At 50.1% G+C, this 507,500-nt stretch overlaps 3 protein-coding genes across 5 annotated transcripts in view; 1 reads left to right on the forward strand and 2 right to left on the reverse strand.

Moving 5' to 3' along the window:
• LOC139234800 (tetraspanin-15) overlaps nt 1-103,018 on the reverse strand; it is a 319,258-nt gene extending 216,240 nt beyond the window's left edge. Inside the window, exons 1-2 of the mRNA XM_070865490.1 lie at nt 102,755-103,018; nt 39,316-39,501 (exon numbers count right to left, since the gene is read on the reverse strand). Of these exons, the coding sequence (XP_070721591.1) occupies nt 39,316-39,501; nt 102,755-102,847 (279 nt within the window). The 5' untranslated portion in view covers nt 102,848-103,018. The remainder of the gene's footprint in view (nt 1-39,315; nt 39,502-102,754) is intronic.
• Nucleotides 103,019-188,880: 85,862 nt separating this feature from the next.
• On the forward strand, nt 188,881-432,016 carry LOC139234801 (substance-P receptor-like). The gene is made up of 5 exons (XM_070865491.1): nt 188,881-189,272; nt 390,711-390,911; nt 415,240-415,390; nt 428,989-429,185; nt 430,971-432,016. Exons 1-5 carry the CDS (start codon nt 188,881-188,883, stop codon nt 431,263-431,265), a joined length of 1,236 nt encoding a protein of 411 aa, XP_070721592.1. The 3' UTR covers nt 431,266-432,016.
• A 49,097-nt stretch (nt 432,017-481,113) lies between these two features.
• On the reverse strand, nt 481,114-504,269 carry LOC139234802 (sialic acid-binding Ig-like lectin 13). Of its 3 annotated transcripts, XM_070865492.1 has the most exons (9): nt 504,091-504,269; nt 502,873-502,932; nt 500,213-500,569; nt 497,681-497,968; nt 493,854-494,111; nt 492,422-492,721; nt 489,968-490,088; nt 487,899-488,031; nt 481,712-481,913 (listed from the first exon to the last, which is right to left on the reverse strand). In XM_070865492.1, exons 2-9 carry the CDS (start codon nt 502,916-502,918, stop codon nt 481,797-481,799), a joined length of 1,620 nt encoding a protein of 539 aa, XP_070721593.1. In that variant the 5' UTR covers nt 502,919-502,932; nt 504,091-504,269; the 3' UTR covers nt 481,712-481,796. The 3 variants fall into 3 exon arrangements, with proteins under 3 accessions (XP_070721594.1, XP_070721593.1, XP_070721595.1); XM_070865493.1 differs by lacking the exon at nt 487,899-488,031 and having other exon boundaries at nt 481,114-481,913; XM_070865494.1 differs by lacking the exon at nt 500,213-500,569.
• Nucleotides 504,270-507,500: the final 3,231 nt, after the last annotated feature.

The following is a 507,500-nucleotide window of genomic DNA, read 5'->3' on the forward strand; positions in this document are numbered from 1 at the left end:
GTTTTGCTGTCAGCGTGCTGGTGATCTGATTTGTTCCTACAGTCGAACAGGTGCACATGACAGACCAAATGACAAATTCGGTGCCAGAAAATGTTCAATTCAGATCCTACATAATAGAAATGCAAACTAAGTAATAATTAAGTGTCTTTGTTCCTTCAACTGCAAAGCATCTGGTGGAAAATTAGCTTCACGTCACATAGCCGCTGTCGACAACATAAGAAAATATGTTACATAAAAGATGAGAATCGGTTACTTGAAAAGAAAGTTGCTCCAGCGCACACTCTCAGCGGGAGAAAGATTCAACATTCAGGAAAGTTTTCACTCCAGCCCCAGAGTATCTGCGGGCAGAAGTTGTAAGCTCTGCCTCGGACGACGAGTCTCCGCAGACACGAGCAGGGCTCAGAGCCAGGCCAGTCCTGACTCCAAGCCCCACTCTCCGGCCCCAATCTCCCCAGCCCTGCCAGGGCGGGCCCGCTGTCACGATGGCCGTGATTGACAGCGGGGGGCGATCCCGCTCTGAACACGGCTTCGTGTCAGTTTCTGATCAGGCACATCAGCGTGCGGATCACAGACCCTCCACCACGCGGCGGGACACGTAATTAACATAATTAAAAGGTACGGAAATGATGTTGAGGCTTAAAAGCTTTTGCCGGGTTTGCCGCCCCTCGGAGAACACGCCAGGTCAGTGTGTCGGGTTCTCAATGACTCTCCGTGATAAAAGCTACCATTTCACAGCTGTTCACTTTCCAATGTCAGAAGCTGAAGCCTTCAGGATTTGGAAGAGATTTCTAAGCTGTATGCAGTTTGGAAGTGTTTGCAGCGAACTCTCTATTCACTGTCACCTCCTTGGAGCAACCTCTCTCACCATTGACAGATCGCTTCTGTCCTCTCAAACCTCACCTGCCATCTATTCCAGCAGCATCGGTGTCCTTCAAAAATATCTCTCCTTGGTTCTCAGAATCCCACCACAATCAGCCCCAACACCAACATCACCAGACACACCAGCATCACCAACAACACCAACCTTCTCCGCAATCACCTGATGCTGCACAATACACGGGGCATCAGCACCCGACCACGTTGCCGCCCGGGAGGCCAGGGATGGCCTCACCATGGTCACGTTTACTTCACCACGCTGTACACCCTGGCAGCCACATGATGCACCAGGTTGGCACCTCCTCACACCAGCTCCATAAAGCATCCCTGCAATGCCTAACCCATTCCTTTCACACTCATCACCATTGTGAAGGGTACCGTTATGTCTCACCATTCACTACGACTCACTAAACCACTTCCAAAGGTGTCCTATACATTAACATTGGCTAAAGGACCCAAGTGCCTACCCTTGTGTGTTGTTAGTTGGTAATATTGGACACGGATGAGGGTGAGTGTGAGGGGTGACTAATGAAATGGGGAACGGATAATGGAGTTAGAGAGGGATGGGTGGAGGTGCAAGGTGAGTTGGTGTGAGTAAGGATGTTCAGGGGTAGAGTAGGGAAGCAGAATGATGGGGATGTGATGCGTTGCACAGCAGGATGAGGTTAAGTGTGACATTGTAGTAACGTTTCGTGATTCACTGAGATCATTGAAAGGTTTGCACCACTGCAGCCTGGTCCTCCTGACCACATCCATGCTTGTGCCCTCCGGTACAATGTGCAACCAAGCTGCATTGGTCTCCTGGGGAGGGGAAGAGGACCTCCCTGCCTGCTGTGCCTCCCTCCATAAGTATCAGGAGGGAGTGATGGGAGAGGCTGGGTGCAGCCGTGTCCCTCTGTGCTGATTGTCCATGTTTTCAGCAACTCGGTGCTGTAGAACACTGACAGCACAACTGTCAAAAGCAATGTGTGCATGGTCCCTTTATGGAAACCGGCTGCTGACACGTCATCAAGTGTTGTCATCAGCCGGCTTCCTCTTAATTGGCTGGAAAGTCTGCAGGATGGGCTTAACAAGCCCCATCGTCGGAAGATTCAGAACAGAGAATGGGCGCGAGTCGGGAGCAGGCTTAGCAGACGCCACCAATCCTGGCCATATCGATCCCGCACGTGCGGCGAAATCATGGTCTCTGTGCCAGTGGTGGTTTACCACTATAACGGTCATTCATTTGCTGTGTCTGGGAGCTTGCTATACGCAAATTGGCTACAAGACAACAGTGCATACCCATCAAAAATAAAGTGCTTGAGGCATTGTGAGGACTATGGAGCACTACTTAAATAAAATTGCTTTCCCAGCATACTATCCAGTTGCACGTGTTTGTGACTGAGGAGAAAGCAGGGTCTTTATCTCCCATGCTCTGTATCCAGCCAAGTGCCAGGCAGCCAACCTGTCCTCAAGGATGTGGGCATCGCTGGCAAGGCCACATTTATTGCCCATCCCTAACTGCCCTGAGGAAATGGTGCTGGACCTTCTCCTTGAAGTCCTCCTGCTGACGGTGATCCACAAATAACGTTAGATAAGGAATTCCCAGATGTTGGCCCAGCCACTGATTAAACTGGTTTCCGCAAAGTGTACCAAAAGAACAGACATTTGCATTTATATAGCGCCTTTAACACAGTGAAGTCTCAAAAGGCTTCACAAGAGCGTTATCAGACAAAAATTGACACCGAACCACACAAGGTGATATTAAGACTGCTGGCCGAAAGCTTGGTTAGAGAGGTAGGTTTCAAGAAGTGTCTTAAGGGAGGAGGGAGAGGCGGAGAGGCTACGGAGGACATTTCAAAGCTGAGGGCCAAGGCCGCTGAAGGCACGGCCGCCAATGGTGGAGCGATTAAAATCAGGGATGTGCAATAGGCCAGAATTGGAGGAGCGCAGAGATCTAAGAGAGTTGCAGGGCTGGAGGAGATTACAGAGATAGGGAGGGATGTGGCCATGGAGGGATTTGAACTCAAGAATGAGATTTTTAACTTTGAGGTGTTAAGTGGATCAGGAGCCAATGAAGGTCAGCGGGCAGGGGTGATGGGTGAGCGGGACTTGGTGCGAGTTAGGACATGGGCAGCAAAGCTTTGGATGAGCTCAAGTTCATGGAGGGTGGAAGATGGGAGGCCAGCCAGGAGTGCGTTGGAATAGTCCAGTCTAGAGGTAACAAAGGCATGGATGAGGGTTTCAGCAGTGGATGAGCTGTGGCAAGGGTGGAGACGGGCGATGTTACGGAGGTGGAAATAGGCAGTATTGGTGATGGAAACAATACAGGGTTGGAAGCTCGACTCAGGGTCAGCTAGGACATTGAGGTTACGAACCGTCTGGTTCAGGGTCAGGCAGTGGCCGGGGAGAGGGATGGAATCAGTGGTGAGGTCTTGGTGTGTCTCTCAGTTCTGTTCCCCTTTGAAGGAAGCCTTTACCTGCGGCCTTGGCAACCAAGAATGATTGGAAACTCGCAATCTCACACTCCACTCGAGAGTATGACTGAGGTCCAATCCATTGCCCCTCCCCAACATGGTGCCCAATGCTGGTGCTAATATAACTCGCACAAAAACAGCAGCAGTCTCTTCATGTTGCATAAATTGCAGCTAGGTATTGTGAATGTTTTAGGGGGCAGGTGTGGGGGGGAGGAGATGGGGGTTAGACCTCGGCTGTGCCTCATGCCCCGGAACAGGCTGCTCTGAAAATGAATGAAGCCTGAACTGCCACGTTCCCCTGGGTTTTGCTGAGGATACACAGCCGGTATTTACAGAAGCAGAATTGTATTGTAAATATTTCATCACTGCCTCGTCTAATTGGGAGCGAGATTTTGAACACGCAAAACAGCGTCCTCCTCAGAGAACATTGTTGCGCTACATGAGCAATCAGTCCGAAAACAAGGGGTCAAGGGAACCGGGAGCAGCTTACTGCTCAGTCCCACAACAGACCTCAAATAAACATTTAAAAGGCACCACACCTTTACTGCTAATTCCTGCACTACCTAACACTGAAAATGTTACTCAAATATTTATTTCTTACCCCTTCAGGCCAGAAACTTCCCACTGCTTGGGCTGGTTCCAGTATCCAACAGCATTTACAGCAAGCATGTTGTTAAACTCCTGCTCAGAGGTGAGCGGGCCTGCCCTTCGTACCGAACAATGATGTGCAGAAATCTCTTCAGAGGCTGCAACTCACTGGGGTAGATCTAGGGGGAGCAATTGGGTGCATTTACGTCTCCTGTTACAGGACGCAAATGGCTTTATAACCGAGCGCCTGGCAGCGCTAACAACCGCCGCTAAATTTGCCGGGAGTTTAGCGGCGGCGTTGCGCCCCGATCTCCCGCGCACAGAGAGCATGACATCATCGCCGTGCACAGCGCCCCCTTAGTGCCCCGGCCCCTAAATTGGGTTTTGGCCCCTGAAGCTGCGCCGGGTGAAGTCAGTGATACCGGGCGGCCGTTTGCCTTCTCACTCCGACGGGGTCGGCGCCGCGATCGCTCAGCCCAGCGTTCTCGCTTGAGTGGCGGGCTGCTCGTGCATCACCCCCACCCCCCGAGGGGCCAGGTAGGTGACTCCTTCCTATGCAGAGTCAGCAGCATGGGCCCTTCCCTTTAATTGGGGGGGAGAGACCTTCAGACACAGCAGCACCACGCGGCCCAGTGAGTAGCGTTGCTGAGGTGCGCGCCCCGTAACCGCCCCAGGCAGGAAGTAGAGCGCTTCCTTCCGAGGGCGGTTGGCCAAATTTATCGTGAGGGGCAAGACTTCTGTGCCTGGTGCAAAGTCTCGCGCCTCCCGAGTGTTACCGGCCCCGAGCACCCGATACCCAATTTCTTGGCCCTAGAGTTTGTGCAAGTGTGTAAAAGGGCCGATAGCGAGTTGGCAGCCCATTGAGTTCAATGGAAATGACAATAGGGAGAGACGTAAACTGGACTACTGACTCGCTGTCGCCCGTTTCACACCATCACACAAAGTCCACATACGCCCGTCCGTCTCAGCTCATTGCTGGATTCCAGAGCCACTTCCAGCGGAGCCTTTCGGTCGCAGGAGAGCAGCACTCAGACATTCGAGGCCTCCGTGCATCGTCCTCCGCGGTTTATACGGTGAAGTGTCGGCACTTTGCTTTGAAAGGCCCACAGGCAGACTGGTTCCTTCCAATCTTACTGTTGAGTCACAGGTAGAATGGACCTCGCAATTCACAGAGAACCATTACTGTGTCTGAGCTCTAATGGCATTTACAAAAAAAATTAAAGAGGACTTTAAATGAAAAACATGAGGGTGGGAGAGGGTCAGCTGAGGGGAAATGTAGAAATCTAAACAGGAAGATCAATGAAATAGAGCAATGTAGCGATTTGGGTAAAAATAAGCTGAGTGTGACAGGAGGGAACAAAGAGTTTAATGTTAATAGTGCAGCCGAGAATAAGGCCAAAGTAGGAAATAATGGTAAAACATTAAATTAAAGGCTCTTTATCGGAATGCATTCGTAGATGAACTCGTGGCACAAATAGAGATAAATGGGTTTGATCTAATAGCCATTAGAGAGACAAGGTTACAAGGTGACCAAGGTTGGAAACTAAATGTTCCAGGGTACTTGATGTTTCGAAAAGACAGGCAGAGCGGAAAAGGAGGGGTCGCCCTGATAATAACGGATGGCATAAGGACAGCAGAGAGAAAGGATCTTGGCTGGGAAGATCAGGATGTAGAATTAGTGTGGGTGGAGATAAAGAATAACAAGGGGCAGAAAACACTGATGGAAGTTGTATATAGCCCCCTAACAGTAGCTATACCATTGGACAGAATATTAATAAAGATATAGTAGGAGTTTGTAACAAAGGTAATGCAATAATCGTGGGGGACTTTAATCTTCATACAGACTGGACAAATCAAATTGGCAAAGGTAGTCTGGAGGACGAGTTCAGGGAATGCATTCGGGACAGTTTCCTCGGACAATACATCATGGAACCAATCGGGGAACAGGCTATTGTAGATTTTGTTTGGTGTAATGAGACAGGGTTAATTAGTAATCCCATAGTAAGGGGTCCCCTGGGGCAGAGTGATCATAATATGATAGAATTTCACATTACATTTGAGAGTGACTTGCTTAAGTACGAAACTAGAGTCTTCAACTTAAATAAAGCCGATTACATAGGTATGAAGAGTGAGTTGGCTGAGGTAAATTGGAAAATAGATTAAAAGGTATGGCAGTAGATAAACCGTGGCTAGCATTTAAAAAAATATTTCATAATTCTCAACAAAAATACATTCCATTGAGATACAAAAACTCCACGGGAAAATGATCCATGCGTGGCTAATTAAAGAAGTTACGGATAGCATTAGATTGAAAGAAGCTTATAATGTTGCTAAGGATAGTAACTAGACTGAGGATTAGGAGAGTTTCAGAAACCAGCAAAGGATGGCCAAAAAATTGTTAAAAAGGGAAAAAATATACTGAGAGAAAACGAGCAAGAAATATGCAGATTGTCAGAGCTTCTACAAGTATGTAAAAGGGAACAGAGTAGCAAAAGTAAACGTTGGTCCCTTAGAGGCTGAGACAGGAGAAATTATTACGGGGAATAAGGAAATGGCAGAAACGTTAAACAAATATTTTGTACAAGTTTTCACAGTAGAAAACGCAAAAAGCAAACCTAAAATGGTGGGGAACCAAGGGTCTAATGAGGGTGAGGAACTTAATGTAATTAATATCAGTAGAGAAAAAGTACTGGAGAAACTAATGGGACTAAAAGCCAACAAATCTTCTGGACCTGACAGCCTACATCCTAGGGTTCGAAAAGAGGTGGCTGGATTGGTTCTGATCTTCCAAAATTCCCTCGATTCTCGAATGGTCCCAGCAGATATGATGGTAGCAAATGTAACACCACTATTGAAGAAAGGAAAGAGAAAGAGCAGGGAACTATAGGTTAGTAGCCTAACATCAATCAATGGGAAAATACTGGAATCCATTAAGAAAGTGGTATCAGGGCACTTAGAAAATCATAACATGATAATGCAGAGGCAACATGGTTTTATGAAAGGGAAGTCATGTTTGACAAATTTATTGTGAGTTTTTTGAGAATGTAATTAGTGTGGTAGATAAACTGGATATAGTATATTTTGATTTCCAAAGGGCATTCAATAAGGTTCCACATAAAATGTGATTAGACAAGGGCCCATGGGATTTGAGGCAATGTATTATCATGGAGTGAGGATTGGTTAACAGACAGAAAACAGAGAGTAGGGATAAACGGGTCTTTTTCAGGTTGTAACTAGTGGGGTGCCACAAGGATCAATGCTGGGGCCTCAGCTATTTACAATCTATATTTAAATTGGGAGTTGGCGAGAGGTGGGAGCAGCGTCGGAGCGGCCTATAAAGGCCCAGCGGGAGCTCGAGAGTCAGCGGCAGTTGGCGAGAGGCGGGAGCAGTGTCGGAGCGGCCTATAAAGGCGTGATTTATGCAGCTACAGCGGGAGAGAAATCAAAATAGAAGTAGAAAGGAATCAAAAGGTGACGTCACAGCCAATGGGGTAAGTGATTGGCTGGTGATTGGTGAGTAGCTTTTCTTTTTGTTTTTTATATCAGTAAGTGAACTGTAACATTGTTATTACCAATTTAAGGGTATCTAAGGGTTAAGGCATGGCAGGAGAGATCGGTCACGTGATATGCTCCCCCTGTGCCATGTGGGAACTCAGGGACACTTCCGGTGGACTACGTGTGTGAGAAGTGTGTCCGCCTCGAGCTCCTGACGGTCCGTGTTACGGAATTGGAGCTGAGGGTGGATTCACTCTGGAGCATCCACGATGCTGAGAATGACGTGAGTATCACGTGTAGTGAGTTGGTCTTACCGCAGGAGAAGGGTCCACAGCCAGATAGGGAATGGAAGACCAGCAGGAAGAGCAGTGCAAGGAAGGTAGTGCAGGGGTCCCTTGTGGTCATCCCCCTGCAAAACAGATACACCGTTTTGAGTACTGTTGGGGGGGATGACTCATCAGGGGAGGGCAGGAGCAGCCAAGTTCATGGCACCGTGGCTGGCTCTGCTGCACAGGAGGGCAAGAAAAAGAGTGGGAGCGCGATAGTGATAGGGGATTCAATGGTGAGGGGAATAGATAGGCGTTTCTGCAGCCGCAACCGAGACTCCAGGATGGTATGTTGCCTCCCTGGTGCAAGGGTCAAGGATGTCTCGGAGCGGGTGCAGGACATTCTGAAATGGGAGGGAGAACAGCCAGTTGTCGTGGTGCACATTGGTACCAATGACATAGGTAAAAAAAGGAATGAGGTCCTACGAAACGAATTTAAGGAGCTAGGAGCTAAATTAAAAAGTAGGACCTCAAAAGTAGTAATCTCGGGATTGCTACCAGTGCCACGTGCTAGTCAGAGTAGGAATCGCAGGATAGCGTAGATGAATATGTGGCTGGAGCAGTGGTGCAGCAGGGAGGGATTCAAATTACTGGGGCATTGGAACCGGTTCTGGGGGAGGTGGGACCAGTACAAACCGGATGGTCTGCACCTGGGCAGGACCGGAACCAATGTCCTAGGGGGAGTGTTTGCTAGTGCTGTTGGGGAGGAGTTAAACTAATATGGCAGGGGGATGGGAACCAATGCAGGGAGACAGAGGGAGACAAAAGGGAGGCAGAGGCAGGAGACGGAGGGGAGATGGGGGGGGGGGGTGGGGGGCGGAGAGGCCCGGGGCGGGGAACAGGAAGGGCCACTGTGCGGCAGAATTCTAAAAGGACAAAGGGTGTTAAAAAAACAAGCCTGAAGGCTTTGTGTCTTAATGCAAGGAGTATCCGCAATAAGGTGGATGAATTAACTGTGCAAATAGATGTTAACAAATATGATGTGATTGGGATTACGGAGACATGGCTCCAGGATGATCAGGGCTGGGAACTCAACATCCAGGTGTATTCAACATTCAGGAAGGATAGAATAAAAGGAAAAGGAGGTGGGGTAGCATTGCTGGTTAAAGAGGAGATTAATGCAATAGTTAGGAAAGACATTAGCTTGGATGATGTGGAATCTATATGGGTAGAGCTGCAGAACACCAAAGGGCAAAAAACGTTGCTGGGAGTTGTGCACAGACCTCCAAACAGTAGTAGTGATGTTGGGGAGGGCATCAAACAGGAAATTAGGGGTGCATGCAATAAAGGTGCAGCAGTTATAATGGGTGACTTTAATATGCACATAGATTGGACTAGCCAAACTGGAAACAATACGGTGGAGGAGGATTTCCTGGAGTGCATAAGGGATGGTTTTCTAGACCAATATGTCGAGGAACCAACTAGGGGGGAGGCCATCTTAGACTGGTGTTGTGTAATGAGAGAGGACTAATTAGCAATCTCATTGGGCGAGGCCCCTTGGGAAAGAGTGACCATAATATGGTGGAATTCTGCATTAGGATGGAGAATGATACAGTTAATTCAGAGACCATGGTCCAGAACTTAAAGAAGGGTAACTTTGAAGGTATGAGGCGTGAATTGGCTAGGATAGATTGGCGAATGATACTTAAGGGGTTGACTGTGGATGGACAATGGCAGACATTTAGAGACCGCATGGATGAATGACAACAATTGTACATTCCTGTCTGGCGTAAAAATAAAAAAGGGAAGGTGGCTCAACCGTGGCTATCTAGGGAAATCAGGGATAGTATTAAAGCCAAGGAAGTGGCATACAAATTGGCCAGAAATAGCAGCGAACCCGGGGACTGGGAGAAATTTAGAACTCAGCAGAGGAGGACAAAGGGCTTGATTAGGGCAGGGAAAATGGAGTACGAGAAGAAGCTTGCAAAAGTTTCTATAGGTATGTAAAGAGAAAAAGGTTAGTAAAGACAAACGTAGATCCCCTGCAGTCAGAATCAGGGGAAGTCATAACGGGGAACAAAGAAATGGCAGACCAATTGAACAAGTACTTTGGTTCAGTATTCACTAAAGAGGACACAAACAACCTTCCGGATATAAAAGGGGTCAGAGGGTCTAGTAGGGAGGAGGAACTGAGGGAAATCTTTATTAGTCGGGAAATTGTGTTGGGGAAATTGATGGGATTGAAGGCCGATAAAGCCCCAGGGCCTGATGTCTGCATCCCAGAGTACTTAAGGAGGTGGCCTTGGAAATAGCGGATGCATTGACAGTCATTTTCCAACATTCCATTGACTCTGGATCAGTTCCTATGAAGTGGAGGGTAGCCAATGTAACCCCACTTTTTAAAAAAGGAAGGAGAGAGAAAACAGGGAATTATAGACCGGTCAGCCTGACCTCAGTAGTGGGTAAAATGATGGAATCAATTATTAAGGATGTCATAGCAGCGCATTTGGAAAATGGTGACATGATAGGTCCAATTCAGCATGGATTTGTGAAGGGGAAATCATGTTTGACACATCTTCTGGAATTTTTTGAGGATGTTTCCAGTAAAGTGGACAAAGGAGAACCAGTTGATGTGGTATATTTGGACTTTCAGAAGGCTTTCGACAAGGTCCCACACAAGAGATTAATGTGCAAAGTTAAAGCACATGGGATTGGGGGTAGTGTGCTGACATGGATTGAGAACTGGTTGTCAGACAGGAAGCAAAGAGTAGGAGTAAATGAGTACTTTTCAGAATGGCAGGCAGTGACTAGTGGGGTGCCGCAAGGTTCTGTGCTGGGGCCCCAGCTGTTTACATTGTACATTAATGATTTAGACAAGGGGATTAAATGTAGTATCTCCAAATTTGCGGATGACACTAAGTTGGGTGGCAGTGTGAGCTGCGAGGAGGATGCTATGAGGCTGCAGAGTGACTTGGATAGGTTAGGTGAGTGGGCAAATGCATGGCAGATGAAGTATAATGTGGATAAATGTGAGGTTATCCACTTTGGTGGTAAAAACAGAGAGACAGACTATTATCTGAATGGTGACAGATTAGGAAAAGGGAAGGTGCAACGAGAACTGGGTGTCATGGTACATCAGTCATTGAAGGTTGGCATGCAGGTACAGCAGGCGGTTAAGAAAGCAAATGGCATGTTGGCCTTCATAGCGAGGGGATTTGAGTACAGGGGCAGGGAGGTGTTGCTACAGTTGTACAGGGCCTTGGTGAGGCCACACCTGGAGTATTGTGTACAATTTTGGTCTCCTAACTTGAGGAAGGACATTCTTACTAGTGAGGGAGTGCAGCGAAGATTCACCAGACTGATTCCCGGGATGGTGGGACTGACCTATCAAGAAAGACTGGATCAACTGGGCTTGTATTCACTGGAGTTCAGAAGAATGAGAGGGGACCTCATAGAAATGTTTAAAATCCTGACGGGTTTAGACAGGTTAGATGCAGGAAGAATGTTCCCAATGTTGGGGAAGTCCAGAACCAGGGGTCACAGTCTAAGGATAAGGGGTAAGCCATTTAGGACCGAGATGAGGAGAGACTTCTTCACCCAGAGAGTGGTGAACCTGTGGAATTCTCTGCCACAGAAAGTGGTTGGGGCCAGTTCACTAAATATATTCAAAAGGGAGTTAGATGAAGTCCTTACTACTCGGGGGATCAAGGGGTATGGCGAAAAAGCAGGAAGGGGGTACTGAAGTTTCATGTTCAGCCATGAACTCATTGAATGGCGGTGCAGGCTAGAAGGGCTGAATGGCCTACTCCTGCACCTATTTTCTATGTTTCTATGTTTCTATATCAATGATCTAGATGAAGGTCGAGTGTAATGTATCCAAGTTTGCTGACGATACAAAGCTGGCTGGGACAGTAAGCTGCGAGGAGAACACAAAGCGTCTGCAAAGGGATATAGATAGACTGAGTGAGTGGGCAGTGAGGTGGCAGATGGGGTATCATGTGGGGAAATGTGAGGTTATTCACTTTCATAGGAAGAATAGAAAAACAGAATATTTTTTAAATGGTGCAAAACTTTTAAACATTAGTGTTCAGAGAGATTTGGGAGTCCTTGTACATGAAACACAGAAACACAGGTACAGCAAGCAATAACGAAGGAATACTAGATTAAATCCTGAGATGAGAGGGCTCTCTTCTGATGAGAGATTGTGTAGAATGGGCCGATACTCTCTGGAGTTTAGAAGAATGCGAGGTGATCTCATTGAAACATACAAGATTCTGAAAGGAGATTGACAAGGTAGATGCAGGGAGGATGTTTCCCCGGGCTGGGAAGTCTAGAACTAGGGGGCACAGTCTCAGGATAAGGGGTCAGCCATTTAGGACTGAGATGAGGAGGAATTTCTTCACTCAGAGGGTGGTGAATCTTTGGAATTCTCTGCCCCAGAAGCCTGTGGAGGCTCAGTCTCAAAGCTGAAATAGATATGGGGATCGGGCGGGAAAGTGGAGTTGAGGTCGATGATCAGCCGTGATCGTATTGAATGGCGGAGCAGGCTCGAGGGGCCGAATGGCCGACTCTTGCTCCTCTATCTTTTGTTCTTATGTTTTTAATGGAATGTTACCCTTTATCTCATGGGGGGCTGGAATGCAAAGGATGGAAGTTATACTTCAGTTGTAGAAAGCTCTGGTTACATAGAATTACAGAATCTGGCTGTGCTGGTGTTTATATTCCACACAAACCTTACTTCATTGCACTATCATTCTATTCCTTTCTCCCTCATTCTAGCTTCCACTTAACTGCATCTGTGCTACTCGTCTCAACCACTCCATGTAGCAGAGAGTTCCACATTCTCACCACTCCCTGGGTAAAGAAGTTTCTCCTGAATTCCTTACTGGATTTATTAGTGATTGGACTTCCCCACAAGTGGAAACATCTTCTCTACACCTACACTATCGAACCCATCAGCATTTTAAAGACCTGCCTTTTCTTTTCTAGAGTTAAGAGCCCTGATGCCCTCCCCCAATTCCCCATTTGTAACAAAATAGATGAGTTGACAGCACAAATAGAGACAAATGGGTTTGATCTGATGGCCATTACAGAGACGTGGTTGCAAGGTGACCAGGACTGGGAATTAAATATTCAGGGGTATTTTACAATCCGGAAGGACAGACAGAAAGGAAAAGAAGGTGGGGTAGCTCTATTGATAAAGGATGGAATCACTGCAATAGTGAGAAACGATATTGGCTCAAATGATCGGGATGTTGAAACAGTTTGGGTGGAGATTAAGGAACAATAAGGGGAAAAAGTCACTGGTAGGTGAGTCTATAGGCCCCCTAAAAGTAGCAACTCTGTTGTTCGGAGTATAAACCAGGAAATAGTGGGGGCTTGTAAAAAGGGAACAGCAATAATCACGGGTGATTTTAACCTCCAAATTGATTGGACAAATCAAATTGGTCAGGGGAGCCTTGAGGAAGAGTTCATAGAGTGCATAAGGGACAGGTTCCTTGAGCAGTAAGTAACGGAATCAACAGGGAGCAGGCTATCTTAGATCTGGTCCTGTGTAATGAGACAGGATTAATAAACAATCTCCTAGTAAAGGATCCCCTTGGTGTGAGTGATCATAGCATGGTTGAATTTCAAATTCAGATGGAGGGTGAGAAAATTGGATCTCTAACCAGAGTACTAAACTTAAATAAAGGAGACTATGAAGGTATGAGGGCAGAGTTGGCTAAAGTGGACTGGGAAAATAGATTAAAGTGTAGGACAGTTGATGAACAGTGGTGTACGTTTAAGGAGATATTTCACAACTCTCAAGAAAAATATATTCCTGTGAGGAGGAAAGGGTGTAAGAGAAAAGATAGCCATCCGTGGCTAACTAAAGAAATAAGGGATGGTATCCAATTAAAAACAAGGGCATACAAAGTGGCCAAAACTAGTGGAGGACACAAGACTGGAAAGTTTTTAAACGCCAGCAAAGAACGACTAAAAAATGATTAAGAAAGGGAAAATAGACTATGAAAGTAAACTAGCATAAAATATAAAAACAGTTAGCAAGAGTTTCTATAGGTATATAGAAAGGAAAAGAGTGGCTAAAGTAAATGTTGGTCTCTTAGAGGACGAGACCGGGGAACTAGTAATGGGGAACATGGAGATGGCAGAAACTCTGAACAAATATTTTGTATCAGTCTTTACGGTAGAGGACACGAACAATATTCCGACAGTGGATAGTCAAGGGGCTATAGCGGGGAGCAACTTAACACAATCATAATCACTAAGGAGGTGGTACTCAGTAAGATAATGGGACTAAAGGCAGATAAATCCCCTGGACCTGATGGCTTACATCCTGGGATCTTAAGAGAAGTAGCGACAGGGATTGTGAATGCATTGGTTGTAATTTACCAACATTTCCTGGATTCTGGGGAGGTCCCAGCAGATTGGAAAACCGCAAATGTAACACCCCTATTTAAAAAAGGAGGCAGACAAAAGGCAGGAAACTATAGACCAGTCAGCCTAACATCTGTGGCTGGGAAAATGTTGGAGTCCATTATTAAAGAAGCAGTAGCAGGACACTTGGAAAAGCAAAATTCGGTTAGGCAGAGTCAGCATGGATTTATGAAGGGGAAGTCATGTTTGACAAATTTGCTGGAATTCTTTGAAGATGTAATGAACAGAGTGGATAAAGAGGAACCAGTCAATGTGGTGTATTTGGACTTCCAGAAGGCATTTGACAAGCTGCCACATAAAAGATTACTGTACAAGATAAAAGTTCACGGTGTTGGGGGTAATATATTATCATGGATAGAGGATTAGCTAACGAACAGAAAACAGAGAGTCGGGATAAATGGGTCATTCTCTGGTTGGCAGTCAGTAACTAGTGGGGTGCCGCAGGGATCAGTGCTGGGACCCCAACTATTTACAATCTATATTAACGACTTGAAAGAAAGGACTGAGTGTAACATAATTAAGTTTGCTGACGATACAAAGATGGAAGGAAAAGCAATGTGTGAGGAGAACACAAAAAATCTGCAAAAGGATATAGACAGGCTAAGTGAGTGGGCAAAAATTTGGCAGATGGAGTATAATGTTAGAAAGTGTGAGGTCATGCACTTTGGCAGAAAAAAATCAAAGAGCAAGTTATTAGTTAAACGGAGAAAGATTACAAAGTGCCGCAGTACAGCGGGACCTGGGGGTCCTGGTGCATGAAACACAAAAGGTTAGTATGCAGGTACAGCAAGTGATCAGGAAGGCCAATGGATTCTTGGCCTTTATTGCAAAGGGGATGGAGTATAAAAGCAGGGAAGTCTTGTGACAGTTATACAGGGTATTGGTGAGGCCACACCTGGAATACTGCGTGCAGTTTTGGTTTCCATATTTACGAAAGGATATACTTGCTTTGGAGGCAGTTCAGAGAAGGTTCACTCGGTTGATTCCGGGGATGAGGGGTTTGACTTATGACGAAAGGTTGAGTAGGTTGGGCCTCTACTCATTGGAATTCAGAAGAATGAGAGGTGATCTTATCGAAACGTATAAGATTATGAGGGGGCTTGACAAGATGGATGCAGAGAGGATGTTTCCACTGATAGGGGAGACTAGAACTAGGGGGCATAATCTTAGAATAAGGGGCCGCCCATTTAAAACAGAGATGAGGAGGAATTTCTTCTCTTAGAGGGTTGTAAATCTGTGGAATTCACTGTCTCAGAGAGCTGTGGAAGCCGGGACATTGAATAAATTTAAGACAGAAATAGACAGTTTCTTAACCGATAAGGGGATAGGGAGAGTGGGCAGGGAAGTGGAGCTTAGTCCATGATTGGATCAGCCATGATCTTATTAAGTGGCGGAGCAGGCTCGAGGGGCCGAATGGCCGACTCCTGCTCCTATTTCTTATGTTCTTGTTCCCCATTTACTGGTGCCCTTCCCCAATTCAAGGTACAGCACAGAAGCATTTGGCCCATCGTGCCCGTGCTAGATCTTTAGTAGAGCTATCCAACTAGTCCCACCCCCTGCTATTTCCCCACAGCCCTGTAAATGTCTTCCCTTCAAGTATTTATCTAATTCCCTTTAGAAAGTTACTATTGAATCTGCTTCCATCGCCCTTTCAGGCAGCGAGTTCCAGCCCGACAACCCTCCAAGGTCTCTGCGCTCCTCCAATTCTGGCCTCTTGTCCATCTCTGAGTTTCATCGCTCCACCATTGGTCAACCATGGCTTCAGCTGGCTGGCCCTAAGCTCTGGAACTCCCTCCCTAAGCCTCTCCACTTCTCTTCCTCTCCCTCCTCCTTTAAGACGCTCCTTACAGCCTCCCTCTTTGACCAAGCTTTAGGTCACCTGCCCTAATACCTCCTTAAGTTGCTTGCTGTCAAATTCTGTTTGATGACGCTGCTGTGAAGGGCCTTGGGCCATTTCACCACGTCAGAGGCGCTATATAAATAACGTTCTTGTTGTCTGCTAACTTACCCGAATTCCCAATCGGATGAGGACTAGAATGTGGGCGGAGCAGGGAACGGGATCACAGCTGGGACATCTTTTGTGGCTGTGTTTGCCAACTGACTTATCAGGGCAGCTGAGATGGTCCCCTTTTTGGGTCCAGCAATATATCAGAGCCGGCTGGCTTGTCCTGGCCCAATCACACATCGCTGCTCAAATCAACTGCATCCGGCACAGATATAAACATTCAGTGAAAAAAGCTTAGGTACCTATTTTTTCTGATAACTTGGCATCCTGTTTATTTAGTACATCATTCACTGCACTAAAAACAGCCTGTGTCAGGGACCGATATAAATTTCTCAAAACGACTTTCCCCATTTTGTAAAGCAGCAGCTGTATAAATTTAAATAAAAGCCCAAGGGATTAGTCACTACAAAAAAACACTTCACAGATCATTCTCCTGTAGACAGTAGAATGTGATTTAAGGTAACTGGCTCACATCCCTGATCTCTCCCCTGAGTCAGCAACTGAGTTCCTTCGATAGCTCAGCAAGTTTCTCCAGAATTAGCTGACCCAGGATAATGCCTGGTCTGGCTGCACCCACCCAGATGGAGACATTACAGTTAGGCTTGCTACCCCCGGGGTAGGGAATAGGGAGTGGGGGATTTGAATCGCTGCCTCACTACCCCTGACGGTAGTGCTTGCTTGAACATCCAGGGAGGGCAGGGTCGTGTCAGCAGTGAGGTCTTCCGTGGCTGAATATCCAGCTTTAGATTAGTGAGCGAGCCAATATCTAGGCCGACACTCCAGTGAAGTACTGAGGGAGCGCTGCACTGTCGGAGGTGCTGTCTTTTGGGTAGACGTTAAACCGAGGCCCCGTCTGCTCTCTCAGGTGGATGTAAACGATCCCACGGCACTATTTTGAAGAAGAGCAGGGGAGTTATCCCCGGTGTCCTAGGGCCAATATTTATCCCTCAATCAACATAACAAAAACAGATTATCTGGTCATTATCACATTGCTGTTTGTGGGAGCTTGCTGTGCGTAAGTTGACTGCCGCGTTTCCCACATTACAACAGTGACTACACTCCAAAAGTACTTCATTGGCTGTAAAGCGTTTTGAGATGTTCGGTGGTCGTGAAAGGCGCTATATAAATGCAAGTCTTTCTTTCCCCATTAATATCTGATTTCAATCTGGTAGTCACCCACAACAAGCAAACTGTCACAATGACTTCAACACTTGTGTTTAATATTATCTTCTGAAAATAAACAACCAGCTTAGAGTGTATTTGCTTTGCCACAGAAGTGCTTAAGTAAACATGCTGCTCCAATAACAAACTCTCAATTGTCAGCCACTTTGATGCTTAGAACAGCTCAATCACCAGAACACTCACTTTGCTGCAAAACACTGAGACAGGCAGGGGCTTGGGCTGGAGCAGGGTAAGGAACTTGGGCTGGGGGGGGGTGGTAAGGGACTTGGGCTGGGGGGGGCGGGGGGATAAGGAACTTGGGCTGGGGGGGTAAAGAACTTGGGCTGGGGGGGGTAAGGAACTTAGGCTGGGCGGGGGGGGGGGGGGGGCGCGGGGAGTTCTATCCTGTCTGGGGTCTGAGGTTAAAATGGCTCGAATTACACTTTGCAAAGTCACTCAGAATTTGGGCTGGCCGGTTCCAATTACACCTCCACAGAAACTTCTGGGTGTGGCTTATCCTCCAAGGGTACCAATCAGCAATCAGGTCATGTGATCATGGAGAGCCTATCAGAGCATTTATCGAGTGAAAATTGCTACGTCCTTATGAAAAGTGGAGAGGGATAAACACCGTTGTAAGCTGTGTAAAAGGCAGCGCAGGTTTGGGGTTCCTGCATGCACAGTGCAGCGCGATGATCTGTCAAGGTTTGCATTGACCGATTCACCGGACCGAAAGTAAAATCACTTTCGCTGGCTCAGAGTTGGTCTATTTGCCCAACTCCTGCCCAGCAAATGTCTACGAAATCCTTACGCCTGGTAAAGGCAGGTTACTATAAATGTTAAATTACAAATTAAATAATAAAAAATCATCCACAAATATTTAAAAATAGTTTATGTAAATTTTGACCTGGATTAAAATATTTTAAAATTATTTTTCAAAACATTTTAACTTTTATTGTAAATGTTTCATTAAAGTGACACTTAATTAAATGTGAAAATGGGAACATTTATTTTTATTAGAATTGTGTACATTCCTTAATTATTTTGGGATTCTATTGCTTGTCATTGGGGGATTCAGCAATGGAATCCTCCTTTCTGATAGGAGGACCTGGCCCACATGATCCGAGGGATGCTTCCGAACCACCAGCGTCCCTGGGATCAGTGGGCCTTTACGCAGGCGTGCGCCTGCAGGCCGGAGATCCGGCGTCTCCGAAGCCCGAGAGCCAAGAGGTAGATTTGTATTTTTTTTCAGGTTGAAGGCATTCTCCGGAGGTACATCTCCGACCATATACTCCAGCCCATTCATCTGGGATAAAGTTAATCGGTATTTGGAAAAGTATGGGCTAACAAATGAAAGTTAGCACGGATTTGTTAAAGGCAAATTGTGTTTGACGAACTTGATCGTGTTCTTTGATGAAGTAACGGAGAGGGTTGATGAGGGCAGTGCGGTTGATGTGTATATAGGGCCGGATTTTCGCCAGGTTTGCGGCCGGGTTATCACCGTGATTTGACCCACCGCAGCGAAAACCCGGCCGCAAAGCCTGGGCGGGATCCTCGGGGACCTGTTTGCGGCGGCGATGGGATGTACCGCCGGGGAGAGGTGCAACGACGTGTAACGATGCGGATTGCATTTGCGTCGGACTTTCGTCTCTCTCCCGACCCGTACTCCGCGCCCAGAATAGCGACAGGGTCAAACCTGTCGGTGCAGCCTGCCGCAGCGGTAAGTTCGAAAACCTGCAAAAAAGGTAAGTTAAAGTTTTGATTTTTTAATTATTTTCAGCGATTCGATAGATAATGGTCTTGTAAATGTTTCTGGAATTTTTTTGGAAGGTTTTTTGGTTTTGTTTTCCCCTTCCAAGGCCCATCTCACAGCGCTCCCGGCCCCGGACTAAAGTTGCCGAAACTCGTGTTTTGCAAATGCTTGTGCAACACCTCACTTATCGCTGGGTCCCTGGCGTAGATGTAAAGGCCAAAGGTTCGGGCTAAAAACGGTCGCGCAGTGTAAACGGTAAGTTTCATATATCGCCGAAAAACCCCGAGAGCCGAATATCTGGTCCTATATAGACTTTCAAAAGGCGTTTGATAAAGTACCACATAATAGATTTGTTTGCAAAAAGAAAGCCCACTGAATTAAAGGGACAGTGGTTGCATGGATACGAAATTGGCTAAGAGATAGAAAGCGCGTAGTAGTGGTGAACAATTGTTTGTCAGACTGGATGGAAGCACGCAGTGGTCTTCCCCAGGGGTTGCTATTAGGATCTCTGCTCTTTCTGATAAAGGGCAACATTTCAAAGCTTGTCGATGACACAAAACTAAGAAATGTTTGTCGGGGGGGTCCCAAATGATCAAATGTTAACTTGGAGTTACTGAGGTGATGACGGCTGTCACATGCTAAGCATGGCGAGGCAACAAAAGGGCTTCGAGACCTGGACCACCTCACGGCACAGAAACAGACATTTAAAAAAATAACTAAAACTCCCCATGGGCTGGATGGGCCCTAACTTCTCAGCTGCCCTTTAAATGTTGTAGCTTTCTCTCGAGTTTATTGCAATCCATTTGCTCCATGACAGAATGCCGACTGTTAGATTGAAACTCTGCTTGTTTTGTCAGAATCAAGATAGCCTCGCATTGCTTAGTGCGAAAGGAGGAACAGATCGTGCATTTATATAGCACCCTTCACAACTCCACAACAGCCAATGAAGTCCCGTGAAGAGCAGTCACTGTTGTAAAGTCGGAAACGGAGTCGCCAATGTGCGCACAGCAAGCTCCCACAAACATCAATGTGATAATGACCAGAGAGTCTACTTTTGTTGTATAGTGATGCTCAGGACATCAGGAAAATGATCTTCGAAATTGCATCCACCCGAGAAAGCAGACGGGCAGGCTGACTTCAATGGAAATAATCATCGGGCGAGGTGTAAAACAGGCTGCCAGCCCACGAGCACCTGTTTTACACTATCGCACAAATGGGTCTGGAGTTGAATCCCAGTCTCAGGCCAGAATTCAGTCCACCATCACCTCTTCTGTTAGTATCTCTCCGGACATGGAGCAATTTGTGTCTCAGATACGGAGCCTCTCGATCATAGAATTAGAGAACAGAATCAAGAACAGTACATCACAGGAGGAGGCCGTTTGGCCCGTCGAGCCCGTGCCGGCTCTCTGCAGGAGCACCTCAGCCAGTCTCCCTCCCCCGCCCGTTCCCCAGAGCCCTGCAATCTTTTCCCTTCAGATACTTATCCAATTCCCTTTAGAAAGCTAAAATTGAGTCTGCCTCCACCACCCTCTCAGGCAGCGCATTCCAGATCCTAACCACTCGCTACATAAAATGTTTTTTCTTACGTCGCCTTTGGTTCTTCTGCCAATCGCCTGGAATCTGTGTCCTCTGGTTCCCGACCCTTCCACCAATGGGAACAGTTTCTCTCTATCGACTCTGTCCAGACCCCTCATGATTTTGAACACCTCGATCAAATCTCCTCTCAATCTTCTCTGCTCCAAGGAGAACAGCCCCGGACACAATACTCCAGTTGAGGCTGAGCCAGTGTTTAGTCAGTCCCCCTCAGGGCCAGGAACATCAGGGATTTCTAACTGCGGTGTAAAATCTCCCACCAAAAGAGATTGAGTTGTGCCTGTTTATCCGGAGAACAGCTGAGTAGTCAGATGTTCGGGTTTACCGCCTCCGTAAAGTTAAAGTTAATCAAACTTATCACAAAAAGTTAGGAAAATCACATTAAGTAGCACATGAAGATAACAACTTGATGTTGTGCCCAAAGGCATTGGATAAGATGCTCATAGTAAACAGGAACACGTAACATTCAGAAGCATTTCAATTCCTCATAAATTCATATCAAGCCACACAATGGAACCTGCCAATTAATGCTACACAATAAGTGACAGTTGGACTAAATATCCCATTTATTTCCATGGCAACCACTATAATTGAAATTATTTTACCCATGATCACAAAGGTTGTGCTAATGCAGTAGTTTTAGCTCAAATTTGTTCCCTTTACTTTGCCTGAATATCTTGTTACTGAATGACCCTAACTCTGCCGTTGCTATGGGTCCACCACTTAATGACAATTGTCACACAGGATCTGGTACTGAATTGCCGGAAGTCTAAGTGCTCGTGTTTCTTCTTGCCCCGTTTGCAGCACACAAAGTTCGCCGCAAGTTGGCGGAAAGTGCCGGCGATGTCTCCGAGATGCTGCTGAACTTCCCGCACAGCGGACAAAGCAAAGCCTTCCCCAAGTGCGGAGTTGTCTATTGACACCTTCTTTTTTTAATCGTTCACAGGATGTGGGCATCGCGGCAAGGGGCTAATTGCCCCTTGAGAAGGTGGTGGTGAGAACAGAAGAATTAGGGGCAGGAGTGGGCCCTGTGGCCCCTCAATAATATCATGGCTGATCTTCAACCTCAACACCCATCGGCCCTTTCCCCTTAATTCCTCTGGAGCCCAAAACTCTATCGATCTCAGCCTTGAATATATTCAGAGACTGAGCCCCACAGCCCACTGGGGCAGAGAATTCCAAAGATTCACCACCCTCCGAGTGAAGAAATTCCTCCTCATCTCAGTCTTAAATGACTGACCCCTTATTCTGAGACTGTGCCCCCTGGTTCTAGACTCCCCAGCCCGGGGGAAACATCCTCCCTGCATCTACCCTGTCAATCTCCCTCAGAATCTTATATGTTTCAATAAGATCACCTCTCATTCTTCTAAACTCCAGAGAGTATAGGCCCATTCTACTCAATCTCTCCTCATAGGACAACCCTCTGATCCCGAGATCGTGGCACGCCTCTACGATAAGGAAACTAAACCTGTGCACAGTACTCCAGGTGTGATCTCACCAAAGCCCTGTACAATTGTAGTAAGACTTCCTTACTCTTGTACTCCAACCCCCTGCAATAAGGGCCAACATACCATTTCCCTTCCTAATTGCTTTCTGTACCTGCCTGCTAACTCTCTGTGGGTGCGAAATTGCCCCTTTTATAGCCCCGCGAGCACCTCAGGGGGGGCAAGGCAGTTTTCGTCTGGGGGAGGGGGTGCTACCGTCTCCCGAGAAATTGCCCGGGAGTTTACCACAGCAGCGCCACTCCCCGCAGATAGCGACCCGGCCCATCGCACAACAGGCAGTGGTGTCGTCATCACCGGGAATTGCTCCGCAGGTCGAGAATCTTGGGGCGGTGCTTAAAGGGGAGTGCGCCAGCACCTCGGGCCCTTATCTGATGTTGATTGGCGACTCTTGGCTCAGCACCAGCCTGGTCCCGGCCACCATCGAGCTACCCGGCACTCTGGTCTTTGGGTGCCGGGCTACGGACCCCGGTCGCACACTGCCCCGGTGGCCCAGTGGAGTGCGCAGCGGACGTCCCCTTTAAGCAAAGGGGCGGGGCGCTGACGCATGTCCGCGTGGCGCTGCTTTCCTCGCCGTAGTAGCGCCCATTTATTGCCCCCAACCGAAGTGGAGCGCAGGGGGATTGCGCTCCGCTTCCTTTCAGGGGCCGTAAGGGCAATTCCCCGTCGGGGCGAGACTTCCGCACCGGGCGCTAACTGTCCCAGCCCAAGATGGTTACCGCCCCTAATCATGGTGCAGGCCAATTTCACCCCTGTGCTTCATGCACAAGGGCACCCAAATCTCTCTGAACTCCAACATTTAATTGTTTCTCACAATTTATAAAATTATTCTGTTTTTCTATTCTTCCGACCAAAGTGAATAACCTCACATTTCCCCAAATTATACCCCATCTGCCCCCTTACTGCCCACTCACTTAACCTGCCTATATCCCTTTGCAGGCTCATTGCTTCCTCAACACAGCTTACTTTTCCACCTAGCGTTGTATCATTAGCAAACCTGATTACATTGCACTCGGTTCCTTCATCTAGGTCATTAATACAGATTGTAAATACCTGAGGTCCCAGCACCGATCCCTGCAACACCTCACTAATTGCATAGATTGTAAATAGCTGAGGCCCCAGCACTGATCCCTGCAGCACCTCACTAATTGCACAGATTGTAAATAGCTGAGGCCCCAGCACTGATCCCTGCAACACCTCATTAATTACAGCCTGCCAACTGAAAAGAACGTGTTTATTCCTACTTTGTATTCTCTGACTGTAACCAATCCTTTATCCATGTTAATATCATACCCCCAGCCCCATGAGCCCTTATCTTGCTGAACAACCTTTTATGTGGCACCTTTTAGAAATCCAAATATACTACATCCACACTGGTTCCCATTTATCTACTCTGTTAGTTACATCCTCAAAAAACTCAAATAAATTTGTTGAACATGAATTAATTTTTCATAAAACCATGTTGACTCTGCCTAATCATATTATGATTTTCTAAGTATCCTGTTAGCACTTCCATTATAAGAATCGCTGCAGTCCGTGTGGTGAAGGTGCTCCCACAGTGCTGTTGGGGAGGGAGTTCCAGGATTGTGACCCAGCGATGATGAAGGAACGGTGATATATCTCCAGGTTAGGACGGTGTGGGACGTGGAGGTTATCGTGCTCCCATGGGCCTGTTGGGACGGTGTGGGACGTGGAGGTTATCGTGCTCCCACGGGCCTGGTGGGATGGTGTGGGACGTGGAGGTTATCGTGCTCCCATGGGCCTGTTGGGACGGTGTGGGACGTGGAGGTTATCATGCTCCCATGGATCTGCTGCCCTTACCCTTCTAGGCCAACATCCCCAGCTCAGACCAATGTCCCCAGCATCGAAGCACTGACCACACTCGATCAGCTCCGCTGGACGGGCCACATTGTCCACATACCTTACACGAGACTCCCAAAGCAAGCACCCTACTCGGAGCTCCGACATGGCAAGCGAGTCCCAGGTGGGCAGAGAAAACGTTTCACGGACACCCTCAAAGCCTCCTTGAAAAGTGCAAAACCCCCACCGATACCTGGGACCGGCCCAAGACCATTCAAAGTGGAGGAGAAGCATCAGGGAAAGGCGCCGAACACCTCGAGTCTCTTCACCGGGAGCACGCGGAGGCCAAGCGCAAACAGCGGAAGGAGCGCCTGACAACCCAAGCCCCCCACCCACCTGTCCCTGCAACCACTGTCTGCCCCACCTGTGACAGAGACGGTAGGTCCCTCATTGGTCTCATCAGTCACCTGAGAACTCATTTTTAGTGTGGAAGCAAGTCATCCTCGACTCCGAGGGGCTGCCTAAGAAGAAGAGATGGTAGAGGCTGTGGATTTAGGAGGGGCTGTCGAAGAAGCCTTGCGTCACAGAATCATAGAATGGTTACAGCACGGAGGAAGGCCATTCGGCCCCTCGAGTCCGTGCCGACTATGGGGAAAGGGCAGGGGAGTGGGACGAGAGACTAGCAATCATTAGTCCACTCCCCCGCACTTTCCCCGCAGCCCTGCAAATTCTTTTCCTTCAAGAACTTATCCAACTCCCTTTTGAAAGCCACAATTGAGTCTGCCTCCACCACCCTCTCAGGCTGTGCATTCCAGATCCTAACCAATCGCTGCGTAAAAACTTTTTTCCTCATGTTGCCTTTGGTTGAGCAGTGGTGCAGCAGGGAGGGATTCAAATTCCTGGGGCATTGGAACCGGTTCTGGGGGAGGTGGGACCAGTACAAACTGGACGGTCTGCACCTGGGCAGGACCGGAACCAATGTCCAAGGGGGAGTGTTTGCTAGTGCTGTTGGGGAGGAGTTAAACTAATATGGCAGGGGGATGGGAACCAATGCAGGGAGACAGAAGGAAACAAAATGGAGACAGAAGCAAAAGACAGAAAGGAGAAGGGCAGAGAAACCCAAGGCAAAAAACAAAAAGGGCTACTGTACAGCAAAATTCTAAAGGGTCAAAGTGTAATAAAAAGGCAAGCCTGAAAGCTCGGTGCCTCAATGCGAGGAGCATTCAGAACCCAGGAGAGGGCTCTGAGCTAGTTAAAGTGGGTGAGAGCTCAGATGAACAGGACCCCAAGAAAGAATGCAAAAGGCAGGAGGCAACAGAGCAGAGTAGCACTGGGGTAAGTGTAAACCACAAGGTGATAGGAAGGGACAATATGTATGAATATAAAGGGGCTGCAGGAGGGGTCAAAACTAAAAATCATGGTTTAAAAACTAGTATTAAAACACTCTACCTAAACGCACGCAACATTCGAAATAAAGTAAATGAATTGACGGCACAAATCATTACAAATGGGTATGATTTGGTGGCCATTACAGAAACGTGGTTGCAGGGTGGCCAAGACTGGGAATTAAACATACAGGGGTATCTGACAATTCGGAAGGATAGACAAGAAGGGAAAGGAGGTGGAGTAGCTCTTTTAATAAAGGATGATATCAAGGCAGTTGTGAGAGATGATATTGGCTCCAATGAACAAAATCTGGAATCATTGTGGGTGGAGATTAGACATAGTAATCTCCACATAGACAAAGACAAAGAAAAAGTCACTGGTGGGCATAGTTTATAGGCCCCCAAATAATAACTTCATGGTGGGGTGGACAATAATCAAGGGAATAATATAGGCATGTGAAAAAGGAACGACAGTAATCATGGGGGATTTTAACCTACATATCGATTGGTCAAATCAAATCGCATGGGGTAGCCTGGAGGAGGAATTCATAGAATGCATATGGGATTGTTTCTTAGAACAGTATGTTACAAAACCTACAAGGGAGCAAGCCATCTTAGATCTGGTCCTGTGTAATGAGACAGGAATAATAAACGATCTCCTAGTAAAAGATCCTCTCGGAATGAGTGATCACAGTATGATTGAATGTGTAATACAGATTGAGGGTGAGGAAGTAGTGTCTCAAACGAGCGTACTATGCTTAAACAAAGGGAACTACAGTGGGATGAGGGCAGAGTTGGCTAAAGTAGACTGGGAACACAGACGAAACGTTGGCACAATTGAGGAACAGTGGAGGACTTTTAAGGAGCTCTTTCATAGTGCTCAACAAAAATATATTCCAGTGAAAAAGAAGGGCGGTAAGAGAAGGGATAACCAGCCGTGGATAACCAAGGAAATACAGGAGAGTATTAAATTAAAAACCAATGCAAGGTTAGTGGGAAACTAGAAGATTGGTAAAATTTTAAACGACAGCAAAGAATGACTAAAAAAGCAATAAAGAAAGGAAAGATAGATTATGAAAGTAAACTTGCGCAAAACATGAAAACAGATAGTAAAAGATTTTACCGATATATAAAACGGAAGAGAGTGACTAAAGTAAATGTGGGTTCCTTAGAAGATGAGAAGGGGGATTTAATAATGGGAAATGTGGAAATGGCTGAGACATTAAACAATTATTTTGCTTCGGTCTTCACAGTGGAAGACACAAAAACTATGCCAAAAATTGCTGGTCACGGGAACGTGGGAAGGGAGGATCTTGAGACAATCACGATCACTAGAGGGATAGTGCTGGACAGGCTAATGGGACTCAAGGTAGACAAGTCCCCTGGTCCTGATGAAATGCATCCCAGGATATTAAAAGAGATGGCGGAAGTTATAACAGATGCATTCGTTATAATCTACCAAAATTCTCTGGACTCTGGGGAGGTACCAGCGGATTGGAAAGCAGCTAATGTAACGCCTCTGTTTAAAAAAGGGGGCAGACAAAAGGCAGGTAACTATAGGCCGGTTAGTTTAACATCTGTAGTGGGGAAAATCATTAAGGAAGAAATAGCGGGACATCTGGATAGGAATAGTCCAATCAAGCAGACGCAACATGGATTCATGAAGGGGAAATCATGTTTAACTAATTTACTGGAATTGTTTGAGGATATAATGAGCATGGTGGATAGAGGTGTACCGATGGATGTGGTGTATTTAGATTTCCAAAAGGCATTCGATAAGGTGCCACACAAAAGGTTACTGCAGAAGATAAAGGTACGCGGAGTCAGCGGAAATGTATTAGCATGGATCGAGAATTGGCTGGCTAACAGAAAGCAGAGAGTTGGGATAAATGGGTCCTTTTCGGGTTGGAAATCGGTGGTTAGTGGTGTGCCACAGGGATCGGTGCTGGGACCACAACCGTTTACAATATACATAGTTGACCTGGAAGAGGGGACAGAGTGTAGTGTAACAAAATTTGCAGATGACACAAAGATTAATGGGAAAGCGGGTTGTGTAGAGGACACAGAGAGGCTGCAAAGGGATTTAGATAGGTTAAGCGAATGAGCTAAGGTTTGGCAGATGGAATACAATGTCGGAAAATGTGAGGTCATCCACCTTGGAAAAAAAAAACAGTAAAAGGGAATATTATTTGAATGGGGAGAAATTACAACATGTTGCGGTGCAGAGGGACCTGGGGGTCCTTGTGCATGAAACTCTTTTAGATCCTTGTGCATGAATCCCAAAAAGTTAGTTTGCAGGTGCAGCAGGTAATCAGGAAGGCGAATGGAATGTTGGCCTTCATTGCGAGAGGGATGGAGTACAAAAGCTGGGAGGTCCTGCTGCAAAAGTACAGGGTATTGGTGAGGCCGCACTTGGAGTACTGCGTGCAGTTTTGGTCACCTTACTTAAGGAAGGATATACTAGCCTTGGAGGGGGTACAGAGACGATTCACTAGGCTGATTCTGGAGATGAGGGGGTTACCTTATGATGATAGATTGAGTAGACTGGGTCTTTACTCGTTGGAGTTCAGAAGGATGAGGGGTGATCTTATAGAAACATTTAAAATAATGAAAGGGATAGACAAGATAGAGACAGAGAGGTTGTTTCCAATAGTCGGGGAGACTAGAACTAGGGGGCACAGCCTCAAAATATGGGAGAGCCAATTTAAAACCGAGCCGAGAAGGAATTTCTTCTCCCAGAGGGTTGTAAATCTGTGGAATTCTCTACCCAAGGAAGCAGTTGAGGCTAGCTCATTGAATGTATTCAAGTCACAGATAGATAGATTTTTAACCAATAAGGGAATTAAGGGTTACGGGGAACGGGCGGGTAAGTGGAGCTGAGTCCACGGCCAGATCAGCCATGATCTTGTTGAATGGCGGAGCAGGCTCGAGGGGCTAGATAGCCTATTCCTGTTCCTAATTCTTATGTTCTTATGTTCTTCTGTCAATCGCCTTAAATCTGTGTCCTCTGGTTCCCGACCCTTCCACCAATGGGAACAGTTTCTCTCGATCTACTCTGTCCAGACTCCTCATGGTTTTGAACACCTCCATCAAATCTCCTCTCAACCTTCTCTGCTCCAAGGAGAACAACCCCAGCTTCTCCAGTCTATCCCCGTCACTGAAGTCCCTCATCCCTGGAACCATTCTCGTAAATCTTATCTGCTCCCTCTCTAAGGCCTTCACATCCTCCCTAAAGTGTGGTGCCCAGAATTGGACACAATGCTCCAGTTGGGCCCGAACCAGTGTTTTATAAAGGTTCATCATAACTCCCTTGCATTTGTACGATATATCTCTATTTATGAAGCCCAGGATACTATAAGCCTTTTTAACCGTTTTCTCAAGCTGCCCAAACCTTCAATGATCTGTGCACACATACCCCCAGGTCTCTCTGTTCATGCACCCCTTTAGCATTGTACCCTTTAGTTTCTATGTTCTCTCCTCATTCTTTCCACCAAAATATATCATTTCACAATTTTCTCCATTAATGGAGGTGGTAATGGAGCTTATAGAGAGGGGAACAATTCGTCCCCTCCGTTTCCTGTCGCTGAGCCAGTTCCGTCCCATGCTGACGCTGTCCCTCTCATTCCATGGGCTTCACCTTTGCTGCAAGCCGATTATGTGACACTTTGTCAAACACCTTTTGGAAATCCATGTGCACCACGTTAACTGCACTGCCCTCATCAACCCTCTCTGTTACCTCATCAAAAAACCCGATCAAGTTGGTTAAACACGATTTGTCTTTAACAAATCCGTGCTGGCTTTCTTTAACTAATCCAACTTGTCCAAGTGACCATTAGTTTTGTCCCTGAATACAGTTTCTAAAAGCTTTCCCACTCCCGAGGTCAGCCCATGAGGGGCGATGAATGAAAGACTTATGGCAGGATCCCTAGGGGCCTAAATTACCCCCCTCTGAGAGGCGGTACTGGAGCGGAGAGGCCTCAGGAACCGGGGTCGACTCTTCCTATGTTACCCCCGGGCCGGGAGCGTCAGTAACTGGTTTCCGCGCTGCTCCGTGTTGCTGACTGTTGGGCCCGCGGTGACCCCACACCTACCGGCGGCGACCCCCCACTGACCGGTGACCCCCCACCGACTGATGACCTCACACCTACCGGCGGCGACCCCCCACTGACCGGTGACCCCCCCACCGACTGATGACCCCCCACCGACCGGTGGCGACCCCCCACTGACCGGTGACCCCCCACCGACTGATGACCTCACACCTACCGGCGGCGACCCCCCACTGACCGGTGACCCCCCCACCGACTGATGACCCCCCACCTACCGGTGGCGACCCCCCACTGACCAGTGACCCCCCACCGACTGATGACCCCCCACCGACCGGCTGCGACCCCCACCGACCGGTGACCCCGCACCGACTGATGACCTCACACCTACCGGCGGCGACCCCCCACTGACCGGTGACCCCCCCACCGACTGATGACCCCCCACCGACCGGCTGCGACCCCCACCGACCGGTGACCCCGCACCGACCGGTGACCCCGCACCGACCGGCTGCGACCCTGCACCGACCGGTGACCCCGCACCGACCGGTGACCCCGCACTGACCGGCTGCGACCCTGTGTGGGAAATTGCCCCGCAGGAATGGAGCAGCTGACGGTCGGTGCCCCGACAGCTTTCCCCCGCGGGGAGCTGTGTGAGCCTGGGCAGCACGTCCGTGCTCGATGGAGAGGGCGCACTGCCGCAGTCACCATTTTCTGTTACTTGTCAGGTTTAACTGAAGGGGAGGGGCGTTGTGATGCAAACGGGGCGGTAAATCACCAAAGATATCGGTGAGTGAGCCCCATGTCGGTCGGGGGAGGGGGGAAATTTCAGCCCCCTTGTATCCTAAAAGCACAATAGCACTTCTCTAAATAAATTGGACACTCCATCGTGGTTAATGTCAATCCCAGAATGGACATTTCCAATAGGACGGTGAGAAAGACTTGCATTTCTATAGCGCCTTTCACAACCTATGGTTGTCCCAAAGCACCTCACAGCCAATGAAGTTCTTTTGGAGTGTAGTCACTGTTGTAATGTGGGAAAAGCGGCAGCCAATGTACGCACAGCAAGCTCCCACAAACAGCAATGTGATACTGACCAGATCATCTTTTTTTAGTGAAGTTGGCTGAGAGAAAAATATTGGCCAGGACACCGGGGAGAACTCCCCTGCTCTTCTGTGGATTAGTGCCATGGGATCTTTTACTTATTCGCAGGTGAGTCTTGGGAGAGGTGGATGAAGAACATTAAACCTGAGTGGTTGCTGTGCAACAATCCCTTTCACTTTGGAGTGATGTGACAGGGCTTCAACAACAGTGAAGTGTTCCATTTATTACTTGAGAGGCCACTGGAACAAGTGAGGAAGGAGAAAATGTGATTCAATCTGTGTACAAGAGAACAGTTAACACTTGTGCTGACAGTTCCTGTCAGTGGCCTTGTGGACTGTGCTCCCTCATTGCCATTTGTTCTTATCGAGGCACACAAGGACACTCAACTTCGACAGTTTAACATTCTCTCCCTTGTTTTCAAATCCCTCCTTGACTGTGCCCGCCCTCACCCCCGACCCCATCTCTGTAATCTCCTCCAACCCTCCAACATCTCTGTAATCTCCTCCGACCCCATCTCTGTAATCTCCTCCAACCCTCCAACATCTCTGTAATCTCCTCCGACCCCATCTCTGTAATCTCCTCCAACCCTCCAACATCTCTGTAATCTCCTCCGACCCCATCTCTGTAATCTCCTCCGACCCTCCAACATCTGTGCCCTCCTCCAATTCTGCCCTCTTGAACATCCCTGATTATAATCGCCCCACCATCGGTGGCCTTGCCTTCAGTTGCCTGGGTCCAAGCTCTGGAACTCCCTCCCTAAACCTCTCCGCCTCTCCCTCCTGTAAGATGCTACCTCCGTGACCACCTCTCCGAATATCGCTTTCTGTGGCTTGGTGTCAAATTTTATTTGATAACTCCTGGGTAGTTGGCGTGAGGCGGGAGCAGTGTCGGAGCGGCCTATAAAAGGCCCAGCGGGTGTTCCACAGGCAGCGGCAATTGTCGAGAGGTGGGAGCAGTGTCGGAGCGGCCTATAAAAGGCCCAGCGGGTGTTCCACAGGCAGCGGCAGTTGGCGAGAGGCGGGAGCAGTGTCGGAGCGGCCTATAAAAGGCCCAGCGGGTGTTCCACAGGCAGCGGCAGTCAGCGAGAGGTGGGAGCAGTGTCGGAGCGGCCTATAAAAGGCGTACCGGTGCAGCTACAGCGGGAGAGAAGGCAAAAAAGAAGTAGAAAGGAATGAAAAGGTGACGTTACAGCCAAGGGGGTAAGTGATTGGCTGGTGATTGGTGAGTAGCTTTTCTTTTTCTTTTTTATATCAGTAAGTGAACTGTAACATTGTTGTGCCAATTTAATTGTATCTAAGGGTTAAGGCATGGCAGGAGAGCTCGGTCACATGTTATGCTCCTCCTGTACCATGTGGGAACTCAGGGACACTTCCGGTGTCCCTGATGACTACGTGTGCGGGAAGTGTATCCGCCTCCAGCTCCTGACGGACCGCGTTGCGGAATTGGAGCTGAGGGTGGATTCACTCTGGAGCATCCACGATGCTGAGAATGACGTGAGTATCACGTGTAGTGAGTTGGTCTTACCGCAGGAGAAGGGTCCACAGCCAGATAGGGAATGGAAGACCAGCAGGAAGAGTAGTGCAAGGAAGGTAGTGCAGGGGTCCCCTGTGGTCATCCCCCTGCAAAACAGATACACTGCTTTGAGTACTGTTGGGCGGATGACTCATCAGGAGAGGGCAGCAGCAGCCAAGTTCATGGCACCGTGGCTGGCTCTGTTGCACAGGAGGGCAGGAAAAAGAGTGGGAGCGCGATAGTGATAGGGGATTCAATCATAAGGGGAATAGATAGGCGTTTCTGCGGCCGCAACCGAGACTCCAGGATGGTATGTTGCCTCCCTGGTGCAAGGGTCAAGGATGTCTCGGAGCAGGTGCAGGACATTCTGAAAAGGGAGGGTGAACAGCCAGTTGTCGTGGTGCACATTGGTACCAACGACCTAGGTAAAAAAAGGGATGAGGTACTACGAGACGAATTTAACGAGCTGGGAGCTAAATTAAAAAGTAGGACCTCAAAAGTAGTAATCTCGGGATTGCTACCAGTGCCACGTGCTAGTTAGAGTAGGAATCGCAGGATAGCGCAGATGAATACGTGGCTGGAGCAGTGGTGCAGCAGGGAGGGATTCAAATTCCTTGGGCATTGGAACCGGTTCTGGGGGAGGTGGGACCAGTACAAACCGGACGGTCTACACCTGGGCAGGACCGGAACCAATGTCCTTGGGGGAGTGTTTGCTAGTGCTGTTGGGGAGGAGTTAAACTAATATGGCAGGGGGATGGGAACCAATGCAGGGAGACAGAGGGAAACAAAAAGGAGACAAAAACAAAAGACAGAAAGGAGATGAGTAAAAGTGGAGGGCAGAGAAACCCAAGGCAAGAAACAAAAAGGGCCACTAAATATAAAGGGGCTGCAGGAGGGGTCAAAACTAAAAATCATGGTCTAAAAACTAGGATGAAAACACTCTACCTAAATGCACGCAGCATTCGAAATAAAGTAAATGAGTTGACGGCACAAATCATTACAAATGGGTATAATTTGGTGGCCATTACAGAAACATGGTTGCAGGGTGGCCAAGACTGGGAATTAAACATACAGGGGTATCTGACGATTCAGAAAGATAGACAAGAAGGGAAAGGAGGTGGGGTAGCTCTGTTAATAAAGGATGATATCAGGGCAGTTGTGAGAGACGATATTGGCTCTAATGAACAAAATGTTGAATCATTGTGGGTGGAGATTAGAGATAGTAAGGGGAAAAAGTCACTGGTGGGCGTAGTTTATAGGCCCCCAAATAATAAATTCACGGTGGGGCGGGCAATAATCAAGGGAATAATGGAGACATGTGAAAAAGGAACAGCAGTAATCATGGGGCATTTTAACCGACATATCGATTGGTCAAATCAAATCGCACGGGTAGCCTGGAGGAGGAATTCATAGAATGCATACGGGATTGTTTCTTAGAACAGTATGTAACAGAACCTACAAGGGAGCAAGCTATCTTAGATCTGGTCCTGTGTAATGAGACAGGAAAAATAAACAATCTACTAGTAAAAGATCCTCTTGGAATGAGTGATCACAGTATGGTTGAATTTGTAATACAGATTGAGGGTGAGGAAGTTGTGTCAGAAACGAGCGTACCATGCTTAAACAAAGGGGACTACAGTGGGATGAGGGCAGAGTTGGCTAAAGTAGACTGGAAACAAAGACTAAACGGTGGCACAATTGAGGAACAGTGGAGGACTTTTAAGGAGCTCTTTCATAGTGCGCAACAAAATTATATTCCAGTGAAAAAGAAGGGCGGTAAGAGAAGGGATAACCAGCCGTGGATAACCAAAGAAATAAAGGAGAGTATCAAATCAAAGACCAATGCGTATAAGGTGGCCAAGATTAGTGGGAAACTAGAGGATTGGGAAAATTTTAAGCAACAGCAAAGAATGACTAAAAAAGCAATAAAAAAAGGGAAGATAGATTGCAAAGGTAAACTTGCGCAAAACATAAAAACAGATAGTAAAAGCTTTTACACATATATAAAACGGAAAAGAGTGACTAAAGTAAATGTTGGTCCCTTAGAAGATGAGAAGGGGGATTTAATAATGGGAAATGTGGAAATGGCTGAGACCTGAAACAATTATTTTGCTTCGGTCTTCACAGTGGAAGACACAAAAACCATGCCAAAAATTGCAGGCCACAGGAATGTGGGAAGGGAGGACCTTGAGACAATCATTATCACAAGGGGGGTAGTGCTGGACAGGCTAATGGGACTCAAGGTAGACAAGTCCCCTGGTCCTGATGAAATGCATCCCAGGGTATTAAAAGAGATGGCGGAAGTTATAGCAGATGCATTCGTTATAATCTACCAAAATTCTCTGGACTCTGGGGAGGTACCAGCGGATTGGAAAGCAGCTAATGTAACGCCTCTGTTTAAAAAACGGGGCAGACAAAAGGCAGGTAACTATAGGCCGGTTAGTTTAACATCTGTAGTGGGGAAAATGCTTGAAGCTATCATTAAGGAAGAAATAGCGGGACATCTAGATAGGAATAGTGCAATCAAGCAGACGCAGCATGGATTCATGAAGGGGAAATCATGTTTAACGAATTTACTGGAATTGTTTGAGGATATAACGAGCATGGTGGATAGAGGTGTACCGATGGATGTGGTGTATTTAGATTTCCAAAAGGCATTCGATAAGGTGCCACACAAAAGGTTACTGCAGAAGATAGAGGTACGCGGCGTCAGAGGAAATTAGCATGGATCGAGAATTGGCTGGCGAACAGAAAGCAGAGAGTCGGGATAAATGGGTCCTTTTCGGGTTGGAAATCGGTGGTTAGTGGTGTGCCACAGGGATCGGTGCTGGGACCACAACTGTTTACAATATACATAGATGACCTGGAAGAGAGGACAGAGTGTAGTGCAACAAAATTTGCAGATGACACTAAGATTAGTGGGAAAGCGGGTTGTGTACAGGACTCCGAGAGGCTGCAAGGAGATTTGGATAGGTTAAGCAAATGGGCTAAGGTTTGGCAGATGGAATACAATGTCGGAAAGTGTGAGGTCATCCACCTTGGGAAAAAAAAACAGTAAAAGGGAATATTATTTGAATGGGGAAAAATTACAACATGCTGAGATGCAGAGGGACCTGGGGGTCCTTGTACATGAAACTCTTTTGTTGAGTTTATCTGTGAAAACATAAAACATTAAACGGTGCCACCCGACCTGGGTGACACTCCAGACATTTACAAGGCCCATTTTTTTTTTTTTTCCCCCTTTTTTGTGTTTTTTTTTGTTTTTTCTTTTTTTTTTTTTGTTTTTTTTTGGGCACTAAAATCACAATTTTTCCCCAGTGCCCCCTATAAAAGGGAAGGGGACACTAAAAGCACCGGCAATTAAAACAAATTAACTTTAAAACGTAAAATCAAATTAAAATTTGGTTGCCGGGCGTGATGATGCACTCCAGTCCCTCCGGTGCCCACCTCTCGCGGAAGGCCGCGAGCGTACCGGTGGACACCGCGTGCTCCATCTCCAAGGACACCCTGGACCGGATGTAAGAGCGGAAGAGAGGCAGGCAGTCAGGTTGAACGACCCCCTCGACCGCCCGCTGCCTGGACCGGCTGATGGCACCCTTGGCCGTGCCCAGGAGCAGTCCTACGAGGAGGCCTTCGGACCTACCCGCTCCCCTCCGCACAGGGTGCCCAAAGATCAGGAGAGTGGGACTGAAGTGCAGCCAGAATTTCAGGAGCAGCCCCTTCAAATAATGGAACTCCTTGTACATGAATCCCAAAAAGTTAGTTTGCAGGTGCAGCAGGTAATCAGGAAGGCGAATGGAATGTTGGCCTTCATTGCGAGAGGGATGGAGTACAGAAGCAGGGAGGTCCTGCTGCAACTGTATAGGGTATTGGTGAGGCCGCACCTGGAGTACTGCGTGAATGTTTTGGTCACCTTACTTAAGGAAGGATATACTAGCTTTGGAAGGGGTACAGAGACGATTCACTAGGCTGATTCCGGAAATGAGGGGGTTACCTTATGATGATAGATTGAGTAGACTGGGTCTTTACTCGTTGGAGTTCAGAAGGATGAGGGGTGATCTTATAGAAACATTCAAAATCATGAAAGGGATAGACAAGATAGAGACAGAGAGGTTGTTTCCACTGGTCGGGGAGACTAGAACTAGGGGGCACAGCCTCAAAATACGGAGGAGCCAATTTAAAACCGAGTTGAGAAGGAATTTCTTCTCCCAGAGGGTTGTGTATCTGTGGAATTCTCTGCCCAAGGAAGCAGTTGAGGCTAGCTCATTGAATGTATTCAAGTCACGGATAGATAGATTTTTAACCAATAAGGGAATTAAGGGTTATGGGGAGCGGGCGGGTAAGTGGAGCCGAGTCCACGGCCAGATCAGCCATGATCTTATTGAATGGAGGAGCAGGCTCGAGGGGCTAGATGGCCTACTCCTGTTCCTAATTCTTATGTTCTTATGTTCTTATGAAGTACCTTCGCATGTTTTACTACCTTAACAGCGTTATATAAATACCAGTTATTGTTGCTTGTTGTTGGAGAGAAGGTGACGACATTTTAACACTCGAGCGGCAGTGTTGGGAAAGGTTACCTGCGTTGCTCGTTTCTATTACTTAGCAAATCTCACCGACTCCTTTCAATCTATTTGGATTTACAGGAGTTAGGTTTTCCCTATGCCTCAGTCGGTGGAGGAAGTGCATAGCTGAGCAATATAGAAAGCAGAGTGTCCCGGTGTGATTCACCATCTGTGTTGCGTTAGTTGGTGTTCGCCAGGTTGGCAGTACGGGCAGTATGTGGTCTCAGAGCCCCTGAGCTAAATCAGGCAGGGTTCCTCCCCCTCATTGTTATCCTCTGTTGTTCCTAGAGCATCGAACTCATATATCTGACAAAAGCTTCCTTTTGTTTTCTTATCCTACGCTGTATGCCCTGAATTATAACATCCAGGGGGCTCTAGATGTCAGAGTCCCACCCTTTGTCTTTGTGGGAACATACTTGCTCTGAACCCTCTGGATCTCCTCCTTGAATGCCTCCCACTGCTCTGACACTGATTTACCATCAAGCAGCTGTTTCCAGTCCACTTTGGCTAAATCCCATCTCAGCTCAGTAAAATTAGCCTTTCCACAATGGAGAATTTTGACACCTGGTCTATCTTTGTTCTTTTCCATAACTACCCTAAATCTAACTGAATTATGATCACTAGCACCAAAATGCTCTCCCACTGATACCCCTTCCACCTGCCCAGCTTCAATCCCTAAAAGTAAGTCCAGAACCGCCCCCTCCCTTGTTGGGCTTGTTACATACTGACTATAAAATGCATTTAAAGAATTCAGCACCTTTCCGCTCACACTAATTCCATCCCAGTTAATATTCAGGTAGTTGAAAGCCCCTACTATTACTGCCCTATTGATTTTGTACTTCTCAGAAATATGCCTAATTACTTGCTCTTCTATCGCCCTCTGACTGGGGGTTTATAGTACACTCCCAGCAATATGATTTGATTTTGTGATCCTTCTAACATATCATCCCTCCTCACAGCTGTAATTGTTTCTTTAACCAATATTGCAACCCCCACTGCCTTACTTTTACCCCCCTCTCTATCTCGTCTGAAAGTCCTGTAACCAGAAATACTGAGCTGCCAATTCCTGCCTCTCTTTAAGCCACATTTCAGTAATAGCGATTCCGCGGGTCGCTCTGTGCCTTCAGCTTTTCTGCCTTATTCATCTGCCGAGCACCTGTGATCTCGACTCCCCTCCCAGAACGGGAAGAGGGAAAATTTGAAGGAAGAGCAAAAGGGTTCGGAGGTATTATGGGATACATAGATAGGGTAGGCTGTAGTAAGGACTGGTCACACTCAATGCATAGTCCATCACTGATAGGTGCATCAACTCTTGCGTAAAACCTTGAATAATTAGGATGGTTCAATGCAGTAAAAAATAATTAAATACGGAATGGCATAAAATTGTATCACCTGTGTCTGAAAGGTTTTTAATACTCAAAAGCCTACAGGGTCTGCACCTGCACTTATTTAAATAAACCGAACAGTGCCTCTACCATTCACCCGATCTCTTCAAACACCCTCAAGGGCACTGACGCTGGTCTGCTGCCAAGCTGTAACTGGAAGTAAAGAGCTATCAGCTGTGTATTGCTGACACGCTATTGTGGCCTGTGAAGGGCACAGTGGATGTGGGATGTGAGCCATGTTCCATTCCCCTCGAGTACAATGGTAAGACAAGGGTTATAATAAACCTTGGCAGACTCAGACACTGAGTGCATAAACAAACATGTAAACAAGCCCGTCAAGCACAGGATAGGCCGAGATACAGAAATAAAAACTACAAGTGCGTGCTACTCAAACAGCAAACAGCAAACGTTCTTAGAGAGCGAGCAATATGCCAACGTGATTTGACGAGCTGCTGGAGATTAAAATAGGGTCAGGCAATATCACAGGGTCTGATGCTACATCACCGCTGAGGCCTTCCTAGCCCCCCTCCCAATAACTGACTCCCCTCCCAATCCCTGCCCCTTTCCCTCCCAATCCCTGCCCCTCCCAATCCTTGCCCCTCTCCCTCCCAATCACTGCCCCTCCCCAATCCCTGCCCCTCCCCCAACCCCTGCCCCTCCCCCTCCCAATCCCTGCCCCTCCCAATCCCTGCCCCTCTCCCTCCCAATCACTGTCCCTCCCCAATCCCTGCCCCTCCCCCAATCCCTGCCCCTGCCCCTCCCAATCCCTGCCCCTCCTCCTCGCAATAACTGACTCCCCTCCTAATCCCTGCCCCTCTCCCTCCCAATCCCTACCCCTGCCCCTCCCAATCCCTGCCCCTCCTCCTCGCAATAACTGACTCCCCTCCTAATCCCTGCCCCTCTCCCTCCCAATCCCTACCCCTGCCCCTCCCAATCCCTGCCCCTCCCAATCCCTGCCCCTCCTCCTCGCAATAACTGACTCCCCTCCTAATCCCTGCCCCTCTCCCTCCCAATCCCTGCCCCTCCCCCTCCCAATCCCTGCCCCTCCCAATCCCTGCCCCTCCCCCTCCCCCTCCCCCTCCTAATCCATTCCCCATCCCCTCCCAATCACTGCCCCCCTCCCAATCCTTGCCCCTCCCCCTCCAAATCCCTGCCCCTCCCTCTCCCAATCCCTGCCCCTCCCTCTCCCAATCCCTGCCCCATCCCCTCCCAATCCCTGCCCCTCCCCCTCCCTGCCCCTCCCAATCCCTGCCCCTCCCAATCCTAATCCGTTCCCCATCCCCTCCCAATCACTGCACCCCCCCCCTCCCAATCCCTGCCCCCCCTCCCAATCCCTGCCCCTCCCCCTCCCCCTCCCCCTCCCAATCACGCCCTTAGTTTTAGAATAAGGAGCTCACCACTTTAAGCAGCAGCCGGTTGTCTCGGAGAGCACCGACCATGCCGACGAAGGAGACGAGGAAGATGCTCACCCCTAGCAGTATCAGCAGGATAGCGGGGGCGAGGAAGAACCCGCCCATTGTCTTATTCTGTTGCCTCTCCACTTCTGCGTAAATGCCGACACACAAGACCAGTAGTCCCAGCAGCTGCAAAAACATAAAAACTATTACAATCACGGCAACATAATAACCCGGAAAGAATTAAGAATAATTCAAACATTGCTCGTGGGAAGATTTTGCCCGCAGACAAAAATGAATGCCGGAGGTGTTGCCCTTGAAAATGAACGTTGGGGATGGAGTATTGCATTGTGGCAGACCCTAGTCTTGAACAACTGGATCCTGGCTACAGGAAAATATATCACCAGCTGCTGAAATTACAAGTGAAAGTCTCCAGTCTTCAGAAAGACTTGCATTTATAAAGTGCCGGATGTCTCAAAACTTTACAGCCAATGAAATACTTTTGGAGTGTAGTCACTGTTGTAATGTAGGAAATGCAGCAGCCAATTTGTGCACAGCAAGCTCCCACAAACAGCAATGTGATAATGCTCCAGATAATCTGTTTTTGTTACGTTGATTGAGGGATAATTATTGGCCCCAGGACACCGGGGATAACTCCCCTGCTCTTCCTCGAAATCATGCCATGGGATCTTTTACATCCACCTGAGAGAGCAGACGGGGCCTGGGTTTAATGTCTCATTTTAAAGACGGCCCCTCCGACAGTGCGGCACTCCCTCAGCACTGCACTGGAGTGTCAGCCTAGATTTATGTGCTCAAGTCCCACTCACAACTTTCTGACTCAGAGGGGAGAGTGCTGCCCACTGAGCCACGGCTAGCACAGGGTCATAAACACCTCACTACCACCAGTGTTCGTCGATCCTGGCAACACTAGCACCATTTAATTCTCAGTGTAACTCACCCAGAGTGTGCAACAAGAGGAAAAGCAAGAAACTCTACTCTGGCCCTCATTATAATATATGTAAATGAGCTCCGAGGACTTAGCGGGTCAGAAGACCCCCGGCAATTCAGAGGTAACAATATTTCGCCAGAAAACCTCTTCTGCCCTTTAGTTGAAAGATTGGCTACTTGTCCCGATTATACACGGAGAGAAATTCGCATCATTTGCGCCTCACGTTAGCGCCCCCAAACGATTTCTCACCCGGAGCGCGGGACCGCTCCTGACTCCTGTGAAATCGCGCAGGAGTTAGCGGAGGCGTAAACCATTAGCGCCCCGTTCCTGCCCGTGGTGCCCCGAGCTGCTGCACAGTGACCCAGTTTTGCCCCGAGGCGGAGCCTCTGTAGCGCCCCCGTGAGGCCGCTGTGGGCAATGTCCGTGCAGGTGGCACAGACCCCGCGAATTCCACAAGGCATGGCCGCGGGGAAATCAGGGCGGGCCCACCATCCCGACAGCGGGGAGGTGAGTAATGGGCTCCTGAGGTAAGGGCGATGGTTTGTCTTTTAATTTATTTTGCGATTTGTGTTGTGGTGGTGTGGGCCAGATTTTGGGAGCGCTCCCGGCCTGGCTCTTTAGCTCGGGAGTTTCCCATCCTAACGCCCCGAGAAAGGGGTACAACGCCTCCTTAGCGCCTGTGACGGGGAAACTGAGCTAACGTTTCAGGTCGACGACCCTTCGTCAAAACTAGAAAAAGTTAGAGATGTAACAGTTTTTAAGCAAGGACAGCAGGGCAGGTGTGTGATGGGGTGGGGAACAGGAGAGATTAAATGACCAAAGGGCTGAAGGTGTGGGACAAAAGGAGATGGGACAAGTAAAGGAAGAAAAGATGGGTCCAGAGGAGGTATAACTGGTTAGCGCAGAACAATAGAGGGGAAGGGAAGCACGGAAAATCTGGCCAAGGGAGAAGGTTCCTGTTGCCCGGGAATGCTTAAATACTATTACATCTCAAATATCTTCCACTTCCGATGGGTCATCGGCCTGAAATACTAACTCTGTTTCACTCTCCGCAGACGGTGCCCAGCCCTGGGTCTTTTTATCCGTTTTGCAGTATTTTGTTTTTCTTTTCATACTCCACATGAGCTGGGAGTCCTTGAGCAACTGGAAAGTGAAATAACCTTCTCCAGGACTACACAAATAATTATAAAGGAAATGAATAACATTCTTTTGATTCTCATCCATTCAATACAAGGGAATGGTTAATGAATCACAATTCCAAGGCCGCACGGAGGGGTTTACAACTGAACACCGTGATCGGCTCTGCCTCGAGTGATTGTCACAAACAATTTTCTTTTAGCAGATAAACCATCTCAAAAAAAGTAAGTAGTCCACAAGATAATTGTGCCAATAATCAGTATCATCTGTGAATCACAAGTCGCAGGCCATAACATAAGATCATCAGAATTAGGAGCAGGAGTCGGCCATTTGGCCCCTCTTGCCTGCTCCGCCATTCAATGAGATCATGGCTGACCTTCAACCTCAACTCCACTTTCCCGCCCGATCCCCATATCCCTCGATTCCCCTACAGGCCAAAAATCTATCGATCTCAGCCTTGATACTCAATGACTGAGCCTCCCAGCCCTCTGGATAGAGAATTCCAAAGATTCACAACTCTCTGAGTAAAGAGATTCACTCTGCATCTCTGTCTTAAATGGCCGACCCCTTATCATAAGAACATAAGAACATAAGAACTAGGAACAGGAGTAGGCCATCTAGCCCCTCGAGCCTGCTCCGCAATTCAACAAGATCATGGCTGATCTGGCTGTGGACTCAGCTCCAATTACCAGCCTTCTCCCCATAACCCTTAATTCCCTTATTGGTTAAAAATCTATCTCTGTGATTTGAATACATTCAATGAGCTAGCCTCAACTGCTTCCTTGGGCAGAGAATTCCACAGATTCACAACTCTCTGGGAGAAGAAATTCCTTCTCAACTTGGTTTTAAATTGGCTCCCCTGTATTTTAAGGCTGTGCCCCCTAGTTCTAGTCTCTCCGACCAGTGGAAACAACCTCTCTGCCTCTATCTTGTCTATCCCTTTCATTATTTTAAGTGTTTCTATAAGATCACCCCTCATCCTTCTGAACTCCAACGAGTAAAGACCCAGTCTACTCAATCTATCATCATAAGGTAACCCCCTCATCTCCGGAATCAACCTAGTGAATCGTCTCTGTACCCCCTCCAAAGCTAGTATATCCCTCCTTAAGTAAGGTGACCAAAACTGCACGCAGTACTCCAGGTGCGGCCTCACCAATACCCTGTACAGTTGCAGCAGTGACCCCTGGTTCTAGACTCCCCAGCCCGGGGGAAACACTCTCCCAGCATCTACCCTGTCAATCCCCCCCAATCTTATATGTTTCAATGAGATCACCTCTCATAATCTCGAGAGAATATCGGCCCAATCTACTCAATCTCTCCTCACAGGACAACACTCTCATCCAAGGGACCAAGCTAGTGAACCTTCACTGCACCCCCTCTAAGCCATGTATGTCCTTTCTCAGGTAAGGAGACCAAGACTGTGCGCAGTGCTCCAGGTTTGGGCTCCCCAGAGCCCTGTACAATTGCAGTAAGACTCTTACATTTCCACCCCTTACATTAAAGGCCAATATGCCATTTGGTACCGGCATGTTAACTTTTTGTGTTTTCTGGACAAGGACTCCGAAATCTTTCTGAATATCACATTTAATAGTTTCTCAGCATTTATAAAAACATAGAGTTACAGAAGGTGCAGCACAGAAACAGGTCAGTTGGTCCAACATGTCCGTGCCGGGGTTTACGATCTACACGATCCTCCTCCCACTCTCCTTTATCTCACCCTATCGGCAAATCCTTCTATTCCTTTCTCCCTCGTTTGCTTATCAAGCTTCCCCTTAAATGCATCGATACGATCCGCCTCAATCACCCTTTGTGATAGCAAGCTCCACATTCACACCGCTCTCTAGGTAAACAAGTTTCTCAATTCCCCCTTGGATTTATTAGTGACCATCTTCTATTTTTGGTCTCCACCACAAGTGGAAAAACTTTCTCTACGTCTACCCAATCGAACCCCTTCATTATTTTCACACTTCTTTACCCAGAGAATGCTTAGAAAGTGGAACTTGCTTTCTCGCTTCTAGAGAAAAGAGCCCCGGCTTGTTCAGACTTTCCTGAGCATTATAACCTCTCAGTTCTGGTAGGATTCTTGACATTTTTTAGCCTTCTCCAGTGCCTCTATACCCTTTTTCTGATATTTATAATGTTTTAGAACAGTCGTGTTGTCCAAATACGTTGAGGTTCTGCTGGTGAGAGAGACAAACCAGGCAATTATAGACCAGTTTGCCCAACTTCTGGTGCTGGGAAATGGCTGGAGTCTAGAATAAGGATAAGGAAGATTGAACACCTCGAACATTTTCAGTTGATCAGAGAGAGCCAGCATGGACTTGCAGAAAGGCCGGTCATGCCTGACAAACCTGATTGAATGTTCTGAAGAGGTGACTAAAATAATGAACAGGGGCATGTCAATGGATGTTATTTATATGGACTTCCAGAAGGTATTTGAGAAAGTCCCACACAAGAGGCTGTTAACTAAGGTAGAAGCCCTCGGAACTGAGGGCAAATTATTGAGCTGGTTCGTATTATTGAGCTGGTCGAGTACCTGCCCGTTATCCCTACTGCCTGTCCCCTGGGGACTTGGCAGGGTGTGCCTAGTGGTGCCACGCAGGGATCTGTGTTGGGGCCTCAACTATTCATAGTATTTATTAACGACTTAGATGATGGCATAGAAAGTCATATATTCAAATTTACCGATGACACAAAGCGAGGCAGCATTGCAGGCAGTGTAGTTGGAAGCATAAAATACAAAGTCATATTGACAGATTAATTGAATAAGCAAAACTGTGGCGAATGGATCAATGTAGGCAAATATGGGCTCATCTACTTTAGAGCTAGAAAGGATAGAACAAGGCAGTTTCTAAATGGCGAAAGGCTACAAACTGTGAAGGCTTGGGGTTTCAGATACATCGATCATTAAAACAATATTGTGGCATGGCACAGCACACCTCCCCTTTAACTTCCGCCTCGCGAGCGGAGTGCGGCCCGGGTCGCAACCCGCGAGGCCAGCGCTGACATCGCCCGCGGCAACCTCACGCGACACTGCCCAATTTACGCCACGGGACAGAAAGGGGTCGCCGTGCATGCCGATGATGTCATCGCCGGAGGCGCGCGGGCTGGGGGCGCGGTGCTACTGGAATCACGCCTCCGCTAATTCCCATGTAGTTCTGTGGATGCCGGTAGTGACCCCACCACTTCGCCCCCTCGCCCCTGGGTGCAAATATTTTAGCACCAGATAGCACCCCCCACAAGCGTTAACGGGAGGCGTACAACACAAGAATTACACCGCATAGTCTAAACATTCGAGCCAGATCGATCAGGGGTGAAATTAGGAAACACTTCTACACACTGAGGGCTCAATTTTCCCCAGTTATTTGCGCCATTTGTTTGGAGCAGGCCACTTTTTTTGGACTAAATTACAAATCCCCAGTTTCCCCAATCACTTTGCACCGGCGTAATTCAGTTAAGTTTTTTTTAGCTACTTTTTTTTTCAGCCAAAGGGAGCGTAACCTGCCACCCGCGCCGATTCTGACCATTTAGGCAAGTTTGGCCAGCTGAGAGTTACTCCAGTTCTGGTTAGGCCGGCGTGTGTGGCCTCTGCAGAAAAACCTTCCCACGAGTTAAAGAATCGGCGCAGGTAAGGGAATGGGCCCAGGTAAGGGAATGGGCCCGGGTAAGGGAATCGGCCCGGGTAAGGGAATCGGCCCGGGTAAGGGAATCGGCCCGGGTAAGGGAATCGGCCCGGGTAAGGGAATCGGCCCGGGTAAGGGAATCGGCCCGGGTAAGGGAATCGGCCCGGGTAAGGGAATCGGCTCGGGTAAGGGAATCGGCCCGGGTAAGGGAATCGGACCGGGTAAGGGAATCGGCCCGGGTAAGGGAATCGGCCCGGGTAAGGGAATCGGCCCGGGTAAGGGAATCGGCCCGGGTAAGGGAATCGGACCGGGTAAGGGAATCGGCCCGGGTAAGTGCAGCAGATGTCCGGACAGCAGCAGCAGGAAAGGTAAGAGAGAGGGGGAGAGGTGGGCGGGGGGGGGGGTGGGGGGGTAGGGGGTGGGGGGGTAAGAGGGGGTGGGGGAAGCCTTTCGGGTGTAGTTAGGTGCGGGGACAGGGAGGTAAGAGGCTATTCGGCCAAGGCCAGGTGCGGGGGAGCAGACCGGCTACAGCAAGGGGCTCTGGGCGGGCTAGCCAAACAGACCGGCAAGCCGGGGCAGGGGAGCAGAACCGCCTTTAATAATCGGAGGTAAGTTGCTGCAATATATTTAATGTGTTTAAGTTGATGCAATGTGTTTTAATGTGTTGGGAGCTGGCTGTATGTTTCACTTTGCAGCCTCAGCTCGCATTGTGTCCCTGGTCACCGAGGCAACCCGATCTTTTTGGCGCAGATCAAGGTTCCACCCCCAGAACTAAAGGACAGGTTAGGCCGTGCCAAAATGAAGAAATCCAACAGGGGAACTTAGAATATTTTTTTTGCCATACTTGGGGCCCAAAAAAAACGGGCGTAACTCTTCAAATTCGCCAAAAGAAAGCTTTGTGAAAAATTGAGCCTAAAACGTGGTAGAGATTTGGATCTCTCCTCTGCAAACGGTGATTGATGTTTGATCAATAATTTTAAATTGGAGGTTGATAGCGTTCTGTTAACTAAAGGTATTAAGGGATATGGGGCCAAGGCGAGTATATAGAGTTAGGTTGCAAATCAAATATGGCCTTATTGAATAGTGGAGCAGGCTCGAGGGGTTGAATGGCCTCCTCCTATTCCTACGTAACAGGTTCGAGGGGCTGAATGGCCCCTCCTGTTCCTATGTACCAGGATCGAGGAGTTGAATGGCCTCCTCCTGTTCCTATGTTAGCTAGAATGACAAGCCATGCAACCTTCTTGATACCATCTACAAGATGCACTGCAGCAACTCACCGAGGCTTCTTCAGCAGCACCTCCCAAACCCGTGACCTCTACCACCTAGAAGGACAAGGACAGCAGGCGCATGGGAACACCACCACCTCCACGTTCCCCTCCAAATCACACACCATCCTGACTTGGAAATATATCGGCCGTTCCTTCATCATCGCTGGGTCAAAATCTGGAACTCCCTCCCTAACAGCACTGTGGGAGCACCTTCACCACACGGACTGCAGCGGTTCAAGAAGGCGGCTCACCACCACCTTCTCAAGGGGCAATTAGAGATGGGCAATAAATGCCGGCCTTGGCAGCGACGCCCACATCCCAGGAATGAATAAATCTGATTCTATATCTAACCGAGCTCCACACAGTTCAGATCACAGGATTGTACTTGTGACTCAACTCTGCAAACATTAGCATTTATTGGAACTCCTGATGAAAAGGACGATGCACTGATGCAGAATATGGCGACTCCATCACACCGCGACACCAGGAACTGGGCACAAAGTTCACGCAGGCAAATGACGCATGACTTGTTCTGGATTTGCAAACACGACTGTGGCACTCTGAACCGAACGCACCTGGTGAGAGCCGACAGGATCATGGGGAACGCTGGGTTTACACCCCGCCCAATATTACTGCCCACTGACTGCAATGGAGAATGAAATCGGTCGCAGTGTACGACCAACGTCAATCCCGATCCCATCAGTTTCCTGACTGGCAGGTTAGGTTACAATTAGTCCCCAATCTGGAGGTGTCTGAAGGGAAGCCTGGGAGGGAATGTGTGAAGGTAACTGGCCCTGGAACGCTGGTTTTATAGCACCAATGGCCCGGGCTTGGTCACAGTCTCAGATGCCCTCTAGGCAAATCCCCTGGGAGGACAGACACACCAATGACAGTGTTCTCGCTCAGGCCAACATCCCCAGCATCGAAGCACTGACCACACTCGCCCAGCTGCGCTGGGCGGGCCACATCGTCTGCTTGCCCAACACAAGACTCCCAAAGCAAGTGCTCTACTCGGAACTCCCACACGGCAAGCGAGCCCCAGGTGGGCAGAATAAACGTTTCAAGGACACCCTCAAAGTGCAACATCCCCACCGACACCTGGGAGTCCCTGGCCAAAGACCGCCCGAAGTGGAGGAAGAGCATCTGGGAGGGCGCTGAGCACCTCGAGTCTCGTCGCCGAGAGCATGCAGAAACCAAGCGCAGGCAGCGGAAGGAGCGTGCGGCAAACCAGTCCCACCCTCCCCTTCCCTCAACCACTGTCTGTCCCACCTGTGACAGAGACTGTAATTCCCATATTGGACTGTTCAGTCACCTGAGAACTCAATTTTAGAGTGGAAGCAAGTCTTCCTCGACTCTGAGGGACTGTCTATGATGATGATGAGGCCTGAAAGGATGCGTGGTGCTGATCGAGCCGAAGGTGAAAATAGAAAAGCATTTATTTTGCGGAGGATTTCCTGTGAAATCTCTGACATGAAGTGACCTAGTTCCTCCCTGCACTATCTCCAGGCAGCTTAAATGTTCACCATTACAAAACAACTCTTGAAAACTCTTCATTCTGCACAAACTGTCCGAGCCCATGCATCACTTTCCCTAACGAGGGCTATTAGTGTTATTTTTGGCTTCACATCCTTTTTGTTCAGATTTTGCCCGACATCCATCATGCTCATTAACAGGCATTTGTGTGCATGGGAAGAAAAAAACGGGCCTGATTATTTCTGAAATCCTCTCTAAGCTTCCAACTCTCAAAGCTAAGGCATAAAAGCAGCAGTTCAGGGGAAATCAAACCCAACAAGCATCAATCGACAGAGAGGCTTATCTGTGCAAGACTCATTTGCACTGCTTCAAGCTGAGTAATTGAGAATCCACAGTGAGGCCCCTCTCCATCTCGCTCTATCTGTCCACAATTATTCTCATGGCATTCTCCATTAAAATTGTGTTTTTCTCATTTTCGTCCCATCTGCTCAAGGTGCGGAGCCTTGTTTGGTTACTGGTTACATAGAACGTAAGAAATAGGAGCAGGAGTTTGGCCCTTCGAGTCTGGTCCACCATTCAACAAGATCATCCCTGATCTCTTACCTCAACTCTACTTTCCCCATATCCCTTAATTCCCCAAAATTTATCGACCTCTGTCTTGAATATACTCAACTACTGAGCATCCGCTGCTCTCTGGGGCAGAGAATTCCAAAGAGTCACCACCCTCTGAGTGAAGAAATTTCTCATCTCAGTCCTAAATGGCCGACCCCTTATCCTGAGACTGTGACCCCTGGTTCTAGACTCCCCAGCCCGGGGGAAACATCCTCCCTGCAACGACCCTGTCAAACCCTGTAAGAAATGTAGGTCCCGGCAGTCCCAATGTCTCTTCCTGTCTGAATTTCGATGGCGAGAGATTTTTCTTCAAACATGGGATCCATTGTGAGCAAGCTGGAGCTGAGCCTCACACTACATCCACTGTCCAGGAGCGATCTTTGGAAGGGTCAAGAACAGGAAGGCTGACTGTCGTTTGCCCTTCCCAGAGGCACAGAATTAATCGAATGATACAGCACAGGAGGCCTTCAGCCCATTGTGCCTGTGCCAGCTCTTTGGTGGAGCGATCCAACTCGTCCTACTCCCTACTCTTTCCCCACAGCCTACAAATGTTTCTCCGTCGCGTATTTATCCAATTCCCTTTTGAAAGTTACTATTGAATCTGTTTCTGCCACACTTTCAGATCACAACTCTATGCGTAAAAAATGTTTCCTCATGTGGTCTCTGGTTATTTGCAAATCACCTCAAATCTGTGTTGTCTGGTTACTGACCCTTCAGCCACAGTTTCTCCTTAGTTACTCTATTAAAACCCCTCATGATTTTGAACACCTCAATTAAATCTCCTCTCAACCTCCTCTGCTCCAAGGAGAACAACCCCAGCTTCTCCAGTCTATCCACGTAACTGAAGTCCCTCATCCCTGGAACCATTCTATTAAATCTCTTCTGCTCCCTCTCTAAGGCCTTGATGTCCTTATTAAAGTGTGGTGCCCAGAATTTAACACAAGACTCCAGCTGAGACCTAACTAGTGTTTTGAATAACTTACTTATTTATGTACAGTATGCTTTTATTAATAACGCCCAGGATCCCATATTAAATTTAACAGCCTCATCAACTAGACCTGCCACCTGCGACAAGTTGTGCACATACACCTCAAGTCTCTGTTCCTGCACCCCCTTTAAAATTGTATCAATATTGCCTTTCCTCATTCTTCCGACCAAAATACATCACTTCACACGTTTCTGTGTTGAATTTCATCTGCCATGTGTCTGCGTATTCCACCAGCCTGTCTATATCCTCTTGACGTCTATAACTATCTTCCTCACTGTTTGCTACACTTCTGAAAATTTCAAAATTTTGCCCTGTATCCCTCAAGTCCAAGTCATTGATGTTAAATGTGTCTTCTCATTTCACCAGTCTGTCTATGTCCTCCGGAGGTGGATTGCTATCCTCCTCGTTGTTTACGATGTGGTTCTGCCCTGGCTCTGATCCACTATCTCAGTATGGGCCTGCAATCCAATCAGTGATGCTGCGTATGGGTTACTGCCCCATCAGATGGTGCCTTGACCCACTGAGGTCACTGGGGGAGATGGGACGACGGTGCTTCAAAATTGTTTTCAAGTTCGGAGGCTTATTCTGCATTGAGCAGCAATGATCAAAATACATCAGGCAAGTGAGTTCGAGGCCCAATAATGTCACAGTAAAGACAGCAGGTGGAAATCTCCTCGGACACGTTCCCGCTCGGAACTGGAATTTCTCGGAAAGTCTGGAGGAAACCCCACTGTAGCAGTGTGGTAGCCTTGGGCTGAAATCACAATCAACAGGTGAAAAGAGAATATCGAAACAAACCAGGCCGGGAATGAGACAGAATGACCCTCAAAACCTGTCCAAATATCACCAGGCCGGCAGTGTATCCCAGGCAGATTCGCCTGGGTCAGACAGGAATGCAACGCTGACCCAGGGGACAATCTCCAGGGACCCTCAAACTAGACAGAGCACCGCAGCACACTCGACACTGGGGAGACCAAACGCAGGCTGGGTGACCGCCATGCGGAACACCTCCGTTCGGTCCGTAAGCGTGACCCCGAGCTTCCGGTCACCTGTCACTTTAACTTTCCACTCCACTCCCACTCTGACCCCTCCGTCCTCGGCCTCCTACACTGTTCTAGCAAAGCTCAACGTCAGCTCGAGAACAGCACCTCGAGATCATCTCTCGTTTAGGTTATTTACAGCCTTCCAGACTCAACATCGAGTTCATCAATTTCAGACCAGAACCCACTCTGGCCCTATTTTTTCACGTAGCAGCTGCTGATTCTGCCATTCTCATTGACACCCTATCTAGACGCATCTTTTGTTTCTCTCCTTGTTCCATTACCATCTCCTTTTGCCTTGCACCATCATACCGTTTATCATTTCATCTCTCCTGCCTTCCACCCTGTCACAGACCTTCCCTTCTGTTCTTTCCTCCCCTCCCCCCTTTCCCTGCCCCTACACGGGAGTCGAGAGAGGCAGCGGCCTATAAAAGGCTCAGCAGTCCGGGGAGCGTCGAGAGATGCGGGAGTCGAGAGAGGCAGCGGCCTATAAAAGGCTCAGCAGTCCGGGGAGAGTCGAGAGAGGCGGGAGTCGAGAGAGGCAGCGGCCTATAAAAGGCTCAGCAGTCCGGGGAGCGTCGAGAGAGGCGGGAGTCGAGAGAGGCAGCGGCCTATAAAAGGCTCACCAGTCCGGGGAGCGTCGAGAGAGGCGGGAGTCGAGAGAGGCGTGACTTGTGCAGCTCCAGCTGAGAGAAGTCAAAAAAGAAGTAGAAAGAAATCAAAAGGTGACGTCACAGCCAACGTGGTAAGTGATTGGCTGCTGATTGGTGAGTAGTTTTTCTTTTTCTTTATTAGTCAGTAACTTTTAACATTGTTGTCGGCAATTTAAGTGTATCTAAGGGTTAAGTCATGGCAGGACAGCTCGGTCACGTGATATGCTCCTCCTGTACCATGTGGGAACACGGGGACAACACCAGTGTCCCTGACGACTACATGTGCGGGAAGTGTGTCCACCTCCGGCTACTGACGGTCTGCGTTGCGGAGTTGGAGCTGAAGGTGGATTCACTCTGGAGCATCCACGATGCTGAGAATGACGTGAGTATCACGTGTAGCGAGTTGGTCTTACCGCAGGAGAAGGGTCCACAGCCAGCGAGGGAATGGAAGACCAGCAGGAAGAGTAGTGCAAGGAAGGTAGTGCAGGGGTCCCCTGTGGTCATCCCACTGCAAAACAGATACACTGCTTTGGGTACTGTTGGGGGGGATGACTCATCAGGAGCGGGCAGCAGCAGCCAAGTTCATGGTACCGTGGCTGGCTCTGTTGCACAGGAGGGCAGGAAAAAGAGTGGGCGAGCGATAGTGATAGGGGATTCAATTGTAAGGGGAATAGATAGGCGTTTCTGCGGCCGCAACCGAGACTCCAAGATGGTATGTTGCCTCCCTGGTGCAAGGGTCAAGGATGTCTCGGAGCGGGTGCAGGACATTCTAAAAAGGGAGGGAGAACAGCCAGTTGTCGTGGTGCACGTTGGTACCAATGACATAGGTAAAAAAAGGGATGAGTTCCTACGAAATGAATTTAAGGAGCTAGGAGCTAAATTAAAAAGTAGGACCTCAAAAGTAGTAATCTCGGGATTGCTACCAGTGCCACGTGCTAGTCAGAGTAGGAATCGCAGGATAGCTCAGATGAATACGTGGCTTGAGCAATGGTGCAGCAGGGAGGGATTCAAATTCCTGGGGCATTGGAACCGGTTCTGGGGGAGGTGGGACCAGTACAATCCGGACGGTCTGCACCTGGGCAGAATCGGAACCAATGTCCTCGGGGGAGTGTTTGCTAGTGCTGTTGGGGAGGAGTTAAACTAATATGGCAGGGGGATGGGAACCAATGCAGGGAGATAGAGGGAAACAAAAAGGAGGCAAAAACAAAAGACAGAAAGGAGATGAGGAAAAGTGGAGGGCAGAGAAACCCAAGGCAAAGAACAAAAAGGGCCATTGTACAGCAAAATTCTAAAAGGACAGAGGGTGTTAAAAAAACAAGCCTAAAGGCTTTGTGTCTTAATGCAAGGAGTATCCGCAATAAGGTGGATGAATTAACTGTGCAAATAGATGTTAACAAATATGATGTGATTGGGATTACGGAGACGTGGCTCCAGGATGATCAGGGCTGGGAACTGAACATCCAGGGGTATTCAACATTCAGGAAGGATAGAATAAAAGGAAAAGGAGGTGGGGTAGCATTGCTGGTTAAGGAGGAGATTAAGGCAATAGCTAGGAAGGACATTAGCTTGGATGATGTGGAATCTATATGGGTAGAGCTGCAGAACACCAAAGGGCAAAAAACGTTAGTGGGAGTTGTGTACAGACCTCCAAACAGTAGTAGTGATGTTGGGGAGGGCATCAAACAGGAAATTAGGGGTGCGTGCAATAAAGGTGCAGCAGTTATAATGGGTGACTTTAATATGCACATAGATTGGGCTAACCAAACTGGAAGCAATACGGTGGAGGAGGATTTTCTGGAGTGCATAAGGGATGGTTTTTTAGACCAATATGTCGAGGAACCAACTAGGGGGGAGGCCATCTTAGACTGGGTGTTATGTAATGAGAGTGGATTAATTAGCAATCTCGTTGTGCGAGGCCCCTTGGGGAAGAGTGACCATAATATGGTAGAATTCTGCATTGGGATGGAGAATGAAACAGTTAATTCAGAGACCATGGTCCAGAACTTAAAGAAGGCTAACTTTGAAGGTATGAGGCGTGAATTGGCTGGGATGGATTGGCGAATGATACTTAAGGGGTTGACTGTGGATGGGCAATGGCAGACATTTAGAGACCGCATGGATGAACTACAACAATTGTACATTCCTGTCTGGCATAAAAATAAAAAAGGGAAGGTGGCTCAACCGTGGCTATCAAGGGAAATCAGGGATAGTATTAAAGCCAAGGAAGTGGCATACAAATTGGCCAGAAATAGCAGCGAACCTGGGGACTGGGAGAAATTTAGAACTCAGCAGAGGAGGACAAAGGGTTTGATTAGGGCAGGGAAAATGGAGTATGAGAAGAAGCTTGCAAGGAACATTAAGACGGATTGCAAAAGTTTCTATAGATATGTAAAGAGAAAAAGGTTAGTAAAGACAAACGTAGGTCCTCTGCAGTCAGAATCAGGGGAAGTCATAACGGGGAACAAAGAAATGGCGGACCAATTGAACAAGTACTTTGGTTCGGTATTCACGAAGGAGGACACGAACAACCTTCCGGTTATAAAAGGGGTCGGGGGGTCTAGTAAGGAGGAGGAACTGAGGGAAATCCTTATTAGCCGGGAAATTGTGTTGGGGAAATTGATGGGATTGAAGGCCGATAAATCCCCAGGGCCTGATGGACTGCATCCCAGAGTACTTAAGGAGGTGGCCTTGGAAATAGTGGATGCGTTGACAGTCATTTTCCAACATTCCATTGACTCTGGATCAGTTCCTATGGAGTGGAGGGTAGCCAATGTAACCCCACTTTTTAAAAAAGGAGGGAGAGAGAAAACAGGGAATTATAGACCGGTCAGCCTGACATCGGTAGTGGGTAAAATGATGGAATCAATTATTAAGGATGGCATAGCAGTGCATTTGGAAAGAGGTGACATGATAGGTCCAAGTCAGCATGGATTTGTGAAAGGGAAATCATGCTTGACAAATCTTCTGGAATTTTTTGAGGATGTTTCCAGTAGAGTGGATAAGGGAGAACCAGTTGATGTGGTATATTTGGACTTTCAGAAGGCGTTCGACAAGGTCCCACACAAGAGATTGATGTGCAAAGTTAGAGCACATGGGATTGGGGGTAGCGTACTGACATGGATTGAGAACTGGTTGTCAGACAGGAAACAAAGAGTAGGAGTAAATGGGTACTTTTCAGAATGGCAGGCAGTGACTAGTGGGGTACCGCAAGGTTCTGTGCTGGGGCCCCAGCTGTTTACACTGTACATTAATGATTTAGATGAGGGGATTAAATGTAGTATCTCCAAATTTGCGGATGACACTAAGTTGGGTGGCAGTGTGAGCTGCGAGGAGGATGCTGTGAGGCTGCAGAGCGACTTGGATAGGTTAGGTGAGTGGGCAAATGCATGGCAGATGAAGTATAATGTGGATAAATGTGAGGTTATCCACTTTGGTGGTAAAAACAGAGAGACAGACTATTATCTGAATGGTGACAGATTAGGAAAAGGGGAGGTGCAAAGAGACCTGGGATTTGAGTACAGGGGCAGGGAGGTGTTGCTACAGTTGTACAGGGCATTGGTGAGGCCACACCTGGAGTATTGTGTACAGTTTTGGTCTCCTAACCTGAGGAAGGACATTCTTGCTATTGAGGGAGTGCAGCGAAGGTTCACCAGACTGATTCCCGGGATGGCGGGACTGACCTATCAAGAAAGACTGGATCAACTGGGCTTGTATTCACTGGAGTTCAGAAGAATGAGAGGGGACCTCATAGAAACATTTAAAATTCTGACGGGGTTAGACAGGTTAGATGCAGGAAGAATGTTCCCAATGTTGGGGAAGTCCAGAACCAGAGGTCACAGTCTAAGGATAAGGGGTAAGCCATTTAGGACCGAGATGCGGAGGAACTTCTTCACCCAGAGAGTGGTGAACCTGTGGAATTCTCTACCACAGAAAGTTGTTGAGGCCAATTCACTAAATATATTCAAAAAGGAGTTAGATGAGGTCCTTACTACTAGGGGGATCAAGGGGTATGGCGAAAAAGCAGGAATGGGGTACTGAAGTTGAATGTTCAGCCATGAACTCATTGAATGGCGGTGCAGGCTAGAAGGGCCGAATGGCCTACTCCTGCACCTATTTTCTATGTTTCTATGTTTACACTGGCTTAAAAACCGTAACATTGCAAACTTTTCCAGTTCTGACAAAGAGAGTCATCGACCCGAAACATTAACTCTGTTTCTCTCATCACACATGCTGCCTGACCTGCTGAGTATTGTCAGCATTTTCTGCTTTTTATATAGACAGAGTCCCAAATCGTTTCATTCTGGGCAAATCTCCACTAATCCAAGCGCCACACTATGAGCCATCAGTGGACAACTGTACAGGGTATTGGTGAGGTGACACCTGGAGTACTGCGTACAGTTTTGGTCTCCGTATTTAAGGAAGGATATACTTACATTGGAGGCTGTTCAGAGAAGGTTTACTAGGTTGATTCCAGAGATGAAGGGGTTGTCTTATGAGGATAGATTGAGTAGAAACATAGAAACATAGAAAATAGGTGCAGGAGTAGGCCATTCGGCCCTTCTAGCCTGCACCGCCATTCAATGAGTTTATGGCTGAACATGCAAATTCAGTACCCGCTTACTGCTTTCTCGCCATACCCCTTGATCCCCCTAGTAGTAAGGACTTCATCTAACTCCCTTTTGAATATATTTAGTGAATTGGCCTCAACTACTTTCTGTGGTAGAGAATTCCACAGGTTCACCACTCTCTGGGTGAAGAAGTTTCTCCTCATCTCCGTCCTAAATGGCTTACCCCTTATCCTTAGACTGTGACCCCTGGTTCTGGACTTCCCCAACATTGGGAACATTCTTCCTGCATCCAACCTGTCTAAACCCGTCAGAATTTTAAACGTTTCGATGAGGTTCCCTCTCATTCTTCTGAACTCCAGTGAATGCAAGCCCAGTTGATCCAGTCTTTCTTGATAGGTCAGTCCCACCATCCCGGGAATCAGTCTGGTGAACCTTCGTTGCACTCCCTCAATAGCAAGAATGTCCTTCCTCAAGTTAGGAGACCAAAACTGTACACAATATTCCAGGTGTGGCCTCACCAAGGCCCTGTACAACTGTAGCAACACCTCCCTGCCCCTGTACTCAAATCCCCTCGCTATGAAGGCCAACATGCCATTTGCTTTCTTAACCGCCTGCTGTACCTGCATGCCTACCTTCAATGACTGATGTATCATGACACCCAGGTCTCGTTGCACCTCCCCTTTTCCTAATCTGTCACCATTCAAATAAATAGTCTGTCTCTCTGTTTTTACCACCAAAGTGGATAACCTCACATTTATCCACATTATACTTCCTCTGCCATGCATTTGCCCACTCACCTAACCTATCCAAGTCACTCTGCAGCCTCATAGCATCCTCCTCACAGCTCACACTGCCACCCAACTTAGTGTCATCCGCAAATTTGGAGATACTACATTTAATCCCCTAATCTAAATCATTAATGTGCAATGTAAACAGCTGGGGCTCCAGCACAGAACCTTGCGGTACCCCACTAGCCACTGCCTGCCATTCTGAAAAGTACCCATTTACTCCTACTCTTTGCTTCCTGTCTGACAACCAGTTCTCAATCCACATCAGCACACTACCCCCAATCCCGTGTGCTTTAACTTTGCACATTAATCTCTTGTAGGTTGGACCTCTACATATTGGAGTTCAGAAGAATGAGAAGTGATCTTATTGAAACAGATAAGAAAATGAGGGAGCTCGACAAGGTGGATGCAGAGAGGATATTTCCACTCATAGGAGAAACAAAAACTAGGGGACATAGTTTCAGAATAAGGGGCCGCCCATTTAAAACTGAGATGAGGAGGAATTTCTTCTCTAAGAGGGTCGTGAATCTGTGGAATTCTCTGCCCCAGAGAGCTGTGGAGGCTGGGTCATTGAATATATTTAAGGTGGAGATAGACAGATTTTCAAGCAATAAAGAAGAGTTATGGGGAGCAGGCGGGGAAGTGGAGCTGAGTCCATGATCAGATCAGACATGATATTTTTGAATGGCGGAGCAGGCTTGATGGGCCAAATGGCCTACTCCTGCTCCTATTTCTTACGTTCTTATGAGCCAGGAATCCAAAGAGCAATGCCTTGTGTCTTTCAGCTTATGGTCAACACTGCAGAGAGATGCCCAGTCACTTTGTGCAGCAAATCATGTTCAGAGATTGAAGGGTGTGTGACGGAGTTCAGATTATGGAACTAGCTTGATTGAATGCAAGAAGAAGGGACCGAGTGTAACGTAGCCAAGTTTGCTGACGATACAAAGATGGGAGGAAAAGCAATGCGTGAGGACACAAAAAATCTGCAAAAGGACATAGACAGGCTAAGTGAGTGGCCAAAAATTTGGCAGATGGAATATAATGTTGGAAAGTGTGAGGTCATGCACTTTGGCAGAAAAAAAATCAAAGAGCAAGTTATTATTTAAATGGATAAAAATTGCAAAGTGCCGCAGTACAGCGGGACCTGGGGGTACTTGTGAATGAAATACAAAAGGATAGTATGCAGGTACAGCAAGTGATCAGGAAGGCCAATGGTATCTTGGCCTTTATTGCAAAGGGGATGGAGTATAAAAGCAGGGAAGTCTTGCTACAGTTATACAGGGTATTGGTGAGGCCACACCTGGAATTCTGCGTGCAGCTTTGGTTTCCATATTTACGAAAGGATATACTTGCTTTGGAGGCAGTTCAGAGAAGGTTCACTAGGTTGATTCCGGGGATGAGGGAGTTGACTTATGAGGAAAGGTTGAGTAAGTTGGGCTTCTACTCATTGGAATTCAGAAGAATGAGAGGTGATGTTATCGAAACGTATAAGATTATGAGGTGGCTTGACAGGATGGATGCAGAGAGGATGTTTCCACTCTGATCACTAGAACTAGAGGGCACGATCTTAGAATAAGGGTCCGCCCATTTAAAACCTAGATGAGGAGAAATTTCTTCTCCCAGACGGTTGTAAATCTGTGGAACTCACTGCCTCAGAGAGCTGTAGATGCTGGGATATTGAATTAGTTTAAAACAGAAATGCACAGTTTCTTAACCGTTAAGGGAATAAGGGGTTATGGGGAGTGGACAGGGAAGTAGAGCTGAGTCCATGATCAGATGAGTCCATGATCAGATCAGCTATGATCTCATTGAATGGATGAGCAGGCTCGAGGGGCCGAATGGCAGACTCCTGCTCCTATTTCTTATGTTGTTATGTAATAAACCAGTGAGTATGCTCACAGGTTTGTAGAGCTGTTGCATTGTGAGTGGCTTAGCCAGCCACGTGATGTTCACAAGCTTCAATAAAACCCCAACATAGAAACATAGAAACATAGAAAATAGGTGCAGGAGCAGGCCATTCAGCCCTTCTAGCCTGCACCGCCATTCAATGAGTTCATGGCTGAACATGAAACTTCAGTACCCCCTTCCTGCTTTCTCGCCATAACCCTTGATCCCCCAAGTAGTAAGGACTTCATCTAACTCCCTTTTGAATATATTTAGTGAATTGGCCTCAACTACTTTCTGTGGTAGAGAATTCCACAGGTTCACCACTCTCTGGGTGAAGAAGTTTCTCCTCATTTCGGTCCTAAATGGCTTACCCCTTATCCTCAGACTGTGACCCCTGGTTCTGGACTTCCCCAACATTGGGAACATTCTTCCTGCATCTAACCTGTCTAAACCCGTCAGAATTTTAAACGTTTCAATGAGGTCCCCTCTCATTCTTCTGAACTCCAGTGAATACAAGCCCAGTTGATCCAGTCTTTCTTGATAGGTCAGTCCCGCCATCCCGGGAATCAGTCTGGTGAATCTTCGCTGCACTCCCTCAATAGCAAGAATGTCCTTCCTCAAGTTAGGAGACCAAAACTGTACACAATATTCCAGGTGTGGCCTCACCAAGGCCCTGTACAACTGTAGCAACACCTCCCTGCCCCTGTATTCAAATCCCCTCGCTATGAAGGCCAACATTCCATTTGCTTTCTTAACCGCCTGCTGTACCTGCATGCTAACCTTCAATGACTGATGTACCATGACACCCAGGTCTCGTTGCACCTTCCCTTTTCCTAATCTGTCACCATTCAGATAATAGTCTGTCTCTCTGTTTTTACCACCAAAGTGGATAACCTCACATTTATCCACATTATACTTCATCTGCCATGCATTTGCCCACTCACCTAACCTATCCAAGTCACTCTGCAGCCTAATAGCATCCTCCTCGCAGCTCACACTGCCACCCAACTTAGTGTCATCCGCAAATTTGGAGATACTGCATTTAATCCCCTCGTCTAAATCATTAATGTACAATATAAACAGCTGGGGCCCCAGCACAGAACCTTGCGGCACCCCACTAGTCACTGCCTGCCATTCTGAAAAGTACCCGTTTACTCCTACTCTTTGCTTCCTGTCTGACAACCAGTTCTCAATCCACGTCAGCACACTACCCCCAATCCCATGTGCTTTAACTTTGCACATTAATCTCTTGTGTGGGACCTTGTCGAAAGCCTTCTGAAAGTCCAAATATACCACATCAACTGGTTTCCTTTGTCCACTTTACTGGAAACATCCTCAAAAAATTCCAGAAGATTTGTCAAGCATGATTTCCCCTTCACAAATCCATGCTGACTTGAACCTATCATGTCACCATTTTCCAGACGCACTGCTATGACATCCTTAATAATTGATTCCATCATTTTACCCACTACTGAGGTCAGGCTGACCGGTCTATAATTCCCTGTTTTCTCTCTCCCTTCTTTTTTAAAAAGTGGGGTTACATTGGCAACCCTCCACTCCATAGGAACTGATCCAGAGTCAATGGAATGTTGGAAAATGACTGTCAATGCATCCGCTATTTCCAAGGCCAGCTCCTTAAGTACTCTGGGATGCAGTCCATCAGGCCCTGGGGATTTATCGGCCTTCAATTCCATCAATTTCCCCAACACAATTTCCCGACTAATAAAGATTTCCCTCAGTTCCCCCTCCTTACTAGACCCTCTGACCCCTTTTATATCCGGAAGGTTGTTTATATCCTCCTTAGTGAATACCGAACCAAAGTACTTGTTCAATTGGTCTGCCATTTCTTTGTTCCCCGTTATGACTGCCCATGATTCTGACTGCAGGGGACCTACGTTTGTCTTTACTAACCTTTTTCTCTTTACATACTTATAGAAACTTTTGCAATCCGCCTTAATGTTCCCTGCAAGCTTCTTCTCGTACTCCATTTTCCCTGCCCTAATCAAACCCTTTGTCCTCCTCTGCTGAGTTCTAAATTTCTCCTAGTCCCCAGGTTCGCTGCTATTTCTGGCCAATTTGTATGCCACTTCCTTGGCTTTAATACTATCCCTGATTTCCCTAGATAGCCACGGTTGAGCCACCTTCCCTTTTTTATTTTTACGCCAGACAGGAATGTACAATTGTTGTAATTCATCCATGCGGTCTCTAAATGTCTGCCATTGCCCATCCACAGTCAACCCAGTTGGGTTTGGGGGATCCACGATGGGGCAGGTGGTTGTGAGCCCAGTGGATTAACTGGTAATGTGTAGTGTGATTGTTAAACCTTTGTTAATAAACCAACTAGTTCTTAATAGCAATGTGTTGCTATGAATTCTTAAGCAAAGAACCCATGAAGCAAATACATTCGAATAACGTTTTTCAGTCCCACGTATTCCCATATTTTCTACCAATAACTACAGTCTAACACAGGAACAGGAGTCGGCCATTCGGCCCCTCGAGCCTGCTCCGCCATTCAATGAGATCATGGCTGATCTTCGACATATACCCGCATTTGGCCCTCATCCCTTAATATCTTTGGTTAACAAAAAGCTCTCAATCTCCAATTTAAAATGAACAATTGATCTAGTATTACTTATCATTTGTGGAAGAGAGTTCCAAACTTACCACCCTTTGTGTTTGATAATTTCACTCCTGAAAGGTCGGGCTCTAATGTTTAGACTCTGTCTCCTCGTCCTAGAATCCCCAACCAGTGGAAATATCTACCTACCCTTTCTGTTCCCCTTACAAAGAAAACACCACGATAGTTACAATTTATATTCTACTTATTCTTTGTACCTTTTTGAAGCGGTATTGGTATTTAAGAAGTTAACAGACATAATCACACAGCAAAGCATCGATCTGGCATTTCTAATCAGTAGAATAGCCCTGCTGCCACGAGTTTTACTTTATTAATGTATTAACCAATTATAGGAAAAAGACTCACATTGAGCTAAAGTACTTTAACGTTGTCTTAACTCTGCTTCTTCTGAGATGCTGTAAGTTCATCACCTCCCCACCATCATTACCAGTGACAGCCTTCACCCGAGTACTAGACAGCTCAAAATGCTTCTTGCAACACAACCCATATTTATAACACACTGCTGGTGTTACTTTACAGTCTCGAGTAGGCCACAAATGAGGATTTTCACACCATTGGTAACCCAAGTGGGCCACTGATGCATTAAATACTGATTGGGAAATCCAGGCAACATAGTCTGAAATGTCCACACCGAACCAATAAGGTCTTCTGCCGTCATAGTGACAAAACTGAATAGTGTGCTTCCCCTATACAACAACTAGCATTTCTATAGCACCCTGAACATAGTAAAATAGCCTATGGCACTTCACAGGAGTGTTATCAGAGAGAATAACGACCTGACACCCAAGGAGACATTCAGACAGATGACCAAAAGCTTGGTGCAAGAGCTAGGTTTTAAGGAATCGTCTTAAAGGAAGAGAGAGGTGGTAAGGTGGATAGGTTTTGGGAGGGAATTCCAGAGCATAGGGACTAGGCAGCAGGAGGCATGGCCACCCATGATGGGATGAAGGAAGTCTGGGATGCACAAAAGGCCAGAATTGGAGGAACGCAGAGATCTCGGGGGTTGCAGGACCAGAGGAGGTGACAGACATAGGGAGGGGCGAGGCCATGGAGGGATTTGAACACAAAGATGAGAATTTTAAATTTGAAGCTTCTTCCCCTGGAATGTTTCCTGTATCTTTGGTGCTAGAACCCTCGACTTTTAATTGGTTTGCGAGGAAAGGCCTTGGGCAGGAGTGATTCTCACCTGCGCCTTCGATCTCCCGTTTGGAGCAGACAGTTTCTAAGTTTTTGAAAAGCAATCCTTTTCATGTCTCAGATCACAGAGTATAAACCCAGTGCGGTGTGCATTGACAGCAGTTCAACCTCTTCCCTTCTTTGTTAGAAATAATTAGAGTGAACAGATTGCTGTGGGAAATACAATTTCAACTTCATTGCTCCTTCACAGTGCTAACTAGATGTGTTTATTCATTTGATTGTTTCCCAATATCCGTTTCCCCTGGAGGAGTGTTGCCCTTGTCTCTGCTCGGTGTCTCGCTTCAAAACAGATTTTTTTTCCCGTGAAAAATCCATTATTTCTGTACTCCCGCTGGGAGCATTATTTTTAACTGAGGACGCAAAGCATATTTGGAATTCAGCACATGGATCTCCCTTTTCTCTCACCAATCTGTGGTCGGGCACGACTTCTCTCAGCTTTCCTCCCCTTACTGGAGGCTTCTTTTTGAAAAAAAAAAAATTCTTTTTGCATCTAAAATATTTTGGCCGAGAAGTACGTCTCGGGCGGGAGGCACACAACGGGCAGTATCAGATCAGCCGCCCTTTACACGTTGACTGCACTGGAACGGAACCTAAAGCGCTGTGTGTAACGGGCCAACGATTCGATCCCGCCCGAGACCAATTTCTCGACCATTGTTTTGTCCCCAGTGCTCTCCCCCTCGCACCCACCCCTTGGGAAACCTACCACTGACGGAGAAGACTTGAGAAGAAGGGTTACTTCTCGTGTCAGCTGTAGCTCAGTGGCTCGCATGCTCGAGGTGGGAGGGGCTAGGAGTGAGCAGGTACTGCTGATTACTTCAGGAGTCGGAGTCAGTTTGTAAAAAGTGGGTGGTGGAGTTTTTTTTTTCAAATCTTAGGGCTTTTTTGGCCCATAAATATCAGCCAATGGCTGCAGAGTGTCAGGCCCCTCAGAGAACAAGGCTCCCAGGATGAATTTAATCAGGGGAGAAAATATTTCTTTCTTTCTCTGATTTCAGTTTGTTGAACTGAGCTGTACCGGTTTACATCAGAAAATCCAAGGCCATGTGGCAAATCAAGCCTCACTCTCTCCAACGCCAATAAATGATAAACTCTGATCCACAGATCGATGAAGGCACTAAGTCCCTTTTCAAACCAGCCCTGGAAAATAATTCAGACAACTACTCATAGAATCACAGAACAGTTACAGCACAGAGCCATTCGGCCCGTCAAGCCCATGCCGGCTCTCTGCAGGAGCACCTCAGCCAGTCCCACTCCCCCGCCCTTTCCCCATTCCTGCACATTTTGTTCCTTCAGGAACTTATCCAACTCCCTTTAGAAAGCCATGATTGAGTCTGCCTCCACCACTTTCTCAGGCCGTGCATTCCAGATCCTAACCGCTCTCTGCGTAAACAAGTTTTTTTCTTATGTCGGCTTGGGTTCTTTTGCCAAAATAAATAAATAAATGGCCAACATTGACAGCACCATGCTCAACAACATTTGTTGGGGATGCGCTTACCTTGGTAGACGGGTCTGAACTCGTTCCCCAAACAAGTCCAGTGTTATGCACTGATTGTCCAGAATACTGCACACAAGCTTTCCCATCAATTGAAAGAGAGGTTCAAGGCCACGGGAGCTAATGCTGTGTCTTTCCAGTAGCTCTCAGACTGCTGTCCGTCTGCAACTGCTTCAACAGGATCAGGGATCAGAGGACTAGCAGGGGTCAGGGATCAGAGGTCTAGCAGGGATCAGAGGGCTAGCAGGGATCAGGGATCAGAGGTCTAGCAGGGATTAGAGGTCTAGCAGGGATCAGAGGACTAGCAGGGGTCAGGGATCAGAGGTCTAGCAGGGATCAGGGATCAGAGGGCTAGCAGGGGTCAGGGATCAGAGGTCTAGCAGGGATCAGAGGGCTAGCAGGGATCAGGGATCAGAGGTCTAGCAGGGGTCAGGGATCAGAGGTCTATCAGGGATCAGAGGGTTTAACAGGGATCAGGGATCAGAGAGTTTAACAGGGATCAGGGATCAGAGGGCTAGCAGGGGTCAGGGATCAGAGGGCTAGCAGGGATCAGGGATCAGAGGTCTATCAGGGATCAGAGGGCTAGCAGGGGTCAGGGATCAGAGGTCTATCAGGGATCAGGGATCAGAGGGTTTAACAGGGATCAGGGATCAGAGAGTTTAACAGGGATCAGGGATCAGAGGGCTAGCAGGGGTCAGGGATCAGAGGGCTAGCAGGGATCAGGGATCAGAGGTCTATCAGGGATCAGAGGGCTAGCAGGGGTCAGGGATCAGAGGTCTATCAGGGATCAGAGAGTTTAACAGGGATCAGGGATCAGAGGTCTAGCAGGGGTCAGGGATCAGAGGTCTATCAGGGATCAGAGGGCTAGCAGGGGTCAGGGATCAGAGGTCTATCAGGGATCAGAGAGTTTAACAGGGATCAGGGATCAGAGGACTAACTGAAAAGACTTTTGTCTGAAAGCAACAAAAGATTTGCGTGATTGGGTTGGAATTGTATCCTTGCGAGCTGGTGTCACGTACAGCAACCACTAACAGAACAAATAACCTGATACATAGCTCCATAATTCACCGGAGAATCACAGCAGAATTGTTGCTCTGCTGCCAAGCACTCTGCACCAATCAACACCATTTTATATTTGACTTAAGAATATGTCCTGAAGGATCTTCCATAAGAACATCAGAAATAGGAGCAGGAGTCGGCCATTTGGCCCCTCGAGCCTGCTCCGCCATTCAATAAAATCATGGCAGATCTGATCATGGACTCAGCTCCACTTCCCTGCCCACTCCCCATAACCCTTTACTCCCTTATCGCTCAAAAATCTGTCTATCTCCACCTTAAATATATTCAATAACCAGAACTGCATGCAGTACTCCAGGTGCGGCCTCACCAATACCCTGTACAGTTGTAGCAGGACTTCTCTGCTTTTATACTCGATCCCCCTTGCAATAAAGGCCAACATTCCATTTGCCTTCCTGATCACTTGCTGTACCTGCATACTAACTTTTTGTATTTCATGCACAAGGACCTCCAAGTCCCTCTGTACTGTAGCACTTTGTAATTCTTCTCCATTTAAATTATAATTAGTTTTTCTATTATTTCTGCCAAAGTGGATAACCTCACATTTCTCCACATTATACTCATCTCCTTCAAACTTGAGTCCTTTGTGAAATAGACAGCGATGTGCACATCGTCCCTTTACCTCCAGATCGAGGTTTCAATGCAGATCCAAACCAACACCTCACTTTAACGACTCATCCGAAAGCAGCACCTCCGACAGTGCGGCACCTCCGACAGTGCGGCGAACCCTCAGGGGTAGAAATTGGTTACGGCTGTTTTTGAAGCGGTCTCACCGCCTGAGTGCTAATTTTACCGCCGGATGTTAGGTGCAGCCTCAAACCGCCAAATTCAGTTTTTACGCCCAAAGGAAAGCAGCGCTAAAAAGTGCCGTTGCAAACTCACCCTCGGGCGCCAACTTCCCGACAGGAGGCTGCCGGCATGCGAGCTGGATAAACGGAGAAAAAAACACGAAAACTTCCCCACTGGTACAATAAATAAAGAGAAACACTACCTTGCTCTCTGGGTGATTCTGCCCAGGATCCCCAATGTTACAACTGCTTTTCTCAGGCTGTACGGATGACTGCCTGTTAGGTCACCGTAGTATCAAATATTGCCGGAGTGGCCCCAAGGGGGCGCACGTGCTCGTTACCACGTGGGTGGCCTTAGAGTGCACAACTTCACCCCTTGGTACCTCCATCACTGACCAACTCAATTTACAAGGCGGCGTGGACACTGCTCACTGCCGATTGGTAGGCCTTTGCTGCCTGTTTGCCGCCCCATCGCCAGCGGTAATGGACAACATTATCAAGGGAATTTCAGCCTCTCAGCACTGCACTGGTCTCTGGAGTGGAAATTGAACCCATGACCTTCTGACTCAGAGGCAAGAGCTCTACCCATTGAGCCACAGCTGAGAACTGGATTATAAAGCTCTCATTCCTGGTATTATTTTAGTGATATTCACCAATGCCTTTCCCTGGCTCTAATATCCTTACGACAACTGCTGAGTGTAAGGAGATGAATTTCAGGCTATCTTGGTCCAGGTGAGTGTGGGGCATATTTAACAAAAAGCAACTGGTCGAAAATCTGGCCATATTACTGAGATAGAGATTGTAGGTGATCCCACTGGGAGTGCCACAGGTTGGATTGAAGGTTCAATCTTGGTAACAATTCAATGGCAACTTCTACTCCCAGTCTAATGCGTGCTGTGCCTAACCTGGCTACCGACATGAAGGGAAAAAGGGAAAGTATATTCCAACTCTGGCACATCCTAACTTCAACACAACTGGCACGTCAAAGGAACACCCCAAGTCGTATCAGTTTAACTGTGATTGTACAGAGAACATTAAATGTTATCACCAACAATGCTTGTGATAAACTCCATTTGCTGTGCAAGATATTGGTATTTGTTAAAAAAAATTGGGGGGGAAATTGACATCGGAGGTTTCCTTCGGACGAACACCACTGACCCAAAATTTCTTAACGGAAATACCTGGTGGTCCCGGAGGAAGGTAGGATTACGGTTGGAGGCCTCCATTCGCTGCACAGTGTATGGGAACATGTCCTTCAGGAGCGTATCCGTATCCTGGGATCATGTGGGCCTCGACTACCAATGGACATCCAGTATTCTCATTGATAATAACGGGAACTCCGTTTGTTCGAGCTCCCATTACTATCAATGAGAATACCCCCCAAAAACACAACACAATAAATAAAAAACACCTCACATATTTAAAATTAATTGAAATTAAATGTTTTCGAAAAAAAAATTTTTTTTAATTTGTTTTAATCGTGTTTTAATAGGCTTACCTTAATGGACAGGGTTTGTCATATTAAAATGAGTGATTAAATTTAATGTTTCTATGTTGTAAAACTCTTACGCTGGTGAAGGTAAGCTATGTGCCTGCTGTTACCAGGTGCAAGAGTTTGAAGGACATTTGCTGGGCAGAAGTTGGGTAAACCACCTGATCTCTCCTGCGTGGATGTCCTTCCTGATTGGAAAAGCCCGTACTTGGCGCAAGTGCATCGCGCAGCGAGAACCAGCATTTGCGCAGCTTCCTCGGGCGCGTGTGCACATCGTATGTACCATATCACCCGGAGAGGCCGCAAGTTTCGGCCCATTGTCTTCATCAAATTGAGAAGCGAATCTTGAGACTGTGTTAGTTGCAAATCAAAGGTTCAGTAACAAAGCCTCCCTGCCCCCGACCTCCCGACAGCCACCAAGTGTCAGTACGTGCTGAGATTCTATCTGTCCCCGGTGTTGCGAAGGATGGGTCTGGCCAGGCTGCCGTGGAACGCTACATCCAGTTGGACCATGCCTCAGCACCTGTCCTTCGTGGAAAAGTTTTTCAAGAAAAACACTTTTGAACACAAGGACATAAAGCAGTGGTCAGCACGCAAGGTCCTGGACGCCCTATGGAAGGAGATGATGGATCCTGTCGGACGGTTCCCCGAGCAGACTGTCGAAATCGTTTGGCAGAATGTTTCATCGCCCGAGCTTTCACACAAGCACCAAGATGTAGCTTGGTTGGCGGTGAGGAGGGCCCTACCCGTCAGATCCGTCAAGCACAGCCGCCGAGTTGGCTGTGGTGTGGACACGACTGTCATCCATCTACTTTGGGACTGCCCCTTTGCAAGGCAGGTCTGGAAGGAGATACAGTGGTTGCAGTCGAGTTTCATCCCAAGCAGCTCCGTAACACAGGACCCTGTACTCTGCGGACTGTTCCCAGGGACACACATCGAGACAGACATCATCTGCTGCTGGAGGGCCATTAACTCGGTGAAAGACGCACTTTGGTCTTCCCGAAACTTTAGGTCTTCCAGAGCAAGGAGATGTCCACGGCCGAGTGTTGCAGACTGGCGCAATCCAAGGTCCAGGGGTACGTGCTGAGGGACACACTAAAGGTTGGTGCAGTCGCCACAAAGGCACGATGGGGAAGGCCCACAGTTTATGGAATCAGACCCCCCCCTCGGGCTGTACTTGTTAATCTGATTGTATACATAGAGCACCATGTACTGAAACACACCTGTGTTGTGCCATGTCTAATGAAAGTCTCTGCACTGTTTAGTAACTTGTAAAGAAATGTAAATGTATCCCCATCCGGTCTGTGAACTGCTTTCATCCGCACAGTGCTACATGTAACATGACTCGTGATCGCTATTGAAATGCATCCTGGAATCTAATGTAAACCTGTTCTTATCCGCTCTATGTAATACCCCCATTTGCATGGTACTACATGTAACGTGATTTACGGATTGTACTAAACTGTACCTTGAAATGAAATGCACGATAGTGCATTGTATGGGACTGCTATCAGCATCCAAACCAATTGTATGGAATTGCTGACCGTAAGGTACTGAACTATTTCCCAATGTATTATGAAAATTTTATTTAAAAAAGCTCAGAGGCAAGCCTCCCAGCCCCCGACCTCCCAACAGCCACCATAGCTCAGAGGCCTCTGTTATTTCACGAGCACAAGATAATCCCAGACAAGGAAGGCTGTTTGGACCATCTTGATTCTCCAATCCAGAAGCATCTAATATCCTCGAATAGTGCCTGCTGGTTGTTTCTGGAGGGGTGCAGCACACATTCACCAGAATTATACTCGGCTAAAAGGGTTACATTATAACAAAAGAACATAAGAAATAGGAGCAGGAGTAGGCCATGCAGCCCCTCGAGCCTGCTCCGCCATTTAATACGGTCATGGCTGATCCAATCATGGACTCAGGTCCACTTCCCCGCCCGCTCCCCATAACCCTTTATTCCCTTATCGGTTAAGAAACTGTCTATTTCTGTCTTAAATTTATTCAATGTCCCAGCTTCCACAGCTCACTGAGGCAGCAAATTCCACAGATTTACAACCCTCTGAGAGACGAAATTTCTCCTCATCTCAGTTTTAAATGGGCGGCCCCTTATTCTAAGATTATGCCCTCTAGGTCTAGTCTCTCCCATCAGTGGAAACATCCTCTCTGCATCCACCTTGTCAAGCCCCCTCATAATCTTATACGTTTTGATAAAATCACCTCTCATTCTTCTGAATTCCAATGAGTAGAGGCCCAACCTACTCAACCTTTCCTCATAAGTCAACCCCCTCATCTCCGGAATCAACCGAGTGAACCTTCTCTGAACTGCCTCCAAAGTAAGTATATCCTTTCGTAAATATGGAAAACAAAACTGCTCGCAGTATTCTAGGTGTGGCCTCACCAATACCCTGTATAACTGTAGCAAGACTTCCCTGCTTTTATACTCCATTCCCTTTGCAATAAAGGCCAAGATACCATTGGTTTCCTGATCATTTGCTGTACCTGCATACTATCCTTTTGTGTTTCATGCACAAGTACCCCCAGGTCCCGCTGTACTGCGGCACTTTGCAATCTTTCTCCATTTAAATAATAACTTGCTCTTTGATTTTTTTCTGCCAAAGTTCATGACTTCACACTTTCCAACATTATACTCCATCTGCCAAATTTTTGCCCACTCACTTAGCCTGTCTATGTCCTTTTGCAGATTTTTTGTGTCCTCCTCACACATTGCTTTTCCTCCTATTTTTGTATCGTCAGCAAACTTGGCTACGTTACACTCAGTCCCTTCTTCCAAGGCGTTAATATAGATTGTAAATAGTTGGGGTACCAGCACTGATCCCTGCACCTCACTTGTTACTGGTTGCCAACCAGAGAATGAACCATTTTTCCCGACTTTCTGTTCTCTGTTAGTTAGCCAATCCTCTATCCATGCTAATATATTACCCCCAACCCCATGAAATTTTATCTTGTGCAGTAACCTTTTATGTGGCGCCTTGTCAAATGCCTTCTGGAAATCCAAATACACCACATCCACTGGTTCCCCTTTATCCACCCTGTTCGTTACATCCTCAAAGAATTCCAGAAAATTTGTCAAACATGACTTCCCCTTCATAAATCCATACTGACTCTGCCTGACCGAAGTTTGCTTTTCCAAATGTCCTGCTACTGCTTCTTTAATAATGGACTCCAACATTTTCCCAACCACAGATGTTAGGCCAACAGGTCTATAGTTTCCTGCTTTTTGTCTGCCTCCTTTTTTAAATAGATGGGACCAGGTTGCACAGATTAAGCTTGTATTACCTTGAGTATAAAAGATTAAGGGGTGATCTTATCTTCGGTTTATATTGCATTGAGTATAGACGATTAAACGGTGATCTTTTTAAGGTGTTTAAGATGATTAAACGATTTGATAGGGTAGATAGAGAAAAACAATTTCATCTGATGAGAGTCCAGAACAAGAGGGCATAACCTTGAAATTAGAGCTAGGTCATGCGGGGGTGATGTCAGGAAGCACAAAGGATATCTGGAATTCTCGCCCTCAAAAAGATGTTGAGGCTGGGGGCCAAGTGAAAATTTCAAAACTGAGGTGATAGATTCTTGTTCGACAAGGGTATTAGTGTTATGGAACCAAGGCAGGTAGCAAAAGTTCTGGCTCAGATCAGCCACGATCTAATTGAATGGCGGAGCAGGCTCGAGGGGCTGAATGGCCTCCTCCTGTCCCTGTGTTGTTAAATGATTGCAGCTCAGAGGCTATGTTACTCAAGGAGTGAAATTGGTATCGCCCCATTTGGGGCATTAAATTTTAAAAGTTTGAAAAATTAGCACCAGGCGCTAAACTTTTCAAACTTTTAAAAAATTCGGAGTTTGCGCTCCAAGAAGGAAGTGGAGAGCTCAATCAGACACTCCACGTCCTTCCTGGAGCATGATGGGCAGCAGGCGGGGCAATGAGCTCAGTGCTGTACACTGGGAGTGCAGCACTGCCACTTTAAAAGACTCCTCCCTCCCTTAAAGGGAAAGGCCATTGCAGCCAGCTCTGCAAAGGAAAACAAAATTACCCTCTCCCCGACGGCAGCCGCAATCCTGCCCGATCAGCCCGGCACCCAAGCAGAGTAAGAACAGGAATACAGCCCGAGGGGGTGAAATTGGGTTCCTTTGCGCCTCCTGATCGGGCCGATCGATCGCGGGCTGGAATCAGGGAAAAAAAGCTGCAAGAGAGAAGGTAAGTTTTCCCTCGGCCACCTTGCTTTTCAGCATCGCCCCCGAAGCGCCCGGCCGCCCGGCTGTCGGTGTTGTTGCCCGGCGATGCTGCAATGGGTGGAAGGCGAGTTTGGGTCCGGGGCAATGTGCAACGATGACCATCAGGATCTCCGAGCGCTGCCGCAAAATGCCCACAGAAAGCCTCACCACCTTTAACATGTACTTGGATGTGCAATTGAAGTGCTGTAGCCTACAGGGTGACAGACCAAGAGCTGGAAAGTGGGATTAGGCTGGATAGCTCTTGGTCGGCCGGCGCGGACACGATGGGCCGAAATGGCCTCCTTCTGTGCTGTAAATTTCTACGATTCTATGATTCTGATCTGGCGGGAGCTGCTGATCTCGCCGTGCCCGGTCGGAAAGCCATGTGCGACCCTCTATCATCCCCAGGGGCACTAACGTTAGGCAGAAAGGAACCCAATTTCACCCCCTCAGACTCTATTCCTGTTCTGACCCTGGTCTCGTGACCCAGGCTCCAAACAGACAAGCATCGAAATGGTCAACAGTTCCTGTAGGAGGTGTGTTCAAAGCTTTGAAGTAACCAATGCCCCTCCCCCCAACCTGTAATGTATGCTCACAGGTTTGTAGAGCTGTTGTCCCGTGCAATAAGTTTTAAAGTCGGTTCACGGGCTCCCAGGCTGCCTGTAATTTCTGCGGTCTGGAGGAATCCGTGTTCCATGTTTTTATGGAATGTGTGAGGTTGCAGCCCCTCTTCCAATATTTGAAGGGGCTGCTCCTCAAATTCTGGCTGCACTTCAGTCCCACACTCCTGATCTTTGGGCACCCTGTGCGAAGGGGAGCGGGCAGGTTGGAAGGCCTCCTGGTAGGACTGCTCCTGGGCCTGGCCAAGGGTGCCATCAGCCGGTCCAGGCAGCGGGCGGTCGAGGGGGTCGTTCAGCCCGACTGCCTTCCTCTCTTCCGCGGTTACATCCGAGCCAGAGTATCCCTGGAGATGGAGCACGCAGTGTCCACCTGTACGCTCGCGGCCTTCCGCGAGAGGTGGGCGCCAGAGGGACTGGAGTGCATCATCACTCCCGGCAACCAAATTTTAATTTGATCCTTAATGTTTAAAGTTTAATTTGTCTATGTTTGTCGGTTTTAGTGCCCCCCCCCTCCACACCTTTTAGCCAGGGGGCACTTGTATAATTTATGTTTTTGGTGCCCTCAAAAAAAAACAAGGGGGCACTTGAAAAGCTTTAGTCAGGGGGCACTTGTTTAATGTTCACAACTAAAATAGTTGTAGAGCTGTTGCATCGTGAGTGGCTTAGCCAGTCACGTGATGTTCACAAGACTCAATAAAACCCCAGCCAGTTGGGTTTGGGTGATCCACGATGGGGCAGGTGGTTGTGAGCCTGGTGGATGAACTGGTAATGTGTCGTGTGATTGTTAAACCTTTGTTAATAAACCAACTAGTTCTTAATAGCAATGTGTTGCTGTGAATTCTTAAGCAAAGAACCCATGAAGCATATACATTACCCCGCCCACCACAAACAACAGCTACCGAACGATTAGCATCAGTTCGGGGTTACGGGAAGTTCAGTCCTGTGCTCACTACTGTAATAACAAAAAATGACGAATACTGTAATCTCACACTCGGCATTTGGTTCAATTAATAAATCAGCAGAAATTGCACAGAACCATTAGAAGGTTCTCGCTGAGGCTGCAGAGAGGTTGCAATTAACTTAAAAACATCCTTCAAAGGCTTTCTTCGATTTTTTTTTATAGATAGCAAAGGCCACCCAAGTCACTAAAAGCACAGTTTCAGTTAAAGGAATTTAGATACGAAAATATCCGACTTTATAATGAGCAGAATTTCAGAGAAATTCAAGCCAGCCTGGTGAGGCAGGCCACGGGGTGATTGTAGGTCCGTCACCCCTTCAGAGGATGATGTCTGTTGCAGTTGTAGGAAAGAAAGATCACAAACGCTGGTACCCGCAACAGAAACTGAAAATGCTGGATGTTACCGGGGATGAGGGATTTAATTATGAGGAGAGGTTGGAAAAGTTAGGACTGTTCTCCCTGGAACAGAGAAGGTTCAGAGGTGACCCAATCGAGGTTTTCAGGATGATGAGGGGGTTTTGACAGAGTAGATCGAGATAAACTATTCCCTCTGGCGAGTGGGTCAGTAACCAGAGGTCGGAGATTCACAATCAATGGCAAACCATCGAGCGGGGAGGGAGGAGAAATCTTTTCACTCAGAGCATTGTGGGGATCTGGAACGTTCCACCTGAAAATGTGGTGGGAGCTGAGTCCATAAATAACTCTGAAAGGGAGTTGGACAGGTGCTGGAGGATGAGGAACTGAGGGTTATGGACAGAATGCGGGGGGTGGGACGGGGCACGACTGGACTGTCAAAGAGCCAGCGCAGGCCGGATGGGCCGAACGGCCTCCTTCCATGCTGTACGTTTCCATGATTCTAAGTGCACAGCAAGACTGGAGGCAACCATAAAGATTTACCTTCAGATACAAACCCTTCTAATTACCTGATTCCTTCATCAGAAATATTGAGACACAGATTGGGGATATGGTTTGAATTTATTTGAGTACAGGTGGGGGTGGGGAGAGCAGACTAACACGAGACTGGTTCTTTCTCCTGGGAGAAGCAGTCGAAGTTTGGGGTGAAGCCATTTGTGAAACAAAGAAAAGGAGTTGCCTTTGTATAGCCCCTTAGGGCATCCCAAAGTTTTTCGTAGCTCCATTGGGGGAGAAATTCAGGAGCGCTAACTTTAAAAAGTTGAAAAAATTATCGCCAGGCGCTAATGATCCTCAGCTTTCTGTAAATTCAGTGTCACTGCTCCAGGAAGGAAAGGCAGCGCTAAATCAAACACTCCACTTCCCTCCTGGAGCGTGGCAGGACGTGAGCGGGATGGGAGTGGTGCAGCATTGCACAATGCCCCGAGCAGCACTGCCGCGACCCGAGACTCCAACCCTCCCTGAAAGGGAAGGGCCTTCGCTGGAGGCTCTGCTCTGGGCCCAGTGAGCTGGTCCCCAATGGCAGCCGCGATCCAGCCCCATCAGCCCCCACGCACGCAGCAGAGCGCCGGGCACTATCCCCATATCCCTTGATTACCTTAATATCCAAAAATCTAGCGATCTTAAATATACGACTGAGCCTCCACAGCCCTCTGGGGCAGAGAATTCCAAAGATTCACCACCCTCTGAGTGAAGAAATTTCTCCTCATCTCAGTCCTAAATATCCGACCACTTATCCTGAGACTGTGACCCCTGGTTCTAGACTCCCCAGCCCGGGGAAACATCCTCCCTGCATCTACCCTGTCAAGCCTGGTAAAAATTGTATATGTTTCAATGCAATCACCTCTCATTCTTCTAAATTCCAGGGAACATAGACCGAGTCTGCTTAATCTCTTCTCGTAGGACAATCCCCCCATCCCAGGAATCAGTCTGGTGAACTTTATTGCACTCCCTCTAAGGCAAGAAAGACTTGCATTTAATAGCACCTTTCACAACCACCGGGCATCCCTAAGAACTTTACAGCCAATGAATTACTTCTTGAAGGGTAGTCACTGTTGTAATGTAGGAAATGTAGCAGCCAATTTAGGCACAGCAAGCTCTCATACACAGCAATGTGATAATGACCAGATATTTATTTTTGTTGAGGGATAAATATTGGCCAAGACATCAGGGATAACTCCTCTTCGAAATAGTACCATGGGATCTTTTACATCCACCTGAGAGAGCAGACAGGGCCTCGGTTTAACGTCTCATTCGAAAGATGGCACCTCTGACAGTGCAGCACTCCCCCAGCACTGCACTGGAGTGTCAGCCTGGATTTATGTGCTCAGGTTCCTGGAGTGAGACTTGAACCCACAACCTCCTGACTCAGAGGCAAGGGTGCTGCCCGCTGAGCCACAGCTGACTCTACCTTCGTTAAGTAAGGAGACCAAAACTGTACACAGTAGTCTGGAAACAAAGCAATAATCAGTGCTTAAACGCTGCATATTTACAAGGTGCCTTAATCACCTCTTTACAAGTGGTCTTGGCAGTGAAACGTGATCTTTGATTTTTGTTTCTGACTATTTTTGTTGAGATGTAAACAAGGAATGCTGGTGGGATCACCACATGACCTGCCTGGGAGGAGTTACTCTAGGCCTGCCCTGTGGCTGCATGCGTCAGCCTGGGCCTCGCAGAGCTGAAGATAGTTGATGGGGAAGATGATGAATAATAGAGCAATACTTTTGGATATAGTAAGGCAGAAACACAAGAGGGCACAGGGTCAGGGGTGCCCAGGACCAGTTTTAGGATAGACACCAGGACGTATATCTTTTCTCAGAGGGCGATAACAGGGTAGATGCAGAGAGGCTGTTTCCCCTCGTGGGGGAATCTAGAACTAGGGGGCATATTTCCAGAATAAGGGGCCGCCCATTTGGAACTGAGATGAGGAGGAATGTCTTCTCTCAGAGGGTTGTAAATCTGTGGAATTCTCTGCCCCAGAGAGCTGTGGAGGCTGGGTCATTGAATATATTTAAGGTGGAGATAGACAGATTATTGAGCGATAAGGGAGTCAAGGGTTATGGGGAGCGGGCAGGGAAGTGGAGCAGAGACTGTGATCAGATCAGCCATGATCTTATTGAATGGCGGAGCAGGCTCGAGGGGCCGAATGGCCGACTCCTGCTCCTATTTCTTATGTTCTTATGTTGACAGCTGGACTGATTTGCCAGGTTGGGTTGTTGGGGTCAGGACATTGGAACTCATTTAAGAGACAGACAAATGTTGTCATTGGAGAATGGGGATTTGGAATTACGTCGGATATACGACATAGAAACAGGCCACTCGGTCCAACCAGTTTATGCTCCACTCGAGCCTTCTCCCGTCTTTCCTCATCTAAACCTATCAGCATAACCCTCTATTCCCTTCTCCCCCATATGTTTGTCCAGCCTCCCCTTAAATAGATCGATACTATTCGTTTCAACCTCTCCCTGTGGCAGCGAGTTCCACATTCTCATCACTCTCTGGGTAAAGAAGTTTCTCCTGAATTCCCCATTGGATTTCTTGGTGACTGGTTGGTATTCTGGAGGGATCGGATCATCGGGCTGAGAGGCCACTTATCCCAGACACAGAAATTACAAGATGGAAATGGGCCATTCAGCCCATCCAGTCCGTGTTGGTGTTTATCCGCCACACGAGCAGCATCCTGATCCCATAACCCTTCACCCACCTTCCTTTTATCATCTATCGAACTAAGTAAATGTTGACACGGTCTCTGCTTCAATCACAAGTACATTCCACAGCCCGACAAGCCTCTGTGTAAAATAAACGTTCTCCTGCTCTCCGTCTTTGAAACAGGGATTACTCCTGATTAATTGTCCAATGTGTCCAGGAGAGTGCCATGACAACGGAACCCCGCTTCTCACCCAGCGTGTGGACCGGCCTGTCCTGTTATCCTGTGCTCGGTTAAATCCTTTCCATTCTTACGTCTGGGGTCTCAAAGTCTGAGGTTTGACAAACCAGCACCAAATAGATGTCCAAATCCCACTGTGGGATGAAATGCAGGAAAGGACTTTTTTTCCCACTCTAGGAACTTGAGCACATGAATCTAGGCTGACACTCCAGTGCAGTGCTGAGGGAGTGCCGCATTATCGGAGGGGCCGTCTTTCGGATGAGGCATTAAACCGAGGCCCTGTGTGCTCTCTCAGGTGGATGTAAAAGATCCCATGGCACTATTTTGAAGAAGAGCAGAGGAGTTATCCCCGGTGTCCTGGGGCCAATATTTAACCCCCATTTTTAACATAACAAAAAAACTGATTATCTGGTCATTATCACATTGCTGTGTGTGGGAGCTTGCTGTGCGCAAATTGGCTGCTGCGTTTCCCACAAGTACGTCTTGTGGGAAACTCCAAAAGTACGTCTGCAAAGCGCTTTAGGACGCCATGAAAGGCGCTATATAAATGTAAATGTTTCTTTCTTCTTTTTGATGTATCAGATCCACATCAAAGTAGCTGTGAGCGAGAACACAAATACTCAGCTAAAAAAAACCATAGGATTATCAGGAGAGAACCAAAGAGAAAACATAGACAAAATACTTTCACGCAAAGTGTTATTAGAACATGCACTGAGTGCACCAAGTTGTACACACAAGCAGCAATGAGATAAGGGAGCCAATAATCTGTTTAGTATGGCACTGATTGTTGGGCAGGACACCAGGGGAATTCGCCTGCAATTCTTCCATCAGTGCCACAGGATCATTTTTGTCAATCTTACAGGGCAGACGGGGCCTCAGTTTAACGTCCCATCTACAAAATCGGCACCTCAGACAGTGCGGCGCTCCCTCAGTACCTGCACTGGAGTGCCGGCTGAGATTATGTGCTCAAGTCTCCGGAGTGGGACTTGAGCCCTTGAAATGCAGGAAACAGCATTCTTTTGATATATCAGGACCACACCAAAGTCGCTGTGAACTAGGACGGAAGCATTCGGCTAAAAGTCAACCCCAAATCTGAAGAGCTAACTTATACAGCATTCACACACAGCACGTCCATTAAACTACAATGACGCAATAACCTTTTTTAATCAAATGGATTATCTCTGAAAAATCTCCGTTCTAGTACAGAAATTAAGAAGTGCACAGCAGGAAGCATTCTTATGGGACGGGAGTTTCATTAATCTAGGTCCCCGGGATCTGGAGCGTAGCAGCCAGAGATATTTATGCAATAAAGGAGAAATCGCAGAGGTAATGGAGAAGTCTCTCTTTAATTTACTGACTGACAGAATCAAGTCCGCAAGGTCCCACAGCTGCAGTTTTTCTTTGTTATAATATAACAATATCACCATGCCCTCACCCCTTCTTCATACAGCTCTGGCAATAACAAGGCACTCATTCATTCACACAGATAACAAGCCTTCTTGCATCAGCAAGCACTGTGAAAAACCACACTTTATTTAAACCTCATTCGTTTTCCTGAAGCAGATGGGAGTTAATCCTCTTCCCTCCCACAGCGCCTCTCGTTCGAAAAAGCCAATTTTTGTTTCCAGCAGTTGGCTTGGCACTATTGAACCCACGCCACCCGATTCAACTGCCATGCCCTGTGCCAGTCCATCATATCGACCAGTAAAGGAAAGTCCGTGTAACATATGCACCTGTGAGTATGCTCACAGGTTTGTAGAGCTGTTGAGTTGGGATGGCTTAGCCAGTCACGTGATGTTCACAAGACTCAATAAAACCCCAGTCAGTTGGGTCTTGGTCATTCACGATGAGGTATAGAAACATAGAAACATAGAAAATAGGTGCAGGAGTAGGCCATTCGGCCCTTCTAGCCTGCACCGCCATTCAATGAGTTCATGGCTGAACATGAAACTTCAGTACCCCATTCCTGCTTTCTCGCCATACCCCTTGATCCCCCTAGTAGTAAGGACTACATCTAACTCCTTTTTTAATATATTTAGTGAATTGGCCTCAACAACTCTCTGCGGCAGGAAATTCCACAGGTTCACCACTCTCTGGGTGAAGAAGTTTCTCCTCATCTCGGTCATAAATGGCTTACCCCTTATCCTTAGACTGTGACCCCTGGTTCTGGACTTCCTCAACATTGGGAACATTCTTCCTGCATCTACCCTGTCTAAACCCGTCAGAATTTTAAACGTTTCTATGAGATCCCCTCATTCTTCGGAATTCCAATGAATACAAGCCGAGTTGATCCAATCTTTCTTGATATGTCAGTCCCGCCATCCCAGGAATCAGTCTGGTGAACCTTCGCTGCACTCCCTCAATAGTAAGAATGTCCTTCCTCAAGTTAGGAGACCAAAACTGTACACAATACTCCAGGTGTGGCCTCACCAAGGCCCTGTACAATTGTAGTAATACCTCCCTGCCCCTGTACTCAAATCCCCTCGTTATGAAGGCCAACATGCCATTTGCTTTCTTAACCGCCTGCTGTACCTGCATGCCAACCTTCAATGACTGATGTACCATGACACCCAGGTCTCGTTGCACCTCCTCTTTTCCTAATCTGTCACCATTCAGATAATAGTCTGTCTCTCTGTTTTTACCACCAAAGTGGATAACCTCACATTTATCCACATTATACTTCATCTGCCAACTATGATCCTTAATAATTGATTCCATCATTTTGCCCACTACCGATGCCAGGCTGACCGATCTATAATTCCCTGTTTTCTCTCTCCCTCCTTTTTTAAAAAGTGGGGTTACATTGGCTGCCCTCCACTCCATAGGAACTGATCCAGAGTCTATGGAATGTTGGAAAATGACTGTCAATGCATCCGCTATTTCCAAGGCCATCTCCTTAAGTATGCAGTTGTGAGCCTAGTGGATGAACTGGTAACGTCTGGTGTGATTGTTAAACCTTTGTTAATAAACCCACTAGTTATTAATAGCAATGTGTTAAGCAAATTCTTAAGCAAAGAACCCATGAAGCAAATACATTGCAGTCAGAGCTGAGGAAAGACTAGTGAGTGTATCGTTGTTGGTCCCCGCAATCCAGTAACCCTCCCACTGGGTATTTAATTCCTCCAATGTTTTTGCTTCTGTTGTTTTGCTTCGCCGATTATTATTCCAAATATCTACATTTCACTTTTCAATTATTTCCCATCCTCTGCTTTGACTTTCTTGATGCACAATCTGCTGCCATTGCTGATTCATAAATCCCTTGTTTTCAACTGCATTTGTTTTATCAAATGGAAATAAGGTACTGTTTGTAAAATGTAACTGCATACCGTTAATTTAGATAGCAGAACATTCGGCACATCACTGGTGGATGTAGATTGCAATATCAACATTTGAGAACATGAGACAATCCCTCGAATTCCTGCAATCTCAGTGTCAGCTTATACTGAGTGACTGTGCCAGGTTACAACTGTACAACTGTTGGTGATTCCACACTGGAGTACTGCGTACAGTTTTGCTCACCTTATTTAGGGAAGGATATACTTGCATTGGAGGCAGTTCAGAGAAGGTTCACGAGGTTGATTCCAGAGATGAAGGGGTTGTCTTATGAGGAAAGATTGAGCAGGTTGGGCCTATACTCATTGGAGTTTTGAAGAATGAGAGGTGATCTTATTGAAACTTATAAGATTCTGAGGGGGCTTGACAGGGTAGATGCAGAGAGGATGTTTCCCCTCGTGGAGGAATCTAGAACTAGGGGGCATAATCTCATCATAAGGGGTCGCCCATTTAAAACAAAGAAGAGGAGGAATTTCTTCTCGGAGAGGGTCGTGAATCTTTGGCATTCTCTGCCCCAGAGAGCTGTGGAGGCTGGGTCATTGAATATATTTAAGGTGGAGATAGACAGATTTTTGAATGATAAGGGAATATAGGGTTATGGGGAGCGGGCAGGGAAGTGGAGCTGAGTCCATGATCAGATCAGCCATGATCGTATTGAATGGTGGAGCAGGCTCGAGGGACCGAATGGCCGACTCCTGCTCCTATTTCTTATGTTATTTTGTTATACTGAGTGATAGTGCCACCTATACTGAGATCTAGATTCATAGAATTATAGAATACTTATAACACAGCAGGCCACTCGGCCCGTCGAGCCCATGCTGACTCTCTGCAAGAGCACATCAGCCAGTCCCACCCCCCCACACTTTTCCCACAGCGTGGTGATTTTTTTCCCTTCAGGTACTTATCCAACTCCTGTTTGAAAGCCACGATTGCGACTGCCTCCAGCACCCTTTCAGGCCATGCATTCCAGATCCTAACCACTCATTGCGCAAGAACGTTTTCCCTCATGTCGCCTTTCGTTCTTCTGCCGATTACCTTAAATCTGTGTCCTCTGGTTCTCCACCCTTCCAGCAATGGGAACAGTTTCTCTCTACCACTCTGTCATGACCTCTCTACGACCTGATGCCGTAATCCAGGGAAAGAATGAATCTGCGTTTCTATAGTAACCTTCATGCCCTGAGGATGTTTCCAATGCACTTCACAACCAATCAGGTACTTTTGCAGTGCAGTCAATGTTGCAATGTAGGAAACGGGGCACAGCAAGCTCCCACAAACAGCAATGAGCTCAATGGCCAGATCGTCTGGTTTTGGCATTGGTTGAGGGATAAACCAAAGGACAGAAATCCCACGTCTTGTTCTTTACACCAGCACTTTGCATCATTTTACAGATAAATGCTCAGTTAGATTTTAACCTGAATTAATCACCTATGTCTTCATAATAACCACAGTCCAATATGTGTAACGTATAACAATATAGGTGCGTGTATTTCCCATGTCACACTGAATTCCAAGCAAGTTATTTCTCAAAATTAAATGCCATACAACTGATTGGCTCATATTTAAATTTAAGGCACCAAAAGGTGACAACTGCAAATTTACAGGTAAAGTTAATTTATAATCAAACAAAAAAAATGTGGGCGTCGCTGGCAAGGCCGGCATTTATTGCCCATCCCTAATTGCCCCTTGAGAAGGTGGTGGTGAGCCACCTTCTTGACCACTGTTCTTTGAAGGTTTGGTATAACTGACTGGCTCGCTAGGCCAGAGGGCAGTTAAGACTAAACTACAGAACCAGTGGGAAGCTGTTGAACAGTCGCCGTCTCCAGGCCAGGTCCAAAACCACCCCAACCTCTGTCGTCAAGTTTCAGTACGCAGACAACGCCTGCGTCTGAACACATTCAGAGGCTGAACTCCAGGACATAGTCGACATATTTAGAAACGTATGGGCTCAAGTTTCGGCTTGGGTTGTTCCTATTTTTTTGGAGCAACTAGTTTAGAATGGAGCATCTTAGAAATTACAATTCTCAGCATTTAGTTTGCTCCAGTTCTAGTGAGTTAGAATAGTTTCATTTTAGAACAGTTTTATTTTTTCAAAAGGGGGCGTGTCCAGCCACTTACACCTGCTTTGCAAGTTTAGGCAGCGAAAACTTACTCCAAATTAACAGAATGGAGTAAGCGTAGATTTTTGTACGCTCAGAAAAACCTTGCCTACACTTAAAAATCAGGCGTAGGGATAGAGAGATGGGGGCGGGGGGAAGGGGGGTTTACAAACATTAAACACTTCACTTTTACAAATAAAGAGCCATCATCAATAATAAATGATAAATAAATCAATAAAACAACCAATAAATCAATCACTATAATGTTTTGAAAATGATTACACCATCCCATACCATAACTATTTTTTGACGTAGTAAATTTGCTAATTAACTGTTGACATGCCTAATCACAACTGGCTATCTCAGCCAGTTCCTCCGAACGTATATCTTGGATTAAAGCTTACTGCTTCATGCATTGCTAAATCAGACGTGCTTCAGAACTGCCCCTCCTTTACCATATTGATTGCTTTTACAGAATCCTAGGTAAACTAACACAAATCTACACGTAACAGGTAGGTGGAGATAAAAGCTGCATAAAGTACTTTAAAACATCCAGTAACACAGGATCTTTACACCCTCGTGATTTTTGTGTAATTTATCAAATTATTTGAAGCTGTCTGCACAACAATACATGTTTAGCTTTGTCATTGTAAACCCCCAAATGGCTGAGCCACTGTGAGAAAGCTCATTGTAATTGCTTCCCTGGGGTGGGGGAGAACAGACACATGGTGAGGAACAAACCCGTCCCTTTTTAAATAATCTCCACCCCAGAAACCCAGCTTTTCCCCATACCCTTCAATCATTTTCTCTCCAGAAACTTACCTTAAAATCATTTATTCCAGACTTTATTTGGCCAGGGCTAGGGACGGCATGCTTCGGGCCCCTCCCACACAGCCTGCACAGATTTGGGCTGCGTGGAATTACTGCACATGCGCGCACACTCTAGTGCGCATGTGCAGAGGTCCCAGCACTGTTTTCAGCGCCAGGTCCTGGCTCCACCCCTCGCCCCTTGTGCTGCGCTATGGCGAGTGCCTTCATCGTTCCAGCTGTGGGGAGAATAGCAAGGTAACTTTTAGGCGTGGTTTTTGTTCTAAAAAGTCGGTGCAGCTCACAGAGGTGCGCCGTTCCAAGCGTGGGGGCAAACTTGGGCCCATAGAAATATAGAAAATAGGTGCAGGAGTAGGCCATTTGGCCCTTCGAGCCTGCACCACCATTCAATATGATCATGGCTGATCATTCACTTCAGTACCCCATTCCTGCTTTCTCTCCATACCCCTTGATCACTTTAGCCGTAAGGGCCACATCTAACTCCCTTTTGAATATATCTAATGAACTGGCATCAACAACTTTCTGTAGTAGAGAATTCCACAGGTTCACAATTCTCTGAGTGAAGAAGTTTCTCCTCATCTCGGTCCTAAATGGCTTACCTCTTATCCTTAGACTGTGAGCCCTGGTTCTGAACAACCCCAACATCGGGAACATTCTTCCTGCATCTAACCTGTCCAATCCCGTCAGAATTTTATATGTTTCTATGAGATCCCCTCTCATTCTTCTAAACTCCAGTGAATACAGGCCCAGTCGATCCAGTCTTTCTTCATATGTCTGTCCTGCCATCCCAAGAATTAGTCGGGTGAACCTTCGCTGCACTCCTCCAATAGCAAGAACGACCTTCCTCAGATAGGGAGACCAAAACTGTACACAATATTCAAGGTGTGGCCTCACCAAGGCCCTGTACAACTGCATAAGACCTCCCTGCTCCTATACTCAAATAATCTCGCTATGAAAGCCAACATGCCATTTGCCTTCTTCACCGCCTGCTGTACCTGCATGCCAACTTTCAATGAGTGATGTACCATGACACCCAGGTCTCGTTGCACCTCCCCTTTTCCTAATCTGTCACCATTCAGGTAATATTCTGCCTTCCTGTTTTTGCCACCAAAGTGGATAACCTCATATTTATCTACATTATATTGCATCTGCCATGCATTTGCCCACTCACCTAACCTATCCAAGTCACCCTGCAGCCTCTTAGCATCCTCTTCACAGCTCACACTGCCACCCAGCTTAGTGTCATCTGCAAACTTGGAGATATTACATTCAATTCCTTTGTCTAAATCATTAATGTATATTGTAAATAGCTGGGGTCCCAGCACTGAACCTTGTGGTACCCCACTAGTCACTGCCTGCCATTCTGAAAAGGACCCGTTTATTCCTACTCTTTGCTTACTGAGATGTATGAAAGCATGGGCCTTACACTAATCATCCGTAAGACAAAGGTCCTCCAGCAGCCTGTCCTCGCCGCACAGCACTGCCCCCCAGTCATCAAGATCCACGGCACAGCACTCGACAACGTGGACCATTTCCCATACCTTGGGAGCCTTTTAGCAACAAGAGCAGACATTGATGAGGAAATTCAACACCGCCTCCAGTGCATCAGCGCAACCTTTGGCCACCTGAGGAAAAGAGTGTTCGAAGACCAGGCCCTCAAAACTGTCACCAAGCTCATGGTCTACAGGGTTGTAGTAATACCCGCCCTCCTGTATGGCTCAGAGACATGGACCATGTACAGTAGACATCTCAAGTCGCTGGAGAAATACCACCAACGGATGCCTCCGCAAGATCCTACAAATCCCCTGGGAGGACAGACGCATCAACATCAGTGTCCTCATGCAGGCTAACATCCCCAGCATTGAAGCACTGACCACACTTGACCAGCTCCGTTGGGCAGGGCCACATTCTCCGCATGTCAGACATAAGACTCCCAAAGCAAGCGCTCTACTCGGAACTCCTTCACGGCAAACGAGCCAAAGGTGGGCAGAGGAAACGTTAGAGGGACACCCTCAAACCCTCCCTGATAAAGTGCGGTATCCCCACTGATACCTGGGAGTCCCTGGCCAAAGACCGCCCTAAGTGGTGGAAGAGCATCCGGGAGGGCGCTGAGAGCCTCGAGTCTCGTCGCCGAGAGCATACAGAAACCAAGCGCAGGCAGCGGAATCTCAACATTGTTGCATTTCCCTGAACAGCGCCACCTGATGTCACTAAACAGCCACAGCACAGAGGAAGCATATTTGCAGGAAGGGAAAACCTTGCTTCATATAAATAGAAAGACATGCATTTATATAGCGCCTTTCACAACCTCAGGATGTCCGAAAGCACTTTACAGCCAATGAAGTACTTTTTGGAGTGTAGTCACTGTTGTAATGTGGGAAACGCGGCAGCCAATCTGCGCACAGCAAGCTCCCACAAACAGCAATGTGATAATGACCAGATAATGTGTTTTAGAGATGTTGGTTCAGAGTTAAATATTGCCCGGGACTCTGGGATAACTCCCTTGCTCTTCTTCGAATAGTGCCATGGGATCTTTTACGACCACAGCAGAAAGCGCCTCGATTTTTATGACCGAAATACGGCACCTCTGACAGTGCTGCACTGCCTAAATATTGACTCACTCTCCAACCGAATGATGGGTGGAGCCTAGATTTTGTGCTGGAGTCTCCGGAGAGGGCTTGAACACACAACCCTCAGAGGTGAGAGTGCTCTCACTGAGGCACGGCTGACACTTTGACACCTGACATTTGCATTTATAGTTCATTTCCTCACTGACACAGCTCATATATTGTACGTGACTTTAAGAGTTAGTACGACCGGGCAGAAGTTGAATACTGTGGGATCAGCAAGCAGCTACAAGAGTGAAGACTCACCATTTTTAGTACAGAGATCCCCAAGCCCATCCTGTAATTGTCTGCCCCGATTCCCTCACAAGGTCCCCCGAGATTTCTAACTGGAGCAGCTTCCCCTGCAGGAGCACGGCAGTGAGTCAGCAGCAGGAGTTTCTGGTTTGACTAATTGCTGGCCCAGAATAGAGGTAGCTTTACTCTGCATTTTATCTGCATTATACCCAACCTTTTCTTTTATTCATTCACGGGATGTGGGCGTCGCTGCCAAGGCCGGCATTTATTGCCCATCCCTAATTACCCTTGAGAAGGTGGTGGTGAGCCGCCTTCTTGAACCACTGCAGTCCGTGTGGTGAAGGTGCTCCCACAGTGCTGTTAGGGAGGGAGTTCCAGGATTGTGACCCAGCGACGATGAAGGAACAGCCGATATATTTCCAAGTCAGGATAGTGTGTGACTGGGAGGGGAACGTGGAGGTGGTGGTGTTCCCATGCGCCTGCTGCCCTTGTCCTTCTAGGTGGTAGAGGTCGCGGGTTTGGGAGGTGCTGCCGAAGAAGCCTTGGCGAGTTGTAGATGGTGCACACTGCAGACACGGTGCGCCGGTGGTGGAGGGAGTGAATATTTAAAGTGGTGGATGTTGTAATGTATACAGCTGTGACTATGCTCATAGATTGGTGGAGCTGTTGAGTTGTGAGTGGCTAAGCCAGTCATGTGATGTTTACAAGACTCAATAAAACCCCAGCCAGTTGGGTTCGGGGGATCCACGATGGGGCAGGTGGTCGTGAGCCTGGTGGATGAACTGGTAATGTGTAGTGTGATTGTTAAACCTTTGTTAATAAACCAACTAGTTCTTAATAGCAATGTGTTGTTATGAATTCTTAAGCAAAGAACCCTTGGAGCAAATACATTACAGGGGGTGGCAGTGCACACAGTGCAGTCATCAGCGAACATCCCCACTTCTGACCTTGTGATGGAGGGACGCTCATTGGTGAAGCAGCTGAAGATAGTTGGACCTGTTCCTTGATAACACTAAACTATCTACACAGAGATCTCTCATCTTAGTGAGCGGAATAAATTGCCAATAGATAAATCTCCTTAAAATGAATTGGCCACTGCAGCTTATAAGTGAGAGCGTGTCAGAGTATGCCCATTTGGCAGAAAGTCTTTGCCTTTGAAAACGAACTGACCTTATTGAGCGTGAATTTGTAATTTCACTGTTCTTGCTTTGAAAATGGAACAGGTTCCCGAGACTTTTCAGCGATGCTCACCCTCAAAACCATATTCAGGAGATGGTCTGAGAGAAATGCTCACAGTCGTCAGCTGTACCTGAAGGCAAGGGGGGGAAATGGACAGAGAGACAGAGAGACAGAGAGACAGAGAGAGACAGAGAGAGAAGTAACCTGCAGCAATATGGCACAGGGCACGTGTTTGATTTTCTGATCATAAAATTTGAACAGTGCTCTGCAAAAATATAATTCCGTGTTGTCATTTCGATGTCGGCAGCACTCTCGCCTCTGGGTCAGAAGGTTGTGGGTTCAAGTCCCACTCCAGGGACTTGAGCACAAAAATCTAGGCTGACCCTCCAGTGCAGTGCTGAGGGAGCGCTGCACTGTTGGAGGTGCCGTTTTTGGGATGAGATGTTAAACCAAGGGCCCCTCTGCTCTTTCAGGTGGACGTAAAAGATCTTCTATTTCAAAGAAGAGCAGGGGAGTTATCCCCGGTGTCCTGGGGCCAATATTTATCCCTCAATCAACATCACAATAAACAGATGATCTGGTCATTATCACATTGCTGTTTGTGGGAGCTTGCTGTGCGCAAATTGGCTGCCGCGTTTCCCACATCACAACAGTGACTACACTCCAAAAAGTAAGTAATTGGCTGTGTAGTGCTTTGGGGCATCCGATAGTCATGAAAGGCGCTATATAAATGCAAGTCTTTTTTTTCTTTCTAAATGTGAATACAACCTTTCCAGGGGCATCTCAGGCAAGGCAGCAGTGAGGCCTTGACAATCGATTCTAGTGTCCTTGGGGTGTGTAGGAATACCTTTTACTTTTCCACCTATTGATCAGCAATGCAGGCAGGCATTAGATGGGTTTGCGCTCAATCTCCCGATTACTCACTCTGTCGACACTCACTTACCTGAGCTTACTCTGCAGAATGGGCACTTCAGCACGGTACCAGTTACTGGTTGCATTGATTGAGAAGCTTTGACACATCCTGTCAAAGGCTTTCTTTTTATAAGCGCTTCCCAGCCAATGAAGTACTTTTGGAGTGCAGTCACTGTTGTAATGTGGGAAACGCGGCAACCAATTTGTGCACAGCAAGCTCCCACAAACAGCAATGTGATAATGAGCAGATAGTCTGTTTCTGTTATGTTGATTGAGGGATAAATATTGGCCCCAGGACACTGGGGATAACTCCCCTGCTCTTCTTAGGAGATAAACTCCCCCACCCATTAGCAATTCGGAGTCAATGCTGAGTCTGTGAATCTGCATTTGGTGATTGGGGTGAGTTGGAGCATTTACTCTGAATATTCTCCGCAAAGCTTCACCTTCTGCCTCACTTCAGTTTTACGAGACATGTAATAAAGCGCAGGTGCAAACCAAAGAAAGGAATAAAAAGCTTTTGTAAAGTATTGGTTTTAGTAGCCGCCATGACGAAGGCAGGCTGTGGCCTGGTACAGCCAAGCAGCCGGGCCCACTTTGAACTCGGGGCTGGGAGACCTGACAGCTCCATGGAACTAGACTCCACTACATCACCACTCCAGGAAACCGGGGAGCCGATGGCAAACTGGACGCCACGTCCAGACTCCTGATGGATGCGGTAAAAGATGCCAAGCTGTGCGACGTCCTCAGCAACCCTGCAGACGGAGCACCGCGCAGATACACCTGGTCGAGACCAGACGGGTCCGTCCGTTCCAGAGTAGACTTCCTCTTTGTGTCCCACATGCTCAAGGTCAGATCCACCGACGTCACGCCGGTGTTCTTCTCTGACCACTGCCTCCTACTGGCCGACTGTCGCTCACAGGAAAACCAGAAAGTTGGCAGAGGGATATGGAAGCTGAACGTGAAACTGTTGACTCCGGAAAACATGGAGGAACTCAAGAGGGATTACAAAGATTGGAGAACCGTAAAACCCCTCTGTGATTCCTCGATGCACTGGTGGGAAACAATCAAGACAAACATCAAGAGGTTCTTCATCCTCAAAGGTGTTCAGGAGGCAAGAGGGAGACAGAGGGAATTGTCCCAACTCCAGAAGAGCATGCAAAACCTGCTCCTGTTGCAGTCGCGGAGGAACTCGAAGAGGTGAAGGGCCAACAAGCCTCGCTCTTTGCCGCAGAGTCCTCCAAAATCATTTTCCGCTCCAGAGTCCGCTCCGTCGAGCAGGATGAGACGTGTTCGCGTTTCTTCTTCCAAAAGGTACATAGGGGGAGCTCTGTGATCACCAGCCTAAAGGAAGAAGACGGTTCTGTGACATCTTCGCAGCCTGACATGCTGAGGATCAGCAAATCCTTCTATGCCGGGCTGTACGACGTCAAGCCCACAGACCGCGCGGCCTCCCAGTCTTTCCTGTCGTCTATTTCGGAGGTCTTAGACGACAGCAAGCGGGAGAGTCTGGACCACCCGCTAACTCTGGACGAGCTGACAAAGGCCGTCCGGTCCTTCGAGACGAATAAAACTCCCGGAAGCGACGGCTTACCGGTCGAGTTGTATTCGGCTCTGTGGGACTGGATGGGCCCAGACCTGCTGGAAGTGTACGGGGGTATGCTTCTGGCCGGCAGCATGTCAGAATCGATGAGGAAAGGCATCATCACCCTCATCTACAAGCAGAAGAGGGATAGGGAGGAAGTCAAAAACTGGCGGCCCATTTCGCTGCTCAATGTGGACTACAAGATCCTGTCAAAGGTCATCGCAAACAGGGTCAAGTCTGCTCTTGAGCTGGTGATTCACCCGGACCAGACCTGCGCTGTCCCCGGCAGGAAGATCTCTGATAGCCTGGTGCTACTCAGAGATACGATCGCCTACGTGCGGGACAGGAGGGTGGACACCTGCTTAATCAGCTTAGACCAGGAGAAAGCCTTTGACAGGATATCACACACGTACCTGATGGACGTGCTCTCCAAAATGGGGTTTGGGGAGGGTATCCGCAATTGGGTCAAACTGCTCTACACAGACATCTGTAGCACAGTTCTAATCAACGGGTGGAAAACTCAAAGCTTTCCAATCAGATCTGGAGTCAGGCAAGGTTGTCCTCTCTCGTCTGTCTTGTTTGTGTGTTGTATCGAGCCCTTTGCCGAGTCCATCAAGAAGGATGCGGGCATTAGAGGGGTGACGATCCCAGGCAGCGGAGGCGCTCAGGTCAAGACTTCCCTGTACATGGACGACGTCGCCATCTTTTGCTCGGATCCGCAGTTGGTCTGCACCCAGATTGCTCACAATCTGCGACCAGTTTGAACTGGCCTCGGGAGCGAAGGTCAATCGCAGCAAGAGCGAGGCCATGTTCTTTGGCAACTGGGCTGACCGATCCTTTATTCCCTTCACAGCCAGGTTACCTGAAGGTGTTGGGAATATGGTTCGGAGCGGACGGGGCGTGCGCCAAAAACTGCCAAAGTGAAGCAAAAACTGGGATGGTGGAAGCTGTGCTCCCTCTCCATGGCAGGAAAGAACCTGGTCATCAGGAGTGAGGTGCTCTCGGGGTTGTTGTACGTGGCACAGGTCTGGCCCATCTCTCGCTCCTGTGCCGCGGCAATCACCCGGACTGTCTTCCACTTTGTCTGGAGGTCCAAAATGGACCGTGTCCGCAGAGACACGATGTACAAATCTCTGGACAGTGGAGGAAAGGATGTTCCGAACGTGGCCCTCATCCTGATGGCCACCAGTACGCAAACACCAAGTGTCACTACATGCTGAGGTTCTACCTGTCCCCGGTGTTGTGAAGGATGGGTCTGGCCACGCTGCCGCGAAACGGCCCCACCAGTTGGACCATGCCTGTCCACCTGTCCTTCGTGGAAAAGTTTTTCACAAAAAAACCCCTTTGACCATAAAGCCATAAAACAGTGGTCAGCACGTAAGGTCCTGGACGCCCTATGAAAGGAGAGGGTGGACCCTGTCGGGTGGTTCTCCGAGCAGACTGTTGAACTCGTTTGGCAGAACGTCTCATCGCCAGAGCTTTCACACAAGCACCAAGACGTAGCTCGGTTGGCGGTGAGGAGAGCCCTACCCGTTAGAGCGTTCATGCACAGTCGGCGTCTCAGCAGCACGGCACGGTGCCCCCGAGTCGGCTGCGGGGCGGATGAGACAGTCACCCATTTCCTCAAGATTGCCCCTTTGCAAGGCAGGTCTGGAAAGAGATGCAGTGGTTGCTGTCGAGGTTCATCCCGAGCAGCTCCGTAACACAGGACTCTGCTCTACGGGCTGTTCCCAGGGACACATACCGAGACAGACATTACCTGCTGCTGGAGGGCCATCAACTCGGTCAAAGACGCACTTTGGTCTTGCCGAAACTTGCTGGTCTTCCAGAGCAAGGAGATGTCCACGTCTGCGTGTTGCAGACTGGCGCAATCCAAGATCCAGGAGTACGTGCTGAGGGACACACTTAAAATTGGTGCAGCCGTCGCAAAGGCACGGTGGGGAAGGGCCACAGTTTAAAGCCCTTCCGTCACGGTAAACCCGGGGGCAGGAATCAGTACAAAACCCCCCTCGGGATGTACTTGTAAACTTTCTGTATACATAGAGCACCGTGATCTGAAAACACCTATGGAGTGCCATGTATAATGCAAGTTCTGTTGCTTAATGTATGTTGGAAAGAAATGTAACTGTACCCTCACCCATTCCGTGTACCGTGTGGTGACACATGTAATGTAACTTGATGAACGTACCACAATGTATCCTGGATTGCATGAATCCTACCTTGAAATGTAAATTAAAGAAATGTATTGAACGGAACTGCGGTCAGCATCCAAATGTAATGTATGGAATTGTTGACCACACCCAAATGTACTGAACTGCTTTCGAATGTATTGTGCAAATTTTTATATGAATAAAGTATATTTTGAAATTAAAAAAAAACTCCAGGGAACCGGAGCTGTTACTACAATGAGATAATTGTAGACTTGGACAGCAGCTTCACAACACATGAAAAATGGTTGTTCAATCATTGGATCTCCAGCGGCCACAAGCTTTATACCAGTGAGCGCTGTCAAAGGAAGACGATTTGACTGGCTGTCATTCACAGCGACCCTTCATGTTAAAGGAACAGAAAATGCTGGAAACAGTCAGTACCTGTGGAGAGAGAGAGAGAGAGAGAGTGAACGTTTCTGGTCAGGGCCTGAAACCTTAACTCTGTCTCTCCCTCCACAGTTGCTGCCAGGCCCACTGAGTGATTCTAGCATTTTCTGTTTCTATCTCAGATTTCCAGCATCCGCAGTATTTTGCTTTTGTCCTTCATGTAAAAGCCCGTTTCTAATCACCCCGGGCTCAGGGGTCTTCTGACTGGGTTATGATCTACCTGCAGCATGAGACTTGGCACACAGCAGCCGTCCTACTTCGATGGAGAGGATGAAGTACCAGGCAGCACTCTGCCACAGCAAGCGCTTTGTTTTACTTTATACTGGAGAATTAAATTGTGCTGATTCTGTCAGCTGCTCAGAGGCTGAAACCACAGGAACAGGAGCAGCCTTTCTGCTCTGTTTATCAAACATTGCATTGTACAGTGCAATATATCACTCTCTCTCACACACACTCACTCACACACACACACACACACACTCACACACACACACTCACACTCACTCTCACACACACACTCACTCTCACACACACACTCACTCTCACACACACACTCACTCGCTCTCACACACTCACTCGCTCTCACACACACACTCACTCGCTCTCACGCACACACACACTCTCACACACACATATACACACTAACAAACTCTCACACATGAACACATACACACTTACACTCTCACATACACAATCATACAAACTCACAGATAAACACACTCACATACACACATTCAGACATTCAGACTCACAAACACTCATGATCATAGGCAGTCCCTCGAATCGAGGATGACTTGCTTCCACGTCAAAAAGTTCACAGGTGTTTCGATGAAGGACCTAATATTCCAGATCCCGAACTACATCCTGAAGGGTGGAAGATGCCTGTGTGTGGATTTTTTTAACATGGGGTGACCGTTGCACACCAGCCACCACACGGGCTTGACAGAGCTAGGTCTTGGTCAGTGGCAAGGGTTGACCAAGACGACTGGAGACCTGCTCTGCTGCACGGACCTAGTGTGCCCACATATCGCAGTGTGGGCTGGTCCGTGCTGCCCCTGGGCCCTCGCCTCTCCTGGGCCCTGATAACATCCCTCTACAGTCTCTCGCCGCTCCTTCACCCCAACCTCGCCGCTCCTGCTGTATCTGCCCACGCTCCAATCACCGACCTGGGTTACGGTGACGTCCCTCTTCACTGCCGTTGCTCTCCTGTTCCAGCTCGTGCTGCTCCCTGGAGTGGTACACTGCCACACTGCTCCTTCCACTCTCCGGCCTGCTCCCATGGTGCTCTCAGGCCGGGGCCGCTCAGACAATATAGGATCCAGGTAGCTCTGGGTTGTAGACCAAGACTGAGGAGTAAGACAGCTATAAAGTGGAAACTGCTGTTGGGGGCTGTATATCGGGGACACATAAAATGATGTGTACCTTTGTTGAGTGTATAGGTTCATATCAAGAGGTCTGTAACCATTTTTTGGTAGAAAAGTACTGCTAGCTATTGGCTTTGCTTTTATCCTTGCCTTTTCGGCTTTCCCTGGAAGGTTTTTACTACTTCCCGAAGATATCTGTAAGCCTGTTGTGCATTGGTCTCTGATTCAAAGTGAGAAACCAGTCAGGCCAAATCAAAACTGCTGCAGTGTAATTCTACGAGAAGTACCAGAGTCGACACCCATTGAGGAGATAGAAGCACTCTTCAAAGGAGAAAACATTTCACACACTAGCTCTCACACACACATATACACACACACACATATACACACACAAACACACACACACACATACACACACACACACACACACACACAGACACACATACATGCACACAGATATACACATACACATACACATATATACACTCAACACACACACACACATATATATACACACACACAAATATATATACACACACATACACACACAGACACACATACATGCACACAGATATACACATACACATACACATATATACACTCAACACACACACACACATATATACACACACAACACATACACAAACACACACACATATATATACACACACACACACACACACACACACACACATATATACACACACAACACACACACACACACACAAATACACACACACAAATACACACACAAACACATAAGCGCACCCGTGCACGCACACGCACACGCACACTTACAGAAGCACACATGTATGCAGTTAGGGTCACATTAATCCTCTGTTTCTGTTAGCACAACCTCTGCAAGACATTTGGAAAATCAATTAAAAAGCCAACAAGAGCAGGGAATCACAGACATCCATCATGCCAGCTCCCTCCTGGCGTAAACAGCGCCCTGAGGTCTGTTCCACCCAAGTGGTTCCGACTAATGGTTGTCTGAGTGATTGACACTTAGGTAGATAAAGTGGTTAAGATGGCAAAGGGGAATGCTTGCCTTTATTAGCCGAGGCATGGAATACAAGAGCAGGGAGGTTATGCTTGAACTGTATAAAACAGTAGTTAGGCCACAGCTAGAGTATTGCATGCAGTTCTGGTCACCGCATTACAGGAAGGATGTGATTGCACGAGAGAGGGCGCAGAGGAGAATTATGAGGATGTTGTCAGGGCTGGAGAATTTTAGCTATGAGAAAATATTGGATAGGTTAGGGTTGTTATCTTTGAACAGAGGAGGCTGAGGGGAGACCTTATTGAGGTGTATAAAATTATGAGGGGCCTGGAATGAGTGGTTAGGAAGGACCTATTTCCCTTAGCAGAGGGGTCAACGACCAAGGGACATAGATTTCAAGTAATTGGTAGAAGGTTTAGAGGGGATTTAAGGGGAAATGTCTTCACCCAGAGGGTGGTAGGGGTCTGGAACTCACGGCCTGAAAGGGTGGTAGAGGCAGAAACCCTCACCACATTTAAAAAGTACTTGGATGTGCACTTGAAGTGCCGTAACCTACAGGGCTACGGACCGAGAGCTAGAAAGTGGGATTAGGCTGGATAGCTCTTGGTCGGCCAGCGCGGACACGATGGGCCGAATGGCCTCCTTCCGTGCTGTAAATTTCTATGATTCTATGACACAGCTTCAGGGTAAGACTCTCAGTGGCTTGATCCTGGTTTGATATACTGATCTCCAACCAGCGAGCAATGGTGAGGGAATAATTGGATTTCAATTTATGACATCATTTAGGCCGACTTTCTGCATCCTCGCTGGAGTTCTGCATGGTTTACACAGGGAACAATTCTGGAGAGCCTGTTCTCAGGAGGTTAATGTGTTCAGGGGCAGACTGCTAGCTATGGCTCAGTGGGCAGCACTCTCATCTTGGAGTCAGAAAGTCATCGGTTCAAGTCCCACTCCCGAGACTTGAACGCAAAATATCTGCCGACACTTTGGTGCCGTACTGAGAGAGTGCCACACATCAGAGGTGCTGACCTTTGGCTGAAATATCATCGAACCATAGAATGATACAGCACTGAAGGAGGCCATCCGGCCCATCGTGCCCATGCTGGCTCTTTGGTCGAGCTATTCAAATAATCCCACTCCTCTACTCATTCCCCACAGCCCTGTACTTATCTAATTCCCTTTCGAATGTAACTATTGCATCTGCTTCCACCGTCGTTTCAGGCAGTGCGTTCCTGATTGTAGGAACTCCCTGCGTAAAAAAATGTTTCCTCATGTCCCCTCTGGTTCGTTTGCCAATCACCTTAAATCCGTGTCCTCTGATTACCGACCCTCCTACCATGGAAACAGGCTCTCCTTATTTACTCCGTTAAAACCGTTCATGATTTCTAACACCTCTCTCAAATCTCCTCTGAACCTTCACTGCTCTAAGGAGAACAACCTCAGACTCTCCATGTAACTGAAGTCTTTCATTCCTGGAACCATTCTGGTCAACCCTGTCCAGGGCCTCGACATCCTGCCTTCAGTGCGGTGCCCAGAATTGGACAAAATCCTCCAGCTGAGGCCGAGCCTAGTGTTTTTAAAGGTTTAGCATAACTTCCTTCTGTGCTCCATTCCTCTATTAATAATCTCAAGGATCCCATTTGCTTTTATTCTTTTTTATACTTTCTCAACTTGCCCTGCCACCTTCAAAGATTTTTGCACATACACGCCAGGTCTCTCTGTTCCTGCACCCTCTTTAATTGTACCATTTAGTTCATATTGTCCCTCCTCATTCTTCCTATTAACGTATCACTTCACATTTTTCTGTATTAAGAACATAAGAAATAGGAGCAGGAGTCGGCCATTCGGCCCCTCGAGCCTGCTCCGCCATTCAATATATCACGACTGATCTGATCTTGGCCTCAACTCCACTTCCCTGCCCGCTCCCCATAAATCTTGACTCCCTTATCGTTTAAAAATCTGTCTAGCTCCATCCTAAATATATTCAATGACCCAGCCTCCACAGCTCTCTGGGGCAGAGAATTCCACAGATTCACGACCCTCAGAGAAGAAATTCCTCCTCATCTCAGTTTTAAATTGGCGGCCCATTATTCTGAAACTATGGCCCCTAGTTCTAGATTCCCCCACGAGGGGAAACATCCTCTCTGCATCCATCTTGTCGAGCCCCCTCAGAATCTTATATGTTTCAATAAGATCACCTCTCATTCTTCTAAACTCCAATGAGTATAGGCCCAACCTGCTCAACCTTTCTTCATAAGTCAACCTCTTCATCTCAGGAATCAACCTTCTCTGAACTGCCTCCAATGCAAATACATTCCTCCTTAAATAAGGAGACCAAAACTGTACTCAGTACTCCAGGTGTGGCCTCACCAATACCCTGTACAGTTGTAGCAGGACTTCTCTGCTTTTATACTCTATCCCCCTTGCATTAAAGGCCAGCATTCCATTTGCATTCCTGCTCACTTGCTGTACCTGCATACTAAAGTTTTGTGTTTCATGTACAAGGACCCCCAGGTCCCTCTATACCTCAGCATTTTGTAATCGCTCCCCATTTAAATAATAACTTGCTTCTTTATTTTTCCTACCAAAGTGGAAATTTCATCTGCCACGTGTCTGCCTATTTCACCATCCATGGCCTCCGTGCTCTTCACTTACTACATTTACGAGTCTTGTGTCGTCTGCAAATCTCTGAAATGATGTCCTGTGTACCCAAGTATAGAGGTATTTTCCCAAGGCGAGGGATTCCACAGCACTGGATAGGGGTGCCCCTTTATCTGTGAGAATCCCTGCCTTTTCCGGGGAGGCACTCTGCTCCTTAACAGCCTCAGTGGAATCTATGCGAGAATTCATTTTACTTGGTTTATACAGGGATAAATGGTCAGTTCTCAGTCCAGGTCCTTCTGCAGTGTTGAATTTGCTGCTGGCCTCAGTACCATACGGGTGACTTTCAGCTCCCAGCCAGTCACACAGACAGAGCTACAGTGTGGGAGCACTCTCTGCCACTCCCACTCCAATCAGAGATGGACCATTCAGCGGGGCAGTCAGGACACACTTCTTCATACAGAGGGCGGTCGAAATCTCCAATCATTTTAAATTGGAGATCGATAGATTTTTGCTGGTCAAGGGTATTAAGGGATATGGAGCCATGTATAAAAGAATTTCCCCAACGACGTAAATGGAGTTCGGCTACAGACCCGCCATGGTCTCATTGTATGGCGGGATAGGCTCGAGGGACTCAATGGCCTACTCTTGTGCCCCTTGACAATTCAATCCCTTGCTGGCAGCATCCGAAGAGTCATGAGGCGTTCGTTAACCCCACAGGGGGAGTCTTTGGGCGGTCGACCAGTTTATTTTTGACGGTGAAGCCGACTCCATGAAGGCGGTGTTCTTCCTCTGGTTTCCCTTTCCAGAAAAAGGTGTAACCTCCACCTTGTTCCTTGAGCTGGCCTTCTCCTGCCCGCTGGGTCTTGCTTAGGGCGGCGATGTCAATTCAAAACGTCTAAGTTCCCGGGCAAATATGGCGGTGCGGCGTTCCGGCCTGTCGCTGTTGGCTTGTGTTTGTCCCTCTGGCGGAACAGGGTGTTGGTGATGAGGAGTTCATGTTCTAGACATTTTGTCAGGAGTAGGGGACCGATGGAGTTGGATTTCCCTACCCCCTCTCTGCCAATCATGCCTCCCCAGAGGGCTGTGTCTTTGCCGACCCTGGCATTAAAGTCACGGAGGAGGATCAATTTGTCGCCCGTGGGGACGGGGGACAGGATGTCTCGAGGTTGTCATAAAAACCCTCTTTAGCCTCATCCGTTGCATCGAGTGTTGGGACGTACGCACTGATGATGGCATGGATCAGAGGCATGGACGATGTACAGAAGACACCTCAAGTCGCTGGAGATATATCACCAACGATGTCTCCGCAAGATCCTGCAAATCCCCTGGGAAGACAGGCGCATCAACATCAGTGTCCTCGCCCAGGCTAACAATCCCCAGCATTGAACCACTGACCACATTTGATCAGCTCTGCTGGGCAGGCCACATCGTTCACATGCTAGACACGAGACTCCCAAAGCAAGCACTCTATGTGGAGCTCCTTCACGGCAAATAAGCCAAAGGTGGGCAGCGGAAACGTTACTAGGACACTCTCAAAGCCTCCCTGGTAAAGTGCGACATCACCACTGACACCTGGGAGACCCTGGCCGAAGACCGCCCCAGGTGGAGAAAGTGCATCCGGGAGGACGTTGAGCTCTTCGAATTTCAACGCCGTGAGCGTGAAGAGGTCAGGCGCATGCAGCGGAAGGAGCGCGCGGCAAACCAGTCTCACCCACCCCCCCCGCCTTCCCTCGACGAATGTCTGTCCAACCTGTGACAGGGTCTGTGGCTCTGGTATTGGACTGTTCAGCCACCTAAGGACTCACTTTAGGAGTGGAAGCAAGTCTTCCTCAATTCTAAGAGACTGCCTATGAGTGAGTGAATGAGGCAGCATCCATTTTAATAATATGCATCTTTACATCCCAGGTTAATTTAAAGTGTCCCTTCCCATCTTGTGGTTCAGTGTAAAAATAAAGTGTCACCAGCATGAGATCTCCACTTGCCTGGATGGTGCAGCCCCAACAACACTCAGGACGCTCGACACCATCCAGGACAAAGCAGCCGCTTGATCGGCTCCCCATCCACCACCTTCAACATTCACTCCCTCCACCACCGGCGCACCGTGCAGTGTGCACCATCCACAAGATGCACTGCAGCAACTCGCCAAGGCTTCTTCGGCAGCACCTCCCAAACCCACGCCCTCTATCATCTAGAAGGACAAGGGCAGCAGGCGCATGGGAACACCACCACCTTCACGTTCCCCTCCCAGTCACACACCGTCCTGACTTGGAAATATATCTGCCGTTCCTTCATCGTCGCTGGGTCACAATCCTGGAACTCCCTCCCTAACAGCACTGTGGGAGCACCTTCACCACACGGACTGCAGCGGTTCAAGAAGATGGCTCACCATCACCTTCTCAACGCTACACATATCAGGAAAGGATGAACAGGCTGGGTCTTTTTTCTCTTGAACCATCTTGAGGGGTGACCTAATAGAGGTCTTTAAAATGATGAAAGGTTTTGATCGAGTGGATAGAGAGAGAATGTTTCCACTTGTGGGGAAGAGCATAACTAGAGGCCATCAATATAAGATAGTCACCCAGAAATCCAATAGTGAATTCAGAAGAAACTTCTTTACCCAGAGAGCGGTGAGAATGTGGAACTCGCTGCCACAGGGAGGGGTTGAGGTGAATAGTATCGATACATTTAAGGGGAGGCTGAACAAACATATGGGGGAGAAGGGAATAGAGGGTTATGCTGATAGATTTAGATGAGGAAAGACGGGAGGAGGCTGGAGTGGAGCATAAACGCCGGCATGGACTGGTTGGGCCGAATGGCTGTTTCTGGGCCGTATATCCTTGTAGTCCTGTGTAATTAGTGATGAGCAATAAATGCCGGCCATGCCTGCAACACCCACATCCCAGGAAGGAATAAACAAAATGATTGAGTAACAGTCCGAAGCATCCCCACTGAAATAAACTTGTCTACACTTCCTTAAGCCCATAATCCTGAGTTCCTGTGGCCCCAATTTTCTGGGAAGATGGGAGTAGCATTGATTGGAAAGTAGTTCATGGATCCATTCACAAGTCCCATGCCTTTCAGGTGATTTAAAAAAAAATTCATGCAAGGAATGATGAAATATTGGGGCTGAGATTGTAAGGCGAAACGCACTTTACACCAGGCCCGATTTTCTCCATATTTCACCTCCACTGACATCTTTGATTCGGCTTTGATCTTCCTCCTGGGCTCCCGCTTGGATACTGCGGCAGGGCTCCCTCGGAGAATCGGGAACGTTGGCTGGTTAGGGGCACTTCGCCATTCAGTCTCACTCCTTTGGGATGAAATTGTTTGATTTAATAAAGGTTTTTAAAATTCTGACGGGTTCTGATCGAGTGAATAGGGAAAGAGCAATTCCTCTGGCGGGGGAGTCAGTGAGAACAAATGTCGAGTGGGTGAGGGTAATTTGTACACAGTGGATTGTTGGAGTGTGGAATGGTTTGCCATGGGGCATGGTTGAGGTACAACGTGGATTAACAGTTGAAGCAGAGGCAAACTCTGGGCGCGAGGGAGAAAGCAGGGCAGTGGGATTCAATCTGGCTTGTTGTAGCAAGGACCGACAAGTAGACCGAACGGCCTTCTTTGATTCTAAGGACACGTCTCAAGTTTAAAAATAAAACAAATTCCATTTAAATGAACGGTTTTGTAATTTGGTTGCTCAAAAAATACAGGAATAGTAAAAAATTATGGAGGAGTGAGCGGTGTCTGGAATTAGACACGGTGACTCGTCCAGAGACACTGGTCAGATTGGATGAGTGGAATGGTTTTCTCTGCACTGGAACATTTTATGCCACTTTCTTTAAATGATCAGCCTGTAATTTGCGAGAGGGAAGAGCGTACACGTGCAAGATCTGGGTTTTCACCTTGATCCCCGGGAAAATCGCATTCCCAGGCGGAGGCTTGGGCTATTCTCCCAACTTCAGCCCAGCGAATGTCCGTAAAATGCCTGTTAAACAAGTGTATGACCTGCTTTTAGCAGCGTAAAAGTTTTAAAAAAACATTAAAATTAATGTTTTCAATCATTTACACATTAAAACACTGTGCAATAAGGTAAGTGTATTTTTAAACTTGTTAAAACATTTACATTTATTTTTCAAAAAATTAAATTTTTGTTTTAAATATTAAATTAAATGGCATTTTCAGCAATGTTTGCATATCCACTGAGCTACTGTTCCTGGAGCTAAAGTACACAAAACCACACTCAGAACAAACTACATCGAGATGTGACAGGTATTCTCATTCATTTTTCTTAAAAAGATGCAAGAAAAACCTGACCTTTAAGAGCTCAAATTACGTCTGCAGACAAAAATAAATCCCACTGAGAACGCACGGAGACTTCCCCTTTAATGGGGAATTGAACAAAGGACCAAATCCAACTGGAGGAGCAAAAGTCAGGATTAAAAATAACAACGTTCCCCCTCTCCAAAACTTGTGGATTGAAATCGAAAGGTCTGGCTCCTTGCTATCCAGAGCCAGCCCACCCAATGCACCATCACGTGACCCAAACACCTTGAGAGCCACCATTCTGTGCATTGCCGACTTTCTGACTCACTCAGTGCGGAGTGTCACTCTCTGACTCACTCAGTGCGGAGTGTCACTCTCTGACTCACTCAGTGCGGAGTGTCACTCACTGATTCACTCAGTGCGGAGTGTCACTCTCTGACTCACTCAGTGCGGAGTGTCACTCTCTGACTCACTCAGTGCGGAGTGTCACTCTCTGACTCACTCACTCAGTGCGGACTCTCACTCTCTGACTCACTCAGTGCGGAGTGTCACTCTCTGATTCACTCACTCAGTGCGGAGTGTCACTCTCTGATTCACTCACTCAGTGCGGAGTGTCACTCTCTGATTCACTCACTCAGTGCGGACTCTCACTCTCTGACTCACTCAGCGCGGAGTGTCCCTCTCTGACTCACTCAGTGCGGATTGTCACTCTCTAATTCACTCAGTGCGGAGTGTCACTCTCTGATTCACTCACTCAGTGCGGAGTGTCACTCTCTGACTCACTCACTCAGTGCGGAGTGTCACTCTCTGACTCACTCAGTGCGGCCTGTCACTCTCTGACTCACTCAGCGCGGAGTGTCCCTCTCTGACTCACTCAGTGCGGAGTGTCACTCTCTGACTCACTCACTCAGTGCGGAGTGTCACTCTCTGATTCACTCACTCAGTGCGGAGTGTCACTCTCTGATTCACTCACTCAGTGAGGAGTGTCACTCTCTGACTCACTCAGTGCGGCCTGTCACTCTCTGACTCACTCAGCGCGGAGTGTCACTCTCTGACTCACTCAGCGCGGAGTGTCCCTCTCTGACTCACTCAGTGCGGAGTGTCACTCTCTGACTCACTCACTCAGTGCGGAGTGTCACTCTCTGATTCACTCACTCAGTGAGGAGTGTCACTCTCTGACTCACTCAGTGCGGCCTGTCACTCTCTGACTCACTCAGCGCGGAGTGTCACTCTCTGACTCACTCAGCGCGGAGTGTCACTCTCTGACTCACTCAGTGCGGAGTGTCACTCTCTGATTCACTCACTCAGTGCGGACTCTCTCTCTGACTCACTCAGTGCGGAGTGTCACTCTCTGATTCACTCACTCAGTGCGGAGTGTCACTCTCTGACTCACTCAGTGCGGAGTGTCACTCTCTGATTCACTCACTCAGTGCGGAGTGTCACTCTCTGATTCACTTACAGTGCGGAGTGTCGCTCTCTGATTCACTCACTCAGTGCGGACTCTCACTCTCTGACTCACTCAGTGCGGACTGTCACTTACCCAGAAGAGTGTGGCGAACACCGCCAGCGTAAGCTTGAGCACCAAGTATCCGGGATCGGCGCCCGTGCGGCGCAGCAGGTCGCGTCCGCCCATCCAGCCGGGATTGCTGTGTGCCTTGCCCGCGGTCCCGATCTCCCAAAGACAGACAGAGCTGCAGCTTCCGCCTGGAAAGCGAAAACGAAAGCCACCGGGTGCCGGCGGCAGTGTTTGCAGAGCGAGGTGTGACTGTGCTCAGTCTCTGGCTCTTTGTGTTGGAGGTGTGGTCCTAGCTCCCAACCTTGGCTTGGGCTTCCTTCAGTCAGTGCACTCTGACCTGTGCCTCCAACTGCCTCTCAAATAGGGAAGGACTGCATTTCTGTAGCGCCTTTCACAAGTTCAGGACTTCCCAAAGTGCTTTCAGTCAATGGGGCACCTGAACTATTCCCATCTCGACAACTATTCCCGCCCTTCATCCCATTCCCTCCCCAATCTTTTTGGATTGCAGTCACTGTTGTAATGTGGGAAACGCGGCAGCTAATTTGCGCACAGCAAGCTCCCACACACAGCAATGTGATTGTTGTGTCTGTAATACTCTATGAATGGCTCCATGCGGTCTAGTATCGTACTTGAGCTGTTGTGACATTAGTCCCATTTATCGTAACACCAGAGTGAGACACAAGCCTTTTAGACTGGGCCCTGCACACCTATACAGGTGACCCTTAGGTCTCCCACCGCAGTGCCCTCTGGTGTCACACCTATGTGACTATACAGTTAGTATACATGGTCTACTTACATGACATCACTTCCCCCAAGTCTTTAATGCAAATTGACTGGTACATTAACGGTGACCTGGGCTTTGCTCTTCCTGGTTGACCATTGGAGGGTCTAGCTTGGGTGGGTTGGTAGAGAGATTTGTTGCCAGTGGAGGTCCCCCTGGTTTCTGGTTGTGAGTCCATGACTACTCCATTCTCCCCCCCACACACAGAGATCATGCTAATGGCCCGTTACACGCAAGTTGCATTCAAGTTCATCACATGGGTTTTACATTTACATCTTGGTACATTTGTTGGGCGAATTACAGTTGTGTTTCTTTTTGTGTGGTACATTTACATGATCAGTACAGGTATATCAGTACAGGTACATAAGGACTGTCTAGTTCCAGCACGGCCGGATGAGATCCGGGTCGTCTGGTGGTGGAGCAGCGCCCCATGCTGGTGGGTCTGTGGGCGAGGTGAGCTCATTTTGCTCGAGTTGCTGGAGCTCAGAGCTCTTGCCGTTACTCCTAGTGTCGGGCAGGCCCAAAGACAGCTGATGTGTCTGACCTCCCTGTCCTTTTTGTTTACACAGTGTCGCTGCTGCTCCCTGGGAAGCGGTCTGAGCGAGTGAGCGTTTCATCTAAGCGACAGTGGGGCTGCCTTGTCTTGTCTAACAGTTCGCAGGGGACTGCTGACTCGCTTTTCTTGAGGGCACCGTTGTGAGCACTCTCTAGTTTGGGATCCTGGCTGGTCCAGGTCCCGTTCGGAGGAGCCATTGCGTGTGACCCTTCGCTCTTGGGCATTGCCGTGGTGGTGAGTGGGTCTGTGGGCTGCGCCTTTTCCACCCGGGTGATGGGCGATGGTAGCCGACTGCGAGCATAGGCACAGTTTACAGTTTCTGGCCCGTGGCGGTTCATGCCATCAGGTGCCTGCAATGTTAAACCGATCTGAGGAAGGGTATCGCTACAGGTGTCTCTGCTCTCCGGGGATCGTTTACTCTGCGGCTTCTCTACTTCTGTCAACTGTGGGAACACTTCATGATACACCGTTCTGGTCCCGGGGACACAGGATACAGCATTGGGTAGCCCGCTGGACCTGTATACGACCGTTAGGTGTTCGCCCGCTACATTGGCTGATTGCAATTTGCACCCGACATCGCTCAGCAACATTTTGCTCGGTACAGCTGGACTTTTACATTGGTTACCAATTTCAAGCAGTTCATTCAAAAATGGCGGGAAGCCACACAGCCTCAAAATGTGTTTAAATATGACTATCAGCTGTGCTAAACAGGTGCCGACTGCACTTAATGACAAGGAGTCAGCCACAGAGTACATGAAAGAAAGAATATTTATATAGCGCCTTTCACAACCACCAGACGTCTCAAAGCACTTTACAGCCAATGAAGTACTTTTGGTGTGTAGTCACTGTTGTAATGTGGGAAACGTGGCAGCCAACTTGCGCACAGCAAGCTCCCACAGTCAGCAATGTGATAATGACCAGATAATCTGTTTTAGTGATGTTGATTGAGGGATAAATATTGGCCAGGACACCGGGGATAACTCCCCTGCTCTTCTTCGAAATAGTGCCATGGGATCTTTTACGTCAACTTAAGAGGGCATTCGGAGCCTCGGTTTAACGTCTCATCCAAAAGACAACATTTCAAACAATGCAGCACTCCCCTAGCAGTGTCAATGTCAGCCCCACTTTATGTGCGAGGGTTTCTGGAGCGAGACTTGAACCCACGACCTTCTGACTCTGCGGCGAGTGTGCTGCCCACTGAGCCACAGCTGACACAGCACTCCTGAGATGACAGGACACTGATAATTACGTGGGAAATGATCACGCTGCAGCAACCCCTGTGTTCTCATGTGACCAGACTCCATTTCCTGTGTGACTCAGAGCTCAGCGGTAAGTGCCTTGGTGGAGTAAGCCCGTGTGTCCTTGGCTATTGAGTGAAAATCATGGATTTAATTCTCCCACCAAATGTTAATCTGGTGTTTAAAGATTTCCTCGTAGAAATGGTCTTACATTTATATAGCAGTTTATCACATCCTCAGGACAACCCAAAGTGCTTCACAGCCAATGAATTGCTTTCCATGTTGAGCCTATAGTCACTGGAGTTTAGAAGAATGAGAGGTGATCTTACCGAAACGTATAAGATTCTGAGGGGGCTTGACAGGGTAGATGCAGAGAGGATGTTTCCCCTCGTGGGGGAATCTAGAACTAGGGGGCATAGTCTCAGAATAAGGGGTCACCCATTTAAAACGGAGATGAGGAGGAATTTCTTCTCTCAAAGGGTGGTGAATCTTTGGAATTCTCTGCCCCAGAGAGCTGTGGAGGCTGGGTCATTGAATATATTCAAGGTGGAGATAGACAGATTCTTGAACGATAAGGGAGTCAAAGGTTATGGGGAGCGGGCAGGGAAGTGGAGCTGAGTCCATGATCAGATCAGCCACGATCTTATTAAATGGCGGAACAGGCTCGAGGGGCCGAATGGCCTACTCCTCCTATTTCTTATGTTCCTATGTGCTGTCGTTATGACTTGGATGGCCAATTTGCACAGTGCCAGATCCCAGAATTGCAATGTGATAAATAACCAGTTAATCTAGACTGGCATCTCGGATGCTCAACTGATTGGGCGATGGTCGGGAACAGGCCCTGGTGCACATGGCTCGCGTGGGTATGTTCAGGAGATCAACATGATGGCTTTGCATAAACCACTAAATGGTTATCAATTCTTACAGTGCTTTAAGGGGGAATTTTATATCTCATCCCCATTGACTATTTGATCTCCTTTGCTGAGCAGCAATGACAAGTATCTCCTCATTCTCAGATGGGCTTAATTCAATGATCAGATGTGAAAGTAGAGCATCCCATGTAACCCTAGCAATTCCCAGGAGAATGAGGAGGTCCATCCACAAGGAACATCACTGACAACTAGCATTGGCGTCCTCTGGTGGCTGCTATTGGTAACTGCTGGCACAGAGCTGGTTCAACAGCCGGCGGTTCAGTCTGTGATACAAACAGAAAATTATGACATGTCGATTATCATCTAAAAGAGGAAGTTAGGTGTACGCTTTTCTGGAACTTTTAGCAACTTCCCCTCAAGGGTCAAAACTGATACATTCTTTACTGGACCTCAAAACTGTAAATCCCCTTTCCCTTCCTCCTATAATCCAGAGACTTTGGAAACCCAAGCAAGGCTTCATCTAATCCCCAGGTCCTGGCCTACCTTGTCCTCTCTATTCCTGGCTCAGCCTGAGCAATGTCCTGAATTATGGGCCTTGACCATTTCTACAAAAATAGGTAAAGCGGAGCGACTTAAAAGGTTGGCAGTCCCCAAGGTGGTAAAGTCTCCCGGATGGCTGAGATGCATCCTCGGTTCCTGAGGGATGTACGGGTTGGAATTGTGGATAATCTTCCAGTCCTCCTTCGATATGGGGGCAGTGCCAGAGGACTGCAGGATTGCAGGATTGCAAATGTTACACTCCTGTTTAAAAAAGTAAATGCAACAACTACAGGGCAGTCAGTCTAACGTCGGTGATGGGGGGAACTTTTACAGACAATAATCGCAACAAAATTAATTGGCATTTGGAAAAGTATGGGCTAACAATGAAAGTCAGCATGGATTTGTTAAAGGCAAATCATGTTTGACTAACTTGATCGTGTTCTGTGATGAAGTAACGGAGAGGGTTGATGAGGGCAGTGTGGTGGATGTTGTGTGTATGAACAATCAAAATGCTTTTGACAAAGTGTCACATAATAGACTTGTTAGCTAAATTAAAGCCCATGGGATTAAAGGGCCAGTGGCAGAGTGGATATGAAATTGGTGAAAGGACAGAAAGCAGAGAGTAGGGGTGAATGTTTTTTTTTCAGACTAGGGGTGTAGTATACTGCGGTGTTCCCCAGGGGTCGATATTAGGACCATGCTCTTTTTGTTATATATATTAATGATTGGATTGGGTATCCAGGGTACAATTTCAATATTTGCAGATGACCCGAAACTCGGAAATGTAGTAAACAATAAATAGGTGAGTAACAGACGTCAGAAGGACAGGGACAGACTGGTGAAATAGGCAGGCACGGGGCAGATGCAATTTAACGCAAGTGTGAAGTGATACATTGTGGTACAAGAATGAGGCGGTGTGAACTAAATGGTACAATTTAAAGTGTGTGCAGGAACAGAGAGACCGGGAGCGTATGTACATAAATCTTTGAAGGTGGCAGAACAAGTTGAGAAGGCTGTAAAAAAAGCATTTGGGATCCTTGGCTTTATTAATGGAGGAATTGAGTGAAAAAGCAAATCTATGCTAAACCTTTATAAAACACTGGTTAGGCCCCAGCTGGAGTATTATATCCAATTCTGGGAATCAGATTTTAGGAAGGATGTGAAGAGCTCAGAGAGGGAGCAGAAAGGATTTACGAGAATGGTTCCAGAGATGAGGGACTTCAGTGATGGGGATAGACTGGAGAAGCTGGGGTTGTTCTCCTTGGAGCAGAGAAGGTAGAGAGGAGATTTGATCGAGGTGTTCAAAATCATGAGGGGTCTGGACAGAGTAGATCCAGAGAGACTGTTCCCATTGGTGGAAGGGTCGTGAACCAGAGGACACGGATTGTTTTACACCGTGAGTTGTGATCTCGAATGCTCTGACTCAAAGGGTGGTGGAAGCAGATTCGATAGTAACACACAAAAGAGATTTGGATAAGTACTTGAAGGGGGATAAATTACAGGGCTATGGGGAAAAAGTATTGAGTGGATTACTGGATAGCTCTACCATCGAGCCAGCACAGGCCTCCTTGTGTATTGTATCATTTTACAATATATCGCTGCTCCTTCACTGGGTCACAATTCCTGGAACTCCCTCCCTAACAGCACTGTGGGAGCACCTTCACCACACGGACTGCAGCGGTTTAAGGCGGCTCACCACCACCAACTTCTTGAGGGAAACTAGCGATTGGCAATAAATGCCGGCCTTGCCAGCGATGCCCATTCAAAAAAATCTCGAGTTCAAGTAATCTCAGTTGAGTCAAATTCCCATTATGGAAGTACTGTTCGTACTCTGTAGCCACCTCACTCTTTTCCTAGTTCAGTCTGTGGTCTGTCCCCTTCTTGAACTAATAACTCCCAGGTGAATCTCCACTGCAACTTCCCCATTGTTATTGTCTCCTTCCTCTAAAAACAGTACCCAATACTCCAAACTGTAGACCAGCTAAACTCCTCTACAAGTCCGACACTACCTCCCTGCTCCTCTGTTCCTGGCCCCTCAATATAAAACAAGGATTAGATGATGCCAAGTTGGGTTTCATAAGTCTCTGGATTATTGGAGGCAGGGAGGCAGAAGGGAGTAAGGGGATTTACAGTTTTGAGGTCCAGAAAAGATTGGATCACTTTTCAGCCTTGAGGGGAACTTGAGGATTCGAGCAAATCATTGACTTAGCTTTCTCTTTCAGATGCTGATTCACACGTTATGTTTTACAGACTGAACCGTCGGCTGTTGAACCAGCTCTGTACCAGCAGTTACCAACAGCAGCCACCAGAGGACGCCAATGCTAGTTGTCAGTGATGTTCCTTGTGGGTGGACCTCCTCCTTCTCCTGGCCAGGTGAAGTCCATGCGTTGTGAAGGCCCCTGTGCAAAGGCTGGGTTTACGGCCCTACCTTGTACTAGACAATGACACCAAATACAACGACTTCACCTGGGGTCAGACTCACACGCAATCGATCGTGAAAAGGTGATTGCAACGAATAACAGAAAAATAGTTGACAAAATGACCAGGGACCAATGATTACCATTGCGTCAGTGTCCTTTCACCGATCTGCTCGTGCCCCTGTACACCCTCCCACACCCTCCTTAAACCCCTGTACACCCTCCCACACCCTCCTTAAACCCCTGTACACCCTCCCACACCCTCCTTAAACCCCTGTACACCCTCCCACACCCTCCATTAACCCCTGTACACCCTCCCACACCCTCCATAAACCCCTGTACACCCTCCCACACCCTCCATAAACCCCTGTACACCCTCCCACACCCTCCATAAACCCCTGTACACCCTCCCACACCCTCCATAAACCCCTGTACACCCGCCTACACCCTCCTTAAACCCCTGTACACCCTCCCACACCCTCCTTAAACCCCAAGAAACCATCCACACCCTCCCTAGACCTCATACATCCTCCCACACTCTCCCTGGACCATGTATACTCTCCCACACCCTCTGTGATGTTCATTTGAATTAATGTGACCAGGAATCTTCCACTTTGATATATATCTGATAATTGAATTAGGTCCAGCTGAACAAGTCTTGAGTGAGGAGACCCTTGTCTCTCATTGATTCTCAGCAAATGATCACGACCCTATTGCGAATGACCCTGTAATCCCCGAGTCCCGTGAGGGGACTGTCTGGGATAACCGTGCTATGCCAGATCCGGAAATGGAGAATGTTTCTAACTCTGGTGCTCCCTTAAGATGTTCCTTAAAAGCTGCCTCTCTGACCAAGCTACGAGTGTTATGGGAAAAGCTGGCAGATGTTTTCCTTACCCACAACTGACCTTGTCCCACTGCCCCACCCATCGTGGTTTTCAGTACAGTCGCTCCTCTGTGTTTGAGTCAGTTTGTGGTTCTAAAAACACGAGGATAGAAATTTGGGCAAGCCCATTTGGGCACATGGGGGGACGAAGGGAGCAATCCCTGTGTCTAAATGGTGAGGCCCGATATTGGGCCTCGTTTCAATGGAGCAAGTGAGCGGCTTGGATCCTCCGTCACTGAGGGTCACCTGTTGCTGCATGCCCCAGGAAAGCGAGGAAGGGGGCCATTGGGCCCTGTGTCCGAGGGAGGGGTAATCGGTGGCCAGGAGCTGTGGCAGGGGTGGGGGGGTAATTGGGCTGAGGAAACTGGGGGTAATCGGTAGCCAGGGAGGGGGGGCACCATGAATGGCTGAGGTGGTGGGTGACTGAGCCTCGGGCGGGAGGGGAGAGCGGGGGGTTTGATCAGTAGCCGGGGTGTAAGGGGCGATCGGTGGATGGGGGGAGGGGTAATCGGTGGCCGGGGCTGTGGCGGGGGAGGTGGATGGGTGATTGGGCCTTGGGTTGGGGGGGAGGGGGGGGGAAGAGAGCAACCTGTGGGGGGCGGGGCCATTGGGCCTCGGATGGGGGGGTAATTGGTGACCTGGGGGGGGTGGGGCGGGCCATTGGGCCTCGGGTGGGGGGGTAATTGGTGACCTGGGGGGGTGGGGCGGGCCATTGTGCCTCGGGTGGACTGGGGTGGGGAGGGGAGCGCGATGGCTGGGGGATGGACAATTTGTGACCAATATGGCATGTGACGCAGTGCTTACCTGCCGTACCTGGGGGTTAATCAGCCTGTTAGCAGCCGACACACGTACTCTGTCTGGCTGGAGTTATAGGCCACGGTTTATATTGAGCCTTGAAATCAGGAGAACAGGGCAACAGGCAGTGAGAAAATTAACAGCCTCAGCTTCCTGCAACGTTCAGTGAAGGACGCGCTCAGCAGATGTGGTAGCCCATCCTAACATACACATAGACCCCTGTGCGGATCCCTGGCACAATGCCCCTCTGTGGGACACCAGCTGCAGTAATACAAGACTGAGCGGGGAGCCAGCTACCAATTGTCAGTTAAATCCATATGGCCTTCACAGCCAAAGCTCTTGCTAAAGGAATCCCAGAGCAGACAAAATATCTCTCGGTGATGACAGACAATGGGCTGCTCTCCGAATCCTACTGTTCAGAATTGTCACTTGGTGCTGTAAATCTGACAGCGAGCATCGGTGGAACTATTCCTGGATGCTGCCATCATGGGCTAAATGGACAACTTGAGGCACTCGGTGCCTGCGCTTAACCCTGGCACCATCAGCTCAACTCTCGAGTGACAGCAAGGGGAGACATCACCTGCTTCGGGTTTAACTGTAGGTTTCTGATCTGCTTTCCGATTCGTTGGCCTCCTTTCACGTGGAACTTTGTCAAAGGCCCGTTAGAAAGTGCAAACAAGCTACATTATATGGACCCCGATTATCCACTTTGTAATGTCCTGACAGTAATCAAAGTAGTTTGTCCACCTAGGTTATCCCATTCTCCATCCACACTAAATCCACATTTAAGCTGTTACAACACAGGTATTCCCAAATCTTCAACTCTGACTGATGTAAGATTATAAGGTCTGCCGTTACCTGGACCAGATTTGGCTTCTGTTTATATAATACAAGCAACCTTCCAATGCTGTGGAACCTCTCCAGTAAAGAAAGACTTGCATTTATATAGCGCCTTTCATGACCACCGGACGTCTCAAAGCGCCTTGCAGCCAATGAAGTACTTTTGGAGTGTAGTCGCTGTTGTAATGTGGGAAACGCAGCAGACAATTTGCGCACAGCAAGCTCCCACACACAGCAATGTGATAATGACCTGATAATCTGTTTTTGTTATGTTAATTGAGGGATAAATATTGGCCAGGACCCCAGGGATAACTCCCCTGCTCTTCTTCGAAATAGTGCCATGGGATCTTATACGTCCACCTGAGATAATAAACAGGGCCTCGGTTTAACATCTCATCCTGAACAAATATATTCTCTCAACGTACAGGAAATAACTTCCAACTGCAACCTAAAGGTTTGTGTGGGTTCGCCATTACCTCTGTCTTTTTACTCAATGCCCCATTTATAAAACCTAGGATCCAACCTGTATTTTTTTTTAAACAGTTATCAATAACAGTAACTGATGAATCTTCCATTACTACAACAATTGTATTTATATAGCGTCTTTGACATAGTTAAACATACCTAGGTGTTTCAAAGTAGCTTTATCAGACAAAAATTTACACTGTGCCAACGAGGAGATATTAGGACAAGCGACAAAAAGCTAAGTAGGTTTTAAGGATGTTCTTGAGGGAGGAGAGAGAGGTGGAGAGGTTTAGGGAGTGAATTGCAGAGCTTGGGGCCCAGGCAGCTGACTGCACGGCCAACAATATTAGGGTGCACAAGGTGCAGAGTTGGAGCAGCACAGAGTTCACAGAGGGTTTTCGGGCTGGAGGAGGTTACGGAGATAGGGGGAGGAAAGGCCATGGAGCGATTTGAACGAGGAGATAAGAATTTTTAAAGCGAGGTGTTGGTGGACTAGAAGCCAATGTAGGTCAGCGAGCTCAGGGTGATGGCCGACTTGGTGCGGGCTAGGATACGGGAAGCAGAGGTTCAGATGAGCTCAAGTTTATGGAGCACCGAGTTAACAGCCCAGCTAGGAGAGCATTGCAATTGTCATGTCCGGCGGTGGCAAAGGCCCGGATGAAGGTTTCAGCAGTGGATGAGCTGAGGCAAGGGTGGAGATGGCTGATGTGACCGAGGTCAAAGTAAACAATGAGATGGAGAGGGTATGGGGTCAGAAGCTTATCTCAGGACTGAATGGAATCAACCCAGAGTGACCCTTCACTCCACCAATTACACCATTTCATTGATTCTGGGTTTTCACTTCCATTCTGGGAGTGTTGTTCACTCTTTGTGTGATATCAGTCTTAACCTTTTCCTTTACTAGTTTGAACCTGTGCCTACTCTTAGTCTAATATAATGTTTTACTTGTACCTTATCACATCCCTCACTATCGCATACACCTCGATATCAGCTCTCGGCCCTCTCCTGGCTCAGCTGATTTCTCTGAGCATTCCTCATACACTCGGGCTCAGGCCGATGAGTCTCTCCAGTGCTGGCTGGAGGCTCTCCATTGTTTCCTGCTGACCAGAGTGGACACGGTCCCCGTGGCCCAGTGTGACCAAAGCACTCAGAAGGGGGAACCCTTGGCTGACTGACGCCTTCCCTGTCCCGAGGAGGGGGTGGCACTGGGACGTGTTGTAGCCGACCATTACTGCCCCAAGTGAGACGAGTTATCTCAGCACAGTCCAAGGATTGAACCAGGGCCTTGTTGGCTCTGTGTACTACACCGGGTGGTACACTCACCCACTGAGCAGCACTGTGTACTATACCGGGTGCTACACTCACCCACTGAGCAGCTCTGTGTACACCGGGTGCTACACTCACCCACTGAGCAGCTCTGTGTACACCGGGCGCTACATTCACCCACTGAGCAGCTCTGTGTACACCGGGTGGTACATTCACCCACTGAGCAGCTCTGTGTACACCGGGTGCTACACTCACCCACTGAGCAGCTCTGTGTACACCGGGTGGTACATTCACCCACTGAGCAGCTCTGTGTACACCGGGTGGTACATTCACCCACTGAGCAGCTCTGTGTACACCGGGCGCTACACTCACCCACTGAGCAACTCTGTGTACACCGGGTGGTACATTCACCCACTGAGCAGCTCTGTGTACACCGGGTGCTACACTCACCCACTGAGCAGCTCTGTGTACACCGGGTGCTACACTCACCCACTGAGCAGCTCTGTGTACACCGGGTGGTACATTCACCCACTGAGCAGCTCTGTGTACACCGGGTGCTACACTCACCCACTGAGCAGCTCTGTGTACACCGGGTGGTACATTCACCCACTGAGCAGCTCTGTGTACACCGGGTGCTACACTCACCCACTGAGCAGCTCTGTGTACACTGGGTGCAACACTCACCCACTGAGCAGCCCTGTGTACACCGGGTGCTACACTCACCCACTGAGCAGCTCTGTGTACACCGGGTGCTACACTCACCCACTGAGCAGCTCTGTGTACACCGGGTGCTACACTCACCCACTGAGCAGCTCTGTGTACACCGGGTGGTACATTCACCCACTGAGCAGCTCTGTGTACACCGGGTGCTACACTCACCCACTGAGCAGCTCTGTGTACACAGGGTGCTACACTCACCCACTGAGCAGCTCTGTGTACACCGGGTGGTACACTCACCCACTGGGCCAATTCTATACCACTTTCCCCTTAACTCCTGAAACAGTACTGGAGCCTGCTGAACAGTTGCAGTGCTTTTGAAGAGAGAGGGATAATTTCGTAGAATCATAGAATAGTACGGCATAGAAAGAGGCCATTCGGCCCATCGAGTCCGCACTGGCTCTTTTGAAGAGCAATCCCGTTAGGCCCACTCCCCCCGCTCTTTCCCCATATCCATGAAATCTTTTCTCCTTCAAGTATTTATCCAATTCCCTTGTGTAGGCTGCTATTGAATCTGTCTCCCCACCCGCTCAGGCCGTGCATTCCAGATCCTAACCACTCGCTGCGTAAAAAAGTTTCCCCTCTGGGTCTTTTGCCAATCACCTTAAATCTGAGCCCTCTGGTTACTGACCCTTCCGCCAATGGGAACAGTTTCTGCTTATTTACTCTGTCTAGACCTGTCAGGATTTTAAACATCTCTGTCAAATCTCCTCTTAACCTTCACTGCTCTGAGGAGAACAAATCCAGTTTGGTTGAACGGCAGGCGTTCCGTGTCTCCTCTCCGAAATGAGATGTTGCCAAGCTTCTCTCAACCTTTTGCAAATCCTTCCCAACAAACACTTTAAAATTAATCCTGGGGGTTTAGAATGAATTACTCCCATTTGTGTTAAACAGAGTGTATTATATAAATAGCTCAGTAACAGAAAATAAATGACTATTATCGTTGGCCTGTTACTCCTGATGATGTACAACAGCGTGTCGATTGATTATTATAATCCCACATCTCAGTCCAAGTAGCGTCACTGCTTCTGGTCGATTCTGTGTCCCTGCTGCTGGTTCCTCATTCACAGCATACACATAATCGGCCTTCGCCATCAATCTGCCGAGCTGAGCTCCACAGACAACACGCTCACAGTCCCAGAAGCTGGAAGCTGGGGCCACAGAGTCATCCCAACCCAGCAAGACATCTCCCTGCAGTCCTTGCCTCGCACAATCCCTGCCACTGCATCTTCCTGTTCGCACGCCTCTCTCGTTCATACTCCAGCCCAGTGATGGGATTCCCACTCCACATCCTGCTCGCCAAACTGGCCCCAATGGACTGGGTTTGACCTCCTGATAGGGTCGGAGAGGAATTTTGTAGAGTATTTTTTCCCTGCCCTCTAATTCTGCCCTCCTGAGCATCCCTGATTATAATCGCTCCACCATCGGTGGCCGTGCCTTCAGCTGCCTGGGACCCAGGCTCTGGAACTCCCTCCCTAAACCTCTCCGCCTCTCTCCTCATTACAACTTACCTCCTTGACCAAACTTTTGCTACCTGCCCTAATTTCTCCTCATGTAGCTCGGTGTCAATGTTTTTGTCTGATAATGCTGCTGTGAAGCACCTTGGGACGTTTCACTACGTTAGAGGCGCTATATAAATATATGTTGTTGTTGTTGCTGTCCCTAGACTTTTTGTCTCTCCCGGAAGGTTACAGGCTCTGGGGGGGTGGTTGGGGGGGGGGGGTGCGTGAGGATGGGGTGCGGGGGAGGGGGTTGTGGGGGTGCGGGGGAGGATGCGGGGGAGGGGGCTGCGGGGGAGATTGAGGGGGGAAGGGGGTGTGGGAGAGGGGGCTGCGGGGAGGTGGGGGTGGGGGTGGGTGGGTGTTGAGAGGGGGGAAGGGGTGAGGGGGGATTGGGGAGAGAGTCGGTGCAGGGGAGGGGGTGAGGGGGGTTGGGAGAGGAGGGGTGTTGGGGAGGGAGTGTGCGGGGGAGGGGTGAGGGGCGGTTGTGGGGGAGAGGGGTGCGGGGGGTTGCAGGGGGAGGGGGGAGGGGGTGTATTGGGGGGCTTGCGGGGGGAGGGATGGGTGGGTTGGGGGAGGGGGGGTGTTGGGGGAGGGAGTGTGCGGGAGGAGGGGTGAGGGGGTGTGTTGGTGGAGGGGGGTGTGGGGGTGTGTTGAGGGGGGGGAGGGAGGAGGGGGTGTGTTGGTGGAGGGGGGTTGCGGGGGGAGGGGTGGGGGGGTGTGGGGGGGTGTTGAGGGGGGAGGGAGGAGGGTGTGTGTTGGGGGAGGGGGTTTGCTGGGGGAGGGGTGGTGGGGTTTGGGGAGGGGGTGTGTTGGGGATGGGAGTGTGCGGGGGGAGGGGTGTGTTGGGGTAGGGAGTGTGCGGGGGGAGGGTTGAGGGGGTGTGGGGAGAGGGTGTGTTGGGGGGGGTTGTGCGGGGGGAGGGGGGATTGGGGGGGGGGGGTATGTCTAACCCTGTGAGGGAGGAGTCATGCACAAACTGGTCTTCACCAGGACATCATTTTCTGATATTGATCTGAGCCAAATGGGATGAGAGTCCTCAGGCACTGCTTGCCCGAAGGACTAGAGCAGGGCGCGCGGTGAATCAAGGGCCACAGTGTCTCACTGAAGCGGTGGGATTGTTTGTGCTCGATAGTGCGAGAGTTGTGAACTACTTGTGCGCCAATGATCATTTCACCCAGGTAAGATTTCCCAAAACACCTTCCCGCAGCCTGCACCTGCTGTGTTCTCAAGGTCAGCTCGCAGTGTAACGTCAGGAGGTGTTGGCGATATTATCTGTGATAATGAGATGTGTGATCCTGTGAGCAGAACTCAATGCTATTGATCCACATCACTGCCCATCCACACATTTGCAAAATAGCATCCTGCTGATTGGAAGGGAGCTCAACATCTTCCCATGTGCACTGTGGGCTGTCACTGGAGCTCCATTGCCCTTGCACACCCCACTCTCGGTGATTCCGAGCCACGCTCATTGACTTCATTTCAGGCAACTTTGACTGCTGCCGCTTCCGGGTTTAAGGTACAGGCACCTGAGAGAGGTCGGACACAGTGGCTTCCTGCCACTGGATAGTACTCACTACCTCTTTCACCCACGGGTGCTGCGGACTGGCCCATGAAGACACTGGCACCGTGTACCCGAGAGCTCAGTCCACAAGTGACTGTGAAACTCAGCCGGTCATTGGACAGTAGGAGGGGCCCAAATCCAATAGGGGTTGCTGGACAGTTAAACACTGAAGCGGCAGCACTGCCTCTCCTGGTTCAGGGGACGGTGGGAGTGGGGGGGGGGGGAGGGGGCACAGTGTGGGGGGGGGAGGGGGCACAGTGTGGGGGGGGGGAGGGGGCACAGTGTGAGTGGGGGGGAGGGGGCACAGTGTGAGTGGGGGGGAGGGGGCACAGTGTGAGTGGGGGGGAGGGGGCACAGTGTGAGTGGGGGGGAGGGGGCACAGTGTGAGTGGGGGGAGAGGGGCACAGTGTGAGTGGGGGGAGGGGGGCACAGTGTGAGTGGGGGGGAGGGAGCACAGTGTGAGTGGGGGGGAGGGGGCACAGTGTGAGTGGGGGGGAGGGGGCACAGTGTGAGTGGGGGGAGAGGGGGCACAGTGTGAGTGGGGGGGGAGGGGGCACAGTGTGAGTGGGGGGGAGGGGGCACAGTGTGAGTGGGGGGGAGGGGGCACAGTGTGAGTGGGGGGAGAGGGGGCACAGTGTGAGTGGGGGGGAGGGGGCACAGTGTGAGTGGGGGGAGAGGGGGCACAGTATGGGGGGGGAGGGTGCACAGTGTGGGGGGGAGGGGGCACAGGTGCCTATTAGGTACACTCTGTTGGGTGAAAGTATGATGCAAGGTTTCTCGACATACTGAGGGACTCTGTGCTTGTTGGCTGTGTGTTTGCGACCACAGTTGGACACCAGACTGTGCTGGGTATCAGTCAGACACAAGCTGGGCCCAATCGCAAAGGGGGTTGTATCATGGGTTGCTACGGCCAATAATGTCCTGAAACCATCCCAAAGTGCCCCTGAAAGTGGTTGGATTAAAAGACCCTCCAATATCCTCCCCTTCTGCCTCCGCCCTTGTCTTTGAGTGCGTCTGACCCTCCTCCTTTCTTTCAGCACCTCCCCAGGGAGGCAATTGAATGCACAATAAAACAAGGCACGGGGCGGCGAGGACAACAAGCAGAGACAGTTGTGCGACTGGAGGCAAAACGGCGGAAATTGCTTTTTGCAGAGGGTGATCCTGTTTTGCCTGCAATTCCAATTCCGTTTAATAAGATAACGCTTCTATTTGGAGATGTAACGTTCTGCGATGTATTTTTCTCACTGTGCTGCCGAGAGCACAAACCATCACCAATTTAATGCAAAGCATTTCATCCAGCGGCTTATTGTCTAATCATTTTCAATATAATGTTTGCAATACCTTCCCACAATTTCCCCCATTTCTCGGCATTCTCTTTCAATCTATTGTTTGTAGATATTAAAGAAAGACTTGGATTTATATAGCACCTTTCACCTTCACCGGACATTTCAAAGCACTTTACAGCAAATGGAGTACCTTTTAGAGTGTAGTCACTGTTGTGAAATGCAGCAGAAAATTTATGCACAGCAAGCTCCCACCAACAGCAATATGATAATCACCAGATAAACTGTTTGTTAGGTTGATTGAGGGCTAAATATTGGCCTATGACACCAGGGTTAACTCCCATGTTCTTTGAAATAGTGCCATGGGATCTTTTACATTCACCAGAGAGAGCAGACGGGGCCTCGGTTTAACGGCTCATCCAAAAGACGACACCTCCGACAGTGCAGCGCCCCCTCAGCCCTGCACTGGGAGTGTCAGCCTGGATTTTTGTGCTTAAGTTCCTTCAGTGGGATTGGAACCCACAACCTGCTGACTCCAAGGCAAGAGCACTACCCACTGGGCCGCAACTGACACACATTAAGGCCGTGGGGGAGAGGGGGTTCATTCAAAGTTTAAAAAAAAATGACTCCTTGCCATGGAACGGGAGCCCTGTCATCGCTCATGACAGTGAGTCTCAGCACACTATTTGACTGTGGGTGCCATCAGAGCAAAGCCCAATTCATGCAAAGGGTTGCCAGACAGTGATCAGTAGGAAGCCTGCAGCCTTGCCTGCTTCCTGTCCCTGCAGTACTGTCAGCTGTGGCTCAGTGGGAAGCACTCCTGCCTCGGAATCAGACAGATCGTGGGTTCAAGTCCCACTCCAAAAACTTCAACAGATAATTCGAGGCCGACACTCCCAGTGCAGGGCTAAGGGAGCGCTGCACTGTCGGAGGTGCTGTCTTTTGGATGAGATGTTAAACCGAGGCTCCGTCTGCTCTCTCAGGTGGATGTAAAAGATCCCATGGCACTATTTCGAAGAAGAGCAGGGGAGTTATCCCCGGTGTCCTGGGGCCAATATTTATCCCTCAATCAACATAACAAAAACAGATTATCTGGTCATTATCACATTCTGTGTGTGGGAGCTTGCTGTGCGCAAATTGGCTGCCACGTTTCCCACATTACAACAGTGACTATACTCCAGAAGTACTTCATTGGCTGTAAAGCGCTTTTGGAGAGATCTGGTGGTTGTGAAAGGCGCTATATAAATGCAAGTCTTTCTTTCTAAAACTAATATTAGTGTCCTTACTCCTTACTAGTACCCTGGCGTAGGTTATGTGATATTTTCTACTTGCTTTCTATTCTTTGAGCCTCCTGCCTCGCTCCCCCGATCACTCATCCATCCCGTGGTCGAAAGTGAAGGTGGGTAACTGGACCAAGTCTCCACTGCCACATTACCTGATCAGGACAGGCTGGGGCTGACTCACGTTGTGAAGTCCCCAGTGTAAGAGCTCTCCACCACGATCACACTGTACCTTGGCACTCTTGTATCGTGCTACTCTGACGTGGCTCAGTGGGTAGCACCCTCAACTCGGTCAGAAAGTTGTGGGTTCAAGTCCTGCTCCAGAGACTTGAGCATATAAATCCAGGCTGACACTCCTGGTGCAGTGCTGGGGGAGTGCTGCACTGTCGGAGCTGCCATCTTTCAGGTGTGACATTGAAACTGAGTCTGTCCTTGCAGGTGAATGTAATAAATCTCAGGCACTATTTTGAAGAAGAGCGGGGGAGTTCTCCCCAGTGTCCTGGCCAATATTGATCCCTCAATCAACATCACTAAAACACATTATCTGGTCATTATCACAATGCTGTTTGTGGGAGCTTGCTGTGCGCAAATTGTCTGCCGCATTTCGCACATTACAACAGTTAAATACTTCATTGGCTGTAAAGTGCTTTGGGACATCTGAGGTCGTGAAAGGCGCTATATAAATGCAAGTCTTTCATTCTTTCTTTTTCACCAATGTAAATGTGCATCATCAGAAATGTACTGGTCTTTAAGCTACACAGGAAATTCACTGGTGGGAGTAAACATCAGTGTAAGTTCTAATCTTCACATTCCTAGTTGTCCTGAGGCTACCCATGCCCTTGGTTGACAATCATAAACAATTTGTTTTGGCCCTGAGGTGGTCATATTGGGCAATGCACCCCACGCACTCCCCCCAAACCCCCCACCCATCCCCATTATTTTTAGCAAAACCCCAGTCAGAATCTTGGAGCAGAGCGTGTAGGTAACCTCTTAACATGTGCTCCTTGATCAAACGTACTCAAGTGTCTGCAGAGCTGGTCGAGTGTGGTCAGTGCTTCGATGCTGGGGATGTTGGCCTGGTCGAGAACACTGTCGTTGGTGCGTCTGTCCTCCCAGGGGATTTGCAGGATCTTACGGAGACATCGTTGGTGGCATTTCTCCAGCGACTTGAGGTGTCCACTGTATATGGTCCACGTCTCTGAACCATACAGGAGGGCGGGTATTACTGCAGCCCTGTAGACCATGAGCTTGGTGGTAGATTTGAGGGCCTGATCCTTGAAGACTCTTTTTCTCAAACAACCGAAGGCTGCGCTGGCGCATTGGAGGCAGCGTTGGACCGTGTCAACGATGTTTGTCCTTGTAGGCTCCTGAGGTATGGAAGCCTAGCACCAGTAACATAACCACTACACTGACATACCCAGATCTAGAGAGAGAAAGGAGTGAAGATGTACTTGAGAAGGCAAAGTGGTCTGTTCCCAAAAATTCTTGTGTGGATCATGATTCATGGAGGATTTGAATTTCTAGAAATGAAGCAAGATTGAAAATGAAAATACTGGGAGTAAGGAAAATGAAAGCATTGATTTTCTGCCTATAACTTCATGGTCTGCAGAAGGCACAGGGGATTCTGACCAAATTGTGTCTGGAGCTAGCGCTCTGAATTCCTAGTCCGGTAACTTACCAACGACACTACCGTACCTCTGCAATAAAGCTGCAATGTTAACAATGCGAGTGTCAGCCTGCAGAGCCGAGGCCTGGCCACATTGTGCGATGAGTGCAACGGTGTTTCTGGCTAAGATTTTACTGTTGTCCCTTCATTAGAATGTCACTTTCCGAGGAGATGATGTATGTGCAAGAACACAAAGCAAAGGGCGACAGAGCACTTTATGACTGCGTGTCGCCCATAATCAATTCAGCTGGATTGGTGATCTCATTACTTCAAATAACAACCAATTTGTCTCATTAGCTTGATTGAGTTCCATCTCATTCAGTAGGAATGGTTTTAGCTTCTTCTGCAGTCCTGAATATCCATGCACCTCCGCTAATCTTTAATGCTCCTAACATTAATTCCTGGGTTACAGCTGCACTTTTCACACTGACAATTGCCGGAAGTTCCATTCTTCATGTGCGAGACTTGCCACTGAGTGTTGGCAAGCCATTGAACTGTGGGTGTTATCACAGCCGAGCGTAACTGTGTCCTCCCGTCATTCACAAGCAGACGATTTGACAGAGTGGTCACTGTATACCAATAAGGAGCAGGTATCTTAGGCTAATTTGGACTCTGGCTATCACATCCCAAAGTGCTTTACAGCCAATGAAGTACTTTTGGAGTGTAGTCACTGTTGTAATGTGGGAAACACAACAGTCAATTTGCGCACAGCAAGCTCCCACACACAGCAATGTGATAATGACCTGATAATCTGTTTTTGTTATGTTGATTGAGGGATAAATATTGGCCCCAGGACACCGGGGATAACTCCCCTGCTGATCTTCAAAAAAGTGCCCTGGGATCTTTTATGTCCGCCTGAGAGAGCAGACGGGGCCTCGGCTTAACCTCTCATCTGAAAGCTGGCACCTCCGACTCCCTGGAGTGGGACTTGAACCTAACACCTTCTGACTCAGAGGCGAGAGTGCTGCCCACTGAGCCACAGGTGACACTGCAATGTGTGAGTGAGACGAATGTAGAGCTGTATCAGTTGCCAATGGGCACAAATGCTCTGCACTTAAACCATCCCAATATAGCCGTAACTTGGCTCGAGTTGATTTACTCCTCCCTCGGTTCTTCCTTTTGTTTTGGATTAACCGCTGCTATTTGCAAGGTGCGCTGGAGTGTGCAGCTCCCGCTCAGCTCAAGGAGGGCACTTCGCATACTGCGTCTCTGCTGTGTGCCAGCTGCCCATCAGCTACCACTATCAGTATAGCCCCACCAGCATTGGGTGCCTGCAACACTTCACCATCAGCGCCAACAGCACTAACTCGCTCTCCCGTGATGTGTATACCTGTACTGTGGGCTGCCTCATACGAACGCACAAAAATGACGGGCAGGGAAAGAACAGCTGTTCCATCAAGCCTGCCCCATGTTCATGATGCCCAGAGAACCATGACCAAACAACAACAAAGTGCATTTATATAGCGCCTTTAACAAAGTGACAAGTCCTAAGGCCTTTCACAGGATCGCAGTCAGACAGAATTTGACACCGAAGCATTGGGTTGTTCTTGCTCTGAGAAGAGGGCAGTTGGTACATTATGAATAGATGCAGGAAATGCTCACTTTCATATAATCATAAAACAGTTCGGCCCATCGAGGCTGCACCGGCTCAAAAAGCGATCCAGTTAGTCCCACTCCCCCCGCTCTTTCCCCATATTCCTGCAATCTTTCTTCCTTCAAGTATTTATCTACTTCTCTTTTGAAGGCTACAATTGACTCTGGATTCACCACCCGATCAGGCAGCGCTTCCCAAATCCCAACCACTCGCTGCGTAAACAAGTCTTCCCTCATGTTGCCTTTGGTTCTTTTGCCAATCACCTTAAATCTGTGCCCTTTGGTTATCGACCCTTCCACCAATGGGAACAGTTTCTCTTTATTTACTGTATCTAAACCGTTAATGATTTTGACCACCTCTATTAAATCTCCACTTCACCTTCTCTGCTCCAAGGAGAACAATTGCAGCTTCTCCAGTCAATCCGTATAACTGTAATCCCGGAAACCATTCCAGTAAATCTCTTCTGTACCCTCTCCAAAGACGTCACGTCCTTCCTAAAGTGAGGTGCCCAGAATTGGACGCAATTCTCCAGCTGGGGCCGAACCCGTGTTTTATACAGGTTCAGCATAACTTCCTGGCTTTGAAACTCTATTTATAAAGCCCAAGATTTCATATCCTTTATTAACTGCTTTGATCACCTGGCCTACCACCTTCAAAGATTTGTGCGCAAATACCCCAGGTCTCTCTCTTCTTGCACCCCCGTTAAAATGGTACCATTTAGCTTATATTATATCTCCTCATTCTTCCTACTAAAATGTTTCACCTCACACTTGGCTGCGTTGACTTTTATCTGCCATGTGTCCGCCTATTCCACCAGTCTATCTCTGTCCTCTTGAAGTCTCTTACTATCTTCTTCACTATTTACTACACTTCCAAGTTCCGTGTCATCATCAGCTTTCAACATTGTGCCCCCAAGTCCAAATCATGAAGGTATATCAAAAACAGCACGTTCCTCATACTGAACCATGGGGAACGCTACTGTAAACTTCCCTCCTGTTGGAAAAACAGCCACTCACCACAACTCTCTGTTTTCTATCCCTTAGCTAACTTTGTATCCATGCTGCTACTGCCTGTTTTATCCCGCAGGCTTCAGTTTTGCTAATGAGCCAGATATGTGGTACTTTATCTAACGCCTTTTTGAAAGTCCATATACACAATACCAACGGCACTACCCTCATATGTTATTTCATCAAAAAACTCAACCAAGCTAGTCAAACACGATTTGCCATTAACAAACCCATACTGGCTCTCCTTCATTAGTCTGTGTTGGTCCGAGTGGCTGTTATTTTTCTCCCAGATTATTGTTTACAAAAGTTTCCCCATCACGGTCATTAAACTGAGCGGCCTGTAGTTGTCGGGCTTATTCCTCTCCGCTTTATTGATCAAGGGTGTAACATTTGCAATCCTGCACTCCTCCGGCACCACCCCCACATCTAAGGAGGCTTGGAAGATTGTGGCCAGAGCCACTGCAATTTCAACCCTTACTTCCCTCAACAACCGAGGATGCATTCCATCTGGACCGGGCGACTTTTCTACTTTACGTACTGCGAACCTTTCTAGTACCTCCTCTTTATCTATTGTTATCTCATCCAGTATCCTGGCAACCTCCTTGTTTACTGTAGTTTTGGCAAAATCCTCTTCCTTGGTAAACACAGACGCAAATTACTCATTTATTACCTCAGCCATGCCTTCTGCCTCCACCAATGGATTTCCATTTTGGTCCTAATCGGCACACCGCTCCTCCAACAACCCTTTACTGTTAATATACCAATAGAAGACCTTTGGATTCCCTTTTATGTTAGCCGACAATCTATTCTCGTATTGTCTCTTTTCCCCTTTTCCCTTTTCACTTCTGCTTTGTACTTTCTATATTCAGCCTGATTCTCCCGTATTATCGAGCTGACATCTGTCATACATCCCCTTTATCTGCTTCATCCGACTCGCTAACTTCTTTGTCATCCAGGGACCTCATACATTGGTTACCCTCCCTTTGCCCCGTGTGGGAATGCACCCAGGCTGTACCCGAGCCATGTCCACCTTAGAGGCCACCCATTATTCGATTACATTTCCGCCTGCCCGTCTTTGACTGCAATTTACCCAGACCAGATACTTCCTCAATTCGCTGCAATTAGCCTTCCTCCCATTAAGTATTAGAATTTAAGAACGTAAGAAATAGGAGCAGGAGTCGGCCACTTGGCCTCTCAATAAGATCATGAGAGATTGGAAATTTGCAGATTTTGCGATCGGGATTTTGGTCTATTTCACCATTTTCGGCGAAAACCTGGTCGGTGGGAAATTCGGAGACGTTTTGTGGCAGCGCTTTTCAAATACTGCTGGAGCCTGTGCAAGGCTCGAAATATCGCTTGTGCCCAAAATTTGGCTCGGAGCCCACCCGTATTTAGGACGAAAAAGACCGCCAAGGAAAAGGCTGCGTTGCCGCCCTTGGAGCATCGGTAAGTAAGAAGATCTGCAAAAAAGTTAAGTTAAAGTTTTTAGTTTTTAATTCTTTTGCAGCGATTCGCTAGATAAGTGTCTTGTGAATGTTTTGTGAATTTTTTTTTTCTTTTTTCCGATTTATTTTCAGGTGTTTTTCCGCCCTCCCTAGGGCCAACTTGCAGCGATTTCGGCCTCGGATTAAAGTTGCTGACATTCGGGGTTTGTGCCTCGAATCCTCGTGCATCGCCGATTTTTGCCGCTGCGCAAATGAAACCTTAAATTTACGGCCTCAAAGCGATAGTGTTGCGATAACGATAATTTTGGTGAAAAAATATAATTATCGGTGAGAGCCGAATTTCTAGGCCAAGGACTGCCTTTTGTTTGGGTTTGCTAACGCATTCTTATATTTAGGTCTTACATTGCTCCTTCTCTCTGCCCATCATGCCTCTCCGTAGCTCAACCGAAGTAAAGCTGTGAATCCTATTTAATGAAATCTGTTGATAAGTAGCACTCGGCCTGTCAGAATGCAAGACAGCGATGAAATTTACTTAAAATCTTTCCAAATTGGTTCCATTCTGATGCAGCCAAGCACTTGCCGATTGTCAATCAATAATAAGCTGCCGAGACTTCAACTCTAACAAGCACACTGACGGAATAAGGCATGTGACCGTCGGAAAAAACCACTAAGGATTTCCATTACGTTTTCTTGATTTCTTTACATTTATTAAACCTTTAATGACTGCCTTTTGCGGCCAAACATCATCATCATCATCATAGGCAGTCCCTCGAAATCGAGGAAGACTTGCTTCCACTCTAAAAGTGAGTTCTCAGCTGACTGAACAGTCCAATACGGAATTACAGTCTCTGTCACAGGTGGGACAGACAGTGGTCGAAGGAAAGGGTGGGTGGGACTGGTTTGCCGCACGCTCCTTCCGCTGCCTGTGCTTGATTTCTGCATGCTCTCGGCGACGAGACTCGAGGTGCTCAGTGCCCTCCCGGATGCTCTTCCTCCACTTAGGGCAGTCTTTGGCCAGGGACTCCCAGGTCTCGGTGGGAATGTTGCACTTTATCAGGGAGGCTTTGAGGGTGTCCTTGAAATGTTTCCCCTGCCCACCTGGGGTTCACTTGCCACGTAGGAGTTCCAAGTAGAGCATTTGCTTGGGAGTCGTGTCGGGCATGTGAACAGTGTGGCCCGCCCAATGGAGCTGGTTGAGTGTGGTCAGTGCTTCAATGCTGGGGATGTTGGCCTGATCGAGAACACTGACGTTGGTGCGTCTGTCCTCTCAGGGGATTTGCAGGATCTTGCGGAGGCAGCGCTGGTGGTACTTCTCCAGCAATTTGAGCTGTCTACTATATATGGGCCACGTCTCTGAGCCATACAGGAGGGCGGGTATCACTACAGCCCTGTAGACCATAAGCTTGGTGCCAGATTTTAGGGCCTGATCTTCGAACACTCTCTTCGTCAGGCGCACTGGAGGCGGTGTTGAACCTTGTCGTCGATGTCTTCCCTTGCTGATAACAGGCTCCTGAGGTATGGAAAGTGGTCCACGTTGTCCAGGGCCGCGCCGTGGATCTTGATGACTGGGGGGCAGTGCTGTGTGGTGGGGTCAGGTTGACGGAGGATCTTTGTCTTATGGATGTTTAGTGTCAGGCTCATGCTTTCGTACACCTTGGTGAGGATCACAACAGCTCTACACTGGGAGACTGGCAATTCAGACAGCGTCTGTTTTTAAAATTTTGTATAAACAATAGCCAGTTATTGCATTTAGTCCAGCGATTGAACAATGGCGGGGGACACTGGTCAATTGCTCACATATTTTATTTCTCCTAGGCACCCAGCCAGGATCAATGGAGCAAACTCCCTTCTCTGCCAACAGGGGTATGGTGGCTTGCAATAGGAGGTCACAGGCTGTGCTACCACCTCTGGAATTCCAATTCCACCCAGGCAGTTTCATTGATTAACTCTTCTCTCACTTAAATGGTCAACAATAAACGGATTCATGGTCATGATACCAGGGTAAAAGGGTTAACTTATGAGAACAGGTTGCTAAACTCGGTTTGTAGTCCCATGAGTATAGAATTATAGCAGGTGATCTGATTAAGGTGTTTACGATGATTAAAGTAGCTGATAGAGAGAAACATAAGAATATAAGAATTAGGAGCAGGAGTCGGCTATTCGGCCCCTCGAGCCTGCTCTGCCACTCAATGAGATCACAGCTGATCTTCGACCTCAACTCTACTTCCCCGCCCACTCCCCATATCCCATTGACTCCCTTAATATCCAAAAATCTATCGATCTCTGCCATGAATATACTCAACGACTGAGCATCCACAGGCCTCTGGGGCAGAGAATTCCAAAGATTCACCACCCTCCGAGTGAGGAAAGAGAGACTATTTCTTCTGGTGGGGAGTCCAGAACAAAGGGTATAGCCTTAAAATTAGCGCCAGGCCGTTCAGGGGTGATGGAAATCGGGAACTCTCTCCCCTGAAGATGTTGAGGCTGGGGGTCAATTGAAAATTTCAAATTTGAGATTGCTAGATTGTTGTTAGTCTTGGGTATTAAGGGTTATGGAAGGAAGGCGGGTAAATGGAGTCAAGATACCCATCAGCCATGATCTTATTGAATGGCGCAGCACGCTCGTGTGGCTGAATGGCCCATTCCTGCTCCTATGCTTTCTCCTCGTCACATCAATTACTTGGGGAATTATAATTAATTTCATGTTAAGATCAGGTGTGGGAAGGAAAAAATATTCTGAGCCCCGGTTTTGAAACATCCTCATAATTAGCAAAAGAAATCAACGTGCTAAGGAATGAAGCTGGTATGATGAGGAGAAGACTCTTTATCGAACTGACTAAAGCAAAGAGAAGGAGGGGTTTATAGGCACCCTTCAACCTTTGACTGACCCACCAGAATCTTTTTCTTCATTCATTCCTGGGATGTGTGCATCGCTGGCAAGGCCGGCATTTATTGCCCGTCCCTAATTGCCCTGGAGATGGTGATGGTGAGCCACCTTCGTGATCCATTGCAGTCCGTGTGGTGTTCGTTGTAGTGGTTTGTTACATCTGAATGTCTCGCTGGGCCATTTCAGAGGGCCGTTAAGAGTCAACCACATTGCTGGAGTCACATGTCGGCCAGACCGGGAAAGGGTGGCAGATTTCCTTCCCTAAAGGGACATTCGTGAACCCGATGGGTTTTTACAACAATCCGGTAGTTACTGTTGCGAGCTTTTTAATCCAGATTTATTTAATTAAATTCCCCAGCTGCCATGGTGGGATTTGAGCTCACACTCACCAGATCACTAGTCCAGGATTACTAGTCCTGCAATATGACCACTATGCTACCGCACCCATATCTGCTGCATACACTGCACTTCAGGGCCAGTGTTCCAGTAATATTGAGGAACCCACTGCAGGCACCAGCACTATCAGAATACTAATTCACCTTAATCTCCAACACAGTGGGGCTGGTTCCTGTTGAAAGAATAATCTCTGTGAGCGACAATTTTTTTAATTAACTGAAATTAAACATTTACCTCCATATCAATTCAGATTTACAAGGCAATGTAGGAACAAATGTTTGACAAAAATATGCTTCAGGAAATATCACTGCGACGGGAACATTCTGCCTATAACCATAAATCTCACTGTCAATCTATAATAATAGTCAGTTTTTGTCTATCCTGGGGTGGGGGCGGGGCCAGGGGCTGGGAGCACATGGTCTGGACTGAGACACAGTTGCACCAACCAATTGGCGATCAGGGTCCTCTTGGCCTCGCAACCAATCAGGGCGGGGAACGATGGCGCGAATTTTAAAAGTTTGATTGACCCTGGGTCTGCTCCAATGAGGAGGCGGCAGTGGATACGGCGGGGCCAATGGGCACGGGGGTCGGGGTCGAGAGAAACACGTGTTGGGAATGGCGGCTGAGAGAGGGAAAGAGAAAGGGGGAGAGGGGGAGAGAGGGAGGGTGGGGGGGAGAGGGTGGGAGAGTGGGGAAGGGAGAGGGTGGGAGAGGGAGTGAGGGAGAGAGTGGAAAGGGAAGGTGCGAGGAACAGGGAGGGAGGGTGGAAGGGAGGGGTGAGGAAGGGGATAGAGGGAGGGAGTTAGAGAGAGGGAGGGAGAGAGAGGGATGGAGAGAATGAAGGAGGACATCAGCGTTGATTCTATAGTCGAAGGAGATGATAACAGTCTAAACAATTACTGTTGCAATAAAGATACTAATTTGATCGCAAATGTTTTGCGTGTCTCTGCTAGCTGTACATAATCGTTACAATATCATGGTCTGCTTATATTTCCATCTTGATTTGATTAGGCTGAGTCTGCTGACACCATTGTGGTGCAAATAATGAAAAAGCTTATTATCGCCACCAGGATGTGGGAGGGCAATACACACCCAGCACATTGTCTGGAATGTGCAATTTGATCCAGTCATTGTCATGTGGGCGACAGATTTCGGACGATGCACAGCGCTAACCATCCCGACTTCAGAGAACGCTTGGCGCTGAGACTAACAAATTCAGAGAATACTCAGTGCCAACATGCTCTGGGATTCGGGCAATGGACATTGTTAACACTAGTTTGGACAATGCACAGCGATCATATTCCCCCAATTTAGAGATGGCACAGCGCTAAAACTCCCATAAGAACATAAGAAATAGGAGCAGGAGTCGGCCATTTGGCCCCTCGAGCCTGCTCCGCCATTCAATAAGATCATGGCTGATCTGATCATGGACTCAGCTCCACTTCCCTGCCCGCTCCCCATGACCCTTTACTCCCTTATCGCTCAAAAATCTGTCTATCTCCGCCTTAAATATATTCAATGACCCAGCCACCATAGCTCTCTGGGGCAGAGAATTCCACAGATTTACAACCCTCTGAGAGAAGAAATTCCTCCTCATCTCTGTTTTAAATGGGCGGCCCCTTATTCTGAGACTACGCCCCCTTGTTTTAATTTCCCCTACAAGTGGAAACATCGTCTCTGTATCCACCTTATCGAGCCCCCTCATTATCTTATATGTTTCGATAAGATCACCTCTCATTCTTCTGAACTCCAATGAGTAGAGGCCCAATCTACTCAACCTTTCCTCATAAGTCAATCCCCTCATCTCTGAGATCAACCTAGTACTAGTCAGAGTAAGAATCGCAGGATAGCTCAGATGAATACGTGGCTTGAGGAGTGGTGCACAAGGGACGGATTCAAATTCCTGGGACATTGGAACCGGTTCTGGGGGAGGTGGGACCAGTACAAACTGGATGGTCTGCACCTGGGCAGGACCAAAACCAATGTCCTAGAGGAAGTGTTTGCTAGTGCTGTTGGGGAGGAGTTAAACTAATATGGCAGGGGGATGGGAACCTATAAAGGGAGACAGAGGGAAGTAGAATGGGGGCAGAAGCAAAAGATAGAAAGAAGAAAAGTAAAAGTGGAGGGCAGGGAAACCTAAAGCAAAAAGCAAAAAGGGCCACATTATACCAAAATTCTAAAAGGGCAAAGTGTGTTAGAAAGACAAGCCTGAAGGCTCTGTGTCTCAATGCGAGGAGTATTTGAAATAAGGTGGACAAATTAACTGCGCAGATAGCAGTTAACAGGTATGATGTAATTGGCATCATGGAGACATGGCTCCAGAGTGACCAAGGCTGAGAACTCAACATCCAGGGGTAGTCAACATTTAGGAAGGATAGACAGAAAGGAAAAGGAGGTGGGGTGGAATTGCTGGTTAAAAGGGAAATTAATGCAATAGTAAGAAAAGACATTAGCTTGGGTGATGTGGAATCTGTATGGATGGAGCTATGGAATACCAAGGGGCAGAAAATGCTAGTGGGAGTTGTGTACAGACCACCAAACAGTAGTAGTAAGGTTGGGGACAGCATCAAACAAGAAATTAGGGATGCATGCAATAAAGGTACAGCAGTTATCATGGGTGACTTTAATCTATATATTGATTGGGCTAACCAAACTGGTAGCAATGCGGTGGAGGAGGATTTCCTGGAGTGTATTAGGGGTGGTTTTCGAGACCAATATGTCGAGGAACCAACCAGGGAGCTGGCCATCCTAGACTGGGTGATGTGTAATGAGAAAGGACTAATTAGCAATCTTGTTGTGCGAGGCCCCTTGGGGAAGAGTGACCATAACATGATAGAATTCTTTATTAAGGTGGAGAGTGACACAGTTAAATCAGAAACTAGGGTCCTGAACTTAAGGAAAGATAACTTCGATGGTTTGAGGCGTGAATTGGCTAGAATAGACTGGCAAATGATACTTAAAGGGTTGCTGGTGGATAGGCAATGGCAAACATTTAAAGATCAAATGGATGAACTTCAGCAATTGGACATCCCTGTCCGGAGTAAAAATAAAACGGGGAAGGTGGCTCAACCGTGGCTAACAAGGGAAATTAAGGATAGTGTTAAATCCAAGGAAGAGGCATATAAATTGGCCAGAAAAAGCAACAAACCTGAGGACTGGGAGAAATTTAGAATTCAACAGAAGAGGACAAAGGGTTTAATTAAGAGGGGGAAAATAGAATACCAGAAGAAGCTTGCTGCGAACATAAAAACTGACTGCAAAAGCTTCTATAGATAGGTGAAGAGAAAAAGATTAGTGAAGACAAACATAGGTTCCTTGCAGTTGGATTCAGGTGAATTTATAATGTGGAACAAAGAAATGGCAGACCAATTGAACAAATACTTTGGTTCTGTCTTCATGAAGGAAGACACAAATAACCTTCTGGAAGTTCTAGGGGACCGGTGTCTAGAGAGAAGGAGGAACTGAAGGATATCCTTATTAGGTGGGAAATTGTGTTTGGGAAATTGATGGGATTGAAGGCCGATAAATCCCTGGGGCCTGATAGTCTGCATCCCAGAGTACTTAAGGAAGTTGCCCTAGAAATAATGGATGCATTGGTGATCATTTTCCAACAGTCTATCGACTCTGGATCAGTTCCTATGGACTGGAGGGTAGCTAATGTAACATCACTTTTTAAAAAGGGAGGGAGAGAGAAAGTGGATAATTATAGACCGGTTAGCCTGACATCAGTGGTGGGGAAAATGTTGGAATCAATTATTAAGGATGAAATAGCAGCGCATTTGGAAAGCAGTGACAGGATTGGACCAAGTCAGCATGGATTTATGAAGGAGAAATCATGCTTGACAAATCTTCTGGAATTTTTTGAGGATGTAACTAGTAGAGTGGACAAGGGAGAACCAGTGGATGTGGTGTATTTGGACTTTCAAAAGGCTTTTGACAAGGTCCCACACAAGAGATTGGTTTGCAAAATCAAAGCACATGGTATTGGGGGTAATATACTGACGTGGATAGAGAACTGGTTGGCAGACAGGAAGCAGAGAGTCGGGATAAACTGGTCCTTTTCAGAATGGCAGGCAGTGACTAGTGGAGTGCCGCAGGGCTCAGTGCTGAGACCCCAGCTCTTTACAATATAGATTAATGATTTGGATGAAGGAATTGAGTGTAATATCTCCAAGTTTGCAGATGACACTAAACTAGGTGGCGGTGTGAGCTGTGAGGGGGATGCTAAGAGGCTGCAGGTTGACTTGGACAGGTTAGGTGAGTGGGCAAATGCATGGCAGATGCAGTATAATGTGGATAAATGTGAGGTTATCCACTTTGGGGGCAAAAACGGGAAGACAGAATATTATCTGAATGGCGGCAGATTAGGAAAAGGGGAAGTGCAATGAGACCTGGGGGCCATGGTTCATTAGTCATTGAAGGTTAGCATACAGGTACAGCAGGCGGTGAAGAAGGCAAATGGTATGTTGGCCTTCATAGCTAGGGGATTTGAGTATAGGAGCAGGGAGGTCTTACTGCAGTTGTACAGGGCCTTGGTGAGGCCTCACCTGGAATATTGTGTTCAGTTTTGGTCTCCTAATCTGAGGAAGGACGTTCTTGCTATTGAAGGAGTGCAGCGAAGGTTAACCAGACTGATTCCCGGCAGGACTGACATATGAGGAGAGACTGGATCAACTGGGCCTTTATACATCGGAGTTTAGAAGGATGAGAGGGGATCTCATAGAAACATATAAGATTCTGATGGGACGTGACAGGTTAGATGCGGGTAAAATGTTCCCGATGTTGGGGAAGTCCAGAACCACGGGACACAGTCTTAGGATAAGGGATAGGCATTTCGGACTGAGATGAGGAGAAACTTCTTCACTCAGTGGGTTGTTAACCTGTGGAATTCCCTGCCGCAGAGAGTGGTTGATGCCAGTTCATTGGATATATTCAAGAGGGAGTTAGATATGGCCCTTGCGGCTAAGGGGATCAAGGAGTATGGAGAGACAGCAGGAAAGGGGTACTGAGGGAATGATCAGCCATGATCTTATTGAATGGTGGTGCAGGCTCGAAGGGCCGAATGGCCTACTCCTGCACCTATTTTCTATGTTTCTATGTTTCTAAGAACCTTCTCTGAACAGCCTCCAATTCAAGTGTATCATTCCTTAAATACAGAGACCAAAACTGTACGCAGTACTCTAGGTGTGGCCTCACCAATACCCTGTACATTTGTAGCAGGACTTCTCTGCTTTCATACTCTATCCCCCTTGCAATAAAGGCCGACATTCCATTAGCCTTCCTGATTACTTGCTGTACCTGCATACTAACTTTTTATGTTTCATGAACAAGGACCCCCAGGTCCCTCTGTATTGCAGCACTTTGCAATTTTTCTCTATTTAAATTATAATTTGCTTTACTATTTTCTTGCCAAAGTGGATAACCTCACATTTTACCACGTTGTACTCATCTGCCAAATTTTTGCCCACTCACTTAGACTGTCTATGTCCCTTTGCAGATTTTGTGTGTCCTCCTCACAATTTGCTTTTCCACCTATCTTTGTGTCATCAGCAAACTTAGCTACGTTATACTCGGGCTCTTCATCCAAATCATTGATATAGATTGTAAATAGTTGAGGCCCCAGCACTGATCCCTGCAGCACCCCACTAGTTATTGTTTGCCAACTGGAAAATGATCCATTTATCCCAATTCTCTGTTTTCTGTTCATTAGCCAATCCTCTATCCATTCTAATATATTACCCCCAACCCTGTGGACTGTTATATTGTGCAGTAATCTTTTATGTGGCACCCTATCGAATGTCATCTGGAAATCTAAATACACCACACCCACTGGTTCCCCCTTATCTACCCTGCTCATACATCCTCAAAGAACTCCAGCAAATTTGTCAAGTATGATTTTCTTTTAATAAAACTATGCTGACTCTGCTTGATTGAATTATGCTTTTCCAAATGTCCTGCTACTGCTTCCTTAATAATGGACTCCAACATTTTCCCAATGACAGATGTTAAGCTAACTGGTCTATAGTTTCCTGCTTTCTGTCTACCTCCTTTTTTTAAATAGGGACGTTACATTTGCGGTTTTCCAATCCACTGGGACCTCCCCAGAATCCAGGGAATTTTGGTAGATTATAACCAATGCATTCACTATCTCTGCAGCCACTTCTCTTAAGACCCTAGGATGCAAGCCATCAGGGGACTTGTCCACCTTTAGTCCCATTATTTTACCGAGTACTACTTCATTAGTGATAGTGATTGTATTAAGTTCCTCCCTCCCTGTAGCCCCTTGATTATCTCCTATTGGGATGTTTTTAGTGTTTTCTACTATGAAGACCAAGACAAAATATTTGTTCAAAGTCTCTGCCATTTCCCTGTACACCATTATTAATTACCCAGTCTCACCCTCCATGGGACCAACATTTACTTTAGTCACTCTTTTCCTTTTTATGCCTGTAGAAACTCTTACTATCTGTTTTTACATTTCGTGCTAGTTTGCTTTCATAATCTATCTTCCCGCTCTTTACTACTTTTTTTAAGTCATTCTTTGCTAGCTTTTAAAAGTTTCCCAATCCTCTGGCCTCCCACTAGTCTTGGCCACTTTTTATGCCGGAGTTGAGAGAATTAGAGAATCCCGGAGATGAGGGGATTGAGCAGGTTGGGCCTATAATCATTGGAGTTCAGAAGAATGGGAGGTGATCTTATCGAAACGTATAAGATAATGAGGGGACTCGACAAGGTGGATGCAGAGAGGATGTTTCCACTCATAGGGGAAACTAAAACTAGGGGACATAATCTGAGAATAAGGGGCCACCCATTTAAAATGGAGATGAGGAGGAATTTCTTCTCTCAGAGGGTTGAAAATTTGTGGAATTCTCTGCCCCAGAGAGCTGTGGAGGCTGGGTCATTGAATATATTTAAGACAGAGATAGACAGATTTTTGAGCAATAAGGGAATAAAGGGTTATGGGGAGCGGGCAGGGATGGAGCGGAGGCAAAGATCAGATCAGCCATTAGAACATTAGAAATAGGAACAGGAGTAGGCCATATGGCCCCTCGAGCCTGATCCGCCATTCAATACGATCATGGCTGATCTGAACATGGACTCAGCTCCACTTCCCTGCCTGCTCCCCATAACCCCTTATCGTTTAAGAAACTGTCTATTTCTGTCTTAAATTTATTCAATGTCCCAGCTGCCACAGCTCTCTGAGGCAGCGAATTCCACAGATTTACAACCCTCTGAAAGAAGAAATTTCTCCTCATCTCTGTTTTAAATGGGTGGCCCCTTATTCTAAGATTATGCCCTCTAGTTCTAGTCGCTCCCATCAGTTGAAACATCCTCTCTGCATCCACCTTGTCAAGCCCCCTCATAATCTTATACGTTTCGATAACATCACCTCTCATTCTTCTGAACTCCAATGAGTAGAGACCCAAGCTACTCAACCTTTCCTCATAAGTCAACCCCCTCATCCCCGGAATCAACCGAGTGAACCTTCTCTGAACTGCCTCCAAAGCAAGTATATCCTTTCGTAAATATGGAAACCAAAACTGCATGCAGTATTCCAGGTGTGGCCTCACCAGTACCTTATGTAGCTGTAGTAAGACTTCCCTGCTTTTATACTCCATCCCCTTTGCAATATAGGTCAAGATTCCATTGGCCTTCCTGATCACTTGCTACACCTGCGTACTCTCCTTTTGTGTTTCATGCACAAGTTCCCCCAGGTCCCGCTGTACTGCGGCACTTTGCAATCTTTCTCCATTTAAATAATAACTTGCTCTTTGATTTTTTTCTGCCAAAGTGCATGACAACACAGTTTCCAATATTATACTCCACCTGCCAAATTTTTGCCCACTCACTTAGCCTGTCTATGTCCTTTTACAGATTTTTTGTGTCTTCCTCGCACATCAGCCATGATCTGGCTCGAGGGGCCGAATGGCCTACTCCTGCTCCTATTTCTTATGTTCTTATGTGCAGCGCTAACACTCCCGAGTTTAGAATCCGCACAGCACAATAATACTGGGTTCAGAGAATGCGCAGTGCTAAATACGCCTGATGGTGCTTCATTCATAATTAAATCGCAATTTTTCTTGAATTAGCCACACGTTCTAATCTCATCCCTCCCAGGATGGTTTGGAGAGAGGTTCTGGATGAGCAAGGTCTGGATGGACCAGGTGGATTTCTCTTCCCACCCTCCTGCCATATGTTATTTTGCTCAGGTCAGTGGCTGCTAATAGTGGGATACACACTGGGAGAATAATGGGCGACATTACATGTCTCATCTGAAGATTCTCTCAACAGTTGTGTTAACCCTGCTTATTTAAAACAATTCTTCTGAAATAACAGTACAGAGCAATTGTAGGTGAACACATTGCTGTGGTGTAAGAACATAGGAACAAGAGGAGGCCTTTCAGCCCTTGAGCCTGCGCCACCATTCAATTCGATTATGGCTGATCTATACCTCAGTTCCATTCACACAATGTTGCCCCACATCCCTCACCCAGCAAAAATCCTAACTCAGTATTAAAATCTCCAATTCAGCCAGTCTTTGGTCAGTGGTACTGCATTTATTTTACAATCACCTACAGAAAACATGGGTCTGCAGAAATTATACGATACAGTAGGAAATGAAAAGTTAAAATGCTGGCAATATGCGGCAGATTAATATGATTTTTTCAGTGGTGTACATCAGATCAAAAAAAGCAGAGTTTGGAATAAGTGCCAGACACACAACACTTTTAGAACGTGTTCCTGCAAAGTGGCAACACAGTCCATTAGTCCCTTTAACAAGAAAAAGCTCATGAATAAAATTGCAAGAACACACGATTTTGAGACGTTTGTTTTGGAGATTACAACCCCGTCATGGCAACTTCAATTTAGCAAAAGAACCAGGCGAATGAGGACTTTTGTTTTACGCAGTGATCGGGAACGCACTGCCTGAAAGGGTGGTGGAAGCAGATTCAATAATAACTTTCAATGGGGAATTGGATAAACACTTGAAAGGGAAAGCTTTGCAGGGCCATGGGGAAAGAACGAGGGCAAGGGACTAATTGGATAGCTTTTTCAAAAAGCCAGCACAGTCACGATAGGCCGAATGGCCTCCTTCTGTACTGTATGACTCTGTGATTCTATGATCGTCGGGTCTTAAACTACAGAGAAAAATAAGCAGGCTCCTGCTTTAAGTTAACCCAAGAAATTCTGTCCCCATCATCTATCCACAGGGAGTGAGAGGTGAGCCGGAAAAATCTGAGGAACATTGTTGTTGTGTATGCATGCCGGTTTACTGTGTGATGTCTGTAACACTGTTATGCAACACTGAATGTATCCTTACACGGTACACATCTTACCTGTACACCAGAGGGGGCTGCTGCTGGAGACCCAACCACACTGCAGGTAACCCAGTATAAAAAGGAACTCACAGCTTGTTGTCCTCACTCAGGAGCTGCAAATAAAGGACTACAGGTCCACACAGTTTAAGTATCATACCCTGCCTCATGGAGTCATTACTAAAGGTGCCTACATACACCACAACTGGCGACAAGGATGGGATACGAGGTCATCAACCACAAGCTCAGCATGTCGAATCGCTGCATCTTTCAGCAATTTACTGATGGGAAAGATTGGGACGCTTTTGTAGAAAGATTGGAACATTCAAGGAGACTGGCTGCACCATGCGACTTTGGCGACCACCTAAATGAAGCAATAAGAGACTCTAAATCGACGAGAGCAGTGCACCGCATTGATACTTCTAAGGGCAGAACTGCTGCCCCGAGTCCCGCAACCCTGAGTCCGCCACATGGGGCAAACCGGATGGCCACGTGCTGGCGCTGTGGAGGAAACCACAGGGCCCACCAGTGCCGCTACAAAGACTATGCATGCAAAGAGAAAAGGCACCGTCAAAAAAAGCTTTACTCACCGCGTCTCTGATGAGTTGGCTGATCACCGGGGCTCCGACACAGAGGAAGGTGAAGTTGCTCAACCCCTGGAAGAAGAGTATGGAACTCATACCTGCTCCACCGAAAGTTCTCCGTGGGCGATGAAAGTAGACATCGACGGGGTCCCAGTTTCTATGGAGAGCGACACAGGGGCGAGCCAGTCTGTGATGAGCCAAGCGACCTTTGAAGAATTTAGATGAATTCCGCCAATCGACCTCGAACATGGATCCATCGCTGCATCCAGAGGTTCCACTGTCCAGCTCGGCGGTGTGGCGACGACTCCATAGCACCACGGCGAAATCTCCAGGACCGAGGATCCAAACTCCACTTTCTGGGCCGAGGCAGGACTCCAAGAGGTGAACATCGACGAAAGAAATGGATTCCCAACATCCAGGACCGAACCTGTGGAAGAAAAGACCACCACAGCCTACCTGCAGCAGGGCCAGAAAATGGCTGCAGCACCAGAAGCAACAGAACCTAAAATCAAAATGGCCACGGCCATATCACGAGAAGCATTGGAGGAACATCACGTGACACCGAGCGGCCAATCGGATGTGAAGGCTGCCTTAAAGGAGACCGGTAACCAAAAAAAATTTAAAGGGGAAGTTTCAACTATTTGAGTACATAGACTTTAAAGCTAAAGATTCAATTAAAGGGTGCAAGTATGAAAATGGATGCAATGTAACCATGAATTGTGATGCTGGTTTAACTAATGTAACTAATGAGATGAATGCAGCTGTCAGTAAGGTTAAGAACAAGTTTATTATGCTTAACAATAATGAAAAATGTGATGCCCCTTGCAGGACACACACACAGGCAGTGGGAGCACACCCACTACAGGGACAGTGGTCAATGGGCAGCCCAGCCACCACCAATGGCAACCTGCACCAGACCAGTCATACAGCCCCTGGCCACCATGGCCAACACCAGGAGTATGAGGCCAATGCCCTCCAACTTCCCTGGCAAACCCTGGGATGACCTGACCTCATCCCAATTGGTGGACAAGGAGCCCACCCAGTCCTGTGGCCCTGCCCACAACTACCCACATCACAGTGTATATGCACCACCCACTGCTGCCGTGGCTACCCTCCCCGAGGGATCCCACAACAGTGACACCCACATGGTCTGTGTGTGAGGGAGGGGAAATGTACGAGGCCAGCCTTAAGCTCAGGGGTCACACCTGGCACCAACACAACTCTCACCACAACCTCCCATAGCCCACCACTGATCACCTCCCCTGGGCAGGACAATAAGGATATGAAAAATGCTCAGTGGGGAGTGTTGTTGTGTATGTATGCCTGTTTACTGTGTGATGTCTGTAACATTGTTATGCAACACTGAATGTACCCTTACATTGTACACACCTTACCTGTACACCAGAAGATGCTGCTGCTGGAGACCGAGGGGTTGCCTGCACATGGCAGGTAACCCAGTATAAAAAGGAATTCACAGCTTTTTGTCCTCACTCAGGAGCTGCAAATAAAGGACTACAGGTCTACACAGTTTAAGTATCATACCCTGCCTCGTGGAGTCATTACTAAAGGTGCCTACATACACCACAGTTGTCATGGTCGTCAGGTAATTTCTCTTTCTCACCACCAGGGAGCGCCACAGGAGACAGAGAGGAAAAGGCATTTCAAAACAAGAGACCGAAAGGCCGCTGTAATGTCCCTTTAATGCTGTTAAATAATGTTATTAATGTTGTCACACTGCCGTGCAGTTGAGCAATGCATTTAAATTATTCGCAGGCTCATACCTTCAAACTCCCTTTGAAAGAGTTCTTGGAACATCTGGAATGAGAAGCAATGGTGGCTGGTGTTTCTTCACTCAGAGGGTGGTGAATCTTTGGAATTCTCTGCCCCAGAGGGCTGTGGAGGCTCAATATATTCAAGGCTGAGATCGATAGATTTTTGGACTCTAGGGGAATCAAGGGATATGGAGATCGGGCGAGAAAGTGGACTTGAGGTCGAAGATCAGCCATGATCTTATTGAATGGCTGAGCAGGCTCGAGGGGCCGAATGGCCGACTCCTGCTCCTAATTCTTCTATTCTTATGTGTTAGTCTATTTGACTTTCGATAGTTTCAGGAGCTCAGATTAAATAGCAGTTGATCAATTTGCAGGTGCAGCCTGCGGGCATTCTCACTCCTCGACTCTCGCTCCTTCACAACAAAAATCAGATTATCATTTCCTGAAGAGTCTGCTTTTCATGATACTGAGCAACCAGCGTCAAGGAAGCTGCAGAGTGAGCTGACCTCAGCCAGAACCCAAGGCACTATCTGGAAGCAGAGCAGGAGAGCTTTCCCCCCAGTGTTCTGGCCTTTATTGATGCCGTAACTGGCATCAGTAGAGCAGATTATCTGGTCATTATCACATTGCTGCTTGTGGGAGCTTGCTGTGCGCAAATTTATGGCCACGTTTGCTACATTACAGCAGTCAGTGACGGCGCCTCAAAAGTATGTCATTGGCTGTAAAGCACTTTGGGACATCCTCAGGTGGTGAAAGACACTGTCGAGACGCAAGTTGTTTATTTTACGAAACTATCCATAGCTGGTTACTGAACTATGAACCTCACCCAAACAGATCACGAACGTGGATAGTGGTTAAAGGGAGAAAGCCTCACAGTGGTGCAGTGTGAGAAGCTGCTTGAATGGATCTTCGCTCGTTCTCTGACCAGCACATTCTGCGCCTGACCCGGAAGCAATGTTTCCCCCGAAGGTGCGCGGCCGGTAATCGCGAAGGTCCTGCGCAGCCTGCTCACCAGCTGCCACACTGAATACGTGCATGCGCAGAGAATTAGCGGGACAACGTGGTAAAAGGGACAGGCCGCACAGAACAAAGCGCAGCTTCCAGGGAACATCACCCAGGAGCACTCGACAATCACACCTCTGTTGTATAGAATCATAGAATAGGACCCCAGTGAGCTGTGCAGGCTGGGTCATTGAATATATTTAAGGTGGAGACAGATTTTTGAATGATAAGCGAGTGAAGGGTTATGGGGAGTGGGCGGAGAAGTGGAGTTGAGTCCATGATCAGATCAGCCATGATCTTATTGAATGGCGGAACAGGCTCGAGGGGCCAAATGGCCGACTCCTGCTCCTATTTTTGATGTTCTTATGTAATAGTACAGCACAGAGGGAGGCCATTCGGCCCATCGAGTCTACGCAGGCTCCTTCGAAGAGCAATCCCGTCAGTCCCACTCCCCCGCTCCCTCCCCATATCCCGGCAACTTTTTCTCTTCCAGTATTTATCCAATTCCTTTTTGAAGGGTCCTATTGCCTCTGTATCTACCATCCTCTCAGGCAATATATTCCAAGTCCTAACCACTCATTATATTTTTCCTCATGTCGTCTCTGGTTCTTTTGCCAATCATCTTAAATCCGTGCCCCCTGGTTATCGACCCTTCCGGCTTTGGAAACAATTTCTCGTTATTTACTCAATCTAAATACAACAGAAGAGTATTGCTATCCCCAGCACAGATATCCAACACCTCGATGAGCACAAATCACTCAGACATGCAGTCAGTAATGGTGTAACCCCTGTCGCAAGTCCAATGTGAAAATTAGGACAGAGCACTGAAATAATAACATATCGATTACATACAGCTTTAAACATTCTTGTCCCGAATCCTTGTTTATTATTGAAATCATATTTAATCGTCTTAACACCTCTCTGAGATCATTTTTTAAACCAAGCTGAGATGGACCAATCATTTCACAACCTCAATGTGTCAATCAAATCCTAATTCTCAGGAACGCTCTGTGCAGAGGGAAGTAGATCCCTGCTCCAGTGCTCCCGAATCACAGGCAAAGATTTACCCTGCATGCAATGTGCAGCAAAATCATGTTATTTATCAGCATGTTCATGAGTTTACATTGCACTTGTGCAGAGGGAATCATCCCTGTGGCATTATACTAACATTATACTAGCTGTTTACATTGTACATTAATGATTTAGACGAGGGGATTAAATGTAGTATCTCCAAATTTGCGGATGACACTAAGTTGGGTGGCAGTGTGAGCTGCGAGGAGGATGCTATGAGGCTGCAGAGTGACTTGGATAGGTTAGGTGAGTGGGTAAATGCATGGCAGATGAAGTATAATGTGGATAAATGTGAGGTTATCCACTTTGGTGGTAAAAACAGAGAGACAGACTATTATCTGAATGGTGACAGATTAGGAAAAGGGGAGGTGCAACGAGACCTGGGTGTCATGGTACATCAGTAATTGAAGGTTGGCATGCAGGTACAGCAGGCGGTTAAGAAAGCAAATAGCATGTTGGCCTTCATAGTGAGGGGATTTGAGTACAGGGGCAGGGAAGTGTTACTACAGTTGTACAGGGCCTTGGTGAGGCCACACCTGGAGTATTGTGTACAGTTTTGGTCTCCTAACTTGAGGAAGGACATTCTTGCTATTGAGGGAGTGCAGTGAAGGTTCACCAGACTGATTCCCGGGATGGTGGGACTGACATATCAAGAAAGACTGGATCAACTGGGCTTGTATTCACTGGAGTTCAGAAGAATGAGAGGGGATCTCATAGAAACATTTAAAATTCTGACGGGTTTAGACAGGTTAGATGCAGGAAGAATGTTCCCAATGTTGGGGAAGTCCAGAACCAGGGGTCACAGTCTAAGGATAAGGAGTAAGCCATTTAGGACCGAGATGAGGAGAAACTTCTTCACCCAGAGAGTGGTGGACCTGTGGAATTCTCTACCACAGAAAGTTGTTGAGGCCAATTCACTAAATATATTCAAAAAGGAGTTAGATGTAGTCCTTACTACTCGGGGGATCAAGGGGTATGGCGAGAAAGCAGGAATGGGGTACTGAAGTTGCATGTTCAGTCATGAACTCATTGAAGGGCCGAATGGCCTACTCCTACACCTATTTTCTAAGTTTCTATGTTTCTAAGCATTATACTGTGGCATTACACTAACATTGGGTACAATAGCAGAGTGGTTGTGTTACTGGACCAGTAAGCCAGTGGCCTGGACTAATAATCTCGAGACGTGAGTTCAAATTCCGCCATGGCATGTGGGGAATTTCAATTCAGTTGATTAAATAAATCTGGAATTAAAAAGCTAATGTGAGCAATGGTGACCATGGGCCCAAATTTGGCCAGGAGTTGCTCCGTTTTTTTTGGAGCAACTTTATTTTTTTTGGAGTATCTTAAAAATCGCCATTCTGCACATTTAATTTGCGGCAATGTAAGTGAGTTAGTTAGGTTTTTTTTTAGTTTTGTTTTTTTTTCAAAAGCCACCTACGCCCGTTTTGGCCATTTAAGCCACTTTGCACAGCTAATAGTTGCTCCAAACTAACTTGTGGCCGCATAGAAAACCCTTGTGGAGAGTTAAGAAATCAGCGCAGGTAAGTTCATTTAAAGCACCAAGCAGTAAACAAAGCACAAAAAGTAATAAGCAATTAATTAACAAATAAAAAATAGAAGGAACCCTGCACCTAAAGCACCAAGACCAAAGTAATAAGCAATTGATCAATCAATAACAAATAAAAAATAGAATTCCTACCTTTATGTGCAGGCCGCCGATGTGGGAGCCCATTCGGCCAGGGATAGTAGCGGTGGGCTTCAGGCCTTCCCATATACATGTCCATGTCCAGACAGCAAGAGCCAGCAAGCCGTCAGCCAATTCTAAACCTGTTCTCAACACTAATGCCCACGCAATTAGCAATTCCAGATGTGGATGATTTTCCTTCTACTAGCTCAAGGTACCCGTTCCAAGTGATGTCCTAGCCTGCTCAGCAGAGACTCAAAATTGAATCTGGAACCTTTAGTCTGTATATCAAAGTGTAACTTTACAGTAAATTTATAATCAATGATCCAAAGCTCAGGCCCACTATCTGACTCTAGCTATAGGGTTAAGTTCAGTCTAATCTGGTACATGGAGCACCACGTGGAACAGGGAAGCAAACAAGCAGATGACGCAGCCTGCACAGCACGCTCGGGTCGCTGACGAGGAAACCCATTGGGCCAGGGCTAGGGGCGGTGCACCGGGCCCCTCCCACACAGCCTGCAGAGCACCCTCTGGCTGCCGATGCAGGAGCCCACTGGGCCAGGGCTAGGGGCGGTGCACCGGGCCCCTTCCACACAGCCTGCAGAGTACACACAGAGAGTCTGGGGGCGAGGAGCTGCTGCACATGCGCGCACACTCTAGCGCGCATGTGCCGAGGTCCCGGCACTGTTTTCAGCGCCGGGACCTGGCTCCGCCCTCAATCCACTGGGCCACGCTGCGCCACCATCGAGGAGAGGCTGGGGAGCGGCCAAACTCGGCCTGAAGATTTTTGGTGCCCTTGGAGTTCTATAAAAGCGGCACAGCTCTGGGGAGTGCGCCAGAAATCTGTACTGGCCAAATCGGGTTGTTGTAAAAACCCATCTGGTTCACTAATGTCCTTTAGGGAAGGAAATCTGCCGCCCTTACCCGGTCTGGCCAACATGTGACTCCAGACCCACAGCACTGTGGTGACTCTTAACGGCCCTCTGAACAGGCCCAGCGAGACACTCCAGTGTATTCAGGAAGGCGTCTCACCACCTTCTCGAGGGCGATTAAGGACGGGCATTAATGCCAGCCAAGGCAGCAACGTCCACATCCCGTGAATGAATAATAAAACAGCATAGAATGAGATTCAGCTAGGAGCTCCGTGATTATATGGCTGAGTTCCCATCACCTTGCTGCATTTACCCACTTCATCCCATCAAGAAAGCGATCTATTTTATCAATGGGATGAGGTTCTCTTTGACCAAGACAGTTGACGAGGGTATTCCCATCCCATACCTGTGCAACAGGAAATGCCAGGCAACAAGTTAAGTCAAACAGACCGATGTTCCTGTCACATTACACCGCACAGGGTTTATAAAATGCTCAGCGTGAACAAGTTTAGAAAAGGCACAGCGTAAATATACTAATGATGTTTCACTCACAATAAAATTGCAATGTTTCTTGAATTAGCCATAGTTTTTTTCCACTTCTCCCAGAATGGTTTGGAGATGGGCCTTGAATGAGCAAGGTTACAACATGTCTGCATGGGCTGGGCTCGTGGATCAGATTCATTTCTCTCCCCCTCCCCGCCCTCCTCCGTATATTATTTTGGTCGGATCAGCTCTGCACGTTCCCTGAACTTGGGTGTGTTTCCTCTCTGTCGCCTGTGATGCTCCCTGGTAGTGAGAGGGAGGAATGAACTGCTGACCATGATGAAGTTCCTGAGATTTTCCCAAATTCTCTCATTCCCTGTGGATAGATACATGTTGGGGATGAAATTTTCCATTTAACCTAAAACAGGAGCGTGCCGATTTTTCTCCGTAGTTTAAGACCCTATGATCTTGGAATCATAGAGTGATAGGCCACAGAAGGAGGGAGGCCCTTCAGCCCATTGTGCTGTTCCGGCTCTTTGAAAAAACTATCCAAACCTTTTGAAAGTTATTATTGAATCTGCTCCTACCTTACTTTCAGGCCGTGCATTCCAGATTGTAATAGAGCTCCCCCTAGTGGACTACTGATACACCTAGTGGGCCACTGTGGTACTGCAACTACTGATGTAAATAATAAAGGATCATGTGGCAAAGTCACATGATAACAGTTTCTCTGTAAGAGCCATCTTGCATAGTGTATTTCTTAGTGATGTCGTAAGAATCTATCACACAAATCACATCATACTTTCCATTACGGAGCTGTTTACCTCACCATTTTACAGCCTTTCTACATTATCTTGCTATTGACAAGCGATTAAACATGGTAGCTGCCTGTTTAGTAATAGCAGCCAGCATTTCTCCTCTGGTGTCCTGCGTGTTATCCTCCCTGCGTGTTATTCTGCCCAGTTGTAGCAATGGGTTATCCTATCTATGTACGCCGGCTCCAATAGAGGGTCTCCGATAGACTAGCGGATCAATCTTGTCTTTTCAGATGCTGGCTGGCCTGCTCTGAACTGTACAGATTTTCTGTCTTTATTTCAGATGTCAAGTGTTTTAATCTGTAACTATCTCAGTGCTTGTTAAACCAACCTCCCCCACAACTTAAATTCCAATTACACTGTAATATTAGCTCATATACTGCACCTTGATCTATTCCAGCTGGTAGTGTGTCAGTGGCTCACAACAAACTGAAGCAGGACTTGTTTAGTTCCCTAATGGCTGTACTACCAGGCTATTAAATATGACTTTCAATCAATGCTTGCAGTGAGCAATCTCACTGCGGTACATAGCCCATACAACTTGCCGCTAGATATTGATTATTAAATGGCAATCTTATAACTTTCATTTTAAAGTAGATTTTGCTCTGCAGATACATCCCGTTTATTATTGCTACCTGGGGAAGGTTGCCCAGGTACACTCGACTACTCGCAACTTTTCTTTAAATTACAGCCCTCTTGAAATGGATGCTGGTCTTTTAAGACGTCCTGTAGTTTTTAAACTCAGCATTCACAGTCAGACTGAAGTCTGATGAAGGGTTCTGATTGCTGACCCAACCTGCCACCATGTAAATGATTGAAACCCGACAAACAGGCTTTCCATTTGTTGTGTATGGAGAAAGAGTCAGACTGAACATTGTGAGCTCAAAGTAAAGTGTGACCTTAGTCTTTTATTGCAGGTCTCCAGAGTGCCTCTCCAACCTGTGAGGCCTCCTTAAATACCTGTGCTCCCAAGGGATTCTGGGATTCCTTGGGACGCCAGGGGATGAGCCCTCTGGTGGCTGTACAGAGTAAATACAAGTCCACATATATAACAACACTCCCCTCCAAAGTCAATAGTGTGAGTCGATCTGGGCCCTTCTTGCCCTGGTTGATCGTCTTGGTGCGTAAGCTGGTGTTGTTGAATCATTTGTTGGACCCTCGCTGGGCTGCTGTGCAGCTGGCCTTGCTGAGCTGCCTGGTGTGTTGGGCCCTGCAGGGCTGCTGTGGATGATGGGTTCTGCTTCATGGTCAACCATGGTACTGGTTGCCACTGGTGTGTATGTTGGGGGATCAAAAATGGTAAGGTCCAAGGTGGGTTGCTCAGTATAGTCCGTGAATCTGAGTTTGATTTGGTCCAAGTGTTTCCGGTGAATGAGTCCATTTGAAGGTTTGACACAAAGCACCCTGCTCCCCTCTTTGGCCACGACAGTGCCGGGAAGCCACTTGGGACCTTGTCCATAATTTAATACAAATACAGAATCATTGATTTCAATCTTGTATGACACATTTGCGCTATCATGGTATGCACTTTGTTGAAGCCGCCTGCTCTCTACCTGTTCATGTAGATCGGGTGAACTAACGAGAGCCTTGTCTTAAGTGCTCTTTTCATGAGTAGTTCAGCAGGTGGGATCCCAGTGAGTGAATGGGTCTCGTGCGGTAGATCAGCCGGACTCGGGATAGGTGAGTCTGCAATGAGCCTTCCGCTACCCTCTTCAAGCCTTGCTTGATGGTTTACACTGCTCTCTCTGCCTGACCATTGGACGCTGGTTTAAACGGGGCAGATGTGACATGTTTGATCCCATTACGGGTCATGCATTCTTTGAACTCAGCATTGGTAAAACATGGCCCGTTGTCGCTCACCAAGACATCGGGTAAGCCGTGAGTGGCAAACATGGCCCGCAGGCTTTCAGTAGTGGCAGCGGACGTGCTAGCCAACATTATATCACATTCAATCCACTTGGAGTACGCGTCTACAACCATAAGGAACATTTTACCCAAGAACGGGCCTGCATAGTCGACGTGTACCCTTGACCACGTTTTGGAGGGCCAAGACCATAAACTTAGCGCCTCCCTGGGTACATTGCTTAACTGCGAGCATGTATTACATCTGTGAACGCAGGACTCTAAGTCCACATCAATACCGGGCCACCACACGTGGGATCTGGCTATCGCTTTCATCATTATGATACCTGGGTGGGTACTGTGGAGGTCATTGATGAAGATGTCTCTGCCCTTCTTGGGGACCACTACTCGATTTCCCCACAAAAGGCAGTCTGCCTGTATAGACATTTCATCTTTGCGCCGCTGGAACGGCTTTATCTCTTCCTGCATTTCCACTGGGACACTGGACCAGCTCCCATGAAGCACACAGCTTTTGACTAGAGATAATAAGGGGTCCTGGCTTGTCCAGGTTTTGATCTGCCAGGCAGTGACGGGTGATTGCTCACTCTCAAATGCTTCCATAACTATGGCTAGATCTGTGGGCTGCGCCATTTCCACCCCCGTGGTGGGCAATGGCAGCCTACTGAGAGCATTGACGCAGTTTTCTGTGCCTGGCCTGTGGCGGATTGCATACTTGTATGCGGACAACGTGAGCGCCCATCTCTGGATGCGGGCCGATACGTTGGTATTTATCCCTTTACTCTTGGAAACAGGGATATCAGTGGCTTATGGTCAGTTTCCAATTCAAATTTTAGCCCAAACAGGTATTGATGCATTTTCTTTACCCCATAGACATAGAAATATAGAAACATAGAAAATAGGTGCAGGAGTAGGCCATTCGGCCCTTTGGGCCTGCACCGCCATTCAATGAGTTCATGGCTGAACCTGCAACTTCTGTACCCCATTCCTGCTTTCTCGCCATACCCCTTGATCCCCCTAGTAGTAAGGACTACATCTAACTCCTTTTTGAATATATTTAGTGAATTAGCCTCACAACTTTCTGTGGTAGAGAATTCCACAGGTTCACCACTCTCTGGGTGAAGAAGTTTCTCCTCATCTCGGTCCTAAATGGCTTACCCCTTATCCTTAGACTGTGACCCCTGGTTCTGGACTTCCCCAACATTGGGAACATTCTTCCTGCATCTAATCTGTCTAAACCCGTCAGAATTTTAAACGTTTCTATGAGATCCCCTCTCATTCTTCTGAACTCCAGTGAATACAAACCCAGTTGATCCAGTCTTTCTTGATATGTTAGTCTCGCTATCCCAGGAATCAATCTGGTGAACCTTCGCTGCACTCCCTCAATAGCAAGAATGTCCTTCCTCAAGTTAGGAGACCAAAACTGTACACAACATTCCAGGTGTGGCCTCACCAAGGCCCTGTACAACTGTAGTAACACCTCCCTGCCCCTGTACTCAAATCCCCTCGTTATGAAGGCCAACATGCCATTTGCTTTCTTAACCGCCTGCTGTACCTGCATGCCAACCTTCAATGACTGATGTACCATGACACCCAGGTCTCGTTGCACCTCCCCTTTTCCTAATCTGTCACCATTCAGATAATAGTCTGTCTCTCTGTTTTTACCACCAAAGTGGATAACCTCACATTTATCCACATTATACTTCATCTGCCATGCATTTGCCCACTCACCTAACCTATCCAAGTCACTCTGCAGCCTCATAGCATCCTCCTCGCAGCTCACACTGCCACCCAACTTAGTGTCATCCGCAAATTTGGAGATACTACATTTAATCCCCTCATCTAAATCATTAATGTACAATGTAAACAGCTGGGGCCCCAGCACAGAACCTTGCGGTACCCCACTAGTCACTGCCTGCCATTCTGAAAAGTACCCATTTACTCCTACTCTTTGCTTCCTGTCTGACAATCAGTTCTCAATCCACATCAGCACACTACCCCCAATCCCATGTGCTTTAACTTTGCACATTAATCTCTTGTGTGGGACCTTGGCGAAAGCCTTCTGAAAGTCCAAATACACCACATCCACTGGTTCTTCCTTGTCCACTCTACTGGAAACATCCTCAAAAAATTCCAGAAGATTTGTCAAGCATGATTTCCCTTTCACAAATCCATGCTGACTTGGACCGATCATGTCACCTCTTTCCAAATGCGCTGCTGTGACATCCTTAATAATTTATTCCATCATTTTACCCACTACTGATGTCAGGCACACGCTAACACTTCTTTTTCAATCATGCTGTAGGCTCTCTCAGCCTTATACAGACTCCTGGATGCATAAGCAACCGGTTGCAGTTTCCCGAAATCATTGGCTTGTTGCAATACACACCCGTCGCCATATGACGACTCATCACATGCTGGTACCAAACGCTTACAAGCAATTTGTTTGAGCATAACAATTTTCTCGCTTTTACAAAGACATTTTCTTGGCTTTTGCCCCAAACCCATTCACCCCTTTTTCGTAGTAAGACATGCAGTGGTTCTAACAGTGTGCTGAGACCCGGTAAGAAGTTACCAAAGTAGTTCAAGCATCCCACTGCAGCTCCGTCACGTTCTGTGGCCTCGATGCTTGCTCGATTGCCTCCATCTTCGCGTTGGTGGGCCTGATGCCGTCCGTCGCAATCCTCCTTCCCAAGAACTCCACTTCAGGCGCCAGGAAAGCGCACTTCGAGCGTTTTAACCTGAGCCCCACACGGTTGAGTCGACTAAGAACCTCTTCCAGGTTCTGCAGGTGCTCGACTGTGTTCCGACCTGTGACCAAGATGTCGTCCTGGAAGACCACGGTGTGCGGGACCGACTTCAGTAAACTTTCTATGTTTCTCTGGAATATCGGCACCACTGATTGGATTCCAAACAGGCATCTGTTGTAAACAAAAAGACCTTTGTGCGTGTTGATGCAGGTGAGGGCCTTCGATGATTCCTCCAGCTCCTGCGCCATGTAGGCTTAAGTCAGATCCAGCTTCGTGAATGTCTTTCCTGCCGCCAGCATTGCAAAGAGGTCGTCGGACTTTGGTAGTAGGTATTGGTCCTGCAGGAAGAAATGATTGATAGTTACTTTGTAATCGCCACAGATTCTGATGGTGCCGTCTCCATTGAGGACTGGGACAATAGGACTGGCCCACTCGCTGAACTCGATCAGTGAAATGATGCCCTCTCTTTGCAGCCGGTCTAGCTCGATCTCTACCCTTTCTCTCATCATGTACGACACTGCTCTCGCCTTGTGATGGATGGGTTGTGCCCCTGGAATTAGGTGGATTTGCACTTTTGCTCCTTGGAATTTCCCGATGCTTGGTTCGAGCAGCGAAGGAAATTTGTTTGAGACCTGGGCACACGAAGTGTCATCAGCGGGTGATAGCGCTTGGACATCGTCCCAGTTCCAGCGTATCTTTCCCAGCCAGCTCCTGCCGAGCAGCGTGGGACCATCGCCCGGTACCACACAGAGTGGTAGCTTGTGCACCGCTCCATCATAGGAGACCTTTACGGTAGTACTGCCGATTATAGGAATCAGTTCTTTAGTGTAAGTTCTTAGTCTTGTGCGAACTGAAGTTAAGATTGGCCTTGAGGCCTTGTTGCAGCATAATCTTTCGAAAGTCTTTTTGCCTATGATGGACTGGCTCGCGCCCGTGTCCAGCTCCAATGACACCGGGAGTTCATTTAGTTCAACATTCAGCATTATCGGGGGACAATTCGTGGTGAATGTGTGCACCCCATGTATCTCTGCCTCCTCGATCTGAGGCTCTGGTTCGTCGTGATCCTCTGTGGATCTGTCCTCCTCTGCAACATGATGGTTTAACAGGCTTTGCAGCTCGCCTGCACACTCGTTGGAGGTGTCCCAGTGTTCCACAGCCCTTGCAAACGTACTCTTTGTATTGGCATGAATGGGAGCGATGATCACCTCCGCAGCGCCAACAAGGTGTTAATGGTATTGCATTCAGCACCCTTAATGGTGGACTCTGAGTCATCTGCAGATGTGAGCTGCAGGTATGTGTGACCTTCCCTGTACATTACGATTCAAAAACAACATCACTTTGTTCACAGTACTTATAGCAGCACTTGTGTGCTGAGAGATTTGTTTAGTATTGTCACTGGTGGCAATGAACGCCTGGGCTATCGCTATGGTCTTACTCAAGGTTGGGGTATCTACAGTCAAAAGTTTGCGAAGTATGGTTTCATGGCCAATGCCAAGTACGAAAAAGTCTCTCAGCATGTGCTCCAAATGTCCTTCAAATTCACAATGTCCTGCAAGGCGTCTTAGCTCGGCGACATAACTCGCCATTTCCTGGCCTTCAGACCTTTTGTAGGTGTAGAACTGGTACCTCGCCATCAGAACGATTTCCTTCGGGTTCAAATGCTCTCGCATCAGTGTGCACAAATCGTCGTATGATTTCTCTGTGGGTTTCGCTGGAGTGAGCAGATTCTTCTTGAGGCCATATGTTGGTGCCCCACAGACGGTGAGGAGGATCGCCCTTCGTTTGGCAGCGCTCTCTTCCCCATCTAGCTCGTTGGCCACAAAGTATTGGTTGAGTCGCTCCACAAAAGTTTCCCAATCATCTCCCTCCGAAAATTTTTCCAGGATGCCCACTGTTCTTTGCGTCTTTGGGTTCGCTATCTGTATCTTGTCACCAGTTGTTGTGTATGGAGAAAGAGTGAGACTGAACACTGTGAGCTCAAAGTAAAGTGTGACCGTAGTCTTTTATTGCAGGTCTCCAGAGTGCCTCTCCAACCTGTGAAGCCTCCTTAAATACCTGTGCTCCCAAGGGATTATGGGATCCCTTGGGACTCCAGGGGATGAGCCCTCTGGTGGTTGTACAGAGTAAATACAAGTCCACATATATAATACCATTGTCCTCTCCTCATTATGTCTGTCGCTCAGGCTGTTGATTTGAGCTCAGTAAGAGTCATGCAGCACAGGACGACCATTCAGCCCATCATGCCCATGCTGGTGCCAGCTCATCGACTGGAACCACCGGCTGTATTCGCTGACCTCTGATGGTCAGATCTTGTTGTAATCTCCGTCTCACGAACCACTTGTCGTAAAGTCTTCCACATTTCAATCACGCTCTGTGTGAAAACACATTTCTAACTTCTCTCTTCATCCTTCTCATGACAAGCCAGACTCCTCGTTACCAGTAGAAACAGTCTTTCGCTATCTACATTGTCAAAACCTTTCCTTTATATTGTAATCCTCTAATAGATCCTCTTGTCCTGCTACATTCCAGTCAAAAAGCCCCAATCTGGTGTCTCTCCAGTGACTCTTAGAATCAAAGGGGCAGGGGTCATGCCTTGGTCACAAAGGGTCAGGGGTCATGCTTTGGTCACAAAGGGTCAGGGGCTATGCTTTGGTCACAAAGGGGCAGGGGTCATGCCTTGGTCACAAAGGGTCAGGGGTCATGTCTTGGTCACAAAGGGTCAGGGGTCATGCCTTGGTCACAAAGGGTCAGGGGTCATGCTTTGGTCACAAAAGTTGATTCAGGCACAAATTGAACCCAAAATTGCTCCCTTTGCAAAGTTTTTTTTCCACCCCAGGTTTCTACTCAAACTCATTTGCATATTGTCGAGCACAAAATCTGCTATGAACCAACGCAAAAGGGGTTTTAAAAAGTCATTTTTTTAACAAGAATCTTGCTCTAAAAAAAATTATCTGATATACTTAAGATTGGTAACTAGGTGCAGTTTGATTAATGCAGCTGAAACTGGGTTTATCGCAAAAAATAAGTATTTTTATCATCATCACAGGCAGTCCCTCGAAATCGAGGAAGACTTGCTTCCGCTCTCGAAGTGAGTTCTCAGGTGGCTGAACAGTCCAATACAGGAATTACAGTCTCTGTCACAGGTGGGACAGACAGTGGTTGAGGGAAGTGGAGGGTGGGACTGATTTGCCGCATGTTCCTTCCGCTGCCTGCGCTTGATTTCTGCATGTTCTTGGCGACGAGACTCGAGGTGCTCAGCGCCCTCCCGGATGCACTTCCTCCACTTAGGGCAGTCTTTGGCCAGGGACTCCCAGGTGTCGGTGGGGATGTTGCATTTTATCAAGGAGGCTTTGAGGGTGTCCTTGTAACGTTTCCCTTGCCCACCTCGCTTGCCGTGTAGGAGTTCCGAGTAAAGCGCTTGCTTTGGGAGTCTCGTGTCGGGGGCATGCGGACAATGTGGCCCGCCCAGCGTCGAGTGTGGTCAGTGCTCCGATGCTGGGGATGTCAATGTTCTCAAAGGATTTTTAATCCCAGTTTCAATCCACCACCTGTGAGTAAATGACTGAAAATGACTTTTAAAAAATATAAAAAACTACTTTCCAATTATACTGGGAAACAATCGTCAGTTCCTGACTAAATTAAAAAAAAAAATTACATTCAGAACTGTAATGTATGTACCTGTGAGGATGCACACAGGTTTGTAGAGCTGTTGAGTGGGAGTGGCTTAGCCAGTCACATGATGTTCACAAAACTCAATAAAACCCCAGCCAGTTGGGTTCGGGGGATCCACGATGAGGTATGCAGTTGTGAGCCTGGTGGATGAACCGGTAATGTGTCGTGTGATTGTTAAACCTTTGCTAATAAACCAACTAGTTCTTAATAGCAATGTGTTGCTATGAATTCTTAAGCAAAGAACCCATGGAGCAAATACATTACAAGAACCGTTTACAATGTACCTAATAGTGCCCTGGCGGGTAAAAGATCCAGCTTCATTAGTGGAGCCTCCTCGAAGCCCGCAAACGAGCGCAATTAGCAGAAACTGCCAATGGCGTTTAATTCACACCGGGGGAGCGGGGGGGGGGGCAGTTTTGTGGGCAGAGCCAGCTTTTAGCACCTTGTTTTTAATACTAGCGCAAAGGTTCGCAGAAACCTAAACGTAGTTCGCGCTTAAAATACCGCAATCTTTTCTGGCAGCTGTGCCGATTTAATGGGGAAATTGCACCGATAAAACCAATGCAGACAAGCAGGAACTCCAGGTTACAGGATCTTACAGTGCAGAAGGAGGCCATTCAGCCCATGTTCCTCTGCTGGCTATATGAAAGAGCAGTCCGACTTAGTCTCACACCCCAGCTTTCTCCTTATAACCCTGCAAATCCATCCTCTTCAAGTACACATCCAATTGCCTTTTAAAAGTTCCTCTGGAATCTGATTCCACCACCCTATCAGGTAGCCCATCGCAGATCTTCACAAAAATGTGAATAAAATGCCTCCTCACTTTCCCTCCAGTTCTTTTGCCGATTATATTAAATCTATGACCTCCGATTACCGACCCACTTGCCAGTGGAAATACTTTCTCCCTGCTTGCTCGATCGAAACCCATCATCATTTTGAATACCTCTATTAGGTTTCCCCTCAACCTTCTCTGCTGTAAGGAGAACAATCCCAGCTTCTCCAATAACTGAAGACTCAAATCCCTGGTGTAATATCTCCAAGTTTGCAGATGACACTATGCTGGGTGGCGGTGTGAGCTGTGAGGGGGACGCTAAGAGGCTGCAGGGTGACTTGGACAGGTTAGGTGAGTGGGCAAATGCATGGCAGATGCAGTATAATGTGGATAAATGTGAGGTTATCCATTTTGGGGGTAAAAACGCGAAGACAGAATATTATCTGAATGGCGGCAGATTAGGAAAAGGGGAGGTGCAATGAGACCTGGGTGGCAAATGGCATGTTGGCCTTCATAGTTAGGGGATTTGAGTATAGGAGCAGGGAGGTCTTACTGCAGTTATACAGGGTCTTGGTGAGGCCTCATCTGGAATATTGTGTTCAGTTTTGGTCTCCTAATCTGAGGAAGGACGTTCTTGCTATTGAGGGAGTGCAGCGAAGGTTCACCAAACTGATTCCTGGGATGGCTGGATTGACATATGAGGAGAGACTGGAATAACTGGGCCTTTATTCATTGGAGTTTAGAAGGATGAGAGGGGATCTCATGGAAACGTATAAGATTCTGACGGGACTGGACAGGTTAGATGCGGGAAGAATGTTCCCGATGTTGGGGAATCCAGAACCAGGGGACATAGCCTTAGGATAAGGGGTAAGCCATTTAGGACTGAAATGAGGAGAAACTTCTTCACTCAGAGATTTGTTAACCTGTGGAATTCCCTGCCGCAGAGAGATGTTGATGCCAGTTCATTGGATATATTCAAGAGGGAGTTAGAGAGAAAGCAGGAAAGGGGTACTGAGGAAATGATCAGCCATGATCTTATTGAATGGCGGCGCAGGCTCGAAGGGCCGAATGGTCTACTCCTGCGCTTATTTTTCTATGTTTCTATGTTTCTATATTTCTATCATGAGAATATAAGAACACAAGAATTAGGAGCAGGAGTAAGCCCTATGGCCCCTCGAGCCTGCTCCGCCATTCAATAAGATCATGGCTGATCATCGACCTCAACTCCACTTTCCCGCCCGATCTTCATATGCCTTGATACCCCCCAGACCCCAAAAATCTATCTCTCTTAGCCTTGAATATACTCTGCCTTGAATAGACTGAGCCTCCACAGCCCTCTGGGGCAGAGAATTACAAGATTCACAACCCTCCGAGTGAAGAAATTCCTCCTCATCTCTGTCTTAAATGGCTGACCCCTTATCCTGAGGCTATGCCCCCTGGTTCTAGACTCTCCAGCCAGGGGAAACATCCTCTCAGCATTTACCCTGTTAATCCCCTTCAGAATCTTGTATGTTTCAATGAGATCACCTCTCATTCTTCTAAACTCCAGAGAGTATCGGTGCATTCTACACAATCTCTCATCATAAGCCAGCCCTCTCATCCCAGGAATTAATCTAGTAAACCTCCGTTGTACTGCCTCCAGGGCAAGTATATCATCCTGGTAAATGTCCTCCATATCTTCTCAGCACCTGAGATCCCTCCCAAAGTGCGGTACCCAGAAGTGTACACAATTCTCTATCTGAGGCCTAACCATTGATCTGTAAATGCCTCTATTTACAAAGCCAAGTATCCCATACGCTTTCTTAACCAACTTAGCCTGCCACCTTCAAAGATTTGTGAATACGCACACTGAGGTCTCTCCGTACTTGCAACCCTCTCACAATAGTACCACTTAGATTATACCGCCTCTCCATGTTGTTTCTTCCAAAGCACATCACTTCACGCTTATCCACATTAAATTTCTATGTAAGAGCATAAGGTATAGGTTATAGGGTATGTTATAGGTATAGATGTGGGGTATAGGGTATGCAGTATAGGGTATGGGGTAGCGGTATGGAGTATAGGGTTTGGGGTATGGGGTATAGGGTAAAAGTATGGGGTACAGTGTATAAGGTATGGGGTATAGGTATGGAGTATAGGGTATAGGGTATAGGTATGGGATATAGAATATGGGGTATAGGGTATAGGTATGGAGTATAGGATATGGGGTATAGGGTATAGGTATGGGATATGGGGTTTAGGGTATAGGGCCTAGGGTATAGGTATGGGGTTTTGGATAATAGGGTATGTGCAATGGGCAGATGGAATGGGGAAAGATTTTGATGACGTATGCCTGCATTTTGAGTCTGGCTAAAGAGAGTGTGCATCAACCAGAGGTCCAACATCACCCGATTCTGGGTCTGATGCCACATTAATTCCCCAGTATGATTGGACCGTGAGTTAACCACATCTTACTATTGTTGCATCTTATTGAAGCAATTGCTCTATGACTTGTCAGAAGCCACTAAGGTATGTTTCTAAAGCTGTCTGTACCCCATTTGTACAGGAATGCAAGTTCCACCATTAACTGAGAAACATGGCTCCTCATTGATTCACCTCAGCTCCTCAGCCCCCTCCTCGTTATTAGTTGCAAAAGCTCCTTCGCTGGGGCTGACTGGCCTCTCAGTATTTGCAATGTGCGATTCTAGGCCTGTCAACAGCTCTGAAAATGGATGCGTCCTCAGGGTCTCAAAACCCGGACATGGTTGCAAAAGAGTGAATTGCTGGTTCTGAATTTGGTCCAAATTGGGTTGGATGGCCATCTCTAATGGCTGATTCACGGCTCCTTGTTGCATTTGGCAGCTTCCAAGCCCACTCTGCCAGATGGATGTGTTGGAGATAGCTGTCAAGCAATGCTAGCTGACAGTGGGGTGATGGGATATGGTGTTGCTCCAGTGATCTCCCAGTCTAGATCAGCAAAGATACCAAAAGAACAATTACAGCAATCAATGTCGATCAAATAGTGTACAACAGAGCCAGACCTGAGGTCAGTAGTGGGAAACATTGGGAACCAAAGCCCCCTTTTCCTCCCAAGCATGTTACAGTTTCCTTATGTCCCACGTGGCGGATGGGAAAATTGGGCAATGGATTCAAGCCCACAGCACAAGCCAGCCCTCGTGATCATTTTTATAACACAGCACTAATTATTATGGAATAGCAGTCTCACTCAGAAATCCTTGTGGGATGGCTGATGTGGAAAATATAAATGGCCCACAAGTGCAGGAGGACTTTTCTGAGGTGAGGGAGCTTTATCCCTTACTCGTGTTACGCCTGGTGCTGGTCTGACGGGTGTAAACATTGGGGCAACATTCCAGTTCTTCACGAATGACATGCATTCAATAAACTGGGAATCTGGATTGAAGACACTTGTATAAAAGGCCAGCTGTACAGTATTGTGGAGGGGAGCAATTCAGCCAGCCGGTTTACTCTGCATTATTGAGTTGATCCCCGCTGGGGGCTTTGCTAGAGTTAGAATATGGTTTCCAAAGGATTGCATACCACTCCAGGGACTTGAGCACAAGAAGATCCAGGCTGACACTCCAGTGCAGTGCTGAGGGAGTGCTGCACTGTCGGAGGTGCCGTCTTTCGGATGAGGCGTTAAACCGAGGTCCCGTCTGCTCTCTCAGATGGATGTAAAAGATCCCATGGCACTATTTTGAAGAAGAGCAGGGGAGTTATCCCCGGTGTCCTGGGGCCAATATTTATCCCTCAATCAACATAACAAAAACAGATTATCGGTCATTATCACATTGCTGTGTGTGGGAGCTTGCTGTGCGCAAATTGGCTGCTGTGTTTCCCACATTACAACAGTGACTACACTCCAAAAATACTTCATTGGCTGTAAAGCACATTGAGACTTCCGGTGGTCATGAAAGGCACTATATAAATCCAAGTCTTTCTTTCTTCTTTCTACAAGAAATCAACCTGCATCACCTTCCTGTGCCGCAACCCAGAAGACCATCCCATCAACTGCTAATGAGGCGCCATCCAATAATGTCACACTGGCAGTCGTAACTTTAGAATTCGCTTGAAAGAGTGAGGGGGTGGGGGTGCGTTGAGGGTTAAACATGCCTTACGTCCGATTCACAGCTGAGATTTATCAGTGATGTGACCAACCTGTATGTGAGCAGCAAGTAGCTCATTGTAATATCGATGTAAACCTAGCTCCAACAGCACCTTCGCTGAAGCACTCTGATGCACTGTGTTTGCAGCTTTCTCCCTCATGTACAACAGCACACCTCTCACACTCACACTCTGTACTCAATCTGTTTTTAAATTTGTTCCTGGGATGTGGGCGTCGCTGCCAAGGTCGGCATTTATTGCCCATCCCTAATTGCCCCTTGAGATGGTGGTGGTGAGCCGCCTTCTTGAACCGCTGCAGTCCGTGTGGTGAAGGTGCTCCCACAGTGCTGTTAGGGAGGGAGTTCCAGGATTTTGACCCAGCATTCTTTGATCATGCATTCTAAAACTTCCTGGCCTGGAGTTTCCTCTGTGTGTGCAACCTGGAAGTTAGATCCTAAAATCCCCCCTTCCTGGCACTGTCAAATTGCTCGTTTCCTGCGAGTCTCACTACGGTGCTCCCGAATGTGAAATGGGCGTAACTAAGTGCAAGCAAGCTGAGTTCAAGGCAAGCACTGACCTCACACCATAAATTCCTCTTTTATTAAAGTTTAAACTCATTTAACCATCATCCATACACCTCAGGAACATAATAGAGTACTTGCAATCGGAGAACCTTTTCAATTCTTAATGTGATTTATACTTATGCCTAAAAAGTGGATTAAAAGAAACAGAAAATGCAGTGTGGATCCCAGTGAGGATAAATTTATTTCAAAAACCTAAATAAATGGCATAAATCAGCAGAAGAATGGCTGTCTTCTGCTGCTCCTGAAACCTGCTGGTAATTAGAGGAGAACCTCTGAGCGATTGTTGGAAACTCATGTATGAGGCTCTGTAACTTGGGATGGGGCCAGTGTTATGAGCGGGAATGCATTCATGGCGGCAGGATCGATAGGTAGCTGTAAAAGACACAGGAGACTTGGGGGTATTGCGCTTGTGCACGTAACTCACTTACGTCCGAAGTCCGCCATCTTTTAACTCGCGTTACGCGTGACCCTGCACTGAAATACAGAGGAACCTCAAGGCCCATCTGCACATGGTAAACGGCAAAAATAGCAGGTTTAGGACTCTCTTGTTATTCCATCTTTGGGATGAGACATTAAACCGAGGACCCGTCTGCTCTCTCAGGTGGATGTCAAAGATCCCGTGGCACTATTTCGAAGAAGAGCAGGGGAGTTATCCCCGGTGTCCTGGGGCCAATATTTATCCCTCAATCAACATAACAAAACCAGATTATCTGGTCATTATCACATTGCTGTGTGTGGGAGCTTGCTGTGCGCAAATTGGCTGCCGCGTTTCCCACATTACAACAGTGACTACACTCCAAAAGTACTTCATTGGCTGTTATGCGCTTTGAGATGTCCGGTGGTCGTGAAAGGCGCCATATAAATGTAAATCATTTTTTTCTTTCTTTCAGGAATGAAGGCCTTTCAAGCAAAGCTGAATTAGAAATCACAAACAGAGATTTTGAGGCTGTTGGCTTGGAATAAAATTTCCCGGCCGTTAGCCAATCTTTCAATCGACTGAAACAGTGTCAGGAACTATGCACTTTATAAAGCTATAATTGAACACACGAATCTCCAGCACTTTCTTGTGTTTTATATTCCTTCAGGGACTTTTGAGAAATCTATTATTTGCTAAATTGCAAGCTGGCTACCAATTCATCAACCTAGCAGGACAACAGGCTTTCTTTCACTGAAGTGACAACACCCTCCCCTCCCTCCCTTATCCCCCTGTTGAGAGCAGAACAAATAAATCTCTCCATCCTCTCCCGGAATTTTACAACACGTGGCTTTGCAAGAATTTATTTTCTCATGAACAGAAGATCAAGCATCCACCCATTCACTGCATGCGTTCCATCGAGGAGCACAGATTGTGGCTTCTCCTCACTCCCAGGGGAATTTGTTACATTCTGAGCCAGCATTTCAGCAATCAACAAACTTCAGAATATTATAAGTCCCAGCAAATGTTGCAAGCTTGGGGTCCAACTGAGCTTTTGCTTCAACCTGTTGTAATGTGTGCTCCGGTGAGGGTGCTCACAGGTTTGTGGAGCTGTTGCATTGGGAGTGGCTGAGCCAGTCACGTGATGTTCACAAGACTCAATAAAACCCCAGCCAGTTGGGTTCAGGGGCTAGACGATGAGGCAGGTGGTTGTGAGAAGGAAGAGAAGAGTGAAAGAAAGAAAGAAAGAAAGACAGACTTGCATTTATATAGCGCCTTTTATGACTACCAGACGTTTCAAAGCGCTTTACAGCCAATGAAGTACTTTTGGAGTGTAGTCACTGTTGTAATGTGGGAAACGCAGCAGCCAATTTGCGCACAGCAAGCTCCCACAAACAACAATGTGATAATGACCAGATAATCAGTTTTAGTGATGTTGATTGAGGGATAAATATTGACCAGGACACCGGGGTTAACTCCCCTGCTCTTCTTTGAAATAGTGCCCTGGGATTGTTTACGTCCACTTGTGGGAGCAGACGGGGCCTCGGTTTAACGCCTCACCCAAAAGACAGACTGGTAATGTGTCGTGTGATTGTTAAACCTTTGCTAATAAACCAACTAGTTTTTAATAGCAATATGTTGCTCTGAATTATTAAGTAAAGAACCCATGAAGCGAATACATTACACCTATAGTATCAGACATACCCAGTAATATGTTAATGAAGGTTTGAAAACAGCTGCTTTTTTATGGGGGGTGGGTCCATTAGAGACTTAGGTTAAGGTGAAGTTCCTTAGTCCCATCTGATTTTATCTTTTCTGAATGGCAATTGTATTGTGTACCCACTACAGAATCCAGCTAATTCTACAGGTGCATTCATACTCCATGGGTTTAGTGCGAGTGCAAAGGCAAACGGCTTTACACCATTGCTGAACTTGGAGGTTGAATCAAGGTCAAGGTCTGAACTGATTGGAAGCAGAGTGAGACTCCATCCTCCAGGGAGTTTCCATTTTCTATGTTTTGAACTTAATTTGCCATCATTCACAAGTTCTGCTGGGAACAAGAAGCCCATCTCAACCTGCCGTAGGGATTGACGTCAGTCTCAAGGATCATTGCTGGGGTCTCAGCTATTTGCAATCTATTTTAACCATGGTCAGTGCAGCCTTTGGCCACCTGAGGAAAAGAGTGTTCGATGACCAGGCCCTCAAATCTACCACCAAGCTCATGGTCTACAGGGCTGTAGTAATACCCGCCCTCCTGTATGGCTCAGAGGCATGGACGATGTACAGAAGACACCTCAAGTCATTGGAGATATATCACCAACGATGTCTCCGCAAGATCCTGCAAATCCCCTGGGAGGACAGACGCACCAACATCAGTGTCCTCGTCCAGGCTAACATCCCCAGCATTGAACCACTGACCACACTCGATCAGCTCTGCTGGGCAGGCCACATAGTTCGCATGCCAGACACGAGACTCCCAAAACAAGTGCTCTATGCGGAACTCCTTCATGGTAAATGAGCCAAAGGTGGGCAGCGGAAACATTACAAGAACACCCACAAAGCCTCCCTGATAAAGTGCGACACCTGGGAGTCCCTGGCCAAAAACTGCCCTAAGTGGAGGAAGTACATCCGGGAGGGCGCTGAGCACCTCGAGACTCAAAGCCAAGAGCGTGAAGAGGTCAAGCGCAGGCAGCGGAAGCAGCGTGCGGAAAACCAATCCCAACCACCCCTTCCCTCAACGACTGTCTGTCCCACCTGTGACACAGTCTGTGACTCTCGTATTGGACTGTTCAGCCACCAAAGAACTCACTTCAGGAGTGGAAGCAAGTCTTCCTTGATTCCGAGGGACTGCCTATGATGATAATTATGATGATGATATTAATGACCTAGATGAAAGGACCACGTTTTCTGATGATACAAAGCTAGGTGGGACAGTAAGCTGTGAGGAGAAGACTCTGCAAAGGGATATAGATAGACTAAGTGAGTAGGCAATAAAGTGGCAGATGCAGTATAATGTGGGGAAATGTGAGGTTATTCACTTTGGTAGGAAGAATAGAAAAATAGAATATTTTTTAAATGGTGAGAAACCTTAAAACATTGGTGTTCAGAGAGGTTTGGGAGTCCTCGTAAATGAAACGTAGAAACACAGGTACAGCAAGCAATAAGGCAGGCACATGGCATGTTGGCCTTTATTGCGAGGGGGGTTGGAGTATAAGAGTGAGGACGTCTTGCTACAATTGTACAGGGCCCTGGTGAGACCACACCTGGAGTACTGTGCACAGTTTGGGTCTCCTTATCGAAGGAAGGATATATTTGCCTTGGAGGCGGTGCAACAAAGGTTCAGTAGACTGATCCCTGGGATGAGAGGGCTGTCTTACAATGAGAGATTGTGTAGATTGGGCCTGTGCTCTCTGGAGCTTAGAAGAATAAGAGGTGATCTCATTGAAACATACAAGTTTCTGAGGGGGATTGACAGGGTAGATGCAGGGAGGATGTTTCCCCCAGGCTGGGGAGTCGAGAACCAGGGGTCACAGTCTCAGGATAAGGGGTCGGCCATTTAGGACTGAGATGAGAAGAAATTTCTTCACTCAGAGGGTGGTGAATCTTTGGAATTCTCTGTCCCAGAGGGCTGTGGAGGCTCAGTCTTTGAGTATATTCAAGGCTGAGATCAATAGATTGTTGGACCCTAAGGGAATCAATGGATGTGGGGATCGGGCTGGGAAGTGGAGTTGAGGCCAAAGATTAGCCATGATTAACCAGTTTGTGTTGGTCTTTATCCTCCACATGAGCAGTAATGCTTCTACAAGAGAAACATTGATATATGAAGAACAGAACTGTAAGCGTGGATAACCAAGGAAATAAAGGAGAGTATCAAATTAAAAACCAATACGTATAAGGTGGCCAAGGTTAGTGGGAAACGAGAAGATTGGGAAAATTTTAAACGACAGCAAAGAATGACTAAGAAAGCAATAAAGAAGGGGAAGATAGATTACGAATGTAAACTTGCGCAAAACATAAAAACAGATAGTAAAAGCTTTTACCGATAAATAAAACGGAAAAGAATGACTAAAGTATATGTTGGTCCCTTAGAAGATGAGAAAGGGGATTTAATAATGGGAAATGTGGAAATAGCTGAGACCTTAAACAATTATTTTGCTTCGGTCTACACAGTGGAAGACACAAAAACCATGCCAAAAATTGCTGGTCACGGGAATGTGGGAAGGGAGGACCTTGAGACAATCACTATCACTAGGGCGGTAGTGCTGGACAGGCTAATGGGATGCAAGGAAGACAAGTCCCCTGGTCCTGATGAAATGCATCCCAGGGTATTAAAAGAGATGGCAGAAGTTATAGCAGAAGCATTCGTTATAATCTACCAAAATTCTCTGGACTCTGGGGAGGTACCAGCGGATTGGAAAGCAGCTAATGTAACGCCTCTGTTTAAAAAAGGGGGCAGACAAAAGGCAGATAACTATAGGCCGGTTAGTTTAACATCTGTAGTGGGGAAAATGCTTGAAGCTATCATTAAGGAAGAAATAGCAGGGCATCTAGATAGGAATAGTGCAATCAAGCAGACGCAACATGGATTCATGAAAGGGAAGTCATGTTTAACTAATTTACTGGAATTCTTTGAGGATATAATGAGCATGGTGGATAGAGGTGTACCGATGGATATGGTGTATTTCGATTTCCAAAAGGCATTCGATAAGGTGCCACACAAAAGGTTACTGCAGAAGATAAAGGTACGCGGCGTCAGAGGAAATGTATTAGCATGGATAGAGAATTGGCTGGCTAACAGAAAGCAGAGAGTCGGGATAAATGGGTCCTTTTCGGGTTGGAAATCGGTGGTTAGTGCCACAGGGATCGGTGCTGGGACCACAACTGTTTACAATATACATAGATGACCTGGAAGAGGGGACAGAGTGTAGTGTAACAAAATTTGCAGATGACACAAAGATTACTGGGAAAGCAGGTTGTGTGGAGGACACAGAGAGGCTGCAAAGAGATTTAGATAGGTTAAGCGAATGGACTAAGGTTTGGCAGATGGAATACAATGTCGGAAAATATGAGGTCATCCACCTTGGGAAAAAAAACAGTAAAAGGGAATATTATTTGAATGGGGAGAAATTACAACATGCTGCAGTGCAGAGGGACCTGGGGGTCCTTGTGCATGAATTCCAAAAAGTTAGTTTGCAGGTGCAGCAGGTAATCAGGAAGACGAATGGAATGTTGTCCTTCATTGCGAGAGGGATGGAGTACAAAAGCAGGGAGGTCCTTCTGCAACTGTATAAGGTATTGGTGAGGCGGCACCTGGAGTACTGCATGTAGTTTTGGTCACCTTACTTAAGGAAGGATATACTCGCTTTGGAAGGGGTACAGAGACGATTCACTAGGCTGATTCCGGAGATGAGGAGGTTACCTTATGATGATAGATTGAGTAGACTGGGTCTTTACTCGTTGGAGTTCAGAAGGATGAGGGGTGATCTTATAGAAACATTTAAAATAATGAAGGGGATAGACAGGATAGAGGCAGAGAGGTTGTTTCTACTGGTCGGGGAGACTAGAACTAGGGGGCACAGTCTCAAAATACAGGGAAGCCAATTTAAAACCGAGTTGAGAAGGAATTTCTTCTCCCAGAAGGTTGTGAATCTGTGGAATTCTCTGCCCAAGGAAGCAGTTGAGGCTAGCTCATTGAATATATTCAAATCACAGATTGATAGATTTTTAACCAATAAGGGAATTAAGGGTTACGGGGAGTGGGCGGGTAAGTGGAGCTGAGTCCACGGCCAGATCAGCCATGATCTTGTTGGGTGGCGGAGCAGGCTCGAGGGGCTAGATGGTCTACTCCTGTTCCTAATTCTTATGTCCTTATGTTCTTATGTTCTTATTAATGTTGGGGAAGTCCAGAATCAGAGGTCACAGTCTAGGGATGAGGGGTGGGCCATTTGGGACCGAGATGAGGGGGGACTTCTTCACCCAGAGAGTGGTGAGCCTGTGGAGTTCTCTGCCACGGAGGGTTGTTGAGGCCAGTTCACTCGGTGTATTCAAGAAGGAGTTAGATGTAGTCCTTACTACTAGGGGGATCAAGGGGTATGGCGAGAAAGCAGGAATGGGGTACTGAAGTTGCATGTTCAGCCATGAACTCATTGAATGGCAGTGCAGGCTCGAAGGGCCGAATGGCCTACTCCTGCACTTATTTTCTATGTTTCTATGTTTCTAAGCGTAGAATGGAACCTTACTGATAGTGGTATCCAGTGTACACGAACGAACATTTGTTCAACGTAAGCCTCCAACGTGAGACTGGGTGCAGAGTGTCACCTCACAGGGAGAGCACCTCAAACGGAGCTAACTTCAGAAGGTGCTTTAGGCAAGTGAAATAGGAGGCGAGCATGAGGGGGGTTAGGAAGGAAGATGGGGCTTGAGGAAGTCTTTCAAGGTGAGGGGAGAAATAACGAGGTGGAGGGGTTTAGAGAAGGGTAATGGAGGCACAGAATTTAGGACATTCAAAATGCTGCTGCTGCAGGAGATTTGGGGCTCGAGAGTGATGCGTTTCGTTGGGCCAAATGTCCTTTTCACATCCTTTGTATTTTCTTGTTCTTGTATATTAATTTTTTCTGGATGGAGAATTGTCATCTGTGTTCTTGCTGAATAAGGGGCCGCCCATTTAAAATGGAGATGAGGAGGAATTTCTTCTCTCAGAGGGTCGTGAATCTTTAGAATTCTCTGCCCCAGGGAGCTGTGGAGGCTGGACCATTGAATATATTTAAGGTGGAGATAGACAGATTTTTGAACGATAAGGGGTCAAGGGTTGTGGGGAGCGGGCAGGGAAGTGGAGCTGAGGCCAAGATCAGATCAGCCGTGATCTTATTGAATGGCGGAGCAGGCTCGAGGGGCCGAATGGCCGACTCCTGCTCCTATTTCTTATGTTTCTTATGATCTACAGGACGCTACCAACTACCATCAGCTAAAGCACCTCCCGACACTGTCATCTAATTGTAATACGGGAGCATTCTCTCTGAGAATGTTTGCCCCTTATGATTTAAAGCGTCCCAATTAATCTTGTTTCTATTTCTTTTACAAGGTGGCTGGTTATCGGAGTCAGGTTGAACTCTCTGCAGTCTAGCTTGTCCAAGTATAAAGTTCAAGTCAGTAGTAGTGCATGTGAATACAGACACCTGGCAGCGGGAAATGTAACTCATCTCTCAGAGATTATTCGCAAACTAGGTCTTGATGTTGGATATTAAGGATGATTTGCTCTGACAGATTGCTTCTGCTTTGGATGAAACATTCTTACATGTGGTCTCATTAAATCAAGGTGCCGCCCCCACCTTTAACTGGTGCAGGGTCCCGTTGCAAATTCTTTCACCTCTCTCTGCCAACACATGTTCAACAGCTGTGCTTGGCTAATAGAACCCCGGAGTCCTGAAAGTCACTGCCATTAAATCTTAATTGCCTGAATCAAATAAATAAGCTGCCCAGTTACCTTGTGGATGCAAATGGACATCAACCAGTAGCTGTGTTATTCTGATTTGCTTTCACCGCCCAACAGCACAACTTGAGAAATAAAAAAATAATAATTAAAACGCAGCTCCAAGAGAAATTTTGAGACATAACTGCAAGCAAAGATTGGGGGCTGTGTTGATGGCAGTACCCTGCATACACTGACTAACATTCGTTCAACATAAGCCTGTACAGTGACACTGGGCACTGAGTGCTATCTCACAGTCTTCTTCTTCTTCTGTCATATGGTTATAGCAAAGCAAATCAAACATCAATATCTAGGTCGGATATCCAGGCCAAAGCTCCCGGTGTAACAGCGTGGATATCCCGCAGGCTGCCTGTGAATTCCCTCTGAGGGCAGTGCTCGATGATGTGCTCCAGGGTCTGATTAGGAGCTCCACAGTCACATGATTGGGAGGCTTTAATCTTCCACCAATGGAGAAGGTGCAGCATCGACCGTGACCGGTTCTGAGGCGGTCGATGGTTGTCTACTGTTTGCGACGAAGGTTTGATCCTTCAGGTTGTACTGTGGACTCCTCGATAACGAATCCATTCCGTATGTTGCAGTCCTTCCAAACATTTCGTCGTCGGTCATCGAGGCTGAGGGGAGATCGCTGAAGGGCTTCAGCGACGGTCCAGAATGGCCCCTGGATCTGAGACGGGTCGATGGCAGGTTGTTCCAGTCGGCCTGGATCGGCCTGTCTGCTGGTGTAGTGTTGTATTCTCTGGAGACGGCATATTCACGGCGTAGGTGTGGGGGTGCGATGTTTCCCAGCACGGGCAGCCACGGTGTTGGTGTCAATAAAAGCGTCCCGCTGATAACTCTCACAGTAGGATTCAGCTGGGCATCAATGGATCTCACCGTGAGAGCTCAGCGCCACAACACAGGATCTCGTTTGAAGAAACAAACAGACTTTTACATTTTAACAATATTTCTTGACTAAGTTGTTGCACAACAACAACTTATATTGATATAGTGCCTTTAATGTAATAAAATGACCAAGGAAGGCACTTTCCACAGGAGCGTTATCATCCCTTTTTGGCGTGGAAGCAAGTCATCCTTGTTGATGATCAAACAAAATTTAACACCGAGCTAAAATAAGGAGATATTAGGGCAGACGGCCAGAAGCTTCTTTATTCCAGATTTTTTAATTAACTGAATTATAAATTCCCAGCTGACATGAGTACTTAAGGAGGTGGCCTTGGAAATAGTGGATGCATTGACAGTCATTTTCCAACATTCCATTGACTCTGGATCAGTTCCTATGGAGTGGAGGGTAGCCAATGTAACCCCACTTTTTAAAAAAGGAGGGAGAGAGAAAACAGGGAATTACAGACCGGTCAGCCTGACATCGGTAGTGGGTAAAATGATGGAATCAATTATTAAGGATGTCATAGCAGTGCATTTGGAAAGAGGTAATATGATAGGTCCAAGTCAGCATGGATTTGTGAAAGGGAAATCATGCTTGACAAATCTTCTGGAATTTTTTGAGGATGTTTCCAGTAGAGTGGACAAGGGAGAACCAGTTGATGTGGTATATTTGGACTTTCAGAAGGCTTTCGACAAGGTCCCACACAAGAGATTAATGTGCAAAGTTAAAGCACATGGGATTGGGGGTAGTGTGCTGACATGGATTGAGAACTGGTTGTCCGACAGGAAGCAAAGAGTAGGAGTAAATGGGGACTTTTCAGAATGGCAGGCAGTGACTAGTGGGATACCGCAAGGTTCTGTGCTGGGGCCCCAGCTGTTTACACTGTACATTAATGATTTAGACGAGGGGATTAAATGTAGTATCTCCAAATTTGCGGATGACACTAAGTTGGGTGGCAGTGTGAACTGCAAGGAGGATTCTATGAGGCTGCAGAGTGACTTGGATAGGTTAGGTGAGTGGGCAAATGCATGGCAGATGAAGTATAATGTGGATAAATGTGAGGTTATCCACTTTGGTGGTAAAAACAGAGAGACAGACTATTATCTGAATGGTGACAGATTAGGAAAAGGGGAGGTGCAAAGAGACCTGGGTGTCATGGTACATCAGTCATTGAAGGTTGGCATGCAGGTACAGCAGGCGGTTAAGAAAGCAAATGGCATGTTGGCCTTCATAGCGAGGGGATTTGAGTACAAGGGCAGGGAGGTATTGCTACAATTGTACAGGGCCTTGGTGAGGCCACACCTGGAGTATTGTGTACAGTTTTTGTCTCCTAACCTGAGGAAGGACATTCTTGCTATTGAGGGAGTGCAGCGAAGGTTCACCAGACTGATTCCCGGGATGGCGGGACTGACCTATCAAGAAAGACTGGATCAACTGGGCTTGTATTCACTGGAGTTCAGAAGAATGAGAGGGGACCTCATAGAAACGTTTAAAATTCTGACGGGGTTAGACAGGTTAGATGCAGGAAGAATGTTCCCAATGTTGGGGAAGTCCAGAACCAGGGGACACAGTCTAAGGATAAGGGGGAAGCCATTTAGGACCAAGATGAGAAGGAATTTCTTCACCCAGAGAGTGGTGAACCTGTGGAATTCTCTACCACAGAAAGTTGTTGAGGCCAATTCACTAAATATATTCAAAAAGGAGTTAGATGAAGTCCTTACTACTAGGGGAATCAAGGGGTATGGTGAGAAAGCAGGAATGGGGTACTGAAGTTGCATGTTCAGCCATGAACTCATTGAATGGCGGTGCAGGCTAGAAGGGCCGAATGGCCTACTCCTGCACCTATTTTCTATGTTTCTATGTTTCTATGATGGGATTGAATTCATGTCTCATCCATCATTTTCCAAGGTCTTTGGATTACTAGTCCAGTAACAGAACTATCATAACCACACCCAACTGTAAATAGACATGGCAGCTTTAAAGGGACTCACACCAGCATTTTTATACGCTAGTGTTCCTCGTTATATAAAATAACATTGTCTCTGGTGTATCTTGCAAATTTCCCTGGTCTCCTTCAGAGCATTAAAATGCAATCTTAGTGCTGATTAAACCATTACATTTTATTAAAAAAAGGAAGAATTTTGCAGGGGAAGAACTCCTTATTTTCTCATTGCTCTGATTATGTCTCATCCCAAGAACAAGTAAAGACAAAAGGTGGCTGGAGGCAGGCCTGTGCCCGTGACTACTGGCGAGGAGCCCCTCAGGAGATTGCACGGACCCTCCAACTGTCCCGCTAGCAGCGGGAGGTGCCTGGCCTTGGCTTGGTCCAGGGGCGTGCCTGAGATCGAGAACATAGGGGGAGAAATTTGACTGCTTAACGCCTCCTGTTAGCGCCTGGTGAGGGCACTATCTGGGCACTAAGGGGTTAGCAACTGAGTGGCGAATTCAGCGATGCCGGTTTAGCGCTGGCACTGACTCTTATCGCCTAGGCCTCGAGCGCCTCGCAGATCGTGACGTCATAACGTGTGCAGCCCCCCCGTTACCGCCCCGGATGTGAAATTGCCTCCCGCCCCCTGCTGGATCGCCGGGCATTAACAACGGCAGGAAGAGAAGGCGTTGTCACCTCGGCTGGCCGCTTGGGGCGAGCGCTAATTGAAGGGAATGGTTTTCAGGTAGGCCAAACTTTATCATTTGCACCAGCCTGGTGCCTGCTGAAAGTTTTTGTTGCTCCATTGCTGCGCATTGTCCGAGCCCCCCCGCTCTCTGAGAGTGTTTGGGGCTGTAATGGCAATCACGCAGATCACCTGGCAACGCAGAGCTACCGACAGGTAGGTTGTGCAGCATCATTGGCCCTTCCCTTTAAGCGAGAGAGCAGCCTCTGATGCCGGCAGCAATGTGCTCCACATTGTCCAGCGTCTGCCGCTGCTGCCCCGCTCTCGGACTTTAGCGCCCGAAGAGAAGTGGTTAGTGCTTGATTTAGCGCTGCGCTTCCCTCTCGGAGCGCTAAAGCTGGATTTCCCGACAGAGGAGAGTCATTAGCACCTGGTGCGACCGTTTCCAGTTTTCAAAGGATAGCGGGGCGCTATGCAATTTCTAGCCCGTGGAGTTCAGGAGCTGCTATAAGTTTGAGAATGTGGCCTCACCAATAGAGCCCGACGCTGGGACTGCACGGATACTAACAGACATCTTCCTGAAGCTGAAAGCTGCTGAAACAGCCCAGGGCTCCCACATACTGATGGGCTCGGAGCCAGACTAAATATTAAAAATAAATGGAGAATTATACAGAAAGACGCATAAGCCATGATAAATTAATCATGCAATTTTTGTAACTGCTCAATTTTTAAAGTAAACGATGCCTAGATTCCTATTAATCACATAAACTCTGAAAGACAATTTAATTATTGAAGCAGGAAAAGGCCAGGGCTTGTTCCGAATCAGACTAAATCGAAATAGACCATCCTGCAAAGAGATTGCCATCCCACAGGTATCCCCGGTGTCCTGGGGCCAATATTTATCCCTCAAGCAACATCACTAAAGAAACAGATGCTCTGGTCATTTCTCCATTGCGGTTTGTGGGAGCTTGCTGTGTGCAAGTTGGCTGCTGTGTTTCCTACATTACAAGAGTGACTGCACTTGAAATAAACATCATTGTTTGTTAAGGGCTTTGGGCATCCCGAGGTGGTGACCTTAGATCAGGGTTGCCAACTCTGGTTGCATGTATTCCTGCAGGTTTTGCCCCATGACCTCCCATCCCCAACGATCGTGCCCAAACAGCCTTTCTTCCCCATTTCCAATATTTCAATAAATAATAAATGAAAGTGCTCAAAGAAAATGAAAAAAAAAGAATCAAACAATTGTTTTTCATGTCCCTGTGATGTTTCTCTTGGGTTTCTTGCAGCAGTGTCGAGAGGGTTAATCTTCAATTCCTGGAGACTCCAGGCCAATCCTGGAGGGTTGGCAACCCTGATTATAAATGCAAGCCTACATAAAACTGCAAGTCTGTATACTAGAGTTTTGCTCTGTAATGTATGCCCCTGTGAGGATGCTCACAGGTTTGTAGAGCTGTCGAGTTGGGAGAGGCTTAGCCAGTCACGTGATGTTCACAAGACTCAATAAAACCCCAGCCATTTGGGTTCGGGGGATCCACGATGGGGCAGGTTGTTGTGAGCCTGGTGGATGAACTGGTAATGTGTAGTGTGATTGTTAAACCTTTGTTAATAAACCAATTAGTTATTAATAGCAATGTGTTGCTGTGAATTCTTAAGCAAAGAACCCTTGGAACAGATCCATTTCACTAGGTGTGACTCCAGGAGAGTTTTCCCCTGATCTCCATTGACTTCAGTTTTACTTCGTCTCTTTCTTGCCACGTTCGAGTCTAATGTTGCCTTGATGTCAAGGGTGGCCACTCGCACCTCACCGCTGGAATTCAGCTCTTTTGCCAATGTTTCACACATGTCCGTAATGAGGGCTGGACCTGCTCTGAGTAACCCAAACTGAGCAGGATATAGGTAACTAAGTGTCGCTTGATAGAACTGTTGACGACCCCTTCCACCACTTTTCTGATGATTGAGAATAGACCGATGGGGTGGTATTTGGCTAAGTTGGATTAACATGTTTGTTGGCAGGACATACCTGTACAATTTTCCACATTGTCGGGTGGATGTTTTGACAAGGTCACACAGGAGACTACTACAAAAGTTTTTTTTAAAACATGGAAATCTAAGATTGAACATAAGATTGAATAAGAAATTGGATAAAATATCATCGTCATAGGCAATACCTCAGAATCGAGAAAGACTTGCTTCCACTCTAAACATGAGTCCTTAGGTGACTGTACAGTCCAATATGAGAAGCACAGTCTCTGTCACAGGTGGGACAGATAGTCATTGAGGAAAGGGTGGGTGGGGAGTCTGGTTTGCCGCATGCTCTTTCCGCTGCCTGCGCTTGATTTCTGCATGCTCTCGAATACGAGACTCGAAGTGCTCAGTGCCCTCCCGGATGCTCTTCCTCCACTTAGGGCGGACTGGTCTTTGGCCAGGGTCTCCAAGGTATCAGTGGGGGTGTCGCACTTTATCAGGGAGCCTTTGAGGGTGTCCTTGTAACGTTTCTGCTGCCCACCTTTGACTCGTTTGCCGTGAAGGAGTTCCGAGTAGAGCGCTTGCTTTGGGAGTCACATGTCTGGGACATGCGGACTATGTGGCCTGCCCAACGGAGCTGATCAAATGTGGTCAGTGCTTCGATGCTGGGGTTGTTGGCCTGGACGAGGACACTAACGATGGTGTGACATCGTTGGTGGTATTTCTCCAGCGACTTGAGGTGTCTACTGTACATGATCCATGTTTCTGAGCCATAAGGAGGGCGGGTATTACTACAACCCTGTAGACCATGAGCTTGGTGGTGGATTTGAGGGCCTGGTCTTCGAACACTCTTTTCCTCAGTCGACTGAAGGCTGCACTGGCGCACTGGAGGCGGTGTTCGATCTCGTCATCAATGCCTGCTCTTGTTGATAGGAGGCTTCCAAGATAAGGAAATGGTCCATGTTGTCCAGGGCCGCGCCGTGGATCTTGATGACTGGGGGGGCAGTGCTGTTCGGCGAGGACAAGCTGGTGGAGGATCTTTGCCTCACTGATGTTTAGTGTAAGGCCCATGCTTTCGTACGTCTCAGTAAATATGTCGACTATGTCCTGGAGTTCAGCCTCTGTATGTACACAGACGCAGGTGTCGTCCGCGTACTGTAGCTCGATGACAGAGGTTGGGGTGGTCTTGGTCTTGGACAGGAACTTAGATGCTTTAATATCGACAGCGCTGCCCTAAGCGAGACCCGGGGGGCAGGGGAAGGCCAGCTCAAGGAACAAGGTGGAGGTTACACCTTCTTGTGGAAAGGGAAACCAGAGGAAGAACGCCATCTTCATGGAGTCGGCTTCACCATCAAAAACGAGCTGGTCGGCCGCCTCAAAGACTCCCCCTGCGGGGTTAACAAGCGCCTCATGACTCTTCGATTCACCCTTTCCCGGAACCAATGCGCCACAGTCATCAGTGCGTAAAAAATATCGGAAATGCTGATAATCAATGTAGGGTCAGAGTGGTGGGTGGAGGAGGTGGTGAGTAGATTCACACTTTGATGAGAGCAAATAATTTCCCCCTCTCTAATAAAAGATATTAAAAATATTGAATCTTGACATTCCATCATGCTGTGCCCCTTTATCATTGGCTGATGCTCGGTTGAGACTACTTCTACTTTCTCTGTGCAATATTCCAACAGTGTAGAGAAATGCGGCACTTCCTGTTTATGCTAATGAACAATAAAACATAAATTAAAATTTACATTATGTTTTTGTATGTTATTTAACACGAGACAAGTACTGACTTGCAAATGCCTTGCAAACTATCAGACATTTCTGTCTCTTTTTCTGCCTCTTCTTAGTCCCATTCTTTTTCTGATTCAATTTTAAGCCCTGTATCTTTGGGCTGGATTTCCGGCTTTTTTGTGCTTCTGTTTGCACCACGGCGGGGCGGTAAATGCTGTTTTTAGGTGTAATGCCGGGTGTCCAGTATTTACCGCCCGATAGGTATATTCGTCTACTGGTTAGTGCTGCCACAAAAACTTCCCGCCCCGCCATCAATTTTTAGTGTGATGATGACGTCAATCATCGTGCAACACAGCGGTAGCGCCCCGGATGGAACTTCTGGCCCTAACGCCTCATTTAATGCCCGCCTCTGGAAACGCTTGAAAAAACCGGGAGTTCCCAGGGTGAGCAGGCAGTATTGGAGGCGTATTTAAACGGAGGCTGGAGAATCAGACGTGGCAGTTGTCATTGACTGTTGTGGATGCACACAGCACACTGCGTGAGGCTCCAAATTGCAAATGACACTTTTATGTGCCATTAAAATTTCCTTATAAGGTCAGTGAGAGATTTGAATGGGGGTATTACTAGTTCGCCAGTGTATCATGCTGGTTGCTATTGGCAGGTGGCATCAAGCTGGAAGAACGCTTCGCCGCCATGTCAGGCCACAGACTAGAAGAGGTCACAGACATCTAGGGAGGAGGACTTACCCCCCACATGTTTACAGGACCATCGTTCATACCTCCAGCTCTCTGAGGCGCAGTGCGTTAGAAGGCTGTGCTTCCAAAAAGAAGAGCTGACAGAGATATGCCAGCTCCTACAGGCAGATCTACAGCCTACCAGTGCCAACAGGACTGCGCTGCCCCTTGAGGTGAAGGTGACTGTGGCACTGGCCTTCTATACCTCCAGCTCCTTCCAGGCAGCAGCAGGGGAAATATCTCGACACGCTGCACATTGCTGCATTTGCCAGGTTGCAGGGCTCTGTACGCCCACAGAGTGGACTTCATAAAGTTCCCATTGAGCAGGGACAGCCAGAATGAGAGGGCTTTAGGGTTTGGAAGAATTGCAGACTTTCCAAAGTTTCAAGGAGCCAGTGACTGCACATACGTCGCATTGTGAGCACCATTACACAACGCAGAGATATTGGGAAACCAGAGTGGATACCACTCCCTAAACGTCCAGCTGATGTGCGACCACATGCAGCGCATCCTCACAGTGAATGCCCGCTATCCAGGGAGCGCATATGAAGCTTTCATCTTGTGTGAGAGCAGTGTCTCATGAATGTTTGAGCGACAAAGGCAAGGGCATGGCTAGCTGATCGGGGACAAAGGTTACAGCCTAGCCACATGGCTCATGACCGTCTCCTCTGCAACCCCACCACAGAAGCTGAGCAGTGCTCCAATGACAGCCATGCAGGCACCCGCAACATCATCGAACAAATAATGAGGTGTTCGAGCTGCGCTTCCGATATCTGGACCGCTCTGGAGGCAGCCTTCAATACTCCCCATAACAGATCTCTGAATTCATTGTGGTGTGCTGTATGCTACACAACTTGGCCATCATGAGGGGCCAGGCATTGCCAGTGGGGATTGCAAGCCCACCTCAGGAGGAGAAGGATGAGGAACTGACTGCAGAGCCACTATATCCACGGGGGAGGCAGTGGGAGATGTGGCCACAGCAAGAGCCGCTTGTCGCCAGCTCATAGTTGATCGGTTTGCTTGAATAGGGAAGGAGGGAATTCACTAAAACTCGTGACTCTGCCACCATAAAGGCTCTTCTATATGGAATTCTGGAATGAGACACACAACACCAATGGCAAAGGTCAAAGAAACATTTTTACAAAAATGAATAAGAAACAATGTCTCCCCAACAGCCCCAAATGGTACAATGATCAAACAAAACCAAATTAACAATAAACTGCGTTCTGCAAAAGAAGTAAATTATTAAGAGACAACTATTTACACGTCTACTCACTGTACAGCTGTGCATCAACACAAGCTTGTGCCACCCCTTAATAGCTCTTTGACAGACATTTACCCCCCACTTCCCTTCATCCGACTCCCCCTCCCTCTCCACCCATGGCTACTGCTCCTCCTCAGTGAGGCCTCAGTGCCTACAGCAAGGCTGCTAGAGGGCTGCTGTGTTGCGGGGGCCAGACAATGCAGACGGCCTATGAGGACGCCCAGGACCAGCTCTTGGTTTGGAAGGCCCAGCTGTGTACTGCTGTGCCTCATCATTGGCGGAAGCAGTCACTGGTGGCTGGGGTAGATGTATGGTGCATGGTTGGTGAGTCAGTGATGGGAGCTGGAATTCAGTCATTCTGAGAAAGGACGGCACCTTCCATTTCCTGGGTGCCACTGACTATCCGACATGACTCGGCCTCAACATCCAGTGCACGATGTGTCTTCGCAACCTGCTGGTCAGCTTCAGCACCGTCCCTTCCCCATTGCACAGTGGGGGATGCAGAGAGGATGGCAGAAGTCATCGAGCATATCACATCGCCAAGCTGCAACGTGCTTGTGCCTATGATGCCCTTGAGGCTGCGACGTGATCAAGGCCACACTCTGGAACATCACTGTCGCTGCTGGAGGCCACCTGCCTTTGTGTGTGGGCAAGGACAGCCTCGCTGGAGTCCTGAGCTACACCGACAATGCATGATGCTGCCTCTACAACAGTCGCAGTGAGCTTGTCAATGCTCTCTGGGATCCATCCCAGTGCATCCATAAACTGATGGTACATTCCTGTGGTTTCCCTGGACATTTCCACCAAGTCCAGTTCCATGTGTGCCTGTCACTGAGCAGACCGACTTTACCGATTCACCCTCCGGAGAGCTGGCCTGCGAGATTTCCCTCATCTGAGTTGTCTCAGCAGCTTTGTCATCACCGCCATGACCAGAGGGTGGTGGGGGTCTGGAACTCATTGCTCGAAAGGGTGGTAGAGTTAGAAACCCTCACCACATTTCAAATATACTTGGATGTGCACTTAAAGTGTCGTAACCTACAGGGCTATGAACCCAGAGCTGGAAAGTGGGATTAGGCTGGGTAGCTCTTGGTCGGCTGGAGCAGACACGATGGGCCAAAATGGCCTCCTTCCGTGCTATAAATTTCTGTGATTCTATCTTAAATTTTTGGTAAATCTTGCAGTCGAGGATACAAACTATTTTCAGGCAGTATCTTTACCACCTCGCCGTGATTAATGCCACAAAATCACCAAAACACAAAATCCAGCTCAATGTATTTATATTTCTTGTTCGTATCCTGTTGCACTCTAACTTTTTTCTCTCTGTATTTCTGCTTTTCTGATGACCTTTCTCTTCCTCTCCCTCTACCTATTACTGGTTGACCCTCCCTAATCCAGCTCCCTCTGGACCTGGCCTGTGTCGAATAAGGGATTTTGCCGGATGAGGGGAGGTCAGCAGCCCGAGGTCGGGGGGATGGTGGGAGGTGGGGGGTGGGGGGGTAGGGGGGGAGTGTGAGGAGGTTGGCGCCCCGGGCAGGTCTGAAGTGTCGGCGGGCCCTTGGCGGGCCGGGTGCCGGCGCGGCCCCAAAGTCAGGGTGGAGGTCGGCCGCCGGAATCTTGCCGGACGAGGGGTGGTGCCGAATAAGGGAGTCCCAGAATTTATTAGTACACCTAATATCCCAATATGTTGTCGAGAGACTTGGTAAGTTAAATGGACTTAAGAACAACATGTCACCTGGGTCCAGTGACATATATTCTAGTGGTCTGAAGAAGATGAGGGAGGAGATTTGCATAGCACTGGCTATTGTCAAGAAGGGATTGTTACACACTATGCAAGGCTCGAAGTAAGCAAGCACAGTAGCTATATTTAACAGATTGACCCAGGAAACCGAATGCCCATTAAACCATTGCCTCTAACTGGTTAAACAATGGAAATATTCCAATCGGTAATCTGGAGAAGAATCTATGTAGCAGTGTCAAAAAAATGTGCCAACGTGGATTTAGAAAGGGAAGGTCTTGCCTGACAAATCTCCTTGATATCTTTGAGGGCATCATAGAGAAAGTAGGCAGTCGAACTCCCTGTGACACAGTTAGTCTGGACATTCAGAGAGCCCTTGATAAAATTCCACATGAAAGACTTCTAAATAATCTAAAAGCTACAGGATAAAATATAAGGCTGGATAAGAGAACTGCTTAAAGAATAGGACATAGAAGGGGTAATTTAAACTCTGGGTGATGGTGCAAAATGGTGATATTGAATTAACCACCCTTAATACACCACGCTTGATTTTCATTAACATTGAACTGAATGGAGATGAAAACTGGGCGAGCAAGCTTAAAGCTATCAAGGAAGATTGAACAGGCTGGGGCTCTGTTCTCTAGAAGACTGAAGGGTGACCTGATAGAGGTCTTTAAGATTATGAAAGGATTTAATAGGGTAGACATAGAGAAGATGTTTCCACTTGTGGGGGAGTCCAGAATTAAGGGTTATAAATATAAGATATTTGCTTCATGGGTTCATGCCTAAGAATTCACAGCAACAAGTTGTTATTAAGAACTAGTTGGTTTATTAGTAAAAATTTAACAATCACACGATACATTACCAGTTCATCCACCTGGCTCACAACTGCATACCTCATCGTGGATCCCTTGAACCTAACTGGCTGGGGTTTTATTGAATCTTGTGAACAGCACGTGACTGGCTAAGCCACTCACAATGCAATAGCTCTACAAACCTGTAAGCACACTTAAACATGCATACATTGCTACGAATAAATCCAAAAGGGAAATCAGGAGAAACGTCTTTACCCAAAGCATGGTTAGAATGTGGCACTTGCTACCACAAGGAGTAGTTCAGGCAGATAGCATAGCTGCATTTAAGGGGATATTAGGTAAACATATGTGGGAGGAACGAGTAGAAGAATATGTTGATGGGATTAAATAAAGATTGTAGGTGAAAGAGAGAACAATGTAAAATGGGCAGCATGTGAGGAGATATGTGAGTCTGTTGCGTCAAATGGCCTGTTTCTGTACATACCATGTAAAGAGATGTTGAGACTTGCTGGGGTTAGAACTTGGATCTCGATTGTTTTTAATCCACATTAATAGCCTGGATTTCAAAATCAAGTTTAAGCTTGCCAAACATGCTGACTACAAACTATGAGCAGAGCGGCTGAGCGAGAGGGCACACATCAACATTTGCAGAAGCATTTAGATACATTATGCAAACAGACCGACAATTGGCAAATTGAATTTTACACCAATAATTATAAAGCATTGCATCTTCATTTACACCTTATACATGCAATGAATGGAACTGAATTGTCAGAGGCAAACATTTTCTGGTGCGGCACACCAATTCTAAAACAGCGAATGCAATGCAGGAATGCAAAGCAACAGCAGAGAAAAAGGAAAGGATTTTCCTTCAAAATCAGAGGGAATAGTAAGGGGGAAATGAAGGGAAATCAGGTGGGAATGTCCACTGCCAGATCCTCATCCCTGCCAGCACCACTGGGAATGTTCCTCGTCCCCCCAGCAGGAATATCAGCTGCCCAAAGCTCGCCCAATCTGCCACATTTAAAGCCCAGAATGGGTGGATGGGGGAGCTGTGAAGCCGATAAATTGCCCTTCCTATCGCTTCATGTGCCACCAAACCCAGGAGCCACTGGTAAAGGGGTACCACATGTTGGGGTACTGGTATTACAGGGGTACGGTAGCACAGTGGTTTTGGCACTGGACGAGTAATCCCGAGGCCTGGACTAATGATCCAGAGTCGTGAGTTCAAATCCCACCACGGCAGCTGGGGAATTTAAATTCAGTTAATTAAATAAATACGGAATAAAAAGCTAGTATCAGTAATGGTGACCATGAAACTACCGGATTGTTGGAAAAACCCATCTGGTTCACTGATGTCCTTAAGGGAGAGAAATCTGCTGCCCTTACCCGGTCTGGCCCATATGTGACTCCAGACCCACAGCAATGTGGTTGACTCTTAAATGGCCACTTAGTGTATGACAAAGTGGGAGTAAACACGATCGCAGCAGTTCAAGGAGACAGTTCACCACCATCTTCTCATGGGCAATAATCACTGGCCTTGCCAGCAATGTCCACATCTGAGGAATGGATAAATAAACAATTACAGCTCTTGGTAAGGGAGGTTCTGGAATTCTTCAATGTTCAGCTTGCTCAATACCTTACGACAAACCGACAAGCACTGGAGACAAAAGTGAAAAAGCTGAGCCCATGTTTAAAGCGGCTGAGCTGTGAGGTGAGAGACTCTCAAACACATTGGTCTAGAAAGGGCGGAGAACCCCATCAAAGTAGATTACATATTGAAATACGATAAATAAGTTACATATAGAATATTACTTCCCCAGGAAAAGGGCAAGGAGGGGGAATTCCTGAAATGTGTACAGGCAAACTTTCTGATCAGTGTGTTTCCAGCCCAATGAGAAAGGGAGCTGTGATTGATCTATTCTGGGGAACGATGTGGGGTAAGTGGAGCATGTTTCAATGGGGGTGCATTTGGGAAACAGTGATCACAATATCATTGAAAGAAAGAAAGACTTGCATTTATATAGTGCCTTTCACAACCACAAGATTTCTCAAAGCACTTTACAATGAAGTCTTTTTGGTGTGTAGTCGCTGTTGTAATGTGGGAAAAGTGGCAGCCAATTTGCGCACAGCAAGCTCCTACACAAAGCAATGTGATAATAACCAGATAATCTGTTTTTGTTATGTTGATTGAGGCATAAATATTGGCCAGGACACCGGAGTTAACTCCCCTGCTCTTTGAAATAGTGCCATGGGATCTTTTACGTCCACCTGAGAGAGCAGACGGGGCCTTGGTTTAACGTCTCATCTGAAAGACAGCATCTCCGACAGTGCAGCACTCCCTCAACACTGCACTGGAATGTCAGCCTAGATTTATGTGTTCAAGTCCCTGGAGTTTAGGCTCGGAGCAGTTATGGAGAAGGACAAGGAACAATCAAAGATGAAGATATTGGAAGAGGGCTAATTTCACGGAGATGAACAGGGATCTGGGCCAATGGAAACGTCATTTATCAGGTAAAAGAGTAAATGAGAAATGGAAGGCCTTCAAGGAGGAGATAATTCAGGTACAAACTAGACACATTCCTATGAGTGGGAAAAGAAAAGTACCCAATATTAGAGCTTTCTGGATGACTGAGGAAATTGGGACTGAAATGAAAAAGAAAAAAGAGGCTTATGATAAATTTTAGGATCATAATGCAATAATCAAGCAGAATGCAGAAAGTGCAGAGGAGAACTGAAAAAGGAATAAGAGAGGCAAAGAGAGTGTACGAGAAAATATAAGTGGGAATATTAAAGTATTTTATAAAGATATAAGAGTTAAAGGATAGTCAGAGAGAGGATGAGGCCAATTAGAGACCAAAAAGAAAATCTTCTTGTAGAGGCGGAGGGCATGGCTGAGGTAGTTAATGAGTACTTTGCATCTGTCCTCACTAAGGAAGAGGATTCTGCTAATGTCACAGGAAAGGAGAAAGGGTAAATAAATTGGATAGGATTGAAGTAGATAAAAAAAGGAGGTAATTAAATGGATGGAAGCACTCAATGCAGAAAGGTCACCCTTTCCAGGTGGGATGCATCCTAACTTCTAGAGGAAAGGTGGAAATAACAAGCATTGCCACAATCTTCCAATCCTCCGTGGATAGAGGGGAGGTGCCAGAGGACAGGTGCATTGCAAACGTTACACCCTGTCCAAAAGGGGGAGCGGGATAAATAGGCCAGTCAAACTAACGTTGGTGGTGGGTAAACGTCTAGAGACCATAAAGCAGGACAAAATTAATTGTCACTTGGAAGAAGCTGGGCTAATAAGTGGCAGCCAACATGGATTTATTAAAGGGAAATCATGTCTGACAAACTTGATTGAGTTCTACAGTGAAGTAATGGAGAGGGTTGATAAAGGTAATGCATTTGATGTGCATATGGACTTTCAGAAGACATTTGATATAGTGCCACACAATAGACTTGTTAGCAAAATACAAGCATTAAAGGAGCAGTGGCAGTGAGGATACAAAATGGGCTAAGAGACAGAAAGCAGTGGTGAACAGTTGTTATCAGACTGGAGTGAAATATGACATGGTGTCCCTAGGGGTTGTCATTAGCACCACAGCTCTATTTGAGCTATATCAATGACCTGGACGTGGTTATAGGGAGCAAGATTTCATGGTGGTTACAATTTGGTGCTCTCACCACCATGGCCCAGGATCGTTTCCCGGTCAGGGAATTCATTTTATGTGTCAGCTGTGGCTCAGTGGATAGCACACTCATCTCTGAGTCAGAAGGTTGTGGGTTCAAATCCCACTCCAGGGATGCGAGCACAGAAATCTAGACTGACACTCCAGTGCAGTGCTGAGGGAGTGCTGCGCTGTTGGAGGTGCCATTGTTCAGTTGAGACATTAAACCGAGGCCCCGTCTACCCTCTCAGGTGAACGTAAAAGATCCCAGGGCACTATTTCAAAGAAGAGCAGGGGAGTTATCCCCGGTGTCCTGGTCAATATTTATCCCTCAATACACATAACAAAAACAGATTATCTGCTCATTATCACATTGCTGTTTGTGGGAGCTTGCTGTGCATAAATTGGCTGCCGTGTTTCCTACATTACAACAGTGACTACACTCCAAAAGTACTTCATTGGCTGCAAAGCGCTTTGAGACGTCCGATGGTCATGAAAGGCGCTATATAAATGCAAGTCTTTCTTTCTATGACACAAATCTTGTAAATATAGCAAGCAGTGAAGAGCGAGTAGTGGACTTCAGGACAACATAGACAGACTGGTGAAATGGGCAGAAACATGGCAGATCCAGTTTAATGCAGATAAGTGTGAAGTGATACATTTTGGCTGGAAAAATGAGGAACATAAGAACATAAGAAATAGGAGCAGGAGTAAGCCATTTGGCCCCTCGAGCCTGCTCCGCCATTTAATACGATCATGGCTGATCCGATCATGGACTCAGCTCCACTTCCCTGCCCGCTCCCCATAACCCCTTATCCCCTTATCATTTAAGAAACTGTCTATCTCTGTTTTAAATTTATTCAATGTCCCAGCTTCCACAGCTCTCTGAGGCAATGAATTCCAGAGATTTACAACCCTAAGAGAGAAGAAATTCCTCCTCATCTCAGTTTTAAATGGGCGGCCCCTTATTCTAAGATAATGCCCTCGAGTTCTAGTCTCCCCCATCAGTGGAAACATCCTCTCTGCATCCACCTTGTCAAGCCCCCTCATAATCTTATACGTTTTGATAAAATCACCTCTCATTCTTCTGAATTCCAATGAGTAGAGGCCCAACCTACACAACCTTTCCTCATAAATCAACCCCCTCATCTCCGGAATCAACCTAGTGAACCTTCTCGGAACTGCCTCAAAAGCAAGTATATCCTTTCGTAAATATGGAAACCAAAGCTGCACGCAGAATTCCAGGTGTGGCCTCACCAATACCCTGTATAACTGTAGCAAGACTTCCCTGCTTTTATACTCCATCCCCTTTGCAATAAAGGCCAAGATACCATTGGCCTTCCTGATCACTTGCTGTACCTGCATACTATTCTTATGTGTTTCATGCACAAGTACCCTGAGGTCCCGGCTTACTGCAGCACTTTGCAATCTTTCTCCATTTAAATAATAACTTGCTCTTTGATTTTTTTCTGCCAAAGTGCATGACCTCACACTTTCCAACATTATACACTACCTGCCAAATTATTGCCCATTCACTTAACCTGTCTATGTCCTTTTGCAGATTTTTGTGTCCTCCTCACACATTCATTTTCCTCCCACCTTTGTATCAACAGTAAACTTGGCTATGTTACACTCAGTCCCTTCTTCCAAGTCATTAATATAGATTGTAAATATTTGGGTTCCCAGCACTGATCCCTGCAGCACCCCACTAGTTACTGATTGCCAACCAGAGAATGAACCATTTATCCCGACTCTCTGTTCTCTGTTAGTTAGCCAATCCTCTATCCATGCTAATATATTACCCCCAACCCCATGAACTTTTATCTTGTGCAATGACCTTTTATGTGGCACCTTGACAAATGCCTTCTGGAAGTCCAAATACACCACATCCACTGGTTCCCCTTTATCCACCCTGTTCTTTACATCCTCAAAGAACTCCAGCAAATTTGACAAACATGACTTCCCCTTCATAAATTCAGTTTCTTCCTATCTACTCTATCAAAACCCTTTATAATTTTAAACAGCTCCATTAAATCTTCCCTTAACTTTCCCTGCTCTAAGGAGAAAACCCCAGGAAAGGCAATGTAAATTAAATGGTACAATTTTAAAAGGGTTACAGGAACAGACAGGCTGGGGAGTTTACAGAAAAAACTCTTTGAAGATGGCAGGATAAGTAGATAAGGCCGTTAGAAATCCGTACAGATTCTGGGCTTTTTAAATAGAAACATAGAAACATAGAAAATAGGTACAGGAGTAGGTCATTCAGCCCTTCAAGCCTGCACCACCATTCAATAAGATCATGGCTGATCATTCAACCTCAGTACCCCTTTCCTGCTTTCTCTCCATATCCCTTGATCCCTTTGGCCGTAAGGGTCATATCTAACTCCCTCTTGAATATATCCAACGAACTGGCCTCAAAAACTTTCTGCGGTAGAGAATTCCACAGGTTAACCACTCTCTGAGTGAAGACGTTTCTCCTCATCTCGGTCCTAAATGGCTTACCCCTTATTCTTAGACTGTGACTCCTGGTTCTGGAACTCCCCAGCAATGGGAACATTCTTCCTGCATCTAACCTGTCCTGTCCTGTCAGAATTTTATACGTTTCTATGAGATCCCCTCCCATTCTTCTAAATTCCAGTGAATATAAGCCTAGTTGATCCAGTCTCTCCTCATATGTCAGTCCTGCCATCCTGGGAATCAGTCTGGTGAACCTTCGCTGCACTCCCTCAATAGCAAGAATGTCCTTCCTCAGATTAGGAGACCAAAACTGAACACAATATTCCAGGTGAGGCCTCACCAAGGCCCTGTACAACTGCAGTAAGATCTCCCTGCTCCTATACTCAAACCCTCCAGCTATGAAGGCCAACATGCCATTTGCCTTCTTCACTGCCTGCTGTACCTGCATGCCAACTTTCAATGACTGATGTACCATGACACCCAGGTCTTGTTGCACCTCCCCTTTTCCTAATCTGTCACCATTCAGATAATATTCTGCCTTCCTGTTTTGCCACCAAAGTGGATAACCTCATATTTATCCACTTTAAACTACATCTGCCATGCATTTGCCCACTCACCTAACCTGTCCAAGTCACCCTGCAGCCTCTTAGCATCCACCTCACAGCTCACACTTGCACCCAGCTTAGTGTCATCTGCAAACTTGGAGATATTACATTCAATTCCTTCATCTAAATCATTAATGTATATTGTAAATAGCTGGCGTCCCAGCACAGAGCCCTGCGGCACCCCACTAGTCACTGCCTGCCATTCTGAAAGGGACCCTCTCTCTGCTTCCTGTCTGTCCTCATATCCCGACTCTCTGCTTCCTGTCTGCCAACCAGTTCTCTATCGACGTCAGTACATTACCCCCAATACCATGTGCTTTAATTTTGCACATCAATCTCTTGTGTGGGACCTTGTCAAAAGCCTTTTGAAAGTCCAAATACACCACATCCACTGGTTCTCCCTTGTCCACTATACTAGTTACATCCTCAAAAAATTCTAGAAGATTTGTCAAGCATGATTTCCCTAAAAGGCATAGAGCGTGAAAGCAAGGACGGACGTTATGCTAAACCAATATAAATCACGGTTAGTCCTCAGCTCGAGTATTGTGTCCAATTCTGGGCACCGGGCTTTAGGAAGAATGCCACAGCCTTGGAGAGGGTACAGCCGAGATTTACCAGAATGATGGACTGTGTGAGGGATTGCAGTTATGTGGATAGACTGGAGAAGCTGGGTTTTTCTTCTTAGAGCAGGCAAGGTTAAGAGAAGATTTAATTGAGCTGTTTAAAATTATAAGGGGCTTTGATAGAGCAGATAGGAAGTAACTGTTTGTACTGCCAGCGGATCGGTAACCAGAGGACACAGATACGATTGGCAAAAGAACCGGGGAGGAAATTAAGACACATTTTTTACCCGGTGAGTTGTGATGTGGAACGCACTGCCCGAATGGGCGGTGGGAGTGGATTCCGCAGTAAATTTCCAAAGGGAATTGGATAGTTACTTGAATATGAAAAATGTGCAGGGTTGCGGGGAAAGGGCAGGGGCTGGGATTAAATGGATAGGTCTTGCACAATGGGCCGAATGGCCTCCTGTGCTGTATGATTCTAAAGTAGGGTCAGAGAGCATACATTTAGATTGGTGAAGTGTACATTTAAAACAGATATTGGGGAGAACTTCTTCACTGCGAGTGATAAAGGTATGCAACAGTCTGCGATAAACCCCCAACACATTTACAGAGTGTTGTGACAGTGCTGCGGCAGTCTGCACAGGGCAAGATCGCCACTGAGTGAAGGCAGGGAGAAGTTGGGAGAGTTGGAAGGACATGCAATGCCCGAGACTGGGGAAAGCAGAAACCATCAAAGGGAAAGTGCATACATCTTTGCGGGAAATCTTTTTTTTAAAAAGGGATCGGAGGGAAGGAGCCGGCGACCGATCTTTCAGAGATTACTATGCTGTAAAATTCTACAATTTTAAATTAAATTGGAAGAATTTGAGTGTGAAACAGCAGTTTACGAAATGAAATAGTTCATCCTTAACTTTGTATGCAAAATAACGTGAATGCACTTTAAAAAAACAATAGCTGTTTAATCATTCACAATCTAAATTCTAATTTCTCTGTCTGGTTCTCATTCACACACACACAGGGTTTCAGTCCCAGAATCAGCCCACGGGCGGTATCATTCCTGAGCATTTGGAGACAAGGGCGGAGGGGATACACAGAGCGAATGCTCCGCCAAAGCGGAGACTGGCCAGCAAGGGACACGCCGGCCAGGCACAGTGCACAGCCTGGGTTGGAATAAAGCTTCCAGCAACCGCTGGAACTTGCGGCATTTAAGGTAGCAATTTGCAAACTGCTGAACAAGGTTCAACTGAGCACTTTTAAAATAAAAGTAAATGATTGATGTCAAAGGCGGGGTGCACTTCCTGCGATGCACTTTAAACGCAGTCACTTGTTGTCTCAGCATAAATTATGCATCAAATACGCAAGATGCACTTTAATGAATTGGCAGGGCTTTAAAACGGGCTGAATAAGGCGGTGTTTTTTTAGACACTTATTCTGGAATGAAATCCCTTCCCAGGTTATTGCTAGCAAGGGTGATTTAGGCAGCGGGCACTTGTGGAGATGTACAGACAGGAGGTGGGCTCCACGTGTCTCTTCTGCCCACCCCGCAGTACTGACGTCTCCTCTACAAAAAAAACATATTGCTTTTAAATAACCCAGCCTCCTCCCCATTTGCTACAGTCTCTGTCAGGCTGCGGTAAGCGACACGTGTTTGCTGGAACACTCACTCACTCACAACATAGCAGCGAGTCAGAGCTGTACAAAGTTTCATTTGGAAGCCTTGCTAGCGACTAATGCCTGAGATCTTCAGCCCCTGAGCAATATATATTTAGCATTCTCTTTCTCGCCCTCTAATCCTGTGCTTCTGGAAGTTGCAAGGTCTTATGACGAGCGATTGGGGACAGATACCCGGGAGAGCAAGGGCAGAGGTCCATCTCCAACGCTGCCACCATGGACCTGAGCCTCTTCAATGTGTCTCTGAATGATTCGGGTCTGGGGAACAGCACAGGGGAGCTGGACACCAAGTTCCTGCAGCCCAAGTGGCAGATCGCCCTGTGGGCGCTCGCCTACTCCAGTATCGTGGCGGTGGCCGTGTGCGGGAACCTGGTGGTTATGTGGATTATCCTGGCCCACAAGCGGATGCGCACGGTCACCAACTACTTCTTGGTCAACCTGGCCTTCGCAGAGGTCTCCATGGCCGCCTTCAACACGGTCATCAACTTCGTCTACGGTATCCACAACGAGTGGTACTTCGGGCCCGGCTACTGCCGCTTCCACAACTTCTTCCCCATCACTGCCATGTTTGCCAGCATCTACTCAATGACTGCCATCGCCCTGGACAGGTGAGGCCCTCACATCTACCGCCGACCCCACACCCCACACCACTCCTACATATGTCCAGCGTTCATTTGCGTATTTACAATCATCTCTCTCTCTCTCTCTATCTTTCTGTATCTTTCTGTCTCTCTCTCTCTCTCTCTCTGTATCTCTCTCTCGCTCTCTGTCTGTCTCTCTCTCTCTCTGTCCCTCTCTCTCTCTCTTTGCCTGTTTCTTTCCCTGCTTCTCTCCATCATTTTCTTTCTCTCGATCTCTCTTTGCCTCTGTCTCTTTGCTTCTCTCTCTCTCACTGTCTCTCCCTTTCTATGTCTCTCTGCCTCTCTCTCTCTCTGTGTCTCTGTCTCTTTCTGCTTCTCTCTCCCATTGTCTCTCTCGGTCTCTCTCTGTGTGTCTGTCTCTCTCTCGTTGCCTGTCTCTCTGTTTCTCTCCCTCATTCTCTCTCTCCCTGCTCCGCTCTCCCATTGTCTCTCTCGGTCTCTGTGTGTCTGTCTCTCTCTCTCTCTGCCATTATTTATGTGTCTCTCTCACCGTCTCTCTCTCTGTGTCTCTCTGTTTTTGTGTCTCTGTCTCTCTATGTCCATATCTCTCTCCCCCTCTCGCTCTCTATATATACACATAGAAAGGTCATTTAAACTCCCCGCACAATCTCTGTGCTAAAGTCCCAGGATCCAGTTTCCGAGTCATTTCACGGAGCTGGGGTGGTACACTACGAGAACCTTACACTTCTCCGCTGCAAATAGGCAGTGTGAAGTCCGACAGCTTCTCCTACATCAGACACTGTGTATCGCAGCACCCCAGGAAGGACGAGGCGTGGGTTTATCCCGCTCCAGTGTCGCCTTCCTCATGGTACTGAGCGTGAGGATGGTTTGCCCCCTCGGTCAGAGTTTCCAGGAACGCTCAGTGTGACTGAGCTGGCCTCTGCATTGGACAGTGCACGGCTTCCTGCAACATGCAATCTGCCCCAATATTTCAAATGTAACCTTACAGGTGCAAAGTTGCTCGACCTGACCATTCACGTATTACTGTGTGCAGACACATACACATTATACACACACAAACTAATCAGCAAGTTTGTCAAATGTATTGGTGCCGATAATTGAATACAGCAGAAAATGCGCGGTCTGATTGATGGGCAATCTAGTTCAGATCTTTCAACAGATCAGCCACCTGTGAGTGTAAATCACTCTCTGCGATTTTAGAAGGAGACAATTTAACGCTTTGTGAGAAATTTGTGGATCTGCTTTGTAAAAACAAATAACAGACGTCTTTATTATTCGTTTAAAATCCATATAACACAGGCAGAGGAAGCTCATATGAACGCTTACATTGAAAGTAACCCTGTGGTGATTCCCAGGACCATTCCTGATAAAGAAAGGTTAATCTTACCGTGTGTTTTCGGCCCTTGTGCTGACTGGGAGGGTGGGGGCACACTCCCTGAAAACAACATTGTACCAATAAATCCCACTCCTTTGGCGGTACAAGGGAGTTATAGCATCATGTTATGTCAGGAGATGACAGACAGCAATCGGTCCCAATAACAGGCAGGCGAGATGTTCCTGAGAACATTATGTGCAGGTTTTTTTGTGTGTGTTCTTAACGAGACTTTCTCTCTGAGATAATCCACTGGCTGATTTGCCCTCCAAGCCTTTGGGGCTTGGGTCAGCTTCTCCCAAAGAACTGCTTCCAAGCTAATACTTAATTGTGTGTAGAATCCATCCCATTGAATTCTTTACTCGTTCATTTCATTCCTCATTGAAGTTTGACGAGAAACCTCTGGGCGGCAGTAGATTGTGACAGTGACTTGTAGCATTGAGGCGGCACACGGTGGTTTAGGAGTCTGTCCTTGGAGAACATGTCCACAGATCCCTGAAGGTAGCAGGCCAGGTAGATAAGGTGGTTACAAAGGCATATGGGATAGTTGCCTTTATTAGCCGAAGCATAGAATACAAGAGCAGGGCGGTTATGCTTGAACTGTATAAAACACTAGTCATGACACAGCTGGAGTACTGCGTGCAGTTCTGGTCACCACATCACAGGAAAGATGTGATTACACCAGAGAGGGTACACCAGAAAGGAGATTTATGAAGAGGTGGCCTGGACTGGAGAATTTTAGCTATGAGGAAAGATTGGATAGGCTGGGTTTGTTTTCTTTGGAACAGAGGAGACTGAGGGCAGACCTAACTGAGGTGCATAAAATTATGAGGGGCCTGGATAGAATGGATAGGACGGACCTATTTCCCTTAGCAGAGGGGTCAATAACCAGGGGGCAGAGATTTAAAGTATTTGGTAGGAGGTTTAGAGGGAATTTGAGCAGAATTTTTTTCACCCAGAAGGCGGTGGGGGTCTGGAACTCACTGCCTGAAAGGGTGGTGGAGGCAGAAACCCTTACCACATTTAAAAAGTACTTGGATGTGCACTTGAAGTGCCGTAACCTACAAGAGCTGTACAGTGGGATTCGGTTGGATAGGTTTGTCGGCAGGCTGGCAGACACGATGGGCCGAATGGCTTCAATCTGTCTTGTAAATTTCTATGAATTCCTCAAGTCGTTTTGTGTTAGCGGGGTTGGGGGAATTTCACATGTTTACAGTTTCCAGCAAGATTGTAAAAGCATTGGGGATAATTGAGGAGGGAGATGATTGGAGGAAGTCTGTCTGCCTTTGACCAATGTCACAGAGCGAGCAGAGCAAGTCCTGGGACCCTGGTGATGTACATTCCCAATCTCACTTGCTGCAACACATCGATGTCTTTATTTATCAAAAGATTCAAAGTGCTCTAAAATGGGCATTGCAGAGGTTGAAGCTGATGTCGAGCAGGCAATCACAGCAGCTGAGACTGAACTTGGACAATAGAAGGCCTTTAAACGGGACAGTCATTAAATGGGACAATCATTTTAGCAAGGTCTGTAAAATGATGTGAAGAAAGATGAGTTTCCTGAAAATTCTTTTGTGTTGTTCTCTCTGTCTGTGCATCATCATTGTGAAGCATTCCCTCTTTAAAGACTGTGATTGTCCTTGGAATTGCCATGTAAGGCTGATCCTCAGTTCAATCAGTGAAAATACAGTCATTAACCGGGCGGTCTGCAAAGACCTGCTCATTACCGCTGAGCAATGTGTCTCCAGCTCCCACACACTGTCAAACTCAATAATACTGCCCGGCCCCTTCCCCACCTCCCCCCACAATATCAACACTCACTCTTCAATCAAAACCATACTTTGCAAAATCGTCGAGGAATAAAAATGCAATTCAGAAATCTTATCCACACAAAGCGAAAGAGACAATGATATATCGGCTTATTTCTCCAACGTAAGCCAGGAGAGGATACATTTAAATTAATTGAAAGTAAATTTAAAATTGATAGACGGTTCTTTGCTCAAGAGGGTATTTATTTATATAAATGCAAGTTCCAGCCAGTACTGTTTGCCGGGAGTGTATCTGGGATAATCGCAGACCGCCTTGATTGTCTAATCTGCATTCCTACCTTTAACTCTAAAGACGGATAAATGTTTGGAATAATAGAAACATAGACATAGAAACATAGAAAATAGGTGCAGGAGTAGGCCATTCGGCCCTTCTAGCCTGCACCGCCATTCAATGAGTTCATGGCTGAACATGCAACTTCAGTACCCCATTCCTGCTTTCTCGCCATACCCCTTGATCCCCCTAGTAGTAAGGACTTCATCTAACTCCTTTTTGAATATATTTAGTGAATTAGCCTCAACAACTTTCTATGGTAGAGAATTCCACAGGTTCACCACTCTCTGGGTGAAGAAGTTTCTCCTCATCTCGGTCCTAAATGGCTTACCCCTTATCCTTAGACTGTGACCCCTGGTTCTGGACTTCCCCAACATTGGGAACATTCTTCCTGCATCTAACCTGTCTAACCCCATCAGAATTTTAAACGTTTCTATGAGGTCCCCTCTCATTCTTCTGCACTCCAGTGAATACAAGCCCAGTTGATCCAGTCTTTCTTGATATGTCAGTCCCGCCATCCCGGGAATCAGTCTGGTGAACCTTCGCTGCACTCCCTCAATAGCAAGAATGTCCTTCCTCAAGTTAGGAGACCAAAACTGTACACAATACTCCAGGTGTGGCCTCACCAAGGCCCTGTACAACTGTAGCAACCCCCCCCCTCTCCCTTATTCTACCAAAGGCAGAATTTTTGTGGGATTTGCAAAATGCAGACGCTTGCACACTCTGCCTGAGCATTTCCAGATATTTCAATGTGATAAATAAATGCAGGTATTATTGTTATTAGGAGTTAAAGTACCAGAGGCATGGACTTCAATGGCCCAATGGCCCTTTCTTGTGGTTAACTGTTCTTATGTCCCATTGGATAGTGAAACTCCTATAACTTCAACAACAATATTGCATCTTTAACTAGTGAAACACCCCAAGGTGCTTCAAAGCATCACAATCAGACAAAAAATGGACTCCAAGCTAAAGAGATATTGTGACGGGTGACTAGCTGCTTGGTCAAAGAGATAAGTTTTAAAGAGAGTTGGAGAAGCAGAAAGGTTTAGGGAGGGAATTCCAGAGCTTAGGACCTAGAAGGCCTACGAGGAGAGATTGAGTAGGATGGGCCGATACATTTTGGAGTTGAGAAGAATGGGAGGTGATCTCATTGAAACATATAAAATTCTGAGGGGGATTGACAGGGTCGATGCTGAGAGGCTGTTTCCCCCAGGCTGGAGAGTCTAGAACCAGGGGGCATTGTCTTACGATAAGGGCTTGGCCGTTTAACATTGAGATACCGAGAAATGTCTTCACTCAGAGGGTGGTGAATCTTTGGAATTCTCTGCTCCAGAGGGCTGTGGAAGCTCAGTCTTTGAGTATATTCAAGGCTGAGATCGATGGATTTTTGTACTCTAGGAGAATCAAGAGATATGTGGATAGTGCAGGAAAGTGGAGTTGATGTCGAAGATCAGCCATGATCTTATTGAATGGTAGAGCAGGCTCGAAGGGCCATAGAGTCTACTGCTGCTTCTATTTTTTATGTTCTTATGAACCAATGTTGGTCAGCGAGCATAGGGGTGATAGGTGAAGAGGACTTGGTGCGGGTTAGGATATGAACAGCAGAGTTTTGGAGGAGCTCAAGTTTATTGAGGGTGGAAGATGCAAAATAGATTCAAATAATAAAATCCTATTCAATTGGCTGGAACAGCCCTAAGCACAGAAGCACAGTGCAGCAATGACTCATAGGTCGCAGCAACCAATCATTGGACAAATCCATGAGCTGAGAGATACCGTTGTTTTGGAAACCTACATTTCATTTGTGAGATCGTTTAGATTTACAGGGCTAATATTTCTCAGAATAGTCACTCTGTTGCTTACAAGTATAAAAAAAACAAGTCACAATAATGCTCGGGGAGTGAAAGCCTGGACTCTGATGGTTGGGTGGTTTTGTTGGTAATTCACTTCTTTGTGGATTTCACTTCACAAGTTGACCACAATGCCACAATACACCGGAGTGCCAACATGCGTTGCCAGCAGGGGGCAAGATGCCCGTGATTCCCCGTGTGTTGAGTGGCCGACAGTAGTCGTGCCGACATGGTGCCATGCTCAGATTATGTATGGGAGACAGATTCTGAGTTACTTTGGTCAGGTCCTCATGGTCAGTAGTAGAGTGTGATTGGTGGAGAACAAAATGTGGTCATCCACTCGTCTCTCTCAGCAGCTGGGAATGGTGTGTGGTGCCGGCTCACCGAAAGAGGGAAGAGTCAAATCAAAGAATACAAATGGGTTGAAATTTTGTGCATACATTTAAAAAGTAATAATTTTACACTTGAGGTACGGGATGTCAGCTCTGGGGAACAGAACATTCATCACCCAGTGTCAGTATTAAGTACTTCCAGATCGGTCTTGGCAAGGCAGATGTGGAGTAAGCCACACTTGGGTCACGTTGTAACTTTCCATTGGGCAATCACAGAATTGTAAGTTACTTTAGCCGTACAGTTGTGTTTCATTTTTTGTTTTATTTATTCATTCATGCGAAGTGGGCATCGCTGGCAAGGCCAGCATTTATTGCCCATCCCTAATTGCCCCTTGAGAAAGTGGTGGTGAGCCACCTTCTTGAACCGCTGCAGTCCGTGTGGTGAAGGTGCTCCCACAGTGCATGCTTTGTTGTAGTGGTTTGGTACAACTGAGTGTCTCGCTGGGCCATTTCAGAGGGCAGTTAAGAGTCAACTGCGTTGCTGTAGTTCTGGAGTCACAAAAAGGCCAGACCGGGTAAGGGCGGCAGATTTCCTTCCCTATAGGACATTAGTGAACCAGATGGGTTTTCCCGACAACTGCACATGTTCTGCCAGCTCCACTGTTTGCCTCTCCTACTATCTTTATTTCTACATATTGCTTGTGCATGTGCCCTCTTCGTAAGTGTTCCATTAGCTGTGGTAGTAACTCTGTTGACTGAAGTGCCGAGCTAATTGGGGAGCTGATTATGACTCAGCAAGTCAACTATCTGTCGATGCAATGAGTGCAGGTGTAAGTGCATCCATGTTCAGAGAGCCCTGTGCTGAAGTCAATGGGGCTCGTAGCTTTCTGCGGCATGGTGAACCAGAACTGCTCTTGAGATCGGTGTCGTCCAGCTGGCCTTGTGCTTCACGATGCAAACCATTGCTACAGGCTGTCACCGCGTGGTCTCTTTGTGCACAGAGCCATAGGTCAAAGCGAGGTCGCAGAGTCCTTCTGTGATGGTTGCCTGTAAGCATTATCCAAGTGAGCTGCCGGATTTTACGCCCTAAAGTATCAGTAGCAGCAGTGTGAGCAGTCTGGAGATGTGCTCCTACAGCAACAAGAACAACTTACATTTATATAGCACCTTTAATGTGGTAACACATCCCAAGGCGCTTCCCAGGAGCGTTATTAAACAACATTTGACACTGAGCCACATGATGAAATATGACAGCAGATGACCAAAAGCTGGGTTAGAGGTAGATTTTAAGGAGCATCTTAAAGGATGAGAGAAAAGGGGAGAGGTTTAGGTAGGGAATTTTGGAGTTTAGGGTCTAGGCAGCTGATGGCACAGCCACCAATAGTGGAGCGATTGGAATTGGGGATGCGCATGAGGCCAGCAGTAGAGGAGTGCAGAGATCGCGGAGGGTTGTAGGGATGGAGGAGGTTACAGAGGTAGGGAGGGGCAAGGCACCACCTGCTTTGTCTATTGGTGGCCTAACTGTGGTGCCCGGTTCAGTTGCCACTGGTGTTGTTCCTTGGTCGGCATCAGATGCAGTATGGACATCCAGGCATTTATTCTTGGCACTGGTTTGGTTGTGGAGCCAAGTGCCTGCTCAATGTTTAACAGCCTCAGTTAGTCCCACTAACAAAGGGCTCCTCACTGCTGCCAGGAGCCACTGCTAGACCTTCAGCACCAGTAACCAATGCTTCACCCTGTGCTGCCTCATTGCCAGCATCAAATAATGGACACAAGGTGCCTGTACCTGGGCTGTAACTTGATGCAAGTGTGGGTGATGACTTGGTGCCGCAGAGAATGCAGCTACGCCCTGAACACCACTGAATTCTCCACACTCTGTGACTAGCTGAGATCCGATTAGTACTGACATTAATTAGTACATCTTCACATTTATACTGTTTTCATCGCATTAAGCTATGAAGCACTGGTGTATGCATGGATAGACTAGTGCATAAAAATAATGCAATCATAGAATATATAATTATAGTACAAATCAGGTGGTCCATAAACCCTCTAAGCCCAATGCCCACAATCTACATAGCCTATGTCCCCCTGAGGAAAAGAGTGTTTGAAGACCAGGCCCTCAAAACTGTCACCAAGCTCATGGTCTACAGGACTGTAGTGATACCCGCCCTCCTGTATGGCTCAGAGACATGGACCATGTACAGTAGACACCTCAAGTCGCTGGAGAAATAATACCAACAATGTCTCCACAAGACCCTAAAATTCCCCTGGGAGGACAGATGCACCAACGTTAGCATCCTCAACCAGGCCAACATCCCCAGCATTGAAGCACTGACCACACTCGACCAGCTCCGTTGGGCGGGCCACATTGTTCGCATGCCCGACACGAGACTCCCAAAGCAAGCGCTCGACTCGGAACTCCTTCACGGCAAACGAGGCAAAGGTGGGCAGAGGAAACGTTACAGGGACACCCTCAAAGCCTTCCTGATAAAATGCAACATCCCCACCGACACCTGGGAGTCGCTGGCCAAAGACTGCCCTAAGTGGAGGAAGAACATCCGGGAGGGCACTGAGCACCTCGAGTTGCATCACCGAGAGCATGCAGAAACCAAGCGCAGGCAGCGGAAGGAGCGTGTGGCAAATCAGTCCCACCCACCCCTTCCCTCAACCACTGTCTGTCCCACCTGTGACAGCCACTGTGGTTCTCATATTGGACTGTTCAGTTACCTAAGAATTCATATTAAGAGTGGAAGCAAGTCTTCCTCGATTCAGAGGGACTGCCTATGATGATGATTCAGTGCAGCATGCTTTCTGCAGCAACACATCATTTCCTCTTTGTTGACACCTTGTTCCCTGTAATCTGTCATTAAATATAAAGGCAGTGTGAATTCAGGCAGGATGAGGGGAGCCGTATCTGTTCCGTTCCAGCTCCTTATTCTCCCGAGCATGTAAAATGTAATTTGTAGCTAAAACCTTGCTACTTCTACCCGAATGTTTCTGTGTGTGAGCTGTGTTTTCCAACACAACTCGCAACGCTGAAATTCTCCCCCATGCATGTCCTTCATATCCACATCTCATTCCTTTGTCTGTAAGAGGATTGTTTTTTTTTACTTATTGACATCTTTAACAACTTGTACTTAAATATATCTCCGTGTTAAAAAAGGATGAACCCCTTGCCTTAATTTGATGCCCATCCAAGTCACAATACCTGTCCAGCCAGTGGTGGCCCTTGAATTCAACAGGTATGTGACATCCTATCGTGGTCCTTGCGTCCAGTGCGACTCTGTGGGAAACCATTCTCTCTCCTTCCCCGTCCTCATTTCCAACCACAAAAGGTCATGTTTTTTCAAATATGCTCTCAATCATGATCTGTGCAACAAATCTTCCTAAATGTTTTGTCGTGCCATTTGTGAAACATCTTGTGCACAGTTAGATAGCAGAGATATTCCTTACTTACTCTGACTAAAGGACAATTGGAAAGTCAAGAGGCATGAAAGGAGCATTTGTGCAGGTAGAAACATAGAAACATAGAAAATAGGTGCAGGAGCAGGCCATTCGGCCCTTCGAGCCTGCACCACCATTCAATATGATCATGGCTGATCATGCAACTTCAATATCCCATTCCTGCTTTCTCTCCATACCCTTTGATCCCTTTAGCTGTAAGGGCCACATCTAACTCCCTCTTGAATATATCCAACGAACTGGCCTCAACAACTTTCTGTGGTAGAGAATTCCACAGGTTCACAATTCTCTGAGTGAAGAAGCTTCTCCTCATCTCGGTCCTAAATAGCTTACCCCTTATCCTTAGACTGTGACCCCTGGTTCTGGACTTCCCCAACATCGGGAACATTCTTCCTGCATCTAACCTGTCCAATCCCATCAGGATTTTATATGTTTCTGTGAGATCCCCTCTCATTCTTCTAAATTCCAGTGAATATAAGCCTAGTCGATCCAGTCTTTCTTCATATATCAGTCCTGCCATCCCGGGAATCAGTCTGGTGAACCTTCGCTGCACTCCCTCAATAACAAGAATGTTCTTCCTCAGATTAGGAGACCGAAACTGTACACAATATTCAAGGTGTGGCCTCACCAAGGCCCTGTACAACTGCAGTAAGACCTCCCTGCTTCTATACTCAAATCCTCTCACTATGAAGGCCAACATGCCATTTGCCTTCTTCACCGCTTGCATACCTGCATGCCAACTTTCAATGACTGATGTACCATGACACCCAGGTCTCGTTGCACCTCCCCTTTTCCTAATCTGTCACCATTCAGATAATATTCTGCCTTCCTGTTTTTGCCACCAAAGTGGATAACTTCACATTTATCTACATTATACTGCATCTGCCATGCATTTGCCCACTCATCTAACCTGTCCAAGTCACCCTGCAGCTTCTTAGCATCCTCCTCACAGCTCACACTGCCACCCAGCTTAGTGTCATCTGCAAACTTGGAGATATTATACTCAATTCCTTCGTCTAAATCATTAATGTATAATGTAATTAGCTGGGGTCTCAGCACTGAACCTTGCCGTACCCCACTAGTCACTGCCTGCCATTCTGAAAAGGACCCGTTTATCCGGACTCTCTGCTTCCTGTCGCCAACCAATTCTCTATCCACGCCAGTACATTACCCCCAATTCCATGTACTTTAATTTTGCACACTGATCTCTTGTGTCGGACCTTGTCAAAAGCCTTTTGAAAGTCCAAATACACCACGTCCACTGGTTCTCCCTTGTCCACTCTACTCGTTACATCCTCAAAAAATTCCAGAAGATTTGTCAAGCATGATTTCCCTTTCATAAATCCATGCTGACTTGGACCGATCCTGTCACTGCTTTCCAATTGCGCTGCTATTTCATCCTTAATAATTGATTCCAACATTTTCCCCATTACTGATGTCAGGCTAACCGGTCTATAATTCCCTGTTTTCTCTCTCCCTCCTTTTTTAAAAAGTGGGGTTACATTGGCTACCCTCCAGTCCATAGGAACTGATCCAGAGTCGATAGACTGTTGGAAAATGACCACCAATGCATCCACTATTTCTAGGGCAACTTCCTTAAGTACTCTGGGATGCAGCCTATCAGGCCCTGGGGATTTATCGGCCTTCAATCCCATCAATTTCCCTGTGTAGGGAATACTGTGACTGGCTAGTTCTGGGTTGACTAAGAAATGTGCATTGTAAATCTTAGCTGCTGCAGAGCTGCCATCGCCACATCTCTCTGAAAACAGGGCAATGAAAGCTTTATTCCCTTCGCAACTGGAAAGGAGCAGGTAGACTGTGAATTCAGGAGCAAGATTTGGTTACAAAAGCAAAATTTGCAGAGGCTGGAATCTGAAATAAAAGGAGACATTTCTGGAAATACTCGGTTGGTCAGGCAGCATCTGTGGAGAGAGAAACCGAGTTAACGTTTCAGGTCGATGACCCTTCGTCAGAACATTGGTCTGAGACGTGAACTCTGTTTCTCTCGCCATAGATGCTGCCTGACCTGCTGAGTATTCTGTTTTTATGGAGATTTAGTTACTTGTGATCAGACATGACCATAATAGGACTGGCGAAACAAAATGTTTGGCCTAACTAAATGTTCGTGCCCTTATAAGGTGAGAAGGAGGTTGTGAAGGTATACTTGGATAAGAACTGGAATGCTGAGTGATGACTTTGATGAAATGAGTCCAAAATGAGTTTTTGTGTCATAGCTCATTCAGCAATAGAAACAACCCTGACAGGAAACACTCAACAAGAGGTAAACTATGCACAGACATGATCAGATTTGTCAAGCACACTCCTATCTTGAAGTGAATCTGACAGTGTTTTACACTTGGTATGTCAGACGTTTAAATTAGGTTTGCAATTTCTGTCTCCCTCGGGAATCCTGCATAATTAGACATGGTCTCGATGACTAAAGTTCAGATAAAGGGAAAGAAAGAATTACATTTATATAGCACCTTTCATGACCTCAGGATGTCCCAAAGCACTTTACAGACACAGAATTACTTTTTAAGGATAATCACTGTTGAAATGTAGCAAACGCTGCAAGTTATTTGTGCACAGCAGCATCCCACAAAAGGCAATGGAATAATGAGCAGATAAGCTGTTTTTAGGTCTTGGATAAATATTGGCCAGGACACTGGGGAGAACTCTCACGCTCTTCTTTGAATAGCACCATGGGATCTTTTCTATCCACCTGAGAAGGCAGACAGGGCCTCGGTTTGACGTCACATCCAAAAGATGGCACCTCTGACAGTGCAGCACACCCTAGCACTGCACTGGAGTGTCAGCCTGGATTTTGGGCTCAAGCCTCTGGAGTGGGATTTGAACCCACAACCTTTTGACTCAGAGGCAAGAGTGCTATCCACTGAGCCCCAGCTGACTAATGTTTTGGAAGCTGGTTTTGTCCAACCTTTGTTTGCCTCTACTGCCCGCTTCTGATCAGTCCTGGGATCAACTGGATCCAATTCAGGAGTGTTTGGCAACACTGATCATGGACTCGCTCAAATATCTGTCCATCTCCGCTTTAAATATATTCAATGACCCAGCTTCCACAGCTCTCCAGGGCAGAGAATTCCATAGGTTTACAACCCTCCGAGAGAAGAAATTTCTTCTCATCTCCATTTAAAATGGGCGACCCCTTATTCTAAGACTATGTCCCCTAGTTTTAGTTTCCCCTATGAGTGGAAATATCCTCTCTGCATCCAACTTGTCGAGCCCCCTCATGATCTTATATGTTTCGATAAGATCACCTCTTATTATTCTGAACTCCAATGTGTATAGGCCAAAACTACTCAACCTATCGTCATAAGTGAACTCCCTCATCTCCGGAATCAACCTCGTGAACCTTCTCTGAACAGCCTCCAATGCAAGTATATCCTTCCTTAACATTGTGGGCCTCCCCTGAGAATACCACCGCAGGTCGGGGCTATAAATAGAGCTAGCACGCCGGGCCCTGGAACATTGGGGGCGAAGGTGTGGCGAATGAAGGTACGGGGCCCAGAAGAGGCGAGGGCCCAGGGGCAGCACGGGCCCAGCCCACACTGCGATATGTGCGCACTAGGTCCGTGCAGCAGAGCAGGTCTCAGTCATCCTGGGTAACCCTTGCCACTGGACCAAGACCTCACTCTGTCAAGCCCGTGTGGTGGCTGGTGTGCAACGGTCACCCCACGTAAAAAAAATCCACGCACATGCATCTTCCACCCCCTCAATTGGAGTTCAGGACTGGAACATCAGGTCCTTCATTGAAACATTAGTGAACTCTCGTGGAAGCAAGTCATCCTCGTTCGAGAGGACGCCTATGATGATGATGATGATTGATTTAGATGTAGCCAATTGAATTGCTACTTGCTTTAGGAGCAACATTTTTTTTACGGATTAAAGCTAAAAAAATCCTATGCCCAACAGTTGTATATAATGAAATGTTCACTTCTTGTACATGTCATGTAGCTCTTTGACTCTGTGTGAAGCTGTTTAAGCAGCATCAACGCTGCAAGCTGTATGTATGCCTACAGCTCTGTATCGATTGTAGCTTGCTGTGCTTTGCTTTCAAGCAGAATGAAAGACAATTAAGAAACCTAAGGACAGTTAGAAATTAGAAAAGGCCATTTGGCCTTGGAACTCCCCCATCTCGTACTTCAATTCTCTCAACCGATCATCTATGTACATATTGATTGGCCCGCATGTCTTTTGTCCCTTCTATCTTCCCAAAGGTTCATTTCAAAAGATTTATAACACTCTGAGCCAAAAGTTCTTCCTAATATATCTATTGCACATGCATTATGTTACCTGAGTACCATAGGAACATAGGAACAGAAGTGGGCCATTCAGCCCCTTGAGCCTGCTCTGCCATGCAACTAGATCATGGCCGATCGGTACCTCAACCCCATCTAGCTGCTGCGACGACCCAACTCTCATTTTAAGATTGTGTCCCTCATTGTTGTTTGCCCCATCAGAGGAAATAGATTCTTTGGGCTGGATTTTCAGGCTTCTGCCACCCCTGTTGGTGCCCCGGAGCGGCGGTAATGGCGGTAGGGAGGGTCTCCGGGCAGCCAGCCAGGAAACCAGTTGCCGGTTTTGTGGTGACGCAGAGCAGCACTGCCCGGGAGCATCGAGCCGGCGTGCAACACTGGCGGTTTCGACTGCGCGATGAGGTTTGTTGTGCGCTGACCCTATAGTGGCCCAAAGCACGCCGCGGTGGGACCAAACGGTTAGAGCTGTCCCGGCGCCGGTGACTGAAGGAATTGGTGAATGAGGCAAGTTTGGTTGTGTTTAGTTTTATTTTTGCAATGTCGCTTATTGTGAGGGATTTAAGGTATTGGGAATGTTTATTGTGCCCCGAGAGAGGCGACCCCTCCCTTAGTGTCCCGCCCCACACTCAGGCCCCGCCCACACCCACAGCCCCATTCCCACTCAGGCCCCGCCCCACACTCACACACTCAGGCCCCGCCCACACCCACAGCCCCATTCCACACTCAGGCCCCGCCCCACACTCAGGCCCTGCCTCACACAGGCCCCGCCCCATACTCAGGCCCTGCCCCACACTCGGGGCCCCGCCCCACACTCATGCCCTGCCCCACACCCACGGCCCCGCCCCACACTTGGGGCTCCGTCCCACACTCAGGGCTCAGCGGATGAATTTTGCCGACTGAGGCGCCAACTGTTTCCGGGCACAAACTTTACCGCCCCGCCGCCATTACCGCCTCACCACCGCCATTACCGCCCGCCGCCGCTATTACCGCCCGCCGCCATTACCGCCTCACCGCCGCCATTACCGCCCGCCACCATTACCGCCCGCCGCCATTACCGCCCGCCACCATTACCGCCCGCCGCCATTACCGCCTCACCGCCGCCATTACCGCCCACCGCCATTACCGCCCGCTGCCATTACCGCCTCACCGCCGCCATTATCGCCCACCGCCATTACCGCACCGAAATGAGCAGAACCAAAAAACCAGCCCCAAATATCTACCCCAACAAATCTTTTTAACATTTTAAACACCTCAATTATATCATCCCTTAATCGTCTACACTCAAGGGAATAAAAGCCAAGTTCATGCAACCTGTCCTTATCATTCAACTCTGAGCCTCGGTATCATATTGGTGAATCGGTACTGCAACCCCTCCAAGGCCACAACAACAACAACAACTTGAACGCCTTTAACGTAGTACAACATTCCAAGGCGCATCACAGGAGCGTTATCAAACAAAATTTGACACCGAGCCATATAAGGAGATATTAGGGCAGAGATGTGGGTTTTAAGGAGCGTCTTAAAGCAGGAAAGAGAGGCGGAGAGGTTTAGGGAGGGAATTCCAGAGCTTGGGGCCCAAACAGCTGAAGGCATGGCCACCAATGGTTGAGCGATTAATATCGGGGATGCTCAATAGGCCCAAATTGACAGAGTGCAGAGATCTCGGGGGATGTGGGGCTGGAGGTGATTACAGAGATAGGGAGGGGCGAGGTCATGGAGAGATTTGAAAACAAGGATGAGAATTTTAAAATCGGCGAGCTGCTTAACTGGGAGTCAAAGTAAGTCAGATTCACGGGCAAAGGTGCTGCCCAAGATACGGACATGAAGGGCCCATGTTCAACCCCCCCACCCCCCGCCTGCTCTGTGTGGAGTTTGCTGATCTTAGCTCGGGCACCAGCTGAGATACTGTGATTGATTCATTGCCCCTGGCCTAGGGCAGTAGCTGAGATACTTTGATTGATTCATTGCCCCTTGGCTAGGGTTAAGGAAACATCACGTGCTGAAAAAGGTGCATGTATGGGCACAAGGTGACAGGGTGTTAATATGGCCTTTCGTCACGCTGGCTGGGTTCACACGAAGGTTGGCCACTTCAGAGAGATGAATGCTGCTGTCCCTTCACTGGAGGAAGGAAGGAAATTGATTGATTAAAAAAACACAATTAGATAACTATGAATAAATACAACTTGTTTCAACCTTGCTTTGAGTACCGATCAAATAAATTGCGATTACTGAGTAATTGTATTCTGCATGTGTCGACGAGCTGTCTGAAACACTGGGGTCTAGGCTGTGGAGAGGATCAGCATTGCTCGTTAAAAAGCATGATAAATACTGCAACACTTGATAATCACATCACACTCATTGCAAGACAATTTTGTACCGGAGTCGATTTGCATGCAAATATATCCAGAAGTGCAGGTTCAAGGCAGATGATCAAGACTCATTAATAAATGTCAGCAGAATAAAGTCACTTAGTGATTAATTCAATCTTTGCTTGTCAAGAAAACCACAGGGTTTAATCGGAGATGGTGATGGATTAAAAGGCATGGGGTGCAAGCTTGCCCTTAAGGAGGTTCTGTGAGGTCTATATTCCATTCGGGAACTGCTCAGTGTGTGTAGCACAGGTAACTTTTGCAGTGACATTCCATCCTCTCCAGCTCCTTCCACCCATTGTCATGTCTGGTGCAATGTATTTGATTCACGGGTTTGTTGTTTAAGAATTCATAGCAACACATTGCTTTTAAGAACTAGTTGGTTTATTAACAAAGGTTTAACAATCACACTACACATTACCAGTTCATCCACCAGGCTCACAACCACCTGCCCCATTGTGGATCCCCCGAACCTAACTGGCTGGGGTTTTATTGAGTCTTGTGAACATCACGTGACTGGCTAAGCTACTCCCAACTCAACAGCTCTACAACTATTTTAGATAGAGCTTCAAGTGCCCCCTTTTAGTTAGTGCACCAGAACCCACAAATTTCCAAATCAGCTGGGAACCTTGCCAAATCAAATTAAAATTTGGTTGACGGGGGTGATGATGCACTCTAGTCCCTCTGGCGCCCACCTCTCGTGGAAGGCCGCGAGCGTACCGGTGGACACCGCGTGCTCCATCTCCAGGGACACCCTGGCCCGGATGCACGCATGGAAGAGAGGCAGGCAGTCAGGCTGAACGACCCCCTCGACCGCCCGCTGCCTGGACCGGCTGATGGCCCCCTTGGCTGTGCCCAGGAGCAGTCCTATGAGGAGGCTCTCGGACCTACCCGCTCCCCTCCGCACTGGGTGCCCAAAGATCAGGAGTGTGGGACTGAAGTGCAACCAGAATTTGAGGGGTAGCCCCTTCAAATATTGGAATTGGGGCTGCAATCTCGCACACTGAACATACACGTGGAACACGGACTCCTCCAGACCACAGAAAATTCAGGCGCCAGAAGCTCCACAAACCTGTGAGCATATTCACAGGTGCATACATTCCAGCTGTGGAACTGTAGACAGGAATCCCCTTTCAAGCACTGTGTGACATGGACTGTTTAAGCTCTAGTGTGCAGTGGCACTGAACTTCCTGACCCACCCCCTTTAAGAGCTGAACAAAAAGCACCTCTCGTTGCCTGCTACGTGACATAATGAAGGTCACCAGTACATTTGTATCAGTGCTGTGATTGGCACCCCAGTGTTCGAAAGCCCCGCAGCACTCAATCAGGCACTGTTTGTAGAATGTAAATACCTTTCTCACCACATCTGCCTCAGGATTCTGCAGTTGAAGGAACCTTCTGATTTAGTACTCGTTATTGGTGCAGCTTTTAAAATTGTGCATTTTGAAACAATGCTAAAGATTTTATTTACAGATTAGCGAATAAGACCCAGTTATCAACCGACGGGCGTGGCAAGAGTAGAGTCCATGATAGCCACACCAATCATCCCCGTGCTTAACTTGCCTCCCACCACTGGAGCCTATGGCATGTAACCTGCCCTGACTCAGATCCCTCTCCTCCACTGGCTCAGCACCTGCAGGCACTGCAAGGGAAGATCCCGCCAGGATTCCCACTCCTGATCATTACCTCACAAGTTGGCACCGCACTTTAGGAATGATCTATTGTCTTTGGAGGAGTTGCAAGTACAGATTCAGCACACTGGGCTAAAGGGATCAGGTCATATAGACTAGGCTGTATTCCCTGGAAAATAGAAGATTGATGGGTGATCTAATTGAGGTGATTAAAATGATTCAATAGGGTAGGTACAGAGAAACTATTTTCTCCGGTGGGGGAATCAAGAATGAGGAGATGTCATTTTAAAATTGGAGCTGGGCAGTTTAGGAGGGAAATCCGAAAGTACTTTTTCACTGAAAGTGCAGCAGAAATTTGGAACTCTGTACTCCCAAAGGCTGTGGATGATACGTGTCAATTAGAGTTTTCAAGACGGTGCTCCTAGATTTTGTTATGCAAGGCTATGAAGGGCTGTGGAGGAAATGTGTACAATTGGAGCAGAGGTCCAGCTCAGCCATGATCTAACTGAGTGGTGGAACAGGTTGGCGAGGCTGAATGGCCTCCTCCTGTTCCAAATGTGAGCCGTGCTAGAAAATGTGGAGGAATCACCATGAGGTAAGGAGAGCATCGGGTGTCGGAGATGATAATCCTCATGGTGGAATAGCCAGCCAACGACCTCTGCCTGGCCTCATGCAGGAGGTAAGAAAGGTTTGCAAGGCACACAGTAGAAAGAGAGAAGTGCTCAGATTCGGCAGATGGTCTCGGAATATTCAAATAGTTAGGGCCTGAATTTGATGGACTCGCCGCCCTCTGCTGCCGACATTCCTCCTCGGGCTCCGCCCACTGCCACTTTGGATTTGGGCGGGAGCGGGCGGGAGGGGAGAGCTGCTGGGAACCGCCCGCTGACCGAGTGGCACAACTGAGCTCCCACCCGCCGCGATGCCAGATGGGTGTGGGCGGGAGTCGGCGGGAGTCGGCGGGAGTCGGCGGGAGTCGGCGGGAGTCGAGAGTCGGCGGGAGTTGGCGGGAGTCGGCGAGAGTCGAGAGTCGGTGGGAGTCGGCGGGAGTCGGCGGGAGTCGGCGGGAGTCGGCGGGAGTCGAGAGTCGGTGGGAGTCGAGAGTCGGCGGGAGTCGGGGGAAGTCGGCGAGAGTCGAGAGTCGGTGGGAGTCGAGAGTCGGCGGGAGTCGGTGGGAGTCGGGGGAAGTCGGCGGGAGTCGAGAGTCGGCGGGAGTCGAGAGTCGGCGGGAGTCGAGAGTCGGCGGGAGTCGGTGGGAGTCGGCGGGAGTCGAGAGTCGGTGGGAGTCGGCGGGAGTCGGGGGGAGTCGGCGGGAGTCGGCGAGAGTCGGCGGGAGTCGGCGAGAGTCGGCGAGAGTCGGCGAGAGTCGGCGGAAGTCGGTGGGAGTCGGCGGGAGTCGGGGGGAGTCGAGAGTCGGTGGGAGTCGGCGGGAGTCGGCGGGAGTCGGAGGGAGTCGGTGGGAGTCGGGGGGAGTCGGCGAGAGTCGGCGAGAGTCGGCGAGAGTCGGCGGGAGTCGGCGAGAGTCGGCGGAAGTCGGTGGGAGTCGGCGGGAGTCGGGGGGAGTCGAGAGTCGGTGGGAGTCGGTGGGAGTCGGCGGGAGTCGGGGGGAGTCGGTGGGAGTCGGGGGGAGTCGGCGAGAGTCGGCGGGAGTCGGGGGAAGTCGGCGGGAGTCGGCGGGAGTCGGCGGGAGTCGAGAGTCGGTGGGAGTCGGCGGGAGTCGGCGAGAGTCGGCGGGAGTCGGCGGGAGTCGGCGGGAGTCGGCGGGAGTCGAGAGTCGGTGGGAGTCGGCGGGAGTCGGCGGGAGTCGAGAGTCGGTGGGAGTCGGCGGGAGTCGGCGGGAGTCGAGAGTCGGTGGGAGTCGGCGGGAGTCGGCGGGAGTCGAGAGTCGGTGGGAGTCGGCGGGAGTCGGCGGGAGTCGAGAGTCGGCGGGAGTCGGCGAGAGTCGGCGAGAGTCGGGGGAAGTCGGCGGGAGTCGGCGGGAGTCGGCGGGAGTCGAGAGTCGGTGGGAGTCGGGGGGAGTCGGCGAGAGTCGGCGGGAGTCGGCGGGAGTCGGCGGGAGTCGAGAGTCGGTGGGAGTCGGCGGGAGTCGGCGGGAGTCGAGAGTCGGCGGGAGTCGGCGAGAGTCGGCGAGAGTCGGGGGAAGTCGGCGGGAGTCGGCGGGAGTCGGCGGGAGTCGAGAGTCGGTGGGAGTCGGGGGGAGTCGGCGAGAGTCGGCGGGAGTCGGCGGGAGTCGGCGGGAGTCGAGAGTCGGTGGGAGTCGGCGGGAGTCGGCGGGAGTCGAGAGTCGGCGGGAGTCGGCGAGAGTCGGCGAGAGTCGGGGGAAGTCGGCGGGAGTCGGCGGGAGTCGGCGGGAGTCGAGAGTCGGTGGGAGTCGGGGGGAGTCGGCGAGAGTCGGCGGGAGTCGGCGGGAGTCGGCGGGAGTCGAGAGTCGGTGGGAGTCGGCGGGAGTCGGCGGGAGTCGAGAGTCGGCGGGAGTCGGCGAGAGTCGGCGAGAGTCGGGGGAAGTCGGCGGGAGTCGGCGGGAGTCGGCGGGAGTCGAGAGTCGGTGGGAGTCGGGGGGAGTCGGCGAGAGTCGGCGGGAGTCGGCGGGAGTCGGCGGGAGTCGAGAGTCGGTGGGAGTCGGCGGGAGTCGGCGGGAGTCGAGAGTCGGCGGGAGTCGGCGAGAGTCGGCGAGAGTCGGGGGAAGTCGGCGGGAGTCGGCGGGAGTCGGCGGGAGTCGGCGGGAGTCGGCGAGAGTCGGCGAGAGTCGGGGGAAGTCGGCGGGAGTCGGCGGGAGTCGGCGGGAGTCGGCGGGAGTCGGCGAGAGTCGGCGAGAGTCGGGGGAAGTCGGCGGGAGTCGGCGGGAGTCGGCGGGAGTCGGCGGGAGTCGGCGAGAGTCGGCGGGAGTCGGCGGGAGTCGAGAGTCGGCGGGAGTCGGCGAGAGTCGGGGGAAGTCGGCGGGAGTCGGCGGGAGTCGGGGGGAGTCGGCGAGAGTCGGCGGGAGTCGGGGGGAGTCGGTGGGAGTCGGCGGGAGTCGGCGAGAGTCGGCGAGAGTCGGCGAGAGTCGGGGGAAGTCGGCGGGAGTCGGCGGGAGTCGGCGGGAGTCGAGAGTCGGCGGGAGTCGGCGGGAGTCGGCGGGAGTCGGGGGAAGTCGGCGGGAGTCGGCGGGAGTCGGCGGGAGTCGAGAGTCGGCGGGAGTCGGCGGGAGTCGGCGGGAGTCGGGGGAAGTCGGCGGGAGTCGAGAGTCGGCGGGAGTCGGTGGGAGTCGGGGGAAGTCGGGGGGAGTCGAGAGTCGGCGGGAGTCGGCGGGAGTCGGCGGGAGTCGGCGGGAGTCGGCGGGAGTCGGCGAGAGTCGGGGGGAGTCGGGGGGAGTCGGGGGGAGTCGGCGAGAGTCGGCGGGAGTCGGCGGGAGTCGGCGAGAGTCGGCGGGAGTCGGGGGGAGTCGGGGGGAGTCGGTGGGAGTCGGGGGGAGTCGAGAGTCGGCGGGAGTCGGGGGGAGTCGGCGGGAGTCGGGGGGAGTCGAGAGTCGGCGGGAGTCGGTGGGAGTCGGGGGGAGTCGGCGGGAGTCGGCGGGAGTCGGCGGGAGTCGGCGGGAGTCGGTGGGAGTCGGCGGGAGTCGGCGGGAGTCGGGGGGAGTCGGCGGGAGTCGAGAGTCGGGGGGAGTCGGGGGGAGTCGGTGGGAGTCGGGGGGAGTCGGGGGGAGTCGGCGGGAGTCGGTGGGAGTCGGCGGGAGTCGGCGGGAGTTGGCGGGAGTCGGCGGGAGTTGGTGCCAGAACGGGGAAGGACCGCTGTGAGGAGGCTGGTCTGGCTGGTGATGGTGAGTATGAAGATCCTGAAAAAAAAGGTTGGTAAATATTTTATAATGTTTTTCTTCACAGGGACTTCCCTGGATGGCGCTCCCTGAAGGTCTTCCGATGGATTTTAAAACAATATTTTTCCTCTGCAGTCGCCGACCCTCCGTGGGCCCGACTCCATCTTCGGCGGCACTTGGGCGGCAAGTCCATCAAATTCAGGCCCTAACTAGATTGCCACCGAGATTGGGAGCTCCCGCCGGCTGCCGCCCAGATTGGCGGGGTAAGTCCCTCATTTGCTGCCCGCCGACCCTCGAGGGACCGCGGCGATGAAAACCCCGCCCAAAGTACCGTCCGGTACCTCGGCGGCCATCGGCGGCACTTTGGCACTCGGGCGGCCGGGGCCCAGCACCAAATCTGGGCCCTTAATGTGTGGCTTACCTGGTGTTCAGTATTCACCACATCAAATTGTCACACTCCATCCAGTTGGTTGGGGTGTTTTTAGAATGATTCCACCAGCGGTCCCAATGCACTGTCACCCTGCGGAACGAGGAACAGCCTGTGGGCGGACTGTGTGTAGGAGGGTATCTGTGAGGCTCGTCACAGGTAGCAATGAACGATGAGGAACCTGGTGTTGGGGGCCTATGCAGATGTTTGCATCACTCTACCCTTGTCACACCCGCACTTGACGACAGTGGGGAGAGTGCATTTCATGTGATATTGACACAGTTTGCTGCATTGAGTCTCGGCTCTGATGGTACGAACTGCTTACGTAGATGGGCAGCCTTTGGGTGGCATTGCACTGATGCTCTTTGTCCATTTGTCTGCTCACAACATTCTGGTGAGTTGATTCAATAAAAATTATAAACTGACCTCACTTTCCCCCCAATACTGACCCCACTTTCCCCGATATTCACCCCACTTTCCCCCCAATACTGACCCCACTTTCCCCGATACTGACCCCTCTTTCCCCAATACTGACCCCACTTTCCCCGATACTGACCCCACTTTCCCCGATACTGACCCCACTTTCTGCCCAATACTGACCCCACTTTCCCCGATACTGACCCCACTATCCCCGATACTGACCCCACTTTCCCCGATACTGACCCCACTTTCTCCCCAATACTGACCCCACTTTCCCCCCAATACTGACCCCACTATCCCCGATACTGACCCCACTTTCCCCAATACTGACCCCACTTCCCCCCAATAATGACCCCACTTTCCCTCAGATACTGACCGCATTTCCCCAATACTGACCCCACTTCCCCCCAATACTGACCCCACTTTCCCTCAGATACTGACCCCACTTTCCCCGATACTGACCCCACTTACCAGCTGATACTGACCCCACTTTCACCGATACTGACCCCACTTTCCCCTGATACTGACCCCACCTTCCCCCGATACTGACCTCACTTTCCCCCAATACTGACCCTACTTTCCTCATGATACTGACCCTACTTTTCCCGATACTGACCCCACTTTCGCTGGCACTGACCGCACTTTCCCCCCGATACTGACCCCAATTTCCCCAATACTGATCCCAATTTCCCCAATACTGATCCCAATTTTCCCGATACTGACCCTACTTTCCCGATACTGACCCCACTTTCTCCAATACTGACCCCACTTTCCCTCAATATTGACCCCACCTTCCCCGATACTGACCCCACTTCCCCCGAGACTGACCCCACTTTCCCCCGATATTGACCCCACTTTCCCCCAATACTGACCCGACTTTCCCTGATACTGACCCCAATTTCCCCGATACTGACCGCACTTTCCCCCGATATTGACCCCACTTTCCCCCAAGACTGAACCCACTTTCTCCGATACTGACCCCATTTTCCCCGATACTGACCCCACTTTCTCCAATACTGACCCCACTTTCCCCCAATATTGACCCCACTTTCCCCCGATACTGAACCCACTTTCCCCCGATACTGACCCATCTTTCCCTGATACGGACCCCACTTTCCCCAATACTGACCCCACTTTCCCCAATACTGACCCCACTTTCCCTGATACTGACCCCACTTTCCCCCCAATACTGACCCCACTTTCCCCCAAATACTGATCCCACTTTCCCGCCGATACTGACCCCACTTTCACCCCGATACTGACCCCACTTTCCTTCGATATTCTCCCACTTTCCCTGATACTGACCCCACCTTCCCCTATACTGACCCCACTTTCCCTGATACTGACCCCAATATCCCCGATACTGACCCACTTTCCCCAAAATACTGACCTCACTTTCCCCAATACTGACCCCACTTTGCCCCTGATACTGACCCCACTTTCCTCGATACTGACCCCACTTTCCCGGCAATACTGAACCCACTTTCCCCGATACTGACCTCACTTTCCCCTGATACTGACCCCACTTTCCCTGATACTGACCCCACTTTTATTCCAATACTGACCCCACTTTCCCCCGATACTGACCCCACTTTCCCCCGATACTGACCGCACTTTCCCCGATACTGACCCCACTTACCACCTGATACTGACCCCACTTTCCCCGATACTGACCCCGCTTTCCCCCTGATACTGACCCCACTTTCCCCGATACTGACCACACTTTCCCTGATACTGACAACAATTTCCCCGATACTGACCCCACTTTCCCCCTGATTCTGATGCCAATTTCCCCGATACTGACCCCACTTTCCCCCAATACTGACCCCACTTTCCTCCTGATACTGACCACACATTCCCCTGATATAGACCCCACTTTGACCCCGATGCTGACCCCACTTTCTCCAATACTGACCCTACTTTCCCCGACACTGACACCACTTTTCCCCCGATGCTGACCCCAATTTCCCCAGATACTGCCCTGACTTTCCTCCAATACTGACCCCACTTTCCCCCTGATGCTGACCCCACTTTCTCCAATACTGAACCCACTTTCCCCGATACTGACCCCACTTTCCCCCCAATACTGACCCCAATTTCCCCCCGATACTGACCCCAATTTGCCCCCGATACCGACCTCACTTTCCCCGATACTGACCGCACTTTCCCCCGATATTGACCCCACTTTCCCCCAAGACTGAACCCACTTTCTCCGATACTGTCCCCATTTTCCCCAATACTGACCCCACTTTCTCCAATACTGACCCCACTTTTCCCCAATATTGACCCCACTTTCCCCCGATACTGAACCCACTTTCCCCCGATACTGACCCATCTTTCCCTGATACAGACCCCACTTTCCCCAATACTGACCCCACTTTCCCCAATACTGACCCCACTTTCCCTGATACTGACCCCACTTTCCCTCCGATACTGACCCCACTTTCCCCCAAATACTGATCCCACTTTCCCGCCGATACTGATCCCACTTTCCCTGATACTGACCCCACCTTCCCCGATACTGACCCCACTTTCCCTGATACTGACCCCAATATCCCTGATACTGACCCACTTTCACAACGATACTGACCTCAATTTCCCCGATACTGACTCCACTTTCCCCCCGATACTGGCCCCACTTTCACCCCGATACTGAACCCACTTTCCACCCGATACTGACCCCACATTCCCCCTGATACTGACCCCACTTTCCCAATACTGAACCCACTTGCCCCCGATAATAACCCCACTTTCCCCATGATTCTGACCACACGTTCCACCCGCTCCTGACCCCACTTTCCCCGATACTGACCCCACTTTCCTTCGATATTCTCCCACTTTCCCTGATACTGACCCCACCTTCCCCTATACTGACCCCACTTTCCCTGATACTGACCCCAATATCCCCGATACTGACCCACTTTCCCCAAAATACTGACCTCACTTTCCCCAATACTGACCCCACTTTGCCCCTGATACTGACCCCACTTTCCTCGATACTGACCCCACTTTCCCGGCAATACTGAACCCACTTTCCCCGATACTGACCTCACTTTCCCCTGATACTGACCCCACTTTCCCTGATACTGACCCCACTTTTATTCCAATACTGACCCCACTTTCCCCCGATACTGACCACACTTTCCCCCGATACTGACCGCACTTTCCCCGATACTGACCCCACTTACCACCTGATACTGACCCCACTTTCCCCGATACTGACCCCACTTTCCCCCTGATACTGACCCCACTTTCCCCGATACTGACCACACTTTCCCTGATACTGACAACAATTTCCCCGATACTGACCCCACTTTCCCCCTGATTCTGATGCCAATTTCCCCGATACTGACCCCACTTTCCCCCAATACTGACCCCACTTTCCTCCTGATACTGACCACACATTCCCCTGATATAGACCCCACTTTGACCCCGATGCTGACCCCACTTTCTCCAATACTGACCCTACTTTCCCCGACACTGACACCACTTTTCCCCCGATGCTGACCCCAATTTCCCCAGATACTGCCCTGACTTTCCTCCAATACTGACCCCACTTTCCCCCTGATGCTGACCCCACTTTCTCCAATACTGAACCCACTTTCCCCGATACTGACCCCACTTTCCCCCCAATACTGACCCCAATTTCCCCCCGATACTGACCCCAATTTGCCCCCGATACCGACCTCACTTTCCCCGATACTGACCGCACTTTCCCCCGATATTGACCCCACTTTCCCCCAAGACTGAACCCACTTTCTCCGATACTGTCCCCATTTTCCCCAATACTGACCCCACTTTCTCCAATACTGACCCCACTTTTCCCCAATATTGACCCCACTTTCCCCCGATACTGAACCCACTTTCCCCCGATACTGACCCATCTTTCCCTGATACAGACCCCACTTTCCCCAATACTGACCCCACTTTCCCCAATACTGACCCCACTTTCCCTGATACTGACCCCACTTTCCCTCCGATACTGACCCCACTTTCCCCCAAATACTGATCCCACTTTCCCGCCGATACTGATCCCACTTTCCCTGATACTGACCCCACCTTCCCCGATACTGACCCCACTTTCCCTGATACTGACCCCAATATCCCTGATACTGACCCACTTTCACAACGATACTGACCTCAATTTCCCCGATACTGACTCCACTTTCCCCCCGATACTGGCCCCACTTTCACCCCGATACTGAACCCACTTTCCACCCGATACTGACCCCACATTCCCCCTGATACTGACCCCACTTTCCCAATACTGAACCCACTTGCCCCCGATAATAACCCCACTTTCCCCATGATTCTGACCACACGTTCCACCCGCTCCTGACCCCACTTTCCCCGATACTGACCCCACGTTCCCCGATTCTGACCCCTCTTTCCACCCGATACTGACCCCACTTTCCCCGATCCTGACCCAACTTTCCCCTGATACTGACCCCACTTTCCACCAATACCGACCCCACTTTCCTCCTGATACTGACCCCAATTTCCCCGATACTGACCCCACTTTCCGCCGATACTGAGCCCAAGTTCCCCGATATTGACCACACTTTCCCCCGATACTGACCCCACTTTCCGCCGATACTGAGCCCAAGTTCCCCGATATTGAACACACTTTCCCCCGATACTGACCCCACTTTCCACCCGATACTGACCCCACTTTTCCCGATAGTGACCCCACTTTTCCCGATACTGTTCCCACTTTCCCCTGATACTGACCCCACTTTCCCCCTGATGCTGACCCCACTTTTCCCCGATACTGACCACACCTTCCCCGATACTGACCCCACTTTCCCAGATACTGACCCCACGTTCCCCTGATATTGACCTCACTTTCCCCTGAAACAGACCCCACTTTCCCCCGATACTGACCCCACTTTCCCCCAATACTAACCCCACTTTCCTCGATACTGACTCCACTTTCCCTGATACTGACCCCACTTTCCCTGATACTGACCCCACTTTCCCTGATACTGACCCGACTTTTCCCTACACTGACCCCAATTTGCCTGATACTGAACCCACATTCCCCTGATACTAACCCCACACTCTCCTGATATTGACCCCACTTTCCCTGATACTGATCCCACTTTCCCCCCAATACTGACCCCACTTTCCCCCGATACTGTCCCCACTTACCCCGATACTGAACCCACATTCCCCGATACTGAACCCACGTCCCCCGATACTAACCCCACTTTCACAATACTGACCCCACATTCCCCTGATACTGACCCCACATTCTCCTGATATTGACCCCACGTTCCCCGATACTGATCCCACTTTCCCCCCAATACTGACCCCACTTTCCCCCTGATACTGACCCCACTTTTCCCCTGATACTGATCACACTTTCCCAATACTGACCCCACTTTCCCCCGATAATGACACAAATTTCCCTCTGATACTGATCCCAATTCCCCCCGATACTGACCCCACTTTCCCCGATACTGACCCCACTTTCCCCCGATAATGACCCTACTTTCCTCCTGATACTGACCCCACTTTCCCCGATACTGACCCCACATTCCCCCGATAATGACCCCACTTACCCCCTGATACTGATCCCAATTTCCCCCCGATACTGACCCCAGTTTCCGCGATACTGACCCCACGTTCCCCGATACTGACCCCACTTTCCCCGATACTGAACCCACGTCCCCCGATACTGACCCCACTTTCACAATACTGACCTCACTTTCCCCCGATACAGTCCCCACTTTCCCCAATACCGAACCCACATTCCTCCCGATACTGACCCCACTTTCCTCCCGAGACTGACCCCACTTTCCCCCGATACTGACCCCACTTTCCCCCCCGATTCTGACCCAACTATCCCCGATACTGACCCCACTATCCCCGATACTGACCCCACTATCCCCGATACTGACCCCACTTTCCCCCCGATTCTGAACAACTATCCCCTATACTGACCCCACTATCCCCGATACTGACCCCACTATCCCCGATACTGACCCCACTTTCCCACGATACTGACCCCACTTTCCCCCGATACTGACCCCACTTTCCCCGATACCGACCCCACTTTCCCCCCGATACTGACCTCACTTTTCCCCGATTCTGACCCCACTATCCCCAATACTGACCCCACTATCCCCGATATTTACCCCAATATCCCCGATACTACCCCACTTTCCCTGATACTGACCCCACTTTCGTTCCAATACTGACCCCAATTTCCCCCGATACTGACCAAAACTTTCCCCCTGAAACTGACCCCACTTTCCCAGATACTGACCCCACTTTCCCCCGATACTGACCAAAACTTTCCCCCTGATACTGACCCCACTTTCCCCGATACTGACCCCACTTGCCCCGATACTGACCCCACTTGCCCCGATACTGACCCCACTTTCCCCCCGATACTGACCCTACTGTCCGCGATACTGACCCCACTTGCCCCGATACTGACCACACTTTCCCCCCGATATTGACACCAATTCCCACAATACTGACCCCACTTTCCCACCGATACTGACCCCACTTTCCCCCTGATACTGACCCCACTTTCCCCGACATTGACCGTACTTTTCCCGATACTGACCCCACTTTCCCCCGATACTGACCCCACTTTCCCCAAAACTGGCCCCACTTTCCCCCAGATACTGACCCCACTTTCCCCGATACTGACCCCACTTTCCCCGATACAGACCCCACTTTCTGCCGATACTGACCCCACTTTCCCCGATACTGACCCCACTTTCCCCCGATAATGACCCTACTTTCCTCCTGATACTGACCCCACTTTCCACGATACTGACCCCACATTCCCCCGATAATGACCCCACTTACCCCCTGATACTGATCCCAATTTCCCCCCGATACTGACCCCAGTTTCCGCGATACTGACCTCACTTTTCCCCGATTCTGACCCCACTATCCCCAATACTGACCCCACTATCCCCGATATTTACCCCAATATCCCCGATACTACCCCACTTTCCCTGATACTGACCCCACTTTCGTTCCAATACTGACCCCAATTTCCCCCGATACTGACCAAAACTTTCCCCCTGAAACTGACCCCACTTTCCCCGATACTGACCCCACTTTCCCTGATACTGACCCCACTTTCGTTCCAATACTGACCCCACTTTCCCCCGATACTGACCAAAACATTCCCCCTGATACTGACCCCACTTTCCCCGATACTGACCCCACTTGCCCCGATACTGACCCCACTTGCCCCGATACTGACCCCACTTTCCCCCCGATACTGACCCTACTGTCCCCGATACTGATCCCACTTTCCCCCCCAATACTGACCCCACTTTCCCCCTGATACTGACCCCACTTTTCCCCTGATACTGATCCCACTTTCCCAATACTGACCCCACTTTCCCCCGATAATGACACAAATTTCCCCCTGATACTGATCCCAATTCCCCCCGATACTGACCCCACTTTCCCCGATACTGACCCCACTTTCCCCCGATAATGACCCTACTTTCCTCCTGATACTGACCCCACTTTCCCCGATACTGACCCCACATTCCCCCGATAATGACCCCACTTACCCCCTGATACTGATCCCAATTTCCCCCCGATACTGACCCCAGTTTCCGCGATACTGACCCCACGTTCCCCGATACTGACCCCACTTTCCACGATACTGAACCCACGTTCCCCGATACTGACCCCACTTTCACAATACTGACCTCACTTTCCCCCGATACTGTCCCCACTTTCCCCGATACCGAACCCACATTCCTCCCGATACTGACCCCACTTTCCTCCCGAGACTGACCCCACTTTCCCCCGATACTGACCCCACTTTCCCCCCCGATTCTGACCCAACTATCCCCGATACTGACCCCACTATCCCCGATACTGACCCCAATATCCCCGATACTACCCCACTTTCCCTGAGACTGACCCCACTTTCGTTCCAAGACTGACCCCAATTTCCCCCGATACTGACCAAAACTTTCCCCCTGAAACTGACCCCACTTTCCCCGATACTGACCCCACTTTCCCTGATACTGACCCCACTTTCGTTCCAATACTGACCCCACTTTCCCCCGATACTGACCAAAACTTTCCCCCTGATACTGACCCCACTTTCCCCGATACTGACCCCACTTGCCCCGATACTGACCCCACTTGCCCCGATACTGACCCCACTTTCCTCCCGATACTGACCCTACTGTCCGCGATACTGACCCCACTTGCCCCGATACTGACCACACTTTCCCCCCGATATTGACACCACTTCCCCCAATACTGACCCCACTTTCCCACCGATACTGACCCCACTTTCCCCAAAACTGGCCCCACTTTCCCCCAGATACTGACCCCACTTTCCCCGATACTGACCCCACTTTCCCACGATACTGACCCCACTTTCCCCCCGATTCTGACCCAACTATCCCCGATACTGACCCCACTATCCTCGATACTGACCCCACTATCCCCGATACTGACCCCACTTTCCCACGATACAGACCCCACTTTCCCCCGATACTGACCCCACTTTCCCCGATACCGACCCCACTTTCCACCGATTCTGACCCCACTATCCCCGATACTGACCCCACTATCCCCGATATTTACACCAATATCCCCGATACTGACCCCACTTTCCCTGATACTGACCCCACTTTCGTTCCAATACTGACCCCACTCTCCCCCGATACTGACCAAAACTTTCCCCCTGATACTGACCCCACTTTCCCTGATACTGACCCCACTTGCCCCGATCCTGACCCCACTTTCCCCCGATACTGACCATACTGTCCGCGATACTGACCCCACTTGCCCCGATACTGACCACACTTTCCCCCCGATATTGACCACACTTCCCCCAATACTGACCCCACTTTCCCACCGATACTGACCCCACTTTCCCCCTGATACTGACCCCACTTTCCCCAACATTGACCCTACTTTTCCCGATACTGACCCCACTATCTCCGATACTGACCCCACTATCCCCGATACTGACCCCACTTTCCAATGATACTGACCCCACTTTCCCCCCGATTCTGACCCCACTATCCCCGATACTGACCCCACTATCCCCGATACTGACCCCACTTTCCCACGATACTGACCCCACTTTCCCCCGATACTGACCCCACTTTCCCCGATACCGACCCCACTTTCCCCCTGATACTGACCTCACCTTCCCCCGATTCTGACCCCACTATCCCCGATACTGACCCCACTATCCCCGATATTTACCCCAATATCCCCGATACTGACCCCACTTTCCCTGATACTGACCCCACTTTCGTGCTAATAATGACCCCACTTTCCCCCGATACTGACCAAAACTTTCCCCCTGATACTAACCCCACTTTCCCCGATACTGACCCCACTTGCCCCGATACTGACCCCACTTGCCCCGATACTGACCCCACTTTTCCCCCGATACTGACCCTACTGTCCGCGATACTGACCCCACTTGCCCCGATACTGACACACTTTCACCCCGATATTGACCCCACTTCCCCCAATACTGACCCCGCTTTCCCACCGATACTGACCCCACTTTCCCCCTGATACTGACCCCACTTTCCCCGACATTGACCGTACTTTTCCCGATACTGACCCCACTTTCCCCCGATACTGACCCCACTTTCCCCAAAACTGGCCCCACTTTCCCCCAGATACTGACCCCACTTTCCCCGATACTGACCCCACTTTCCCCGATACAGACCCCACTTTCTGCCGATACTGACCCCACTTTCCCCGATACTGACCCCACTTTCCCCCGATAATGACCCTACTTTCCTCCTGATACTGACCCCACTTTCCACGATACTGACCCCACATTCCCCCGATAATGACCCCACTTACCCCCTGATACTGATCCCAATTTCCCCCCGATACTGACCCCAGTTTCCGCGATACTGACCTCACTTTTCCCCGATTCTGACCCCACTATCCCCAATACTGACCCCACTATCCCCGATATTTACCCCAATATCCCCGATACTACCCCACTTTCCCTGATACTGACCCCACTTTCGTTCCAATACTGACCCCAATTTCCCCCGATACTGACCAAAACTTTCCCCCTGAAACTGACCCCACTTTCCCCGATACTGACCCCACTTTCCCTGATACTGACCCCACTTTCGTTCCAATACTGACCCCACTTTCCCCCGATACTGACCAAAACATTCCCCCTGATACTGACCCCACTTTCCCCGATACTGACCCCACTTGCCCCGATACTGACCCCACTTGCCCCGATACTGACCCCACTTTCCCCCCGATACTGACCCTACTGTCCCCGATACTGATCCCACTTTCCCCCCCAATACTGACCCCACTTTCCCCCTGATACTGACCCCACTTTTCCCCTGATACTGATCCCACTTTCCCAATACTGACCCCACTTTCCCCCGATAATGACACAAATTTCCCCCTGATACTGATCCCAATTCCCCCCGATACTGACCCCACTTTCCCCGATACTGACCCCACTTTCCCCCGATAATGACCCTACTTTCCTCCTGATACTGACCCCACTTTCCCCGATACTGACCCCACATTCCCCCGATAATGACCCCACTTACCCCCTGATACTGATCCCAATTTCCCCCCGATACTGACCCCAGTTTCCGCGATACTGACCCCACGTTCCCCGATACTGACCCCACTTTCCACGATACTGAACCCACGTTCCCCGATACTGACCCCACTTTCACAATACTGACCTCACTTTCCCCCGATACTGTCCCCACTTTCCCCGATACCGAACCCACATTCCTCCCGATACTGACCCCACTTTCCTCCCGAGACTGACCCCACTTTCCCCCGATACTGACCCTACTTTCCCCCCCGATTCTGACCCAACTATCCCCGATACTGACCCCACTATCCCCGATACTGACCCCAATATCCCCGATACTACCCCACTTTCCCTGAGACTGACCCCACTTTCGTTCCAAGACTGACCCCAATTTCCCCCGATACTGACCAAAACTTTCCCCCTGAAACTGACCCCACTTTCCCCGATACTGACCCCACTTTCCCTGATACTGACCCCACTTTCGTTCCAATACTGACCCCACTTTCCCCCGATACTGACCAAAACTTTCCCCCTGATACTGACCCCACTTTCCCCGATACTGACCCCACTTGCCCCGATACTGACCCCACTTGCCCCGATACTGACCCCACTTTCCTCCCGATACTGACCCTACTGTCCGCGATACTGACCCCACTTGCCCCGATACTGACCACACTTTCCCCCCGATATTGACACCACTTCCCCCAATACTGACCCCACTTTCCCACCGATACTGACCCCACTTTCCCCAAAACTGGCCCCACTTTCCCCCAGATACTGACCCCACTTTCCCCGATACTGACCCCACTTTCCCACGATACTGACCCCACTTTCCCCCCGATTCTGACCCAACTATCCCCGATACTGACCCCACTATCCTCGATACTGACCCCACTATCCCCGATACTGACCCCACTTTCCCACGATACAGACCCCACTTTCCCCCGATACTGACCCCACTTTCCCCGATACCGACCCCACTTTCCCCTGATTCTGACCCCACTATCCCCGATACTGACCCCACTATCCCCGATATTTACACCAATATCCCCGATACTGACCCCACTTTCCCTGATACTGACCCCACTTTCGTTCCAATACTGACCCCACTCTCCCCCGATACTGACCAAAACTTTCCCCCTGATACTGACCCCACTTTCCCTGATACTGACCCCACTTGCCCCGATCCTGACCCCACTTTCCCCCGATACTGACCATACTGTCCGCGATACTGACCCCACTTGCCCCGATACTGACCACACTTTCCCCCCGATATTGACCACACTTCCCCCAATACTGACCCCACTTTCCCACCGATACTGACCCCACTTTCCCCCTGATACTGACCCCACTTTCCCCAACATTGACCCTACTTTTCCCGATACTGACCCCACTATCTCCGATACTGACCCCACTATCCCCGATACTGACCCCACTTTCCAATGATACTGACCCCACTTTCCCCCCGATTCTGACCCCACTATCCCCGATACTGACCCCACTATCCCCGATACTGACCCCACTTTCCCACGATACTGACCCCACTTTCCCCCGATACTGACCCCACTTTCCCCGATACCGACCCCACTTTCCCCCTGATACTGACCTCACCTTCCCCCGATTCTGACCCCACTATCCCCGATACTGACCCCACTATCCCCGATATTTACCCCAATATCCCCGATACTGACCCCACTTTCCCTGATACTGACCCCACTTTCGTGCTAATAATGACCCCACTTTCCCCCGATACTGACCAAAACTTTCCCCCTGATACTAACCCCACTTTCCCCGATACTGACCCCACTTGCCCCGATACTGACCCCACTTGCCCCGATACTGACCCCACTTTTCCCCCGATACTGACCCTACTGTCCGCGATACTGACCCCACTTGCCCCGATACTGACACACTTTCACCCCGATATTGACCCCACTTCCCCCAATACTGACCCCGCTTTCCCACCGATACTGACCCCACTTTCCCCCTGATACTGACCCCACTTTCCCCGACATTGACCCTACTTTTCCCGATACTGACCCCACTTTCCCCTGATACTGACCCCACTTTCCCCAAAACTAGCCCCACTTTCCCCCAGATACTGACCCCACTTTCCCCGATACTGACCCCACTTTCTGCCGATACTGACCCCACTTTCCCTGATACTGACCCCACTTTCCCCAAAACTGACCACACTTTCCTCGATACTGGCCCCACTTTTCCCCAGATACTGACCCCACTTTCCCCGATACTGACCCCACTTTCCCAGATACTGACCCTACTATCCCCGATACTGACCCCACTATCCCCGATACTGACCCCACTTTCCCCTGATACTGAACCCTCTTTCCTCCCGATACTGACCCCACTTTCTCCCGATACTGACCCCACTTTCCCCGAAACTGACCCCTCTTTCCTCCAGGTACTGACCCCACATTTCCCGATACTGACCCCACTTTCCTCCCGATACTGACCCCACTTTTCCCCCGATACTGACCCTACTGTCCGCGATACTGACCCCACTTGCCCCGATACTGACACACTTTCACCCCGATATTGACCCCACTTCCCCAATACTGACCCCGCTTTCCCACCGATACTGACCCCACTTTCCCCCTGATACTGACCCCACTTTCCCCGATATTGACCCAACTTTTCCCGATACTGACCCCACTTTCCCCTGATACTGACCCCACTTTCCCCAAAGCTAGCCCCACTTTCCCCCAGATACTGACCCCACTTTCCCCGATACTGACCCCACTTTCCCCGATACAGACCCCACTTTCTGCCGATACTGACCCCACTTTCCCCGATACTGACCCCACTTTCCCCAAAACTGACCACACTTTCCCCGATACTGGCCCCACTTTTCCCCAGATACTGATCCCACTTTCCCCGATACTGACCCCACTTTCCCAGATACTGACCCCACTTTCCCACGATACTGACCCCACTTTCCCCCCGATTCTGACCCCACTATCCACGATATTTACCCCAATATCCCCGATACTGACCCCACTTTCCCTGATACTGACCCCACTTTCGTTCCAATACTGACCCCAATTTCCCCCGATACTGACCAAAACTTTCCCCCTGAAACTGTCCCCACTTTCCCCGATACTGACCCCACTTTCCCTGATACTGACCCCACTTTCGTTCCAATACTGACCCCACTTTCCCCCGATACTGACCAAAACTTTCCCCCTGATACTGACCCCACTTTCCCCGATACTGACCCCACTTGCCCCGATACTGACCCCACTTGCCCCGATACTGACCCCACTTTCCCCCGATACTGACCCTACTGTCCGCGATACTGACCGCACTTGCCCCGATACTGACCACACTTTCCCCCCGATATTGACCCCACTTCCCCCAATACTGACCCCACTTTCCCACCGATACTGACCCCACTTTCCCCCTGATACTGACCCCACTTTCCTCGACATTGACCCTACTTTTCCTGACACTGACCCCACTTTCCCCAAAACTGGCCCCACTTTCCCCCAGATACTGACCCACTTTCCCTGATACAGACCCCACTTTCTGCCGATACTGACCCCACTTTCCCCGATACTGACCCCACTTTCCCCAAAACTGACCACAATTTCCCCGATACTGGCCCCACTTTTCCCCGATACTGACCGCACTTTCTGTGATACTGACCCCACTTTCCCAGATACTGACCCCACTATCCCTGATACTGACCCCACTATCCCCGATACTGACCCCACATTCCCCCGATACTGAACCCTCTTTCCTCCCGATACTGACCCTACTTTCTCCCAATACTGACACCACTTTCCCCGAAACTGACCCCACTTTCCTCCAGGTACTGACCCCACATTTACCGATACTGACCCCACTTTCCTCCCGATACTGACCCCACTTTCCTCCCGAGACTGACCCCACTTTCCCCCGATACTGACCCCACTTTCCCCCCGATTCTGACCCAACTATCCCCGATACTGACCCCACTATCCCCGATACTGACCCCACTTTCCCACGATACTGACCCCACTTTCCCCCCGATTCTGACCCAACTATCCCCGATACTGACCCCACTATCCTCGATACTGACCCCACTATCCCCGATACTGACCCCACTTTCCCACGATACTGACCCCACTTTCCCCCGATACTGACCCCACTTTCCCCGATACCGACCCCACTTTCCCCCGATACTGACCTCACTTTCCCCCGATTCTGACCCCACTATCCCCGATACTGACCCCACTATCCCCGATATTTACACCAATATCCCCGATACTGACCCCACTTTCCCTGATACTGACCCCACTTTCGTTCCAATACTGACCCCACTCTCCCCCGATACTGACCAAAACTTTCCCCCTGATACTGACCCCACTTTCCCCGATACTGACCCCACTTGCCCCGATACTGACCCCACTTTCCCCCGATACTGACCATACTGTCCGCGATACTGACCCCACTTGCCCCGATACTGACCACACTTTCCCCCCGATATTGACCACACTTCCCCAATACTGACCCCACTTTCCCACCGATACTGACCCCACTTTCCCCCTGATACTGACCCCACTTTCCCCAACATTGACCCTACTTTTCCCGATACTGACCCCAATTTCCCCCGATTCTGACCCAACTATCCCCGATACTGACCCCACTATCTCCGATACTGACCCCACTATCCCCGATACTGACCCCACTTTCCAACGATACTGATCCCACTTTCCCCCGATTCTAACCCAACTATACCCAATACTGACCCCACTATCCCCGATACTGACCCCACTATCCCCGATACTGACCCCACTTTCCCACGATACTGACCCCACTTTCCCCCGATACTGACCCCACTTTCCCCGATACCGACCCCACTTTCCCCCGATACTGACCTCACTTTCCCCCGATTCTGACCCCACTATCCCCGATACTGACCCCACTATCCCCGATATTTACCCCAATATCCCCGATACTGACCCCACTTTCCCTGATACTGACCCCACTTTCGTGCCAATAATGACCCCACTTTCCCCCGATACTGACCAAAACTTTCCCCCTGATACTAACCCCACTTTCCCCGATACTGACCCCACTTGCCCCGATACTGATCCCACTTGCCCCGATACTGACCCCACTTTTCCCCCGATACTGACCCTACTGTCCGCGATACTGACCCCACTTGCCCCGATACTGACACACTTTCACCCCGATATTGACTCCACTTCCCCCAATACTGACCCCGCTTTCCCACCGATACTGACCCCACTTTCCCCCTGATACTGACCCCACTTTCCCCGACATTGACCCTACTTTTCCCGATACTGACCCCACTTGCCCCGATACTGACACACTTTCACCCCGATATTGACCCCACTTCCCCCAATACTGACCCCGCTTTCCCACCGATACTGACCCCACTTTCCCCCTGATACTGACCCCACTTGTCCCGATACTGACCCCACTTGCCCCGATACTGACCCCACTTTCCCCCGATACTGACTCTACTGTCCGCGATACTGACCCCACTTGCCCCGATACTGACACACTTTCACCCCGATATTGACCCCACTTCCCCCAATACTGACCCCGCTTTCCCACCGATACTGACCCCACTTTCCCCCTGATACTGACCCCACTTTCCACGACATTGACCCTACTTTTCCCGATACTGACCCCACTTGCCCCGATACTGACACACTTTCACCCCGATATTGACCCCACTTCCCCCAATACTGACCCCGCTTTCCCACCGATACTGACCCCACTTTCCCCCTGATACTGACCCCACTTTCCCCGACATTGACCCTACTTTTCCCGATACTGACCCCACTTTCCCCTGATACTGACCCCACTTTCCCCAAAACTAGCCCCACTTTCCCCCAGATACTGACCCCACTTTCCCCGATACTGACCCCACTTTCCCCGATACAGACCCCACTTTCTGCCGATACTGACCCCACTTTCCCTGATACTGACCCCACTTTCCCCAAAACTGACCACACTTTCCCTGATACTGGCCCCACTTTTCCCCAGATACTGACCCCACTTTCCCCGATACTGACCCCACTTTCCCAGATACTGACCCCACTATCCCCGATACTGACCCCACTATCCCCGATACTGACCCCACTTTCCCCTGATACTGAACCCTCTTTCCTCCCGATACTGACCCCACTTTCTCCCGATACTGACCCCACTTTCCCCGAAACTGACCCCACTTTCCTCCAGGTACTGACCCCACATTTCCCGATACTGACCCCACTTTCCTCCCGATACTGACCCCACTTTCCTCCCGAGACTGACCCCACTTTCCCCCGATACTGACCCCACTTTCCCCCTGATTCTGACCCAACTATCCCCGATACTGACCCCACTATCCCCGATACTGACCCCACTATCCCCGATACTGACCCCACTTTCCGACGATACTGACCCCATTTTCCCCACGATTCTGACCCAACTATCCCCGATACTGACCCCACTATCCCCGATACTGACCCCACTATCCCTGATACGGACCCCACTTTCCCCCGATACTGACCAAAACTTTCCCCCTGATACTGACCCCACTTTCCCCGATACTGACCCCACTTGCCCCGATACTGACCCCACTTGCCCCGATACTGACCCTACTTTCCCCCCGATACTGACCATACTGTCCGCGATACTGACCCCACTTGCCCCGATACTGACCACACTTTCCCCCCGATATTGACCCCACTTCCCCCAATACTGACCCCACTTTCCCACCGATACTGACCCCACTTTCCCCGATACTGACCCCACTTTCCCCAAAACTGACCACACTTTCCCCGATACTTGCCCCACTTTTCCCCAGATACTGACCCCACTTTCCCCGATACTGACCCCACTTTCCCAGATACTGACCCCACTATCCCCGATACTGACCCCACTATCCTCGATACTGACCCCACTTTCCCCTGATACTGAACCCTCTTTCCTCCCGATACTGACCCCACTTTCTCCCGATACTGACCCCACTTTCCCCGAAACTGACCCCTCTTTCCTCCAGGTACTGACCCCACATTTCCCGATACTGACCCCACTTTCCTCCCGATACTGACCCCACTTTCCTCCCGAGACTGACCCCACTTTTCCCCGATACTGACCTCACTTTCCCCCCGATTCTGACCCAACTATCCCCGATACTGACCCCACTATTCCCGATATTTACCCCAATATCCCCGATACTGACCCCACTTTCCCTGATACTGACCCCACTTTTGTTCCAATACTGACCCCACTTTCCCCGATACTGACCAAAACTTTCCCCCTGATACTGACCCCACTTTCCCCGATACTGACCCCACTTGCCCCGATACTGACCCCACTTGCCCCGATACTGACCCTACTTTCCCCCCGATACTGACCATACTGTCCGCGATACTGACCCCACTTGCCCCGATACTGACCACACTTTCCCCCCGATATTGACCCCACTTCCCCCAATACTGACCCCACTTTCCCACCGATACTGACCCCACTTTCCCTCTGATACTGACCCCACTTTCCACGACATTGACCCTACTTTTCCCGATACTGACCCCACTTTCCCCCGATACTGACCCCACTTTCCCCAAAACTGGCCCCACTTTCCCCCAGATACTGACCCCACTTTCCCCGATACTGACCCCACTTTCCCCGATACTGACCCCACTTTCCCACGATACTGACCCCACTTTCCCCCGATACTGACCCCACTTTCCCCGATACCGACCCCACTTTCCCCCCGATACTGACCTCACTTTCCCCCGATTCTGACCCCACTATCCCCGATACTGACCCCACTATCCCCGATACTGACCCCACTATCCCCGATACTGACCCCACTTTCCCACGATACTGACCCCACTTTCCCCCGATACTGACCCCACTTTCCCCGATACCGACCCCACTTTCCCCCCGATACTGACCTCACTTTTCCCCGATTCTGACCCCACTATCCCCAATACTGACCCCACTATCCCCGATATTTACCCCAATATCCCCGATACTACCCCACTTTCCCTGATACTGACCCCACTTTCGTTCCAATACTGACCCCAATTTCCCCCGATACTGACCAAAACTTTCCCCCTGAAACTGACCGCACTTTCCCAGATACTGACCCCACTTTCCCCCGATACTGACCAAAACTTTCCCCCTGATACTGACCCCACTTTCCCCGATACTGACCCCACTTGCCCCGATACTGACCCCACTTGCCCCGATACTGACCCCACTTTCCCCCCGATACTGACCCTACTGTCCGCGATACTGACCCCACTTGCCCCGATACTGACCACACTTTCCCCCCGATATTGACACCAATTCCCACAATACTGACCCCACTTTCCCACCGATACTGACCCCACTTTCCCCCTGATACTGACCCCACTTTCCCCGACATTGACCGTACTTTTCCCGATACTGACCCCACTTTCCCCCGATACTGACCCCACTTTCCCCAAAACTGGCCCCACTTTCCCCCAGATACTGACCCCACTTTCCCCGATACTGACCCCACTTTCCCCGATACAGACCCCACTTTCTGCCGATACTGACCCCACTTTCCCCGATACTGACCCCACTTTCCCCCGATAATGACCCTACTTTCCTCCTGATACTGACCCCACTTTCCACGATACTGACCCCACATTCCCCCGATAATGACCCCACTTACCCCCTGATACTGATCCCAATTTCCCCCCGATACTGACCCCAGTTTCCGCGATACTGACCTCACTTTTCCCCGATTCTGACCCCACTATCCCCAATACTGACCCCACTATCCCCGATATTTACCCCAATATCCCCGATATTACCCCACTTTCCCTGATACTGACCCCACTTTCGTTCCAATACTGACCCCAATTTCCCCCGATACTGACCAAAACTTTCCCCCTGAAACTGACCCCACTTTCCCCGATACTGACCCCACTTTCCCTGATACTGACCCCACTTTCGTTCCAATACTGACCCCACTTTCCCCCGATACTGACCAAAACATTCCCCCTGATACTGACCCCACTTTCCCCGATACTGACCCCACTTGCCCCGATACTGACCCCACTTGCCCCGATACTGACCCCACTTTCCCCCCGATACTGACCCTACTGTCCCCGATACTGATCCCACTTTCCCCCCCAATACTGACCCCACTTTCCCCCTGATACTGACCCCACTTTTCCCCTGATACTGATCCCACTTTCCCAATACTGACCCCACTTTCCCCCGATAATGACACAAATTTCCCCCTGATACTGATCCCAATTCCCCCCGATACTGACCCCACTTTCCCCGATACTGACCCCACTTTCCCCCGATAATGACCCTACTTTCCTCCTGATACTGACCCCACTTTCCCCGATACTGACCCCACATTCCCCCGATAATGACCCCACTTACCCCCTGATACTGATCCCAATTTCCCCCCGATACTGACCCCAGTTTCCGCGATACTGACCCCACGTTCCCCGATACTGACCCCACTTTCCACGATACTGAACCCACGTTCCCCGATACTGACCCCACTTTCACAATACTGACCTCACTTTCCCCCGATACTGTCCCCACTTTCCCCGATACCGAACCCACATTCCTCCCGATACTGACCCCACTTTCCTCCCGAGACTGACCCCACTTTCCCCCGATACTGACCCCACTTTCCCCCCCGATTCTGACCCAACTATCCCCGATACTGACCCCACTATCCCCGATACTGACCCCAATATCCCCGATACTACCCCACTTTCCCTGAGACTGACCCCACTTTCGTTCCAAGACTGACCCCAATTTCCCCCGATACTGACCAAAACTTTCCCCCTGAAACTGACCCCACTTTCCCCGATACTGACCCCACTTTCCCTGATACTGACCCCACTTTCGTTCCAATACTGACCCCACTTTCCCCCGATACTGACCAAAACTTTCCCCCTGATACTGACCCCACTTTCCCCGATACTGACCCCACTTGCCCCGATACTGACCCCACTTGCCCCGATACTGACCCCACTTTCCTCCCGATACTGACCCTACTGTCCGCGATACTGACCCCACTTGCCCCGATACTGACCACACTTTCCCCCCGATATTGACACCACTTCCCCCAATACTGACCCCACTTTCCCACCGATACTGACCCCACTTTCCCCCTGATACTGACCCCACTTTCCCAGACATTGACCGTACTTTTCCCGATACTGACCCCACTTTCCCCCGATACTGACCCCACTTTCCCCAAAACTGGCCCCACTTTCCCCCAGATACTGACCCCACTTTCCCCGATACTGACCCCACTTTCCCACGATACTGACCCCACTTTCCCCCCGATTCTGACCCAACTATCCCCGATACTGACCCCACTATCCTCGATACTGACCCCACTATCCCCGATACTGACCCCACTTTCCCACGATACAGACCCCACTTTCCCCCGATACTGACCCCACTTTCCCCGATACCGACCCCACTTTCCCCCGATTCTGACCCCACTATCCCCGATACTGACCCCACTATCCCCGATATTTACACCAATATCCCCGATACTGACCCCACTTTCCCTGATACTGACCCCACTTTCGTTCCAATACTGACCCCACTCTCCCCCGATACTGACCAAAACTTTCCCCCTGATACTGACCCCACTTTCCCTGATACTGACCCCACTTGCCCCGATCCTGACCCCACTTTCCCCCGATACTGACCATACTGTCCGCGATACTGACCCCACTTGCCCCGATACTGACCACACTTTCCCCCCGATATTGACCACACTTCCCCCAATACTGACCCCACTTTCCCACCGATACTGACCCCACTTTCCCCCTGATACTGACCCCACTTTCCCCAACATTGACCCTACTTTTCCCGATACTGACCCCACTATCTCCGATACTGACCCCACTATCCCCGATACTGACCCCACTTTCCAATGATACTGACCCCACTTCCCCCCGATTCTGACCCCACTATCCCCGATACTGACCCCACTATCCCCGATACTGACCCCACTTTCCCACGATACTGACCCCACTTTCCCCCGATACTGACCCCACTTTCCCCGATACCGACCCCACTTTCCCCCTGATACTGACCTCACCTTCCCCCGATTCTGACCCCACTATCCCCGATACTGACCCCACTATCCCCGATATTTACCCCAATATCCCCGATACTGACCCCACTTTCCCTGATACTGACCCCACTTTCGTGCCAATAATGACCCCACTTTCCCCCGATACTGACCAAAACTTTCCCCCTGATACTAACCCCACTTTCCCCGATACTGACCCCACTTGCCCCGATACTGACCCCACTTGCCCCGATACTGACCCCACTTTTCCCCCGATACTGACCCTACTGTCCGCGATACTGACCCCACTTGCCCCGATACTGACACACTTTCACCCCGATATTGACCCCACTTCCCCCAATACTGACCCCGCTTTCCCACCGATACTGACCCCACTTTCCCCCTGATACTGACCCCACTTTCCCCGACATTGACCCTACTTTTCCCGATACTGACCCCACTTTCCCCTGATACTGACCCCACTTTCCCCAAAACTAGCCCCACTTTCCCCCAGATACTGACCCCACTTTCCCCGATACTGACCCCACTTTCCCCGATACAGACCCCACTTTCTGCCGATACTGACCCCACTTTCCCTGATACTGACCCCACTTTCTCCAAAACTGACCACACTTTCCCCGATACTGGCCCCACTTTTCCCCAGATACTGACCCCACTTTCCCCGATACTGACCCCACTTTCCCAGATACTGACCCTACTATCCCCGATACTGACCCCACTATCCCCGATACTGACCCCACTTTCCCCTGATACTGAACCCTCTTTCCTCCCGATACTGACCCCACTTTCTCCCGATACTGACCCCACTTTCCCCGAAACTGACCCCTCTTTCCTCCAGGTACTGACCCCACATTTCCCGATACTGACCCCACTTTCCTCCCGATACTGACCCCACTTTTCCCCCGATACTGACCCTACTGTCCGCGATACTGACCCCACTTGCCCCGATACTGACACACTTTCACCCCGATATTGACCCCACTTCCCCCAATACTGACCCCGCTTTCCCACCGATACTGACCCCACTTTCCCCCTGATACTGACCCCACTTTCCCCGATATTGACCCAACTTTTCCCGATACTGACCCCACTTTCCCCTGATACTGACCCCACTTTCCCCAAAGCTAGCCCCACTTTCCCCCAGATACTGACCCCACTTTCCCCGATACTGACCCCACTTTCCCCGATACAGACCCCACTTTCTGCCGATACTGACCCCACTTTCCCCGATACTGACCCCACTTTCCCCAAAACTGACCACACTTTCCCCGATACTGGCCCCACTTTTCCCCAGATACTGATCCCACTTTCCCCGATACTGACCCCACTTTCCCAGATACTGACCCCACTTTCCCACGATACTGACCCCACTTTCCCCCCGATTCTGACCCAACTATCCCCGATACTGACCCCACTATCCCCGATACTGACCCCACTATCCCCGATACTGACCCCACTTTCCCACGATACTGACCCCACTTTCCCCCGATACCGACCCCACTTTCCCCCCGATACTGACCTCACTTTCCCCCGATTCTGACCCCACTATCCCCGATACTGACCCCACTATCCACGATATTTACCCCAATATCCCCGATACTGACCCCACTTTCCCTGATACTGACCCCACTTTCGTTCCAATACTGACCCCAATTTCCCCCGATACTGACCAAAACTTTCCCCCTGAAACTGTCCCCACTTTCCCCGATACTGACCCCACTTTCCCTGATACTGACCCCACTTTCGTTCCAATACTGACCCCACTTTCCCCCGATACTGACCAAAACTTTCCCCCTGATACTGACCCCACTTTCCCCGATACTGACCCCACTTGCCCCGATACTGACCCCACTTGCCCCGATACTGACCCCACTTTCCCCCGATACTGACCCTACTGTCCGCGATACTGACCCCACTTGCCCCGATACTGACCACACTTTCCCCCCGATATTGACCCCACTTCCCCCAATACTGACCCCACTTTCCCACCGATACTGACCCCACTTTCCCCCTGATACTGACCCCACTTTCCTCGACATTGACCCTACTTTTCCTGACACTGACCCCACTTTCCCCAAAACTGGCCCCACTTTCCCCCAGATACTGACCCACTTTCCCTGATACAGACCCCACTTTCTGCCGATACTGACCCCACTTTCCCCGATACTGACCCCACTTTCCCCAAAACTGACCACAATTTCCCCGATACTGGCCCCACTTTTCCCCGATACTGACCGCACTTTCTGTGATACTGACCCCACTTTCCCAGATACTGACCCCACTATCCCTGATACTGACCCCACTATCCCCGATACTGACCCCACATTCCCCCGATACTGAACCCTCTTTCCTCCCGATACTGACCCTACTTTCTCCCAATACTGACACCACTTTCCCCGAAACTGACCCCACTTTCCTCCAGGTACTGACCCCACATTTCCCGATACTGACCCCACTTTCCTCCCGATACTGACCCCACTTTCCTCCCGAGACTGACCCCACTTTCCCCCGATACTGACCCCACTTTCCCCCCGATTCTGACCCAACTATCCCCACTATCCCCGATACTGACCCCACTTTCCCACGATACTGACCCCACTTTCCCCCCGATTCTGACCCAACTATCCCCGATACTGACCCCACTATCCTCGATACTGACCCCACTATCCCCGATACTGACCCCACTTTCGTGCCAATAATGACCCCACTTTCCCCCGATACTGACCAAAACTTTCCCCCTGATACTAACCCCACTTTCCCCGATACTGACCCCACTTGCCCCGATACTGACCCCACTTGCCCCGATACTGACCCCACTTTTCCCCCGATACTGACCCTACTGTCCGCGATACTGACCCCACTTACCCCGATACTGACACACTTTCACCCCGATATTGACCCCACTTCCCCCAATACTGACCCCGCTTTCCCACCGATACTGACTCCACTTTCCCCCTGATACTGACCCCACTTGCCCCGATACTGACCCCACTTGCCCCGATACTGACCCCACTTTCCCCCGATACTGACTCTACTGTCCGCGATACTGACCCCACTTGCCCCGATACTGACACACTTTCACCCCGATATTGACCCCACTTCCCCCAATACTGACCCCGCTTTCCCACCGATACTGACCCCACTTTCCCCCTGATACTGACCCCACTTTCCACGACATTGACCCTACTTTTCCCGATACTGACCCCACTTGCCCCGATACTGACACACTTTCACCCCGATATTGACCCCACTTCCCCCAATACTGACCCCGCTTTCCCACCGATACTGACCCCACTTTCCCCCTGATACTGACCCCACTTTCCCCGACATTGACCCTACTTTTCCCGATACTGACCCCACTTTCCCCTGATACTGACCCCACTTTCCCCAAAACTAGCCCCACTTTCCCCCAGATACTGACCCCACTTTCCCCGATACTGACCCCACTTTCCCCGATACAGACCCCACTTTCTGCCGATACTGACCCCACTTTCCCTGATACTGACCCCACTTTCCCCAAAACTGACCACACTTTCCCTGATACTGGCCCCACTTTTCCCCAGATACTGACCCCACTTTCCCCGATACTGACCCCACTTTCCCAGATACTGACCCCACTATCCCCGATACTGACCCCACTATCCCCGATACTGACCCCACTTTCCCCTGATACTGAACCCTCTTTCCTCCCGATACTGACCCCACTTTCTCCCAATACTGACCCCACTTTCCCCGAAACTGACCCCACTTTCCTCCAGGTACTGACCCCACATTTCCCGATACTGACCCCACTTTCCTCCCGATACTGACCCCACTTTCCTCCCGAGACTGACCCCACTTTCCCCCGATACTGACCCCACTTTCCCCCTGATTCTGACCCAACTATCCCCGATACTGACCCCACTATCCCCGATACTGACCCCACTATCCCCGATACTGACCCCACTTTCCGACGATACTGACCCCATTTTCCCCACGATTCTGACCCAACTATCCCCGATACTGACCCCACTATCCCCGATACTGACCCCACTATCCCTGATACGGACCCCACTTTCCCCCGATACTGACCAAAACTTTCCCCCTGATACTGACCCCACTTTCCCCGATACTGACCCCACTTGCCCCGATACTGACCCCACTTGCCCCGATACTGACCCTACTTTCCCCCCGATACTGACCATACTGTCCGCGATACTGACCCCACTTGCCCCGATACTGACCACACTTTCCCCCCGATATTGACCCCACTTCCCCCAATACTGACCCCACTTTCCCACCGATACTGACCCCACTTTCCCCGATACTGACCCCACTTTCCCCAAAACTGACCACACTTTCCCCGATACTTGCCCCACTTTTCCCCAGATACTGACCCCACTTTCCCCGATACTGACCCCACTTTCCCAGATACTGACCCCACTATCCCCGATACTGACCCCACTATCCTCGATACTGACCCCACTTTCCCCTGATACTGAACCCTCTTTCCTCCCGATACTGACCCCACTTTCTCCCGATACTGACCCCACTTTCCCCGAAACTGACCCCTCTTTCCTCCAGGTACTGACCCCACATTTCCCGATACTGACCCCACTTTCCTCCCGATACTGACCCCACTTTCCTCCCGAGACTGACCCCACTTTTCCCCGATACTGACCTCACTTTCCCCCCGATTCTGACCCAACTATCCCCGATACTGACCCCACTATTCCCGATATTTACCCCAATATCCCCGATACTGACCCCACTTTCCCTGATACTGACCCCACTTTTGTTCCAATACTGACCCCACTTTCCCCGATACTGACCAAAACTTTCCCCCTGATACTGACCCCACTTTCCCCGATACTGACCCCACTTGCCCCGATACTGACCCCACTTGCCCCGATACTGACCCTACTTTCCCCCCGATACTGACCATACTGTCCGCGATACTGACCCCACTTGCCCCGATACTGACCACACTTTCCCCCCGATATTGACCCCACTTCCCCCAATACTGACCCCACTTTCCCACCGATACTGACCCCACTTTCCCTCTGATACTGACCCCACTTTCCACGACATTGACCCTACTTTTCCCGATACTGACCCCACTTTCCCCCGATACTGACCCCACTTTCCCCAAAACTGGCCCCACTTTCCCCCAGATACTGACCCCACTTTCCCCGATACTGACCCCACTTTCCCCGATACTGACCCCACTTTCCCACGATACTGACCCCACTTTCCCCCGATACTGACCCCACTTTCCCCGATACCGACCCCACTTTCCCCCCGATACTGACCTCACTTTCCCCCGATTCTGACCCCACTATCCCCGATACTGACCCCACTATCCCCGATACTGACCCCACTATCCCCGATACTGACCCCACTTTCCCACGATACTGACCCCACTTTCCCCCGATACTGACCCCACTTTCCCCGATACCGACCCCACTTTCCCCCCGATACTGACCTCACTTTTCCCCGATTCTGACCCCACTATCCCCAATACTGACCCCACTATCCCCGATATTTACCCCAATATCCCCGATACTACCCCACTTTCCCTGATACTGACCCCACTTTCGTTCCAATACTGACCCCAATTTCCCCCGATACTGACCAAAACTTTCCCCCTGAAACTGACCGCACTTTCCCAGATACTGACCCCACTTTCCCCCGATACTGACCAAAACTTTCCCCCTGATACTGACCCCACTTTCCCCGATACTGACCCCACTTGCCCCGATACTGACCCCACTTGCCCCGATACTGACCCCACTTTCCCCCCGATACTGACCCTACTGTCCGCGATACTGACCCCACTTGCCCCGATACTGACCACACTTTCCCCCCGATATTGACACCAATTCCCACAATACTGACCCCACTTTCCCACCGATACTGACCCCACTTTCCCCCTGATACTGACCCCACTTTCCCCGACATTGACCGTACTTTTCCCGATACTGACCCCACTTTCCCCCGATACTGACCCCACTTTCCCCAAAACTGGCCCCACTTTCCCCCAGATACTGACCCCACTTTCCCCGATACTGACCCCACTTTCCCCGATACAGACCCCACTTTCTGCCGATACTGACCCCACTTTCCCCGATACTGACCCCACTTTCCCCCGATAATGACCCTACTTTCCTCCTGATACTGACCCCACTTTCCACGATACTGACCCCACATTCCCCCGATAATGACCCCACTTACCCCCTGATACTGATCCCAATTTCCCCCCGATACTGACCCCAGTTTCCGCGATACTGACCTCACTTTTCCCCGATTCTGACCCCACTATCCCCAATACTGACCCCACTATCCCCGATATTTACCCCAATATCCCCGATACTACCCCACTTTCCCTGATACTGACCCCACTTTCGTTCCAATACTGACCCCAATTTCCCCCGATACTGACCAAAACTTTCCCCCTGAAACTGACCCCACTTTCCCCGATACTGACCCCACTTTCCCTGATACTGACCCCACTTTCGTTCCAATACTGACCCCACTTTCCCCCGATACTGACCAAAACATTCCCCCTGATACTGACCCCACTTTCCCCGATACTGACCCCACTTGCCCCGATACTGACCCCACTTGCCCCGATACTGACCCCACTTTCCCCCCGATACTGACCCTACTGTCCCCGATACTGATCCCACTTTCCCCCCCAATACTGACCCCACTTTCCCCCTGATACTGACCCCACTTTTCCCCTGATACTGATCCCACTTTCCCAATACTGACCCCACTTTCCCCCGATAATGACACAAATTTCCCCCTGATACTGATCCCAATTCCCCCCGATACTGACCCCACTTTCCCCGATACTGACCCCACTTTCCCCCGATAATGACCCTACTTTCCTCCTGATACTGACCCCACTTTCCCCGATACTGACCCCACATTCCCCCGATAATGACCCCACTTACCCCCTGATACTGATCCCAATTTCCCCCCGATACTGACCCCAGTTTCCGCGATACTGACCCCACGTTCCCCGATACTGACCCCACTTTCCACGATACTGAACCCACGTTCCCCGATACTGACCCCACTTTCACAATACTGACCTCACTTTCCCCCGATACTGTCCCCACTTTCCCCGATACCGAACCCACATTCCTCCCGATACTGACCCCACTTTCCTCCCGAGACTGACCCCACTTTCCCCCGATACTGACCCCACTTTCCCCCCCGATTCTGACCCAACTATCCCCGATACTGACCCCACTATCCCCGATACTGACCCCAATATCCCCGATACTACCCCACTTTCCCTGAGACTGACCCCACTTTCGTTCCAAGACTGACCCCAATTTCCCCCGATACTGACCAAAACTTTCCCCCTGAAACTGACCCCACTTTCCCCGATACTGACCCCACTTTCCCTGATACTGACCCCACTTTCGTTCCAATACTGACCCCACTTTCCCCCGATACTGACCAAAACTTTCCCCCTGATACTGACCCCACTTTCCCCGATACTGACCCCACTTGCCCCGATACTGACCCCACTTGCCCCGATACTGACCCCACTTTCCTCCCGATACTGACCCTACTGTCCGCGATACTGACCCCACTTGCCCCGATACTGACCACACTTTCCCCCCGATATTGACACCACTTCCCCCAATACTGACCCCACTTTCCCACCGATACTGACCCCACTTTCCCCCTGATACTGACCCCACTTTCCCAGACATTGACCGTACTTTTCCCGATACTGACCCCACTTTCCCCCGATACTGACCCCACTTTCCCCAAAACTGGCCCCACTTTCCCCCAGATACTGACCCCACTTTCCCCGATACTGACCCCACTTTCCCACGATACTGACCCCACTTTCCCCCCGATTCTGACCCAACTATCCCCGATACTGACCCCACTATCCTCGATACTGACCCCACTATCCCCGATACTGACCCCACTTTCCCACGATACAGACCCCACTTTCCCCCGATACTGACCCCACTTTCCCCGATACCGACCCCACTTTCCCCCGATTCTGACCCCACTATCCCCGATACTGACCCCACTATCCCCGATATTTACACCAATATCCCCGATACTGACCCCACTTTCCCTGATACTGACCCCACTTTCGTTCCAATACTGACCCCACTCTCCCCCGATACTGACCAAAACTTTCCCCCTGATACTGACCCCACTTTCCCTGATACTGACCCCACTTGCCCCGATCCTGACCCCACTTTCCCCCGATACTGACCATACTGTCCGCGATACTGACCCCACTTGCCCCGATACTGACCACACTTTCCCCCCGATATTGACCACACTTCCCCCAATACTGACCCCACTTTCCCACCGATACTGACCCCACTTTCCCCCTGATACTGACCCCACTTTCCCCAACATTGACCCTACTTTTCCCGATACTGACCCCACTATCTCCGATACTGACCCCACTATCCCCGATACTGACCCCACTTTCCAATGATACTGACCCCACTTCCCCCCGATTCTGACCCCACTATCCCCGATACTGACCCCACTATCCCCGATACTGACCCCACTTTCCCACGATACTGACCCCACTTTCCCCCGATACTGACCCCACTTTCCCCGATACCGACCCCACTTTCCCCCTGATACTGACCTCACCTTCCCCCGATTCTGACCCCACTATCCCCGATACTGACCCCACTATCCCCGATATTTACCCCAATATCCCCGATACTGACCCCACTTTCCCTGATACTGACCCCATTTTCGTGCCAATAATGACCCCACTTTCCCCCGATACTGACCAAAACTTTCCCCCTGATACTAACCCCACTTTCCCCGATACTGACCCCACTTGCCCCGATACTGACCCCACTTGCCCCGATACTGACCCCACTTTTCCCCCGATACTGACCCTACTGTCCGCGATACTGACCCCACTTGCCCCGATACTGACACACTTTCACCCCGATATTGACCCCACTTCCCCCAATACTGACCCCGCTTTCCCACCGATACTGACCCCACTTTCCCCCTGATACTGACCCCACTTTCCCCGACATTGACCCTACTTTTCCCGATACTGACCCCACTTTCCCCTGATACTGACCCCACTTTCCCCAAAACTAGCCCCACTTTCCCCCAGATACTGACCCCACTTTCCCCGATACTGACCCCACTTTCCCCGATACAGACCCCACTTTCTGCCGATACTGACCCCACTTTCCCTGATACTGACCCCACTTTCTCCAAAACTGACCACACTTTCCCCGATACTGGCCCCACTTTTCCCCAGATACTGACCCCACTTTCCCCGATACTGACCCCACTTTCCCAGATACTGACCCTACTATCCCCGATACTGACCCCACTATCCCCGATACTGACCCCACTTTCCCCTGATACTGAACCCTCTTTCCTCCCGATACTGACCCCACTTTCTCCCGATACTGACCCCACTTTCCCCGAAACTGACCCCTCTTTCCTCCAGGTACTGACCCCACATTTCCCGATACTGACCCCACTTTCCTCCCGATACTGACCCCACTTTTCCCCCGATACTGACCCTACTGTCCGCGATACTGACCCCACTTGCCCCGATACTGACACACTTTCACCCCGATATTGACCCCACTTCCCCCAATACTGACCCCGCTTTCCCACCGATACTGACCCCACTTTCCCCCTGATACTGACCCCACTTTCCCCGATATTGACCCAACTTTTCCCGATACTGACCCCACTTTCCCCTGATACTGACCCCACTTTCCCCAAAGCTAGCCCCACTTTCCCCCAGATACTGACCCCACTTTCCCCGATACTGACCCCACTTTCCCCGATACAGACCCCACTTTCTGCCGATACTGACCCCACTTTCCCCGATACTGACCCCACTTTCCCCAAAACTGACCACACTTTCCCCGATACTGGCCCCACTTTTCCCCAGATACTGATCCCACTTTCCCCGATACTGACCCCACTTTCCCAGATACTGACCCCACTTTCCCACGATACTGACCCCACTTTCCCCCCGATTCTGACCCAACTATCCCCGATACTGACCCCACTATCCCCGATACTGACCCCACTATCCCCGATACTGACCCCACTTTCCCACGATACTGACCCCACTTTCCCCCGATACCGACCCCACTTTCCCCCCGATACTGACCTCACTTTCCCCCGATTCTGACCCCACTATCCCCGATACTGACCCCACTATCCACGATATTTACCCCAATATCCCCGATACTGACCCCACTTTCCCTGATACTGACCCCACTTTCGTTCCAATACTGACCCCAATTTCCCCCGATACTGACCAAAACTTTCCCCCTGAAACTGTCCCCACTTTCCCCGATACTGACCCCACTTTCCCTGATACTGACCCCACTTTTGTTCCAATACTGACCCCACTTTCCCCCGATACTGACCAAAACTTTCCCCCTGATACTGACCCCACTTTCCCCGATACTGACCCCACTTGCCCCGATACTGACCCCACTTGCCCCGATACTGACCCCACTTTCCCCCGATACTGACCCTACTGTCCGCGATACTGACCCCACTTGCCCCGATACTGACCACACTTTCCCCCCGATATTGACCCCACTTCCCCCAATACTGACCCCACTTTCCCACCGATACTGACCCCACTTTCCCCCTGATACTGACCCCACTTTCCTCGACATTGACCCTACTTTTCCTGACACTGACCCCACTTTCCCCAAAACTGGCCCCACTTTCCCCCAGATACTGACCCACTTTCCCTGATACAGACCCCACTTTCTGCCGATACTGACCCCACTTTCCCCGATACTGACCCCACTTTCCCCAAAACTGACCACAATTTCCCCGATACTGGCCCCACTTTTCCCCGATACTGACCGCACTTTCTGTGATACTGACCCCACTTTCCCAGATACTGACCCCACTATCCCTGATACTGACCCCACTATCCCCGATACTGACCCCACATTCCCCCGATACTGAACCCTCTTTCCTCCCGATACTGACCCTACTTTCTCCCAATACTGACACCACTTTCCCCGAAACTGACCCCACTTTCCTCCAGGTACTGACCCCACATTTCCCGATACTGACCCCACTTTCCTCCCGATACTGACCCCACTTTCCTCCCGAGACTGACCCCACTTTCCCCCGATACTGACCCCACTTTCCCCCCGATTCTGACCCAACTATCCCCACTATCCCCGATACTGACCCCACTTTCCCACGATACTGACCCCACTTTCCCCCCGATTCTGACCCAACTATCCCCGATACTGACCCCACTATCCTCGATACTGACCCCACTATCCCCGATACTGACCCCACTTTCGTGCCAATAATGACCCCACTTTCCCCCGATACTGACCAAAACTTTCCCCCTGATACTAACCCCACTTTCCCCGATACTGACCCCACTTGCCCCGATACTGACCCCACTTGCCCCGATACTGACCCCACTTTTCCCCCGATACTGACCCTACTGTCCGCGATACTGACCCCACTTACCCCGATACTGACACACTTTCACCCCGATATTGACCCCACTTCCCCCAATACTGACCCCGCTTTCCCACCGATACTGACTCCACTTTCCCCCTGATACTGACCCCACTTGCCCCGATACTGACCCCACTTGCCCCGATACTGACCCCACTTTCCCCCGATACTGACTCTACTGTCCGCGATACTGACCCCACTTGCCCCGATACTGACACACTTTCACCCCGATATTGACCCCACTTCCCCCAATACTGACCCCGCTTTCCCACCGATACTGACCCCACTTTCCCCCTGATACTGACCCCACTTTCCACGACATTGACCCTACTTTTCCCGATACTGACCCCACTTGCCCCGATACTGACACACTTTCACCCCGATATTGACCCCACTTCCCCCAATACTGACCCCGCTTTCCCACCGATACTGACCCCACTTTCCCCCTGATACTGACCCCACTTTCCCCGACATTGACCCTACTTTTCCCGATACTGACCCCACTTTCCCCTGATACTGACCCCACTTTCCCCAAAACTAGCCCCACTTTCCCCCAGATACTGACCCCACTTTCCCCGATACTGACCCCACTTTCCCCGATACAGACCCCACTTTCTGCCGATACTGACCCCACTTTCCCTGATACTGACCCCACTTTCCCCAAAACTGACCACACTTTCCCTGATACTGGCCCCACTTTTCCCCAGATACTGACCCCACTTTCCCCGATACTGACCCCACTTTCCCAGATACTGACCCCACTATCCCCGATACTGACCCCACTATCCCCGATACTGACCCCACTTTCCCCTGATACTGAACCCTCTTTCCTCCCGATACTGACCCCACTTTCTCCCAATACTGACCCCACTTTCCCCGAAACTGACCCCACTTTCCTCCAGGTACTGACCCCACATTTCCCGATACTGACCCCACTTTCCTCCCGATACTGACCCCACTTTCCTCCCGAGACTGACCCCACTTTCCCCCGATACTGACCCCACTTTCCCCCTGATTCTGACCCAACTATCCCCGATACTGACCCCACTATCCCCGATACTGACCCCACTATCCCCGATACTGACCCCACTTTCCGACGATACTGACCCCATTTTCCCCACGATTCTGACCCAACTATCCCCGATACTGACCCCACTATCCCCGATACTGACCCCACTATCCCTGATACGGACCCCACTTTCCCCCGATACTGACCAAAACTTTCCCCCTGATACTGACCCCACTTTCCCTGATACTGACCCCACTTTCGTTCCAATACTGACCCCACTTTCCCCCGATACTGACCAAAACTTTCCCCCTGATACTGACCCCACTTTCCCCGATACTGACCCCACTTGCCCCGATACTGACCCCACTTGCCCCGATACTGACCCCACTTTCCCCCGATACTGACCCTACTGTCCGCGATACTGACCCCACTTGCCCCGATACTGACCACACTTTCCCCCCGATATTGACCCCACTTCCCCCAATACTGACCCCACTTTCCCACCGATACTGACCCCACTTTCCCCCTGATACTGACCCCACTTTCCTCGACATTGACCCTACTTTTCCTGACACTGACCCCACTTTCCCCAAAACTGGCCCCACTTTCCCCCAGATACTGACCCACTTTCCCTGATACAGACCCCACTTTCTGCCGATACTGACCCCACTTTCCCCGATACTGACCCCACTTTCCCCAAAACTGACCACAATTTCCCCGATACTGGCCCCACTTTTCCCCGATACTGACCGCACTTTCTGTGATACTGACCCCACTTTCCCAGATACTGACCCCACTATCCCTGATACTGACCCCACTATCCCCGATACTGACCCCACATTCCCCCGATACTGAACCCTCTTTCCTCCCGATACTGACCCTACTTTCTCCCAATACTGACACCACTTTCCCCGAAACTGACCCCACTTTCCTCCAGGTACTGACCCCACATTTCCCGATACTGACCCCACTTTCCTCCCGATACTGACCCCACTTTCCTCCCGAGACTGACCCCACTTTCCCCCGATACTGACCCCACTTTCCCCCCGATTCTGACCCAACTATCCCCGATACTGACCCCACTATCCCCGATACTGACCCCACTTTCCCACGATACTGACCCCACTTTCCCCCCGATTCTGACCCAACTATCCCCGATACTGACCCCACTATCCTCGATACTGACCCCACTATCCCCGATACTGACCCCACTTTCCCACGATACTGACCCCACTTTCCCCCGATACTGACCCCACTTTCCCCGATACCGACCCCACTTTCCCCCGATACTGACCTCACTTTCCCCCGATTCTGACCCCACTATCCCCGATACTGACCCCACTATCCCCGATATTTACACCAATATCCCCGATACTGACCCCACTTTCCCTGATACTGACCCCACTTTCGTTCCAATACTGACCCCACTCTCCCCCGATACTGACCAAAACTTTCCCCCTGATACTGACCCCACTTTCCCCGATACTGACCCCACTTGCCCCGATACTGACCCCACTTTCCCCCGATACTGACCATACTGTCCGCGATACTGACCCCACTTGCCCCGATACTGACCACACTTTCCCCCCGATATTGACCACACTTCCCCAATACTGACCCCACTTTCCCACCGATACTGACGCCACTTTCCCCCTGATACTGACCCCACTTTCCCCAACATTGACCCTACTTTTCCCGATACTGACCCCACTTTCCCCCGATTCTGACCCAACTATCCCCGATACTGACCCCACTATCTCCGATACTGACCCCACTATCCCCGATACTGACCCCACTTTCCAACGATACTGATCCCACTTTCCCCCGATTCTAACCCAACTATACCCAATACTGACCCCACTATCCCCGATACTGACCCCACTATCCCCGATACTGACCCCACTTTCCCACGATACTGACCCCACTTTCCCCCGATACTGACCCCACTTTCCCCGATACCGACCCCACTTTCCCCCGATACTGACCTCACTTTCCCCCGATTCTGACCCCACTATCCCCGATACTGACCCCATTATCCCCGATATTTACCCCAATATCCCCGATACTGACCCCACTTTCCCTGATACTGACCCCACTTTCGTGCCAATAATGACCCCACTTTCCCCCGATACTGACCAAAACTTTCCCCCTGATACTAACCCCACTTTCCCCGATACTGACCCCACTTGCCCCGATACTGACCCCACTTGCCCCGATACTGACCCCACTTTTCCCCCGATACTGACCCTACTGTCCGCGATACTGACCCCACTTACCCCGATACTGACACACTTTCACCCCGATATTGACCCCACTTCCCCCAATACTGACCCCGCTTTCCCACCGATACTGACCCCACTTTCCCCCTGATACTGACCCCACTTGCCCCGATACTGACCCCACTTGCCCCGATACTGACCCCACTTTCCCCCGATACTGACTCTACTGTCCGCGATACTGACCCCACTTGCCCCGATACTGACACACTTTCACCCCGATATTGACCCCACTTCCCCCAATACTGACCCCGCTTTCCCACCGATACTGACCCCACTTTCCCCCTGATACTGACCCCACTTTCCACGACATTGACCCTACTTTTCCCGATACTGACCCCACTTGCCCCGATACTGACACACTTTCACCCCGATATTGACCCCACTTCCCCCAATACTGACCCCGCTTTCCCACCGATACTGACCCCACTTTCCCCCTGATACTGACCCCACTTTCCCCGACATTGACCCTACTTTTCCCGATACTGACCCCACTTTCCCCTGATACTGACCCCACTTTCCCCAAAACTAGCCCCACTTTCCCCCAGATACTGACCCCACTTTCCCCGATACTGACCCCACTTGCCCCGATACTGACCCCACTTTTCCCCCGATACTGACCCTACTGTCCGCGATACTGACCCCACTTGCCCCGATACTGACACACTTTCACCCCGATATTGACTCCACTTCCCCCAATACTGACCCCGCTTTCCCACCGATACTGACCCCACTTTCCCCCTGATACTGACCCCACTTTCCCCGACATTGACCCTACTTTTCCCGATACTGACCCCACTTGCCCCGATACTGACACACTTTCACCCCGATATTGACCCCACTTCCCCCAATACTGACCCCGCTTTCCCACCGATACTGACCCCACTTTCCCCCTGATACTGACCCCACTTGTCCCGATACTGACCCCACTTGCCCCGATACTGACCCCACTTTCCCCCGATACTGACTCTACTGTCCGCGATACTGACCCCACTTGCCCCGATACTGACACACTTTCACCCCGATATTGACCCCACTTCCCCCAATACTGACCCCGCTTTCCCACCGATACTGACCCCACTTTCCCCCTGATACTGACCCCACTTTCCACGACATTGACCCTACTTTTCCCGATACTGACCCCACTTGCCCCGATACTGACACACTTTCACCCCGATATTGACCCCACTTCCCCCAATACTGACCCCGCTTTCCCACCGATACTGACCCCACTTTCCCCCTGATACTGACCCCACTTTCCCCGACATTGACCCTACTTTTCCCGATACTGACCCCACTTTCCCCTGATACTGACCCCACTTTCCCCAAAACTAGCCCCACTTTCCCCCAGATACTGACCCCACTTTCCCCGATACTGACCCCACTTTCCCCGATACAGACCCCACTTTCTGCCGATACTGACCCCACTTTCCCTGATACTGACCCCACTTTCCCCAAAACTGACCACACTTTCCCTGATACTGGCCCCACTTTTCCCCAGATACTGACCCCACTTTCCCCGATACTGACCCCACTTTCCCAGATACTGACCCCACTATCCCCGATACTGACCCCACTATCCCCGATACTGACCCCACTTTCCCCTGATACTGAACCCTCTTTCCTCCCGATACTGACCCCACTTTCTCCCAATACTGACCCCACTTTCCCCGAAACTGACCCCACTTTCCTCCAGGTACTGACCCCACATTTCCCGATACTGACCCCACTTTCCTCCCGATACTGACCCCACTTTCCTCCCGAGACTGACCCCACTTTCCCCCGATACTGACCCCACTTTCCCCCTGATTCTGACCCAACTATCCCCGATACTGACCCCACTATCCCCGATACTGACCCCACTATCCCCGATACTGACCCCACTTTCCGACGATACTGACCCCATTTTCCCCACGATTCTGACCCAACTATCCCCGATACTGACCCCACTATCCCCGATACTGACCCCACTATCCCTGATACGGACCCCACTTTCCCCCGATACTGACCAAAACTTTCCCCCTGATACTGACCCCACTTTCCCCGATACTGACCCCACTTGCCCCGATACTGACCCCACTTGCCCCGATACTGACCCTACTTTCCCCCCGATACTGACCATACTGTCCGCGATACTGACCCCACTTGCCCCGATACTGACCACACTTTCCCCCCGATATTGACCCCACTTCCCCCAATACTGACCCCACTTTCCCACCGATACTGACCCCACTTTCCCCGATACTGACCCCACTTTCCCCAAAACTGACCACACTTTCCCCGATACTTGCCCCACTTTTCCCCAGATACTGACCCCACTTTCCCCGATACTGACCCCACTTTCCCAGATACTGACCCCACTATCCCCGATACTGACCCCACTATCCTCGATACTGACCCCACTTTCCCCTGATACTGAACCCTCTTTCCTCCCGATACTGACCCCACTTTCTCCCGATACTGACCCCACTTTCCCCGAAACTGACCCCTCTTTCCTCCAGGTACTGACCCCACATTTCCCGATACTGACCCCACTTTCCTCCCGATACTGACCCCACTTTCCTCCCGAGACTGACCCCACTTTTCCCCGATACTGACCTCACTTTCCCCCCGATTCTGACCCAACTATCCCCGATACTGACCCCACTATTCCCGATATTTACCCCAATATCCCCGATACTGACCCCACTTTCCCTGATACTGACCCCACTTTTGTTCCAATACTGACCCCACTTTCCCCCGATACTGACCAAAACTTTCCCCCTGATACTGACCCCACTTTCCCCGATACTGACCCCACTTGCCCCGATACTGACCCCACTTGCCCCGATACTGACCCTACTTTCCCCCCGATACTGACCATACTGTCCGCGATACTGACCCCACTTGCCCCGATACTGACCACACTTTCCCCCCGATATTGACCCCACTTCCCCCAATACTGACCCCACTTTCCCACCGATACTGACCCCACTTTCCCTCTGATACTGACCCCACTTTCCACGACATTGACCCTACTTTTCCCGATACTGACCCCACTTTCCCCCGATACTGACCCCACTTTCCCCAAAACTGGCCCCACTTTCCCCCAGATACTGACCCCACTTTCCCCGATACTGACCCCACTTTCCCCGATACTGACCCCACTTTCCCACGATACTGACCCCACTTTCCCCCGATACTGACCCCACTTTCCCCGATACCGACCCCACTTTCCCCCCGATACTGACCTCACTTTCCCCCGATTCTGACCCCACTATCCCCGATACTGACCCCACTATCCCCGATATTTACCCCAATATCCCCGATACTGACCCCACTTTCCCTGATACTGACCCCACTTTCGTGCCAATAATGACCCCACTTTCCCCCGATACTGACCAAAACTTTCCCCCTGATACTAACCCCACTTTCCCCGATACTGACCCCACTTGCCCCGATACTGACCCCACTTGCCCCGATACTGACCCCACTTTTCCCCCGATACTGACCCTACTGTCCGCGATACTGACCCCACTTGCCCCGATACTGACACACTTTCACCCCGATATTGACCCCACTTCCCCCAATACTGACCCCGCTTTCCCACCGATACTGACCCCACTTTCCCCCTGATACTGACCCCACTTTCCCCGACATTGACCCTACTTTTCCCGATACTGACCCCACTTGCCCCGATACTGACACACTTTCACCCCGATATTGACCCCACTTCCCCCAATACTGACCCCGCTTTCCCACCGATACTGACCCCACTTTCCCCCTGATACTGACCCCACTTGCCCCGATACTGACCCCACTTTCCCAGATACTGACCCCACTTTCCCCCGATACTGACTCTACTGTCCGCGATACTGACCCCACTTGCCCCGATACTGACACACTTTCACCCCGATATTGACCCCACTTCCCCCAATACTGACCCCACTTTCCCCCTGATACTGACCCCACTTTCCCCGACATTGACCCTACTTTTCCCGATACTGACCCCACTTGCCCCGATACTGACACAATTTCACCCCGATATTGACCCCACTTCCCCCAATACTGACCCCGCTTTCCCACCGATACTGACCCCACTTTCCCCCTGATACTGACCCCACTTTCCCCGACATTGACCCTACTTTTCCCGATACTGACCCCACTTTCCCCTGATACTGACCCCACTTTCCCCAAAACTAGCCCCACTTTCCCCCAGATACTGACCCCACTTTCCCCGATACTGACCCCACTTTCCCTGATACAGACCCCACTTTCTGCCGATACTGACCCCACTTTCCCTGATACTGACCCCACTTTCCCCAAAACTGACCACACTTTCCCTGATACTGGCCCCACTTTTCCCCAGATACTGACCCCACTTTCCCCGATACTGACCCCACTTTCCCAGATACTGACCCCACTATCCCCGATACTGACCCCACTATCCCCGATACTGACCCCACTTTCCCCTGATACTGAACCCTCTTTCCTCCCGATACTGACCCCACTTTCTCCCGATACTGACCCCACTTTCCCCGAAACTGACCCCACTTTCCTCCAGGTACTGACCCCACATTTCCCGATACTGACCCCACTTTCCTCCCGATACTGACCCCACTTTCCTCCCGAGACTGACCCCACTTTCCCCCGATACTGACCCCACTTTCCCCCTGATTCTGACCCAACTATCCCCGATACTGACCCCACTATCCCCGATACTGACCCCACTATCCCCGATACTGACCCCACTTTCCGACGATACTGACCCCATTTTCCCCACGATTCTGACCCAACTATCCCCGATACTGACCCCACTATCCCCGATACTGACCCCACTATCCCTGATACGGACCCCACTTTCCCCCGATACTGACCAAAACTTTCCCCCTGATACTGACCCCACTTTCCCCGATACTGACCCCACTTGCCCCGATACTGACCCCACTTGCCCCGATACTGACCCTACTTTCCCCCCGATACTGACCATACTGTCCGCGATACTGACCCCACTTGCCCCGATACTGACCACACTTTCCCCCCGATATTGACCCCACTTCCCCCAATACTGACCCAACTTTCCCACCGATACTGACCCCACTTTCCCCGATACTGACCCCACTTTCCCCAAAACTGACCACACTTTCCCCGATACTTGCCCCACTTTTCCCCAGATACTGACCCCACTTTCCCCGATACTGACCCCACTTTCCCAGATACTGACCCCACTATCCCCGATACTGACCCCACTATCCTCGATACTGACCCCACTTTCCCCTGATACTGAACCCTCTTTCCTCCCGATACTGACCCCACTTTCTCCCGATACTGACCCCACTTTCCCCGAAACTGACCCCTCTTTCCTCCAGGTACTGACCCCACATTTCCCGATACTGACCCCACTTTCCTCCCGATACTGACCCCACTTTCCTCCCGAGACTGACCCCACTTTTCCCCGATACTGACCTCACTTTGCCCCCGATTCTGACCCAACTATCCCCGATACTGACCCCACTATTCCCGATATTTACCCCAATATCCCCGATACTGACCCCACTTTCCCTGATACTGACCCCACTTTTGTTCCAATACTGACCCCACTTTCCCCCGATACTGACCAAAACTTTCCCCCTGATACTGACCCCACTTTCCCCGATACTGACCCCACTTGCCCCGATACTGACCCCACTTGCCCCGATACTGACCCTACTTTCCCCCCGATACTGACCATACTGTCCGCGATACTGACCCCACTTGCCCCGATACTGACCACACTTTCCCCCCGATATTGACCCCACTTCCCCCAATACTGACCCCACTTTCCCACCGATACTGACCCCACTTTCCCTCTGATACTGACCCCACTTTCCACGACATTGACCCTACTTTTCCCGATACTGACCCCACTTTCCCCCGATACTGACCCCACTTTCCCCAAAACTGGCCCCACTTTCCCTCAGATACTGACCCCACTTTCCCCGATACTGACCCCACTTTCCCCGATACTGACCCCACTTTCCCCCGATACTGACCCCACTTTCCCCGATACCGACCCCACTTTCCCCCCGATACTGACCTCACTTTCCCCCGATTCTGACCCCACTATCCCCGATACTGACCCCACTATCCCCGATATTTACCCCAATATCCCCGATACTGACCCCACTTTCCCTGATACTGACCCCACTTTCGTGCCAATAATGACCCCACTTTCCCCCGATACTGACCAAAACTTTCCCCCTGATACTAACCCCACTTTCCCCGATACTGACCCCACTTGCCCCGATACTGACCCCACTTGCCCCGATACTGACCCCACTTTTCCCCCGATACTGACCCTACTGTCCGCGATACTGACCCCACTTGCCCCGATACTGACACACTTTCACCCCGATATTGACCCCACTTCCCCCAATACTGACCCCGCTTTCCCACCGATACTGACCCCACTTTCCCCCTGATACTGACCCCACTTTCCCCGACATTGACCCTACTTTTCCCGATACTGACCCCACTTGCCCCGATACTGACACACTTTCACCCCGATATTGACCCCACTTCCCCCAATACTGACCCCGCTTTCCCACCGATACTGACCCCACTTTCCCCCTGATACTGACCCCACTTGCCCCGATACTGACCCCACTTTCCCAGATACTGACCCCACTTTCCCCCGATACTGACTCTACTGTCCGCGATACTGACCCCACTTGCCCCGATACTGACACACTTTCACCCCGATATTGACCCCACTTCCCCCAATACTGACCCCGCTTTCCCACCGATACTGACCCCACTTTCCCCCTGATACTGACCCCACTTTCCCCGACATTGACCCTACTTTTCCCGATACTGACCCCACTTGCCCCGATACTGACACAATTTCACCCCGATATTGACCCCACTTCCCCCAATACTGACCCCGCTTTCCCACCGATACTGACCCCACTTTCCCCCTGATACTGACCCCACTTTCCCCGACATTGACCCTACTTTTCCCGATACTGACCCCACTTTCCCCTGATACTGACCCCACTTTCCCCAAAACTAGCCCCACTTTCCCCCAGATACTGACCCCACTTTCCCCGATACTGACCCCACTTTCCCCGATACAGACCCCACTTTCTGCCGATACTGACCCCACTTTCCCTGATACTGACCCCACTTTCCCCAAAACTGACCACACTTTCCCTGATACTGGCCCCACTTTTCCCCAGATACTGACCCCACTTTCCCCGATACTGACCCCACTTTCCCAGATACTGACCCCACTATCCCCGATACTGACCCCAATATCCCCGATACTGACCCCACTTTCCCCTGATACTGAACCCTCTTTCCTCCCGATACTGACCCCACTTTCTCCCGATACTGACCCCACTTTCCCCGAAACTGACCCCACTTTCCTCCAAGTACTGACCCCACATTTCCGGATACTGACCCCACTTTCCTCCCGATACTGACCCCACTTTCCTCCCGAGACTGACCCCACTTTCCCCCGATACTGACCCCACTTTCCCCCTGATTCTGACCCAACTATCCCCGATACTGACCCCACTATCCCCGATACTGACCCCACTATCCCCGATACTGACCCCACTTTCCGACGATACTGACCCCATTTTCCCCACGATTTTGACCCAACTATCCCCGATACTGACCCCACTATCCCCGATACTGACCCCACTATCCCTGATACGGACCCCACTTTCCCCCGATACTGACCAAAACTTTCCCCCTGATACTGACCCCACTTTCCCCGATACTGACCCCACTTGCCCCGATACTGACCCCACTTGCCCCGATACTGACCCTACTTTCCCCCCGATACTGACCATACTGTCCGCGATACTGACCCCACGTGCCCCGATACTGACCACAATTTCCCCCCGATATTGACCCCACTTCCCCCAATACTGACCCCACTTTCCCACCGATACTGACCCCACTTTCCCCGATACTGACCCCACTTTCCCCAAAACTGACCACACTTTCCCCGATACTTGCCCCACTTTTCCCCAGATACTGACCCCACTTTCCCCGATACTGACCCCACTTTCCCAGATACTGACCCCACTATCCCCGATACTGACCCCACTATCCTCGATACTGACCCCACTTTCCCCTGATACTGAACCCTCTTTCCTCCCGATACTGACCCCACTTTCTCCCGATACTGACCCCACTTTCCCCGAAACTGACCCCTTTTTCCTCCAGGTACTGACCCCACATTTCCCGATACTGACCCCACTTTCCCCCGATACTGACCCCATTTTCCCCCCGATTCTGATCCAACTATCCCCGATACTGACCCCACTATCCTCGATACTGACCCCACTATCCCCGATACTGACCCCACTTTCCCACGATACTGACCCCACTTTCCCCCGATACTGACCCCACATTTCCCGATACTGACCCCACTTTCCTCCCGATACTGACCCCACTTTCCTCCCGAGACTGACCCCACTTTTCCCCGATACTGACCTCACTTTCCCCCCGATTCTGACCCAACTATCCCCGATACTGACCCCACTATTCCCGATATTTACCCCAATATCCCCGATACTGACCCCACTTTCCCTGATACTGACCCCACTTTTGTTCCAATACTGACCCCACTTTCCCCCGATACTGACCAAAACTTTCCCCCTGATACTGACCCCACTTTCCCCGATACTGACCCCACTTGCCCCGATACTGACCCCACTTGCCCCGATACTGACCCTACTTTCCCCCCGATACTGACCATACTGTCCGCGATACTGACCCCACTTGCCCCGATACTGACCACACTTTCCCCCCGATATTGACCCCACTTCCCCCAATACTGACCCCACTTTCCCACCGATACTGACCCCACTTTCCCTCTGATACTGACCCCACTTTCCACGACATTGACCCTACTTTTCCCGATACTGACCCCACTTTCCCCCGATACTGACCCCACTTTCCCCAAAACTGGCCCCACTTTCCCCAGATACTGACCCCACTTTCCCCGATACTGACCCCACTTTCCCCGATACTGACCCCACTTTCCCCGATACTGACCCCACTTTCCCCAAAACTGACCACACTTTCCCTGATACTGGCCCCACTTTCCTCCAGGTACTGACCCCACTTTTCCCGATACTGATCCCACTTTCCCCCCGATACTGACCCCACTTTCCCCGAAACTGACCCCACTTTCCTCCAGGTACTGACCCCACTTTTCCCGATACTGACCCCACTTTCTTTCCGATACTGACCCCACTTTCCTCCCGAGACTTACCCCACTTTCCCCCGATACTGACCCCACTTTCCCCCCGATTCAGACCCAACTATCCCCGATACTGAACCCACTATCCCCGATACTGACCCCACTATCCCCGATACTGACCCCACTTTCCCATGATACTGACCCCACTTTCCCCCCGATTCTGACCCAACTATCCCCGATACTGACCCCACTATCCGCGATACTGACCCCACTATCCCCGATACTGACCCCACTTTTCCACGATACTGACCCCACTTTTCCCCGATACTGGCCCCACTTTTCCCCGATACTGACCCCACTTTCTGTGATACTGACCCCACTATCCCCGATACTGACCCCACTTTCCCCCGATACTGAACCCTCTTTCCTCCCGATACTGACCCCACTTTCTCCCGATACTGACCCCACTTTCCCCGAAACTGACCCCACTTTCCTCCAGGTACTGACCACACATTTCCCGATACTGACCCCACTTTCCTCCCGATACTGACCCCACTTTCCTCCCGAGACTGACCCCACTTTCCCCCGATACTGACCCCACTTTCCCCCTGATTCTGACCCAACTATCCCCGATTCTGACCCAACTATCCCCGATACAGACCCCACTATCCCCGATACTGACCCCACTATCCCCGATACTGACCCCACTTTCCCACGATACTGACCCCACTTTCCCCCGATACTGACCCCACTTTCCCCGATACCGACCCCACTTTCCCCCCGATACTGACCTCACATTCCCCCGATTCTGACCCCACTATCCCCGATACTGACCCCACTATCCCCGATATTTACCCCAATATCCCCGATACTGACCCCACTTTCCCCCGATACTGACCAAAACTTTCACCCTGATACTGACCCCACTTTCCCCGATACTGACCCCATTTGCCCCGATACTGACCGCACTTGCCCCGATACTGATCCCACTTTCCCCCCGATACTGACCCTATTGTCCGCGATACTGACCCCACTGCCCCGATACTGACCACACTTTCCCCCCGATATTGACCCCACTTCCCCCTACACTGACCCCACTTTCCCCCCGATACTGACCTCACTTTCCCCCGATTCTGACCCCACTATCCCCGATACTGACCCCACTATCCCCGATATTTACCCCAATATCCCCGATACTGACCCCACTTTCCCTGATACTGACCCCACTTTCGTTCCAATACTGACCCCACTTTCCCCCGATACTGACCAAAACTTTCCTCCCGAGACTGACCCCACTTTCCCCCGATACTGACCCTACTTTCCCCCCGATTCAGACCCAACTATCCCCGATACTGACCCCACTATCCCCGATACTGACCCCACTATCCCCGATACTGACCCCACTTTCCCATGATACTGACCCCACTTTCCCCCCGATTCTGACCCAACTATCCCCGATACTGACCCCACTATCCCCGATACTGACCCCACTATCCCCGATACTGACCCCACTATCCCTGATACTGACCCCACTATCCCCGATACTGACCCCACTTTCCCCCGATACTGACCAAAACTTTCCCCCTGATACTGACCCCACTTTCCCCGATACTGACCCCACTTGCCCCGATACTGACCCCACTTGCCCCGCTACTGACCCTACTTTCCCCCCGATACTGACCATACTGTCCGCGATACTGACCCCACTTTCCCCAAAACTGACCACACTTTCTCTGATACTGGCCCCACTTTCCTCCAGGTACTGACCCCACTTTTCCCGATACTGATCCCACTTTCCCCCCGATACTGACCCCACTTTCCCCGAAACTGACCCCACTTTCCTCCAGGTACTGACCCCACTTTTCCCGATACTGACCCCACTTTCTTTCCGATACTGACCCCACTTTCCTCCCGAGACTTACCCCACTTTCCCCCGATACTGACCCCACTTTCCCCCCGATTCAGACCCAACTATCCCCGATACTGAACCCACTATCCCCGATACTGACCCCACTATCCCCGATACTGACCCCACTTTCCCATGATACTGACCCCACTTTCCCCCCGATTCTGACCCAACTATCCCCGATACTGACCCCACTATCCGCGATACTGACCCCACTATCCCCGATACTGACCCCACTTTTCCACGATACTGACCCCACTTTTCCCCGATACTGGCCCCACTTTTCCCCGATACTGACCCCACTTTCTGTGATACTGACCCCACTATCCCCGATACTGACCCCACTTTCCCCCGATACTGAACCCTCTTTCCTCCTGATACTGACCCCACTTTCTCCCGATACTGACCCCACTTTCCCCGAAACTGACCCCACTTTCCTCCAGGTACTGACCACACATTTCCCGATACTGACCCCACTTTCCTCCCGATACTGACCCCACTTTCCTCCCGAGACTGACCCCACTTTCCCCCGATACTGACCCCACTTTCCCCCTGATTCTGACCCAACTATCCCCGATTCTGACCCAACTATCCCCGATACAGACCCCACTATCCCCGATACTGACCCCACTATCCCCGATACTGACCCCACTTTCCCACGATACTGACCCCACTTTCCCCCGATACTGACCCCACTTTCCCCGATACCGACCCCACTTTCCCCCCGATACTGACCTCACATTCCCCCGATTCTGACCCCACTATCCCCGATACTGACCCCACTATCCCCGATATTTACCCCAATATCCCCGATACTGACCCCACTTTCCCCCGATACTGACCAAAACTTTCACCCTGATACTGACCCCACTTTCCCCGATACTGACCCCATTTGCCCCGATACTGACCGCACTTGCCCCGATACTGATCCCACTTTCCCCCCGATACTGACCCTATTGTCCGCGATACTGACCCCACTGCCCCGATACTGACCACACTTTCCCCCCGATATTGACCCCACTTCCCCCTACACTGACCCCACTTTCCCCCCGATACTGACCTCACTTTCCCCCGATTCTGACCCCACTATCCCCGATACTGACCCCACTATCCCCGATATTTACCCCAATATCCCCGATACTGACCCCACTTTCCCTGATACTGACCCCACTTTCGTTCCAATACTGACCCCACTTTCCCCCGATACTGACCAAAACTTTCCTCCCGAGACTGACCCCACTTTCCCCCGATACTGACCCTACTTTCCCCCCGATTCAGACCCAACTATCCCCGATACTGACCCCACTATCCCCGATACTGACCCCACTATCCCCGATACTGACCCCACTTTCCCATGATACTGACCCCACTTTCCCCCCGATTCTGACCCAACTATCCCCGATACTGACCCCACTATCCCCGATACTGACCCCACTATCCCCGATACTGACCCCACTATCCCTGATACTGACCCCACTATCCCCGATACTGACCCCACTTTCCCCCGATACTGACCAAAACTTTCCCCCTGATACTGACCCCACTTTCCCCGATACTGACCCCACTTGCCCCGATACTGACCCCACTTGCCCCGCTACTGACCCTACTTTCCCCCCGATACTGACCATACTGTCCGCGATACTGACCCCACTTTCCCCAAAACTGACCACACTTTCCCCGATACTTGCCCCACTTTTCCCCAGATACTGACCCCACTTTCCCCCCGATTCTGACCCAACTATCCCCGATACTGACCCCACTATCCCCGATACTGACCCCACTTTCCCATGATACTGACCCCACTTTCCCCCCGATTCTGACCCAACTATCCCCGATACTGACCCCACTATCCCCGATACTGACCCCACTATCCCCGATACTGACCCCACTATCCCCGATACTGACCCCACTATCCCTGATACTGACCCCACTATCCCCGATACTGACCCCACTTTCCCCCGATACTGACCAAAACTTTCCCCCTGATACTGACCCCACTTTCCCCGATACTGACCACACTTTCCCCCCGATATTGACCCCACTTCCCCCAATACTGACCCCACGTTCCCACCGATACTGACCCCACTTTCCCCGATACTGACCCCACTTTCCCCAAAACTGACCACACTTTCCCCGATACTTGCCCCACTTTTCCCCAGATACTGACCCCACTTTCCCCGATACTGACCCCACTTTCCCAGATACTGACCCCACTATCCCCGATACTGACCCCACTATCCTCGATACTGACCCCACTTTCCCCTGATACTGAACCCTCTTTCCTCCCGATACTGACCCCACTTTCTCCCGATACTGACCCCACTTTCCCCGAAACTGACCCCTCTTTCCTCCAGGTACTGACCCCACATTTCCCGATACTGACCCCACTTTCCTCCCGATACTGACCCCACTTTCCTCCCGAGACTGACCCCCACTTTCCCCCGATACTGACCCCACTTTCCCCCCCGATTCTGACCCAACTATCCCCGATACTGACCCCACTATTCCCGATATTTACCCCAATATCCCCGATACTGACCCCACTTTCCCTGATACTGACCCCACTTTCGTTCCAATACTGACCCCACTTTCCCCCGATACTGACCAAAACTTTCCCCCTGATACTGACCCCACTTTCCCCGATACTGACCCCACTTGCCCCGATACTGACCCCACTTACCCCGATACTGACCCTACTTTCCCCCCGATACTGACCATACTGACCGCGATACTGACCCCACTTGCCCCGATACTGACCACACTTTCCCCCCGATATTGACTCCACTTCCCCCAATACTGACCCCACTTTCCCACCGATACTGACCCCACTTTCCCTCTGATACTGACCCCACTTTCCACGACATTGACCCTACTTTTCCCGATACTGACCCCACTTTCCCCCGATACTGACCACACTTTCCCCAAAACTGGCCCCACTTTCCACCAGATACTGACCCCACTTTCCCCGATACTGACCCCACTTTCCCCGATACTGACCCCACTTTCCCCGATACTGACCCCACTTTCCCCCAAAACTGACCACACTTTCCCTGATACTGGCCCCACTTTCCTCCAGGTACTGACCCCACTTTTCCCGATACTGATCCCACTTTTCCCCCGATACTGACCCCACTTTCCCCGAAACTGACCCCACTTTCCTCCAGGTACTGACCCTACTTTTCCCGATACTGACCCCACTTTCTTTCCGATACTGACCCCACTTTCCTCCCGAGACTTACCCCACTTTCCCCCGATACTGACCCCACTTTCCCCCCGATTCAGACCCAACTATCCCCGATACTGACCCCACTATCTCCGATACTGACTCCACTATCCCCGATACTGACCCCACTTTCCCATGATACTGACCCCACTTTCCCCCCGATTCTGACCCAACTATCCCCGATACTGACCCCACTATCCGCGATACTGACCCCACTATCCCCGATACTGACCCCACTTTTCCACGATACTGACCCCACTTTTCCCCGATACTGGCCCCACTTTTCCCCGATACTGACCCCACTTTCTGTGATACTGACCACACTTTCCCAGATACTGACCCCACTAGCCCCGATACTGACCCCACTATCCCCGATACTGACCCCACTTTCCCCCGGTACTGAACCCTCTTTCCTCCCGATACTGACCCCACTTTCTCCCGATACTGACCCCACTTTCCCCGAAACTGACCCCACTTTCCTCCAGGTACTGACCACACATTTCCCGATACTGACCCCACTTTCCTCCCGATACTGACCCCACTTTCCTCCCGAGACTGACCCCACTTTTCCCCGATACCGACCCCACTTTCCCCCCGATACTGACCTCACATTCCCCCGATTCTGACCCCACTATCCCCGATACTGACCCCACTATCCCCGATATTTACCCCAATATCCCCGATACTGACCCCACTTTCCCCCGATACTGACCAAAACTTTCACCCTGATACTGACCCCACTTTCCCCGATACTGACCCCATTTGCCCCGATACTGACCGCACTTGCCCCGATACTGATCCCACTTTCCCCCCGATACTGACCCTATTGTCCGCGATACTGACCCCACTGCCCCGATACTGACCACACTTTCCCCCCGATATTGACCCCACTTCCCCCTACACTGACCCCACTTTCCCCCCGATACTGACCTCACTTTCCCCCGATTCTGACCCCACTATCCCCGATACTGACCCCACTATCCCCGATATTTACCCCAATATCCCCGATACTGACCCCACTTTCCCTGATACTGACCCCACTTTCGTTCCAATACTGACCCCACTTTCCCCCGATACTGACCAAAACTTTCCTCCCGAGACTGACCCCACTTTCCCCCGATACTGACCCTACTTTCCCCCCGATTCAGACCCAACTATCCCCGATACTGACCCCACTATCCCCGATACTGACCCCACTATCCCCGATACTGACCCCACTTTCCCATGATACTGACCCCACTTTCCCCCCGATTCTGACCCAACTATCCCCGATACTGACCCCACTATCCCCGATACTGACCCCACTATCCCCGATACTGACCCCACTATCCCTGATACTGACCCCACTATCCCCGATACTGACCCCACTTTCCCCCGATACTGACCAAAACTTTCCCCCTGATACTGACCCCACTTTCCCCGATACTGACCCCACTTGCCCCGATACTGACCCCACTTGCCCCGCTACTGACCCTACTTTCCCCCCGATACTGACCATACTGTCCGCGATACTGACCCCACTTTCCCCAAAACTGACCACACTTTCCCCGATACTTGCCCCACTTTTCCCCAGATACTGACCCCACTTTCCCCCCGATTCTGACCCAACTATCCCCGATACTGACCCCACTATCCCCGATACTGACCCCACTTTCCCATGATACTGACCCCACTTTCCCCCCGATTCTGACCCAACTATCCCCGATACTGACCCCACTATCCCCGATACTGACCCCACTATCCCCGATACTGACCCCACTATCCCCGATACTGACCCCACTATCCCTGATACTGACCCCACTATCCCCGATACTGACCCCACTTTCCCCCGATACTGACCAAAACTTTCCCCCTGATACTGACCCCACTTTCCCCGATACTGACCACACTTTCCCCCCGATATTGACCCCACTTCCCCCAATACTGACCCCACGTTCCCACCGATACTGACCCCACTTTCCCCGATACTGACCCCACTTTCCCCAAAACTGACCACACTTTCCCCGATACTTGCCCCACTTTTCCCCAGATACTGACCCCACTTTCCCCGATACTGACCCCACTTTCCCAGATACTGACCCCACTATCCCCGATACTGACCCCACTATCCTCGATACTGACCCCACTTTCCCCTGATACTGAACCCTCTTTCCTCCCGATACTGACCCCACTTTCTCCCGATACTGACCCCACTTTCCCCGAAACTGACCCCTCTTTCCTCCAGGTACTGACCCCACATTTCCCGATACTGACCCCACTTTCCTCCCGATACTGACCCCACTTTCCTCCCGAGACTGACCCCACTTTCCCCCGATACTGACCCCACTTTCCCCCCGATTCTGACCCAACTATCCCCGATACTGACCCCACTATTCCCGATATTTACCCCAATATCCCCGATACTGACCCCACTTTCCCTGATACTGACCCCACTTTCGTTCCAATACTGACCCCACTTTCCCCCGATACTGACCAAAACTTTCCCCCTGATACTGACCCCACTTTCCCCGATACTGACCCCACTTGCCCCGATACTGACCCCACTTACCCCGATACTGACCCTACTTTCCCCCCGATACTGACCATACTGACCGCGATACTGACCCCACTTGCCCCGATACTGACCACACTTTCCCCCCGATATTGACTCCACTTCCCCCAATACTGACCCCACTTTCCCACCGATACTGACCCCACTTTCCCTCTGATACTGACCCCACTTTCCACGACATTGACCCTACTTTTCCCGATACTGACCCCACTTTCCCCCGATACTGACCACACTTTCCCCAAAACTGGCCCCACTTTCCACCAGATACTGACCCCACTTTCCCCGATACTGACCCCACTTTCCCCGATACTGACCCCACTTTCCCCGATACTGACCCCACTTTCCCCAAAACTGACCACACTTTCCCTGATACTGGCCCCACTTTCCTCCAGGTACTGACCCCACTTTTCCCGATACTGATCCCACTTTCCCCCCGATACTGACCCCACTTTCCCCGAAACTGACCCCACTTTCCTCCAGGTACTGACCCTACTTTTCCCGATACTGACCCCACTTTCTTTCCGATACTGACCCCACTTTCCTCCCGAGACTTACCCCACTTTCCCCCGATACTGACCCCACTTTCCCCCCGATTCAGACCCAACTATCCCCGATACTGACCCCACTATCTCCGATACTGACTCCACTATCCCCGATACTGACCCCACTTTCCCATGATACTGACCCCACTTTCCCCCCGATTCTGACCCAACTATCCCCGATACTGACCCCACTATCCGCGATACTGACCCCACTATCCCCGATACTGACCCCACTTTTCCACGATACTGACCCCACTTTTCCCCGATACTGGCCCCACTTTTCCCCGATACTGACCCCACTTTCTGTGATACTGACCACACTTTCCCAGATACTGACCCCACTAGCCCCGATACTGACCCCACTATCCCCGATACTGACCCCACTTTCCCCCGGTACTGAACCCTCTTTCCTCCCGATACTGACCCCACTTTCTCCCGATACTGACCCCACTTTCCCCGAAACTGACCCCACTTTCCTCCAGGTACTGACCACACATTTCCCGATACTGACCCCACTTTCCTCCCGATACTGACCCCACTTTCCTCCCGAGACTGACCCCACTTTTCCCCGATACTGACCCTACTTTCCCCCTGATTCTGACCCAACTATCCCCGATTCTGACCCAACTATCCCCGATACTGACCCCACTATCCCCGATACTGACCCCACTATCCCCGATACTGACCCCACTTTCCCCCGATACTGACCCCACTTTCCCCGATACCGACCCCACTTTCCCCCCGATACTGACCTCACATTCCCCCGATTCTGACCCCACTATCCCCGATACTGACCCCACTAACCCCGATATTTACCCCAATATCCCCGATACTGACCCCACTTTCCATCGAAACTGACCAAAACTTTCCCCCTGATACTGACCCCACTTTCCCCGATACTGACCCCATTTGCCCCGATACTGACCGCACTTGCCCCGATACTGATCCCACTTTCCCCCCGATACTGACCCTACTGTCCGCGATACTGACCCCAAGTTCCCCGATACTGACCCCACTTTCCCCGATACTGAACCCACGTTCCCCGATACTGACCCCACTTTCACAATACTGACCTCACTTTCCCCCGATACTGTCCCCACTTTCCCCGATACCGAACCCACATTCCTCCCGATACTGACCCCACTTTCCTCCCGAGACTGACCCCACTTTCCCCCGATACTGACCCCACTTTCCCACCGATTCTGACCCAACTATCCCCGATACTGACCCCACTATCCCCGATACTGACCCCAATATCCCCGATACTACCCCACTTTCCCTGAGACTGACCCCACTTTCGTTCCAAGACTGACCCCAATTTCCCCCGATACTGACCAAAACTTTCCCCCTGAAACTGACCCCACTTTCCCCGATACTGACCCCACTTTCCCTGATACTGACCCCACTTTCGTTCCAATACTGACCCCACTTTCCCCCGATACTGACCAAAACTTTCCCCCTGATACTGACCCCACTTTCCCCGATACTGACCCCACTTGCCCCGATACTGACCCCACTTGCCCCGATACTGACCCCACTTTCCCCCCGATACTGACCCTACTGTCCGCGATACTGACCCCACTTGCCCCGATACTGACCACACTTTCCCCCCGATATTGACACCACTTCCCCCAATACTGACCCCACTTTCCCACCGATACTGACCCCACTTTCCCCCTGATACTGACCCCACTTTCCCAGACATTGACCGTACTTTTCCCGATACTGACCCCACTTTCCCCCGATACTGACCCCACTTTCCCCAAAACTGGCCCCACTTTCCCCCAGATACTGACCCCACTTTCCCCGATACTGACCCCACTTTCCCACGATACTGACCCCACTTTCCCCCCGATTCTGACCCAACTATCCCCGATACTGACCCCACTATCCTCGATACTGACCCCACTATCCCCGATACTGACCCCACTTTCCCACGATACTGACCCCACTTTCCCCCGATACTGACCCCACTTTCCCCGATACCGACCCCACTTTCCCCCGATACTGACCTCACTTTCCCCCGATTCTGACCCCACTATCCCCGATACTGACCCCACTATCCCCGATATTTACACCAATATCCCCGATACTGACCCCACTTTCCCTGATACTGACCCCACTTTCGTTCCAATACTGACCCCACTCTCCCCCGATACTGACCAAAACTTTCCCCCTGATACTGACCCCACTTTCCCCGATACTGACCCCACTATCCCCGATACTGACCCCACTATCCCCAATATTTACACCAATATCCCCGATACTGACCCCACTTTCCCTGATACTGACCCCACTTTCGTTCCAATACTGACCCCACTCTCCCCCGATACTGACCAAAACTTTCCCCCTGATACTGACCCCACTTTCCCTGATACTGACCCCACTTGCCCCGATCCTGACCCCACTTTCCCCCGATACTGACCATACTGTCCGCGATACTGACCCCACTTGCCCCGATACTGACCACACTTTCCCCCCGATATTGACCACACTTCCCCCAATACTGACCCCACTTTCCCACCGATACTGACCCCACTTTCCCCCTGATACTGACCGCACTTTCCCCAACATTGACCCTACTTTTCCCGATACTGACCCCACTATCTCCGATACTGACCCCACTATCCCCGATACTGACCCCACTTTCCAACGATACTGACCCCACTTTCCCCCCGATTCTGACCCCACTATCCCCGATACTGACCCCACAATCCCCGATACTGACCCCACTTTCCCTGATACTGACCCCACTTTCGTGCCAATAATGACCCCACTTTCCCCCGATACTGACCAAAACTTTCCCCCTGATACTAACCCCACTTTCCCCGATACTGACCCCACTTGCCCCGATACTGACCCCACTTGCCCCGATACTGACCCCACTTTTCCCCCGATACTGACCCTACTGTCCGCGATACTGACCCCACTGCCCCGATACTGACACACTTTCACCCCGATATTGACCCCACTTCCCCCAATACTGACCCCGCTTTCCCACCGATACTGACCCCACTTTCCCCCTGATACTGACCCCACTTTCCCCGACATTGACCCTACTTTTCCCGATACTGACCCCACTTTCCCCTGACACTAACCCCACTTTCCCCAAAACTAGCCCCACTTTCCCCCAGATACTGACCCCACTTTCCCCGATACTGACCCAACTTTCCCCGATACAGACCCCACTTTTTGCCGATACTGACCCCACTTTCTCTGATACTGACCCCACTTTCCCCAAAACTGACCACACTTTCCCCGATACTGGCCCCACTTTTCCCCAGATACTGACCCCACTTTCCCCGATACTGACCCCACTTTCCCAGATACTGACCCTACTATCCCCGATACTGACCCCACTATCCCCGATACTGACCCCACTTTCCCCTGATACTGAACCCTCTTTCCTCCCGATACTGACCCACTTTCTCCCGATACTGACCCCACTTTCCCCGAAACTGACCCCTCTTTCCTCCAGGTACTGACCCCACTTGCCCCGATACTGACTCCACTTGCCCCGATACTGACCCCACTTTTCCCCCGATACTGACCCTACTGTCCGCGATACTGACCCCACTTGCCCCGATACTGACACACTTTCACCCCGATATTGACCCCACTTGCCCAATACTGACCCCGCTTTCCCACCGATACTGACCCCACTTTCCCCCTGATACTGACCCCACTTTCCCCGACATTGACCCAACTTTTCCCGATACTGACCCCACTTTCCCCTGATACTGACCCCACTTTCCCCAAAACTAGCCCCACTTTCCCCCAGATACTGACCCCACTTTCCCCGATACTGACCCCACTTTCCCCAATACAGACCCCACTTTCTGCCGATACTGACCCCACTTTCCCCGATACTGACCCCACTTTCCCCAAAACTGACCACACTTTCCCCGATACTGGCCCCACTTTTCCCCAGATACTGACCCCACTTTCCCCGATACTGACCCCACTTTCCCAGATACTGACCCCACTTTCCCACGATACTGACCCCACTTTCCCCCCGATTCTGACCCAACTATCCCCGATACTGACCCCACTATCCCCGATACTGAACCCACTATCCCCGATACTGACCCCACTTTCCCACGATACTGACCCCACTTTCCCCCGATACTGACCCCACTTTCCCCGATACCGACCCCACTTTATCCCCGATACTGACCTCACTTTCCCCCGATTCTGACCCCACTATCCCCGATACTGACCCCACTATCCCCGATATTTACCCCAATATCCCCGATACTGACCCCACTTTCCCTGATACTGACCCCACTTTCGTTCCAATACTGACCCCAATTTCCCCCGATACTGACCAAAACTTTCCCCCTGAAACTGTCCCCACTTTCCCCGATACTGACCCCACTTTCCCTGATACTGACCCCACTTTCGTTCCAATACTGACCCCACTTTCCCCCGATACTGACCAAAACTTTCCCCCTGATACTGACCCCACTTTCCCCGATACTGACCCCACTTGCCCCGATACTGACCCCACTTGCCCCGATACTGACCCCACTTTCCCCCGATACTGACCCTACTGTCCGCGATACTGACCCCACTTGCCCCGATACTGACCACACTTTCCCCCCGATATTGACCCCACTTCCCCCAATACTGACCCCACTTTACCACCGATACTGACCCCACTTTCCCCCTGATACTGACCCCACTTTCCTCGACATTGACCCTACTTTTCCCGACACTGACCCCACTTTCCCCAAAACTGGCCCCACTTTCCCCCAGATACTGACCCACTTTCCCTGATACAGACCCCACTTTCTGCCGATACTGACCCCACTTTCCCCGATACTGACCCCACTTTCCCCAAAACTGACCACAATTTCCCCGATACTGGCCCCACTTTTCCCCGATACTGACCGCACTTTCTGTGATACTGACCCCACTTTCCCAGATACTGACCCCACTATCCCTGATACTGACCCCACTATCCCCGATACTGACCCCACATTCCCCCGATACTGAACCCTCTTTCCTCCCGATACTGACCCTACTTTCTCCCAATACTGACCCCACTTTCCCCGAAACTGACCCCACTTTCCTCCAGGTACTGACCCCACATTTCCCGATACTGACCCCACTTTCCTCCCGATACTGACCCCACTTTCCTCCCGAGACTGACCTCACTTTCCCCCGATACTGACCCCACTTTCCCCCCGATTCTGACCCAACTATCCCCGATACTGACCCCACTATCCCCGATACTGACCCCACTTTCCCACGATACTGACCCCACTTTCCCCCCGATTCTGACCCAACTATCCCCGATACTGACCCCACTATCCTCGATACTGACCCCACTATCCCCGATACTGACCCCACTTTCCCACGATACTGACCCCACTTTCCCCCGATACTGACCCCACTTTCCCCGATACCGACCCCACTTTCCCCCGATACTGACCTCACTTTCCCCCGATTCTGACCCCACTATCCCCGATACTGACCCCACTATCCCCGATATTTACACCAATATCCCCGATACTGACCCCACTTTCCCTGATACTGACCCCACTTTCGTTCCAATACTGACCCCACTCTCCCCCGATACTGACCAAAACTTTCCCCCTGATACTGACCCCACTTTCCCCGATACTGACCCCACTTGCCCCGATACTGACCCCACTTTCCCCCGATACTGACCATACTGTCCCCGATACTGACCCCACTATCCCCGATACTGACCCCACTTTCCCCTGATACTGAACCCTCTTTCCTCCCGATACTGACCCCACTTTCTCCCGATACTGACCCCACTTTCCCCGGAACTGACCCCTCTTTCCTCCAGGTACTGACCCCACTTGCCCCGATACTGACTCCACTTGCCCCGATACTGACCCCACTTTTCCCCCGATACTGACCCTACTGTCCGCGATACTGACCCCACTTGCCCCGATACTGACACACTTTCACCCCGATATTGACCCCACTTGCCCAATACTGACCCCGCTTTCCCACCGATACTGACCCCACTTTCCCCCTGATACTGACCCCACTTTCCCCGACATTGACCCAACTTTTCCCGATACTGACCCCTTTCCCCTGATACTGACCCCACTTTCCCCAAAACTAGCCCCACTTTCCCCCAGATACTGACCCCACTTTCCCCGATACTGACCCCACTTTCCCCAATACAGACCCCACTTTCTGCCGATACTGACCCCACTTTCCCCGATACTGACCCCACTTTCCCCAAAACTGACCACACTTTCCCCGATACTGGCCCCACTTTTCCCCAGATACTGACCCCACTTTCCCCGATACTGACCCCACTTTCCCAGATACTGACCCCACTTTCCCACGATACTGACCCCACTTTCCCCCCGATTCTGACCCAACTATCCCCGATACTGACCCCACTATCCCCGATACTGACCCCACTATCCCCGATACTGACCCCACTTTCCCACGATACTGACCCCACTTTCCCCCGATACTGACCCCACTTTCCCCGATACCGACCCCACTTTATCCCCGATACTGACCTCACTTTCCCCCGATTCTGACCCCACTATCCCCGATACTGACCCCACTATCCCCGATATTTACCCCAATATCCCCGATACTGACCCCACTTTCCCTGATACTGACCCCACTTTCGTTCCAATACTGACCCCAATTTCCCCCGATACTGACCAAAACTTTCCCCCTGAAACTGTCCCCACTTTCCCCGATACTGACCCCACTTTCCCTGATACTGACCCCACTTTCGTTCCAATACTGACCCCACTTTCCCCCGATACTGACCAAAACTTTCCCCCTGATACTGACCCCACTTTCCCCGATACTGACCCCACTTGCCCCGATACTGACCCCACTTGCCCCGATACTGACCCCACTTTCCCCCGATACTGACCCTACTGTCCGCGATACTGACCCCACTTGCCCCGATACTGACCACACTTTCCCCCCGATATTGACCCCACTTCCCCCAATACTGACCCCACTTTACCACCGATACTGACCCCACTTTCCCCCTGATACTGACCCCACTTTCCTCGACATTGACCCTACTTTTCCCGACACTGACCCCACTTTCCCCAAAACTGGCCCCACTTTCCCCCAGATACTGACCCACTTTCCCTGATACAGACCCCACTTTCTGCCGATACTGACCCCACTTTCCCCGATACTGACCCCACTTTCCCCAAAACTGACCACAATTTCCCCGATACTGGCCCCACTTTTCCCCGATACTGACCGCACTTTCTGTGATACTGACCCCACTTTCTCAGATACTGACCCCACTATCCCTGATATTGACCCCACTATCCCCGATACTGACCCCACATTCCCCCGATACTGAACCCTCTTTCCTCCCGATACTGACCCTACTTTCTCCCAATACTGACCCCACTTTCCCCGAAACTGACCCCACTTTCCTCCAGGTACTGACCCCACATTTCCCGATACTGACCCCACTTTCCTCCCGATACTGACCCCACTTTCCTCCTGAGACTGACCCCACTTTCCCCCGATACTGACCCCACTTTCCCCCCGATTCTGACCCAACTATCCCCGATACTGACCCCACTATCCCCGATACTGACCCCACTTTCCCACGATACTGACCCCACTTTCCCCCGATACTGACCCCACTTTCCCCGATACCGACCCCACTTTCCCCCGATACTGACCTCACTTTCCCCCGATTCTGACCCCACTATCCCCGATACTGACCCCACTATCCCCGATATTTACACCAATATCCCCGATACTGACCCCACTTTCCCTGATACTGACCCCACTTTCGTTCCAATACTGACCCCAATCTCCCCCGATACTGACCAAAACTTTCCCCCTGATACTGACCCCACTTTCCCCGATACTGACCCCACTTGCCCCGATACTGACCCCACTTTCCCCGATACAGACCCCACTTTTTGCCGATACTGACCCCACTTTCTCTGATACTGACCCCACTTTCCCCAAAACTGACCACACTTTCCCCGATACTGGCCCCACTTTTCCCCAGATACTGACCCCACTTTCCCCGATACTGACCCCACTTTCCCAGATACTGACCCTACTATCCCCGATACTGACCCCACTATCCCCGATACTGACCCCACTTTCCCCTGATACTGAACCCTCTTTCCTCCCGATACTGACCCCACTTTCTCCCGATACTGACCCCACTTTCCCCGAAACTGACCCCTCTTTCCTCCAGGTACTGACCCCACTTGCCCCGATACTGACCCCACTTGCCCCGATACTGACCCCACTTTTCCCCCGATACTGACCCTACTGTCCGCGATACTGACCCCACTTGCCCCGATACTGACACACTTTCACCCCGATATTGACCCCACTTGCCCAATACTGACCCCGCTTTCCCACCGATACTGACCCCACTTTCCCCCTGATACTGACCCCACTTTCCCCGACATTGACCCAACTTTTCCCGATACTGACCCCACTTTCCCCTGATACTGACCCCACTTTCCCCAAAACTAGCCCCACTTTCCCCCAGATACTGACCCCACTTTCCCCGATACTGACCCCACTTTCCCCAATACAGACCCCACTTTCTGCCGATACTGACCCCACTTTCCCCGATACTGACCCCACTTTCCCCAAAACTGACCACACTTTCCCCGATACTGGCCCCACTTTTCCCCAGATACTGACCCCACTTTCCCCGATACTGACCCCACTTTCCCAGATACTGACCCCACTTTCCCACGATACTGACCCCACTTTCCCCCCGATTCTGACCCAACTATCCCCGATACTGACCCCACTATCCCCGATACTGACCCCACTATCCCCGATACTGACCCCACTTTCCCACGATACTGACCCCACTTTCCCCCGATACTGACCCCACTTTCCCCGATACCGACCCCACTTTATCCCCGATACTGACCTCACTTTCCCCCGATTCTGACCCCACTATCCCCGATACTGACCCCACTATCCCCGATATTTACCCCAATATCCCCGATACTGACCCCACTTTCCCTGATACTGACCCCACTTTCGTTCCAATACTGACCCCAATTTCCCCCGATACTGACCAAAACTTTCCCCCTGAAACTGTCCCCACTTTCCCCGATACTGACCCCACTTTCCCTGATACTGACCCCACTTTCGTTCCAATACTGACCCCACTTTCCCCCGATACTGACCAAAACTTTCCCCCTGATACTGACCCCACTTTCCCCGATACTGACCCCACTTGCCCCGATACTGACCCCACTTGCCCCGATACTGACCCCACTTTCCCCCGATACTGACCCTACTGTCCGCGATACTGACCCCACTTGCCCCGATACTGACCACACTTTCGCCCCGATATTGACCCCACTTCCCCCAATACTGACCCCACTTTACCACCGATACTGACCCCACTTTCCCCCTGATACTGACCCCACTTTCCTCGACATTGACCCTACTTTTCCCGACACTGACCCCACTTTCCCCAAAACTGGCCCCACTTTCCCCCAGATACTGACCCACTTTCCCTGATACAGACCCCACTTTCTGCCGATACTGACCCCACTTTCCCCGATACTGACCCCACTTTCCCCAAAACTGACCACAATTTCCCCGATACTGGCCCCACTTTTCCCCGATACTGACCGCACTTTCTGTGATACTGACCCCACTTTCCCAGATACTGACCCCACTATCCCTGATACTGACCCCACTATCCCCGATACTGACCCCACATTCCCCCGATACTGAACCCTCTTTCCTCCCGATACTGACCCTACTTTCTCCCAATACTGACCCCACTTTCCCCGAAACTGACCCCACTTTCCTCCAGGTACTGACCCCACATTTCCCGATACTGACCCCACTTTCCTCCCGATACTGACCCCACTTTCCTCCCGAGACTGACCTCACTTTCCCCCGATACTGACCCCACTTTCCCCCCGATTCTGACCCAACTATCCCCGATACTGACCCCACTATCCCCGATACTGACCCCACTTTCCCACGATACTGACCCCACTTTCCCCCCGATTCTGACCCAACTATCCCCGATACTGACCCCACTATCCTCGATACTGACCCCACTATCCCCGATACTGACCCCACTTTCCCACGATACTGACCCCACTTTCCCCCGATACTGACCCCACTTTCCCCGATACCGACCCCACTTTCCCCCGATACTGACCTCACTTTCCCCCGATTCTGACCCCACTATCCCCGATACTGACCCCACTATCCCCGATATTTACACCAATATCCCCGATACTGACCCCACTTTCCCTGATACTGACCCCACTTTCGTTCCAATACTGACCCCACTCTCCCCCGATACTGACCAAAACTTTCCCCCTGATACTGACCCCACTTTCCCCGATACTGACCCCACTTGCCCCGATACTGACCCCACTTTCCCCCGATACTGACCATACTGTCCGCGATACTGACCCCACTTGCCCCGATACTGACCACACTTTCCCCCCGATATTGACCACACTTCCCCAATACTGACCCCACTTTCCCACCGATACTGACCCCACTTTCCCCCTGATACTGACCCCACTTTCCCCAACATTGACCCTACTTTTCCCGATACTGACCCCACTTTTCCCCGATTCTGACCCAACTATCCCCGATACTGACCCCACTATCTCCGATACTGACCCCACTATCCCCGATACTGACCCCACTTTCCAACGATACTGATCCCACTTTCCCCCGATTCTGACCCAACCATACCCAATACTGACCCCACTGTCCCCGATACTGACCCCACTATCCCCGATACTGACCCTACTTTCCCACGATACTGACCCCACTTTCCCCCGATACTGACCCCACTTTCCCCGATACCGACCCCACTTTCCCCCGATACTGACCTCACTTTCCCCCGATTCTGACCCCACTATCCCCGATACTGACCCCACTATCCCCGATATTTACCCCAATATCCCCGATACTGACCCCACTTTCCCTGATACTGACCCCACTTTCGTGCCAATAATGACCCCACTTTCCCCCGATACTGACCAAAACTTTCCCCCTGATACTAACCCCACTTTCCCCGATACTGACCCCACTTGCCCCGATACTGACCACACTTGCCCCGATACTGACCCCACTTTTCCCCCGATACTGACCCTACTGTCCGCGATACTGACCCCACTTGCCCCGATACTGACACACTTTCACACCGATATTGACCCCACTTCCCCCAATACTGATCCCGCTTTCCCACCGATACTGACCCCACTTTCCCCCTGATACTGACCCCACTTTCCCCGACATTGACCCTACTTTTCCCGATACTGACCCCACTTTCCCCTGATACTGACCCCACTTTCCCCAAAACTAGCCCCACTTTCCCCCAGATACTGACCCCACTTTCTCCGATACTGACCCCACTTTCCCCGATACAGACCCCACTTTCTGCCGATACTGACCCCACTTTCCCTGATACTGACCCCACTTTCCCCAAAACTGACCACACTTTCCCCGATACTGGCCCCACTTTTCCCCAGATACTGACCCCACTTTCCCCGATACTGACCCCACTTTCCCAGATACTGACCCCACTATCCCCGATACTGACCCCACTATCCCCGATACTGACCCCACTTTCCCCTGATACTGAACCCTCTTTCCTCCCGATACTGACCCCACTTTCTCCCGATACTGACCCCACTTTCCCCGAAACTGACCCCTCTTTCCTCCAGGTACTGACCCCACATTTCCCGATACTGACCCCACTTTCCTCCCGATACTGACCCCACTTTCCTCCCGAGACGACCCCACTTTCCCCCGATACTGACCCCACTTTCCCCCTGATTCTGACCCAACTATCCCCGATACTGACCCCACTATCCCCGATACTGACCCCACTATCCCCGATACTGACCCCACTTTCCGACGATACTGACCCCACTTTCCCCACGATTCTGACCCAACTATCCCCGATACTGACCCCACGATCCCCGATACTGACCCCACTATCCCTGATACTGACCCCACTATCCCCGATACTGACCAAAACTTTCCCCCTGATACTGACCCCACTTTCCCCGATACTGACCCCACTTGCCCCGATACTGACCCCACTTGCCCCGATACTGACCCTACTTTCCCCCCGATACTGACCCTACTGTCCGCGATACTGACCCCACTGCCCCGATACTGACCACACTTTCCCCCCGATATTGACCCCACTTCCCCCAATACTGACCCCACTTTCCCACCGATACTGACCCCACTTTCCCCGATACTGACCCCACTTTCCCCAAAACTGACCACACTTTCCCCGATACTTGCCCCACTTTTCCCCAGATACTGACCCCACTTTCCCCGATACTGACCCCACTTTCCCAGATACTGACCCCACTATCCCCGATACTGACCCCACTATCCTCGATACTGACCCCACTTTCCCCTGATACTGAACCCTCTTTCCTCCCGATACTGACCCCACTTTCTCCCGATACTGACCCCACTTTCCCCGAAACTGACCCCTTTTTCCTCCAGGTACTGACCCCACATTTCCCGATACTGACCCCACTTTCCCCCGATACTGACCCCATTTTCCCCCCGATTCTGACCCAACTATCCCCGATACTGACCCCACTATCCTCGATACTGACCCCACTATCCCCGATACTGACCCCACTTTCCCACGATACTGACCCCACTTTCCCCCGATACTGACCCCACTTTCCCCGATACCGACCCCACTTTCCCCCGATACTGACCTCACTTTCCCCCGATTCTGACCCCACTATCCCCGATACTGACCCCACTATCCCCGATATTTACACCAATATCCCCGATACTGACCCCACTTTCCCTGATACTGACCCCACTTTCGTTCCAATACTGACCCCACTCTCCCCCGATACTGACCAAAACTTTCCCCCTGATACTGACCCCACTTTCCCCGATACTGACCCCACTTGCCCCGATACTGACCCCACTTGCCCCGATACTGACCCTACTTTCACCCGATACTGACCCTACTGTCCGCGATACTGACCCCACTGCCCCGATACTGACCACACTTTCCCCCCGATATTGACCCCACTTCCCCCAATACTGACCCCACTTTCCCACCGATACTGACCCCACTTTCCCCGATACTGACCCCACTTTCCCCAAAACTGACCACACTTTCCCCGATACTTGCCCCACTTTTCCCCAGATACTGACCCCACTTTCCCCGATACTGACCCCACTTTCCCAGATACTGACCCCACTATCCCCGATACTGACCCCACTATCCTCGATACTGACCCCACTTTCCCCTGATACTGAACCCTCTTTCCTCCCGATACTGACCCCACTTTCTCCCGATACTGACCCCACTTTCCCCGAAACTGACCCCTCTTTCCTCCAGGTACTGACCCCACATTTCCCGATACTGACCCCACTTTCCCACGATACTGACCCCATTTTCCCCCCGATTCTGACCCAACTATCCCCGATACTGACCCCACTATCCTCGATACTGACCCCACTATCCCCGATACTGACCCCACTTTCCCACGATACTGACCCCACTTTCCCCCGATACTGACCCCACTTTCCCCGATACTGACCCCACTTTCCCCCGATACTGACCTCACTTTCCTCCGATTCTGACCCCACTATCCCCGATACTGACCCCACTATCCCCGATATTTACACCAATATCCCCGATACTGACCCCACTTTCCCTGATACTGACCCCACTTTCGTTCCAATACTGACCCCACTCTCCCCCGATACTGACCAAAACTTTCCCCCTGATACTGACCCCACTTTCCCCGATACTGACCCCACTTGCCCCGATACTGACCCCACTTGCCCCGATACTGACCCTACTTTCCCCCCGATACTGACCCTACTGTCCGCGATACTGACCCCACTGCCCCGATACTGACCACACTTTCCCCCCGATATTGACCTCACTTCCCCCAATACTGACCCCACTTTCCCACCGATACTGACCCCACTTTCCCCGATACTGACCCCACTTTCCCCAAAACTGACCACACTTTCCCCGATACTTGCCCCACTTTTCCCCAGATACTGACCCCACTTTCCCCGATACTGACCCCACTTTCCCAGATACTGACCCCACTATCCCCGATACTGACCCCACTATCCTCGATACTGACCCCACTTTCCCCTGATACTGAACCCTCTTTCCTCCCGATACTGAACCCACTTTCTCCCGATACTGACCCCACTTTCCCCGAAACTGACCCCTCTTTCCTCCAGGTACTGACCCCACATTTCCCGATACTGACCCCACTTTCCCACGATACTGACCCCACTTTCCCCCCGATTCTGACCCAACTATCCCCGATACTGACCCCACTATCCTCGATACTGACCCCACTATCCTCGATACTGACCCCACTTTCCCCTGATACTGAACCCTCTTTCCTCCCGATACTGACCCCACTTTCTCCCGATACTGACCCCACTTTCCCCGAAACTGACCCCTCTTTCCTCCAGGTACTGACCCCACATTTCCCGATACTGACCCCACTTTCTCCCGATACTGACCCCACTTTCCCCGAAACTGACCCCTCTTTCCTCCAGGTACTGACCCCACATTTCCCGATACTGACCCCACTTTCCCACGATACTGACCCCACTTTCCCCCCGATTCTGACCCAACTATCCCCGATACTGACCCCACTATCCTCGATACTGACCCCACTATCCCCGATACTGACCCCACTTTCCCACGATACTGACCCCACTTTCCCCCGATACTGACCCCACTTTCCCCGATACCGACCCCACTTTCCCCCGATACTGACCTCACTTTCCCCCGATTCTGACCCCACTATCCCCGATACTGACCCCACTATCCCCGATATTTACCCCAATATCCCCGATACTGACCCCACTTTCCCTGATACTGACCCCACTTTCGTTCCAATACTGACCCCACTCTCCCCCGATACTGACCAAAACTTTCCCCCTGATACTGACCCCACTTTCCCCGATACTGACCCCACTTGCCCCGATACTGACCCCACTTTCCCCCGATACTGACCCTACTGTCCACGATACTGACCCCACTTGCCCCGATACTGACCACACTTTCCCCCCGATATTGACCACACTTCCCCAATACTGACCCCACTTTCCCACCGATACTCACCCCACTTTACCCCTGATACTGACCCCACTTTCCCCAACATTGACACTACTTTTCCCGATACTGACCCCACTTTCCCCCGATTCTGACCCAACTATCCCCGATACTGACCCCACTATCTCCGATACTGACCCCACTATCCCCCGATACTGACCCCACTTTCCAACGATACTGATCCCACTTTCCCCCGATTCTGACCCAACTATACCCAATACTGACCCCACTATCCCCGATACTGACCCCACTATCCCCGATACTGACCCCACTTTCCCACGATACTGACCCCACTTTCCCCCGATACTGACCCCACTTTCCCCGATACCGACCCCACTTTCCCCCCGATACTGACCTCACTTTCCCCCGATTCTGACCCCACTATCCCCGATACTGACCCCACTATCCCCGATATTTACCCCAATATCCCCGATACTGACCCCACTAACCCTAACCCTAACCCTAACCCTAACCCTAACCCTAAATGATACTGACCCCACTTTCGTGCCAATAATGACCCCACTTTCCCCGATACTGACCAAAACTTTCCCCCTGATACTAACCCCACTTTCCCCGATACTGACCCCACTTGCCCCGATACTGACCCCACTTGCCCCGATACTGACCCCACTTTCCCCGATACTGACCCCACTTTCCCCCCGATACTGACCTCACATTCCCCCGATACTGACCCCACTATCCCCGATATTTACCCCAATATCCCCGATACTGACCCCACATTTCCCGATACTGACCCCACTTTCCTCCCGATACTGACACCAATTTCCTACCGAGACTGACCCCACTTTCCCCCGATACTGACCAAAACTTTCCCCCTGATACTGACCCCACTTTCCCCGATACTGACCCCACTTTCCGACGATACTGACCCCACTTTCCCCCCGATTCTGACCCAACTATCCCCGATACTGACCCCACTATCCCCGATACTGACCCCACTATCCCCGATACTGACCCCACTTTGCCACGATACTGACCCCACTTTCCCCCGATACTGACCCCACTTTCCCCGATACCGACCCCACTTTCCCCCCGATACTGACCTCACTTCCCCCGATTCTGACCCCACTATCCCCGATACTGACCCCACTATTCCCGATATTTACCCCAATATCCCCGATACTGACCCCACTTTCCCTGATACTGACCCCACTTTTGTTCCAATACTGACCCCACTTTCCCCCGATACTGACCAAAACTTTCCCCTGATACTGACCCCACTTTCCCCGATACTGATCCCACTTGCCCCGATACTGTCCCCACTTGCCCCGATACTGACCCCACTTTTCCCCCGATACTGACCATACTGTCCGCGATACTGACCCCACTTGCCCCGATACTGACCACACTTTCCCCCCGATATTGACCCCACTTCCCCCAATACTGACCCCACATTCCCACTGATACTGACCCCACTTTCCTCCGATACTGACCCCACTTTCCCCAAAACTGGCCCCACTTTCCCCCAGATACTGACCCCACTTTCCCCGATACTGACCCCACTTTCCCACGATACTGACCCCACTTTCCCCGATACTGACCCCTTTTCCCCGATACTGACCCCACTTTCCCCGATACTGACCCCACTTTCCCCAAAACTGACCACACTTTCCCCGATACTGGCCCCACTTTCCTCCAGGTACTGACCCCACTTTTCCCGATACTGACACCACATTCCCCCCGATACTGACCCCACTTTCCCCGAAACTGACCCCACTTTCCTCCAGGTACTGACCCCACATTTCCCGATACTGACCCCACTTTCCTCCCGATACTGACCCCAATTTCCTCCCGAGACTGACCCCACTTTCCCCCGATACTGACCCCACTTTACCCCCGATTCTGACCCAACTATCCCCGATACTGACCCCACTATCCCCGATACTGACCCCACTTTCCCATGATACTGACCCCACTTTCCCCCCGATTCTGACCCAACTATCCCCGATACTGACCCCACTATCCCCGATACTGACCCCACTTTCCCCGATACTGACCCCACTTTCCCCCCGATACTGACCTCACATTCCCCCGATACTGACCCCACTATCCCCGATATTTACCCCAATATCCCCGATACTGACCCCACATTTCCCGATACTGACCCCACTTTCCTCCCGATACTGACCCCAATTTCCTCCCGAGACTGACCCCACTTTCCCCCGATACTGACCAAAACTTTCCCCCTGATACTGACCCCACTTTCCCCGATACTGACCCCACTTTCCGACGATACTGACCCCACTTTCCCCCCGATTCTGACCCAACTATCCCCAATACTGACCCCACTATCCCCGATACTGACCCCACTATCCCCGATACTGACCCCACTTTCCCCCCAATTCTGACCCAACTATCCCCGATACTGACCCCACTATCCCCGATACTGACCCCACTTTCTGTGATACTGACCACACTTTCCCAGATACTGACCCCACTTTCCCCAAAACTGACCCCACTTTCCTCCAGGTACTGACTCCACTTTCCTCACGATACTGACCCCACTTTCCTCCCGAGACTGACCCCACTTTCCCCCGATACTGACACCACTTTCCCCCCGATTCTGACTCAACTATCCCCGATACTGACCCCACTATCCCCGATACTGACCCCACTTTCTGTGATACTGACCACACTTTCCCCGATACTGACCCCACTTTCCCCGAAACTGACCCCACTTTCCTCCAGGTACTGACCCCACTTTCCTCACGATACTGACCCCACTTTCCTCCCGAGACTGACCCCACTTTCCCCCGATACTGACACCACTTTCCCCCCGATTCTGACCCAACTATCCCCGATACTGACCCCACTATCCCCGATACTGACCCCACTATCCCCGATACTGACCCCACTATTCCCGATATTTACCCCAATATCCCCGTTACTGACCCCACTTTCCCCCGATACTGTCCAAAACTTTCCCCCTGATACTGACCCCACTTTCCCCGATACTGACCCCACTTGCCCCGATACTGATCCCACTTTCCCCCCGATACTGACCCTACTGTCCACGATACTGACCCCACTTGCCCCGATACTGACCACACTTTCCCCCCGATATTGACCCCACTTCCCCCTATACTGACCCCACTTTCCCAGAAGTACTGACCCCACTTTCCTCCAGGTACTGACCCCACATTTCCCGATACTGACCCCACTTTCCTCCCGATACTGACCCCACTTTCCTCCCGAGACTGACCCCACTTTCCCCCGATACTGACTCCACTTTCCTCCACAATTCTGACCCAACTATCCCCGATACTGACCCCACTATCCCCGATACTGACCCCACTTTCCCACGATACTGACACCACTTTCCCCAAAACTGGCCCCACTTTCCCCCAGATACTGACCCCACTTTCCCCGATACTGACCCCACTTTCCCCGATACTGACACCACTTTCCCCAAAACTGACCACACTTTCCCCGATACTGGCCCCACTTTCCTCCAGGTACTGACCCCACTTTTCCCGATACTGACCCCACTTTCCCCCCGATACTGACCCTACTGTCCGCGATACTGACCCCACTTGCCCCGATACTGACCACACTTTCCCCCTCGATATTGACCCCACTTCCCCCAATACTGACCCCACTTTCCCAGCGATACTGACGCCACTTTCCTCCAGGTACTGACCCCACATTTCCCGATACTGACCCCACTTTCCTCCCGAGACTGACCCCACTTTCCCCCGATACTGACCCCACTTTCCCACACGATTCTGACCCAACTATCCCCGATACTGACCCAACTATCCCCGATACTGACCCCACTATCCCCGATTCTGACCCCACTATCCCCGATACTGACCCCACTTTCCCACGATACTGACCCCACTTTCCCCCGATACTGGCCCCACTTTCCCCGATACCGAACCCACTTTCCCCCGATACTGACCTCACTTTCCCCCAATTCTGACCCCACTATCCCTGATACTGACCCCACTATCCCCAATATTTACCCCAATATCCCCGATACTGACCCCACTTTCCCTGATACTGACCCCATTTTCGTTCCAATACTGACCCCATTTGCCCCCGATACTGACCAAAACTTTCCCCCTGATACTGACCCCACTTTCCCCGATACTGACCCCACTTGCCCCGATACTGACCCCACTTGCCCCGATACTGACCCCACTTTCCCCCCGATACTGACCATACTGTCCGCGATACTGACCCCACTTGCCCCGATACTGACCACACTTTCCCCCCGATATTGACCACACTTCCCCCAATACTGACCCCACTTTCCCACCGATACTGACCCCACTTTCCCCCTGATAATGACCCCACTTTCCCCGACATTGACCCTACTTTTCCCGATACTGACCCCACTTTCCCCCGATACTGACCCCACTTTCCCCAAAACTGGCCCCACTTTCCCCCAGATACTGACCCCACTTTCCCCGATACTGACCCCACTTTCCCCGAAACTGACCCCACTTTCCCCGATACTGACCCCACTTTCCACAAAACTGACCACACTTTCCCCGATACTGGACCCACTTTCCTCCAGGTACTGACCCCACTTTTCCCGATACTGACCCCACTTTCGCCCCGATACTGACCCCACTTTCCCCGAAACTGACCCCACTTTCCTCCAGGTACTGACCCCACTTTTCCCGATACTGACCCCACTTTCCTCCCGATACTGACCCCACTTTCCTCCCGAGACTGAGCCCACTTTCCCCCGATACTGACCCCAATTTCCCCCCGATTCTGACCCAACTATCCCTGATACTGACCCCACTATCCCCGATACTGACCCCACTATCCCCGATACTGACCCCACTTTTCCACGATACTGACCCCACTTTCCCCCCGATTCTGACCCAACTATCCCCGATACTGACCCAACTATCCCCGATACTGACCCCACTATTCCCGATACTGACCCCACTTTCCCCCCGATTCTGACCCAACTATCCCCGATACTGACCCAACTATCCCCGATACTGACCCCACTATCCCCGATACTGACCCCACTTTCCCACGATACTGACCCCACTTTCCCCCGATACTGACCCCACTTTGCCCGATTCTGACCCCACTTTCCCCCCGATACTGACCTCACTTTCCCCCGATTCTGACCCCACTATCCCCGATACTGACCCCACTATCCCCGATATTTACCCCAATATCCCCGATACTGACCCCACTTTCCCCCGATACTGACCAAAACTTTCCCCCTGATACTGACCCCACATTCCCCGATACTGACCGCATTTGCCCCGATACTGACCCCACTTGCCCCGATACTGATCTCACTTACCCCCGATACTGACCCTACTGTCCGCAATACTGACCCCACTTGCCCCGATACTGACCACACTTTCCCCCCGATATTGACCCCACTTCCCCCAATACTGACCCCACTTTCCCAGCGATACTGACCCCACTTTCCCCCTGATACTGACCCCACTTTCCCCGACATTGACCCTACTTTTCCCGATACTGAGCCCACTTTCCCCCCAAACTGACCCCACTTTCCCCCGATTCTGACCCCACTATCCCCGATACTGACCCCACTATCCCCGATACTGACCCCACTTTCCCACGATACTGACCCCACTTTCCCCCCGATTCTGACCCAACTATCCCCGATACTGACCCCACTATCCCCGATACTGACCCCACTATCCCCGATACTGACCCCACTTTCCCACGATACTGACCCCACTTTCCCCCGATACTGACCCCACTTTCCCCGATACCGACCCCACTTTCCCCCCGATCCTGACCTCACTTTCCCCCGATTCTGACCCCACTATCCCCGATACTGACCCCACTATCCCCGATATTTACCCCAATATCCCCGATACTGACCCCACTTTCCCTGATACTGACCCCACTTTCGTTCCAATGCTGACCCCACTTTCCCCCGATACTGACCAAAACTTTCCCCCTGATACTGACCCCACTTGCCCCGATACTGACCCCACTTTCCCCCCGATACTGACCATACTGTCCGCGATACTGAACCCCCTTGCCCCGATACTGACCACACTTTCCCCCCGATATTGACCCCACTTCCCCCAATACTGACACCACTTTCCCAGCGATACTGACCCCACTTTCCCCCTGATACTGACCCCACTTTCCCTGACATTGACCCTACTTTTCCTGATACTGAGCCCACTTTCCCCGGAAACTGACCCCACTTTCCCCCCGATTCTGACCCAACTATCCCCGATACTGACCCCACTATCCCCGATACTGACCCCACTATCCCCGATACTGATCCCACTTTCCCACGATACTGACCCCACTTTCCCCCCGATTCTGACCCAACTATCCCCGATACTGACCCCACTATCCCCGATACTGACCCCACTATCCCCGATACTGACCCCACTTTCCCACGATACTGACCCCACTTTCCCCCGATACTGACCCCACTTTCCCCGATACCGACCCCACTTTCCCCCCGATACTGACCTCACTTTCCCCCGATTCTGACCCCACTATCCCCGATACTGACCCCACTATCCCCGATATTTACCCCAATATCCCCGATACTGACCCCACTTTCCCTGATACTGACCCCACTTTCGTTCCAATGCTGACCCCACATTCCCCCGATACTGACCAAACTTTCCCCCTGATACTGACCCCACTTGCCCCGATACTGACCCCACTTTCCCCCCGCTACTGACCATACTGTCCGCGATACTGACCCCCCTTGCCCCGATACTGACCACACTTTCCCCCCGATATTGACCCCACTTCCCCCAATACTGACCCCACTTTCCCACCGATACTGACCCCACTTTCCCCCTGATACTGACCCCACTTTCCCCGACATTGACCCTACTTTTCCTGATACTGACCCCAGTTTTCCCCGATACTGACCCCACTTTCCCCAAAACTGGCCCCACTTTCCCCCAGATACTGACCCCACTTTCCCCGATACTGACCCCACTTTCCCCGATACTGACCCCACTTTCCCCAAAACTGACCACACTTTCCCTGATACTGGCCCCACTTTCCTCCAGGTACTGACCCCACTTTTCCCGATACTGACCCCACTTTCCCCGATACTGACCCCACTTTCCTTGATACTGACCCCACTTTCGACCCAATGCTGACCCCACATTCCCCCGATACTGACCAAAACTTTCCCCCTGATACTGACCCCACTTGCCCCGATACTGATCCAACTTGCCCCGATACTGACCCCACTTGCCCCGATACTGACCCCACTTTCCCCAAAACTGACCACACTTTCCCTGATACTGGCCCCACTTTCCTCCAGGTACTGACCCCACTTTTCCCGATACTGACCCCACTTTCCCCGATACTGACCCCACTTTCCTTGATACTGACCCCACTTTCATTCCAATGCTGACCCCACATTCCCCCGATACTGACCAAAACTTTCCCCCTGATACTGACCCTACTTGCCCCGATACTGACCCCACTTTCCCCCCGATACTGACCATACTGTCCGCGATACTGACCCCCCTTGCCCCGATACTGACCACACTTTCCCCCCGATATTGACCCCACTTCCCCCAATACTGACCCCACTTTCCCACTGATACTGACCCCACTTTCCTCCGATACTGGCCCCACTTTCCTCCAGGTACTGACCCCACTTTTCCCTATACTGACACCACATTCCCCCCGATACTGACCCCACTTTCCCCGAAACTGACCCCACTTTCCTCCAGGTACTGACCCCACATTTCCCGATACTGACCCCACTTTCCTCCCGATACTGACCCCAATTTCCTCCCGAGACTGACCCCACTTTCCCCAAAACTGACCACACTTTCCCTGATACTGGCCCCACTTTCCTCCAGGTACTGACCCCACTTTTCCCGATACTGACCCCACTTTCCCCGATACTGACCCCACTTTCCCTGATACTGACCCCACTTTCGTTCCAATGCTGACCCCACATTCCCCCGATACTGACCAAAACTTTCCCCCTGATACTGACCCCACTTGCCCCGATACTGACCCCACTTTCCCCCCGATACTGACCATACTGTCCGCGATACTGACCCCCCTTGCCCCGATACTGACCACACTTTCCCCCCGATATTGACCCCACTTCCCCCAATACTGACCCCACTTTCCCACCGATACTGACCCCACTTTCCCCCTGATACTGACCCCACTTTCCCCGACATTGACCCTACTTTTCCTGATACTGACCCCACTTTTCCCCGATACTGACCCCACTTTCCCCAAAACTGGCCCCACTTTCCCCCAGATACTGACCCCCACTTTCCCCGATACTGACCCCACTTTCCCCGATACTGACCCCACTTTCCCCAAAACTGACCACACTTTCCCTGATACTGGCCCCACTTTCCTCCAGGTACTGACCCCACTTTTCCCGATACTGACCCCACTTTCCCCGATACTGACCCCACTTTCCCCAAAACTGACCACACTTTCCCTGATACTGGCCCCACTTTCCTTCAGGTACTGACCCCACTTTTCCCGATACTGACCCCACTTTCCTCCCGATACTGACCCCACTTTCCTCCCGAGACTGACCCCACTTTCCCCCGATACTGACCCCACTTTCCCCCCGATTCTGACCCAACTATCCCCGATACTGACCCCACTATTCCCGATACTGACCCCACTTTCCCACGATACTGACCCCACTTTCACCCCGATTCTGACCCAACTATCCCCGATACTGACCCCACTATCCCCGATACTGACCCCACTATCCCCGATACTGACCCCACTTTCCCACGATACTGACCCCACTTTCCCCCGATACTGACCCCAATTTCCCCGATACCGTCCCCACTTTCCCCCCGATACTGACCTCACTTTCCCCCGATTCTGACCCCACTATCCCCGATACTGACCCCACTATCCCCGATATTTACCCCAATATCCCCGATACTGACCCCACTTTCCCTGATACTGACCCCACTTTCGTTCCAATACTGACCCCACTTTCCCCCGATACTGACCAAAACTTTCCCCCTGATACTGACCCCTCTTTCCCCGATACTGACCCCACTTGCCCCGATACTGACCCCACTTGCCCCGATACTGACCCCACTTTCCCCCCGATACTGACCATACTGTCTGCGATACTGACCCCACTTGCCCCGATACTGACCACACTTGACCCCCGATATTGACCCCACTTCCCCCAATACTGACCCCACTTTCCCAGCGATACTGAAGCCACTTTCCCCCTGATACTGACCCCACTTTCCCCGACATTGACCCTACTTTTCCCGATACTGACCCCACTTTCCCCCGATACTGACCCCACTTTCCCCAAAACTGGCCCCACTTTCCCCCAAATACTGACCCCACTTTCCCCGATACTGACCCCACTTTCCCCGATACAGACCCCACTTTCTTCCAATACTGACCCCACTTTCCCCGATACTGACCCCACTTTCCCCAAAACTGACCACACTTTCCCCGATACTGGCCCCACTTTTCCCCGATACTGACCCCACTTTCTGTGATACTGACCCCACTTTCCCAGATACTGACCCCTCTATACCCGATACTGACCCCACTATCCCCGATACTGACCCCACTTTCCCCCGATACTGAACCCTCTTTCCTCCCGATACTGACCCCACTTTCCCCCCGATACTGACCCCACTTTCCCCGAAACTGATTCCACTTTCCTTCTGGTACTGACCCCACTTTTCCCGATACTGACCCCACTTTCCCCCCGATACTAACCCCACTTTCCCCGATACTGACCCCAGTTTCCCCACGATACTGACCCACTTTCCCCGATACTGACCCCACTATCCCCGATACTGACCCCACTTTCCCCTGATACTGACCCCTCTTTCCTCCCGATACTGACCCCACTTTCCACCCGATACTGACCCCACTTTCCCCGATACTGACCCACTTTCCCCGATACTGACCCCACTTTCCACAAAACTGACCACACTTTCCCCAATACTGGCCCCACTTGCCTCCAGGTACTGACCCCACTTTTCCCGATACTGACCCCACTTTCCCCCCGATACTGACGCCACTTTCCCCGAAACTGACCCCACTTTCCTCCAGGTACTGACCCCACTTTTCCCGATACTGACCCCACTTTCCTCCCGATACTGACCCCACTTTCCTCCCGAGACTGAGCCCACTTTCCCCCGATACTGACCCCACTTTCCCCCGATTCTGACCCAACTATCCCCGATACTGACCCCACTTGCCCCGATACTGACCCCACTTGCCCCCCGATATTGACCCCACTTCCCCCAATACTGACCCCACTTTCCCAGCGATACTGAAGCCACTTTCCCCCTGATACTGACCCCACTTTCCCCGACATTGACCCTACTTTTCCCGATACTGACCCCACTTTCCCCCGATACTGACCCCACTTTCCCCAAAACTGGCCCCACTTTCCCCCAAATACTGACCCCACTTTCCCCGATACTGACCCCACTTTCCCCGATACAGACCCCACTTTCTGCCAATACTGACCCCACTTTCCCCGATACTGACCCCACTTTCCCCAAAACTGACCACACTTTCCCCGATACTGACCCCACTTTCTGTGATACTGACCCCACTTTCCAAGATACTGACCCCTCTATACCGATACTGACCCCACTTTCCCCCGATACTGAACCCTCTTTCCTCCCGATACTGACTCCACTTTCCCCCCGATACTGACCCCACTTTCCCCGAAACTGATCCCACTTTCCTTCTGGTACTGACCCCACTTTTCCCGATACTGACCCCACTTTCCCCCCGATACTAACCCCACTTTCCCCGATACTGACCCCAGTTTCCCCACGATACTGACCCACTTTCCCCGATACTGACCCCACTATCCCCGATACTGACCCCACTTTCCCCTGATACTGACCCCTCTTTCCTCCCGATACTGACCCCACTTTCCACCCGATACTGACCCCACTTTCCCCGATACTGACCCCACTTTCCACAAAACTGACCACACTTTCCCCGATACTGGCCCCACTTGCCTCCAGGTACTGACCCCACTTTTCCCGATACTGACCCCACTTTCCCCCCGATACTGACCCCACTTTCCCCGAAACTGACCCCACTTTCCTCCAGGTACTGACCCCACTTTTCCCGATACTGACCCCACTTTCCTCCCGATACTGACCCCACTTTCCTCCCGAGACTGAGCCCACTTTCCCCCGATACTGACCCCACTTTCCCCCCGATTCTGACCCAACTATCCCCGATACTGACCCCACTATCCCCGATACTGACCGCACTTTCCCACGATACTGACCCCACTTTCCCCCCGATTCTGACCCAACTATCCCCGATACTGACCCAAATATCCCCGATACTGACCCCACTATCCCCGATACTGACTCCACTTTCCCACGATACTGACCCCACTTTCCCCCGCTACTGACCCCACTTTCCCCGATCCTGACCCCACTTTCCCCCCGATACTGACATCACTTTCCCGCGATTCTGACCCCACTATCCCCGATACTGACCCCACTATCCCCGATATATACCCCAATATCCCCGATACTGACCCCACTTTCCCCCGATACTGACCAAAACTTTCCCCCTGATACTGACCCCACATTCCCCGATACTGACCCCACTTGCCCCGATACTGACCCCACTTGCCCCGATACTGATCCCACTTTCCCCCCGATACTGACCCTACTGTCCGCGATACTGACCCCACTTGCCCCGATACTGACCACACTTTCCCCCCGATATTGACCCCACTTCCCCCAATACTGACACCACTTTCCCAGCGATACTGACCCCACTTTCCCCCTGATACTGACCCCACTTTCCCCGACATTGACCCTACTTTTCCCGATACTGACCCCACTTTCCCCCGAAACTGACCCCACTTTCCCCCCCGATTCTGACCCAACTATCCCCGATACTGACCCCACTATCCCCGATACTGACCCCACTATCCCCGATACTGACCCCACTTTCCCACGATACTGACCCCACTTTCCCCCCGATTCTGACCCAACTATCCCCGATACTGACCCCACTATCCCCGATACTGACCCCACTATCCCCGATACTGACCCCACTTTCCCACGATACTGACCCCACTTTCCCCCGATACTGACCCCACTTTCCCCGATACCGACCCCACTTTCCCCCCGATACTGACCTCACTTTCCCCCGATTCTGACCCCACTATCCGCGATACTGACCCCACTACCCCCGATATTTACCCCAATATCCCCGATACTGACCCCACTTTCCCTGATACTGACCCCACTTTCGTTCCAATGCTGACCCCACTTTCCCCCTGATACTGACCAAAACTTTCCCCCTGATACTGACCCCACTTGCCCCGATACTGACCCCACTTGCCCCGATACTGACCCCACTTTCCCCCGATACTGACCATACTGTCCGCGATACTGACCCCCCTTGCCCCGATACTGACCACACTTTCCCCCCGATATTGACCCCACTTCCCCCAATACTGACCCCATGTTCCCACCGATACTGACCCCACTTTCCCCCTGATACTGACCCCACTTTCCCCGACATTGACCCTACTTTTCCTGATACTGACCCCACTTTCCCCCGATACTGACCCCACTTTCCCCAAAACTGGCCCCACTTTCCCCCAGATACTGACCCCACTTTCCCCGTTACTGACCCCACTTTCCCCGATACTGACCCCACTTTCCCCGATACTGACCCCACTTTCCCCAAAACTGACCACACTTTCCCTGATACTGGCCCCACTTTCCTCCAGGTACTGACCCCACTTTTCCCGATACTGACCCCACTTTCCCCGATACTGACCCCACTTTCCCCGATACTGACCCCACTTTCCCCGATACTGACCCCACTTTCCCCAAAACTGACCACACTTTCCCTGATACTGGCCCCACTTTCCTCCAGGTACTGACCCCACTTTTCCCGATACTGACCCCACTTTCCTCCCGATACTGACCCCACTTTCCTCCCGAGACTGACCCCACTTTCCCCCGATACTGACCCCACTTTCCCCCCGATTCTGACCCAACTATCCCCGATACTGACCCCACTATTCCTGATACTGACCCCACTTTCGTTCCAATACTGACCCCACTTTCCCCCGATACTGACCATACTGTCTGCGATACTGACCCCCCTTGCCCCGATACTGACCACACTTGCTCCCCGATATTGACCCCACTTCCCCCAATACTGACCCCACTTTCCCAGCGATACTGACCCCACTTTCCCCCTGATACTGACCCCACTTTCCCCGACATTGACCCTACTTTTCCCGATACTGACCCCACTTTCCCCCGATACGGACCCCACTTTCCCCAAAACTGGCCCCACTTTCCCCCAAATACTGACCCCACTTTCCCCGATACTGACCCCACTTTCCCCGATACAGACCCCACTTTCTGCCAATACTGACCCCACTTTCCCCGATACTGACCCCACTATCCCCGATACTGACTCCACTTTCCCACGATACTGACCCCACTTTCCCCCGATACTGACCCCACTTTCCCCGATCCTGACCCCACTTTCCCCCCGATACTGACATCACTTTCCCGCGATTCTGACCCCACTATCCCCGATACTGACCCCACTATCCCCGATATATACCCCAATATCCCCGATACTGACCCCACTTTCCCCCGATACTGACCAAAACTTTCCCCCTGATACTGACCCCACATTCCCCGATACTGACCCCACTTGCCCCGATACTGACCCCACTTGCCCCGATACTGATCCCACTTTCCCCCCGATACTGACCCTACTGTCCGCGATACTGACCCCACTTGCCCCGATACTGACCACACTTTCCCCCCGATATTGACCCCACTTCCCCCAATACTGACACCACTTTCCCAGCGATACTGACCCCACTTTCCCCCTGATACTGACCCCACTTTCCCCGACATTGACCCTACTTTTCCCGATACTGACCCCACTTTCCCCCGAAACTGACCCCACTTTCCCCCCCGATTCTGACCCAACTATCCCCGATACTGACCCCACTATCCCCGATACTGACCCCACTATCCCCGATACTGACCCCACTTTCCCACGATACTGACCCCACTTTCCCCCCGATTCTGACCCAACTATCCCCGATACTGACCCCACTATCCCCGATACTGACCCCACTATCCCCGATACTGACCCCACTTTCCCACGATACTGACCCCACTTTCCCCCGATACTGACCCCACTTTCCCCGATACCGACCCCACTTTCCCCCCGATACTGACCTCACTTTCCCCCGATTCTGACCCCACTATCCGCGATACTGACCCCACTACCCCCGATATTTACCCCAATATCCCCGATACTGACCCCACTTTCCCTGATACTGACCCCACTTTCGTTCCAATGCTGACCCCACTTTCCCCCTGATACTGACCAAAACTTTCCCCCTGATACTGACCCCACTTGCCCCGATACTGACCCCACTTGCCCCGATACTGACCCCACTTTCCCCCGATACTGACCATACTGTCCGCGATACTGACCCCCCTTGCCCCGATACTGACCACACTTTCCCCCCGATATTGACCCCACTTCCCCCAATACTGACCCCACGTTCCCACCGATACTGACCCCACTTTCCCCCTGATACTGACCCCACTTTCCCCGACATTGACCCTACTTTTCCTGATACTGACCCCACTTTCCCCCGATACTGACCCCACTTTCCCCAAAACTGGCCCCACTTTCCCCCAGATACTGACCCCACTTTCCCCGATACTGACCCCACTTTCCCCGATACTGACCCCACTTTCCCCGATACTGACCCCACTTTCCCCAAAACTGACCACACTTTCCCTGATACTGGCCCCACTTTCCTCCAGGTACTGACCCCACTTTTCCCGATACTGACCCCACTTTCCCCGATACTGACCCCACTTTCCCCGATACTGACCCCACTTTCCCCGATACTGACCCCACTTTCCCCAAAACTGACCACACTTTCCCTGATACTGGCCCCACTTTCCTCCAGGTACTGACCCCACTTTTCCCGATACTGACCCCACTTTCCTCCCGATACTGACCCCACTTTCCTCCCGAGACTGACCCCACTTTCCCCCGATACTGACCCCACTTTCCCCCCAATTCTGACCCAACTATCCCCGATACTGACCCCACTATTCCTGATACTGACCCCACTTTCGTTCCAATACTGACCCCACTTTCCCCCGATACTGACCATACTGTCTGCGATACTGACCCCCCTTGCCCCGATACTGACCACACTTGCTCCCCGATATTGACCCCACTTCCCCCAATACTGACCCCACTTTCCCAGCGATACTGACCCCACTTTCCCCCTGATACTGACCCCACTTTCCCCGACATTGACCCTACTTTTCCCGATACTGACCCCACTTTCCCCCGATACGGACCCCACTTTCCCCAAAACTGGCCCCACTTTCCCCCAAATACTGACCCCACTTTCCCCGATACTGACCCCACTTTCCCCGATACAGACCCCACTTTCTGCCAATACTGACCCCACTTTCCCCGATACTGACCCCACTTTCCCCAAAACTGACCACACTTTCCCCGATACTGGCCCCACTTTTCCCCGATACTGACCCCACTTTCTGTGATACTGACCCCACTTTCCCAGATACTGACTCCACTATACCCGATACTGAACCCACAATCCCCGATACTGACCCCACTTTCCCCCGATACTGAACCCTCTTTCCTCTCGATACTGACCCCACTTTCCCCCCGATACTGACCCCACTTTCCCCGAAACTGATCCCACTTTCCTTCTGGTACTGACCCCACTTTTCCCGATACTGACCCCACTTTCCCCCCGATACTAACCCCATTTTCCCCGATACTGACCCCAGTTTCCCCACGATACTGACCCACTTTCCCCGATACTGACCCCACTATCCCCGATACTGACCCCACTTTCCCCTGATACTGACCCCTCTCTCCTCCCGATACTGTCCCCACTTTCCACCCGATACTGACCCCACTCTCCCTGAAACAGACCCCATTTTCCTCCAGATACTGACCCACTTTCCCCCCGATACTGACCCCACTTTCCTCCAGGTACTGACCCCACTTTCCCCGATACTGACCCCACTTTCCCCCCAATACTAACCCCACTTTCCCCGATACTGACCCCACTTTCCCCCCGATACTGACCCCACTTTCCCCGAAACTGACCCCACTTTCCCCCCGATACTGACCCCAGTTTCCCCCCAATTCTGACCCAACTATCCCCGAAATTGACCCCACTTTCACCCCGATACTGACCTCACTTTCCCTCCGATTCTGACCCCACTATCCCCGATACTGACCCCACTATCCCCGATATTTACCCCAATATCGCCGATACTGACCCCACTTTCCCTGATACTGACCCCACTTTCGTTCCAATACTGACTCCACTTTCCCCCGATACTGACCACACTTCCCCCCCGATATTGACCCCACTTTCCCCAATACTGACCCCACTTTCCCAGCGATACTGACCCGACATTCCCCCTGATACTGACCCCACTTTCCCCGACATTGACCCTACTTTTCCCGATACTGACCCCACTTTCCCCCGATACTGACCCCACTTTCCCCAAAACTGGCCCCACTTTCCCCCAGATACAGACCCCACTTTCTGCTGATACTGACCCCACTTTCCCCAAAACTGACCACACTTTCCCTGATACTGGCCCCACTTTCCTCCAGGTACTGACCCCACTTTTCCCGATACTGACCCCACTTTCCCCGATACTGACCCCACTTTCTCCGATACTGACCCCACTTTCCCCAATACTGACCCCACTTTCCCCAAAACTGACCACACTTTCCCTGATACTGGCCCCACTTTCCTCCAGGTACTGACCCCACTTTTCCCGATACTGACCCCACTTTCCTCCCGATACTGACCCCACTTTCCTCCCGGGACTGACCTCACTTTCCCCCGATACTGACCCCACTTTCCCCCCGATTCTGACCCAACTATCCCCGATACTGACCCCACTATTCCCGATACTGACCCCACTTTCCCACGATACTGACCCCACTTTCACCACGATTCTGACCCAACTATCCCCGATACTGACCCCACTATCCCCGATACTGACCCCACTTTCCCACGATACTGACCCCACTTTCCCCCGATACTGACCCCACTTTCCCCGATACCGTCCCCACTTTCCCCCCGATACTGACCTCACTTTCCCCCGATTCTGACCCCACTATCCCCGATACTGACCCCACTTTCGTTCCAATACTGACCCCACTTTCCCCCGATACTGACCAAAACTTTCCCCCTGATACTGACCCCACTTTCCCCGATACTGACCCAACTTGCCCCGATACTGACCCCACTTGCCCCGATACTGACCCCACTTTCACCCGATACTGACCATACTATCTGCGATACTGACCCCCCTTGCCCCGATACTGACCACACTTGCCCCCCGATATTGACCCCACTTCCCCCAATACTGACCCCACTTTCCCAGCGATACTGACCCCACTTTCCCCCTGATACTGACCCCACTTTCCCCGACATTGACCCTACTTTTCCCGATACTGACCCCACTTTCCCCCGATACGGACCCCACTTTCCCCAAAACTGGCCCCACTTTCCCCCAAATACTGACCCCACTTTCCCCGATACTGACCCCACTTTCCCCGATACAGACCCCACTTTCTGCCAATACTGACCCCACTTTCCCCGATACTGACCCCACTTTCCCCAAAACTGACCACACTTTCCCCGATACTGGCCCCACTTTTCCCCGATACTGACCCCACTTTCTGTGATACTGACCCCACTTTCCCAGATACTGCCCCCACTATACCCGATACTGAACCCACTATCCCCGATACTGACCCCACCTTCCCCCGATACTGAATCCTCTTTCCTCTCGATACTGACCCCACTTTCCCCCCGATACTGACCCCACTTTCCCCGAAACTGATCCCACTTTCCTTCTGGTACTGACCCCACTTTTCCCGATACTGACCCCACTTTCCCCCCGATACTAACCCCATTTTCCCCGATACTGACCCCAGTTTCCCCACGATACTGACCCACTTTCCCCGATACTGACCCCACTATCCCCGATACTGACCCCACTTTCCCCTGATACTGACCCCTCTCTCCTCCCGATACTGACCCCACTTTCCACCCGATACTGACCCCACTCTCCCCGAAACAGACCCCATTTTCCTCCAGATACTGACCCACTTTCCCCCCGATACTGACCCCACTTTCCTCCAGGTACTGACCCCACTTTCCCCGATACTGACCCCACTTTCCCCCCAATACTAACCCCACTTTCCCCGATACTGACCCCACTTTCCCCCCGATACTGACCCCACTTTCCCCGAAACTGACCCCTCTTTACCCCCGATACTGACCCCAGTTTTCCCCCAATTCTGACCCAACTATCCCCGAAATTGACCCCACTTTCCCCGCGATACTGACCTCACTTTCCCTCCGATTCTGACCCCACTATCCCCGATACTGACCCCACTATCCCCGATATTTACCCCAATATCGCCGATACTGACCCCACTTTCCCTGATACTGACCCCACTTTCGTTCCAATACTGACTCCACTTTCCCCCGATACTGACCAAAACTTTCCCCCTGATACTGACCCCACTTTCCCCGATACTGACCCCACTTGCCCCGATACTGACCCCACTTTCTCCCGATACTGACCCTACTGTCCGCGATACTGACCCCACTTGCCCCGATACTGACCACACTTCCCCCCCGATATTGACCCCACTACCCCCAATACTGACCCCACTTTCCCAGCGATACTGACCCCACTTTCCCCCGATACTGACCCCACTTTCCCCAAAACTGGCCCCACTTTCCCCCAGATACAGACCCCACTTTCTGCCGATACTGACCCCACTTTCCCCGATACTGACCCCACTTTCCCCGAAACTGACCCCACATTCCTCCCGATACTGACCCCACTTTCCTCCCGAGACTGACCCCACTTTCCACCCGATACTGACCCCACTTTCCCCCCGATTCTGACCCCACTATCCCCGATACTGACCCCACTATCCCCGATACTGACCCCACTATCCCCAATACTGACCCCACTTTCCCCCGATACTGACCCCACTTTCCCCGATACTGACCCCACTTTCCCCCCGATACTGACCCCACTTTTCCCCCGATTCTGACCCCACTATCCCTGTTACTGACCCCACTATCCCTGATATTTACCCCACTATCCCCGATACTGACCAAAACTTTCCCCCTGATACTGACCCCACTTTCCCAGATACTGTCCCCACTTTCATTCCAATACTGACCCCACTTTCCCCCGATACTGACCCCACTTTGCCCCGATACTGACCCCACTTTCCCCGATACTGACCCCACTTGCCCAGATACTGACCCCACTTGCCCCGATACTGACCCCACTTTCCCCCCGATACTGACCCTACTGTCCGCGATACTGACCCCACTTGCCCCGATACTGACCACACTTTCCCCCCGATACTGACCCCACTTCCCCCGATACTGACCCCACTTTCCGCTGATAGTGACCCCACTTTCCCTGATACTGACCCCACTTTTATTCCAATACTGACCCCACTTTCCCCCGATACTGACCCCACTTTCCCCGAAAGTGACCCCACTTGCCCCGATACTGACCCCACTTGCCCCGATACTGACCCCACTTTCCCCCCGATACTGACCCGACTGTCCGCGATACTGACCACACTGGCCCCGATACTGACCCCACTTTACTCCCGATACTGACCCCACTTTCCCCAATACTGACCCCACTTTCCCACCGATACTGACCCCACTTTCCCCGTGATACTGACCCCACTTTCCCCGACTTTGACCCCACTTTTCCCGATACTGACCCCACTTTCCCCCGATACTGACCCCACTTTCACCAAAACTGGCCCCACTTTCCCCCAGATACTGACCCCACTATCCCCGATACTGACCCCACTTTCCCCGATACTGACCCCACTTTCTGTCGATACTGATCCCAATTTCCCCGATACTGACCCCACTTTCCCCGAAACTGACCACACTTTCCCCGATACTGGCCCCACTTTTCCCCGATACTGACCCCACTTTCTGTGATACTGACCCCACTTTCCCCGATACTGACCCCACTATCCCCGATACTTACCCCACTATCCCCGATACTGACCCCACTATCCCCGATACTGACCCCACTTTTCCCCCGATACTGACCCCTTTTTCCCCCGATACTGACCCCACTATCCCCGATACTGACCACACTTTCCCACGATACTGACCCCACTTTCCCTGATACTGACCCCACTTTACACACAATACTGACCCCACTTTCCCCGACACTGACCCCATTTTTTCCCAGATACTGACCCGACTTTCCCCAAAACTGACCCCACTTTCCCCGACATTGACCCTACTTTTCCCGATACTGACCCCACTTTCCCCCGATACTGACCCCACTTTCCCCAAAACTGGCCCCACTTTCCACCAAATACAGACCCCACTTTCTGCCGATACTGACCCCACTTTCCCCGATACTGACCCCACTTTCCCCGAAACTGACCCCACATTCCTCCCGATACTGACCCCACTTTCCTCCCGAGACTGACCCCACTTTCCCCCCGATACTGACCCCACTTTCCCCCCGATTCTGACCCCACTATCCCCGATACTGACCCCACTATCCCCGATACTGACCCCACTATCCCCAATACTGACCCCACTTTCCGACGATACTGACCCCACTTTCCCCCGATACTGACCCCACTTTCCCCGATACTGACCCCACTTTCCCCCCGATACTGACCCCACTTTTCCCCCGATTCTGACCCCACTATCCCCGTTACTGACCCCACTATCCCTGATATTTACCCCACTATCCCCGATACTGACCAAAACTTTCCCCCTGATACTGACCCCACTTTCCCAGATACTGTCCCCACTTTCATTCCAATACTGACCCCACTTTCCCCCGATACTGACCCCACTTTGCCCCGATACTGACCCCACTTTCCCCGATACTGACCACACGCCCAGATACTGACCCCACTTGCCCCGATACTGACCCCACTTTCCCCCCGATACTGACCCTACTGTCCGTGATACTGACCCCACTTGCCCCGATACTGACCACACTTTCCCCCGATACTGACCCCACTTCCCCCGATACTGACCCCACTTTCCCCTGATAGTGACCCCACTTTCCCTGATACTGACCCCACTTTTATTCCAATACTGGCCCCACTTTCCCCCGATACTGACCCCACTTTCCCCGAAAGTGACCCCACTTGCCCCGATACTGACCCCACTTGCCCCGATACTGACCCCACTTTCCCCCCGATACTGACCCGACTGTCCGCGATACTGACCACACTTGCCCCGATACTGACCCCACTTTACTCCCGATACTGACCCCACTTTCCCCAATACTGACCCCACTTTCCCACCGATACTGACCCCACTTTCCCCCTGATACTGACCCCACTTTCCCCGACTTTGACCCCACTTTTCCCGATACTGACCCCACTTTCCCCCGATACTGACCCCACTTTCACCAAAACTGGCCCCACTTTCCCCCAGATACTGACCCCACTATCCCCGATACTGACCCCACTTTCCCCGATACTGACCCCACTTTCTGCCGATACTGATCCCAATTTCCCCGATACTGACCCCACTTTCCCCGAAACTGACCACAATTTCCCCGATACTGGCCCCACTTTTCCCTGATACTGACCCCACTTTCTGTGATACTGACCCCACTTTTCCCGATACTGACCCCACTATCCCTGATACTTACCCCACTATCCCCGATACTGACCCCACTATCCCCGATACTGACCCCACTTTTCCCCCGATACTGACCCCTTTTTCCCCCGATACTGACCCCACTATCCCCGATACTGACCACACTTTCCCACGATACTGACCCCATTTTTTCCCAGTACTGACCCGACTTTCCCCAAAACTGACCCCACTTTCCTCCAGATACTGACCCCAGTTTCCCCGAAACTGACGCCACTTTCCTCCAGATACTGACCCCACCTTTCCCGATACTGACCCCACTTTCTCCCCGATACTGACCCCACTTTCCCCGAAACTGACCCCACTTTCCTCCCGATACTGACCCCACTTTCCTCCCGAGACTGACCCCACTTTCCCCCCGATACCGACCCCACTTTCCCCCCGATTCTGACCCAACTATCCCCAATACTGACCCCACTTTCCCCCCGATTCTGACCCAACTATCCCCGATACTGACACCACTATCCCCGATACTGACCACACTATCCCCGATACTGACCCCACTTTCCCACGATACTGACCCCACTTTCCCCCCGATACTGAACCCACTATCCCCGATACTGACCCCATTATACCCGATACTGACCCCACTTTCCCACAATACTGACCCCACTTTCCCCCGATACTGACCCCACTTTCCCCGATACCGACCCCACTTTCCCCCGATACTGACCTCACTTCCCCCCGATTCTGACCCCACTATCCCCGATACTGACCCCACTATCCCCGATATTTACCCCAATGTCCCCGATACTGACACCACTTTCCCTGATACTGACCCCACTTTCGTTCCAATACTGACCCCACTTTCCCCCGATACTGACCAAAACTTTCCCCCAATACTGACCCCACTTTCCACGATACTGACCCCACTTGCCCCGATACTGACCCCACTTGCCCCGATACTGACCCCACTTTCCCACCGATACTGACCCCACTTTCCACCTGATACTGACCCCACTTTCCCCGACATTGACCCTACTTTTCCCGATACTGACCCCACTTTCCCCCGATACTGACCCCACTTTCCCCAAAACTGGCCCCACTTTCCCCCAGATACTGACCCCACTTTCCCCGATACTGACCCCACTTTCCCCGATACAGACCCCACTTTCTGCCGATACGGACCCCACTTTCCCCGATACTGACCCCACTATACCCGATACTGACCCCACTATCCCCGATACTGACCCCACTTTCACACGATACTGACTCCACTTTCCCCCGATACTGACCCCACTTTCCCCGATACTGACCCCACTTTCCCCACGATTCTGACCCCACTATCCCCGTTACTGACCCCACTATCCCTGATATTTACCCCACTATCCCCGATACTGACCAAAACTTTTCCCCTGATACTGACCCCACTTTCCCAGATACTGTCCCCACTTTCATTCCAATACTGACCCCACTTTCCCCCGATACTGACCCAACTTTCCCCCGACACTGACCCCACTTTTCCCGATACTGACCCCACTTGCCCAGATACTGACCCCACTTGCCCCGTTACTGACCCCACTTTCCCCCCGATACTGACCCTACTGTCCGCGATACTGACCCCACTTGCCCGGAAACTGACCCCACTTTCTGCCGATACTGATCCCACTTTCCCCGATACTGACCCCACTTTCCCCGAAACTGACCACACTTTCCCCGATACTGACCCCACTTTCCTCCCGATACTGACCCCACTTTCCTCCCGAGACTGACCCCACTTTCCCCCAATACTGACCCCACTTTCCCCCCGATTCTGACCCAACTATCCCCGATACTGACACCACTATCCCCGATACTGACCACACTATCCCCGATACTGACCCCACTTTCCCACGATACTGACCCCACTTTCCCCCCGATACTGAACCCACTATCCCCGATACTGACCCCATTATACCCGATACTGACCCCACTTTCCCACAATACTGACCCCACTTTCCCCCGATACTGACCCCACTTTCCCCGATACCGACCCCACTTTCCCCCGATACTGACCTCACTTCCCCCCGATTCTGACCCCACTATCCCCGATACTGACCCCACTATCCCCGATATTTACCCCAATGTCCCCGATACTGACACCACTTTCCCTGATACTGACCCCACTTTCGTTCCAATACTGACCCCACTTTCCCCCGATACTGACCAAAACTTTCCCCCAATACTGACCCCACTTTCCACGATACTGACCCCACTTGCCCCGATACTGACCCCACTTGCCCCGATACTGACCCCACTTTCCCACCGATACTGACCCCACTTTCCACCTGATACTGACCCCACTTTCCCCGACATTGACCCTACTTTTCCCGATACTGACCCCACTTTCCCCCGATACTGACCCCACTTTCCCCAAAACTGGCCCCACTTTCCCCCAGATACTGACCCCACTTTCCCCGATACTGACCCCACTTTCCCCGATACAGACCCCACTTTCTGCCGATACGGACCCCACTTTCCCCGATACTGACCCCACTATACCCGATACTGACCCCACTATCCCCGATACTGACCCCACTTTCACACGATACTGACCCCACTTTCCCCCGATACTGACCCCACTTTCCCCGATACTGACCCCACTTTCCCCACGATTCTGACCCCACTATCCCCGTTACTGACCCCACTATCCCTGATATTTACCCCACTATCCCCGATACTGACCAAAACTTTTCCCCTGATACTGACCCCACTTTCCCAGATACTGTCCCCACTTTCATTCCAATACTGACCCCACTTTCCCCCGATACTGACCCAACTTTCCCCCGACACTGACCCCACTTTTCCCGATACTGACCCCACTTGCCCAGATACTGACCCCACTTGCCCCGTTACTGACCCCACTTTCCCCCCGATACTGACCCTACTGTCCGCGATACTGACCCCACTTGCCCGGAAACTGACCCCACTTTCTGCCGATACTGATCCCACTTTCCCCGATACTGACCCCACTTTCCCCGAAACTGACCACACTTTCCCCGATACTGACCCCACTTTCCTCCCGATACTGACCCCACTTTCCTCCCGAGACTGACCCCACTTTCCCCCGATACTGACCCCACTTTCCCCCCGATTCTGACCCAACTATCCCCGATACTGACCCCACTATCCCCGATACTGACCACACTATCCCTGATACTGACCCCACTTTCCCACGAAACTGACCCCACTTTACCCCCGATACTGACCCCACTATCCCCGATACTGACCCCACTATCCCCGATACTGACCCCACTTTCCCACGATACTGACCCCACTTTCCCCCGATACTGACCCCAATTTCCCCGAAACCGACCCCACTTTCCCCCCGATACTGACCACACTTTCCCCCGATTCTGACCCCACTATCCCCGATACTGACCCCACTATCCCCTTTATTTACACCAATATCCCCGATACTGACCCCACTTTCCCTGATACTGACCCCACTTTCGTCCCAATACTGACCCCACTTTCCCCCGATAATGACCAAAACTTTCCCCCTGATACTGACCCCACTTTCCCCGATACTGACCCAACTTGCCCCGATACTGACCCCACTTGCCCCGATACTGACCCCACTTTCCCCCCGATACTGACCCTACTGTCCGCGATACTGACCCCACTTGCCCCGATACTGACCACACTTTCCCCCCGATATTGACCCCACTTCCCCAATACTGACCCCACTTTCCCACCGATACTGACCCCACTTTCCACCTGATAGTGACCCCACTTTCCCCGACATTGACCCTACTTTTCCCGATACTGACCCCACTTTCCCCAAAACTGTCCCCACTTTCCCCCAGATACTGACCCCACTTTCCCCGATACTGACCCCACTTTCCCCGATACAGACCCCACTTTCTGCCGATACTGACCCCACTTTCCCCGATACTGACCCCACTTTCCCCAAAACTGACCACGCTTTCCCCGATACTGGCCCCACTTTTCCCCGATACTGACCCCACTTTCTGTGATACTGACCCCACTTTCCCAGATACTGACCCCACTATCCCCGATACTGACCCCACTATCCCCGATACTGACCCCACTTTCCCCCGATACTGACCCCTCTTTCCTCCCGATACTGACCCCACTTTCCCCGAAACTGACCCCACTTTCCTCCAAGTACTGACCCCACTTTCTATCCCGATACTAACCCCACTTTCCCCGATACTGACCCGAGTTTCCGCCCGATACTGACCCACTTTCCCCGATACTGACCCCACTATCCCCAATACTGACCCCACTTTCACCCGATACTGACCTCTCTTTCTTCCCGATACTGACCCCACTTTCCACCCAATACTGACCCCACTTTCCCTGATACAGACCCCATTTTCCTCCAGATACTGACCCCACTTTTGCCCCGATACTGACCGCACTTTCATCCAGGTACTGACCCCACTTTTCCCGATACTGACCCCACTTTCCCCCCGATACTAACCCCACTTTCCCCAATACTGACCCACTTTCCCCCCGATACTGACCCCAATTTCAACGAAAGTGATCCCACTTTCCTCCCGATATGGACCCCACTTTCCTCCCGAGACTGACCCCACTTTCCCCCCGATACTGACCCCATTTTCCCCCAGATTCTGACCCAACCATCCCCGATACTGACCCCACTATCCCCGATACTGACCCCACTATCCCTGATACTGACCACACTTTCCCACAATACTGACCCCACTTTCCCCCGATACTGACCCCACTTTCCCCGATACAGACCCCACTTTCCCCCCGATACTGACCTCACTTTCCCCCGATTCTGACCCCACTATCCCTGATACTGACCCTACTATCCCCGATATTTACCCCAATATCCCCGATACTGACCCCACTTTCGTTCCAACACTGACCCCACTTTTCCCCAATACTGACCAAAACTTTTCCCCTGATACTGACCCCACTTTCCCCGATACTGACCCCACTTGCCCCGATACTGACCCCACTTGCCCCGATACTGACCCCACTTTCCCCCCGATACTGACCCTACTGTCCGCGATACTGACCCCACTTGCCCCGATACTGACCACACTTTCCCCTCGAGATTGATCCCACTTCCCCCAATACTGACCCCACTTTCCCACCGATACTGACCCCACTTTCCCCCTGATACTGACCCCACTTTCCCCGACATTGACCCTACTTTTCCCGATACTGACCCCACTTTCCCCCGATACTGACCCCACTTTCCCCAAAACTGGCCCCACTTTCCCCCAGATACTGACCCCACTTTCCCCGATACTGAACCCACTTTCCACGATACAGACCACACTTTCTGCCGATACTGACCCCACTTTCCACGATACTGACCCCACTTGCCCCGATACTGACCCCACTTGCCCCGATACTGACCCCACTTTCCCACCGATACTGACCCCACTTTCCACCTGATACTGACCCCACTTTCCCCGACATTGACCCTACTTTTCCCGATACTGACCCCACTTTCCCCCGATACTGACCCCACTTTCCCCAAAACTGGCCCCACTTTCCCCCAGATACTGACCCCACTTTCCCCGATACTGACCCCACTTTCCCCGATACAGACCCCACTTTCTGCCGATACGGACCCCACTTTCCCCGATACTGACCCCACTATACCCGATACTGACCCCACTATCCCCGATACTGACCCCACTTTCACACGATACTGACCCCACTTTCCCCCGATACTGACCCCACTTTCCCCGATACTGACCCCACTTTCCCCACGATTCTGACCCCACTATCCCCGTTACTGACCCCACTATCCCTGATATTTACCCCACTATCCCCGATACTGACCAAAACTTTTCCCCTGATACTGACCCCACTTTCCCAGATACTGTCCCCACTTTCATTCCAATACTGACCCCACTTTCCCCCGATACTGACCCAACTTTCCCCCGACACTGACCCCACTTTTCCCGATACTGACCCCACTTGCCCAGATACTGACCCCACTTGCCCCGTTACTGACCCCACTTTCCCCCCGATACTGACCCTACTGTCCGCGATACTGACCCCACTTGCCCGGAAACTGACCCCACTTTCTGCCGATACTGATCCCACTTTCCCCGATACTGACCCCACTTTCCCCGAAACTGACCACACTTTCCCCGATACTGACCCCACTTTCCTCCCGATACTGACCCCACTTTCCTCCCGAGACTGACCCCACTTTCCCCCGATACTGACCCCACTTTCCCCCCGATTCTGACCCAACTATCCCCGATACTGACCCCACTATCCCCGATACTGACCACACTATCCCTGATACTGACCCCACTTTCCCACGAAACTGACCCCACTTTACCCCCGATACTGACCCCACTATCCCCGATACTGACCCCACTATCCCCGATACTGACCCCACTTTCCCACGATACTGACCCCACTTTCCCCCGATACTGACCCCAATTTCCCCGAAACCGACCCCACTTTCCCCCCGATACTGACCACACTTTCCCCCGATTCTGACCCCACTATCCCCGATACTGACCCCACTATCCCCTTTATTTACACCAATATCCCCGATACTGACCCCACTTTCCCTGATACTGACCCCACTTTCGTCCCAATACTGACCCCACTTTCCCCCGATAATGACCAAAACTTTCCCCCTGATACTGACCCCACTTTCCCCGATACTGACCCAACTTGCCCCGATACTGACCCCACTTGCCCCGATACTGACCCCACTTTCCCCCCGATACTGACCCTACTGTCCGCGATACTGACCCCACTTGCCCCGATACTGACCACACTTTCCCCCCGATATTGACCCCACTTCCCCAATACTGACCCCACTTTCCCACCGATACTGACCCCACTTTCCACCTGATAGTGACCCCACTTTCCCCGACATTGACCCTACTTTTCCCGATACTGACCCCACTTTCCCCAAAACTGTCCCCACTTTCCCCCAGATACTGACCCCACTTTCCCCGATACTGACCCCACTTTCCCCGATACAGACCCCACTTTCTGCCGATACTGACCCCACTTTCCCCGATACTGACCCCACTTTCCCCAAAACTGACCACGCTTTCCCCGATACTGGCCCCACTTTTCCCCGATACTGACCCCACTTTCTGTGATACTGACCCCACTTTCCCAGATACTGACCCCACTATCCCCGATACTGACCCCACTATCCCCGATACTGACCCCACTTTCCCCCGATACTGACCCCTCTTTCCTCCCGATACTGACCCCACTTTCCCCGAAACTGACCCCACTTTCCTCCAAGTACTGACCCCACTTTCTATCCCGATACTAACCCCACTTTCCCCGATACTGACCCGAGTTTCCGCCCGATACTGACCCACTTTCCCCGATACTGACCCCACTATCCCCAATACTGACCCCACTTTCACCCGATACTGACCTCTCTTTCTTCCCGATACTGACCCCACTTTCCACCCAATACTGACCCCACTTTCCCTGATACAGACCCCATTTTCCTCCAGATACTGACCCCACTTTTGCCCCGATACTGACCGCACTTTCATCCAGGTACTGACCCCACTTTTCCCGATACTGACCCCACTTTCCCCCCGATACTAACCCCACTTTCCCCAATACTGACCCACTTTCCCCCCGATACTGACCCCAATTTCAACGAAAGTGATCCCACTTTCCTCCCGATATGGACCCCACTTTCCTCCCGAGACTGACCCCACTTTCCCCCCGATACTGACCCCATTTTCCCCCAGATTCTGACCCAACTAACCCCGATACTGACCCCACTATCCCCGATACTGACCCCACTATCCCTGATACTGACCACACTTTCCCACAATACTGACCCCACTTTCCCCCGATACTGACCCCACTTTCCCCGATACAGACCCCACTTTCCCCCCGATACTGACCTCACTTTCCCCCGATTCTGACCCCACTATCCCTGATACTGACCCTACTATCCCCGATATTTACCCCAATATCCCCGATACTGACCCCACTTTCGTTCCAACACTGACCCCACTTTTCCCCAATACTGACCAAAACTTTTCCCCTGATACTGACCCCACTTTCCCCGATACTGACCCCACTTGCCCCGATACTGACCCCACTTGCCCCGATACTGACCCCACTTTCCCCCCGATACTGACCCTACTGTCCGCGATACTGACCCCACTTGCCCCGATACTGACCACACTTTCCCCTCGATATTGATCCCACTTCCCCCAATACTGACCCCACTTTCCCACCGATACTGACCCCACTTTCCCCCTGATACTGACCCCACTTTCCCCGACATTGACCCTACTTTTCCCGATACTGACCCCACTTTCCCCCGATACTGACCCCACTTTCCCCAAAACTGGCCCCACTTTCCCCCAGATACTGACCCCACTTTCCCCGATACTGAACCCACTTTCCACGATACAGACCACACTTTCTGCCGATACTGACCCCACTTTCCCCGATACTGACCCCACTTTCCCCGAAACTGACCCCACTTTCCTCCAGATACTGACCCCACTTTCCTCCCGAGACTGACCGCACTTTCCCCCCGATACTGACCCCACTTTCCCCCCGATTCTGACCCCACTATCCCCGATACTGACCCCACTATCCCCGATACTGACCCCACTATCCCCGATACTGACCCCACTTTCCTCCAGATACTGACCCCACTTTCCTCCCGAGACTGACCCCACTATCCCCGTTACTGACCCCACTATCACTGATATTTACCCCACTATAGCCGATACTGACCAAAACTTTCCCCCTGATACTGACCCCACTTTCCCAGATACTGTCCCCACTTTCATTCCAATACTGACCCCACTTTCCCCCGATACTGACCCCACTTTCCACCGATACTGACCCCACTTTCCCCGATACTGACCCCACTTGCCCAGATACTGACCCCACTTGCCCCGATACTGACCCCACTTTCCCCCCGATACTGACCCGACTGTCCGCGATACTGACCACACTTTACTCCCGATACTGACCCCACTTTCCCCAATACTGACCCCACTTTCCCACCGATACTGACCCCACTTTCCCCCTGATACTGACCCCACTTTCCCCGACTTTGACCCCACTTTTCCCGATACTGACCCCACTTTCCCCCGATACTGACCCCACTTTCACTAAAACTGGCCCCACTTTCCCCCAGATACTGACCCCACTATCCCCGATACTGACCCCACTTTCCCCGATACTGACCCCACTTTCTGCCGATACTGATCCCAATTTCCACGATACTGACCCCACTTTCCCCGAAACTGATCACACTTTCCCCGATACTGGCCCCACTTTTCCCCGATACTGACCCCACTTTCTGTGATACTGACCCCACTTTTCCCGATACTGACCCCACTATCCCCGATACTTACCCCACTATCCCCGATACTGACCCCACTATCCCCGATACTGACCCCACTTTTCCCCCGATACTGACCCCTTTTTCCCCCGATACTGACCCCACCATCCCCGATACTGACCACACTTTCCCACGATACTGACCCCACTTTCCCTGATACTGACCCCACTTTACACCCAATATTTACCCCACTTTCCCCGACACTGACCCCATTTTTTCCCAGATACTGACCCGACTTTCCCCAAAACTGACCCCACTTTCCTCCAGATACTGACCCCAGTTTCCCCGAAACTGACGCCACTTTCCTCCAGATACTGACCCCACCTTTCCCGATACTGACCCCACTTTCTCCCCGATACTGACCCCACTTTCCCCGAAACTGACCCCACTTTCCTCCCGATACTGACCCCACTTTCCTCCCGAGACTGACCCCACTTTCCCCCCGATACCGACACCACTTTCCCCCCGATTCTGACCCAACTATCCCCGATACTGACCCCACTTTCCCCCCGATTCTGACCCAACTATCCCCGATACTGACACCACTATCCCCGATACTGACCACACTATCCCCGATACTGACCCCACTTTCCCACGATACTGACCCCACTTTCCCCCCGATACTGACCCCACTATCCCCGATACTGACCCCATTATACCCGATACTGACCCCACTTTCCCACAATACTGACCCCACTTTCCCCCGATACTGACCCCACTTTCCCCGATACCGACCCCACTTTCCCCCCGATACTGACCTCACTTCCCCCCCGATTCTGACCCCACTATCCCCGATACTGACCCCACTATCCCCGATATTTACCCCAATGTCCCCGATACTGACACCACTTTCCCTGATACTGACCCCACTTTCGTTCCAATACTGACCCCACTTTCCCCCGATACTGACCAAAACTTTCCCCCAATACTGACCCCACTTTCCCCAATACTGACCCCACTTACCCCGATACTGACCCCACTTGCCCCGATACTGACCCCACTTTCCCCCCGATACTGACCCTACTGTCCGCGATACTGACCCCACTTGCCCCGATACTGACCACACTTTCCCCCCGATATTGACCCCACTTCCACCAATACTGACCCCACTTTCCCACCGATACTGACCCCACTTTCCACCTGATACTGACCCCACTTTCCCCGACATTGACCCTACTTTTCCCGATACTGACCCCACTTTCCCCCGATACTGACCCCACTTTCCCCAAAACTGGCCCCACTTTCCCCCAGATACTGACCCCACTTTCCCCGATACTGACCCCACTTTCCCCGATACAGACCCCACTTTCTGCCGATACGGACCCCACTTTCCCCGATACTGACCCCACTTTCCCTGAAACTGACCCCACTTTCCTCACGATACTGACCCCACTTTCCTCCCGAGACTGACCCCACTTTCCACCCGATACTGACCCCACTTTCCCCCCGATACTGACCCCACTATACCCGATACTGACCCCACTATCCCCGATACTGACCCCACTTTCACACGATACTGACCCCACTTTCCCCGATACTGACCCCACTTTCCCCCCGATTCTGACCCCACTATCCCCGTTACTGACCCCACTATCCCTGATATTTACCCCACTATCCCCGATACTGACCAAAACTTTTCCCCTGATACTGACCCCACTTTCCCAGATACTGTCCCCACTTTCATTCCAATACTGACCCCACTTTCCCCCGATACATAGAAACATAGAAACATAGAAAATAGGTGCAGGAGCAGGCCATTCAGCCCTTCTAGCCTGCACCGCCATTCAATGAGTTCATGGCTGAACATGAAACTTCAGTACCCCCTTCCTGCTTTCTCGCCATAACCCTTGATCCCCCGAGTAGTAAGGACTACATCTAACTCCCTTTTGAATATATTTAGTGAATTGGCCTCAACTACTTTCTGTGGTAGAGAATTCCACAGGTTCACCACTCTCTGGGTGAAGAAGTTTCTCCTCATCTCGGTCCTAAATGGCTTACCCCTTATCCTCAGACTGTGACCCCTGGTTCTGGACTTCCCCAACATTGGGAACATTCTTTCTGCATCTAACCTGTCTAAACCCGTCAGAATTTTAAACGTTTCTATGAGGTCCCCTCTCATTCTTCTGAACTCCAGTGAATACAAGCCCAATTGATCCAATCTTTCTTGATAGGTCAGTCCCGCCATCCCGGGAATCAGTCTGGTGAACCTTCGCTGCACTCCCTCAATAGCAAGAATGTCCTTCCTCAAGTTAGGAGACCAAAACTGTACACAATACTCCAGGTGTGGCCTCACCAAGGCCCTGTACAACTGTAGCAACACCTCCCTGCCCCTGTATTCAAATCCCCTCGCTATGAAGGCCAACATGCCATTTGCTTTCTTAACCGCCTGCTGTACCTGCATGCCAACCTTCAATGACTGATGTACCATGACACCCAGGTCTCGTTGCACCTTCCCTTTTCCTAATCTGTCACCATTCAGATAATAGTCTGTCTCTCTGTTTTTACCACCAAAGTGGATAACCTCACATTTATCCACATTATACTTCATCTGCCATGCATTTGCCCACTCACCTAACCTATCCAAGTCACTCTGCAGCCTAATAGCATCCTCCTCGCAGCTCACACTGCCACCCAACTTAGTATCATCCGCAAATTTGGAGATACTGCATTTAATCCCCTCGTCTAAATCATTAATGTACAATGTAAACAGCTGGGGCCCCAGCACAGAACCTTGCGGCACTCCACTAGTCACTGCCTGCCATTCTGAAAAGTACCCGTTTACTCCTACTCTTTGCTTCCTGTCTGACAACCAGTTCTCAATCCACGTCAGCACACTACCCCCAATCCCATGTGCTTTAACTTTGCACATTAATCTCTTGTGTGGGACCTTGTCGAAAGCCTTCTGAAAGTCCAAATATACCACATCAACTGGTTCTCCTTTGTCCACTTTACTGGAAACATCCTCAAAAAATTCCAGAAGATTTGTCAAGCATGATTTCCCTTTCACAAATCCATGCTGACTTGGACCTATCATGTCACCATTTTCCAGATGCACTGCTATGACATCCTTAATAATTGATTCCATCATTTTACCCACTACTGAGGTCAGGCTGACCGGTCTATAATTCCCTGTTTTCTCTCTCCCTCCTTTTTTAAAAAGTGGGGTTACATTGGCTACCCTCCACTCCATAGGAACTGATCCAGAGTCAATGGAATGTTGGAAAATGACTGTCAATGCATCCGCTATTTCCAAGGCCACCTCCTTAAGTACTCTAGGATGCAGGCCATCAGGCCCTGGGGATTTATCTGCCTTCAATCCCATCAATTTCCCCAACACAATTTCCCGACTAATAAAGATTTCCCTCAGTTCCTCTTCCTTACTAGACCCTCTGACCCCTTTTATATCCGGAAGGTTGTTTGTATCCTCCTTAGTGAATACCGAACCAAAGTACTTGTTCAATTGATCCGCCATTTCTTTGTTCCCCGTTATGACTTCCCCTGATTCTGACTGCAGGGGACCTACGTTTGTCTTCACCAACCTTTTTCTCTTTACATACCTATAGAAACTTTTGCAATCCGCCTTAATGTTCCCTGCAAGCTTCTTCTCGTACTCCATTTTCCCTGTCCTAATCAAACCCTTTGTCCTCCTCTGCTGAGTTCTAAATTTCTCCCAGTCCCCAGGTTCGCTGCTATTTCTGGCCAATTTGTATGCCACTTCCTTGGCTTTAATACTATCCCTGATTTCCCTAGATAGCCACGGTTGAGCCACCTTCCCCTTTTTATTTTTACGCCAGACAGGAATGTACAATTGTTGTACTTCATCCATGCGGTCTCTAAATGTCTGCCATTGCCCATCCACAGTCAACCCCCTAAGTATCATTCGCCAATCTATCCTAGCCAATTCACGCCTCATACCTTCAAAGTTACCCTTCTTTAAGTTCTGGACCATGGTCTCTGAAATTACTGTTTCATTCTCCATCCTAATGCAGAATTCCACCATATTATGGTCACTCTTCCCCAAGGGGCCTCGCACAATGAGATTGCTAATTAATCCTCTCTCATTACACAACACCCAGTCTAAGATGGCCTCCCCCCTAGTTGGTTCCTCAACATATTGGTCTAGAAAACCATCCCTTATGCACTCCAGGAAATCCTCCTCCACCGTATTGCTTCCAGTTTGGCTAGCCCAATCTATGTGCATATTAAAGTCACCCATTATAACTGCTACACCTTTATTGCATGCACCCCTAATTTCCTGTTTGATGCCCTCCCCAACATCCCTATTACTGTTTGGAGGTCTGTACACAACTCCTACTAACGTTTTTTGCCCTTTGGTGTTCTGCAGCTCTACCCATATAGATTCCACATCATCCAAGCTAATGTCTTTCCTAACTATTGCATTAATCTCCTCTTTAACCAGCAATGCTACCCCACCTCCTTTTCCTTTTATTCTATCCTTCCTGAATGTTGAATACCCCTGTATGTTGAGTTCCCAGCCCTGATCATCCTGGAGCCACGTCTCCGTAATCCCAATCACATCATATTTGTTAACATCTATTTGCACAATTAATTCATCCACCTTATTGCGGATACTCCTTGCATTAAGACACAAAGCCTTCAGGCTTGTTTTATTAACACCCTTTGTCCTTTTAGAATTTTGCTGTACAGTGGCCCTTTTTGTTCTTTGCCTTGGGTTTCTCTGCCCTACACTTTTCCTCATCTCCTTTCTGTCTTTTGCTTTTGGCTCCTTTTTGTTTCCCTCTGTCTCCCTGCATTGGTTCCCATCCCCCTGCCATATTAGTTTAAATCCTCCCCAACAGCACTAGCAAACACTCCCCCTAGGACATTGGTTCCAGTCCTGCCCAGGTGCAGACCGTCCGGTTTGTACTGGTCCCACCTCCCCCAGAACCGGTCCCAATGCCCCAGGAATTTGAATCCCTCCCTGCTGCACCACTGCTCAAGCCACGTATTCATCTGCGCTATCCTGCGATTCCTACTCTGACTATCACGTGGCACTGGTAGCAATCCCGAGATTACTACTTTTGAGGTCCTACTTTTTAATTTAGCTCCTAGCTCCTTAAATTCGTTTCGTAGGACCTCATCCCTTTTTTTGCCTATGTCGTTGGTACCAATGTGCACCACGACAACTGGCTGTTCTCCCTCCCATTTCAGAATGTCCTGCACCCGCTCCGAGACATCCTTGACCCTTGCACCAGGGAGGCAACATACCATCCTGGAGTCTCGGTTGCGGCCGCAGAAACGCCTATCTATTCCCCTCACAATTGAATCCCCTATCACTATCGCTCTCCCACTCTTTTTCTTGCCCTCCTGTGCAGCAGAGCCAGCCACGGTGACATGAACTTGGCTGCTGCTGCCCTCCCCTGATGAGTCATTCCCCTCAACAGTACCCAAAGCGGTGTATCTGTTTTGCAGGGGGATGACCGCAGGGGACCCCTGCACTACCTTCCTTTCCCAACTTTCCCCCGACACTGACCCCACTTTTCCCGATACTGACCCCACTTGCCCAGATACTGACCCCACTTGCCCCGTTACTGACCCCACTTTCCCCCCGATACTGACCCTACTGTCCGCGATACTGACCCCACTTGCCCGGAAACTGACCCCACTTTCTGCCGATACTGATCCCACTTTCCCCGATACTGACCCCACTTTCCCCGAAACTGACCAGACTTTCCCCGATACTGACCCCACTTTCCTCCCGATACTGACCCCACTTTCCTCCCGAGACTGACCCCACTTTCCCCCAATACTGACCCCACTTTCCCCCCGATTCTGACCCAACTATCCCCGATACTGACCCCACTATCCCCGATACTGACCCCACTTTCACACGATACTGACCCCACTTTCCCCCGATACTGACCCCACTTTCCCCGATACTGACCCCACTTTCCCCCCGATTCTGACCCCACTATCCCCGTTACTGACCCCACTATCCCTGATATTTACCCCACGATCCCCGATACTGACCAAAACTTTTCCCCTGATACTGACCCCACTTTCCCAGATACTGTCCCCACTTTCATTCCAATACTGACCCCACTTTCCCCCGATACTGACCCAACTTTCCCCCGACACTGACCCCACTTTTCCCGATACTGACCCCACTTGCCCAGATACTGACCCCACTTGCCCCGTTACTGACCCCACTTTCCCCCCGATACTGACCCTACTGTCCGCGATACTGACCCCACTTTCCCCGATACTGAACCCACTTTCTGCCGATACTGATCCCACTTTCCCCGATACTGACCCCACTTTCCCCGAAACTGACCACACTTTCCCCGATACTGACCCCACTTTCCTCCCGATACTGACCCCACTTTCCTCCCGAGACTGACCCCACTTTCCCCCGATACTGACCCCACTTTCCCCCCGATTCTGACCCAACTATCCCCGATACTGACCCCACTATCCCCGATACTGACCACACTATCCCTGATACTGACCCCACTTTCCCACGAAACTGACCCCACTTTCCCCCCGATTCTGACTCAACTATCCCCGATACTGACCCCACTATCCCCGATACTGACCCCACTATCCCCGATACTGACCCCACTTTCCCACGATACTGACCCCACTTTCCCCCGATACTGACCCCAATTTCCCCGAAACCGACCCCACTTTCCCCCCGATACTGACCACACTTTCCCCCGATTCTGACCCCACTATCCCCGATACTGACCCCACTATCCCCTTTATTTACACCAATATCCCCGATACTGACCCCACTTTCCCTGATACTGACCCCACTTTCGTCCCAATACTGACCCCACTTTCCCCCGATAATGACCAAAACTTTCCCCCTGATACTGACCCCACTTTCCCCGATACTGACCCAACTTGCCCCGATACTGACCCCACTTGCCCCGATACTGACCCCACTTTCCCCCCGATACTGACCCTACTGTCCGCGATACTGACCCCCCTTGCCCCGATACTGACCACACTTTCCCCACGATATTGACCCCACTTCCCCAATACTGACCCCACTTTCCCACCGATACTGACCCCACTTTCCACCTGATAGTGACCCCACTTTCCCCGACATTGACCCTACTTTTCCCGATACTGACCCCACTTTCCCCAAAACTGTCCCCACTTTCCCCCAGATACTGACCCCACTTTCCCCGATACTGACCACACTTTCCCCGATACAGACCCCACTTTCTGCCGATACTGACCCCACTTTCCCCGATACTGACCCCACTTTCCCCAAAACTGACCACGCTTTCCCCGATACTGGCCCCACTTTTCCCCGATACTGACCCCACTTTCTGTGATACTGAACCCACTTTCCCAGATACTGACCCCACTATCCCCGATACTGACCCCACTATCCCCGATACTGACCCCACTTTCCCCCAATACTGACCCCTCTTTCCTCCCGATACTGACCCCACTTTCCCCCCGATACTGACCCCACTTTCCCCGAAACTGACCCCACTTTCCTCCAAGTACTGACCCCACTTTCTATCCCGATACTAACCCCACTTTCCCCGATACTGACCCGAGTTTCCGCCCGATACTGACCCACTTTCCCCGATACTGACCCCACTATCCCCAATACTGACCCCACTTTCACCCGATACTGACCTCTCTTTCCTCCCGATACTGACCCCACTTTCCACCCAATACTGACCCCACTTTCCCTGATACAGACCCCATTTTCCTCCAGATACTGACCCCACTTTTGCCCCGATACTGACCGCACTTTCATCCAGGTACTGACCCCACTTTTCCCGATACTGACCCCACTTTCCCCCCGATACTAACCCCACTTTCCCCGATACTGACCCACTTTCCCCCCGATACTGACCCCAATTTCAACGAAAGTGACCCCACTTTCCTCCCGATATGGACCCCACTTTCCTCCCGAGACTGACCCCACTTTCCCCCCGATACTGACCCCATTTTCCCCCAGATTCTGACCCAACTATCCCCGATACTGACCCCACTATCCCCGATACTGACCCCACTATCCCCGATACTGACCCCACTTTCGTTCCAACACTGACCCCACTTTTCCCCAATACTGACCAAAACTTTTCCCCTGATACTGACCCCACTTTTCCCGATACTGACCCCACTTGCCCCGATACTGACCCCACTTGCCCCGATACTGACCCCACTTTCCCCCCGATACTGACCCTACTGTCCGCGATACTGACCCCACTTGCCCCGATACTGACCACACTTTCCCCCGGATATTGACCCCACTTTCCCCAATACTGACCCCACTTTCCCACCGATACTGACCCCACTTTCCACCTGATAATGACCCCACTTTCCCCGACATTGACCCTACTTTTCCCGATACTGACCCCACTTTCCCCCGATACTGACCCCACTTTCCCCAAAACTGGCCCCACTTTCCCCCAGATACTGACCCCACTTTCCCCGATACTGAACCCACTTTCCACGATACAGACCACACTTTCTGCCGATACTGACCCCACTTTCCCCGATACTGACCCCACTTTCCCCGAAACTGACCCCACTTTCCTCCAGATACTGACCCCACTTTCCTCCCGAGACTGACCGCACTTTCCCCCCGATACTGACCCCACTTTCCCCCCGATTCTGACCCCACTATCCCCGATACTGACCCCACTATCCCCGATACTGACCCCACTTTCCTCCAGATACTGACCCCACTTTCCTCCCGAGACTGACCCCACTATCCCCGTTACTGACCCCACTATCACTGATATTTACCCCGCTATAGCCGATACTGACCAAAACTTTCCCCCTGATACTGATCCCACTTTCCCAGATACTGACCCCACTATCCCCGATACTGACCCCACTTTCCCACGATACTGACCCCATTTTCCCCCCGATTCTGACCCAACTATCCCCGATACTGACCCCACCTTTCCCGATACTGACCCCACTTTCCCCCCGATACTGACCCCACTTTCCCCGAAACTGACCCCACTTTGCTCCCAATACTGACCCCACTTTCCTCCCGATACTGATCCCACTTTCCCCCGGATTCTGACCCAACTATCCCCGATACTGACCCCACTATCCCCGATACTGACCCCACTATCCCCGATACTGACCCCACTTTCCCACGATACTGACCCCATTTTCCCCCCGATTCTGACCCAACTATCCCCGTTACTGACCCCACTATCCCCGATACTGACCCCACTATCCCCGATACTGACCCCACTTTCCCACGATACTGACCCCACTTTCCCCCGATACTGACCCCACTGTCACCAAAACTGACCCCACTTTCCCCGATACTGACCCCACTTTCCCCGATACTGACCCCACTTGCCCCGATACTGACCCCACTTGCCCCGATACTGACCCCACTTTCCACCCTGATACTGAACCTACTGGCCCCGATACTGACCCACTTTCCCCGATACTGACCCCACTATCCCCAATACTGACCCCACTTTCACCCGATACTGACCTCTCTTTCCTCCCGATACTGACCCCACTTTCCACCCAATACTGACCCCACTTTCCCTGATACAGACCCCATTTTCCTCCAGATACTGACCCCACTTTTGCCCCGATACTGACCGCACTTTCATCCAGGTACTGACCCCACTTTTCCCGATACTGACCCCACTTTCCCCCGATACTAACCCCACTTTCCCCGATACTGACCCCACTTTCCCCCCGATACTGACACCACTTTCAACGAAAGTGACCCCACTTTCCTCCCGATATGGACCCCACTTTCCTCCCGAGACTGACCCCACTTTCCCCCCGATACTGACCCCACTTTCCCCCAGATTCTGACCCAACTATCCCCGATACTGACCCAACTATCCCCGATACTGACCCCACTATCCCTGATACTGACCCCACTTTCCCACAATACTGATCCCACTTTCCCCCGATACTGACCCCACTTTCCCCGATACAGACCCCACTTTCCCCCGATACTGACCTCGCTTTCCCCCGATTTTGACCCCACTATCCCTGATACTGACCGAACTATCCCCAATATTTACCCCAATATCTCCAATACTGACCCCACTTTCGTTCCAACACTGACCCCACTTTCCCCGATACTGACCCTACTGTCCGCGATACTGACCCCACTTGCCCCGATACTGACCCCACTTTCCCACCGATACTGACCCCACTTTCCCCGACATTGACCCTACTTTTCCCGATACTGACCCCACTTTCCCCCGATACTGACCCCACTTTCCCCAAAACTGGCCCCACTTTCCCCCAGATACTGACCCCACTTTCCCCGATACTGACCCCACTTTCCCCGATACTGACCCCACTTTCTGCCGATACTGATCCCACTTTCCCCGATACTAACCCCACTTTCCCTGAAACTGACCACACTTTCCCCGATACTGGGCCCACTTTTCCCCGATACTGACCCCACTTTCTGTGATACTGACCCCACTTTCCCCGATACTGACCCCACTATCCCCGATACTTACACCACTATCCCCGATACTGACCCCACTATCCCCGATACTGACCCCACTTTCCCCCGATACTGACCCCTCTTTCCCCCAATACTGACCCCACTATCCCCGATACTGACCACACTTTCCCACGATACTGACCCCACTTTCCCTGATACTGACACCACTTTCCCCCCAATACTGACCCCACTTTCCCCGACACTGACCCCACTTTCCCAGATACTGACCCCACTTTCCCCAAAACTGACCCCACTTTCCTCCCGATACTGACCCCACTTTCTCCCCGATACTGACCCCACTTTCCCCAAAACTGACCCCACTTTCCCCCCGATACTGACCCCACTTTCCCCGAAACTGACCCCACTTTGCTCCCAATACTGACCCCACTTTCCTCCCGAGACTGACCCAACTTTCCCCCCGATACTGACCCCATTTCCCCCCCGATTCTGACCCAACTATCCCCGATACTGACCCCACTATCCCCGATACTGACGCCACTATCCCCGATACTGGCCCCACTTTTCCCCGATACTGACCCCACTTTCTGTGATACTGAACCCACTTTCCCAGATACTGACCCCACTATCCCCGATACTGACCCCACTATCCCCGATACTGACCCCACTTTCCCCCAATACTGACCCCTCTTTCCTCCCGATACTGACCCCACTTTCCCCCCGATACTGACCCCACTTTCCCCGAAACTGACCCCACTTTCCTCCAAGTACTGACCCCACTTTCTATCCCGATACTAACCCCACTTTCCCCGATACTGACCCGAGTTTCCGCCCGATACTGACCCACTTTCCCCGATACTGACCCCACTATCCCCAATACTGACCCCACTTTCACCCGATACTGACCTCTCTTTCCTCCCGATACTGACCCCACTTTCCACCCAATACTGACCCCACTTTCCCTGATACAGACCCCATTTTCCTCCAGATACTGACCCCACTTTTGCCCCGATACTGACCGCACTTTCATCCAGGTACTGACCCCACTTTTCCCGATACTGACCCCACTTTCCCCCCGATACTAACCCCACTTTCCCCGATACTGACCCACTTTCCCCCCGATACTGACCCCAATTTCAACGAAAGTGACCCCACTTTCCTCCCGATATGGACCCCACTTTCCTCCCGAGACTGACCCCACTTTCCCCCCGATACTGACCCCATTTTCCCCCAGATTCTGACCCAACTATCCCCGATACTGACCCCACTATCCCCGATACTGACCCCACTATCCCCGATACTGACCCCACTTTCGTTCCAACACTGACCCCACTTTTCCCCAATACTGACCAAAACTTTTCCCCTGATACTGACCCCACTTTTCCCGATACTGACCCCACTTGCCCCGATACTGACCCCACTTGCCCCGATACTGACCCCACTTTCCCCCCGATACTGACCCTACTGTCCGCGATACTGACCCCACTTGCCCCGATACTGACCACACTTTCCCCCGGATATTGACCCCACTTTCCCCAATACTGACCCCACTTTCCCACCGATACTGACCCCACTTTCCACCTGATAATGACCCCACTTTCCCCGACATTGACCCTACTTTTCCCGATACTGACCCCACTTTCCCCCGATACTGACCCCACTTTCCCCAAAACTGGCCCCACTTTCCCCCAGATACTGACCCCACTTTCCCCGATACTGAACCCACTTTCCACGATACAGACCACACTTTCTGCCGATACTGACCCCACTTTCCCCGATACTGACCCCACTTTCCCCGAAACTGACCCCACTTTCCTCCAGATACTGACCCCACTTTCCTCCCGAGACTGACCGCACTTTCCCCCCGATACTGACCCCACTTTCCCCCCGATTCTGACCCCACTATCCCCGATACTGACCCCACTATCCCCGATACTGACCCCACTTTCCTCCAGATACTGACCCCACTTTCCTCCCGAGACTGACCCCACTATCCCCGTTACTGACCCCACTATCACTGATATTTACCCCGCTATAGCCGATACTGACCAAAACTTTCCCCCTGATACTGATCCCACTTTCCCAGATACTGACCCCACTATCCCCGATACTGACCCCACTTTCCCACGATACTGACCCCATTTTCCCCCCGATTCTGACCCAACTATCCCCGATACTGACCCCACCTTTCCCGATACTGACCCCACTTTCCCCCCGATACTGACCCCACTTTCCCCGAAACTGACCCCACTTTGCTCCCAATACTGACCCCACTTTCCTCCCGATACTGATCCCACTTTCCCCCGGATTCTGACCCAACTATCCCCGATACTGACCCCACTATCCCCGATACTGACCCCACTATCCCCGATACTGACCCCACTTTCCCACGATACTGACCCCATTTTCCCCCCGATTCTGACCCAACTATCCCCGATACTGACCCCACTATCCCCGATACTGACCCCACTATCACCGATACTGACCCCACTTTCCCACGATACTGACCCCACTTTCCCCCGATACTGACCCCACTGTCACCAAAACTGACCCCACTTTCCCCGATACTGACCCCACTTTCCCCGATACTGACCCCACTTGCCCCGATACTGACCCCACTTGCCCCGATACTGACCCCACTTTCCACCCTGATACTGAACCTACTGGCCCCGATACTGACCCACTTTCCCCGATACTGACCCCACTATCCCCAATACTGACCCCACTTTCACCCGATACTGACCTCTCTTTCCTCCCGATACTGACCCCACTTTCCACCCAATACTGACCCCACTTTCCCTGATACAGACCCCATTTTCCTCCAGATACTGACCCCACTTTTGCCCCGATACTGACCGCACTTTCATCCAGGTACTGACCCCACTTTTCCCGATACTGACCCCACTTTCCCCCGATACTAACCCCACTTTCCCCGATACTGACCCCACTTTCCCCCCGATACTGACACCACTTTCAACGAAAGTGACCCCACTTTCCTCCCGATATGGACCCCACTTTCCTCCCGAGACTGACCCCACTTTCCCCCCGATACTGACCCCACTTTCCCCCAGATTCTGACCCAACTATCCCCGATACTGACCCAACTATCCCCGATACTGACCCCACTATCCCTGATACTGACCCCACTTTCCCACAATACTGATCCCACTTTCCCCCGATACTGACCCCACTTTCCCCGATACAGACCCCACTTTCCCCCGATACTGACCTCGCTTTCCCCCGATTTTGACCCCACTATCCCTGATACTGACCGAACTATCCCCAATATTTACCCCAATATCTCCAATACTGACCCCACTTTCGTTCCAACACTGACCCCACTTTCCCCGATACTGACCCTACTGTCCGCGATACTGACCCCACTTGCCCCGATACTGACCACACTTTCCCCCCGATATTGACCCCACTTCCCCCAATACTGACCCCACTTTCCCACCGATACTGACCCCACTTTCCCCGACATTGACCCTACTTTTCCCGATACTGACCCCACTTTCCCCCGATACTGACCCCACTTTCCCCAAAACTGGCCCCACTTTCCCCCAGATACTGACCCCACTTTCCCCGATACTGACCCCACTTTCCCCGATACTGACCCCACTTTCTGCCGATACTGATCCCACTTTCCCCGATACTAACCCCACTTTCCCTGAAACTGACCACACTTTCCCCGATACTGGGCCCACTTTTCCCCGATACTGACCCCACTTTCTGTGATACTGACCCCACTTTCCCCGATACTGACCCCACTATCCCCGATACTTACACCACTATCCCCGATACTGACCCCACTATCCCCGATACTGACCCCACTTTCCCCCGATACTGACCCCTCTTTCCCCCAATACTGACCCCACTATCCCCGATACTGACCACACTTTCCCACGATACTGACCCCACTTTCCCTGATACTGACACCACTTTCCCCCCAATACTGACCCCACTTTCCCCGACACTGACCCCACTTTCCCAGATACTGACCCCACTTTCCCCAAAACTGACCCCACTTTCCTCCCGATACTGACCCCACTTTCTCCCCGATACTGACCCCACTTTCCCCAAAACTGACCCCACTTTCCCCCCGATACTGACCCCACTTTCCCCGAAACTGACCCCACTTTGCTCCCAATACTGACCCCACTTTCCTCCCGAGACTGACCCAACTTTCCCCCCGATACTGACCCCATTTCCCCCCCGATTCTGACCCAACTATCCCCGATACTGACCCCACTATCCCCGATACTGACGCCACTATCCCCGATACTGACCCCACTATCCCAGATACTGACCCCTCTTTCCTCCCGAGACTGACCCCACTTTTCCCCCGATACTGACCCCACTTTCCCCCGATACTGACCCCACTATCCCCGATACTGACCCCACTATCCCCGATACTGACCCCACTTTCCCACGATACTGACCCCATTTTCCCCCCGATTCTGACCCCACTTTCCCCGAAACTGACCCCACTTTGCTCCCAATACTGACCCCACTTTCCTCCCGAGACTGACCCCACTTTCCCCCCGATACTGACCCCACTTTCCCCCGGATTCTGACCCAACTATCCCCGATACTGACCCCACTATCCCCGATACTGACCCCACTATCCCCGATACTGACCCCACTTTCCCACGATACTGACCCCATTTTCCCCCCGATTCTGACCCAACTATCCCCGATACTGACCCCACTATCCCCGATACTGACCCCACTATCCCCGATACTGACCCCACTTTCCCACGATACCGACCCCACTTTCCCCCGATACTGACCCCACTTTCATCAAAACTGACCCCACTTTCCCCGATACTGACCCCACTTTCCCCGATACTGACCCCACTTGCCCCGATACTGACCCCACTTGCCCCGATACTGACCCCACTTTCCACCCCGATACTGACCCTACTGGCCCCGATACTGACCCACTTTCCCCGATACTGACCCCACTATCCCCAATACTGACCCACTTTCACCCGATACTGACCTCTCTTTCCTCCCGATACTGACCCCACTTTCCACCCAATACTGACCCCACTTTCCCTGATACAGACCCCATTTTCCTCCAGATACTGACCCCACTTTTGCCCCGATACTGACCGCACTTTCATCCAGGTACTGACCCCACTTTTCCCGATACTGATCCCACTTTCCCCCCGATACTAACCCCACTTTCCCCGATACTGACCCCACTTTCCCCCCGATACTGACCCCACTTTCAACGAAAGTGACCCCACTTTCCTCCCGATATGGACCCCACTTTCCTCCCGAGACTGACCCCACTTTCCCCCCGATACTGACCCCACTTTCCCCCAGATTCTGACCCAACTATCCCCGATACTGACCCCACTATCACCGATACTGACCCCACTATCCCTGATACTGACCCCACTTTCCCACAATACTGACCCCACTTTCCCCCGATACTGACCCCACTTTCCCCGATACTGACCCCACTTGCCCCGATACTGACCCCACTTGCCCCGATACTGACCCCACTTTCCACCCCGATACTGACCCTACTGGCCCCGATACTGACCCACTTTCCCCGATACTGACCCCACTTTCACCCGATACTGACCTCTCTTTCCTCCCGATACTGACCCCACTTTCCACCCAATACTGACCCCACTTTCCCTGATACAGACCCCATTTTCTTCCAGATACTGACCCCACTTTTGCCCCGATACTGACCGCACTTTCATCCAGGTACTGACCCCACTTTTCCCGATACTGACCCCACTTTCCCTCCGATACTAACCCCACTTTCCCCGATACTGACCCCACGTTCCCCCCGATACTGACCCCACTTTCAACGAAAGTGACCCCACTTTCCTCCCGATATGGACCCCACTTTCCTCCCGAGACTGACCCCACTTTCCCCCCGATACTGACCCCACTTTCCCCCAGATTCTGACCCAACTATCCCCGATACTGACCCCACTATCCCCGATACTGACCCCACTATCCCTGATACTGACCCCACTTTCCCACAATACTGACCCCACTTTCCCCCGATACTGACCCCACTTTCCCCGATACAGACCCCACTTTCCCCCGATACTGACCTCGCTTCCCCCCGATTCTGACCCCACTATCCCTGATACTGACCGAACTATCCCCAATATTTACCCCAATATCCCCAATACTGACCCCACTTTCGTTCCAACACTGACCCCACTTTCCCCGATACTGACCCCACTTGCTCCGATACTGACCCCACTTGCCCCGATACTGACCCCACTTTCCCCCCGATACTGACCCTACTGTCCGCGATACTGACCCCACTTGCCCCGATACTGACCACACTTTCCCCACGATATTGACCCCACTTCCCCCAATACTGACCCCACTTTCCCACCGATACTGACCCCACTTTCCCCGACATTGACCCTACTTTTCCCGATACTGACCCCACTTTCCCCCGATACTGACCCCACTTTCCCCAAAACTGGCCCCACTTTCCCCCAGATACTGACCCCACTTTGCCCGATACTGACCCCATTTTCCCCGATACTGACCCCAATTTCTGCCGATACTGATCCCACTTTCCCCGATACTAACCCCACTTTCCCTGAAACTGACCACACTTTCCCCGATACTGGGCCCACTTTTCCCCGATACTGACCCCACTTTCTGTGATACTGACCCCACTTTCCCCGATACTGACCCCACTATCCCCGATACTTCCACCACTATCCCCGATACTGACCCCACTATCCCCGATACTGACCCCACTTTCCCCCGATACTGACCCCTCTTTCCCCCGATACTGACCCCACTATCCCCGATACTGACCACACTTTCCCACGATACTGACCCCACTTTCCCTGATACTGACACCACTTTCCCCCCAATACTGACCCCACTTTCCCCGACACTGACCCCACTTTCCCAGATACTGACCCCACTTTCCCCAAAACTGACCCCACTTTCCTCCCGATACTGACCCCACTTTCTCCCCGATACTGACCCCACTTTCCCCAAAACTGACCCCACTTTCCTCCAGATACTGACCCCAGTTTTCCCGAAACTGACCCCATTTTCCTCCAGATATTGACCCCACCTTTCCCGATACTGACCCACTTTCCCCCCGATACTAACCCCACTTTCCCCGATACTGACCCCACGTTCCCCCCGATACTGACCCCACTTTCAACGAAAGTGACCCCACTTTGCTCCCAATACTGACCCCACTTTCCTCCCGAGACTGACCCAACTTTCCCCCCGATACTGACCCCATTTCCCCCCCGATTCTGACCCAACTATCCCCGATACTGACCCCACTATCCCCGATACTGACGCCACTATCCCCGATACTGACCCCACTATCCCAGATACTGACCCCTCTTTCCTCCCGAGACTGACCCCACTTTTCCCCCGATACTGACCCCACTTTCCCCCGATTCTGACCCAACTATCCCCGATACTGACCCCACTATCCCCGATACTGACCCCACTATCCCCGATACTGACCCCACTTTCCCCGATACTGACCCCACTATCCCCGATACTTCCACCACTATCCCCGATACTGACCCCACTATCCCCGATACTGACCCCACTTTCCCCCGATACTGACCCCTCTTTCCCCCGATACTGACCCCACTATCCCCGATACTGACCACACTTTCCCACGATACTGACCCCACTTTCCCTGATACTGACACCACTTTCCCCCCAATACTGACCCCACTTTCCCCGACACTGACCCCACTTTCCCAGATACTGACCCCACTTTCCCCAAAACTGACCCCACTTTCCTCCCGATACTGACCCCACTTTCTCCCCGATACTGACCCCACTTTCCCCAAAACTGACCCCACTTTCCTCCAGATACTGACCCCAGTTTTCCCGAAACTGACCCCATTTTCCTCCAGATATTGACCCCACCTTTCCCGATACTGACCCACTTTCCCCCCGATACTAACCCCACTTTCCCCGATACTGACCCCACGTTCCCCCCGATACTGACCCCACTTTCAACGAAAGTGACCCCACTTTGCTCCCAATACTGACCCCACTTTCCTCCCGAGACTGACCCAACTTTCCCCCCGATACTGACCCCATTTCCCCCCCGATTCTGACCCAACTATCCCCGATACTGACCCCACTATCCCCGATACTGACGCCACTATCCCCGATACTGACCCCACTATCCCAGATACTGACCCCTCTTTCCTCCCGAGACTGACCCCACTTTTCCCCCGATACTGACCCCACTTTCCCCCGATTCTGACCCAACTATCCCCGATACTGACCCCACTATCCCCGATACTGACCCCACTATCCCCGATACTGACCCCACTTTCCCACGATACTGACCCCATTTTCCCCCCGATTCTGAACCCACTTTCCCCGAAACTGACCCCACTTTGCTCCCAATACTGACCCCACTTTCCTCCCGAGACTGACCCCACTTTCCCCCCGATACTGACCCCACTTTCCCCCGGATTCTGACCCAACTATCCCCGATACTGACCCCACTATCCCCGATACTGACCCAACTATCCCCGATACTGACCCCACTTTCCCACGATACTGACCCCATTTTCCCCCCGATTCTGACCCAACTATCCCCGATACTGACCCCACTATCCCCGATACTGACCCCACTATCCCCGATACTGACCCCACTTTCCCACGATACTGACCCCACTTTCCCCCGATACTGACCCCACTTTCACCAAAACTGACCCCACTTTCCCCGATACTGACCCCACTTTCCCCGATACTGACCCCACTTGCCCCGATACTGACCCCACTTGCCCCGATACTGACCCCACTTTCCACCCCGATACTGACCCCACTTTCCCTGATACAGACCCCATTTTCCTCCAGATACTGACCCCACTTTTGCCCCGATACTGACCGCACTTTCATCCAGGTACTGACCCCACTTGCCCCGATACTGACCCCACTTTCCACCCCGATACTGACCCTACTGGCCCCGATACTGACCCACTTTCCCCGATACTGACCCCACTATCCCCAATACTGACCCCACTTTCACCCGATACTGACCTCTCTTTCCTCCCGATACTGACCCCACTTTCCACCCAATACTGACCCCACTTTCCCTGATACAGACCCCATTTTCCTCCAGATACTGACCCCACTTTTGCCCCGATACTGACCGCACTTTCATCCAGGTACTGACCCCACTTTTCCCGATACTGACCCCACGTTCCCCCCGATACTGACCCCACTTTCAACGAAAGTGACCCCACTTTCCTCCCGATATGGACCCCACTTTCCTCCCGAGACTGACCCCACTTTCCCCCCGATACTGACCCCACTTTCCCCCAGATTCTGACCCAACTATCCCCGATACTGACCCCACTATCCCCGATACTGACCCCACTATCCCTGATACTGACCCCACTTTCCCACAATACTGACCCCACTTTCCCCCGATACTGACCCCACTTTCCCCGATACAGACCCCACTTTCCCCCGATACTGACCTCGCTTTCCCCCGATACTGACCCCACTTTCCCCCCGATACTGACCCTACTGTCCGCGATACTGACCCCACTTGCCCTGATACTGACCACACTTTCCCCACGATATTGACCCCACTTCCCCCAATACTGACCCCACTTTCCCACCGATACTGACTCCACTTTCCCCGACATTGACCCTACTTTTCCCGATACTGACCCCACTTTCCCCCGATACTGACCCCACTTTCCCCAAAACTGGCCCCACTTTCCCCCAGATACTGACCCCACTTTCCCCGATACTGACCCCATTTTCCCCGATACTGACCCCACTTTCTGCCAATACTGATCCCACTTTCCCCGATACTAACCCCACTTTCCCTGAAACTGACCACACTTTCCCCGATACTGGGCCCACTTTTCCCCGATACTGACCCCACTTTCTGTGATACTGACCCCACTTTCCCCGATACTGACCCCACTATCCCCGATACTTCCACCACTATCCCCGATACTGACCCCACTATCCCCGATACTGACCCCACTTTCCCCCGATACTGACCCCTCTTTCCCCCGATACTGACCCCACTATCCCCGATACTGACCACACTTTCCCACGATACTGACCCCACTTTCCCTGATACTGACACCACTTTCCCCCCAATACTGACCCCACTTTCACCGACACTGACCCCACTTTCCCAGATACTGACCCCACTTTCCCCAAAACTGACCCCACTTTCCTCCCGATACTGACCCCACTTTCTCCCCGATACTGACCCCACTTTCCCCAAAACTGACCCCACTTTCCTCCAGATACTGACCCCAGTTTCCCCGAAACTGACCCCACTTTCCTCCAGATATTGACCCCACCTTTCCCGATACTGACCCACTTTCCCCCCGATACTAACCCCACTTTCCCCGATACTGACCCCACTTTCCCCCCGATACTGACCCCACTTTCAACGAAAGTGACCCCACTTTCCTCCCGATATGGACCCCACTTTCCTCCCGAGACTGACCCCACTTTCCCCCCGATACTGACCCCACTTTCCCCCAGATTCTGACCCAACTATCCCCGATACTGACCCCACTATCACCGATACTGACCCCACTATCCCTGATACTGACCCCACTTTCCCACAATACTGACCCCACTTTCCCCCGATACTGACCCCACTTTCCCCGATACTGACCCCACTTGCCCCGATACTGACCCCACTTGCCCCGATACTGACCCCACTTTCCTCCCGATACTGACCCCACTTTCTCCCCGATACTGATCCCACTTGCCCCGATACTGACCCCACTTGCCCCGATACTGACCCCACTTTCCACCCCGATACTGACCCTACTGGCCCCGATACTGACCCACTTTCCCCGATACTGACCCCACTATCCCCAATACTGACCCCACTTTCACCCGATACTGACCTCTCTTTCCTCCCGATACTGACCCCACTTTCCACCCAATACTGACCCCACTTTTCCTGATACAGACCCCATTTTCCTCCAGATACTGACCCCACTTTTGCCCCGATACTGACCGCACTTTCATCCAGGTACTGACCCCACTTTTCCCGATACTGACCCCACTTTCCCTCCGATACTAACCCCACTTTCCCCGATACTGACCCCACGTTCCCCCCGATACTGACCCCACTTTCAACGAAAGTGACCCCACTTTCCTCCCGATATGGACCCCACTTTCCTCCCGAGACTGACCCCACTTTCCCCCCGATACTGACCCCATTTTCCCCCAGATTCTGACCCAACTATCCCCGATACTGACCCCACTATCCCCGATACTGACCCCACTATCCCTGATACTGACCCCACTTTCCCACAATACTGACCCCACTTTCCCCCGATACTGACCCCACTTTCCCCGATACAGACCCCACTTTCCCCCGATACTGACCTCGCTTTCCCCCGATTCTGACCCCACTATCCCTGATACTGACCGAACTATCCCCAATATTTACCCCAATATCCCCAATACTGACCCCACTTTCGTTCCAACACTGACCCCACTTTCCCCGATACTGACCCCACTTGCCCCGATACTGACCCCACTTGCCCCGATACTGACCCCACTTTCCCCCCGATACTGACCCTACTGTCCGCGATACTGACCCCACCTGCCCCGATACTGACCACACTTTCCCCACGATATTGACCCCACTTCCCCCAATACTGACCCCACTTTCCCACCGATACTGACCCCACTTTCCCCGACATTGACCCTACTTTTCCCGATACTGACCCCACTTTCCCCCGATACTGACCCCACTTTCCCCAAAACTGGCCCCACTTTCCCCCAGATACTGACCCCACTTTCCCCGATACTGACCCCATTTTCCCCGATACTGACCCCACTTTCTGCCGATACTGATCCCACTTTCCCCGATACTAACCCCACTTTCCCTGAAACTGACCACACTTTCCCCGATACTGGGCCCACTTTTCCCCGATACTGACCCCACTTTCTGTGATACTGACCCCACTTTCCCCGATACTGACCCCACTATCCCCGATACTTACACCACTATCCCCGATACTGACCCCACTATCCCCGATACTGACCCCACTTTCCCCCGATACTGACCCCTCTTTCCCCCGATACTGACCCCACTATCCCCGATACTGACCACACTTTCCCACGATACTGACCCCACTTTCCCTGATACTGACACCACTTTCCCCCCAATACTGACCCCACTTTCCCCGACACTGACCCCACTTTCCCAGATACTGACCCCACTTTCCCCAAAACTGACCCTACTTTCCTCCCGATACTGACCCCACTTTCTCCCCGATACTGACCCCACTTTCCCCAAAACTGACCCCACTTTCCTCCAGATACTGACCCCAGTTTCCCCGAAACTGACCCCATTTTCCTCCAGATATTGACCCCACCTTTCCCGATACTGACCCACTTTCCCCCCGATACTAACCCCACTTTCCCCGATACTGACCCCACTTTCCCCCCGATACTGACCCCACTTTCAACGAAAGTGACCCCACTTTCCTCCCGATATGGACCCCACTTTCCTCCCGAGACTGACCCCACTTTCCCCCCGATACTGACCCCACTTTCCCCCAGATTCTGACCCAACTATCCCCAATACTGACCCCACTATCACCGATACTGACCCCACTATCCCTGATACTGACCCCACTTTCCCACAATACTGACCCCACTTTCCCCCGATACTGACCCCACTTTCCCCGATACTGACCCCACTTGCCCCGATACTGACCCCACTTGCCCCGATACTGACCCCACTTTCCACCCCGATACTGACCCTACTGGCCCCGATACTGACCCACTTTCCCCGATACTGACCCCACTATCCCCAATACTGACTCCACTTTCACCCGATACTGACCTCTCTTTCCTCCCGATACTGACCCCACTTTCCACCCAATACTGACCCCACTTTCCCTGATACAGACCCCATTTTCCTCCAGATACTGACCCCACTTTTGCCCCGATACTGACCGCACTTTCATCCAGGTACTGACCCCACTTTTCCCGATACTGACCCCACTTTGCCTCCGATACTAACCCCACTTTCCCCGATACTGACCCCACGTTCCCCCCGATACTGACCCCACTTTCAACGAAAGTGACCCCACTTTCCTCCCGATATGGACCCCACTTTCCTCCCGAGACTGACCCCACTTTCCCCCCGATACTGACCCCACTTTCCCCCAGATTCTGACCCAACTATCCCCGATACTGACCCCACTATCCCCGATACTGACCCCACTATCCCTGATACTGACCCCACTTTCCCACAATACTGACCCCACTTTCCCCCGATACTGACCCCACTTTCCCCGATACAGACCCCACTTTCCCCCGATACTGACCTCGCTTTCCCCCGATTCTGACCCCACTATCCCTGATACTGACCGAACTATCCCCAATATTTACCCCAATATCCCCAATACTGACCCCACTTTCGTTCCAACACTGACCCCACTTTCCCCGATACTGACCCCACTTGCTCCGATACTGACCCCACTTGCCCCGATACTGACCCCACTTTCCCCCCGATACTGACCCTACTGTCCGCGATACTGACCCCACTTGCCCCGATACTGACCACACTTTCCCCACGATATTGACCCCACTTCCCCCAATACTGACCCCACTTTCCCACCGATACTGACTCCACTTTCCCCGACATTGACCCTACTTTTCCCGATACTGACCCCACTTTCTGCCGATACTGATCCCACTTTCCCCGATACTAACCCCTCTTTCCCCCGATACTGACCCCACTATCCCCGATACTGACCACACTTTCCCACGATACTGACCCCACTTTCCCTGATACTGACACCACTTTCCCCACGATATTGACCCCACTTCCCCCAATACTGACCCCACTTTCCCACCGATACTGACCCCACTTTCCCCGACATTGACCCTACTTTTCCCGATACTGACCCCACTTTCCTCCGATACTGACCCCACTTTCCCCAAAACTGGCCCCACTTTCCCCCAGATACTGACCCCACTTTCACCGATACTGACCCCACTATCCCCGATACAGACCCCACTTTCTGACGATACTGACCCCACTTTCCCCGATACTGACCCCAATTTCCCCGAAACTGACCCCACTTTCCTCCCGATATTGACCCCACTTTCCTCCCGAGACTGACCCCACTTTCCCCTTGATACTGACCCCACTTTCCCCCCGATTCTGACCCAACTATCCCCAATACTGACCCCACTATCCCCGATACTGACCCCACTCTCCCCGATACTGACCCCACTATCCCCGATACTGACCCCTCTTTCCTCCCGAGACTGACCCCACTTTACCCCCGATACTGACCCCACTTTCCCCCGATTCTGACCCAACTATCCCCGATACTGACCCCACTATCCTCGATACTGACCCCACTATCCCCGATACTGACCCCACTTTCCCACGATACTGACCCCATTTTCCCCCCGATTCTGACCCAACTATCACCGATACTGACCCCACCTTTCCCGATACTGACCCCACTTTCCCCCCGATACTGACCCCACTTTCCCCGAAACTGACCCCACTTTGCTCCCAATACTGACCCCACTTTCCTCCCGAGACTGACCCCACTTTCCCCCCGATACTGACCCCACTTTCCCCCGGATTCTGACCCAACTATCCCCGATACTGACCCCACTATCCCCGATACTGACCCCACTATCCCCGATACTGACCCCACTTTCCCACGATACTGACCCCATTTTCCCCCCGATTCTGACCCAACTATCCCCGATACTGACCCCACTATCCCCGATACTGACCCCACTATCCCCGATACTGACCCCACTTTCCCACGATACTGACCCCACTTTCCCCCGACACTGACCCCACTTTCACCAAAACTGACCCCACTTTCCCCGATACTGACCCCACTTTCCCCGATACTGACCCCACTTGCCCCGATACTGACCCCACTTGCCCCGATACTGACCCCACTTTCCACCCCGATACTGACCCTACTGGCCCCGATACTGACCCACTTTCCCTGATACTGACCGCACTATCCCCAATACTGACCCCACTTTCACCCGATACTGACCTCTCTTTCCTCCCGATACTGACCCCACTTTCCACCCAATACTGACCCCACTTTCCCTGATACAGACCCCATTTTCCTCCAGATACTGACCCCACTTTTGCCCCGATACTGACCGCACTTTCATCCAGGTACTGACCCCACTTTTCCCGATACTGACCCCACTTTCCCCCCGATACTAACCCCACTTTCCCCGATACTGACCCCACTTTCCCCCCGATACTGACCCCACTTTCAACGAAAGTGACCCCACTTTCCTCCCGATATGGACCCCACTTTCCTCCCGAGACTGACCCCACTTTCCCCCCGATACTGACCCCACTTTCCCCCAGATTCTGACCCAACTATCCCCGATACTGACCCCACTATCCCCGATACTGACCCCACTATCCCTGATACTGACCCCACTTTCCCACAATACTGACCCCACTTTCCCCCGATACTGGCCCCACTTTCCCCGATACAGACCCCACTTTCCCCCGATACTGACCTCGCTTCCCCCCGATTCTGACCCCACTATCCCTGATACTGACCGAACTATCCCCAATATTTACCCCAATATCCCCAATACTGACCCCACTTTCGTTCCAACACTGACCCCACTTTCCCCGATACTGACCCCACTTGCCCCGATACTGACCCCACTTGCCCCGATACTGACCCCACTTTCCCCCCGATACTGACCCTACTGTCCGCGATACTGACCCCACTTGCCCCGATACTGACCACACTTTCCCCACGATATTGACCCCACTTCCCGCAATACTGACCCCACTTTCCCACCGATACTGACCCCACTTTCCCCGACATTGACCCTACTTTTCCCGATACTGACCCCACTTTCCTCCGATACTGACCCCACTTTCCCCAAAACTGGCCCCACTTTCCCCCAGATACTGACCCCACTTTCACCGATACTGACCCCACTATCCCCGATACAGACCCCACTTTCTGCCGATACTGACCCCACTTTCCCCGATACTGACCCCAATTTCCCCGAAACTGACCCCACTTTCCTCCCGATATTGACCCCACTTTCCTCCCGAGACTGACCCCACTTTCCCCTTGATACTGACCCCACTTTCCCCCCGATTCTGACCCCACTATCCCCGATACTGACCCCACTATCCCCGATACTGACCCCACTATCCTCGATACTGACCCTACTTTCCCATGATACTGACCCCTCTTTCCCCCGATACTGACCCCACTTTCCCCTTTATTTACCCCAATATCCCCGATACTGACCCCACTTTCCCTGATACTGACCCCACTTTCGTCCCAATACTGACCTCACTTTCCCCCGATAATGACCAAAACTTTCCCCCTGATACTGACCCCACTTTCCCCGATACTGACCCAACTTGCCCCGATACTGACCCCACTTGCCCCGATACTGACCCCACTTTCCCCCCGATACTGACCCCACTTGCCCCGATACTGACCACACTTTCCCCACGATATTGACCCCACTTCCCCCAATACTGACCCCACTTTCCCACCGATACTGACCCCACTTTCCCCGACATTGACCCTACTTTTCCCGATACTGACCCCACTTTCCTCCGATACTGACCCCACTTTCCCCAAAACTGGCCCCACTTTCCCCCAGATACTGACCCCACTTTCCCCGATAATGACCCCACTTTCCCCGATACAGACCCCACTTTCCCCCGATACTGACCTCGCTTTCCCCCGATTCTGACCCCACTATCCCTGATACTGACCGAACTATCCCCAATATTTACCCCAATATCCCCAATACTGACCCCACTTTCGTTCCAACACTGACCCCACTTTCCCCGATACTGACCCCACTTGCCCCGATACTGACCCCACTTTCCCCCCGATACTGACCCTACTGTCCGCGATACTGACCCCACTTGCCCCGATACTGACCACACTTTCCCCACGATATTGACCCCACTTCCCCCAATACTGACCCCACTTTCCCACCGATACTGACCCCACTTTCCCCGACATTGACCCTACTTTTCCCGATACTGACCCCACTTTCCTCCGATACTGACCCCACTTTCCCCAAAACTGGCCCCACTTTCCCCCAGATACTGACCACACTTTCCCCGATACTGACCCCACTATCCCTGATACAGATCCCACTTTCTGCCGATACTGACCCCACTTTCCCCGATACTGACCCCAATTTCCCCGAAACTGACCCCACTTTCCTCCCGATATTGACCCCACTTTCCTCCCGAGACTGACCCCACTTTCCCCTTGATACTGACCCCACTTTCCCCCCGATTCTGACCCCTCTATCCCGGATACTGACCCCACTATCCCCGATACTGACCCCACTATCCCCGATACTGACCCCACTTTCCCATGATACTGACCCCTCTTTCCCCCGATACTGACCCCACTTTCCCCTTTATTTACCCCAATATCCCCGATACTGACCCCACTTTCCCTGATACTGACCCCACTTTCCCCGATACTGACCCCACTTTCCCCGATACAGACCCCACTTTCTGTGATACTGACCCCACTTTCCAAGATACTGACCCCACTATCCCCGATACTGACCCCACTATCCCCGATACTGACCCCACTTTCCCCCGATACTGACCCCTCTTTCCTCCCGATACTGACCCCACTTTCCCCCCGATACTGACACCACATTCCACGAAACTGACCCCACTTTCCTCCAAGTACTGACCCCACTTTTCCCGATACTGACCCCACTTTCTATCCCGATACTAACCCCACTTTCCCCGATACTGACCCGAGTTTCCGCCCAATACTGACCCACTTTCCCCGATACTGACCCCACTATCCCCAATACTGACCCCACTTTCACCCGATACTGACCTCTCTTTCCTCCCGATACTGATCCCACTTTCCACCCAATACTGACCCCACTTTCCCTGATACAGACCCCATTTTCCTCCAGATACTGACCCACTTTTGCCCCGATACTGACCGCACTTTCATCCAAGTACTGACCCCACATTTCCCGATACTGACCCCACTTTCCCCCCGATACTAACCCCACTTTCCCCGATACTGACCCCACTTTCCCCCCGATACTGACCCCACTTTCAACGAAAGTGACCCCACTTTCCTCCCGATATGGACCCCACTTTCCTCCCGAGACTGACCCCACTTTCCCCCCGATACTGACCCCACTTTCCCCCAGATTCTGACCCAACTATCCCCGATACTGACCCCACTATCCCCGATACTGACCCCACTATCCCTGATACTGACCCCACTTTCCCACAATACTGACCCCACTTTCCCCCGATACTGACCCCACTTTCCCCGATACAGACCCCACTTTCCCCCGATACTGACCTCACTTTCCCCCGATTCTGACCCCACTATCCCTGATACTGACCCTACTATCCCCGATATTTACCCCAATATCCCCGATACTGACCCCACTTTCGTTCCAACACTGACCCCACTTTCCCCCAATACTGACCAAAACTTTTCCCCTGATACTGACCCCACTTTCCCCGATACTGACCCCACTTGCCCCGATACTGACCCCACTTGCCCCGATACTGACCCCACTTTCCCCCCGATACTGACCCTACTGTCCGCGATACTGACCCCACTTGCCCCGATACTGACCACACTTTCCCCCCGATATTGACCCCACTTCCCCCAATACTGACCCCACTTTCCCACCGATACTGACCCCACTTTCCCCCTGATACTGACCTCACTTTCCCCGACATTGACCCTACTTTTCCCGATACTGACCCCACTTTCCGCCGATACTGACCCCACTTTCCCCGAAACTGACCCCACTTTCCTCCAGATACTGACCCCACTTTCCTCCCGAGACTGACCGCACTTTCCCCCCGATACTGACCCCACTTTCCCCCCGATTCTGACCCCACTATCCCCGATACTGACCCCACTATCCCCGATACTGACCCCACTTTCCTCCAGATACTGACCCCACTTTCCTCCCGAGACTGACCCCACTATCCCCGTTACTGACCCCACTATCCCTGATATTTACCCCACTATAGCCGATACTGACCAAAACTTTCCCCCTGATACTGACCCCACTTTCCCAGATACTGTCCCCACTTTCATTCCAATACTGACCCCACTTTCCCCCGATACTGACCCCACTTTCCCCCGATACTGACCCCACTTTCCCCGATACTGACCCCACTTGCCCAGATACTGACCCCACTTGCCCCGATACTGACCCCACTTTCCCCGCGATACTGACCCTACTGTCCGCGATAGTGACCCCACTTTCCCTGATACTGACCCCACTTTTATTCCAATACTGACCCCACTTTCCCCCGATACTGACCCCACTTTCACCAAAACTGACCCCACGTTCCCCGATACTGACCCCACTTTCCCCGATACTGACCCCACTTGCCCCGATACTGACCCCACTTACCCCGATACTGACCCCACTTTCCACCCCGATACTGACCCTACTGGCCCCGATACTGACCCCACTTGCCCCGATACTGACCAAACTTTCCCCCCGATATTGACCCCACTTCCCACAATACTGACCCCACTTTCCCACCGATACTGACCCCACTTTCCCCCTGATACTGACCCCACTTTCCCCGACATTGACCCTACTTTTCCCGATACTGACCCCACTTTCCCCCGATACTGACCCCACTTTCCCCAAAACTGGCCCCACTTTCCCCCAGATACTGACCCCACTTTCCCCGATACTGACCCCACTTTCCCCGATACAGACCCCACTTTCTGCCGATACTGACCCCACTTTCCCCGATACTGACCCCAATTTCCCCGAAACTGACCCCACTTTCCTCCCGATACTGACCCCACTTTCCTCCCGAGACTGACCCCACTTTCCCCCCGATACTGACCCCACTTTCCCCCCGATTCTGACCCCACTATCCCCGATACTGACCCCACTATCCCCGATACTGACCCCACTATCCCCGATACTGACCCCACTTTCCCATGATACTGACCCCTCTTTCCCCCGATACTGACCTCACTTTCCCCGATACTGACCCCACTTTCCCCCCGATACTGACCCCACTTTCCCCCCGATTCTGACCCCACTATCCCTGATAATTGCTCCACTATCCCCGATACTGACCAAAACTTTCCCCCTGATACTGACCCCACTTTCCCAGATACTGTCCCCACTTTCATTCCAATACTGACCACACTTTCCCCCGATACTGACCCCACTTTCCCCCGATACTGACCCCACTTTCCCCGATACTGACCCCACTTGCCCAGATACTGACCCCACTTTCCCCAATACTGACCCCACTGTCCCACCGATACTGACCCCACTTTCCCCCGATACTGACCACACTTTCCCCGACTTTGACCCCACTTTTCCCGATACTGACCCCACTTTCCCCCGATACTGACCCCACTTTCACCAAAACTGGCCCCACTTTCCCCCAGATACTGACCCCACTTTCCCCGATACTGACCCCACTTTCCCCGATACTGACCCACTTTCTGCCGATACTGATCCCACTTTCCCCGATACTGACCCCACTTTCCCTGAAACTGACCACACTTTCCCCGATACTGGCCCCACTTTTCCCCGATACTGACCCCACTTTCTGTGATACTGACCCCACTTTCCCCGATACTGACCCCACTATCCCCGATATTTACCCCACTATCCCCGATACTGACCCCACTATCCCCGATACTGACCCCACTTTCCCCCGATACTGACCCCTCTTTCCCCCGATACTGACCCCACTATCCCCGATAATGACCACACTTTCCCACGATACTGACCCCACTTTCCCTGATACTGACACCACTTTCCCCCCAATACTGACCCCACTATCCCCGACACTGACCCCACTTTCCCAGATACTGACCCCACTTTCCCCAAAACTGACCCCACTTTCCCACCGATACTGACCCCACTTTCCCCCTGATACTGACCCCACTTTCCCCGACATTGACCCTACTTTTCCCGATACTGACCCCACTTTCCCCCGATACTGACCCCACTTTCCCCAAAACTGGCCCCACTTTCCCCCAGATACTGACCCCACTTTCCCCGATACTGACCCCACTTTCCCCGATACAGACCCCACTTTCTGCCGATACTGACCCCACTTTCCCCGATACTGACCCCAATTTCCCCGAAACTGACCCCACTATCCCCGATACTGACCCCACTTTCCCATGATACTGACCCCTCTTTCCCCCGATACTGACCTCACTTTCCCCGATACTGACCCCACTTTCCCCCCGATACTGACCCCACTTTCCCCCCGATTCTGACCCCACTATCCCCGATACTGACCCCACTTTCCCCAAAACTGGCCCCACTTTCCCCCAGATACTGACCCCACTTTCCCCGATACTGACCCCACTTTCCCCGATACAGACCCCACTTTCTGCCGATACTGACCCCACTTTCCCCGATACTGACCCCAATTTCCCCGAAACTGACCCCACTTTCCTCCCGATACTGACCCCACTTTCCTCCCGAGACTGACCCCACTTTCCCCCCGATACTGACCCCACTTTCCCCCCGATTCTGACCCCACTATCCCCGATACTGACCCCACTATCCCCGATACTGACCCCACTATCCCCGATACTGACCCCACTTTCCCATGATACTGACCCCTCTTTCCCCCGATACTGACCTCACTTTCCCCGATACTGACCCCACTTTCCCCCCGATACTGACCCCACTTTCCCACCGATTCTGACCCCACTATCCCTGATAATTGCTCCACTATCCCCGATACTGACCAAAACTTTCCCCCTGATACTGATCCCACTTTCCCAGATACTGTCCCCACTTTCATTCCAATACTGACCACACTTTCCCCGATACTGACCCCACTTTCCCCCGATACTGACCCCACTTTCCCCGATACTGACCCCACTTGCCCAGATACTGACCCCACTTTCCCCAATACTGACCCCACTGTCCCACCGATACTGACCCCACTTTCCCCCGATACTGACCACACTTTCCCCGACTTTGACCCCACTTTTCCCGATACTGACCCCACTTTCCCCCGATACTGACCCCACTTTCACCAAAACTGGCCCCACTTTCCCCCAGATACTGACCCCACTTTCCCCGATACTGACCCCACTTTCCCCGATACTGACCCCACTTTCTGCCGATACTGATCCCACTTTCCCCGATACTGACCCCACTTTCCCTGAAACTGACCACACTTTCCCCGATACTGGCCCCACTTTTCCCCGATACTGACCCCACTTTCTGTGATACTGACCCCACTTTCCCCGATACTGACCCCACTATCCCCGATATTTACCCCACTATCCCCGATACTGACCCCACTATCCCCGATACTGACCCCACTTTCCCCCGATACTGACCCCTCTTTCCCCCGATACTGACCCCACTATCCCCGATACTGACCACACTTTCCCACGATACTGACCCCACTTTCCCTGATACTGACACCACTTTCCCCCCAATACTGACCCCACTTTCCCCGACACTGACCCCACTTTCCCAGATACTGACCCCACTTTCCCCAAAACAGACCCCACTTTCCTCCCGATACTGACCCCACTTTCTCCCCGATACTGACCCCACTTTCCCCAAAACTGACCCCACTTTCCTCCAGATACTGACCCCAGTTTCCCCGAAACTGACCCCACTTTCCTCCAGATACTGACCCCACCTTTCCCGATACTGACCCCACTTTCCCCCCGATACTGACCCCACTTTCCCCGAAACTGACCCCACTTTGCTCCCAATACTGACCCCACTTTCCTCCTGAGACTGACTCAACTTTCCCCCCGATACTGACCCCACTTTCCCCTCAATTCTGACCCAACTATCCCCGATACTGACCCCACTATCCCCGATACTGACCCCACTATCCCCGATACTGACCCCTCTTTCCTCCCGAGACTGACCCCACTTTCCCCCCGATACTGACCCCACTTTCCCCCCGATTCTGACCCAACTATCCCCGATACTGACCCCACTATCCCCGATACTGACCCCACTATCCCCGATACTGACCCCACTTTCCCACGATACTGACCCCATTTCCCCCCCGATTCTGACCCAACTATCCCCGATACTGACCCCACCTTTCCCGATACTGACCCCACTTTCCCCCCGATAATGACCCCACTTTCCCCGAAACTGACCCCACTTTGCTCCCAATACTGACCCCACTTTCCTCCCGAGACTGACCCCACTTTACCCCCGATACTGACCCCACTTTTCCCCGGATTCTGACCCAACTATCCCCGATACTGACCCCACTATCTCCGATACTGACCCCACTATCCCCGATACTGACCCCACTTTCCCACGATACAGACCCCATTTTCACCCCGATTCTGACCCAACTATCCCCGATACTGACCCCACTATCCCCGATACTGACCCCACTATCCCCGATACTGACCCCACTTTCCCACGATACTGACCCCACTGTCCCCCGATACTGACCCCACTTTCACCAAAACTGACCCCACTTTCCCCGATACTGACCCCATTTTCCCCGATACTGACCCCACTTGCCCCGATACTGACCCCACTTGCCCCGATACTGACCCCACTTTCCCCCCGATACTGACCCTACTGTCCGCAATACTGACCCCACTTGCCCCGATACTGACCACACTTTCCCCACGATATTGACCCCACTTCCCACAATACTGACCCCACTTTCCCACCGATACTGACCCCACTTTCCCTCTGATACTGACCCCACTTTCCCCGACATTGACCCTACTTTTCCCGATACTGACCCCACTTTCCCCCGATACTGACCCCACTTTCCCCAAAACTGGCCCCACTTTCCCCCAGATACTGACCCCACTTTCCCCGATACTGACCCCACTTTCCCCGATACAGACCCCACTTTCTGCCGATACTGATCCCACTTTCCCCGATACTGACCCCACTTTCCCCGAAACTGACCCCACTTTCCTCCCGATACTGACCCCACTTTCCTCCCGAGACTGACCCCACTTTCCCCCCGATATTGACCCCACTTTCCCCCCGATTCTGACCCCACTATCCCCGATACTGACCCCACTATCCCCGATACTGACCCCACTATCCCTGATACTGACCCCACTTTCCCACGATACTGACCCCACTTTCCCCCCGATACTGACCCCACTTTCCCCCCGATTCTGACCCCACTATCCCTGATATTTGCCCCATTATCCCCGATAATGACCAAAACTTTCCCCCTGATACTGACCCCACTTTCCCACGATACTGACCACTCTTTCCCCCGATACTGACCCCACTTTCCCCGATACTGACCCCACTTTCCCCCCGATACTGACCCCACTTTCCCCCCGATTTTGACCCCACTATCCCTGATATTTGCCCCATTATCCCCGATAATGACCAAAACTTTCCCCCTGATACTGACCCCACTTTCCCAGATACTCTCCCCACTTTCATTCCAATACTGACCCCACTTTCCCCCGATACTGACCCCACTTTCCCCCGATACTGACCCCACTTTCCACCATACTGACCCCACTTGCCCAGATACTGACCCCACTTTCCCCAATACTGACCCCACTGTCCCACCGATACTGATCCCACTTTCCCCCTGATACTGACCACACTTTCCCCGACTTTGACCCCACTTTTCCCGATGCTGACCCCACTTTCACCAAAACTGGCCCCACTTTCCCCCAGATACTGACCCCACTTTCCCCGATACTGACCCCACTTTCCCCGATACTGACCCCACTTTCTGCCGATACTGATCCCACTTTCCCCGATACTGACCCCACTTTCCCTGAAACTGATCACACTTTCCCCGATACTGGCCCCACTTTTCCCCGATACTGACCCCACTTTCTGTGATACTGACCCCACTTTCCCCGATACTGACCCCACTATCCCCGATACTTACCCCACTATCCCCGATACTGAACCCACTATCCCCGATACTGACCCCACTTGCCCCGATACTGACCCCACGCCCCGATACTGACCCCACTTTCCACCCGATACTGACCCTACTGTCCGCGATACTGACCCCACTTGCTCCGATACTGACCACACTTTCCCCCCGATATTGACCCCACTTCCCCCAATACTGACCCCACTTTCCCCCGATACAGACCAAAACTTTCCCCCTGATACTGACCCCACTTTCCCCATACTGACCCCACTTGCCCCGATACTGACCCCACTTGCCCCAATACTGACCCCACTTTCCCACCGATACTGACCCCACTTTCCCCTGATACTGACCCCACTTTCCCCGACATTGACCCTACTTTCCCCGATACAGACCCCACTTTCTGCCGATACTGACCCCACTTTCCCCGATACTGACCCCACTTTCCCCAAAACTGACCACACTTTCCCTGATACTGGCCCCACTTTTCACCAGATACTGACCCCACTTTCTGTGATACTGACCCCACTTTCCCAGATACTGACCCCACTATCCCCGATACTGACCCCACTATCCCCGATACTGACCCCACTTTCCCCCGATACTGACCCCTCTTTCCTCCCGATACTGACCCCACTTTCCCCCCGATATTCACACCACTTTCCCCAAAACTGACCCCACTTTCCTCCAAGTACTGACCCCACTTTTCCTGATACTGACCCCACTTTCCCCCCGATACTAACCCCACTTTCCCCGATACTGACCCGAGTTTCCGCCCGATACTGACCCACTTTGCCCGATACTGACCCCACTATCCCCGATACTGACCCCACTTTCCCCCGATACTGACTCCTCTTTCCTCCCGATACTGACCCCACTTTCCACCCGATACTGACCCCACTTTCCCCGAAACAGACCCCATTTTCCTCCAGATACTGACCCCACTTTCCACCCGATACTGACCCCACTTTCCCCAAAACTGACCCCACTTTCCTCCAGGTACTGACCCCACTTTTCCCGACACTGACCCCACTTTCCCCCCGATACTAACCCCACTTTTCCCGATACTGACCCCACTTTCCCCCCGATACTGACCCCACTTTCAACGAAAGTGACCCTACTTTCCAACGATACTGACCCCATTTTCCTCCCGATACTGACCCCACTATCCCCGATACTGACCCCACTATCCCTGATACTGACCCCACTTTCCCACAATACTGACCCCACTTTCCCCCGATACTGACCCCACTTTCCCCGATACAGACCCCACTTTCCACCCGATACTGACCTCACTTTCCCCCGATTCTGACCTCACTATCCCCGATACTGACCCCACTTTCCCTGATACTGACCCCACTTTCGTTCCAATACTGACCCCACTTTCCCCCGATACTGACCAAAACTTTCCCCCTGATACTGACCCCACTTAACCCGATACTGACCCCACTTGCCCCGATACTGACCCCACTTGCCCCGATACTGACCACACTTTCCCCCCGATATTGACCCCACTTCCCCCAATACTGACGCCACTTTCCCACCGATACTGACCCCACTTTCCCCCTGTTACTGACCCCACTTTCCCTGACATTGACCCTACTTTTCCCGATACTGACCCCACTTTCCCCCGATACTGACCCCACTTTCCCCAAAACTGGCTCCACTTTCCCCCAGATACTGACCCCACTTTCCCCGATACTGACCCCACTTTCCACGATACAGACCACACTTTCTGCCGATACTGACCCCACTTTCCCCGATACTGACCCCACTTTCCCCGAAACTGACCCCACTTTCCTCACGATACTGACCCCACTTTCCTCCCAAGACTGACCCCACTTTCCCCCCGATACTGACCCCACTTTCCCCCGATTCAGACCCCACTATCCCCGATACTGACCCCACTATCCCCGATACTGACCCCACGATCCCCGATACTTACCCCACTTTTCACGATAATGACCCCACTTTCCACCGATACTGACCCCACTTTCCCCGATACTGACCCCACTTTCCCCCCGATACTGACCCCACTTTCCCCCCGATTCTGACCCCACTATCCCCGTTACTGACCCCACTATCCCTGATATTTACCCCACTATCCCCGATACTGACCAAAACTTTCCCCCTGATACTGACCCCACTTTCCCAGATACTGTCCCCCCTTTCATTCCAATACTGACCCCACTTTCCCCCGATACTGACCCCACTTTCCCCCGATACTGACCCCACTTTCCCCGATACTGACCCCACTTGCCCAGATACTGACCCCACTTGCCCCGATACTGACCCCACTTTCCCCCCGATACTGACCCTAATGTCCGCGATACTGACCCCACTTGCCCCGATACTGACCACACTTTCCCCCCCGATACTGACCCCACTTCCACCGATACTGACCCCATTTTCCCCTGATAGTGACCCCACTTTCCCTGATACTGACCCCACTTTTATTCCAATACTGACCCCACTTTCCCCCGATACTGACCCCACTTTCCCCGATACTGACCCCTCTTGCCCCGATACTGACCCCACTTGCCCCGATACTGACCCCACTTTCCACCCGATACTGACCCTACTGTCCGCGATACTGACCCCACTTGCCCCGATACTGACCCCACTTTACTCCCGATACTGACCCCACTTTCCCCAATACTGACCTCACTTTCCCACTGATACTGACCCCACTTTCCCCCTGATACTGACCCCACTTTCCCCAACTTTGACCCCACTTTTCCCGATACTGACCCCACTTTCACCCGATACTGACCCCACTTTCACCAAAACTGGCCCCACTTTCACCAAAACTGGCCCCACTTTCCCCCAGATACTGACCCCACTTTCCCCGATACTGACCCCACTTTCCCCGATACTGACCCCACTTTCTGCCGATACTGACCCCACTTTCCCCGATACTGACCCCTCTTGCCCCGATACTGACCCCACTTGCCCCGATACTGACCCCACTTTCCACCCGATACTGACCCTACTGTCCGCGATACTGACCCCACTTGCCCCGATACTGACCCCACTTTACTCCCGATACTGACCCCACTTTCCCCAATACTGACCTCACTTTCCCACTGATACTGACCCCACTTTCCCCCTGATACTGATCCCACTTTCCCCAACTTTGACCCCACTTTTCCCGATACTGACCCCACTTTCACCCGATACTGACCCCACTTTCACCAAAACTGGCCCCACTTTCCCCCAGATACTGACCCCACTTTCCCCGATACTGACCCCACTTTCCCCGATACTGACCCCACTTTCTGCCGATACTGACCCCACTTTCCCCGATACTGACCCCACTTTCCCCGAAACTGACCACACTTTCCCCGATACTGGCCCCACTTTTCCCCGATACAGACCCCACTTTCTGTGATACTGACCCCACTTTCCCCGATACTGACCCCACAATCCCCGATACTTACCCCACTATCCCCGATAATGACCCCACTATCCCCGATACTGACCCCATTTTCCCCCGATACTGAACCCTCTTTCCCCCATACTGACCCCACTATTCCCGATACTGACCACACTTTCCCACGATACTGACCCCACTTTCCCTGATACTGACCCCACTTTCCCCCCAATACTGACCCCAATTTCCCCGACACTGACCCCACTTTCCTAGATACTAACCCCACTTTCCCCAAAACTGACCCCACTTTCCTCCCGATACTGACCCCACTTTCCCCAACTTTGACCCCACTTTTCCCGATACTGACCCCACTTTCACCCGATACTGACCCCACTTTCACCAAAACTGGACCCACTTTCCCCCAGATACTGACCCCACTTTCCCCGATACTGACCCCACTTTCCCCGATACTGACCCCACTTTCTGCCGATACTGACCCCACTTTCCCCGATACTGACCCCACTTTCCCCGAAACTGACCACACTTTCCCCGATACTGGCCCCACTTTTCCCCGATACAGACCCCACTTTCTGTGATACTGACCCCACTTTCCCCGATACTGACCCCACTATCCCTGATACTTACCCCACTATCCCCGATAATGACCCCACTATCCCCGATACTGACCCCACTTTCCCACGATACTGAACCCTCTTTCCCCCGATACTGACCCCACTATTCCCGATACTGACCACACTTTCCCACGATACTGACCCCACTTTCCCTGTTACTGACCCCACTTTCCCCCCAATACTGACCCCAATTTCCCCGACACTGACCCCACTTTCCCAGATACTGACCCCACTTTCCCCAAAACTGACCCCACTTTCCTCCCGATACTGACCCCACTTTCTCCCCACTACTGACCCCACTTTCCCCAAAACTGACCGCACTTTCCTCCAGATACTGACCCCAATTTCTCCAAAACTGACCCCACTTTCCTCCAGATACTGACCCCACCTTTCCCGATACTGACCCCACTTTCCCCCCGATACTGACCCCACTTTCCCCGAAACTGACCCCACTTTCCTCCCTATACTGACCCCACTTTCCTCCCAAGACTGACCCCACTTTCCCCCCGATACTGACCCCACATTACCCCCGATTCTGACCCAACTATCCCCGATACTGACCCCATTATCCCCGATACTGACCACACTTTCCCCGATACTGACCCCACTTTCCCACGATACTGACCCCACTTTCCCCCCGATTCTGACCCAACTATCCCCGATACTGACCCCACTATCCCCGATACTGACCCCACTATCCCCGATGCTGACCCCAGTTTCCCACAATACTGACCCCACTTTCCCCCGATACTGACCCCACTTTCCCCGATACCGACCCCACTTTCCCCGACTTTGACCCCTCTTTTCCCGATACTGACCCCACTTTCCCCCGATACTGACCCCACTTTCAACAAAACTGACCCCACTATCCCCGATACTGACCCCACTTGCCCGATACTGACCCCACTTGCCCCGATACTGACCCCACTTTCCCCCCGATACTGACCCTACTGTCGGCGATACTGACCCCACTTGCCCCGATACTGACCACACTTTCCCTCCGATATTGACCCCACTTCCCACAATACTAACCCCACTTTCCCACCGATACTGACCCCACTTTCCCCCTGATACTGACCCCACTTTCCCCGACATTAACCCTACTTTTCCCGATACTGACCCCACTTTCCCCCGATACTGACCCCACTTTCCCCAAAACTGGCCCCACTTTCCCCCAGATACTGACCCCATTTTCCCCGATACTGACCCCACTTTCCCCGATACAGACCCCACTTTCTGCCGATACTGACCCCACTTTCCCCGATACTGACCCCACTTTCCCCGAAACTGACCCCACTTTCCTCGAAACTGACCCCACTTTCCTCCCTATACTGACCCCACTTTCCTCCCAAGACTGACCCCACTTTCCCCCCGATACTGACCCCACATTACCCCCGATTCTGACCCAACTATCCCCGATACTGACCCCATTATCCCCGATACTGACCACACTTTCCCCGATACTGACCCCACTTTCCCACGATACTGACCCCACTTTCCCCCCGATTCTGACCCAACTATCCCCGATACTGACCCCACTATCCCCGATACTGACCCCACTATCCCCGATGCTGACCCCAGTTTCCCACAATACTGACCCCACTTTCCCCCGATACTGACCCCACTTTCCCCGATACCGACCCCACTTTCCCCGACTTTGACCCCTCTTTTCCCGATACTGACCCCACTTTCCCCCGATACTGACCCCACTTTCAACAAAACTGACCCCACTATCCCCGATACTGACCCCACTTGCCCGATACTGACCCCACTTGCCCCGATACTGACCCCACTTTCCCCCCGATACTGACCCTACTGTCGGCGATACTGACCCCACTTGCCCCGATACTGACCACACTTTCCCTCCGATATTGACCCCACTTCCCACAATACTAACCCCACTTTCCCACCGATACTGACCCCACTTTCCCCCTGATACTGACCCCACTTTCCCCGACATTAACCCTACTTTTCCCGATACTGACCCCACTTTCCCCCGATACTGACCCCACTTTCCCCAAAACTGGCCCCACTTTCCCCCAGATACTGACCCCATTTTCCCCGATACTGACCCCACTTTCCCCGATACAGACCCCACTTTCTGCCGATACTGACCCCACTTTCCCCGATACTGACCCCACTTTCCCCGAAACTGACCCCACTTTCCTCCCGATATTGACCCCACTTTCCTCTCGAGACTGACCCCACTTTCCCCCCGATACTGACCCCACTTTCCCCTCGATTCTGACCCCAATATCCCCGATACTGACCCCACTATCCCCGATACTGACCCCACTATCCCCGATACTGACCCCACTTTCCCACGATACTGACCCCTCTTTACCCCGATACTGACCCCACTTTCCCCGATACAGACCCCACTTTACCCCCGATACTGACCCCACTTTCCCCCCGATTCTGACCCCACTATCCCTGATATTTGCCCCACTATCCCCGATACTGACCAAAACTTTCCCCTTGATACTGACCCCACTTTCTCAGATACTGTCCCCACTTTCATTCCAATACTGACCCCACTTTCCCCCGATACTGACCCCACTTTCCCCCGATACTGACCCCATTTTCCCCGATACTGACCCCACTTGCCCAGATACTGACCCCACTTTCACCAAAACTGGCCCCATTTTCCCCCAGATACTGACCCCACTTTCCCCGATACTGACCCAACTATCCCCGATACTGACCCCACTATCCCCGATACTGACCCCACTATCCCCGATACTGACCCCAGTTTCCCACAATACTGACCCCACTTTCCCCCGATACTGACCCCACTTTCCCCGATACCGACCCCACTTTCCCCGACTTTGACCCCTCTTTTCCCGATACTGACCCCACTTTCCCCCGATACTGACCCCACTATCCCCGATACTGACCCCACTTTCCCCGATACTGACCCTACTGTCGGCGATACTGACCCCACTTGCCCCGATACTGACCACACTTTCCCTCCGATATTGACCCCACTTCCCACAATACTGACCCCACTTTCCCACCAATACTGACCGCACTTTCCCCCTGATACTGACCCCACTTTCCCCGACATTGACCCTACTTTTCCCGATACTGACCCCACTTTCGCCCGATACTGACCCCACTTTCCCCAAAACTGGCCCCACTTTCCCCCAGATACTGACCCCACTTTCCCCGATACTGACCCCACTTTCCCCGATACAGACCCCACTTTCTGCCGATACTGACCCCACTTTCCCCGATACTGACCCCACTTTCCCCGAAACTGACCCCACTTTCCTCCCAATATTGACCCCACTTTCCTCTCGAGACTGACCCCACTTTCCCCCCGATACTGACCCCACTTTCCCCTCGATTCTGACCCCACTATCCCCGATACTGACCCCACTATCCCCGATACTGACCCCACTTTCCCACGATACTGACCCCTTTTTACCCCGGTACTGACCCCACTTTCCCCGATACTGACCCCACTTTCCCCCCGATACTGACCCCACTTTCCCCCCGATTCTGACCCCACTATCCCTGATATTTGCCCCACTATCCCCGATACTGACCAAAACTTTCCCCCTGATACTGACCCCACTTTCCCAGATACTGTCCCCACTTTCATTCCAATACTGACCCCACTTTCCCCCGATACTGACCCCACTTTCCCTCGATACTGACCCCACTTTCCCCGATACTGACCCCACTTGCCCAGATACTGACCCCACTTTCACCAAAACTGGCCCCACTTTCCCCAAGATACTGACCCCACTTTCCCCGATACTGACACCACTTTCCACGATACTGACCCCACTTTCTGCCGATACTGATCCCACTTTCCCCGATACTGACCCCACTTTCCCTGAAACTGACCACACTTTCCCCGATACTGGCCCCACTTTTCCCCGATACTGACCCCACTTTCTGTGAGACTGACCCCACTTTACCCGATACTGACCCCACTATCCCTGATACTTACCCCACTATCCCCGATACTAACCCCACTATCCCCGATACTGACCCCACTTTCCCCCGATACTGACCCCTCTTTCCCCCGATACTGACCCCACTTTCCCCGATACTGACCACACTTTCCCACGATACTGACCACACTTTCCCTGATACTGACCCCACTTTCCCCCCAATACTGACCCCACTTTCCCCGACACTGACCCCACTTTCCCAGATACTGACCCCACTTTCCCCAAAACTGACCCCACTTTCCCCCCGATACTGACCCCACTTTCCCCGAAACTGACCCCACTTTCCTCCCTATACTGACCCCACTTTCCTCCCAAGACTGACCCCACTTTCCCCCCGATACTGACCCCACATTACCCCCGATTCTGACCCAACTATCCCCGATACTGACCCCATTATCCCCGATACTGACCACACTTTCCCCGATACTGACCCCACTTTCCCACGATACTGACCCCACTTTCCCCCCGATTCTGACCCAACTATCCCCGATACTGACCCCACTATCCCCGATACTGACCCCACTATCCCCGATGCTGACCCCAGTTTCCCACAATACTGACCCCACTTTCCCCCGATACTGACCCCACTTTCCCCGATACCGACCCCACTTTCCCCGACTTTGACCCCTCTTTTCCCGATACTGACCCCACTTTCCCCCGATACTGACCCCACTTTCAACAAAACTGACCCCACTATCCCCGATACTGACCCCACTTGCCCGATACTGACCCCACTTGCCCCGATACTGACCCCACTTTCCCCCCGATACTGACCCTACTGTCGGCGATACTGACCCCACTTGCCCCGATACTGACCACACTTTCCCTCCGATATTGACCCCACTTCCCACAATACTAACCCCACTTTCCCACCGATACTGACCCCACTTTCCCCCTGATACTGACCCCACTTTCCCCGACATTAACCCTACTTTTCCCGATACTGACCCCACTTTCCCCCGATACTGACCCCACTTTCCCCAAAACTGGCCCCACTTTCCCCCAGATACTGACCCCATTTTCCCCGATACTGACCCCACTTTCCCCGATACAGACCCCACTTTCTGCCGATACTGACCCCACTTTCCCCGATACTGACCCCACTTTCCCCGAAACTGACCCCACTTTCCTCCCGATATTGACCCCACTTTCCTCTCGAGACTGACCCCACTTTCCCCCCGATACTGACCCCACTTTCCCCTCGATTCTGACCCCAATATCCCCGATACTGACCCCACTATCCCCGATACTGACCCCACTATCCCCGATACTGACCCCACTTTCCCACGATACTGACCCCTCTTTACCCCGATACTGACCCCACTTTCCCCGATACAGACCCCACTTTACCCCCGATACTGACCCCACTTTCCCCCCGATTCTGACCCCACTATCCCTGATATTTGCCCCACTATCCCCGATACTGACCAAAACTTTCCCCTTGATACTGACCCCACTTTCTCAGATACTGTCCCCACTTTCATTCCAATACTGACCCCACTTTCCCCCGATACTGACCCCACTTTCCCCCGATACTGACCCCATTTTCCCCGATACTGACCCCACTTGCCCAGATACTGACCCCACTTTCACCAAAACTGGCCCCATTTTCCCCCAGATACTGACCCCACTTTCCCCGATACTGACCCAACTATCCCCGATACTGACCCCACTATCCCCGATACTGACCCCACTATCCCCGATACTGACCCCAGTTTCCCACAATACTGACCCCACTTTCCCCCGATACTGACCCCACTTTCCCCGATACCGACCCCACTTTCCCCGACTTTGACCCCTCTTTTCCCGATACTGACCCCACTTTCCCCCGATACTGACCCCACTATCCCCGATACTGACCCCACTTTCCCCGATACTGACCCTACTGTCGGCGATACTGACCCCACTTGCCCCGATACTGACCACACTTTCCCTCCGATATTGACCCCACTTCCCACAATACTGACCCCACTTTCCCACCAATACTGACCGCACTTTCCCCCTGATACTGACCCCACTTTCCCCGACATTGACCCTACTTTTCCCGATACTGACCCCACTTTCGCCCGATACTGACCCCACTTTCCCCAAAACTGGCCCCACTTTCCCCCAGATACTGACCCCACTTTCCCCGATACTGACCCCACTTTCCCCGATACAGACCCCACTTTCTGCCGATACTGACCCCACTTTCCCCGATACTGACCCCACTTTCCCCGAAACTGACCCCACTTTCCTCCCAATATTGACCCCACTTTCCTCTCGAGACTGACCCCACTTTCCCCCCGATACTGACCCCACTTTCCCCTCGATTCTGACCCCACTATCCCCGATACTGACCCCACTATCCCCGATACTGACCCCACTTTCCCACGATACTGACCCCTTTTTACCCCCCCGTACTGACCCCACTTTCCCCGATACTGACCCCACTTTCCCCCCGATACTGACCCCACTTTCCCCCCGATTCTGACCCCACTATCCCTGATATTTGCCCCACTATCCCCGATACTGACCAAAACTTTCCCCCTGATACTGACCCCACTTTCCCAGATACTGTCCCCACTTTCATTCCAATACTGACCCCACTTTCCCCCGATACTGACCCCACTTTCCCTCGATACTGACCCCACTTTCCCCGATACTGACCCCACTTGCCCAGATACTGACCCCACTTTCACCAAAACTGGCCCCACTTTCCCCAAGATACTGACCCCACTTTCCCCGATACTGACACCACTTTCCACGATACTGACCCCACTTTCTGCCGATACTGATCCCACTTTCCCCGATACTGACCCCACTTTCCCTGAAACTGACCACACTTTCCCCGATACTGGCCCCACTTTTCCCCGATACTGACCCCACTTTCTGTGAGACTGACCCCACTTTACCCGATACTGACCCCACTATCCCTGATACTTACCCCACTATCCCCGATACTAACCCCACTATCCCCGATACTGACCCCACTTTCCCCCGATACTGACCCCTCTTTCCCCCGATACTGACCCCACTTTCCCCGATACTGACCACACTTTCCCACGATACTGACCACACTTTCCCTGATACTGACCCCACTTTCCCCCCAATACTGACCCCACTTTCCCCGACACTGACCCCACTTTCCCAGATACTGACCCCACTTTCCCCAAAACTGACCCCACTTTCCTCCCGATACTGACCCCACTTTCTCCCTGATACTGACCCCACTTTCCCAAAACTGACCCCACTTTCCTCCAGATACTGACCCCAGTTTCCCCGAAACTGACCCCACTTTCCTCCAGATACTGACCCCACCTTTCCCGATATTGACCCCACTTTACCCCCCGATACTGACCCCACTTTACCCGAAACTGACCCCACTTTGCTCCCAATACTGACCCCACTTTCCTCCCGAGACTGACCCCACTTTCCCCACGATACTGACCCCACTTTCCGCCCGATTCTGACCCAACTATCCCCGATACTGATCCCACTATCCCCGATACTGACCTCACTATCCCCGATACTGACCCCACTTTACCACGATACTGACCCCACTTTCCCCCCGATTCTGACCCAACTATCCCCGATACTGACCCCACTATCCCCAATACTGACCCCACTATCCCCGATACTGACCCCATTTTCCCCCTGATACTGACCCCACTTTCCCCGACATTGACCCTACTTTTCCCGATACTGACCCCACTTTCCTCCGATACTGACCCCACTTTCCCCAAAACTGGCCCCACTTTCCCCCAGATACTGACCCCACTTTCCCCGATACTGACCCCACTTTCCCCGATACAGGCCCCACTTTCTGCCGATACTAACCCCACTTTCCCCGATACTGACCCCACTTTTCCCGAAACTGACCCCACTTTCCTCCCGATATTGACCCCACTTTCCTCCCGAGACTGACCGCACTTTCCCCCCGATACTGACCCCACTTTCCCCTCGATTCAGACCCCACTATCCCCAATACTGACCCCATTATCCCCGATACTGACCCCACTATCCCCGATACTGACCCCACTTTCCCACGATACTGACCCCTCTTTCCCCCGATACTGACCACACTTTCCCCGATACTGACCCCACTTTCCCCCTGATACTGACCCCACTTTCCCCCCGATTCTGACCCCAATATCCCTGATATTTGCCCCACTATCCCCGATACTGACCAAAACTTTCCCCCTGATACTGACCCCACTTTCCCAGATACTGTCCCCACTTTCATTCCAATACTGACCCCACTTTCCCCCGATACTGACCCCACTTTCCCCCGATACTGACCCCACTTTCCCCGATACTGACCCCACTTGCCCAGATACTGACACCACTTTCACCAAAACTGGCCCCACTTTCCCCCAGATACTGACCCCACTTTCCCCGATACTGACCCCACTTTCCCCGATACTGACCCCACTTTCTGCCGATACTGATCCCACTTTCCCCGATACTGACCCCACTTTCCCTGAAACTGACCACACTTTCCCCGATACTGGCCCCACTTTTCCCCGATACTGACCCCACTTTCTGTGATACTGACCCCACTTTACCCGATACTGACCCCACTATCCCCGATACTTACCCGACTATCCCCGATACTGACCCCACTTTCCCCGATACTGACCACACTTTCCCCCGATACTGACCCCACTTTCCCTGATACTGACCCCACTTTCCCCCCAATACTGACCCCACTTTCCCTGACACTGACCCCACTTTCCCAGATACTGACCCCACTTTCCCCAAAACTGACCCCACTTTCCTCCCGATACTGACCCCACTTTCTCCCCGATACTGACCCCACTTTCCCCAAAACTGACCCCACTTTCCTCCAGATACTGACCCCAGTTTCCCAGAAACTGACCCCACTTTCCTCCAGATACTGACCCCACCTTTCCCGATACTGACCCCACTTTCCCCCCGATACTGACCCCACTTTACCCGAACCTGACCCCACTTTACTCCCAATACTGACCCCACTTTCCTCCCGAGACTTACCCCACTTTCCCCCCGATCCTGACCCCACTTACCCCCCGATTCTGACCCAACTATCCCCGATACTGACCCCACTATCCCCGATACTGACCCCACTTTCCCACGATACTAACCCCACTTTCCCCCCGATTCTGACCCAACTATCCCCGATACTGACCCCACTATCCCCGATACTGACCCCACTTTCCCACGATACTGACCCCACTTTCCCCCGATACTGACCCCACTTTCCCCGATACCGACCCCACTTTCCCCCCGATACTGACCCCACTTTCCCCCGATACTGACCCCACTTTCCCCAATAACGACCCCAGTTTCCCACCGATACTGACCCCACTTTCCCCCTGATACTGACCCCACTTTCCCCCTGATACTGACCCCACTTTCCCCAACTTTGACCCCACTTTTCCCGATACTGACCCCACTTTCACCCGATACTGACCCCACTTTCACCAAAACTGGCCCCACTTTCCCCCAGATACTGACCCCACTTTCCCCGATACTGACCCCACTTTCCCCGATACTGACCCCACTTTCTGCCGATACTGACCCCACTTTCCCCGATACTGACCCCACTTTCCCCGAAACTGACCACACTTTCCCCGATACTGGCCCCACTTTTCCCCGATACAGACCCCACTTTCTGTGATACTGACCCCACTTTCCCCGATACTGACCCCACTATCCCCGATACTTACCCCACTATCCCCGATAATGACCCCACTATCCCTGATACTGACCCCACTTTCCCCCGATACTGAACCCTCTTTCCCCCGATACTTACCCCACTATCCCCGATACTAACCCCACTATCCCCGATACTGACCCCACTTTCCCCCGATACTTACCCCTCTTTCCCCCGATACTGACCCCACTTTCCCCGATACTGACCACACTTTCCCACGATACTGACCCCACTTTCCCTGATACTGACCCCACTTTCCCCCCAATACTGACCCCAATTTCCCCGACACTGACCCCACTTTCCCAGATTCTGACCCCACTTTCCCCAAAACTGACCCCACTTTCCTCCCGATACTGACCCCACTTTCTCCCCACTACTGACCCCACTTTCCCCAAAACTGACCGCACTTTCCTCCAGATACTGACCCCAATTTCCCCAAAACTGACCTCACTTTCCTCCAGATACTGACCCCACCTTTCCCGATACTGACCCCACTTTCCCCCCGATACTGACCCCACTTTCCCCGAAACTGACCCCACTTTCCTCCCGATACTGACCCCACTTTCCTCCCGAGACTGACCCCACTTTCCCCCCGATACTGACCCCACATTACCCCCGATTCTGACCCAACTATCCCCGATACTGACCCCATTATCCCCGATACTGACCACACTTTCCCCGATACTGACCCCACTTTCCCACGATACTGACCCCACTTTCCCCCCGATTCTGACCCAACTATCCCCGATACTGACCCCACTATCCCCGATACTGACCCCACTATCCCCGATACTGACCCCAGTTTCCCACAATACTGACCCCACTTTCCCACGATACTGACCCCACTTTCCCCGATACCGACCCCACTTTCCCCAACTTTGACCCCTCTTTTCCCGATACTGACCCCACTTTCCCCCGATACTGACCCCACTTTCAACAAAACTGACCCCACTTTCCCCGATACTGACCCCACTTTCCCCGATACTGACCCCACTTGCCCCGATACTGACCCCACTTGCCCCGATACTGACCCCACTTTCCCCCCGATACTGACCCTACTGTCGGCGATACTGACCCCACTTGCCCCGATACTGACCACACTTTCACTCCGATATTGACCCCACTTCCCACAATACTGACCCCACTTTCCCACCGATACTGACCCCACTTTCCCCCTGATACTGACCCCACTTTCCCTAAAACTGGCCCCACTTTCCCCCAGATACTGACCCCATTTTCCCCGATACTGACCCCACTTTCCCCGATACAGATCCCACTTTCTGCCGATACTGACCCCACTTTCCCCGATACTGACCACACTTTCCCCGAAACTGACCCCACTTTCCTCCCGATATTGACCCCACTTTCCTCTCGAGACTGACCCCACTTTCCCCCCGATACTGACCCCACTTTCCCCTCGATTCTGACCCCACTATCCCCGATACTGACCCCACTATCCCCGATACTGACCCCACTATCCCCGATACTGACCCCACTTTCCCACGATACTGACCCCTCTTTACCCCGATACTGACCCCATTTTCCCCGATACTGACCCCATTTTCCCCCCGATACTGACCCCACTTTCCCCCCGATTCTGACCCCACTATCCCTGATATTTGCCCCACTATCCCCGATACTGACCAAAACTTTCCCCCTGATACTGACCCCACTTTCCCAGATACTGTCCCCACTTTCATTCCAATACTGACCCCACTTTCCCCCGATACTGACCCCACTTTCCCCCGATACTGACCCCACTTTCCCCGATACTGACCCCACTTGCCCAGATACTGACCCCACTTTCACCAAAACTGGCCCCACTTTCCCCCAGATACTGACCCCACTTTCCCCGATACTGACCCAACTATCCCCGATACTGACCCCACTATCCCCGATACTGACCCCACTATCCCCGATACTGACCCCAGTTTCCCACAATACTGACCCCAGTTTCCCCCGATACTGACCCCACTTTCCCCGATACCGACCCCACTTTCCCCGACTTTGACCCCTCTTTTCCCGATACTGACCCCACTATCCCCCGATACTGACCCCACTTTCACCAAAACTGACCCCACTTTCCCCGATACTGAGCCACTTTCCCCGATACTGACCCCACTTGCCCCGATACTGACCCCACTTTCCCCCCGATACTGACCCTACTGTCGGCGATACTGACCCCACTTGCCCCGATACTGACCACACTTTCCCTCCGATATTGACCCCACTTCCCACAATACTGACCCCACTTTCCCCCCGATACTGACCGCACTTTCCCCCTGATATTGACCCCACTTTCCCCGACATTGACCCTACTTTTCCCGATACTGACCCCACTTTCCCCCGATACTGACCCCACTTTCCCCAAAACTGGCCCCACTTTCCCCCAGATACTGACCCCACTTTCCCCGATACTGACCCCACTTTCCCCGATACAGACCCCACTTTCTGCCGATACTGACCCCACATTCCCCGATACTGACCCCACTTTCCCCGAAACTGACCCCACTTTTCTCCCGATATTTACCCCACTTTCCTCTCGAGACTGACCCCACTTTCTCCCCGATACTGACCCCACTTTCCCCTCGATTCTGACCCCACTATCCCCGATACTGACCCCACTATCCCCGATACTGACCCCACTATCCCCGATACTGACCCCACTTTCCCACGATACTGACCCCTCTTTACCCCGGTACTGACCCCACTTTCCCCGATACTGACCCCACTTTCCCCCCGATACTGACCCCACTTTCCCCCCGATTCTGACCCCACTATCCCTGATATTTGCCCCACTATTCCCGATACTGACCAAAGCTTTCCCCCTGATACTGACCCCACTTTCCCAGATACTGTCCCCACTTTCATTCCAATACTGACCCCACTTTCCCCCGATACTGACCCCACTTTCCCCCGATACTGACCCCACTTTCCCCGATACTGACCCCACTTGCCCAGATACTGACCCCACTTTCACCAAAACTGGCCCCACTTTCCCCCAGATACTGACCCCACTTTCCCCGATACTGACACCACTTTCCACGATACTGACCCCACTTTCTGCCGATACTGATCCCACTTTCCCCGATACTGACCCCACTTTCCCTGAAACTGACCACACTTTCCCCGATACTGGCCCCACTTTTCCCCGATACTGACCCCACTTTCTGTGATACTGACCCCACTTTACCCGATACTGACCCCACTATCCCCGATACTTACCCCACTATCCTCGATACTAACCCCACTATCCCCGATACTGACCCCACTTTCCCCCGATACTGACCCCTCTTTCCCCCGATACTGACCCCACTTTCCCCGATACTGACCACACTTTCCCACGATACTGACCCCATTTTCCCTGATACTGACCCCACTTTCCCCCCAATACTGACCCCACTTTCCCCGACACTGACCCCACTTTCCCAGATACTGACCCCACTTTCCCCAAAACTGACCCCACTTTCCTCCCGATACTGACCCCACTTTCTCCCCGATACTGACCCCACTTTACCACGATACTGACCCCACTTTCCCCCCGATTCTGACCCAACTATCCCCGATACTGACCCCACTATCCCCAATACTGACCCCACTATCCCCGATACTGACCCCATTTTCCCCCTGATACTGACCCCACTTTCCCCGACATTGACCCTACTTTTCCCGATGCTGACCCCACTTTCCTCCGATACTGACCCCACTTTCCCCAAAACTGGCCCCACTTTCCCCCAGATACTGACCCCACTTTCCCCGATACTGACACCACTTTCCACGATACTGACCCCACTTTCTGCCGATACTGATCCCACTTTCCCCGATACTGACCCCACTTTCCCTGAAACTGACCACACTTTCCCCGATACTGGCCCCACTTTTCCCCGATACTGACCCCACTTTCTGTGAAACTGACCCCACTTTACCCGATACTGACCCCACTATCCCCGATACCTACCCCACTATCCCCGATACGAACCCCACTATCCCCGATACTGACCCCACTTTCCCCCGATACTGACCCCTCTTTCCCCCGATACTGACCCCACTTTCCCCGATACTGACCACACTTTCCCACGATACTGACCCCACTTTCCCTGATACTGACCCCACTTTCCCCCCAATACTGACCCCACTTTCCCCGACACTGACCCCACTTTCCCAGATACTGACCCCACTTTCCCCAAAACTGACCCCACTTTCCTCCCGATACTGACCCCACTTTCTCCCCGATACTGACCCCACTTTCCCCAAAACTGACCCCACTTTCCTCCAGATACTGACCCCAGTTTTCCCGAAACTGACCCCACTTTCCTCCAGATACTGACCCCACCTTTCCCGATATTGACCCCACTTTCCCCCCGATACTGACCCCACTTTACCCGAAACTGACCCCACTTTGCTCCCAATACTGACCCCACTTTCGTCCCGAGACTGACCCCACTTTCCCCCCGATTCTGACCCAGCTATCCCCGATACTGATCCCACTATCCCCGATACTGACCTCACTATCCCCGATACTGACCCCACTTTACCACGATACTGACCCCACTTTCCCCCCGATTCTGACCCAACTATCCCCGATACTGACCCCACTATCCCCAATACTGACCCCACTATCCCCGATACTGACCCCATTTTCCCCCTGATACTGACCCCACTTTCCCCGACATTGACCCTACTTTTCCCGATACTGACCCCACTTTCCTCCGATACTGACCCCACTTTCCCCAAAACTGGCCCCACTTTCCCCCAGATACTGACCCCACTTTCCCCGATACTGACCCCACTTTCCCCGATACAGACCCCACTTTCTGCCGATACTGACCCCACTTTCCCCGATACTGACCCCACTTTTCCCGAAACTGACCCCACTTTACTCCCGATATTGACCCCACTTTCCTCCCGAGACTGACCCCACTTTCCCCCCGATACTGACCCCACTTTCCCCTCGATTCTGACCCCACTATCCCCGATACTGACCCCATTATCCCCGATACTGACCCCACTATCCCCGATACTGACCCCACTTTCCCACGATACTGACCCCTCTTTCCCCCGATACTGACCCCACTTTCCCCGATACTGACCCCACTTTCCCCCCGATACTGACCCCACTTTCCCCCCGATTCTGAACCCACTATCCCTGATATTTGCCCCACTATCCCCGATACTGACCAAAACCTTCCCCCTGATACTGACCCCACTTTCCCAGATACTGTCCCCACTTTCATTCCAATACTGACCCCACTTTCCCCCGATACTGACCCCACTTTCCCCCGATACTGACCCCACTTTCCCCGATACTGACCCCACTTGCCCAGATACTGACCCCACTTTCACCAAAACTGGCCCCACTTTCCCCCAGATACTGACCCCACTTTCCCCGATACTGACCCCACTTTCCCCGATACTGACCCCACTTTCTGTCGATACTGATCCCACTTTCCCCGATACTGACCCCACTTTCCCTGAAACTGACCACACTTTCCCCGATACTGGCCCACTTTTCCCCGATACTGACCCCACTTTCTGTGATACTGACCCCACTTTACCTGATACTGACCCCACTATCCCCGATACTTACCCCACTATCCCCGATACTAACCCCACTATCCCCGATACTGACCCCACTTTCCCCTGATACTTACCCCTCTTTCCCACGATACTGACCCCACTTTCCCTGATACTGACCCCACTTTCCCCCCAATACTGACCCCACTTTCCCCGACACTGACCCCACTTTCCCAGATACTGACCCCACTTTCCCCAAAACTGACCCCACTTTCCTCCCGATACTGACCCCACTTTCTCCCCGATACTGACCCCACTTTCCCCAAAACTGACCCCACTTTCCTCCAGATACTGACCCCAGTTTCCCCGAAACTGACCCCACTTTCCTCCAGATACTGACCCCACCTTTCCCGATACTGACCCCACTTTCCGCCCGATACTGACCCCACTTTACCCGAAACTGACCCCACTTTGCTCCCAATACTGACCCCACTTTCCTCCCGAGACTGACCCCACTTTCTCCCCGAGACTGAACCCACTTTCCCCGATACCGACCCCACTTTCCCCCCGATACTGACCCCACTTTCCCCCCGATACTGACCCCACTTCCCCTGATACTGACCCCACTTTCCCCTGATAGTGACCCCACTTTCCCTGATACTGACCCCACTTTTATTCCAATACTGACCCCACTTTCCCCCGATACTGACCCCACTTTCCCCGATACTGACCCCACTTGCCCCGATACTGATCCCACTTGCCCCGATACTGACCCCACTTTCCCCCCGATACTGACCCTACTGTCCGCGATACTGACCCCACTTGCCCCGATACTGACCCCACTTTACTCCCGATACTGACCCCACTTTCCCCAATACTGACCCCACTTTCCCACTGATACTGACCCCACTTTCCCCCTGATACTGACCCCACTTTCCCCGACTTTGACCCCTCTTTTCACGATACTGACCCCACTTTCCCCCGATACTGACCCCACTTTCACCAAAACTGACCCCACTTTCCCCGATACTGACCCCACTTTCCCCCGATACTGACCCCACTTGCCCCGATACTGACCCCACTTGCCCCGATACTGACCCCACTTTCCCCCCGATACTGACCCCACTTTCCCCCTGATACTGACCCCACTTTCCCCAACATTGACCCTACTTTTCCCGATACTGACCCCACTTTCCCCCGATACTGACCCCACTTTCCCCAAAACTGGCCCCACTTTCCCCCAGATACTGACCCCACTTTCCCCGATACTGACTCCACTTTCCCCGATACAGACCCCACTTTCTGCCGATACTGACCCCACTTTCCCCGATACTGACCCCACTTTCCCCGAAACTGACCCCACTTTCCTCCCGATACTGACTCCACTTTCCCCCGATACTGACCCCACTTTCCCCGATTCTGACCCCACTATCCCCGATACTGACCCCACTATCCCCGATATTTACCCCAATATCCCCGATACTGACCCCACTTTCCCTGATACTGACCCCACTTTCGTTCCAATACTGACCCCACTTTCCCCCGATACTGACCCCTCTTTCCTCCCGATACTGACCCCACTTTCCCCCCCGATACTGACCCCACTTTCCCCGAAACTGACCCCACTTTCCTCCAGGTACTGACCCCACTTTTCCCGATACTGACCCCACTTTCCCCCGATACTGACCCACTTTCCCCGATACTGACCCCACTATCCCCGATACTGACCTCACTTTCTCCCGATACTGACCCCTCTTTTCTCCCGATACTGACCCCACTTTCCACCCGATACTGACCCCACTTTCCCCGAAACAGACCCCATTTTCCTCCAAATACTGACCCCACTTTCCCCCCGATACTGACCCCACTTTCCTCCAGGTACTGACCCCACTTTTCCCGAAACTGACCCCACTTTCCTCCCGATACTGACCCCACTTTCCTCCCGAGACTGACGCCACATTCCCCCCGATACTGAACCCACTTTCCCCCCGATTCTGACCCAACTATCCCCGATACTGACCCCACTATCCCCGATACTGACCCCACTTTCCCCCCCGACACTGACCCCACTTTCCCCGAAACTGACCCCACTTTCCTCCCGAGACTGACTCCACTTTCCCCCCGATACTGACCCCACTTACCCCCCGATACTGACCCACTTTCCCCGATACTGACCCCACTATCCCCGATACTGACCCCACTTTCCCCCGATACTGACCCCTCTTTCCTCCCGATACTGACCCCACTTTCCACCCGATACTGGCCCCACTTTCCCCGAAACAGACCCCATTTTCCTCCAGATACTGACCCCACTTTCCCCCCGATACTGACCCCACTTTCCTCCAGGTACTGACCCCACTTTTCCCGATACTGATCCCACTTTCCCTGATACTGACCCCACTTTCGTTCCAATACTGACCCCACTTTCCCCCGATACTGACCAAAGCTTTACCCCTGATACTGACCTACTTTCCCCGATACTGACCCCACTTGCCCCGATACTGACCCCACTTGCCCCGATACTGACCCCACTTTCCCCCCGATACTGACCCTACTGTCCGCGATACTGACCCCACTTGCCCCGATACTGACCAAACTTTCCCCCCGATATTGACCCCACTTCCCCCAATACTGACCCCACTTTCCCACCGATACTGACCCCACTTTCCCCCTGATACTGACCCCACTTTCCCCGACATTGACCCTACTTTTCACGATTCTGACCCCACTTTCCCCCGATATTGACCCCACTTTCCCCAAAACTGGCCCCACTTTCCCCCAGATACTGACCCCACTTTCCCCGATACTGACCCCACTTTCCCCGATACAGACCCCACTTTCCCCGAAACTGACCCCACTTTCCTCCCGAGACTGACCCCACTTTCCCCCCGATGCTGACCCCACTTTCCCCCCGATTCTGACCCCACTATCCCCGATACTGACCCCACTATCCCCGATACTGACCCCACTTTCCCTGATACTGACCCCACTTTCTGCCGATACTGATCCCACTTCCCCGATACTGACTCCACTTTCCCTGAAACTGACCACACTTTCCCCGATACTGGCCCCACTTTTTCCCGATACTGACCCCACTTTCTGTGATACTGACCCCACCTTCCCCGATACTGACCCCACTATCCCCGATACTTACCCCACTATCCCCGATACTGACCCCACTATCCCCGATACTGACCCCTCTTTCCCCCAATACTGACCCCACTATCCCCGATACTGACCACACTTTCCCACGATACTGACCCCACTTTCCCTGATACTGACCCCACTTTCCCCGATACTGACCCCACTTTTCCCGAAACTGACCCCACTTTACTCCCGATATTGACCCCACTTTCCTCCCGAGACTGACCCCACTTTCCCCCCGATACTGACCCCACTTTCCCCTCGATTCTGACCCCACTATCCCCGATACTGACCCCATTATCCCCGATACTGACCCCACTATCCCCGATACTGACCCCACTTTCCCACGATACTGACCCCTCTTTCCCCCGATACTGACCCCACTTTCCCCGATACTGACCCCACTTTCCCCCCGATACTGACCCCACTTTCCCCCCGATTCTGAACCCACTATCCCTGATATTTGCCCCACTATCCCCGATACTGACCAAAACCTTCCCCCTGATACTGACCCCACTTTCCCAGATACTGTCCCCACTTTCATTCCAATACTGACCCCACTTTCCCCCGATACTGACCCCACTTTCCCCCGATACTGACCCCACTTTCCCCGATACTGACCCCACTTGCCCAGATACTGACCCCACTTTCACCAAAACTGGCCCCACTTTCCCCCAGATACTGACCCCACTTTCCCCGATACTGACCCCACTTTCCCCGATACTGACCCCACTTTCTGCCGATACTGATCCCACTTTCCCCGATACTGACCCCACTTTCCCTGAAACTGACCACACTTTCCCCGATACTGGCCCACTTTTCCCCGATACTGACCCTACTTTCTGTGATACTGACCCCACTTTACCTGATACTGACCCCACTATCCCCGATACTTACCCCACTATCCCCGATACTAACCCCACTATCCCCGATACTGACCCCACTTTCCCCCGATACTTACCCCTCTTTCCCACGATACTGACCCCACTTTCCCTGATACTGACCCCACTTTCCCCCCAATACTGACCCCACTTTCCCCGACACTGACCCCACTTTCCCAGATACTGACCCCACTTTCCCCAAAACTGACCCCACTTTCCTCCCGATACTGACCCCACTTTCTCCCCGATACTGACCCCACTTTCCCCAAAACTGACCCCACTTTCCTCCAGATACTGACCCCAGTTTCCCCGAAACTGACCCCACTTTCCTCCAGATACTGACCCCACCTTTCCCGATACTGACCCCACTTTCCCCCCGATACTGACCCCACTTTACCCGAAACTGACCCCACTTTGCTCCCAATACTGACCCCACTTTCCTCCCGAGACTGACCCCACTTTCTCCCCGAGACTGAACCCACTTTCCCCGATACCGACCCCACTTTCCCCCCGATACTGACCCCACTTTCCCCCCGATACTGACCCCACTTCCCCTGATACTGACCCCACTTTCCCCTGATAGTGACCCCACTTTCCCTGATACTGACCCCACTTTTATTCCAATACTGACCCCACTTTCCCCCGATACTGACCCCACTTTCCCCGATACTGACCCCACTTGCCCCGATACTGATCCCACTTGCCCCGATACTGACCCCACTTTCCCCCCGATACTGACCCTACTGTCCGCGATACTGACCCCACTTGCCCCGATACTGACCCCACTTTACTCCCGATACTGACCCCACTTTCCCCAATACTGACCCCACTTTCCCACTGATACTGACCCCACTTTCCCCCTGATACTGACACCACTTTCCCCGACTTTGACCCCTCTTTTCCCGATACTGACCCCACTTTCCCCCGATACTGACCCCACTTTCACCAAAACTGACCCCACTTTCCCCGATACTGACCCCACTTTCCCCCGATACTGACCCCACTTGCCCCGATACTGACCCCACTTGCCCCGATACTGACCCCACTTTCCCCCCGATACTGACCCCACTTTCCCCCTGATACTGACCCCACTTTCCCCAACATTGACCCTACTTTTCCCGATACTGACCCCACTTTCCCCCGATACTGACCCCACTTTCCCCAAAACTGGCCCCACTTTCCCCCAGATACTGACCCCACTTTCCCCGATACTGACTCCACTTTCCCCGATACAGACCCCACTTTCTGCCGATACTGACCCCACTTTCCCCGATACTGACCCCACTTTCCCCGAAACTGACCCCACTTTCCTCCCGATACTGACTCCACTTTCCCCCGATACTGACCCCACTTTCCCCGATTCTGACCCCACTATCCCCGATACTGACCCCACTATCCCCGATATTTACCCCAATATCCCCGATACTGACCCCACTTTCCCTGATACTGACCCCACTTTCGTTCCAATACTGACCCCACTTTCCCCCGATACTGACCCCTCTTTCCTCCCGATACTGACCCCACTTTCCCCCCCGATACTGACCCCACTTTCCCCGAAACTGACCCCACTTTCCTCCAGGTACTGACCCCACTTTTCCCGATACTGACCCCACTTTCCCCCCGATACTGACCCACTTTCCCCGATACTGACCCCACTATCCCCGATACTGACCTCACTTTCTCCCGATACTGACCCCTCTTTGCTCCCGATACTGACCCCACTTTCCACCCGATACTGACCCCACTTTCCCCGAAACAGACCCCATTTTCCTCCAGATACTGACCCCACTTTCCCCCCGATACTGACCCCACTTTCCTCCAGGTACTGACCCCACTTTTCCCGAAACTGACCCCACTTTCCTCCCGATACTGACCCCACTTTCCTCCCGAGACTGACGCCACTTTCCCCCCGATACTGAACCCACTTTCCCCCCGATTCTGACCCAACTATCCCCGATACTGACCCCACTATCCCCGATACTGACCCCACTTTCCCCGATACTGACCCCACTTTCTGCCGATACTGATCCCACTTTCCCCGATACTGACCCCACTTTCCCTGAAACTGACCACACTTTCCCCGATACTGGCCCACTTTTCCCCGATACTGACCCCACTTTCTGTGATACTGACCCCACTTTACCTGATACTGACCCCACTATCCCCGATACTTACCCCACTATCCCCGATACTAACCCCACTATCCCCGATACTGACCCCACTTTCCCCCGATACTTACCCCTCTTTCCCACGATACTGACCCCACTTTCCCTGATACTGACCCCACTTTCCCCCCAATACTGACCCCACTTTCCCCGACACTGACCCCACTTTCCCAGATACTGACCCCACTTTCCCCAAAACTGACCCCACTTTCCTCCCGATACTGACCCCACTTTCTCCCCGATACTGACCCCACTTTCCCCAAAACTGACCCCACTTTCCTCCAGATACTGACCCCAGTTTCCCCGAAACTGACCCCACTTTCCTCCAGATACTGACCCCACCTTTCCCGATACTGACCCCACTTTCCCCCCGATACTGACCCCACTTTACCCGAAACTGACCCCACTTTGCTCCCAATACTGACCCCACTTTCCTCCCGAGACTGACCCCACTTTCTCCCCGAGACTGAACCCACTTTCCCCGATACCGACCCCACTTTCCCCCCGATACTGACCCCACTTTCCCCCCGATACTGACCCCACTTCCCTGATACTGACCCCACTTTCCCCTGATAGTGACCCCACTTTCCCTGATACTGACCCCACTTTTATTCCAATACTGACCCCACTTTCCCCCGATACTGACCCCACTTTCCCCGATACTGACCCCACTTGCACCGATACTGATCCCACTTGCCCCGATACTGACCCCACTTTCCCCCCGATACTGACCCTACTGTCCGCGATACTGACCCCACTTGCCCCGATACTGACCCCACTTTACTCCCGATACTGACCCCACTTTCCCCAATACTGACCCCACTTTCCCACTGATACTGACCCCACTTTCCCCCTGATACTGACCCCACTTTCCCCGACTTTGACCCCTCTTTTCCCGATACTGACCCCACTTTCCCCCGATACTGACCCCACTTTCACCAAAACTGACCCCACTTTCCCCGATACTGACCCCACTTTCCCCCGATACTGACCCCACTTGCCCCGATACTGACCCCACTGGCCCCGATACTGACCCCACTTTCCCCCCGATACTGACCCCACTTTCCCCCTGATACTGACCCCACTTTCCCCAACATTGACCCTACTTTTCCCGATACTGACCCCACTTTCCCCCGATACTGACCCCACTTTCCCCAAAACTGGCCCCACTTTCCCCCAGATACTGACCCCACTTTCCCCGATACTGACTCCACTTTCCCCGATACAGACCCCACTTTCTGCCGATACTGACCCCACTTTCCCCGATACTGACCCCACTTTCCCCGAAACTGACCCCACTTTCCTCCCGATACTGACTCCACTTTCCCCCGATACTGACCCCACTTTCCCCGATTCTGACCCCACTATCCCCGATACTGACCCCACTATCCCCGATATTTACCCCAATATCCCCGATACTGACCCCACTTTCCCTGATACTGACTCCACTTTCGTTCCAATACTGACCCCACTTTCCCCCGATACTGACCCCTCTTTCCTCCCGATACTGACCCCACTTTCCCCCCCGATACTGACCCCACTTTCCCCGAAACTGACCCCACTTTCCTCCAGGTACTGACCCCACTTTTCCCGATACTGACCCCACTTTCCCCCCGATACTGACCCACTTTCCCCGATACTGACCCCACTATCCCCGATACTGACCTCACTTTTTCCCGATACTGACCCCTCTTTTCTCCCGATACTGACCCCACTTTCCACCCGATACTGACCCCACTTTCCCCGAAACAGACCCCATTTTCCTCCAGATACTGACCCCACTTTCCCCCCGATACTGACCCCACTTTCCTCCAGGTACTGACCCCACTTTTCCCGAAACTGACCCCACTTTCCTCCCGATACTGACCCCACTTTCCTCCCGAGACTGACGCCACTTTCCCCCCGATACTGAACCCACTTTCCCCCCGATTCTGACCCAACTATCCCCGATACTGACCCCACTATCCCCGATACTGACCCCACTTTCCCCCCCGACACTGACCCCACTTTCCCCGAAACTGACCCCACTTTCCTCCCGAGACTGACTCCACTTTCCCCCCGATACTGACCCCACTTACCCCCCGATACTGACCCACTTTCCCCGATACTGACCCCACTATCCCCGATACTGACCCCACTTTCCCCCGATACTGACCCCTCTTTCCTCCCGATACTGACCCCACTTTCCACCCGATACTGGCCCCACTTTCCCCGAAACAGACCCCATTTTCCTCCAGATACTGACCCCACTTTCCCCCCGATACTGACCCCACTTTCCTCCAGGTACTGACCCCACTTTTCCTGATACTGATCCCACTTCCCCCCCGATACTAACACCACTTTCCCCGATACTGACCCCACTTTCCCCCGATACTGACCCCACTTTCCCCGAAACTGACCCCACTTTCCCCGATACTGACCCCACTTTCCCCCGATACTGACCCCACTATCCCCGATACTGACCTCATTTCCCCCGATTCTGACCCCACTATCCCCGATACTGACCCCACTATCCCCGATATTTACCCCAATATCCCCGATACTGACCCCACTTTCCCTGATACTGACCCCACTTTCGTTCCAATACTGACCCCACTTTCCCCCGATACTGACCAAAGCTTTACCCCTGATACTGACCTACTTTCCCCGATACTGACCCCACTTGTCCCGATACTGACCCCACTTGCCCCGATACTGACCCCACTTTCCCCCCGATACTGACCCTACTGTCCGCGATACTGACCCCACTTGCCCCGATACTGACCAAACTTTCCCCCCGATATTGACCCCACTTCCCCCAATACTGACCCCACTTTCCCACCGATACTGACCCCACTTTCCCCCTGATACTGACCCCACTTTCCCCGACATTGACCCTACTTTTCACGATTCTGACCCCACTTTCCCCCGATACTGACCCCACTTTCCCCAAAACTGGCCCCACTTTCCCCCAGATACTGACCCCACTTTCCCCGATACTGACCCCACTTTCCCCGATACAGACCCCACTTTCCCCGAAACTGACCCCACTTTCCTCCCGAGACTGACCCCACTTTCCCCCCGATGCTGACCCCACTTTCCCCCCGATTCTGACCCCACTATCCCCGATACTGACCCCACTATCCCCGATACTGACCCCACTTTCCCTGATACTGACCCCACTTTCTGCCGATACTGATCCCACTTCCCCGATACTGACTCCACTTTCCCTGAAACTGACCACACTTTCCCCGATACTGGCCCCACTTTTCCCCGATACTGACCCCACTTTCTGTGATACTGACCCCACCTTCCCCGATACTGACCCCACTATCCCCGATACTTACCCCACTATCCCCGATACTGACCCCACTATCCCCGATACTGACCCCTCTTTCCCCCAATACTGACCCCACTTTCCCTGATACTGACCCCACTTTCCCCCAAATACTGACCCCACTTTCCCCGACACTGACCCCACTTTCCCAGATACTGACCCCACTTTCCCCAAAACTGACCCCACTTTCCTCCCGATACTGACCTCACTTTCTCCCCGATACTGACCTCACTTACCCCCCGATACTGACCCACTTTCCCCGATACTGACCCCACTATCCCCGATACTGACCCCACTTTCCCCCGATACTGACCCCTCTTTCCTCCCGATACTGAACCCACTTTCCACCCGATACTGACCCCACTTTCCCCGAAACAGACCCCATTTTCCTCCAGATACTGACCCTACTTTCCTCCCGAGACTGACCCCACTTTCCCCCCGATACTGACCCCACTTTCCCCCCGATTCTGACCCAACTATCCCCGATACTGACCCCACTATCCCCGATACTGACCCCACTTTCCCCCGATACTGACCCCACTTTCCCCGCTTCTGACCCCACTATCCCTGATACTGACCCCACTATCCCCGATATTTACCCCAATATCCCCGATACTGACCCCACTTTCCCTGATACTGACCCCACTTTCGTTCCAATACTGACCCCACTTTCCCCCGACACTGACCAAAACTTTACCCCTGATACTGACCCCACTTTCCCCGATACTGTCCCCACTTGCCCCGATACTGACCCCACTTGCCCCGATACTGACCCCACTTTCCCCTCGATACTGACCCTACTCTCAGCGATACTGACCACACTTGCCCTGATACTGACCACACTTTCCCCCCGATATTGACCCCACTTCCCCCAAAACTGGCCCCACTTTCCCCCAGATACTGACCCCACTTTCCCCGATACTGACCCCACTTTCCCCGATACAGACCCCACTTTCTGCCGATACTGACCCCACTTTCCCCGATACTGACCCCAATTTCCTCCCGAGACTGACCCCACGTTCCCCCCGATACTGACCCCACTTTCCCCAAAACTGGCCCCACTTTCCCCCAGATACTGACCCCACTTTCCCTGATACTGACCCCACTTTCCCCGATACAGACCCCACTTTCTGACAATACTGACCCCACTTTCTCCCCGATACTGACCCCACTTTCCCAAAAAACTGATCCTACTTTCCTCAAAACTGACCCCACTTTCCTCCAGATACTGACCCCAGTTTCCCCGAAACTGACCCCACTTTCCCAAAAAACTGACCCCACTTTCCTCAAAACTGACCCCACTTTCCTCCAGATACTGACACCAGTTTCCCCGAAACTGACCCCACTTTCCTCCAGATACTGACCCCACCTTTCCCGATACTGACCCCACTTTCCCTCCGATACTGACCCCACTTTCCCCAAAACTGACCCCACTTTGCTCCCAATACTGACCCCACTTTCCTCCCGAGACTGACCCCACTTTCCACCGATACTGACCCCACTTTCCCCCCGATTCTGACCCAACTATCCCCGATACTGACCCCACTATCCCCGAGACTGACCCCACTTTCCCCGATACTGACTCCACTTTCCCCAAAACTGACCCCACTTTCCTCCCGATACTGACCCCACTTTCTCCCCGATACTGACCCCACTTACCCCCCGATACTGACCCACTTTCCCCGATACTGACCCCACTATCCCCGATACTGACCCCACTTTCCCCCGATACTGACCCCTCTTTCCTCCCGATACTGACCCCACTTTCCACCCGATACTGACCCCACTTTCCCCGAAACAGACCCCATTTTCCTCCAGATACTGACACCACTTTCCTCCCGAGACTGACCCCACTTTCCCCCCGATACTGACCCCACTTTCCCCCCGATTCTGACCCAACTATCCCCGATACTGACCCCACTATCCCCGATACTGACCCCACTATCCCCGATACTGACCCCACTTTCCCCCGATACTGACCCCACTTTCCCCGATACCGACCCCACTTTCCCCCCGATACTGACCTCATTTCCCCCGCGTCTGACCCCACTATCCCTGATACTGACCCCACTATCCCCGATATTTACCCCAATATCCCCGATACTGACCCCACTTTCCCTGATACTGACCCCACTTTCGTTCCAATACTGACCCCACTTTCCCCCGACACTGACCAAAACTTTACCCCTGATACTGACCCCACTTTCCCCGATACTGACCCCACTTGCCCCGATACTGACCCCACTTGCCCCGATACTGACCCCACTTTCCCCCCGATACTGACCCTACTCTCCGCGATACTGACCACACTTGCCCTGATACTGACCACACTTTCCCCCCGATATTGACCCCACTTCCCCCAATACTGACCCCACTTTCCCACCGATACTGACACCACTTTACCCCTGATACTGACCCCACTTTCCCCGACATTGACCCTACTTTTCCCGATACTGACCACACTTTCCCCCGATACTGACCCCACTTTCCCCAAAACTGGCCCCACTTTCCCCCAGATACTGACCCCACTTTCCCCGATACTGACCCCACTTTCCCCGATACAGACCCCACTTTCCTCCCGATACTGACCCCACTTTCCTCCCGAGACTGACCCCACGTTCCCCCCGATACTGACCCCACTTTCCCCAAAACTGGCCCCACTTTCCCCCAGATACTGACCCCACTTTCCCCGATACTGACCCCACTTTCCCCGATACAGACCCCACTTTCTGACAATACTGACCCCACTTTCCCCGATACTGACCCCACTTTCCCCAAAACTGACCCCACTTTCCTCCCGATACTGACCCCACTTTCTCCCCGATACTGATCCCACTTTCCCAAAAAACTGACCCCACTTTCCTCAAAACTGACCCCACTTTCCTCCAGATAATGACCCCAGTTTCCCCGAAACTGACCCCACTTTCCTCCAGATACTGACCCCTCCTTTCCCGATACTGACCCCACTTTCTCCCCGATACTGACCCCACTTTCCTCCAGGTACTGACCCCACTTTTCCCGAAACTGACCCCACTTTCCTCCCGATACTGACCCCACTTTCCTCCCGAGACTGACGCCACTTTCCCCCCGATACTGAACCCACTTTCCCCCCGATTCTGACCCAACTATCCCCGATACTGACCCCACTATCCCCGATACTGACCCCACTTTCCCCCCCGACACTGACCCCACTTTCCCCGAAACTGACCCCACTTTCCTCCCGAGACTGACTCCACTTTCCCCCCGATACTGACCCCACTTACCCCCCGATACTGACCCACTTTCCCCGATACTGACCCCACTATCCCCGATACTGACCCCACTTTCCCCCGATACTGACCCCTCTTTCCTCCCGATACTGACCCCACTTTCCACCCGATACTGGCCCCACTTTCCCCGAAACAGACCCCATTTTCCTCCAGATACTGACCCCACTTTCCCCCCGATACTGACCCCACTTTCCTCCAGGTACTGACCCCACTTTTCCTGATACTGATCCCACTTCCCCCCCGATACTAACACCACTTTCCCCGATACTGACCCCACTTTCCCCCGATACTGACCCCACTTTCCCCGAAACTGACCCCACTTTTCCCGATACTGACTCCACTTCCCCCCCGATACTAGCACCACTTTCCCCGATACTGACCCCACTTTCCCCCGATACTGACCCCACTATCCCCGATACTGACCTCATTTCCCCCGATTCTGACCCCACTATCCCCGATACTGACCCCACTATCCCCGATATTTACCCCAATATCCCCGATACTGACCCCACTTTCCCTGATACTGACCCCACTTTCGTTCCAATACTGACCCCACTTTCCCCCGATACTGACCAAAGCTTTACCCCTGATACTGACCTACTTTCCCCGATACTGACCCCACTTGTCCCGATACTGACCCCACTTGCCCCGATACTGACCCCACTTTCCCCCCGATACTGACCCTACTGTCCGCGATACTGACCCCACTTGCCCCGATACTGACCAAACTTTCCCCCCGATATTGACCCCACTTCCCCCAATACTGACCCCACTTTCCCACCGATACTGACCCCACTTTCCCCCTGATACTGACCCCACTTTCCCCGACATTGACCCTACTTTTCACGATTCTGACCCCACTTTCCCCCGATACTGACCCCACTTTCCCCAAAACTGGCCCCACTTTCCCCCAGATACTGACCCCACTTTCCCCGATACTGACCCCACTTTCCCCGATACAGACCCCACTTTCCCCGAAACTGACCCCACTTTCCTCCCGAGACTGACCCCACTTTCCCCCCGATGCTGACCCCACTTTCCCCCCGATTCTGACCCCACTATCCCCGATACTGACCCCACTATCCCCGATACTGACCCCACTTTCCCTGATACTGACCCCACTTTCTGCCGATACTGATCCCACTTCCCCGATACTGACTCCACTTTCCCTGAAACTGACCACACTTTCCCCGATACTGGCCCCACCTTTCCCCGATACTGACCCCACTTTCTGTGATACTGACCCCACCTTCCCCGATACTGACCCCACTATCCCCGATACTTACCCCACTATCCCCGATACTGACCCCACTATCCCCGATACTGACCCCTCTTTCCCCCAATACTGACCCCACTTTCCCTGATACTGACCCCACTTTCCCCCAAATACTGACCCCACTTTCCCCGACACTGACCCCACTTTCCCAGATACTGACCCCACTTTCCCCAAAACTGACCCCACTTTCCTCCCGATACTGACCTCACTTTCTCCCCGATACTGACCTCACTTACCCCCCGATACTGACCCACTTTCCCCGATACTGACCCCACTATCCCCGATACTGACCCCACTTTCCCCCGATACTGACCCCTCTTTCCTCCCGATACTGAACCCACTTTCCACCCGATACTGACCCCACTTTCCCCGAAACAGACCCCATTTTCCTCCAGATACTGACCCTACTTTCCTCCCGAGACTGACCCCACTTTCCCCCCGATACTGACCCCACTTTCCCCCCGATTCTGACCCAACTATCCCCGATACTGACCCCACTATCCCCGATACTGACCCCACTTTCCCCCGATACTGACCCCACTTTCCCCGCTTCTGACCCCACTATCCCTGATACTGACCCCACTATCCCCGATATTTACCCCAATATCCCCGATACTGACCCCACTTTCCCTGATACTGACCCCACTTTCGTTCCAATACTGACCCCACTTTCCCCCGACACTGACCAAAACTTTACCCCTGATACTGACCCCACTTTCCCCGATACTGTCCCCACTTGCCCCGATACTGACCCCACTTGCCCCGATACTGACCCCACTTTCCCCTCGATACTGACCCTACTCTCAGCGATACTGACCACACTTGCCCTGATACTGACCACACTTTCCCCCGATATTGACCCCACTTCCCCCAAAACTGGCCCCACTTTCCCCCAGATACTGACCCCACTTTCCCCGATACTGACCCCACTTTCCCCGATACAGACCCCACTTTCTGCCGATACTGACCCCACTTTCCCCGATACTGACCCCAATTTCCTCCCGAGACTGACCCCACGTTCCCCCGATACTGACCCCACTTTCCCCAAAACTGGCCCCACTTTCCCCCAGATACTGACCCCACTTTCCCTGATACTGACCCCACTTTCCCCGATACAGACCCCACTTTCTGACAATACTGACCCCACTTTCTCCCCGATACTGACCCCACTTTCCCAAAAAACTGATCCCACTTTCCTCAAAACTGACCCCACTTTCCTCCAGATACTGACCCCAGTTTCCCCGAAACTGACCCCACTTTCCCAAAAAACTGACCCCACTTTCCTCAAAACTGACCCCACTTTCCTCCAGATACTGACACCAGTTTCCCCGAAACTGACCCCACTTTCCTCCAGATACTGACCCCACCTTTCCCGATACTGACCCCACTTTCCCTCCGATACTGACCCCACTTTCCCCAAAACTGACCCCACTTTGCTCCCAATACTGACCCCACTTTCCTCCCGAGACTGACCCCACTTTCCACCCGATACTGACCCCACTTTCCCCCCGATTCTGACCCAACTATCCCCGATACTGACCCCACTATCCCCGAGACTGACCCCACTTTCCCCGATACTGACTCCACTTTCCCCAAAACTGACCCCACTTTCCTCCCGATACTGACCCCACTTTCTCCCCGATACTGACCCCACTTACCCCCCGATACTGACCCACTTTCCCCGATACTGACCCCACTATCCCCGATACTGACCCCACTTTCCCCCGATACTGACCCCTCTTTCCTCCCGATACTGACCCCACTTTCCACCCGATACTGACCCCACTTTCCCCGAAACAGACCCCATTTTCCTCCAGATACTGACACCACTTTCCTCCCGAGACTGACCCCACTTTCCCCCCGATACTGACCCCACTTTCCCCCCGATTCTGACCCAACTATCCCCGATACTGACCCCACTATCCCCGATACTGACCCCACTATCCCCGATACTGACCCCACTTTCCCCCGATACTGACCCCACTTTCCCCGATACCGACCCCACTTTCCCCCCGATACTGACCTCATTTCCCCCGCGTCTGACCCCACTATCCCTGATACTGACCCCACTATCCCCGATATTTACCCCAATATCCCCGATACTGACCCCACTTTCCCTGATACTGACCCCACTTTCGTTCCAATACTGACCCCACTTTCCCCCGACACTGACCAAAACTTTACCCCTGATACTGACCCCACTTTCCCCGATACTGACCCCACTTGCCCCGATACTGACCCCACTTGCCCCGATACTGACCCCACTTTCCCCCCGATACTGACCCTACTCTCCGCGATACTGACCACACTTGCCCTGATACTGACCACACTTTCCCCCCGATATTGACCCCACTTCCCCCAATACTGACCCCACTTTCCCACCGATACTGACACCACTTTACCCCTGATACTGACCCCACTTTCCCCGACATTGACCCTACTTTTCCCGATACTGACCACACTTTCCCCCGATACTGACCCCACTTTCCCCAAAACTGGCCCCACTTTCCCCCAGATACTGACCCCACTTTCCCCGATACTGACCCCACTTTCCCCGATACAGACCCCACTTTCCTCCCGATACTGACCCCACTTTCCTCCCGAGACTGACCCCACGTTCCCCCCGATACTGACCCCACTTTCCCCAAAACTGGCCCCACTTTCCCCCAGATACTGACCCCACTTTCCCCGATACTGACCCCACTTTCCCCGATACAGACCCCACTTTCTGACAATACTGACCCCACTTTCCCCGATACTGACCCCACTTTCCCCAAAACTGACCCCACTTTCCTCCCGATACTGACCCCACTTTCTCCCCGATACTGATCCCACTTTCCCAAAAAACTGACCCCACTTTCCTCAAAACTGACCCCACTTTCCTCCAGATAATGACCCCAGTTTCCCCGAAACTGACCCCACTTTCCTCCAGATACTGACCCCTCCTTTCCCGATACTGACCCCACTTTCCCTCCGATACTGACCCCACTTTCCCCAAAACTGACCCCACTTTGCTCCCAATACTGACCCCACTTTCCTCCCGAGACTGACCCCACTTTCCCCCCGATACTGACCCCACTTTCCCCCCGATTCTGACCCAACTATCCCCGATACTGACCCCACAATCCCCGAGACTGACCCCACTTTCCCCGATACTGACCCCACTTTCTGCCGATACTGATCCCACTTTCCCCGATACTGACCCCACTTTCCCTGAAACTGACCACACTTTCCCCGATACTGGCTCCACTTTTCCCCGATACTGACCCCACTTTCCCCGATACTGACCCCACTATCCCCGATACTTACCCCACTATCCCCGATACTGACCCCACTTTCCCCGATACTGACCACACTTTCCCACGATACTGACCCCTCTTTCCCCCGATACTGACCCCACTATTCCCGATACTGACCACACTTTCCCACGATACTGACCCCACTTTCCCCGACACTGACCCCACTTTCCCAGATACTGACCCCACTTTCCCCAAAAGTGACCCCACTTTCCTCTCGATACTGACCCCACTTTCCCCCCGATACTGACCCCACTTTCCCCGAAACTTACCCCACTTTGCTCCCGATACTGACCCCACTTTCCTCCCGAGACTGACCCCACTTTCCCCCCGATACTGACCTCACTTTCCCCCCGATTCTGACCCAACTGTCCCCGATACTGACCCCACTATCCCCGATACTGACCCCACTATCCCCGATACTGACCCCACTATCCCACGATACTGACCCCACTTTCCGCCTGATTCTGACCCAACTATCCCCGATACTGACCCCACTATCCCCGATACTGACCCCACTATCCCCGATACTGACCCCACTTTCCCACGATACTGACCCCACTTTCACCCGATACTGACCCCACTTTCCCCGATACCGACCCCACTTTCCCCCCGATACTGACCTCACTTTCCCCTGATTCTGACCCCACTATCCCCGATACTGACCCCACTATCCCCGATATTTACCCCAATATCCCCGATACTGACCCCACTTTCCCTGATACTGACCCCACTTTCGTTCCAATACTGACCCCACTTTCCCCCGATACTGACCCCTCTTTCCTCGCGATACTGACCCCACTTTCCCCCCCGACAGTGACCCCACTTTCCCCGAAACTGACCCCACATTCCTCCAGGTACTGACCCCACTTTTCCCGATACTGACCCCACTTTCCCCCTGATACTGACCCACTTTCCCTGATACTGACCCCACTATCCCCGACACTGACCCCACTTTCCCCCGATACTGACCCCTCTTTCCTCCCGATACTGACCCCACTTTCCACCCGATACTGACCCCACTTTCCCCGAAACAGACCCCATTTTCATCCAGATACTGACCCCACTTTCCCCCCGATACTGACCCCACTTTCCTCCAGGTACTGACCCCACTTTTCCCGATACTGACCCCACTTCCCCCCCGATACTAACACCACTTTCCCCGATACTGACCCCACTTTCCCCCGATACTGACCCCACTTTCCCCGAAACTGACCCCACTTTTCCCGATACTGACCCCACTTCCCCCCGATACTAACACCACTTTCCCCGATACTGACCCCACTTTCCCCCGATACTGACCCCACTATCCCCGATACTGACCTCATTTCCCCCGATTCTGACCCCACTATCCCCGATACTGACCCCACTATCCCCGATATTTACCCCAATATCCCTGATACTGACCCCACTTTCCTTGATACTGACCCCACTTTCGTTCCAATACTGACCCCACTTTCCCCTGATACTGACCAAAGCTTTACCCCTGATACTGACCTACTTTCCCCGATACTGACCCCACTTGCCCCGATACTGACCCCACTTGCCCCGATACTGACCCCACTTTCCCCCCGATACTGACCCTACTGTCCGCGATACTGATCCCACTTGCCCCGATACTGACCCCACTTTCCCACCGATACTGACCCCACTTTCCCCCGATACTGACCCCACTTTCCCCAAAACTGGCCCCACTTTCCAACCGAAAAATGACCCCACTTTCCCCGATACTGACCCCACTTTCCCCGATACAGACCCCACTTTCTGCCGATACTGACCCCACTTTCCCCGATACTGACCCCACTTTCCCCGAAACTGACCCCACTTTCCTCCAGGTACTGAGCCCACTTTTCCCGATACTGACCCCACTTTCCCCGAAACAAACCCCATTTTCCTCCAGATACTGACCCCACTTTCCCCCCGATACTGACCCCACTTTCCCCCCGATACTGACCCCACTTTCCCCGAAACAAACCCCATTTTCCTCCAGATACTGACCCCACTTTCCCCCCAATACTAACCCCACTTCCCCTGATACTGACCCCACTTTCCCCCCGATAGTGACCCCACTTTCCCCCCGATTCTGACCCCACTATCCCTGATTCTGACCCCACTATCCCCGATACTTACCCCACTATCCCCGATACTGACCCCACTTTCCCTGATACTGACCCCACTTTCATTCCGATACTGACCCCACTTTCCGCCGATACTGACCCCACTTTCCCCCTGATACTGACCCCACTTTCCCTGATACTGACCCCACTTTCATTCCAATACTGACCCCACTTTCCCCGATACTGACCCCACTTTCCCCCCGATACTGACCCCACTTTCCCCGAAACTGACCCCACTTTCCTCCCGATACTGACCCCACTTTCCTCCCGAGACTGACCCCACTTTCCCCCCGATACTGACCCGACTTTCCCCCCGATTCTGACCCTACTATCCCCGATACTGACCCGACTATCCCCGATACTGACCCCACTTTCCCACGATACTGACCCCACTTTCCCCGATACCGACCCCACTTTCCCCCCGATACTGACCTCACTTTCCCCCTGATACTGACCCCACTTTCCCCGATACTGACCCCACTTGCCCCGATACTGACCCCACTTGCCCCGATACTGACCCCACTTTCCCCCCGATACTGACCCCACTTTCCCCTGGTACTGACCCCACTTTCCCTGATACTGACCCCACTTCCCCCGATACTGACCCCACTTTACCCCTGATACTGACCCCACTTCCCCCGATACTGACCCCACTTTCCCCCTGATACTGACCCCACTTCCCCTGATACTGACCCCACTTTCACCCTGATACTGACCCCACTTTCCCTGATACTGACCCCACTTTCCCCCCGATACTGACCCCACTTTCCCGATACTGAACCCACTTGCCCCGATACTGACCCCACTTTCCCCCGATACTGACCCCACTTTCCCCCTGATACTGACCCAACTTTCCCCGACACTGACCCCACTTTCTCCAAAACTGACCCCACTTTCCTTCAGATACTGACCCCACTTTCGCCGATACTGACCCCACTTTCCCCGATACTGACCCCACTTTCTGCCGATACTGACCCCACTTTCCCCGATACTGACCCCACTTTCTGCCGATACTGACCCCACTTTCCCCCGATACTGACACCACTTTCCCCCGATACTGACCCCACTTTCCCCCCGATACTGACCCCGCTTTCCCCCGATACTGACCCCACTTTCCCCCTGATACTGACCCAACTTTCCCCCCGATACTGACCCCACTTTCCCCGATACTGACCCCACTTTCCCCCTGATACTGACAGAAGATTCTCCAGTATTAAAATGTGGATAATTCAATCACTGCTAACTGACGTTATTGCAATGCTCAGCCATTAGTATTGACTCTTGTACCATAAATTGTTCGCTTCCGCGTTCTGTTTTCTTCTCTTCCGAAGGTGCTGACTCTTGCTGGATTCGGGATCCATGGAGACCAGAGCCCTCAGTGCATCGCCCCTGAGACATTCATCATGTCTGAGCCAACACATGAGAGTCAGCAGAATATTCATGTCAAGGACATCATAACCGAGCCTGATACTGATCGATCCTATTGTCCACACAAACGCACACACATGTACACACACACACACACACACACACACAAGCACGTTCACACACGTGCACTCACACTTGCGCACACTCACACACGCACACATGCACACTCACTCACACATGCACACTCACACTCGCACACTCACACATGCACATGCACACTCACACATGCACATGCACACACGCACACTCACACATGCACACTCACACATGCACACTCGCACATGCACTCTCACTCATGTGTGCACGCACACGCACACTCACACTCACACACGCACACTCACACAAACACACTCACACTCACACTCACACATGCACACTCACACACGCATACTCACACATGCACACACATGCACACTCACACACTCACACTCAGACTCACACACACACATGCACACTCACACACGCATACTCACACATGCACACACATGCACACTCACACACGCATACTCACACATGCACACACATGCACACTCATACACGCACACTCACACTCACCCACGCACATTAACACTCACACATGCACACTCACACATGCACTCACACACACTCACACACGCACGCACTCACACATGCACACTCACACATGCACTCACACACACGCACGCACTCACACACGCACACTCACACGCATGCACACACATCATAAAAGGCCATATAAGGAGTGGCGAGCGGTGGCCATGGGCAGTGTGGGGGTGTAACACGGCAAGGTACTGCGTGAGCTGCTGCAGGAGGGCGTTGGCAGCGAAGAGTGACGTCATCAAGGTCCAAGGCGGTGATTGGAGCATGGACATATATAGCAGGAGTGGCGAGGTCGGGTGAAGGAGTGGCGAGAGAATGTAGAAAGATGTGATTGGGGCTCAGGAGAGGCGCGAGTTCGGGGCCAGAAGAGGCGAGGGCCCAGGGGCAGCACGGACCAGCCCACACTGCGATATGTGCGCGCACTGGGTCCGTGCAGCAGAGCTCGTCTCCAGTTGTCTTAGTTAACCCTTGCCACTGGACCAAGACCTAGCTCTGTCAAGCCCGTGTGGTGGCTGGTGTGCAACGGTCACCCCACATTAAATAAATCCACGCACAGGCATCTTCCACCCTTCAGGATGGAGTTCGGGATCTGGAATATTAGATCCTTCATTGAAACACCTGGGAACTCATCCCTTTTTGGCGTGGAAGCAAGTCATCCTCAGTTCGAGGGACCGCCTATGATGATGATGATGATGATGCACACACACACATGTACACACATATATAAGCACACAAAATCGTATACACACAAACACGTACACCCATATGCACATACAAGTGCACACTCATACACACACAGGTGCACTTTTCTTCCTGACTGAGTGTCTAGTCTGAAATGTTGACCTGTCACATGTTTTACAGATGCTGCTGCACCTACGATGCATTTCCTTGTGGCTGACTCTTAACCAGGGGATCCTGCGGCTTATTCTCAGACTCCCATTGAAACCCAGCCATGCTGAGCTCACTTGGGACCGAGCAGTGATTGACCTGTAACCTTGCTGGTCTGCCTGGCTTGGTGCAACATGTTGTAATGTATTTAACCTGGAGGCTGGGGAGCTGGCTGAAATTGGTGAAAATACTGGGTGCAGAATAAATGGATTTAATATCAGCTCCCCCCTTAAATAGGCACCACCCAATGCCAAGGAGCAATTCACGCACAATACTAAATTATCCTAAAACAGTTTGCACCATTGAATTTCCTTGTGTTCCATTTACAGAATGAAGAAGCCTTAGAAAATAAATGTGAAATGTGAGAAAAGGGCATTGTAAATTAATTTGAAACATTTCTCCCAATTATTCAATTAGTGCTTGGGAAACTCCCCATTTTGATAGCTGTGGGCAGGAATTCAATGATACCATGTGAGGCCAAATTCTCAGCCACAAAATGCCTGCCTCAGACTGTCTCTAACCAATATAACTCCCTGCCGAAACCTCTCCGCCTCTCTTTCTTCCTTCAAGTCTCTCCTTAAAACCAACCTCTCTGACCAAGCTTTTGGTCACCTGCGCTAATTTCTACTTCTGCGGCTCGGTGTCAAATTTTTCATCTCATAACACTCCTATGAAGCGCCCTGGGACGTTTCACTACGTTAAAAGTGCTATATAAATACAAGTTGTTGTTGTTGTTGTCTATGAAGCACAGCCTTGGTCTTCCTCACCTCTTGCTCCACCATCATCATCATCGGCAGTCCCTAGAAATCGAGGAAGACTTGTCTCCACTCTAAAAGTGAGTTCTCAGGTGACTGAACAGTCCAATACGGGAATTACAGTCTCTGTCACAGGTGGGACAGACAGTGGTTGAGGGAAAGGGTGGGTGGGACTGGTTTGCCGCACGCTCCTTCCGCTGCCTGCGCTTGGTTTCTGCATGCTCTTGGCGACAAGACTCGAGGTGCTCAGCGCCCTCCCGGATGCTCTTCCTCCACTTAGGGCGCTCTTGGGCCAGGGACTCCCAGGTGTCAGTGGGGATGTCGCACTTTATCAGGGAGGCTTTGAGGATGTCCTTGTAACGTTTCCTCTACCCACCTGGGGCACGCTTACCGTGTAGGAGTTCCGAGTAGAGCGCTTGCTTTGGGAGTCTCGTGTTGGGCATGCGGACGATATATCTCTGTACGCAAGGCCATGTAAGGTATTCTAGCTTTGAGGATGAGAGTTCTGAAATCGAGGCGTTGCCTAACCGGGGGCCAAACTTGCTCAAACCATCGCAGTCGTCGTTCTGTGACTACTGTCCATACATTTTGCAAAGTCCAAATGGGAGTAAACAGCGATTCTTTCTTGGCCTATGCCCCTGGTTAATATCAAATGCACACAGTCACGTAGATTTGACTCTGGTGCGCTAATGGCATGGAGATATCTGTCAGTGCAACTTCAACGTGCTTTGAGTGGATTATTTGATGTTTAATTCCCTCAGGGATCATCTTGCAGTAAGACAGAGGCTGGTATTACATCACGTTCTGGCTGCCATCAGTCTGTGTATGAAATATCTCTTCAGTTGATGTAAGAAGCTTTCGGAATCTTTGTGCTGTGAAGTCCGTGTTTGGAATATTTAAAGACCCCGGGACCTGTGCCTTTTTATCACCGTGGGTGCATCGGGTTTCTGGTGATGTTCTCTGTGACATAATTGGCAGCACTCAGGAGAATGCAAAGCAAGAGGTGAGGCCTATTGCCATGACCCACCTATTGCCGTGACCCATCTATTGCCATACCACACCTATTGCCGTACCACACCTATTGCTGTGCTCCGTGTTCCCATTGTTACGATGTTACTATCAGTTCCCCATGATTAGCAGTGTGGGTCCTGCGAGGAAGCGTGTGCATGTGGCTACCAAGTGAGGGCAGGGTATCCAGCTGAGATGGCCTCACTGTTGAATAGCCCGGCATCAACACATAGTGCAGATAATAAATTGTGATGGTTGGGTGACTGGCACCTGTGGAGCAGCATAGGGCTTAATTCAGGGTCCTGGGGAGAAAAGGATGGAGAATCTCCCATTCAACTGCCCTCTGTTTTTACATATATAATATATACAAAAGTAAAATACTGCGGATGCTGGAATCTGAAATAAAAACAGCGAACGCTGGAAATCTCAGCGGGTCGGGCAGCGTCTGTGGAGAGAGAAACAGATTTAACGTTTCGGGTCGATCGTCAGAACTGGCGAATGTTCGACAAGAGCACATTCTTAAGGAGCACTGAATGGGGGAGGGGAGGAAAGATCAAAGGTCTGTGATAGGGTGGAAGGCAGGAGAGACAAAAGGGATGATGGGCCGAATGGAAATGGTTAAGGCAGAAGTTAGAAAAAGGTGAGTCTGGATAGGGTGTGAGTGACGCGATAATTACCATGGGAAACAGAGAGAGAAATATATACATAAGATCGGGGTGGGGTTAATAAAAGGAGGAAAGGAGACAAATATGGGCAGAGGTTATGGTGTGAAATTGTTGACCTTGATGTTGAATGTTTTTACAGTCTGGTTCTTTTCCATTCTGCAGGTACGTGGCTATCATTCATCCGCTGAAACCAAGATTGTCAGCGACAGCCACCAAGATCGTCATTGGAGCAATTTGGGTGGTGGCATTGTCGCTGGCCTTTCCCCAGTGCTATTACTCCAGGACCGAGCAGTTCCCAGGCAGGGTGGTGTGTTACGTGGATTGGCCTGAGAACGAAGAGGATGGCACAAAACATGAAACTACGTAAGTCATCTTTCGATACTGCCTCCTCCGGTCCGTGGGTATCTACGCCCATCCTACTCTGGTTCAGCACCAGACACTTGCCGCATGGGTTACTGGTGGTGTGGGTCTTTGCCATGCCGTGCAGTGGCCTAATACTTTGCCACACCGCACCTGCAGGGTATCTCACCATTAAGTGTTCTTTTGTTGAATCAGGTGCTGTAAAACAATGGTTTAAAATGTGCCCTTGTACTCAGAACTTAAATAAGTCTGCTTCGTATGACCATAGCTCTGCCTGCTTGTTCTCTGTGGTTTGTAGAGATAAAGAACTTCCATTTATATAGCACCATACCACATCTTCGGGATGTCCCAAAGCACTTCATAGCCAATTAATTACTTCCTGAGGTCTACTCATTCCAGGCCAACAGAGTAGACAATATGAACACAGCAAGATCCCACAACTAGCAATGAGATACATTTTCAGTTAATCTAATCTTTGTGGTGTTGATTGAGGGAACAATGTTGGCCAGGATACCAGGACAATTCTCTACTCGGCTTTGAAAAGTGACATTTAGGGCTTAGGACCTCGGTTTAACATCTCATCCAAAAGACGGCACCTCTTGCAGTGCAGCACTCCCTCAGCACTGCACTGGAGAGTCAGTCGAGATTAGGTGCTCAAATCCCTGGAGTGGGACTTGAACCCACAACCTTCTGACTCAGGGGTGAGACAGTGACTGAAGCTGCTGCTAGGACCTTTGAGAAGTGATCCTCAGTGCTCTCTCATTTTATGTCCCTATTTACTGGTCAGAAGTAATCTTGCAGTGAAGATTTTGTGCAGTGTTGTCCCTGTAGTGATCTCTCTCTGAGCAGGAACTGTTGCTACTACCCATTTCAATATGGCTTCACACTCCTTCTGATCTGCTGACTGAAGTGAGGTGCCGTTATTAATACAGCAACAAAGCCTGGTTACACAACTCAACGGCTTAAATAGAGGTTAGTTATCACCTTTCCTTGGAGTTGCTGCTCTTCTCTTACTCCATACTCAAGCAGTTCGGTTCAGCTCAACACTGTTAGCTGGCTCCAAATGTTGCCCACTGCGGAGGGTTCAGAGGACACAAGGCATTCCCATCTCACTGACTGCAAATTACTAATTGTCGGAAGTGCCACTTCGATATTAAACGGAGGCTCCATCTGCCTGTTAAGGTGGATGGAAAAGATCCCATGGGAGCAGCTGAAGAAGGGAAGGGAGTTCTCGCTGGTGTCCTGGCCAACATTCTCCCCCTTCAACCAACAGCACCAAACATTAATTAACTGGTCAGTTATATCATTGCTGTTTGTGGGACCTAAATGTGGACACATTGGCTGATATGCTTTCTGTTAGGTATGTATGTAAACCTCACCAATATGTAAGACTTGCCACCAGGGGGCATACCTGTGGGAGACCTAAGGGTCACCCATGCACCCTGGGCAAGCAGGTATAAAAGGTGATCCACCATGCTGCTTCCTCACTTTGGAGTTACATTAAAGAGACCAAGGTCACAATGGTTTGAGCTTACAACACAGTCTTGTGGAGTTATTCTGAACATAACAATTGGCGACGAGTTACAGATCACAAACTTTCACGCAATAATGGCTGCCATTGGTATTCTTTAGAAATTTGTTGAGGGTGATGATTGGGAAGCCTTCATTGAGCGTCTCGACCAGTACTTCATGGCCAACGATCTGGACAAGGCTGAGATGGCGATCAAGCGCAGGGCGATTCTCCTTACCATATGTGGGTCTTCGATATATGGCATCGTCAAAAATCTGCTGGCACCGGTCAAACCAATGGACAAGACTTGCACAGAACTGTGCACGCTAGTTCAGGAACACCTCAAGCCAAAGGAGAGCATCCTAATGGCCAGGTATCGCTTTTACACGCACCATCGCTCCGAGGACCAGAACGTGGCGAGCTTTGTCGCCGACCTAAAACGCCTTGCGGGACAGTGCGAGTTTGTCGGATCTTTGGGGAAAATGTTGCGGGACTTTTTCGTGCTTGGAATCAGCCACGAGGTCATTCTTCGCAAACTGCTGTCTGCCGAAACCCTAGATCTGAGCAAGGCCATCACGATAGCCCAGGCTTTCATATCCACAAACGACAACACGAAACAGATAACTTCACAGCATCGAAGCTCATCGGCAAGTACTATGCATAAAATAATGCCTTCAGCAGGCAGAACTGTACATGGCAGGGCCTACACGCCTGCAGAGGCCAGGCCTAGGGTGACTCAGAGGCCGCTGTGGGATGTGGCGCTGCGGGGGCAGTCATAGAGCCCATCAATGTCGATTCAAGCACTATGTGTGCAAGGGCTGTGAATCAAAGGGGCACCTCCAACAAATGTGAAAATGATCTCGGGCTCACCACATGGCAGAGTCAGCAGAGGACGACCAATCCAGCGCGGATCAGGCTGAATGAGCAGGAGAGGCCACTCAACCTGAGGATGAAGAGGACGTGTACGGGGTACACACCTTCACCACCAAAAGCCCTCCGATAATGTTAACATTTAAACTTAATGGCATTCCAGTCTCCATGGAATTGGACACGGGGGTGAGTCAATCTATCATGAGCCAGAAGGCTTTTGAGAAACTGTGGGGCAACAAGGCACAGAGGCCAAAACTGAGCCCGATTCACACAACGCTGCGCACTTACACCAAAGAACTCATATCTGTTATCGGCAGTGTGGCAGTGGAAGTATCGTACGATGGAATGGTACATGATTTACCACTATGGATTGTACCAGGCGATGGCCCAACGCTGTTCGGCAGAAGCTGGCTAGGAAAGAACCGATGGAACTGGGACGACATCAAAGCACTGTCTTCGGAGGATGACGCCCTGTGCCCCCAGGTGCTAAACAAATTCTCAGCGTTATTTGAGCCAGGCATCGGCAACTTCACAGGCGCCAAGGTGCAGATCCATCTTGTTCCTGGGGCACGGCCTGTTCATCACAAGGCCCGAGCAGTCCCATATATGATGCGAGAGAAAATCGAGATCGAGCTAGACAGACTTCAACAAGAGGGAATCATATCGCCAGTCAAGTTCAATGAGTGAGCCAGTCCAATCGTGCCGGTGCTAAAGAACGATGGGATGGTCAGAATTTGCGAGGATTACAAGATAACGATCAACCGAGTCTCATTACAGGACCAGTACACACTACCTAAAGCGGAGGACCTATTCGCAACGCTAGCAGGGGGAAGTCATTCACCAAGCTAGATCTAATCTCTGCTTACATGACACAGGAGCTGGCTGAACCGTCAAAGAAATTGCCGTATATCAAAGGACTGTTCATGTACCACAGATGCCCCTTTGGGATTCGCTCGGCTGCGGCCATCTTCCAGAGGTACATAGAGAGTCTGCTGAAATCAGTTCCATGTATCGTGGTGTTCCAAGGCGACATCTTGATCAGTGGTCGCAACACCACCGAACACTTGCATAACCTGGAGGAGGTTCTAAAGCGACTGGACAGAGTGGGACTCAGGCTGAAATGTTCCAAGTGTGTTTTCCTGGCGCCAGAGGTCGAATTTCTGAGGAGAAAAATTGCGGCAGACGGCAACAGACCCACGGACTCCAAGACAGAGGCCATCAAGTACTCACCCAGACCACAGAATGTGATGGAGCTGCGTTCGTTCCTGGGACTCCTCAACTATTTTGGTAACTTTCTACCGGGGTTGAGCACTTTGCTGGAACCCTTGCATTTATTGCTACGCAAGGATGACGACTGGATTTGGGGTAAATCTCACGAGACAACCTTCAATAAAGCCAGAAACCTTGTATTGTATGAACCAAGTTACTTATATTGTATGACCCATGTAAACGTCTAGTACTAGCTTGTGATGCGTTGTCGTACGGGGTCGGTTGTGTGTTACAGCAAGCCAATGTGTCAGGCAAACTGCAACCGGTTGCATATGCATCCAGAAGTTTATCCAAGGCTGAAAGAGCCTACTGTATAGTTGAGAAAGAAGCATTAGCATGTGCATACGGGGTTAAGAAAATGCACCAATACCGAGTTGGTCTCCGGTTCGAGCTCGAAACCGACCACAAACAGCTTACTTCACTGCTCTCAGAAAGCAAAGGTATCAACATCAATGCTTCGGCCCACATCCAAAGATGAGCACTAACATTGTCTGCATATGACTATGTAATCCGCCACAGACCAGGCACTCAGAACTGCGCTGATGCCCTCAGTCGGCTACTAATGCCCACCACCGGGGTGGAAATGGCACAACCCGCAGACTTGCTTCTGGTAACGGATGCTTTTGAGAGCGAAGGGTCACCCGTCATGGCTCGCCAGATCAGGACCTGGACTAGCCAAGACCCAGTGCTATCACTAGTAAAAAGCTGCATCCTTAATGGGAGCTGGTCGGCGGTTCCCGGGGAAATGTAAGATGAAATTAAGCCGTTCCATCGAACTAAGGATGAATTGTCCATCCAATCTGATTGTCTCCTGTGGGGGAATTGCGTAGTTTTGCCACAAAAATGGCAGGGAAATGTTTATATGCAACCTACACAGTACCCACCCAGCATAGTCATGATGAAGGCTATCGCCAGGTCGCACATTTGGTGGCCCGGCATTGACTCCGAATTGGAGTCATGCATACACCAATGCAACACTTGCTCACAGTTGAGCCATGCACCCAGGGAGGCCCCACTGAGCCTGTGGTCATGGTCCTCCAAACCATGGTCCAGGGTCCACGTAGATTTCGCTGGCCCCTTTCTAGGAAAGATGTTTCTAGTAGCAGTGGACGCTTACTCTAAATGGATTGAATGTATAATAATGTCATCATGTACGTCCACTGCCACCATTAAAAGCCTCAGGGCCATGTTCGCCACCCATGGTTTGCCCGACGCCCTTGTTAGTGACAATGGACCGTGTTTCACCAGCTCGGAACTCAATGGCATCAAGCATGTCAGGTCTGCCCATTTAAGCCCTCATCCAATGGTCAAGTGGAACGGGCAGTCCAAACCATCAAGCAGAGCTTGAAACACATAACGGATGGCTCCTTGCAGACCCGGTTATCTCGGGTCCTGCTCAGCTACCGGACACGACCCCATTCACTCACTGGGGTTCCCCTGCAAAATTGTTAATGAAGAGAGCATTAAAAACCAGGCTCTCCTTAGTCCACCCGGATCTCAATGATCACGTAGAAACCCAGCAGTATCAGCATAACGTGTATCACCATCGCGCGGCTGTATCGCGTGACATTGAGGTTAATGATCCTGTGTTTTTTCTCAATTACGGTCATGGTCCCAAATGGATTGCTGGCACTGTTTTAGCCAAGGAGGGGAATAAAGTGTTTGTTGTTAAACTGATGAATGGGCAAACGTGCAGAAAGCAATTGGATCAGACCAAACTGCGATTCACTGACAAACAAGAACAGTTTGAAGAAGACTTTACCATCTATGATCCACCAACATATACCCAACCAGCAATCAACCACGGGAATGAACCCACCATGCCCGACAGTCCGATCAGACCAGCCGCGCTGCAGTGCAGCAATGATCCAACCCACTCACCCAGGCCAGGACTTCAACTCAGGCCATCGACCCAGGAACGCAGAGCGCCAGATTGCCTCAACCTGTAAATAACTTGTACATAAGACTTTGGGTCGGAGTGATGTTATGTATGTATGTAAACCTCACCAATATGTAAGACTTGCCACCAGGGTGCACAGCTGTGGGAGACCTAAGGGTCACCTTTGCACCCTGGGCAAGCAGGTATAAAAGGCAATCTACCATGCTGCCTCCTCACTCTGGGGTTACATTAAAGAGACCAATGGTTTGAGCTTACAACACAGTCTTGTGGAGTTATTCTGAACATAACAGTTTCCTTCAAGACAGTGCCACCTCTTCAAAAAGAAACAGAAAAACTTGGATTTATGCAGCACCTTTCTCGACCACTGGACATCTCAAAGTGCTTTACAGCCAATTAAGTACTTCTGGAATGTGGGAGACATTAATTAGCTGTGAAGCACTTTGGGACATTGATAAGGTGCTATACAAATGCAAGTCTTTACTCTCTAGCTGAATAATTCTCATGTGCGTCATTTATCCCAAGACTTTACTTGTAGGGTAACTGGAACGTAGAGAGCAACTTTTACCTGATTAAGCCCAGATAGTGACCAAAGTAGGCTAGACACTGGAATGTATTGTTGCCAAGTGAGACGTTTGCAGCTTGCGACACAAACTGTGGAGCTGCGACAATACATATGGTGCATTTGACAAATGAAAGAAAGAATTTAAGAACATAAGAACATAAGAAATAGGAGCAGGAGTAGGCCATACGGCCCCTCGAGCCTGCTCCGCCATTTAATACGATCATGGCTGATCTGATCATGGACTCAGGTCCACTTCCCCGCCCGCTCCCCATAACCCCTTATTCCCTTATCATTTAAGAAACTCTCTATTTCTGTCTTAAACTTATTCAATGTCCCAGCTTCCACAGCTCTCTGAGGCAGCGAATTCCACAGATTTACAACCCTCTGAGAGAAGAAATTCCTCCTCATCTCTGTTTTAAATGGGCGGCCCCTTATTCTAAGATCATGCCCTCTAGTTCTAGTCTCCCCCATCAGTGGAAACATCCTCTCTACATCCACCCTGTCAAGCCCCCTCATAATCTTATACGTTTCGATAAGATCTCTTCTCATTCTTCTGAATTCCAATGAGTAGAGGCCCAACCTACTCAACCTTTCCTCATAAGTCAACTCCCTCATCCCCTGAATCAACCGAGTGAACCTTCTCTGAATTGTCTCCAAAGCAAGTATATCCTTTCGTAAATATGGAAACCAAAACTGCACGCAGTATTCCAGGTGTGGCCTCACCCAATACCCTGTATAACTGCACGCAGTATTCCAGGTGTGGTCTCACCCAATACGCTGTATAGCTGCAGCAAGGCTTCCCTGCTTTTATACTCCATCCCCTTTGCAATAAAGACCAAGATTCCATTTCTTTTTGCATTTATATAGCATCTTTCACCACATCAGGATGTCCCAAAGCGCTTTACAGCTAATGAAGGACCTTTGGAGTGTAGTCACTGTTGTAATGTGGGAAACACAGCAGCCAATCTATTCACAGCAAGCTCCCACACACAGCAATGAGATAATGACCAGATAGTCTGTTTTAATAATTTTGATTGAGGGATTAATGTTGACTGAGGAAACTCCCCTGCTGTTCTTTGAAATAGTGGGAACTTTTACATCCACCTGAGAGGGCAAACGGGGCCTCGGTTTAACACCCCATCTGAAGATGCCCCCTCCTCAGTACTGCACTGAAATGTCAGCCTGGATTACATGCCCAAGTCTGTGGAGTGGGACTTGAACCCACAACTCAGACAGCTGAAACCATATACCACAGATGTGCTATTTGTAGGGGACTGGTACCCAAGCGAGTTCAAGGCAGGATAACAGTTAGTCCACCACCAAGATGCCCGCGCCCATTTTCAGGGGCAAATTAATTTTTAGATTTTAAGGTTTTAGAATTGTTGGTTGAAGGCAGCTGTGGAGTGATGCAGATATTTTATGGATGGTTTTGTACTCCAACATAATATCTCATCAAAACAAATAAAATTCTTAAGGGGCCGGGAGGATCTTTCCGCTGGCTGGAGAGTCAAAACTAAGGGTCACATTCTCAGAGTAAAGGGGCGGCCATTTAGGACTGAGATGGGGAGAAATATCTTCACTCAGAGGGTGGTGAATCTTTGGAATTCTCCAATCCGGAGAGCAGTGGAAGCTCAGTCGTTGAGTATATACAAGACAATGATTGATATATTTCTGGATACTCAGGGAATCAAGGGGTATGGGATAGTGCAGGTAGAAGATCAGCCGTGATCTTATTAAATGGCAGAGCAAGCTCGAAGGGCCGAATGGCCTACTCCTGCTCCTATTTCTTATGTTCTTTTGATCCTAGCCTGCTCTGAAAGGTGAAGTTATCCAGTTCGTACATATACAAGAGCTGACTCCCAGTTTACATATTGTTTTGAGAGGAGGAGGTTAGCAGAAAACGGGCACCTCATGGAGATTTCCTGATAGGGGCAGCTATTTGGGTGCGATTTGAATGCAAGTAGATTTGACTGTAGCCATTGCCAGGTGTGTCTCTGAGCCCTGGGCAATGCAGACTGGGGCCCCCAACAGGGCGTTTCACGAAATCATCGAATGTTCAGCGAAACCAGGCGTCCGGCAGCAGGGTTGGGATTGCAGTCGTTCCCTCGCAGGACTGGCAGGGCCACTCAACAGCACGCTGGCCATCCATTCGTCTCTGCCAAGCCGTCTGCCGCCTCCCACAGGCCAAAGGCAGCATTGTTTATGAGTCTGGCTCCGATTGTTTTAATAAGCCCGCTGACTCAGCTCCACCAACCTCAAATTCGGCAGAAATAAGTGCAAAGCAAAGCGCGGCTTACTGGTGTTAGAGGTCAAGAGACGAGAGTAATTAGATAAAAGACCAAGTGAAGATTCATGCAGCCACTAAAGTGAAAGGATCCAGGACCGGGGAAGTGACCAAGGGCGGGATTTCCGGCTTTGCTGATTTCGGGGCAGTAATGGCGGAGGGACGGGAAAGTTAGCACACGGGAACAGTTTGCGCCTCAGTCAGTAACATTGAGCCGCTGGGCCCTGAGTCAGGGGGCGCAGCGCTAAGGGAGGCGTTGTACCCCGCTCTCGGGGCGTTAGGATGGGAAACTCCCGAGCTAAGGAGCCGGGCCGGGAGCGCTCCCAGAAACGCCTGGGTGGGAGGGGGGGGGGGGTGTTGGGAGGGGGGAACCTGACAAAACCTACAAAAACATTCCCAAAACATTGCCCACGTCACCACCGCACAAACCGCAAAATAAATTTTAAAGAAAAACAATTTACACTTCCCTCAGGAGTCCATTAGCTATCCATTCGCTGTCGGGATGGTAGGACCGCCCTGGTTTCCAGGCGGCCCCTGCAAAGTGTGCAGGACAGGCGCAGAGCTTGGAGAGCCCTTCCCCTGCATCAATTAGCCTTCAGTCACTTATTTCTGGCCTCACACGTGAAAAATGGCTTTTGGTGCCAAAAGGCGTGAGTTTGGTTCAATCTTATTTCATTCATGACCCTGCGTCATGCATGTGCTACAATAAATCAGCCAAGGGGCCGAGTATTCTTGCTTCCTTACAGACACAGTGAATTCTGTCAGCAGGTACCACTGGGGAGAGCACCTGCCCAGCGAGATGCTTCCTGCACGATGCTGTGGAAAGTGCACACCAAGGGTGCCGACAGGGCAGGGTTAGCCATGGTGGAGCTTTGCCTTCCATTGTCATCAAGTATTAGTTCCAAACACTGACCTGGGTGATTGTATAAGAACAAAATAATTGCTGGCCACAGGGGAATCTGATTAAATGCCAATTCTTGATGGTCTTCATTCAGAGATACTCTCTCTTTAAGCATGTTATTTAAGGTGTCCTTTGTTTGTAAGCAGCAATCAACCTGTCTCCAGGCAGATCTGTCTCTCTCCTCTCTCTCTCCTTCCTTCCTTCCATCAGGCCTGGACTTAGCAACACTACATGACAGCATGGCTGAGATGAGATGCAAGGTGACGGGACTTTCTTGTGCAGTTGCCTGTCACCCTCCTCCTCTGTTTCCCTGCCTCGTGTCCTGGGCATTTGTTCGAGTGGGTTGGTCTCTTGGAGACTTCAACAACAACGGTTTCGGTGACTCACTTATGTTTTAGTGCTGCAAGCTCATCATTTGAGGAGAAACAGAGAGCACAAGACAATCAAAAAGTGAGGGAGCGGGACAGAGCGAAAGAGGGAATGGGTGAGAGAGAAAGTGGAGAAGTGAGTGAGAAAGAGATGAGAGGGTGAATGAGAGGTAGAGGGAGCAGAAAAGTGAGAGAGAGAGGCTGCGACTTTGAGATAGACACTGAGGCAGAAACATAAAGCGTGAGACTGAAGCAGACAAGGGAGTAAGACAATGAGTGAGTGAGAAACAGGGACAATGAAATAGAGCAGGCAGAAATCTTCCCTTTAAACTGCGCTCTGCAGCTCCCGTGCAACTGGCTTTTAAATAGGAAAAACCGCGCATCCCAAAAAATAATTAAAGGGAATATTGGCATAAGAACATAAGAAATAGGAGCAGAAGTCAGCCATCCGGCCCCTCGAGCCTGCTCCGCCATTCAATAAGAACATGGCTGATCCGATCATGGACTCAGCTCCACTTCCCTGCCCGCTCCCCATAACCCTTCACTCCCTTATCGTTCAAAAATCTGTCTATCTCCACCTTAAATATATTCAATGACCCAGCCTCCACAGCTCTCTGGGGCAGAGAATTCCACAGATTTACAACCCTCTGAGAGAAGAAATTCCTCATCTCCATTTTAAATGGGCGGCCCCTTATACTAAGACTATGTCCCCTAGTTTTAGTTTGCCCTATGAGTGGAATATCCTCTCTGCATCCACCTTGTCAAGCCCCCTCATTATCTTATATGTTTCGATAAGATCACCTCTCATTCTTCTGAACTCCAACCTACTCAACCTATCCTCATAAGTCAATCCCCTCATCTCTGGAATCAACCTAGTGAACCTTCTCTTAACAGCCTCCAATGTAAGTAACACGGAGACCAAAACTGCACGCAGTATTCCAGGTGTGACCTCACCAATACCCTGTACAGTTGTAGCAGGACTTCTCTGCTTTTATACTCCATCCCCCTTGCAATAAAGGCCAACATTCCATTTGCCTTCCTGATTACTTGCTGTACCTGCATACTAACTTTTTGTGTTTCATGCACAAGGACCCCCAGGTCCCTCTGTACTGCAGCACTTTGCAATTTTTCTCGATTTAAATTATAATTTGCTTTTGTATTATTTCTGCCAAAGTGGATAATCTCACATTTTCCCACATTATACTCCATCTGCCAAATTTTTGCCCACTCACTTAGCCTGTCTATATCCCTTTGTGTCCATGTGTCCTCCTCATACATTGCTTTCCCACCCACCTCTGTATCATCAGCAAACTTGGCTACATTACACTCAGTCCCTTCATCCAAGTCATTAATATAGATTGTAAATAGTTGGGGTCCCAGCACTGATCCCTGCAGCACCCCACTAGTTACTGGTTGCCAACCAGAGAATGAACCATTTATCCCGACTCTGTTCTCTGTTAGTTAGCCAATCCTCTATGCATGCTAATATATTACCCCCAACCCCGTGAACTTTTATCTTGTTTGGTAACCTTTAATGTGGCACTGTATTGCATGCAGTTTCCCCAGATCATAATCATATTTTTCCTGCAAATGAGACAATTCTGCCTGAAGATTTTTGATGGTAAATCAAAATGAAGCAAGAAAAATGCAGTGAAGGCTAAACATTAAATCCACAAAGTACAGGTGGCTCTGAATCAGACTGTGACACTGTCTGGACGATAGGTGCAGTCACTGTGCCGTTTCAGGCTCTCAAAATGCGTGATGGCCATTTTGGAACGATAGAAAGTGTTAAATCCAGAGTTCATTGCATCAGATGTTTTGCTACTTTCCCCCTTGGAGGGTATCCCAATAAAATACAGGAATCGTTCTGGGGGTCAGAAGACTTCTTGTGGTATAAATGACGGCACTTTGTCGGAAAAGTATTATGTTTTCTAGAGAGATGTTATGAAGATAGCCCACCAAATAGAAAAAAGGGAAAACTAGAGTTGGAAGCATAATGGGAATGTTAACTGCAATGTATTTGCTCCATGGGTTCTTTGCTTAAGAATTCATAGCAACACCTTGCTATTAAAAACTAGTTGGTTTATTAGCAAAGGTTTAACAATCACACTACACATTACCAGTTCATCCACCAGGCTCACAACCATCGTGGATCCCCCAAACCCAACTGGCTGGAGTTTTGTGAACATCACGTGACTGGCTAAGCCCCTCACAATGCAACAGCTCCACAAACCTATGAGCATACTCACTGTACATACATTGCATTAACGTAGTCTACTAGCTCAAACTTCAAACAAAATGTTGGAGATCCGCTTGTAAAGCGAGGAAAGGCTTTAGAAATACACACCAGACCTGCCAGCAGTAGGAAGTCGCAACGATTGGTTAACCATTTGGGCTTATAATCCTACTTCACAACTTCAACTGTGGCAGTGGGTATGCACTCAAAGCTTTAATGCTGAAAGACCTGTCTGTTCCCTGAATCATCTTATTGGTTGAGAAGAAACTGTACCATCTTGAAACAGAACACACAATCTGCTGATTAGGCTTCTCCTCCGCTGCTCCATATTTGATACTCTACAATCTCAGTTTGGCAGCAATCTTTATCATTTTTATCATGTACCCAGAGATACCTGTACCTGAGATTCATGAACCCCAAAGCCTCTGTACCCTGATATCCCTGTGCTCCAAAGACCAGCCACTCCCACCAAACCCTTCATCCTTGTAACCATATCACCAAACTCCCACCATACCCGCCACCCCATTAACTACATCCACAAACTCCCACAAACCCTCCGCCATATTAACCAGGGCTGAGGGATTATAGTTCTGTGGATAGACTGGAGAAGCTGGAGTTGTTCTCCTTAGAGCAGAGAAGGCCAAGAGGATTATTGATAGAGGTGCTTAAAATCACGAAGAATTTAGATAGAGTAAATAAAGAGAAATTGTTTCCAAAGGCACAGATTTAAGGTGATTGCACAAAGAACCAGAGGCCACACGAGGAAAAATGTTGTCATGTCGTTAGGATCTGCAATGCGGTGCCTGAGAGGGCGGTGGATACAGAGGCAATAGTAGCCTTAGAAAGGGAAATGGATAAATACTTAAAGGACAAAAGTTACAGGGATATGGGGATAGAGTGAGGGAGTGGGACTGATTGGATCGCTCTTAATACAGACTCCATGGGCAAAATGGCCTCCTTTTGGGCTCTACCAATTGAATGTGGCTCAGTGGGCAGCTCCCTCACCTCTGAGTCAGAAGGTTGTGGGTTCAAGTCCCACTCCAGGGACTTGAGCACAAAAATCTACGTTGACACTCCAGTGCAGTGTTGAGGGAGTGCCGCACTGTCAGAGATGACATCTTTCGGATGAGACATTAAACTGAGGCCCCGTCTGCTCTCTCAGGTGGACGTAAAAGATCCCATGGCACAATTTTGAAGAAGAGCAGGGGAGTTATCCCCGGTGTCCTGGGGCCAATATTTATCCCTCAATCAACATAACAAAAACAGATTATCTGGTCATTATCACATTGCTGTTTGTGGGAGCTTGCTGTGCGCAAATTGGCTGCAAGGTTTCCCACATTACAACAGTGACTACACTCCAAATGTACTTCATTGTCTGTAAAGTGCTTTGAGACGTCCGGTGGTCATGAAAGGCGCTATATAAATGCAAGTCCTTTCTTTCCTTCCTTCCTTCCTTTGATTCTGATTGACACAGTTTGCCTCAGACTCTGCCAAAATCCTCAGGCAAACCTCTGGCTTCTGTCGATTGCGGTCAGCTCAGTGTGAATGGATTAGCTTTGATCTCCAAGGTTCTGTGCTGAAGGGCCCCTTGAGGTTCTCAGCGGAACTATCAATCTATGTTCATGCACTTGCCCTGTTTTTGTTATAATTTGCAGGTTGCTGTCCCTCCGCTCAGTGAGAGATCCTTTTGCGATTTCAGTTGAGCGTTCATGGTTAAAACTTGCCATTTGGTTCCTGTCAGTCAGACACACAGTATCCCCGTTCTATTTATATGCCGGCCCACCTGCTCGACAGTTATGGGTCATTGTCACTGAAGTGCTGTTGAGAGAGAAATATGTCTTCGACGTTAGTGTATACTGAAAGGTCTTAAAGAGGTGCTTGCCATTGAGAATTTCCAGCTTCTCCCCAGCAATTTCAATGACAGAGGTGAAAATTCAATCCTTTAACTGCTGCATATTCAACAAGGTTTCTGGTCAGTTTGAAAGCTGCTGGTTTCTTTGAAGAAGTATTTCCATGAAAATGGCATCATTTGAATTGGCTCTGACACATCTTGTTTTCAACGTCAGCAACTGGAAATGTGGCCTCACCTTTGGCTTTGTTCCATTGCTAACCCTCCGCTCAGTCGCGTTGACTCCCTCTTTCTCTGTACTTGCTCCCAACTCCAGTCACAAGAACAAGGCAGCGCGTGCTACAGTGATCAACGGTGGCAACATGAATGGTGCCTCGCCATTGGTTGACACTGTCCATGTCCCTTTGACCGAGACACCTGGGGGCAGGTAGCAGGGGCACTGACTTGCAATTTCGAATAGATTGTGGGACGTGAACCCAGAATCCTCCACATATTAGAGGCACCATAAAGCACGTGCTGAGTCCAGGAAAGGTGCTTCAGCTCAGTCCAGTCTTTGAGCTGCACAAAGTAACGAGAACATTGTTCCCCTCTGTGTTGATGTCCCTGCCTCTCACCTGCTGCACAAGTTAGCCCCAAGTGTAACAATTGAGATATCTGCACACCTCCAAAACTATCGGCTGAAAATTCAGCACCTCCCTGGGGGAGAGAACAGCCATGGGGGCAGGATTTCTTGCACCAGAAGTCCCGCCCCGTGAGATATATAGGGCTCACCACCCCAAGAGGAAGTGGAACGCAAAATCATGCACTGTACTTCCTCACGGGAGTGGGACCGGCGTTTTCCAGCGATAAACAGAGAGATGCTGGCGGGGAGACAGGGCCCGCCCCTTACATTAAAGGGGAGGGTCCAGCTGCTGACTCTGCGGGAGGGAGGAGGGGCCATCGCTGGACTACCAGGGAGCAGAGTGCCGGGCTGCAAGATGACATCACGGACCCCGCGATCCGCAGTGACGAAGGCCATTATTTCATTTTCACCATCGCACCTCCCCTTTAACTTTCACCCCACGAGCGGCTGACAGCCCGGTACGTGCGCCGTTAAACTGTCGCAGGCATCGTTGTAGTTGCCCGCGCAGCGGCCGGCCCAAGGCGCTACCGGTAGGAACGGGGCGCTACCAGTTTGCATTGTCGCTAAACTCCTGCGGAAGTTGGTAGCGACGCTGCACCTGGGCGAAACTTCGCCATCAGGGGCGCTAGCAAGATGCACAAACCACCCAAAATGTTTCTCTCTGCATCTTCGACCTTCCAATGTTGCCTCAGTTTTTGTGCGACACTTTTGAACAATCCCCTACAATGGGGTAGATTTTGATTTAAACGGGTGATAGCGAATCACAAGCCCCTTTTGCAGCTCTCCCCAGTTTTATTTCTCCCCATTTCTTGGGCGGCTGATACTATGGTGTAAGATCCCCTCGTGGTTCTGTGGCTTGAGGAGAACATGTTTAAACTTTGAGGAATTTCTATTCAAGAAGCAACAATGAATACATATCGATACAAAAGCAAAATACTATGGATGCTGGAAATCTATAAAACCATCATCAAATGCTGGAAATACTCAGCGGGTCAGGCAGCATCTGTGGAGAGAGAAACAGAGTTAGTGTTTCAGGTCCATAACGTTCCCTCAGAACTAGAGAAAGTTCGAGATGTGCCGGGTTTTAAGCTGTTACAGAGGCAGGGAAATGGGGGAGGGGAGGAAAGAACAAAAGGGAAGGTCTGTGATAGGGTGGGAGGCAGGAGAGATTAGAGAGACAAACGGGGTGATGGTGCGAGGCGAGGGGGATGGTACTGGGACAAATAAAGAAAGAAAAGATGGGTCGAGAGAAGCTGAAAGTGACAAAAACAGAATTATTACCAACAAACAGCTGCTTACTGGAAAAAATGGGAGCAATGGTTAGGGTTTGAAATTGTTGAACTTGATGTTGAGTCCAGAAGGCTGTAAAATGCCCAATCGAAGGATGAGGTGCTGTTCCTCAAGCCGACGTTGAGCTTCGTTGGAACAGTGTAGGAGGCCGAGGACAGAGAGGTCGGAGTGGGAGTGGAGCGGGGAATTAAAGTGACAGGCGACCGGAAGCTCAGGGTCACACTCATGGACGGAACGGAGGTGTTCCGGAAAGCAGTCACCCAATCTACACTTGGTCTCCCCAATGTGGAGGAGACCACATCGTGAGCAGCGAATACAGTATACTGCATTGCAAGAAGTACAAGTAAATCGCTGTTTCACCTGGAAGGAGTGTTTGGGGCCCTGGACAGTGGGAAGGGAGGAGGTAAAAGGGCAGGTGTTGCATCTCCTGCGTTTGCACGGCAAGCAATGTTCCACCTAAGCTTTCCCCAGGCAGCCGCGCACCAATAGTGAGGTCCCACTCAGCAGCTGTCTTGGCTGACACTCCAGCGCACTGTCGGAGGTGCAGTACTCCCTCAGCAAATTTAAAGGGCCACACAGGGAAAGAAAATAGAGGGAGCATTGATGGGATGTTGCTGTGGGAAAGGGAAGGTTGTTGGGGGTGATTGAAGCGTGACCAGGGTGTCACCGAGGGAACGGCCCATTTACAATGCTTTGGAAGATGCGTTTGATGGCGGAGGTAGCGAAGGATGGTCCGTTGTGTGTGGCATCACCTTGTGAGGTTGAGCAGTTAAAGCAGATGATCGTATTTATAAATAGTGGGACACTCTGATCCTGTGACCGGATGCCTAACTTGACACACAATACTCTCAAAACATTTACAGTCCAACACCACGCCTGCATCTGTGAGCCGACAGACTCCAGCTTCACAGAGGGGAATGCAGAAGGGACTGTCACACCCAGAAATTCTCAATAAAATGACTTCCCGCTGGGCTGCTGGTAAATTTAAGAGAGCAACAGCCTCCGACTACTTTTAAACGGCCTGGTTGGAAACAAAGTAAAAGTTAAAAAATATATTTGAAGGAGCTCTCACCCTCTGAATCCAACAATTATAAAAAGATCCTTTTGTGAAAACCTAAATGTGAGTGTTTTATGGAAGAGAATAGCACATTGAATTCTCCAGGATTGTTCCTGGAACATTGCAGATTCCTGTTCGCTGTCATTGAAATTCATCGAGTTCCAAAAACAGTATGTACTGAACTCTATGTCCCAAGTGGGTGAGTGAGCAACTCAGCTTGTGTCAGTTGTAGCTCAGTGGGCAGCACTCTCGCCTCAGAGTCAGAAGGTTGTGGGTTCAAGTCCCACTCCAGGAACTCAAGCACAAAATCTAGGCTGACACTCCCCTGGAGTGCTGCATTGTTGGATGAGATGTTAAACCGAAGCCCCGTCTGCTCTCTCAGGTGGATGTAAAAGATCCCATGGCACTATTTTGAAGAAGAGCAAGAGAGTTATTTCCGGTGTCCTGGGGCCAATATTTATCCCTGAATCAATGTAACAAAAACAGATTATCTGGTCATTATCACATTGCTGTTTGTGGGAGCTTGCTGTGTGCCAATTGGCTGCCACATTTCCCACATTACAACAGTGACTACACTGTAAAGTGCTTTGAGATGTCCGGTGGTTGTCAAAGGCGCTATTTAAATGCAAGTCTATTTATCCCTTTAAAAAATCAGCCAGTACAAGGGTGGGTCGGTGGAAGAGCACATCGAACTCCTGTGTGTGGTCCCATGGGCTATGGGGCAGAGAGGAGGAAATGCCTTTGTGGGTGTATGCACATATGTGCTCAAATATTTGCTGATGTTCTTTGAGATAAGAGATGTCATTGCTGGAGAATGGAATATTGTCCATCTCAGGCACCTAGTGTCTGCATTAAACAATCCATCGCTCGGTAAAACTCGCTCTATTTTGCCCCAATGATGTGAGATGATTACCCCTTCCAGCACCACGGAGCCTATTTCCACTTCCCCTACCAGCCCATCCGTAGACTTGGCCAAACACGTTACAGCTCTGCAGGTAGAGGAGTCTGGGTTGGATTTAAACCCAGGTCCCGGAGTGAAAGGCCAACGACTAACCCAATGCACCATGCAGTTCCCCACTGAGGGTGTGGAGAGAGCTGAATGGCAAGCACCATCAGGGCCCAAATTCTGATCACTGAGCAAAAGGCATTCGTGCAGCAAAGGGCAAACCACACACTTTATCGAGGCCTTTGATCTCATTGTTCCAGAATACCAACCTTACTGGCTTCCCATTGCAGCAGCTGTTTTCCCAGTTTCTGTTGGGTCCATTAGAATCACAGAATTATAGAAGTTTACAGCACCGAAGGAGACCATCCTGTCCGTGCTGGCCGAGGGAGCTATCCAAGCTAATCCCACTTTCTAGCTCTTAGTCTGTAACCTTGTAGTTTGCGGCACTTCAAATGGATATTTAAGCACTTTTTAAATGTGGTGAGGGTTTCTGCCTCTACCATCCTTTCAGGCCGTGAGTTCCAGACTCCACCAATCTCTGGGTGAAAATATTTCTCTTCAACTCCCCTCTAATCATAAGAACATAAGAAATAGGAGCAGGAGTAGGCCATATGTCCCCTCGAGCCTGCTCCGCCATTTAATATGATCATGGCTGATCTGATCATGGACACAGCTCCACTTCCCTGCCCGCTCCCCATAACCCCTTATTCCCTTATCAGTTAAGAAACTGTCTATCTCTGTCTTAAATTTATTCAATGTCCCAGCTTCCACAGCTCTCTGAGGCAGCGAATTCCACAGATCCACAACCCTCTGAGGGAAGAAATTCCTCCTCATCTCAGTTTTAAATGAGTTATTCTAAGACCATGCCCTCTAGTTCTAGTCTCCCCTACTCATCCTCTCTGCATCCACCTTGTCAAGCCCCCTCATAATCTTATATGTTTCGCTAAGATCACCTCTCATTCTTCTGAATTCCAGTGAGTAGATGCCCAACCTACTCAACCTTTCCTCATAAGTCAACCCCCTCATCTCTGGAATCAACCGAGTGAACCTTCTCTGTACTGCCTCCAAAGCAAGTATATCCTTTCATAAATATGGAAACCAAAACTGCACGCAGTATTCCAGGTGTGGTCTCACCAATACTACCAATTACTTTAACTCTTTGCCCCCTGGTTATTGACCCCTCTGCTAAGGGAAATAGGTCCTTCCTATCCACTCTATCTAGGCCCCTCATAAATTTACACACCTCAATTAAATCTCCCCTCAACCTCCTCTGTTCCCAGCCTATCCAATCTTTGCTCGTAGCTAAAATTGAAGCGCTATGGTCTTTCCTTCCCCCATTTCCCCTTCTGACCTCCTCACAAGGAGACACCTTGTCCTCCTGTGTTTGGACTGAGCCACTTGTCGAACACCACAAATCTTGTCCTGGCTCTTCTGTCTGGCCAGAGAACTTCGTACTGCAGCTTTTTCTGCCCTGCTGGATTTACTACTCAAATCTCCCAGGTGTCGCTGGCATAAATAACATCCTTTTCTGCCGCTCTCCCAGTTCCTTCTGAATGCCCTTCAGCCTTGTAAGTTTTATTCACTTCCAGCATCTTAACTCTGTCTGTCAGAGTTGTAAAACATTATCGGACTCCAGTGGATAAAGTCCAACTATTTTATTTGGAATTCTTCTGGCGTTCATGTATATACATCTCATTTTGCTCTGTGCCCCCTTAACCTTCGCTCGAGCTGTCTGGTCTTGCTGTGTGGGTAATGTGATAGTCCTCCTGATGCTGTATTCTTGGACCTTTCCTGATTACTTCCGTTATCCTGTCCGTGCTTATGGTCAGCCCTGACCACAAGTTGCTCACCTCATTTAAAGGGGATTGCCTACAGTGACACTGCTATTCCTGGCCAGAATGGAGATGTTTGGCTCATTCCCCCATCAATCACGTCTGGAGACTGAGCGGCTGGAGGGGAGTGGGATTGATTTATCAAATCTAATTTTATTAGGTAACGATCCTCCAGTCACTGCTTTTGCTGGAGAAGTCACCCTGCTTTTATCGGGACACGTTGGTGCAGTTTTGGTCTTGAGTTCTGTTTGCTGTTGTTGATGGAGATGCTGTTTAAATAGATTCTGTAGACTGCTTGCTGCATAAATAGATATTAAATGGGCGGGATTTTCGGCTTTTAGGATTTCGGGGCGGTAATGGCGGCAGGGCGGGAAAGTTAGCGCCCGGGAATAGTTTGCGCCTCAGTCAGTAACATTGGATAGCTGAGCCGAGTGTGAGGTGGGGCATTAAGGGAGGCGTTGTACACCTTTCTCAGGGCACTAGGCCGGCTGAGCTAGCGAAAATCCCCAGCTAGCCAGCCGGTCCCGGAGCGCTCTAAGCGAGGCCTGGGAAAAAAATAAAAACTTGAAAAAAAATCCCAAAAGAATTCCCAATACATAGCCCACGCCATCACAACATAAATCGCAACAAAATCAAAGAAAAAGCAACCACACGTACCTGAGATGGCCGTTACTCATCTCACTGCAGCCCGCTTTCCCAGGCGGTCCCAGCAGGGGGCACTACAGATTGGACGGGAAGCAAAATTCGGACTGGTGTCGTAACCGGGCGTGTTACACGCCGGCTCGCCTCTCCCGGGCCGAAACCGGACCCGCAAACCCCGGCGGGCGGGGTGCTAGAAGCTGGCCACCCGCCCAGGAGAGCTCACCACCGCCATTGCCTCGACATAAAGCCTGTAATTATGCCATGGTCCGTTGTCGCTGCTGAATTAGCATGATTTGTTTGTTGATTATGTGCTGAAGTAATTAGATTCATGTTGGCAGAGGATGCAATTCAAGTAGGCTGAAGTGCATCAACCATTGATATGCTTTGATCTCAAGTCATCAATATAATCAGATGGAATATGACAGAAAGCACTTAATAGGAAGTGACTCACGTCACTGGCTCTGGGATTTAAGCACCCCAGTGACGTCACGGCACCATATTTCAAATGATATTAGCTTTATCCTATTACTCACAGCTTTTACCCTCCAAATACTGCAACGCACAGGCTCTGCCACCACAATCTGTGGTAGAAGCCTTCTTCGTTTTAGTGATTCCCGACCATGAGCCAGTTCCAGGCAGAGGTTGATCAGCCCACCTATTGCCACATTTCTGATAACGTCATCTTGGAAAAACCACGCTGTGGTGGGCCATAATCTTGCTGTCCGCTGTTCTCTCTTCTCCCAGTGGGTGGCAGACATCACCTGCTCGGACCCTCGGCCTCAGTAGATGTGTGAGGCAAGACCACCCCCAGAGAGGAGAACAATGAAAGGGGAAAGTATTGCGGGAGCTCTGGCAGTGCCAGTAACTGGAACAGTGAGCTAGGCAGCAGCTCCTTCTCCTCCACTCATGGTCACAAGCTAGTGAGCAGATCCAGGGAGGACGTTATTTGAAGGGAAAAAGCTCACACACACACTCACGGACTCACACACACACGTCCAAGAGGCAGACATGCACACACAGAGACGGGGTTGCTGCAATTTTCTGAGAGCAGAGGAAACTGCAGTCAAATTCCGACCACCAGATTTCACTGAAAAACTTGAGGGCTCCGTCTTAAATTGTGCATCTTTCTAGTTAGAGCTCATAAAGGAACGAACCCGGTCACAATGCCAATTGCCAACTATACAGGCACCATTCTTAATCTGAGCTGCCACACAAGAGCTGGTCTGAACACTGTTCAGGCGGGACTACAGTTTGAGCAGGTCAGGGCAGGCACCACAGGGAGGAATGGAACCTCCATGGCAGGCCTCTCCGGGAAAGGTTAAAGACCCACGTCACTGAGGCAAACTTCTCCAAACGCTATTGAAGTTGTGGAGGATAGAAGCAGCGGGCAATGTAGACAGAAAGGCACGGAACTGATTTGGGAAGTTGCAAAGGCTTGGATTGAGGCAAGACTTGTAAAGTTTAGATATGTTTGCACAAATCCCTCAGTGGTTAGCGGTGCTGCAGACTATCGCATGGCTGGGGACCAACACGCCTCACAACTCGACTTCCTCCCAGTAACGTTACCCAAACCAAGCCAGAGAGAATAAGGCCTCCAGCCTGGTGGGAATTGGATGGTAATGCCCTGAAGATGTTGGGGGAATGATGTGCCGCTCTGTTCTATCCATCGCTGTGGCCATGGCAGTCATCGCCCGGGACAACCGCTGGGATGGCAGAGCCCCACCCCCGCACAAGTCAGACGGTAGTACCATTTCAAATGCAACATCTGTGTCCGCTGATGTGCTTAGGGCTCCGATTGCCATGTGTGGACAGTACTGAGAGTTTATCGTTAATATGGACTCTGCACACACACACAGATCTCACGGGCAGAGCCCGTCAAAGACACGGCACAAAGAGAGATTATTTGCATAAAATGACTAAACACATGGGAATCGCTGACCTCATGGTTCATTTCCATTTAAAGGGACATTGTCACCATGGCAACAAGTCCCTCAAGCGACATTAAAGGTGCACTACCGTGGTGCATAGAATGATGACAAGCTCACATCAATTAGTTTTTTAAAGTTTGAAATGAAGATAAAACTCTCAAACTTGGAATGTGCCGCATGGAGTTATCACGCTGCTGGTGTGGGAACGGGGAACAATGTGCCTCACCCTCACTATGCAAGGGAGACATCATTCATCAGCTCAGATACTGCCTTCAGGCTAAGTGACTAAGGAGAGCTGAATTTAGATTCAAACTAGTGCTTTGAATGTAACAAAACTGGGTGGTTTCTTCATCTGCACCTCACAGCCACAACCAAAGTTCTTCTGAGAAACAAGCTGAAACCCAACTTGCTGCTGACTAATCTGGAAACTTGTCCTCCAGCTCATTATAACTATGGGCCAATACAAGTCAGTGGCTGCTGGACACGGTGTGTTCAAAGGACTAGTGTTTATAGGGTCAACCCAGAAGAGTAATGGCTGGAATTTTGTTTGGGGGCTAATTCGGGCGCTAATGGCGGCAGGGCGGTAAATTTTGCGCCGGGAAATGGTTTGCGTCGGCAGCCACACAATTCATCCGCTGGGCCCTGAGTGTGGGGCGGAGCTCTAAGGGAAGCGTTACACACCTCTCTCGGGGCGCTAGGCCGGCTGAGCAACTGAGAATCCCGAGCTAACCAGCCGGCCTCGGAGCGCCCTGAGAGAGGCTTCCCTGGAAAAATTGACAAAAATACCACACAAGGCTCTCCCAATACCTTGCTCAACCCCACATAAACATAAATCGCAAAATTAAAAAATCAAAAAACAGTCACACTTACCCGATGTAGTAATTCCCCCGTCACTGCCGCCGGAACAGCTCGGACTGCCCGCTTTCCCAGGCGCTCCCACTAGGGGGCGCTACAGATTTAGCGGCAAACAGAAATCGTCGCGATGTGGAACCCGGGCCATTCCACACCGGTGCGATGCTCCCAGGTGGTACTGGTCAGAGCCGCCGGCACCATTAATACTGAATGTGCTGAGTGACACCAATACCGGCGCTCATGGCTCCAAACCCCTATAGCGCCCATGTTTTCACCCTTTCCAGGGGCGTTAAGCGACCATATTTCTGACCCTAACGGTCTTCCTGAGGTAAGGTCACCTCCTGGAGGTTTCAACAAACCTGCGTCTCCGATCATAGCACAAGGAGACACCCAGATATGAGACTCCATCCACTAACCTCTCTCAATAAGCAGATATAAGCCACAGTCAGCCCCTGATTTATTGGGAGCAATTGATATATTCAGAGGATCGGACTGATGGACTTTGTCTTCCTCACTCTTAGTGCCTTCCAACTCCTGATAAATAAGGCACCCTTCCCAGTGAAGAGGGGGATTGTAGCTGCATCCTCCATGGAGCACTGTCAGCTGCGGCTCAGTGTGTCACATGCTCACCTCTAGTCAGTGTGTCACATGTCACCTCTAGTCAGTGTGTCACATGTCACCTCTAGTCAGTGTGTCACATGCTCACCTCTAGTCAGTGTGTCACATGTCACCTCTAGTCAGTGTGTCACATGTCACCTCCAGTCAGTTTGTCACATGTCACCTCCAGTCAGTGTGTCACATGTCACCTCTAGTCAGACCGTTGTGGCTTCCAGTCCCACTGCAGAGAATTGAACAGAGGATCTAGGCTGACAGTCCCAGTGCAGTACTGAGGGAGCACTGCACTGTCGGAAGTGCTGACTTTCGGGTGAGACGTTACAGCGAGGCCCCGTCTGCCCCTCGGGTGGTTGCAAAAGATACCACGGTGCTATTCCAAGAAGAGCAAGGGAGTTCTCCCCGCTGACCTGGCCAATATTTAATACTCAACCAACATGGCCATTATCTCATTGCTGTTTGTGGGACCTTGCTGTGCACAAATTGGCTGTCGCATCAAGATGCACAGACTAAATAAGGGAGATAAATGTCGGAATGCAAAATGGGATAAATTCTGAGAACTAACAATTAACCACAAACAGATCATATTTTTTGCATTCGGTTTCATCTATTGATCATTTTCTGATGGTTGATGCAATTTATTTGTCAGAATTCTATCATCAGACTAATTTGCTTATCCGCTATTTTCTGCCTTGCAAGCAAAGAGAAAAGGTCCAATCACTGTTCAGCTTAACTCAGTTACCTGCAGCTCCCTGTAATCTGTTAGTGTCTTCAGTGACTGATGCTGCATTTCTCTGGCAGGTATCACGTCTGTGTAACAGCCCTGGTCTACTTCCTGCCCCTGATGGTGATGGGGTTCGCTTACACCGTTGTCGGCATAACCCTGTGGGCAAGTGCGATCCCAGGAGATTCCTCCGACAGGTACAGGGAGCAGATGAATGCCAAGAGGAAGGTGAGTGAGCCACCATGTTCCTTCAACCGGTGCCTGAGATGAGGCTTGCTGTGGTGGTTAGGGCCACGTGGAGGGGAGGCGGGCGCGGGGTGTATGCGGAGAGAAGCGATACCCTTTGTGTGTAGTCATATTCCTGCAAGATACTTTGGCCATGAATTTGCAGTCGGAGGCTTCCCATGGGCAATTGCTTCCGAACCGCAAGGAAAGTATGAACCTACCTGATGTGCCCGAGGGTTGCTAGACTCGTGCTCCTGGGCCTGCGAGCGTGCGCGATGCTAAAGGCCCACGTACCTCGGGACTCAGGTGGGTTCGCAAGCACCCCTAGCATCAGGTGGGCCCGGCAGCCAATGAAACTGGGATTCACATTATGCTTATGGGGATTGCCTTTTTGGACGGACACCCCATCTGGGGCTTGCCGGGCACAGGTTGAGCAGTTCCAGTTCTACAGAGAGTCTGAGCTCCTGGAGCTGGCTGCTCCATAAAATCATTCTCCTTGAGACCCTGCCAGTATAGTCAGTGCCAGTTACACACCAGTTAAATAAAAATAAATCATTACAAGTTCAAAATGAATTCAAATACAATTAAATGAAACATTTAAAACAACATTTTATTTTTTGAAAAGAAATTTAAATGTTTTCAGGGGGATAAAAATAACCTAATTGCGAGTGTTTTTATTTTAAACAATATATTTTAAAAATATTTATTGAAACTCTTACACTGGTAAAAGAGGGCCCTCTGCCTTCAGGGGCATTCGCTGGGCAGTAATTGGGCAAATAGCCCAACCATCGGCGGCAGATGTCCATTTCCCGGGGAAGCTAAAACTTGACAGATCACAAGTTGTGGGATTTCCTGGGCACTTACGGCCGCGTACATGGTCATCTTCCCCAGAAAATGCAGGCCGATGTTTTCAACAGAAAATAAGAATAAATCTGTCAGCAGCTAGATGATAATTTTTTATTGTAAACTGTTGTGGTGTAATACACCACGAGAAGTCTGTGAAAAGTTAAAGAGTTGTTTATTTGATTACCTCCAGGGGAGAGCGAATTTTACTGGGTCCTCACCCAGGCATTCCAAAGATTCACTTTTCCAAAACACAACATGGCTGCTTCCGTTAAACAGTTACACTGACCTATTTTGATCAGGCAGTGTTCCTGTCAGCTGACATGACATTTAGATATTGCCTTAAAAGAATATTGTTGCGCAATATAGCCATCCAGTATGTAAATTTATGTTTAATATGTCTTACCATATCTGTTGTGGTGTGCTATGTTGCAGCGTGCATCCTGTCACCAACATCCTGAAGTGACTAGGGAGTTCCTGGAATTGTATTGCTGCTGTCTCAGCTCGTGTGCAAAGCTTGTGACCTACATGCACTACGTCACAAATTGACATCTATTCTAAAATATGTCTGAATTTAAAAGCAGGCCCATGTCGTACTTCCATCCCCCATTTTGGCCCTTGGCTAACCCGCCCAAGGTGACAATTCCCACTCTACCTGATACGATGCCTTGTAGCCCCCTTTATGCAGCAGTCGCTACAGGGTTAGGGAGGTCCAGTGCCTTTTAAGCTCTAAATAACATCTAATTTAAGTAACCTCACCTGCTCCTTAACTATTGCTTAAGCTTTCTTTGTATTATTTTGTTTTGAGCAAGCAATGCATGTCATTCCCAACTAGCACAGAGCCAGAACCAGTTGTACTGCCACCACTATATGTGAGATAATGCGAATCCAAGGGTGGATGTCCACATTCAAGCCCCAATTCCAGGCCTGTTCATACCAGGGAATTTTACGGAGTTCAGTTTGGTCTCCTTGTCTAGCTTGTTTAGTTTCTGTTTCAGGAGGTGATACCGTTTGATGTTTCCCTGCCCCTGGTGTAGGAGGTTGGTCAGACCTTCCGGGAGGTGTACGGGTGCCACAAGGGCTTCCTCGTATAGCCCCAGGTCCGTCTTTATTTCACCAGTTAGATTTTCAGTGATTGTTTCCCGTGCGTGAATGTACGTCATTGGTGCACATCCGATGGTTACGGGTCAGCTGGGGGTAAAGCAAACATTGGGATTAGTGACGTTACTCTAGTTACACGTCCTTTAGGTGGCCACCAGAGTATTCACCTCTTCCCCGGTATGCTGAGTGGGTTGGTTCCAACTCTATTTCCAGCACGCATCCGATAGTTTGATTAAATCCACACCCATCGTATTTCCTTGTCCCACAGGGTGAGGGCAAATTGTTAGGCTTCCTACCCTGCGGCACCCACTCAATGAGACCCCGCTCATTGTTTCATCCATTGGATAGTACCACAAGTAGTCCCTTTCTCTCATCAATCCGAAATTCTCCACCTCATATTGTGGGTATGGTTTCGCGTTTCCGGTCATCACCCTACCATTGAGGTGCGGTTATTGGTGCACCCACCAGTCACAAGGTAGACCCTTGCCATGCCCTTTAATATGCAGCGATCCAGGGCTCCCGGGTGTTGGGCCAGCTGCAGTAGGTGGGTGCGGTTGATCCAGTCCGGAACCCTCCCAGCATGCATTTGGTCCAGGTTATGGTGCACTTGTCCTATTATCCACCTGCCATAGGCGTGACAGATATCCCGTTTTGCCCCGTTAGATGCGTCCTGATATTCTCGATCAATTAGGCGATTAATAGTGGCGGAATGTGCCTCCAATATTGTCAGTCTTTTTAATTGTATCTTGGAGGTTTCCTGCCCCAAGTCCACTCCTGTCCCGGCATACCACGTGTGTTTCTGGAGTAATATCCGCATGGTCTCTCTAAGACACTCGGAGCTTGCCTTTACCGATTGGATATCCAGGGCATTTACAAGGGAGGTGCCAGTATTAACTCCAGTCAATACATCATTGACTAGTCCTCGCTTGAAGCACTGGAATCCTATGTGTCCCTGGTATTGGGAGGCTCCCGAGGCATCCCTTGCTTTGCTGAGTACTATGTTTAGCATCCTGGTGTATAGTGCTCGTATCTCGGGGTCGTATCTTACAACTGGGTTCCCTCTTATGCTCGCAGAACCACTCCGCCCGGATTATTGGGGATAGACATGTATCGCTTCATGCACAAATGTATTGTGTAGACTCAAACCTTGTGTGCCTAATACTCACAGTGAAATCGTAAGGCTGGTATTGGACCAAATTCAGGATGACTTCCCGGTCAACTATCCAACAATCTCTCACGATGTCTGATGTGACATCTTTTATATTGCTACCGCTGCGGCTACCCTCCTTTGTAAGGCACCGCATATAGTTAGCACGTGGCCATATGTTTCTACAGGCATCTAATACCTGTGTCATCCCTGATAGATACTCTTAAACTTAATCTGTATGCATCTCTGATAGGTCCGGAAACTGGTCCATATTCTATTGATACCACATTCAATGCACAAGTTCCTATTGTACCCTATTCTGACACCCAATATTGTGGGTTGGGTTCCCTTACACCCGCAAAATGTTCGGCCTAGTCTGAGGGGGGGGGCACTGCGCCCTGTCGCTGGAATATGCCAGTCAGATATATTCCGTCTTCCACGAGGACCAATTGGCAAATCGAGTCTCCCTGATCCTCTGGATGTCGATTTCTCAGAAGATGTTCTGTTCCATGGGTCCAAAGTATGATCAGAACCACGATCCTCCAAGTCATCCTGTAAATAGGAAAAGGGTGGATGCCCTTGGGCTATTCACTACGTGTCAGTGTATCGTTTCAACTGGGACCAATGTTTCCATCGTCCGACGCCCTTAATATCTGCACACACGCATGTGTCGCTGCTGATGAGTACCTGATATGGGCCGGACCATCGTGGGGCAAATCCCGTTCGGCCCGGTAAACCTTTTACTATTACCTTTTTTCCTACCTGTGGAATGTCTGCTGGTGATTCTAAATCCTCATTCTGGTCCCTACCTGCCTGCTGTTCCCTGACTTCCTGTCTCATGCCTTTTAACTCTTTGCTCAGTTCCATTACATATCTACAAATGCGGTCCCTCAATGGACCCAGGTCCACTCCCTCGGGTAGTTACTCCCTCGGGTAGTCTCATGGCCCTACCTGTCATGAGTCCGTATGGGGTTAGACCCGTTGTATGGTTCGGAGTGGCTCTCAGCCTCATTAATATGGCAGGTAACAGTTCGCCTTGAATGGCCTTGGCCAGGGCTGTCTTTATAGTGCGGTTTGTCTGTTCCACCATCCCCCAACTCTGGGGGTGGTAAGGGATGTGAAATTTCTGTTTGATGCCTAATGTGGTGCACAATAACTTTACTACCTGCATTGTGAAGTGGGTTCCTTGATCAGAGTCGATTAGAGTGGGTATTCCCCAGCGGGGAATTACCCTTCTGCGAAAATTCTTGCTACCGTGGTCGCGGTGTAGTTTCTGTTGGCGAATGCTTCAACCCACCGTGTGAACAGATCTGTTATCACTAGACAGTATTTTCTTCCTCGAGAGTTTGGCAATGGCCCTGTAAAGTCAATTTGTATATTCCTCCCACGGTCCCCGTGGGCATGGTTGATGGGCCATTCTTATTTTGAAGGCCTTCCCCGAATTATGTTGGGTGCACGTAATACATTGCTGGCAACACTTAGCAATGTCACGCCCCATTCCTGGCCACCACCAATCTCGGGAGGTAATTATTGTCATGGTGTTTGCGTCCGGCGTGGTTGATGCCGTGGTGCAATTACATGAGCATTTTCCTTATACAGGAGGGGACTTGTACCTTTCCGTCCTTTCTCCACACGGATTCCGACCCAAGCACTCCTCCATTCCTCTTCCATTTTGCTCTTTCTTTCTTTCTAACGTCTGCATGTAATTTTTATATCCTCTTCCGTGGTGAGGCTGATTACTGGTTCTGCCTCGACTTGGGCAGATGTCGCTGCCTCGCGAGCAGCCTCGTCTCCTTTCTGAATTAGTCCACCACCCGCTGCTGCGCTTTTACCTTTAGTATCACCGCCTTGGCAGCATTTAGTAACAGCCTAATCCAGCCTTCATGTTTGATGGCCTCACCACCCGAGATGACAAACCCTCGCCTTCCCCAGGCGACCATGTAGTCATGGACTGTTCCGGAAGCATACCTGCTGTCGGTATGAATGTTTACTGATTTCCCCTTTGCTAATATCAGAGCTTCGGTCAGGGGCAGCAGCTCTGCCTCATGTGCTGATAGTCCTCCATCTCATGCCCCTTCAACTTCAGACCCCAACCTTTAACCTCTTTTTACATTTCCCTCAATTGTTTCGAAGCGCCGAGGGACGCTACATAAATAAAAGTTATTAATATTATTATTACTTGCGGGTGTTGATCCACCATCGCCCATCCCATTCTGGGATGGACATTCCCATACATTCGAGACCCGTCTATGAGGTCTGGATTCTAGAGTGCGATCTCACCCAAATTTCCGGGGGAGTCCTCCCACTCGAGAGCATCGCACCCATGGGGTTCCCCCAGGGCGAGGATTCCCTTTGCCGGCTTTTCTCCGATGTCGTGGAATATTTTTGCTCATTCATCGTTGGGCAGTAGGAACACTTCCCATTGTGCCCTGCGTACATTTGAGGCAAGCTGGAGCTTTGAGTACTGTTGAGGGGGATGACTCATCAGGAGGGAGCAGCAGCAGCCAAGTTCATGGCACCGTGGCTGGCTCTGCTGCACAGGAGGGCAGGAAAAAGAGTGGGAGAGCGATAGTGATAGGGGATTTAATTGTAAGGGGAATAGATAGGCGATTCTGCAGCCGCAACCGAGACTCCAGGATGGTATGTTGCCTCCCTGGTGCAAGGATCAAGGATGTCTCGGAGCAGGTGCAGGACATTCTGAAAAGGGAGGGTGAACAGCCAGTTGTCATGGTGCACATTGGTACCAACGATATAGGTAAAAAATGGGATGAGGTCCTACGAGACGAATTTAAGGAGCTAGGAGCTAAATTAAAAAGTAGGACCTCAAAAGTAGTAATCTCGGGATTGCTACCAATGCCATGTGCTAGTCAGAGTAGGAATCGCAGGACAGCTCAGATGAATACGTGGCTTGAGCAGTGGTGCAGAAGGGAGGGATTCAAATTCCTGGGGCATTGGAACCGGTTCTGGGGAAGGTGGGACCAGTACAAACCGGACGGTCTGCACCTGGGCAGGACCGGAACCAATGTCCGAGGAGGAGTGTTTGCTAGGGCTGTTGGGGAGGAGTTAAACTAATATGGCAGGGGGATGGGAACCAATGTAGGGAGACGGAGGGAAACAAATTGGAGACAGAAGCAAAAGACAGAAAGGAGATGAGTAAAAGTGGAGGGCAGAGAAACCCAAGGCAAAAAACAAAAACGGCCACTTTGCAGAAAAATTCTAAAGGGTCTAAGTGTGTTAAAAAGGCAAGCCTGAAGGCTCTGTGCCTCAATGCGAGGAGTATTCGGAATAAGGCGGACGAATTAACTGTGCAGATAGCAGTTAACGGATACGATGTGGTTGGCACCATGGAGACATGGCTCCAGGGTGACCAAGGCTGAGAACCCAACATCCAAGGGTACTCAACATTTAGGAAGGATAGACAGAAAGGGAAAGGAGGCGGGGTGGCGTTGCTGGTTAAAGAGGAAATTAATGCAATTGTAAGGAAAGACATTAGCTTGGATGATGTGGAATCGGTATGGGTGGAACTACGGAATACCAAGGGGCAGAAAACGCTAGTGGGAGTTGTGTACAGACCTCCAAACAGTAGTCATGATGTTGGGGAGGGCATCAAACAGGAAATTAGGAGTGCATGCAATAAAGGTGCAGCAGTTGTCATGGGTGACTTTAATATGCATATAGATTGGGCTAACCAAACTGGAAACAATACGGTGGAGGGGGATTTCCTGGAGTGCATAAGGGATGGTTTTTTAGACCAATATGTCGAGAAACCAACTAGTGGGGAGGCCATCTTAGACTGGGTGTTGTGTAATGAGAGAGGATTAATTAGCAATCTCGTTGTGCGAGGCCCTTTGGGGAAGAGTGACCATAAAATGGTGGAATTCTACATAAGGATGGAGAATGAAACAGTTAATTCAGAGACCATGGTCCAGAACTTAAAGAAGGGTAACTTTGAAGATATGAGGTGTGAATTGGCTAGGATAGATTGGCGAATGATGCTTAAGGGGTTGACAGTGGATGGGCAATGGCAGACATTTAGAGACCGCATGGATGAACTACAACAATTGTACATCCCTGTCTGGTGTAAAAATAAAAAAGGGAAGGTGGCTCAACCGTAGCTATCAAGGGAAATCAGGGATAGTATTAAAGCCAAGGAAGTGGCATACAAATTGGCCAGAAATAGCAGCGAACCCAGAGACTGGGAGAAATTTAGAACTCAGCAAAGGAGGACGAAGGGTTTGATTAGGGCAGGGAAAATAGAGTACGAGAGGAAGCTTGCAGGGAACATTAAAGTGGACTGCAAAAGCTTGTATAGATATGCAAAGAGAAAAAGGTTAGTAAAGACAAATGTAGGTCCCCTGCAGTCAGAATCAGGGGAAGTCATAACTGGGAACAAAGAAATGGTAGACCAATTGAACAAGTACTTTGGTTCGGTATTCACTAAGGAGGACACAAACAACCTTCCGGATATAAAGGGGGTCAGAGGGTCGAGTAAGAAGGAGGAACTGAGGGAAATCCTTATTAGTCGGGAAATTGTGTTGAGAAAATTGATGGGGTTGAAGGCCGATAAATCCCCAGGGCCTGATGGACTGCATCCCAGAGTACTTAAGGAGGTGGTCTTGGAAATAGCGGATGCATTGACAGTCATTTTCCAACATTGCATAGACTCTGGATCAGTTCCTATGGAGTGGAGGGTAGCCAATGTAATCCCACTTTTTAAAAAAGGAGGGAGAGAGAAAACAGGGAATTATAGACCGGTCAGCCTGACCTCAGTAGTGGGTAAAATGATGGAATCAATTATTAAGGATGTCATAGCAGCGCATTTGGAAAGAGGTGACATGATAGGTCCAAGTCAGCATGGATTTGTGAAAGGGAAATCTGCTTGACAAATCTTCTGGAATTTTTTGAGGATGTTTCCAGTAGAGTGGACAAGGGGGAACCAGTTGATGTGGTGTATTTGGACTTTCAGAAGGCTTTCGACAAGGTCCCATACAAGAGATCAATGTGCAAAGTTAAAGCACATGGGATTGGGGGTAGTGTGCTGACATGGATTGAGAACTGGTTGTCAGACAGGAAGCAAAGAGTAGGAGTAAATGGGTACTTTTCAGAATGGCAGGCAGTGACTAGTGGGGTACCGCAAGGTTCTGTGCTGGGGCCCCAGCTGTTTACATTGTACATTAATGATTTAGATGAGGGGATTAAATGTAGTATCTCCGAATTTGCAGATGACACTAAGTTGTGTGGCAGTGTGAGCTGCGAGGAGGATGCTATGAGGCTGCAGAATGACTTAGTAGGTTAGGTGAGTGGGCAAATGCATGGCAGATGAAGTATAATGTGGATAAATGTGAGGTTATCCACTTTGGTGGTAAAAACAGAGAGACAGACTATTATCTGAATGGTGACAGATTAGGAAAAGGGGAGATGCAACAAGACCTGGGTGTCATGGTACATCAGTCATTGAAGGTTGGCATGCAGGTACAGCAGGCGGTTAAGAAAGCAAATGGCATGTTGGCCTTCATAGCGAGGGGATTTGAGTACAGGGGCAGGGAGGTGTTACTACAGTTGTACAGGGCATTGGTGAGGCCACACCTGGAGTATTGTGTATAGTTTTGGTCTCCTAACTTGAGGAAGGACGTTCTTGCTATTGAGGGAGTGCAGCGAAGATTCACCAGACTGATTCCCGGGATGGCGGGACTGACATATCAAGAAAGACTGGATCAACTGGGCTTGTATTCAAAGGAGTTCAGACGAATGAGAGGGGATCTCATAGAAACGTTTAAAATTCTGACGGGTTTAGACAGGGTAGATACAGGAAGAATGTTCCCAATGTTGGGGAAGTCCAGAACCAGGGGTCATAGCCTAAGGATAAGGGGTAAGCCATTTAGGACCGAGATGAGGAGAAACTTCTTCACCCAGAGAGTGGTGAACCTGTGGAATTCTCTACCACAGAAAGTTGTTGAGGCCTATTCACTAAATATATTCAAAAAGGAGTTAGATGTAGTCCTTACTACTCGGGGGATCAAGGGGTATGGTGAGAAAGCAGGAATGGGGTACTGAAGTTGCATTTTCAGCCATGAACTCATTGAATGGCGGTGCAGGCTAGAAGGGCCGAATGGCCTACTCCTGCACCTATTTTCTATGTTTCTATGTTTCTCCCGTGTTTAGCATTTCCACCAAGGCATGTTTGGTGTATAACATTATCTCTGCCGTCATGACGATGCGTTCGCTGATCTTCACCGCCCAAGTGGCACAGTGCAGTGCGGCTCTGCACCGGGACAGACCTGCTGCCACCGGTGACTTCTGGGTCGAATAGTAAGCTACGGGTCACATCCTGTCGTTGTGTGACCACCACCCCATAAACCCCCCCACCCCTGATTTTTGCAATAAATTTGGAAGGGGAGGGCCATATTTGGTGGTCCCAGGCTTATTACAATTTACACTTATTTCCTGGTTTTCTGCAATTAAAACAATTTCTCCCATATTTCTCTTGGCCACTTTGCCCTTACCATTTGATGAATGTCACGCTCATCCATATAATGTATGTTAGACAGTTCACCCAATATTTTCCAAAAGACGGCAGTGCCGTGTGATGCCTTTAACATGGGAAGGTCTTTCAACAAGCCTTGTTTCTCAATTGCTGTGAAAGGCTTATAGTTAAAGTTCAGTCCTCACAAATTACCGTCGGTGTCGGGGTCCTGTCCGCGAGCAAACAGTGGTGCCATTAATACTTCATCATAGTTGTCCTCGGCCGGTGCCGGTGCATATATGGAGGGGGTTGTCCCCATTGTCATTGAACTTGTGGTTCTGTCGTTGTCGTCAGTCACTTTGAACACAGATAGTCTCTGTTGTTCACTAGCTTCTCTTAAGTTCTTTAATTCTTCTCATTTTGGTTTAGCCAGTTCTTTGTACTTTATAAATTGTCATGCTCTAATTATGCCAGCCTTCATTGCTTTCTTTTTCTCACCAATCTTTCTGAATTGGTGGCTCTTTAGAAGTATCCCATCCATCCTTCATCATTTTATCTGTAAGTCCCTGGCGGTCTTCAGCGTAAAACCTCGTGAGCGACCGTTCCGGTCCACAGTCTATTTTACCTCCGTCGGCCATACCCTGGTCCGAACTGATACTTGATAATTTAGCTTTCTATTTAGACAATTATCAGACACTCAGGTAATCCTAGACCCAGATCAACTTTGTACTTGACTGTGTTATCTGGTACAGTTATATTGTACACTCTAGACTTTTGACAAGGTCCCACACAAGAGATTGGTGTGCAAAATCAAAGCTCATGGTATTGGGGATAATATACTGATGTGGATAGAGAACTGGTTGGCAGACAGGAAGCAGAGAGTCGGGATAAACGGATCCTTTTCAGACTGGCAGGCAGTGACTAGTGGGGTGCCGCAGGGTTCAGTGCTGGGACCCCAGCTCTTTACAATATACAATGATTTGGATGAAGGAATTGAGTGTAATATCTCCAAGTTTGCAGATGACATTAAACTGGGTGGTGGTGTGAGCTGTGAGAGGGACACTAGGTGGCTGCAGGGTGACTTGGACAGGTTAGATGAGTGGGCAAATGCAAGGCAGAAGCAGTATAATGTGCATAAATATGAGGTTATCCACTTTGGGGGCAAAAACGCGAAGACAGAATATTATCTGAATGGCAGCAGATTAGAAAAAGGGGAGGTGCAACGAGACCTGGTGTCATGGTTCATCAGTCATTGAAAGTTGGCATACAGGTGCAGCAGGAGGTGAAGAAGGCAAATGGTATGTTAGCCTTCATAGCTAGGGGATTTGAGTATTGGAGCAGGGAGGTCTTACTGCAGTCGTACAGGGCCTTGGTAAGGCCTCACCTGGAATATTGTGTTCAGTTTTGGTCTTCTAATCTGAGGAAGGACGTTCTTGCTATTGAGGGAGTGCAGCGAAGGTTCACCAGACTGATTCCCGGGATGGCAGGACTGACATATGAGGAGAGACTTGATCAACTGGGCCTTTATACATTGGAGTTTGGAAGGATGAGAGGGGATCTCATAGAAACATATAAGATTCTGACGGGATGGGACAGGTTAGATGCGGATAGAATGTTCCCAATGTTGGGAAAGTCCAGAACTAGGGGACACAGTCTTAGGATAAGGAGTAGGCCATTTAGGACTGAGATGAGAAGAAACGTCTTCACTCAGAGAGTTGTTAATCTGTGGAATTCCCTGCTGCAGAGAGTTATTGATGCCAGTTCATTGGATATATTCAAGAGGGTGTTAGATATGGCCCTTACGGCTAAGGGGATCAAGGGGTATGAAGAGAAAGCAGGAAAGGGGTACTGAGGGAACGATTAGCCATGATCTTATTGAATTGTGGTGCAGATTCGAAGGGCCGAATGGCCTACTCCTGCGCCTATTTTCTATGTTTCTATGTTTCTATACAATTATAACTTAATTACTTCCAACTTGCTGACATATATCACTACGACAATTTTTCTGACAATTACTTTAATCTAAATTACTCAATTACATATAATACAAGTCTTACTGTTCCGCAGACTTCTTCCAAAGTTTGGATCCCCTGGTCGACCAACATGTCCCGTCACAGATTACATCGGATTTTAGAGTGGTAATTTAAAATACTCACTGTGTGATGACCTGTCAACGGTCTTCTGTTTGCCTTCCAAGGAATCCTGTTCGGATAATAAATACACCACGAGAAGTCTGTGAAAAGTTAAAGAGTTGTTTATTTGATTACCTCGAGGGGAGAGCAAATTTTACTGGGTCCTCACCCAGGCACTCCAAAGATTCACTTTTCCAGAACACAACATGGCTGCTTCCGTTATACAGTTACACTGACCTATTTTGATCAGGCAGTGTTCCATGACATTTAGATATTGCCTTAAAAGCATATTGTTGCGCAATATAGCCATCTAGTATGTAAATTTATGTTTAATATGTCTCACCATATCCGTTGTGGTGTGCTATGTTGCAGCGTGCATCCTGTCACCAACATCCTGAAGCGACTAGGGAGTTCCTGGAATTGTATTGCTGCTGTCTCAGCTCATGTGCAAAGCTTGTGACCGACATGCACTACGTCACAAATTGACATCTATTCTAAAATATGTCTGAATTTAAAAGCAGGCCCATGTCGTACTTCATAAACTACAACTTCTGATTCAATGCTTCAATTCAAGTCAATAAAATCAGCCATGGATCCTATTCCTTGAGCTCTGCTAGCAACGTCTTCATGGAATTTTCAGCCTCTTCGCAATAGGCCCTTGCTCGTCCAGTAACCGAACAAATTTGAGGAATGCATCCTTTACCTTTTCATAGAATCATACAGCACAGAAGGAGGCCATTCGGCCCATCGTGTCCGTGCCAGTTCTTTGCACGAACTATTCAATACGTCCCACTCCCCAGCAAATCTTTACCCTTCATGTATTTAACCAACTCCCTTTTGAAAGTTATTAATAAATCTGCTTCCACCGCCCTATCAGGCATCTACTCCTTCCCCATCTTGCCTTCCTCTCCTTCCCTTTTCCCCACACAGACTCTTCATTGGCCCTTGAGGTGAAGCCCCATCACTGGGGCTTGCCGGGCACAGGTTGAGCAGTTCCAGTTCGACAGAGAGTCTGAGCTCCTGGAAATCAGTCTCCTTGAGACCCTGCGTGTAATCAGGTGCCAGCCCCTTTAAACAAGTATGGAGTAGAATCAGAGGAATTACAGCGGGAACCCACTGGGGGTGTAATTGGATCTCGCGAGTAGTGTGAGGGTTCAAGCGAATCATCAACCTGTTTTACACCACACACAATTTTCTTGTCCGTTGAATTCAATGTCTTCAATTGGCTATGAGGCCTTTGCATGTTTCTGGTCCAGACCAACTTCACCCCAGTTTAGTTCACTGAACCTGTGTCCATGCTTGCTCTTCAATGCCTGGTCATCTCCCACCACCCCAACCACATACTTTGCCCAGATTAATGTGATACCAAGAATATTAAAATAAACATCTTATTCATTGCCACAGATGGACAGCAGCTCACACACCTCCCAGCTCCTGGCTAAAGAACAGCAGCAACACAGGCCGGGCAGGCGGCAACCACCCATGACATGATATGGCTGCAAAATATTAGTACACTTACAGCAGACACTGCTTCCGAGATCTTTGCCATTCCTCAACTAAGTTCTCTTTGTGGATAGTGATTCCCAGGGACTGGTTAGACATTGCCATTTCATCTCTGTCTGAATCCAGCCCAGATTGATGGGATGACAGTAGTCACTACACTTCAAAGGTGCTCCATCCATCCATCTTAGCCTCCCTCCCTCCCTTCCTTCCTTCCTTCCTTCCTTCCTTTATTTTTTTATGAAAATATTTTGCTCCTCCAAGTTGACACTCCCATTTTGCTCAACTCACAAATCCCAGAGACTGAGCTGATCCTGACTCAGAATAAAGCAATGAAGTCATGCTGTTTTTGGGAGCTGAAGCCCGGCTGGGAGATTTGAATAATCTAAAGGCTGCCCTTTGTTCCCGGCGGCAGGTGGTGAAGATGATGATGGTGGTGGTGACCACCTTCGCTGTGTGCTGGTTGCCCTTTCACATCTACTTCCTGCTCTACCTGTTCCACCCTGAGATCTACCAGAAGAAGTACATCCAGCAAGTGTACCTGGCCATCAACTGGCTGGCCATGAGTTCCACAATGTACAACCCCATCATCTACTGCTGTCTCAATGACCGGTAAGTCGCGACTGGAGAAAGGACGTTCTTCCTCACCCCCAAGGTGATGACCAACATATTTCAGTTAGCCAGGCAGTGGACAGTTCCCCAGGAGTAGCGGCAGCCAAGCTGGCTGAGCCTCAAAGCCCCCCACACCACTTCTCCTAAGTATTCCGCCAACGTAGCAAGTCCTTCTGAGCCTGTGTGTTTATAATGTATACAGTGCACCATAATTTGCACAAGGGGCCAAGCTATAGAGTATGAGTCATACTGGCATTACCCAACGCACTGTACAATGACCCCTGAGGCACATTTCCTCTGCTGATGCCTGTGATTCCCCTGAATTACAATTCCACGGGTGTCAGTCACTCCCCAGTGCCCCACCCAAGTGGCCATTCTTCATGTGTGGGCCTTCACAGTGAATGGTCGCAGGCTGTTCCACTATGGGAGGAGTCACTGCCGATCTGAATTCCACACACGCTCGCTCACTGTCCAGCCAGACTTGTATCACATGGTGTGGCCAGCCAGTGTCGGGGACGCACTCTCCAAATAATCTGCCAGGCGTAGGTTGTGGGGATAGTGTGAGGGGATCTCATTGGCGGTGGGTGCCTACTCCGTTACAACAACAACTTGCATTTATATAGCACCTGTAACACAGTAAAACGTCCCGAGGCGCTTCACAGAACTGCTTTAAGACACACAAAAAAATTGACAGCGAGCCACATAAGAAGAAATTACAACAGGTGACCAAAAGCTTGGTCAAAGAGGTAGGTTTTAAGGAGCATCTTAAAGAAGGAAAGAGAGGTAGAGAGGCAGAGAGGTTTAGGGAGGGAGTTCCAGAGCTTGGGTCCCAGGCAACAGAAGGCACGGTCACCAATGGTGGAGCGATTATAATCAGGGATGCTCAGGAGGGCAGAATTTGAGAAGTTCAGAGATCTCGGGGGGTTGTGGGGCTGGAGGAAATTACAGAGATAGGGAGGGGCGAGGCTATGGAGGGATTTGAAAAAAAAGGATGAGAATTTTGAAATCGAAGTGTTGCTTAACTGGAAGCCAATGTAGGTCAGTGAGCACAGGGGATGATGGGTGAGTGGGACTTGGTGCGAGTTAGGACACGGGGCAGCCGAGTTTTGGATCACCTCTAGTTTACGTAGGGTAGAATGCGTGAGGCCAGCCAGGAGTGTGTTGGAATAGTCAAGTCTAGAGGTAACAAAGGCACGGATGAGGGCTTCAGCAGCGGATGAGCTGAGGCAGAGGCGGAGACGGGCGATGTTACAGAGGTGGAAATAGGCGGTCTTAGTTATGCTGTGGATATGTGGCCAGAAGCTCATTTCAGGGTCAAATATGACCCCTATATCTAGTGCCCACCTACCCCAGGACACCTAACACCGCCCCCGCCCCCTCCTTAGAGCATTGTGTGTGTTGGGGGTGGGGGGCGCGGGGCTGACCCAATTTGTTTAAACGTCACCAAGCTGCTTGTTTGGGAGTCCACGCAGCCAGCGGAAGATCTGGACACCTTATCGCCGTCAGTGCAGTGGTCTCCTGTACTGCACAGGGTCCCTTCTGTGCCAGGGAAAGAGGGCCTCTTGGCAGCCCCTTGGCCTGGTCCTTTTGGCATCATTTGTCTTGTAAAGGGTAGACCGAGGTTTAGCTCCAGCGTACGAGCCAATCGGGCGCTCCCGGAGTGGTTGTAACTTGACCCCTCCGGTGGGTTCCACCAGGATTGTGGCCGAGCCCTGGGGAAAACCTCGGACCCTCATGTTTGATAGATCGACAATGGTGAGATTGTGCAGTTTGTTTCTGTTTCAGGTTCCGGGCTGGATTCCGTCGTGTGTTCCGCTGGTGCCCGTTTGTCAAAGCCAACGACTACGAGGGACTGGAGATGAAATCGGCCAAGTATTTCCAGACCCAGGGCAGCATGTACAGGATCAGCCGCATGGAAACCACACTGTCCACAGTCGTCAACCAGAATGAGGACAACATCGATGAGACGGTCAAGGCAACGCATTTGTCCCTGGACCTCACCTCCAACGGCTCTGCCCGCAGCCTCTCAAAGGCAGGGTCTGAGACCTCCATTGGCCACTACAGGCCAGACCTCTACTAAATGGTCAGTTCTAACCTAGCTCCCCGATCCAAAGTGTGTGAAGAGAGTGAATTTCTCCAAACAGACAGCAGCCGGTGTTGAGACACTAGGAGGTCACCACATACCAATTTACCACAATACATGTGAGATTGGTGCCTCTGCAACAGGGGCCCCGAAATCCAAATGAAAGCACTAATCTGGGCCTCAACACCAATCCTGTAGCTCACCAAGCGTCCCCTGAACAGGTTGCTGGTAAAATACTTGTCCCTTAATGCAGGGAACTCTTGTGTAGAAAGTTCTAGCTTGGCTTCGCGCCCCCAACCATCATTAAATGGCCAAATTTGTCAAATTCTCGATCGTCCGCTACCTGCAAGCAGTCGGCTTGTAAAATCCCTGCCCCGAGAGCAAAACCTTTATAATTCTGCTGTGCTTCTTCAGTACCCAGAATACAATGCAGCACAACCCTGCGTAATATCATGAATCACAAAACGGTTACATCACAGACGGCCATTCGGCCCGTCGAGCCCGTGCCGGCTCTCTGCAGGAGCACCTCAGCCAGTCCCACTCCCCCGCCCTTTCCCTGGAGCCCTGCAATTATTTTCCTTCAGGTACTTATCCAATCCCCTTTTGAAAGCCACGATTGAGTCTGCCTCCCCCACCCTCTCAGGCCGTGCATTCCAGATCCCAACCACTCGCTGCGTAAAAACGTTTTTCCTCATGTCACCTTTGGTTCTTCTGCCAATCGCCTTAAATCTGTGACCTCTGGTTCCTGACCCTTCCACCAATGGGAACAGTTTCTCTCTATCTACTCTGTCCAGACCCCTCATGATTTTGAACACCTCCATCAAATCTCCTCTCAACCTTCTCTGCTCCAAGGAGAACAAACCCCAGCTTCTCCAGTCTCTCCACGTAATCCCTCATCCCTGGAATTATCATCCGACTTCCCGATTTCTAAAACTCGTTCTCCAAATGATATGTTGGGGTTGAGATTCATCATAACACAACTCACCGACCTTCAAAAGCTACAGGAGTTTACCAACAAAAGATAAGTCAAAGGACTCACCCGCTGATGCATTTAGCATGCTGACGGCGGGGAGATATTTCAGTGAAGACAATCGCTTTTTCACAGGCTGCCAGACTGGATCGGTTCTGAATGGATGGGATTCAGACAGGAACATTAAATTTAGAGGGACATGTTTGTGAATGGAGGAGTGGTTAAGGCAGTGTCAGATTGGCGATGCGGTGTCGGGGTGGCAGGTCGGAACTCCACCGCTCTGTACCATGGGGCAGTAAATCTGTGCCTGGAGTCCCTCATGGTGTGAGCTTGCTGACATCCCCGTGGGTGCTGCCACTCTGTGCTGTCTGTCCCACAGCACAGCGTTTCACATCCTAGTCCCCGGTCAGTGCCAGGCCGCTCACAGCACCATGTTCTCCGGATGGTGAAAAGAACCACATTGTCTGCAGCCCCGTGCAAGCCAAGCGATTGATTTCCACAATCAGTCTCCGTCTAGAGGCTGACGATCTTAATTGTATTCATCCTCGGGAAGCGGGCATCGCTGGCACGGCTGGCATCTATTGCCCACTCGGTGGTGGGCCGCGTTCTTGTGAAGGTGCTGTTTCGGTCGAGAGTTCCAGGATTTTGATGATGAAGATAAGTGATTTTCCCATATTTGGCAGGTTTTAGGGGGAGCAATTCTTTGACCCTGTTTACTATACCAAATCTTTGTACAAAGCTGTGATCGTGAAAGTTTGTGTACTTTGCTTGTGGACAAATATTAATCGCAAATTATGTAATTCTCTCCACTTTAAAACTGGCTTGATCTTCGCCGTCGGTGATGCACAGACTGTCGCTGTTTCTCCGTCCCAATGTCTGAAAATATCTGGACTTGTTTCTTAACTTTCCCAACTGTTGGTTGAGAGTTCCAACTGGCCCCCAGTAGAATTTTAATTTTGCAGGGCTTCGGGTAAAGAACAGGGGAGTGGGACTAATCGGATCGCTCTTTCAAAGAGCACGATGGGCCGAATGGCCTCCTTCTGTGCCGTATTATTCTGTGATTCTAAATCTGGTGAGAGAGCAAAGAATGCATAGGCCATATGTACTGGGAATGGGAAATGTGCTTCAGTTTGCAAGTGTCGATTTTAAGTCGACACTTTTCTATTTAATTTATCTTGGCCATTGGAATCAAATTGATTAATTTATTGTGTTAAATGTGTGGCTGATTTTTACTGCAGATTCCCTTGCTCTGGGCCTCTCAAAGATTGAAGTTGAACTGATAATAAAACTGTCTGGTTTGGTCCAGTTCCATCAATTGCAGAATTTGTTGATTGAATGAGCCTTAAATTATTGTGAAACTCAGTGTAAAAAATCGATAAGCTGGCCGGCATTGCCCCCTTGTGGCATGATTGAAGTTCCAATCAAGGCAGGGGCCCGTTTGTAGTTATTATCAGTCTCATCGCAGGTTAAAAATTGAAACAGAAAAGGCTCTTTATTGGGTTGTTTTGCCCCAGATTATTCTTATGTGAAAATGTGTTACCGGGGGAGAGAGGGAATTCGAACTGCTTCCAAAAGATTTTCAAATTTGAACAGATTTCACCCCATCTCCCGACAAGCATGTTCTCAGTGATGTGCTGCTGTGTTGTGATGAAATGTCTCTCATTCCTGCCTCTTTGTGTACTGCACTTTGAGTAGAGTGACGGTGCTGTGTCTGGCCTGTGTGTTTTAGCTGTGCCGTTAACGATCATTTCAAAGATGATCCCGTCAGATTGGATCTAATGATTGCACATTCTTATTTTCTGTTAAAAAGCTTGGTTGCCAAGCACCCAAAGGCCATTGTCAATCTCGGGACTTCCAGGGAGCAACAAGTCAGTGAGGCTACGATCCAATTGGCTGGAGAGTCTAGAACCAGGGGTCACAGTCTCAGAATAAGGGGTCGGCCATTTAGGACTGAGATGAGGAGAAACTTCTTCACTCAGAGGGCGGTGAATCTTTGGAATTCTCTGCCCCAGAGGGCTGTGGCGGCTCAGTTGTTGAGTATATTCAAGACAGATTGATAGTTTTTTGGATATTAAGGGATATGGGGACAGTGCAGGAAAGTGCAGTTGAGACCGAAGATCAGCCATGATCTTATTAAATGGCAGAGCAGGCTCGAGGGGCCCAGTGGCCAACTCCTGCTCCTAATTCTATGTTCTTATGTTGCAGGCACTTGTTAGGGTGCCCTTACAGCTTGATGTGACCGAGCCAGGTTCAAAAGCCAAATCTTTGTTACCAGTTTGGTTTGTGTCGGAGTGTTTAAATGTAGCATTTATATAGATTTCTCCTTTTTTGATCGTTCTGTTCTGACCATGTAATAGATTCAATTCTGTGGAACAATCAGATCCAGGATCACATTCCACAGCTAACACAGGAAACAGCCATTACCTTTCCACACCAAAGGATAAAAGACTACACCAAAATAAGGTGAAATAATTCTTACTCAACCAAAAGTTTAGCTGTGAGGCGACGCAACTGTAAATAATTGAAAAATTCAAGTCCTAATTGTCATGTATCTCACACCACTGTATATAACTGTATCTTACCATGCTATACATGACTGTAACCAGATATGACCTGTAACCACAAGCATACCTTACCACCAGGGGTGCACTTGCAGGAGACACTGCATACCTGTCCCACACAGGTATATAAAGGCAGGTCTCAGGCAAGTGTGGCATTCGAGAGCTGTGTAATAAAGGTGCAGGTCCTGAGTGACCTTGACTTCAGCATGTGCCTCGTGTAAGTCTGTACTGCAGGGTCAGGACTTTACTGTGGCGACAAGTTACGGGATCACAGAATCCATAAAATGGCTACCAACGGCTCAGATGAGAAATACAATGCTGGAGATAATTGGGAGGACTTTATAGAAAGGCTCCAGCAAAGCTTTGTAACCAAAGACTGGTTAGGAGACGACAAAGCAGACAACAGAAGAGCCCATCTCTTGACCAGCTGTGGCTCAAAAACATACACCTGAATGAAGGACCTGCTGGCACCTGAGAAACCAGCAAACAAGTCGTTTGAAGAGTTGAGCACACTGGTGAGAGACCACCTGAAGCCAGCGAGCAGCCTACACATGGCCAGACACAGGTTCTACAATTACAGATGCTGTGTGGGCCAGAGCATACCCGACTTTGTGGCGGAACTTCGGAGGCTGGCTAGTTTATGTGAGTTCTCCGATGAACTAAGGAGAGAAGTACTGAGAGACTTTTTTATTGAAGGAATAGGCCACGCAGGCATATTCCGAAAGCTCATAGAGACCAAGAACTTGACCCTAGAGGCAGCAGCACTGGTCGCACAGACATTCTTGGCAGGAGAAGAAGAAAAAAGGGGTTCACAGCGTGAAACAAGCCACTACCCCCACACACAGACAAAGGCAGGAGAGCAGGCCTTCAACAGCAGGCAGTGGTGCCAGAAGCCATCAAGGGCCACATGAACGGCCGTTCACACCTCATCAACCCACAATGCGAACAGTCAACTACAAACTGTGAGAAGCTCAAGAGAGATTTGCCAGACGCAGCTCATCCATCGGAAACAATGGAAGCGGTCTGTACTGGAGATGTGGGGGAAGGTACTCATCAAGGGGGTGTCGATTTCAGCAAGCCGTTTGCAGAAACTGCAACTATATAGGGCATCTGGCCTGCATGTGCAGAAAAACAGCAGCTCGGCTGGTATACGAAGCGGAAGAGTCAGAAAGCGGACCAGAAGACGGTGGGGACAGTGCCCGGGACACCGAGGTACAGCGGGTCAACACGATCAATGTCCACTGTTCTTACAACAAGACGCCTCCAATAATGATGAGGGTCCTACTCAATGGGATACCCGTCAACATGGAACTGGACACGGGAGCGAGTCAATCTCTCATGAGCGTCCAACAATTTGAACAGCTGTGGCCGCACAAAAGCAACAGACCAAAACTCACAAGGGTCAACACCAAACTAAGGACCTAAACCAAAGAAATCATCCCAGTCCTTGGCAGCACCATGCTCTCAGTCACACACAAAGGGACAGTGAACCGACTTCCCCTGTGGATTGTCCCTGGAGATCTCCTAGCATTGTTGGGGAGAAGCTGGCTGGCAAAACTAAATTGGAAATGGGATGATGTTCATGCCATGTCGTCAGAGGAATGGACCTCCTGCTCAACAGTTCTAAGTCGATTTGAACATCTTTTTCAGTCAGGTGTGGGCACCTTCAAAGGGGCTAAAGTTAAAATCTACATCACACAGGATGTTAGACCGGTCCATCGCAAGGCTAGAGCTGTGCCTTATGTGATGAGGGAAAAGATTGAACATGAACTGGACCGGCTTCTGCGGGAAGGCATTATCTCACCTGTGGAATTTAGCGACTGGGTAAGTCCCATCGTCCCCATCATGAAGCCTGATGGATCCATACGAATCTGTGGGGATTACAAATCTACCATAAACAGAGTATCCCTACAGGACCAATACCCGCTGCCTAGAGTGGAGGACCTATTTGCCACATTGGCTGGAGGAAAACTTTTCTCGAAACTAGATCTCACATCTGCGTATATGACGCAAGAACTGACCGAAGAGTCGAAGCTACTCACCACCATCAACACACATAGAGGCTTTTTCATGTACAATCATGTACAATTCGGCATCAGGTCGGCAGCTGCTATATTCCAGCGCAACATGGACAGTCTGCTCAAGTCCATCCTGGGGACAGTTGTGTTTCAAGACGTCATACTCATCATGGGCAGGGACACCGACTCCCATCTCCGCAATTTGGAGGAAGTACTAAAGCGATTGAATCGGGTAGGCCTAAGAGTTAAGAAATCCAAGTGTCTGTTTCTCGCGCCCGAGGTTGAATTTTTGGGCAGAAGGATTGCCGCTGATGGAATCCGCCCAACAGAGTCCAAAACCGAAGCAATTCGTCTGACACCCAGGCCCCGGAATGTCTAGGAACTTTCTCGGGCTAGTCAATTACTTTGGGAACTTTATGCAGAACTTGAGCACGCTGCTGGAGCCTCTCCACGTGCTACTCAGAAAGAGGTGCGATTGGTTTTGGGGGAACACCCAAGAAGGCGCCTTCAATAAGGCACGCAACCTTCTGTATTCCAACAGTGTTTTGACTTTTTTTGACCCAGGTAAAAAGCTAGTTCTTACATGTGATGCGTCAGCGTACGGGGTCAGGTGCGTTTTACAGCATGTCAATGGTGCGGGTAAATTACAACCCATTGCTTATGCCTCCAGGTCACTTTCACGGGCGGAGCGCAGGTACGGTATGGTGGAGAAGGAGGCGCTCGCGTGCGTGTACGGTGTCAAAAAGATGCACCAATACCTTTTCAGGGCCAAGTTCGACCACAAACCCCTCACGTCCCTGCTATCCGAGAGCATGGCAATAAACGCCAACGCCTCGGCGCGCATTCAACGGTGGGCACTCATGCTGGCGTCCTACGAATACACAATAAGGCACAGACCAGGCACAGACAACTGTGCTGATGCGCTTAGCAGGCTACCCCTGGCGACCATGGAAGGGTCCGATGAACAGGACTATGAGATGGTCATGGCAATCAATGCCTTTGAGTCCACAGGTTCGCCCATTACGGCTCGCCAAATCAGAGCCTGGACGGCCAGCAACCCCACGTTATCCTTAGTCAAAAGATGTGTTTTAACTGGGGACTGGGCAGAGGCTCGCGATGCCTGCCCCGAGGAGATCAAACCTTTCCATAGGCGCATGCATGAACTATCACTACAAGCAGACTGCCTGATGTGGGGCAGCCAAGTAGTCATGCCTTTGCGAGGCAGAGAGGCATTTGTCCGGGAGCTCCACTGCGAGCACCCGGGGATCGTTCTCTTGAAGGCCATAGCTAGATCCCGTGTCTGGTGACCTGGCATCGACGCGGACTTGGAGATCTGCGTCCGACGGTGCACCATTTGTGCCCAACTCAGTAATGCCCCCAGGGAGGCCCCCCTGAGCCCCTGGCCCTGGCCTACCAAACCGTGGTCGTGGGTGCACGTAGACTATGCGGGCCCATTCATGGGCAAAATGTTCCTCGTAGTCGTCGATGCATTTTCAAAGTGGATCGAATGCACCATTTTAAACTCGAGCACCACCTCCACCACTGTGGAGAGCCTTGGAACCATGTTTGCAATGCACAGAATTCCTGACATATTGGTCAGTGATAATGGTCCGTGCTTCACCAGCGCAGATTTCCAAGATTTTATAGTTGACCACGGCATAAATCACATTAAGACGGCACTGTTCAAGCCGGCCTCCAATGGCCAGGCGGAGCGAGCAGTGCAAATCATTAAACAAGGCATGCTTAAAATCCAAGGTCCCACTTGCAGAGCCACCTGTCGCGACTGCTGCTGGTATACAGATCTCGTCCGCATTCGTTGACTGGGGTTCCCCCGTGCAACTATTGATGAAACGGACCTTAAAGACTAGGCTCTCGTTAATCCTCCCAGACATGCATGAAATTGTTGAGGCAAAATGCCGGGAGCTAACTGAGTACCATGACCGAAATTCGAGGAGGAGGTGGAATGAGATAGGGGACAAAGTGTTTGTGCTAAACTATGGCAGGGGTCCCAAATGGCTTGCAGGGATAGTAACAGGCAAGGAAGGAAACAGGCTACTGGTGGTACAAATGGACAATGGCCAAACCTGCCAGAGACATGTAGACCAAGTAAAAAGTAGATTCACCAACAATACTGCAGAACCAGAGGCAGACTACAATGTGGAACTCACACCACACCTGGTGGACAGATAGAGGGAACAACCTGAGGAAAGGGCAGTCTCAACAGACAGCCCAGACGAGATACCAGCAATCACATCGAAAGAAAAACAGGCACCAAGGCAAACAACTGAACCACAACTAAGACGCTCCACGCGAGAGCGCAGACCAGCTGAGAGACTGAATCTATAAAGACAATAAGACCTTGGGGGAGGGTGATATCATGTATCTCACACCACTGTATATAACTGTATCTTACCATGCTATACATGACTGAAACTAGATATGACCTATAACCACAAGCATACCTTACCACCAGGGGTGCACTTGCAGGAGACACTGCATACCTGTCCCACACAGGTATATAAAGGCAGGTCTCAGGCACATGAGGCATTCGAGAGCTGTGAAATAAAGGTGCAAGTCCTGAGTGACCTTGACTTCAGCATGTGCCTCGTGTAAGTCTGTACTGCAGGGTCAGGACTTTACACTAATGGAAACTTCAAATAGGTGAATGGTCCTCAGGATAAACCTGGCACTCAATTTCTAAGCGAGCTGATTCAGAGGTTACTGTTGCCGAAGCCAATAACTTCCAAAAGTAAGCTATTCTGTCCCAATAACTGACAATTGCTGGGACTCTCAGAAGTACACTGTAAATGAAAGCTTATGTTTCTCGCCCAGAAGGCAGATACCAATAAATAGATGAAAAACAAGGTGTTCTGCTTATTTTATACAATCTGAGGTCATGGTTGGGTTGCGGAGTATCGCCAAAACTGGGGTGTGGATTGAACGCATTGCTTACGATTTTTTGTGAGCTAGAATCAGACACACATCTCTCTCACTTTCCTCGCTCTCCAGCCTCGCTAGAAGTTTTTTAAACCTAGCTATCATTAAAGAGCCAGGCTAGAATAGTTTTGACCATTTTCTAACCAATTCTTTAGTTGATAGGAATCTGTTGCCTGCTTTGATGGACAAAGGTGCTCGTTTGCTTAGTGCCGCCTCCAATGAATGTTGTCCTAACAGACAGGAGGGAAGCAGCGCAGTGGGGTAAATTGGTGGATTTAAACCAGTATTAACGTCACATCAGAAACAGCCAACAGTGAGGATTTATGTAATAAGATCATTTAGTGACATACATCAATGATGGAGGTATGATCGTCTCAGAAAGAAAAGGTCAAGGGACTTATTGTATTGGTTTAAATCCACCAACTGCATAGCCATTTATAACCAGCATTGACAAGCCCAAAGGAAGAACATCTGAGGGAATCTTAATCCATAATTTGAAAATCAAACTTACTAAAATGTTAAATGGAATTTGCTTTCTTGGAATTTGAGTATGGTACAGTTTCTACTTTTTGTCATGTGCAATCTGTTTTGTGCTTTGTATATCGGTGTCTGTGGTAACTGGCTTTTGACCAATCATGGTTTTGTTATTATACGAGATTAAAATGAAATAAAACACAAAATTCTATGGTTTTGAAAAGTCGATCAGGCTGCGCATTGTGTCTCTGTTTCTAGCCCTGATGATAACGCGACCAAAAGCATTTCTGATTATTTTGGAGCCCTCCTGACCCAATTTCTGATGTCAAAGTAATGCACATGGGAAACTGAGAATCGCTCCACCACCTTATGGTTAAAAATGCTACAAGCTGCACATGCATTATCTTCTGAGTGTGCAGTAAATATTACGCCACCACTCTCGGTGACTGTTGGCTGGAAGTTGGCGATCAATATAGCCATATTTCCAGTCTTCTTACCAGTGCATTGTACCAGCCCCTGATCTTTATAGAATGAAACAGTGCAGAAGGAGGCCATTCGGCCCATCGTGCCTGTGCTGGCTCTGTGACAGAGCGATCCAATTAGTCCCACTCCCCCCCGCTCTTTCCCCATAGACCCGCAAATCTTTCCTTTTGAAGTATTTATAAAATTCCCTTTTGAAAATTACTATTGAATCTGCTTCCACTGCCATTTCAGGTGGTGCGTTCCAGATCACAACAACTCGCTGTGGAAAATAAAATTCTCCTCACCTCCAATGTTTCCCCTAATTTCCTTTTTCGGTGTGTGGCCCCTTCAATGGGCTCAGGTTCGAGGCATGTGCAAAATCTCACATTGGAAGGGCTGGGCCCAGCCTGCACGGGACCGGCAGAGAGCTGGGCAGCCACGCAGCTGAGGGGGAACATGGATCATCTCCACTCGCGTCCTTTGGCCAATTATTTCAAATATCTGGTTACTGAGCCATTCTGCCACTGGAGACAATTTCTTCCTACTTACTCTATCCAAGCCCCTCATTTTGAACGCCTCTGTCAAATCTCCCCTCAATTTTCTCTGCTCCATGGAGAACAATCCCAGCTCTTCCAGTCTCCACGTAACTGAATCCCCTCATCCCTGGAACCATTCCGGTTAATCTCCTCTGAATCTTCGCCAAGGCCTTGGCATCCTGCCCATTCTGACACATCAACTGGCCTCTGGAAACGAACCTCAAGAACAGGGGAAAATTCAGAAAATTAATCGGGAACAAAACCCATTGTAATGTCAAAGGAGTTAACCAAACTGCAGGTGAATGATCCCAACATGATCATCAAAGATACACGATCGGATCCCATCGGCCTCCATTCATAATATTGCAACAAAAGAGAAGTCCGTTTGGTCTGGAATGGCCCAGTAATAGTCTGGAGACAGTCCGAAGTCTGAATGATGTACATGTGTATTTAAAATTGTTGTAACACAGTTATATTGGCTTCTCCAAACCAAATACAAAAGCAAATTACTGCAGATGCTGCAATCTTAAATAAAAAACAGAAAATCCTGGAAATCTCAGCGGGTCAGGCAGCATCTATGGAGAGAAAAACCGAGTTAACGTTTCGGGTCGATGACAAATGTTCAAAATTAACAGATTCTTAAGGAGCAGTGAAAGGGGGAGGGGAGGAAAGAACAAAAGGGAAGGTCTGTGATAGGGTGGAAGGCAGGAGAGATTAGAGAGACACAAGGGATGATGGGCCGACTGGAGATGGTAATGGCGGGAGATGGAAAAAGCTGAGTCTGGATAGGGTGTGAGTGGTGGGATAATTACCAGCTGCCATGGGAAACAGAGAGAAAAAAAGCATAAGATCTGAGGGGGATGTCGAAATCTCGACCTCCGAAAAGAATGACTCCGACACTTACAACTCCGGTAGAAGTTTCTTTAATTTACTTGCTAGCAAGGGGCAGGTTACACTCAGTCAAGGGCTAAGTGAACACCTCCGAAATGGTTCAGTTTAACAAGATATTTATACAGTAAAACCCAAGTTATGGCCTCTCCCTGTGTATTGCTCTGTCTCACAGTCAGTGAATACAGATAAAGAGTTAATTACTATATCCTGGTCCTGACATGGTATCCAGATATTTCCTTTTGTCAGGGTTATCAGTTGGCCAGCCGGCCATTACTCCATGAGTCATAGGTAATGGGCTATCACCTGTCTTGTATTCTGTCAGGAAAGTTCAATTTCCTGGTCAGTTTATCTATTTGCATCAAATGGATGAGGTCTCTGCAAGAGATAATGGCTAGAAGATAAGGGTGGGGTGACATGGAACTGGTGTCGTGTAGACAATAGGAAAGCACCATGGGGGGGTACTTGTCTCAGCATGACTTGTCTCCTAGCTGTCTGATGGCCATCAGCCATCTCAAACCAGGTTTAGCTGTTTATGCAAGCTGACTGCTAAAATGCAGAAAGTTCTGGAAGGGCCAGCACTCCATTTTGATATATATATATTGCAAAGGGCACACAAATACCGTATGGTATCAGCTTAGATAAAAATACATTTCCACAGGGAGGAGCATGGTTTAATAACATTGGCTTCTCTCATTGGTTGAGGCTAAGGACATGCTGCCCTTCCAAACTGAGCTGCTGCTGATCCTAAGCTCCCGCCGCCCCAGCCCACGTGTGTGAAATTCAGCCAAGGCCGCTGCGATTGATAGTCACCCAGAGCTGCTTCACTTGCGCGCAGATAATGGCGCATGGCAGCTTCATAGGAGATTCCCGGGAAGGCTGGCCACTAACCGCCGGCAAGGCAGTGACAAACCGTGTGCACGTGGGATATCCAAGCAGCGGGCCGAGCGATCTCGCTGGTGCACTGGACAGCTTGACCTCTCACCCGCTCAGCCTGACCCAGCCGCAGCTTTGGGAGCAGATTCAATAAAAACTTTCAAAAGGGAATTGGATAAATACTTGAAGAGGAAGGATTTGCCAGGAAATGGGGAAAAGGGCAGGGGAATGGGGCTAATGGGATAGGTCGTTCAAAGAGCGGCACAGGAACGATGGGCTGAATGGCCTCCTCCTGTGCTGTAACATTCGATGAGTTTATGACAGCCCATGAAATAGTTCAAGGGAACCATGTCCAGCCCCAGACCCAATGGATGCAAGGTATCCTGCTTGAGCCTCCAATTCCATCAATCTCTCCCCAGTCTTATCTATCGTGGTGCCCGCCCTAGATTGGAACCTCACCCCTTTCTCTTTTTGTTGGCTCTGGTGCAACTTCTTGTTTGCCTTTTGCTCAAAAAATAAAATAAATTACATTTTGTATGATTCAAATGCTGAATAGAACATAAAACATTAGAATTAGGAGCAGGAGTCGGCCATTCGACCCCTTGAGCCTGCTCCGCCATTCAATAAGATCATCGACCTCAACTCCACTTTCCTGCACTGTCCCCATATCCCTTGATTCCCTTAATATCCTAAAATCTATCGATCTCTGTCTTGAATACACTCAACGACTGAGCATCCACAGCCCTCTGGGGCAGAGAATTCCAAAGATTCACCACCCTCTGAATGAAGAAGTTTCTCATCTCAGTCCTAAATGGCCAACCCCTTATTCTGAGACTGTGACCCCTGGTTCTAGACTCCCCAGCCCAGGGGAAACATCCTCCCTGCATCTACCTTGTCAAACCCTGTCAGAATTTTGTATGTTTCATTGAGATCACCTCTCATTCTTCTAAACTCTAGTGAATATCGGCCTAGTCTACTCAATCTCTCCTCATAGGACAATCCCCCATCCCAGGAATCAGTCTGGTGAACCTTCGCTGCACGCCCTCTATGGCAAGTATATCCTTCCTTAGGAAAGGAGACCAAAACTGTACACAATACTCCAGGTGTGGTCTCACCAGGGCCCTATATAATTGCAGTAAGACGTCTTTACTCTTATACTCAAATCCTCCTGTAATAAAGGCCAACATACCATTTGCTTTCTTCATTGCTTGCTGTACCTGCATGCTGTACCTCCATACAAAGATGGGAGAAAAGCAATGTGTGAGGAGGACACAAAAAATCTACAAAAGGACATAGACAGGCTAAGTGAGTGGGCAAAAATTTGGCAGATGGAGTATAATGTTGGAAAGTGTGAGGTCATGCACTTTGGCAGAAAAAAATCAAAGAGCAAGTTATTATTTAAATGGAGAAAGATTGCAAAGTGCCGCAGTAAGCGGGACCTGGGGTACTTGTGCATGAAACATAACAGGATAGAAACATAGAAGCATAGAAATTTACAGGGCAGAAGGAGGCCATTTCGGCCCATTGTGTCCGCGCCGGCCGACAAAGAGCCGCACGGCCCTCGGTCAGCAGCCTTGAAGGTTACATATAAACCTATGAACAATGAACAACGGTGGAAAGGTAAAGAGCACCCAGCCCAACCAGTCCGCCTCACACAACTGCAACACCCCTTATACTAAAACATTTTCACTCCACCCCAACCGGAGCCATGTGATCTCCTGGGAGAGGCAAAAACCAGATTAAAAACCCAGGCCAATTTAGGGAGAAAAATTTGGGAAAATTCCTCTCCGACCCATCCAGGCGATCGAAACTAGTTCCGGACCCTGGCTGTATTCTATTCCCTGCAGTACTTACCATTATATCTGCTCCATCCAACAAAAGGTCATCCAGTCTAATCCCAATTACCAGCTCTAGGTCCGTAACCCTGCAGGTTACTGTGGTGTATGTAGCACACAAATCAGTGACTCCACACGGTCTGGTGTTTATATAACTGCTGTGACCTGAGTCCTTTATTGTGTAACTCCAGAGTGCCTCTCAGGTGTGGTGGGGAGCCTTTTATACTCTGTCTTGCAGGTACTTTCAGGTCTCCCACCACAGCGCCCTCTGTGGTGCACCATTGTACTTATACATTTAATGTACCTGGACAATACATAACATCTCACTGGCCCCCAGTTCCAAAAGCCATTGCCGATAACCTCGGCCTTGTTCGTCCTGGTTGGTTTGTGAGTGTGAGTCCATGACCATCCACTTCCCTCTTCTCCCCCTTGTGGAGAACCCGGTGCAAGCGTGTGGTATTACATGGGTGATAAGGTACACGAGCATAACCTCCAACAGAAAGCAGGTATACATAGACAGTACATTGGTATGGTACATATAATATGTGATACAGATGTTATGTCAAAAGGTTGCAGGTACACTGAACAGTTATCACGGATCCATATCCCTTTTACTAGAACCACGTGGCATTAACTCTTTCCGTAATTCATATCCATAATTTTAAACACAGTGACCATTCATCATTGAAATATTAACTCTTATCGTAATTCGTAATTCATCTCCATTATTTTAAACACAGTAACCATTCAGCATTAAAATATTAATTCTTATCATAACTCCATCATCCTACATTCACATAGCTCATTTAGACTCGTTCTTGCCTTACAAAAGTCTTTATGTGGGGACCGCCAACGGTGTTAGGCCCTTTTAAGACTCCCAGGTGCATTTCCCTTTTAAGACGCCATCTTGTGGCTCCCACGAGGCTTCCCTTGGGTGGCGCCATTTTAGGTGTTCTGCTGGCCTTTACAGAGCTCCGTTGCCACGAGGCTCACCACCATCTTGAGCTCGCTGGCGAAGAAAGAACAGAAGGGACAAGGAAGAAAGGAAGGGAAAAAAACGGCCCATAGCAACCCATCTTGGCAGATGTAGCTCCCTAGACTCGATCAGTCACAGTCCCTATGATTCTCTCCGTACTTGCTGACGCATCCGCCACTCTAGCTTGCGTTCTCCCGAGTCACGCCAGCCGCCGCCGCAGCCTCCGCTCCCACCGTTGTCTCCGCAATTGCCGCCTCTCCTGCGGCCGCCGTGGCCGCCACCATCGCAGCCGCTACCGTCGCCCGACTTTTCCTCTGCGGGGTCCCCCAGATCTCCGGCCATCGATGGACCTCCCGCTCATTGCCCGCAGCGGCCCGCCGGCTCGCACCCCAGCAATCGGCCCGCGCCTGCAAACTTGCTCTTCCAGGGTCTGCTCGTCTGTGGAGGCTGAGGTTGCAGAATTGCTTGAGGTCAGGAGTTCTGGGCTGCTGTCGCCTGTGTGTGGATTTAGGCTGCAGCTCCAGCTCAATCGGCGCTGCTCTTTGGGGACCCGGGGAGCAGCAGTCTGTGGAGGAATGAAGTCTTCCCAGCTCCCACGGACCTTCCCCATTCACCTCCGGCCGAGGAGTGTCGGCCCATCGCCTGCAATGACCCACAAAGGTAAACCATGCGTCTCGCCCCCGTGAGATACCTGCACATCCGCTCTGCCGAGAACAGGTATCAGTTCCTTGGTGTAGGTGCGCAGCTTCGCCGTGACCGCGACCAGCTTGGGTCGTGCGGCCGGGTTACCCCACAGTTTCTCAAAAGTTCTCTGACTCATCAACGACGGACCCAATCCCGTATCCACTGCCATACTCACTGGGACTCCATCAATTTCTACTTCCATTATCACTGGGGGCGAATCGTCGGTACACGTGTACAGTCCCAACCCCTCATCATCTTCTGCCTGCTCCTCGCTGAACAGCAGATCATCCACCATCTCCTCAGCCACATGGTGAGTCCGATTTCTTTTACACATACGCTGAAGGTGGCCTTTAATGTGGCAGGTATTGCACGTGTACTCCGCAAACCTGCACCGGTGAGCCCCATGGCTTCCTCCGCAGCGCCAGCATGGTGCTACTCGATTAGCCCTCCTCAGTGGACTCTGAGTTCCAGGACCCCGAGGTCCGTGCTTTCTGCCCCGGGCAGAGCCACGTTCTGTAGTTTTGTCCATGGTGGCGGCTATCCTGTGGACAGTGCCTGCCGGGTTCGAGACTGTGTGGATCATTTGCTTGGTACTGCAAGTCGAGGTCATATATGCCCGGCTGATGGTGATGGCTTTTGTCAGGGTGACTGTGGGTTCCGTGGCTATCAGCTTGTGAAGGAGGCCCTCTTGGCCAATCCCCATAACAAAAACGTCCCGCAACGCTTCGTCAAGGTGTGCGCCAAAATCACACGACGCCGCGAGTCTTCTGAGGTCCGCAGCATATTTCCTGGCCCTCGGGTCTGCAGTGATGGTAGAATTTGTATCTGGCCGTGAGGATGCTCTCCTTCGGTTTCAACTGGTCATGAATGAGTGCGATCAGCTTCTCATATGACTTGTCCCTGGCGCTCGCGGGTGCCAGCAAATCCCTGACGAGACAGTAAACCTCATCGCCACAACTGGAAAGCAATATCGCCTTACGCTTCTCTCATTGCGTTCGTGTCCTCCGTCAGGTCGTTTGCTGTGAAGTAGTACTCGAGCCTCTCCCTAGAGGCCTCCCAATCATTGCCCACGGTAAAATCCTTTAGCGAGCCCAGAGTAGCCATGGTTGCGTGGAGTTCGTCCGCTTCCTCGTTGCCAATGTGGTGTATGTAGCACACAAATCACTGACTCCACACGGTCTGGTGTAAATGTAACTGCTGTGACCTTAGTCCTTTATTGTGTAACTCCAGAGTGCCTCTCAGATATGGTGGGCAGCCTTTTATACTCTGTCTCGCAGGTACTTTCGGGTCTCCCACCACAGCGCCCTCTGTGACGCACCATTGTACTTATACATTTAATGTACCTGGACAATACATAACAGTTACAGCACTTTAAGTGCCCATCCAACCATCTCTTAAAATTGGTGAGGGTTTCTGCATCCACCACTCTTCCAGGCAGCGAGTTCCAGATCCCCACAACCCTCTGCATAAAGAAGCTTCTTCTCAAATCCCCTCTAAACCTTCCACCAACCACCTTAAAACTATGCCCCCTCACAATAGACCCCTCCATCAATGGAAATAGGCCCTTACTATCCACTATGTCCAGGCTCCTCAATATTTTGTACACCTCAATGAGGTCTCCTCTCAACCTCCTCTGTTCCAATGAGAACAAACCCAGCCTATCCAATCTGTCCTCATAACTAAGATTCTCCATTACAGGCAGCATCCTAGTAAATCTCCTTTGAGTCCTCTCTAGCGCAATTACGTCCTTATTATAATACGGCGACCAGAACAGCACGCAATACTCCAGCTGTGGCCTAACCAATGTATTAGACAATTTAAGCATAACCTCCCTGCTCTTATATTCTATGCCTCGGCTAATAAAGGCAAGCATTCCGTATGCCTTCTTAACCACCTTATCCACCTGGCCTGCTACTTTCAGGGATCTGTGGACAAGCACTCCAAGATCCCTTTGTTCACCTACACCAGTGGTTCTCAACCTTTTTGTGTTCACGGCACACTTTCGAATACTAGAATTTTTGGCGGCACACTTGAAGGGATTAAAAAAAACAAGTTTCAGAAAATTTTTTAAATATTTTATTAATCACAGTATATGAAGATATACAATATTGTAGACATGTATGTTATTAATTATTTTTTATTCTGAAAGTAACAATAAAATAATAAACTACAATAATAATTCCTCACATTAATTATAGATTAATTAGTATTTTAATGTGATACTTGAGCCTGACGTTTTTTAGTTATGTCACTAATATTAGGGCGTATAACCGATAAGGCAACTCTCATTTTGTTCGCTAAGTTTTTCCCATTTTTTGCATTTGATGTTCGTAAGAGTTGAGAACCCTAATTCACAGAGATATGATGTTGAAAACTGCATCAAAATTATCAAGGCTTTTTTTGACATTGCAGGATATTCCTCTTTAATAGAAATCCAGAACTCATCAAGTGACATATCTGAATGTTTTATTTTCAGACCGCGGTCTGTAGAAATAGAAGTCAATTCTTCTTCTTGCAATGTAAAATCAAAATCTGATGAACTAATTGGAGAAAATAGATTTCTTACCCAATCACACTTCTCTACATCCAAAGATGGAAAAAATTTGTTGAAGTTGTTTCCAGTGATGCCAAATGCTCTATCACGATAGGAGCAACCTTTTTAATTCTGTGTTTTGGTATCAAAGGGAACATTTCAAGATTTTTTTCTGTTGCTCTCTTTTTCCAGATAGAATTTTTTTTCTGAAAAACTAATAGCTTGTCTGTGGAGGTGAGAATGTTTTCATTTCGCCCTTGCATACTGGTATTAACGCTGGTGAGACAATTAAATATACCTGCCAAATATGCTAACTTAGCACACCACATTTCACTCTTAAGGTATTTGCAAAAGGTATCGTTTCCTTCTCTTTCAAAAAATACTGACAATTCTTCTTTAAGTTTAAATACACGACATAAGACTTTTCCCCTTGAAAGCCATCTTACCTCTGTATGCAAAAATAAACATTCGTGCTGTGCATCCATAGCTTTGCAGAGCTGTTTAAACAAGTGAGTTTTTAAAGGTCTTGATTTGATATAATTTACAATATTAACAACTTGATCTAACACAGATTTTAATTCTAGTGGTAATGTCTTTGCAACAAGTGCTTCTCTATGCAAAAAGCAATGGGTGAATAATATATTTGGATTATGTTTTTTTGCGAGTGTAATGAATCCTTTGACACATCCCACCATAGATGGAGCACTGTCCGTGCAGAGTCCAACACATGAGTCCCATGAAATTTTCAAGTCTTCTAAATATGAATTCACAGAATCAAATATGTCTTGACCTCTAGTATTTTCTGGAAGTTCTCTACAGCACAGAAATTGGTTCAATATCTCGTTTTCATGAATGAAGCGAACAAATATTAATAATTGTGCTTTACCACTAATGTCGGTGGACTCGTTGATTTGCAAAGCAAAATTCGAGTTTATAAGTTTCTCGGCTACATTTTCCACAATGTTAGATGACATATCATTTATCCTTCTCAAAATTGCATCGTCAGACAGCGGAATTTTTGCAATTTCTTGTTCCGCTTCATCACCAAGCAAAATTTTGACAATTTTACGACATGCAGGCAAAATAAATGAGTCGGCTACAGTATGAGGCTTCATTTTCTGCGCTATTAATTCAGCAACTTCATAAGGAACAATTTGAAACTTATCTGACACCTTAACATTTTTTTCAAAATATTTCACTTGTTTTGATTGCGTTGCCATCAATCCCCTAAAATAACTCTGATCTTTTGATGCAAGATGTGCATGTTTCGTAGTAAAATGATATTTCAATTTACTGGGAACCATTGCACTGTTCGACAGTTTTCACCACACACAACACACAGTGGAATGGGGCATTCGTCTTCTGCTGTCCATGAAAAACCGAACCTCAAATAATCCTCCATATAGTGATGATGAATTTTGGATTTTTTAGGATTTGGTTTGGCACCGCTTGTACTGGCGTTGGTTGTAAGCCTATTAGTGCCACTTGTAGTGGCACTGTCATTGATATCTCCTTGCTCATTTTTACGTTTTCTTATGAATGGACAAATTTTATTCGTCTGAGTGATCCAAACTCCAGACAGACAAGAACTGAGTCTTTCAATTTCCAAACTCCAGAGTGTCCAGACAGAAACAAACCTAGAGTTGAACAGGAAGTTTTGATTTTGACTATGGTCAAAATATGCTATAAGCCAACTCTCAAAAAAATCAAAGGAACCGCTAGGGCGGCTAGGCCAGGTCACATTGGATGCCGCAAACATCAAAGGAGCGCTAATTGGTGTTATATCAGGTCAAACGTCAAAGATGCTGCCTGTCCCAGCCACACATCAAGATGCAGATCAATAACCAAAAATAACAAAATATAAATAAGAATGTGGTTAAATGTAATTAAATAGTTTTTGACATTTTATTATAAAAACAACACTTTTTACTGCGTATGTGTTAGACTCGTCTTTAATTTCTTTCATCCAAATGAATAATCAAATTTTAAGCTTTTCACATGAACAATTTAATACTATTATTTTGGATTGGGGGTGGCCCTGGCCCAAGTGACCCCCCTGGCTATGCCCTTGGTACAGACGCACATACACACACAAACGTAAATACACACACACACACACACACACAGTCTCCTTCGATGGTAGGCACTGGCACTTCTCTATCAGTAATGGGAGGCAGTAAGGGAGGGGGGCGTGTGTCGAGTACTCAAAGGAAACAAATTTTGCCGAAGAATTTTGTTCTGTGTATGCACATTGCAATTGTTTGTGTGTGCTGTCTCTTGTCATTATTACTTGTACAACTCTAGAACATAGTTTTTTTGATAATAGTAGAGATAAATAGATAGTTATTTGTCAATATTGGCAATGTTTACTACAGCAGTGGCGTCATACATATAGGTAGATGACATATGTGTCTGTCTGTCTCTCTCTCCCCCTTCCCTTCTGTTTCAGAGTTAAATGGTTTGTGTTTCATTGTGAAATCAGCTAAAGTCCACCAAAATTTTTACACAATTTGGCGGCACATCTGTGAAGGGTTCACGGCACACCAATGTGCCGCGGAACACTGGTTGAGAACCACTGATCCACTGATCTGGCCTATCGCTTAATGTGTATACCCTTTCCTTATTAGCCCTCCCAAAGTACATCATCTCACACTTCTTTGAATTAAATTCCATTTGCCACTGCTCTGCCCACCTGACCAGTAGATTGATATCTTCCTGCAGCCCATGACTTTCCTCTTCATTATCAACCACACAGCCAGTTTTAGTGTTGTCTGCAAACTTCTGATTCATACTACCTATATTCAAATCTAAATCATTGATATATACCACAAAAAGCAAGGGACCCAATACTGAGCCCTGCGGAACTCCACTGGAAACATCCTTCCAGTCACAAAAACATCCATCAATCATTACCCTTTGCTTCCTACCTCCAAGCCAATTTTGGATCCAATTTGCCACTTTGCCCTGTATCCCATGGGCTTTACCCTTCATGACCAGTTTACCATGTGGGACCTTATCAAAAACTTTGCTAAAATCCATATATCCTACATCGTACACACTACCCTCATCGACCCTCTTGGTTACCTCCTCAAAAAAATTCAATCAGGTTAGTCTGACACGATCTTCCCTTAACAAATCCGTGCTGACTGTCCCTAATTAATCTTTGCCTTTCCAAATGCAGATTTATCCTGTCTTTCAGGATTTTTTCCAATAATTTTCCCACCACTGAGGTTAGGCTGACAGGCCTGTAATTACTCGGCCTATCCATTTCTCCCTTCTTAAACAAGGGTACTACATTAGCAGTCCTCCAGTCCTCCGTCACCATGCCCAGATCCAAAGAGGACTGGAAAATGATGGTCAAGGCCTCTGCTATTTCCTCCTTTACTTCGCTCAACAGCCTGGGATGCATTTCATCCGGGCTTTGGGATTTACCCACTTTCAAAGCTGCTAAACACCTTAATACTTCCTCTCTCACTATATTTATTTCATCCAGAATATCACACTCCTCCTCGATAGCAGTATCTGCATTGCCCCTTTCCTTTGTGAAAACAGTTGCAAAGTATTTGTTAAGAACCCTACCAACATCTTCCGCCTCCACACAAAGATTACCCTCATGGTCTCTAATAGGCCCTACCCTTTCCTTAGTTACCCTCTGACTCTTAATATATTTATAGAACATCTTAGGGGTTTCCTTAATTTTACTGGCCAAGAATTTCTCGTGTTCTCTCTTAGCATTCCTAATATTCTTTTTAATAATATGCGCTGCACTGTCGGAGGGTCTATATTGAGGGAGCGCTGCACTGTCGGAGGGGCAGCACTGAGGGAGTGCTGCACTGTCGGAGGGGAAGTACTGAGGGAGCGCTGCACTGTCGGAAGGGCAATACTGAGGGAGCGCCGCACTGTCGGAGGGGCAGCACTGAGGGAGCGCCGCACTGTCGGAGGGGAAGTACTGAGGGAGCGCTGCACTGTCGGAGGGGCAATATTGAGGGAGCGCCGCACTGTCAGAGGGGCAGCACTGAGGGAGTGTCGCACTGTCGGAGGGGCAGTTCTGAGGGAGTGCTGCACTGTCGGAGGAGCAGTGCTGAGGGAGCCCCGCACTGTCCGAGGGGCAGCACTGAGGGAGCGCCGCATTGTCGGAGGGGCAGTTCTAAGGGAGTGCTGCACTGTCGGAGGGGCAGTTCTAAGGGAGTGCTGCACTGTCGGAGGGGCAGTGCTGAGGGAGCGCTGCACTGTCGGAGAGGCAGTACTGAGGGAGCGCTGCACAGTCGGAGGGGCAGTGCTCCACCATTGGAGGCAGCGTCTTTCGGATGAGATGTTAAACTGAGGCCCCTTCTGCCCTCTCAGATAGATGTAAAGGATCCCACCATTTGGAAGGGGAGCATTGGAGTTGTTCCCGGTGTCCTGTTGCTCTCAACCAACATCACTATAAAGCAGATTACCTGGGTCATTATCACAGTGCTGTGTATGGGAGCTTGCTGTGCGTAAGTTGGCTGCCGTGTTTCCCACATTACAACAGTGACTACACTCCGAAAGTACTTCATTGGCTGTAAAGCGCTTTGGGACATCTTGAGATGGCGTCGCAGAAATGCAATTACTTTTTCGTTTTTCTTTCTTAAAGCCATATAATACTGCAGGGCACCTTTCATTCCACAGAGAATCAAATTAGTCCACGAAGACATTGTCTAAAAGCAGCGCTGATCTCTCGAGAGCTTTCGGGCTGAGGTTTCATTAACTGATTTCTGTTTCAGACCTAGAGAGTGAGAAGTTGATGGAATATCTGGACGCGGACAACGTTCGAGAAATCTCGCTTTCCTCTTTCACTTCTCCAAGGTAATGGCCCAGAAATAGTGGCCGGTGGCTTCCCGCAGGCAGATGCCTCGACCTGAAAACATTTCTACGAAAGTACCCGGTGGTCCGGGAGGAGCGTGGGATTCCGGTGGGGAGGCCTTCTCTTCCCACGCTGCAGAGCGCGCTCCCAACCTCCAGGTTCCCACGGAGACGGTGCAGTCACGTGTGATTGCTCAACCAATCAGGTACAGTATTCCACAACTTTCTCATTAATAGCAATAACTTCGTATCTACCAGTTCTCATTGCTATTAATGAGAAAAAAAAACACACTAAACACAAAAATAGCAAATAAAAAACACACCTCACCTAATTAAAATGAATTGAAATTAAAGTTAATAAATGCCTTAGAAAAAAATATATTTTTCTGATTTTTTTTAAAGTTTTGTGATTAGGGTTAAAAATAAACTTCCTTTAATGGGCAGGGTTTTTAACAATAAAATGTGTTTTTTTAATTACATTTTATTATATTTTTGTATGTTTTTAAACTCTTACACCTGTAAAAGTTTATCAGGAGCAAGAGTTTTGAGGACGTCTGCTGGGCAAGATATGGGTAAATCCCGCAATCTTGCCCATGCAAATGTCCTCGCTCCCGAGATGTGGGGGATCTGTGAAGCTCCAGTTTGACAGATCGGAAAAAACGGTTTTCAGCGCATGCGCATTGTGCACTGAAAGCCGGCTTTTGCGAAGCCTTCCCGGGTCGGTAGACACTCCGTACACACTCTGTACACACCCTGTACGGACCCAGGGAGGCCGGGATTTGTGGGCCAATATCACTGTCAGCTCAGACATATTTATCGATAATAGTCTTTGCAAAAGATTGTTCTTATTTGCACGAATTTGTTAAGGGAAGATCGTGTCTGACTAACCTGATTGAATTTTTTGAGGAGGTAATCAAGAGGGTCGATGAGGGTAGTGTGTACGATGTAATGTATATGGACTTTAGCAAAGCTTTTCATAAGGTCCCACATGGCAGACTGGTCATGAAGGTTAAAGCTCATGGGATACAAGGCAAAGTGGCAAGTTGGATCCAAAATTGGCTTGGAGGTAGGAAGCAAAGTGTAGTGATTGATGGATGTTTTTGTGACTGGCAGGATGTTTCCAATGGGGTTCTGCAGGGCTCAGTACTGGGATCCTTGCTTTTTGTGGTGTATATCAACGATTTAGATTTGAATATAGGGGGTATGATTAAGAAGTTTGCAGATGACACTAAAATTGGCTGTGTGGTTTGATAATGGTTTGGCAGCTTCATGGGCTGCAGGAGGATATCAATCTACTGGTCAGGTGGGCAGAGCAGAGGCAAATGGAATTTAATTCAGTGAAGTGTGAGGTGATGCACTTTGGGAGGGTTAATAAGGAAGGAGTATGCCACTTAATAGTGTAGATGAACAAAGGGACCTTGGAGTGCTTGTCCACAGATCCCTGAAAGTAGCAGGCCAGGTGGATAAGGTGGTTAAGAAGGCATACGGAATGCTTGCCTTTATTGGCTGAGGCATAGAGTATAAGAGCAGGGAGTTTATGCTTAAATTGTATAATACTTTGGTTAGGCCACAGCTGGAGTATTGCGTGCAGTTCTGGTCACCGTATTATAGGAAGGAAGTGATTGCACTAGAGAGGGTACAGAGGAGATTTACTAGGATGCTGCCTGTAATGGAGAATCTTAGTTATGAGGACAGATTGGATAGGCTGGGTGTGTTCTCATTGGAACAGAGGAGGTTGAGAGGAGATCTCATGGAGGTGTTCAAAATCCTGGACATAGTGGATAGTAAGGGTCTATTTTCATTAGTGGAGGGGGTTATTACGAGGGGGCATAAGTTGGTGGAAGGTTTAGAGGGAATTTGAGGGGGGGGTGCTTCTTTACGCAGAGGGTTGTGGGGATCTGGAACTCGCTGCCTGGAAGAGTGGTGGATGCAGAAACCCTCACCACTTTTAAGAGATGGTTGGATGGGCACTTAAAGTGCAGTAACCTGCAGGGTTACGGAACTAGAGCTGGTAATTGGGATTGGACTGGATGACCTTTTGTTGAACAGAGCAGAATTAATGGTAAGTACTGCAGGGAATAGAATATGGCCAGAGAGATCTCCTTGACTAGTTTCGATCGCCTGGATGGGTCGGAGAGGAATTTTCTCAGATTTTTTCTCCCTAAATTGGCCTGGGATTTTAATCTGTTTTTTGCCTTTCCCAGGAGATCACATGGCTCTGGTTGGGATGGAGTGTAGAATGTTTCAGTATAAGGGGTGTCACAGTTGTGTGAGGTGGACTGGTTGGGCTGGGTGCTCTTTGCCTTTCCGTCATTGTTCATAGGTTTATATGTAACCTTCAGGGCTACTGACCGAGGGCCGTGCGGCTCTTTGTCGGCCGGCGCGGACACGATGGGCCGGAATGGCTTCCTTCTGCACTTTAAATTTCTATGTTTCTATGTTTATTGAGCTATTATTGGGGACCCAATTCAGCAGTGACCCAGCGTGCTAACTCACACCAAGTCCCATTCACCCATCATACCCAATTGGATATGTACTTGAAGGGGAGTATTGGAGGATCACAGAGATCTTGGAGGAGTGCAGGGCTGGAGGAGGTTACAGAGATGGGAAATGGAGAGAGGTCATGGAGGGATTTGAAATCGAGGATGAGGATTTTAAATTCGAGGCATTGCTGGTCTGGGAACACAGGGGTAATGGGTTGAGGGGGTAATGGGTTGAGGGAGTAATGGGTGGAGGGGGTAATGGGTTGAGGGGGTAATGGGTTGAGGAGAGATGAGGAATAAATACTGGACGAAGAAGTCTCTCCCAATGCCTGATGTCTGATAGAAAATCCCAGAAATTTGTGTCATTTGCTGATTTTAGCGAGAAGCCACACTGAGAATAGGCAGGCAGTTCAGCCCTCGCACTAAAGCCCATTCTCACCACGATAGCAACCATGATAAGGGGGCAAAATAACTGAAAGATAGAAAGAAGGCAAACCAGGAAATGCATAAAGGTCTCAAATATACAGAGATTCCACGATTGCCTCTGATCTGCTCTGCAGTTAAATCCCGTAGAACTGTAGAATCTTACAGCACGGAAGGAGGCCATTCAGTCCATCGTGCGTGTGTGTGTGGTAGAGCTATGCAATTAGTTCCATTCCCGCTCTCTCTTTCCCCATAGTCCTGCAGTGATGATTCCACTGCAAGTCAAGGGGAGGTGAGGAAATGGTTTTTTAACGCACTGCACAGGAAAGATGAGCCAAATGGCCTCCTCTGTGCTATGATTTAAGTTCCTTATTAGCAACTCTTTTCATTTTCTGATTAAATCGTGACTATTTCAGAAAAACACGGAATAAGATGGCTTTGCCATTAGTATTTCATGTGGGGCCCACTTCAGTTTAACAAACACACATTGAGACCATGTGTGAAAGTCATGAACCCAACACAGCTGCCCCTCTGACACATTCAGAGCTCAGGCTGGTGGAGCTTTGCTGCTGTGGATCAAAATGTCTGCTGGAGCAGGGCCCATGCTGAGCTGGGGAATCAGTCAGTCTACAATGCTACATTGGAATCAACCTACAATAATATTGGTTTTCACTCTAAAGTGATTCCTTTGGTAATGAGGATCCATAGTGATTCCCTTGATAAGACCCCTGGGGAGAAAAATTCGGTCCTCCAGCTCTGTGGTGAGGTTGCTTAAGGGGTCATTAGCCAGGTCGCCAGGCCGTATCCCTTGACCCCAAGCAGCCAGCCTCGGCCTTGCCGTGGTGGCTGAAACAGTCGAGGCACAGTGCTGTCCCGCAGGGTAAAGGCATCACGTGCGCGTCAAGGATCGCGAGCATTGGCTGCGAGGACGCGCTGCATCTGGTCGCACACCAGAGTAGTATCCCTTTCTGTTTCTGAAGACCTCGGCATTCTGGAATGGTGCTCGCAAGGCCACGTGTGTGCAGTTAATTGCTCCTTGCACCCTCGGGAAGCCCGCTCTCCTGGCAAACCCACATGTGCGCACAGCCTGTTTTTCCCCGCTCATCGGGAAGGTAATGAAGTCCATTCTGCGTCTGTACAGAGCCTGTGTGATGTCGCGGATGCAGCGGTGTGCTGCGAATTATGAGACACTGCATATGTCCCCTGATGCAGCCTGGAGGGAGCCGGAGGCATAGAAGGTGAGTGCCACCGTGACCTACACTGCGATGAGCAGCGCAGTTCTGGTGCCGATGGTAGGCTGCAGGTCTTCCTGCAGGAGATGGCATATCTCTTTCGGAAGCGCAGCCTTCTGACACACTGCTCCTCGGACAGGTCCAGGTATGAGCATTGCTGCCAGTAAAGCCAGAGCATGTAGAATGTGACGCTGGCGAACTAATAATGCCCCCATTAAAGTTTTATAAATAAGTTTCTCTCAAGCTGCACTGGAATGTCTGTCTACCGCTGCAAACTGGGAGGCTCACGCATCATGCTCTGTGCAAATGTTGCACTGACTGTTACCTCCGACGGAAGGGCTTCCTCATCCCTTTCAGCAGCCATCAGATAACGACTCTACAAGCCTGTATCGACTGTTTTTCCAGACGTTGTTCTTGTCAGATGCTAAATGAGGCGGCCGCACCGAATTTACCGACCGGGGCGCGAGCGTGGGCGTTGCACCAGGACTTACGCCAGGATCGTACTGATTGGCAGCCGCCAGGCACTCCTGGTTTGCATCCCTGGTGAGGCTCTCATGAATTTTCGGCCGGGGTGCGAAAACCTGCGCGCCCGGTCGCTAATTCTAACGTTCCCATTAACGCCCCCTCGGGCCGCTAACTGAGGCGTTAGGCAACCGAAAATCCAGCCCAAAGTGTGCCAAGTAGACGGAATCATCATAGCCAATCGGCTGACTTGCAGACCAAACAAGATGGTTCGGCTAATTAGTGATTCATGATGGAGAAAATGGCATGAGTTCTGATGGATCCTAATCCATTGTTCCTGCCTTGTAAGCCAGCACAGAAAATATCGCATTGGTGCGTCTTGTAGGCATTGTGTTGGGTGGAAGACTTGCTTCACTAAATAGGGTCCTGAAGAACGTGAGCCAATAGAGAACAAACTAGTCCAATCCCGTGTCCAGGAATCCCTTCCCTCCATTGAGTAACCTTGGGGAGTTCTCTGGTTGTCCTGTTGATGGTACACACTGCAGCCACTGGACGCCAGTGACGGAGGGGGTGGATAATAAGCCCAGTGGATCGACAAGCCATCCAGTGCTAAATATTGATATTTTTCTCCTTAGCTGTATTGTCCCAAGAGTGGAAAGTCAGCACTCTACGAGATGTGACAGCACAGGAAAGTTTGTGTGTGCAGATTCCATATCATTACAGTTATCCATCATGTCTGGCAGATGATCCGTGAGTTGGAATCTGGTTTAATTAAGAGAAATAGATATCATCGTCTGACGACCTTCATTCCATTAGACCCTGGGCCGAGTCTCCAAAAAATGCTTTTCATAGTCCCCTCTGTGGAAGTACTTCATATTTACACCAATATTAGTTTAGGGACCACCTATCACAAAAATCAATGCTCCCAGATGTAACCCTATGTAACCAGTATCATATCACCACCAGAGGGCGTACCTGTTGGCGTCCCAAGGGATCCCAGCATCCCTTGGGAGCACTGTATATAAGCAGGCCTCCCATGCTGTACCAACACTCTGGAGTTAGAAAAAGGAGCTAAGGTCACACTTACTCACGTCTACAGTACTCAGTTGCATTATTTTATTATGACCATAACAACTGGCAAAGAGATAATGAACCATCACGTGAAAATGCAGAGAACTGTTGGTATCCTGGAGAAATTATCTGCAGGGGACGATTGGGAGACCTTTGTGGAGCAACTTGACCAATACTTCGTGGCCAATGAGCTGGAAGGGGATGAGAATGCTGCCAAACGAAAAGCGATCCTCCTGACCGTCTGCGGGGCAATCACCTATGGCCTCATGAAGAATCTTCTTGAACCGGTGAAACCAACAACCAAATTGTATGAAGAACTGTGTACGCTGGTCCGGGAGCACCTCAATCCGAAGGAGAGCGTTCTGATGGCAAGGTATCAATTTTACACATGTCAATGGTCTGAAGGCCAGAAAGTGGCGAGCTACATCGCCGAACTAAGGCGCCTTGCAGGACATTGTGAATTCGATGGATTCCTGGAGCAAATGCTAAGAGGTTATCCTTCGCAAACTATTGACTGTTGAAACGCCGAATCTGAGCAAAGCCATAATGATAGCCCGGGCATTTATGTCCACCAGCGACAACACCAAACAAATTTCGCAGCATAAAAAGGTTTCAGCTAGTACTGTACACAAAGTAACGTCGTTTTCAGGCAGGAATGCATATGGCAGAACGTATACGCCTGCAGCTGCACGACCTGAGATGACCCAGAGTCATCAAACGTTAATGCGAGGCAATTAACACCTTGTTGGCGCTTCGGAGGTGATCATCGAGCCCATCAATGCCGCTTCAAGTACTATGCATGCAAAGGCTGTGGAACAATGGGACACCTCCAGCGAAAGTGCGGACGAGCTGCAAACCCTGCAAACCACCACGTTGCAGAGGAAGATCGATCCATGGTGGATCAGGCTTAACTAGAGACTCGAACCGAGGAGGCAGCAGTGTACGGGGTACACATCTTCACCACGAAATGTCCACCGATCACGTTAAGGGTCGAACTGGATGAAATTCCAGTATCCATGGAACTGGACACAGTAGCGAGTCAGTCTATCATGAGCAAAAAGGCCTTCGACAGGCTGTGGTGCAACAAGGCACACAGGCCCAAGCTTAGCCCCATTCATACCAAGCTGAGAACTTACACCAAAGAGCTGATCCCTGTTATTGGCAGCGCAGCAGTAAAAGTCTCCTTTGATGGAACGGTGCACGAACTACCACTATGGATTGTACCATGAGATGGCCCCACACTGTTCAGCAGAAGCTGGCTGGGGAAAATCCGCTGGAACTGGGATGACATTCGAGCACTCTCGTCTGTTGATGACGCCTCATGTGCCCAGGTTCTGAGAAAGTTTCTATCGTTGTTTGAGCCAGGCATCGGAAATTTCTTGGGGGCGAAGCTGCAAATCCACTTGGTTCCCGGTACACGACCCATCCACCACACGGCACGGGCGGTGCCATATATGATGCAAGAGAAAGTGGAGATTGAGCTGGACAGGCTGCAGCGAGAAGGCATCATCATGCCAGTGGAGTTCAACGAGTGGGTCAGTCCAATTGTTCCGGTCCTCAGGGGCGATGGCACGGTCAGAATTGGTGGGGACTATAAAGTAACGATTAACCGTTTTTTGCTAGAGGACCAATACCCACTACCCAAGGCAGACGACCAATTTGCGACCCTGGCAGGAGGAAAGACGTTAACTAAGTTGGACTTGACCTCGGCCTACATGACGCAGGAGCTGGCAGAATCTTTGAAATGCCTCACCTGCATCAACACGCACAAAGGTCTGTTCATCTACAATAGATGCTCGTTTGGGATTTGGTCGGCCGCAGCTATTTTTCAAAGGAACATGGAGAGTCTGCTAAAGCCAGTTCCACGCTCCGTGGTTTTCCAGGACAACATATTGATCACAGGTCGGGACACCATCGAACACTTGAGGAACCTGGAAGAGGTTCTATGTCGGCTAGATCGCATGGGACTCAGGTTGAAATGTTCGAAGTTTGTTTTCTTGGTGCCAGAGGTCGAGTTCTTAGGGAGAAGAATCGTGGCAGATGACATCAGACCCACCAACGCCAAGATGGAGGCCATCAAGAACACGCCGAGACTACAAAATGTGACGGAGCTGCGGTTGTTCCTGGGACTCCTCAATTATTTTGGTAATTTTCTACCCGGGTTAAGGACCTTGCTAGAACCTCTAATTAATACCAATGCTGCTGCTCGCATCCAAAGATGGGCGCTCATGCTGTCTGCATATAACTATGTAATTCGCCACAGACCAGACACAGAGAACTGTGCTGATACTCTCAGTCGGCTACCATTGCCCACCACCGGGGTGGAACTGGCACAGCTGAGGAGACTTGCTCTTGGTGATGTGCTGCATCGCAAGGGAGACAACTGGGTATGGGGGAAATCACAAGAGGTTGCTTTTGAGAAAGCCAGAAATCTGTTATGTTCCAACAAACTGCTTGTTCTGTATGGTCCATGTAAACGTTTAGTGCTAGCTTGCGATACGATTTCATATGGGGTCGGGTGTGTGTTACAACAAGCAAAACGAATCGGGAACATTGCAACCGGTCACCTATGCATCCAGGAGTTTGTCCAAAGCCGTAAGGGCCTACAGCATGATTGCAAAAGAATCTCTGGCATGCGTTTACGGGGTGAAAAATTGCACCAGTATCTGTTTGGTCTTAAGTTTGAGTTAGAAACTGACCAAAAGCTGCTCATATCGCTATTCTCAGAGAGCAAAGGGATTAATACCAATGCCGCTGCTCGCATCCAAAGATGGGCGCTCATGCTGTCTGCATATAACTATGTAATTCGCCACAGACCAGACACAGAGAACTGTGCTGATGCTCTCAGTCGGCTACCATTGCCCACCACCGGGGTGGAACTGGCACAGCTGAGGAGACTTGCTCTTGATGATGGATGCATTTGAAAACAAAAAGTCATCCGTTACGACCACCAGATCAGGACCTGGACCAGCCAGGATCCTTTACTGTCCCTTGTAAAAAACTGTGTCCTCCATGGGAACTGGTCCAGCGTCCCAGCGGAGATGCATGAAGAGATCAAGCCGTTCCAGCGGCGCAAAGATGAAATGTCCATACAGGCGGACTGTCTTTTGTGGGGCAATTGCATGGTTTTGCCTAAGAAAGGCAGGGAAACGTTCATAAATGACCTACACAGTACCCACCCAGGCACAGTAATGATTGAAAGCTATAGCCAGATCCCATGTGTGGTGGTCCGGCATCGACTCAGATTTGGAGTCTTGCGTGCGCCAATGCAACACTTGCTCTCAACTGAGCAATGCACCCAGAGAGACATCACTAAGTTTGTGTTCATGGCCCTCCAAACTATGGTCGAGGATCCACGTTGACTTTGCGAGCCCGTTTTTAGGCAAAATGTTTTTGGTAGTTGTGGATGCTTATTCAAAATAGATTGAGTGCGTAATAATGTCTGTAAGCACATCCACTGCCACCATCGAAAGCCTACGAGCCATGTTCGCCACGCACGGCCTGCCTGATGTCCTTGTCAGCGACAATGGGCTGTGCTTCACCAGTGCTGAATTCAAGGAACCGCAATGAGATCAAGCATGTCACATCTGCCCCGTTCAAGCCTGCATCCAACGGCCAGGCAGAACGGGCAGTCCAAACCATCAAGCAAAGTTGAAACGCGTATCGGAAGGCTCTCTGCAGACATGCCTGTCCTGAGTCCTGCTCAGCTACCGCACCAGACCCCACTCGCTCACCGGGGTTCCCCCAGCCGAGCTGCTCATGAAAAGGGTGCTCAAAACAAGGCTCTCTCTTGTCCACCCTGATCTCCATGATCACGTCAAGGACAGGTGGCCTTCAACAAACTTGTCAGGAGATATTGAAGTCAATGACCCTGTATTTGCACTGAACTATGGACATGGTCCCAAATAGCTTGCTGGCACTGTCATAGCCAAAGAAGGGAGTAGGGTGTTTCAGGTCAAACTCGCAACTGGACTAACTTGCAGAAAGCATTTGGACCAAACCAAACTGTGATTCACAGACAGCCATGAGCAACCCGAAGAGGACACCACCAACTTCGACCCCCCGACGCACACACAAGTGGCAACTGACATCACGGTTGACCACAAAGCTGAACTCACCATCCCCAGCAGCCCAGTAAGGCCAGCTGCAGAACAGCCCAGCGAAGAACCAACCAACTCACCCAAACCTGCATTTTTGTACCAAGTAGATCGACTAGGGAGCGAAGGGCCCCAGATCGTCTCACCCTATAAATAAGTGTACTTTTGACTTTGGGAGGGAGTGATGTTATGTATGCAACTCTATGTAACCAGTATATACCACCACCAGAGGGCGTATCTGTTGGAGTCCCAAGGGATCCCAGCATCCCTTGAGAGCAGGCCTCCCATGCTGTACCAGCACTCTGGAGTTAGAATAAAGGAGCTAAGATCACACTTACTCACTTCTACTGTACTCAGTTGCATTACTTTATTATGAACATAACACCATCTTCAAAAACTGAGCATTTTGCAGAAATTTTCATTAGAAAATAGACAGAAATCTCATCAAAAGCCAGAGTAGTGACATATTGTGAGTTACATAAATGACCAGTCACAACTGCTGTATTTGTCAGTACTGCAAAATCAGCCAATCACAATCTCAGTACTAGATCGATTAGAGTCAGTGACTGCATGCACCGAAACAATGGCATGCGGCAGGAGCCAAAGGCACCATCATTTATTTTTCGGACTCTAACTGGATAACATTTTTCACAAGTGTTCATCAGTGGAAATTTACTGGAACTACAGAAGCTAAAATTGCAGAGAATGTCATCGAAAGCTGAGATTGGGAGCTGGTTATTGCACCAGAAAGACTCGCAACAATCCCACATTCGATTGGCTATCATCTGCAGGGTTACATGTGTTTCCTTGATAAATCCAAAACCGACAGAGCGAAGAAGAAGCAAGAAAGGGAAAATCAGAACTATGAACGTAAGTACCCGTGATTTTACAGTATTTCCTACGAAACGGTGCCAGCATAAAATGTTTATATCCAACTTCCGTTCTGTCATGTATGTAAGCTTGGGATTACTAGCCACCAGGTGTCGCCACAGTCGGAGGTCATTGGGCTGCAGCCCAGGTATAAAAGGTAAGCCATAATGTAATGTAATCACTTTGGGCCCTAATAAAGCAGAGCCAGGTTTGTACCTGTGTTAGTTTACAGTATTCAGTCTATCGAGTTATTACATACATAACAGTTGGCGACAAGGTAACTTAAGAACCTTCGCATGCAAAAATGAGTACAATTGGAATTTTGGAGAGATTCGTGGAGGGAGAGGACTGAGCAGATTTTATAGCTCACCTGGACCAGTACTTCGTGCCCACAAAATGGAGGAACCCACTGACGCATTAGGCGCAGGGTGATCTTCCTCACAGTTTGTGGTCCAAAAATCTATGGACTCATGAAAAATCTTCTCTCGCCTGCAAGTCCAATGGACAAGGACTATGAGGAATTGTGTGACCATCTCAAACCAGAAGAAGGCATCATCATCTCACGATATTGACTCTACAAGCATGTTCGTTCTGAGCTCCAGGATGTGTTGGAATTAGTTGCAGATCGAAGACGTCTAGTTGGACCGTGTAAGTTTGAAAACGCATTGGGAGACATGTTGCGGGACTTCGTTGTAATCGGCATCAACTACGAGGTGATCCTGCGTAAGCTACTGGCAGCGAGACCCTGGATTTGAACAAGGCCATCACGATTGCCCAGGCATGCATGACGATGGACAAAAACTTAAAGCAGATCTCATTGAAAAATCGGAACTCAGCAAGTACTGTAAACAAGATTGTATCGTCGTTTGGCAGAGCTGCATATGGCGGGGCATACTCGACTGCATATGTGAAACCTGTAGCTGCCCAAAATCCGGCAATGGGAATGAACATGATTTCACCATGTTGGCATTGTGGGGACAATCATCGTCCTCATCAGTGTCGGTTTAAACAGTACATTTGTAAAGGCTGTTCGAGATTGGGGCATCTCCAGCACATGTGTCCGCAACTGAGCAAGCGTGCTGCAACACAACACATGGAGGATGATGACCAGTACAGCGTGGATCCGGATATGCAATCTAAGATACCAGAGGAGGAAGAGAATGGACTGTATTCATTCCTAACAAAGAGCCAACCGATAATGATTAATGTGAAACTTAATGGTGTGCCGGTACCGATGGAATTGGACACGGATGCGAGTCAATCAATAATGAGCCAAAGGACATTCAGCAAGCTGTGGGATACTAAGGCTGTGAGGCCTAAGCTGAGTCCAGTCAATGCCAATTTGCGTACGTACACTAAAGAACTCATAACGGTGATTGGCAGTGCAGTAGTCAAGGTGTTGTATGATGGTGCAGTTCATGATTTAACATTATGGATTGTTCCAGGCAATGGACCAATGCTGTTTGACTGGAATTGACAAAAAAAATCAAATGGAATTGGAATAATACCAAAGCATTTTCATTGGAGATGATACTCCATGTGCTCGAGCGCTGAGCAAGTTCCCCTCGCTGTTTGAACCAGGCATCGGCAATTTCACAGGAGCCAAGGTGCAGATCCACGTGGACTCGGATGCAAGACCCATCCATCATAAAGCTCGGGCGGTTCTGTACATGGTGAAGTAGAAGGCCGAAATCGAACTGGACAGACTCCAGCGTGAAGGGGTCATATCACCGGTCGAATTTAACAAATGGGCCAACTGCATTGTTCCTGTGTTGAAGACTGATGGCACTGTCAGGATTTGTGAAGACTACAAGGTTACAATCAACCGAGTTTCAAAACAGGATTAACGAAGGCTGATGACCTGTTTGCAATGCTAGCTGGGGGGAAGTCATTCACTAAACTGAATCTGACATCTGCCTACATGACACAGGAGCTGGTCAACACGTCAGCCATATTTCAGAGGAACATGGAGAGTCCACTGAAGTTTGTCCCTAGAACTGTCGTGTTCCAAGAAGACATCCTGATCACAGCTCGTGACACTGCTGAACATCTGAACATCCTGGAAGAGGTTCTACATCATCTGGACAAAGTGGGACTCAGACTGAAATGTTCGACGTGCGTCTTCATGGCACCGGAAGTTGAATTCCTGGGGAGAAAAATTGCTGCTGACGGCATCAAGCCCACGGATTCGAAAACTAAGGCCATCAAAAATGCACCCAAGCCTCAGAATGTGACAGAGCTGCGTTCGTTCCTTGGTCTACTCAACTACTTCGGTAATTTCTTACCTAGATTGAGCCTTCTTTAGAGCCACTGCACATGCTGCTAAGAAAAGGCGACAACTGGGTTTGGGGTGCATCTCAAGATAGAGTTTTTGAGAAAGCTACTAATCTGCTTTGCTCTAACAAGCTGCTGGTACATTATGATCCATGTAAGCGTCTAGTATTTGCCTGTGATGCTTCGTCATATGGAGTTGGTTGCGTGCTCCAACAAGCTAATGAGTCATGTGAACTACAACCTGTTGCGTATGCTTCTAAATGTTTGACAAAGGCAGAAAGAGCCTACAGCATGGTAGAAAAAGAAGCATTAGCTTGTGTGGAGGGGTTAAAAAGATGCATCGGTACCTGTTTGGTCTTCGGTTTGAACTGGAAACAGATCACAAGCCACTCATTTCATTGTTTTCGGAAAACAAAGGTATAAATATCAATGTTCGTCCTGCATCCAGAGGTCGACATTATCTGCCGATGATTATGTCATTCCCCATAGAGAATTGTGCCGATGCACTGAGCCATCTGCCGTTGCCCACACCGGAGGTGGAGATGCCACAACCTGCAGACCTACTGTTAGTTATGGATGCTTTTGAAAGTGAAGGAACTCCTGTCACGGCTCAACAAGTTAAGACCTGGACCAGCCAGGACCCGATATTATTGGTTGTGAAACGTTGTGTCCTTAGTGGTGATTGGTCTGCCATACCCAAGCAAATGGGTGATGAGACCAAACCTTACAACTGTCGCAAAGACGAACTATCCATTCAGTCAGATTGTTTACTGTGGGTTAATCGTGTTGTTATGCCTAAGAAAGCCAGAGAGAAATTTGCACATGACCTACATAGCACTCATCCCGGTATTGTCATGATGAAAGCCATTGACAGATCTCATGTATGGTGGCCTGAATTGACTCTGATCTGGAATCATATGTGCATCAGTGCAACACTTGCATGCAGCTAAGTAAAGCACCAGTGGAATCGCCGCTGAGTCTGTGATCGTGGCCATCTAAACCATGGTCCAGGATCCACATCGACTTTGCAGGTCCCTTCATGGCAAAGATGTTTTTAGTTGTGGTAGCTGCATATTCCAAGTGGATAGAGTGTATAATCATGCCATCCAGTACATCCACAGCTACCATTGAGAGCCTTCGTGTCATGTTTGCCACTCATGGTCTGCCCGACATCGTTGTAAGCAACAAGCAACAATGGACCTTGCTTCACTAGTCTGGAGTTTCATGAAACTTAATGGTATCAAACATGTGAGGTCAGCACCATTCAAACCCACATCTAATGGTCAAGCAGAGCGTGCTGTCCAAATCATCAAACATAGTATGAAAGGTCTAACTCAAGGTTCACTGCAGACTCGCTTGTCATGCATATTGCTTAGTTACAGGACAAGACCCCACAAGCTGAACTATTGATGAAGAGAGGTCTCAAGACCAAGCTCTCTCTTGTCCACTCTGACTTGAACGATCATGTTGAATACAGACGTCAAAGTCAGCAGTGGTATCATGATGTTGTGTCACGTGACATTTCTGTTAACGATCCTGTGTATGTACTAAATTATGGTCAAGGTCCCAAGTGGATCACCTGCACTGTTACGGCCAAGGAGGGTAACAGAGTGTTTATTGTCAAGCTCAAGAATGGGCAAACATGCAGGAAACATGTTGATCAGATAAAGCTGCGGCACACGGATGAACTGGACCAGTCTGAGGAAGACGCAATCAGTGACCAACCAACCTACCCCCAGTCATCAGAGGACTCCGCTGTCAGCAATGAATTTAGACTTTTAATCCCTGACATGGTCATTGCTACTCCCATCAGATCGGCTACCCAGCCCCCAGTCATAACAGACTCAGAGCGCTCGCCCAAGGCTGGAGTTGAACTGAGACGATCAACTCGGGAGCGGAAAGTTCCGAACCGTCTCAATTTGTAAAAAGACTGTTACTAATATCTTAAAGGGGATATTGTCATGTATGTATGCTTGGGGTTACTGGCCACCAGTTGGTGCCACTGTCGGAGTTCATTGGGCTGTACGCACGTGTGTGCGGCCCAGGTATAAAAGGCAAGCCCTCATGTAATGTGACCACTTTGGGCCCTAATAAAGCAGAGCCTGTGTTAGTTTACAGCAATCAGTCTATCGAGTTATTACATACATAACAGTGAGAGACTAAGACAATGAGAGTGTGTGTAAGAATGTGAAAGATTTTTAGTGAGTGTGAAAAGAAGAATGATTAGTGGGTAGTAAGTGTGTAAATGAGATTACATGTGTGGAAAAGACTGAGGACAGTGAGGATGTGTTTTTGTGAGGGTGAGTGTCTGTGCACAAGCGTGTGAGCATGCAGGAATATGTGCATCAGATTAGAGTTTGCATCAGATTTCTTTGTTTTATGTGCAAAGGTCCGAATGTCCCAGGGAGTCAGGCCCTGGCCATCACCTCTTGCTTCAGGTGGAGAGGGAGGGACCCCACATTAGGTTCCATCGCCTCGACTCAACATTCAATATCACCCTGCATTTACATAGCACCTTGCACTCCCGCAGGACATTCGAAAGCACTTTAGAAGCCTTGTCACTGTTGTAATGTGGGAAACGCAGCAGCCAATTTGAACACAGCAAGCTCCCTTAAACAGCAATGTGATAATGACCAGATAATCTGTTTTCATGATTTTGGTTGAGGGATAAATATTGACCAGGACACCGGGACGAACGCCCTTGTGCATCTTCGAACTACTGGCCATGGGATCTTTTACGACCACCTGAGAGGGCAGACAGGGCTGTGCGTAAATTGGCTGCCATGTTTCCTACATTACAACTGCGACTACACTTCAAAAGTACTTCATTAGCTCTAAAGCATTTTGGGATGTCCGGTAGTCGTGAAAAGCACTATATAAATGCATGTCTCTTTCGCTTCTCATCCAAAAGTTGGCATCTCTGAAAGTGCAGCACTCCCTTAGTACTGCACTGGAAGTGTCAGACTCCATTCAGGGGATTTGAACCCGTGACATTTTGATGCAGAAGCAAACTAAAAACTCCATGTCAACAACTGCCCAGCTTTGAGCGGAAATATTATCACAGTGTCAGGACACAAAGGCTTAACAGTTTGGTGCTAGCGTGAGACATAGTGATGTTTTGTCACTTGTTCCCGTTTCCTCACTTGACTCTCAGTATCACGTCAACCCTTTCTAATTAAATACACAGAGGGGGCAGTCCAGGAAGTGGCCATTCCGCCCAAGCAGTGCGTGTCAGCAACATCGAGAACAGATTGTCTGGCAATGTATCACACTAACGTTTGTGGGATGTTGATGTGCACAATGTGGCTCCCGCATTTTCTACTTTACAACATTGACTACACTTCAAAAGTACTTCATTGTCTGTGAAGCACTTTGGGACGTCCTGAAGTGGTGAAAGGTGCTATAGAAATGCAAGTCTTTCTTCGTTTCGCATTCTTAAAGCCTTGGAACACACTGCAGAGCACCTTCCAGCCCACAGACAATCACATCAGTCTCTGAAGACATTGTCAAAACACAGTTTTGATCCCGTGAGAGCTGTCGGCCAAGAGGTGCTTGCTTTCTCTTTCAGACCTCGAGACTCAGAAGTTAATGATACACCTGGGAGTGGACGATTATCAGGAAATTTTACATCCTGCTTTCACATTGTAATGTCTGCCCTGTGAGGATGCTCACAGGTTGTGGAGCTGTTGCATTGTGAGTGGCTTAGCCAGTCATGTGATGTTCACAAGACTCAATAAAACCCAGCCAGTTGGGTTCAGGGGTCCACAATTAGGCAGATGTTGTGAACCTAGTGGATGAACTTGTAATGTGTAGTGTGATTGTTAAACCTTTGTTAATAAACCAACTAGTTTTTAATAGCAATGTGTTACTATGAATTCTTAAACAAAGATCCCATGAAGCAAATACATTACAGACATCTCCAAAGTAATAGGCTGGATTTTCGGTTCATTTGCACCTCAGTTAGCGCCCTGTTGGGGCATTAAATGCTGTTTTTGGGTGTTATGTCAGGCATTCAGGATTTAGCACCAGACGGAAAATTCGGCTATTGTTTTGCGCGGCGCAAAAACTTTCTGCCCCGCCCACCATTTTTAGTGTGATGATGGCGGCAATCGTCATGCAACAATGTGCTAGCGCCCCAGATACAACTTTCGGCCTTAACACCTCATTTAACGCCCGTTCCGGAAATGCGGTCCCAGGATGCGGCAGGCGGTATTGGCAGCATTTTTAAATGGAGGGATGGCGATCCTACATCGCAGGTCATACAACGGTTGTGCAACGATATGAAGCTCCGACTTGCAAACTTTACTTTTATCTGCCATTACAGTGCTCTTACAACGTCAGTGAGAAAATGTAATGGGGGCATTACTAGTTCGCCAGCGTATTGTGCTCCATGCTATTGCCCGGTGGTGTTAAGCTAGAGGAAGGGCTCTTGGCCATGTCGGCCCACAGATGAGGAGAGGCCGAAGACATCTGGGGAGGAGGGCTTACCCCCCCATGGGTTTACAAGCACCAACGCTCAGACCTCCAGCTCTCTGAGGAGCAGTGTGTGAGAAAGCTGTGCTTCCAAAACGAAGTGCTGAGAGGTCCTACAGGCAGACCCATGCCTGCACCACTCTGGAGGCAGCCTTCAATACTCCCCTCGACAGGTTTCTGAATTCATCATGGTGTGCTGCATGCTGCACAGCTTGGCCATCGTGAGGGGCCAGGCATTGCCAGTGGGGATTGCAGGCCCACCTCAAGAGGAGGACGATGAAGAGGAGCCTCGCGAGGCCCTCATTCGATAGTCACCTCATTCACGGGGGAGGCAGCGTGGAGATGCTGCCAGACCAACACTTGCACATCGCCAGCTCATAATGGACCGACTCCTAAATGGAACAAACTGAGGGATGGAGCCAATACTGGACACGCTATGTGCCCCCATAAAGGCACATCTCTGGTGAACGTTGGAATGATGCACAAGACATCAATGGCAAATGATGAGTCATAAATTTTATTGCAACAATGTCACAAACACTCCCCCCACCAAAATAAAACCATCCAATATACAACGTTATGTTGCAGGGCACTAAACAACAATGAAACTTCTTTACCGCTGCAAGTTTCAGCTCGTTAGGTAACGCCTGACTTAACGCCAATGCTCCTACAACTTACATTTTCAGCGAAACTTGCAGTCGACGGACAGAGGATTGGCTAACTAACACTAAACAGAGGGGTCAAAATTGATCAACTCACCACCCACTGCCGCCAACATTGCTCGGCAACATCTGCCCAGAGCCACTTTCGATGTGACCTGGAGCAGGCGGGAAGGGAGAGCCGCCGGGAAGCGCCCACCCATGTCAGCAGACGGCCGAGTGGCGTAGGTAGACTCCCGCCACCGAGATGCAAGAATGGTGTGGGCAGGAGTCGGCGGGAGTCGGCGGGAGTCGGCGGGAGTCGGCGGTAGAACAGGGGTGGACCGCTGCAAGGAGGTTGGTCTGTTCCCGACGGTAAGTAGGAAGATCGTTGAAAAAACGTAAACGAACATTTTTAATTGTTTTTTCCACAGCGACTTACCCTGATGGGGTCCCCTGAAGGTCTCCCGATAGTTTTTAAAATATTTTGTTAATGATTTTTATTTTTAGCTCTTCGACCGTCCGTGGGCCCGACTCCATCCCCGGCAGCACTTGGGTAGCAAGCGCCTCTACCGCCGAGAATGAGACTGCCTGCCGGCTGCCGCCCAGATTGACGGGGTAAGTCCCTCATTTGCTGCCCGCCGACCTTCGAGGGACCTCGGCGATGAAAAGCCCGCGAAAGTACTGTCCGGTACCTCGGCGGCCATCGGCGACACTTTGGGCGGCACTTGGACGGGCAGAGACCTTGACCAAATTTGGCCCCAGAGAGTCGGGATAAGTGGGTCATTTTCCGGTTGGCAAACAGTAACATTAATGACTTGGATGAAGGGACCGAGTGTAATGTAGCCAAGTTTGCTGATGATACAAAGATGGGTGGGAAAGCAAATTGTGAGGAGGACATAAAAAATCTAAAAAGGGATTTAGACAGGCTAAGTGAGTGGGCAAAAAGTTGGCAGATGGAGTATAATGTGGGAAAATGTGAGATTATCCACTTTGGCAGAAATAGAAAAGGAAATTATTTTTTAAATGGAGAAAAATTGCAAAATGCTGCAGTACAGAGAGACCAGGGGATCCTTGTGCATGAAACACAAAAAGTTAGTATGCAGGTACAGCAAGTAATCAAGAAGGCAAATGGAATGTTGGCCTTTATTGCAAGGGGGATAGAGTATAAAAGCAGAGAAGTCCTGCTACAACTGTACAGGGTATTGGTGAGGCCACACCTGGAGTACTGCGTACAGTTTTGGTTTCCGTATTTAAGGAGGGGTATACTTGCATTGGAGGCTGTTCAGAGAAGGTTCACTAGGTTGATTCCGGAGATGAGGGGGTTGACTTATGAAGATTGGTTGAGTAGGTTGGGCCTATACTCATTGAAGTTCAGAAGAATGAGAGGTGATCTTTTCGAAACATGTAAGATAATGACGGGACTCAACAAGGTGGATGCAGAGAGGATATTTCCACTCATAGGGGAAACTAAAACTAGGGGACATAGTCTTAGAGTAACGGGCCACCCATTTAACACTGAGATGAGGAGGAATTTCTTCTCCCAGAGGGTTGTAAATCTGTGGAATTTTCTGCCCCAGAGAGCTGTGGAGACTGTCATTGAATATATTTAAGGTGGAGATAGACGGGTTTTTATGCGATAATGGAGTGTAGGGTTATGGGGAGCGGGCGGGGAAGTGGAGCTGAGTCCATGATCAGATCAGCAATGATCGTATTGAATAGTGGAGCAGGCTCGAGGGACCAAGTGCCTACTCCTGTTCCTATTTGTTATGTTCTTATGAAGGCACAAACTATTTACAGGTGCTATCTTTAACTTCTTGCCGGGATTAATGCCCCGAAATTCAAAAAGCCCAAAATCCACTTTGTCAGCTCGACATATATATGGTTAATAGTCTTTGCAAAAGATCACTCTTATTGAGCTATGATTGGAGACCAAATTCAGCAGTGACCCAGTGTCCTAACTCACTCTAAACCCTGTTCGCCCATCACCCCTGTGCTCGCTGACGTACATTGGCTCCCGGTCCAGCAACAGCAAGTGCCGCCGAGAATGGAGTCGGGCCCAGGGAGGGTCGAAGAACTAAAAATAAAAGGCATTATGGACAAAAAAAAATCTGTCGGCCTTCAAGGCCCCCATCCAGATAAGTCCCTGTAAAGAAATAATTGAAATAACATTCACAAACTTTTTTTATCGCACACTTACCATTGAGGACAGAGCAGTCCGCACACAGCGGCCCACCACCGGCCCACTGCTGACTCCCGCCCACACCAATCCGTCATCTCGGCAGGTGGGAGTCTACTTACGTGCATCGGCCGTCCGCTGACATCAGCGGGTGCTTCCCGGCAGCTCTCCCCTCCCGCCCGCTCCAGGCCATGATGAAAGTGGCATTGGGCGGTTTGAGCCGAGGAATATCGGCGGCAGTGGGCGGTAAGGCCATCAATTTCAGCCCCTATGTCCCTTTCCACTTCAACTTGAATTCCTCTGACAGGTGCCAGTGTGTTTACCACTATCCTGATTGTTTTATTAATCAGATAATTTCTCTGCAGTGCATGCGTCAGTGCCTTGGTGATTTAGAAAGCTGTCTCACTCTCCTGAGCCACATTAACCATTTCATGCTACAAAAGTAAAATACTGAAGTTGCTGGAATCTGAAATTAGAACAGAAAATGTTGGAAATACTCAGCCGGTCAGGCAGCATCTGTGGAGAAAGAAACACGGCTAAAGTTTCGGATGCAGGGTTAACCATTTCATGCTGTTCTGTTGTCAATAACTGAGCATGTCTGAGACCTATTCTTTAGTGCAAATTCACCATGTATTTCCACATGCTAATTGCTTCACATGTAACAGATCACAATTGCACACACGCACCCCGGTATCCCAATAGCATGTCACACGTGCCACCTGATACAAGCCAAGGCTTTCAGCTGATGTAAGCGAAAGATCACGGGATGGTCTGGCGATCCTTGCTCGTCTCCTCCTGCATGGTCCCAATATCCGGGATAGTGCTCAGGCTATCAAATGCAGTTTTCTTAAAAAGTTCACAGGGAAGGCCAGAATACCTGCACGAGAAAGCTGCCAATCACTGACACTTTCCTGACTATCACTAGAAGGTTCATTGCTATCGATTGACATCTTTTGGTTAATTGTGCCCAGGTGATGTATTTTAGAAAAATTCCCATTTGGTGTAACTTTCCTGTTTCTATCTTCCATCCAAAGTGGGGCATCCCGTTACTTACCTTTCTATCGTATTCATGAGTCCTGGAGGAACTTTACTATCCAATGGAGCATTCTCATAATATCATTGAAACCTAGATCAAACCTTCCCATTTGATCCCAGTTATTATCACATTTGATTTGTTTAATTTAGAGGACCATTTATTCCCCCAAAATAACCCACTATATTTCGCCTGAATCCATTTTATCAGTTCACCATAATCCCAAATCCAAAGAGCAGTGCTGTTGGACTGACAGATTTTATGAACGTTCAGTATTATTGCCCCCAAACCTACCCTAATACACAGCAATTGGCAGGACCACCTAGACTGCTTTCCACCAGTTTGTTTTCATGAAAATTTGATTAGCTCCTTAAATTTCAGGTAGATTTTCCCTTCCCGGGTACTTTAAACTGCACCTCATGTCAAATTTATCTTAATGAATTTCAATTTCATAAAGAGATAATACCAGGCTTGGTGTTTTTATACAAGATACAGAAGTGCTTGCAATGGTATTGCCTATCCCTCAAGAGCCCATATTCTTACAACTGTCAACAGGCTCTCGACTTCTTTTAACTGTTCTTTGTTCCCAGATGCAAACCCCAGTGATCGTGGTATTCGCAGGATCTAAGTCACGTAGTTTCCCTTCTCTCTTCCACTGCCTAGAAACATACAGAAGCAAGTAATAACTTACTCTCTGCTTTCAATCCCTACTGTGGATTCAACAACCAATACTGCTGCAATATTTGATATTGACTAAAACTTCCATGATGAATATTTTCATTGCAAATGCAGAGAACATAAGAAATAGGAACGTACAAAATAGGCCATTCGGCCCCTCGAGCCTGCTCCTCCATTCAATAAGTTCATGGCTGATCTTCTACCTCAACTCCACTTTCCCGCACTGTCCCCATATCCCTTGATTCCCTTAGTTTCTCAAACATGTATTAACCTCTGTCTTGAATATACATAATGAAGAGAATTCCAAAGATTCACCACCCTTTTAGTGAAGAAATGTCTCCTCACTTCAGTCCAAAACCCCTTATTCTGAGACTGTGACCCCATGTTCTAGATCCCCAGCCAGGGGAAACATTTTCTCAGTATTAACTCTGCCAACCCCTTAAGAATTTTGTATCTTTCAATTGGATCACCTCTCATTCTTCTAAACTCTATGGAATATAGGCCTCAACCTCTCCCCAAGAGCAATCCCCTCATCCCAGGAACCAGCCCAGTGAACCTTTGTTGCACTCCCTCTAGGGCAAGTATGTCTTTCCTTGGGTAAGGAGACCAGAACTGTACACAGTACTCCAGGTGTGGCCTCACCAAGGCCCTGTATAATTGTATTAAGATTTCTTTACTCTTATATTGTAATCTGCTTGTAAAAAAAACTAACATACAATTTGCCTTTCTCATTGCTTGCTGTACCTGCAGGTTAACTTTCTGTGATTCATGTCCAAGGACACCCAGGTCCCTCTGAACACCGGCATTTCCCAGGCTCTCACCATTCAAACAATATTCTGCTTTTTTGTTTTTCCTACCAAAGTGGATAACTTTGCATTTCCCCACATTGTCTTCCACTTGCCATGTTCTTGGCCAATCTTGGAGGCTTATTGAGCTGGAAGAGGTTACAGGGAGGTGGACTAGGCCACAGAGGGATTTGAACACAAAGATGTTGATTTTTAAGTTGAGGTGTTGCCGGACCGGGAACCAATGTAAATCAGTGAACGCAGAGTGATGTGTGAATGGGACTTGGTGCTAGTTAGTAAACTGGGTCACTGCCCAATCATAGCACAATGGCCTTCTGCAATGACTATTAATGATCAAGATGTTCGAGCTGATGATGATATTTCCTTGGAGAAGTGACAGAAGAACTAAGATTTGCTGCTCTCAGATATTTCATCAAGTTCTCATTTCCAAGCTCTGAAAGGGAAAGGAGTTAATGAGACTTGCCCGACAACTCGCGAGTGATCAAAACTGCTTTTAGACAATGTCTTCACGGACTAATTTGATTCACTGTGGGATGATAGGTGCTCTGCAGTGAGTTACAAGGCTTTAAGAAAGATGAGCAAAGAAATGCTTGCATTTCTATAGCAGCTTTCACACCTCAGGACATCCCAAAGCACTTTACAGCCAATGAAGCACCTTTGAAGAGTAAACAATGTTGTGATGTAGGAAAGGTGGCAGCCAATTTGCAAACAGGAAGCTCCCACAAACAGCAGTGTGATAATGACCAGGGATAAATATTGGCCCTGGGACACTGGTGAGAACCCCTCTGCTCTTCTTCCAATATGGCCGTGGGAACATTTTTTGTCTACCTGAGAAGGCAGACGGGTCCACGGTTTAACATCTCATCTGAAAGAAGGCACCTCCAAAAATGCAGCTATTCTCTCAGCACTGCACCTCCGACAGTGCGGCGTTTCCCTCAGCACTGCCCCTCCGACAGTGCTTTGCTCCCACAGTACTGCCCAATCTGACAGTGCGACGCTCCCTCAGTACTGCCTCTCCGACAGTGCATTGCTCCCACAGTACTGCCCTCCGACAGTGCGGCGCTCCCTCAGTACTGCCGCTCCAATAGTGCGGCGCTCCCTCAGTACTGCCCCTCCGACAGTGCGGCGCTCCCTCAGTACTGCCCTCCGACAATGCGGTACTCCCTCAGTACTGCCCCTCCGACAGAGCGGCGCTCCCTCAGCACTGCCCCTCTGACAGAGCGGCGTTCCCTCAAAACTGCCGCTCCGACAGAGCGGCGCTCTCTCAGTACTGCCCCTCCGACATTGCAGCACTCCCTCAGTACTGCCCTCCAACAGTGACTTGCTCCCTCAGTACTGCCCCTCCGACAGTGCTGCACTCCCTCAGTACTGCCCCTCCGACAGCGCAGCACTCCCTCAGTACTGCACTGGGGAGTGTCGGGCTGGATTATTTGTTTAAAGCTCTGGAGTAGGAGTTGAACCCACGACCTTCTGGCACCGAAGCGAGAGACAGAAAGCTAAAATCTCTGAACCACAACTGCCAAAACACAGATCGACTTCTGTGTTGGAAACTGTAAACCGAGTCTGGGGTTGAGTTGTTAAAGGAAAGTATTTCAACTTTAGTTGATGTTTAACTACAGATAATATCTAAAATGGAATATTTTATCGTTTTCATTTAAATTTCTTTTTATTTTCTTTTGTAACAGTCTTGAAGGACTAAATGCCCTCCTCCTGTTCACATGTGAAAGGCTCATGCCCCCTCCTTCTCCTGTAACAGACTCAATGGTCTGAATGGCCTCCTCCTGTTCCTGTGTAACAGGCTCGAGGGGCTGAATGGCCTCCTCCTGTTCCTGTGTAACAGGCTTGAGGGGCTGAATGGCCTCCTCCTTCTCCTGTGTAACAGACTCAAGGGTCTGAATGGCCTCCTCCTGTTCCTGTGTAACAGGCTCGAGGAGCTGAATGGCCTCCCCCTGTTCCTGTGTAACAGGCTCGAGGGGCTGAATGGCCTCCTCCTGTTCCTGTGTAACAGGCTCGAGGGGCTGAATGGCCCCCTCCTGTTCCTGTGTAACAGGCTCGAGGGGCTGAATGGCCCCCTCCTTCTCCTTTGTAACAGACTCAAGGGTCTGAATGGCCTCCTCCTGTTCCTGTGAAACAGGCTCGAAGGGCTGAATGGCCCCCTCCTGTTTTTGTGAAACAGGCTCGAGGGGCTGAATGAGCCTACCCCCTGTTCCTGTGCAACAGGATCAAGATGCTTAATGGTCCTCCTCCTGTTTAACTGTAACAGACTCAAGGGGCGGAATGGGCCCCCTCCTGTTTTTATGTAATATCCTCGAGGGGGGCAGAGTGGGCCCTTCTGTTCCTAAATAAAGAAATAAAGAACGAAAGACTTGCATTTATATAGCGCCTTTCATGACTATCGGATGTCCCAAAGCGCTTTACAGCCAATCGAGTACTTTTGGAGTGTAGTCACAGTCGTAATATAGGAAACGCGGCAGCCAATTTGCGCACAGCAAGCTCCCACTAACAGCAATGTGATAATGACCCGATAATCTGTTTTAGTGATGTTGATTGAGGGATAAATATTGGCCAGGACACCAGAAATATATCTCCTGCCCTTTTTCAGAATAGTGCCATGGGATCTTTAGCATCCACCTGAGAGAGCAGACGTGGCTTCAGTTCAATGTCTCATCCGTAAGATGGCACCTCTGACAGTGCAGCGCTCCCTCAGTACTGCACTGGGAGAGTTGGCCTAGATTTACTTGCTCAAGCCCCAGGAGTGGGACTTGAACTGACTACCTTCTGACAAGATGAGAGTGCTGCCCACTGAGGCATGACAACAGGCCCATGGGGCTAAATGGCTTCCTCCTGTACCTATGAGTGCAGCCAAAAGCCAGAAATATGTGAGGAACTCAAGACTACAGGATGTTCAATACAGAAGTAGACAACATGAACCCATAGACCTCAACAACAGATCAAACAATAACAGTCCTCATCATAAGAGCTCACTGTGCTCATTTCACACACTGTAAATCCCTCTCGTCCATTTTACACCCTTGTCTCCAATCAGTAAGGCTCCTTGTCTCTAGTGGAACCTCCGAACAGTTGCCTCCCAGGGCCACTCCAGATCGCTTGGGTGCAAGTGGCCAGTAAAGCTCTTACAATTCTGCTTCGGGAATGTCCTTAGCGTCCCCCAACCTAAAAGGACAAGGACAGCTGGTGCATGGGAACACCATCACCTCCAAGTTCCCCTCCAAGTCGTACACATACCATCCAACTTGGTGATATATCGGTGTTCGTTCGTCACTGGGTCAAAATCCAGGCACTCCCAAACTAGCGGCACTATGGGAGCAACCTTCACCAGCGGACTGCAGTGGTTCAGGAAGGAGGCCCACCACCTTCTCAAGGGGCAACTAGGGATGGGCAATAAATGCTGGCCTGCTGGCGACATCTGCATCCCGAGAAAGAATTGAAGAACCCAAGAAGAGCAGTCTTGTCTTATGCCCACCCAATCGCTTTGGCATCACAGCCAATGTTACTGACCTGTCAGAGGCAAGGTGCTAATTGGTGGCATTCGATGCCCACAGGGGGGTTGTTGTGTATGGATTTAGTGCCTGCAGTAACCGCGTGGATAGAAATGCTGCTGCACTCCTCCAGGATGTCACACACACATAGCAAACAGAGATGGTTCTCCTCTGAGCCTTATTCTCAACTCGATTGGACATGTATCCATTCCAGATATTCTGCTACAATAGCCACCCTGTTTCTTTGTACATTACATTAGCATTCTCCTGCTCGAGGCAGTGACTGATGCTTGGGTCAGTTCCACAGGTGCAGCAGCGCATGGTGCGTAAACCAGGTAAACTTTCTGCACGTGTTGGCAGACAAATGGGCTATTTGACCATGGAGGGCAGCACCCCTGAACCGAAATCTGTCCTCACTTAACCCGAGCTTAACAAAGGGAGTCATCGGTTACAGATTAAGAGCGGGAGAATTACTTATTTCCCAATCCTTAACCAAGCACCTGGTTGAGATATTTTAACCTAAAACAGACCAGAAGCAGAAACAGACCTAGAACCTTGACCTCTGTATTGTGTGTTAGGCCCCAGCTGGAGTATTGTGTCCAATTCTGGGCACCGTGCTTTAGGAAGGATGTCAAGGCCTTGGAGAGGGTGCAGAGGAAATTGACCAGAATGGTTCCAGGGCACGAAGGACTTCAGCTATGGGAGAGACTGGAGAAGCTAAAACTGTTCTCCATAGAGCAGTGAAGGTTAAGGGGTGATTAAACAGATGTTCCTTACGGCCAAAGGGATCACAGGGTATGGAGAGAAAGCTGGAAAGGGGTACTGAGGTTGAATGATCAGCCATAACCTTATTGAATGGCGGTGCAGGCTCGAAGGGCCGAATGGCCTGCTCCTGCACCTAATTTCTATGTTCTATGTTCTATGTTATATAACACACTACTAATTGTACTCTTGAAGACTGAAATACTAAAATAGTTGTTTATTGTAATTCATTCTGCAATGAAAGCTGTTTTATTCATCTATGATATATCAAAAATATTACATCTGCAAGCAACTTTTCCCATCATAATTATATCCATCCATATTTACAATGGCAACTGCCTATATAAACATGTCACACTGTAATTACACCCTCCCACCAGTGTTGGCACTGTAACGCCTCTGTTCATGTCACCCCATTCCTCAGTCTGTACTGCAGAGAATGTCTCAAATCCCCAACTCTGTTTCCCTGCTTCCCAGATTGCTGTGGGCTTTGCTACTTAACTATAAAAAATATATAAAATCAAAAGTATTACATGAAAATAAGCAGAAGCATGCATGACTGTAAAATGGCGAGTAAGTTATACCGACCTGCCCTGGTCCAATTATCCTCTAACCCTGTAAACAGGAGAGTAAGAAAATGAAAATTGCCTCAAACACGCACACACAGGATTGAATTTGTATGTGCTATCCTGATGGAAAGGCATTTATAATGGAGGGAATGAGTGAGGAGCAATGCTGAAGGAGCACATATACAATTAAACCCAGTGACAATGATCTGGGCCATATCAGCACTCAACTTTGTGAGGTAACATTAGCTCTGAGAAATGTCATCAGCTTATGTCAAGAAGTTTAGAACTTTTTTTGGGGGGCGGGTGAAGTCCTGTGGTTTCTAGGAAGGTAAAGTGGAGTTCGGAATGATTCTCTTCCTCTGTGCTGTTCCCAGAGTGCGCGTTTCTCATTCTTGCTCAGGTCACACATTCCCATACACAAGACTCTTGTCAAACTCCCAGTTTTCGTAAATATCATGATCTTGGCTTGAATTGATGCAGCGGTTAGGTTTGATTTCCAGGGCCTCCTCCTCTTTCTTCTGTAATAGAAAAGGAAATGAGCGAAGTGTCAATCAGCATGATCTGTATTTGGTATCTTTGTGTCTAATTAGATTATTGATACTGAAGAGTGTTGGGTTTGTTTATCTGCGCCAGCCATGGCTCTGTGGTTTAAGTGCTCTCTCTCTCTCTCTCTCAGTCCCGAGTCAGAGTGTCGTCAATTCAGGTTCCACTCCAAAGGCTTGCGCACACAAACCGAGACCGACACTCCAGTGCAGTGCGGAGGGAGCGTTGCACAGTCGGAGGCGCCGTATTTCGGGTGCGATGTTAAACCGAGACGCTTGGCCTCTCAGGTGGATGTAAAAGATCCCATGGCACTATTTCGAAGAGGAATAGGACCATTCTTCCCGGTGTCCTGGATCAATATTTATCCCTCACCAACATCTGGCCATTTATCACTGCTGTTTGTTGGAGCTTGCTGTGCGCAAATTGGCTACCGCGTTCCCTACATCACAATCGTGACTACACTTCAAAAGCACGTCATTGGCTGTGAAGCACTTTGGGTCGTCCAGAGGCGCCGAAAGGAGAGGTGTTATAAATGGGAGTTCTTTCTTTCGGTTCCTGTTTGTAAAAAGCAGTGTCAGGTTCAATTCTGTGCCTTTAACGGGCTTACATTGTTTTTCGGACTGGAGGAAGTTCTTTTCTGCTCCCTCTCTAAGGCCTTCACATCCTTCCTGAAGTGCGGTGCCCAAAATTGGACATAATACTCCAGTTGAGGCCGAACCGGTGTTTTATACAGGTCCATTATAACTCCCTTGCTTTTGTACTCTATGCCTCTATTTATGAAGCCCAGGATCCCGTTAGCTTTTTAACCGCTTTCTCAACCTGCCCTGCCACCTTCAGCGATTTGTGTACATATTCCCTCAGTGGTGTTCCCCAGGGGTCAGTACTGGGACCACTGCTTTTATTGATATATAATAATGGCTTGGACTTGGGTGTACAGGGCATAGTTTCAAAATTTGCAGATGACACAAAACTTGGAGGTATATTGAATAGAGAAGAGCATAGTGACAAACTTCACTAGGGCATAGACATAGACAAGCTGGTGAAATGGGCAAACACGTGGCAGATGAAATCTAACGCAGAAAAATGCCTAGATACATTTTGGTAGGAAGAATGAGGAGAGGCAATATAAACTAAAGGGCACACTTCTAAAGAGGGTGCAGGAACAGAGAGACCTAGGGGTATATGGGTACAAATCACTGAAGGTGGCAGGGCAGGTTGAGAAAGTGGTTAAAAAGCTAACGGGATCCTGGGCTTCATAAATAGAGGCATAGAGTACAAAAGCAAGGAATTTATGCTGAACCTGTATAAAACACTGGTTCGGCCCCAGCTGGAGTATTGTGTCCAATTCTGGGCACCACACTTTAGGAAGGATGTGAAGGCCTTAGAGAGGGAGCAGAAAAGATTTACGAGAATGGTTCCAGGGATGAGGGACTTCAGTGACGTGGATAGACTGGAGAAGCGGGGTTGTTCTCCTTGGAGCAGAGAAGGTTGAGAGGAGATTTGATGGAGGTGTTCAACATCCTGAGGGGTCTGGACAGAGTAGATAGAGAGAAACTGTTCCCATTGGTGGAAGGGTCGGGAACCAGAGGACACAGATTTAAGCTGATTGGCAGAAGAACCAAAGGCAACATGAGGAAAAACGTTTTTACGCAGCGAGTGGTTAGGATCTGGAATGCGCTGCCTGAGAGGATGGTGGAGGCAGACTCAATCGTGGCTTTCAAAAGGGAGTTGGATAAGTCCCTGAAGGAAAATAATTGCAGGGCCCCAGGGAAAGGGCGGAGGAATGGGACTGGCTGAGGTGCTCCTGCAGAGAGCCGGCACGGGCTCGACGGGCCGAATGGCCTCCTTCTGTGCTGTAACCATTCTATGATTCTATAATAATGTGTGATTTCTGATGCTGTTATCGAGAGAGGTGGGAAGGCGCCATACAATCGTATGTCTTTCTTTATCTGTAAAGCGCTATGGGATGCCTGAAGTGGTGAAATGGTGGTGTATAAATGGGAGTTAATGCCTTGTACTCTGTGTGTGCGTGATCAAGGAATAATTGTGACGCTATGAAAAGCAATAAGAAGAATAAAAGTGGACGGACCTAGGAACAAGGCACAACAACAGCACACCCAGCCCAGTCGACCCTCAAACGCCTCCTCAATAACATCTGGGGACTTGTGCCAACATTGGAAGAATTAAGCTATGCGAAGATGGTGTCTGGAGACAAAGAGTTACCAACAAGCCAGTCGCACCACAAATGCTTATGCCTTTTTTAGCCCAACAGATCCACTCGTGGGGACACTTGGCCTCACAACAGATGACGGCACGGTTCCAGAAAAGCAAGTGGGGTCGGGGATTTAAAAAACATGCCCAGCTGGTAGCAGACTGCTGTGTGGTTTGCCAAAAAACTAATTCTGGACCCATCATGGTAATGCCCCAACTGAGGCCCCCTGCCCCTCTCGAACCATTCCAGCATCTGCAGGTTGATTATATATCTCTTCCTTCATGCCAAGGATACACTAACATTCTTGTCATGGTCGACAGATTCTCTAGATGGGTAGAAGCTGTCCCAACTAAAAGAGCCACAGCCAATCACACTGCAAAGGTCTTGTGTAAGGATTACATTCCCCGATGGGGAGTCCCGAGTCGCATTGACTCAGATCAGGGAACACACTTCATAGGTGCTGTTTGCCAAGAAGTCTGTAGGTTACTGAACATTACGTGGGATTTACACTATCCTTATCATCCACAATCATCAGGACAAGTAGAGTGAATTAATCGAACTCTGAAACAACGGCTTGCCAAATATCACCAAGAAGGAACACCATGGCCCCAGGCACTACCAATAGTGCTATGTAGCATTAGGGCAACCCCAAACAGAACTACAGGTCTAAGCCCATTTGAAATTATAACAGGAAGACCCATGTTGCTGCCAGGAACTATCGATTTACGGAAAGCTGATGTTCACTTAATGAGTGACACTTTGTTATCATACTGTCAGGACCTAACCAATGCTATTAGTTCTGTTTCCCAACAGGTATCGGCAGCTTGGGGTAATCCACCCGAAGGAGGACATGACATCATCCCGGGAGTTTGGGTGTATGTGAAAAAGTTGCATAAAGAACCTTTGGGTGCCAAGTAGGAGGGACCTTACCAAGTGTTATTGACCACCCAGGCAGCTGTTAAAGTCCAAGGAAAAAAAGCCTAGATCCACGCTTCACACGTTAAACAAGCACCCGTAACTGAAGCTGAAATCTGATAAGGACAATTACTTTTTGCCAAAATGTATAAATTTACTGTATTACTGACAGTGGGTATTCTAGGCATTTGCCTACTTCTTATTAGCCGACCCTCTGCACCAAAGGGAAATAGTAGGGTAGCAAGGGAATTACATGTAAATACCTTTCTATATATGTCATACATTTACGCCAAACAAGGTAACATTTCTAGTTGTTGGGTGTGCGCGCATATTCCTATTCACTCAAAGGGAGGGATTCCCTTGAGGCCAGTTCCCTTGGCGGAAATGGCTGAGTGGATAATTAATCAAAACAAAACAGGCAACGCGTTTCAGGATACGGAAAACTGGGCACGTAAATGGAAGTCAGCAGGTTACAATATGACTACCTTTGAAGGGGATACCAACTGTGGTACAATAGTTCCAAACGGCCCCCATTTTTTGTTATCACTAATAAAACGGGAATAGGAAAACCGGGGGAATCGGTCTGTCTGATTAGAAACGTCAAAAGGAGGCCAAAATATGGGGTATAGTAACCGCTCCCGGAATTATAATATAATCAAGCCACGGAACCGTCCAAAGTGGGCCGATGTGGGAGTTTTTAACGTAACGGGGATTCTGAATAAAACAGATGGAAAAGCCTGGACAGGCCCCGGAGTGTTGCTGACAAAGAAACAGCTAACATTCATTGCCTATAATGGCAACTATTGGGTGTTTGGCCACAAGGCCTACCTTTGGCTGTCCCAGAATTGGATAGGATCCTGCTATTTAGCCTATATTGTGCCATATATGTATCATATAAAGTCACTGTCGGAACATTTACACTGTCCTAAGAGAGCTATCACAGAAACAGAGAGGTTCTTTGTCATTCTGATCCCTGGGTATGGGACCGCCAGACTGGCAAGGGAATCCATTAACATGGCATCCGTTGTGGAATGGGTAGCCAATGATACCTCAGAGGCCCTAGTTAAAATCAATGCAGAAATGGTAGCGATCCGCACAGTAGCCCTTGACTATATCCTGGCTGAAAAGGGAGGTACTTGCGCCCTACTCGGAACATGCTGATTACCACCTACCGCCCTCCTTCAGCTGATGAATCAGTACTCCTCCATGTTGAACACCACTTGGAAGAAGCACTGAGGCTAGCAAAGGCACAGAATGCACTCTGGGTGGGCGACTTCAATGTCCATCACCAAGAGTGGCTCGGTAGTACCACTGCTGTCCGAGCACTGAAGGACATAGCTGCCACACAAGGTGAGCGGCAGGTTTTGATCATCAGCAAAGTGATGGAAGGTGTTGTCGACAGTGCTATCAAGCGGTATTTACTCACCAATAATCTGCTCATCGATGCTCAGTTTGGGTTCCGTCAGGACCACTCGGCTCTAGACCTTATTACAGCCTTGGTCCCAACATGGACCAAAGAGCTGAATTCTAGAGATGAGATGAGAGTGACTGTAACATCAAGGCAGTATTTGTCCAAGGAGCCCTAGTAAAAGGCTTGCATTTGTATAGCATCTTTCATGACCTCAGGATGTCCCAAAGCACTTTACAGCCAAATTACTTTGGAAGTGTAGTTACTATTGTAATGTAGAAAATGCAAGTCTTTTAGTAAAAGTGAAGTCAATGGGAATCAGGGGGAAAGCTCTCCACTGGCTGGAGTCATACCTAGCACAAAGGAAGATGGTCGTGGTTGTTGGAGGTCGATCATCACAGCCCCAGGACATCGTGGCAAGAGTTCCTCAGGGCAGTGCCTAGGCCCAACCATCTTCAGCTGCTTCACCAGTGACCTGCCCACCATCATAAGGTCAGAAGTGGGGATGTTGGCGGATGATTGGACAGTGTTTAGTTCCATTTACAACTTCTCAAATGATGAAGCAGTCCGTGCCCGCATGCAGCAAGACCTGGACAACATTCAGGCTTGGGCTGATAAGTGGCAAGTAACATTCGTGCCACACAAGTGCCAGGCAATGACCATCTGCAACAAGAGAGTCTAACCACCGCCGTATGACATTTAACGACATTACCATTACTGAACTCCTATCATCAACATCCTGGGGGTCACCATTGACCAGAAACTTAACTGGACCAGCTACATAAATACTGTGGCTACAAGAGCCGGTCAGAGGTTGGTATTCTGTGGCAAGTGTCTCATCTCCTGACTCCCCAAAGCCTTTCCACCATCTACAAGGCATGTCAGGAGTGTGATGGAACATTCTCCACTTGCCTGGATGAGTGCAGCTCCAACAACACTCAAGAAGCTCGACACCATCCAGGACAATGCAGCCCGCTTGATTGGCCCCCCATCCACCACCTTCAACATTCACTCCCTCCACCACCAGCGCACCGTGGCTGCAGTGTGTACCATCTACAAGACTGAAGCAACTCGCCAAGGCTTCTTCGTTGGCACCTCCCAAGTCTGCGACATCTATCACCTAGGAGGACAAGGGCAGCAGGTTTATGGGAACACCACCACCTCCACGTGCCCCTCCAAGTCACACACCATTCTAAGTTGGATCTATAATATTGTTCCTTCATCGTCGATGTGTAAAAATCCTGGAACTCCCAACCCTAATAGCACTGTTGGAGCACCTTCACCACACGGACTGCAGCGGTTCAGGAAGACGGCTCACCACCACCTTCTCAAGGGCAATTAGGGAAGGGCAATAAATGTGGGCCTTATTAGCGATGCCCACAGTCCATGAATGAAAAAAAAGTCACTCAAGCAGACAGCTGTTACCTGGGCCACTTTGGGCAGTGCAGGGAGCAGTTTGGCATATTTCTCAGCCTTCTGTTTTGGACTTAACGACCGCATTTCAGACTTGTCCTCTGACACAGGTGTTTCTGTCTTATCCGTCTCATTTCCTGCTGGTCTAAAAACATATTTTAGGACAGACTTAGAAGCACCGTAAATAATAAGGGAGATTCTGGTTGGAATTAGTAGGATTGCCGGCTGATTATAATATTTGGACCGCATTTTAACCTTTGCACCTGGCACACTGTCTGAAATCAAGCCCATTTTACTACTTCAAACTCATGCTGAGGGTAAGGAACATGGTTCACTGTGAAGAGGACTTATGGGACTTCAGGAGGACAGAGAGAGACTGGGAGATGGGCCGAGAAATGTATGGTGATACATTTTACGAGGAGTAAAAAGGAGAGATCAGAGTACCTGACAGCACAGGAGCCTGTTCGCCCATCGTACCTGTGCCAGCACTATCTGCTCCCTGCTCTTTCCCCATAGACCTGCAATGTTCTCCCCTTCAAGTATTTATTCAATTCCCTTTTGAAAGTTCCAATTTAATCTGCTTCCACCGCACTTTCAGGCAGTATATTCCAGATCATAACTCGCTGTGTTAAAAAATAAATTCTCCTCCTCTCCCTCCGCTAGTTCTTTAGCCAATGAGCCTGGTTACCCACCAGCGGCAATAGTTTCTCCTTATTTACACTATCAAAACCATTCTGGATTTTGAACGTCTTGATGAAATCTCTCCTTAACCATCTCTGCTCAAAGGAGAGCAATCCCAACTTCTCTAAGTTTCTCCACATAACTGAAGTCTCTCATTCCTGGAACTATTCTGGTAAATCTCCTCTGCACCCTCTCCAAGGCTTGATATCCTTCCCAAAGTGTGATGCTTTAAATGTAGTAGAGGAGCAGAAAAACTTAGTGATTCAGATATACGCAAATATTCAAAAATGGGAGGACAAGCTGCAAGAGAAAAACGTTTGGTGGCAGATATATAACTTGCTGCAGGGACAATCGCTTGCCATTGTTTAAAAATGTAAATCAGGATGTTTCCATAATGGGCAGCTAATCACAATGCCGATTTCAAACCAGGCTGCAGGTTGAAATTCCACCCGGTGCCCTCCTACAATGGGGGCCTAAAAAGCCAAGAGGTCAAATAAGACCAGCAAAAATCACTCACCTGACCGGTCTCCATTCTTCCACCCTTCATAAACTTGAGCTCATCCAAAACTCTGCTGGTCCATGTCATAACTTGCACTATCCCGTTCACCCATCACCCTGCCGTTGCTCGCTGGCCTACATTGGCTCCTGGTCTGGCAACACCTCGATTTTAAAATTCACATCCTGGTTTTCAAATCTCTCCATGGCACTCCCATCCCTATCTCTATAACCTCCTCCAACCCTACAACTGTCGGAGATCTCCGCGCTCCTCCAATTCTGGCCTCTTACACGTCCCCGATTTCCATCACTTCTCCATTGGCGGCCATACCTTCAGCTGCCTAGATCTTAACTCTGGAAATTGCTATTGTTGGTGGTGCTAAGATTCCTGTGTCCAGTTTTAGGCATCTTACATTAGGGAGGGTGTTTCGGCCATGGAGAGGGTATATGAACTAGCAATTATATAGTGCCTTTCATATCCTCAGGGTGTCCCAAACCATGGTTTACTTTCTGCATCCACATTTCAACAACTTGCATTAATATAGCGCCTTTAACATAGTAAAACATCCCAAAGCACGTCACAGGAGTGATTATCAAACAAAGGTTTGCCACCGAGACACATAAGGAGATATTAAGACAGGTGACCAAAATCTCGGTCAAAGATGCAGGTTTTAAAGAGCGTCTTAAAGGAAGAGAGCGCGGTGGAGTGGTTTAGGGAGGAAATTCCAGAGCTTGGGATCTATGCAGCGGAAAAAATTTCCATCAATGGCAGGTTGATGGAAATTGGGGGAATGCGCAAGAGGCCAGAATTGGACGAGCACAGAGATCTAGGAAGGTTGTGGGGCTGGAGGAGTTCACAGAGATAGGGAGGAGCAAGGCGAGGCCACAGTTGCTCCCATACTCACTTGCCGTTTCTCCTGCATGCCTTGACAATTAAGCAAACCACAGCCATAGAGACGATTAGAAGCATGGTCCCTCCTGCAGCAGCCAAAGGGATTGTTGGTATCTTCTCCAACATTCTCTCAACTAAGGTATAAAAAGGGAAAAAACGAGGACAATATAAGTGCTAATGTACTTTGTTCCAAAAATCTCTTGTACACCCTTAGAATGAATAACCCCCCCCACATCAATGAGCAGCAACCTGTGCCCCATTTCCATAAGCGTCAACCTTTTCAGCTGGCTATCCAACTGTAAGAGGCGGCATTGAAAATGAGTCCGATCCTCTCAAGCCTCTTGGGTGGACCACTATTTTGAAGAAGAATGACAGGACAGTTCTCCCCAGTGTACTGGGGCTGATATATATATCCCTCAACCATCATCGCTTGGTCATTGCTGTTTTTGTGATCTTGCTATGCGCAAATGTGGATGCCCCATTACCACGGTGACCATCCTCCAAAAAAAAAGTACTTAGGTGGCGGCGTAGCACTCTCACCTCTGAGTTAGAAGCTCTGTGGGTTCAAATCCCATTCCAGAGACTTCAGCACAAAAATCTAAGCCGGCACTCCCAGTGCAGTGCTGAGGGAGCCCTGTGCTGTCGGAGGGGCAGTGCTGAGGGAGCGCTGCACTGTTGGAGGTGCAGCACTGAGGGAGCGCCGCACTGTCGGAGGGGCAGTACTGAGGGAGCACTGCACTGTCGGAGGGGCAGTACTGAGGGAGCACTGCACTGTCGGAGGGGCAGTACTGAGGGAGCGCCACTCTGTCTTTTGGATGAGATATTAAACTGAGGGCCTGTCTGCTCTTTCAGATGGACAGCCATGATTTGGAAGAAGAGCACCCCGGTATTCTGGGGTCAATATTTATCCCTCAGCCATCATCACTAAAACAGATTATCTGGTCATTATACATTGCTGTTTATGGGAGATGCTGTATGAATTTGGCTGCTGTGTTTCCTCCATTTCAACAGTGACTACACTTTAAAAGTAATTCATTGGCTGTGAAGCGCTTTGGGACTTCTGGAGGTCGTGAAAGGCGCTATAAAAATACAGGGGTTTTTTTGCGTTCATGGTGAGACATTTTAGTGAGAACTTCGTAGATCAGTCTTTCCTCTAAACTCAATACCTCTTCGATTTTTTGCTGTTACTTTTAACAGGCTGAATGTGGTCCGCTTAATCAGCAGGGCAATCAGCACAAGTGTGCAGTGTACATAGACGTGAGCTGAACGCACAGTTATTCTGAGCAGTATACATAGACGTGAGCTGAACCCACAGCTATTCTGCACGTGTGACTCATCACTGTGATGTCCGGTGTAAGTGACTTCTGGGCAGATGAGCGCAGCAAGGAAGCTGGAGGTTGATACCCACTGACGGGAGAAAGACAATAGAGCTTTCATTTCTGTAGCGGTTGTCAGGATGTCCCAAAGTGCTTCACAGCCAATTAAGTACTTCTTAGTCACTGTTGTGCTGCAGGGAAATGCAGCAGCCCAATTGCGCACAGCAAGTTCCCACAAATTATAATGTAACAATGACCAGATAAACTTTCTTTTAGCTGTTGTTGGTTGAGGGATAAATATTGGCCCGACGACAGTGCAGCGCTCCCTCAGAACTGCCCCGCCAACAGTACTGCGCTCCCTAAGCACGGCATCTCCAACAGTGCGGCGCTCCCTCAGTTCTGCCCCGCCGACAGTGCTGCGCTCCCTCAGTACTGCCCCTCCGACAGTGCGGCGCTCCCTCAGTTCTACCCCACCGGCAGTGCTGTGCTCCCTCAGTACTGCCCCTCCGACAGTGCTGCGCTCCCTCAGTACTGCCCCTCTGACAGTGCGGCGCTCCCTCAGTTCTGCCCCACCGGCAGTGCTGTGCTCCCTCAGTACTGCCCCTCCGACAGTGCTGCGCTCCCTCAGTACTGCCCCTCCGACAGTGCGGTGCTCCCTCAGTGCTGCGCTCCCTCAGTACTGCCCCTCCGACAGTGCAGCATTCCCTCAGTACTGCCCCTCCGACAGTGCTGCGCTCCCTCAGTGCTGCCCCTCTGACAGTGCTGCGCTCCTTCAGTACTGCCCCTCCGACAGTGCGGTGCTCCCTCAGTGCAGCGCTACCTCAGTACTGCGCTTGGGAATGTTGAACTGGATTCTGGGGCTTATCTCTCTGGATTGGGATCTCGAATTCACGACCTTCTGATTGACTGGTGAGAGAGAGTGCTAAACCATCTGAGCCACGCCAAGGAATATTAAAGGTATAAATGATGGAAAGGGTCTCGCGTGCTCCTGATGCTGGGCTATATAATGCAAGTTCATTCTTTCTTTTTCACTTACATTTTATGCATAATGAGGAAAGTTTTCTAAAATCGCTTGCAATTTCTGTCTGCCAACTGCACTTTGCTGAATCTTTTTCAAATGAACGTTATAATATCTACAGGCAGACACTCACCCTTTTCAGACTGTATTTCCAACTGCATCCATGATGGTGCGCGGCCTTGAGAATTGGCCACAGAGCAGTTTATCATCTCTATGGTCAGGTTGCTCCCACTGATGGTGAGTGTGTTAGTTACCAAGGGTCCGGCCCTGATGCACTGTGTCTTGTAGACCCCATCTGATCCAGTCACTTTGATACTCCTTCCTGGCCAATGCCATTTGACCTCAACTGTTGAGTTGGATTGGACGACACAAAGGCAGGTCACGTTGTCCAGATACCGCGTGCATTTCGACTCTGACAGTATGATTGCACCATCTGCATAATATGATTTGAGAGAAAGGCCTATTAAATTATCCAGATTCAGTACACAGGTGTACTACAGCAATCGAACTTTGGCCTTTATCCCAAGAGGGTTGGAATACAAACAGGCAGGAAGTTATGCTACAGTTGTAGAGAGCCTTGGTCCAAGTACATCTGGAGTATCGCGTTGAGTTCTGGGCACTGTACCTCAGGAAGATTATACTGGCCTTGGAGGAGTCGCAGCGCAGATTCTCCAGAATAATACAAGGGCTTGCATAGACTACATAAAAACATAAGAACATAAGAAATAGGAGCAGGAGTCGGCCATCTGGCCCCTCAATCCTGCTCCGCCATTCAATAAGATCATGGCTGATTTGATTTTGATATCAACTCCACTTCCCTGCCCTCTGCCCACAACCCTCGACTCCCTTATCGCTCCAAAATCTGTCTATCTCCACCTTAAATATATTCAATGACCCAGCCTCCACAGCTCTCTGGGGCAGAGAATTCCAAAGATTCATGACTCTCTGAGAGAAGAAATTCCTCCTCATTTCCGTTTTAAACTAGGTTTGCATTTTGTCGAGCACAGAAAAGTAATGGATTATCTAATCCAGGTGTTTACGATAATTGAAGGATTTGGTAGAGTCGATAGAGATAAACTAGTTCCTCTGGTGGGGGAAGGGAGTCCAGAACAAGGGGATCAGTCTTAAAATTAGAGCTAGTCCATTCAGGGATGGAGTCAGGAAGATCTTCTTCACACAAAGGGCAGTGGAAATCTGGAAATCTCACCTCAAAAATGTTGCTGGCGCTTTCAAGATTGAGATCGATAGATTTGTTGGGAAAAGGTATCAAGGGATATGGAGAAAAGGCAGATAAATGGAGTTGAGGTACAGATCAGACATGATCTAAGTGAATGGGTTAACTGAGTGGCTAATTACCAGCCTGGATTCTCGGGCTCCAGTCTATGGGTTTGGAGATCTCCTGAGGTGCTGAAAGGCGCTATATCAATGAAAGTTCTGTCTTTCCTCCATTTGAATTTAAAGCTTTGTCATTTGAGAGCGTCTTAAGAATTCTGAATTACAGAACAAATTCAATTTTGGATCAAATTCAAAATGCAGGAACTTAAAAAAAAATTTAAGGTACTCACATTGGGTCGGAATTGTAACGGGTGCAGACTGTGAGCTACCCAGGGTATTTGTTGCTTTGCAGTAGTACGAGATTTCCTCTCCGAAGCCAATGGGAACCGTGATAGTTTGACCAACTCCTCTCAGTTCTGTATCTCTTCCGTGGGAGACCTTGGACCAGGAGAACCTGTGGATTGCTGGGTTACCCTTACTGGAACAATTCAGGGTAATTATATTTCCTTTTATGAATGTCATGCTGATGTGAGTGTTTCGAGGAAAGTCTTTGAAATACAAAAATGATGAACACATTAAATTACTGCGCTAACGTCAGGCGTGAGATGGAGTGCTCACCACGCCTGGAGTGGTGCAATCTGCAACAGCACCCAAGAAGGTCGACACCATGCATGACAAAGCCGTCCGCTTGATCGACAGCCCATCCACCACCTTAAGCATCCTCTCCCTCTACCACAGACGCACCATTGCTGCAAGGATACAGGATGCACTGCAGCAACTCATCAAGTCTTCTTCGACATCATTTTCCAAACCCGGAATCTCCACACCTAGAAGGACAGGGGCAGCAGGTGCATGGGAACACCATCGGCTCCAAATCCCCCTCCGATTCACACACGTACCATCCCGACTTGGAGATATATCGGCTGTTCCTTCATCGTAACTGGGTCCAAATTCCTGGAACTCGGCACCTAACAGCACTGTGAGATCATCTTGACCATTGGGACTGCAGCGGTTCAAGGCGGCGGCCTGCCACCACTTTCTCAAGGGCAATTAGGGATGGGCAATAAATGCCAGCCTTGCCAGCGACGCCCACATCCCGAGAATTAATTAAACAAAGAGAACCCAGGGTGAGTTTAACACTTAATATGTGAATCTCGAACTTTGACTGGGGCGGCATACAAGCTCAGGCTGGATACAGCTCCATACACGAGCATGTGTGCAAACTGTTCTCTGTTCCTGATTAGAGTCTGATTTTACATAGAATTGCAAAGAATGTATGGCACAGAAGCAGGTTATTTGGCCCAACTGGTCTGTGCCGGGGTTTATGCTCCCCACGAGCCCCGCCCAATCCTTCTCCATCTCACCCTATCAGCATTCTCTTCTAATCCTTTCTCCCTCATGTGTTTATCTAGCTTCCCCTTAAATGTATTTTTGCCATTCGCCTCAACCATGCCCTGTGGTAATAGAAACATAGAAATTTACAACACAGAAGGAGGCCATTTTGGCCCATCGTGACCACGCCGGCCGACCAAGAGCTGCGCGGCCCTTGGTCAGCAACCCTGAAGGTTACATATAAACCTATGAACAATGATGGAAAGGCAAAGAGCACCCAGCCCAACCAGTCCGCCTCAAACAACTGTGACACCCCTTATACTGAAACATTCTCCACTCCAACCCAACCGGAGCCAGGTGATCTCCTGGGAGAGGCAAAAACCAGATAAAAATCCAGGCCAATTTAGGGAGAAAAAATCTGGGAAAATTCCTCTACGACCCATCCAGGCGATCAACACTAGTCCAGGAGATCACCCTGGCCATATTCGATTCTTTCAGTACCTACCATTATATCTGTGCCGTCCAACAAAAGGTTATCCAGTCTAATCCCAATTACCAGCTCTAGGTCCGTAACCCAGCAGATTATGGCACTTTAAGTGCCCATCCAACCATCTCTTAAACGTGGTGAGGGTTTCTGCATCCACCACTCTTCCAGGCAGCAAGTTCCAGATCTCCACAACCCTCTGTGTAAAGAAGCCCAAATCCCCTCTAAACCTTCCATCAACCACCTTAAAACTATGCTCCCTCAAAATAGACCCCTTCACCAATGAAAATAGGCCCTTATTATCCACTATGTCTAGGACCCTCAATATTTTGTACATCTCAATGAGGTCTCCTCTCAACCTCCTTTGTTCCAAAGAGAACAACCCAGCCTATCCCTCTGTCCTCATAACTAAGATTTTCCATTCCAGGCAGCATCCTAGTAAATCTCCTCTGCACCCTCTCTGGTGCAATCACGTCCTTTCTATAATACGGCGACTAGAACTGCACGTAATACTCCAGCTGTGGCCTAACCAAAGCATTATACAATTTAAGCATAACCTCCCTGCTCTTATATTCTATGCCTCGGCCAATAAAGTCAAGCATTCCGTATCCCTTCTTAATCACCTTATCCACCTGGCCTGTTACTTTCAGGGATCTGTGGACAAGCACTCCAAGGTCCCTTTGTTCATCTACACTATTAAGTGGCCTACCGCTTAATGTGTATAGCCTTTCCTTATTAACCCTCCCAAAGTGATTCACCTCACACTTCTCCATTTACCACTGCTCTGCCCACCTGACCAGTAGATTGATATCCTCCTGCAGCCCATGACTTTCCTCTTCATTATCAAACCACACAGCTAATTTTAGTGTCGTCTGCAAACTTCTTAATCATACCCCCTATATTCAAATTTAAATCGTTGATATATACCACAAAAAGAAAGGGACCCAGTACTGAGCCCTGCGGAACCCCACTGGAAACATCCTTCCAGTCACAAAAACATCCATCAATCATTACCCTTTGCTTCCTACCTCCAAGCCAATTTTGGATCCAACTTGCCATTTTGCCCTGGATCTCATGGGCTTTAACCTTCATGACCAGTCTACCATGTGGGACCTTATCAAAAGCTTTGCTAAAGTCCATATATACTATATCACTACCCTACCCTCATCGACCCTCTTGGTTACCTCCTCAAAAAATTCAATCAAGTTAGGCAAACACTATCTTCCCTTAATAAATCCGTGCTGTCCCTAATTAATCCTTGCCTATCAAAATGCAGATTTATCCTGTCTTTCAGGACTTTTTCCAATAATTTTCCCACCAATGAGGTTAGGCTGACAGGGCTGTAATTACTCGGCCTATCCCTTTCTCCCTTCTTAAACAAGGGTACCACATTAGCAGTCCTCCAATCCTCCAACACCATGCCCAGATCCAAAGAGGACTGGAAAATGATAGTAAAGGCCTCTGCTATTTCCTTTTTTACTTCTCTCATCCGGGCCTGGGGACTTATCTACTTTCAAAGCTGCTAAACCCCTTAATACTTCCTCTCTCATTATATTTATTTCATCCAGAATATCACACTCCTCCTCGATAGCAGTATCTGCATTGCCCCTTTCCTTTGTGAAAACAGATGCAAAGTATTTGTTAAGAACCCTACCAACATCTTCCGCCTCCACACAAAGATTACCCTCATGGTCTCTAATAGGCCCTACCCTTTCTTTAGTTACTCTCTTACTCTTAATATATTTATAGAACATCTTATGGTTTTCCTTAATTTTGTTAGCCAAGAATTTCTTATGCTCTCTCTTAGCATTCCTAATATCCTTTTTAATTATACCTCTTAACTTTCTATATTCCTCTAAAGATTCTATAGTATTTAGCCATTGGTATGTGACACAAACATCCCTTTTTGTCTTTATCCTCCCCTGTAAGTCCCTAGACATCCAGAAGGCTCTAGAGGTGTGTCTTCCACATTCTCATCATTCTCCTGAATTCCTCTTTGGATTTATTAGTGACTAACTTACATTCATGGCCCCTAGTTTTAAACTCGCCCCACAAGTGGAAACATCTTCTCTGAGACAATCCTATTGAACCGCTTCATAATTTCAAAGAGCTGTATCAGCTAACACTTCAGCCTTCTCTTTTCCAGAGAATAGAGCCCAGCGTGTTCAGTTCTTCCAGATAATAAGCACTCAGTTCTGGTACCACCCTTGTAAATCTTTTTTTTCACCTTCACTAGTGCCTCATTTAGTAAGTGACCAACTGCACCTGTAAGGCAAACAAGACTTTATAGCCAATACTTACATTTTACACTCAAGGTGACAGAGTTCACCAGTTGATGGGCAGTTTCGGGATATTTGGACGTACAGTGAACAGTTAACCCATGATGCTTGAACGAAGGTTTAAAGGTCAGCACAGTGGAAACCTCGTCACTGCTCTTGGTGATGGTGCCGACAGTGGAATCTGGCAATGCACTCCAGTTTAGAAAGGGATGATTATCAGGGCAAGCGTATAAGGCTTTGCAGATTATACTCGCGGGTTTCCCTTCGGTTATATCCTCTGTGAGTAATATTTCCGGTCTATCCGGAATCTCTGGACAAGAAGAAAGATACAGAGGTTTACAGTCAAACAGAACAGAGCCATCGATCCAATGATTCACTTGGGTTTGTCCGATACTTTTCATTGGATTGTAGAAACGTACAGCACAGAAAGAGGCCATTTGCCTGTCGTGACTGTGCTAGCTGTTTGAAAGCGCAGTCATGCTTAGACCCACCCCTGCTTTTTGTCCGTAACCCTGAAAATTCTTCATCCTCAAGAACCTGTCCAATGCCTTTTTAACATTATTGATGGAATGGGCTCCCAGCTTGGGCCTTCCAGATCTCCACAACTCTGAGTAAAAAAAACTTCTCCTTATCTCCCCTCCAGATCTTTTCTCCAATTTTTGAATCTACGGCCTCCAGTAATTGACCCAGGAAATAGTGTTTCTCCACTTACTCTTTCAAACCTCTCATCTTCTTGAAAACCTCGATTAGGTCACCTCTGAACATGTGAACCCAGATCATGAATGCTGACAGAGTATTTGGGAGTGTAGGGAATTGCAACCCACTCAACCGTTTTCTCACAGGATATCCCCACACAAATGGTGATAATTTTAACGTTTATCGGCAGAGAAATTGATTGCTCGCTTTACACCTTGTCTGGTATTCAGTTCCATCTTTTTCAATCAGTTGCTATACTTCTCTACATTGTAACTAAGGCTACAGTTTCCAGGTAATTCATGGGCTGTGAAACGAATTGGAACATCCTGAAGATGTGAATGGCGCTATATAAATGCAAGTTCTTTCTTTCTTTATCGACCTCGGACTTCAAAATGACCACTACCACTAACACAGGAGGCCATTCAGCCCACCGTGCTTGTGCTAGCTCTTTGAAAGAGCGATCCAGTTAGTCCCATTCCCCTCTTTGCTCTTTCCACATAGCCCTGCAAATGTGTCCTTTGCAAAGATTTATCCAATTTCCTTTTTCAAATTTAGTATTGAATCCGCTTCTGCCGCCCTTTCAGGCAGTGCATTCCAGATCACAACAACTCGCTGCGTCAAAATATTTCTCCTCATCTCCCCCTGCTGGTTCTTTTGCCGATTATCATAAATGTGTCCACTCTGGCGATCGAGCGAGCCGTCCACCAGTGGAAACAGTTTCTCCTTATTTATGTTGAACCTCTAGTAACCTTCTCTGCTTGAAGGAGAACAATCCCAGCTTCTCCAATCTCTCTAAGTAATTGAAGTCACTTGTTCCTGGTACCATTCTGGTAAATCTCCTCTTCACCCTTTCTAAGGCCTTGAAATCCTTCCGAAAGTGTGCAGTGCCCAGAACTGGACATAATACTCTAGCTGGGGCCTAACCACTGATATACAAAGTGTTTAACATGACCTCCTTGCTTTTGTACCCTGAGCTTCTTCTATCTATAAAGCCCAAGAAGTTCCATATGGTTATCTCATCTTCTGGTCAATCTTGAACCTAGAGCTTCTCAAAAAGGGAAGGAATGCCCCGACACAGTTGCCAAAGGCAACGTTTTGGAAACTGTTTGGCATTACCTACATTGACATTCCACAACTATTTTGGTAGAACGTAAAATCAAATGCCACCGTTTTGGCAAGGGCACTGGAACCCACAAATTAACAATTTAAACTTTAACTGTGACTTAAATCAAATTAAAATTTGGTTGCCGGGGGTGATGATGCACTCTAGTCCCTCCGGCGCCCACCTCTCGCAGAAGGCCGCGAGCGTACCGGTGGACACCCCGTGCTCAATCTCCAGGGACACTCTGGCTCGGATGTAACCGCGGAAGAGAGGTAGGCAGTCGGGCTGAACGACCCCTCGACCGCCCGCTGCCTGGACCGGTTGATGGCCCCCTTGGCCATGCCCAGGAGCAGTCCTACGAGGAGACCTTCCAACCTGCCCACTCCCCTCAGCACAGAGTGTTGACATCCCACAACCTGTTCCAGCAAAGTGACTGAACAGCCAAGATAAAGGAATATGACAATGACCAGATCGTTTTTTTTTTGTGATGTTGGTTGAGCAATAAATATTGGCCCAGGACCTTAACCCTAAATGTAGGGAGGGCTCTCCTTCTCCCAATCATGCTGAGAGGGCCAACAAGACCTCGTTTTAACATCTCATCTGAAAGACTGTCAGCCTGGATTTTGTGCTCAAGTCTCCTGAGGTCGGACTTGAATCTACAACCGGCTAACTCACAGACAAGAGAGCGAGAATGCTACGCTCACTGAGCCATGGCTTACACTGGCAAACTGAGTATCAAAAGGAACCAAGCCTTACGGACAACCTGCAGATGGACGGGTTCTTTGAAAGTATGATCACCGAAGCCCTCTAATTGCACATAGAAGTAATATACGTCACTGTCGTCAGGACTGAGATTATTGATCCTCAACGAGCAATTCTTCTGCTCCAGGTCTCCAACTATTTTGGTTCGTCCCACGAATGTGGACATCCCATATCCGGGATCTTTGGTGTAGTAGACTGCATACTTCCAGTAATACCAGTACTTAAACCAGGCTCCATGCAGGGCTGTGTAAGGGTGTGAAGGAAAGTCAAACGTACAGGGTATAACCACACAAGATGTGCTCAGGGCCCTCCTCGACAGAGCTCGGATGGACCATTCCTTCGACAACGCGCCTGAAAAGGAAAGGGGGGGGTGTGGAGAAAGAAGTGAACTAAACAGTGTAGAACAAATGGCATCAGATCTGCTTACCCTTCTACCTGGCAACTGCCTGACACTGAACCAGACCGTTCAAAACCTTGGTGTCGTATTTGAACGGCGAGCTGTGCTTCCGACCACACATCCTCTCCACCAACATGACTGCCTCCGTAACATCGCCAGTTTCTGCTCCTGATTCAGCTCATCTGCTGCTGAAACCTTCACCCATGCCTGTTACCTCGAGACTGGACTCTTCCAAAGCTCTCCTGGCCAGCCTCCTATCCTCCGTAAACTTCTGCTACCTGTATAATAACTTGCACCAAGCCCCACTCCTAAAACCTATCTCATTGACCGTTTTTTCGTCACCTATCCTAATATTTCCTTATGTGGTTCGTGTCAATTTTTTTTTGATAACTCTCCCCTGACGTACCTTGGGTCGCTTTACTATGTTAAAGGCAAGTTGTTGTTGTTATTGTTTTTGAAAGAGAGCTCTCTGATGCTTCGCTCTACTTGATTATTTGAGAATTAGCCACCCGTTTTAGACACCCCCTTCCCAAGATCAATTTCACCCCACCCCCCCGGCCCCCCAAAATCACTTTATAATTCACCGGATAGGCCCCAGCTGGAGGATTGTGGCCAATTCTGGGCACCACACTTTAGGAGGGTTGTCAAGCCTTTGTAGAGGATACAGAGGCGTATTTACTATAATGGTCCCTATATGATGCGACTGGAGAAGCTGGGGTTGTTCTCCTTCGAGCAGAGAAGGTTGAGAGGAGATTTCATCGAAGTGTTCAAAATCATGAGTTTGATAGGGTAAGGAGAGTCAATAACCAGAGGATACAGATGTAAGATAATTGGCAAAGAACCAGAAGGGAGATGAGGAAACATTTTTTGACAGTGAGTTATGATCTGGAATGTGCGGTAGAAGCAGATTCAATAGTATCTTTGGAAAAGGGAAGTAGATAAATATTTGAAGGGGAAGTATGTGCAGAGCTATGTGGAAAGAGCAGGGGGGAATGGGATTAAATGGATCGGTCTTTCAAAGGAACGATGGGCTAATTGACCTCCTTCTGTGCTGTAAGATTCTATGGCGTAGAAATTGGGCATCGACTTACACCTGCTGGTGTCACCGCAGCCTCGGGAGGAGGTCAGGAACTTGTTTGGGGGTTTGGAGAAGGTCTTAACCCACGAGGGTGAGCCCTGTCTGTTCTGTCTGGTGTAGGCAGTCAGAATGGCTCGAATTACATTTTGCAAAGTAACTGATTATGTAGGCAGGGAGAATCTAATTACACATTCCAGACAAACTGCTGGATGTGTCTTGTCCTCCAAGGGGACCAATCAGGTCTTGTCATCCAAGTAGACCAATCAGAACTTTGGTGTTGCGAATCAACCCGACCCTTCCTTTATCATCCGAGGCCTTGCAAACGTCAAGCAGCAACCCCAACACCCTTACATTGTTTTAACATGTATTGCAGCAAGCCACTACTTCAATAAAATCAAAAAAACCTAGTCCAGAAGCTTAAATCTAAACTTACCTGAAGGATGAGTGCATCACTTTAAGAGGTGCTGACAGTGTCTCCATCTCTCTGTTTGCTCGCTGGGTTGACCTGGCGTGCTCAGGACCCAAATCTGAACTCAACATTAGGGTCAAAGTTCACCAGGACCACGAAAATGGTGGATGCAGCGGTAACTGCCACCAGCTCTTGGAAGACCCACCCTCTCCACATTACACCAGGCTAACAGGTGGCGATAAAGTTGGGAATTTCTCCCCCTATGATTCTATATCTGGTCAATACATGATTTTATACCAAATATGTTTCCTTACATTAAGTAGTTGCTCACACTCACACATGCACACTCACTCACACACTCGTGTACTGAAACATTGTCACACACTAATATACACACATTTACACTTACACATACACGCACAGTGATAAGCAGCCTCGCACACACATTCGCACAAACACTCACTCAAATATACAGTCATACACACTAGTGTACATGAAAACAGGCTCGTGTACTTACACACACAAAAATACATACACTCACACACAAACACTCACTCATAAACACACACACAGTCATATACACTCGTACATACAAAACACAAAAATACACACTTATGCACACACTCACATACACACAAACATTCTATGATTCAATATCTACTCACTATGAATGAAAGCCAAATCTATTCCCTTTCATTAAGTGGTTGCTCTCGCAATCTAAGGACGATAATGAATCAAATTTCCTGAATTCAACTCAAAGTAAATTGTACCTGGTAGCAAGCAGAGAAATATCGGCACCAATCTGAGGACCTCCATCTTCAGTTACTCTCCTAAACATAAAAATAAAAAATAGGAAGTCTTTTTTAACAAGTCTGATCCAGCATTTCTTCCTCAAACAACAATAATTTGCATTTAAATTGCACCATTCAGGTACAAAAACAGCCCAAGTTGTTTCACCAACATCAAGCCAAGGAAAGAGATTGGGAAGGGTTTGCCAAAGTCAAGGGCAACCAGCAAAAAATTTGTTGCTCTGTCATTTCCTTTGCTCGGTATTGGATCTCCTCAGCCAGGCCTCCATGGGTTTATCACTCCCTTACTCCTGCCTCTGAGTCAGAAGTTGAGGGTTTGTGACCCCGCTCCAGAGAATTGAGCACATAATCCCCGGCGTCAGTACTGAGGGAGCGCCGCACTGTCGGAGGGGCAGTACTGAGGGAGTGCTACACTGTCAGAGGGGCAGTGCTGAGGGAGCACCGCACTGTCGGAGGGGCAGTACTGAGGGAGTGCTACACTGTCAGAGGGGCAGTGCTGAGGGAGCACCGCACTGTCGGAGGGGCAGTGCTGAGGGAGTGCTGCACTGTCAGAGGGGCAGTGCTGAGGGAGCACCGCACTGTCGGAGCAGCAGTACTGAGGGAGTGCCGCACTGTCGGAGGGGCAGTGCTGAGGGAGTGCTGCACTGTCGGAGGGGCTGTGCTGAGGGAGCGCCGTACTGTCGGAGGGGCAGTACTGAGGGAGCGCCGTACTGTCGGAGGGGCAGTGCTGAGGGAGTGCTGCACTGTCGGAGGGGCAGTACTGAGGGAGCACCGCACTGTCGGAGGGGAAGTACTGAGGGAGTGCCGCACTGTCGGAGGGGCAATGCTGAGGGAGCGACGTGCTGTCGGAGGGAGAAGTACTGAGGGTGTGCTCCATTGTTGGAGGTGCCATCTCTTGGATGAGAAGTTAAACCACGTCTGCACTCTCAGGTGGATGTAGAAGATTTTAAGCCCACTATTCTGAAGAACAGCAGGGGAGTTCTCCCCGATGTCCTGGGGCCAATATGTATCCCTTAACCAACATCACTAAAAATAGTACCTTTGAGCATTACCACCATGCTATTTGTGGCACCTTGCTGTGTGAACATTGCGACATTACAAAAAGAGAACTCAGTTGTAAAGTGCTTTGGACAAAACAAGGGTTTTACCCGAGGATGAAAACATGTAGTTTGTACTTACTGAAGAATCCCGCTGGGCTGCAGATTGTATCCTGTCGGACCAGCTGTTAGTTTGATGCAATTCAGTGCACCGATATAAAGCTGCAAGTGTTGATTTGAACGGGATCTTCGGCGATTAGATTTCACTTTCTGCACCAGACAAGAGGCGATGTGCGAGCGGTTCCAGGGTCTGTGACCACATAGTTTAATGTGTTGGAGAGGATGTGAATTTTGCGGTCAGATGGTTTCTGACGTGATGCTTCGATGTCCTAATTTGGGGTAGTGGCTGTCAAAGTGTGACAATTGTTTTAACGGAAAATAACTGAAGCCTTTAATGCAGTAACTATTTGTATTTACTCTCCCTTCTGCACCAGAAGCGAGAGTTAGGACAAATATCACCAACTCCAACCCCCAGAGCAATTCCCATTGACCGTTTTCTGCACATGATCCAATAACACGTTGCCTCCACTGAGCAGCCGAACGCATCCCCCGAGCCCCCAGCCTCCTGCAGCGCAGGGACAGAGCTGGGGGTGGGGGGAGAGAGAGCGAGCTGGGGTGGGGGGAGATTCAGAGAACTTGGGGGGAGGGGAGAGAGAGAGCTTTGGGAGTGGGAGTGAGAGAGAGAGAGCTGGGGGGGGGGAGAGAGAGAGAGCTGGGGGGGGGGAGAGAGAGAGAGCTGGGGGGGGGAGAGAGAGAGAGCTGGGGGGGTGCGGAGAGAGGTGCGGGGGGAGAGAGAGAGAGCTGAGGGGGAGAGACAGAGAGCTGGGGAGGGAGAGAGAGAGCTGGGGGGGGGGAGAGAGAGCTTGGGGGTTGGAGAGAGAGAGAGAGAGAGCTGGGGGGAGCGGAGAGAGGTGTGGGGGGGAGAGCTGGGGGGGGGGAGAGGGAGAGCTGGGGGGGGGAGAGGGAGAGCTGGGGGGGGGAGAGAGAGAGCTGGGCAGGGAGAGAGAGAGCTGGGGGGGGAGAGAGAGAGCTGGGGGGGGGGAGAGAGAGCTTGGGGAGGTGGAGAGAGAGAGAGCTGGGGGTGGGAGAGAGGGAGAGAGAGCTGGGGTGGGAGGAGAGAGAGAGAGCTTGTGGGTGGGGGAGAGAGAGAGAGAAAGAGCTTGGGGGGGTGTGGCAGAGAGAGATAGCTTGGGAGGGAGAGAGAGAGAGAGCTAGGGCAGGGGAGAGAGAGCTGGAGAGCTGGGGGGTGGCGGGGGGAGAGAGAGCGAGCTGGAGAGCATGAGAGAGGGAGCCAGGGGGTGGGTGGGGGAAGAGAGCATGAGTTTGGGAGGTAGGGGAGAGAGAGTGATTTGGTGGGGGAGGGAAAAGAGAGCGAGCTTGCGGGGGAAAGAGAGAGAGAGAGAGGTTGGGGGAGGGGGGTGTGGAGAGTGAGAGAGTTTTTTGGGGGGGAGAGAGAGAGCTTGGTGGGGGTGGAGAGAGAGAGAGAGAGAGTTGGGGGGAGTGGAGAGAGAGAGAGTTTGGGGAGCGAGGGAGAGAGCTTGGGGGGAGGGGAGAGAGACAGAGATCTTGCGGGGGGGCCGGGGGGGAGTGAGAGAGAGAGCTTGGGGGGGGGTGGTCGTAGAGAGATATAGCTTGGGAGGGAGAGAGAGAGCTAGAGCGGGGGGGGAGAGAGAGAGAGAGAGAGCTAGGGCGGGGGAGAGAGAACTGGGGGGTGGCGGGGGGAGAGAGCTAGCCGGCGGGGGGGGAGTGGGGGGGGAAGAGAGCTCGTCAGGGTTGGGGGGGGGAAAGAGAGAGAGAGAGGGAGAGAGCTGGAGCGCGAGAGAGAGGGAGCCAGGGGGTGGATGGGGGAAGAGAGCACAAGTTTGGGAGGTAGGGGAGAGAGAGTGATTTGGTGGGGGAGGGAAGAGAGAGCGAGCTTGCGGGAGAGAGAGAGAGAGAGGTTTGTGGGGGGGTGGTGTGGAGAATGAGAGAGTTTGGGGGGAGAGAGAGAGAGAGAACTTGGGGGTGGGGGGGAAGGAGAGCTTGTGGGGGAGTGGAGGGGGAGAGTTTGGGAGAGGGGAGAGAGTTTTCACTGCCTAAACTTTTGAAACAGGCGTAAGTGGCCGGACACGCCCCCTTTTGAAAAAAAAATTCAGTTCCAAAGTGAAACTGTTCTAACTGACTAGAACTGGAGCAAACTAAATGCCGAGAATTCAAATTTCTAAGATATTCCATTCTAAACCAGTTGCTCCAAAAAAACAGGAGCAACTCAGGCCGAAACTTGGCTTCATAGATTCCACATCATCCAAGCTAATGTCCTTCCTAACTATTGCGCAATTTTTTGAGCATGTAACTAGTAGAGTAAACAAGGGTGAACCAGTGGATGTGGTATATTTGGACTTTCAACAGGCTTTTCACAAGGTACCACACAAGATATTAGTATTCAAAATTAAAGCACATGGTATTGGGAGTAATGTATTGACTTGGATAGAGAACTGGTTGGCAGACAGGAAGCAGAGAGTCGGAATAAACGGGTCCTTTTCAGAATGGCAGGCAGTGACCAGTGGGGTGCCGCAGGGTTCAGTGCTGGGACCCCAGCTATTTACAATATACATCAATGATTTAGATGAAGGAATTTAATGTAATATCTCCAAGTTTGCAAATGACACTAATCTGGGTGGCGGTCTGAGCTGTGAGGAGAATGCTAAGAGGCTGCAGGGTGATTGGACAGGTTAGGTGAGTGGGCAAATGCATGGCAGATGCAGTATAATGTGGATAAATGTGAGGTTATCCACTTTGGTGGCAAAAACAGGAAGACAGAATTATATCTGAATGGTGACAGATTAGGAAAAGGGGAGGTGCAATGAAACCTGGGTGTCATGGTACATCAGTCATTGAAGTTTGGCATGCAGGTACAGCAGGCAGTGAAGAAGGCAAATGGCGTGTTGGCCTTCATAGCTAGAGGATTTGAGTATAGGAGTAGGGAGGTCTTACTGCAGTTGTACAGGGCCTCGAATCTGAGGAAGGATGTTCTTGCTATTGAGGGAGTACAGCGAAGGTTCACCAGATTGATTCCTGGGATGGCAGGATTGACATATGAGGAGAGACTGGATCAACTGGGCTTGTATCCACTGGAGTTTAGAAGAATGAGAGGGGATCTCATAGAAACATATAAAATTCTGATGGGATTGGATAGGTTAGAGGCAGGAAGAATGTTCCTGTTGCTGGGGAGTTCCAGAACCAGGGGTCACAGTCTTAGAATAAGGGGTAAGCCATTTAAGACCGAGATGAGGAGAAACGTCTTCACTCAGAGAGTGGTGAACCTGTGGAATTCTCTACTGCAGAAAGTTGTTGAGACCAGTTCGTTAGATATATTTAAAAGGGAGTTAGATATGGCCATTACGGCCAAAGGGATCAAGGGGTATGGAGAGAAAACAGGAAAGGGGTACTGAGGTTGAATGATCAGCCATGATCTTATTGAATGGCGGTGCAGGCTTGAAGGGCCGAATGACC

The sequence above is a fragment of the Pristiophorus japonicus genome, chromosome 22, assembly GCF_044704955.1.
Source record: "Pristiophorus japonicus isolate sPriJap1 chromosome 22, sPriJap1.hap1, whole genome shotgun sequence".
Classification (NCBI taxonomy): domain Eukaryota; kingdom Metazoa; phylum Chordata; class Chondrichthyes; family Pristiophoridae; genus Pristiophorus; species Pristiophorus japonicus.

What these genes read in the sequence shown, in the direction of transcription:
- LOC139234801 (XM_070865491.1), top strand. Translation starts at nt 188,881, where the DNA reads ATGGACCTGAGCCTCTTCAATGTGTCTCTGAATGATTCGGGTCTGGGG. An exon ending in GGCACAAAACATGAAACTAC is followed by an intron (nt 390,912 to 415,239) that starts GTAAGTCATCTT and finishes TTTCTCTGGCAG; the next exon opens with GTATCACGTCTGTGTAACAG. An exon ending in TACTGCTGTCTCAATGACCG is followed by an intron (nt 429,186 to 430,970) that starts GTAAGTCGCGAC and finishes TTTCTGTTTCAG; the next exon opens with GTTCCGGGCTGGATTCCGTC.
- LOC139234802 (XM_070865492.1), bottom strand. Translation starts at nt 502,918, where the DNA reads ATGGAGGTCCTCAGATTGGTGCCGATATTTCTCTGCTTGCTACCAG. An exon ending in TGTCACCTTGAGTGTAAAAT is followed by an intron (nt 494,112 to 497,680) that starts GTAAGTATTGGC and finishes TGTATTTCAAAG; the next exon opens with ACTTTCCTCGAAACACTCAC. An exon ending in CACTGCCCAAAGTGGCCCAG is followed by an intron (nt 481,914 to 487,898) that starts GTAACAGCTGTC and finishes TTTCTATTACAG; the next exon opens with AAGAAAGAGGAGGAGGCCCT.